The 446437-nt window shown below is 48.7% G+C and overlaps 4 protein-coding genes across 5 annotated transcripts; 1 reads left to right on the plus strand and 3 right to left on the minus strand.

The window, feature by feature from the left end:
* The first annotated feature begins 34773 nt into the window (after positions 1-34773).
* On the plus strand, positions 34774-361664 carry LOC122388483 (neuron navigator 3-like). Of its 2 annotated transcripts, none has more exons than XM_043379619.1 (24): positions 34774-34927; positions 52726-52843; positions 66485-66537; positions 88690-89033; positions 118723-118808; positions 137234-137327; positions 145805-145944; positions 194688-194793; positions 200415-200769; positions 212213-212390; positions 228968-229088; positions 250297-250414; positions 254363-254430; positions 260108-260244; positions 260447-260953; positions 262483-262651; positions 265814-265986; positions 277601-277752; positions 323343-323630; positions 327028-327173; positions 329359-329797; positions 347849-348090; positions 348677-349269; positions 360610-361664. In XM_043379619.1, the coding sequence occupies exons 1-24, from the start codon at positions 34835-34837 to the stop codon at positions 361083-361085; spliced, it is 5196 nt and encodes a 1731-aa protein (XP_043235554.1). In that variant the 5' UTR covers positions 34774-34834; the 3' UTR covers positions 361086-361664. The 2 variants fall into 2 exon arrangements, with proteins under 2 accessions (XP_043235554.1, XP_043235555.1); XM_043379620.1 differs by having other exon boundaries at positions 327046-327173.
* LOC122388485 lies at positions 70023-72680 on the minus strand. Its single transcript, XM_043379622.1, has 2 exons — positions 72092-72680; positions 70023-71821 (listed from the first exon to the last, which is right to left on the minus strand). Exons 1-2 carry the CDS (start codon positions 72671-72673, stop codon positions 71369-71371), a joined length of 1035 nt encoding a protein of 344 aa, XP_043235557.1. The 5' UTR covers positions 72674-72680; the 3' UTR covers positions 70023-71368.
* Positions 215149-217774, minus strand: LOC122388484 (zinc finger MYM-type protein 1-like). The gene is made up of 2 exons (XM_043379621.1): positions 217272-217774; positions 215149-216632 (listed from the first exon to the last, which is right to left on the minus strand). The coding sequence occupies exons 1-2, from the start codon at positions 217687-217689 to the stop codon at positions 215413-215415; spliced, it is 1638 nt and encodes a 545-aa protein (XP_043235556.1). The 5' UTR covers positions 217690-217774; the 3' UTR covers positions 215149-215412.
* A 24729-nt stretch (positions 361665-386393) lies between the features above and the next one.
* Positions 386394-389455, minus strand: LOC122388487. The gene has a single exon (XM_043379633.1). It carries the CDS (start codon positions 387690-387692, stop codon positions 386394-386396), a length of 1299 nt encoding a protein of 432 aa, XP_043235568.1. The 5' UTR covers positions 387693-389455.
* Between the last annotated feature and the right edge of the window lie 56982 nt (positions 389456-446437).

Genomic DNA, 446437 nt, shown 5'->3' on the forward strand with positions numbered 1-446437 from the left:
GGTAACATCAGCGCCCTACAAGCTTGGAGTAAAAACTTATGATACAAAAACTTTTTTTCTGGAAAAACGTCAAATGTTGATAGTTTTTGCCCTCTGAAGGCTAAACCGTTGACCTTATGTCAAATCTGAGAACCATACTCAGAAAGGCCTTTGAAAGAGCTATCGCATGCGCTTTTCCGCTGCGCTGTAGCTCTATTGGTTCCCGACTTATGCGCCGATTTGTGAAAAGTTGTCGAAATCGGGAACAAACGTTCGTGAAAATTTTACCTTTGGTAGCCTCCAGTGAACTCAGCGATAACCCTATCAAAAATGACCTAAACGAGTCTGAAATATCTTGTAGCGAGCTATCTATTGCTTTTTATCGAGTCTTTCTAGCTTGCTTACTTTCCGAGATAATCTGGTGTGGCCAAAAAGGCCCCCCCCCCACACACCCACCATGGCGAAGTTGGCTGAGAGGCCCACCCGGGCGCGGGTTAACCATAACACTCCGCAGAGGGACACTAATTCGCGAGGATACACAGAAGGAAACGTCTATTTTTCACCTCTACTTATTCGTTTCTTTTATCTCCCGAAACTTGACCTAAAACACGACGAGCAGGGGTCACAGCAGGAATCTCGCTGAATCTTACCTCCATGGCGCGCGATGACTTCCGTGCTGCGCCAATGAAGGCATTCAACCTGGTTAGCGCCTTGGAGACGATTCCGTGCCCGCACTCCCGTATCCCATCCTTGACCACCAGCTGTAGGGTGTGCGCGGCGCAGGCAGTCCGCACTGGTATGTTCAGGCCTTCGACAGCGCCGAGGTCCGTTGCCTCCAGTTCATCATCCTGCCAGTTTGGAAGAATATGCACGGGGATAAATAATGCTATGGTTACTTCTTACACCAAATAATTGCCCAACGGTTGACGTTGTGGCACCCATCATTTGCAAGGATAAAAAAATTAAAACATACTAAGTGCTCTTATGGTGGCACAGATTCTTATTATGCAAAAAAAGCAATCTGCTCTTCACGGCGTAAATTGTTTGTACGTATGTATGTGACCTGTGTGTGCCATTTTGGCAGGCTGATGCATCGAGATGTTGGTATAGTTCGTTTTTTTAAGTTCGACCCTCACTGTAATCGTCTCTTTGAACACAGCACGAGAATTGCTAGCCGAATTACTAAGAAGACTGACTGGCGCACATTGATGTCACAGACCATTAATTTTATTCAAAATTATTTCTTCCTGGCGCTTATTTCCCAGACTCCCAGTTCGTATTTGCCCATATATACAACCCCACAGGGAAAGACGACTTGTCAGAAATTATAATTGAACTAATCAATAAATCGCACGGCGTTTAACAGGAGGGTATATCATCGGTGTTAAAACTTATTTGGAAAATATTATTCATATCTCCAGTACAATGTGCGCTAACCAGTTTTCTAAGTAATTCAGCTAGCATTTCTCGTGCTTTGTTCAAAAAGATGTTTACAGTGAGGGTCGAACTTAGAAAAACGAACTATAGTAGCTATTAAGGCCTCATAAGTCTCATAACTAATCAAACGGGTCAGGGTGCAACGACTTGTCATGAATATGTGCCATCTCACATCGGAACGTGTGAGCAACTCATAATTTTGTGTACCAACGAATGAGGAAATTTGAATTCTTGCATCTTGGATTAACCAATTATAGGACAACAGCGTTCACAGGCGGCAGCTGTGCAAGAAGCTGTGGAGTGCAACAATATATCTCCATAATTTCAATAGCAGTCAATTGTTTGCGCGTGCGTCTTCGTGTGCGTGTGTGAGGTAATAGTAATAGTGTCAACGCAGCCATTCGGCTCCAGTGCGGTTATTCGTTAACCCGCGCCCTGCTGGGGAGGGGGGTGTTTGAACACCCCCCCCCTTGTGGTTTTTCGCAAATATCTAAAAAAAAAAACGGCGGCGCGGAACGCCGCCGTTTTTGGTACACTTTATCATACATCAATTCTACACATGTTGTGAAAATTTCAGACCAAGGTCATTCAAGGTCAGGTCACCAGGTCACTTGAAGTGACCTCACCTCATAAAAAGTTTCAATGTCTGTCATAGCTACACCGAGTGACCGATCCCTTTGAAACTTTCAGCGATTGCTAAGAGCAATAGCATGTACAAAATGTATATCTCAGAATTTTGATGTCGATGACCTAAGATCAGGTCAATTTTGCGACCTCCCCATTATAAGTCAATGGGAGGAAATTGAAATGCGCCTCTTTTGAACGAAAGACATTATAAACACTCCCAAACACTGAATTACAAGTGGTTTAGACACACTGAACATGAAAATGGTGTCAGTGACCCCTGTTTATGCCCTGAGGTCATCTTAGGTCTCGAATGGTATCTAACAGTTTTTCGCAAATAACTTTTGATAGAAGCATGCTAGAGCGATGAAAACGCCTTAAATGTGTTCAGCTCGACGATACGGATCGACTGATATGCAACATGACCCTTTCCGGTCAGGTCAAGACCTTGACCTGAGGTCAAATTTTCAAGTTGACCTTTCAAGGTCAAGTTATAGTTCATTCGATGCGTCTTGACGAGAGGAACACGATACCGATAAAAGTAAGCTCGTACAAGAATTGGATCAACAGTTATTGCAGAAAAACTGTTTCCGAAAAACAAATCGGCTATTTTTGCAGTTTTTGCCCCCTGCAGGCAAAACCGTTGACGTTAGGTCAAATCTGAGATAATTACTCAGAAAGGGCGTTAATAGGGCTATCGAATGCGCTTTTCCGCGGCGATGTAGCTCTATTGGTTCCCGAGTTATGCGTTGGCTTCTTGGAAATTGTCGACATTCGACCTGGAAATCGGCGAAATTTTGCCTTCAATGACCTTTGGTGACCTGACCTTTGACCTGACCAAAAAATTGACCAAAGTGATTTCCTCATTATTTTTGACGCTCTTTCGAACGCCGCCTTCCGCGTATCGCTACGTGGCCCAGGAGCCGAGTTAGAAGGGGGGTGTTCAAACACCCCCCCCCCCCCAGCAGGGCGTGGAAATCCAGGACCCCCAGCCGGGCGCGGGTTAACACTGAACTCCACCTTTGCACAACAGCACGCTCAGAATCTTCTATTACTAATAAAACTCACGTCATTGTCGGCCTCCTCGTCTTCATCCTCCACGTCGGCCACTGGGAAACCCACGCGGAAGGCCCGGATCATGTTCGACGCCGAGTCCGTGACTACCACCGCAATGCGATGGCGGAGCCCGAACTCCTGAGTGACCTCCTCGAAGGCCGATATGATGTTTTCCGCCGTATGGGCACCGTAGAAGCGTCTGTGAAGAAAGAAAACAACTGGCATTAGCAAAGAAATTAGGTTCCCTAACCTAGCAGCCCCAGTGGCCAGTACAAATAATCACGACAGCAAACACAAGGAAGTCCACAAACTGTCTGCTTGCTAGGTCTGATGTCTTGGGACAAGGAACAAGTAAGGACAAGGGGACGTCCCCATCGATCGCAGGCATTTCGCAAAAGACGCATTTTTGAACATGAACCATCGATAAAACAACTGTACAAAAGCACGATTCAAATTAACAAATTAGCTAAGCAAATGGCGAGAGAGAGAGAGAGAGAGAGAGAGAGAGAGAGAGAGAGAGAGAGAGAGAGAGAGAGAGAGAGAGAGAGAGAGAGAGAGAGAGAGAGAGAGAGAGAGAGAGAGGATTTCTTCCAGTACAACTTACAAGTAACTTACAGAATTAAATTCCCTCTCACTCTCATTCACTCACTCACTCACTCACTCACTCACTCACTCACTCACTCACCCTCTCACTCTCTCTCTCTCTCTCTCTCTCTCTCTCTCTCTCTCTCTCTCTCTCTCTCTCTCTCTCTCTCTCTCTCACACTCTAACTCCCGCTCTCTCTAATTTTCCGGAAAGACTGCTTGTGTCTGGGAATTAAGACAAAAAATACCTGAAAGCAAGAAGATCAGCACGCAGACAGTGCTTCTCGCTGACAAAGTGAGCCGTGATGCCGAGGAAAGAAAGCAGCTGCCTGTTTGTCCACAGGTCCATGGTGAGACTGACGGCCTGATCCGGGGGCAGTCGGGCGAGTGTTTCTTTCAGCTCCTTCTTGACCGCTTCGGCACTGCTTATGGTCAGGGCCCTCAAGGTCCTCCGACATGGCAACTTGTAGCTGTCAAAGACCAAACGGAGTGCTATTGGTTACCGGAATATTGAAAGAGTGCACGCAACACTCACAAGGAGATGGCTATTTCAAACTAGTTTTCATGCAACGCTGTGAATATTTGAAAATGATGGTAAACCGCAAGTAAAAGAGAATTGCCTTTATCAGTCATAATAGTTCCAAAAATTGTGACATACTATAAATGCTTTATCGTAAGCTTGACATTATCAATTAAAGCATGATCAGTCTGCTTATTGGAATATATGTTATAATAACGTTATTCATTTTTTTATGAAAACTGAGCACAAAGTCCAAACGGATTTTTTTTTAACATTAACTAAAACTTTGTTTTGAATAGCATAGCGTTGATAAAAAATAACACCATTCCTACCACATGCTTGCACATTTGTTGAACAGAATGATTCAACAAAATGACATGATGATGACAAATCCTAAAAATAAAAACAAACACAGCTGACAATGACATCTACCCACCTCTCATTGAGAGACGCTACGAACGCACGGAACTCGGCGTTCTCAACGACTGCCAGCGGGGAATGTGAAGACGCGACAAATTTTATCAGCGCCTGCGTTGTCTGCTCTGCTTTAGATTTACTGGGGACGCGGACCAGTCGCTCGAGCGGAGTTGTGCTGGTACCACGGAGTCTCACCACGTTTTCCAGATCTTGTGAATGTTTGTTCTGAAAGTAAAAACAAGCCTGATTCAGTGCAACCTTAACGCTCGCCCGGCCAGGCCATTTTTCATTACACGGACGGCCAGGAGGGAGGGGTACCTACGGGTACGACCAAGGCCAACTATAGATGGTATAGTCACTCACACACCAGCCAATCAGAGGCAGATCCTGAGTAACATCATTCCTGATGCTCGCAAGGGGTACTCCCATTTTCTAACAACGTAAAAATGACTAACTTCATTTGAACTTAAGGTTTGGCAATTTGATGTTGATTTTTGAAAATAATAGTCATGTTGAGGAACAAAACATGTGAAAAAAATAGTAAATAATTGACCACCAGCCTGCAGCCTGACGTGTTTGACTGCTAGGCTGTGCCAAACCCCTACTCATTTCCCAAAAAGAATTGTCTTGATTCAAAATAGCTGGTCATTACATACACTTTAAAGTCTGGAGAATAAGATGGAGGTAACATGTTTAACCAAAATGGATTAATAAACCACTAAAATGACATCCTAACCATTAAGGTTGAAAAGTCGTGCTAAGACCCAGCAGGGTATAAGCTTCTGTTTGAACAAAACCAGGCAATGCTATGTGCCAAATTTCTCATTATAAGAAACACTGTGGCCAGGGTCATCTTAAAAACCACATAAATGGCTAAATTAACTACTAAAATATGCCAACATAGCTATTTACCCCTTCAATGGTATGACCTTGATAACATGTGTGTCAACCAATCATGCCAAATTGTGTTTGTTCTAGTGATGGCCTGTTCAAGTAATGAATCTCAACCTTATGTATTTTTTGCTAGATTTTGTTTTGAACATTATTTTCTGTCTATTCTTAAGAGAACAAACAGAAAATACCTAAAACAATGACCAATTTCTAGGAAATTTCAGTGCATTCGTCTTCCAATGGCAATATCTTATTAAAAAATAGTCGGATCTGAAAGAAAATAGAAGAGGACACTCTCAGCACTATTCTCATCATGAATCTGCCAGGCGTTTGATGCGCATTTGCTTCAAGTAGTGCGCAAATCTGTTTTTCTATAGGTCCGTACCCAAATCTGCTATATTTGGGTAGGTACGATGATGTCACGTGCGTACCCATTTTTAGCAGGTCCGTACCCATTTTTGACAGATTTCTGTTAAAAATAGCAGACTGCTAAAATGAAAAATGGCAGATTTTACCACAGTTTCCCCAACTGATCAACCACCATTATTGTCCTGAGGCCCCTCATAACTCATAAGGTACCTAACCAAAAGTAGAGTGAAAGTGACAAAGTAGAGTGACTGTACAGCCCTCTGCAAACTGCGGCCTGCATGGTAGGTATTCTTTTTTCGACGAAACCGATAATAACTCAAAGGCTCTGTTATCAGTCGGTCGGACCTCATTGCATATAGATGCGCCATGCTTCACTCCTTCGATTGGTTCTGTCACTGAACAAAGTCCTAGGCCTAGTGTAGCAACAAAATGCAAAAGTTTGTTTTGGGGGCAAATGTAAACTTTTGTGTGTTGTTGCTAAACTAGATGAAAAATGTATACCAAAATAAGCCCAATCTAATGTGCGGAGCCTCGCGTGTCTTCCCATTACGATTTCCGAGTGACCGTTAGCATAGCATTCGCGTTATCCTCGGTTTTGTGGGGAAAAGAATACCTACCACGCAGTTTGCAGACCCTAGAGAAAAAACCATTAGAAACCATTGGGATTTTCTAATGGTTTCTAATGGTCTTGAATGGTCTCTAATGGTTTTTGATGGTCTCTTATGGTATTCTAATGGTTTCTGATGGTTTTCTAATGGAAATTGATGGTGCTCTAATGGTCTCTAATGGTGTCCTAATGGTTTCTAATGGTCTCCAATGGTGTTTGATGGTTTCTAATGGAATTTGATCTGATGGTCTAATGGTCTAATGGTTTCTGATGGTTTTCTAATGGAAATTGATGGTGCTCTAATGGTCTCTAATGGTTTATAATGGTCTCCAATGGTGCTTGATGGTTTCTAATGGAATTTGATCTGATGGTCTAATGGTCTAATGGTCTCTAATGGTATTGTTATGGTTTCTGATGGTCGCTAATGGTTTCAAATGGTATACTTGGTGGTCTAATGGTTTCCTAATGGTTTTCAATAGTTTTGATTTTGGGCTCCAAACGGGTATTCTTATGGTCTCTGTTGGTGTTCTGATGGCATCTTTTCATTTATGATGGTTTCAAAATTGTGATGGTCTAATGGTGTTCTAATGGTTTTTAATGGTCCTGTAATGGCTTTTTATTGATCTTGAATATGTTGTTAAACACTAACTGTGCTTTATTATGTAAGGAGTGCTGCATCGACAGCGGTCTGAACGATCACTTTGAAACTTTCAGAGTTTCAGAGAAAAGTTATGAAAGTACACATTTTTCATAAAGATAGCTATCTTATAATATTTGCCGTCTGGAGACTTCATTTAGTTCAGAGCTGACGACACATTCCAGAAAAAGGGTTAACCCGGCGGCTGCTGGGCCTCTGCGCCACCGCCCACCCGCCGGGCAATGGGGGGGATGGGGGAGGAAGCATATAGTTGCCCTGTTTCTGCGGCAATATCATCGTAACGCGAAGAGATAGAGAAGCAAAGCCTTGATATACTCAGAAGTTTGCACACATATTCCTGAATAGCTAGCCGAGGTTGTGTCCAAATTTGGTATGGATAGTGATACCATTTGAAATGACGTATCAGTGACGTCAAAAGTCCAATTTTAGGTGAATTTTCTTACGATATATCCGATATATTAGACTGAATTTAACGGACCAAATGACATCCTTTGAATATAGAGGATATCACACAAAACATACGAGGCAACTTTATGCCCCTCCCCCCCCCCCCCCTATAGCGGCTTGTGGGTTTAAAGAGCCAAGATTACTTTACTACCTACTCGAAAAGAGCTATCGAATGCGTTTTCCTGCGGCGTTGCAGGCTTTATTGACTCCCGAGTTCTGCTCCGGTTTGTCAAAATTTGTGGCAGAAAAGCCATTGTTAAGAAATTGTCATTGTAAAGAAATGGCAAAATTTGATCTTCTGATGACCTCTGGTGACCTGACCTTTGACCTATTAGTATTTTATGATATAACTAGCCTATTATATCATTGACCTATTATTGACCTATTAGTATTTTAGAAGCATTTTCTGCATTATTTTTTACGGTTATTCGAATGTCGCATACCGCGTTTTGCGGTAACTTATGCGGTTTTCCTGCCTGGGAGATCATGAAACATCATTGTCAGTAACTCACCAATAAATCACCTGATTCAGAGGAACCAGTGTGTTAAAGAACACAACTCGCCTAAGTCCGAGGATGCTTAAGGAATAATAAAGAATGAATAGCAACAATGGGCAAATCTTCTCAGTTTTATTTGCCGCTTGTGAAATTTTTGTTTACAATTCGCGTCCTTCTGTGCTGCTTTATATGATAGGTTATCGGTGAAACGGTGTTACCCGAGAAAGATTCCGCTGTTTTTTACCGCCATAAGTGTTATTAATTATGCAGTGTTTTGTAGTTAAAGTGTGTTTACTTTGTGTGCGTGAGAACGTTTGGAGATGCCTCGCCGTGCGGGCCAAAAGGGCTCGGGATGCGAACGCCTTTGTCCAGCGCCATCGCCGTAAAGGGCTAGCGCAGACGCGGCGCGAGACCGAAGCGTTGCGGAACGCTGAGCGTCGCCGTGAGCGTCGTAGAGAGACCCGAGAGACCCACCGCCAGCAGGAGAGGAAGCGCCACGAGAACCGAGAGGAGGGGGAAGAGCAGACTGGTCAGTCACCTGCACACCTTGGAACCGGATTCAAGGGTGTGAGATGAAGCAAAGGCTCACCCCCCAAAAAATTGCCATCAGAACTGAGAAGTAAGTAATGTTTAATGTACCTAATATAGGTACATAGCGCATATGTAACAGGCCGTATGAAAATTCACGTGAGGCTTTCAAATTGAAGCTATTTTCACGAAATGTAGGTGCTTGTTTGGGATTATTCATCCAATTTTCAAACAAATCCATTCACTTTCAGCTCAGTTGTGCATCTTGACGTGACCCCATCGTTTTCAGTAACTTTCTCGAGGCGCTCGTGGAATGCCAGCGCGGCTTCCGTGCATTTGCGCATCTGATCGACGGTGATCCCTGGGAAGGCGGCTCTAGCCCGACCTTACAACTCCAGAATGTTCGCTGACCACGTCACGTATACCTTCGACTCCACAAACCCCTACATGAAAAAGTCACGCGGGGTGAGGTCGGCCGTGCGCGATAGGCTGGGGCAGGGCAGATTCGGATTGGGCAAGCGCGGTAATCAGGGTATAACCAGGGCAGGTTAAGTAAAGTCCGACCTCACCCCATGTGATTTTTTAATATAGGGGTTTATGAACTCGAAGGTGTACGTGACGTGGTCGGCGAGCATTCTGGAGTTGTAACTTGTAAGGTCGGGTTAGATCGCCGCCTTTGCAGGGATCACCGTCGAGATGCGTAGGGAATATACGCTGGCATACCACGAGCGCCTCAAGAAAGTTACTGAAAACGATGGGGTCACGTCGAGATGCACAACTGAACTGAGCTGAAAGTGAGTGGATTTGTCTGAAAATTGGATGAATATAATCCGAAGCATATGCACCTACATTGTGTGAAAATATCTTCCAATTTAATTAAGACTGAAGGAAGTTATTCAAATTTCAAATCAGGTGTTTTGCGTGAGCCACCCTGTGCATTTACCAGTTCTCCTTTTTATAGAAAATAAAAAATTTCAACTTATGATCAAATAATCAAAAGTATAAAAAAGTAAAAAAAATGTAAAGCTCAACTAACAATAGGTAAGTCCTAAGACAACCATGTAAAGGTGCACTTTTGTTACAGGTTAACTACGGACACAGATGATGAAGCGAGAGGCGGAAGACACAGGCGGTGCATACACTGAAAAAATCCAGATCGTAATGAAACAAAATTCCTAGACCTTCATTGGAAAAAGACAAGGCTCCAAATGTGAAAATATACACGGCTGAAAAAGATCCGTGCCTGTACATGCATGGGACTGAACATGGCAGAGAAAAATGAATGCTGGGGACTGTTATGTCATGTATTACCATGTGGAATGCCAATGTTAATAGATCGGATTTTCACCATATGAATGTTTTAACAAGATACCACCAGAAACCACTGTTACCATTGAGACCATTGGTAACCCATAGACTATCAGAAAACATGTCTAATGGTTTCTTATGGCCTAATGGTTTCTAATGGTCTAATGGTTTCTTGTGGTATGGTGATCATACCATAAGAAACCATTAGGCCATAAGAAACCATTAGACCATAAGAAACCATTAGACCATTAGACCACTAGCCCATTAGACCATCAGACCATTAGACCATCAGACCATTAGACCATTAGACCATCAGACCATTAGCCCATAAGAAACCATTAGACCATTAGCCCATCTGTCCATCAGACCATTAGACCACTACAAACCATTAGACCATTAGGGTTTCAATTTCCATATAGACCATTAGACCATTAGACCATCGCTAATGGTTTTTTCTCTAGGGGAGGGCTGTACCTTCTATAGATGGCCTTGCTCACAACACACTCAGGATCAACACTATCAGCTGCCGTATTTCTCCAAATGCCAGGTAATATTCAGGGAATATTCCCTGAACATTGAGTGAATGGTGTATCACAAATCACAGGTGAGGTAATAAAGAAAATATCAACAAGAAACAGTAAAAATTCGCATGACAAAAATACAGCTTACCTTTGCGTGGCGATTCAAGTTGGTCTTGGAAGAAGCTGAGACGATGACAACTTTGTGGCAGATCTTGCATTTGTACTTGAAGTTGTCAAGGTGTTCGAAAAGAGTCAGGGCAGCAGAACACGGAGCACGAGAAGACATAATGAAAAGTAAAGAGAATCAGTAGAAATAAAACCAACAAACTAAATTATCCATGATAGATATCAATTTTGACGCCAACACCACGTGGTGCGCCGCGCACGTCGCGCACGTGCGCCAAACAAAATATCAACCAAGCTCGAATAGTGTTCGAAATTTGTGACGCTTACCAGTTGCTATGGCGACCGGGCAATACCTAGGCTTTTCATTCGTCATTAAGTGCTCGCGATCACGCTTTTGAACACAGTCTTTATGCGTCAGTTTGTGAGACGCGTCATATCTGAAACATTTTGGGAGGCTCCAAATCCATTCAATTCATCTCCTTCAAAAGAAGTGTTTTGTATTATTTTCGATATCTTTTTTGGGCTTAATTGCTAGCTCTATTCATCGTATCTTGCGTGAGTACCTATTATCCGATCTCATCATCTTCCAGTGTACCTAGAACTGGATCAGCTCAGCTCAGCTAAAGCAGCCCAGCTCAATCAGCTCAGCTCAGCTCGCTCAGCTCAGCTCGCTCAGCTCAGCTCGCTCAGCTCAGCTCAGCTCAGCTCAATCAGCTCAATCAGCTCAGCTCAGCTCAGCTCAATCAGCTCAGCTCAGCTCAGCTCAGCTCAAACAGCTCAGCTCAGCTCAGCTCAAACAGCTCAGCTCAATCAGCTCAGCTCAGCTCAATCAGCTCAGCTCAGCTCAGCTCAGCTCAGCTCAAGCTCATTCAGCTCAGCTCAAGCTCATTCAGCTCAGCTCAGACAGCAGCTCAGCTCAATGCATTACTGAGCCGGCTCAGCTCACAGCTCATCAATTTGGCAAAATGTTGAGCCGGCTCATGAGCTGAGCTGATTTTTGAGCCGGCTCAACTGAGCTGATCACAAGTCTGCCAATCTCAACGGTTGGCTTTGACTGGCGATTGTTTAATGCGGAGTGATCGAAAAGAAGATGTCAATAGCTAAAGTTGCAGCTGCAAGGGTGACGATACATACAAGCTACATCCAAAGTTTCATTGTAGTCTGGCTAATCGTTCCTAAGCTTCAGAAGCAGAACATACCCATGACTGAAACCCCACATTACTTCTGCTGTGGACTGTACGATGTACATTGACATAGCATGCCTGTATTACCAACACTAGCATTGCTGCTTCTCCTTATATCAATAACCATAAATGGCAAAATCAACTATTAATGTTACACATTTAAAAAGCCCGAACATAAATCAAAGGATGGCAATCACAATTGGGAACACTGAGGTTGGGCCTTCCAATTTTGGAAGCCTTCCATTTGTGGAAAATGCATACCCATTTATGGAAGGTCCTTCCAAAAATGAAAGGCTTCCAAAAATGGAAGATTTGACCACAGTTTCCCCCGCTGATGTAGCGGCACGCCGTAGGTGGCGTTCGAAAGAGCGTAAAAAAAAAATAATGAGGATACTACTTCGGTCACTTTTAAGGTCAGGTTGAAGGTCAGGTCAGTAGAGGTCATCAATTTCCAGGTCAAGCTTCGACAGTTTTCGATAAACCGGCGTATAGCTCAGGAAGGGGTAAAGCTACAACGCCGCGGAGAAGCGCACTCGATAGCCTTTTTAACGCTCTTTCTGCAGCTGTCCTCGGATCAAACTTTGTCAAACTTTGGCATCTAAATTCTCCCGTTACCAGGAATTGCGCGATCGGACGATAGGGGTCGGGTCTACACAACAAGCTCTGCCTAGCGTGGGCTCCGGCTCTGTCAATCCGTCCATTCAAACATTCGAGCTAAATTTATTAAAAAAGATATCAGTGGCCTATATAGAACCATCAGGAGTCTTTGTAAGTCAATCATGACCTGGTGCTAGCACATGAAGGGCCGACATTAGTCCATCCGGGCACGGCATACACCCATCAGCGATAAATATGGGCATACGCCGGACCCTGATAGCCAATGGGTGCACCCGGCCTCTGATGAGCCTACACCGACTCCTGGTGGGCCTACGTGGGTCTCCGATGAATCTCCGCCGACCCATGATTACCATACGCCGGCACTTGCATGGCCCCACATCAGCCGTGGTCCGTGCCATGAAGGTTTGCCTTCACGGCCGATATTCCATCGGTAATATATATATATATATATATATATATATATATATATATATATATATATATATATATATATATATATATATATATATATATATATATATATATATATATATATATATATATATATATATATATATATATATATATATATATATATATATATATATATATATATATGTTACAGGCAAAGTGAAAACTCGGGCATTTTGCAAAATGCCTAGGCAATTTGCAAAATGCCTGACCGGCTAGGCATTTTGCAAAATGCCCAGGCAATTTGCAAAATGCCTGACCGGCCAGGCATTTTGCGAAATGCCTAGGCAATTTGCAAACTGCCTGACCCACCAGGCATTTTGCAAACTGCCTAGGCAGTTTACAAAATGCCTGGCGGGTCAGGCATTTTGCAAAATGCCTGAGTTGTGATTGATTTATTTTACCGTTTTTGTTTACCACAGGCGTTGACCACGTCGTTCTCATGTGCCTGAGCCCCAAGCACATTCAATATTTACGAATATACCCACGTCTTCCGCCACTTCCGTCGAGATGGAGCCACTACTGAATGGACTGTGTAGATTGAGCCAACGTCTCCCTATACTTTTCGTATACGGAGTTGTAGCCGTGCGTGTGTACGAATGCTGTGATGGGGCGCGGAGCAGGGCACAGAAAAAAACATGGGCGCGGAAAAACGCGGCGACCGGCCGAATATTGACCCGACATTCTTCGCTTCCCGTGCTTACTTACATCACGGCAACAGAGGGCCGCAGTGACACGGGGTTGCCAGCTCGATCGATAGAACAGAGACATCGTATCCAATAAGCATTTTTGTTAATTACGTGTCACGTGGAAAGAAATAGTCTATATCTTGAGAAATCAGCCATTTTTGGTACATTTCAGGAAAAACAGCATTCATAAACAATGCATTGGAATGCGATGAGATACATTCCATAGACTAAAAGAACATGTGGCTTTTCCAGAAAAGCAAGTTTTTGGTCATCCACGACCCACGTGCACACCTTTATAATAAAAAGACGCTTAGAAATAACGAGTTTTACATTCAACGGACATGTTCATCTTTACACAGTCACAATGCATTGATAATGTAGGCGTGTGGCCCGCCAATCAAACTACCATACATCGAAAGAACATTCTTTTCTGAATCAGATCTACCCAAAGTATTTCCAGAGTCATCAAGGCTCTTAGAAACATTACCATTTTAACGCGTGTTTACCGATAAAACCGCGCCGGGCGCCCGGCAGCCGGCGCGGCGGTCGGGCCGCGCTGCCTGGGGCTCAGTGACCCTGAACTCGGCAGCGCTACCCGGAGAATGTCTCACTGTGTGTCCTCCCACTTGGTGCGTATCGCTTGTGATTAACCCCTGTAAGCGGCACTTACAATAATGCTTACGCATCGTCGCTGGTGTGAGTTGAGTTCGATGTCGGGCATTTTGCAAACTGCCTGAGAAAATAATTTCAGGCAGTTTGCAAAATGCCTGGTGGGCCAGGCAGTTTGCAAACTGCCTAGGCATTTTGCAAAATGCCTGGCCTGTCAGGCATTTTGCAAATTGCCTGGGCATTTTGCAAAATGCCCAGCCGGTCAGGCATTTTGCAAATTGCCTAGGCATTTTGCAAAATGCCCGAGTTTTCACTTTGCCTGTAACATATATATATGTTACAGTTAGTATGCGAAATCCGTTAGTTTGCAACGCAACTAGTTTCGTTGCAAACTACCTGACCGGCCAGGTAGTTTGCAACGAAACTAGTTCCGTTGCAAACTAACTGACCGTCCAGTTAGTTTGCAAACTAACTAGTTAGGATGCAAACTACCTAGTTACTTTGTAACGGAACTAGGTGTGTTGCAACGGAACTAGTTGTAATGCGAAATCGACGAGGCAGTGGCTCTATTTGGCGGTTATATTCATCTTTTATGTAAATTTTAGCAACGGTTGTTAAAACAAAGCTGTGTTTTTCTAACGGGTGACACTAGACATAAGACGGGTGGTCACAATTAGGATAGAAACAGTGAATTAACCGGATTCGACTACATAACGTTACGATCACTGGCGGATCCAGAGGGGGGGGGGACGCCCAAAATCGCTCCGCCATCCACGCAGCGCCCGAAAGTGACAAATATTTACTTATTTTGAGAACGAAACGAAAACTGAACAACTTTTATAATCAAATACTTGTTTTAGATTGCACAGCCGTGTGTAAGGATTGGAATCAAAATCCGAAAGGTTTTTGAAAAACTTTTTTGGGATTATGTCTCCCGCAACGTTTACCTAAGACCATCTTTCTGGAACCGCCAGTGATCACCATAAATGTGTAGACATAACCCGCGCCCCACTGGGATAGCCCCCCTCCCGTTTTTCTGCAATAACTTCTAAACCGATTTACGTATCGCCGCCAAACTTTCAGTAGGTATGTACCTTCGGCTGCATCAATTTGACACCTTGTGTCAAACTTTGAACTTCGTATCTATCATAGGTCGGCCGGAAATGACGTCAGAGTGATGTCATGTTCGAATTTCAAAATTTTCAAAATTTTCAAAATTTTGTTAACTTTGAAAAGTATACATATTTAAATTTAATATTTGTATTTTTATCTTTTTTTTTCAAAAACTTTTGGACTTCTAAAAAAAAACGGAAAAAATATGATAGAACATATGCTTATGACTTACTCTAGCAAGTTTTAGCCAGATATCTTCAAAAATGGCCAAGCTTTACGCATTATAGCAAAAATTTCACAATTTTTAATTTTCAAATCAATTTTTCTGTACCAATCTGACATCGTACACCAATATAAACAGCACCATCGTGTTCCTGAGCTCAAACTGCATCCGATAGACATGTTTTTGTTGAAAAATTTCAACTTTAAAATTTGACCTTTTTTACCTGAAAGTGACCTGACCTCAGCTATATTCAGATGAAAATGGCCTCAACTGACACAGGCGACACCGAATTCGAAATCTATGGCCTAAATGGACCATAAAACATGTGTCACGTGACCGACTTATGACATAAGATTTCCGTGACCTATGATGACCTGACCCTGACCTGAAAATCAAAGTACAAGTTTGGTACCCTCAGAGTATCTAAAGCATCTGTTCACGAGTGTGTAAAGCAAAAATCAGCCTGATCTGACTTGTAAGACGGCAGCCACAGAGCCCAAAAGGTGAACAAGCCAAATATCGATAATTTTTACTTTGACCTGACCTGTGACGATACCGGTGACCTCGAGGTCAATGAAATTTGGTTTCGTGCGACAGTTTTTCCGGGGCTATTAGATGCCGTTTGAATTTTGACGATCGGCCCGGTAGTTTCGGAGTAAGGAGGGGGGGGGGTTTATGAATAGCCCCCCCCCCCAGTAGGGCGTATTATACACAGACCCCAGGGGAGCGCGGGATAAGCGGAAAGTAAAGGTTCTGCTGCCGATTTCGGAATATTCCAGAACCGAGTCGCTGACGAGCTCCTACCTCCACAACCGATCAGTCTGTGACGCAACCTGCCCTTTGATCATTGGCTGTTACCGAATGACCCGGCACCGCTAGGTCACCTGGCTAGGCAAGTCGCAGTAGGAGTCGGCCGGTGAGACAGATTCTTGATCGCACGCTTACCCCGGATCACGGGACAATATGGGACAATACAGTTCAGTTCTGTTCTGTGCGGCGGTGGTGGTGACTGGTGTTAGTGGGTGTCTAAAAAAATCAAAATCGTAAAATGCCCCCCGGAACTGCCCCTCCTCTGGATCCGCCAGTGATCGTCACATTATGTAGTCGAAACTGTTTCAATTTTCATCCATAAATGTGACCAACCGTCCTACACGTATGTCTAGTGTCACCCGTTAGAAAAACACAGCTTTTTTTAACAACCGTTGTTAAAATTTACATAAAAGATGAATATAAACGACAAATAGAGCCACTGTCTCGTCGATTTCGCATTACAACTAGTTCCGTTGCAACACACCTAGTTCCGTTGCAACACACCTAGTTCCGTTGCAAAGTAACTAGGTAGTTTGCATCCTAACTAGTTAGTTTGCAAACTAACTGGACGGTCAGTTAGTTTGCAACGGAACTAGTTTCGTTGCAAACTACCTGGCCGGTCAGGTAGTTTGCAACGAAACTAGTTGCGTTGCAAACTAACGGATTTCGCATACTAGGGGAGAGTGGTGCAGGAGGCCCCCCCCTTAAGCTCAGTTACTATTTTTAGACAACTGATAATATTTAAGCGCTAACGTGTGCATGCGCTGTGAGCTTGCATCATTTTCCCATACATATTTGCATTCAAAATGAATCTAGGGGGTACACAAACCGTAAACTTTAACATTTTGGAAAAAGTTGCAAAAGGGCCTCTTACACTATGGGTATGGTAAGACGCCCCCCCCCCCTCGGGCGTTTTAAAAGTCAAGTCGACTTGTAAAAGACGCTTTGCGAACACAGCTGCAAGGCCTTTTATTTCGAAAAGCTAAGCAAATACGGTGTTATCGAAACCAATAACACTTCCAAAGCGCTCGAACAATGCGAAAACTAGCACAACCAAACGCTGATGACCAACGAAAATTGTACCTATAACCTCTAAGAAAAGAAACAGAAAAAAGAAACAAAAACAAACTCCTTGAAAAAAGAATGCCACGCCTGCACCTGTGCAGGCGTTTTAGCATCGGGGGCGTTTTTTTATCGGGGGGCGTTTTATCATCCTCGAAGGGAGGGCCTCTTAAAAAAATACAGTGTTTTAACGTCCACAATATTTATGGTTTATGAGACATTTGCAGCGCACCAGAACATGGTCTATTCTGAAGCTAACATGTGACAATTTCGATGAGAAAAGATTGCATTTGATAGCCATTGTTTTTAAGATATATAAGGGTGATAAAGATGCATATATCTAGCAAGTAAAGGGGCAAAAACAGAAACAGGCTTACCAAAAGTCGCTGCGACGCACCTGATACCTCAGGTTTCGTGAGTTGTTGTTTCAAGAGGGCTTCTGCTTTACAAGAGCATTAAAAAATAAATAACATTATTGGTTTGGTAAAAAAAGCGATGGGGCCTCTTACCGACCCTGGGCGTCTTACACGGATCTCCCCTAACTGTAACATATATATATATATATATGTTACAGGCAAAGTGAAAACTCGGGCATTTTGCAAAATGCCTAGGCAATTTGCAAAATGCCTGACTGGCTAGGCATTTTGCAAAATGCCCAGGCAATTTGCAAAATGCCTGACCGGCCAGGCATTTTGCAAAATGCCTAGGCAGTTTGCAAACTGCCTGGCCCACCAGGCATTTTGCAAACTGCCTGAAATTATTTTCTCAGGCAGTTTGCAAAATGCCTGACATCGAACTCACACCAGCGACGATGCGCAAGAATCATTGTAAGTGCCGCCAGCAGGGGTTAATCACAAGCGATACGCACCAAGTGGGAGGACACACAGTGAGACATTCTCCGGGTAGCGCTGCCGAGTTCAAGGTCACTGAGCCCCAGGCAGCGCGAGCGGCCCGGCCGCCGCGCCGGCTACCGGGCGCCCGGCGCGGTTTTATCGGTAAACACGCGTTAAACACGGTTATGTTTCTAAGAGCCTTGATGACTCTGGAAATACTTTGTGTGAATATTGATCAGAAAATAATGTTATTTCGATGTATGGTAGCTTGGTTGGCGAGCCACACGTCTACATTATCAATGCATTGTGACTGTGTTAAGATGAACATGCCCGTTGCATGTAAAACTTGTAATTTCTAAGCGTCTTTTTCTTACAAAGGTGTGCACGTGGGTCGTGGATGACCAAAAACTTGCTTTTCTGGAAAAGCGGAAAAGCCACATGTTCTTGTTGTCTATGGAATGTACCTCATCCCATTCCAATGCATTGCCATTGTTTTTTAAATGCTGCAACCAAAAATGGCTGATTTCTCAAGATATAGACTATTTCTTTCCACGTGACACGTGATTAACAAAAATGTTTATTGGATACGCTTGTCTCTGTTCTATCGATCGCTGGCAACCCCGTGTCGCTGCGGCCCTCTCTTGCCGTGATGTAAATAAGCACGGGAAGCGAAGAATGTCGGGTCAATATTCGGCCGGTCGCCGCGTTTTTCCGCGCCCATGTTTCTCTGTGCCATGCTCCGCGCCCCATCGCAGCATTCCTACACACGAACGGCTACAACTCCGTATACGAAAATTATAGGGAGACGTTGGCTCAATCTACACCATTCAGTAGTGGTTCCATCTCGACGGAAGTGGCGCAAGACGTGGGTATATTCGTAAATATTGAATGTGTTTGGGGCTCAGGCACATGGGAGCGACATGGTCAACGCCTGTGGTAAACAAAAACGGTAAAATAAATCAATCACAACTCAGGCATTTTGCAAAATGCCTGACCCGCCAGGCATTTTGTAAACTGCCTAGGCAGTTTGCAAAATGCCTGGTTGGTCAGGCAGTTTGCAAACTGCCTAGGCATTTCGCAAAATGCCTGGCGGTCAGGCATTTTGCAAATTGCCTGGGCATTTTGCAAATTGCCTGGGCATTTTGCAAAATGCCTAGCCGGTCAGGCATTTTGCAAATTGCCTAGGCATTTTGCAAAATGCCCGAGTTTTCACTTTGCCTGTAACATATATATATATATATATATATATATATATATATATATATATATATATATATATATATATATATATATATATATATATATATATATATATATATATATATATATATATATATATATATATATATATATATATATATATATATATATATATATATATTGTACGTGCAGACGGCTCCTTCCAATCCATTCCCTTCTGTTCTATCTCTCATCCCATGTCCAACATGTCCAGCTGGTGGCGACCTCTACATTGTAGCCACGAGCTGTTGGTTGGTTCTGGTTGCTAGTTTACTTTCTAGATGGCGCTGCTAGTAACGTTGTGGAATGGATAGTGGTGAACGGTGTAGAGTGAATTTTCGGACATGTTTTCATTCGGTCATCTCTAAGTCGCTGATGTGTCAAGAAGGATGAGAGGGACACGTGAGAGAGCATTGTTGTTTCGCATTCTCGTAGTTGGAAAGGAAACAGATCTCGGTAAGCATTATGTTTATCATTTTGCATGTGTAATTATACCGTCGGCGTGCCTTAGATGAGCCAGATGAATGTTAAACATGTCAAAGGCCGTGCTGAAATACCATAATTATTTTTGTGGCGTATATGGCGCACTTGCCAGATATTATTGTGAAGTGGAAATTAGTTGTATCTGTTATTATGCGAAAACATATGATATATTCGTTGTGGTGGGGGCGCTACTGGCTCGTTGGTTGAGGCGAGCCACTGATTGTTTTTTGTTTGCGTGTTCGGTACAGATACAAAGCGTCTGACCACCGAGTGAAGCTGAGACAAATACATCACCGATGGCGGACCGGTCATGAGACTGTTATACACTGGAGGAGGCTACGAGGACGTGGGGCAACAATATATATATATATATATATATATATATATATATATATATATATATATATATATATATATATATATATATATATATATATATATATATATATATATATATATATATATATATATATATATATATATATATATATATATATATATAATAATAATAAAAATAATGTATAAATGGTGCCAATACACGGCTAAGAGTCACAAAAAGTAAATACCATCTCGAAAACAGCCCAAAACATAATACGACTTCAATTACAGTCAACTAGAAAGTAAATAACACAAATGCCATGTTTTTTATCAGTTTATGATACAAATGGCATGTCCTTCAATTGCACAACTGTTACAAGTCTCATCCACGTGGAGGTGCTCATATTTAAGCTCCCGAATATCATAGTAAACATAAAAAACTTCCTCAAAATGTGTTTCATCATCTTCTCTGATGAATTTTGTTTCTGGGACACCACCCGAAATACCCCCGCACCCCTTCAATTCAATAGAATAAAGCACGAAACCACCCAACTACACGAATTCGCCATAGGGCCCCATGTAAACAACCACAGCCTTTGACTGTGGTTCAATGGCGGCGCAATTCACGTATGCCGCAGAGGCAGATGTCCCTTCTAGTCTTTATTTCTATGGGCAGCAATCAGCATGATATGGGCGGGTGCGGCTGAAACCCACACGGTGCGGATCGATCGAGTGCAGCACAAGTTTCTGATGTGGCTTTGTGCGCATACGTTCTCTCGACACATCTCATCGCTGTCATATGCCGATCTATTAAGCCACTTCCGACTGCCACCTCTATCGCCCCGAAGAGTCTAGCACGATTTGATGTTCATGCGAAACCTTTTTGGTTCACGTCATGACTCCGGGCTCTTACTCAGCAGTTTCGGCATGCATGCACCCACTCGATCGGTCCGCACCAGCAGACTTTTTTATGAACCCTGTCCGTCCACGTGTGAACCCTATATACGGCCTTGGTGTGAACACTGAAAAGCGAGGTTTGTTTGTAAGATTGGCACACGTGGCGAACTCCTTTTTACGTAGCTCAGCAGAAGCAGATTTCTTTGCTGATGCTCCTGGCGCTTTTAAAAAGCATGTTATGAAGTACATAACATCTATTTAGCGCAGTGTCTTTTACAACTCTCTTTTATTTTATTCGTTTTTTGCAGCATATTTTTACTATCATCTCTTTTGTTCATCTTTTACGTTTTAATCCTTGTCATTTTTGGCATTTTAGATATATAGGCAAGGCATAGTACATAGAGCTCATACAATTAAATATGGTGATGAAATTGACCAATAACATGACAATGAGATGTATTTTTATATAACAAAATAAGGCCGAAATATAGAACGAGCTTTCGTCTTACGACATCATCGGGTTCTGGTCTAGCCGAGGCAATCACGCAATCACATTTGAAAAATTGAAACGGAACCAAATATTCACACGTGTTGTCGTACTGACTTAAAAGTCACCGTCCAGCACAAGAAGAAGATCTATTCTGCTCTCCTCTACACCTTCCAGCCAACTAAACTCACAATCCCCCTCCTGGCACATCCACAGCTCGCAGACACACATCTCACATCATCACCAACCAATCGCGCTGTCATACGTCATATATCTCACATCATAACCAGCCAATCATGCTCCCATACGTCATGCCCGGCCCAGCTACTTGCAGGGTGTAACTCGGCCCTGCCGGCATCAGATGCCGGCGGCTATGACCAACGCTGGGTCACCGGTTCACAGCTCGACGCTGAAGCTGACTCACACTTATACGGCTCACATTCATCCTTGCGTCACGCTACATCACCCCCTGGTTCTGAAGAACCACATTACTCTACATGTTACATGTCATTCAATCAACGCATCAACTACATCCTCTGGCACACCATCGCCATATCTTTCCGGCTCTCTTCGAACACGCGTACCACGCCGCAGCGTCGCAGGCACGAACGTTTCACTCTCGTCTGCGGACACATCGGACCCGGTCGGTGGATCGGGGTCCGGGGACTGAGCGACGCTGGGCGGCCGCGTGTCCGACTCCGTCACATCACTCGGAGCTGGCGACACACACACGCCATCACACTCGCTGTCATCAGACCACTCCACCGTTGGCGCTCGCAGAGCCCCTGGCCTCGGACATTCAGGGACGGTCAACCGATGTCGGAGGTTTCGCACATGTCGTGGGACATTATCGACTTCGATTGTCTGGGCCGAAACGACGCCTGTCACAATACCCTCGTCTGACTTTACAAAACATCGGTCGCCCCGCCGCCGAACCCACACCTTGTCCCCTACCTGGTATACACCGGGTTTCTTCAGCGGCAGGGCGTCACCAGGCTCGTCTGAGGTTCTGCGGGGCGTCACGTCAACGTCTCGGCCAGGGTGTCGAAGCACCCCGTTGATTGGAGCTGTGGCCGGGTCACTGCCATCCTTCGGTGTCACGTTGTATCGATGGACTGCTTCAGCAACGGAGCAGGACTGCCGGGCCACCATCACTTTGATGGTACGATGATGGCGCTCGACGATGCCGTTCCCGCCGGGCTCGTAGGCAGCGCGGAACCGGATGGATACGTCCCAGCGAGCCGCGAACGCTAACATGACCCGGCCACGGAACTCTGTCGCATTGTCCGTGAGTATTTCCGCCGGGGCTCCACGCTCTAGAAACACGTTCTCCAGCTCACTCACAATCTCCAGAGCTCCTGCCCGGCGAAGCCGTCGCCATATGGCGTACCTCGACGGCCCGCAGTCCACCAGCGTCAGGTATGGGTGGCCGTGCACGTGGGTGACATCCATGGCCAGGCGATCCCACGTGCGTTCTGTTCCGAGTGACCCACCGGGCCAGCGCTCCGGCGCCGGGTCAATCGAGGCACACGTCTGGCATCGTCTGACCACGTCTCGCACAGCTGGTTTTGACACCCGCCTCACCCCCAGCTCACGTCGGGCGTACCACAACGTTCTCCTCACTCCTTGGTGACCGATGTTTTCGTGGATGGTGCGGATGTCACTCGCTGAGGCACTTGTGATGGCAGCGACAGCCACCGGTTGTGCTTTGGACGAATCAGTGGTTGGCTGGTCGGCAGTCTGCAGCCAGGCGTTGGGCACCCGCGTCACCTCATCAGCACGGTTGACCGCTGACGCGACCAGCTCGATAGTGACCTCCAGTTCGTACTCGATGACGAGCTGACGGAAAACAGCCACGCGCCGTCGGATAAGCATTTCGGACTGCGCCTTGGTTCGCAGCCTTGCCTTACCCGACAGCGCGTCACTCAGCCAGCGGTGCACCGTCACCGAGTCTGTCCGGAGCGTCAGGCGACGGAAGCCCCATGCTACCGCCAGGTTGACACCGTTGAGAGCGGCATCCAGTTCTGAGATATTGATGTGCACGTCCCTCTCCGATTCGGCACGCAGCCAGGACGCGTCCTCGATGATGGCGCCCGTGTCAGGGTCAGTGAGCACGACACCGCGGGCGATGGAGCTGGCGTCGGTCCACACCACGACGCTCGTCCCTGTCACACACCACTGGCCGCGTGCCGGGTCACATGCTCGAAACCGCCGTGACACCTCATCCACCTCACGTTGTAGTTCCTCGCTGACGATCGGAGTGTCCCAGTCCGGGCTGAGGCGGTTGGCAGTCCGCTTCATCCATGCAGCGGCCGGCCGCAGCCAGCCTGCGACCGGCACATGAGATGTCAGCTGGCCGGCCCACGCGAAGACAGATCGCCGCGTTAGCACGGGTGGAGCCTGCGTTGGTGACTCCCCGTCCCTACTCCACTGGAGTGCCGGCCCGTCGCTCTCGGCGACACGAAGGCCCAGCATACGTGCACCGGTCGCGACCCGCTCCGGCGGCTTGCATGTGAGCCCGAATCGAGCGAAGTGCTCGGCAACCTCATCAGCCGAGACCACCGCTTCGTTGACCAGCAGATCATCGGCGTAAGGCAGCACTGCCTCTGCCAACCCGGGGCTCTGTGCGAGCACCTTCCTGACCACAGCCTTCATGATCAGAGGCGCGATACTGAGCCCAAAGCCGACCCTGGTCAGGCAGTACCGCCGCCCTTGCACGATGACTGTCTGGTACGGCCACAGGGCCGGGTCCACACGAAGCTGAAGAAAAGCTTTCTTCAGATCCAGGACAGCGACCCGGCGTCCGTGACGTCGCCACCTTCGCAGCTCTTCCACGCAGACGTCAGCGTCGGCTGTGTGACGTGTCAGGTGTTGATTGAGTTCCCGATAATCTAACACCGGCCGCACCTTGTCCTTCGCTGCCTGAGTAACCACCATCAACGGGATCAATCCCTGTGCGGGACCGTACATCGTCTCATCGTATTCGCGCAGCCAGCCCTCACTAATCCACAGCGCCAGCTCTGCATCGAATTTTTCACGCGCACAACTCGGCACACCGTACTGAGCTATCGAGTTTCCAAGCGGGGGCGGAGCCACGCCATCGGCCCATTTCCAACGGACTGTCCACACATCATCGAACACAGCCGTGAAGTCAGTCTCGTCAATCCTTAGCTCCGGCTCCGTGTCGACCGCTCGACACACCTCCCGCTCCGGCGGGACCTCACGCTGCACCACAGCAGCCGTGTCGACCGCACGACACACCTCCCGCTCCGGCGAGGCCTCACGCTGCACCACAGTAGCCGTGTCGACCGCTCGACACACCTCCCGCTCCGGCGGGACCTCACGCTGCACCACAGCAGCCGTGTCAACCGCTCGACACACCTCCCGCTCCGGCGGGGCCTCACGCTGCACCACAGCAGCCGTGTCGACCGCTCGACACACCTCCCGCTCCGGCGGGACCTCACACTGCACCACAGCAGCCGTGTCGACCGCACGACACACCTCCCGCTCCGGCGGGGCCTCACGCTGCACCACAGCAGCCGTGTCGACGCTCGCAACTGGGTTGTCGCTCCCGAAGCGAACGGATCCTCCACTTACACTCACGCCCTGCAGGGCGTCAATGCCGGTCATGCCCAGCAACACGTCTACGCCCAGCAACCGGGCCGGTACGACGACCGCCCGCACACTCACTGTCGCCCCGCGCACTCCAAGGCTGACCACAGCCCGCCCACAGCACAGCACCGGGCTGTCGTTGACAGCGACCAAGCTGGCGTCACTCCGCTCCCAGCAGGACACCATGCCCTTCCACACCACTGTCTCGCTGCACCCTGTGTCGACGAGTGCTCGGCACTTGCGCCCATTTACATTGATGTCGATGATGGGGGCTCTTGGGTCACTGCGGCAGCTGGCGACGGCGGAGCCCGTGGCGCTGATGTAGCGCCGTCGCCGTGCCCGTTTGGGCAGAGCCGGGCGATGTGGCCTACCTGGTTACAGGTCCAACACCGCAGTGGTGGACGGCGACCCGTCCCTCTGGCTCCCCGCTGCTGCTGTACATATGATGGCGGCGGCTGGACGACAGCCACCGATGCAGTCGCTCTCTCCCTGGCCGCCATCGCCAACGTTGACCTAGCGACGGCGACGGCTCGCTCCAAGGAGAGAGTTTCATCTCCAGCACTGTTACGTACTGTTAGCCGCACCTCCGGCGGCAGACCTTGCAGGAAGTGCGTCGTCATCACTTCGTTGGACACTGAACCTATGAGGGATATCAGCCGCTTGACTGATCCCAGGTAGGCATCCACAGACTCGCCCGGTTGTAGACGTCGGTGATACAGCTCATACATAGCCGCGTCGGGTCCCAATGCAAATGCACGATGCAGTTTTTGGCGGACGATTGCAGCATCCCGCTGCTCGGTGGAGGAGAGGGTGGCCCACACCTCGTACGCCTGGTCCCTCAGGCGTGTGGGTATGACAGCGGCCAGTGACACACGACGCAGGGCACACAGCTGTGTCGCCTGCTCCAGCCATCTGACGACGTCACCGCTGCCGTCGAACTCCGGTATTGCCCGCAGATCGAATGCAGGCGCAGGAAACTCTGGTTCCATGGTATTGGTACCAGCTACCGGTGCACCACTGCCCTCTTCTACGTCAGACATAATCACAACACTTAGTCGAGAAGGCCGAAATAGCTTGTCGTACTGACTTAAAAGTCACCGTCCAGCACAAGAAGAAGATCTATTCTGCTCTCCTCTACACCTTCCAGCCAACTAAACTCACAATCCCCCTCCTGGCACATCCACAGCTCGCAGACACACATCTCACATCATCACCAACCAATCGCGCTGTCATACGTCATATATCTCACATCATAACCAGCCAATCATGCTCCCATACGTCATGCCCGGCCCAGCTACTTGCAGGGTGTAACTCGGCCCTGCCGGCATCAGATGCCGGCGGCTATGACCAACGCTGGGTCACCGGTTCACAGCTCGACGCTGAAGCTGACTCACACTTATACGGCTCACATTCATCCTTGCGTCACGCTACACGTGTTGGGAAATGCCAAAATTGACACCTTACCACCCTTAGTTGACAAAAACGGAGCCATATTAGAACATGACTCAGACAAAGCTGACCTATTTGGAGAGTTCTTTGCTAAACAGTCATTGCTGGAAGTTGAAGAAACGGCACCAGTGTCTGCCCCAGTCATTGAGCCTCCCATACTGGATAAATTTGTCATCACAGAGGACGAGGTACTTTCTGCCCTCAATGCCATTGACCCTAACAAATCAACAGGTAGTGACAATGTGCCAGCTAAACTTCTGAAGATGTGTGCTATAATCATCAAAACTCCACTGACCAAACTGTTTAACATGTCACTCACCCAAGGCGTCTTCCCATCATCATGGAAGATTGCGGACGTCTTACCAATTTACAAGAGGAAAGGATCCAAGTCAGACCCAGTAAATTATAGGCCTATTAGTTTATTACCATGTATTCCCAAGGTTTTTGAAAGAATAATATTCAAGCATATTTATGATCATCTCACTGAAAATGCCCTGCTTACAGACAATCAAAGTGGCTATCGGCCACACCACAGTACGGTGCTTCAACTAATCCACTTTACCAATAGTCTGTACACTGCCTTAGACAAAGGTGACGATTTTACCGTGGTCTATCTGGATATCAGCAAATATTTCGACAAGATATGGCACGAAGGTCTTTTATTTAAGTGTAAAAACTATTGTGGTATTACAGGGGATCTTTTTAAGTGGCTCAAATCATACTTAGAAAATAGAGTTCAAAAAATCAAAGTTGGAGAAAGTTTTAGTCGTCCAAGAACCATCAACGCTGGATGCCCACAGGGCTCCGTGTTGGGGCCCCTTCTAGCACTTATCTATTTAAACGACTTAGCAGATCGAACTCATAACAGCATGTTGTTCTTTGCTGATGACACCACATTATTCACACCACACACACATAATGCAACCAATGCTCAACATTCACTCTTACAAGATCTCACCACCATAGGGAAGTTCGGCAGCGACTGGAAAATCACCTTCAATGGTGCCAAAACTATACAGCAGACATTCACATACAAGACCACACAAGATCCTCCCAAACTGACATTTGACGGTCAAGCGATCCCATGTGTAACTGCACACAAACACCTGGGATTAACCATATCAACAGACATGCATTTCCACCAACACGTTAACGACATCATATCCAAAGTGAATAGGGCTCTAGGACCTCTATACCCACTGTCACGAATCCTTCCTAGACACATTCTCAAAAACATTTATACTGTTTATATTCTCCCCATATTTGACTACTGTGACGTGATCTACGATGGACACCTGACTACTCATGACTCTCTACGACTTGAACGACTCCATAACAGAGCCGCTCGATTCATCACAGGAGCTCTTCTCAGAACACATACCAAAACTCTACTACAAGACTTGGGTTGGACTACACTCCAAGCACGAAGGGAGATCCATAAACTCACCACGCTCCATGCACTTATGAAGGACAGCGACAGGCACACACTACCACCAAACACGATTGCACTTCTACCCGACACACGAGCACAAGACACAGGACGACCACTTCGCAATGCGGCATCACTCACGCTCCCTCCAAATCGAACTACATCCTATCAAAAATCCTTCATCCCATCCACCATAAGGATCTGGAATCGTCTGCCATCACACATCAGGTGTTTACATTCATCACGTTCCTTTAAGCGAGAGATACGAGAGCGCTTGGGCGAAGCCCCACAACCTTTGTACTACAATTTGGGATCGAGAACGGGAAGCATTTTGCTAACTAGATTGAGACTCGGAATGTCGCATCTTAACGCACAGATGTTCGGAATTCAAAATCAGCTTGTAGATGGTCCGAATTGCTCCTGTGGCTATCATTTCGAGGACCAAAAACATTTTATTTTGCACTGTCCCCTTTATGCTAATGCTGGGATTAGAATGCTTTTTGAAATATCACAATTAATTCCTACTTTCTCACAATTACTTGACAAAGTACAACTTGACATACTTTTGAAGGGAACTCACATAGCAAGTAATCAAGCGAAGCAAGTGGCGAATATCATTCAGGGATTCATTTTTGAAACAAAACGATTTGCTTAAAAAAAAGATGCCACGGGCAGTGGACAGCAGATGTGGTCTACTATAGGACCAGACGGGCTCCGCCGGCCTGTGGCGGAACCCTGAGTTGCCGAGCATTGGGCCCCCGCCCCTATGACCCATCCGGGCCAACCTGGGTACCGGTCCCACTTGGGAGGGACCGGTCGGCCGCCCGGGCGGGCGGGGCGCCGGCCTGTCGGGTCGGGTCGGCGCTCCCCTCGCCCGGGCGGTGGTTAGGGGGCACCCCCGGGAAAGATGATTTTCCGGGGTGCGGGCGGGGGCTCGCGGCCCGTCTGGAGCGCCGGGGAGGTATCCACCAGATCTCCCCGGCCCGGGGAGGTATCCCACAGCTCTCCCCGGGGCCGGGACGGCATATGCCATGGAACGGCACCGTCCCGGTCTGGCCAGACGGGCCGCCGTACAAAGTTAGGGGGGAGGCCGCAGGCTGGCGGAGCGCGTGTGGTCCAGCTATAGTGGTCGGAAGGTCTGTCGGGGCGGCGGGGTTGCGCGTGGGACCTGGTGTGTGTGTGTGTGTGTGTGTGTGTGTGTGTGTGTGTGTGTGTTTATTTCGGTGATGCTCTGTTTCGTTTTGTTTTGTTGAAGAGGTGCCTCGTAATAAGTTTATGCTTTTGCACCAATTCAACTTTATTTCTGTCCATTGTCCATGCCCATAATCATGAATAAACGACAAACAAACAAACGTGCACATTGGCCCAGATGGCTTTTGGAGGTCATGTAGCGATGCACATTGCGCAATTGATGCGTACACTTAACAACACTGATACAAATAAAGTACAAATATGTAGATACAATACTTAAATAAGAGCAGACCGCAGCACGCTCGCCGTCACATTCCACTATACCACACACCACACACACAATACACATATACCAATATTTATCCATACAGATATGTGGACTGAGGTCAAATAGGCTACACAAGAATCCCTACAATTTTCATAGTACACTGCATCGTATACCAGTGGTCATCTAGACTACACAAGTGTGTGTGTGTGTGTGGGGGGGGGGGAGGCTGTGTGTTTGTGTTGGGTGCTCGCACGTTAAAGCCTAGTGTGTTAAAGGCCACGAGCTTTGCATTGTGTTCAGGCTGGGCATCTGTATGGATAAATATTGAAGAAATAGTATGCAGTGCTCTAGCGAGGAACATCTTGATATATGTAGTTAGGATTTTAAATGACCTTTTCCTCGATAATTAATTGGAAATTCAATAAAAATTCAATAAAAAGTGAGCCTCTACGTGGCCTCTACAATAAAAAGTAAATATAATATTTACTTTTTATTGAATTTCCAATTAATTATCAAGGAAAAGGTCATTTAAAATCTATATTACTATTTGAGGAGGGTGCGTCTGTCCGTTACCGAGGTCCCGACTTGGTGGTGCTTTGCGTGGACTACAGGCCAGATCGTTGCACCTAGCCCGGTGAAATTTGCACAACTTATAGATCAAGGATGCGCGACGTGCCTTTGAGGGGTCTCAGCTCGATCGGATTGATAGGGAGCGCGTGGCGCGTGCTCAAAAAGTGCAAATTCGCGTCATAGACTTAACATGTATAAATCGGCGTGCGAAATCGGGCGAAAACGGCTAATTCTGGCCGACACGGGTCCAGTTCCCGTGCAATATCTTGGTGACCAGGGGTCCGACCGGCACGGGGAAAACAGCATCGTGTACAGAATTGAACGGGCTATTGAATGGTGTGCAATGCAGAGGATAGCACGCGCCACGTGCACCGGAGAGGGCACTTTTATTTGAAAAATTGCGGTTTTTGAGGGATTTTGGAATTAATTTTATTTTTAGGTGACCGTTAAATGGAGCGAGTTGAATCAACGCCTATTTGCAAGAGAAAGGTACCGCCTCTCATATAAAAATTGTGAAAAGCTGATTGATCCAAATCAAGGTGGTGCAAATCACAGGAGAAAATGGTGTTTGTCAATTTTGTGCCACTTTATTAATCACACGGGGTTTGCTGCATAACCTGATACCTTTGGCAATTGAATATGGTACCATTGGATAGAGCATTCAATTCTGTCCAATATTCACTCTTCATTTTTGCATGATTAGCAACAGTATCCTTAAAAATGTAAATATTCGAAATCATTACATCGTCATTTTTAGCGAAATTCATCGATAGCCCTCAAAAGGTTTCACGCCAGTTTTCGAATCATTCTAAAGTAGAACGCATGATAATACGACACGGGCACCTCGATGCGATGCATCTTTTTTATTACAAAATGCTTGGCCGTCGAAAAGCAATCGAACGAAATGGATACCAGCCAAATCGACACAGACCAACCCAATACCCACGGGTCTAAAATAACCCTTCTTCGCGTTGCGGAGCACGCGGGTAACCCTAGTCCTAACTACATATGGATAAATATTGGTATATGTGTGTGGTGTGTGGTGTAGTGGAATGTGACGGCGAGCGTGCTGCGGTCTGTTCTTATTTAAATATTGTATCTACATATTTGTACCTTTATTTGTATCAGTGTTGTTAAGTGTACGCCTCAATTGCGCAATGCGCATCGCTACATGACCTCCAAAAGCCATCTGGGCCAATGTGCACGTGTAAATATTTGGTTCCGTTTCAATTTTTCAAATGTGATTGCGTGATTGTCTCGGCTAGACCAGAACCCGATGATGTAAGACGAAAGCTCGTTCTATATTTCGGCCTTGTTTTGTTATCTAAAAATACATCTCATTGTCATGTTATTGGTCAATTTCATCACCATATTTAATTATTTGATCATGGCAAAACCGACCATTCAATACATCAAGAGCTCATACAATCTTTTATCGGGCGTTGTTGTTATTGTCCGCATGATTTAGGGTGTGAGTCGGGTTAGGGTGTGTGTGTGTTCTTGTGTGTGTGTGTTTTTTGTTTTTGTGTGTGACCTCGGATGACCTTTCTAGAGGCTATCAGCAAAAATGACACCTAGGTCATCACGGGTGGTCCAAATCATTGTGATTCTGAAATATTTGGACTGTTCCTATGCGTACACACGGATCTAGAGGCATTTTCATTTTTCTCCATTGACTTGTAATGGAAAGGTCACGCCACTGACCTGACCTTAGGTCACGGATATAAAAAATCCGAGATATACAAATTGTAGGCACCCATAACAGCATGCAATCCACCAAGTTTAAAAGGTTTCTGACAAACACTGCAGGATGGGCATGATTGCAAACTTTTTTAGGCTTGGTCAGTTAACTTGACCTGGTGACCTGACCTGACATGACCTGGGGTCAAAAATTTCACACATTGTCCAAAATTGATGTACCAAAAGCTACTTCAAGCGGCGCGGCGCTACGCGCCGCGGTTTTTTATTCACACGCAAAAAACGCGACAGGGTGGTAACATATGCCCCCCCCCCACTGGGGCGAAGGTTAATTCAGTATGAACTCGCTCGCTCGCTGCGCTCGCTCGCTCGTAATAACAAGGGTGTCGAACATCTAGGATATACCTGAACTGGGTGATCTAAACTTCTGAGACCGGGGTTCCACTATTTCACACACGATGAGAAATTAATGTATGATAAGCTATGCCAAGTTTCGCGGCGCTTATACGGCAAAACAACTTGCAAGTTTGACCAAAAAACGTCCCATTTCCCCAAGCGAGGATAAATGTGACTGAAGCTGCTTTCCTGTGCCTCATTCATTTTTTCATTTTTCCGGTCTTTCCCTATCCGTGTGTGTCGGCGCGGGTTCGGCCCAATGTGGTTCAACTGAGAGCATGACATCTGGTCCTTTCCGCCCGGCCTGACGGGCGCGGCGCGGCGCACCCGTGCCGTGCCACCCCTCCCCGAACTCCCGGGGCGCACCCGTGCCGTGCCACCCCTCCCCGAACTCCCGGGGCGCACCCGTGCCGTGCCACCCCTCCCCGAACTCCCGGGGCGCGGATGGGGAGGGGCGGCCTGGCAGTCGAACGACGCCTCTCCGCTAACAGCTGGATGGACAGGGGAAATGTGATACTTGTCCTACGACAACAAACCGGCGTTTAGCGCTAGGGCCATCTACTGGTCTAGAAACGTATCTCTCTGTCGGCAAGATCCTCGCCAGGTGGTGTAAAGGTCGCGTGAAACGCACCCTTAACCTGTAAATGGGGGTTGCCCTGTTGGTGATTGAATAAAAAATAAATAACATACAACGTAAATCGAGGTCCCGAATTCCCTATTCCCCAACAAAGGCGGCGGCCGACCCTTGGTCTGCGCAAAATGGCCGCCACCGTTAGACACTACGGACAAAAGGATTGAAGCGGCAGTGCTCCCCTGTGTTGTGAACACTATCCGAGTGCGCCGAGTTCGACTACATCGAGGACGATGGGTAATGGTTGCCAGCTGATTAAATTAATGAAAAGGGAGTAGATAAATGTAACTTTTATTTGAGATTGTAAGTAAAAATGTGTTTGTTAATTTCAAGTATCATTTAATTAGTTTTTATAGGTACATAAATTAGTTATACACGCCTCATTGCAAAGTGTTTAAAAAATAAATCAAGTCTTATGAAAATCGGGAGCAGGGTTGGGAAAAGGATCACGTGACTGAGGTCCTAACGTTATGTGTAAGAATCTTGGGGAAGGGACATCCAGAGAAAACATGGCTCTCAGCTTTTGACAATCAAGACGGCCTTGCACGACTGCCTGAAAGAATCTCATGTCGGCTTGAATGAAACGAGTTTTGATAGACTGGCATTTAAAGTGGGTCAAAAGTGATGCACAATCCATTGGGGGGGGGGGGGGGGGGGGACAGCGGGGCTGGGTTGTGCGCCCCAGCCACGTTGAAGGCGCTCCATGCGTTTGAGATGAGTTGCGACGGCCCCGGACCAGACGACACTCGCGTATTCCATGAGATACATGACATGTGCTTTGTACGCTGACAGAATCTCGCGATAATTAAAATCTGGACGGCGAGTGCAAGGGGACAACTGGACGGTACGCATAAGCAAACCAAACTTGTGCCAAGATCCCAAAAAGGTCCGAGATCTAGGATTCGCAGAATCCAAGGTCTGGAACCTTGATGGATCCAGGACCTTGCATTGTCATTTAGTCGTGACTCTTGAGACCTTGGAAACCCAGGATCTCAAAATTTCCATATGCCGTGAAACCTTGGAATCCCAAGACATCAACTTTTCATATGCCATGACACCTTGAAAACCCAGGATCTCAACATTTTCATATGCCATGACACCTCGGAAACCCAGGGGTCAGGACCTCAAAATTTTGATATGCTGCAAGACCCTGCAGACCTTGTCGTGGGACCTTGGAAACCTTGGATTTTAAAAGTTGAATTTGCGTGGGACCTTGAGGATCCTGGATCTTGATTTTTGGTCACGGCGCAAGTCTGTTTGGAAGGTCAACCAATGACCAAGGACCTTAAAATTGGGTATCATCGACTTCCTCTCGTCACGGGCAACGCGCTCGTTTTTCCGCGAAGCTCTAGCTCGATCCGGGGCGAAACGGCAAGGGCCCCCTTATACGTTCGAGGCTGGCAAAATTCCAAAACGGGCGAGGGTTAAAACAAACGTTTTTGATAAAACATGTAAGGTTTTCTTTTTATTTTCGAAAAAAGCGTGAAATTTTGTCAGTGCTGGTAGCTTTCTCTATGGCTGTCACTGAAATGGGCTGCAATGCCTGCAGTCGGCCAGTGCAAATACATGATACAGAAAATAGGCCAGGCGGCACCGGTTTAAAAAAGTCATCGAATGCACTTTTCCGCGAAGCTCTTTGTTCCAGAGTACGTCTGCCGATATGTCAGCAATTGCGAAATGGTCAAAATTTGATCTCTGATGAGCTCTGGTGACCTGTCTGTTGGCTAATCTAAAAATTACGGAAGCAATTTGAAACATTTTCGAACAACGCCAACTACGTGTTTCTACGTGGACCAGGAGCCGAATAAGAAGGGGGCTCAAACATTCCCCATCGCCAGCATGGTGTGCAAATCCAGGAGTGCCAGGGGCCGCCGGTAAACGGTGGCGTTGCACTGCTGTTTGACGGCGCCAGCAGCGCACTGTGGCTGACTCAGTTACTGACGACTGGCCTGTGACCTGTACCCCAGGGCCGACCCGGCACCGGAGCGGCCGACGGGGCTGGAGCCATGGCCTGCATCCGTCCTGATGAGCCGTCCGAGTGGGACGCGCCGAGTCCGGCGGCGCCCCACAGGGAGGCCGGACACCGCAGTGTGGTCCAGGTAAGGTCGCCATGCGGCGCCCCACAGGGAGGCCGGACACCGCAGTGTGGTCCAGGTAAGGTCGCCATGCGGCGCCCCACAGTCGGCGCCCCACAGGGAGGCCGGACACCGCAGTGTGGTCCAGGTAAGGTCGCCATGCGGCGCCCCACAGGGAGGCCGGACACCGCAGTGTGGTCCAGGTAAGGTCGCCATGCGGCGCCCCACAGTCGGCGCCCCACAGGGAGGCCGGACACCGCAGTGTGGTCCAGGTAAGGTCGCCATGCGGCGCCCCACAGTCGGCGCCCCACCGGGAGGCCGGACACCGCAGTGTGGTTCAGGTGAGGTCGCCATGCGGCGCCCCACAGTCGGCGCCCCACAGGGAGGCCGGACACCGCAGTGTGGTCCAGGTAAGGTCGCCATGCGGCGCCCCACAGTCGGCGCCCCACAGGGAGGCCGGACACCGCAGTGTGGTCCAGGTAAGGTCGCCATGCGGCGCCCCACAGTCGGCGCCCCACAGGGAGGCCGGACACCGTAGTGTGGTCCAGGTGAGGTCGCCATGCGGCGCCCCACAGGGAGGCCGGACACCGCAGTGTGGTCCAGGTAAGGTCGCCATGCGGCGCCCCACAGTCGGCGCCCCACCGGGAGGCCGGACACCGCAGTGTGGTCCAGGTAAGGTCGCCATGCGGCGCCCCACAGTCGGCGCCCCACAGGGAGGCCGGACACCGCAGTGTGGTCCAGGTAAGGTCGCCATGCGGCGCCCCACAGGGAGGCCGGACACCGCAGTGTGGTCCAGGTAAGGTCGCCATGCGGCGCCCCACAGGGAGGCCGGACACCGCAGTGTGGTCCAGATAAGGTCGCCAGTCGTACCGGCTAGTAGTCTGCTCATATGGATTGCGACCAGTAACCATTTAACTAGATCTTGAGATAGGAGAATTAAATCCCTGTTTTTTTTTTTCCTAAGGGTGAACCGCAGACATGGGTACGACTCAGAATCGAATCATGAATCGACTCAGAAACGAGTCATGAGTCGACTCAGAATCAGACGCTTTTTGACTGAATCAAGAGTCCAGTCGAATCAACAGCTTGCGAAGCCGCTTGAGTCATGAGCTGAATCGATTAAAAAAATTGGGAAGCCGGCTTAGTCATGAGCTTAGTCGATTATATATTTTAAAGAAGCTGCTGAGTCATGAGTCGAGTCAAATCATCATGTCATGGAATCACTCTGAGTCCATTCAAAGGGTAACAAATAAGAAAATGGTTTGAGTCATGATAATTGCTATTTAAAGGTAGTGTGCCAGCTTTCCTGGACCGTATGGAGTTAATGGCCCAGATAAGGAGAACCGGATTTTTAGAACTTATCCATACCTTCAAAACTCATGGAAACGTCTTAAATTCTTCAAATTTTGAGTACCCCAGTGCGAAATTCGCCCCGACGGGTTGTCGGTCGTACCCCAACCACATTTCACACCACTATGAACAATAAATGCACACACTGAAATCGCTATTACCGATATGCTCATCCAATCAAGTTTCGATAAACCCGTTCATCATCATCTCCTGCGGTTTCGAACACGCCTGTTAGGTGGTGCGGTAGACCGCGCCCAAAGCCAGGGCCCCGGTAACGTGAGGTAGCGGAGTCGGGGCAGCGTGCGCTGACCCAAGCCGGGGCCGCGCGTCCTCCCGGTGCCATGTGATAGCCCGGGGCTGCCCGCGGGGATGCGGTAGACCGCGCCCAAAGCTGCGACCCCGGCTTGGGTCAGCGCACGCTGCCCCGACTCGGCTACCTCACGTTACCGGGGCCCTGGCTTTGGGCGCGGCTTCTGCTCATACTTTGTGGTGCGGTGGTGGTGCGTCGGGCCGCGCGCTCTGACTTCGGCCAAGAAAAATGCGTCAGCTGATCATTGTCATTTCTGCCACTTGCGTGTGGTGAAATGGGGTCATAACTTAAGAGACGGCTTTTTCATATCAATTATTTTACATAAAATCATATTTCAAACCATAAATAATGTTCGACAGCCAAATAAAAGAAACAATACCAATACAGGCTTACAGTTTAAGGCTCGACATTGTGTTGTCTACGATTAGACAGCTGATAACTCATTCCCGGACCGTACGTCGTAACTCTATAATGACCTTTGCTTATTGTCACATGTGCGCCGCATTCGCGATTGTTGCCGACGCCTGTTTGCAGTTCAGCCCACTACAGTTGTTATACATATCGAAAATCCGATAAACTTTTAGGCGAAAAAGGCACTATTCCAGGCCCATTTTTGATTTTTTTTTGCGATATTAGGTAAAAACAGAAGCTTCTTATCCTAGGAAAAATAAAATGGGAAATCTTTCAAAGGTGGCACACTACCTTTAAAGGGACTATCCCACCTTTACATTAGGTTTGAGTTGAGATAGCCAAGTTTGCGGCGAGGTTCAGAAACCACTTTCTATCTTGGTCGCAACCCCCACAGCCTCGTGGTGTTGAAGAAATTCGTTCCCTTCATTTGAAAATGTTCCCAGTACAAGTCTCAATCTCTTAACCATTTACGGCAATCTGATGACGTCATTTGCCTTTTGAACGCCTGTCACGCAATCAAGTGAAGTATCACTTGATTTACGAATAAGCCAATCAGAGACCTTTTTGCTAATGTCTGAGCCGCGTCATATTTGAGAGCAAATATATTTGCTGCCAAATTTCCCTTCACATTGACATGAAGTAAATCCTTCATTACGTCACAGATCCGATCTAAATGACGTCACAATGAAATATAAAAGTCGTAATATCTCAAAAAGTATAAGATGGAAACGCGTTAAAACTTGCAGAATTCGTCACTATATCATGAGTAACATTTCCGAATCCTAAACGGTACTTTTTAGAAGGTGGGATAGTCCCTTTAATGTCAATTCTGAATTGCTCTAAGTTACACTACCCAGTGGCCAGTCTAACTCAACTGTCTACGTGCATCCTTGCATTTCTAGTCATAAGATAGTAGGCACAACATTGACCCATCCTAACTTTAGCTTCTGGTCAGGGGCGGCGCCACGAATTTTTGACTGTGGGGTACTAGGGTGAAAAGGGCCCATCCTAGTGAAAGGAGCCCATGGTGAAAAGGGCCCTTGCGCAGTGAAAAGGGCCCATACATTTATCATGGCGTAACCGGCGCTGGTGGGGGCGTTTTTACGCCCCCCGTCAGTTTTTTACGAATATCTTAAAAACAGCGGCACTGCGCGCCGCCGTTTTTGGTACACCTGTTCATACATCATTTCCGCACATGCTGTGAAAATCTCAGACCCGGGTCTTCAAGGTCAGGTCACCAGGTCACGTCAAGTGACCATAGGTCAATGGGAGAACATTGAAATGCGCCTCTTTTGGACGAATGTCGTTCAAAACGCTCTCAAACATCGGTTCATACGTAAACATAACACACTGAATCTGAAAACTGCACCTGTGACCCCTCTGTATGCCCCTCAGGTCATCTCAGGTCATGAACGGTCACCAACAATTGTGTGGCCTTAACTTTTGATAGAGACGTGCTAGAGCGGTGAAAACACGTCAGATGTGTTCAGCTCGACCATACGGATCGACTGATATGCAGCATGAAGCTTACCGGTCAGGTCATGACCTTGACCCAAGGTCAAAGTTAAAAAAATGACCTTCCAAGGTCAACGAATAGTTCATTCGACGTGTCTTGACGAGAGGAACACGATGCTGCCAAAAGTAACGTCGTGACTCTCTTTAGTCAAAAGCTATTGCCGAAAAACATTGTTCGGGAAAACGGCTATTTTTTAGTTTTTGCCCTCAGGAGGCTAAACCGTTGACCTGATGTCAGATCTGAGAACATTATTCAGAAAGGTCTGTAAAAGGGCTATCGAATGCGCTTTTCCGCGGCGCTGTAGCTCTATTGAGTATTGGTTCCCGAGGTAGCTGGTGGCAGTTTCCAAAGTTATTGTTATGCTCTCCGCCAGTGGCGGGAAAGAGAGAGATTCCGAGCGAATGCTTTATTGGTAATGTAATGCGGAATAAGTAACTATTATAGCTGAACAAAACAAATACATACCCCACTCGGGGCGCCGCCCGATCTGCCACCCGCTTAGCCCGAGGATGGCAGGGACGAGTGACGGGATCACTCGTGCCGGGAGAGGAAGCAGCGCGTGACCGGATCACGCGGCTGCCAGGACAGGACTGCCCCAAGGCTATAGAACTCCAGGTAAGGACACCAGCCGTTTGACCTTGAACGCCGCCGGCCGGCCGATGACGTCATTGGAGGCAAGCCGGCTCGGCGGACACACAGGGCGAATGCATAACGGAGGGGCGTTGGAACGTTGCGGGAGCCAGGGAGATATTTTAAAGTGGTTGCATACCACCATTGTTTGTTGATTGATCTACAGACTGCATCCTTTTAAACCTCGATGCATCCTAGGCCTGGATGGTGCGTACATTCGTGGAACGATCACCCCGTCCGACGTCCGTGGTCGAAGCTGTCATAGTATTTAAGACACTAAGACGGGTGCAATAACGGCGATCCGATTCCGATCCCGTCTCTGGCGAATTTAGAGGGGTCGTAAGGACCCAGGCCGAATCTGACCGTCTATTTTTAGGGAAACGGGGTGGGTGAATTGACAACCGATGGCTTAAGAGATGATGAGAAGGGATCCCGTCGTCGATTGTTGTTTGACAGACAACACATGTTGTACTGGGCGTATGACCATCAGAGGTAATCCGGGCCTGAACGCAGGCAAGCATAATTGGTCTGACATATTGTTTAGGAATATAAAATGACCATTGGAGATCATTGAGGATATGATCTCTACATTACGGGATTTCACTAATTACTACGGCCCATAGGGGCACCGCCGGAGCTGTTGTTTTGCCATCGGTCCCAGGCAACTCCAGGGAGCTGTAGTACCCGGCGGCCAAAGCGGCCACCTCGTCGACTCGCAGGTCCTCTGGGATTCCGTGATGCTTTAGTGCTTCACCCACAGAAGCACGGGCATAGCAGTAGGATGTGGGGCTAGGTGTCTGTCCACCTCTTCATTCAAAGAACAACGTGTACAGCGCCTGGTCCCGCCGAAGCTCGGTATCGACCGTGATTTATTCACAACTGGCGGATCCAGGGCCCAATCTTACCAATGCCGTAAATAGGATTTGGCAGCACTGGCCGGAGTTTACGGCACTGATATCAAAGATATCTTTTTCATTTGCATCCAGCTAATCTTATCCAATGATTTTGATAGCGTCAATGATTATGAATGTTGCCTGAACGAATGAATAAGTGAATGTGGAATAGTTCTGAATGTTACCAAATGCCGTGAATGCGCATTCACGGCATTTGGTAAGATTGGGCCCAGGAAGCGGTATTGGACACTGCGGGGGCTTACCCCAAAAAGGTTTCTCGGAATTAATTTAAAAAAAACTCGGATTTCGATTCCTCGCGCACTGCTGTGCGGTGTGATTAACCAACATTTCCTCAGAAAAGTTGTGAAGTTTTCATTTATTTTCGAAAATCGATTTCGGGCGCTGCCCTGGTTGTTGGGGAAGACATTTGCCCCAAATGCCTTCCCCTGGACCCGCCAGTGGCCGTTGCCCCACTCCGAGCTTGACTAAAGACGTCTTCAAACCTCACCAGAAACCGATGGTAAGGTGAATTTAAATCCAATAACTCATCTCTGTCTGCCCGCCTAAATATACTACACAGTACACATGGTACAGCACCCGGCCCTGTCGGAGCTATGAGCCGATCGTGATATTTTCGGCTTTCCCCATCCCAAGCTCGATTAGAAACGTTCTCCTTCCCCACCCGATTGCTGATGTCAATTCAAATTCAATGCCTCATCTCTGTCTGCCCGACCATAACCCATTCATTGCACACCGTTCAGCGCCCGGCCCCGCCAGAAGTATCCTAGCGCGCTGAGCAGTTGCCTCCAGCCGCGTCATCGCGAGGCCCCGCGCGGCCCATAAACGAATACATTGCGCGAATAGCCGTGTCGCCCCCCTGGACTGCCCCTCCGCGCTGCGGCCGGCTCGGCGTCAGCGCGGTCGGGTCGAGGTCAGGGAGGGCTGGCGCACGGGGGTTCGCCCGGCGGACGGGAGGGCTGGCACCCGGGGGTTCGCCCGGCGGGCGGGAGCCATGGCATGGCACCGCGCGGCAGGCACACGGCAGGCACAGCGAGATACACACTCGCGATAGTTAACACACATAACATTATTGAAAGGGACTAAATTTGACCTTTGATGACCTCTGGTGACCTGACCTTTGACCTGAAATTAAAAATCACCGAAGCTACGTGGCCCAGGAGCCAAGTTAGACGGGGGGGGGGAGGGGCGTGAAAACACTCCCTTCCCCCAGCACTCGGCGGAAAGTTCAGGCCACCAGCACGGCGCGATTTAAAGGCACTTGCAATAGCAATTTAACAGTCGACAGTGAAAGATGATAGAACTTGGAAGCTTTTCTTTTTTCTTTTTATAAATTTAGTCCGAACCTTTTGATAGGGAGGATTCACAAGGACACAGCCACCGCTAAGCGAAGCTTGTTGCAGTGACCCTGCCCTCTACCCTCCGATCGTCAAATTCCAGTTCTATGGCAGAATTTAGAGTCCAAAGTTTAATCTTCCTGGCGGTGAGGGGCATTTTTTTGCCCCCCCCTTTAGTTTTTTTTCGATATATCGCCAGAACCGCTGCGCCAATCGTCACCAAACTTTCAGTACCCTCCCGTTAATAGATATTGCACATTGTGACCAAAAAACTTTCCAAAGGCTATGATAGGTTGGCCGTTAATGACGTCAGAGTGACGTCATTTCCGCCATTTTCGACAAAAAAAAGTTTTCGCGGGAAGAGCTGTCAGGCCTACAGCTTTAGAGATACAGAAAAATGTTTTTGACATAAAAGGTGTAGAATTATGAGCGCTACAAATTGCTATCTCGGATTTTTGAAATTTTTGGATTTTGACCCTAAAAAAAGATTTTGTGGATATAATAGCCAAAAATTCCAAAAAAGTTTTTTGAATTTTGAAAAAAAAACTAAATGTTATAGTCCCTACCGCCTTCTATCTACATACCAAATTTGAGATCGATAATTTTTTTGGCCAAGTTATAGCGAAAAAACTGTTCAAAATTTGTGACGTCAAATTTTCAAACTCAATTTTTAGCAATTCTAGACCTCGTAGCGCGAAACAAAGACCACCATTAGACTCCCCATGACGAGCTGCATCGAATCAATACCCATTTTATGCAAAACTAACAGCTGTGAAATTTGACCTTTTTTGACCTGACCTTGACCTGACCTCCACCAGGAAGTGACCTAAACCGTACCTGATAGTCTTATAACCAACACCATTGAGTTGGAAATGAAAAATTGGCCATAAAACATGCATCGAACAACCTTAGTAATGTTGGGTTTATGTGGTGACCCTTGGTGACCTGAACTGTGACCTGACCTGGTATTACCTGTGACCTCTAATAGCAGCATATGTACTAGACAACTGACGCCCTATCGCTGATTTTCGACAAAATGCGTTTTACTCGGTGTTATAGCGCTTTCCCTAGAATACCCGTGAACGGTAAAACATTTTATCTTTGACCTGACCTGTGACGTCATCGCGGACCCCGAGGTCAATGAAATTTGTTTCCTTCGTCAAAATTGACAGGGCTATCGAAAGCCGTTTGAAAGTTCTGGATCCATTCAGTAGTGTCGGAGATACGGGGGGGGGGGGAGAAAAAAAATGCCCCCCTCCACCGCGTGGAAGGTGGCCGGGTTAACACCCGCCCTGGTGTGCGGGGTATTTTTTGCCCCCCTCCAGACTTTTCAATATATCTCCAGAACCGCTGCGCCGATCGTCACCAAACTTTCAGTACCCTCCCGGACATCAATTTGCACATTGTGACCAAAAATTTTTCCAAAGGCTATGATAGGTTGGCCGGAAATGACGTCAGAGTGACGTCATGTTCTGCCGTTTTCGACCCAAAAAAGGGTTTCGCGGGAAGAGCTGTCAGGCCTATAGCTTTGCAAATACAGAAAAACGATAAAACATAAAAGCTGTAGAATTGACAGGGCTACAAAACTGCTATCTCGGATTTGTGAAATTTTTGGATTTTAACCCCCAAAAATCAAAAAATATATTTTTTGAATATAATAGCCGAAAATCCAAAAAGTTTTTTGAATTTCGCAAAAACCGGAACATATGTGATAGTCCTTACCGCCTTCTATCCACATACCAAATTTGAGATTGATACCTCTTTTTTTGGCGAAGTTATAACGAAAAAACTGTTCAAAATTGATGATGTCAAATTTTCAAACTCAATTTTTAGCAATTCTAGACCCCGTAGCGCAAAACAAAGACCACCATTAGACTCCCCGTGACGAGTTGCATCGAATCAATACCCATTTTATGCAAAACTATCAACTTTAAAATTTGAACTTTTTTGACCTGACCTTGACCTGACCTTCACCAGAAAGTGACCTAAGCCGTACCTGATAGTCTTATAACCAACACCATTGAGTTGGAAATAAAAAATTGGCCATAAAACATGCATCGCACAACCTTAGTACCTAAAGTTAGGTTCATGTGACCTGACCTGTGACCCTTGGTGACCTGACCTGTGACCTGACCTGGTAATGTCAGTGACCTCTTATAGCAACTTTTGTACTAGGCAACTGACGCCCTATCGCTGATTTTAGACAAAATGCGTTTTCTTCGGTGTTATAGCGCATTCCCTAGATGACCCGTGGACGGTGAAACATTTCATCTTTGACCTGACCTGTGACGTCTCCGGTGACCCTGAGGTCAATGAAATTTGGTTTCCTTCGACAAATTTGACAGGCCTTTCGAACGCCGTTTGAATTTTGCGGATCTGTCCAGTAGTTTCGGAGATACGAGGGAGGGGGGCAAAGAATAGCCCCCCCCCCACCACGTGCCACGTGTGAACCATCCACCCCCCGGGACTCGCATCTCGACACTGCACGTGCGCGTGACGTCATCAACACCCTGCGAAAATTTCAGCCCAATCGACCACACCGTTTGACCTGCGCACGGCGTCAAAGCACCCCTCTGCAAGGTGCAAACAGACAGACAGAAGGACATACATACAGAGTTTCATTCTACAAATAGTATAGTACTAGGGGATCCTGGCTTGCTTCGCGGCGCGAAAGGTTATAAAATGATGAGGTATAAAATTTGGGATCGAATGGTATTTGTCCCGTGTCGATCGGCTTTCTAGAAGCTAAGATAATCGCAAAAAACCTGTTCGACTTGCAAAAGTACTTGGTACTTGCTTGGTACTTGCAAAAGTACTTGGTACTTGCTTGGTATTGGCAAAAGTACTTGGTACTTGCTTGGTATCTGGAACATGCAAAAAGTACTTGGTACTGGCTTGGTACTTGCAAAGGTACTTGGTACTTGCTTGGTACCGGGTTCGCCGGGTAGGAAAACTTGCCACTCTACTCCCCCCATTTCCCAGTTCCCCCCTCCCCCGCCCCCCAGATTTGGTATCGATCGGTGCTTGTCCGGTGTGAATCGGTCGTGAATAGGCCTTGTTTGTCATTTCTTCCTGGGATTAAAGGGACTATCCCACCTTCTAAAATGTTGTTAAAACCAGTTAAATTGTGCCCGACTTTATAGATTGGATGACCAGGAACACGGTTCTGGCATTTATTTTTCATTAAACATCTTAGGCTTCCCATATTCCAAACACAAACATTCAAATATGTGACGTCACAGCCCAAAATTACCTCCTTCCCCAGGCCACATTACTGTCATAAAGCTGATTCTTTTTACTCTGTAGGCACCACAGCAAAGTTCAGACCAAGTTTTAAGCGATTTTTCAACGAACAAACCCATTTAAATCAGAATGACTAAACGAGGTGACGTCACACTAACGGTCGCTCCATGTTGAAGATAGGGCCTTGTACAAGGCCCATTTTCAAATGAAGGGAACGGATTTCTTCAACACCAAGAGGCCGCGGGGGTTGCAACCTAGATAGATAGTGGTTTCTGAACCTCGCCGCAAACTTGGCTATCTCAACTCAAACCCCATGTTTAAGGTGGGATAGTCCCTTTAAAAACGTCTCTGGCATGGCCGGCACTCGGCGATGACGTCACGGTCACTTCTGTCTTCATCGTCCTTGTTTGTCATTTCTGGTGTGGATTAAAAAACTCAGCTTTGTGTCATTTCTTGCTGGGATAAAGAAATGGACAGACACCTCGCAGTCAGATGCGCACCAACACAGGTGCTGCCATCTGCCCCGGGCGCCGTCTCCGCGCTGTGATCGGCTATATTTCTTTCGGGACGCGTAAATGGCGAAAGTTTATTGGTCTCACCGGGGCTATTGAAGACGCTCTTTGTCACGGTATCATTCGTTTTTATAAAAGTGCTTTGTGTGCGCCGCATCGAAGGATAATATCGGTATGCCGAAGGTAGAGCTTAAAATCCTACCGATAGATGGCGCAAACTACAGTTGGTAAAATCGGGACCTGTTTTTCACGAATGGCTGGTGCATGTTTGGAGCTAAGGCAAAAGCGTGCATAACGTAGATTGGCCAACTATATCACGATGATATCTAGACTGATTACCGTGTCATACGTTGGTCGTGCACACTACAGGGCGCCTCAAGGCCGCCAACGGAAAGAGTAACTCCTCACCCGGTTATAAATATAGTCTGAGATTCTCGTTCCGTAAGCATCAAATCCTCGCCATATAGTAATTTGACCAAATAGTATTTGGACAAGTGGCTGCGCCACTTGCTTCGCGGCGTAGCCAGAAAATGGGTCAGCAGCCAATTTGCCTTCGAATGGTATTTGATTTAAATTGATCTGTCGTCTGGAAGCAGAAATATGGACGGGAACGTGCGGGGGAAAATTTTGAACATAATAACTATTCTGAGGGCTTAGTTGGATGAAATTTGGGTCATACAGGGTCAAGTCAGGTCAAGTTGGTCATCCTTGGTCACACTGGGTCAGGCCAGGTCACCTTCGGTCAGGCCAGGTCGTATAGGTCACCACGTCACATTGGATCGGCCTGGGCCATACTTCTACTACTTCTACCCATACCTAGAGACATGTTAGTGTGGAGAGCAAATAGATATTATAGGATTAAATTGGACTTACTCCACAAGAGAATCGTTTTCGGTCGGAGCTTTCGACATGTATTACATGTCCTCTTCAGCGAAGGTCGGTAATCGGGGCGAAAATAATAATCGGGGCCGAACGTTTTATTTTCGCCCCCGATTACCGACCTTCGCTGAAGAGGACATGTAATACATGTCGAAAGCTCCGACCGAAAACGATTCTCTTGTGGAGTAAGTCCAATTTAATCCTATAATATCTACCCATACCACTACTCCTACCACTACCCCTACCACTACCCCTACCACTACCCCTACCCCTACCCCTACCACTACCCCTACCACTACACCTACCACTACCCCTATCACTACCCCTACCACTACCCCTACCCCTACCACTACCCCTACCCTACCCCTACCACTACCCCTACTTCTACCCCTACCACTACCCTACTACTACCCCTACTACTACTACCCTTACTACTACCCCCACCACTACCCTGCCACTACCCTTACTACTACCCCTAACACTACCCCTACCACTACCCCTAATACTACCATTACCCCTACCGCTACTCCTAGTTCCTACCAATACTACTACCACTACACTACTGCCACTACCACTGGGTCACTAAGTCATCCATGGTCACACTGGGTCAGGCCAGGTCACCTTCGGTCAGGCCAGGTCGTATAGGGTCCAGGGTTGTGCTTGACTCATGAGTCGAGTCAGAAATTTGACTCAACTCTGACTCAAATGAGTCAGATTTGAGTCGAGTCGGATAAAATGTTGAGCGGTTGAGTTGAGTTAGAGTTGAGTCAGTAAAATAACTTTTGACATTGAGTTGAGTCAAACATTTAGGAATATGAGTCAGCTGACTCAACTTTCTAGCAAATTTATATATATATATATATATATATATATATATATATATATATATATATATATATATATATATATATATATATATATATATATATATATATATATATATATATATATATATATATATATATATGTTCATTCCACCCAGCCGGTCGTCAATGCGTTAGGTGACCCAAATGACGATTGACCTGAAGGAAGTTGGGGGCGAGGAACACGCACGTGCCATCCGTTTTTTACTCGGGCGCTTTCATATAGGAGATTTTTGCAGATATCTTTTTGATTTGCGAAAATGACCAACCTAACGGTATGCCAGTCGTTGATAAATTATCTTGCTGCGGCCGGGCGCTTATTTGCGGTGTTTGCGTTCGGCGGCTGGCGGGCGACTTTTAGTCGTTTTCGGTTAGCAGTTAGCGTCGGTGCGATGCGGGCGGTTTTATTTTTTCGGCGTTTCGGCGTTTTTTTGTGTGGTTTGCGGCGGTCGGGCGATTTTTTTCGCCGTTTGCGTTGGCGTTTCGGGCGTGCGTTTTGTACGTTTTGCGGTGTTTACGTTTTGCGGCGGGCGGGCGTTTTGTATTTTTTTTTGCGGTGTTTGTCTTTGGCGGCGGGCGGGCGGGCGGTTGATGCGGGCGGTGTTCTTTTTTTGCGTCGTTTGCGGTGTTAAATTTGTTTGCGGTTGGCGGCCGCTTTTTCGTTTTTTTTTGCGGTGTTTGCTTTTGTCGGCGGGCGGGCGATTTTTAGACGTTTTCGGTAGGCAGATAGCGGGCGTGCGATGCGGGCGGTTTAATCGTTTTGCGGCGTTTTTGCGTTTTTTTTTAATTTGCGGTTTGCGGCGGGCGGGCGTTTGTTTATTTTTTGCGACCTTTGCGTTGGCGTTTCGGGCGTGCGTTTTGCGCGTTTTGCGGTGTTTGCGTTTTGCGGCGGGCGGGCGTTTTTTACAATTCAAAGTCCATACTTTCGGGTCACAGCGCTCCTCGAAATAACCGAAGGTTTGTTGTCAATAGTTAAAACACTATTCTTTAGAATTGTGTTTTTCTATTGAAAAACAAATCTGAGTTCCCTGACAATTTGGCAAAAGCTGCCTGAGATCAGTACAACTTGATGCTCGAGAAAACGGCTGTTCCAAAAATTCTGATTTTTTTTCAGGATTTCTAGTGGGCCAGGTGATCTACGTTCTGGTATGGGTCTCCCCTCCGCGGACGATCTGATGCACGTGCCACATGACTTTGAAAATTCCCGTGTTAAGCCAACGGGCAAAATGAAAAAATATGCGTTCCACGGCAGGTTGCTCGAAAACGATCCAAACGACCCCCCCCCCCCATTTTCTTCCATGCGGATCAACCACCATTCGGTGCACTTCCCATGGGTATGTCGCAAAGTGGCCGGAAAAGTCCAGAACCACGTGCCACGTGCCGTTGAAAATGACCCTGCACACCGGAAATTTGGACTTTTGGTCATTTCGGCGCACCCATGATGCATACTATGGCTTGGGTGACCAAACAATGGGTGTCATCCGGTCGGCAACTGTTTAAGGTGTCGTCCAGTGGGTCAAAGTGGTAGTTTCAAACTTTTGGGATCCACCATTTTGGGGATTCTTTTTGACAATGTACTTACGTGTCTTGGCGCAATGTTCATTCCACCCAGCCGGTCGTCAATGCGTTAGGTGACCCAAATGACGATTGACCTGAAAGAAGTTGGGGGCGAGGAACACGCACGTGCCATCCGTTTTTTAATTGGGCGCTTTCATCTAGGAGATTTTTGCAGATATCTTTTTGATTTGTGAAAATGACCAAAAAGCTGAATCTCTGGAATCCTAACGGTATGCCAGTCGTTCTCGTTGATAAATTATTATCTTGCTGCGGCCGGGCGCTTATTTGTAGTGTTTGCGTTTGGCGGCTGGCGGGCGACTTTTAGTCGTTTTCGGTTAGCAGTTAGCGTCGGTGCGATGCGGGCGGTTTTATTTTTTTTTCGGTGTTTCGGCGTTTTTTTTTTGTGTGGTTTGCGGCGGTCGGGTGATTTTTTTTCGACGTTTTTGTTGGCGTTTCGGGCGTGCGTTTTGCACGTTTTGCGGTGTTTACCTTTTGCGGCGGGCGGGCGTTTTGTGTTTTTTTTTGCGGCGTTTGTCTTTGGCGGCGGGCGGGCGATGCGGGCGGTTTCCTTTTTTGCGTCGTTTGCGGTGTTAAATTTGTTTGCGGTTGGCGGCCGGTTTTTCGTTTTTTGCGGTGTTTGCTTTTGGCGGCGGGCGGGCGATTTTTAGGCGTTTTCGGTTGGCGGTTAGCGGGCGGGCGATGCGGGCGGTTTTATTGTTTTGCGGCGTTTTTGCGTTTTTTTTTGCGGTTTGTGGCGGGCGGGCGTTTGTCTATTTTTTTTTTTGCGACGTTTACGTTGGCGTTTCGGGCGTGCGTTTTGCGCGTTTTGCGGTGTTTGCGTTTTGCGGCGGGCGGGCGTTTTTTACAATTCAAAGTCCAAACCTTCGGGCCACAGCGCTTCTCGAAAAGCGCTGCCCTCGAGTATAGTAGAAGTAGATAAGATGATACTTTTTGCCCACCAGGCACCAGGCACTAATGAAGACAGCAAAATTTTGAAAGCTTACCTTAAGGCTTCAACTACATCTCTCAGCAAAAGTAGCTACTCGTGTTAAAGGCCAAAACATTTAACTTGCAATCAATAAATGACATTTTCCCGTAACTGCAAAACGCAAATAAATATCCTAAAATAACCCTCCACAAATAAAATAACACAAGTCGAGTGCCAGAGTACCAGAACGCCGCCAACCAGGTGAAGCGCCTTAAGTGTCGATATTTTTTCCGCTCATTTTATCTGAATGGGATACAATGTAGCTTATATTTTTTTGCATACCAAAATATGATATTAAATCGTCTGGAGTTTAGCCAATTTCATAAAATAGCTATTTTTTATTATTTGTACCAGAAAATGCACAATAAACTTAGTTTAAAACTAAGTCTTAAGATGGAAGGGGAGAAAGGGAAATGGCGCAGCTGTAACATTCCTCAAATCTGTTCGTGAGCAGAATTTACGTAATGCCGGTGACATCTTGAAATGTATACGTTACAGGGAGTTTGAGAAGTCCGTGAGTTTTTGGGCCAAATAAAAACAAGTGTGTAGCATGTGGGTGGCATACCCACATGCAAGTCCGTGATGCTACCCCGCGCCGTGGTGGGGGTGGGGGGCTATTTTTTGGCCCCCTCCAGTCATTTCGCGATGATCTCCAGAACCGCTGCGCCGATCGTCACCAAACTTTTAGTACCCTCCCGGGCATTAATTTTACACATGGTGACAATTTTTTTCCAAAGGCTGTGATAGGTTGGCCGCAAATGACGTCAGAGTGACGTCATGTTCTGCTGTTTTCGACCCAAAAAAGGTTTCGCGGGCAGAGCTATCAGGCGTATAGCTTTGGAGGTACAGAAAAATGTTTCAGACATAAAAGGTGGAGAATTATCAGGGCTACGAAACTGCTATCTCGGGATTTTAAACTTTTTTAATTTTGACCCCCCAAAATAAAAAAAAAATTGTTCAATATACTTGCCAAAAATCCATAAAGTTTTTCGATTTTCGAAAAAATCGGAATATATATGATAGCCCTTACCGACTTCTATTCACATATACAATTTCAGATCGATACCTCTTTTTTGGCCAAGTTGTAGCGAAAAGCTGTTCAAAATTAACGTCAAATTTTCAAACTCAATTTTTAGCAATTCTAGACCACGTAGCGCAAAAGAAAGACCACCATTAGACTTGCCGTGACGAGTTGCATCGAATCAACACCCATTTTATGCAAAAATATCAAACTTTGAAATTTGACCTTTTTGACCTGACATTGACCTGACCTCCACCAGGAAGTGACCTAAACCGTTCTTGATGGTCTTATAACCAACACCATTGAGCTTGAAATGAAAGTTTGCCATAAAACATGCATTACACTGCCCAAGTAAAATTGGGTTCATGTGCGTGACCTTGGTGACCTGACCCGTGACCTGACCTGGTACTATCCGTGACCTCTAATAGCAACATATGTATGTACTAGGCAACTGACGCCCTATCGCTGATTTTCAATAAAATGCGTTTTACTGGATACTATAGCGCATTCCTAGAAGACCCATGACCGGCAAAACATTTTATCTTTGACCTGACCTGTGACGTCATCGGCGACCCGAGGTCAATGAAATTGGATTTCATTCGATCAATTTGATAGGGCTTTCGAACACCGTTTGAATTTTGCGGATCCGTCCAGTAGTTTCGGAGATACGGGAGGGGGGAGGGCAAAAAATAGCCCCCACCACCTGGTCGCGTTATAAGCAGACCCCACCAGGGCACGGGATTAAAGCAAAGGCGGCTAGTTGTAGGGCCTAGCACGCTGACAAAAAGCTTGTAGATCATATGCACACGGTCACACCATAAATACCTTTTGATTTTAAACTGTTCAGTGGTCTAGCCAAGCATGTACCGCCGCTTTATTTAGTCATACATTTATTTAGTTCACGTCCCAATTAGATCCGTTCCACTCAAGTGTGGCTATTTCGGAGTCAGGCTCAATATATCAAAGTGGAAACAGCTCAGTTGGTCACTTATGCTAAAGTACAGGCACACGCACCAATTCACGCCCATTCCCACTCCGCCATGTGTCATCGAGAGCCGGCGCTGCTGGCAGCCAGCTGCGACTGAAGTACGTTGCTTGTTCGTTTTTTTTTTTGGGGGGGGGGGGGGGTTAGGCCCTTTCGGTCTGACAAGACCATTTCAGAGCCAGAAGGATGCTAGGAATTAGGGGGAGACATTGGTCTGGGCAGACACCCTAGAGAGTCGCCGGGGCTGAGCCCGTCCGAATGGACAGGCCGACCATCCTCCCAAGCACCCTCTGCACCCGGCTACGGGGTGCATTCCCTCGGGAGCAGCGGTGCCGCTCCAAGGAAGCAGCCCGCATGAGATAAAGGTGCCTGTCCAGCCCGGAGTGGGGAGGGGGGGGGGGGGCTCGGCGTGAAAAAGAAGGATTTCAGTATCCTGAGGATGGAAACAACGGATCGGAGGAGCACGTTGCTCCGAACCTCCCCTTTACATAGCCGCGAGTAGTATTTTTTCCGGTAAAAATAAATTAAGTAGGTATCTGTAAGCTTTTTGTCAGCGTGCGACGGTTATATAGGCCATACCACTACCCGCCTTTGTTTTAACATCACGGACGGCACGTATGCCACCCTCATCTTACACACTTGATTTTATTTGTCCCAATCGCTCTGAAAGTTCCCAAGCTTCCTGACCGGTCAGTGAGTTTGCAAACTCCCTAGTGACTTTGTAAACTCCCTAGTGAGTTTGAAAACTTACTGATGGGTCAGGGATTTCTCAAACTCCCTGTAACATATACATATACAAGGATGCTGATTAGTTCATCGAGCTCATGAGTGGTATTACTCACCTACTTAAGTACAAGGCTGCAGCAATGTGCGCATGCGCAGGAACTAGTGGCCTCATGCAGCGAAATCCATGCATATTTTTTGGTGATAGAATTTACAAAGCAAATGTTAAAACAAATTTATTATTTTTTTTGTTATTCTAATAATTTTCTTTAACAAATAAGAAAGGTGATATTCTCTCTTTTACTGGGGGCGGGGCACTGGCTATGAATTGTGAAAGTGATGTCCGAGGAGGTGCTGAAAATGGCGTGTCGAAATTCGCAGTAGTTTTTGAATTATTTTCGAAAAAGCACAGGGGCCCTTGTTACCAGCAGGTTGCGGGTTGAGAGATGCTCTCCTCCAGTCCAAGTTATTCCACTGCTTATGGTCATGGGAGGACAAAACGCGGGCCGTTTGAGCCACTCGCCCGACTGTGGAAGCTGAGTGCTGACAGTGATGATGTGACATGTCTTCCGTTGGCTCGTTTCAGATTTATACCGACTGGGCAAATCACTACCTGGACAAGAGCAAATGCAAGCGTCACATCCGCAGCCTCCAGAATGACGTCATAGATGGCGTCATAATCAGTGACGTTATCGAAGCAGTTAGTGAGTACACACGAGTAGTCCATCACAGTTACTTACCGTAGCGTCGAAACTGGCAGGGCTGCGCGGAGGGCGAGCGCACTGCGCATCGTATTCACTACCATATTCCCAGTGTCGCCGAGGCAGGAACCGCCGGCCGCTGCGCCACAGGTCACCGCTGACGTACTTGTAGTTTGAGGTATCCGTAGTGGGCTACGTTTTCGTCTGTATCTTAGCAACTATTCTTCAAAATATCATGAAACTTGGAAGGTGGCCTATATGCAGTGGCGTAGCCAGTACTTTTTGATGAGAGGGGCACAGTAGGTCCGATGGGCCCTCCTTGCAGACGGACCCCATTTGCAGGTGGACCTCTCTGTAACGGTCTTAGAATTTTAGGAAAAGTGTAAAATTGGTGAGTGCAAATTATAGCCATCGAAATAACGGAGCATCATTTAGGCAAATGCTCGATTCTGGACCAAATGATGCCATTTGCGTTTCAAGAAGCGGCGTAATTAATGGCAAATACTTCATCAAGTTCTTGATATCGGAGGTGTAAACAACGTGCAGATTTGTTGCGTGAATTTGAACGAATATGAAGTATGAAGCTAAAGTTATGGACATTTTTGATATATTTGATAATGTTGAGCCCGTTAAGGAAGAAATAAGAGCGGAAAGAGAAAAAGAAACGAAAAATCTCCTGTACCAGTCGCTTGTTTGTGGCCTTGACTGTCGGAATTTCGTCTATTCGCCGCACCCCGCCACTTTCGTAGCCAGGTACTGCTTGCCTGTTTTTTCTGCTGTTTTCCATAAATCAATTTGATAAGATATAATCAACAAAATTATATTTGTCTTTCATAATTATTTCTGATAATTTTGTTTCCACATTTTATTTTATGATTACTCGTGAAAAAATAAGTGTTGACATGAAACTGTAATTTGCAGGACGCTTGATAAATGATAATTCACGCCAACCACGCAAATGCACCTATAGTCTGTTTTTTTAGCAGCTGCCGGTCGTTTTAAGTGCCTAAATTGCAACTGCGCGTGCTTTTGAGACTGCGAAAACAGAAATACGAGACACTTTCTATCGGCTCCTTTTATGGCGGCTCGAATGGAGCGTATCAATCCAGTATCGATCCGTGTCGATCCAGCTGTCGTACTGAACTTGCCATGTTCTGCACACTCAGGCTCCAGCATTCAGAATTGTGCTGACTTTCACTTAGGCTGGTGGAATAAGCTGCGGATTTGTCTTTTACGCCTCACAACCCTTCTTGAGAATTGTCATCACCGTTCTTGCGCTATCAGTTTGTACACTATATAAAAAGAGGAGAGAGGGGTTGAGAGGAGGGCAACGTTCCCTGGCCAGGTGGCCTCTTTGTGTCAGCGAAGATGGTACAAAAGTCGTGCCATGGTGCCAGCGATAGCAGGAGGCAGGAGATTGAGAAAGTGAATAATTTAGGAATGAAACCAGCTTGTGTATACCGCCTTATCACTGTTCTTTATATGTAGATTGCATCATACCTATATGAAATGCAAAAGTGCTCAAATGTCCGGGCGTCGTTTGTATTTTAAACAGCGCCGGGCCGGTACTCGGCGACTTCCGCGCCGGGCCGGGGGTGTCTGAACCCACCCCCGTCTAAATCAGCTCCTGGGCCAAGTAGCGACTCGCAGTAAGCGTTATTCGAAAGAGCAAAAGAAATAATGAAGAAAACACATCAGTCATTTTTAGGTCAGGTCAAAGGTCAGGTCACCAGAGGTCATCAAAGGTCAAATTTTGTCAAATCAAAGGTCAAACGAAAGAGCAAAAAGTAAACCATATATTCTGAAGGTCATCCCAGTGCAGTCTGCATCCAGCTGTTCACGCCTGCCTCGTGCATAATCGCAAATCATAATCATGCGATCATCATCAGTCATCACCGTATAGCGAGTCAGCCCAGCACAGCTCCTCTCGTCTTCTACTCGTCTTCTGTGTCTTCGTCTTCACTATCACTGCTTCCCAGGGTAACGACGACGCGCTCCACCTCTTCGGCCACGTTCTCGTGCTGCCAGTAGCGCTCTTCGAGCACTTCCACGTGATCGCAGCACTTAGCCCATGCCGAGGGTGGGATGTGGGCCACCGCCTCTTCCACAAGCAGCTTGATGGCTCCCATGCTTCCGCTTCTGTTGCGTTGTCTCACATACGTTTTCAGTTGAGCCCATATCATTTCGATCGGGTTCAGGTCGCAACTGTAGGGTGCCAGCCTGACCACTGTGTGTCCTTTTTCTTTAGCCAGTTCATCCACATAGTACGTTTTTGGGGGAGCGTGCTTGTGAACCAGCTCCAGAAGCTCCACTTTGAGCATGTCGTCGGCATATGAAATGCCATTTTCTTCCAGCCATGCCTGGATCTCCCCTTTCTTGTTACTGGTCGTCGGGTGTAGTGTCCACCGCCGTCTCCGGGTTCCGATGTATTCTCACAAACTCGCGGTGCAAAACACTAAGGCACTGTCGTGCTGTGCGGCCGGGCGGAGCCTCTCGACTGCTGGCTCTGACTGGAGCCGAGCAGGGTGCGGCCGCCTCACACTCGTATTACCGGGGGCCCGATGCCGAGCCTCGGACACCCGATGCACTAGGTACTCGATACACTACACATTCCCCCCTCTCGCAAAAAAAGGAACAGCATCACTGCGACACGTAGTAGTCCGGTCGTCTACAGACACGGTCGCTTCGCCTGGGACGCTGCACGCTCACATCGGCGGCGTCCGGCGACGGCTCGCAAGCTGTCTCGGTCGACGGGCGAGAAGCAGCGGCGAGCGAGGTCAGCGGGCCAGCGGCGTCGGCCTCGGAAGTCGTGGCGGTCGACGTGGTCTCGCCGGGCCCAGCGGGGGGAGATGCGGAGGGAGACGCCGGCGCGTATGGGAGACGGGCCAGATGGGCGGCGTTCCAGGTCCGGCCGTCAGCCAGACGGTACGTTGCGGGACCGACGCGCCCAGTGACTCGCACCGGAGACGTGAACCGACAGGACGTCTTCGAGCGGTGTCCCTGCCGTCTCACGCAGACGTAGTCGCCCTCAGTGATGCGCGGCGTCGTCACGCCACGGCGGCGGTCGTAGGACCTCTTGTTGGACTGCTGTCGGCGTCGAACTCGAGACGCCACACTGTCGGCTCCTGGTGTTGACGGCTGAATGACAGGCAGGTTCAGCCTCATCTGTCGTCCATGCAGGAGCTCTGACGGTGACTTCCCAGTTGTCGTGTGTGGGGTGGCTCGATACACCGCCAGGCTCTTGCGTACCTCGTCAATGAACGCTGCTGGTGGACAGTCTGTGATCCACGACTTGAACGTTTTGTTGAAGCGCTCTACGGCGGAGTTGCCTCTAGGCCAGTAGACGGACGATTTGGTGTGCTTCACCCCTCGGGCGGCCAGATACGCAGTGAACTCCCTGCTCGTGAACTGGGGCCCATTGTCCGTCACGATCTCGTCGGGATAGCCCTCTTTGGCCCACACAGTTGACAAGAACTTGATGACGTCTTCAGTCTCAGTCGATGACGTCAGGCAGACTTCCGCCCATTTGCTTCTGTAGTCAATCAGAGTGATGGCGTAACGGGCAGTCGCTGGTGCTCCGTTGATTGGACCAACGATATCCATTCCCAGTTTCGACCAGGCGCGGTCCGGCAGGTCGACTGGCTGCATGGGCGCAGGGCGTGCGCGCTGGGAGAGGACTGCGTCGCTGTGCTGGCAGCGCTCGCAACTTCGGCACAGCTCCTCCACCTCACGGTTGATGCCGGGCCACCACGCCAGATTCCGCAGCGCCTGTTTCATGCGGACGATTCCGTCGTGCGCGCTGTGCGCCAGCTCCAGGTATCTGCGGCGGAGCTGAACGGGCACAACAACTTGTTGGGCTCCTCTCAGGATGACGTCGTCGTTGCGCACCCACAACTCGTGTCTCATCTTGAAGTACGGCTGGACTTCAACCGGGCAGGCCTTGGCGCTGCTCGGCCAGCCGCGCTTGATCTGATGACGCAGCTGCTGCAGCTCAGGATCAGCAGCTGACGCGGTGCGGACGTCTTGCTCGGTCAGCACGCTCTCTTCATCTGTCAGAAGAGCGATCACCTCTTCTTCAGCGGAGCTGTCTTCATGCAGGTCCGCTTCTTCGGGGTGGCCACGGACCATTGTCAGTGAGCATATCTCGCCAGGGTCGGGCTGAGACGGTGGCGGTTCCGGGACTTCTGCGCTCCCAGTGACCGCCAGCTGATCGATTGCCCCACTCGCGGGGTGCAGGTTTACGTCCAACTGCTTCAGCAGGTCCAGTCCCATGACGGCTTCTTCACCGTCGGAATCTATGATGAAGAACTCTGTGTTGGCTCGCCGTCCACGGTAGGTCACCAGCGCTGGCAGCGTGCCAAGCACTTGAAGCTGGTGTCGACCAAAACCGAACAGACGAGCAGACGTTCTATTGAGACGACTGCCTTTGAAGAGACGTCTGGCGATGCCGAGTCCTAAAGCGGACACCGTGGCACCCGTGTCAACTTGCAGATTCACGGTCTGCGTGATACCTGGTACCTTCATCTGTACTTCGCACATCATCTTATCGGTATTTGGTACGGCGCAGCAGAGAACAGTCAGCTCGTGACACCTTCTGTCGTCGTTCCGTTCACCAGACCAGCAGACCACGGCAAAGTGACCCGTCCGCCCACACTGCCTGCACGTGGCCCCGGTAGCGGGACACCGACCGCGCTCATTGTGCTGGCGCCGACCGCAGCTGGGGCACGTGTCCGGTTGCAGCTGGGCAGGTCCGGGGCGACGGTCGGCTTGCAACTGGGCAGGGGCGGGGCGGCGGTCGTCTTGCCGCCGGGCGGGTCGCCAGGGCCGGCGCCCGCGGCGCTGACGAGCGTCAGATATCTGATGCAGTGACTGCGCTCCGTCGGCGGCGGGCCGCGCCGGCCCGGCCATGGCGGTCGCCTCGCGTCGGGATCGCTCGAATGCCTCGGCGATCTCCAGAACGCGGTCCAGGGTCAGGCCCTTATCCTGCAGAAAACGCTCGCGGAGAATCGGATGCACTGTTGCTTCCACGACTTGGTCACGTATCATTGCGTCTGTCATTTGTCCAAACGAGCAGTTTACTGCCAGGCGGCGCAGCGCCGCCACGTAGTCGGCCGTCGGCTCGTGCGACTCTTGCCGTCGCTGCCGGAAGAAGAACCGCTCCGCGATCACGTTGACCTGAGGTTCATAAAACTCGGCGAGCTGCCGCTCAGCCGCATGGAACTCGTCTTCGTCTTCTCTCCTCGGCTGGACCGGTAGGGTACGGTACACCCGTTGCGCCTCGGCGCCGACACAGTGCAGAAGGAGAGCCGTCTTCCTCTCCGTGCTGTAGGCCTCACCTCCCAGGGCAGTCAGGTAGTTGTGGAAACTGAAAATCCAGTCACTCCAGGGCAGTGCTGGTTTTCCTGGTCTCGCCAGGAACGGAGTTGGCGGCGACACCCCCTCGACGTTCATCGTCGGTAGTATTCAGGATCTCATCCTCGTCGCCAGATGTAGTGTCCACCGCCGTCTCCGGGTTCCGATGTATTCTCACAAACTCGCGGTGCAAAACACTAAGGCACTGTCGTGCTGTGCGGCCGGGCGGAGCCTCTCGACTGCTGGCTCTGACTGGAGCCGAGCAGGGTGCGGCCGCCTCACACTCGTATTACCGGGGGCCCGATGCCGAGCCTCGGACACCCGATGCACTAGGTACTCGATACACTACATCGGGGTCTTGTTTTTAATCCGGCTGTGGTAGCTGGCGTTGTCCATGACGATAACGCTGTTAGCCGGGATGTTCTGGAGTAGGCTGGAGAACCATTCCTCGAAATGTTGCGCATTCATCGAGTCGTGGTAGTCGGTGCTCTTGCCGTCGGTCCAGGTGGTAAGCAAGGCATCACCGACAAATCCATCTCTGGATCCAGCATGGACAATGATCAGACGCTTGCCTTTGCCAACAACACTTCTTCTGCCACAAAACTCGCGATCATCCAGCCAGCCTTTTTGATCAAAATCAAACTGACTGAACCACGTTTCATCGAGATAGATGACTGCTCGGTCGGGCTCAGTATTGCGGATCCTGCGCATTTCTCTGAGGTAGCGGGCTCTTGCAGCCCGCACGTACGGGCGCTCCATCAGCAGCTTCCTGTTGTTTACCTTCCTGTAACGGAAGCCGTTCTGGAGGAGGATCTTGCGCAGGGAGCTGCGACTGAAGGTTAAGTCCAGCTCACTTGTCACCTTCATCAGGATCGAGTTTAGGGTAACTCGCTCACCCTTTTCGTACATATTGTGTATGGCTCGTTTTATGGCACACACGTCGAAATCGTCGATTTTCTGAACGACTCCCGTCCGTGGGGCTGACTTCATAGGAGACTTGAACTCGCCGACTTCCTTTTCTTTCATGATGTTGCGAACTGTCCGCTCGGAAACACCAGTCATCAGATTCACTCTCTCATACACTTTATTTGGGTGAACCAAACAATATGAACCGCATGGTTCTCCTGTTAAGGCCATGTTACTTTTCTCTTTTGAACAAAATTCAAAAACATTGAAAATCACCTCCTTGGTCTGGCGATCGATTGGGGAACATTTTAGCTTCGAAAAAGACATCTTTTCCTTCTTTTTAGTTCATGTCGAAGAAAAGTTACGGATGTGCAAAGTTTCAGGATTTGCAGGATTTCCATAGCATTTTTGCTTTCGCTCCTCGCGCACTTATCAGACAGGCGCTTTAAACGACCGGCAGCTGCTAAAAAAACAGACTTATAGTACCTAACGGAGGTGTTAACAGTTCCAGTGGTGGCTTTGTGCAACTGCTTTATTTGCGCTCCGTAGTTTGAAAGGAATTACGGGGGGGGGGGGGGTATCGAAAAGTTCTGATCATCACCATGAATTAGATGTGATAGAAATTTGATTTTTTTTACATGACGTTCACTACTCCTTTACAAGTCACCACACTGCACACGACCGCAAACTTATTGCATCGTTTCTTGAGCTGCCTCAGGCGGTCATTGTAGGACCTTCGCACTGTCCCGTAAATCACTGCTCCACCTCATCAATGACGTCATTTCTGTCCTTAAATCACCGGCCATACTGTGGATTCTTCATCTCCCGTTAGGGCCTTGATCTCCCGTAACAATCAAGAGTCAGTTAATACCCGGTCAGGTGAATTTCTTAGATGCGGTAGGATTTAATGTCCACATCATGTTGTTTCTTCAATCGCAGCTCAGGACGGATGGGCGGGGGCGCTGTCGGTGCGGATAAAACATCTTTCTTGGGCTTTTTTTGCGGCGATTCTGCTTGAGGCCATCTCGCAACTTCTTCAAAAGTGTGCAGTAGTGCTTGCTTACCATTTTCCGACCATCATCAAGACAGTCGGTACTGACTATCCTAGGCCAGATCCAGAACACTGACAGCATTGAGCTTCCATATCGGCTTCTGCATCTTCGCCTTTTAAGGACAGATGTGCCGTATTTAAACTTCTTGATCATCTTTTTGTCTCTGAATCATACACATAGACCCAGCATTCGTCACAAGTCATCAAATGATCGAAGATGTCTTCAATTTCCTAAAAAAGGCCTAGTTTTCATTTCGAAAGGCCAAGACGCATTTTTCTCTTGAACAAAGTAGGCACACGAACTTCTAAGCGGGCTGACTCCTTTATAGTCTGTAGTTCTTCGCTGATAATATTTTTAGGCACTGCCAGCATTGAGACCTTTCTGTTGCACAATCATCTGAAAGGTCACACGACGCTCTGTAAGGATGGGGTCCTCCACTTCCTTCACAGTCACCACCTTGTCAGTCACTGGTAGTCACTCACTTCTTGACTTCCCTGCAAGGGCCATGCAACCAAGTTGAAAATTATTTCTTCATTTTCGGTAAGTGCATGAGATGGGGTTTCCTCGTCATAAACTAATTTCACGTTCTTGATGTATTTTCTCAGTGTGATACCGTTTCAAATGCATTAGTTGGTTGACGGTTCGGTCCTCAATGGGCCCAATACTCATCTTTTTTACTTCTAAGTCTCTCCTACATAAGATAAAACCACTTATCAGGATTTTCTTTGCGGGAACATTGTTCTTAAGAACCAAATATAATACCAACCAAAAATCATCAAAATCGGTTTATATCTTCTATGTGATGATCAGAACTTTTCGATACCCCCTCGTAATTACGGAAAGGTGTAAGCTACGGCAGAGTTTTATGAAACGAGGCGCTGGTGTGGTGTTGGTGGTGGTGTGGGGGGGGGGGGCTATTTTCCCTCCTCGTATCTCCGAAACTACTCTACGGATTCGCGAAATTCAAACGGTGTTCGATAGTCCTCTCAAATCTGTTGAAGAACATATAATTTCATTGACCTCGGGGTCACTGATAACGTCACAGGTCGGGTCAAAGATAAAATGTTTCACCGTTCACGGGTCTTCTAGGGAATGCACTATAACATTGAGTGAAACGCATTTTATGGAAAATCATCGATAGAGCGTCAGTTGTGTAGTACACATGTTGCTAACAGAGGTCACTGATACCAGGTCAGGTCACAGAGGCCATGTCACCAAGGGTCAGCACATGAAGTATGAACCAAATGTTGTTAGGACTCAGTGTTAGTTGCATGTTTTTTGGCCAATTTTTCATTTTCTTCTCAATGGTGCTTGTTACAAGACCATCAGGTACGGTTAAGGTCATTTCCTGGTGGAGGTCAGGTCAACGTCAGGTCAAAAAAGGTCAAATTTGAAAGTTGATATTTTGCATAAAATGGGCATTGTTTCGATGCAACTTGTCACGGCGAGTCTAATGGCGGTCTTGGTTTTGCGCTACGTGGTCTAGAAGTGCTAAAAATTGAGTTTGAATATTTGACGTCAATTTTGATCATTTTTCTTCTGCTATAACTTGGCCAAAAATAGAGATATCGATCTAGAAATTGGTATGTGAATAGAACTCGGTAGGGGTTATCACATATATTCCGTTTTTTTCTCAAAAATCGAAAAACTTAATGAGTTTTTGGCTATTGTATTCAAAAAAGTATGTTTTGATTTTTAGGGATCAAAATTCGATTTTTTTTTTTAAATTTCGAGATAGCATTTTAGTAGCTTTGGTTTCTACATCCCTTATGTCTTAAACGTTTTTCTGTATCTTCAAAGCTATAGGCCTGACAGCTCTTCCCGCGAAACCTTTTTTGTCGAAAACGGCAGAACATGACGTCACTTTGACGTCATTTGCGGCCGACTTATCATAGCCTTTGGAAAATTGTTTGTTCACAATGTGGCAAATTAATGCCCGGGAGATTACTGAAAGTTTGGTGACGATCGGCGCAGCGGTTCTGGTGATATATCGAAAAGGCTGGGGGGGGGGGCAAAAAATAGCCCCCTTCCGCCAGGGGGCGGACTAAAGGTTACTTAACACATGAACGTACTGTTAGGCGAGCCCATGGAAGTGCTTGATATGGTAGCTTAACCCTCGCCCTTGAAAAGCGATACACGACAAAAGTACATCACATGCATGACACTTTGGTGTACTCCATACAAGAATGAGCGCCCACTGTTTGTGGGGCATTCCACGATAGATCGTACCACTTTTTTCCAATTTGACACCCTCATCTCTCGGAATTTGACGAGAATTGGTCTCAGGGGTAATCAGGGGCTCTGAATCCACCTGTAACAATTTCAGGCTTATCAGATAAGTATTTTTTGAGTTATGGTGTATAACATTTTTTGGATCTTGCTTTACAGCGCTAAGTTTGGCGGGTTGTAACTCTAAGACGGATTATTCGAATGCCAAATGTTATATACCATTGAACTTGCAATTAAACAGAGATTAATATACATTTTTTGAATTTCGAAAAATACGCTTTTTTAATATATGACATATCAAGTTTTCTTTCATTTGTATTTTTTGGACTTTGGGACCAATTTTTTTTTGAATTTTTATTTCTTTAAAAAAATATTTGGCTCATTGTTAAGAAGTATGCAAAAAATTAGGAAGGTGTTCTTTCTATGTATAAATGTATTTATTTTACGTCACAATAACGGTTTCGAATAGTGATTTCGGGAGGGGAGCTTACAAATGGCGTGGTAAAGCTGACTAGTGACATCACGGGTTACTGAAATTTCAATTGAAGTCTGAGCCATCTGAAAAAAGTGAAAAGAGGGTTCATCCAACCCTCTTTCCTATAAGCGCGAGGGTGAAAAAGGCTGTTTGGTTCTGACATTGTTTTGGACGCCAATGACCATAGCTGTCCGAGATGAAAGTTACAGGACGCATACATGGTGTCCTCCAGAGGTCTCACAACTTGTATATCTGGGAATTTTTTAAGGTTACATGAGGTCAGGTCGGTCACGTGACATCACTGTTATAAGTCAATGGGGAAATATAAAAAACTGTTATTTTGGCGCCGAGAATGATCTGAAACTATCTCATGTACATGGTATCGTGATTTCATGCACTCCTTGCAAAGTCCAATGCTTCACTTTTGCATTGTTAACCTTGCGTGACGTCATTTATGACGTCACTAGGGTCGTACGAGTTTTTCGTCAATAACTCCCAATCAAATGGAGCTAGAGAGTCGGGAAAGCCACCAATGGACTTGGGAAGACCTTCCGAATCGAATGATATGCCATATGATACCCTTTGCCCAGCTTCGTGACCTGAGGGGCTCTGCCTGACCTTGACCCGAGGTCAACTACTTAAGTTGACCTCACCCAAACAAAAAGCATATCATTCGCCGCGCCTGAGCTAGGCGAACACAATGATGCCAAAATCGCGGCTCTGCGGCCATTTTTTGCGAAGTTATTTACTAAAAACCGAACCCGTAACTTCAGTCACTTGACCTGACCTCAGACGCTACCGTTTAACCTGAAACATTAAAATCGGGTACCAATCGCTGCGACTTGTAACGGCACACACGCTCGTTTTTTCCGCGAGGCTCTAGCTCTATTAGAAGCGAAACGGCGTGCTGGGGTCGTATCAACCCCTCCGAAACCCATTGTATTTGCGGGAAAATGAGGAACTTATAGAAAGAACACCTTTCTAATTTTTTGCATGTCAATTTGCAATGACATGAAGTTTATTTTGAAAAAATAAGAATGTGAAAAAATTTGGTCCCAAAAGTCATTAGAGGCAAATGAAAAAAGATTAAGGTTTTTGCTCAACAATGAAAATTTTTATTTGGAAATTTTAAATAGTAATATTAATTTTTGACTCATCGCAAGCTTAGTGTTGTTTACTGTTTGTTGGTTGTTTAACCCGTTTTTGAGTTATAGGCCATCAAACTCACCGTTACAAACCGAAGTTAAAAAATGTAATGCAATATAACTCAAAAAGTTTTGATCTGAGAAGTCTGATATTTTGCCAGGCGTCTTTGGGGCCTATGATTACCCCTAGGACCGATTTTCATTAAAATCTGAGAGATGAGGGTGACGGGCCTGGTACGATCTATCGTGGAATGCCCCTTGACGTGGAATGCCCCGCCGGCCGCCGCGCCTAATGATTGGCGCGGCGGCCGGCGCCAATCATTAGGCGCCGCCTGAATTGTCGACTGTGCTGGGTCGGGACGGTTCCGTCTTTACGTCGCACTCCTTACCGCTGATTATATTCGATTCGCGTCAATTTTTTGATAAGACTAAGAAATGTACAAACAATCTTATGGTCAAGTAATTTTGAAAATCGGCCGGTAAAAACTTGATTTATGAGTGTGTAAACACAAAATTCTGATTGCCGCGTTTCCCGCGTCGGCCGATCCCGCTTCAGCCGGCGACAACTTACCCTTAGCAGGTTTCTAACCGCCATATTTATTGTTGGATTAACTAGAAATTCGCCATACATACTCACAAATATATGTTCTTTTGTATAGTGAAAGAAAAAAAAGAAAATCGGCTGGTAACTTTTTGAGTTATCGGCGTGTAAACGCAAAAAAGTCGCTCATATGGCAGATTTGACCACATTTGCCCTCATTTGACCTTGAAGATATTGACCTAGGGTCATGAAATTCACACACAACAGAGTTCCCCAGGGCCCTCACCTACCCTCCAAATTTCGTTTCTGTAGCTCCAGTGGGAGCTGAGATCTTAGGGGGGGGGCGGCATCCGCCCCATTTCCACTGGGCGTAGTACTCGCAACCCTTCCACTGCGCGTGTTAATGTTCTTTTTTAACCAGGATACACCATTTTTACCCAGATCGCATTTCACTCGATTCGTATCGATAACCCGAGAACACACTCGAGATTATCTCATCGTTCTGCCATGCATCCATCAAAATTTATTGTCGGGAAATTGCTGGTGACCTTTTATGGCCTAACACGACGTTTTGAGTGGCGGCCGATGATGAGGTGCACTATGGGTTGATGGGCTGCTAGCTGGTGTCACTGGACATGTGACCGGTGCCACGCTGACACTGTGCTGCTCTGTCTCCCTGTGTTGCAGCGGGCCAGTGACCGGTGCCACGCTGACACTCTGTTGCTCTGTCTCCCTATGTATGTTGCAGCGGGCCAGTGACCGGTGCCACGCTGACACTGTGCTGCTCTGTCCCTGTGTTGCAGCGGTTCAGTGACCGGTGCCACGTTGACAATCTGTTGCTCTGTCTCCCTATGTTGCAGCGGGCCAGTGACCGGTGCCACGCTGACACTGTGCTGCTCTGTCTCCCTATGTTGCAGCGGGCCAGTGCCGGTGCCACGCTGACACTGTGCTGCTCTGTCCCTGTGTTGCGGGCCAGTGACCGGTGCCACGCTGACACTGTGCTGCTCTGTCCCTGTGTTGCGGGCCAGTGACCGGTGCCACGCTGACACTGTGCTGCTCTGTCTCCCTGTGTTGCGGGCCAGTGACCGGTGCCACGCTGACACTGTTTTGCTCTGTCTCCCTGTGTTGCAGCGGGCCAGTGACCGGTGCCACGCTGACACTGTTTTGCTCTGTCCCTGTGTTGCGGGCCAGTGACCGGTGCCACGCTGACACTGTTTTGCTCTGTCTCCCTGTGTTGCAGCGGGCCAGTGACCGGTGCCACGCTGACACTGTTTTGCTCTGTCCCTGTGTTGCAGCGGTTCAGTGACCGGTGCCACGTTGACACTCTGTTGCTCTGTCTCCCTGTGTTGCGGGTCAGTGACCGGTGCCACGCTGACACTGTGCTGCTCTGTCCCTGTGTTGCGGGTCAGTGACCGGTGCCACGCTGACACTGTTTTGCTCTGTCCCTGTGTTGCGGGCCAGTGACCGGTGCCACGCTGATACTGTTTTGCTCTGTCTCCCTGTGTTGCAGCGGGCCAGTGACCGGTGCCACGCTGACACTGTTTTGCTCTGTCCCTGTGTTGCGGGCCAGTGACCGGTGCCACGCTGACACTGTGTTGCTCTGTCTCCCTGTGTTGCAGCGGGCCAGTGACCGGTGCCACGCTGACACTGTGCTGCTCTGTTTCCCTATGTTGCAGCGGGCCAGTGACCGGTGCCACGCTGACATGTGCTGCTCTGTCTCCCTGTGTTGCAGCGGGCCAGTGACCGGTGCCACGCTGATACTGTTTTGCTCTGTCTCCCTGTGTTGCGGGCCAGTGACCGGTGCCACGCTGACACTGTGCTGCTCTGTCTCCCTGTGTTGCGGGCCAGTGACCGGTGCCGCGCTGACACTGTGCTCTGTCCCTGTGTTGCGGGCCAGTGCCGGGTGCCACGCTGACACTGTGTTGCTCTGTCCCTGTGTTGCAGCGGGCCAGAAGGTGGTCGACATCAACCGACGGCCCAGGAGCCGTGCTCATATGGTGAGTGACAACACGGCTGGTCATTTCACCATGTCCTTAGATAGAGCTTTATCAGTGTTCGGCTACCGAGCTATGCTCATATCACGGTGTCCTGGCAGAAAGCGTCCGAAACGTTCTCTCTGACGTACAGTCTGTCTTAAAAGTACCGCGCAAAGTGACGGTGGATCCATCATGCCTGACCGAGGAAGGGCCTACTAAATTTGAGTCACCGAAGCAATTCACATCCTCGTCCATTCCCTAGGTCAATTGGTTCGGTAACTTTCAAATTATAGCAGGCCCTACCTCAGTCAGGCTTGATGGATCCACCGTCACTTTGCGCGGTACTTTTAAGACAGACTGTACAGGTCACCGCTGAAATAATGAGCGCATATACTGTAATCGGACGAAACCTAGCACCAATCATTAATGGTGAGGCCTATATCATCAAAAGCGAGTATCGTACAGATTCGTGTTTCAGTTGGACAACTTTCTCTAACGCGTCACAGTTCCACCTGCCACAGAATGCTCGCTATAATCGAACGCGGGAATATTCACTCCATTCGGGGCACCCCGGAGTCCAATCTCTGTGACCGCCACTGAACAGAGTTGTAAACCTTACGCACGTGCGTACTACGCCGTAGTAAAGTGACATTGTTGGACCCAAGGTTGGACCCTCCAGTAGAGTGTAGCCATTGATGATCGGGACACCAGCATCGACCAATAGGGGCTCTCTCTGATAGGCGAGGAACGGGAGGGTCAGAGGTGGGGAGGGGTTGACCGCGGGGCTACCGGCCGGCGCAGTGGGAGGGGTGGATGGGGGTAGGTGACAGGGGCGCCAGCCGCAGGGCAACAGCGAGATTTGACCCCAGCTGCGTGCGGGAGCGATATGTCTGATGCCATTTTGTGAAGCAGACGGCGTGTCACGTGGGAGCTTTGACCGAAATGACTGTGAAAGCTACAGTTTTGAAGATAAAAGAAATAAGTTATTTGGAGTCAGCAGATATAACTGAACACTATCTCAGATTTACCATTCACCACAACTATTTTCATTGTAAAAATCCATTGATATTTTGCATAACATAAGCCTATCAACATGCTTAATTTCGGAGCACCTGCATAGTCAAATTCTTCAAAATATTTGTGCATGGACTTCAGTAGTCCGGTCCGGCGAACCTTTTCGCTCAGTATAGGGCCTCAGCAGTACGGTCATGTGCCCTGTATCATCAGATGCACGCTGTAGCAAAATCCTACGCCAGCGGCAGGAATAAAACTGCCGTATGACGGAGGCACCGGTGTCTGACAACTGGGTGGAAACAGTCTGGAGGCCGCCAGAGGTCATGCTCGTATAGCTCAACCCTGACCCCGTGCATCGCCTCTGGCGGATACTCAACAGGGCGCTATTGGCTCATCATGGTCTGCTCAGTGAGCGCCAATTACAGTCAGCTCAGTGAGCGTGCCGCGTATGAAATCACAAGAAGCATGATACCGCTATTTATATTTCACTTAATTGGAAGAGGCCATCTAGACGCCATTGCCAGTTAATGCGGGCGGGGGATTCGGCATCCAACTAGTTTTTTTTTTTAATCAAATGGCCAGTGGATGACACAACATATTTGTTCCCCACCATTCGCTCGGATTCATGAAAATAAAGAAGGAACGTTGAAGTGTAGACATGGCCGTGAGTGGTTAAATATCAGACATGATATGCAGATATATTGTTAACACTGACTACTGAGTGACCAGTTCGAAACCAAAGTCCAAGTCCAAGTTCAAGTTCAAGTCCCGTTCCCCAGCTCCCGTCTCAATGCCCCCCGTCTTCAACATGACCTTCAGACGAGACCAGACGACCTTCTGGTACAGAAGGTTCCCACAGAGAAACTAATCGGCGGCTGCCCTAGCGTCGCAGCGCCAGCCAATCAGCAGCCGCCATCACTCTGCACACCAGCCGCCGTCGCCGCCAAGCTCGGCAGTCGGCATATAGCCTACGGCGCGTGACCTGCGGCCGCGGGCGCTTGCGGCGGCGGAGCAGGGGCGCCGCCACGGTTTTTTGACTGGGGGGGGGACGGACTGACCAACTGACTGCCACTTTTAATATAGGGTTTTGAACTGAAGTAGCAGTTTTGTAGCTTGAGCTGAGACGAGAACAAATCAGGAGCTTTTATAGCCCAACGATCGCCCTAGCCAAATATATCGGTATCGATTTTAGGTTTGAAGACTGACGTCCTTCCCATAGATTACACTTTGTCATTCTCTTACCGAGGAATCCATTCCCTTACGGAAAAATGCTAGCCAATCAGCATTCAGCTGGTTTGAGTTACGTACTATGCTTGGTCAACGCGTAATCAGCTTCCGCTGCGATATAGGTAAGTACTAAGTAGCCTCTATACGAAAGATGGAAAATAGTGATGTAAAAATAAATATAAAATCCATTTGCAAATATTCATTATTTCCTGACCATTTTAAGTTTAAGAACTCATAAAACTGTGGCAAAACAACTGTTTTGAGGAAAGTAGTTTGGGTATAGTCTCTCTTGAAAGTATCGCGACTCTGGGGGAAGGCGCCACCTGCCCCAGCCGCGGTTGAGCGGAAAAGTTTGAGAGCCGCCGTTAGCACTGACCGAAGCGTGACACGGGGGCGAGGGGAGTGGTTGCGGACTGCGGAGGGATGGGGGGAGAGGTGGCAGTAGCCGTCCGGTAACTTGTGAATTCAGTCAGCATATGGTCAACGGAAGCCACCCTACTCGCAGAGTATTCGCAGAGGACTTGTTGAGATTTGTTTCATTGCAAAGTTAACATTTGACCGGCACCACTGTCACACCATCGGCACCACTGTCACAGGTTTTTGGTAAAATCCGGAAATCCGTGCCCGAATACAAAAAAAAAAATCATCAGTCGCATCCGCTAAAAGAATGCATGCATCCGTGTTGCAGATGCACCCGCGAGCGGATTCAAATCACAAAAATTCTCTCGCAGGCAATTAGTCATATATTTGAAGTTATCTCTTTTTAATGAGCCGCTTACTGAGCGGCGCAAAAAGAATATTCACATTTTAGCCGTCTTCTTTTTAAAAGCCCTATTTGCTGCCAGGCTGCCCCTTTCCCCTCCCATGACCTGTTTACGTCATTCGGAAGGCCTCTTCACACTAGGGTTATGGCGGAACTTTGCTTCGTTGTGATTTTACGCGTCTCGCACACTGAGTGATTGGCGCCCACTGGCAGACCAATGGAACTTTAGGGCGCGCCGACTGCCGGGGTCATTTTGCCTGGCAGACCAATGAACGCCCGGGCTGGTGAACCCAAGCGGCGCCGGTATCCGCCTGGGGCGGGGGACGGGGTCAAGGAAGAGCGATACGAGCATGACCTTTGGCCGGCCTCCACCTGTTTTGACCCAGTTGTCAGCCTCTGGTGCCTGCGTCATATAGCAGTTTTCCTCCTACCGCTGGCGTAGAATCGAGGTACTGCGTACTTTTTATGATACAGGCCATGACCTCACTTTGTGCAAACCAACGTTGCAGGCACTCGGCGCCAGGAAGGTTTATTGATACACAATGAACAGAACGCAATTATCCGGTATCCGACTCTCCGTAAGTCCGGCTAACGCTAATCATTCTAACGTACATGCTAATGCTAATGCCAATCATAACGCAACGAGAGCGGGACCGAACTGCCGGCCCGCGAGCGGTCAAGGCCGCTCGCGGGACTAGCGCCCCTGGCGACCGAGTGCCGCAACTACGATTTGTGCAAACCAACGTTGCAGGCACTCGGCGCCAGGAAGGTTTATTGATACACAATGAACAGAACGCAATCGCATAGAGAGAAAACCATGTGGCGTCGAGAAATCAGACCAAGATCAGAATTACTGAAGAAGATCGTCCGTGAACGACCCTGGCACCTGACTGTGAACATAGTGGTTCAAAAACACCGATCTCGTCTTCCATCGGCCGAGCTGCTGAACTGTGTCGGCGGCGACACCAAGTCTGATCGCCTCCGTCGCCCCCGTCGGACGAAAATCTTTCGGCCGGTGTCCAGGCTGAAGGCCGAAGGACTCAGCGGCCTTAATCGATGTCTCCAAAATTTGGGCGACGGAGCTGGCAGAGATGGCCGCATACGGGCGGTGCAGCCCGATGAACAGCGGTTTCGTGACCGGGCACCGCCACCGGTCAGTGCTCGCTATGTACGAGCGCAGAGCGTCTACAGGGTCAGTGAATACATCCGCTCCGGGCGGCAGTGTAACAACAAAACCAGTTCTGTGTAAATCGTTCTTAATCCCTAAAAACGAAACTTTGACCGAGCCGTCCGAACAAAAGGTAATCTGGTCAGTAGACATCACGAAACGCGAGGACACTCCGGAATCCGCGTGAAAAGTGCGCGCCTGAGGGGCGATATCAGAGGGCCGAAGCATCAGAGCGATAGCCAGCAACGTAATTGTTTTCATCCTTAACTGTTTAACAGACAAAGCATTGTTCGCTGGCCACGCCCGGAACATGCGTGTGAACGCCGAGACATCCATCACACGAGAGCGCTGCATGGGCAGACGAGTGCGACTTTTCACGATAGCATTTGACAAACGCACAATGAATGGATCAGAGGTCAGGACAGGCAGGTTACACGCCTCGTAAACGGAAGACAAAGCCGCGGACAAACATCGTAACATGGACTGAGGACGGTCGGAAGCACGACTTTTCTGCATCAAAAAATCGGCCAGAAGGGCGGAATCCGTAGGCGGAAAAGGCACACCGCGAGACGCGCAGAAATCGGAACACTCCCGAATATAGCGATCGTATGTTGCGTGTGTCGACTCTGCCAGGCAGAGAGTCAGCTGATCGCTGGCAGCCGGTGACCAACCGCGCTCGACTAGCTGAGAGCGCCAGATATCCGCCAGGCACAGAGGGTCCAGGCGGTGTTCCGGTGCGGCTCGATCACCTGCAGCGGCAGCACCGGCATACACGTACGCTTCACCGGCGGCAGGTGGATGGGAGGTGCGACACACAGCCGCCTCAGCCTGGTCATCCACGGCTGCCCTGGCCAGAGCGGGGCGATGAGAGTCGCCTCCGCCCGCTGCGCCTCTACAAGATCCAGCACGCGCGGAATGAGCCGGAATGGCGGATTGACGAAGTTCATGTGTTGGCCCCAGTCGGATTGGCCGAGGGCATCCACGCCAGCCGATCCCGGGTCGTCGAAGCGGCTGTTGTAGACCGGTAGGAGCGCCGTCGTAAACGACGCGAACCGATCTATGGAGTGCGGTCCAAACATGCGCTCCAGTTGCCGAAACACCGCGGGGTGTAAGCACCACTCGTGCCGCAGCGGCTGCCGGGACAGGGCATCGGATTCCACGTTACAAATCCCGCTGATGTGATGAGCTGCAAGCATCACATTGTGCTGCAATGCAAACGACCAAATTGCCTGAGCTATGGCATCAAGACGTGGATCAGACGAGCCAAACTTGTTAATTAACGCTACGGCGGTAACATTGTCGGATAAAATCTCTACTTTGTTGCCTGCAAGTGACGACTGAAAGGAGAGAAGTGCAAGATATACAGCAAAAAGCTCACGGAAGTTGGACGACTCGCTGCTCACCGTGGGACACCAGAAGCCCGAGGCGGTACGACCGGCTGGTGGACTCAGCACAGCGCCCCAGCCGGACTCCGAGGCGTCCGTCAGCAGTTGTAAGTCGAACTGCGCGGGTGGCAGCAGGAGCCTCCCGTTCCAGCTGTCGAGGGACCGAACCCACCAGGTCAGATCCTCCACTGCTCCTGCCGACCACTCCAGCGAGGCCTCCCACGAGTGCCTGGAGTTGAGAAGTCGGTAAACGTTTCGAAGTTTGAGCTTGCACGGGAAGACGGCGGCAAGCATGCTAATGCAACGGCCTGCAAAGCGTGCCAGAAGCCGCGCTGAAATGCGTGAGCGTTTGAGGGCGCGTGTTATATCCTGTTTCAACTTGGATACCTTGGATTTCGGCACGGTAATGACGGGAGGTCCGTCCGGTCCAGCACAGCGGACGACAAAGCCAAGGTACGTAACAACATCTGAAGGACAAAGAACAGATTTTTCGTGATTTACGGTAAGACCAAGTTGAGACAGGGTGTCGAGAAGAATTTGAAGCTTGGGTAAAATGTCAGACTGATATCCAGTGAGAAGAAAGTCATCGACAAACGCCATGAGAGACAGTTGATGAACGCCACGCAAGTACTCAATGATGACGCGGATGCATTTATGAAAGTAGTATGGCGATCCCGACCATCCAAAGGGAAGTTTGCACCAGACGTACCAGCGTCCCTCGAACTGGAACCCCAGGTAAGTGCGAAAATCGGGGTGGATAGAAAAGTGGTAAAAACCATCACGCAGGTCGAGGGTAACCGCACGATCATGAGTGCCCATGATTTGTGGGAGGACAGAGACATCCTCTGACGAGAAGTGAGGTATGACACAATGTTCATTGACGTAACGCAGATCACAGATAAGGCGAAAGTTGCCACTCTTTTTTGGCACGACTTTCAACGGCGACACACATCGCGGCATTTCACTTACACATTCCACAACACCGTTTGACAGCAACTTGTGAAGTTCAGAACGAATGAAACTGTTTTCGTTACCTTTAAAGGGTGGATTATTGAACACCGAGGGTTCCGGCACACGAGCGAAGGGAATGGTAATGCCATGTGTCACCCAGTCTATCACCACATCAGAAGCTCCAATGCGCTCCCAAAAGGCTGGACACAGCGGCATCACTCACGTCTGTGATCACGTTACCTGTTACGTGCACGTCCGTCTTGTCACTCTGAATCACTCCGGCACGTCCCTCGCGCCGCCCGTGCGCCGCGGCAGGGCCAGGTCACGTGACCCGGCTGGGTCAGAGCGGTCACGGGCGCCAGTCCAGTCAGCTGGCAGCGTGCCAGGGCCGAACCGGCGAGACCGTCCAAAGCCGAAGCCGCCGCCACCGCCGTCCCGCCCGAAGCCGAACGGCTGGCGTGGCCCCCGGCCGCGGGGCGGCACCGCCGAACTGACATGCCGAGATGAGCGGGCACCGGCGATGGAAACTGCCCGTTGGAGATTTTCCAAGGCACTCGGTGGGAAGGCGGCTGGGTTTTGCTGCAGGGTGGTGAACAGCTTGGAAGTGCCCTCGTCAAACTGACTGCTCACGAGAAGGTTCGTGTACTCCTCTTGGAGGAAACGGAGGTGGGCAAGTGCCACCGTTGTGACGCTCGAAAGAGAAGCCTCGGTAACTTCAGCTGCCAAAAGCTTGAGGATGGTTTCTTGGAATCTCGCCGATTTCTGGATGAGGGTAAACCTCGGGAGATCAGCTCGACCGATGCCAGCACGGCTGTCTCCGACCACCAAATCAGCTGGTAGCTTGATCTTGGCGACACTCTCTTTTATAGCGCGAAACTCACTCTGTAGCTCACTGTAAGAGCTGAAGGCAGCGCCCGGCGCTGGCAACACTTGTTCTGGCACGACTTGCCGACGACCGGCGCTGTCGTTTTCGCATGCAGCTGACGCGGCGGAATGCCCAAGTGCGGGTCTGTCACTCGCTAACCGTGCCACGATCTCTTCTAAGCGATCGAACCTGGCTGACAGGTCTGCCACACTGTCGCCACGGTCACTCTTCTCATCCGCCATACGAACAGGCGGGGTTGGCAGTCGCCTAAAATACCGGCGACTACCCACAGCCACACTCCAGCACAGCGGAGCGCGCGCACCGATCGGAGAGCGGGACCGAACTGCCAGGCCGCTCGCGGGACTAGCGCCCCTGGCGACCGAGTGCCGCAACTACGATGCTGGGATCCTCAAACTGAATGGAATAGTTCGCCGAGCCGCCGCAGCCCATGACGCGATACTTTCAAGAGAGACTATACATAGGTGTCGATTTCTACCGAGTTTGGGGTGCCCGGGCGCAGCAAATCCGCCGCCGCCCTAGCGGTGACCTTGACCCGCGCGGTCTGTTGAGGCTCCAAAGCCAAGCCGGCCGAGCCGGCGGGGAATTTGGAGAGCTCGGGCACCCCCGACTTGGCGGAAATGGACACCCATGTTTAGGTATTTCCTTAAAGTAATGGCTATAGACCGCATTCCCACCGAGTACCTACCTATATACACATCTGATGTCCGATTCAGTTTCACGGCAAAGCTTCGTGTTCTATCACGGTATAATTGTTGATGTATGCCACTAAGCATATTGCATAGGTAATGCATATTGCATACCCGCGTGGGGGAGTCACAAATTGTTGTAGAGTCACAATCGCGCGTTGTATAGTCACAAATCTCTCTTTTTGGGTTGTGCACGAATCGGCGCGAAGCGCCGCGAAAATTGGCAAAAAAAAAAACATTAGGCAAAACTGCTCCAAAATACGAATTTTGCAGCCCGTGTAACAAGCTTGATACCAGAAAACCTTAGGTCAGGAAAACCAAATCAAGTAGTCAAGTCGCCTCAAAGTTTTGTGGTCCTGTCAACCGTAGGTATAGCTTATTTCTTAGAAGCTGGAACTTTAGTGTAGCGTGACTGCAGAAGTGTGGGGTCGGAGCCGGAATCAGTCGGAGTTGACTGTTTTGGCCAGTTTTGGCTAGAGTCGGAGTTGAAGTCTTCGAAAATGTTCGGATTTTGACTTCGAGGTCGGATTGGTGTAAAGTCATGCTCTTGGCTGGTTAGACGAAATATATTAGGCCCGTGTTCGGCCAGTCGTGTTATACGACACACGTTGATCACGATATCAAAAATCGGCAGTTCCGCGATGACAGGTCGGAAAAGAGCTGGAGATTTTGCTGGCCGAGGTGGCAGGGGTCAGACCAATGCATCCAGCTTCCCTTTCTGCTCTACATAAGACGTGAATGAGTGAAAAGCCACGTTTATTGTGGACCTTATTTGAATACCTCTGAATCTGAATCTGAATCTGCATGTAGGCCCACACCCCATATACTGAGTACCTATCTAAACCTCCTGGACCCTCTCAGATTCGGCACCGGCCGTTCCATCTCTTCCATCCTCAGGACAGTCAAATCCTTCTCCTCCACGCCGCAACCCCCTGCTCCGGGCTGGACGGGCAACTCTATCCCATGCGGGAATGGCTCCACTGGAGCTATAGTCCTTTGCCGGGTGCAGTGAGTGCCAGTGGGCTGGGCTGCCTGTTCAATTGGTCGGGTTCATCCCAAGTGGCTCACTGGGGTGCACAGTGGGCCAGGCGCATAAAAAAGCGGAATTAAGTCGAAAATCAACTTCGGTGAAATTCCTGTAATTATGGGATAGAGTATTGTAAAAATGTCCAAAGTTTCCGAATAAGCAAGTTTCCTTTCCCCAATGTCAAGGCAGATAATGCTATAACGTCGCAAAGTAGGACTTACCGACTGGAGATGGAAATGACTGCTGTGTACCATTTTCCGTTCCCCCGATTCAAAAGCTCTCAGCGTAAAATCATTAAAGTTATTGCGTACAAAATAGCTTTAAAAAATCAGCCGGTATTTCTGCGCATGTTTCTCGTACTCAAGTTCCCGGGAACTATTTCATGCTTACTAGAAGCGGTGGGGTTTACAGTGCCTGTTCGGAACCGTGGTAGTGCAACGACGCAATGAATTTATATAAGGATATAAAGAAAACGTCACCGAACAACACGAAGATATTTGCTGCCTGACTTTCCTCAAGGTGTATAGCTTGCTGCCCAATGCAAATATTTTGCGCATTTTTGCGCGAAATGGACAAATAAGGGTTTAACCCTCGCCGGCATAGGCCGTTTTGCATCCCTCGACGGCACAGGGGGATGCGACCCTCCTCGCGTTTGGCCCCTAATTGAGCTAGAGCCTCGCGGAAAAAACCATCGTGTAGGTCGTCACGAGACGAAGCCAACGGTACCCGGTTTTAAGGTCATAGGTCAAATGGTGACCTCTGAGGTCAGGTCAATGGCCGAAAGTCGGGACCTGCTAGAACGTCGTATAGTGTGGCTGCTAAGGGGTTTTCCGGGATGCTGATCACGAATATCATGTTAGTTTTGATCACAGATGATGTCTTCATGCATTTAGGCCAGGTCGGGTCAGCTCAGGTCAGGTCAACCAGTATGGGTCCTGCCGGGTATTCGTAGTAGGTGTCAACCCGCCTCTGACAGCTTCGTAACATGTTACGAAGGCACCAAAACTACTTTGTAAATGTTCAAATGGTTCCTAAATTCGAATTCAGCTCCAAAAACTAGCCCAGAAACATGTAAAACTCGAAAAAGTGAACCGAGGTCATCGAAGGTCAATGACCTGACCTGACCTTCAGGTGACCTTTACACCCACCCTAAAGCATGGGACCAACATCATATCACATGTTTGAACGCTTGAAACCACGAAAAGACTGCAAACGCGCGGCCAATGCGGCATAGTGCCCGCCTGTCCCAGGCATATGTGCAGCGCAGAAATTAAATAATGACGTCATAGGTCAGTGACCTAGCGTAACCAATCAAATTTGAAAATGGATATCGGATTCGGCTTTAGCATGATATTTTACCCTGTAACGAATCATTTTTGGCACCGCAGCTGTGCTCATTGATTTAATTCCGCTTTTTTGAAGCGCCTGGCCCACTGTGGGGTGGCTGCCCCGACCAATGTCTCCCACTAATTCTTTCATACTTGCGGCTCTGAAATGGTCTCATTGGACCGAAGGGCCTAATCAAATTTCGAGTAGGATAACAACCAGTAAAACGCCTTTTGGGGCGACCAACGGAGCGAGCGAGAGGGTGGGGTGGGCCTTGCACGTGCGAAATTGCGAGGGGATACCTCCAACTAACTTGTGCACTGCACTCTGCTAACCGGTCCCTAACGATGTGCCAAATTTGAGCGCAATCGGCCTAGCCGTTCTCGAGATCTGGAAGCGGCACCCTGCACGTGCGCACGTGCAAAATGGGTCCCAACTGACTTTTGCACGGCACCCTACTAACCGGTCCCTAACCATGTATCAGATTTCAGTACAATCGGTTCAGCCGTTCTCGAGATCTGGAATCGACCCCTGCATGTGCGCACGTGCAGCAGCACCCCAACTGTGGCACAAGGATATGCATTGCCTAGTGGGTATACCTACCTACATGCCAACTTTCAGCGCAATGGCGGCCCAGTAGTTGCCGAGATATTGAAATTTTTACAACACTGACACCTCTTCGTTTTTCACGTGGCACGTGCATATGGGGTCACTCACATGCATCGGGAATAGTCCGATGCTCGTTAGCTACCCTACAAAAATTACCGCATGTAAGTCGGTCAAGTGGTTGCTGAGATATAAGCCTAGCAAAAGCGTGACCACGGCATACTCAGAAATTTCCGTTAACCTACGAAAGACTACGCTCGCTTCGCTCGCTCCGTAATGAGTTTGGGGGGACGTCCCCCTTCCATTCTGTGAGTGGGGGGGGGGACGTGTCCCCCCTGTCCCCCCCGGTGGCGGCGCCCATGCGGCGGAGTCCCACTTCCGACACAGTCTCGGAGCGTCAGTCCATTGTCAGCATGTAGCCGCCCGAGCAATAGGCGGCGGCACGGGAGGAGGAGCCGCCCTCCTACAGAAGCATATAAGTAACTATAAAACCAAGAAGCCCATAATTTTTATAAGTTGCATTTATGCACAGGTGCAATATAACTGCAGCCAGACTTTCATTTCTTTAGTTATTGCAATTGGTCATCGTTCCACATACGGTCACAGCGTATCGGGATACAAAATGAAAAAAACCTGAATGATTTGCGCGACTTACGAGTATGTTCTGATGAGTTTATCGCTTTGCAGTTTTCACAATTTTCATAACATCCTCTGTGGGTAGGCCGGCTTTCGTTGACCACACGTCTATTGTCATCACAAAGCACGGCGACCGCCTCCCGGCCTCTCCTCGACCCCTCCCCTACATTTACAGGACAGGGTTCGTCCCTCACCGCCAACTGGTCACGTGACTGGCCTCGCCCGAGGCCCGGCCGACTGACCCGGAGCGCCGTAGGCGTCATGGTCATGTCATGCTGATTAAATCGCTCACCACATAGCGACTATGCTAACGGTTTGACTGTGTCTTCGTGGCGGGGTGGTTTAGCGTCGGGGACTCGGGCTATAGTTCTGGAGGGTTCGGGTTCGATTCCAATCGGATTTTTCCGTTCTCCACTGACTGATCTTATATGCACTTTGAATAGCATCGACATTCGTTACCATTCAGTCATAAGTTATTGGCCAATCATATCAAGATTCAATCATGTGTATGTGTAATCGAAATCTTTTAACTCCTTTTTTACGTAGATGGTTCTCATTAATCATCCTATAATCCTTAAGTAACTCATTCGACGCCATAACTGGCTTGTACTATCGTGAATAGCACAACCATGAATGCATTCCATATTTACCCAGAGAGAACTATCAACACGCCCGGTGGCGCAGATGGTTTGCCCAGACCCGCTCTGCCCAGCGCACCGCTAGCTAGGAGGCGATTGACGAGGCTGACCCCACTGACCTTGCTCTGCGACCCGACTCTCGGTCACGCCACAACCGAGAAGCGCTAGCCTCGACGCAAGGACACCTGGCACCATTCATGCTGTCTACAAGAACGGTGATTGGTTCGCTGCCGAATCACGTGGTTGGGGCATCGGTGGCGTAGTCAGGAATTTAGTTACGAATCTCCTCAACAGATGGCTCTGACCGACGATTTTAAAATAGATCCAGAGGTAGACAGCAAAAGATGAGATTGCAGCTAAAAAGATCTCGGCACTTGTAAGCTACATTCCAAGTTTCATGGCAGTCGGACAAATAGGTCCTAAGATACAGATGCAAACCTTAGCCACCACGGATGCCGCACATAACTTCAGCGATGACCTGCACCTACGTTACGTTTTTAACGCTCGGCGGACCCACCAGCTTTTGCATACCTGTCGCTGGAAGGAGGGCGTCGGCCACTTAGGAACCAGACCCGAACCGGTGTGTTCCGAGTTGTGCCCCAATTTTCAAAAACTGTACACAGACAAAATTTTATTTCGGTGACCTCTAGTGACGTACCGTAGTTTCGTGCAACTTTTGCCACCGAGGGCAACTTTGGCCCACGCCTGGAAAAATAATTTGTTTTGCTGTAGCTTTTTACACTTACCTAGTGCAGAAAAGTTGTTGTTATGGTTCGGTAAGACTGTTCATCGGTTACCTTTGGGAACAGTCCTGAGTTGGTCCTAAGGCCAAGTTGAAGGGCTAGGAGGGGTTAAAACAACCCATGAAAAATTAACGGAAAATCAGGGTAGGCTAAGATCCAGTGAGGATGGTAAACGGGTGCGCCAGTAGTGGACTTGTGGTTTCCAGCTTGTAACTAGTGGTTGACTTCGGAATACACAAAAACTCAGAATGGTAACTCATTTCGTTAAAATAATAAATTAGGTGAACAGCGTGTTTTTTTTAGCAACCAAAGGAAGGCGCTGCCCGAGCATTATCCGAGTAGCGCCTTCCCTCGGTTGCAAAAACGAAATACGTCTCGAGGTCTAAGTCTGTCGGGTCCAGATTTGAAAAGCAGCACAGACATAGGTGGGGCATTCCATGTCAACCGGGACAGCCAAAATCGGCCACCTCTTCGATTTTGTTCAAACTTGGTATACTTGTTGGCTATTGGGTGAAACCTCTGAGGGTCAAAGGATTTTGTCATATGCCCTCGGGCTACAGAGATACAAGCCGCTAAACTTCCGCTTTTTTAGCAGAATTGGACGTGTATTGCAATCTTGAAAGATCTACAGGGTGTCTCAAAAGTTCGCTTACAGGTACCAGCCATGCTTTTTTTGTCAATAATTATGAATCAACATGAAATTAACAGTCGAAATTTTGCATGGGCATTGGTAACAACCTTCCTCAAGCAGCTTCATTGTTTTCAAGCGCATTCGACCCTTCATGAGCTCACAAAAAGGGTTCACCTCTGACCATGGATCAGGCATGAAAATGGAGGTCGCGTACTCGGGTCGGCTGAGAAACTCTCTGCTTCACGAGTAATGGGAATGGTTAGGTCGGAAATGACACATGGCAAAGTGTCGGCGAGGATGAGTACAACATGATGGTCATCTAATAAAAACGGTGGCTAAAATTTTTGAAGGACAAAACCATGCGAGACTAACAGCGCTTTGAACGACCCTTGTACCGCAGCAGACTCGTGCTCCGGAAAGCAGCTGAAAATGCAGTCCTAATTATTGAAAACTGACTAGAAGCTCACAGACAGAGGTTACCCAGTTTCAAAAATTGCAGGTCATCATAAAATAAAGACAAAATATCATTTAAAATTGTTTATAATATCTATAACGCTAAATTTTGAGGGAAAATAATGTGAAAATCGTCAATGCCGAGGACAAGTGACCCTCCAAAAGTGTCAATTAATGTAAAGTTTTATCTAACGAAGTTTCAAGAGGCAGATCTGGAGCAAATAGCTTTCTTTTACACACAAAATCCGGACAAAACCGCACGATGGACAGGTTTTGGCCGTTAACAAAGCAGAACCTCTCCTGAGGAAAACACTCCGGAACCCAGCGAAGGTCTTGACATTGGGAATGACGAGCGTTCGGGATTTGCAAATTTTGCAAAATGTGTCTAAGAAACAGATGGCCGACACATTCTGCTACGATATGCTGCGAAAAATTTGCCCCTGGCACTTCCCATTTGTTCAGGGATGGGGTTGTTTTGAAAAGGAAAATGGTGCTTGGGAGGTCGGCGCCAGTCATTCATGAGGGAGTTAGCACCAGAGAAGACCTACAAAATACTCACGGATGGTGTCGATGCAAGCTATCGGCTTTCAGGGAGAAGCGGGTGTTGCCGGGGAGCTCGTCAAACCTAAATCCGACGCAGAAACTGCGGGGGATTCCCCTACAAGAGCTTGAAAGCTGATAACCTTTTATCAGCCTCCGGCAGCTGACGGAGTGACGAAAATCGGTATGGGCAAATATTTTTGGAGATACAGCAAAGGGTTTGGTTTCCAACCTTCCGAATCAGTTGTCAAAGCATGCATATTTGTCTAGTGTACACACGGACACCAAAACCTTAGATTTTTGGCCGGTTCTTATATGCTTTATTGACATGGGAAATGTGTAAACGAACTTTTGAGACACCCTGTATAGCTTCAACATTTTTGAAGCTATTAATTTCAAACAAACGGAAACGTGAACACGAGGAGTTATGCTAGTTAAATTTGGTAATTTTAACATTTTTTGGTGATTTTGAATTTATTTTATTTTGAATAAATTTCTTAAAATCAAATTTGTGAAAAATGGGTACCCTTCGATTTTGCTCAAATTTGGACATTATCTTTCACCACACGTAAGGCATACGTGCTGAGAAAGTTAGAGTGGGCCAACGATAACTTTGGATGATATAGCAACAAGTAGTGCACCGTAGCACGGGCGATGGAAGGGGCGGATTTCGCCAACCCCACCTGTTTTTCGCCAATAACTCACGCCATAACTATTATATTAACGTCAAACTTTCAGCATCTGTCCAGAATTGAATTGCAAATCCTCCTGTGCAAGCAATAGGTAAATCGGTCCACAACTTTTCTAGTAATAGCGGTGTAAAGTCAAACATCTTGCCGGAGCGGCGCGGCGGCCGGCGTCGGCCGTTGCCGCCTGAATGGTAGACTGTGCCGGCGCCGGACGGTTCCATCTTTGCACTGCGCTTCTTACCGCTGATTATGATCGATTCGTGTCAAATTTTGTGTGAAGGCTTAAAAATGTACAGGCAAACTAATGGTCAAATAAATACGAAAACCAACTGGTAAAAATTGAATTATTAGGGTGCAAACACAATCTGTGACTGAAACGTTTCCCGCGTCGGCCGATCCCCGCGCCTTTGCCGGCGACATCTTACTCTTAGCAGGCCACTAACTGCCAAATTTATGGTTAGATTATCTAAAGATTCTCATAACACTACAAATGTCGTAAAAAGGAAGAAATAAAAATCGGCCAGTAACTCTTAGAGCTATGGGCGTATAAACGCAAAATAGTCACCATAGCAAATTTCATCACGATTAACCTCATTTGATCTTGAAGATATTGATCTAGGGCCATGAAATTGGCACACGATAAAGTTCCCCACCTACAATTCAAATTCCGTTTTTTATACCTTTTTTGGCTAAACCGGGCCTTTCTCCCCTAGCGCTGGGAGAGTCAGGCGTATTTCCTTTTTGCAACCAAAGAGAGGCGCTGCCCGGAGAATGCCCAATTGCATCATTAAAAAAAAAAACTGGCTTACATCTCTGCGATGACCAGCTATCTCCGTGGCTTAGTAGTTAGTGTGCCGAGTGTACCCACCTCGTAATCTAAAGGTGGCTGGCTCGTGGCCGGTTAGCCTCAAGTGTTTAAACACGCATTCGTTTTTTAAGTAGCATCTGGCCAGCCGGCAAATGTCGTGAGGGCTAATGTTCGTATCTAAGTAGCATTTGGCCAGTCGGCAACTGCCGTGAGGGCTGTACATATTTACGCATGTTAGATTAGGTCAGGTCACGTCAGGTCAGGCTAGGTTTGCTTTGGTTTGGGGCAGAAAGAAGCATCTCCGGGTAGCGCCTCTCCTTGGTTGCTAAAACGAAACTCGCGAGTGCCAGACATTCCGAAGTCCAAAAGGCAGTTACGTAGACGTCGGCCCATTCTGTATTTTTTATATGATGTAGCTAATGTATGGGAGGATGAAATATGTAAAAATCAGCAAAATCGAAGGGTACCCATTTTTCAGAAAATCAAAATTTATTTTTTGAATTTTAATTTAGTTCATTAATGAGCTAATTATGTCAATATTGTTATCCTCAAATTAAAGCCTGATCTATTCCCTCCATTTCACACTTTGTCTCATGGTGATATGTCTAAAACGTCAATGGTTATGACGCTTTAAAGATGATAATGTGCCTTGCCTAAGTCAATGTTTGATGACGTGTATCTCGGAAACGTGACGTCATATCTTGACAAAAACATGTCTCCTTTCTTTTCACATATAGATGAGTAGTTTCACAAAGTTTCGCAAAAATCGGAGGAGGTGAGGTTCAAAATGGTCATTTTTTGTCTCACTTGACGTGGAATGCCCCAGGTACTGATGGCACTGAGTACCGAGTGGCAGGTACTGATGCCAGTGCGTTTTAGGGGTTTGTGCTTGGATTCTGCCAGAATGCTCTTTTGTGTACAGGTCAAAGTAGTGTTGGAAACTTGGCCTTCTGGTTTAAATACACGTTGTCTTTTGGGTGATTTATGTTTTTTTTTTTTAACTCGCTCATGTAGCTAATGTTGTCATACGCTCGGCAAAAGTGAGCAAACAAGCCGGAAACGATAAATTTTCATGAATGTTTTTTGCTGGGTCATGGATGATATAACACTGGATTGGTGTCTCTTGGAAATTAACATTGGGATCAGGCCTGCCATCTAGCGAGAGAATTATCGTAAGTTAGGAGCAAGCCGAGTGAACGCCATCTCTCAGCATTATGACACACGTGGGTGTGGTGTGTTAGTTGGCTTGAAGTGCATATTCCCACGAGTTGAGTTGGAGGTAATCTTACTTGACCTGAGACGACAACAAATGTCTTAAATGCTTGAAAGCCAAAAACGTCAAGCAGCCTTTAGGTAATAACGAAACTAAAATGCGTAAGACGGTGTGTATTGAAACGCCCAGTCTGATCGGCTTGTACGACCTTTTACAGCAGTTTGACAATATGTCATACATATTTGGTAGGCTTATTCCTTCTTCTCCGAATTTCGCCCGATTTTCTTCATCTTAGTTAATGTTACGGCACGTGCCACGTGCCAACTTAGGGGTGTCGAAATTGTTCCACATAAAGTAACTCCGCAATGGCTGGGCCCATTACAGTAAAACTTCGTCAATAGTTAGGCACCCAGTGGCCAATGCATTTCCATGTGGCACTATGGGGGTGCTACTGCACGTGAGCACGTGCGGGGTGCCGCTTCCATATCTCAAGAACGGCTGGGCGGATAACACTCAAACTTGGTACACAAATGTCACATCGATGCTCGCACTGCATTGGTCAGTGCTTACATTGGTGCAGAGTCATTAGGAAAACGATGAAATGAGATGCGTGGTGTTTATGCCTTTCTGTTCCAGCAGCTGATTGATCTGCAACAGGAGATCCCTGTTTGTGAAGGCTTCGTCTCCCTTTTCCATTCCTTGTTTAACCCTATTCCTGGCGGGCTCCGCCGGGACAAGAAACTGGCGGGGGGGGCCGATTCGGCCCCCCCTTCAGATCTCAAAAACTACACATCGCAGCGACAAACGGTAAACGGCATCGGATACGCACGGTCAAGATCTACAATTTTTACTAAGGTCATTTTCAGGTCAGGTCAAAGATGACGTCACAGGGGTCGAAAAAGTCAAAATGGCGGCGCTAGATATGGAGAGAGTTTTTCTCGAATAACTTTCGAATTAATCAAGATAGGAACAAACTAAGGGCATCATCGTGATCCTCTCGTCAATCCGCATCGAATGATATATATGTTGACCTCGAAAGGTCAAGGTAAAAGGTTGACCTCAGGTCACGTGACCTCGAGGTCATCATGTATATCATTCGATGCGTCTTGACGAGCTGAACACAATGAGACCATCCACGCGTCTGTATCTTGTTCCTGTACGGAGTTATTGGCCAAAAACCTTTGGTGACCTTTGATGACGTTACATGTATGTATGTATGTATGTATGTATTGGTCTAAAATCCGTCCACTGGGTGGCTTTTCGGGATTTGCGTCCTTACAGCAGTACAACATTAAACGAGACAAAACAATGCAAAGGTGATACAATACAATAGCAGATCAGGGAGACAAAACGACAAGATTCTAAAACACAGCTTAAAAATGTATACCGCTTAAAACAGAGACTGGCGCATAGCGCGTTTAAACTCTCGGATGGATCTCATTTCAGTTACTCCAACTGGCAGATCGTTCCAGGTGACAGCGGCTCGATACCTGAACATACGTTGGGTAGATGTCAGTCTGCACGGCGGCAGCTCGAGCTGGCCGGCCACTGTGGAGCGGGTGCAGCGGCTCGAGATCGCCGATCTCGCTACAAACATGGAACGGATGGTAGCAGGTCCAAGTTCTTGCACCAAAAGCTTATGCACTTTGATAGCGTCCCTTATCTCGACCAGCCGCTCCACCCGCTCCCACCCCAGAGCCTGGAGTGTCGGGCCGATCCTGTCCATCTTCCGTGCCCCTGTCACGATGCGGGCCGCAAAGTTGATGACCTTTTGGACTCGCGCAAGCTGAATTTTGTTGGCTCCACCCCAGACCGAAATGCAGTAAAAGATGAATGGAAAAACATGAATGTTAATCAGACTTCGTAAAATGTCATGAGAAAAATGATGCCGAAAACGGTAAAGAGAGATGAGGAGTGAGTTGCAATTTTTAACCACGTGACTGATGTGATCCTCCCAGGACAGAGTGGGGGGTCGAGCACGACACCCAATACTCGAATGGAGCTGGATGGTGTCAGTCGGACCTCGTCGATGGCCAGATGAAAACCCTCGGTCTTTTTAATGTTTTGACGAGATCCAATCAAAATGAATTTGGTTTTCTGGGGGTTCATTTTTAGCGAGTTAAAACGATACCAGTTTTGCAAAGTGGATATTGTCTTTTCGATGCGCATTTTAAGAGCTACTAGACTTTGAGGTTCGGGCTTCGCCCGGTCCAGCAAATGGGTGTCATCGGCGTAAATAATTGGGTCTACTCCAAATAGCACGGGAGATCATTACAGAAAAGACTGAACAGGATCGGCCCGACAATCGACCCCTGTGGGACGCCATGGGTGACAACAGTGGGAGAGTCACTACTGCCGCGAACCACGTGACTGCGGCCGCCCAGGTAGCTGGCGAACCACGAGGGGTCGATTCCATACCACCCCAGTTTGCACAGGAGGACACCGTGGTCAACGCTGTCGAATGCTTTGCTTAGGTCGGCGGCGACGATGGAAGATACGAAGCCGGAGTCGATGTTCTGGGAAAGCCAGTCGACAGCGTCAAGCACGGCGTCCTCAGTGGAGTGGCAGTGCCGGTAGGCATACTGTCGTTTGTACAGCACATTTCTCTCTGAGATGTAGGCCGAAAGCTGATTAAATACCACTCTCTCAGTAACTTTGGATAAATGTGACAGCAAGGTGATAGGCCGGAAGTTAGATGGGACACTAGGGTCGCCAGACTGTTTGTAAATAGGGACGACAGTACCCAGCCGCCAAGACTCTGGGAAACGACAAGTCACAAGTGATTTGTTTACAATTTTCAACAGATGAGGTGATATCACCGACATGCGACATGACCTCACAGCTGCCCAACAGCAAAACAGACCTCAAGGTAGTGAAGGTTGATCGTATATGAAGTCATGTATGGTATATGGGGCCATTCCGACCCGTTTTAGTGGTAAAAACAGGGAGTTGATTTTTCCCCCATTGACTTATAATGGGGAGGTCGCGAAACTGACCTGACCTTAGGTCACAGATATCAAAATTCCGAGATATACAAATTGCACATACTGGTACCCTAACTAAAGCCTGAAGAGAAGAAATTGATCGGTCAAAAACTCTAGCTCTGGCGTGACTGCAAACTTTTCTGCGGTAGGGTCACCAAACCGCCTCTGGTGACCTGACCTGAGGTCAGATCAACTCAAAATTTTCAGACATGTTGCGTAGAAGCCTTTTAGGAAAAGTCAGAAAATTTGAGCTTCCTAGCTCAACGCGTTTGGGAGAAATAACCAAAAAACCTCAGGGGGGGGGGGGGCTCCTGAGGCCCAGGAATAGGGTTAAAATAACATAACAATGTACGAAGAAGATCACACATCAAAGTTGTTTTAGGCGGCTATCTTGGACCAGGGCTGCGGAGTTGTAGTCAGAGCCAGCGGTTCTGTTCCGACTCGGAGTCGGTGGATTTTTAAAAGCTGTAGTCTGAGTATGAGTGGAACGTCACCGAAAAGTCATCGACTCCACAGACTTACCAGGGCTGCAGAGTCGGAGTCAGAGTCGGAGTCTGTGTGAATCGATAGTTCTGCCCGGAGGAGTCGGAGTCGATATTTGAATACCGGAATCGGAGTTGGAGCCAAAGTCACTGGAATTTCGTCGACTACGCAGCCCTGGTTGGGTCCTTTTTATAGAGCGTCTTGAATTACATATTGAGCGGCAATGACGCTAGCAATTCTGTTTAACTTTTTCATTATACTTATAGATAGTACTAACGTTCGTTTTGTTCTTTGATCCGGACAATTTGTTTGATTTAGGCCAAGTAAAGACTCATGTGAAAAATAGCGAAAACGACACGGGCTGGCGAAGTCCCAATAACTCCCTGTTTCACGATTTAATGTGGAAATAACATGGAACTGCTTATCTTATTACTGACCCTGCACATAAATCTATTAATTTCTTCGCCTTTACTGGCATATAAAGACATAACCTGTTGAAAAATTGCACAACAAGCCTGCTACTACACCACACTCCCGTGTGTCACAATGCTAATCATCGGCGTTCACTCGGCTTGCTCCTAACTTACGACAATTCTCCCGCTAGATGGCAGGCCTGAGCTCAATGTCGCCAAAAACTGCGAAGACACCAATCCATTATTATCTCATCCAAGGCTGGGTCAAAGTTGCCATACTAGCATACGACATTGGCCACTTGCATTTTTCAAGAAAAAATGTATGCAGTGTTGCAGCACACACGAGTTTGTCATTTTCTTGTTTCTCTATCTAGGCCCTGTTGCTTAACATTGTACATAAACAGATGACTGAATTATTGAGGCTTGACGAAGAAAGTGGGCCAAAGTTGCACGAAACTACGGTATCCTTTGACTCGATCTAAAATTCACCGAGGTATTTTCGTTTTTGTTTTTACGCTCATTCGAATACCAACCAACGCGCGTCTCTACATGGCCCCGGAGTCCTCTCAAAATTTTCATCTTTTGCCACCTCTACTGGAAAAGCGGAAGGGGGTTCGGCTCGGCGGAGGCTGTGCCCACTGGTGGAGGGAACGTTTTTAATAGACCTACTGTATAGCGCCTCAGAAATTGCTCATTTATATAGGGCTCCAACGGGGCTTCAAGACTCCACTCCAGATGAGGTCAGATAGAATGGCCGGACGCCCCTCCTGGTATTTATGGAGGACCTTGGGTGGGTATGTGCCGTGAGTGGGTCGGTCCAGTGAGCATGCTGCAGTCGGCGCTGACAATGGCTCTGCGCGGTCCGTCTGACCTGTCCCGCCCCGCCCCGCCCCGCCCCGGCAGGCGCAGAATGTGGACCTGTGCCTGGCACAGCTGAGGTCCCTCGGCGTCCCTGTCGACGACGTCCACAGCGACGACGTGGTGGACGGCAAGCTGAAGCCGATCCTGGGGCTGTTCTTCCAGCTGTCGCGCCACAAACAGCAGCAACAGCAGCAGCAGCAGCAGCAGCAGCAGCAGCAGCAGCAGCAGCAGCAGCAGCAGCAGCAGCAGCAGCAGCGGCAGCAGCAGCAGCAGCAGCAGCAGCAGCAGCAGCAGCAGCAGCAGCAGCAGCAGCGGCAGCAGCAGCAGCGGCAGCAGCGGCAGCGGAAGCCACGATCGGATGTCGGAGCACACAGCGCCAGCCCAAAGTGAGAAGGGTCGCTGCGTGACTGGGGACTGCTGTTAGGGCTTAGAAGGGGAGACAGGGCCGAGACATTTTTGTCTTGGCCCATGACATATTTTGACATCGTTCATCTGTAACTTAACAATACGAAGGCATTTATGAAAAAAAAAACGTTGAATTGCATAAACTCTCGCCCGTATGGGGGGAGGGGGGCAATGGACACGGGTTTTTCGCAAATAACTCGCGGAAAAGCGGCAAATCGCGACGAAAGTTCCAGTATCTTTGAGTTGATCAATTTTACACCTACCTTTAAAATTTCATGATCCTGACTAGAGTTGCAAAATTTCCCTACCGCACTACCGGCATGCCGGTAATTTTTCACTACCGCAGGTTTTTTCTTGGTATCTGGCATGTCTTGCCGGTAGCATGCCGGTATTTTTGATTTTGCACAAAAAAAAATTATCAGCATATGATTCAAACTTAACTTTGGACACTAAGAGGCTATTGAATTGTAATAACAGCAATCTTAGCCACTGCAAAATACATTTTGTGGTAGAAGTTCCATTGCTAAGGGTAGGGGTGACACACGAACCTCAGCATTTCACAGGTTTGGCTCTAATTAGAATTGTCAAGAATCTTCTGTGGTCTATCAAAGGAAGACAAAGAATACTCATTCATGTTGCAAAAGCACAACCAATTAGTAAGTCTGATGGTAGGTAATAGGCATAATACAATAACTAAAATAAATAAATGTTCATGGCAACATTCCCTAGGCAAAAGGCAGAATCAAAACAACACAAAACACATTGTTTGGAAACTGGCCTTGAGTCCTGGGATGTGGTCTGAGATACTCTACAAAGAGTTTGACACTGAAAATCCAGCTGAAAAGGCAGGTGTTAGTTAAAGTTAGGCCCTGAGCCTAACTTTGGTCCCAAAATGAAATGAAAATGAATTAAACTGGCATTTTGTCTTATCTTTACAAGAAAACACAACATGCAGACCAAATGAATACAAAGTGGCGCAATGTGGCGCAAAGGCAACCAAGGATTGACTTTTAAGATCATCTGTCCCCTAATGAAAGGATGTAAGCTGATGACGTAATATTTATTCATATGCCCTTTTGGTTGAATCACTCAAGAGAAATCAATTTTCTTGTAGTGAATAACACTCACAGTGTTGATTTCATTGGAATTCAATATCGTGTTGGATGATTTTTATGAATAAAATCATTCACGAGGCAGAAGTTTGCAGTCCTAAAACCTTTTTTTTTGCAGTGTTTTAATCAGCTGGTTAAAAACTGTATGGCGCATCTGTTTCGAAATCCTTTATAACCATGTGTTTGTTCCCGCGTTTGAGATGGGGGAGGATAGGTATTATATCGTTTTTATTTATACATATTATTTGGTGACTTCTCAGGACAAGTGAGTTATTAACACATATTTTTACATGATTCGTATCTTACTCACCAGCCAGCAAGCCATGGCGGATAGGATGATCTTGGCGGATAGGAAAAAGCTGATGTTGATCTCGCTTCCTCAGTTCATGAGTCCATGAGTTAGGAACATGGCCGAATCTGTAGTTTTTTATATTGTGATTTGCGACTATCTATAGTTCATTATTTGGTTGGTACCTGCAATATTTTAGGAGAATGTGGAAAATAAGAACGCTTGTGGCAAATGTGATTGCTGCTCACTGTGCAATCTTCAGAAACACATTTCATTAATTCAAGTTCTTTTTGTCCTTGCTTTTTTGATGAATGTGTTAATGCTTTTTGTAGGCAATACCTTTTTGATTACAGGTGATATTTTAACAGCTGTAGACTGGAATGGAGTTTCAAAATTGTGGTATTTGTGGGGCGAACTCAGGCAACATCAGGCTGCTGGTAGTTTTGGTTGGACAATGGGTGGCTGCTGGGTGGGGCGGCTACTGAAATTGCCAAAATGTTGCATCTCATGTAGGGGTAAGCCAGAATAAAAAATGCAGGTTTTTTGGTATGCCGGTAATTTGGCGGTTTTTTTGCTTGGGGCGTGGTAGCATGCCGGTATCCCAGAAAATTTTTGTGGGGCGGGGCGGTGCCGGTAGCAGCCCATTGGGAAAACTTTGCAACTCTAATCCTGACTCAAATGACCTTTGGCCTGTTACCTATTTCTCGAGACCATGTTTGGCGGCCGGAATCGCGATTCGGCGTATATCGGCTTGCATAAGCCGCGCGTTTGCAATTTGTTTGTGATTTCAAACGTTCATACATGTGATATGATGTTGGCCCCATGCATTCTGGTGGGTGTCAAGGTCACCTGAAGGTCAAGTCAGGTCATTAACCTTTGATGAGATCGGTTCACTTTTTCGAGTTCTGCATGTTTCTAGGCTAGTTTTTGAGCTGATTTCGAATTTAACAACCATTTGAACATTTACGAAGTAGTTTCCGTGCCTTCGTAACATGTCACGAAGCTGTCAGTGCAGTGGCTGTCAGTGCAGTGGCGGTTGACACCTGCAATGAATACCCGGCAGGACGCCTACTGGTTGACCTGACCTGACCTGACCCGACCTGGCCTAAATGCATGAAGACATCATTTGTGATCAAAACTAACACGAATTCGTGATCAGCACCCCGAAAAAAAACTTTTTGCAGCGTCACTTTACGAAGTTCTTAATGGTTCCAATTTTCCCGACTTTTGGGTCATTGGTTTTTGGGTCACGGGTGAGGGTTAAGTCTCTGTGCGGTCAATTTGGTATCGGCAAAGGTAGGTAGGTACAGTGGGTCTAGTAAAGATCTCCAGCTATGACTAGATGGCGTTGAGCCTTAGTCGACTCCATGTAAAATTCAGGGAGAGGTCACTACCCAACTGGGGCCGGGGGAGGTGGGCGGGGGTGGGGGTGGCGAGGTCACGGTGCGAGTGACCTGTCAAACAGCCCCGGCGCGGTGGGGCGCTGCCACAGGCAAATGGCGCACTCCAGCCGTCCTGTTGTTCCATATCGCGGTGGTGGGCCCGGTGGCCGGTTAGCCTGGGTGCTTTGAAGGAAAGGATAATGGGGCATGGGTTTCTGTGGCGGTTCATTTTAATATTGTCACCTATGATGCACTCGTCTCGACCAATAATCGGTTTGTGCTGACCTTTGGTGACCTGACCTGTGACCTGACCTGGTATTATCAGTGACTTCTAATAACATCATATGTACTAGGCAATTGACGCCCTATCGCAGATTTTCGACAAAATACGTTTTACTCGGTGTTATAGTGCATTCCCTGGAGGACCCGTGAACGGTGAAACATTTTATCTTTGACCTGACCTGTGACGTCATCGGTGACCTCGAGGTCAATGAAATTTGATTTTCTTAGACAAAGTTGACAGGGCTATCGAATGCCGTTTGAATTTTACGGATCCGTCCAGTAGTTACGGAGATGCGGGGGCAAAACAATGCCCCCCCCCCCCACCGCGGGGATGGTGGCGGGGAGGCCCACCGCCTGCCGGGTAATGGGCCCACTATGTATTTCAGACCCCATGAGACCCTGCTTTTCGGCGATAATTTCTTCAGTTTTTGTCTAATTGGCTTGAAATTTTGACAATAGACATTTCAGCTCAAGCGCCGATTTTCATCAATATGGTCTCTTAACAAAATGTCAATATTTAGAGCACTTGTCATTGGCTCATAATGCTAATTAGATTTTGCACCCGGATAGAGGCTCGTTCGCTACCGCAGCGGATTGGATGGGAGCGCTGGCCAATCACGTTGCGCCGGGCCCAACTAAACTCCGCCCACTGGCCGTGACCGCGCTGGGTCTATGCCGGCTCAGTCGGCGGCAGCACCGCGGAGAGGTCGCACGGGGGCCGCGCACTGGAAACATACATGGAATCGATAGGAAGTGTCTGAGCGAAAGCTTGCTCTTCATTTGGGGGAGTTGGTAACCGCTTCTCTCTTTTTGGTATATCAACACCCATCCAGCTCACAGGCGCGGATCCAGGGGGGGGGGGGCGACGGGGGCGGCCGCCCCCCCCCCATCCGAAAAAGGCGCCCATATCCCGCGGCAGAGAGGGCGCCCCGAGCAGAAGACGGGCGGCACAGCAAAGATTCAGCAGAAATAGGGCGCCTCCAGCAGAAGTTGGGCTCACCAAGCAGGAGAGCGACGCCCAACTGCCCATTCCTAGCAGATGAGAGTCGTCCCAGCAGCAGATGGGCGCCTTCAGCAAGAGGGGGGTCTCATTACAAGAATAAAAATACCTTCTGTGCCAGAGGGGCGCCCCTGGCAGCGGAAGGGCACCCCTAGCAGGAGAGGTGTCCCTCTGAAGAGGAGCGTCGCCCCAGCAAAAGGAGAGAGGCGCCCCATTCCGAGAGGAAGAGGGGCGGCCTGACAGCAGATGGGCGCCCCAGCAAAAAAGAGGAGCTCCATAAGAAGAAAATGGGTGCCACTGGCAGAGGAGGGGCGCCCCCGGCAGCAGAAGGGGTCCAGCAGAAAAAAGGGCCTCCAGCGGGAGAGGGGCGCCCCCAGCAAAGTCGAGGGGCGCCCCAGCAGAAGAGAGGGGCCTCCAGCAGGAGAGGGGAGCTCCCAGCAGAAGAGGGGCGCCCAGCAGAAGAGAGGCACCACAGCCAATGTTAATCAGAAATAGGGAGCTCCCAGCAGAGGTTGGGCTCGCCAAGCAGGATAGGGGCGCCCCATTGACAATATTCGGCAGAAGATAGTTGCCCCGGCAGCAGATGGGCGCCCCAGCAGACACCAGTCGTCGGGTGCCCCCAGTAGAAGAGGGGCGCCCCATTACAAGAAGAAAATGAGTATATTCTACACAAGAGGGGCGCCCCTGACAGCGGAAGGACAACCCCAGCAGAGGGGCGGTGCCCCAGTAAAAGGAGAGGGGTGCCCGCTACGAGAAGAGGGTCGCCCCAACAACAACAACAACAAAAAAGGAGCCCCATAAGAAGAAAAGGGGTGCCTCTGGCAGAAGAAAGACGTCCCCCGTAGTGGAAGGCGGTGGAAGAGCGCCCCCTAGAAGAGTGGCGTCCGTCCAGCAAAAGAGAAGTGCCCCCTGCAGGAGAGGGGCACCTCATCAAAAGTTGGGCAGAAGTGGGGCGCCTCCAGCAGAATTTGGGGTCGCCCGACAGGAGAGGACCGCCCCATTCACAGTAGAAAAAGGGACTCCCCAGCAGCAAAGGGGTGCCCTAACAGAAAAGGTGCACTGCTAGTTAAGTGGGACGTATCAGGAAGAAGAGGGGCACTTCTAGCAGAAGATGGGCGTCCCAGATAAGTGGGCCGCCTACAGCGAATTGGTCGTTCTTATAGAATGAAGAAATGAGGCGACTTAAGCAAAGTGGGCCTCCCATGAGGGATTGGGCGATCCAAGCAGAGGTTGGGCGCCCCCGGGAGAAGTGAGGCATACCAGCATAAGTGAAACGCTTGCTCGAGATTGTACAGAATGGCGCTCGTCCAAAAGAGATGCCTTTCGGTTTTCTGCCATAGACTTAATATACCTACCTACCTAATGGAGAGGTCGCAAAGCTGACCTGACCCTAGGTCACAGATATCAAAGTTACAAGATATACATTTCATGAATATTGCTGCTTTCATCAATCGCTGAAAGTTTTAAAGTGATCGTTCAGTCGGTGTAGCAATGGTGAGCATTTGAATTGAACTTTTGTCTGAGGTTAGGTCACTTGGCATGACCTGGTGACCTGACCTTGCATCACCCGGGTCTGACATTTTTACAACATGTGCAGAAAAGGTGCATGATAAGGTATGCTGAAAATGGCGGCGCTGCGCGCAGCCGTTTTTCACATATTTGCGAAAAACCGGAGCGGGGAGCGTGATAACGCCCCCAGCACGGAGCGAGTTTTAAACTATCGATTTTGACGGTTTGGCGCCCCTTCGTATGAAGCGCCCCCGGATTGCCAGGTCGCCCCTATTTCGACTTGCCGCCCCCCCTCCCGAAAATTCCTGGATCCGCCACTGCCAGCTCAGAATATGAAGAACAATCATAACGAGGATATTAACCTGGTTCTGCGACACCTGAGCGAACGTCATTTCAGCGAACGACATTTGAGCGAAACATTTTCAGCGATTATCAATTTAAAGGTAGTGTGCCAGCTTTCTTGGACCATATGGAGTTAATGACCCGGATAAGGAGAACCGGATTTTTAGAACTTATCCATACCTTCAAAACTTATGGAAACGTCTTAAATTCTTCAAATTTTGAGTACCCCAGTGCGAAATTCGCCCCGACGGGTTGTCGGTCGTACCCCAACCACATTTCACACTACTATGAACAATAAATGCACACACTAAAATCGCTATTACCGATAGGCTCATCCAATCAAGTTTCGATAAACCCGTTCATCATCATCTCCTGCGGTTTCGAACACGCCTGTTAGGTGGCTTCTGATGCTCGTCGAGGTTGGAATTTCCAAATACGCGTGGTGCGTCGGGCCGCGCGCTCTGACTTCGGCCAAGAAAAATGCGTCAGCTGATCATTGTCATTTCTGCCACTTGCGTGTGGTGTAATGGGGTCATAACTTAAGAGACGGCTGTTTCATATCAATTATTTTACATAAAATCATATTTCAAACCACAAATTAATGTTCGACAGCCAAATTTAAGAAACAATACCAATACAGGCTTACAGTTTAAGCACGGTGACTATAAATACGGTGATCTCATCTGGATTTGGTCACGTGATCATTTTCGAGCGCAGCGCACGTGCAGTTGTGGCGAGGGCACTTCCAGAAATTCTGGATCCATGCGATTTTGGAGCCAATGTAAAGTCTATGGGGAAATGGTTCATTTTTATTTATTTTTCTTATCACACCTAAACTTTCAAGTTTTTCTCAAAGATACACCCTGATTCATGTGTAGAATTGATTGGTCTTTCATATGGTATCAATTTTAGATTTTTATCGGATAATTTCAAAAACTACTTACCATTTAAACTACAAAAAGAGGTGATTGCGGCTAAGCATTGCGACAGCCATGTCATGTCATTGGGAAATTATGATTTCTTGTGCATCTTCATTTTAACTGTTCTCGAAGCCAGTACCTACTGGATGATTCATGCGTAGAATTTGTTGAACTTTTGTCTTTTGTCACTGTTAATGCCTTTATGAAATAATTCAAATAATTCAAATAATTTCGCCCCGGCCGACATGAACGCCGCTGTGAGCCAGTTTTGGCGTCGGGGAGAGAGAGAGAGAGAGAGAGAGAGAGAGAGAGAGAGAGAGAGAGAGAGAGAGAGAGAGAGAGAGAGAGAGAGAGAGAGAGAGAGAGAGAGAGACGGGGACGGGGACGGGGACGGGGACGGGGACGGGGACGGGGACGGGGACGGGGACGGGGACGGGGACGGGGACGGGACGGGGACGGGGACGGGGACGGGGACGGGACGGGACGGGGACGGGGACGGGGACGGGGACGGGGACGGGGACGGGGACGGGGACGGGGACGGGGACGGGGACGGGGACGGGGACGGGGACGGGGACGGGGACGGGGACGGGGACGGGGACGGGGACGGGGACGGGGACGGGGACGGGGACGGGGACGGGGACGGGGACGGGGACGGGGACGGGGACGGGGACGGGGACGGGGACGGGGACGGGGACGGGGACGGGGACGGGGACGGGGACGGGGACGGGGACGGGGACGGGGACGGGGACGGGGACGGGGACGGGGACGGGGACGGGGACGGGGACGGAGAGAGAGAGAGAGAGAGAGAGAGAGAGAGAGAGAGAGAGAGAGAGAGAGAGAGAGAGAGAGAGAGAGAGAGAGAGAGAGAGAGAGAAGACCAGGGGCCATCGGTGAGGCGGCGTACCCGCGCGGGAGCTCCACGCCAGGTACTGGGAGCGGGCTCGCCTTTTCCTCGTAGTGACCCATCAAGGCTGGGCGGCGGCGGTACTAGTTTCGCAAGGGACAGACATGGAGCGACTCGGGACTCGTCTCAGTCCGGCCGCTACCCAGCCGCCCGCCGCGCCTGGCCGGGCTGCTGCTTCGCCGGCCGGGTGGCGCAGGCGGCCCTCCCGGCTCCCGCCCGTCTGGGATGCGCTCCCCAACCGCAGGGCGTCGGCGGCGCCCAAGAGGCACAAGAATAACGGCGGGGCTGCGGGCGGCTTGTGGGGTGACGGTGCCGCGCTCCTTCCCCGGCCCCTCGCCGTCCGTCACCTCTCCCCGATGCCGTTTTCTTCCAGGGGAGGCGCCCCGGCCGCCGTGCCGGGGCGTAGCGCAGTCTGTGCTTTAAGTACAGCAAGATATTCACCCAGGCTAGATTAAGGTCACAACAACCTAGGATTAAGGGTGGCTACAGACTTCAGACTTAATGCAGACTTAACATGAAGGTATTATATATGCAACTAAATGACACACATGGTTTTTGTTCTAACCTTCTCAACAGAAAGTGAACATGTCAGGACAGCACCCCTCGGTGACCATTATACTCAAGGGGTGTAGGCACTGATTCCCCAGGGGTGAAGTGATAGGAGCACAAACATGAGTAACTAGTTGCCTAGTTGGCTCTGTGTCTTTCCTCCTGCAGGAAAAAATATATGTGTGATGCCCAATGTGAGGTATCTGCATATTATAAAGCTGGAAATATTGTACAAAGTTATGACAACACAAGCAAACTATGCATGTTACTGCTCTTGTTATTGCTATATTGATATGGACCTCACAAGACACAAAAATATGCATGGTAAAAAAGGGAGCAACAATACATTTCAAATGTAGCTTGTCATTAAAATGATCATGAATTTCACTACATCAAAAGTGAATGAAATTAAGTGATAATCAAAGACTGGAAAAGAAGATCAGCATAACTACATAATATGTCTTGTTTCCAAAGCTAAAGTATGATCCTCAATGTTGCAAAAGTTGGTTGACTTTAACAATAACTTTGAATAAAAAAACAACATATGGTTAACAGTCACACTTCAAGGAAATCGCAAGATCCATCCAACCTTTGACATGCCCTGTTTGGAATGCTGTTAACATGCTATGATCTTCACAGAATAGGTAAAATCAACTCAAAATATTACATTATTTTATTACAAATCATATCTTCCCATGAACTTCATTATTGTGACTGCAGAGCTCATTCAGTCAATCAGAGACTGCAGAGACTTCATCATTCAAACAATCAGAGAATCAATGTGCAGAGACTAACACTTTAAAATCTAGTGACATTTCACAAACATCTTTTATGCTACAAGCTTATGATTACCAAACACTTTTTCATGACTCAAATATGGTGGTGTTTATTTTAAGTGAAAACATTCATCCAGCACTAAGCAGATTATTTCTAAGCTCCACGAAGTCCCAATTTCTGTTATATTTCGCTTGGAGTCACTTCATAGTTTGAACTCAAAGTGCCTTGTGGATTTACCTCAGTTATGTAGGTAAATCCACAAGGATTGATGGGCTTTACCTCAGTTATGTAGCTGCTCCCTCAATTTAAGTTTCTCGTTAAATTTCATTGAGGCGTTGCAAGATGGGCTGTAGCCAAATTCACTTCCCTGTTTGGCTGATGCTCATAATACCTGAACATTTTTAATTCCAATTTTTGTAGCTGTTAACAATTGATGAAGGCCCAAGTACCTAGACAACAATGACGTTACAGAGGAAACCCCTGGCTGTGTTTCATGGGCGCGCTGGCGCTGCCAGCGCATTCTGTGAGCTAGCGTCAACCTCTGGTAGTGTTGGAGGTATAGGCTTGTTGATGTCTCTATGGAAATCAAAAGTGGCTGGCAAGTGTCGCGAAACACCACCCTTATTTTTGCACAATAATGGTGTGATAACTGTTGCTGCAAGAAAATATAAGGTGAAGTAAAGACGTGAAGTAAAATCAGGTCAGACATTAATATATACCCAAAAATAGCAGTGTATGGAGTACCTATATTCACATTACCAATAATATGATGCACAACAGGCCATAGAAAAACAGGTGAATGTGGAATTGTAACCCAATTTCAATATCAACATGGCACTTGGCATTAACAGTAAAACACAAAGTTTTTGATGTTAAATCAACAGAGAAAACTCCTGAACATAAACAAAATGATCAGAATGTATAATAAGGATAATAGTATAAATAAAAATCGACGAATCGGCCTATCATCACCCATACACACATTCACCACTCCCAATCCCCATTCCACGCACAGATTGTTTACCTCTTGGTTTACCCCGTGTTCGCAGTCTCCCGGACGACGAAGATTCTATACGCCGTCCGACCAATCCACGTTCAAGATCAGCGGGGCTTGGCCGCGGTTCTCGAACGCCATTGGCCAGATTGCGCAGAATCTTCGTCGTCAGGAAAACTGTGAACACGGGGCTACATTTTTCGCTATGGTAACAAAAGCGCCAGAATTGACTACCAGAATTGGATCCGAAGGTCAAATGGGTCACGTGACTGTGCAGTTCAGATGGACAACACCTGAGTTTAAGGCTCGACATTGTGTTGTCTACGATTAGACAGCTGATAACTCATTCCCGTACGTCGTATGGTCGTAACACTATAATGACCTTTGCTTATTGTCACAAGTGCGCCGCATTCGCGATTGTTGCCCGACGCCTGTTTGCAGGTGAGCCCACTACAGTTGTTATACATATCTAAAAACCGATAAACTTTTAGGCGAAAAAGGTACTATTCCAGGCCCATTTTTGATTTTTTTTGCGATATTAGGTAAAAACAGAAGCTTCTTATCCTAGGAAAAATAAAACGGGAAATCTTTTAAAGGTGGCACACTACCTTTAAGCCATTGACCTCTTCAGCAATTGTCAAGTCCGCGAATTCAATCACAGCGATTATCAACTTTGGCGAAGACCAGAATCAGCGAAACCAGATTGAGCGAGTATATGGTGGTCAATGGGAGACCAATTGAGCGATGCAGTTACAGCGAAACCGAACGCGACAAAAGTCAATCATTTGCTACTTCTCGGAAATTCTTGCCCTTGGAATACCCGTTTGGTAGGTGTCATGCGTCAAGCTGCACGCGGCAAAATATAAATTTGCTTTTAAGTCCTTGGCTTTCCGGCAGAGGTGGAACTTTTTGTTTTTCATTGGGGTTGTAGTTTGCCGGAGCCCAGGGTATACTCCCACCAAAACCCGAAAAGTCCCCGGATTCGGCCCACTATTTTTCGGGAGGGGCCCACATTTTCATTTACAAAAAAATAAAAAAATAAAATAAAAGTGGTCCATCTCCAGGGAGAGACGGCTGACCCTGTCGTCCCTCCATTGGCTATGTGCCTGGTTGTAGGTACTCGGGTATCGCCAGTCGCCACCATGGTCGTGGCCATAGGCGGCGGAACGGGGAGGGCACCGGGGAACCGTGCCCCCTTTGATTTTGGCATTTTAACATTAGCCCTATGGGCGTTGCATGGAAAGAATGGGACCAAAAGTCGACAGTGCCCCCCTTAATTGAGGGTGTTCCGCCGCTAGGTACTGGTCGTGGCGATTCGGAAACGGTAGGTAAACGCCCAAAATCACAGTCCCTATGAATACTTGTTTCTTTCCACATTTGACACAAACATTACTCAGTATTGGAGCAGGGCTCTTTCCCTACGAGTAACATTTTAAGCCACTCGTGGCAATTGACAACGAAGACCTAAACAGGAATACGTTATTTTTAGACTAAAAAGCTTAAAACGAGTCCATCTTTGTATATTAATGCCACTGTCGTATGGAATACGTCTATTACGGAAACGGGTAGTAGAAACCGGAATAGTGACTGATCAGACATGAGATATTTTGCAAACGAGGACAACATACCGAACACAATGCCGCAAAGGAACATAACACTGGATCTAAATAATCTCAACCTGAGGAAATTAAATAATAAATGCCACAGCCTTTTCATATCACCAAATACTTCAATTAACTAGATGATCTTCTTTTTTCAACGAGCAAATGTATTACACATTGTTTGGCGAATCGTAAACAAAAATTAATTCGTTAATTCGTTAACGGTGCAAAATACCACCCCAAAGAGGTACATTTTCGGAATAAGCGCATCGAGGAGGCCCTGTACACCGATTTTCAGCCAAATCGAAAGACCCCGTCGTTTCCCGTTAAAATGTTAATTGGTCGTTAACTCGTTAACGGTGCAAAATACTACCTCAAAGAAGTACATTTTCGGGATCAGCGCATCAAACAGGCCCTGTATACCAATTTTCAGCTAAATCGAAAGACCCCGCCGTTTCCGGTTAAAATGTTAATTAGCCGTTAACTCGTTAACGGTGCAAAATACTGCCCCAAAGAAGTACATTTCCGGAATCAGCGCATCGAGGAGGCCCTGTATACCGATTTTCAGCTAAATCGAAAGACCCCGCCGTTTCCCATTAAAATGTTAATTGGTCGTTAACTCGGTTACGGTGCAAAATACCACCCCAAAGAGGTACATTTTCGGAATCAGCGCATCGAGGAGGCCCTGTACACCGATTTTCAGCTAAATCGAAAGACCCCGCCGTTTCCCCTTTAAAATGTTAATTGGTCATTAACTCGTTAACGGTGCAAAATACCACCCCAAAGAGGCATATTTTCGGAATCAGCGCATCGAGGAGGCCCTGGATACCGATTTTCAGCCAAATCGAAAGACCCCTAAATATGCTGCTGTGAGGCTGATATTCGTTGCTGCTGAATTGACAGACGTCGCCAAAACCTTGCATTTGTATCAGATGCGTCATGTTGGCTTACATGTGACTTAGTTTGCATCGTTTGCATTCTGTTCGCGAACCTGTCAGTAAGATTATCAGCACTAATTATCGCACAGGATTGGTTTTTACTTTTTATGGTCGTCAACGTTGGGTTTAAGTGTCGTCATTTTAGCCAAGTATTCGTGCTGATTGGTGGTATTGTGCCAACTGACAAAATTGCGAACAGAGTGATATTTCACTTAAAGGGACCCTCCCACCTTCAAAAAAGTTAATGAATTGGCACGAAAGTGATGTCGCTCGGTTCAGAAAGAGCGAAAACAAATATCTACCAAATTTCATCGAAAAATATTCACCGGTTTTCAAGATATTAGACTTTTACTTTTGTTTACTTTTTGGGATCTCCGCTGTTCCTAGCGACTTTATTTGAAAGTGCGGCATTTGTTGCGCGCAAAGCAGCATATACCACCGCGTGCTACCAAACGTTTTAGTAAAAGATTTAAAAATCGTTAGATCTCCGCTGACGTCACAAATTCTAAGGGGGCATACCAATGCACTAGCCCCTTAGAATCCGAAAACTGCAAGTTTGAAATTCCATATCTCCGAATTAAAGCATTTGTCGATGTTGTGAGTGCCCAAACCGGTATTTGCAGGCCATGGCCACCAATTTGGCTATCTCAACTCAAAACTAATGTTAAGGTGGGAGTGTCCCTTTAAGAAATGTATTTGATATTATGATTATGGTGATTGAATGCTACATAGGGTGGAGGCTTAGGTTAGGTTAATTTATTTCTGAAGCTTACTGTTTTGTGTCAAACTTTTCATCTATGCTTATCTATTTGATAAGCACAGCCCACAGGTATGAAATATTTAGTGAGAAAACCCAAAAGTACAGTGGCGGATCAGGATCCAGGGGGGGGGGGGGCAAAATGGGCATTTGCCCCTCCCAAACCGCATAATTTTAATATTACGCCTATGGACGAGGCATGGAAAGAATCGATACATTGTTATGGTTTGCCCCCCCCCAAACTCTGAGCTGGATCCGCCACTGCAAAAGTATGATGAATGTTATGATTTTTTTTTGCTTCACACTTTTATGTTACATGTTAAGATTTTTTTGGAACACTTTCAATATGATTCGCTTAGTATGCTTAAGAAGTGTGAAGTGATTAACTTTCATATTATGCTCTGCTCACTGTCTCAGCGGAATAACATGTTCCTAACAGAGCACTATCAATGTTTTTAGCATTTGGAATTCAAAAAGATGTCCTAATTTATTGATATCTTCACTTTCTTGATATATCTCAATTATCTGCTTCTGTAGGGATACATATTTTGTTCATTTTCATGTGTTTCAGGCTGATTCTTAATTTTCCAATGTTGGGGTTGTAGTTTTGCCATTGGGGTTGTACTTTTAAAAATTGGGGTTGTAGCTACAACCACCACGGTATATAAAGTTCCGCATGTGCTTTCCGGCATTTCTTCCTTCTCAGCTTGTGGTCAATCAAGGCCCTATATAGAAGGTATGCTCATTAGGCCGAAGCAGCGATTTCCGTAACGTCACAGGTACGAAGGGTCGGACGGCTGTAATGCAATCATATGGAAAATGACCCAACTTTAGGGCTCTCCCACATAGCTGCCAGACTCGATACTCGGGTAAAAATTATAGCACATGAAAGCTCGAATCAAGACGAACAAGAAACCTATGTGACATTTTTACGTATTACTAACGGCTTAGACTCTATTCTGTATTCAAGTATATTCAGAGCTCTGCATTAGCTCACTTTTTCTGCCGTCAATGCCTCTACAAATGCCTAGTCGGAGCACGTGCGCTTGTCGAGCGGGGACCACCAGTCGGGCGATTCGGAGCTACCGCCCAATCAGAACGCCACAATGCCGTGACCATAGGGTTTTTTCGCGATAGCTCCGAACACGCTGGCGAAAGAGAGCTGAAACTTAGCATACCTGACCTTTGATCCAAGCCGGATCTTTTGACACCAACCGCATTTTTGGGTCAGGTCAGGTCACTGACCTATGACGTCATAAGTGAACCTCTGCACGGTCTTCAGATGTCGCAACTTCGCAACGCCCTCACTGCCAGAGGAGATGTCACAGGGAAATGAAACTTGCAGGATCTAGTATCCATTATGAGTCCCACAACTTGTATATCTCGGATTTTTCCTAAAGGTCATATGAGGTCAGGTCATTTTCGTGACCTCACCATTATAAGTCAATGGGGAAAAATGAAAACTGCTATTCTGGCGCCGGGAACGATCTCCAACTATCTCAAGCACACATAATCGTGATTTGATGCACTCCTTGCAAGGTAAGGTGCGTCACTTTTGCAATGTTGACCTTGCGTGACGTCATTTATGACGTCATCAAGGTCATATTAGTTTTTCGTTAATACCTCTTGATCAAATTGAGCTAGCGAGTCGGGAAAGCCACCAATGGACTCAGGAAGACCTGCCGAATCGAATGATATGCGACATGACCTCTTTCGACCAGCTTCGTGACCTGGGGGTGCTGACCTGACCTTGACCTGAGGTCAACACCCCAAGTTGACCTGACCCGGACAAAAAGTATATCATTCGACGCGCCTGAGCGAGACAAACACGATGCTGCCAAAATCGGCGCTCTGCGGCCGTTTTGTGCGAAGTTATTCACCAACAACTGAACCGTACCTTGGGGCACTTGACCTGACCTCAGAGGTCACCGGTTGACCTAGGACCTTAAAATCGGGTACCAATCTCTGCGTCTCGTAACGGCGCACACGCTCGTTTTTTCCGCGACGCGCTAGCTCCACCAGGGGCGAAACGGCGAGGGGGGGGGTCGTACCCGCCCCTCCCCCCTCGGCCGGCGCGTATGTAGAAAACCACTGAACTCTATAATGTGGAAGGCGCATCGGCCGCCAGATGGTGTCCAACGGTGCCGCCATGTTGCGCAGACCAGGAAGCGGCCGCCGCCTGTGTTGGGAAATAGGGAATTCGGGACCTCGATTTACGTTTGCGGTCGCTGCATCCGTTACGGTCAAGCTATGTGGACACGGAACCCGGCATCTTACGCAGAATTGAGTGGAGAACAAGATGAAATCCTAAAAAATTCTTAGATACAAGGAACTAATTCGTTAAACCCTTATAAATCAATGGGGAAATATGAAAATTGCTATTTTGGCGCCGAGAATGATCTGAAACTATCTCAAGCATATAGAATCATGATTTCATGCAGTCTTTGCAAAGTTCTATGCTTCATATTTGCATTGTTGCCCTTGCTGACGTCATTTGTAACGTCACAAGGGTCACAATTTTCCTTCAATAACTCCCGATCAAATTGAGCTAGCGAGTCAGGAAAGCCACCAATGGACTCAGGAAGACCTGCCGAATCGAATGATATGCGACATGACCTTGACCTGAGGTCAACACCCTAAGTTGACCTGACCGGAACAAAAAGTATATCACTCGATGCGCCTGAGCTAGCTGAACACGATGATGCCAAAATCGCGGCTCTACGGCCATTTTTGGCGAAGTTATTTACCAAAAACCGAACCCGTGCCCTAGATCACTTGACCTGACCTCAGAGGTCACCGGTTGACCTGAAACCCTTACAGCGGTTTCCTACCAGTCACTCTGCATTATACTTTGCCGCATACGACCACTTTACCGCTTAATTCTAGTTTAATTAGCGGCGCATTAGCGAGGTGGGTTCAATCAACCCCCTCGGCCGGGGCAAATGTAGGTCCGGTGAGTGAATTTGAGGAATTCTGAAGATACGATCGTGTTCCCCACTCAATTCTGCGTAGGGTGCCGGGTTCCGTATCTACGTAACTTGAACGTAACGGATACGGCGGCCGCAAACGTAAATCGAGGTCCCGAATTCCCTATTCCTCAACACAGGCGGCAGCCGTTTCCTGGTCCGCGCAATATGGCCGCCACCGTTAGACACTACGGCCAATAGGGTTGAAGCGGCAGTGCTCCCCTGTGTAGAAAACCAATAGGTCCGGCGAGGGTTAAAGTAGGTAGGTATATCTTCATTGATTGAGAAGTAGGTTAATTTGCGACAAATGCAAATGAAGGCTAGTGCACTAATTACGAGCGCTAGTTTCTGCTGAATCGTTATTACTGCAACGGCAACCGCAATGCTGCCACGTCCAATGCGAGCCGCCGCGGTCCGGCATACGGCCTTCGCCTTGGGTCCGGCAGCTACTGCCCCGTCGGCTCCACGCATCCGACTGGCCGGCCAAGCTCACCGCTCCGTCCGCCGGGAGGGCGGAGCTTAATGGTCACGTGCCTGTGACGTCACACCTACGTACGGATAGCTTCTACTCCACTGACGGATTTACGGAGCTGATTTTAACATTACGAGGCAACGACAAGTACCCTAACAATCGATATTTTGTTAAAGAGACCATATTAGCGAAAATTGGCGCTTGAGCTGAAATGTGATTTGCGAAAATTTGAAGCCAATTGGATAAATATTAAATAAATTATCGCCGAAAAACAGGGTCTCATGGGGTCTGAAATGCATAGTAGATGCACATATCACTTTAAAACTATTTTATTCAAATTATACTGCTATTAGAAAGAAATGTTTTAAAATTAAGGCTATACTATAAAGACTAAAACCATTGGCAGATATTTGTTTGTGCATTCCTCCTGCACGGTGTCAAGCATTCCGTTGCTCAACAACATCCACCCATCAGTTATCTTGCTACGAACTATTGTGCCAATATTATACATCTATTCGTTGGTGTTAAATGGCAAATTAATTTTGCAATCTTTTCCAGCATTTTTCATTACCGTAAAGTGGGGCTATTTGAAACGGATTTTACAGCTATTGGCCTCTCCCTTTAAGACGGTCCATATTTCTTATAGCATGTAAATTGCAAAAATGTAGTTCCCTGTGAGCTCTTTCATATAGGTGCATTTTTGTTCAGCTAGTAATAATGATTAAGGATACTTTGTTAGTTGAAGCCTGTCTCAAATAGCCCCATAGGGTGGGGCTATTTGAGACAGTTTAAGTTACGAAGAAATTGAAGAAAATCGATCACGCTAGAAATAATTTTTTAAACGCCATGCGATTGGAAATTAAATTTTGATTATCCTAGCAAAAATTATTTTGCAAAGACAGTTATATTTCCTTTGTATTCAGTCTTTTCCTTTTTCGTAGGATGCTTCATTTCGGTAGGTTACAAAATTGCATCACTATATGCTAAGGCTATCATAATATGATGTGACCCTTAGCTTTCAAAATGACAGGATGATTATTAAGGACCATTTCAAAGTCAACGACAGTAAAATTTTGGAAGAAAGTTTTTGCATATAACCCTGGTGGCGTGAAAACATATACTGAAAGTCGATGGGGCTATTTGAGACAGACTCGCTACCTTATGAAGCACACTGTAATGAATCAAACGAGCTAAAAGGTTTCCCAAAACATTTAAAGGGACCCTCCCACCTTCAAAAAAGTTAATGAATTGGCATGAAAGTGATGTCGCTCGGTTCAGAAAGAGCAAAAACGAATATCTACCAAATTTCATCGAAAAATATTCACGGGTTTTCAAGATATTAGACTTTTACTTTTGTTTACTTTTTGGGATCTCCGCTGTTCCTAGCGACTTTATTTGAAAACGCGGCATTTGTTGCGCGCAAAGCAGCATATACCACCGCGTGATACAAAACGTTTTAGTCAAACATTTAAAAATCGTTAGATATCTGCGCTGACGTCACACATTCAGAGGGGTATTCCTATGCATTAGCCCCTCTGAATCAAAATGCTGCAATTTTGAAATTCAATATTTCCGATTTAAGGCATTTCTCGATGTTGTGAGTGCCGAAACCGGCAATTGTGAGCCAGGGACCCCATTTTGGCTATCTCAACTCAAATCTAATGTTAAGGTGGGAGGGTCCCTTTAAGTGAATGGTCTGCATGATTCCTTGTTCAATTGCACATCTTCTTGCGAAGAAATAACAGAAAAATGTTAAGCGGTTTTGACTTTATGCCGATTTTCCTCGATCGCTGCATGCTGTATCGATTAGCCGGTTACCCTACCACATCAAGTACTTGCATAGGCTCACCTAACAGTACGTTCATGTGTTAAGTAATCTTCAATGGTGTTTTTGGTCAACCAAGGCAGACATGTTTTGATTGTCGACTACTATGGGCGTCAAACCTCTTGAGACCCCACTTTTTTGCGATAATTTTTAAATGCGTCAACTCTCGTTGACAATATTCTGACAATGTGTGTTTCAGAACCTGCCGAAACTTTTTTTACTAAGGTATTTTGACGCCAAACGATTATTAAAGGTACTTCTCATTCACTCGTAATGTTAAATTTCACGGAACGAATCTGCTGTTAGGGTAGAGGCTACGCGCTCATGGGGCGGAGCCACGTAATGACGTCAGCGCTAAGCTCCGCCCTACCCCTCCGGCGCTCCTTGCCCGGCGACCGGTCACTCGCGTCTCTCGCTCCATTCAGGCTTGATGGTGGGCGGTAGCTGGTAGCGGTAGCTGGCGCTGGTAGATGGCATTTAGAGCAGATGGCGCTGGTGGCGGTGCTCGAGTGTGGCCGAGCGCAAGCCTCTGCCCGGGCCTGAATTGACCTTAACATTACGAGTGAATGAGAAGTACCTTCCATAATCGTTTGGCGTCAAAATACCTTAGTAATAAAAGTTTCGGCAGGTTCTGAAACATACATTGCCAGAATATTGTCAACGAAAGTTGACGCATTTAAAAACTATCGCAAAAAAGTGGGGTCTCAAGGGGTTTGACGTTCATAGTAACTCAGTGACTGATTAAGCACATTTTAAGCACATATTCATCAGAATAACTAGTTTGGTCACCCTCACCAGCTAAATGGTCATTATGTTATACTGCGAACATGTGAATATTGCTTGCTGCTAAAAGTACCCAACATGAGCCCACTGCACGTTTATGACCACGACCGATTCACCGGTGTTGCTCATGTCGATCGTTCGATGCACTTCAGGTAGATGGTGGTAAGTCTTCTCGGGTGCAATCGCATCACCATTACCAGTAGCTATTTGGCATATCGGTTGAGGTTTGACCAGGTGGGCATCATCGGAATTCTGAGACAATGGGTTACGCAATCGGCAGTAACGTTAACAACGTATAATATTTTCATGAAAAATGTGCTTAGCCTATAAGTAAAACGGTAGTAACGATAGATGCAGTGCCGAAGCTGTTAAAATTTCGACTTTGTTAAGCTGCAGGTAGGGGTCCTTTTCGAGTAACTTAAATTGTGCGTTTTTCTGTTTTTCGTATTTTGTGCCAAATTTCTGTCAAAACTTTTCGAAATTTTCAAAAAGGTTATTCAGGTCATTCACTGTTCAATTCCACATGAGCCTAAGCAAAAATGACGAAAAAATATCAAACGGTTCTCATTTTACAACGATTTTCCTAACCCGCTACCTTACTGTCTCAAATAGCCCCACTGTCTCAAATAGCCCCGCTGTCTCAAATAGCCCCACTTTACGGTACCCGTGTAATCCCTTACAGCACAAATGCAAACTTTCTCGATGCTGCATGTTTTGCCTGTCAACTATTGTCACATTTAAATTTAGGACGCCCAGGGTCGTGCGCCGCGGTGGTGCAGTGGTATGATTTTCGCTTCGTGAGCCAAAGGACTCGGATTCGAAGCTCGGGTTCGCCCACAACGTTTTCTAAAGTAATAAGAAGTAAGACGAACGAATTGCTATGTAAATTTAATTGTTTATTATTTTGTAAACATGAATCGACCTGAAAAATGAGTAATTGTAGATTTTTGAAGATTTTCCTAGTTTGCTAGCGTATTTGGAAATTCCGACCTCGACGAGCGTACTGTGCAATATTTGACACTATTATTTTTTTTTAACCCGCGCCCTGCTGGCTGGGGGGTGTTTGAACACCCTGTGGGTTTTCGCGAATATCTCAAAAAACGGCGCCGCCGTTTTTGGTACACCTTATCATGCATCAATTCTACACAAGTTGTGAAAATTTCAGACCAAGGTCGTTCAAGATCAGGTCACCAGGTCACTTGAAGTTTCAATGTGGTCACCAGGTCACCTCATTAAAAGTTTCAATGTCTACCATAGCTACACCGAGTGGCCGATCGCTTTGAAACTTTCAGCAATTGATAAAAGTAACAGTATGTATAAATTATAAAATGTTTATCTCGGAATTTTGATATCGGTAACCTAAGGTCAGGTCAATTTTGCGACCTCCCCATTATGAGTCAATCAATGGGAGAAAATTGAAATGCGCCTCTTTTAGACGAGTGACATTATAAACACTCCCAAACACTGAATTACAAGTGTTTTAAACACACTGAACATGAAAATGCTGTTCGTGACTCCTGTTTATGCCCCTGAGGTCATCTTATGTCACGAATGGTATCTAACAATTTTTCGCAAATAACTTTTGATAGAGGCATGCTAGAGCGATGAAAACGCCTTAGATGTGTTCAGCTCGACGATACGGATCGACTGATATGCAACATGATCCTTTCTGGTCAGGTCATGACCAATTTTCAAATTGACCTTTCAAGGTCAAGTTATAGTTCATTCGATGCGTATTGACGAGAGGAACACGATGCCGGTAAAAGTAAGCTCGTACAAGGCTTGAGTCAAAAGTTATTGCAGAAAATTTTCCGAAAAAATCGGTTATTTTTGCAGTTTTTGCCCCCTGCACGTAAAACCGTTGACGTTAGGACAAATCTGAGAGCATTACTCAGAAAGGGCGTTAATAGGGCTATCGAAAGCGCTTTTCCACGGCTCTGTAGCTCTATTGGTTCCCGAGTTATGCGTTGGCTTCTTGGAAATTTTCGACATTCGACCTGGAAATCGGCGAAATTATGCCTTCAATGACCTCTGGTGACCTGACCTTTGACCTGACCAAAAAAGTGACCGAAGTGATTTTGTCATTATTTTTTGGTGCTCTTTCGAACACCGCCTTCCGCGTATCGCTACGTGGCCCAGAAGCCGAGTTAGAAGGGGGATGTGTGTGTTCAACCACCCCCTCCCCCTCCAGCAGGGCGTGGAAATCCAGGACCCCCAGCCGTGCGCGGGCTAAAGTAAACAATTCTTCATATAATGCCCGTGACTTCTTAGAGCGACGATTATACGCATAGTGGTTATTTAAAAAACATGTATTTTCCAGGGATAAAATCGCACTCAAACCCATAAAAATAAGCATGTTCATTCATAATATGGCTTATTTTTCAAATCCATACGAGATCGTGGAGGTGATTTTAGCACCTGGGTCCTGGGCCCAATCTTACCAATGCCGAACCTATCTATATGCTATAATATGGGTGTTTCAGTGTTCGCCCCGTCCGGACGTCTCACAAACATACTTCATGATTTCTAAGTAAATATTTAATACAATTAACCCGCGCGGGGCTGGGGTCTCCAGCCGAACGCGCGGGGCTGGGGGTGGGTAAATTTTACCCCCCCCCCCCTGTTATCTCCCGAACTAATGGTCCGATTTGGAAAATTCAAACGCCAATCGAAAGATCTCATCACGAACAACTAAAAACATGTACTAAATTTAAAGTTTGAGCCTTGAGGTCAAGGTCAAGGTCAGGTCAAGGGTACAAATTGCGAGTTTCTACAGTATCGGCCTTGCACCGTAGTTGCCGAAGAATGGACTGAGACTGATTGCCCAAAACGTGTTCTTAGGCTACCAAGACAATATTCGCTGCATACAATATCATTCAGAGGTCAAGGTCAGATCAGATCAGGTCAGGTCAGGTCACCAAAAACAAAATATAGAAAAGGGCATGTACGACACATGTTTTATGGGTCATTTTATTCATAGAATTCAATAGCCATACTCAATAGGTGATATGGACCACATCTGGATGAATTTCAGGTCGAGGTCAGGTCAAGGTCAGGTCAAGTGAGGTCAAATTTTGAAGTTGGTTGTTAAGGCCTATAAAGGTGTCAATCTAATGCAGTTTTTCACGGCGAATCGAATGGTGTTATTTTTGTTTCCGTACGAGGTCTAGAACTTCCAAAAAATCATTTTTCAAAATTTTTGTGTGTTGTGACGTCATGAAATGTTTAATAACTCCCACATTTTTGAACCGATTCTTCTAAAAATTGGTATGTAGGTGCACATAGACCACATCACTGACATATATTCCGTTTTTTTTGATACACTCAAAATTTTGGATTTTATAATAATTTTCCAAAAAAAAATCAGTTTTTTGAAAAAATGTTGGCCAAATTCCGAAATTTCAAAAAACCGAGATAGCCATTTGATAGACAAAGTAGAATTACGTATAACCTTTTTGTTACGTCTTGATTCCTTTAAAAATGAAGATGTTAGCGGCGTTTGAAATTTTGCCGTTTTGGAGGCGAAAATGGCGAACATGATGTCACTAAAACGTCAATTTCTCAAAAATTTTCCGACGGATTTCGCTCAAATTTTCAGGGAACGTGTCAAATTGATGTAAGAAAAGGTACTGAAAGTTTGGCGGCGCTGCGCGCCGCCGTTTTTGAGTTATTGCAAAAATTCTCGAGGGTGGGTAAAATTTACCCCCCCAGCCCCGCGCGGGTTTAATTACCGTAAACTTGTCAAACAATTATCAGCACTCACAATGCATATTTTACCACTTTCTGTTTGACACAGACAGCTACGGAGCATACTGCCTTCATGCGTTTCAATCTGACTTCTGAACTGAAAGCCTTTTTCTTGATATGGTTTTGAGATGTAGACGGGTTTCTTCTAAATTTTGAGGAATTCCTTTTGTTATTATGCTTGTAAGAAGCAGAAAAATAGGGCTGTAGCTTAAGGTGGGCCGGTGCATGTACCCAAACTTTAAATTTTACGAGCTGCATTGCTATTGCATTATTCCATTGTCTGCAACAGCAGCGGAGCTATCACTAAGTCGTTACTTCAATAATTTTATCTCAAAATTGTTGCAATATCTTAAGAGCAAGTACACTGAAAGAAAAAATTACTCACGTTACCACCCCAAACTGAGTTGTCAAAACTCACGACGGCAACTACTCAGGTTCCCTTGGTAACTACTCTTTGGTACTCAGGAGATACTCATGTTAACACTAACGTGACTCATACATAACGTGAGTATTCCGGGTGAGTTGTCAAAACTCACCACCTAAGTACTCAGGTTTGAGCTTCTACACAGACGCTACCCACAGTATTACCAAGGCGGACCACACGCTTACTCAGGCTAATACTAACGATAACCAGCTCTGAAAAATGATAATACTAACCCATTTAAGATGGGTGTTACTAACGCGGATGCCAACGCATGAAACCAAAAATGCGTTCGTTAACCTTACGCCTTGCAGACGTGACAAACACGAGGAAAAACACTGAAGTTTATTACAAAAACCCATCATACGACATCTCTGCCAACATGCAATTCAAGAGCCGGGTACGGGGCGTAATCCGTTAAAGGGACCCTCCCACCTTCAAAAAAGTTTATGAATTGGCATGAAAGTGATGTCGCTCGGTTCAGAAAGAGCGAAAACGAATATCTACCAAATTTCACCGAAAAATATTCACCGGTTTTCAATATATTAGACTTTTACTTTTGTTTACTTTTTGGGATCTCCCCTGTTTCTAGCGACTTTATTTTAGAAGTGCGGCGTTTGCGGCAGATGTTGCGCGCAAATAGCATATACCACCGCGTGCTACAAAACGTTTTAGTCAAACATTTAAAAATCGTTAGATATTTGCGCTGACGTCACACATTCAGAGGGGTATTCCTAAGCATTAGCCCCTCTGAATCAAAATGCTGCAATTTTGAAATTCAATATTTCCGAGTTAAGGCATTTCTCGATGTTGTGAGTGCCGAAACCGGTAATTATGAGCCAGGGACCCCATTTTGGCTATCTCAACTCAAATCTAATGTTAAGGTGGGAGGGTCCCTTTAAATACAACACTAAAAGAAGTCCGTAAAAAAACAATGAAACACTCCCATAGATCGCAAACACTGCGCGAGGTCGCTTAGTTTTTTAACCACCTCCTACCGCGAGATCGGCGCACTGCAGCTCGAAGGGTGCTGGTATTTTGGCTCAGTAGCGCGAGGGACTGGAAAACCATGGGCGCACTTCCACCGTCGCCATCCTTGAGACTGCAGTTTCCAGAAGACGCACCAGTGTCTCCGAAACTTTACCTATGGACCGAAAACAATAAGCTGTTAAGAAATAAAGCGAAAACTTCAGAAGACATCGACGAGGTGTGTTAAAGGGAATAGTTCACTTTCACGGAATTAGTTTTTTCAATGGATTTATGATTTTTTTATGCTCAAAATGATCAAAAGAAAACCTTTTTATAAAAATATTATTTTCTATATTTTAATGAAGAAATACGATCGGCTTTGTATCGGATTTGGTGACGATCGGCGCAGCGCTTCTGGAGATAGGTATATCGAAAACACTCATGATATAAAGATATTTGTTAAAAAAGATTTGGTGCATAATTGGTCAAATTAGGTGCATTCGCCAAATAACCCGTCGTGAAAACAGCTAGTGTTTTTCTTTTTACAAAGCATGTCGTGGTAAATTATGCAGATGGCATAATTATTAATTATATTTTATATACTGACACTGTGATCGCAAGATACAGAAAGAAGTAGAAAATAATTAGTAACTTTTTAGGAGCCTGTTAAGATGAGCTATAGTTCTCCGTACCTATCGAACAGGAGCTTCTCTCTTCGGAGATGTGCTCTCACATCTCCCTCATCTCTCACGGTACATTATGCCTATTCCCTCGCGACACACAATTGCGCTGGTCATTGATCAATAATTATTTAACAAGGTAAGTATATGAACTTACTTACTATTGGCCTCGGAATCCGAGTTTCAGTTTCTGCACACCAAGTCCATAAAATGCTGCACACGCGAGCGACGCACTTTCACCACCAAGCAACGGAATTCAACTGAAATAATGGCAGACGCGCGCGAAACGTGCGCGGCTGTGCCACATCGGCTCAACCAATCAGCGAGCTGGAAGCCTACTCACGGCTAGATTACTAACCACATACTCATGATCCTGAGCATAAATACCAAGCATCGATGAGTACTGCCTCACACCATCGCAGGAGCTACGAACGAACTAAGGCATCGTTGGTAAATACGTTAGTTTACCTGAGTATGACATGAGTCTTATCCTGAATAAAAGGGTTAGTTTCCATAGGGTGGTAAAATTTTTTCTCAGTGTAAATAGAAATGATGAGTAGCGAAACGAAGTTGAAAACTAATCCACTCGATTTTCTCAGCGCGAGAATGTCCTCGCGGAAGTTTACTAGGCCAGTAATCCGCTTTTCAGGAGAATTCTTTAGGCAGGCTTTAGTTTTTCATAGTTTGCTATCACTTCTCCACAAATAACTTGTCTTTCACACATATGTATGGCTCTAAAACAAATAAACGCCCGGCAAAACTTTAAACAGAGAGTTATACTTGTTCGCAAGCAATACGCACAATTTCCGATAGCCAAGGTGACAAGAATTGACCAATCACGTTGCGTGTTTTCTGCTGGCGCTGAATTGTACCGTGGGCAAAATGCCGTGAATAGAAATGTCGTGGCACGGCATTGGTAAGATTGGGTAAATGGAGTGCCGTGGATCAGCCGCCGTGGTTGGCATCCACGGCATATGCATTCACGTCATTGGTAAGATTGGGCCATAGTTTGCTATCACGTTTTCCACACATAACTTATCCTTCACACATATGTATGGCTCTAAACAAATAAACGCCCGACAAAACTTTAAATAAAGAGCAATACCTGTTCACAAGCAATACGCACAATTTCCAATAGCGAAGGTGACAAGAATTGACCAATTACGTTGCGTGTTTTCTGCTGGCGCTGAATTGTACCGTGGGCAAAATGCCGTGAATAGAAATGCCGTACCACGGCATTGGTAAGATTGGGTAAATGGAGTGCCGTGAATCAGCCGCCGTGGTTGGCATCCACGGCATCTGCATTCACGGCATTGCACAGTGGGGATTTTTCCGACCTAGCACGTATTTATTCGTAGAGGGCAAACCATAGGTAGAATTGTAGCCAGATTGTGCACAGATGTTGGCTGGTGTGTCCTGGTGAGAATTTTACCTGTAAATGTGCATAATCAACATAGTATAGGGGGTTCAATTGGACCCCCCGCTCAGCCGTTTGGCCCCTGATCAAGCTAGAGCTTCGCGAAAAAGTCAAGCGTGCTGCCTATGACGAAATGAGGCCGAATATATCCAATTTCAAAGTCCAGGGTCATAAGCTGACTTTCCAAGTCAGTTTAATGACCCAACTAAAGTTGGGAAATCGAGACCTCTTGAAACTTCGCAAAGTTAAAGGAAATAGTTCACTTTTTAACATGGGTTTTGAACTGGAATAGCAGTTCCGTAGCTTAGGCTGAGACGAGCATAAATCAGGAGCTTTTACAGCCCAACGATCACCCTAGGCAAAGATATTCTATTTCTCGTCCCGAAAAAGGTGTCTTGCGTTGAGGATGTGTGCCTTGCATATATTTCCATCCAGTATGAAAAGAGCATGGGTCCCGAAAATTCTTCAGAAACTAGGGAAATTATCTACGAGAACTCTAGAGAAATTCTCGTACTGATCAATTAGGACATTCAGGGGAACATTATCAGATCGAGCAGATCGCCCAAATGCCGGTGGCTGCGATAATTTCTCTGTTTCTGAAGAATTTTCGGGACCCATGCTCTTTACATACTGGATCGCGTGTGCCTTACAGAAACTGAAAAGTTCTTCCTATATCAAAATATAGAAAAAAAATCTTTTGTTATAAAAAGGTTTTATTTTCTTTGCTGATTATTTTGAACATAAAAAATCATAAATCGTTGCAAAAAAAAATAATTTCGTGAAAGTGAACTATTTCCTTTAAGATGTTACGGGGTATTTTGGGGTGCTGATCACGAATTTCATGTTAGTTTTGATCACAGACGATGTCTTTATGCATTTAGGCCAGGTCGGGTCAGGTCAGGTTAGATCAATTAGTAGGCGTCCTGCCGGCCATCCATAGAAGTGTCACCTACTACTGATAGCTTCGTAACATGGAACGAAGGCACTAGAACTACTTCGTAAATATTCAAATGGCTGCTAAAATCGAAATCAGCACCAAAAACTACCCTTGAAACAAGTAAAACTCGAAAAAGTGAACCAAGGTCATCAAAAGGTCAATGACCTTGACTTGACCTTCACGTGACCTTGACACCCACCATTATGCATGGCACCAACATCATTTCACATATTTGAACGTTTAAAACCACAAAAAGACTGGAAACCGCGGATAATGTGAGCTGGCATACGCCGAATCGCGATTCCGGCCAAACATGGTCTCGAGAAATATGCCACAGGTCAAAGGTCAGTTGGGTCAGAGTCATGAAATTTTTAGGTTAGATGTAAAATTGATTATCTCGAGGGTACCGAAAGTTTCGGCGCGATCCGCCGCTTTTTGCGCGAGTAATTTGCGGAAAACCATGGGGTTTTATCCGACCCCTTCCCCCTCCCCCTCCCCACAAGTGCGATGGTTAATAAGGTTACGGTATGTATAATTTACGCTTGTCATCCTATTCCTAATGAATGTGTCTCAGAAAATATGCATCATATAAATCACGAAGTAAAATTATTCGCCTATGTCCGGAACATACCTATATCGTGCTGTTTGCCCTAGCGCTCCTCGAGTGGGGTGTTAAGATACTCTAATGTGAATATTCCGTGTTCAGGCAAGTTTCGGCAGCCAAACTAGGCGTTGTCTTGTGCAGGAGAAAGTGGCAAATTCGATAGGATATATTTCTGAGTGGAAAAGTGTGGAGAACATTGTTGATTTCCTACATTTATTTAGAATACCATTCCTTCAATATGGTGTCTGTAAGGGTTTTTTGTAAAGGGCATTTTTGTGACCCTAGTAAGGTTGTGGCATACTTTCTGTTTGCCATTCCATTCCTAATAAAGGTGCCTTTCAGACGATATGCAACTTTAAGACCTCGCAAGATTAAAACCAACAGGACAGGACAATGAAATTGAGCTATACTTTCGGGCCTTGCTGAGCCCATTGAGTAATCACGCATGAGTGTGAACTTTGGGCGCATTTTTCCTAGCTTTGCTGTGGACATACAGATAAAACAATGCCATATATGCAAAATTCAGACATTTCTTAGCCCTACTGACACAAAAAATAAGCAAAAATCCAAAAAAGATTTTTTGAATTAATAGGCGCTAGATCGGAAAAATCCCCACTGTGCATTGGTAGGATTGGGCCCTGGATGCGTAACAATACGTAAAACAGCCCTACGATGCTACCCACTGACCTGGGTTTACCGAGCAACAAGCTTGCTTAGCTCGGTATCCTTTTTCGGTGAGGATCTGACTCTTCCGGTTATGACTAGGCCTAGGCTCTGTCCCTCTTCAATAATGCAAGCTTTGCATGCGCTTATTACCACTAACCCCTAGATCACTGTCTCCTTCTCACTATTTTCGTTGGGAATGGTGTAGCGGCCAGTCAAGCTACATTTAGTCTTGACTTCTTTGCCTCTTCTTATGACAATTTAGGTACTAACTTGCCAAGTATTGTATTTAGCCTTGTTTTTGTTTGCTTTCCTTTTTCTTAGCAGGGAGTGTCGCGACTTGCATCATATTTTTGTCTTGGGAGGTGTTAACGTAAGGTTCTGTTGTCGCATGGGTCAGTGGGTGGACACTCCTGGTCGTCTGATCATGGGCGGCGGCTTAGAAAAAAGAATATGTAAAATTAATGGAGGAATAGTCATGGCAAATTTCGCGGCCGCTATTCACGAAAAACCTCAGGGGGGGGGGGATGGATATCCGCCCCCCCCGTCGATGCGCGGGTTAAGTTTTAGTGCTAGCATGTGCTATCCGATGGTTTTGTTGGTTGTGCCAGTTGTGTATGATGGGGAGGTGTAGTTCGAGGACACGCCTTTCCTCGTGGTGGCTTCCCTTGTCCTCATGGACATTCGGCTCTTGTCTTTATATCCTTGGGTTCCCGTTGGCGTCCCTCATTGACGTTGACTTTGGCGCTAGTCCAGTGTTCCCACTGGCTGGTAGGCGCCCACTGGCCAGCCGCTGACCCTGCTCCCCTCCCACTTTTCTGGCGCGGCAGGACTCCCAGTACAGCCGGCAGGACGGGCATCAGCTGCATCCCCTCCGCTCGGGACCGGCACGCGGCCGACAAGACCAAACAGTCACGTGAGTGGCCCCCGTGTCCCCGCCCACACCCACGCACATCACGTGTCCCCGCGCACACCCACGCACATCACCAGCGGCTCGATAGGGAAAGGATCTGAATCGTAGTGTTAAAATCGCAGTGAATGTCGATAACGATTTTCGGTTATAAAGGCAGAGCAGCGAAGTGTTTGCTGGCTCGGTTTCGGCGAGCGCTCGGTGTGTACTGTGTAGCGCACAAGCGAGCGGTCAATGTGGAGGCTTTTCTATATTAGTGCAAGTCAGAATAGCCAGTGACATTTGGGCTAGTGACTTTTGAGCTAGTACAAAAGAGCTAGTGCCTCAAAACAGCTAGTGACAAAACGCTATCAGCAAAATAGGTAGTGAAACAAATTATCTAGTGCTTCAAAACAGCTAGTGAATAAATCCCTAGCGTTAACCCGCGCCCCGCTGGGCTATTCACTATTCAGCCATACGCGCCCTGCTGGGGGGGGGCAGATTCTGCCCCCCCTGTCTAACTTCCGAACCGATGGTCGTAGAAAGACGGGGAAAACGGCAATCGAAAGCTCTCAACGAGGCGAATCCAAAGAGCTCAAATTTTTTTGCTTAAGTAGGTCAGAGGTCAGGTCAAGGTCAGGTCAAGGGTACAAAATGCAAGTTTCTACAGTATCGGCCTTGCACCGTAATTGCCGAAGAATGGACTGAGACTGATTGCCCAAAACGTGTTCTTAGGCTACCAAGACAATATTCGTTGCATACAATATCATTCAAAGGTCAAGGTCAAGGTCAGGTCAGGTCAGGTCAGGTCACCAAAAACAAAATATAGAAAAGGGCAAGTGCGACACATGTTTTATGGGTTATTTTGTTCATAGAATTCAATAGGCACACTCAATTAGTGATAGGGACCACCTCTGGATGAATTTCAGGTCGAGGTCAGGTCAAGGTCAGGTCAAGTGAGGTCAAATTTTGAAGTTGTTTGTTAAGACCTAAAAAGGTGTCTATCTGATGCAGTTTTTCACGGCGAGTCGAATGGTGCTATTTTTGTTTCCGTACGAGGTCTAGAACTTCCAAAAAATTCAGTTTTCAAAAATTTTGTGTGTCGTGACGTCATAAAATTTTAAATAACTCCCACATTTTTGAACCGATTCTTCTCAAAATTGGTATGTAGGTGCACATAGACCACTTCTCTGACATATATTCCGGTTTTTTCGATACGCTCAAAATTTTGGATTTTATAATTATTTTGCCAAAAAAGTCGGTTTTTTGAAAAAAAATTTGGGCCAAAATCCAAAATTTTCAAAAAACCGAGATAGCCATTTGATAGACAAAGTTGAATCACGTATAACCTTTTTTGTTACGTCTTGATTCCTTTAAAAATGAAGATGTTAGCGGCGTTTGAAATTTTACGATTTTTGAGGCGAAAATGGCGAACATGACGTCACTAAAACGTCATTTTCTCAAAAATTTTCCGACGGATTTCGCTCAAATTTTCAGGGAACGTGTCAAATTGATGTATAATAAGGTACTGAAAGTTTGACGTCGCTGGCGTAACGCGTTTAGAAGTTATTGGCGAAAAACGGGAGGGGGGGCAGATTCTGCCCCCCCCCCAGCGGGGCGCGGGTTAAAGGTAGTGTGCCACCTTTCAAAGATTTCCCATTTTATTTTTCCTAGGATAAGAAGCTTCTGTTTTTACCTAATATTGCAAAAAAATTCAAAAATGGGCCTGGAATAGTGTTTTTTCGCCTAAAAGCTTATCGGTTTTTCGATACGTATAACAACTGTAATGGGCAGCCTTGCAAACAGGAGTCGGCAACAATCGCGAATGCGGCGCACATGTGACAATGAGCAAATGTCATTATCACTGAACTCTGTAATGTGGAAAGCGCATCGGCCGCCAGATGGTGTCCAACGGTGCCGCCATGTTGCGCAGACCAGGAAGCGGCCGCCGCCTGTGCTGGGGAATAGGGAATTCGGGACCTCGATTTACGTTTGCGGCCGCTGCATCCGTCACGTTCAAGCTACGTAGACACGGAACCCGCCACCCGGCATCTTACGCAGAACGGAGTGGAGAACAAGATGAAATCTTAAAAAATCCTCAGATACAGGGAACCTATACATTAAACCCTTTTAACCTAATGGGGAAATATGGAAATTGCTATTTTGGCCATAGGCGTCGGAACGATTTGAGACAAGGGGGGGGGGGCACCATGGCTCAAGGAGCCAAACCTAGGGTACCCCCAAATCCTGTTTTCTCATCGGACTTAGGCCACTTATTTTTCGTCACAGCCCTGACACGATGATTTTTTTTTAATTTTATTTTTTACTAAACGAAAATGGCAGTTCACCCCCGTATGCAGGGGTGTAATTTTATATCTCTTTGTGGGGGCATATGCACCCACAATCCTGAATTATGTATGCCCACACAATGATGAAAATGCACCCACAAGTCTTTTACAAGGCTGCAAGCGTCCTTTCGAGAGTACGGTGCCCTTCGCATGCTCTAACGGCGTCCTCCTGACCGTCTCGCGTTCATGGATAATATAGCGTTTTTAATCACTCGGCGCCCTTCTGGGAGAATGGCGCACTTCTGACAGCACCGCGCCATTCTCATGGTCTAACGGCGCCCTCCTGACCGTCTCGCGTCCTTAGGTCTCTGTTCACCGTGCATCCCTCGACTGTTCGGCGCCCTTCTGGCCTCTCAGCGCCCCTGAACCACATATAGCGTTTTCAATCACTCGGCACCCTTTTACGAGAATGGCGCCCTTTTCATGATCTCAATGCGCCCTCGTAACCATCTGGCGTCCCCACGTCCCCACCAACGTAGCACTACTGACTGTGCGGCGCCCTTCTGGCCTCTTAGCGCCCCTGGACCACATAGCATTTTCAATCACTCGGCGCCCTCCCAAGAGAATGGCGCCCTTTTCATCGTCTCACGGCGCCCTCGTAAGTCGTAACCGTCTGGTGCCTCCACATTTGGTGCCCCTCCTACTGGATGGCGCCCTCTACAGCTTTTTACGTCCTTCCGGTCAGTTTCCACTTTTAAGCGTGTATTTGCTTAGTCAGACACGTCACTTGAAGCGCCATTCGGCTAGCAATGTTATCAAATTCGGTGTTAATTTAGGCTCCCACATAAAGAATATCTATCGCGCCCCAAAACGGCCTGGCGCCGGGCGCCCCTACAGCTGGGCACCCACAATCATTTTAGGAAAATTACACCCCTGCCCGTATGTGTGGTTAACTTTAAGCTGATCCCCAAGTACCTATGTGTTTGTCTCTTCCTTATTCTCGTTTGATAAATTCCATTAATCCTACATGTAACAAATTACCAAGAAGCCATTGCATGGTACTAATCAGTGGCGAATCCCAGGGTGGAGGTCACATGGGTCATGACTTAGGGCCTGGGGTCACCACATGCCTGCCAGGAGCACCACAGGCCTGACAGCCGACAGGGGCACCACAGGCCCGCCAGGGGTACCATAGGCCTAGCAGGGGCACCACGGGCCTGTCAGTGGCACCACAGGCCTGTCAGGAGCACCATCGGCCTAGCAAAAGCACTACAGGTCTTCCAGGGGCACCACAGACCTGCCAGGGGCACCAGAGGCCTGCCAGGGGCACTATCGGATTCGCAGGGGAACCACCGGCCTCGCAAGGGCACCATGGGCCTGTCAAGGGCACCACAAGCCTGTCGTTGGCAATTTAGGATTGTCAGAGGCACCACAAACCTGTCAAGGGCACCTGCGTTCTAACAGGGACACCACAAACCTGCCAAGGCCCAGGGACACCACAGGCTTAGCAAGGACACCACAGGCCTGTCAGGACCCATGGGCACCTAAGTCATGTCAGGGCCCACCGTAGGCTTGTCAGGGGGCAGGGTAGGTAGGTACCGCAGTCTTTCCAGGGGCATCAGCGGCCTAGCAGATGCAGGGGCACCAGTCATCACATGACTAACCAAAAATAAAGAAAATAAAAAAAAACTGAAAATAGGGCACCACCAAAATTAAGTGGCCGAAATCCGTTGAGGTTTTAATTTTGGGCGTAGGTAGGGGCACCACTTCGATTCATGGCCCTCCCCTTGGAGTTTTCCCCGAATCTGCCCCTAGTACTAATACATCAAATTTAAGGGGGGGGGCACCTTACTATTGGTGCCCCCTTGCAGAATTCAAGGGGGCACGGTGCCCGGTGCCCCCCCCCCGTTCCGCCGCCTATGATTTTGGCGCCGAGAATGATCTGAAACTATCTCAAGCATATACCAGTAAAACGCCTTTTGGGCGAAGGACGAGCGAGCGAGATAGTGAGCCCTGCACGTGCGGAAGGGCGAGAGGGTACTTCCAACGGACTTGTGCAAAGCACCCTTCTAACCGGTCGCTAGCGGTGTGCCAAATTTGAACGCAATCGGCCCAGCCGTTCCTGCGATCTGGTAGCGGCATTCTGCACGTGCGCACGTGCAAACGGGGTCCAAAGTGACTTTTGCACGGCACCCTCCTAACCGGTCCCCAACCGTATACCAAATTTGAGCGCAATCGGCCGAGCCGTTCTGGAGATCTGGAAGCGCCCCCTGCACGTGCGCACGTGCAGTAGCACCCTAACCGCAACACATGGGAATGCATTGTCTGGTGGGTGCCTACCTGTATGCCAAGTTTCAGCGAAATCGCCCCAGTTATTACCGAGTTATTGAAATGGGAACAAATTTGACACCTCTTATTGTTGTATTTTGCACGTGCACTGGGGGTCACTCACATAGATCAAGGGTATCCGACCTTTGGTAGAAGGGATGCAGCTACCCTATAAAAAATACCGCAAGACAATCGCTCAAGCCGCTGCTGAGATATGGGCCTCTCAAAATCACTACTTTTGCAAAACTGCTTGAACACCCTTGACTTTTCACGTGGCACGTGCCACGACGGTCACTGAGATGTAACAAAAGTAGTCAATTACGGGCTAGAAGGGATGGGGCTACCCAGCAAAAAAGACCGCAGGGCAATCGGTCCAGCGGTTGCTGAGATATAAGCCTCTCAAAAGCGTTACAGGCCGGGCCGGGCCGGGCCTGTACTGAGATTTTCCCCTTATACTGAACTGTACTGTACGGGCCGGGCCGGGCTCATACTGAGATTTTCCCCTTATATTGAAAAGACTTCGCTTCGCTCGCTGCGCTCGCTCGCTCGTAATAATCGCAGGGGCGGGCCGCGGCGCCCTACTTTCCGCGGCCAATCAGCGCGCGCTATGGAGTGGCGCTTCGTTTGCGCGCTCGCCGCAGATAAATGACATTGGCTCTCTGTTCTTCGACGCCAATGTCGCATTTCTCCGCTACGCTTGCGCTAGCAAAAACATGACAGTGGTTCTGGGTCATGGCGGTCACCACTGGCGGTCACCACTGCATGTTTTTGGGTGAGGATTTCGCTGTCCTTTTTTCAGCTCCCGTTTTCTTCAGCAAAGCCTTCGAGTTTTTCGTCTTCTTCTTTTCCTCCTGTTGCTCGAATAGTTTCTTCATCGAGCTGCCTGTCGATGTACGGATGTCGCCCTCCTCTTTGCCGCTCGCGCTCGAACGAGCGGCGACGGCTTTGGGAGAGAAAAGAGCGGGCTGTCGCCAACAGCGTCGTTCTCTGAGCCCCGTTGCGCATCCTCGTTGCGCCTCTTCCGCTGCGCCTCTCCCGCTGCGCATCCTCGTTGCACCTCTCCTGTTGCGTATCCCCGGGCCTGGTCTTCCTCCTCCTCTTCCACTTCAAAGACCTCCATTACCGCGGCCACGTGCGCAAAGTCGCTGTCGTCGAAAGCGTGAGGGCGGTACGGGAAGACTTTCGTCTTCTGAAAGCTGTTTACAGCAGTCTCCATTTTTGTTGTCAAGTGGAAAGTTTTCTTCACCAATCCCTTCCGACCAGGGTGCTGCTGGATCCAGGCAATGACTTCCCTGGCGTACACAGACTTGAACGCGCCAAAAAAGCCAACATCCAGCGGCTGGAGCTGGTGGGAGGTGTGGGGCGGCAGCGTAAGGACGACCACGCCGGTATCTCGCGCCAGCGTCCAGACTTTCAGGCTGCAGTGCGTGAAGTGGTTGTCGCAGATGAGCAGCTTCTTGTTTGTCTTCGGTGCTCCTGTGAAGCTGATGAATGCTTGAAACCACTCCAGGAAGCTTTCCTCCGTTGACCATGCACTGTCCGAAACCGCCATCGGTTTGATCCATCCGGGATCAAATCCCGGAGGTGCTCCGTTCAGGAGACTGGGAGACTACTTCTTCTTCTTGAACACGAAGCATAGAGGCATGAAGGATCCCTGGGCATTGCACGCCATTATCAGTGTAGTGAGGACTCCTCGCTCATCACTCGTGACTGAGCTGACCCTGCGAGAACCTCTGGCAGCGAGAACATTCGGGGGTTTCGTCACTGTGGTGACGCCCGTCTCATCACAGTTCCACACATCCACAGCTGTGACCCCGTGTTCCTCGTACACCTTCCCCAGGTTCTGAAAGAAGCGGTCAACCGCCGTTTTCCTGAAGCCAATGCTCCGGTTCAAACTCACGGCCTCGGGTTGTCTCAGGGCAAGGTTCTGGTGTCGCTTCAGAAACCCATAGTACCAGTCCCATCCTGCCATCCCTCCACTAAGTGGATGCCTTATCCCCTCCAGCTCGGCGAAGTCATACGCCAGTTTCCGGACCTGAGAGCGTGTCATTCCGTACATCACCTCTCCCATCGTCTTCACATGATCGGAGATTTTCCTTTCCTGTTCCGGTGTGAACACGCAGTGCCGTCCTGCAGCGGGTCCGTGGGCAGGGCGAGATGCCTGCGAGTGTGCCTTCCTGCCGGTCTCAGGGTGGATCTTTCCGTTCAGGGTCCCGTACGGAATGCCGAACCGATCTGACGCGAGACGGGATAGCCCCAAGGCCGTATAAGAGGATAGCCCCCGTACAGGTAAGCTGCTCCTGGTTCCATTTTGGAGGCTCAGTCTTCCGCCGATATAAGCGTACCATCTGCAACAGAGAAAACAATTAGTTCATTATGCTTATCAGAATTTAAATACAGGCAGTAATTTAAACTGTAGAGAGATATACACGACACAGCGGCCCAATCATCATCGCCGGAGACATCAATATCAACATGAACGCCAACAGCACAGCGACGGAGCAGTTCCAGCAGCTCCTGCGTGGCTACTCCCTGCAGCAGCACATCGCTGGTCCTACCTTCCGGGCGTCAGGCTCTACCATCGACGTCATCGTAACCAACCAGCAAAGTGTCTCGAAGGCCGGGGTGGTCCACTGTGATTACAGTCCTCACAACTGGTCGCGCGTGCTAATGTCCGTGCCCGATCTGAGGCTGCAAAAATGCACCATCACCACCAGATGCTGGTCCAGGTTCGATGCGACTGAGGCTAACCACCAGTTAGCAGCGGCGGACTGGACTCCAGTGTATGCGAGCGACGATCCCGAGCAACAGTGGGTCCATTTTCTCGCCATCACACGGCCCATCCTGGACAGCATGGTGCCGGAGAAACGAGTCAGGGTCAGGAATGCTGTCGCTCCGCCTGTTACAGACGCCACCAAGGAGCTCATGGCTCAGAGACGGGCGGCACTCCGAGACGGACACCGCGACGCCTATAAGCAGCTGAACCGCCAGGTGCAGTCCGCAGTACGGCGAGACACGCGGGAGGAGCTGGATAGGCGGGTGCGTCGGGCTGGACCGGCTGCAATGTGGCGAAGCGTGCAGCCCGTTGTGGCACCAAAGCGGAGTGGTGGATCCGTTCCTGATGCTGATGCGGACGCACTTAATCGGTACTTTGTGGAGGTTGGTCCGAGGACCGCTCGCCAGGTGACAGCTGTCGGCCCGGAGCTGCCGACCCGCCTGCCGCGTGTTGGTACTGGGGCTTTTAGCGTTTCCCCCATATGTCCAGACGACCTGCGGCGGGTGGTAGGCAGAATGCGCAGTAGCACGGCGTGTGGTGCTGATGGTCTGTGTGTGCGCTTCGTCAAGCTGTGCCTGTCCTCGCTTTGTCATGTTTTAACGCACATTGTCAATACTAGCCTCGTCTCTAACTGTGTCCCCAGCTCATGGAAACTGACGTTCGTCCAGGCTATTCAGAAGTCAGCCAAATCAACAGACATTTCAAATTACCGACCTATCTCCATCTTACCGACCATCGCAAAGATCACTGAGCGTGTTGTGTATGAGCAGCTTTTTTACTACTTCTCCTCGCGCCACCTGTTCGCACCATGTCAGCACGGTTTCAGAACTAATCACTCCACAGACACCGCTCTTCTTACTGTTACCGACAAAGTGTTCAGTGCGTTGGATCGCGGCGATGTTGTTCTTTTATCACTACTTGACTTGTCAAAATGCTTTGATGTTATCCCACATGATCGCCTTCTTAACAAGCTGCGTTTGTACGGTGTGGACGTGCGATGGTTTACGAGCTATCTGAGCGACCATTACCAACAGGTCCGCATCCAAAGGTCAGACGGAACACAGTGCTTATCTCGACCACTTCCAAACCCTGTTGGCACGTACCAGGGATCGGCCTTAGGTCCGCTTTTATATTCAATTTACGCTTCATGTTATCGATCGATTCGATTCATGTTATCTATGCCTAAGATAATTGCGTTTTAGGCAAGCTGAATTTACTTTTTGTGGATTTTTTTTGACTGCATTTTTGGTAAGAGCTTCTCAGATCATGATTTCATGTAATATGGACACATAAACAATCGGTGCTTACATCAGTATACACACAGACACACACAGACATACAAACACATATCATTGACCTTGACCTAACTTGACCTGAAATGACCTCAGCAGCAAACATCTGGTCGGGTAGTGTGACAAAGAGGTTCTAGCTGGCTTGGCACCAGAAAACGGCATCGTCATCGGTATATGATAAGCAGCGCAGTGCGCACTTGATATCCAACGGTGACCCAAAACAGCAACATTTTTTTAGTTTGACCTGACCTGGAAGGTAAAACTGGGTATCATTGGATTCGTCTCTTCCCAAAGAATCTTTTTGGTCTTTACCGCTAAGCTCTATCTCCAACAGGAACGAAATGGCGCGGGGGGGGGGGGGGGTAGCAACCCCCCGCGTTCTAGGATGGGAAAATGGCATGTGCGCGCGAGGGTTAACCCGCGCCCTGGTGGGATCTGTTTATAACGCGACCTGGTGGGGGGGGGGGCTATTTTTTGCCCCCCTCGTATCTCCGAAACTACTTGACGGATCCGCAAAATTCAAACGGCGTTCGAAAGGCCTGTCAAATTTGTCGAGGGAAACCAAATTTCATTGACCTCGGGGTCACCGATGACGTCACAGGTCAGGTCAAAGATGACATGTTTCACTGTTCACGGGTCATCTAGGGAATGCGCTGTAACACCGAAGAAAACGCATTTTGTCGAGAATCAGCGAGAGGACGTCAGTTGCCTAGTACATATGTTGCTATAAGAGGTCACTGACAATACCAGGTCAGGTCATAGGTCAGGTCACCAAGGGTCACAGGTCAGGTCACATGAACCTAACTTTAGGTACTAAGGTTGTGCGATGCATGTTTTATGGCCAATTTTTCATTTCCAACTCAATGGTGTTGGTTATAAGACTATCAGGTACGGCTTAGGTCACTTTCTGGTGAAGGTCAGGTCAAGGTCAGGCCAAGAAAGGTCAAATTTTAAAGTTGATAGTTTTGCATAAAATGGGTATTGATTCGACGCAGCTCGTCACGGGGAGTCTAATGGTGGTCTTTTTTTTGCGCTACGGGGTCTAGAATTGCTAAAAATTGAGTTTGAAAATTTGACGTCATCAATTTTGAACGTTTTTTTCGCTATAACTTCCGATAGGCGTTATCACAAGTGTATTCGCGGCCATTGGGGCGACGTAAGAAAAGAAGAAACCAACTGGCCCCAAGAACTTTAAATTATCAGTTAGCATGCACCTTTTCCTTGATGTGTAGAGAATTTACCATTATTTGTTACAGAAAATTGCATTTAAAATCTTCCATTTATGCTTTTTTCATCGTTTGCACAATATGTTCTTTTACTAAGCTAGAAACACTAATTAGAAATAGTTCCCGCATCATCAAGAACAATAGGGAAGGCTTGAAGTGAATAAAATAATTTAAACGGTTTTGTAATATATGTGAAGGCACTTCTAAAATTGCCTGTAGAAATATTGAAGGCAAAAGTTCAACTTTGTCACAAGACGGATGTCTATAAACCTATTTAACTTGTGACAACTCAGCCGGTATTTCGTCGCCTACAGCCCAGCTTTCCCTAGTGAACGATAGAGGCGCTGCTATCGATGTCCGCCCGTGCCGCCTAACGTCGCCAAAAAAAGAGGTATCAATCTCAAATTTGGTATGTGGATAGAAGACGGTAAGTAGTAAGTACTATCACATATGTTCCGGTTTTTGCGAAATTTCAAAAACTTTTTGGATTTTTCGGCTATTATATTCAAAAAATCTATTTTTTGAATTTTGGGGGTCAAAATCCAAAAATTTCAAAAATCCGAGATAGCAGTTTTGTAGCCCTGTCAATTCTACAGCTTTAATGTTGTTATCATTTTTTTCTGTATTTGCAAAGCTATAGGCCTGACAGCTCTTCCCGCGAAACCAACATGACGTCACTCTGACGTCATTTCCGGCCAACCTATCATAGCCTTTGGAAAAATTTTGGTCACAATGTGTAAAATGGATGTCCGAGAGGGTACTGAAAGTTTGGTGACGATCGGCGCAGCGGTTCTGGAGATATATCGAAAAGTCTGGAGGGGGGCAAAAAATAGCCCCCCCCCACCAGGGCGAGGGAGGAACACAGGCTTACATGCTTACATGTACCTATAAATGCATATACATGCATATACATGCTTACATGTATATGCATCAAATAACAGGTTGGGGCAACGCCGAAATTTTTTTCCCAAGATTTCGGCTTTACCCCAGTGAGCCATGTTGGCACCCGGAAAAATAAAAATACGCATGCGGTAAAATAAGCAATATCACAGTTATCGCAGTATGTCCCGTTTATATGGATAATTGACACCGTAGACAGCAATAATTGAGTTTTAATTTTATGCAACTTGGTGAGTTATAGCAATTTTAATATCAGGATAAGCATTTATCGACGGACCTCGAAAAACTACCGTCGTCACCACCACCTTGTTAACAACTGCTCGCGCGCGGCGTTTATACTGGTGAATCACTTGAACTGAGACTTCACAAAAATGCCACCAGAGGACTGCACCTCCCAGTCGTTTAGCCGCAATCGAGAATTTCGGCTTTCCCCGTAGTACGGCATTGCCCCACTTTCCCGTAATGTGTATGTATGAAGATTGCATCACTACCCAAGGTAATGTCCACTACTTTGTGGTTGTCGGGTATACTGAAATAATAATGATAATAATAATAATAGTAATAATAGTAATGATGATAATAATAATAATAATAATAATTAGTAATAATAACAATGGTAAGTTGACCATTGTCTACCTTGGCTGCAAGCTGCCGACGTAAAATGCAGTATGACAAAACGGAATGTCCTTTGTCAATAGTAAATGCCCCTGCCGTTTTTCCATGACCCTGGTCGAATATCTATGTACAGATGCTAGTCTAAATCAGTGAAAGGTGTCGAAATGCGTGCTCCAGTGTCGAGTTGTGGCATTCCACGTCAAATCAAACACCGAAATCCGTCATCCCCTTCGATTTTTCTGAAAATTTGTAGGCAGACTAGGCATAGTTCAAAACTGAGTTACGTATAATATTTTCGAAATTTGATAACGCATCGCTGAGATATAGGTCATCGAATATAGCCAAAAATGTCACACATCAATTTTTCAAATGTCTCTAACTCTGGTTCCTTTTCTGGTATCAAAATGATATTAACAGGGTCTTGTAGGCAATTGATAAAGCTTAATTATAAAATAAAATTGAAGTGACCTTGAAATGCATTTGACCTTGATTTATAACAGTAAAATTTAAATAGCAAAAAAAAAACACGCCACCTTCCATTTGGGTAATTTTTACATATTATGTCCGTCACAATGTTCCTAACCATCTGTGAAAAAAATTGGAGTGGGCCATTCATAACTTTCGCGGCAAACGCCGTTTACATGCATCAACATCACGCAACCGCATGTGACATTGAAAGACAGTCCGTGTTGGTGTGTGAAAAAAATCCCTGTGTGGGGCGAAACTGCCGAGTGCCTGGCCCTTCCAATTCATTGTGAAGGCCACAAAGCACAGATGACATAGATTTCAGCTTGAATTATATCAACGAACCTGATTCCTTGTCCCTTAAACATTGACGACACTGAAGTCACAGTGAGTAGGTAAGTACGAACCTACGGAAATGATACGTTATCCATGACAGATATATATATATATATATATATATATATATATATATATATATATATATATATATATATATATATATATATATATATATATATATATATATATATATATATATATATATATATATATATATATATATATATATGTTGCGGGCTAAGTGCGAAGGCTAGTCCATTCGCGAATGGCCTAGTCCAAGTGCGATAACGCACTTGGACTAGGCCGTTTGCGAATGGACTAGTCCATGTGCGTTATTGCAGTTGGCCTAGGCCGTTTGCGAATGGACGGGCGTTTATGCTCCCAGTCCAAGTGCGAAGTCAGGCCAAGTGCGAAATATCCAGCAAAATGACGTCAACTTGGCAAGTCAACTTGGCATGTGCAAAGTGTCGTGTGAAATGATGCGTGCAAAGTATTGGTAACTCGACCGGAAAATAACTTTTCTGTGAACGAGGCAACCTTTATGGCAATAATTCTGTTGAGGCTGCATCTGCAGCTCAAATGTTGAAAATGTCAGCATCCCAAATGCATTTTGATCGTGCTTACAAAAAAGCGGCGCAACGTAGCGACAAGCGGTAAACGACGTTGGATAGGTCGAGATGTTATCTAGAGGATATACACAGGTCACTTTTGTCTCAGGTAAAAAACGAGGTCACCAGAGGTCACCGAAAGTAAAATGTTACGGTTTTCACAACGGAAATTTCGCAGTAGTTCTTCTGCAATAACTTTTGATCCAGAAAAGATAGAGGAACAATTCTAATGCCATCTTCTTAGCTCGTCAAGGCGCATTTAATGATATATAATATGACCTCGAAAGGTCAAGTTGAAAAATTGACCTCCGGTCAAGTTCATGACCTGACCAAAATGGGTCATGTTGCCTATCATTCGATCTGTATTGACGAGACAAACACGAACGATCTGCAACATGACCTATTTCGGTCAGGTCATGACCTTGACCCAAAGTCAAATTTTTAACTTGACCTTTCCAGGTCATATTATACACCATTCGATGCGCCTTGACGAGCTAAGAACGATAGCGTTTGAATCGATCCTCTTTCTTCTCTGGATCAAAAGTTATTCAAGAAAAACTATCAGAAGTAAAGACGAACATTTTTTCTTCGGTGACCTCTGGTGACCTAGTTTTTGACCTGACCGAAAATGACACAAGTACTTTCTTACTAGTTTGTACCGCTCTTTCGAATGCCGCCTACCGCTTGTCGCTACGACGCTCAGGAGTCGAGTTAGACGGGGGGAGGCGTAAAACCGCGATAAACGTCTAACGAAGTCTCTATCTCTATTCAATCAAGAGTTATTGAAGAAAACCAGTTGGTGACCTCAGGTAACCTCGGATGACCTGGAGATCACCTTCCAAAGGTCACAAGTGATATGTTTCGGCGGAATCACCAACAGGGACCTGCAATACCATGATCCTGAGGCTCTGAGCATATTGAAGTCATAGGATGGCATTCTGAGTAAGTTGATATTTCTCCCATTGACTTAGATATAATGGGGAGAGCGTGAAATTGACCTGACCTCAGGTCACGAATATAACAAATCAGAGATATACGTTTTGTACATACTTACCTGGTTTCCATGGGCACTTTGAGTTATACCGGATTACGGAAGGATTAGGGTTGTAATTCCGACCCGTACGGCGTACTCACGGAACCCATGTTTTTAAGTGGATTAGGGTTCGAATGGCTCTGTGATCCGATCAGTAAAATAAAGGATTAGTGCGATTACAGCCTGCTTACCGTAATTTCCGATACTTTTTTATTCTCAGCCGATAAAACTGAGGCATTCGAACCCTAATCCACTTAAAAACATGGGTACCGTGAGTACGGGTCGGAATTACAACCCTAATCCTCCCGTAATCAGCTATGTCTCAAAGTGCCCATGGAAACCGGGTCAGTGTCACCCTTACTACATCCTGAAAGTTTCATATCGATTGCTCAACAGCTGTAGCTTTGGTGCAAGTGCAAACTTTTTCGGAGGTGTCGTCACTTGACCTGGCCTGGTGACCTGACCTTAGGTCATCTGGAGTCAGCATTTTCACACAACATGCGCAGAATATGGGAGAAAAGGTATACAAAATTTGGCTTTGCTGCGCGCCGACGTTTTCTCGTGATCTGTGAAAAACCACAGGGGGGTTGAAAGCAACCCCCCTGCAGTGCGCGTATTGTTAAATGCAATGCAACACAACAGTTTTTCGAATACACCGCACCGCACTCACCACACACAAGCCGCACCGTCCCGGTACACCACACCAGAGCAGAATGAATCGAGCGCCACAAACTCGACCAAGGTCAGGTCGGGTCATCAGCGGGGAGCCCGGAGCACGGTACTAATGGTCTCCGCACACCACGCGACTCTCCGCTGTTCGAAGGTCACGGGGATGTTTGACCTCCCCAAATCCAGATCGGTGGCCGAAGCCTGGCCAGCGGCAACACGTTGCTATAATTTCCGCGTTGTGCAGGGTTCAGCGGAAAGTCGCATCCCGAATGGACCAGGTGTGTGGAGACCTTAACCCAGAGTTGCGCCAGCTCGCAGATCTGCTCCGGAGAACAAACTAAACATATAGACGCAGTGGCGTCGCCACGGATTTTCGACTAGGGGATCTGGTCGGACGGTCAGTCAAAGTAATCCCCACCAAATACTGAAAGCTCCTCGGATTTAGACAACTTTATTTTGGGAATACACCAAAATCGTTTTTAAAATATTTTATATTATTCTTGATCGATTTTCGTGGCCAAAAGTGTGTGTGTGGGGGGAGGGGGGGGGGGCGTCGGACCGGCATATTTTCAAGAATATGTGTGTGTGTGGGGGGGGGGGGGTCCGGACCCCTCCGACCCCCCCCCGTTGGCGACGCCCCTGCATCGACCAGTGCAGCGGTCCCCCATTCATTCGGAATCGTACCCGAATCCGAGGATCCATGCTTCCGGCGGCTAAGTGCAACGCCACAAACCCGTCCGTTCGCAAACGGCCTAGGCCATTCGCGAATGGCCGGCCATTCGCAAACGGACTAGTCCGTTTGCAAACGGACCGCCATTCGCAAACGGCCTAGTCCATTCGCGAATGGACTAGTCCGTTCGCAAACGGACTAGCCTTCGCACTTGGCCCGTAACATATATATATATATATATATATATATATATATATATATATATATATATATATATATATATATATATATATATATATATATATATATATATATATATATATATATATATATATATATATATATATATATATATATATATATATATATATATATATAAAACGACAATGTATTAAAATACACAATTAAAAAACAGAGCTTTCGGTAACAAATACCTTGATCACTGTGTGTATGTTAAAATGAAGGAATATTTTCAAATATTTCAAAAGGCAAATTGACTTCATCGCACGGGATACAGTTCAGGGACTACCTATTACTAGACGAACAGCACCAGACGCTAAAGGAATGAACCCACTCCTATAGTTCGTTTTTTTTTTCAAAAGGGCGCTGGCTTCAAGTATGTTTTTGGAACAAGCACGTGTTTTAGCGAGCAAAACGAGCAAAAACTGAACCTGAGAAAATCGAACGTCTACTAATTTTAACATTTGCTTTCTTCCCGATAATTTCCATATGTGCGTTTTGGAACCAGATATGAGAACAGTGGTGACGTCATGCTGTCGAACATGTATTGCAATGTAACGTATAACTGTCATGGACGGAACCGCCTACTCGATTATAAGCTCGGCAACAGTGAAAAACTAAGTTTCACCCAAATTCGTTGACACTTGTCCCATTACACGGACATTTGGGTGCCTGCTGCCACCAGTGACGTCATCATAGTATGTTCATTTTTAAGAAACAATTTCCAGCTACTTACCGTGCACAATTTGAAATCGATTATTTTTTCAGTAAGAAATTCTTAGCCAGACACTGAAGCTGCCAAAACTCACGTGAGAGCTTCGATATTGAACTTTAAGCCAGCGTCCTTTTCAAAAAAAAAAAAAAAAAAAAAACGAACTATAGTATTAAATGTTTCGCGTGAGATAATATGAGCGGCTTCGATGATTTTGCGTTTTCGTTTTGTCATGTTCTTTCCTAAGATATGCGTCCCATCCCAGTCAGGCAGATGGTTACACTTTTCAATGTGAAGTACGGCCTTTTGAAATATTTGAAAATATTCCTTCATTTTAGCATTCACACAGTGATCAAGGTATTTGTTACTGAAAGCTCTGTTTTTTAATTGTGTATTTGAATACATTGTCGTTTTTTATATACTACGGAAATGACTTGCATCACGACGATGAGCAGAACTAATGACTCTTCTACTCTCTGTGAGAGTCAAGACATGCTTGCTTGTGTACACTTTCTGAAATGAATGATTGCTGATAATGATATACCAAACTCTGCGAGAATGGAAATGCATGGTCATCGTTGTCAAGCATTCACGTTCCATAGTAAAAGTGTCTCAGGCAAACGGTTTGCGGTGAATTTTGAGCCGTGTGGAAATGCATCATGAAGTAAATTCAACGAAAACATTATCACGCAACGATATCTTCACGTCTTTTTATCTTCACTTTACGAAAGAACATACATTTTTGATTACGTATGGGGAATTTCTAGCTAATCCAATAATAAATATGGCAGTTCGAAGCCTGCTAAGAGTAGCATGTCGCCGGCTGGAGCGGGATCGGCCGACGCGGGAAACGCAGCAATCACAGTTTTGTGTTTACACGTTCATATTTCAATTGTTTACCAACCGATTTTCAAAATTCTTTCACCATAAGATTGCCTGTACATTTCTTAGTCTTCTCACAAAATTTGACGCGAATCGAACGTTATCAGCGGTAAGGAGCGCGATGTAAAGACGGAACCGTTCTGTTCCGTCCCGGCACAGTCTACACAATTCAGGCGGCGCGTAGCGGCTGGCGCCGGCTGCCGAGTCGCCGCGTCGCCGCGGTGACAGGATGTTCACTTTACATCGCTATTACTAGAACAGTTGTGAACCGATTTTCTTATTGCTTGCACGATGAGATGTGCAGTTCAATTCTGGACAGGAAGCCATAATTTTTTTTCGCATTAATATTATAAGATATTAGCGAAAAACAGGAGGGGTGGGGCGAAATTCGCTCTTCCCCCTCCACTGCGTGTGCTAACATACGTTTGCATATGTGCCATTTTATTCAAAAACTTACGATTGGCCCACTCTAATTTTTTCACAGGTTGTTAAGAATATGGTAGGCAATAAAATATATGAAAATGAACCAAATCGAAGGTGGTTTGTTTTTTGCTAATTCAATTTTTGTGCTTAAGAACAGAGTTAAGCAAATTTCAAGGTCATATATTTAAGTAGGTGCAATTCTAAACAAATGCTTAAGAACTTACCTAAACAGTAAGGTTTATTTCATTCAAATCAAACAAGTACAACCAAAGTTATGGTCGTTCAAAAATATAAAGATGCAACATTTTAAAAAAAATTGATGCCCTATATTTAGAAGACCTGTGGTCAGAATGTGCAAAAAACATCAATGTAATGTCCGGGGCGACACAGGAACTCGCTCACAAATTTATAATGAAATCGCTGATGGTAAGGTGCAAAACAGCCGATTTTTGTTCGATTTGACGTGGAATGCCCCAGTTGTTAAAGTGCCTGTCGAAATACGGTGCCCGCTGCCGTATTTGAATGAACGGATGCCGATTCAGATTGAAAAAGGTGTATTAACCAAGCGTCTATATTGAGGAGTTCTTTACAGAACAGTGAAGCATTTTTACACAAAGTGTTGAAATACATTTCCGAGAAGATAAGTACCGCTTAATGCATTGATGAAATAAATTGACCATTGTCTAATTTGGCTGCAAACTGCCAACCTAAATGCAATATGACTAAACGGGATGCCCTCTGTCGATATTTGATGCCCCTGCCTATATTCAATGACCCTGGTCGAATATCAACAGATGCTTGTCTAAGCCAGTGAAACATTTTGAAATGCGTGCTCCAGTGTCGAGTTTTTAGAGTTTTTTTTTTTTTTTTGACTGTCTAGATAAGGTGCCCGCTGCGGTATTTGAATGAACGGATGCCGATTCAAATTGACAGGTGTAGCGTGTGGGGGCCGTTGATTGGTGACTGAGGCTGTTGGCGTGTTGCAGTGCTGCAGAAGCCGACTTCTGCAGCGAGCAGTCGATCGGCCAGTCCGAGCAGCGTATCGGGCGGCTCTCGGACCCGGACGGCCGCCGGACAGAGGTGAGTCGGCGTGAGTCTGGCCGCCGGACACAGGTGAGTCGGCGTGAGTCTGGCCGCCGGACAGAGGTGAGTCGGCGTGAGTCTGGCCGCCGGACAGAGGTGAGTCGGCGTGAGTCTGGCCGCCGGACAGAGGTGAGTCGGCGTGAGTCTGGCCGCCGGACAGAGGTGAGTCGGCGTGAGTCTGGCCGCCGGACAGAGGTGAGTCGGCGTGAGTCTGGCCGCCGGACAGAAGTGAGTCGGCGTGAGTCTGGCCGCCGGACAGAGGTGAGTCGGCGTGAGTCTGGCCGCCGGACAGAGGTGAGTCGGCGTGAGTCTGGCCGCCGGACAGAGGTGAGTCGGCGTGAGTCTGGCCGCCGGACAGAGGTGAGTCGGCGTGAGTCTGGCCGCCGGACAGAGGTGAGTCGGCGTGAGTCTGGCCGCCGGACAGAGGTGAGTCGGCGTGAGTCTGGCCGCCGGACAGAGGTGAGTCTGGCGTGAGTCTGGCCGCCGGGCAGAGGTGAGTCTGGCCTCCGGACAGAGGTGAGTCTGGCCGCCGGACAGAGGTGAGTCTGGCGTGAGTCTGGCCGCCGGACACAGGTGAGTCGGCGTGAGTCTGGCCGCCGGACAGAGGTGAGTCTGGCGTGAGTCGGCGTGAGTCTGGCCGCCGGACAGAAGTGAGTCTGGCGTGAGTCTGGCCGCCGGACACAGGTGAGTCGGCGTGAGTCTGGCCGCCGGACAGAGGTGAGTCTGGCGTGAGTCTGGCCGCCGGACAGAGGTGGGTCTGGCCGCCGGACAGAGGTGAGTCTGGCCGCCGGACAGATGTGAGTCTGGCCGCCGGGCAGAGGTGAGTCTGACCGGCGGACAGAGGTGAGTCTGGCCGCCGGACAGAGGTGAGTCTGGCCGCCGGGCAGAGGTGAGTCTGGCGTGAGTCTGGCCGCCGGACAGAGGTGAGTCTGGCGTGAGTCAGGCCGCCGGACAGAGGTGAGTCTGGCCGCCTGGCATAGGTGAGTCTGGCCGCAGGGCAGAGGTGATTATTGATCTTAGAATACCCCGGTTAACTTTTATTTTTATTTTTACAACTTTTAAGGGAGTTTCTGGAGCTGATTTCGAATTAAGCACCCATCTGAAAAGTTCAGAGCAAGTTTTTATGCTGAATCCGCGCCCCGTTGGGCTATTGGCGAACCCTACCACCCGTTTTGGGTGGGTGGGGGGGGGGGGCGTTCCCCCGCCCCCAGATATCAGAAAGTTACCGACCGATTGTGAAAATTCAAACGGCGTTCGATAGCGCCACCAGGAACTACTTTGTGACCAAGTTTCGTTCTAGGTGCAACTGATGACGTCACAGGTCAGGTCAAAGGTCGCATTTTTCACCGATTACGGGCTTTCTAAGAATGCGTTATAACATCGAATAAAAGGCATATATTATCGAAAATCATCGATGCAGCGTTAGTCGCCTAATACATACGAGTATGCTGCTTAGGAGGTCAGTGATGCCAGGTCAGGTCACAGAGGTCAGGACACAAAGGGTCGCAATATTGACCCATCTACAGGTTGGGGCAGAAAGATTTCCAATTTTTTTTTAATATTTCGGTCCCGGACAAAGATATCGAATTTGTTTTTGGTACATATATTCAGTAGCATGTACAGTGGATCTAGTTAGGATCTCCAGACTAACTACTGTTAACGCCAGATCCCTTGAGGCCCTAATCTTTCGCGATTATTTTTAAATGCGTGGAATGATTTCAACCATATTTAGGAAGTAGCTGTTTCAAGACCTGCCGAAACTTTTTCTTCAAATACATTTTGTTGTCACTTAAATATTTGTTGCACTTGTCATTGACTCGTAATGTTAACTGTTTTTCCATCCTGGATAGAGGCTTTCATATGTCATATGAAATTTGGCTCCGCCCACGACTGCGGCATTGACCCGTGCCCAGCAGCGACCTCTGTACAAACGACACCCCTGCCATCTGTAAAGGACTATGAATTTCGCTGACGCTTCACTTGCATGAATCAATTGCTGCAGACGGTCAAGTAAATGTGAGGCTCTTGTTGACTCTTGTATATAGGACCAAGAGAACCATCACTCATCAACCTACTACTCACACGTGCTTCGAACAAAGGTTAACGATTCCTAACAAATACCATTTTCGATGTAGGATATTTGTTTGAAATACGAGCGAGCCTTATGATGTGAAGCGAAGGCAATTAACTATTATTGCGTTGTTCGATGGTTGTATAGGTAGCGATGTACAAATCGGCAGCTACTTGGTGACATCCGACATCCCATTATCGCATATCTGCAACGCCATAGGCTTTAAATACAGGTGAATATTTCCGAACCTTACGTCAGTTATTTATGCCATCTGCCCGTCATTTGCAGCTTATAAAAAATAAAACAAATATCAGCGAACATATCAGCATTGTACAAGCAATGTGCATTGAGCATTTATGGCTCCTCAGTCATCATGTCGCTCTTTGGGCACTGTCAGCGAAGATGTTACGCACAACCCCACCGGCTTTCGGCTGCGGCACCGCCCGACCGCCCCCGCTCCCCGCCACAGCGAGAGTGACCGCGCGCCGGCCCGAAACCGCCGCAGGCCAAGACCACATAGGCGGGGCTTAGCTATGACGTCATAACGTATCACTGACTGGTGATAGCCTCTACACAATGGGTGAAAATCTGGCTCGAAATTTAACATTACGAGTCAATGAGAAGTGCCTGAAATATTGAAATGGCGATAAAATATCTAAATTGTAAAAGTTTCGGCAGGTCTTGAAACGGCCATGTCCTGAGCTTGGTTGAAATTCTTCCACGCATTTAAAAATAATTGCGAAAAATTAGGGTCTCAAGGGGTCTGGCGTTAAAGGTAGTGTGCCAGCTTTCCTGGACCGTATGGAGTTAATGGCCCAGATAAGGAGAACCGGATTTTTAGAACTTATCCATACCTTCAAAACTCATGGAAACGTCTTAAATTCTTCAAATTTTGAGTACCCCAGTGCGAAATTCGCCCCGACGGGTTGTCGGTCGTACCCCAACCACATTTAACACCACTATGAACAATAATGCACACACTGAAATCGCTATTACCGACAGGCTCATCCAATCAAGTTTCGATAAACCCGTTCATCATCATCTCCTGCGGTTTCGAACACTTTTTTACACCAGATAAAATAAGTCGCGGCACTCCCTGCTAAGAAAGGAAATAAAACTAAAAAAAAAGCAAATGAGAGAAGGGGTAGCGGGTTTAGGCGGGAACAAGAACAGAATGCGAAAGTAGCCACTGCTGAAACCAGACAGATGACTGTTCTCTACTACGATACCGAAAGCAACTTTCACTCAGAAGGGCATGCATTCATCTAGAGTAGAAAAAACAATCGCTCATTCACACGTCATGCAAACATACGTGGGGATTCGCTCTGGTCAAAAATTCGGCCGGTCAATGCTGAGGGCAGAAAAGCCTTTCCAGCTAAGCGAAGCTTGTTGCTGGTCAGGCTCCTTGCTCCAGCGCCAGAGTTATTCATGGTGACGATGATGAAAATAATTTCGATGAAACGTGATTTACTTGCAATTAGTGCAGTTTTGAGGCAAGTACATTTGGAATTAAGTTGCAATGAAAGGATAGCGAGAATTCCAGAGGAAATTCTCGAAAAAGCTTACATATTTTGTATGAAGTATGCTTTGACGTATCTTTTTAGCTGAGATTTAGATATCTGATTAATGGTTGTTATAGAGAATTGGGATGCAACGACATTATTCCAGACACGCGGTCCTATCCATGATGCTATTTGTGCACGATAACGTTTTGCCGAGAAGGGTTCGTGAAAATGTTGTCTATTTCTTGTTCTTATATTATCCTGATCTACTGTAGTAAACAATTGGTTAAGTTGTGATGGTAAATGTGAAGCGAATTTTCGATACATGAACATGATAAGTTGTTGTCTAGCTAGTGCGTTTACTTTAAGAACATTGAGCTTACGAAATATGGGCATAGTATGTGCAAGACGATGTTCATTTACTATAATTCGAACTGCTCGTTTTTGTAATACTTCGATTTTGTGGAGATCAGTTGGATATGTGAAACCCCAGATTAGGCAGCAATAGTTTAAGTAAGGAAGAATCAGTGAGTTGTAGAGCAAGAGTAATGATTTTTCAGGAAGAAAGTACTTCGCTCTACTCAAGATTCCAATATTTCTACTGATAATGATTGCTATGTTATCGATGTGGTATTTCCACTTCAAGGCAGGGTCAATAGTGATGCCTAGATATTTTACTTTTTCTGCTATTTCAATTTTTTCACCATGTATCATAATGTTCAAATTAATGATATTACCCATTTGGTTGTATACTTGGTAAATGGTTTTTTGTACGTTGAGTGTGAGTTTGTTTGCTTGAAGCCAAATGGATACAGCTTCAAGTTCGTTATTCATATTTTCTTGTAGTTCCTGTGTATTTTCACCTTCAAAAAGTAAGGCTGTGTCATCAGCATATAGAAGGCATTCTGATTTTTTGCATACATTTTTTTAAGTCATTTATGTATATAAGGAAGAGTAAGGGGCCTAGGATAGAGCCTTGGGGCACTCCTAGCTTAATACTTTGAAAAGAGGATCTAGTACTTTTAAATTCTACACATTGTTGTCTGTTTGTGAGATATGATTTGATAAAGCGAAGAGCACAACCAGTAAATCCGTATTTACGACATTTGCTGATGAGTATGTTGTGGTTCACTGTATCAAATGCTTTTTTAAGGTCAATGAATACCGCTGAGGACATTTTCCCATTTTCCATGCTTTTTGTTATTCGTTCTTGCAGGAGTACTATAGGCATGTATGTTGATAAGGATTTTTGAAAGCCAAATTAATCCTTACATAATATGTCATTCTGTATGAGGTATGCATTGATTCTCTGGTGTACAATCTTTTCTAGAAGTTTGGAAAGATAGGGAAGGATACTAATGGGTCTATAGTTGCTAAATATATTTTTACTTCCAGATTTGTATAATGGCTTCACCACAGCCATCTTCATACTTTCAGGAAATGTTCCAGTTCTCAACGATATGTTTATTAAATGAACCAATTGACTGAGTATTGCTGAATATGTATTTTTGAATATTTTTGAATTGATGTTGTCAATACCAGCACCAACATTTTTCATATTTCTTAACACGCCTGTACCAAAGCCAGGGCCCCGGTAACGTGAGGTAGCCGAGTCGGGGCAGCGTGCGCTGACCCAAGCCGGGGCCGCGCGTCCTCCTGGTGTCATGTGATAGCCCGGGGATGCGGTAGACCGCGCCCAAAGCCGCGGCCCCGGCTTGGGTCAGCGCACGCTGCCCCGACTCGGCTACCTCACGTTACCGGGGCCCTGGCTTTGGGCGCGGTGGTGGTGCGTCGGGCCGCGCGCTCTGACTTCGGCCAAGAAAAATGCGTCAGCCGATCATTGTCATTTCTGCCACTTTCATGTGGTGAGATGGGGTCATAACTTTAGATACGGCTGTTTCATATCAATTATTTTACATAAAATAATATTTCAAACCTTAAATTAATGTTCGATAGCCAAATTAAAGAAACAATACCAATACAGGCTTACAGTTTATTTTCGACATTGTGTTGTCTACGATTAGACAGCTGATAACTCATTCCCGTACGTCGTAACTCTATAATGACCTTTGCTTATTGTCACATGTGCGCCGCATTCGCGGTTGTCGCCGACGCCTGTTTGCAGGTCAGCCCACTACAGTTGTTATACATATCGAAAAACCGATAAACTTTTAGGCGAAAAAAGCACTATTTTAGGCCCATTTTTGATTTTTTTGCGATATTAGGTAAAAACAGAAGCTTCTTACCCTAGGAAAAATAAAATGGGAAATCATTGGAAGGTGGCACACTACCTTTAACAGTAGATGGCGTTGAGCCTTAGTCGAGTCCATGTCAAATTCAAGGGGAGGTTAGCACCGAGCGGGGCCTGGTGGGGAGGGGCGAGGTCACGGTGCGGGTGACCTGTCAAACAGCCCCGCTGCCCCGGCGCAGCTGGGCGCTGCCGCAGGCAAATTACGCATTCCAGCCGGCTCGCTGTTCCATATCGCGGTGGCGGGCCGTAGCCTGGCTGCTTGAAAGGAAAGGATGAAGGTATGGGTTTGCCGTGGCCGTTTCATCTATTGTCACCTATGACGCACTCAAAGTAATGCATATGTGATGTTGGTAATGCATGTTGCTGTGGTAGGTATTATTGTTAGTAATGATAGTGATGTTGGTAATGCAGCTGGCAGTGAAATACTAGCGAATGCTCCGAGCTCCCATTAGCTCAAAGGATTAAGATTCTGAATATATCCTGAAATTTTCATTAAAGATAATTCCAGTACCAGATATATATTGTTCACCAGTTTTGGACTCGGTGGTGTTTCTTGCGTAGATTTTTCTCTGGCGAATAATTGTCATGGCCGTCGATTTTTTTTTGTAAGACTGGTCACAACGGACTAAGGTCAAATTTAGTCTCTAAAACAGGATGAGAAAAAGTGGACGAGTATCGCATTTTTGTGTATAAAATTTCGAATTAAAAATCTATAAACTAAAATAAATAAAAAACTATAAAAAAAAATCATAAGAATATATGACCCAAAACTAACTTCTGTTTTGTTTGAGCATGATTGGGTGTAAGACCCCGGTCCAGCCTGGTTCGGCTCCCTCATTTACCTTCGGGCTTGGCCTCGTGACATTCACAGACGTCATACATTCAACCAACAACTTTTGCCGAAACACTATCCAGCAAGCTGCGCAGGGGCGCAGGGTGACAGGTGTTCGTAGCGTTGGGGCTGGGTGATCTGTGTGCCGAGTGAGGTGTCGTGGGTTCGAGCCCCACCCGGCTCTGGTTTTATCTAAACACTAACCAAAACCTTTCCTTCTACAGCAACACTGACAAGCACGGTGGCTTATCTTTCCCCGAAATCCTCTTAACAATGTCAAAATTGTTGCACCAATATATTTATATAAATGTTTTGCTGAGTTTCATATGTATTTTTTGGTCGTTTCTCTGTACGCATTTCAACTCGTGATTCTTTTCGACTCTATGAAAAATCATCAAGGCTGAGCGTGCCAAATAATGAAAGAAATGATGCAACTGAATACAATTTATAAAAGCCTAAGACGTCATGCAAATATCGACTGAAAGTATAGGTCCTATATTTCAATCATCATTGGTTAACATTTTTGCTGCAAGTTTAATGCGTTGCCTCTCGCTTGCCCGTTTGTTTGATTGAGATAACTATTCCTGGAAGCTTACCTCCAGGCTGGAGGTAAGCTATGGTATTTCTGAGCATGACTGATAATGTAAATAGAGTGAATAACCTTTTGTTCATGTTATATGTTGCAAATTTACATATATAAAAATCAAAACGTCCGTATGTATGTATGTATGTATGTATGTATGTATGTATGTGACGCGTCCGTCACGCTTGGCGGGCTATTGCTGTGGAACTTTGCGAGCTGGGGGGGGGGGGGTGGAATTTTGGGCGCAAGTCAGACGCGTGCATCTGTTTGTCGTATCAACTTTTCGAGGGGGTGCGTGCAGCGGTGTGCACGTGGCGGGCGCATCTTTGCGGGATTTTGGGCCGCGGCCGTCGCCGATCAGAGAGCACGCGCATTAGCCTCAGTTTCTTCGCTGGCGAAACTGAGCAAATCAGAGCCGGAAGGTCACTGACCTTTGGCAATGAATACCGGAACAGAGCACCGCCGGCCAGGAGGAGACGCCAAATTTATTCTGGCCATAACTCGGCCGCTACTGGGCCGATTTTATTGAAACTTGATTTATTACGCTGCGCGTAATGCTGGACACCTAGTTTACATATATAAAAATCAAAACGTCCGTATGTATGTATGTAACGCGTCAGTCACGCTTGGCGGGCTATTGCTCCGGAACGGTGCGGGCTACGGGGGTGGAATTTTGGGCGCAAGTCGGACGCGTGCATCTGTTTGTTGTATTAAATTTTGGAGGGGGTGGGTTCGGTGGTGTGCACGTGGCGGGCGCATCTTTGCAGCATTTTGGGCCGTGGCCGGCGCCGATCAGACGGCACGCGCCTTAGGCTCAGTTTATTCGCTTGCAAAACTGGGTGAAATCAGAGCCGGAAGGTCACTGACCTTTGGCAATGAATACCGGAACAGAGCACCGCCGGCCAAGAGGAGACGCAACATTTATTCTGGCAATAACTCGGCCGCTACTGCGCCGATTTTAATGAAAATTGATTTATTTCGCTGCGCGTAATGCTGTCCCTCTAGTTCCATATTTAAAGATCAAAACGTCCGTATGTTTGTGACGCGTCCGTCACGCTTGGCGGGCTATTGCTCCGGAACGGTGCGGGCTACGGGGGTGAAATTTTCGCGCCGAGTCGGACGCGTGCATGTTTAATAATATAAATGTTTTGCTGAGTTTCATATGTATTTTTTGGTCGTTTCTCTGTACGCATTTCAACTCGTGATTCTTTTCGACTCTAACCTTTTGACGCCAGATCGGGGATTTGGACGCCGCGTCTGGGCCGCGCCGCCACTGCCGCCGCCACCTCTACTCCGGCCAGTCCTGGCAGCAGTCGCGGCGCCGCCTCGGCCGCCGGCCAGTCAGTCGCCAAAGACAAGAGCAAGCGCAGGACAGGTCAGTCGCAGCTAGAAGTCTGCACGGCTGCAATTTTCCACAGCCTAGCCGCGGCTCCACAGCTACAGCCGCCCACAGCCGTGGCTAGGCTGTGGTCGGCCAGCCGTCAGCCGGACGTGTGTACATTTTGCATATGCTAACCAAATGGAACGAATAAGAAGGCACAAAAAGGTCGCAAAAAGAAGGTCGCAAATTGACTTGCCCTTAGGTCACCGATATCAAATATCCGAGATACACATTTTGTACACATTGTTGTTCTCATCGATTGGCTGAGACTTTTAAAGCAATCGGTTATTCGGCGTAGCTATGGCAGACATTGAAACTTTTTATGAGGTGAGGTCACTTGAAGTGACCTTGTGACCTGACCTTGAATGACTGGTCTGAATTTTTACAGCATGTGCAGAGGTGTATGATGAGGTGTGCCAAAACCGGCGGCGCTCTGCCCTCCCGTTTATTATCTGTAGATATTCGCGAACACCGCAGCAGGTCGCTGCAGCTAATAAAGCCACAAGGTGTGAGTTAGTGGTGTCAATCGGTTACCGAAATTTCCGTATACCGATACCGAACCAATACCGATTCGGTATTATATACTGTTACGGACGAGTCGATGTTATGCAGAGGTAAAACATGATGTTATGATGTGAATGGATGAGGTATGAATGAAAGAAGTTATGATCGAGATTAGAGACGAAGCGATGCGAAAACGAATGAATGAATGAATGAGTATAATTGAATGAATCAATCGAGGCAGTCAAGTAATCGAGTCGATATACACGATAAACGATACTGTGTTCAAAATTAAGGTTCGAATCAAGGTTGGCATTAAACGAGAGTTCTACTTATTTTTAGCACAAATTTATCACTGCTTTTGTAAGCTCGAGAAACTGTATGTACTCGCGCTCTGATAATGGTAATACCGCTGCGGGCGGTGACACCCTCCCCCCTGAATGTGACTGCACGCGCATTCCAGGCCGGGCACAGTTCACACATCTGTAGTCTTCGTATTCACAGCTGTGGCCTGTCGGCCTCCTCGAGGAGACAGACTCTCGTTGCGGGTCTCTGCTGAAGTCTCTGTCGACAGCGCAGCTCCAGCGACCGCACCCGGCCATCCGCGCCAGGGAAAACGTGCGTGACGCGAGCCAGGGGCCAGAGACCTCTTGGAACATTGTCTATATCAGCAGCACCAGATCACCGATCTACAGGCTCCGCTCCAGCAATGTCCGCTCCAGGAGTCACCTGGTACAGGCTATTAATCCGACGTCTTAAGAATGTCATCTTCACACCATAGCAAACCAGTCTCATAGCGGTCTCCACGCCATCTCGTAGTGGTCTGCAGAAGCTGCTCGGCGCGCTTATCGTATTCAAACGCAGCCGTCTTCGAGCTGTATTTTGCGCCGAATGAGTCTGTCAGCCAAAATTCTTTCAAAAGGCTATCCAGTTCGTCTTCCTGAGTGGCCTCACGATGCACGTGCAGGACGTGCTGCAGTTCGGGTGGCACCAGTCCTGCCACAGTCCCCGACAGGGACCAGCCGAAATCCGTCCTTATCGCGACGGGCTGGCCTCTCTTTCCGACACGAGCTTCCCTCTGGATGATCGCTTCGGAGACGTTGGCACCGAGCAGCACCTTCACCTGTTCGGGACGAACGTCACGCATGTCCAGTCCCTCGATATGCTTCTATTCAGCTCTTTCTGTGCGGCTTATCTTAGGAGACGGCACGCTGAGAGTCGGCACAGTCCAGACTTCATCCACAGTTATGGAGGTGGTGGTTGCGTCCCGCGACAGGGGGTGCAGCTCCAGTGCCCCTTTCAGTGCCGTTCTTGTGCGTCCAGTTCCTTTGATGTTATCCAAACAGAGGGATTGAGCCTCTTCTTCGAGTTTCAACGTCTTTAGAATGTCTTCGCTGCAGAGAGATACCTGGGCCCCGGAATCGAGAAGTGCGAAGGTATCTACAAATCTTCCCTCTGATCCCATCACTCGGACGGGCACAGTCTCCGCTCAGAGCCTGGCGCAGCTGCGGCCACAGTGCGGTGAGATCAGCAGGGGTGCCAGACTCACGCTGCAGCGCAGAAGCACTCTTCTGCTCCCGTGCAGTGTGGGATGGCACTCTTCTGCTCCCGTGCAGTGTGGGATGGTGCCGTCCGGTGCAGCTGTCCTCATCGCACTGGCGGCCAGAGATGCAGTTTCTAGACTGGTGCCCCAGTTGAAGGCACGAAAATCACCGACCTGACAGGGCGACGAATAAAGCTCGTTCTGTCTTCGTTTTCTGAATGTATGCAGGACAGGCAGGCAGGTTCACGTGATGCTGGTCACAAGCGCACTGCGCTGCGCTGTTCGGTCGTTCAGCTCCGTTGGGTGACGTCTGCTGCTCGCGCGCTGCCATTAGCGCGGCTCCACCGCTTATCCCAGCAGCGGTCATGGCGCTGGCCTGACTAGCCGTTCGGTCCGTTGCACTAATAGCGCTGCGGCTCTGCTTCTGAGGTTCTCCTCTGATCCGATTTCTCGGCTGCGACTCATTAGCAGAATAGAGCCGGTCTGTTGAATTTAGACCAATCCGCACTTGCTTGTCAAGCCAGTCTTCAAAGTCGATCAGTGATGGACGAATTGGCTCCATCTCCACCACCGTTTTTCCCCACTCTCTTCTCAGGTCACTTGGGAGCTTTATTACGACCCGTCGGAGGTTTTCGGTGCCGTCCAGGTCGCCAGTGAAACCCATGTTTTGCAGCACCTTTACAGCACAATGCACAGATGCATGGCATTTCTCCAGACCGGCGACATCCATGTGTCGCACCGGCGGAGCATTGAGCACGGCAGCGAGGTTGGCTTCAACGATATCCTTCTCCCTGCCGAACCTTCTTATCAGAGTCTCCACTTCCAGTGCCGCTTGATAGTAGGAGCCATCGAGCAGCATACCTTCAATCAGCTGTCTTGCGATACCCGTGACTGCTGATTGAAGGTGAGCCATCTTTTCGGCGTCTGACAGGCTCGCTTGGTCATGAATTAGTGTCTTAAACAGGCCGATCCAGCCTGTTTACTAGGATTGCCGCCAAAACGGGGCAGCTGCATTTGAGGCACGCTCCGCTGGCTGGTCGACCTGGGGCCGACAGAATCCTGTCTCTCGGACCTGTTCATTTCAGCGATCCACGACGTGGCGGCTCTTCCTGCTGGAGGGTTCTGTTCTCTGTGAGCAGTAGCTGTAGATGGCGGCCTGGCGGCAGCTCCTGTGGACGCCGGTACAGATGCTGCAGTCACTGCTGCAGTTGCCTCTTCAGTTGGCTGCTCGTCTTCACCGGGCCCAAAACTATCATTTAGATCGTCCCTTCGTTCCCATGCCAAGTCATTTTCAGCGGCTTGCTGCAGTCTGGCTTCCAGCTCCGATATTTCCGCCGCAGCCTCTGCTCTTTTAAGCCTTTGCTTTCTCTCCAGTTTCTTCCGTTCACTCTCTAGCCGTTCCTCTTCCCGTTCTAGTTCCAGCTGCTCTCGGAGATGCTTGACCGCAGCTCCCTTCACCTGAGCTGCAACTTCAGCCTGGCGTCGGGCTTGCTTTGAGGACACAGGAACTGCTGACACGGCCGTGGAGCGAGAAGAACTGGAGCTCGATACGGACCTCCCGTCATCGCCTCTGGACGACAGATGCTCTCTTATTTTTTGCTTCACCTCCTGCTGGGTCCTTGCATTATCAGCCTAGTAGTCGCGAGCTGCTTGCCTCTGGTCATCACTAGTCAGAAGCTCTAAAAGCTGACCATTAGCTTCATCGAGCTCGCCTGCCAGATCATCGACCTGTAGCAGAACCTTCTGGATCTCTTCCTTGGATCCGTTCACCAATATCAGCGTCTCAGCTTTGTTGCAGGCTCTGGTGAACTGGGATTTCTTCGAGCTTCTTCTCTTCTTTATTTCTGCGATGTGGACTGTATTCATATTTACGTTAGTCAGCCTTTTACGTATATTGACTACAGGGGCGCAGCCAAGGGGGGGGGGGCACACTGGGCCCCTCCCAAATCTAGCGGCGCCCTGGATGGCGCCTTCCGCGATCATTTCGTGGCGCCGAAGGCGCCTTTTTAACCCGCGCCCTGCTGGGGGGGGGGTGTTTGAACACCCCCCCTTGTGGTTTTTCGCGAATATCTCAAAAACGGCGGCGCGGAGCGCCGCCGTTTTTGGTACACCTTATCATACATCAATTCTACACATGTTGTGAAAATTTCAGACCAAGGTCATTCAAGGTCAGGTCACCAGGTCACTTGAAGTGACCTCACCTCATAAAAACTTTCAATGTCTGTCATAGCTACACCGAGTGACCGATCGCTTTGAAACTTTCAGCGATTGCTAAGAGCAATAGCATGTACAGGTCCCGCGGGTTTTAAGCGTAGGTTTTGCCTTTCCGGCTATATCTTTTTCGTCTTCAGCTTTGTAGGCTTTAAGATGTGACCGATTTATTCGTATAGCTCCCTTCCATGGTCATGGAAAAAGGTTTGATCGTATGCCGGCTAGTTTCGGAGAAAATAAAAGAAAACCTCAAAATTCGCCGTTTGGGGCATTCTGACCGCGGCTTGCCTGCAGTCGCCTATGACTACAGTGGTGCCACCCAACGGGTAGGACGCTGAAACACAGAGGCATGAATGAATCCAGCGCGTGGTGAACGGTGGATAGAGGCGGGACTCGGCAGAGGCTATCACTGCGGCCCGCGCAGGGCGTCCTTGGACAGCGGGCGAGCCTTCGGGCGGTGAGGCCAGAGGTCACGACAGCCAGGCGCTGTTTGGCATGAAGGGAGGGGAGGCGCTCGCCTCAGCCAACTCAGCCGGTTTGGTGGTAGTGGTGGTGGTGTGTGTGTGTGTGGGGGGGGGGGGCAGGCGAGAGGGGCTAGAACGAACGGGATAAAATAGAATGGAAATGTCGTGCCATGGTCAACTTACAATACCTATTGTTTACCTAATAAGCATTTATTAACATTACGAAAGAACACATCATATTTGATTGAGAAATATACAGGAGATGTTATTTATCGATGTTACCGTTTACTTTTAATGGAAACCCTACTTCTTATTAGGGGTGATAAAATGCACCCCTCTCCTTGATTCTTCCTGAATAACTCGCGTAAATAGTGGCGGGTAGCAGCGAAGCTTTCAGTGCCGTAAGTTATTTTTCTTACCATAAGTAAATAAATACCTATGCAGTCAGGAATCAGGATAAGTTCAGGCAATCTGCACTTGAAAATTTACACCTACCCTGAAAATTTCATGACCCTGACCAAAATGACCTTTGATCTGTGACCAGTTTCTACACAGAGCCCATTATAGGCCAGAATTCGGCGTGTCAGGTCTCATTAACCGTTCGTTTCTAGACTTAAGATTAAAAACGTCCCAACAAGTGAAATTGTGTTTGGTCCCTTCACCTTGTGTCTTATTTGGCCGGGACCAGCGGAGGAACTTGGCCGGTGCCTTCAGGGCTGCTTAACTGCAAATTTGCCGATCTGCGGAGCGCACGGAGCCAATCTATATCCAGGTTCAAAAGCACTAGGAATGGCATTGCGGCACAGCCAATCTTCAAGGTTTCTGCGCCTCTAGAATATCTGCTGTTAAGCTGCCGGTTTCCGGTCACATGGCCTAAAGGCGAGGTCACTAGCGATTGAAATGGAAACACGTTGAACAGGCTAGCTGTGAGAAGGATTAACGTTCATTTTAAATCCGTGCATTGTCGCTTGATATCTATACCGACCGCTTTCTAAAAAGGCTAATTTTTCTCTAGTATTTTTTCGAGTAAAAAAAAAACGGACTAAATATGATAGTCCCTGCTCTCTGCGATCTATATAACAAATTGTAGATCGATGCCTCCTTTTTTGGCCAAGTTGTAGCGAAAAAGCTGTTCAAAACTGATGACCGAATCGATATCCATGTTATGCAATCAACTTAGTAATTTGACCTAAATTGACCTGACCTTCACCAGAACATAACCCAACTTGGCCCCAAGGGTTGCCTGACCCACATAATCGCATTTGTAATGTAAAATGGACCAGAAAACATGCATCACATAATAGTTATCTTCATATTGTGACCCTCAGTGACCTGGCCTCCGTGACCTGACCTGGTATCAGTGACCCCAACTATCAAAATATGTGTTTGACGAACAATTCCCCATCGAAAATTGTCATTCGTCAATTCATTATCGATGAATGACATGCATTTTACTCGATTTTACAACACATTTCTTGAAATGCCTGTAAACGGTGAAAATTCGACATTTGACCTGAACTGTGACGTCATCGGTTTGACCGAGGTCAGTGAAATTGAGCCAAAAGGTATTTCCTCGTTGGGGCCATCCAACACCGTTCGCTGCTTGTCGTTATTTTGCGTGATCTCGAGATCTTATGGGGGGGGGGGGCAAAATGCTCCCCCCCATGGGACCGATACTCGGTAGACCCACCCTAACGAGGCGCGGGTTAAATGACAGAACTGTTCCCAAGAAATAACATTACAGTCGTCTCCCGGCCTCGGCTAAAACTTTGGACGACTACCTATGAATCGGCACGCCGCGCTGCCGGCGCACCCCGCCCGCTGGCTACGGGTGGCCTTGACCGTTCAATGCCGATTGGCCAACGGCCGAGGTCGTGCGCTGGTCAGCACGCAGACAGGACGGGACACGGTACTGCACATGTGAGTGACCTCTGACCTTTCCCCGTCCCCTGACCGCATGCCGTGTCGCCGGCCCAGACGATAAAAACCGGTTTTAGCCTCTACGCAGGCTGCCACTCTAACCCCTCCCTCCCCACTTTACTATGCGCCGCAGTACGCGCTCGCGAGTAACTGGGCGGAGCAAATGGTCACCGATACAGAGGCGGAACTGGTTGCCCTCCCGCTCGCCGAGCGACCTACCGCTAAAACCCGCGAGACCTGTACAAAATGTATATCTCAGAATTTTGATATCGATGACCTAAGGTCAGGTCAATTTTGCGACCTCCCCATTATAAGTCAATGGGAGAAAATTGAAATGCGCCTCTTTTGGATGAAAGACATTATAAACACTCCCAAACACCGAATTACAAGTGGTTTAGACACACTGAACTTGAAAATGGTGTCCGTGACCCTTGTTTATGCCCTGAGGTCATCTTAGGTCACGAATGGTATCTAACAGTTTTCGCAAATAACTTTTGATAGAGGCATGCTAGAGCGATGAAAATGCCTTAGATGTGTTCAGCTCGACGATACGGATCGACTGATATGCAACATGACCCTTTCCGGTCAGGTCATGACCTTGACCTGAGGTCAAATTTTCAAGTTGACCTTTAAAGGTCAAGTTATAGTTCATTCGATGCGTCTTGACGAGAGGAACACGATGCCGGTAAAAGTAAGCTCGTACAAGGCTTGGGTCAAAAGTTATTGCAGAAAAACTATTTTCGAAAATATCGGCTATTTTTGCAGTTTTTGCCCCCTGCAGGCAAAACCGTTGACGTTAGGTCAAATCTGAGAGAATTACTCAGAAAGGGCGTTAATAGGGCTATCGAATGCGCTTTTCCGCGGCGCTGTAGCTCTATTGGTTCCCGAGTTATGCGTTGGCTTCTTGGAAATTTTCGACATTCGACCTGGAAATCGGCAAAATTTTGCCTTCAATGACCTCTGGTGACCTGACCTTTGACCTGACCAAAAAATTGACCGAAGTGATTTCGTCATTATTTTTTACGCTCTTTCGAACGCCGCCTTCCGCGTATCGCTACGTGGCTCAGGAGCCGAGTTACAAGGGGGGGGGGTGTTCAAACACCCCCCCCCCCCAGCAGGGCGTGGAAATCCAGGACCCCCAGCAGGGCGCGGGTTAATGTCCAGCACTCTAGGCGCCCTCGACGGTAAGCCATTGTGGTACACCATGCGGTACTGGCGCCCAGGTTTGCAATTTCATATCTCTTTGTGGGTGAAGATGCACCCACAATCCTGAACTGCTGGATATCCACCCCCAATCTCCTGACCATCTAGCGCCCTCCTCATCTTCAGCGCCCTTCTGTCTGTTCGGCGCCCTTCCGATCTGTCGGCGCCATTCTCGCCATTCAGCGTTCTTATGGCCTATCGGCGCCCTTTTCTTATTCGGTGCCCTCTGGGCTGACCAGTCGGCGCCTTCATGTTCCTTACCACACAGCATCCTCCTGATCTGTCTGCGCCCTCCACACTTGTCGGCGCCCTTCTGACCTGTCAGCGCCCTCCTTATCGTATTATAGCGCCCTCATCACCGTACAGCGCCCTCCTGACCTGTCGCCGGCCTCCTCACTATATAGCGGCCTCCCAACCATACAACGCCCTCCAAACCGGCGCCCTCTGCGTTTAGCGCCCTCCTGACTAGTCGGTGCCTTTTTCGCCGTAGAGGGCCCTCCTGAGCTGTAGGCGGCCTCCTGACCGTACATCGTCTTCCTCACCTATCCGCGCCCTCCTCTTTAAGCAGTGCCCTCCTGACTTGTCAGCGCCCTCTTCACTCGTATAGTGCCCTCCTCATCGTATAGCATAATCCTCATCATACGGTGCCCTCCTGACCTGCCGGCGCTCTCCCCACCATACAGCGCCCTGCTGACTTGTCGGCGCCCTCTTCACTGTGCGCCCTCCAGATCTGTCGCAGCCCTCGTCACCGTTCAGTGCCCTCCTCTCCTCCGGCCCGTTTGTTCGCCTGCAAGACTGCCGCGCCTTGCTTCCGTTTGAAATACGTAAAATGCAAAGGCAGTTTTCATCTGGGATGCCTAGAATAAACCGTGGTTTGAGTGAAATAAGGTCGCATGACCATGTAAGGGAAAAACGAGTGTACATTCTGTCGTCCGAAATTGGCGCCCTCCTGACCCGAAATTGGCGCCCTCCTGAGCCAAAATTGGCGCCTTCGCCAATTCTAACCCCCTCCGAACTTTTTTCCTGGCTGCGCCCCTGATTGACTGTTGGCTACGTTAACAGAACTACATTGAATGACGTTCCGTTAACATTATTTCGAAAACGAACAAACGATCCGAACACGGAGGATCAAATTGTTACGGACGAGTCGATGTTATGAGATGAAATATGATGTTATGATGTGAATGAATGAGGTATGAATGTGTAGTCGGAGACTGTTGTCGGCTCGCGGAACGGTCCTGCCACGCTGTCGTGCTGCCATGCCGGCCGCGTGATCATCGGCGTTCAGAACGGGCCTTCACGGCGTGGGGTGACCGCTGAATGTCTGGCGCGAGGTGATTGGTCGGCGTTGGGTCACGTGACCGATCTTACCTCGGTCCGACCCACCGATGACTCGGGATTCTTGGACTGACGTTTGCCTGGTGCGGAGCCAATACAACGACGAGCGGATCGCCATCTTTCTCAGAGGGGAGCGCGACTACATTTGGTGACAGCGGTGGGTCGACTCGCGCTGAACTCTCGGCCACAAGCCTGACGTGCTCCTCTTGATGGTGCTCGCCTGTTGCGCTCGTCTTCTGTCGCTGCCGCTGCCACTGGGCCGCGGCCGCGCTCGTCTTCTGCCGCTGCCGCTGCCACTGGGCCGCGGCCGCGCTCGTCTTCTGCCGCACTGGGCCGCGGCCGCGGTCGTCTTCTGCCGCACTGGGCCGCGGCCGCGCTATTCTGCGGTTCTGTCGTCCATAGACTGAGGTGTAACTTGTAAGGTCCTCTATCTTCTTATGGTAGGTGTGGGCCGGTTGGTACTTTGATTTGTTATGAAACCTGTACAATCAGATATTTCTGAGTTGAAGCCACCTGTAGGTAGCGCGATGAAGCCGCAATTTGCATCAATCAATTTGCCCTCATTTGATGGACTAAGTAGTGTGCAGCGATTCCTCGTCAACTTTGACCGTTTCAGCCGTCTTCAAGGGTGGGATGATGCCAAAAAACATGGATGTTTTTTCGTGGATGTTTTCCCGCTATGTCTTAGGGGCATCGCACGGGACGCGTTTGATTCCCTAAGGGACGACCAGAGGGCCACTTTTGCTGAGGTCACCGCTGGTCTACGGGCCAGCTTCTCAAGTCGTAGCTCTGTTGATCACCATGTGGTCCTCCGATCTCTCCAGTTTGACCCGTCTGGATCGCTAGACGCGTTCGTGATAGAGTTTAAAAAGCTAGTTGCCCTCGCCTTTCCCGGTCAGCCGTCAGAGGGGCTGCTGTACAATCACTTTTTGTCTTCTCTCCCCGATGATCTGTGTGCCGCCATCATTGCCGATGGTATTTGCACATTTGATGGAGCGGTCACGAAGGTTAGGAATATGTGTAGCGCCGCGAAACGTACTAATGCAGGGGCTCGAACAGAACCGGTTCGCCAGCTGGCAGCCACTGCTGAGGATTCGTTAGTGGCCCGCCTCGAGCGAAGGATAGCTGAGCTTGAGGCGAAGGTCGAGGCGCGTGGAAGACCCTCCCGCCAGAGTTCAGGGTGTTTTGCTTGCGGAGATTCGGGCCATTTTCGCGCACGTTGTGAACATAAAAAAGCCGTTTGCTCAAAGTGTGCTAGACGTGGGCATTTAGCTTTGGTTTGTGGGAGATGTCCGGGAAACTATCAAGGGTCTCCCCGGGGGCAACGGGGGGACCGGGACAGACTCAGCGGCCCTGAAGGGTGGGGATAAAGGTGCACCAGACAGATGGGTCCCTTTGGAACCTGATATGACTTTTGAAGCCACATTGGCTGGCGCTCGATGCAAATGTTTGCTCGACAGGGGAAGCAGTATAAGCATCATCAATCAGTCCGTGCTTGATCTGTTGCCTCGTGCTCCTCGACTGCGTCGGACATCGGTTCGGGCAAAGACCGCGTCCAGAGAGGACCTGCCGCTGGTGGGTCAAGTCTCTTTATGTTTCCATATCGGTGGTAGGCCAGTTAATTTCAATGTTTTTGTGTCAAATCACATCGATGTGCCTTGTCTATTGGGCTTGGACTTTCTCCAGGTGTGCCCCTGCGTGGCAGCAGACTTAGAGGCAGCAGGCTCAAGGCCATCTATAGAAGGTACAGTCACTCTCCCGCCGACCAATCAGAGACAGATCCTGAGTGACGTCACCCCTGATGCTCGATAGGGGTACTCCATTCCTTTACAACGTAAAAATGACTAACTTCATTTGAAGATTGTTGGTGACACTCTACACATATCGCTCAACCATTGATGTCATTGGAAAGTCCAACTAATTTTCTAGCGATAAAAAAGAGCAGCAATATGCTAAGAAATGGCCGGTTTTGAAGATATAGACGATTTAAAAAACCTCTGCAGTTGAAGGAAAGCAACGTAAAAACGCATCGAGCTTATATTTTTACTATGAATAAATCATTTTTCAGTAAGTTTTTAGATATGGTATCGATTTATTCAACAACTTTATTACAATATTTTTATTACTTGGAACTTTATTTCAAAATAATATTTTCAAAAATGGCAACTGTAGCGCGGGAGGGAATGATAGAAAAGTGGGAAAAGTGGTGAAGTGAAGTTGAAGTGTGGAATTCTAGTTAGAAATGAAGAAAACCGCCACCTTTCGTCCGTACTCCTTCGATAGACGGTCAAAGAGGGAAATGAGAAGATATAATAGAGGGAGAACAAAGAAAGTGATGAAAGTCCTCCCTTGCAGACAATATTGCATCGGGTGAAAGTCGATGCTTTATGTTATTTGAGGCTGGTCATCCTGGTACATTGAATCGGCTTTGCGAGGTTGAATGATATATTAGTGCTTAAATTCCTTATGCCCTCGAGTGTCATTTTATCTGATCATTCCGACTGAGTTCAACGCAACTCCTACTGGTCCTTAACCTAAGATTCGTCCATCTCCATTCATTATACCCCTTTCACGTCTTACACACTCCTATTTTGGTTTGCGTTGCCCCCGGAAATCTCCCTCCAGTAGTGCCGGTGACCAAATGAAAGATTGACCCCCAGGCGGGATAAATGTCCATTAAACTGCATACATTCTCGCTAACAGGGTCTTAAGTGTCGTCTTCTGTCTGCTATCCGCCATATAACAAAGAAGCTAAATAAAGACTCACCGGAGGCTACCATGCTGTCCCATCCCGGGCCTGCCTCAATTTAGGGCCCGTCGGCCTGCCGAGTTACCACTAACACAACATACATCACCACGTCACTCGACGTCACCACATCTCGGCCTAACTTTTACGGGGGAGCCCGTCGACTCCGAGGACTTAACGCTGCGTACCCCGCTGGCTACGACTTACCGGCCTCACTAACTTTTACAGGGGCTCAACTACCTTGACTACCAAAATTATCCGAACCACCTACATACCTCTCAATACTTCGTTTGCTTACCCTGCAACTCCAACTCAATCCACCGTTCCACCTACTGACAAACCTACCGACGTCACTACCTCACTACACTACGCTACCGGCCCCTCTCTCTCGGTCGAAATAAGACGTGCAGACATTGTTGACACCGCCCTGACAATACAGACCTCTCGCTGTACGCACTCAACTGTACAAAAGCCATGTTGGTAGAAATATCGACATAGAAGCCGGGCACACAAGCCGTCTAGCCTCGAAGAAAAAAAAACAATTGCCCGTACGATAACAAAAAAAAAAAGAAACTTCCCGCCTCAACCTACTCTCGACTCCCTTACATTTCCCGAGGAATTCCTATCCATCGCGTCAATAACACCTCGCCTCGGACTATCTGCCCTATTCCTACTTCGCACTCGTATCCCTTTCCTTACGTCCACTGTATGATCGTAATAGCATAAAGCAACGGTTTAACTGAATTATCATTTCCTGACAAGTCTAACATCCTACCTTAACCCTGCTCAAATTAACACCTGGCGTCTCTTAACCCGTTTCCCGGAAATTACTTCGTAAAATTATATCCTCTTCTCTCACCCTAAACAACTAACGTTCTTAACTTACAAAATACAGCGTGGTCACGGCTAGCACGCACAAGTTTAGCTGCTCGTTATCATTCCTATCTTGATCTTACTCAACCCATACTTTCCTTATTCAACGGAAACCAACGACTATTAATGGGAAGACTGATGGATAATATATTTAGTACCGGGGGTCTAGATTGGGGCTCTCCTTCGGACAGGGTACGGCGAGAACTGATCACCATTAACTCGTCGGGGCTTAGGATGAGCGTTTGGACGGGGTACGACAAGAACTGATCACCAGTAACTCGTCGGGGCTTAGGATGAGTGTTTGGACGGGTTACGACGAGAACTGATCACCAGTAACTCGTCGGGGCTTAGGATGAGCGTTTGGACGGTGTACGACAAGAACTGATCACCAGTAACTCGTCGGGGCTTAGGATGAGCGTTTGGACGGGGTACGACAAGAACTGATCACCAGTAACTCGTCGGGGCTTAGGATGAGTGTTTGGACGGGTTACGACGAGAACTGATCACCAGTAACTCGTCGGGGCTTAGGATGAGCGTTTGGACGGTGTACGACAAGAACTGATCACCAGTAACTCGTCGGGGCTTAGGATGAGCGAATGGACGGGGTACGACAAGAACTGATCACCAGTAACTCGTCGGGGCTTAGGATGAGTGTTTGTGTAACGCTGCCGCGTTCATTTTCTTTGCGGACGCCGGCTCCCGGCCGCGGCACACCGACCCACAATATCAGCCGGGACGGGGCCAGGCGCAGAGGAGGGCAGCTGCGAAAACCCAACACATTTAGGCCGTGGGAGGGGAAGCGTGTCACCCGCTCCCACCCTAATCTTCAAAGCGTGAGCGGCCGGCTTTGCAGTCTGGCGCCCGACTCTTTTCATAAACAGAGTCATCAGTCGTCCGCCGGCCGACCCCAGCCACCTGCGTGCGCCGCACAGGGCACAGAGGCCCGGCTCTCTCATCTGTCCAGGCCCGGCCCTCTCACGGCAGCTGACATCCAAAAATAACTGGCAATGCCACTGATGACCGTCCGACGACCATGGGAAAATTCTGACCGGACTCAACACAAGAGTATTCTGAAAGGGTAGCACATGGCAGCGCCACGTTCGATTAAATCGCTGCAGCTGCGCCTCTGACACGGAACACAAGGGCAGTTTTGAAGCAAACACCTCTATTTTCGAAGCTGAACAGACGAAATGGCATGCCACTGGCCCAAACCTGCGCCCCATCAGAGACACGGGATCGCCTGGAAATCACGCAGCGGCAGGAACATAACACCAGAGCGCACCTGCTTTGGTGACGCTCGCCATGGGAAAGAGGTCATCTTTCGGCCCCTACCCGCACCCCACCAGACGGCCGGCGTCGGCTTCAGTTGACCCGGACACGCGTGCCATTCAAAAACACGCGATCACCTGGAAGGCACGCAGTGGCAGGAGCATAACACCAGGAACCGTCACCGGGCAAGCAGGGCGCAGCTGTTTTCGGCACCGGCCGCCGTGCGAAATGGGTCATCTCTCGACTCCCACACCCTCCCCCCCCCCCACCAGACGGCCGGTGTCGGCCTGCGATCACCATCGGCATGGAGGGCACGTCTGGCAGGGCGGGCATCGGGGGAGAGGGGGAGCTAAAAGAAGAAAAAGTATTGCTATTTCAGGCCGCTCGGTATTAATCAAGGACTCCGCCGAATTCCGGGACATTGAGCACCATTATGCGGTGACCCATATGCAGCTGGACCGCCGCTCCGCCTCTCCCCATCCTCCGCGACCGGCGTCAGGAGTGCGTCTGAGGCTCGAATGGAAGATGGAAATGTGGGCGGAGCTACGACACCATGGCAGCTGGCCCTGAGGTTACATTTTTGTGGGAAGGGGTGGGAGCTTATGAGTTCCCACCTATCAGAGAAAGGAAAATTCGAAATAGGAGGAGCACCGTTGAAGACAAAATATCACCATGACTACGGCCCCCGGAGGGCGCGCTGCAAAAGTTGGACGATTTAAAGCTCAAATCCAGGGTCAAACTGATGGAAACATGAACCTTTTTGGCAAGAAATACAACCGATATCGACAGAAAAGGGGCGGAGCGAAGTTGAGGATTCAGAAGATGGCCCGAGGAGGCGGCGAGAGGGATACAAAAAGGGCAGAAAAGAGAGAGGAGGGGCCTCAGGACAACAAGGACAGACAGAGACAGTGGAACACAGTCCAGTCGGTGGTGACGCAAGAGGTGGACGGGTCGGCGCCGTCTGGCGCCTGCCCTCATCTCTATCTCTCCGGTCATGGCCAGCTTCCCGCCGCCGGCTCGACGACCCAGAGGGCTGACGCCAGTAAACAAGTAAGTCCCTGCACGGGAGCCAAGACCTGCTCGCCGGTCACATTCGCAGTCTGCGCCGGCGGTACCACGCCTCGTCCGCTCGTCTCAATCTCTCGTCATTCAACGGTCAGCTCAGCGCCACCCAGCCAGCCATTGTATCAAATTTGGCACCCAGCACCAAAAGGTTAGCACTGGTGGCACAAGTCTGCTCAGCCCATCTTTTCCTTATCATGTGCCCTGTTTGCCGCCCTGGTCTCTCTCTCTCCCTGAGGTGATTAATCCGGCCTTATTGGTTACTGATGGATCTGATTAGAGGGGACAGTAGAATAGGTGTGAGTGTATGTGAGTGTGGTGTGTGGGGATAATCGATGGATTCATTAGCAGCGTCACAGGGGGGGGGGGGGGCGTGCCCTGACACCTGGCACTGTGGCGTGGCGTCGTGGTCAGGCTCTGCTCCGCTCATCAGAGGTGCTCCCCGGGTTAATCTCTGAAGGGGGAGGGTAATGCTTTCTGCCTGCGCATGTTAATTATCTGACTGGCCTATCGTCCGGCTTCCGGGTTTGATTACACTTTGTTACCTTGGTTTGCCATTCGTGCCACTAGCTCTTAGGGAAATAGGTTATTAGCGCTGTTATCTTAAATTTGATATCAATTTCTGTTTAGAATTGGTCGGTGTAAAGTCTTTGGCTAATTTGATCTCTCCGCTTTTGTGAATAAACCGGGGATAGTGGAACGATTCTTTCAGAGTTAATTGGGAAATGAGATCACAAATGGGGAGCGATCGGGAAGTTTAAACACGTTTATGGCGGGGCCGGGACACTTCGGTGGGCATTGCAGGTGACAAGACTGGGGGAATATCGTGTGGGTCTCAACGGGATACACAATGGGTCCACTAATCACGAGGATTCCGGCGGCGCAAGTGATTTGTCTCACGTCAGCGTCTGTGCTAGCGGTGCGGCTGAACCGGCCGGCCGATCGGCTGATCACTGATGGCGTACAGTTTGGTGAAGGCGGTTCCGTAGCTAAGTTTCCCAGCAATTAAATCTCCTCAGTCTGTTCGTTTTTTTCAGTTAATTCTTTACCTCGTTGCAAAATATCGTCAGTCCATTATCGTCATTTACCGGCCTTCATTTCGGATATCTCAGGTTAATTTCGGTATAGAATCAGTAGCTCACACCTCAGACTTATCTGATCAGCTAATAATTTGTTTTATGCAGCGTCTGTTAGGTACTTATTTTCAAATACTTTGAAATAACATACGTGCCATGACGCTGTACTTTGTGTTTTGCCGTTTCTTTGTTGTGCTTTTAAAAACGTAAGTGAAATGGACGTGCTTATGGTTAAATTTTAACCGTTATTATGGTTCGGTCTCCAAAGTAAAGTAGAACCTTTGATGGGAAGCAATCCGACTTGTCCTTATAATTCATGAATAGCTCGATATCGCCTCGATCGACTTACAGAATTGCTTTGCGTTCAGATTCCTCACGACACGGTAAAATGCAGTAGTACGCTACACATTTATATCATTAGCTGTCCTGGTGATTAAGTGATAGGATTATCCAAGGAAAGAATAGGAACAATCGCGTGCCATTAATCACTCAACCCGCGGCCGGGTGGCGACGGTCAGCTGCGCTCTCGGAAGGAATGCGGGGGGCGGTCTGCCGCATGGGAAGGGATCAGATCAGACGGGCCGGGCGGAGCAGCGGATTAGCGAGTCGGAGCGGGACGGACGGCCGGGCGCGCGTCGGGAGCGTGTCGGGCCGTGCCAGGTCAGTGACAAGCAATTAATTACGCTGTCAAAGAACGATTGAGCATGGACTTTTGTTTGTAAAGGAGGAGATCAATGCGGTTAGTTGTTCAATTAGGGCATTATATTGGTTGAGAATGGTCTGGATAATCCGATTAGACCCGAGAACCATTCAAGTCATCTAGCATTTAACGGACACTAAAGTTGGCCCATTTTCACAGTGCATTAAAGTATGTAAATAATCGACACCGCCGCCCTTCCCAACTGTTGTCCTCGTCCCAAGTCTGTAAATCAGTCGTCGGCTTGCTGTCCGTCTGTCTGGCCGTTTGTCTGTTCGTCCTTCTGTCTTTTGGCTGTCCGTATGTCTGTGTCACTGTTTGCCAATCCGAGGGTCGGTCATTCTGCTGGTTGTTAAGCCTGTTGGTCGGTCAGATAGGTCGGTCTGTCAGCCCGTTCGTCTGTTTATTCGTCAGACTGCACGTCATCCAGTGGGTGGAGCGTCGACCTGTCTAAATCGTCATCTCGTCGGCTTATCGGCCTGTCAGTCTTGTCAGTCTGCCGGTCTGTGGTCGATCTGCCGGTCTGTGGTTTGTCAGCCTGACGGTCTGTGGCCTGCCTGGTAGTGTTCTATCGGTCAGTTGGTCCGCCGGTTTGCAGTCTGTCATTGGCCTGTCATTTTGTTGATCTGTAGGCCTGTCGGTCCATCGATATGTCAGAATGTCGGTCTGTGCGGGCGTTCAGGAATGTCTGGCTGTCTGGTTCCCCCTTCCCTGCAGTCAGCCCTCCCTAAAAGACACTCACTTCCCCCCATCTCCCTCGTTTCTCTCTCTCTCTCTCTCTCTCTCTCTCTCTCTCTCTCTCTCTCTCTCTCTCTCTCTCTCTCTCTCTCTCTCTCTCTCTCTCGCTCTCTCTCTCTCTCACTCTCTCTCTCTCTCTCTCTCTCTCTCTCTCTCTCTCTCTCTCTCTCTCTCTCTCTCTCTCTCTCTCTCTCTCTCTCTCTCTCTCTCTCTCTCTCCTTTATCCTTTGCCCTCCCACTAATTATGGCCGTGGAAGTTCCCTACATTGCGGGTGCTGTCAATTGTTTACATAATACGAGAGGAATCACGATGGTTAACGATCAGTACAACAGGTGCCCAGCGCGCCGAACTCGCAATAGCTTGTCGCCTGTGGCAGACAGAAACGGTCCCCGTGGCCCGAGCAGCCACTGTGCCGAGCAGACGCCCGCACCCCGATAATCCTCATTGTCCGCTCGGGTCGCGGCGGCGACAGGTCATTAGCGCATACCAGCCGGCCGGCGCCGGGTCAGGGCACGCCGCCGTCTGGTCGGGAAGACCCCAAGAGGGGAACAGCGGACGGCCGTGCCGTATGGACGGCTAGTGCCTCCAGTCCAGTTAGCCCGCTGCCGAGCTCGCTGCCGAGCTGGCCGACCGAGTTGACGGGTGGTCCAGTGCGACGGTCACCCATGAATGACGTCACTCTGGCCTGGGTGATGCGCGGCACTGATCATCGCCAAATATGCTCTGCGCGCCACCCCGTGGCGTAATAGAGCATCACCCTTTCCTGGAGACGGTCCAGAGGGCCATCCTACACCGGCTGGCATGGCGTCCCGCGCCATTCTTAAGCAGAAGGCAGCCGCCCGACCCCAGCGGGCGGTCATTAAAGGGGATTAACTGCCAGCGGGGAGCAGAGCCCGTCCCAGAGGGCGGCGGTGGTGCGTTATGGGCAGCTACTGGTTCTATCCCAGTAAAGGGCTGCAAAGCTCACTGCAGAACTGGCCGATCGCTGTCAAGGGCGTGACATCTGCCCTCAGGCAATGTGGAAGGAGATTTCGTCGTTCGGTGCCCTCCGGGGCCCATGCAGGCCGCTCCAATTGTGTATTTGACGGGTGCTATAGCACCGGCCCACGTGTGCTCTCCCGGACCGCGCCCACTATTCAGGGTAACTGAGAAACACACGGTGATCGTCCTCGTGACGTCATGGGCATAATGCCAGCAGTGCCCTCAGATGAGTGACGTCATAGGACCGGAGCCCTCGGTACGTCGGGCTGGCCATGCCATTCATATTCATTTACCTTGGAGAGTATGAAAAGGACTCGTTCGGAACATTTGATGACGTCATCGGATCCACCCCTGCCTTGACCATCGATAAGTGACGTCATTGACATAGGACTCGTGCAGGGTGCACCATTCATACGCGCTCGCGTCTGAGGACAGTAAAAGTCTCATTCCGACCCTTTGATGACGTAATTGATTACAGTTCGAAACCCGGTTCGGCGTCCAATGTGCGTAGGGCCCTGCTTTCTTAGGTTCTGTGTCGGCAGCAGTGGTAATTTCAGTATGTTAAGGGCGAACATGGTCTTAGTTCATGTTTTTTAAGGATGGGATACTTTAGGAGGGATTACGAGCCAGGTAGGGGATAAGTGATACAAAGATGGGATACATGGGTTAACGCAATGCTTAGGGGCTGCGAGGCTGTCTATGCATGTGGCACCCCTGTGTGTGATAAGCCCACCGACGCGACTACTTCACTGATGAGAGATGGGAGTGGAGATGGGAGATGGGAGATGGGAGAGAGTGGGGAGGAGAGTTTAAATTAAGCTATTGAATGTCTAAACTATGGTAAATGTATGTCAGTGCTCGTTCGAGATTACAGTTCACAGGGAAGGTTATAGAGAGCCAAGGTAGTAAAAGGGTAGGAAGGCCGGACTAATGGAGGGTACAGGTCAGGTACGAGTAAGGCCACCGGGAGGTCAGGACGTTGGATTTCTGGGCCAAAAGGAGGTCGGGAAGTTACGGTTACAATTCAGGGGTATGAGACGAGGAAGTAGTAAATTTGGTTATTGGGTGCTGGACACTAAGGAGGTCGGCTCTGTTGGCTTGTTTCGCAGGTTCTCCGTCCTTAGGTAGTTAGATATAGATAATTTCGTTTACTTAATTATTTTGTGCGCGTTTTACTCTGAGTCATTTCGAGGCAAACGTATTTCGGGCAAAGGTTCAACATCATTCCGTAGACAGTGACGACCACCCAAGTGACTCAAACAACATGCTCTTACGTTTGAATGATCTGGCTCGTCAAATGCCCCTCTGGATGTTTCTACGGCGTAAGTCGGGCAAAATAAATAGCCGTGTCTCGGTCACGGCTAAGACCCATATGATTTATAAGTCCTGATGACTCAGGCGGGAACCGGTGGGGTGTGACGGAGCATTCACGATGAGTGTACAGGCCGTCGCACCACCTGGCTTTGGGGAGGTGCCAGAACGGTGCCTTTCAGATCTTATATCTCCCCAATGACCAGTTCAGAGGGACACAGAAAGTGTTGCTCGATTACGGGAGGTTCTCATGCATGAATGTTCGATTCAGGGTGTGAGTTTTCCCCGGTATTGCGTGAGGGCACAGCGTCTCACGAACGTGGATTGTCGCGGAGAGAGCCACCGTACGGGATTGTTCACCCGTTCGTCAACATTTCGGCCGCCGGAGTGGTTCTAAAGCGAGGGTCGATCGGCATGGATCGGTATACCCCTCAGGCAGGAAGCATTCCACCCGCCTTTAACTCCCCACTCCGGTATCAAAAAGTTAGGTTATACCCGGCGTATTCTGCCGAACGGGGTCCACCGCAGGAGCCCTTTCACCAGCAGATCACGAGAACGGATTTGGTTAGGACCTGGTCACGCTGAAAATTATTGTGCACGGATAGCGCAGGAAAGCGCGGGAAGGTATTCAGGGAGGTCAAGGAAGGGTATTTATTGCGCCGGGGTGGCGCAGGGAAGGAGACCGGCTTGAGTTCCGGTGCCGGCCAGGTAACATTTTACAACCACGCGTTCGTGTCATGTGACTGCTGTAAGTCGGCATTGGCCCTGTCGCAGTTAGTCAGGTAGCTATGGCCACGCGGTGGTTTATTTTCTTGTGTAGGGTCTGCGACGGCAGTTAAAGGAAGGGTGACTCGAAGGTTGTAAGAGCTCGGGTGGCGTCCCGAGGGGGGGGGGGGAGACTAGAACATCAGAAAGGTGTATTCATATTTGTCTCAAGAACCTGGAAGGGGGAGTCGCTCCAGAATGGCGCACAGTACACTCCCTCAGGCCAGATGCGGGGCAGTGGCAGAAAGGTCGGCTGTTCCTAGGCCACGGGCGGTGAAGGGACCCGGGGGGCGTGGGAGGAGGTATACCCCACAGCCGTGGTTTGTCGTTGGTGGAAGCCACGGGGACGAGGTAGGTGAATCGTCGGAGTTTCGGCCACCCGAAGTGATTCAAAAGGAGGATCGGAGGAAGTCCCCTCTCTCAATGCAGGGAGAATCCGGCCTGCTATTAAAATCTCACTTCGACAAAAGTTAGGTTCTGTCCATCACGGAAACCCCGGTATAGCGCTACCTGCGGAGCCTAACTGACGGATCTGTGACCCGGGGGATAGGCAGGGCACGGCCGCACCACCGGCGGCGTGCAAGTTTGGTCCATCACATGCCGGTTCTGCTCCGGCATGTGACCGCGGCGTTAATATTAGGATTTTAGGCCTCCGCTGCCGTAGATATCAGAAAGAGGGGAGGGCCAAGATCCGACAAGGTATGACGTGTATGTTATTGTCACTCGATCGGTATTATCTATGATGATTGAGCCATATTGGTTAATTGTAAACGGAAATCGCAAGGTGAGTAAAGCCGGTTGGAATTAATGAGTATTCTGGGAATGGTTGTATTTCTTTTAGGGGCGAGCTTTAAGTTAAGAGAGAACTATAGCAGTCGAATGGGAATAATACATTTTATCAAGCAACGGACGTGAATTCTAAGGAGGAAATTTCCAGAGATCATGTATAATGGTAAAGGACAAAGGTTTTGACGCATGCTTACGAACGGCTACTGTACACCACTGGGGGAGGTTAGGTAAACAGGGAGGGGCCAGTTTAGCGACCTGGCGTTTTAATTTGTATCAAAGGAAGGTATGCATGATGGTGTGAATGGGAGCATGAATGGTTATATCCAGTGGGAGGCGCCCCTCCGTGCAGTTAAGGGAAGTTTGCAGCGTTAATGAACTTTTGTTATTTTAATCCTTTGATCGGGGAGAGAGATGTATCAGGGTAACCTTGTCAAAAATCCTTTTTTTTGCATTCCAACTTAACCCCATTGCCCACTCCATCAGTGTAGCAGTCTATGTGCCCGCCAGTGACTGACCAGCCTCGCAAATCAAACAAACAAATAATTATCTTGCAGCTGAGCCCCGCTACAAGAAATTTGGCGCCCAACGTGGGGCGTGGTCATGTCCTGGGGGCATGAAGTCGGTGGGCTGACATGCATAGCCGAACCGAAAAAGTTGTTTCACCGAAATTTGCAAGAACGGATTTTCCAGGAGACTTTTCACGTGACAGGTGTGTCCGGTGGTTCCTGCGGCGTACGGTTGGCGAGAGGCTCCTGGAGATCTGAAGATGTTGAAGGTCTGAGCATTGGTTTATCAAGGAAGATGTTGAAAGTTAACCCGAACCAGAAAGGAGGCTTTGCAGCTGTATGAACACAGGGGCGGCTAAAATTAAATGTTAATGGCAAATGTTTGATATGGGCAATAACCGTATTGCTTTACTGGCTGGCTGGGGGTATGAAGATGTTGAAGGTTTGAGCATTCGTTTATCTATTAAAGATGTTGAAAGCTGACCTAAATTACAAAGGAAGACGTTTTGGCAGTTTAGGGGTTGATGACGGCTTATGCTACTGGATGCGAAGGTATGATTGTGGCAGTTGCTGGCTGGGGGCATATATGAAGATGTTGTAGTACGGAGAAAAAAAAAATCATCCCGGAAGATGTTGAAGGGTGGTCTGAATAAAAAAATAGACTTTTGACAGCGGCATCATAACGAATGGCGATTTTGAGCGGAGGGAACAGGACCAGAGAACTGGAGCGGTGGAGCAGCTGGCGAAGGAGAGGAATCACAAGAGGCGGAACTACCAGAAGTAGAGGAAAATGGAACGAAAAAAAAAACTGGAGCGGACTACGAGCTGGAGAGTTGGAACTACCGGAAGTGGAGGAAAATGAACGGGAAAGACTGGAGCGGACTACGAGCTGGTGAGAGGAAGATCCCGAGAAGAAGACGACAACTGGGAGCAGATCACGGCCGAGGCAAAGCTGTCTGAGAAAGGAGGGCGTGACGGAGGGCCATCCCTCGGCGTCGCCATCATCGCCGAAAGGTCTTCTGCCTGCCCTCCCCGCTCTTTCATTTACAGGAGGAGCTGGTTTTCAGAAGGATGGAGGCGGTGCTGGCGAGGTTGGTTGCTGAGGCGTTTGCTCGTCTCGCTAGCGGCCGCGCCCGCCGGCGCTGCTGCCTATACCGACAACGGCAGGCGACTGGCTGGAGGTGGAGCTGGCGAGGATGGCTGCCGAGGCTCTCCCTCGTCTCGTGGGGGGCCGTCCCCGCCGGCGCTGCCGCCCACAACGACGACAGCAGGCGACGGACCAGCAGTAGAGCGGGCCGTGGCAGCTGCCGGGGCAGCATCCACTCGCCTCATCTGGCCCTCCCGGCTACAGGAGGCGGGGGCCGCCTACCGCAAAGAGCTCGAGCCTTAACAGCCCGTGCCCGCCAGATCATCGGAATCAGGACAATGCGTCAGGCCTAGTACCTCAGCTAGTCCGCAAGGCTGGCAGAGAGCGAACGGCCGAGTGACGCTCCCGAAAGACCTTTTGTGAATGTAAATATGCTACAAGTGTAATGTATATGTAATTGTGCTGCTTATATTGTGCGAGTATGCCGGTAGGTTAAGTGCATCGTGTAGGTCCTGGACACTTATCATTGCAAAATTGGAAACACTTTGAATGCGTGTTAGGTGTTAGGTAAATGTTGTATTTTGTAGGGTCATCAGTGACTAGTTAGGGCCAGATACACAGGAAGGGTGCGAGGGGCCAAGCAGCAGGGTGCAATCCTTATCCTTCCCATCCCTTATCGAAGCAATCGTTTTCGTAAAAGGCCTCTTTCTACCGAAACGCAAGCACCGACCCCGAGTCGCGGGGGCGCGACTCAAAGAAAATGGTCATGAAAATGTAACGCTGCCGCGTTCATTTTCTTTGCGGACGCCGGCTCCCGGCCGCGGCACACCGACCCACAATATCAGCCGGGACGGGGCCAGGCGCAGAGGAGGGCAGCTGCGAAAACCCAACACATTTAGGCCGTGGGAGGGGAAGCGTGTCACCCGCTCCCACCCTAATCTTCAAAGCGTGAGCGGCCGGCTTTGCAGTCTGGCGCCCGACTCTTTTCATAAACAGAGTCATCAGTCGTCCGCCGGCCGACCCCAGCCACCTGCGTGCGCCGCACAGGGCACAGAGGCCCGGCTCTCTCATCTGTCCAGGCCCGGCCCTCTCACGGCAGCTGACATCCAAAAATAACTGGCAATGCCACTGATGACCGTCCGACGACCATGGGAAAATTCTGACCGGACTCAACACAAGAGTATTCTGAAAGGGTAGCACATGGCAGCGCCACGTTCGATTAAATCGCTGCAGCTGCGCCTCTGACACGGAACACAAGGGCAGTTTTGAAGCAAACACCTCTATTTTCGAAGCTGAACAGACGAAATGGCATGCCACTGGCCCAAACCTGCGCCCCATCAGAGACACGGGATCGCCTGGAAATCACGCAGCGGCAGGAACATAACACCAGAGCGCACCTGCTTTGGTGACGCTCGCCATGGGAAAGAGGTCATCTTTCGGCCCCTACCCGCACCCCACCAGACGGCCGGCGTCGGCTTCAGTTGACCCGGACACGCGTGCCATTCAAAAACACGCGATCACCTGGAAGGCACGCAGTGGCAGGAGCATAACACCAGGAACCGTCACCGGGCAAGCAGGGCGCAGCTGTTTTCGGCACCGGCCGCCGTGCGAAATGGGTCATCTCTCGACTCCCACACCCTCCCCCCCCCCACCAGACGGCCGGTGTCGGCCTGCGATCACCATCGGCATGGAGGGCACGTCTGGCAGGGCGGGCATCGGGGGAGAGGGGGAGCTAAAAGAAGAAAAAGTATTGCTATTTCAGGCCGCTCGGTATTAATCAAGGACTCCGCCGAATTCCGGGACATTGAGCACCATTATGCGGTGACCCATATGCAGCTGGACCGCCGCTCCGCCTCTCCCCATCCTCCGCGACCGGCGTCAGGAGTGCGTCTGAGGCTCGAATGGAAGATGGAAATGTGGGCGGAGCTACGACACCATGGCAGCTGGCCCTGAGGTTACATTTTTGTGGGAAGGGGTGGGAGCTTATGAGTTCCCACCTATCAGAGAAAGGAAAATTCGAAATAGGAGGAGCACCGTTGAAGACAAAATATCACCATGACTACGGCCCCCGGAGGGCGCGCTGCAAAAGTTGGACGATTTAAAGCTCAAATCCAGGGTCAAACTGATGGAAACATGAACCTTTTTGGCAAGAAATACAACCGATATCGACAGAAAAGGGGCGGAGCGAAGTTGAGGATTCAGAAGATGGCCCGAGGAGGCGGCGAGAGGGATACAAAAAGGGCAGAAAAGAGAGAGGAGGGGCCTCAGGACAACAAGGACAGACAGAGACAGTGGAACACAGTCCAGTCGGTGGTGACGCAAGAGGTGGACGGGTCGGCGCCGTCTGGCGCCTGCCCTCATCTCTATCTCTCCGGTCATGGCCAGCTTCCCGCCGCCGGCTCGACGACCCAGAGGGCTGACGCCAGTAAACAAGTAAGTCCCTGCACGGGAGCCAAGACCTGCTCGCCGGTCACATTCGCAGTCTGCGCCGGCGGTACCACGCCTCGTCCGCTCGTCTCAATCTCTCGTCATTCAACGGTCAGCTCAGCGCCACCCAGCCAGCCATTGTATCAAATTTGGCACCCAGCACCAAAAGGTTAGCACTGGTGGCACAAGTCTGCTCAGCCCATCTTTTCCTTATCATGTGCCCTGTTTGCCGCCCTGGTCTCTCTCTCTCCCTGAGGTGATTAATCCGGCCTTATTGGTTACTGATGGATCTGATTAGAGGGGACAGTAGAATAGGTGTGAGTGTATGTGAGTGTGGTGTGTGGGGATAATCGATGGATTCATTAGCAGCGTCACAGGGGGGGGGGGCGTGCCCTGACACCTGGCACTGTGGCGTGGCGTCGTGGTCAGGCTCTGCTCCGCTCATCAGAGGTGCTCCCCGGGTTAATCTCTGAAGGGGGAGGGTAATGCTTTCTGCCTGCGCATGTTAATTATCTGACTGGCCTATCGTCCGGCTTCCGGGTTTGATTACACTTTGTTACCTTGGTTTGCCATTCGTGCCACTAGCTCTTAGGGAAATAGGTTATTAGCGCTGTTATCTTAAATTTGATATCAATTTCTGTTTAGAATTGGTCGGTGTAAAGTCTTTGGCTAATTTGATCTCTCCGCTTTTGTGAATAAACCGGGGATAGTGGAACGATTCTTTCAGAGTTAATTGGGAAATGAGATCACAAATGGGGAGCGATCGGGAAGTTTAAACACGTTTATGGCGGGGCCGGGACACTTCGGTGGGCATTGCAGGTGACAAGACTGGGGGAATATCGTGTGGGTCTCAACGGGATACACAATGGGTCCACTAATCACGAGGATTCCGGCGGCGCAAGTGATTTGTCTCACGTCAGCGTCTGTGCTAGCGGTGCGGCTGAACCGGCCGGCCGATCGGCTGATCACTGATGGCGTACAGTTTGGTGAAGGCGGTTCCGTAGCTAAGTTTCCCAGCAATTAAATCTCCTCAGTCTGTTCGTTTTTTTCAGTTAATTCTTTACCTCGTTGCAAAATATCGTCAGTCCATTATCGTCATTTACCGGCCTTCATTTCGGATATCTCAGGTTAATTTCGGTATAGAATCAGTAGCTCACACCTCAGACTTATCTGATCAGCTAATAATTTGTTTTATGCAGCGTCTGTTAGGTACTTATTTTCAAATACTTTGAAATAACATACGTGCCATGACGCTGTACTTTGTGTTTTGCCGTTTCTTTGTTGTGCTTTTAAAAACGTAAGTGAAATGGACGTGCTTATGGTTAAATTTTAACCGTTATTATGGTTCGGTCTCCAAAGTAAAGTAGAACCTTTGATGGGAAGCAATCCGACTTGTCCTTATAATTCATGAATAGCTCGATATCGCCTCGATCGACTTACAGAATTGCTTTGCGTTCAGATTCCTCACGACACGGTAAAATGCAGTAGTACGCTACACATTTATATCATTAGCTGTCCTGGTGATTAAGTGATAGGATTATCCAAGGAAAGAATAGGAACAATCGCGTGCCATTAATCACTCAACCCGCGGCCGGGTGGCGACGGTCAGCTGCGCTCTCGGAAGGAATGCGGGGGGCGGTCTGCCGCATGGGAAGGGATCAGATCAGACGGGCCGGGCGGAGCAGCGGATTAGCGAGTCGGAGCGGGACGGACGGCCGGGCGCGCGTCGGGAGCGTGTCGGGCCGTGCCAGGTCAGTGACAAGCAATTAATTACGCTGTCAAAGAACGATTGAGCATGGACTTTTGTTTGTAAAGGAGGAGATCAATGCGGTTAGTTGTTCAATTAGGGCATTATATTGGTTGAGAATGGTCTGGATAATCCGATTAGACCCGAGAACCATTCAAGTCATCTAGCATTTAACGGACACTTAAGTTGGCCCATTTTCACAGTGCATTAAAGTATGTAAATAATCGACACCGCCGCCCTTCCCAACTGTTGTCCTCGTCCCAAGTCTGTAAATCAGTCGTCGGCTTGCTGTCCGTCTGTCTGGCCGTTTGTCTGTTCGTCCTTCTGTCTTTTGGCTGTCCGTATGTCTGTGTCACTGTTTGCCAATCCGAGGGTCGGTCATTCTGCTGGTTGTTAAGCCTGTTGGTCGGTCAGATAGGTCGGTCTGTCAGCCCGTTCGTCTGTTTATTCGTCAGACTGCACGTCATCCAGTGGGTGGAGCGTCGACCTGTCTAAATCGTCATCTCGTCGGCTTATCGGCCTGTCAGTCTTGTCAGTCTGCCGGTCTGTGGTCGATCTGCCGGTCTGTGGTTTGTCAGCCTGACGGTCTGTGGCCTGCCTGGTAGTGTTCTATCGGTCAGTTGGTCCGCCGGTTTGCAGTCTGTCATTGGCCTGTCATTTTGTTGATCTGTAGGCCTGTCGGTCCATCGATATGTCAGAATGTCGGTCTGTGCGGGCGTTCAGGAATGTCTGGCTGTCTGGTTCCCCCTTCCCTGCAGTCAGCCCTCCCTAAAAGACACTCACTTCCCCCCATCTCCCTCGTTTTCTCTCTCTCTCTCTCTCTCTCTCTCTCTCTCTCTCTCTCTCTCTCTCTCTCTCTCTCTCTCTCTCTCTCTCTCTCTCTCTCTCTCGCTCTCTCTCTCTCTCTCACTCTCTCTCTCTCTCTCTCTCTCTCTCTCTCTCTCTCTCTCTCTCTCTCTCTCTCTCTCTCTCTCTCTCTCTCTCTCTCTCCTTTATCCTTTGCCCTCCCACTAATTATGGCCGTGGAAGTTCCCTACATTGCGGGTGCTGTCAATTGTTTACATAATACGAGAGGAATCACGATGGTTAACGATCAGTACAACAGGTGCCCAGCGCGCCGAACTCGCAATAGCTTGTCGCCTGTGGCAGACAGAAACGGTCCCCGTGGCCCGAGCAGCCATTGTGCCGAGCAGACGCCCGCACCCCGATAATCCTCATTGTCCGCTCGGGTCGCGGCGGCGACAGGTCATTAGCGCATACCAGCCGGCCGGCGCCGGGTCAGGGCACGCCGCCGTCTGGTCGGGAGGACCCCAAGAGGGGAACAGCGGACGGCCGTGCCGTATGGACGGCTAGTGCCTCCAGTCCAGTTAGCCCGCTGCCGAGCTCGCTGCCGAGCTGGCCGACCGAGTTGACGGGTGGTCCAGTGCGACGGTCATCCCTGAATGACGTCACTCTGGCCTGGGTGATGCGCGGCACTGATCATCGCCAAATATGCTCTGCGCGCCACCCCGTGGCGTAATAGAGCATCACCCTTTCCTGGAGACGGTCCAGAGGGCCATCCTACACCGGCTGGCATGGCGTCCCGCGCCATTCTTAAGCAGAAGGCAGCCGCCCGACCCCAGCGGGCGGTCATTAAAGGGGATTAACTGCCAGCGGGGAGCAGAGCCCGTCCCAGAGGGCGGCGGTGGTGCGTTATGGGCAGCTACTGGTTCTATCCCAGTAAAGGGCTGCAAAGCTCACTGCAGAACTGGCCGATCGCTGTCAAGGGCGTGACATCTGCCCTCAGGCAATGTGGAAGGAGATTTCGTCGTTCGGTGCCCTCCGGGGGCCATGCAGGCCGCTCCAATTGTGTATTTGACGGGTGCTATAGCACCGGCCCACGTGTGCTCTCCCGGACCGCGCCCACTATTCAGGGTAACTGAGAAACACACGGTGATCGTCCTCGTGACGTCATGGGCATAATGCCAGCAGTGCCCTCAGATGAGTGACGTCATAGGACCGGAGCCCTCGGTACGTCGGGCTGGCCATGCCATTCATATTCATTTACCTTGGAGAGTATGAAAAGGACTCGTTCGGAACATTTGATGACGTCATCGGATCCACCCCTGCCTTGACCATCGATAAGTGACGTCATTGACATAGGACTCGTGCAGGGTGCACCATTCATACGCGCTCGCGTCTGAGGACAGTAAAAGTCTCATTCCGACCCTTTGATGACGTAATTGATTACAGTTCGAAACCCGGTTCGGCGTCCAATGTGCGTAGGGCCCTGCTTTCTTAGGTTCTGTGTCGGCAGCAGTGGTAATTTCAGTATGTTAAGGGCGAACATGGTCTTAGTTCATGTTTTTTAAGGATGGGATACTTTAGGAGGGATTACGAGCCAGGTAGGGGATAAGTGATACAAAGATGGGATACATGGGTTAACGCAATGCTTAGGGGCTGCGAGGCTGTCTATGCATGTGGCACCCCTGTGTGTGATAAGCCCACCGACGCGACTACTTCACTGATGAGAGATGGGAGTGGAGATGGGAGATGGGAGATGGGAGAGAGTGGGGAGGAGAGTTTAAATTAAGCTATTGAATGTCTAAACTATGGTAAATGTATGTCAGTGCTCGTTCGAGATTACAGTTCACAGGGAAGGTTATAGAGAGCCAAGGTAGTAAAAGGGTAGGAAGGCCGGACTAATGGAGGGTACAGGTCAGGTACGAGTAAGGCCACCGGGAGGTCAGGACGTTGGATTTCTGGGCCAAAAGGAGGTCGGGAAGTTACGGTTACAATTCAGGGGTATGAGACGAGGAAGTAGTAAATTTGGTTATTGGGTGCTGGACACTAAGGAGGTCGGCTCTGTTGGCTTGTTTCGCAGGTTCTCCGTCCTTAGGTAGTTAGATATAGATAATTTCGTTTACTTAATTATTTTGTGCGCGTTTTACTCTGAGTCATTTCGAGGCAAACGTATTTCGGGCAAAGGTTCAACATCATTCCGTAGACAGTGACGACCACCCAAGTGACTCAAACAACATGCTCTTACGTTTGAATGATCTGGCTCGTCAAATGCCCCTCTGGATGTTTCTACGGCGTAAGTCGGGCAAAATAAATAGCCGTGTCTCGGTCACGGCTAAGACCCATATGATTTATAAGTCCTGATGACTCAGGCGGGAACCGGTGGGGTGTGACGGAGCATTCACGATGAGTGTACAGGCCGTCGCACCACCTGGCTTTGGGGAGGTGCCAGAACGGTGCCTTTCAGATCTTATATCTCCCCAATGACCAGTTCAGAGGGACACAGAAAGTGTTGCTCGATTACGGGAGGTTCTCATGCATGAATGTTCGATTCAGGGTGTGAGTTTTCCCCGGTATTGCGTGAGGGCACAGCGTCTCACGAACGTGGATTGTCGCGGAGAGAGCCACCGTACGGGATTGTTCACCCGTTCGTCAACATTTCGGCCGCCGGAGTGGTTCTAAAGCGAGGGTCGATCGGCATGGATCGGTATACCCCTCAGGCAGGAAGCATTCCACCCGCCTTTAACTCCCCACTCCGGTATCAAAAAGTTAGGTTATACCCGGCGTATTCTGCCGAACGGGGTCCACCGCAGGAGCCCTTTCACCAGCAGATCACGAGAACGGATTTGGTTAGGACCTGGTCACGCTGAAAATTATTGTGCACGGATAGCGCAGGAAAGCGCGGGAAGGTATTCAGGGAGGTCAAGGAAGGGTATTTATTGCGCCGGGGTGGCGCAGGGAAGGAGACCGGCTTGAGTTCCGGTGCCGGCCAGGTAACATTTTACAACCACGCGTTCGTGTCATGTGACTGCTGTAAGTCGGCATTGGCCCTGTCGCAGTTAGTCAGGTAGCTATGGCCACGCGGTGGTTTATTTTCTTGTGTAGGGTCTGCGACGGCAGTTAAAGGAAGGGTGACTCGAAGGTTGTAAGAGCTCGGGTGGCGTCCCGAGGGGGGGGGGAGACTAGAACATCAGAAAGGTGTATTCATATTTGTCTCAAGAACCTGGAAGGGGGAGTCGCTCCAGAATGGCGCACAGTACACTCCCTCAGGCCAGATGCGGGGCAGTGGCAGAAAGGTCGGCTGTTCCTAGGCCACGGGCGGTGAAGGGACCCGGGGGGCGTGGGAGGAGGTATACCCCACAGCCGTGGTTTGTCGTTGGTGGAAGCCACGGGGACGAGGTAGGTGAATCGTCGGAGTTTCGGCCACCCGAAGTGATTCAAAAGGAGGATCGGAGGAAGTCCCCTCTCTCAATGCAGGGAGAATCCGGCCTGCTATTAAAATCTCACTTCGACAAAAGTTAGGTTCTGTCCATCACGGAAACCCCGGTATAGCGCTACCTGCGGAGCCTAACTGACGGATCTGTGACCCGGGGGATAGGCAGGGCACGGCCGCACCACCGGCGGCGTGCAAGTTTGGTCCATCACATGCCGGTTCTGCTCCGGCATGTGACCGCGGCGTTAATATTAGGATTTTAGGCCTCCGCTGCCGTAGATATCAGAAAGAGGGGAGGGCCAAGATCCGACAAGGTATGACGTGTATGTTATTGTCACTCGATCGGTATTATCTATGATGATTGAGCCATATTGGTTAATTGTAAACGGAAATCGCAAGGTGAGTAAAGCCGGTTGGAATTAATGAGTATTCTGGGAATGGTTGTATTTCTTTTAGGGGCGAGCTTTAAGTTAAGAGAGAACTATAGCAGTCGAATGGGAATAATACATTTTATCAAGCAACGGACGTGAATTCTAAGGAGGAAATTTCCAGAGATCATGTATAATGGTAAAGGACAAAGGTTTTGACGCATGCTTACGAACGGCTACTGTACACCACTGGGGGAGGTTAGGTAAACAGGGAGGGGCCAGTTTAGCGACCTGGCGTTTTAATTTGTATCAAAGGAAGGTATGCATGATGGTGTGAATGGGAGCATGAATGGTTATATCCAGTGGGAGGCGCCCCTCCGTGCAGTTAAGGGAAGTTTGCAGCGTTAATGAACTTTTGTTATTTTAATCCTTTGATCGGGGAGAGAGATGTATCAGGGTAACCTTGTCAAAAATCCTTTTTTTTGCATTCCAACTTAACCCCATTGCCCACTCCATCAGTGTAGCAGTCTATGTGCCCGCCAGTGACTGACCAGCCTCGCAAATCAAACAAACAAATAATTATCTTGCAGCTGAGCCCCGCTACATTTGGACGGGTTACGACGAGAACTGATCACCAGTAACTCGTCGGGGCGTAGGATGAGCGAATGGACGGGGTACGACAAGAACTGATCACCAGTAACTCGTCGGGGCGTAGGATGAGCGAATGGACGGGTTACGACAAAAACTGATCACCAGTAACTCGTCGGGGCTAAGGATGAGCGTATGAAAGGAATGGAGGGCATATTTTAGTCGTTGATCTCATAAACAAACGAACGGATGTATATCCTAATATCTTTAATCCTACTTCCCGAATCCTATCCTGATATCTATGTACTTGGACAACCTTCGGAGAATTTACAGAAAACCCTCTACTGATTTCGGAACACCGTAACATTACAATGAAAGAAAATCACTCACCTTTCTGGAACTTCTCCGGGCCAGCTCCTCAGCCTCCAACCAGTGCGCGGATGAGTCAGTGTTCGCAGCTACCGTCTTTCTCTGCTGCCACCCATAATTCTCCCTTGTCCCGATTGTCCCGATTTAACCTCGTGTTCTCCCTCTCTTTCCGTCCCATCACTTTGTAATGATAACTTCCTACCCTTTCCCGAAATTTCCCTCAAGACTCTTTATGAAAATAACAGATTGATATATTTGTGAAGCAAAGCAAAGCGAGCAAACGTTAACAATAAAACAGTAAAGAAATGGTACGCCTCTCCGCCAGCGACGATAAGTCAATAGTGAACATTTTCCGTTACATTACAACTGATATCATACTCTGGTTTGGTAATTGTTACCTAACATTTAGGATCATAATCAGATTTCCTAACCAACAAAGCTAAACAGATCTTCTCTTATTACACGTTCCGGAAACCAAGCCAGGTTCAATCATTGGAAACAAAATATTACCTACGCTGTATGTGCCAGTTTTCTCGCCAACCCACTAAGGTCCGGATTCCTACGTAAAGTCCTGCCTGTTCCGTAGCTTCTTCCATAGATTAAATCATTTCCCAAGTTACAACGCATTTTCCGAATAATAACCCATCAGGTAAAATCCACACACAATGTTCCTAAATAAGCTTCGGTAACCTGCGTCCAGCCTGTACGGTTTTGAAATTTAACTGTATTCGTTACGTTGTTAATTCATAATATAAATTTCTTAAACCCAGTTTAATTTACCCCACCCAGCCGCCAGGATAATTTCAGGGAACTTACATGGTGGGATCGGGCGTGTGTCTCTCGGCCGGAGTCCCCCAGGGATCTGTCTGTCCGCCTCCGGCGGCGAGCGTTCCTCTGCCGCTCTGATGCGTCATTGCCAACTCTTCTCTGATTGGTCCGCTCCCAGGGTACCGTCTGGGATGCAATTTATGTCTTGAAATTTTACTGGTTTCTTGAAGTTCTCTTGTATATTAGCTACGATTTGACGTCCAGTGTTTGATGTAACCTTTTACTTGCGTGTTGTCAACGTCCTCTTTCATTGCTGGTGGATTTTGCGACCTCGATCCTGTGCTGTCCCCTGGTGACCGTTTGGGGCTCTTCGGGGAGGGGTTGGTGACGTACCCTCGCGGCTCCGCCCCTGGGTCGTTGGAGAGAGTCACCCGACTCGGATGGGACTGCTGACTCTGCGGCGACGGCGGCCGGTGCTCGGTCCCGACGGTGCTGGCTCAGCTGTGGTTGAGTCGCAGTGAGGGCAGGCAGGTGCCGACGGGCTGTAGCCACTACGCCCCAGTGGGCTGAGGGCTCAGTCGGGGCTTGTGATGTGCCCCTGTCGCTCCAACATGCGGGGTCGTTGAAGACAGTCACTTGTTTGAGACGTGAATGCTGACGCTGCGGCGGCGGCGGCCGGCCGGCTCTCTGTCCCGACGGCGCTGACACTGGTGGGGATGAGGTGCTGGGATGGAAGGCTTGTGACCAGAGCGCCACGGTATGATGACTGCTGCTGCTGAGTATGGGGAGGGGAGTATGGCGGGCGGCTGGGTCCCGATCTGAAAAATGTTAAGACGTCCCAAGATGTAGCCTTGCTACATCTTCAAACTCTTCCTGACTAAGCTGCGTCCTCGCAGCTTGCAATCAAAGAAACCTTCCCCGGAACCAACCCCTTTAAAGCAATTTCCAAAACCCGTCCAGGCTGTTAACAGTTCTATCACAGTTACAACATCACGACAGTTTAACAGTGTTTCAAGCAAGTTGAAATTTCCCTTACTTTAGCATCGCAAACATACACTCGCCTGCGTCTTCCAGACAACTGCGCTCATTGGTGTCAGGCTCAGCGGAGTTGGCCGACAGTGCAGCTGGGGTAGACGCTCCGTTCCAGCTCGTAACCCCATCATGGGATGACGCTGATGAAGGTATTGATGAGAGCGAAGAAGGCAGCTGCCAGCAACCAGCGATGACTCTGACGAAGGCGTATCTGCGTATCATATGAAGCCTATGCATGACAAGGAGGTCGTTCCCCAGCTCGGCCGACGCCAGGTAGATTCGAAGCAGCGAAGCAGGGAAGCAGGGTCGTCCACCAGTTCGGGACGACGTCTTGTAGTTGCCGAAGTAGCGAAGCGGTGTCGTCCACCAGCGCAACCAACTGGGTATTGCGGAAGAAGCAGCAGCGAAGCGGGGTTGTCCACCAGTGCGACCGATCGGGCACAACTGGCGCCGAAGTAATGAAGCAGGCCATCCACCAGGTCGACCAACCAGGTATAGCAGAAGAAGCAGCGCAGTTGGGTCGTCTACCAGCTCGGGACGATGTCGTACATGAAGTAGCGGCGCAGCGGGGTCGTCCACCAGCGCGACCGACCGGATAAAGCAAAAGAAGCAGGGTCGTCCACCAGCTCGAACAGCAGAAGCAGCAACAGCGAAGCAGTGAAGCAAGGCGTTCACCAGCTCGAACGGTCGTGCCGTAGCTAACGGTCACCTCGTGTGACTGCGCTGCAGAGGGCGACGGCCAGCAGCGGGCTCGGCAGAGGTCAGCTCCGACGATGTAGGCGAGGCAGCCAGCCTCCAGCGGGAACCGTCGGCCACTGGGTCGGGCCATGCAGCAGAAGTCGTTCAGCGCAGCGGCTGGCTCGTGCAGATACGTGGGGTGGGTGGCGGGTGTGGGTTAGCATTGCGGCCTTGGGGTTGGGTCGGGGACAGCCGCTTCAATTACTTTACATAAGGTAGGACTAGGATAGTTAATACGACCTTCGCCGAGGGACTGGGAAGGAACGAATAGCTTTAAGGACATGTAGGAATTTCCAAGTGAAGGATCCGTAATGCCATCTCATTCTACTCCTCTACCTAACTTAGGACGGATTATAGCCAGGTGGGATATATGCTTTCAAGGAAGACGGCCACAAGTATGGAAAAGGATCTTGTCCGGGCTCGGAGGGAGAGGATACTTGCAGTAGTCGTAGTTCACACGAGGGAAATATTGACTGAGTAAAAGGCAATGTGGCAATTGACAGTTCCGGACCAGAGTACGGAACCGGACCATTTGGGGTAAGGCCCGCAACCCCCGTCAAACAATTCCTTGCTCAACAAGGTTCTTGAACAGACGATTTACTTGATTTCCCGTGACTGCCCATAACATTTAAATTCCTTTTTCTTCCTTCATCTACTTCACATCTCCTTCCCTTTACATAGTGACCATCAATTCTTCAACTTGTCTTTTGATCTCTTCAATATATCGGCGCACCGCTTCCTCCGTTGTTCGCAGCTCCTGCAGCATGTCATGGTCACTCTTCTTCGCTTCATTCATCTGTTCAAGTTTCTCGGTTAACCTTCGCTCCTGCTCTCCACATCGTTCTTCCCGTTCCCACGTGTGATGACGCTGGTACGGTTTGCTCCCTTTGTCCACGCTCCCCGCCTTCCAAAGATGATTTTACCTATCTCCTATAGGAATTCCTGCAGTATCTACTGTTTCGCCATTTACTTTCGTCCTACAAAACTTTCCCCAAAAGATGAATATAGAGAAAATGGCATTTCCCTTACTTTACATCCCAAACCCTTGTACTTATCAAAGAGGCTTAACTGGTCGGGTTAGAGAGGACGACGTCAGGTCCTCGATGCACATCAAGCCAACCATTCCTAGATAGCAACCTGTTCCTTTTCCGACTCTGCCTGCTCTAAAACTTTTCCAACGCTTAAAACTATCAAAATTGAAGCTAATAATTCCGCATGTGTGATGATCGTTATCCGGGTTTCCATGGTCGTTGAAGTCCTCCGTTGTCTCCCTCAAATGCGTGCTCGTTCAAAAGCTTAACTTCTCTGACAAATTGCTCCTCTGACAAATTTGGTTCCATACTGCTGCTCTTCGCCCGGGTAATCCTTTCAACCGGCCGTAGGTTAAGTTTCCTTGAACAACCTCTTTTCGCTATTTAGGTCTCAAAACATCTTCGAATGAAATGGCAAGCTCAACCAATTTCTTCAGGAGACCCCGGGACCCCGGCCAACAACAATTAAAGGGAACGGACGGGGAAGAATAGATGGCGGCTGGGTGCCCCAACCCAAAATGTTCCCTTCCAATGCTTAGTGCCAACCAAATTCCTATTTACTCCCAACATAATTACTCCTACGTCAAATCCTTCTACAATAACATAGAACAACGAGTTCTGCTTGCAAAACGAATACTACTTATGCCCACGGCACACGTGAGAGGGAAACGTCCTAATTCAACCAACCAACCTCCCTACCCACTTAATATATAACGTCCTGTTTTGTACGGGTCCGTGCGGCTTGCGCCAATCTACCAACTAAGACAATGACCAGAAAGCCCAAAGCCCCACGTTGGGCGCCAAATATTGTAGCGCGGGAGGGAATGATAGAAAAGTGGGAAAAGTGGTGAAGTGAAGTTGAAGTGTGGAATTCTAGTTAGAAATGAAGAAAACCGCCACCTTTCGTCCGTACTCCTTCGATAGACGGTCAAAGAGGGAAATGAGAAGATATAATAGAGGGAGAACAAAGAAAGTGATGAAAGTCCTCCCTTGCAGACAATATTGCATCGGGTGAAAGTCGATGCTTTATGTTATTTGAGGCTGGTCATCCTGGTACATTGAATCGGCTTTGCGAGGTTGAATGATATATTAGTGCTTAAATTCCTTATGCCCTCGAGTGTCATTTTATCTGATCATTCCGACTGAGTTCAACGCAACTCCTACTGGTCCTTAACCTAAGATTCGTCCATCTCCATTCATTATACCCCTTTCACGTCTTACACACTCCTATTTTGGTTTGCGTTGCCCCCGGAAATCTCCCTCCAGTAGTGCCGGTGACCAAATGAAAGATTGACCCCCAGGCGGGATAAATGTCCATTAAACTGCATACATTCTCGCTAACAGGGTCTTAAGTGTCGTCTTCTGTCTGCTATCCGCCATATAACAAAGAAGCTAAATAAAGACTCACCGGAGGCTACCATGCTGTCCCATCCCGGGCCTGCCTCAATTTAGGGCCCGTCGGCCTGCCGAGTTACCACTAACACAACATACATCACCACGTCACTCGACGTCACCACATCTCGGCCTAACTTTTACGGGGGAGCCCGTCGACTCCGAGGACTTAACGCTGCGTACCCCGCTGGCTACGACTTACCGGCCTCACTAACTTTTACAGGGGCTCAACTACCTTGACTACCAAAATTATCCGAACCACCTACATACCTCTCAATACTTCGTTTGCTTACCCTGCAACTCCAACTCAATCCACCTTTCCACCTACTGACAAACCTACCGACGTCACTACCTCACTACACTACGCTACCGGCCCCTCTCTCTCGGTCGAAATAAGACGTGCAGACATTGTTGACACCGCCCTGACAATACAGACCTCTCGCTGTACGCACTCAACTGTACAAAAGCCATGTTGGTAGAAATATCGACATAGAAGCCGGGCACACAAGCCGTCTAGCCTCGAAAAAAAAACAATTGCCCGTACGATAACAAAAAAAAAAGAAACTTCCCGCCTCAACCTACTCTCGACTCCCTTACATTTCCCGAGGAATTCCTATCCATCGCGTCAATAACACCTCGCCTCGGACTATCTGCCCTATTCCTACTTCGCACTCGTATCCCTTTCCTTACGTCCACTGTATGATCGTAATAGCATAAAGCAACGGTTTAACTGAATTATCATTTCCTGACAAGTCTAACATCCTACCTTAACCCTGCTCAAATTAACACCTGGCGTCTCTTAACCCGTTTCCCGGAAATTACTTCGTAAAATTATATCCTCTTCTCTCACCCTAAACAACTAACGTTCTTAACTTACAAAATACAGCGTGGTCACGGCTAGCACGCACAAGTTTAGCTGCTCGTTATCATTCCTATCTTGATCTTACTCAACCCATACTTTCCTTATTCAACGGAAACCAACGACTATTAATGGGAAGACTGATGGATAATATATTTAGTACCGGGGGTCTAGATTGGGGCTCTCCTTCGGACAGGGTACGGCGAGAACTGATCACCAGTAACTCGTCGGGGCTTAGGATGAGCGTTTGGACGGGGTACGACAAGAACTGATCACCAGTAACTCGTCGGGGCTTAGGATGAGTGTTTGGACGGGTTACGACGAGAACTGATCACCAGTAACTCGTCGGGGCTTAGGATGAGCGTTTGGACGGTGTACGACAAGAACTGATCACCAGTAACTCGTCGGGGCTTAGGATGAGTGTTTGGACGGGTTACGACGAGAACTGATCACCAGTAACTCGTCGGGGCTTAGGATGAGCGTTTGGACGGTGTACGACAAGAACTGATCACCAGTAACTCGTCGGGGCTTAGGATGAGCGAATGGACGGGGTACGACAAGAACTGATCACCAGTAACTCGTCGGGGCTTAGGATGAGTGTTTGGACGGGTTACGACGAGAACTGATCACCAGTAACTCGTCGGGGCGTAGGATGAGCGAATGGACGGGGTACGACAAGAACTGATCACCAGTAACTCGTCGGGGCGTAGGATGAGCGAATGGACGGGTTACGACAAAAACTGATCACCAGTAACTCGTCGGGGCTAAGGATGAGCGTATGAAAGGAATGCAGGGCATATTTTAGTCGTTGATCTCATAAACAAACGAACGGATGTATATCCTAATATCTTTAATCCTACTTCCCGAATCCTATCCTGATATCTATGTACTTGGACAACCTTCGGAGAATTTACAGAAAACCCTCTACTGATTTCGGAACACCGTAACATTACAATGAAAGAAAATCACTCACCTTTCTGGAACTTCTCCGGGCCAGCTCCTCAGCCTCCAACCAGTGCGCGGATGAGTCAGTGTTCGCAGCTACCGTCTTTCTCTGCTGCCACCCATAATTCTCCCTTGTCCCGATTGTCCCGATTTACCCTCGTGTTCTCCCTCTCTTTCCGTCCCATCACTTTGTAATGATAACTTCCTACCCTTTCCCGAAATTTCCCTCAAGACTCTTTATGAAAATAACAGATTGATATATTTGTGAAGCAAAGCAAAGCGAGCAAACGTTAACAATAAAACAGTAAAGAAATGGTACGCCTCTCCGCCAGCGACGATAAGTCAATAGTGAACATTTTCCGTTACATTACAACTGATATCATACTCTGGTTTGGTAATTGTTACCTAACATTTAGGATCATAATCAGATTTCCTAACCAACAAAGCTAAACAGATCTTCTCTTATTACACGTTCCGGAAACCAAGCCAGGTTCAATCATTGGAAACAAAATATTACCTACGCTGTATGTGCCAGTTTTCTCGCCAACCCACTAAGGTCCGGATTCCTACGTAAAGTCCTGCCTGTTCCGTAGCTTCTTCCATAGATTAAATCATTTCCCAAGTTACAACGCATTTTCCGAATAATAACCCATCAGGTAAAATCCACACACAATGTTCCTAAATAAGCTTCGGTAACCTGCGTCCAGCCTGTACGGTTTTGAAATTTAACTGTATTCGTTACGTTGTTAATTCATAATATAAATTTCTTAAACCCAGTTTAATTTACCCCACCCAGCCGCCAGGATAATTTCAGGGAACTTACATGGTGGGATCGGGCGTGTGTCTCTCGGCCGGAGTCCCCCAGGGATCTGTCTGTCCGCCTCCGGCGGCGAGCGTTCCTCTGCCGCTCTGATGCGTCATTGCCAACTCTTCTCTGATTGGTCCGCTCCCAGGGTACCGTCTGGGATGCAATTTATGTCTTGAAATTTTACTGGTTTCTTGAAGTTCTCTTGTATATTAGCTACGATTTGACGTCCAGTGTTTGATGTAACCTTTTACTTGCGTGTTTTCAACGTCCTCTTTCATTGCTGGTGGATTTTGCGACCTCGATCCTGTGCTGTCCCCTGGTGACCGTTTGGGGCTCTTCGGGGAGGGGTTGGTGACGTACCCTCGCGGCTCCGCCCCTGGGTCGTTGGAGAGAGTCACCCGACTCGGATGGGACTGCTGACTCTGCGGCGACGGCGGCCGGTGCTCGGTCCCGACGGTGCTGGCTCAGCTGTGGTTGAGTCGCAGTGAGGGCAGGCAGGTGCCGACGGGCTGTAGCCACTACGCCCCAGTGGGCTGAGGGCTCAGTCGGGGCTTGTGATGTGCCCCTGTCGCTCCAACATGCGGGGTCGTTGAAGACAGTCACTTGTTTGAGACGTGAATGCTGACGCTGCGGCGGCGGCGGCCGGCCGGCTCTCTGTCCCGACGGCGCTGACACTGGTGGGGATGAGGTGCTGGGATGGAAGGCTTGTGACCAGAGCGCCACGGTATGATGACTGCTGCTGCTGAGTATGGGGAGGGGAGTATGGCGGGCGGCTGGGTCCCGATCTGAAAAATGTTAAGACGTCCCAAGATGTAGCCTTGCTACACAACTGTTGGCAAGTAGCTTTGAAGCGATTGTGGCGCGCCGCGCCATTATTGTCCTGAGGCCCCCATATGATGTCATCAAAAGTGGAGTGACATGGGCCTGAGCAGGCTCATCTTGGCGCCGGCTGAATCGGTCCGTTCCGTCTCAGCGGAGGCGGTGTCTGTGGGACGTTTGGTGATGTCGAGCATCAGCGTCCCTCCGGGACGGGAGGCAGTTTTTGCAGCCTGCATTCCCAACCTGCGAGTACGTAGGACCCACAATTGTTGAGCCGTCGCTCGAGATTGTGGGTTGGAGTTTGTGCCAGCTCTAGTTGAGGTAGTAGGGAGTTTTGTGCCGTTTGTTGTCCGCAATATAACTGCGGAACATATCAGCATTCCCAAGCGTGCAGAGATTGGACAGCTGGAGGTAGGCTTCGCGAAGCAGCGAGAGCCGGAACTTCTTGAGTCGGTCCAACAGTGTCTAGAGATCGGGTCAGATGTTTACGTTTGCTGAGTCTCTCTCGGAGGAACAGCGAGCGAGGGCTCAGGCGGTGCTCGGTAATTACTCTTCCATGTTTGATGGGCACCTGGGTCACACCACGGTTGTGTCGCATTCTATCGACACTGGGAATCATCCCCCGGTCAGCCAGCCGGCTCGACGATTGCCTCCTCATCTCCGTGATGAGATCAGAGCCCAGATTGACGATTTGGTCCAGCAGGGCGTCCTCGAGGAGACAGACGGCGGAGGCTGGGCCTCGCCCATTTGTCTTGTGAGGAAAAAGTCTGGGAAATATAGGATGTGCGCCAATTTGCGACGACTGAACGCTGTTACCCGTCCGTCGTCATACCCAGTTCCGACAGTCGATGACACACTCGATGTGGTTTCTGGGTCAAAGATGTGGTGTGTTCTTGATCTGAACAGCGCGTATTTCCAAATCAGCATTGACGAACAGGACAGAGACAAAACGACGATAGTTACCCCGTTCGGTTCTCAATTCTCATAGGTTTATTCGCATGCCGTTCGGCTGTCGGTCGGCGCCATCAACATGAGTCGATATACACGATAAACGATACTGTGTTCAAAATTAAGGTTCGAATCAAGGTTGGCATTAAACGAGAGTTCTACTTATTTTCAGCACAAATTTACCAGTATAACGCCTTTTGGGGCGACTAACGGAGCGAGCGAGAGGGTGAGCCTTGCACGTGCGAACTTTCGAGGGGGTACCTCCAACTGACTTGTGCACGGCACCCTACTAACCGGTCTCTAGCGATGTGCCAAATTTGAGCGCAATCGGCCCAGCCATTCTCGACATCTGGAAGCGACACCCTGCACGTGCGCACGTGCAAAATGGGTCCCGACTGACTTTTGCACGGAACCCTACTAACCGGTCCCTAACTGTGTACCAAATTTGAGCGCAATCGGTCCAGCCGTTCTCGAGATCTGGAAACGACCCCTGCACGTGCGCACGTGCAGCAGCACCCCAACTCTGGCACATGGATATGCACTATGCAGTGCCTAGTGGGTGCCTACCTTCATGCCAACTTTCAGCGCAATCGGCCCAATAGTTACCGAGATATTACAACAGTTACAAAACTGACACCTGGGTCACCCACATGCATCGGGAATAGTCCAGTACTTGGTAGAAGGAATGAAGCTCCCCTACAGAAATTACCGCATGTAAATCGGTCAAGTGGTTGCTGAGATATAAGCCTCGCATAAGCGTCCGCACGGCCGGCCGGCCGGCCGGCCGCTCATGCTCACAAATTTCCGTTTCTAACAAGGCCATATATAGGTTTCTAAGGAAAGGAAAGACTAGGTTTCTAAGGAAAGACTCCGCTCGCTTCGCTCGCTCCGTAATCACTGCTTTTGTAAGCTCGAGAAACTGTACTCGTGCTCTGAGAATGGTAATACCGCTGCGGGCGGTGACATCAATACCAAACGCATTCGGTGTTTTGTCGGTATTATGAATATCAACTGCTGACATAATAAATTTGAAAATATTTTTGGATAAACCTTTTGAACTCAAACTTCATTTGATGAATGACATTGGATGAAGAAAAATGACAATCATGACACATTTTTTTCAGAGATTCCTTTTTTTATTCTAAGACCACTCTTTTTTATTTATGACACATTTCTCCCCAATGCATGATGTCATAACAAATAAGGCACAAACATTCACTGCAATATCAAACACATCAATATACCATGGTTAAACATCAGTTTTTCAGTGATAGCAAATTTTAATATCACATAGCCGGAGGATAATTATCTTGCAAGGAAAACCAACATGCAAGACCTAAGCATGTATCAATGATTACTCTCTTTATACTAGAAAACATACTTTTACTACCTTTCTCTAAATTTCCATAGCATTTATCAGTATAAAAACAAATTTGACTTTGCCAGTTGTCTTGAGGAGTCTGTGATTGATCTTGATCTTGCTCCCCATTTCACTGTAATGCAGTTACATTATCCGAAACCTTGTTTTGTATAGCACTAGCTTCATCATCTAATATTTAAGGCAGCACTTATCACTTTGCCATCACCCCTCCAAAAAAAATATCCCAACTTATATCAACGTAAAAGGCCTAGGGCTGTTCACGGGCTCGGTCGGGTCCGGCCACAGGGGACCGTCCACCGCACGCAGCCGTGACGTCGGATTCGCCTACCCATCCCCTACCCCCACGCCTGCTGCACACACCGCACACACCGCACTCAGCAGTTTGCGGTGCCCGTGAACACTGAACACCCCTCCTGTGTTGATGTCTGAAACATCTTGTTGATAATTTTTTTATTTAATTGGTGCTCTCTTTACTGCTCTCCTCAACAGATGAGGATCACTAACAATGTAATCAAAAGCATTCCTAAAATATAATTGGGCTTTGGCTTGATTTGTACGCAGCAGTTTCTAACTTGAACACAACTGAAAACATTTTAATGTCGCAACTGCGCCAAACACTATCGTTTATCAAGGACTAAATGAAAACAATTATACAGCTTTGTTCTTCAAATAGTTAATTTTTAAACTTTAGCGGCCTTTAATGTTTCAGGAATTAATTTTTAGATGCCAAAATATATAAGGGGGAGGGGGCGTTTTGACCCCCTAAGATCTCGGAAATTTACCGGCCGATTTTCGAAATTCAAACGGCGTTCGATAGCCCCACCAGGGAACTACCTTGTGACCAAATTTCATTGACCTCGGTCCAACCGATGACGTCACAGGTCAGGTCAAAGGTCGGATTTTCACTGTTCACAGGCATTTCAAGAAATGTGTTGTAAAATCGAATAAATTGGTAAGTTATTGAAAATCATCGATGGTGAATTGTTCGTCAAACACATACTTTGCTATCTGAGGTCACTGATACCAGGTCAGGTCACAGAAGTCAGGTCACTGGGGGTCACAATATGAAAGTGTCGTGTGATACATGCTTTATGGTCCATTTTACATGACAAATGCGATTATGTGGGTCTGGCAGCCTTAAGGCCAGTTTAGGTTATGTTCTGGTGAAGGTTAGATCAAGGTCAGGTCAAGTTAGGTCGAATTTCAAAACTGATATTTTGGCATAAATCGGGTATCGATTCGATGTAGCCTGTCACGGGGAGTCTAATAATTGTCTTTGTTTTGCCCTACGTGGTCTAGAATTGTCAAAATGAGTTTGAAGTTTTGACGTCATCAATTTTGAACAGTTTTTTCGCTATAACTTGGCCCAAAAAGAGATATCGATCTGAAATTTGGTATGTAGATAGAAGACGGTAGGTACTTTCATATATATTCCGTTTTTCGAAATTAAAAAAGAAACTTTGGATTTTTTGGCTTGTATATCCAAATAATTACTTTTTTATTTTTTGGGAACAAAATCGGCGAATTTGACAAATCAGAGATGGTTTTAAATATGGAATTGTTGTACTGGGACATGGTAAATATTCAGAAACGAATTATTCGACACCAGTAATATGTATATGATCGGTAGCTTTCGGGGGCTGCTGCCTCCTTCATCAGCCTGCTTTTTAAATGCATTAGAGCACAAGACAATACGTTTCAAACATGTCTACCAAAAAGTAACCGCAGGTTGTTTGAAAAGACAAACACTATTCGTTAGAATTGTGTTTTTCTATTGAAAAACAAATCTGAGTTCCCTGACAATTTGGCAAAAGCTGCCTGAGATCAGTACAACTTGATGCTCGAGAAAACGGCTGTTCCAAAAATTCTGATTTTTTCAGGATTTCTAGTGGGCCAGGTGATCTACGTTCCGGTATGGGTCTCCCCTTGGCGGACAATCTGGTGCACGTGCCACGTGACTTTGAAAATTCCCGTGTTAAGCCAATGGGCAAAATGAAAAAATGCGTTCCACGGCAGATTGCTCGAAAACGATCCAAACGACCCCCCATTTTCTTCCATGCGGATGAACCACCATTCGGTGCACTACCCATGGGTATGTCGCAAAGTGGCCGGAAAAGTCCAGAACCACGTGCCACGTGCCGTTGAAAATGACCCTGCACACCGGAAATTGGGACTTTTGGTCATTTCGGCGCACCCATGATGCATACTATGGCGTGGGTGACCAAACAATGGATGTCATCCGGTCGGCAACTGTTTAAGGTGTCGTCCAGTGGGTCAAAGTGGTAGTTTCAAACTTTTGGGATCCACCATTCTGGGGATTCTTTTTGACAATATACTTACGTTTCTTGGCGCAATGCTCATTCCACCCAGCCGGTCGTCAATGCGTTAGTTGACCCAAATGACGATTGACCTGAAGGAAGTTGGGGGCGAGGAACACGCACGTGCCATCCGTTTTTTAATCGGGCGCTTTCATCTAGGATATTTTTGCAGATATCTTTTTGATTTGTGAAAATGACCAACATAGCGGTATGCCAGTCTTTGATAAATTATTATCTTGCTGCGGCTGGGTGCTTATTTGCGGTGTTTGCGTTTGACGGCTGGCTGGCGACTTTTAGTCGTTTTCGGTTAGCAGTTATCGTCGGTGCGGTGCGGGCGGTTTTATTTCTTTCGGCGTTTCGGCGTTTTTTGTGGTTTGCGGCGGTGGGGTGATTTTTTTTTCGCAGTTTGCGTTGGCGCTTCGGGCGTGCGTTTTGCACGTTTTGCGGTGTTTACGTTTTGCGGCGGGCGGGCGTTTTGTGTTTTTTTGCGGTGTTTGTCTTTGGCGGCGGGCGGGCGGGCGGGTGATGCGGGCGGTTTTCTTTTTTTTGCGTCGTTTGCGGTGTTAAATTTGTTTGCGGTTGGCGGCCGCTTTTTCGTTTTTTTGCGGTGTTTGCTTTTGGCGGCGGGCGGGCGGGCGATTTTTAGGCGTTTTCGGTTGGCGGTTAGCGGGCGTGCGATGCGGGCGGTTTTATTGTTTTGCGGCGTTTTTGCGCTTTTTTTATTTGGGGTTTGCGGCGGGCGGGCGTTTGTTTATTTTTTGCGACCTTTGCGTTGGCGTTTCGGGCGTGCGTTGTGAGCGTTTTGCGGTGTTTGCGTTTTGCGGCGGGCGGGCGTTTTTCACAATTCAAAGTTCAAACCTTCGGGCCACAGCGCTCCTCGAAAAGCGCTGCCCTCGAGTAAACCGCCACGAGGAAAAGTTGTAACGGTACGTCTCAAGCATAGATGCACAAAACAGTTTGATACATGATAACAAATAATAACACATAATTACGTCGCCATCGTCCGTAACATCCGTAATAAAACATTCGACATTAATCGTGATCCGTGGTCGTAACAATCGAGTTCGCACAATCGGGGTCATGACACATTAATCGATGGTAATCGTTATAGGATCGTAACGATTACCATCGTAACGATTACCACCTCAACGCTCAGCATGAGAGGATTGAGTTCACGTTCGAAGAGTAGAGGGAGGGGTCGCTACCGTTTTTGGATGTAAGGGTACATAGGCTGGGAGGGGGGACCATGAAGACCGAAGTGTTCAGAAAAGCGACACACACAGACAAGTACCTTCACTTTGAGTCACACCACAGCACACAACACAAAGCATCAGTCCCACAGACACTTTTCACACGGGCATCACGGCTCACAACAACACCTGAAGACGAGGAACGCGAGACACGGAAAATAGAACGGGCACTAGAGAAGAACAACTACCCCAAGCGATTGGTGCGACGTATTCAGAGGCGGGTAAAGAATAAAGAACGGCTTAGGATGGGGGAGGGGGAGGGTTCCGGACGGACAGCTAGGGGAGCGGAAGATGACAACCGGGCTTATGTAAGTGTCCCTTACATCCAGGGGGTGACTGAACAGGTAACGCGCGTCCTTCGACCCTACGCGAAGGTCAGCACGAGACCTGCAGCCACCCTTAGTGCTAGACTCGTCAAACCTAAGGACAGGTTGGGGGTGAAGGAGAAGGCTGGGCTGGTCTATCAGTATAAGTGTCAGTGCGGAAAAATTTATGTAGGAGAAACCGGGAGAAAGTTAAGGACGAGGGAATCGGAACACAAACGAGCTATAGCAAACGGAAACCGGGATCACTCAGGGATATCTAAACATGTGCTAGAGACAGGGCACTCTATCAAATGGGACGAAGTTAAAATTTTGGATTATGAAACGAACTGGGGTAAACGAAAGGTGAAGGAGGGTTTTTACATTTCCAGGGTAGAAAGACACAATAGCATTAACAGCTTACCCGGGTGGGAGGTGCCTGGCACTACGTGTGTAAGGCGCTTTTCGATGAGGCTGAGTGAGCTGTCAAAAATAGGTACACTTGCTTTTGGATTGTTGAAAATTGTTTTGTTGTATAGGCGTGTGGCTATCAGAGCGAATTTATGCAAGCTTGTGCGCCTGCGAGTATGTAGCGATTACGATCCTATAACGATTACCATCGATTAATGTGTCATGACCCCGATTGTGCGAACTCGATTGTTACGACCACGGATCACGATTAATGTCGAATGTTTTATTACGGATGTTACGGACGATGGCGACGTAATTATGTGTTATTATTTGTTATCATGTATCAAACTGTTTTGTGCATCTATGCTTGAGACGTACCGTTACAACTTTTCCTCGTGGCGGTTTACTTTTTGGTAGACATGTTTGAAACGTATTGTCTTGTGCTCTAATGCATTTAAAAAGCAGGCTGATGAAGGAGGCAGCAGCCCCCGAAAGCTACCGATCATATACATATTACTGGTGTCGAATAATTCGTTTCTGAATATCAGAGATGGTTGTTTTGTAGCGCTGTCAATTCTACACCTTTTATGTCTTGATCATTTTTCTGTATTTTCAAAGCTGTAGGCCTGACACCTCTTCTCGCGAAACCTTTTTTGGGTCGAAAATGGCAGAACATGACGTCATTCTGACGTCATTTGTGGCCAACCTATCATAGCCTCTGGAAAAATTTCTAATCACAATGTGTAAAATTGATGCCCGGAGGGTTCCTGAAAAATTGGTGGCGATATCTGCAGCTGTTTAGGAGATATCCACGGAAAAGGATAATGGGGCCGTTTCGCCCCTCCCCCCCCCTAAGCTACCGGGCACGGGCTGTTCAACACTGCGATATTGAATTTGCAACTGCGGCAATACTGAGCCGGGGGTGCTTTGTGCTGCCGACAGGCGGCACCGTAATGCAGCGGACATCCAGTTCGAGTGGGCTCAGCTCTGGCCGCTCGGAGGTATCGGACACGACCTCCACCGTCAACACTGCTGACACGTCCTGCGCGTGAGTACATACAGTGGCGGCTCTCACCACACTGCTGAATCAGTACTGTGCCCACAGTAACAGTGAGACGGTACCGCCACCGACAGTGACTATTCAGAGGTGGTCCATATCACTTATTGAGTGTGCCTATTGAATTCTATGAATAGAATGACCCATAAAACATGTGTCGCACATGCCCTTTTCTATATTTTGTTTTTGGTGACCTGACCTGACCTGACCTTGACCTTGACCTTTGAATGATATCGTATGCAACGAATATTGTCTTGGTAGCCTAAGAACACGTTTTGGGCAATCAGTCTCAGTCCATTCTTCGGCAACTACGGTGCAAGGCCGATACTGTAGAAACTTGCATTTTGTACCCTTGAAGTTGACCTGACCTTGACCTGACCTCTGACCTACTTAAGCAAAAAAAATAGACTCTTAAGATCCGCCTTGTTGAGAGCTTTCGATTGCCGTTTTCCCCGTCTTTCTACGAACATCTGTTCGGAAGTTAGACAGGGGGGGGGGCAGAATCTGCACCCCCCCCCCCCCAGCAGGGCGCGTATGGCTGAATAGCCCAGCGGGGCGCGGGTTAAGCATGCTTTTCATCCTTCCCGGATAATCGCTATATTTGATAATCGCGTAAATTGATATTTGCTGAATTGCCAGTCGCTGAAAATAGTTCGCTCAAATGACGTTCGCTCAAATGACACTCGCTAAACTCGCTCGCACCGACAGTAGGGTCATTTACAGTAACTAGGGCAGCGGGGCTGTACCTACTGGGACAGTAACTGGGAGAGTGGGACTGTACTGCGACAGTAACTGGGAGAGTGGGACTGTACTGGGACAGTAACTGGGAGAGTGGGACTGTACTGGGACAGTAACTGGGAGAGTGGGACTGTATTGGGACAGTAACTGGGAGAGTGGGACTGTACTGGGACAGTAACTGGGACAGCGGGGCTGTACTGGGACAGTAACTGGGAGAGTGGGACTGTACTGGGACAGTAACTGGGAGAGTGGGACTGTACTGGGACAGTAACTGGGAGAGTGGGACTGTACTGGGACAGTAACTGGGAGAGTGGGTCTGTACTGGGACAGTAACTGGGACAGCGGGGCTGTACTGGGACAGTAACTGGGAGAGTGGGACTGTACTGGGACAGTAACTGGGAGAGTGGGACTGTACTGGGACAGTGACTGGGACAGTAACTGGGGGAGTAACTGGGAGAGTGGGACTGTACTGGGACAGTAACTGGGACAATGGGACTGTACTGGGACAGTGACTGGGACAGCGGGGCTGTACTGGGACAGTAATTGGGAGAGTGGGACTGTACTGGGACAGTAACTGGGAGAGTGGGACTGTACTGGGACAGTAACTGGGAGAGTGGGACTGTACTGGGACAGTAACTGGGAGAGTGGGACTGTACTGGGACAGTAATTGGGAGTGGGACTGTACTGGGACAGTAACTGGGAGAGTGGGACTGTACTAGGACAGTAACTGGGAGAGTGGGACTGTGCTGGGACAGTTCATTTCAGTTCAGTTCAGTTTATTTTATTCTCTCCAAAACATAAAAAGAAACAACAAAATAGTGGATAGGCGCAAAAGCAAAGCTTAAATTAAAGCGCCCTTCCAACAGAGAAGTAACAACAAGCAAATAAGATTGCAGATAAATGATAACATAGAGTAAGCAAGCATACAACACCAGTATAACGCCTTTTGGGGCGACTAACGGAGCGAGCGAGAGGGTGAGCCTTGCACGTGCGAAATTTCGAGGGGGTACCTCCATCTGACTTGTGCACGGCACCCTACTAAGCGGTCTCTAGCGATGTGCCAAATTTGAGCACAATCGGCCCAGCCGTTCTCGAGATCTGGAAGCGGCACCCTGCACGTGCGCACGTGCAAAATGGGTCCCAACTGACTTTTGCACGGCACCTTACTAACCGGTCCCTAACCATGTGCCAAATTTGAGTGCCATCGGTCCAGCCGTTCTCGAGATCTGGAATCGACCCCTGCACGTGCGCACGTGCAGCAGCACCCCAACTCTGGCACATGGATATGCATTGCCTAGTGGGTGCCTACCTACATGCCAACTTTCAGCGCAATCGGCCAAGTAGTTACCGAGATATTGCAACAATTACAAAAGTGACACCTCTTCGTTTTGCACGTGGCACGTGCATAAGGGGCCGCCCACATGCACCGGGAATAGTCCAATACTTGGTAGAAGGAATGAAGCTACCCTACAAAAATTACCGCATGTAAATCGGTCAAGTGGTTGCTGAGATATAAGCCTCGCAGAATCGTGACCACGGCCGGCCGGCCGGCCGGCCGCTCATACTCAGAAATTTCCGTTATTCTACGTAAGACTCCGCTCGCTTCGCTCGCTCCGTAATAACAAAACAAAGCACACAATTTGGAGAGTGGGACTCTACTGGGACAGTAACTGGGACAGTGGCACTGTACCGGGACAGTAACTGGGACAGTGGCACTGTACTGGGACAGTAACTGGGAGAGTGGGACTGTACTGGGACAATAACTGGGACAGCGGGGCTGTACTGGGACAGTAACTGGGAGAGTGGGACTGTACTGGGACAGTAACTGGGAGAGTGGGACTGTACTGGGACAGTAACTGGGAGAGTGGGACTGTACTGGGACAGTAACTGGGACAGCGGGGCTGTACTGGGACAGTAACTGGGAGAGTGGGACTGTACTGGGACAGTAACTGGGAGAGTGGGACTGTACCGGGACAGTAACTGGGAGAGTGGGACTGTACTGGGACAGTAACTGGGAGAGTGGGACTGTACTGGGACAGTGACTGGGACAGCGGGGCTGTACTTGGACAGTAACTGGGAGAGTGGGACTGTACTGGGACAGTAATTGGGAGAGTGGGACTGTATTGGGACAGTGACTGGGACAGTGGGACTGTACTGGGACAGTAACTGGGAGAGTGGGTCTGTACTGGGACAGTAACTGGGACAGCGGGGCTGTACTGGGAGAGTGGGACTGTATTGGGACAGTAACTGGGAGAGTGGGACTGCACTGGGACAGTAACTGGGAGAGTGGGACTGTACTGCGACAGTAACTGGGAGAGTGGGACTGTACTGGGACAGTAACTGGGAGTGGGACTGTACTGGGACAGTAACTGGGACAGCGGGGCTGTACTTGGACAGTGACTGGGACAGCGGGACTGTACTGGGACAGTAACTGGGACAGCGGGGCTGTGCAGGGACAGTAACTGGGAGAGTGGGACTGTACTGGGACAGTGACTGGGACAGCGGGGCTGTGCAGGGACAGTAACTGGGAGAGTGGGACTGTATTGGGACAGTAACTGGGACAGCGGGGCTGTACTGGGACAGTGACTGTGACAGCGGGGCTGTACTGGGACAGTAACTGGGAGAGTGGGACTGCACTGGGACAGTGACTGAGACAGCGGGGCTGTACTGGGACAGTAACTGGGAGAGTGGGACTGTATTGGGACAGTAACTGGGAGAGTGGGACTGTACTGGGACAGTGACTGGGACAGCGGGGCTGTGCAGGGACAGTAACTGGGAGAGTGGGACTGTATTGGGACAGTAACTGGGACAGCGGGGCTGTACTGGGACAGTGACTGTGACAGCGGGGCTGTACTGGGACAGTAACTGGGACAGCGGGGCTGTACTGGGACAGTAACTGGGAGAGTGGGACTGTACTGGGACAGTAATTGGGAGAGTGGGACTGTATTGGGACAGTGACTGGGACAGTGGGACTGTACTGGGACAGTAACTGGGAGAGTGGGTCTGTACTGGGACAGTAACTGGGACAGCGGGGCTGTACTGGGACAGTAACTGGGAGAGTGGGACTGTATTGGGACAGTAACTTGGAGAGTGGGACTGCACTGGGACAGTAACTGGGAGAGTGGGACTGTACTGCAACAGTAACTGGGAGAGTGGGACTGTACTGGGACAGTAACTGGGAGAGTGGGACTGTACTGGGACAGTAACTGGGACAGCGGGGCTGTACTTGGACAGTGACTGGGACAGCGGGACTGTACTGGGACAGTAACTGGGACAGCGGGGCTGTGCAGGGACAGTAACTGGGAGAGTGGGACTGTATTGGGACAGTAACTGGGACAGCGGGGCTGTACTGGGACAGTGACTGGGACAGCGGGGCTGTACTGGGACAGTAACTGGGACAGTGGGACTGCACTGGGACAGTAACTGGGAGAGTGGGACTGTACCGGGACAGTAACTGGGAGAGTGGGACTGTACTGGGACAGTAGCTGGGAGAGTGGGACTGTACTGGGACAGTGACTGGGACAGCGGGGCTGTACTGGGACAGTAACTGGGAGAGTGGGACTGTATTGGGACAGTAACTGGGAGAGTGGGACTGTACCGGGACAGTAACTGGGAGAGTGGGACTGTACTGGGACAGTGACTGGGACAGCGGGGCTGTACTGGGACAGTAACTGGGAGAGTGGGACTGTATTGGGACAGTAACTGGGAGAGTGGGACTGTACTGGGACAGTGACTGGGACAGCGGGGCTGTGCAGGGACAGTAACTATGAGAGTGGGACTGTACTGGGACAGTAACTGGGAGAGTGGGACTGTACTGCGACAGTAACTGGGAGAGTGGGACTGTACTGGGACAGTAACTGGGAGAGTGGGACTGTACTGGGACAGTAACTGGGACAGCGGGGCTGTACTTGGACAGTGACTGGGACAGCGGGACTGTACTGGGACAGTAACTGGGACAGCGGGGCTGTGCAGGGACAGTAACTGGGAGAGTGGGACTGTATTGGGACAGTAACTGGGACAGCGGGGCTGTACTGGGACAGTGACTGGGACAGCGGGGCTGTACTGGGACAGTAACTGGGACAGTGGGACTGCACTGGGACAGTAACTGGGAGAGTGGGACTGTACCGGGACAGTAACTGGGAGAGTGGGACTGTACTGGGACAGTAACTGGGAGAGTGGGACTGTACTGGGACAGTGACTGGGACAGCGGGGCTGTACTGGGACAGTAACTGGGAGAGTGGGACTGTATTGGGACAGTAACTAGGAGAGTGGGACTGTACCGGGACAGTAACTGGGAGAGTGGGACTGTACTGGGACAGTAACTGGGAGAGTGGGACTGTACTGCGACAGTGACTGGGACAGCGGGGCTGTACTGGGACAGTAACTGGGAGAGTGGGACTGTATTGGGACAGTAATTGGGAGAGTGGGACTGTACTGGGACAGTGACTGGGACAGCGGGGCTGTGCAGGGACAGTAACTGGGAGAGTGGGACTGTATTGGGACAGTAACTGGGACAGCGGGGCTGTACTGGGACAGTGACTGTGACAGCGGGGCTGTACTGGGACAGTAACTGGGAGAGTGGGACTGCACTGGGACAGTAACTGGGAGAGTGGGACTGTACTGCGACAGTAACTGGGAGAGTGGGACTGTACTGGGACAGTAACTGGGAGAGTGGGACTGTACTGTCACCGACAGTGACAGGGACGGCGGGACTGATAGGATTGATACCGACAGTAACCGTGGGACAGGACTGCTACGGACAGTGCTGGTGGCGGTGGATGGCTGAGCCCCATTCACTTGTCAGTGCAGTGGCTGCGGTGTGGCTGAGCGGCGCGGCTCGCTGACTGACCGGGGGCCGTGTCCGGCTGTTGCAGCGGCCCGGCGGCCGCGGACTGCGGCTCGCTGTCGCGGCGCGGCGGCCAGCGCTCCCAGCTGCCGGCGCCGCAGCAGCGCTCCGGCGGCGGCGCCCAGCGGCGCAGCCTGGCCGGCAGCCAGTCCAGCCTGGCCAGCGGCTGCAGCGGCCCCACCACCAGCGCCATACCGCAGCCGGCCGCCACCGCGCAGCCGAAGCCGCTGGTGCAGCTGCCGCGGCGCGGCCGGCCGGCAGCCGCCGCCAGTGTGGCGCTCGTCTCTCCGATGCCGCAGACGACGGAGCCGGGAGGCGCCGAGCGGCGGCAGCCGACCGGCGAGGAGGCGGACCATCGGCCCAGCCAGCGTGCCGACAAGGAGGTAGGCACTGCCGATCCTCTATCCTTTCTTGATGTCCACTGACAATTTCAAGTTTCGAGTATAAAATGCGCTCGTCAGTTTTTGCTTGTTTTTCTGCGTTTTTAAGAAGTAAGATTAGTCCCTCTCTTTGGCTAGGAGCTGGAAGTTCATGTTGAATGATGTTGAGGGTTTCTGTGAAAATGAGCCCCATTATTATTAAAAGATAAGCAAGTAATAGCCTTTGGCTCATTGTATAATAGACAAAAGAAATGGAAAAGAATATATGTGCGATATTTCGTGTTCGACACTTTTTCATGCACTGATGTTAAAAAAAGATAATATTTTTGTTGACAAGCAAACACACAAAACGGGCGCAGTTGAATATCCCTCCTCTGATAAAGAATATCCCTCCTCATCAGTGCATGAAAAAGTGTCGAACACGAAATATCGCACATATGTTCTTTTCCATTTCTTTTGTCTATTATACAATGAGCCAAAGGCTATTACTTGCATATCTTTTAATAATAATGGGGCTCATTTTCACAGAAACCCTCAATATCATTCAAAATTTCAAGTTTCTGTGGTTTTTGGTTTCGGAGATATGACCAATATTTTAGATATTTTTCAGGTCATGTCATGACCCAAATGACCAATTCTCAACATCTTGCGTTGGCTATGGGCCAATTGTGAGCTTTTGACACCTTGATTTCGGCCTTTTTTGCCAGTCTTACCCCCAGTCTATCATGGAACATGCTGTTCGACGATGTACAGATGTCAAGGTCAGGGTCAAGGTCAACCTAGGTCATCTAAAATAATTGCGTTTTAGGCAAGCTGAATTTACTTTTCGTGAAGTTTTTTGACTGCATTTTTGGTAAAAGCTTCTCAGATCATGATTTCATGTAATATGGACACATAAACAATCGGTGCACACATCAGTACCTATACACACAGACATACAAACACATTTTTTTTAGAAATATTGTCCGAATGGATGAATGGGTGGCTATGGGCCCGGGTGCCCCGCTAAGCAGTGCTTGTTGCGAATGACACCACGGACCCACCACCCCACCTTGCCCGCGCCCGGTTCACCGGTGATTATTGGGATCGAAAGTTTAACCCTATTAGTGGCAGGCTCCTGGTTAACGTGCCGCGGGTAGATGGCGGCACGGTCCTCCCGGATCTAGCGTGGCCCTCTCTCGCCAGTTGCCAGCTGGCTTAATATAGGAACGCGGGTCAAACGACATGGAGCTTCCCGGCCGCGAACTCGCTGCCACCGAGTTAGGAGACGAACGCCTTATCCACTAGGCCACGGAGAGGACTCATTGACTCAACACATATCATTGACCGTGACCCAACTTGACCTGAAATGACCTCAGCAGCAAAAACCTGGTCGGGTAGTGTGACAAAGAGGTTCTAGCTGGCTTGGCACCAGAAAACGGCATCGTCATCGGTATATGATAAGCAGCGCACTTGATATCCAATGGTGACCCAAAACAGCAACATTTTTTTAGTTTGACCTGACCTGGAAAGTCAATGACTGACCTGAGAAGGTAAAACTGGGTATCATTGGATTCGTTTCTTCCCAAAGAATCTTTTTGGTCTTTACCGCGAAGCTCTATCTCCAACAGGAACGAAATGGCGCGGGGGATGGCAACCCCCATGTGCGTTCTAGGATGGGAAAATGGCATGTGCGGGCGAGGGTTACGGGGTTTTCCTGGGTGCTGATCACGAATATCGTGTTAGTTTTGATCACAGATGATGTCGTTAAGCGTTTAGACCAGGTCGGGTCAGGTCAGGTCAGTTCAACCGGTAGGGGTCGTGACGGGTATTCGTAGTACCTGTCATCCGCCTCTGACAGCTTCGTAACATGTTACGAAAACACCAAAACTACTTCGTAAATGTTCAAATGGTTGCTAAATTCGAATTCAGCTCCAAAAACTAGCCTAGAATCATGTAAAACTCGAAAAAGTGAACCGAGGTCACCAAAGGTCAATGACCTAACCTGACCTTCAGGTGACCTTGACACCCACCCTTATGCATGGAAGCAACATCAAATCACATGTTTGAACGTTTGAAACCATGAAAAGCTTGCAAACGCGCGGCTAATGCGAGCCGACATACGCCGAATCGCGATTCCGTCCAAACATGGTCTCGAAAGTAGGTCACAGGTCAAAGGTCATTTTGGTCAGGGTCATGAAAGTTTCAGGGTCGGTGCAACACTGATCAATGCGAGGGCAATGAAAGTTTTGTCGCAATCGGTCGCTTTTTGCGCGAGTTATTCGTGTAAAACCTTAGGGGGTTGCATCAACCCCCTGTGCCGGCGAGGGCTAAGGTGGCCGCTTTGCCCCACTCTCTCCCACTTTGCTGCCACGAACCACTCACTTCAGACACTAAAACAACCCATAAACAACCCATAAAGTCACCACCGACTGCCTAGAGCCGCTCCGCGTGTGTAGCCCTGACCACTAGTCAGACACCACCGACTGCCCCGAGTGTAGCCCTAACCAGACACCACCGACTGCCCCGAGTGTAGCCCTGACCAGACACCACCGACTGCCCCGAGTGTAGCCCTGACCAGACACCACCGACTGCCCCCGAGTGTAGCCCTGACCAGACACCACCGACTGCCCCGAGTGTAGCCCTGACCAGACACCAGCGACTGCCCCGAGTGTAGCCCTGACCAGACACCACCGACTGCCCCGAGTGTAGCCCTGACCAGACACCACCGACTGCCCCGAGTGTAGCCCTGACCAGACACCACCGACTGCCCCGAGTGTAGCCCTGACCAGACACCACCAACTGCCCCGAGTGTAGCCCTGACCAGACACCCGACTGCCCCGAGTGTAGCCCTGACCAGAAACCACCGACTGCCCCGAGTGTAGCCCTGACCAGAGTCAGACACCACCGACTGCCCCGAGTGTAGCCCTGACCAGACACCACCGACTGCCCCGAGTGTAGCCCTGACCAGACACCACCGACTGCCCCGAGTGTAGCCCTGACCAGACACCAGCGACTGCCCCGAGTGTAGCCCTGACCAGACACCAGCGACTGCCCCGAGTGTAGCCCTGACCAGACACCACCGACTGCCCCGAGTGTAGCCCTGACCAGACACCACCGACTGCCCCGAGTGTAGCCCTAACCAGACACCACCGACTGCCCCGAGTGTAGCCCTGACCAGACACCACCGACTGTCCCGAGTGTAGCCCTGACCAGACACCACCGACTGCCCCGAGTGTAGCCCTGACCAGACACCACCGACTGCCCGGAGTGTAACAGCTACTGTTAGACTACAATCCGCCTTTTCTCTCCTGTGCTGTATTATGCCGTAATACTGAAAAAGACCATAAACATAATAAATAACCGAACCAAAGATATCACACGATAACATACAATGAACAATCACACCATTTCCACATTTCATTTCACTTTTAACTTACGTTGTAGCGGGACGCCCGCAGCGCATAGTCTGAAGAGCCGGGGTAGTGCCACGCGGTGGGTACAAACTATACAAACACGCGCCACATTCGAAGGCATTGGTTGGCATGTTGAGACTACGAAATAATTCGACGCTGCCTCCAGCCAACAGCTGTCCGAGGCAAGGACCAGCAATGCTAGCGCCACCTAACAACGCTACCACTGCCATCTGGTGGTCACTTTCCCTTTCAAGCGGGCGGCCGTACACTTTCACTTTCGGCTACCCGCGGTCACATGGCTCCCTTAAATTTACCAAATTTACCACATATCAAACAAGTGGCAGACTAGTTCAATGCGACCATGCACGGCAAACAATGGAAGCGAGACAGGGTGCGGCAAGCAAAGAGGTAACTTCCAGCATTCACCGCTATGTTACATTCAACAAACTCAACACAAGCGTGGCTCCCTTTGATTTTAGCTCCCTGCAACTCATGGCTCCCTGTAGCTCATGGCTCCCTGTAGCTCATGGCTCCCTGTAGCTCATGGCTTCATGTAGCTCAAGGCTACCTTAACTTACAACTAACATAGCTATGCGGTTCACCGAGCTCAATTGGCGGCACACTAAGGCCGACACAAATGTCCGCAGGTCACTGCATCTCACAGGCGACTGCGGGGTAGTAGTCCACTCCGCTCTGCTGACGCTCACCGGTTCCCAGACCGTGCGGTACTGCTATTCACCGGTAGCACAGACTCAACACATTTGACACCGTCAGTCACAGTGCCAGCGTCACGGCGCTGTCACGGTAGCTCGCACCAGAGCTCGGCCATACATCGCCGCCACTCGGGTCACCGACTGCCAGGATGAGAAGCCGGCCTGGCTCCACGTGTCCCGTTCTCGGAGGCTCACTCGGTCATAAGTCTCACCAGCCGGTGGATGGGGCGGTCGTAGGTGCTGCCTCCAGAGAGCAGAGTGACCCTCCGCACGAGCCCATCGGCGGACCTGTGTGCCTGCACCACGCGACCCAGAGGCCACCGGCTGCGTGGAGCGTTGTCATCCAGGATAAGGACCACGTCTCCGGCCTTCACGTTCGGCTCGATCTGGGTCCATTTCTTTCGCTGTTGTAGAGACGGCAGGAAGTCGGAGCGCCACCGCCTCCAGAACTGGTCGGCCATCTCCTGCACTCGCCGCCAGCGTCGTCTAGAGTAGGCGTCCTCCCGCCGAAAGGCGCCAGGCGGCGGCGCCACTACACTACTTTTGAGCGTTAAGAGTTGCATTGGGCAGAGGGGCTGGGGTTCGGAAGAATCGGAAGGATCGAGGACGGTCAGCGGGCGACAGTTCACTATGGCCTCCGCCTCGGCCAGAAACGTCCTCAGCAGCTCATCATCGAACCCGCCCTGCTGACAGTGCGCTCTCAGAACGCCATCCAGCGCTGCTCGTGTTGAACGTATCATGCGTTCCCAAACGCCCCCCATGTGGCTGGCGTGAGGGACGTTCATCTCAAACTTTGTCATCTCGCAGTCGTGACGAAGGAGACCTCTTCTGAGCTGATCCGTGTCCATCTCGCTGAAGGCGTTCTCCAGCTCACTCTTGCCGCCCATGAAGTTGGTTCCGCGGTCAGAACGCAGGAGCCTCACTGAACCTCTTCGCGCGACAAAACGCCTGAAAGCGTTTAAGAACGCGTCTGCTGAAAGAGAGTTCACTGTTTCAATGTGGATGGCGCGGCTGCATAGGCACGTGAATAGCATGCCCCACCTCTTCACCTGACTGCGTCTCTCCCTCACATAGTAGGGCCCAAAACAGTCCACTGCTGAGTACGTGAAGGGCGCCGCTTCCTGAAGCCTGTCGGGCGGCAGGTCGGCCATCTTCTGTTGCTGGGGTCGCCCACGCAGCTTCCTGCAGGTCACGCAGCTCTGAAGATACTGCGACACAGCAGACCTCGCCCCGATGACCCAGTAGCCCGAGGTTCGTAGCCGACTCAAAGTCGTTCCACGCCCCGCGTGCCCCGCAGCCTCATGACAGTGAGCGACGATCAGATTCGTCACATGCGACTTCCTGGGCAGAATGATTGGGTGAACTTCAACATCTGGGAGTCTGCTCCGCCTCAACCTTCCACCCACTCGCATCAGCCCGTCCCTCACGAACGGGTCAAGACCAGCGAGCTCGGTTCCGTTACGGCTGCTCATCACCACTTCTCCGTGGTCGTTGGTGCTGACCTGCACCATCTTCATGAACTTGGCTCGGTCTTGAGTCGCTTTCAGGATCACTCGCTCCGCCTCCTGAAGCGTTTCCACCTGGAGCTCTGTCACAGGCGCTCTGGATCTGTCGGTCGCTTCTCTGTTGACCTTCCTTTTCTTCACCTTGTCTCGCAGGAGCCTCACGTACAGCAGGCAAACAGCTACCGCTCGCTTCGCCCGGTACCAGTCGGAGAAGTACTCCAATCGCTCCGAGAGGTCTGCATACTTCGTTCTGGTGTCGGCCTTGAACACAGTCACTCTCTTGAGCTCCTTGTCCTCTGGATCCACTTCGGCACGTTCTTCAGGTTCGGGCAGGTCCGGCTCTCGCAGAAACCCTGGTCCATGCCACCAAAGGTCACTGGTTGTCAGATCGGCGGCCGAGCATCCCCGAGACGCGAGGTCAGCGGGATTTTCGGCAGTGCCCACATGCCGCCACTGGTCTGGTGAGGTGCGGTCGCGAATCTGCTGCACCCGGTTGGCCACGAAGGTGTGGAACCTACGAGCTTCGTTGGATATATATCCCAGAGTGATCATGCTGTCTGTCCAGAAGTATTCATTGGACACGGCCACGCCCAGCTCCCTTCGAATGAACTCACTGATCTTCACAGCGAGCACTGCTGCAGCAAGCTCCAGTCTGGGGACTGTGATGGTCTTGGTTGGCGCCACGCGGGCCTTACTCATCACCAAGGTTGAACTCACTTCTCCGTCTGCTCCAACAATGCGCAAGTAGCTGCACTGGCCGTAGCCCTCAAGACTGGCGTCCGAGAAATGGTGCAACTCTATCGTTCTTGCGCTGTTCAGACCGTCCGCTGCGTAGCATCTGGGCAGGCTGATGGCTTCCAAAGCCAGCATGTCCTCTTGCCATTCGCTCCAAGCCCTGCAGATGTCATCTGAAACTGGCTCGTCCCAGCTGAGACCGTCACGACAGAGATCTCGGAGCAGAAGCTTGCCGAGCAGAACGTATGGGGACACGAAACCAAGAGGATCGAAGATGGCGCTCACCACAGAGAGAATGCCTCTTCTGGTGACAGGTCTCTGCAGCGTCTTCGAGTCTCGACGGAGAGACTTCTGGCTGCTGACGTTGATGGCGAACGTATCATTCTTCGTGTTCCACTGGATACCCAGCACACTTTGCGTGGAGGGCTCCTCGGTCTTGCCTAGCTTTACTGATGACTGACAAGCAGCTTCATCACCGTCCTCCACCTGGGCGACCTTTCGGAGGACATCTGCCTTGTTCGAGGCAAACTTGTGCAGACGAAACCCCCTCTTCTCACATGCCGACTTCGCGCCGTCGATCAGGCGGACGGCGGCCGACTCGTCAGCGACAGACGTCAGACCGTCGTCGATATAGAAGTCCTGTTTGATAAACTCGGAGACCTCTTCATTGCAGTCCTCTGCGGCTGATCTCAGCGCGTACATCGCGCACGCTGGCGACGACCTGGCGCCGAACAGATGCGTGGTCATCCGGTACACCTTTGGCGTTCGTCGGACGTCTCCTGCCTCCCACCAGAGAAACCTCAGAAGGTCTCGGTCTTCGGTGTTCACAGACACCTGATTAAACATACCTTCCACGTCACATGAAACCGCCACTGGATCTCTTCTGAAACGGCACAGGATACCTGTCAAACTGTTAGTTAAATCGGGACCCTGAAGAAGGCACTTGTTCAGGCTGACACCCTGATACTCCGAGCTGCAATCGAACACTATTCTCAGCTTTTGCTTCCGGGGATGGTACACCCCGTGGTGAGCAAGGTACCAGGTTCTCCCTTCCGGTCCATGATGATTTTCAACTGGCTCGGCATACCCCTTCTTCAGCATCGTTTCCATGAACTCAATATAGTCGTCGCGGTACTTTCCACCCTTCAACAGCCTGGACTTGAGGCTCTTGAGGCGTTGCTCAGCTGCTTCTCTGTTGTTAGGGAAAGTAGACCCGCGCTTAAGAGGTAGCGGCATTTGGACGTGTCCGTCTTCTTTTCTGCGAAAGCCAGAGCTCACTTTGCTGAGGAACTCCCTGTCCTCCACTGAAGAGCCCATGCTCGACTTGTCTCGGGTTTCTTCGAAGTCCTTTTCAAGTACTCTGATGAGATCGAGAGGGCTCTCACGAATCTTCGTCCTGAATGAAAAGTGACAGATTCTCTTGCGACCGTCTCCCGTGTCCACGTAGCGACACATGCTGGAGCTCTCCTCTGTCGAACCGACGATTCCCCAGCCCAGTGCCGTCCGTACAGCCCAGGGCTCGTCGACCTCCCCTGGCCGCACTTCCTGAGGTTTGATGGCTCTCGGACAGGACGTGCCGAGCAGAAGGCCGATCTCAGCTGACTCATAGTAGTCTGGGATCTGGTCGGAGATGTCCACCATGTGCCTCCACTCGAGCGCTGTCTCCCTCCGGGGGATTGATGACCTGGAGCACGGGATGCCCTCCCTTGTGTAGCAGGTGGGCAGACGAATCTCTTCAGAGGCCTCTTCGGAGTTCAGAGGCTGGATGACCAGGTCTTCAACTGCTTCACTGTCGATCGTGGTTTGTCCCGCGATGGTGCTGAGATCCAGTCTGGTCTTCCTTCCTCTAGCACCCACTGCTGCGCGGGCAGACTTAGTGACGAAGCAGGCGTCAGATTGGGCATCAAGCAGCGCGTACACAACCACCTTGCGTCCGGGCTGCTTCCTGTTGCTTAGCAGCACGGGTACGACCAGGCAGTGGCAAGAGTTGCTCACCGATTGCAGACAGGTAGCCGCTCCTCCGACTGCCTCATGCGCTGCTGCTGCCGCGATTTCCGGGTCATGCAGGAGAGTTGGATGCTGTCTGCCACATGTGGCGCACTGGGCCTTGCGGAGACAGTGTCGCCACAGGTGCCCCTTCTTCAGACAGCCTCTGCAGAGATGCAGTTCTGCAACCATCCTTCTTCTGTCAGGCAGCGACATATTCATCACCTGCGGGCAGGAGGTCAGCACATGGTTTCCTTGACATTTCAAACACTTCTTTACATGTGACTGCTCGGTAGAAGCTGTGAACGTTCGGGCTTCACTCGGTGTCTTCTTTGGTTGTCTTCTGTTTGTGCTCTCCCTTGTCCCGTGACTCAGCCTGTCTGAATACTCTGTTGTGACACCGCTCCCTACTGGTCCACATGCGATTCTTGCCTCCACAGAGACGAACCGGACAAACTCTGAAAATGGAGGGTACTTGCTGCCTTCTCTGGACTTGTTCCCGTACAACCAGTCGTCCACGATCCTCTTCCAGCTGTCCACTAGATGTTTTGGCAGCTTCTTCAACATCACTTCATTTTCCATGTGGTCGTCCAGAACTGCCAGGTTCCTCATAGAGCTTGAAGCTGCTGCCAAACAGTGTTCAAGATGGTCAGCGAAGTCTCGGAGGCCACGACCATCTCCCGCCTTGATGTTTGGCCACTCCCTGATCTTGTTCCGATAGGCGTTGGCGACAATGAAGTCATTCCCGAAGCGGTCTATCAGCTTCTCCTTCGCCAGCTTGTACCCTTCTTCTGTTCTGAGATGCAGCAGGCCACTGATGGCTCTCTTCGCTTCACCACCAGTGTACTTGGCCAGGAAGTGGAGGCGCTGAATTGAAGATTCTGTCTTGCTCTCGATGTGAGTTTCGAAGGAGCTGAGCCATAGGTTGAAGCGTGCAACATCACCTTTGAACACCTCAGGTTCCAGAGTGGGGAGATCAGCAGTCTTCTTCTGGTTCATTAGTAACTTGATCATCTGTGCTGCAGTTGTCTCCCCATCGCCTGTCTTCTCAGCTTGAGCAGGTACTTCTTCATGATCTGTTCCTGGGCGTCCTGCAACATCAACAGCTTCAACTGCTGGAGCTTCAGCTTCACCTTCTGCAGCACACAGAACCTTGATCCTGGCTTCACTCATCTTCCTTTCAATTTCTCGATCAAGTATTTCTTGTTCTTGTGCCATCACCTTTTCCATCTCCTCCTTTCTCCTTTGCAGCTCCAGCTGCCTGGCAGCCATTGATGCTTGAACTTCCTTCTCTGCCTTCAGCTTCATTTCCTCCACCTTCATCAAGAACAGTTTGTCTCTTACTGCTTGTGAGTTACTGCTGCACTGGGATCCACATTCCGAGTGACTTCGGCGGAGTGCTTGAGCAGGATGAGCTGTCAGGTAGTCCTCAATCTGGGCCTTCCAAGTGTTGAGCTGACCAAGCAGACTCTGGTGCTCCACCTGCAGTTCGTCTTTCTCCTCCTGTTCCAACAGGGAGCACAGAACCTCGTATGTCTGGACCAAATCCACATACTGATGTTTCCATGCATCAAACTCTGCTTGAATGAATGACCTGTCTCCTTGTGGGATAGCCTCAACGATCACTGGTCCTGTCGAGACTAGCTGTGACGTCAGACCTTTGTACGTCTTCCTCTTAACCTCCACTTGATACTGTGCTCCTTTCTCAGTAGGTTGGAGAGGCCTTCCTTTACTTGACTTCATTTGGTGGTCCATTGTGACTCAGTTCAGGTTGGGAGCAGATTAGGCAGAAAATGGGATGGAGGAATGGAGTGCCCAAGTTAGTAACTACTCCTAAAGTGGTCAGTATTGGTACTTCTAGCTCTATGGGAATGAGGTAAGTACAATCTGATCACATGTTAGTCTAGCACTCATTGTGAAGCCCAAGCAAAACAACAGAAAATGATAACTGCACAATGTCTTGATGACAACCGAAATGAAATGATCATCTGGCCCGCAACTACATTGAAAACCCTCAGGGCCTTGTCTCAAATTGAGGGCAACAAAATCAGCAGATCTCTAAAGTAGGTACCTGAGCTCTCACCAATCAATGTTCATGAACAGAACATGTTGGCATTTCAGTTAAAAGTGGTAAATAAATCACAACATATGAAGGCACAATAATTAAAATCAATTCCGTCTACCAATCTGTCTTCACTACTGTCAACTCTGCCATTACGACTGGCAAACAAAAAACAACTGTTATTTACTGACAACTATCACTCCCGGTTTACCCTCAACCAGTACTGCGGCTTACCCGCAACTATTACTGTAACAGCTACTGTTAGACTACAATCCGCCTTTTCTCTCCTGTGCTGTATTATGCCGTAATACTGAAAAAGACCATAAACATAATAAATAACCGAACCAAAGATATCACACGATAACATACAATGAACAATCACACCATTTCCACATTTCATTTCACTTTTAACTTACGTTGTAGCGGGACGCCCGCAGCGCATAGTCTGAAGAGCCGGGGTAGTGCCACGCGGTGGGTACAAACTATACAAACACGCGCCACATTCGAAGGCATTGGTTGGCATGTTGAGACTACGAAATAATTCGACGCTGCCTCCAGCCAACAGCTGTCCGAGGCAAGGACCAGCAATGCTAGCGCCACCTAACAACGCTACCACTGCCATCTGGTGGTCACTTTCCCTTTCAAGCGGGCGGCCGTACACTTTCACTTTCGGCTACCCGCGGTCACACGGAGTGTAGCCGTAACCAGACACCACCGACTGCCCCGAGTGTAGCCCTGACCAGACACCACCGACTGCCCCGAGTGTAGCCCTGATCAGACACCACCGACTGCCCGGAGTGTAGCCCTGACCAGACACCACCGACTGCCCCGAGTGTAGCCCTGACCAGACACCACCGACTGCCCCGAGTGTAGCCCTGACCAGACACCACCGACTGCCCGGAGTGTAGCCCTGACCAGACACCACCGACTGCCCCGAGTGTAGCCCTGACCAGACACCACCGACTGCCCCGAGTGTAGCCCTGACCAGAGCCCTGCCCGGAGCCGCTCGGCGAGTGTAATGACTGGCTGTGCCGTTGCGCTGGCTGTCAGGTTGGTACGGAGCCGTGGCCGACCGAGCCGGAGGTGGCGGCTGCTGAGCAGCGCCAGTCGACCGAGGACTTGTCTGAGGTGCGTCCGATGCCACCCATCCTTCATCTCAGCCAGTACGGCCTCAGCAGAGGCGCCGTGGCGCCACCCAGCCGGCATCTGCACAGCCAGCACGGTTACGGTTAGTGGTGTCAATCGGGCTACTAATATTTCGATGTACCGATACCGAACCAATACCGATTCGGTATATGGTATTTCATACAAAAACTCGTGGTTTTTCCTGGCATTATGGAAGCCCACTGAGATGTAATAAACTTAACCCGCGCCCCGTAGGGCTATCGACGGACCCTACCACCCGTAGGGGAGGGGCCGTTTCGGCCCCCCCCCTAAGATCTCGGAAATTTACCGGCCGATTTTCAAAATTCAAACGGTGTTTGATAGCCCCACCGGGGAACTACCTTGTGACTAAATTTCATTGACCTAGGTCAAACCGATGACGTCACAGGTCAGGTCAAAGGTCGGATTTTAACCGTTCACAGGTATTTCAAGAAATGTGTTGTGAAATCGAGTAAATTGGTAATTTATTGAAAACCATCGATGGTACATTGTTCGTCAAACACATACTTTACTATCTGAGGTCATTGATACCAGGTCAGGTCACAGCGAGGTCAGGTCACCGGGGGTCACAACATGAAAGTGTCGTGTGATACATGTTTTATGGTCCATTTTACATGACAAATGCGATTATGTGGGTTAGGCAGTCTTTGGGGCCAGCCTGGGTCACATTTTGGTGAAGGTCAGGTCAAGGTCAGGTCAAATTAGGTCAAATTTCAAAGTTGATATTTTTGCATAAAATGGGTATCGATTCGATGCAGCTCGTCACGGGGAGTCTAATGGTGGTCTTTGTTCTGCTCTACGAGGTCTAGAATTGCCAAAATTGAGTTTGAAAATTTGACGTCATCATTTTCTTCTTAAGTTCGGTAGATCCTCAGTTTGGCATGGCCATTGGAGCCCGGTATTCGGTAAAGGCCCTTCCTTGACTGGTACGGACCCTCAGAGGCTTGATATGGGCCTGTTTATACTACTAGGGGGCTTCTGTCGCCTGGTCGGACCCTCTCAGACATTCTAAGGACCTTACCAGACCTTTTAATGGCCCTCTCAGCACTGTTGTTGCCCCTCTAATGACTGGTATGGACCCTCTCAGGCATGATACGGGCCCTCCAAGTTCTTGCAAGGGCCCTCTCAGTACAGCTGCAGGTCCTCGCATGAGTGGTATGGGCCCTCTCAGGTATGGTACGGGCCCTCCTAGTCATTGCAACAGTCCTCTTAGTACTGCTGGGGTCCTTCCATGATTGCCATTGACTGACATAACCCTCAGTAATATGTCAGGGTACGGGCCCTCACATAACTTGTGGTGGCCCCTCAGTTCTGTTATGGGCCCTGCTGTGGGCCCTCTCGGTACTGATATGGGCCGTGTCACGCATGGGTGAAACTTTGACATCACCATTGGGGTCCCAAACGTCCAAAGGGGCCTCCATTCGATGGGGGCCTCCAAGCAACTAGGGGCCTCCAATGGCGGAAGCGCTAATTTACGAACCATGCCAAACCAAAACATGAAAAGATGACCGAGCTACAGAAGCCCAATTTACTGGGGCGTACGTTTGTTTGCATATCACATGAAAGCTCAAATCAAGACAAACAAGAAGCCTATCTGACGTTTTTACGTATTTCTAACGGCTTAGACTCTATCAAGTATATGCAGAGCACTGCACTACTGTTAACGCCAGACCCCTTGAGACCCTAATTTTTCGCGATTATTTTTAAATGCGTGCAAGAATTTCAACCAGGCTCAGGACATGGCCGTTTCAAGACCTGCCGAAACTTTTACAATTTAGATATTTTGTCGCCATTTCAATATTTCAGGCACTTCTCATTGACTCGTAATGTCAATGACGCGCGGCCCCGGCTTGGGTCAGCGCACGCTGCCCCGACTCGGCTACCTCACGTTACCGGGGCCCTGGCTTTGGGCGCGGTCTACCGCACCACCTAACAGGCGTGTTCGAAACCGCAGGAGATGATGATGAACGGGTTTATCGAAACTTGATTGGATGAGCCTATCGGTAATAGCGATTTCAGTGTGTGCGTTTATTGTTCGTAGTGGTGGTGTGAAATGTGGTTGGGGTACGACCGACAACCCGTCGGGGCGAATTATTTCGCACTGGGGTACTCAAAATTTGAAGAATTTAAGACGTTTCCATGAGTTTTGAAGGTATGGATAAGTTCTAAAAATCCGGTTCTCCTTATCTGGGCCATTAACTCCATACGGTCCAGGAAAGCTGGCACACTACCTTTAACAGTAGCTCACTTTTCCGCCGTCGATGCCATTACAAGTTGATTACAAGTGCCTAGTCGGTCACAGGTCTCACACAACACGTTACGGAGAGATGTATGAGAGATAGGGGAGATCCGGTTATGGTTAACCTGTGGAAAACGAATCTAGCAAAGTATAATTATAAACATGCATGATACAGACGCATACAAACGATGCCTATAACATTATTGCTTTGTGTGGTTTAATAATTGAAGCGATTGACCAATCGGCTGAGCTATGTGCAATTTTCAAAGTCAAAAGAGAGACGTACAAAAATATTTCTCGGATTGTCGCATGTGTTTTCCGTGAGCGTGTCATGGACTCACCCGCTCACGGAAATACTTCACCCAGAGTGGCGGAAGTAGATGCGATAATGCGATTTGACCAGACACTGCTCAGATTCTTGGCTTTTAGTCCTACAACTTACAGCTACCGACTTTTATTCAAAACGGCCGACGGCCAACCAGCAAATGACAGCACCAGAGGTACGGAGGCCATATTTATTTGCGAGCACATTCGTAGCCTCGCTTTTCATTAATCATTTAATGATGTAATTCAGAGCAATATTGGTACTTTGTAGGAAACCAAGATACCAATGTAGCAAAGCATAACGGCAGACTGGCAAATTGCAAAACATCAGTTTTCATAAACAACATGCAAAAGAGGCTTGGCAGGTGAGCAGGCCCTGTAGACCTGTACCCCTAGCTCTACGCAACAGAGATGAGTCGGCCCACACGCATCATCGCAGCTGACAGCCTAAGCCCTAAGATATTTGAATATCCGGGAGCCTAATTTCGCAGAACTTGGCAGATGATGTTCTTATCCGCGACACTTAGCAGTGACCAAACACGTGACGGCGGGAAGGACACTGCTGGATGAACTCTCGGATCAGTTTAGTGCGGTCCAGTGACATCACCCTCTCTGGATAAGTGGCGAGCACTGCGCTGTGATTCAGCCTTTCTTGGCTGAGGGTGGAGCGAAGCCAGGACTTGAGACGCCGCAGCAAACTGAAGCTGCGCTCCGCCGTGCATGATGTGGCAGGAGCTGTCAGAAGCAGCCTCGTTAGCGTAGCCACTTCGTCCAACAGCGCTCGCAGTTCTCCCTCTCCACTGGTGAGCTGCTTCACGACATCCTGCAGATTTTTAAGAGGTATGGAGGTTCCGTGAGATTTGCAGATGTCATGCAGCATCTGAACTTGCAAGCGAAGCCGGTCAGCGTTCATCTGGTAGAAGCCCGCTGTTTGGTCTATCGCATCTGCGTCACCGGTGATAAGGGCCCGCTCGCCAGTGGCCAGTACCAGCTCGTCAGAGCGGACGTTATCGCTGTAACGACAGTGGAGTGCCCGGTCGAGTTGGTCAATCGCCTCCAGGAAAACGCGCCTGTACCGCTCTTCAGGGCTGGTCGGATGCGCAGGTTCGGCACCGTCGTCCAGCCGGCGAGGTGGCCGCGCTTGGCGTTTCAGTTTGGGCTCGTCGATGTCCAGCCCGGCTGCGAGATCGACCGTCTCCGACCAGAAAACAGCGTGCCGATCTCGCTGTTCCGCCACTGCCTCGGAGAGCCTCTCAATCAGAGCCATGTTCTTGGCGATGGAGTTTGACTTGCCTTGCACAGCTCGCATGACAGGCGTAGTCATATGCAGAATGTGCAGAGAGAGTCGCAAACCGTAGTAGAACGAGAAGTTTTCCATTAACCTGGCGAAGCCGTTGGCCTTGCTCCTAACATCTGGTTTTACCGTCTTGTCGGCGGCGACGCTCCTCAGCGTCTCTCGCAGTGGATGGTAGTTCTTCATGATGGAGGTGATCGACGACTCACTGCATGTCCAGCGCGTCGGGCAGAGCGGACGCAGTGAGCTCTGCGATCCCATGCTGACCATGTGCGATAGTCGCTTGGGCGAGTCGCGGATGAACGTGATCAGTTGACCAGCCTCGTGTATGGCGTCACGAAGCTCATCGATGCCGTCCAGGCAACCTTTGACGACCAGGTTGAGTCTGTGTGCTGTGCAGTGAATGTACACCGCTCTCGGCTCCACTGCCTTCACTCGCGCTTGCACCCCTGCGAAACGAGCCGAAAGGCTATTACTGAAAGGCTGTGGTTCATTTTCACCTGAAGCTCAAACCGATTCGACTAGTTATTTGGACTGAATTAAAATGTCATACCAGTAAAACGCCTTTTGGGCGAAGAACGAGCGAGCGAGATAGTGAGCCCTGCACGCGGAAGGGCGATAGGGTACTTCCAACGGGCTTAAAGCACCATTCTAACCAATACACTTGTCATATTCTTACAGAACCTTGCTAGAAACAGTTAAACCTCAAAGTGTATTTGCTTAAACGCAGCGATATCGCTGCGTTTATGCATGACTTTATCGAAGTGTTCACTTTCTGTCCTGATCTAACACCTTCAAAGGGCAGCTCCGCTCATTAAAATCAAGTACAGATAAAATAATTATGTTGTTTCCAATCGCCAATGACAAGTACAAGTGTTAAAATATAAAGAAAGTTTTTCGTAACGCTTTCAACACCATGACCTATTCATTTTTTCCCTCCCTCCCTCTCTCTCTCTCTCTCTCTCTCTCTCTCTCTCTCTCTCTGTCTCTGTCTCTGTCTCTGTCTCTGTCTCTGAAATATCGGTTTATGTAATAGGTCTGTGTAAATAGCATGTATAATAGTCTGATGTATGAAATAGCCGTCTCACCGCGAAACTCTCCCGCCATGTTGCTCGCTCCATCGTAGCATTGCCCACGCAGAGCAGTGGCCTTCAACTGGAGTCGCTGTAGCGCATCGAGGATGAGGTGTGCAAGTCTCTCGCCGGTAGTCACGTCAGTCTGATAAAGACCGACGAAAACCTCCTTCACTTCGAACACCTCGGTCACGTATCGAAGACAAATGGACATCTGCTCCTGCTGTGTGATGTCGGTGGTTTCATCCACGATGATGGCGTAAACACCAGATTCGGCCACCTCCGCACACACTTCACGGAGGACAGCGTGAGCCAGCTGTCGTTGCATCTGTCGCTGGATTTCTGGCGACAAGAACGTCTGTTGACCTTGCTCCTGGCGTTTCAGCCACTTGGCGAGGTCTGCGCTCTCCAATGCCATGGTTCGCAGTGTCATTCGCAGGTTTCCCAACTCTTCGTCATGTCGACGCAGGGGGAGTCCCTGTGCTGACAGAAGAATTATCGCATTAAAGATGTGACGAAGGGCGACACGGTTTTCTTCTTGTTGCCTGGCCCTGCCCGTTGAAATGAGGAGCGCTGTGGAGCTTCGGGAGCTGGTTTGTATTAGCCTTTTTGTAGCATTTACATGGCAGCTCGAGCTCTCGTGCCGAGCGAACTTCTTTGTGGCTACTCTACATGTGTCGAAGCCTCGCGAAATGAAAGCATTGTCGCACTTCTTCATGTCTCCCAGAAGACCGCGCTGGCTCGCCTCTGAGCAGACGGAGCACGTGACGGAACGTTGTGCCTTATCGTACCGCAGCCACTTGTGTCTTTTCTTCCAGCGTGGTTTAAAGGAGCCGGACTTCAGGGCTGGGTTCTTGGCCGGGAAGGAGTCTGAAGGGAAGAGGAATGCAACATATGATGTGGATTGTGGAACAAATCAGTCAAGGATGGAATACTCCGTTCTGACGCAAATGGTAACTCAATCAACTGTTCAGATAGGAGAAAATATTTTGTGTGCTAGGAAATAATTGTTCGAATTAATGTTAATTAATTATTTTCCTCTGACTCGTGTTCGGGATACTAGAGTCGGCTATCAGTTATCACGTATAACGGTACAGCTGTAGGTACTCAAGCAGCCGTTTGTGAATTGTCACGGTAGCGGACAGGTAAGCGGCACAGGTAGCCCCCAGATTTCCATTATACTGACCGTCCGTGGAGTCCCCGTCATCGATCTCGACGGCTGCGCCACTCGGCGGCCTCTGGACACCGGCCGCGGGGACTGATGGACCCGGCTGTCGGGTGGCAGCGGCCGACCCCGAACAGGACGGGAGAGGATCTGCCAGGGGAGTCGGCTATCAGTAATCACGTATAACGGTACAGCTGTAGGTACTCAAGCAGCCGTTTGTGAATTGTCACGGTAGCGGACAGGTAAGCGGCACAGGTAGCCCCCAGATTTCCATTATACTGACCGTCCGTGGAGTCCCCGTCATCGATCTCGACGGCTGCGCCACTCGGCGGCCTCTGGACACCGGCCGCGGGGACTGATGGACCCGGCTGTCGGGTGGCAGCGGCCGACCCCGAACAGGACGGGAGAGGATCTGCCAGGGGAGTCGGCTATCAGTAATCACGTATAACGGTACAGCTGTACTCAAGCAGCCGTTTGTGAATTGTCACGGTAGGGGACAGGTAAGCGGCACAGGTAGCCCCCAGATTTCCATTATACTGACCGTCCGTGGAGTCCCCGTCATCGATCTCGACGGCTGCGCCACTCGGCGGCCTCTGGACACCGGCCGCGGGGACTGATGGACCCGGCTGTCGGGTGGCAGCGGCCGACCCCGAACAGGACGGGAGAGGATCTGCCAGGGGAGTCGGCTATCAGTAATCACGTATAACGGTACAGCTGTAGGTACTCAAGCAGCCGTTTGTGAATTGTCACGGTAGCGGACAGGTAAGCGGCACAGGTAGCCCCCAGATTTCCATTATACTGACCGTCCGTGGAGTCCCCGTCATCGATCTCGACGGCTGCGCCACTCGGCGGCCTCTGGACACCGGCCGCGGGGACTGATGGACCCGGCTGTCGGGTGGCAGCGGCCGACCCCGAACAGGACGGGAGAGGATCTGCCAGGGAGAGTCGGCTATCAGTAATCACGTATAACGGTACAGCTGTAGGTACTCAAGCAGCCGTTTGTGAATTGTCACGGTAGCGGACAGGTAAGCGGCACAGGTAGCCCCCAGATTTCCATTATACTGACCGTCCGTGGAGTCCCCGTCATCGATCTCGACGGCTGCGCCACTCGGCGGCCTCTGGACACCGGCCGCGGGGACTGACGGACCCGGCTGTCGGGTGGCAGCGGCCGACCCCGAACAGGACGGGAGAGGATCTGCCAGGGAGAGTCGGCTTTGACCCCGAACAGGACGGGAGAGGATCTGCCAGGGAGAGTCGGCTATCAGTAATCACGTATAACGGTACAGCTGTACTCAAGCAGCCGTTTGTGAATTGTCACGGTAGCGGACAGGTAAGCGGCACAGGTAGCCCCCAGATTTCCATTATACTGACCGTCCGTGGAGTCCCCGTCATCGATCTCGACGGCTGCGCCACTCGGCGGCCTCTGGACACCGGCCGCGGGGACTGATGGACCCGGCTGTCGGGTGGCAGCGGCCGACCCCGAACAGGACGGGAGAGGATCTGCCAGGGAGAGTCGGCTATCAGTAATCACGTATAACGGTACAGCTGTACTCAAGCAGCCGTTTGTGAATTGTCACGGTAGCGGACAGGTAAGTGGCACAGGTAGCCCCCAGATTTTCATTATACTGACCGTCCGTGGAGTCCCCGTCATCGATCTCGACGGCTGCGCCACTCGGCGGCCTCTGGACACCGGCCGCGGGGACTGATGGACCCGGCTGTCGGGTGGCAGCGGCCGACCCCGAACAGGACGGGAGAGGATCTGCCAGGGGAGTCGGCTATCAGTAATCACGTATAACGGTACAGCTGTACTCAAGCAGCCGTTTGTGAATTGTCACGGTAGCGGACAGGTAAGCGGCACAGGTAGCCCCCAGATTTCCATTATACTGACCGTCCGTGGAGTCCCCGTCATCGATCTCGACGGCTGCGCCACTCGGCGGCCTCTGGACACCGGCCGCGGGGACTGACGGACCCGGCTGTCGGGTGGCAGCGGCCGACCCCGAACAGGACGGGAGAGGATCTGCCAGCGAGAGTCGGCTTTGACCCCGAACAGGACGGGAGAGGATCTGCCAGGGAGAGTCGGCTATCAGTAATCACGTATAACGGTACAGCTGTACTCAAGCAGCCGTTTGTGAATTGTCACGGTAGCGGACAGGTAAGCGGCACAGGTAGCCCCCAGATTTCCATTATACTGACCGTCCGTGGAGTCCCCGTCATCGATCTCGACGGCTGCGCCACTCGGCGGCCTCTGGACACCGGCCGCGGGGACTGACGGACCCGGCTGTCGGGTGGCAGCGGCCGACCCCGAACAGGACGGGAGAGGATCTGCCAGGGAGAGTCGGCTATCAGTAATCACGTATAACGGTACAGCTGTAGGTACTCAAGCAGCCGTTTGTGAATTGTCACGGTAGCGGACAGGTAAGCGGCACAGGTAGCCCCCAGATTTCCATTATACTGACCGTCCGTGGAGTCCCCGTCATCGATCTCGACGGCTGCGCCACTCGGCGGCCTCTGGACACCGGCCGCGGGGACTGATGGACCCGGCTGTCGGGTGGCAGCGGCCGACCCCGAACAGGACGGGAGAGGATCTGCCAGGGGAGTCGGCTATCAGTAATCACGTATAACGGTACAGCTGTACTCAAGCAGCCGTTTGTGAATTGTCACGGTAGCGGACAGGTAAGCGGCACAGGTAGCCCCCAGATTTCCATTATACTGACCGTCCGTGGAGTCCCCGTCATCGATCTCGACGGCTGCGCCACTCGGCGGCCTCTGGACACCGGCCGCGGGGACTGATGGACCCGGCTGTCGGGTGGCAGCGGCCGACCCCGAACAGGACGGGAGAGGATCTGCCAGGGAGAGTCGGCTATCAGTAATCACGTATAACGGTACAGCTGTACTCAAGCAGCCGTTTGTGAATTGTCACGGTAGCGGACAGGTAAGCGGCACAGGTAGCCCCCAGATTTCCATTATACTGACCGTCCGTGGAGTCCCCGTCATCGATCTCGACGGCTGCGCCACTCGGCGGCCTCTGGACACCGGCCGCGGGGACTGACGGACCCGGCTGTCGGGTGGCAGCGGCCGACCCCGAACAGGACGGGAGAGGATCTGCCAGGGAGAGTCGGCTATCAGTAATCACGTATAACGGTACAGCTGTAGGTACTCAAGCAGCCGTTTGTGAATTGTCACGGTAGCGGACAGGTAAGCGGCACAGGTAGCCCCCAGATTTCCATTATACTGACCGTCCGTGGAGTCCCCGTCATCGATCTCGACGGCTGCGCCACTCGGCGGCCTCTGGACACCGGCCGCGGGGACTGATGGACCCGGCTGTCGGGTGGCAGCGGCCGACCCCGAACAGGACGGGAGAGGATCTGCCAGGGGAGTCGGCTATCAGTAATCACGTATAACGGTACAGCTGTAGGTACTCAAGCAGCCGTTTGTGAATTGTCACGGTAGGGGACAGGTAAGCGGCACAGGTAGCCCCCAGATTTCCATTATACTGACCGTCCGTGGAGTCCCCGTCATCGATCTCGACGGCTGCGCCACTCGGCGGCCTCTGGACACCGGCCGCGGGGACTGACGGACCCGGCTGTCGGGTGGCAGCGGCCGACCCCGAACAGGACGGGAGAGGATCTGCCAGGGAGAGTCGGCTATCAGTAATCACGTATAACGGTACAGCTGTAGGTACTCAAGCAGCCGTTTGTGAATTGTCACGGTAGCGGACAGGTAAGCGGCACAGGTAGCCCCCAGATTTCCATTATACTGACCGTCCGTGGAGTCCCCGTCATCGATCTCGACGGCTGCGCCACTCGGCGGCCTCTGGACACCGGCCGCGGGGACTGATGGACCCGGCTGTCGGGTGGCAGCGGCCGACCCCGAACAGGACGGGAGAGGATCTGCCAGGGGAGTCGGCTATCAGTAATCACGTATAACGGTACAGCTGTAGGTACTCAAGCAGCCGTTTGTGAATTGTCACGGTAGCGGACAGGTAAGCGGCACAAGTAGCCCCCAGATTTCCATTATACTGACCGTCATCGATCTCGACGGCTGCGCCACTCGTAGCCCCCACCTCATTCAGTCCGTTGAAATAGCTGCCTTTGACGGATAGCTAGAACAATACAATCGGCGATATTCATTAACATACTGACCGTTAACGGCACGTTTCCCAAAAGCAAAACAGTCCAGCTTTTTGTATTTTCTAGCTTCATCAGCTATCTCTTTTTGCCGTTTCCTCTTTCGCTTTTGTGAGCCACTAGCGTTTTTCCACATTGCTGGCTCAAGATGCCACCTGCGGATCAAATTAAGGGGCATAGTGAACGGTAAAGGGCACAGGCAACCAAGGCGAATCACTGGCGAATCCAGAAAGGCGATCTCGTACGCTCCTATTAGCCTTTTAGCCTTATCGGAAACGAGCCGAAAGGCTATTATAAAGGCTATGCCAGCCACCCGGCAGGCGCACTCCCCCTGGGCCAGCCACAGGGCGGGGTCCTCGGCCGAGAGCGGCGGCAGGTGGACGGCTGCGGGAGCCTGTGGGAGCTCCTGTGCGGCAGCGGTCTGGGCGGGAGCGACAGGTGGTCCGATGCTCGGCGTTGGTCATCCCTGTGACGGGACGAGCTCGTAGTGTAACCCGTAGCCGGTAGATAGCGACACCCGTATCCATGGCATGAGCTTGAAATGTGTCCTCCAGCTAAAAGATGGCGCCACAAGAAAACCGTCCCACCGCGGCCGTGCATCTCGCAACGAATGTTATTGCAACCGCCGACAGACGGTCCAGCCACAAAATGTCCACAGAGATGCAGCAATGCAAGGGTCCAGTTGGAAAGTCAGGAGCTCAAAACTCTTGAAACAAAGCCGTCGAAACTGGACGAAGGTCACCGTTTTGAGTGGGGGTCCACTCATCAATGACCAATTATTTACAATAACCGGGGGGTTGAATTAAACTCACAATAGTATTAAACTGACTTAGTCTCTTACAAACCTGAAGAAGAAAAACAGAATCGGAGGGATGCGGACTCCAACTCCAAGTCAAGTGCCGAGAGAGATGACAGAGATCCAGCCGATCCAAAACCCGGTACTCAAACAAGCGCAGTCAGCTGACGCGAAGGTGATTAAAAAGGCGCCACTAAAATTAAATCACTGAATCGCAGGCGCTACAAGATTTGAAAAATGTCTACTAAAATTGAACTTAAAATTTGAATATCAGGAAAACAGTTTATTCAAGCAGTTATTCCAACAGACAGAGGTCAGCAATTTGTGTATAGGTGACCTCCGACTTGTCTAGCTATAAGCCTCATTGTTGCCCAGGGTGCCTCTTATCTGTAGGTACAGTACAGAGAGCTTCCTACTTCGACTACTTGCACAGAGAGCCTCCTTTACATACAGCTTAGCTTCTTCCTACAGGTCGAGCGCCGGCCGGCGGCCTCCTTATTTGTACAGAGAGCCTCCTACCCTACTGGTACAGAGGGCCTCCTATTTGTCTAGGGGCCTCCCTGCTATTGGTTAAAGGAGTCTCCTATTTGTCCAAGCGTACTCCTTTTCGTCTAAGGGGTCTCCTATTTGTCCAGGAGGTCTCCTGTTTGTCCAGATGGTCTCCTATTTGTCCAGGTAGACTCCTATTTTCCAGGGGGCCTCCTCTTTATCCAGGGGGCCTTCTATTCGTACTGAGGGCCTCCTACTTGTCCATGGGGCCTCCTATTTGTTCAGAGGGCATGGGCTATTTGTACATGGGCCTCTTATTTGTCCAGGGGGCCTCCTATTTGTCCAAGGGGCCTCCTATTTGTCCAGGGAGCCTCATATTTGTCCAGGAGGCCTTCTGTTTGTCCAGAGAGCCTCCTATTTATCCAGGGTGCCTGGTATTTATCCAGGGGGCCTCCTATTTTCCAGGGGACATCCTACTTGTTCACGGGACCTCCTATTTGTCCAGGGGGCCTCCTGTTTGTCCAGAGACCCTCCTATTTTATTTGTCCAGGGTGCCTTCTATTTATCCAGAGGGCCTCCTATTTTCCAGGGGGCCTCCTACTTGTTCACGGGGCCTCCTATTTGTCCAGGGGGTATCTTATTGGTTAAAGGAGCCTCCTATTTGTCCAAGCGGCCCCCTACTCATCTAGGGATCTCCTATTTGTCCAGGAGGTCTCCTGTTTGTCCAGAGGGTCTCCTATTTGTCCAGAGGGCCTCCTATTTATCTAGAGGGCTCCTAATTTCCAGGGGGCTTCTCTTTATCCAGTGGGCCTCCTACTTGTTCAGGGGGCCTCCTATTTATCCAGGGGACCCTCTATTCCTCCAGGGGGCCTCTTTTTTTTGTCCAGGGGTCCTCCTAATTGTCCAGGAGTCTCCTTTTTGTGAAAGGTGCCTTCTGTTTGTCTAGGGGGCCTCCTATTTGTCAAGGGGCCTCCTATTTTTCCAGGTGCCTCCTTTTGTGCAGAGGGCCTCTTACTTGTCCATGGGGCCTCCTATTTGTTTAGGGGGCCTCCTCTTTGTACAGAGGGCCTCCTATTTGTCCAGGGGGCCTCCTAATTGTCCAGGGGGCCTCCTATGTGTCCAGGAGGCCTCCTACTTGTTCAGTGGGCCTCCTATTTGTCCAGAGGCTTCCTATTTATCCAGGGGCCTCCAATTTGTCCAACAGGGCCTCCTATTTGTCTAAGGGGCCTCCGTTTTGTCTAGGGGCCTCCTATTTGTCCAAGGGGCCTCCTACTTGTCCAGGGGCCCTCCTATTTGTCCAGGGGGCTTCTATTTGTCCAGGGGGCCTCCTATTTATCCAGGGGGCTTCCTATTTGTCCAGGGGGTCTTCTTTTGTCCAGGGGGCCTCCTACTTGTTCAGGGGCCTCCTATGTGTCCAGGGGGCCTCCTATTATCCAGGGGGCCTCCTATTTGTCCAGGGGGCCTCCTTTTGTCCAGGGGGCCTCTTATTTATCCAGGGGCCTCCAATTTGTCCAACAGGGCCTCCTATATATCCAGGGGGCCTCCTATTTGTCCAGGGGCCTCCTTTTGTCCAGGGGGTCTCCCACTTGTTCAGGGGGTCTCCCACTTGTTCAGGTGGCCTCCTATTTGTCTAGAGGGCCTCCTATTTATCCAGGGGGCCTCCTATTTGTCCAGGGGACCTCCTTTTGTCCAGGGGGCCTCCCACTTGTTCAGGGGGCCTCCTATTTGTCCAGGGGGCCTCCTACTTGTCCAGGGGGCCTCCTATTTGTCCAGGGGCTCCTATTTGTCCAGGGGGCCTCCTATTTATCCAGGGGGCTTCCTATTTGTCCAGGGGACCTCCTTTTGTCCAGGGGGCCTCCTACTTGTTCAGGGGGCCTCCTATTTGTCTAGGGGGCCTCCTATATATCCAGGGGCCTCCTATTTGTCCAGGGGCCTCCTTTTGTCCAGGGGGTCTTCCACTTGTTCAGGGGGCCTCCTATTTGTCTAGGGGGCCTCCTGTTTATCCAGGGGGCCTCCTATTTGTCCAGGGGGCCTCCTTTTGTCCAGGGGGCCTCCTTTTGTCCAGGGGGCCTCCCACTTGTTCAGGGGGCCTCCTATTTGTCCAGGGGGCCTCTTATTTATCCAGGGGCCTCCAATTTGTCCAACAGGGCCTCCTATTTGTCCAAGGGGCCTCTTTGTGGTACAGAGAACCTTCTATATTAACAACGGACCTCCATTTGTAAAGTAGCTGGTGCGTCTCGGGGGCCTCCACTATTGGGGTCCCAAAATGACAATTGGGGTCCCAAATGTTCACATTGGGGTCCCACATGGGACCTCAAAAGTATACAAAGTTACACCCATGGTGTCACGGCTGGTATGGGCCCTCTCAGACATTTTACAGGCTCTCGCGCTCCTTCCAAAGGCCATCTCAGCATCGCTGCGGGCCCTGTCATGACTGGTATGGGCCCTCTCTTTCTCAGGCATAATACGGTACCTCCCAGACCTTAGCCCTTTCATATATTGAATGGGCCCTCTCAGACGTGGCATGGACCCTCTTTGGCCCGGGCCTTTTCTGCAGCCTAGGAAGATAGGACAGGGCCACAATCAGCCAAGAAACAAAATAAATGATTTTCTTTCACCTTTTTTGTTGCTAAATTGGGCCCTTTTCCAAAAACATGGGCCAAACCCCGTAAGGTCTATCTTGGCGGCGGCACCTTGAGAAGGTCCCTTTGGCTTGATTCCCCACTCCTGAAGTCATTTCTACAGCTTGCCCAGAAGCCTTCTTTCTGCACAGCCAGAGAGTATTCCGTCCATACCTGACCTGCTGGCTGAAAGAGGGCCCTAGTGTTCAGAGCTGGGGGGGGGGGGGGCGGCTGCCCCTCCTGCCCCCTCCCCCCCTGTGGCGCCGTCCCTGTGCCCCACAACCATACTTCAGGATTTGGCATGAGATGTCGACACTGCTTCTATTCTGGCTCGTTGTTTATATTTTCCTACCCTTGCCTACCTACCCATCTTTGACTTTCTTAACCCCTTGCAAGGGCTTGTGTAGGCATGCTTCATGAGCGGTATAAGTAAGCCTGGCGTCCCATAATACCTCATGAGCATGAGAATCTATCGCCCATTGCAATGTGCTTTTGTGTATATATCTTTTAAATAAAACAACTTATTATATATTATTTGGTTGCATTTCATTTAACCCGCGCCCCAGTGGCGGTCTCAGCCAACTTCGCCCTAGTGGGGGGGGGGGGGCATATGTTACCACCCACCTCTAACTCAAAAACTAAGAGGGCTAGAGAGACGCGGTAAAAAGCAGTCGATAGCTCTCAATGCGTACGTTTGAAAGTATTTCAGTCATTTTTCATCTTAGAGCAATATTGGGGTCACCAGAGGTCATCAAAGGTCAAAATTTGCCAATGGTCATTATATTTTTCAGAAAACATGCCGTTATCTCAGGAACTATGATAGCAAGAAAAACGCATGGAAAAGCAATCGATAGCTCTTGAACTCTTCTTTTGAAAAGGTCATTATCAAAATTGACCTTAGGTCACGGGTTTAGCCTCCAGAGGGCAAAACCTCCAAAAATAGCTGTTTTTACGAAAAGTGTTTTTCGGCAATAACTTTCGACAACAAAAAGCCACAACATTTCTATTGCCAGAATCGTGTTCCTCTCGCCGAGACGCGTCGAATGAACTATAATTTGACCTTGAAAGGTCAACTTGAAAATTTGACCTCAGGTCAAGGTCATGACCTGACCGGAAAAGGTCATTTTGCATATCAGTCGATGCGTCTCAGCAAGACAAACACAATGAGACCATTCCCAGCGTTCTATCTCTTTCCAATCGCGAGTTACTGGCAAAAATCTGTTTGTAGCCTCAAATGACCTCGGATGACCTTTCTAGAGGCTATCAGCAAAAATGACACCCTGGTCATCACGGGTGGTCCAAATCATTGTGATTCTGAAATATTTGGACTGTTCCGATGCGTACACACGGATCTAGAGGCGTTTTCATTTTTCTCCATTGACTTGTAATGGAAAGGTCACGCCACTGACCTGACCTTAGGTCACGGATATAAAAAATCCGATATATAAAAATTGTAGGCGCCCAATGCCCATAACATCATGCAATCCACCAAGTTTAAAACCTTTCTGACAAACACTGCAGGCTGGACATGATTGCAAACTTTTTTAGGCTTGGTCAGTTAACATGACCTGGTGACCTGACCTGAAATGACCTGGGGTCAAAAATTTCACACATTGTCCAAAATTGATGTACCAAAAGCTACCCCAAGCGGCGCGGCGCGCCGCGCCGCGTTTTTTATTTACACGCAAAAAACGCGGCAGGGTGGTAACATATGCCCCCCCCCCCCCACACTCTGGGGCGAAGGTTAAAGTATCCATGGCCGGCTGACGGCTGGCTGCCCACAGTTTGCCACGGCTGTGGGCGGCTGTGGCTGTGGAGCCACGGCTGCGGGGCGGCTAGGCTGTGGAAAATTGCAGCTGTGCAGAACCTACAGTACCACTACCCCTACCACAACCCCTACCCCTACCACTACCACTATACAACCATTTCCCCTACCCCTACCCCTACCTCTACCCTTGGCACTACCCCTACCACTACCACTATACCAGCTAGAGATGTCAATTGGATACCGACGTTTTGGTATACAGATACCAAAGCGTATCAACTTGGTATTTGGTAATTCAAGCCTTGTGTTTTTGGTATTTTGTTGGTATTATGAATCCGCACTTATGTTTAAGAAGCTGTTAATTCGGTAAACAGTTATAATTTTCATTCAAAGTTGGTATTTTACTGGCATTCACAAGTTGGTTTGGTTTCGGTATTTTCAAATGGTTTTGGTTGGTAGTTGGTTTGGTATCGGTATCCTGATTTTCTGTAATTGACATCTTTAATACCAGCGCACTCCTACGGAGTACTGTTAATCACTACCTCTACCATCATCCTTACTATACTAAGTCGCGCCAAGTCACACAGGGTCACCAGTGGTCACACTGGGTCATGTCAGCTGTACAGAGATCACCTTCGGTCACAGCCTTGGTGTCACATTGGACGAAGCAAGGCCATGTTGGTATTTGGTGAATTCCAGTCGCAGAAATTGTGCGTCACTTGTGGTGATCATATCAAATGTCTGCCAGGATATATGTCGGACACGGACGCGCTGCCCTCCGAGCCGTGCTGTGACTCGTCGGTGAGCGGCTACACGTCGGAGGACGGCCTGTACGCGCGCAGCGCCGCTCGGCCCCAGCGTGGCAGCAGGTCAGTGAGCAGCGCACAGTAGGCGATTTCGCTATCCTAGCACTTCATGAGCTATATCTTAAGTTAGACTCAAAACCAGTCATCATGAAATCCCTTATTTTGTGCCTAACTAGTTTCATTGCGCTTCAACTGATATAAGTGTTTGCATCAGAAGTAATAAGGTTTTCTTTGCAACGTGCAAGAGAGCGAGCAATGCCTTTTCCCCATAGGCTTAACACAGGACAGAAGAGGCTTAACAAAAACATATACAGTGTTGTCTGCACTGAACTCTATAATGTCTGTGTTATGACTTACTTCTCAACTAGCGTCAGTTAGATGAACCACTTGATCGCAAACCACGTTAGCTGGTTTTGCAAAGAAAACATTGTTGCAAGCATAGAGATCTCTGTGGTTGTAAAGGCGCTTTCAGACTGGTCTGTTTGGGGGAAAATAATACCAACAGACTACCACATTTCAGGAGATCGCAAGTTATCGTGTTTTAGGAAGAAGGTAATTATCGGTGAAATGGAAATGGTTTAGCGCTGAAATTGCATGTAAGCAAAGCTAAGATGCAATTGCAAAGCAAAAAAGAGGAGACCATGACTTGCGAAAAATTGTGGTTGTTTGAACATTCCGATCACATGTTCTACAAATAAACAGCTTTAGCTAGTGCCTAGTATCGCGTCTACCTACAACGTAACGCTTATGTTTGGTGGTTGGGATTCAAAGTTGCGAAATGCTAACGGAGTTAAAGAAAGGAGTAGGAATTTCGTTTTCCGTTTGGCCTCTAAGTGAGTTAGAACTTCGGTGCCACGTGGGCATGCTGCTCTCCCCGAACGGAAGCCATTTCTACCTACCCGATTGTAAGTTTTTAGGTCAGAGTTCCCAGGTCACGAAAATGGTCGAAGGAGGTCAAATTGCATACCATTCGATTCGGCAGGTCTTCCTGAGTTCATTAATGGCTTGCCTGAATCGCTAGCTCAATTTGTTGGGGAGTTATGGACCAAAAACTATAATGACCAGATCATAGTGACGTCATAAATGACGTCACGCAAGTTCAACAATGCAAAAGTAAAGAATAGGACCTTGCGAAAGTAAAGCTTGAACTAGTTTGATATCGTTCCCGGCACCAAAATAGCAGTGTTCATTTTACAACATTGACTCACAATGGTGAGGTCATGTGATCGACCTGACCTCATGTGACCTTTAGGGAAAATCCGAGACATACAAACTGTGAATCCTCTGGAGGATACTAGGTTCTGTAAGTTTCATCTCCATGTGAAAGCTGCTCTGGCATTGAGGGCTTTGCGAAATTGCGACATCTGAGGATCGTGCAGAGGTTCACTTATGACGTCATTGGTCCGTGAACTGACCTGACCTAAAAATGTAGTTGGTGTCACAAGATTCGACTTGAATCAAAGGTCAGGCCAAGTTTCAGCTTTCTATCGCTGGTGAGTTCGGAGCTGTCGCGAACAGAATCTTCGGTTGGGCGGCGGTACTTCGCTCTCCCCTCGGCCCTGCCCCCACCTTATACGGTAAGGGTTGAGCAAAACTCCATAACTCCGTGAATCGCAAAAAGTGGCAGCCGATTTTTGCAGGATATTGAGACCAAACACCAGGCTACTATGTAATGGTATTTTTGTTACCGAATCTCCTGGATGGTAAAAGATGCGCATTGCCAAACATGATTATCAGTATTGAACTGATGCAGTTGAAAGGTGTGCTGCGAAAAATTATTAAAAATATAGATAAGTTTCAAAAGTTAAATTTGTGTGATGCATACTGCTTACAAGGAATGTGGCTTCAAATAAAATTACGGTTTTCAAGATAATTAACTTTTGTCTTGATTTACAGCCCTCATTGTAACTAAGTTCAAATCACGACCAGGCACCGTAGCTCAGCTTCTCCAACAAGTTGGTGTTTGGACGTTTGTGGTTTTAAAGTGTGTGGTTTGGTGTAAAAAAGAGTGTCACATTTCAGATGCTGGGATATTTAGCTATAAAATACGCCAGTATTTATTCATATTTGCCATCATTGTTTTCGGGCCCCTGAAGCGCCAGAATGCATGGATCGCCTACAGTGCAGCGGCAGCTCGGCAGAGGCGCCGCCGCGGGGGCGTGGTCGAGTCTGACGCAGCACTGCTGCCGCCCGCCGCGGTGACAGACGGTAGAACTGTTGTGGGGTGCCGCGGTGACTGACGGTAGAACTGTTGTGGGGTGCCGCGGTGACTGACGGTAGAACTGTTGTGGGGTGCTGCGGTGACAGACGGTAGAACTGTTGTGGGGTGCCGCGGTGACTGACGGTAGAACTGTTGTGGGGTGCCGCGGTGACTGACGGTAGAACTGTTGTGGGGTGCTGCGGTGACAGACGGTAGAACTGTTGTGGGGTGCCGCGGTGACTGACGGTAGAACTGTTGTGGGGTGCCGCGGTGACTGACGGTAGAACTGTTGTGGGGTGCCGCGGTGACTGACGGTAGAACTGTTGTGGGGTGCCGCGGTGACTGACGGTAGAACTGTTGTGGGGTGCCGCGGTGACTGACGGTAGAACTGTTGTGGGGTGCCGCGGTGACAGACGGTAGAACTGTTGTGGGGTGCCGCGGTGACTGACGGTAGAACTGTTGTGGGGTGCCGCGGTGACTGACGATAGAACTGTTGTGGGGTGCCGCGGTGACTGACGGTAGAACTGTTGTGGGGTGCCGCGGTGACTGACGGTAGAACTGTTGTGGGGTGCCGCGGTGACTGACGGTAGAACTGTTGTGGGGTGCTGCGGTGACAGACGGTAGAACTGTTGTGGGGTGCCGCGGTGACTGACGGTAGAACTGTTGTGGGGTGCCGCGGTGACTGACGGTAGAACTGTTGTGGGGTGCCGCGGTGACTGACGGTAGAACTGTTGTGGGGTGCCGCGGTGACTGACGGTAGAACTGTTGTGGGGTGCCGCGGTGACTGACGGTAGAACTGTTGTGGGGTGCCGCGGTGACTGACGGTAGAACTGTTGTGGGGTGCTGCGGTGACAGACGGTAGAACTGTTGTGGGGTGCCGCGGTGACTGACGGTAGAACTGTTGTGGGGTGCCGCGGTGACTGACGGTAGAACTGTTGTGGGGTGCCGCGGTGACTGACGGTAGAACTGTTGTGGGGTGCCGCGGTGACTGACGGTAGAACTGTTGTGGGGTGCCGCGGTGACTGACGGTAGAACTGTTGTGGGGTGCTGCGGTGACAGACGGTAGAACTGTTGTGGGGTGCCGCGGTGACTGACGGTAGAACTGTTGTGGGGTGCCGCGGTGACTGACGGTAGAACTGTTGTGGGGTGCCGCGGTGACTGACGGTAGAACTGTTGTGGGGTGCCGCGGTGACTGACGGTAGAACTGTTGTGGGGTGCTGCGGTGACAGACGGTAGAACTGTTGTGGGGTGCCGCGGTGACTGACGGTAGAACTGTTGTGGGGTGCTGCGGTGACAGACGGTGAAACTGTTGTGGGGTGCCGCGGTGACTGACGGTAGAACTGTTGTGGGGTGCCGCGGTGACTGACGGTAGAACTGTTGTGGGGTGCCGCGGTGACTGACGGTAGAACTGTTGTGGGGTGCCGCGGTGACTGACGGTAGAACTGTTGTGGGGTGCCGCGTTGACTGACGGTAGAACTGCTGTGTGGTGCCGCGGTGACTGACGGTAGAACTGTTGTGGGGTGCCGCGGTGACTGACGGTAGAACTGTTGTGGGGTGCCGTGGTGACTGCCGGTAGAACTGTTGTGGGGTGCCGCGGTGACTGACGGTAGAACTGTTGTGGGGTGCCGCGGTGACTGACGGTAGAACTGTTGTGGGGTGCCTCGGTGACTGACGGTAGAACTGTTGTGGGGTGCCTCGGTGACAGACGGTAGAACTGTTGTGGGGTGCCGCGGTGACTGACGGTAGAACTGTTGTGGGGTGCCGCGGTGACAGACGGTAGAACTGTTGTGGGGTGCCGCGGTGACTGACGGTAGAACTGTTGTGGGGTGCCGCGGTGACTGACGGTAGAACTGTTGTGGGGTGCCGCGGTGACTGACGGTAGAAGTGTTGTGGGGTGCCGCGTTGACTGACGGTAGAACTGTTGTGGGGTGCCGCGGTGACTGACGGTAGAAGTGTTGTGGGGTGCTGCGGTGACTGACGGTAGAACTGGTGTGGGGTGCCGCGGTGACTGACGGTAGAACTGCTGTGTGGTGCCGCGGTGACTGACGGTAGAACTGTTGTGGGGTGCCGCGGTGACTGACGGTAGAACTGTTGTGGGGTGCCGTGGTGACTGCCGGTAGAACTGTTGTGGGGTGCCGCGGTGACTGACGGTAGAACTGTTGTGGGGTGCCGCGGTGACTGACGGTAGAACTGTTGTGGGGTGCCGCGGTGACTGACGGTAGAACTGTTGTGGGGTGCTGCGGTGACAGACGGTAGAACTGTTGTGGGGTGCCGCGGTGACTGACGGTAGAACTGTTGTGGGGTGCCGCGGTGACTGACGGTAGAACTGTTGTGGGGTGCTGCGGTGACTGACGGTAGAACTGTTGTGGGGTGCTGCGGTGACAGACGGTAGAACTGTTGTGGGGTGCCGCGGTGACTGACGGTAGAACTGTTGTGGGGTGCCGCGGTGACTGACGGTAGAACTGTTGTGGGGTGCCGCGGTGACTGACGGTAGAACTGTTGTGGGGTGCCGCGGTGACTGACGGTAGAACTGTTGTGGGGTGCTGCGGTGACAGACGGTAGAACTGTTGTGGGGTGCCGCGGTGACTGACGGTAGAACTGTTGTGGGGTGCCGCGGTGACTGACGGTAGAACTGTTGTGGGGTGCCGCGGTGACTGACGTTAGAACTGTTGTGGGGTGCCGCGGTGACTGACGGTAGAACTGTTGTGGGGTGCCGCGGTGACTGACGGTAGAACTGTTGAGGGATGCCGCGGTGACTGACGGTAGAACTGTTGTGGGGTGCCGCGGTGACTGACGGTAGAACTGTTGTGGGGTGCTGCGGTGACAGACGGTAGAACTGTTGTGGGGTGCCGCGGTGACTGACGGTAGAACTGTTGTGGGGTGCCGCGGTGACTGACGGTAGAACTGTTGTGGGTGCCGCGGTGACTGACGGTAGAACTGTTGTGGGGTGCCGCGGTGACTGACGGTAGAAGTGTTGTGGGGTGCTGCGGTGACTGACGGTAGAACTGTTGTGGGGTGCCGCGGTGACTGACGGTAGAACTGTTGTGGGGTGCCGCGGTGACAGACGGTAGAACTGTTGTGGGGTGCCGCGGTGACTGACGGTAGAACTGTTGTGGGGTGCCGCGGTGACTGACGGTAGAACTGTTGTGGGGTGCTGCGGTGACAGACGGTAGAACTGTTGTGGGGTGCCGCGGTGACTGACGGTAGAACTGTTGTGGGGTGCCGCGGTGACTGACGGTAGAACTGTTGTGGGGTGCTGCGGTGACTGACGGTAGAACTGTTGTGGGGTGCTGCGGTGACAGACGGTAGAACTGTTGTGGGGTGCCGCGGTGACTGACGGTAGAACTGTTGTGGGGTGCCGCGGTGACTGACGGTAGAACTGTTGTGGGGTGCCGCGGTGACTGACGTTAGAACTGTTGTGGGGTGCCGCGGTGACTGACGGTAGAACTGTTGTGGGGTGCTGCGGTGACAGACGGTAGAACTGTTGTGGGGTGCCGCGGTGACTGACGGTAGAACTGTTGTGGGGTGCCGCGGTGACTGACGGTAGAACTGTTGTGGGTGCCGCGGTGACTGACGGTAGAACTGTTGTGGGGTGCCGCGGTGACTGACGGTAGAACTGTTGTGGGGTGCTGCGGTGACTGACGGTAGAACTGTTGTGGGGTGCCGCGGTGACTGACGTTAGAACTGTTGTGGGGTGCCGCGGTGACAAACGGTAGAACTGTTGTGGGTGTATCGCTGGCCATGTATTCAGCTTGCAATCATGACTGACGGCTTCTACAGTTTTCAACCAACACAACAAAAATGAAATTACCACATCTGACCGTGGGTTTAAATTACTATAGCAGCCGGTATTAAATTCCTCCTGCTATATTAAATTACTATATCTTCACACATTCAGCGTGGGGCGTGGCTCACCTTTTTTCAACAAAACAACCAAGGTTTTAGTATACCTGCCACGCGTCGGCCAGCTGACGCAATCGCGCCTCTAAAACACTGCCCAAAATGAATATCTAAATCGCACACAGTGTTTGACGCTCAACTAATCAAACGTAACTTTCGTTAGCGAGACACTCCGCCGCCCGCTGGTTCTCTACATACCAGTTCGCTGTTACACTCAGTTAGCAGCACAGCTCTCTTCCACCGGAAGCAGTACGACGAGCTTCCGGACTGGACGAGTCAGCTCCACACATCCGGCAGAGCGCAATGCTCCGCTGCCATCACTGGAGCCGCACCGCACGCTCACCGTCCTTATCCGGCCGTCTCGGCCGGGGAACACCGCAGTCACACGACCCAGACGCCAGGTGCCGCGCAGTACGTTCGAACTCTGTAACATAACAATGTCACCTATACACACATTACGACGCTCAGTGTGCCACTTAGGACACACCAGCAGGGACGGGAAGTAGTCCCTCGTCCACTTTCTCTAGAAGTCGTCCACCAGTCTCCAGACGAAGACCAGTCGCTAAGCCGATGTAGCTGAAGTACACCAGGGCCCGGAGGGCGCTCTGCCGCTGGCTCGCCCGAGCAGGAGATCGTTCGGACAGAGGTAAATACCGTCCTCGATGTCTTTCGGATGTCGTCCTACTGGCCGCTCGTTCGGGAGGTTCGCTACCTCGCAGAGCACGGTCTGGAGCTCCGGGAACGTTAACACCTGCTCTCCGATGACACTCTGAAGTGCTCGCTTCACCGATTTGATCAGAGCCTCTGAGCAGCCGTTTTGCCATGGGGCATCCGGAGCGCTGAACTTCCATGTCAGACCGTGATTCGATCCCTGAGCCTGAAGCGTGTCTCGGTCGATCCCTTGTGTGACAGCGCGAAGTTCCTTGCTGGATGCTGTCAGCTGCGACCCGGGATCCGAGTACATGACGGAAGGGTATCCACGCAGCGATGTGAAACGACTGAACATTTGCATGAATCCTACCGTCGAGTAGTCTGCTGCCAAATCAAGATGTACCGCCCTTGTCAGCAAGCAGTTGAAGATGACTCCGTAGCCTTTTCCGCGTGAGCGCTTGTTTACTTCACCGCGGATCCAGAATGGACCGAAGTAGTCGAGCGATGTATAGGTCCAAGCAGGCGCCGGTTTCAGTTACCCCGTTTACATGAGTCAGCGAAAATGACGTTTAGAACGGATATTTCCGTTTAGCGAAAAGTGCGCAAGTTTCGACTCATGTAAACTGGTTAGCGCGCGCAAAAATGACGATTACGCGGAACGGAAATATCCGATGAATTAATGGGAAATATCCGTTTAGAACGTCTTTTTTAGCGTATTTTTTGAAAATATGCATTAGGATGACTCAGCAATGATTATTTTGTTTATAATTTTCAAAAATAACTCATAAGTCATATTTACGTTGAATGAAAAGTAAAATAACAATATAATTAGCTTTTGGCGCCCCATGTCGCGCCTATTTTCAAAACAGCTGTGTTTGGGCTGGCGGCCTTGGTTTGACTTTGTGCCAGTTCAAGTTTGAGGGCGTTGATCAGGGATATTGTCTTTTGTGCTCAATTAGATCAGTTTTTGTAAACATTTTGTTCGATTCCTTGGAGCCGTCGCCAGCCATGAAGCATTGGACGGAGGATGAGGAGCGAGCGCTCCTGCGTATCGTGCAGGAGAAGAACCTGTTGGGGGCGATCGACGGAAGGCGAGCGCGGAACTCCCAGGTTGGTATTTGGAAGACCATTGGTTGAAAGATTAAAACAAAACAGTTCAAGTTATAACACCGCCCATTTTGTTGCTTTGTGTGCTTGATCATCAATTGGGGTGTTGCAATAGGTTTTTTGGAAAATATTGGTGGGCTGGTGGCCATTTTCAACTTACAACAAAATCACAAATTATCAAAAATTCAGCCACAATAGTGTTTAGTTCTTCCACCAGATCTGCCAATTGGACTTATGCTTGTGTTGCTTAGCAAAAGAGAAATGAGTAAAATTTATGCTGTCAGGTCAATCAATTTATTGTTCACGGGTTTGATGAAAATGTAATTTTTTAACGCCAGGCTCAAAATTGATACATTTCATACCATTTTGTGACAAATAGTATATCAATCTGGAAAATATTAGTTTGAATATTTGCTTTAAAAAACAGGTACATTACATGCAAAAATAACAAAAGCCTATCAATGTCGCTTAGCCTTACGTCCCATGTGTGATCAGGCCTAAGTTATACCTGTTTTGTGTAAAAAAGTATGGTAAGTTGTGATGTGAGGTGTCACTTTGAAAGCTAAGAAGTATGTATTCTTTCCTTTCATGTTTTTGTTTTGTCAATTCCAGTTTTTAGAGGGTGCAGAAGTGAAAGGTGGCTAGCCGCAGGCTTGGGTTGAAGCCCTTTTTTGCACCTTAAGTCCAAAATTGAATAAAGAAGTTGTGCCAGTGCTACAAGCAGAAATAGCAAAACCTAATCCAACCTTAATTGGCCTTAAGGTCATTTGACATTAGCTAATTGCCTAAGTTAAACTTATTAAGTATTAGGTAGGTACTAGTGCAGACAAAGGTTGTTCAACCAAGAGGAGGAGCTATACCCGACAACCCGTAGATGCTCTTTCTGCCCAAAACAAAACAAACCTAGCCTGATCTAATTTATCCTACAACCTACAAACTTACAACCTACAAACTAGCAATCTACCAACCTACAACCTACCAACCTACAGCAGCTCTCCTTGGTTGGAAAACCTTTGTGTGACAACCCCTCCCTAAATTAGGGAATAGTCTAAAACATTTAAGTGAAAAATCTCCCTCTTTTTCTGGCTAGACAGCTCATGCAACAGGTTTAAGCCTTTATTCGAGGTTCCAAAAAATGAAGTCCTTTGACCAAGCTGAGACGGAATACCTCACTTTTTTGCAAATATTTTTGTTTTGTTGTTTTCGATGAAAAGGCCAAGTTGTGAAAAATAAGTGACCTAAAGGCTAAAACTGATGAGAAAACTAAATTTGGGGGTAGGTGCCCTAGGTTGATCTCTATTATGGATTACACCAGACTCCAGAGAGGGTCAGTTGTGCCCCCCCCCCCCCCCCCTCCCAGCCTGAAAGTACTTCCCGCGCCACTGCTAGCCATGGTATGGTATTTATCAGATAAATGTTATAAACAAAACCAGCTGATTGGGAAACAAAATCTTGCCTTGGCTGCTTTGTCCTGGCTTGTTGACACTCTTCATGATTCACTCTAAATTTTCACTCTCACATCGCATTAGAATTTCACAGTGCAAACCATATAATGTTCCCTTAATCGCCATCAAAGAATGTCATTTAAGCCTTGCTTCCATGCTTTTGAAAACAATGTCTGATGTCATTTTCATTCATCATAGCATGGGCAGTTGAACAGCAATGGGCGGCCTAGCGGGCAGTCGTATAGCAATAGTTGATTTGACAGCCGCGAGGTGTCAGGCTGAGGCTGGCAATAAGGCTGCCTGGTGTTTGTGTGTGTCTGATGCATCTTTGTCAGTCCCTAATTGTTTCCCAAACACAGTGATACGCCCTGATGACCTCGGTAGATTGGATTTCTCAAACTGCAATACATCATAGCATCTTCAGACTTCATCGTTCTTTTGTACGGACTTATTAAATGTATACCTATATCCAGGGCCTAGTTTAACATGTTAACTGGGGGGGGGGGGTCGCTTCCCCAGTCCCAGTCGACAGTCGAGCGGATTGCCCACCACCAGTGACCAACATTGCCCCCCCCCCCAGTCAAAACGTGAGCTTTTCACAAAATTAACTTTTCACAAAATTTTTGTCAAAATAAGTGTCCTAAATCCAGTGAGAAAACAGGATTTGGGGGTTCCCTAGGCTTAGCTCCTAGTTTCTTGCCCCCCCCCCTACAATAAAATTCCTTTGACGAGGACTTGCCTATCTCATAGAGGTTTCAGTATCTCAGCTGGTAACGATCCCATCATCTGCTCTTCCGTTCGCTTGTCGAGTTTCTTGCATGTGACGCATTTGTAGCGCACAGACTTTGTGAGCCGCGTCAAGCTCACGATCCAGAATCGTTCTCGTACTTTACTTGCCGTTGCTGAGACTCCCAGGTGACCTTGGTTATGGACATGCTGTACATACATCAGGGACAGGCGGTGGCTGGCAGGAAGTAGAGGCAGCTCCTGTTGATTGTAGGTGGGTTCCTCCTGATGCATGCGACCGCCTACTGTCACGATCCCGTCTTCACGCATCCGAGGGCGGAGGCGTCTGAACTTGCCGTTCTTGAAGCCGTCCATGATGGTCGTCTGCGCTTCTTTGACCCAGAAGACTTCGGCGGCTTCCAGCGCAGCACAGTCTGGTACTCGTGCAGCGTTTCTGAACGTGATAGTTGGTTCCTTGCTATACATGTTCAACACTCTTGCTGTTACTCTGAGGAGTTTCGAGTACTTCGAATGTCGAGTGATGTCGATTCGCTGTGCCAGGCTGTCTCGGCGCTCACACACGAGGGTCAGGATCACTTCGTTCCTCTCAGGCAGATCTTGGACTGACGTCTGCTTCACCGGCCACTCCGGTATCGGTGTCTGGAGAAACTTCGGCCCTTCTTGCCAGACGCTGTGTTGGCCGAACTGACTCGGCTTGCTTCCCCTCGTGATGCAGTCTGCAGCATTTTGCTTTCCTTCAACCCAGAACCATTTAGAGGGGTCGGTGTTTTCTTGGATCTCTCCGACCCTGACCGCTGTGAAGGTGTTGAAGCCATACGATTCCTTTTGAATCATTGATCTCACTATTTCTGAGTCCACCAGGAACATCACAGTTTCAAATGTGACTTCCATCTCTTGCTGCAGGAACTTGGCGAGCCTGGAAGCTAGCACAGCTCCACACAGCTCGATCCGAACGATTGTCTGACGCTTCAAAGGTGTCACTCTACTCTTGGCACAGATCAGCCTGCAGGCAAAGGCGTCGTCCGTGAGTGCCTAACGCGCGTAGGCACAGGTACCGTAGGCATCGTTGGATCTGTCACTGAACATGATCAGAGACGGATTTCCGACAGCACCTTCAGGTTTCACTGATCTTGGGAAGGTGATCTTCTCCATCTCATACAGCTCGCGGAACAGGTTCACCCATTCGTCTCGCATGCTGTCGCTGAGAGGGTCGTCCCAGTCCAGATGCTTCGCTTCACTCCACAGATTTATCAACTGAACCTTCATCTTGATCAGGAACGGTGAAGCCAGTCCTAGCGGATCATAGACGCTGTTCACCTGCCCGAGCACCATCCTCTTCGTCAACACGCTAGGTACACCTTGAGGCAGCTGAAACAGAGATAAGGGAGGACCTATCTTAACACCTCTGCTCTTAGGCGAGAAGTTCAGCCCAACCTTGAACCAAAAGCAGTCTTGTTCCTTGTCCCATCTTACTCCGAGGACCTTTTGTTCCTGAGTATCTGAATTCAAGAACTTCCCTTCCCCAGACTCCTTTTCAGGACTTCCTCGGTTCGATGCATCTTCTCTTCTGCGGCCTTTCTCACTTGGCCCCTTCTCTTCTTCATCCCCTTTCACATGAGTGCCCTCTTCGCTTCTCGGCGGACCACTCTTTGGGGTTTCTTCCTGTTTGGCTTGACTTCTCTTCGCTTCAGATTCGTTTGTCCTCTCAAGCTCTTCGTTTGCACACTTCGCCGCCTTAGCGTCTGCACTCAGCTCTTCTTGCTGACGGTCTCGTCTTTTCCTCTGGACGTCTTCGCTTGCGCCGTCTCTGTCTTCTTGATTCGGATTCTCTGTGACGATCCAGTTCTTCATCTTGAACCCTCCTGCGTCCAGCAGCTCTTCAACTTCTTCTGTGAACTTGACAGCTTCTTTCCTTGAGTCGACGCTGACGAGTACGTCGTCCATGTACGTGTTTCGGATGATGGCTTTCGCAGCCTCAGGGAACTCATCCTGACCCATCACAGCAGTCTTCCGTAACGCCAGTGTGGCGATCGTTCCAGCTGGCTTGTCGCCGAACGAGACTGCCGTCATCACATAGGTGTCAGGGCTGCGACGCTCTTCCAGATCTCTCCACAGGAACCTGTGCATATGTTGATCAAGGATCGAGATGCTTACCGAGTGGTACATCTTCTTAACGTCCCCTGTCACTCCGACGTATCTCTCTAAACCGGAGCAGTACTCCCAGAAGGCTGTTCAGGAGATCCGAGATCATCATCATCATCACGTTTATTAAGAAACAAAAGAATACACAAAATCAAGATAAGTAAGAACTGGTGCAAAAGCACTCGAAAGTGCTTAATTCGAGGCACCAGCTCTGTTAAAGAACATACAAGCAAATAAACACATACACACATATACAAGAACTTAAAATGGATTCAAACAAACTAAATCGCCGGTCGCCGCCACCAAGCCGAACGCGTCGCGCATTAGAGGGCCCCTTCGCCCAGTAGTCATTAAGAACATGACCCTTGTAGTTTGCTGAGGCGTTGAAGACAATGCGACATGGCGTCGACTTGGAGTCAGGTTTGATGACCTCATGATGGCTGACGTAGTGGACTGGACCGTTGTAGCTTCTCAGCTCTTCTTCAGTCAACTTTCTCGCAGCTCCTCTCTGTACCATGTCTTCGATCTGAGCTTGATACACGTTCGCATGCTTTGGCTTCCTCTTCAGTCGCTTTTCAGTTGACTTCATGATGGCTTCTGCCGTCATCCTGTTGTCTGGCAACTGCTTTGGATCCTTGATCCAGGGGTATTTGGCTACCCAGCATTTCTGTCCTGGATCGTAGCTCAGGCCCTCTTCGATGAGTTTCAGCTCGCGCTCTTCTTTGAGATTGTAGTCCTTTCCTCCAGGCGGGCAACGTCCACAGCGGCATCCTCCACACCTTGGTGAACACTGCACTCCCAGGGACTCAGTGCTGAAGAAGTCCTGCAAGGTTATCTCATCTGCTCGTATGTGCAGAATTTGACCCTGCGGGTGCACTCTTCTTGTTAGATCTCTCAGCTTCGGATGAGATCCTCCGAGGCACCTTCCGAACCTGCTTTCCAGCACCAGCAGATGTCCCACTGAATCCTGAACTGTTGGATGATATCCAGCATATTCATATCCGATCAGCACATCCACTTCTCCAGTCGGTCTCCTGATGTGAAGATCAGACAGCTCCTTGATCCTGCTCACGTCCACTGGGTCTATGGCACCAGATATTTTTTTCAATCCCATACACCACAAGCTCAACCACTTCTCCCTGTGTGTCCACCAGAGGAAGGCTGTACTTCTTAGAGGGAATCACTTTCCGGCAGGGTTACCGCTGCTAGGGAAATTTCCCTTTTCTATGGAAATCAGCGAAGATCTAGAGATATATGGATTTGCCACGAAATCTAGGGAAATGCCACAAACCCGAAAAATTGTTGTTTTTCAACAATCGAAAATCATTGTTGTCATGAATTATTCTTCCGCATGTCATATGAAATAAATATGAGAACATTTTTCACAAAATTCAGGCTTGATACTCTCGTTTGAAATACATAGGGAGAATTACATAATAATTATGCATGCATATATGATTCTTGCTATTATTTCAAAACAAACTGCTTCCATGCTTAGTATTGTACCATATCGGGTGCGGCTAATTTTTTACATCAAAGTTTTTGTTTTGGCGCGATTTTTACAATTTCTAGCGCATTTCACTTTTTTTACGGTCAAACTGACGGCATGCGAAATAATGCATCGACTCGTCTCTTATCGCCAGCACTACCGGCACTATCTATACGGTATAGTTTCCCGCGTCCCGCAACACACCACAATTTGCGATATACCACGCACTTATATTATACCACATACCTAGAGTAATTTGCTATATGCCAGCAATGTCATTACAATCTCTTACGTTAACGTAACAGCACGGAATATATAGTCTACGACATATATAGTCTGTCTGGATTTTGGGGGTAGGTGAGGTTTTGTGCCTCTGGGAGCCTGCCCCCCCCCCCCACTTTCGAAAACGTTCCTACACCTATGCCTACCCTAACACTACCCTACCCTACCCTACCCTACCCTACCCTACCCTACCCTACCCTACCCTACCCTACCCCACCCTACCCTACCCCTACACTACCCTACCCCTACCCCTACCCCTACCCCTAAATACCCCTGAAATCACGCCCCCAGAATATATAGTCTGTCGTAGACTATATATTCCGTGGTAACAGAATCAATGACAGAATGTAGTTAACCCGCGCCCTGCTGGGGGGGGGGGGGTGTTTGAACACCCCCCCCCCCCTTGGTTTTTCGCGAAAATCTAAAAAACGGCGGCGCTCCGCGCCGCCGTTTTTGGTACACCTTATCATACATCAATTCTACACATGTTGTGAAACTTTCAGACCAAGGTCATTCAAGGTCAGGTCACCAGGTCATTTGAAGTGACCTCACCTCATAAAAAGTTTCAATGTCTGTCATAGCTACACCGATTGACCGATCGCTTTGAAACTTTCAGCGATTGCTAAGAGCAATAGCATGTACAAAATGTATATCTCAGAATTTTGATATCGATGACCTAAGGTCAGGTCAATTTTGCGACCTCCCCAATTATAAGTCAATGGGAGAAAATTGAAATGCGCCTCTTTTGGACGAAAGACATTATAAACACTCCCAAACACCGAATTACAAGTGGTTTAGACACACTGAACATGAAAATGGTGTCCGTGACCCTTGTTTGTGCCCTGAGGTCATCTTAGGTCACGAATGGTATCTAACAGTTTTTCGCAAATAACTTTTGAAAGAGGCATGCTAGAACGATGAAAACGCCTTATATGTGTTCAGCTCGACGATACGGATCGACTGATATGCAACATGACCCTTTCCGGTCAGGTCATGACCTTGACCTGAGGTCAAATTTTCAAGTTGACCTTTCAAGGTCAAGTTATAGTTAATTCGATGCGTCTTGACGAGAGGAACACGATGCCGGTGACAGTAAGCTCGTACAAGGCTTTGGTCAAAAGTTATTGCAGAAAAACTGCTTCAGAAAAAAATCGGCTATTTTTGTAGTTTTCGCCCCCTGCAGGCAAAACCGTTGACGTTAGGTCAAAACTGAGAGAATTACTCAGAAAGGGCGTTAATAGGGCTATCGAATGCACTTTTCTGCGGCGCTGTAGCGCTATTGGTTCCCGAGTTATGCGTTGGCTTCTTGGAAATTTTCGACATTCGACCTGGAAATCGCCGAAATTTTGCCTTCAATAACCTCTGGTGACCTGACCTTTGACCTGACCAAAAAATTGCCGAAGTGATTTCGTCATTATTTTTTACGCTCTTTCGAACGCCGCCTTCCGCGTATCGCTACGTGGCCCAGGAGCCGAGTTACAAGGGGGGGGGTGTTCAAACACCCCCCCCCCCCAGCAGGGCGTGGAAATCCAGGACCCCCAGCCGGGCGCGGGTTAATTGCTGTTTACGACGCAGCGACTATAACACGAATGGTTAAAATGACGAAAGTACGTCAAATTCCAGGAAAATAGCCGCATCTAGGGAAATGATTTTCAAAATAGGGAAATTTTCGTGAGAATCTGGGGAAACCAACGAGACGCCAGCGGTAACGCTTTCCGGACGCAGCCGACACCCATAACAGAGAGCTGACAGGGCGTCCCAACCAGTCCGAGCTCTTCAGCAAGCTCATTCCGGATGAGGCTGATAGTGGCTCCCCCATCCCATAGAACACTCAGCTTTGTCCTCTGGACACTTTCTACTTCCATGATCTGTAGTAAACAAATGTCCTCACTTGCATCTGTAGCCACCATCACAGTTGAGGCAGCTCCTGTGGCTTTCTTCTCCAGGTGCAGAAGAGAGTGGTGGTTTCCTGCACAGTTCCTGACCTCACACCTCTTCCTGATTCTGCATTCCTGCTGCCTGTGGCCACGTTTCAAGCAGCTTCGGCACACTCCATTTTCTGTCACCACCTGCTGTTTTCTCTCCATGTTCATGTTCAAAAACACCTTGCATTCCTCAATGGAGTGAGTGCTGCTGTTATGTAACCAACACATTTGTTTTGTCGCTCTTGGTTTTGCCGTCACATTGTTGGACATCACGTTGTGAACCTGACCTTTCCTGGCAGCTGGGACAGGATCCCTCAGGTCTGCAGACAGATACTTCATTGTTCTTCTGACTTCTAACAGGTACTTTAACAAGTGAGGGAATTTGTCAGATTTGTCGACAGGACTGTCATCCATGTTCACTCGTTCAGCCCATTTTCTTCTCACATCTTCTGGCAGCTTCATCTCAATGATGCTGACAATGGTCGTGTTTGATATCTCTTTCTCCATGTTGAGATTCTTGAGATCAAAGTACGCCTTCTCAACAACATCGATGAAATCAATCAGCTTCCTGCTTCCTTTCATGTCAAACCTCTTGATTTCATTCATCACCAGATCGGTCAGTGCAGATGGATCCCCATATTCCTCATCGAGTTTGTCCATCATGTCCTTCACTTCATCTAACAGTGACACCTTGTCCCGTGCATCTTCAGAGAGACACATGCGCAGTGTGAATGCGGCTGCTTCTTCATCTGTGTGTGGAAGCACATACTTCAAGAAGTCAGCTTTGAAGCGAGGGTAATCTCTCACTTTTCCACTGAACTTTGGTAAATCAACAGGCCTCAGCTGGATTTTGCTTTTCTGTTCCTTCCTCACTGCCTCTGCCTTCTTCCCTTCTTCTTCTTTCTTAGCACAGAAAAACTTCTTCTGAGTTTCACTGAACTTTTGGTACACGTCTTCAAGCCAGTCATCATCCTCCTCGTCTTGAAAGCTCACATACTGTTCATGCTGTTCCTGCACTTTAGCCCAGGCTTCCTTCAGATTTTGAAACATCTCTGTAATGAGTTCAAAGTCACCTTCCTGCTCAATAGTCTCTGTGATGTCGTTGTTTAGCCTAGTAAAAGCTCTCTTTGCTAACGTTCTTAACTTCAGCCTTTCCTTCTCCATTTTAGAGACTTCAATACATACGTGAACTGAGCTTTACCAGAGCAAACTTTCAATGACAAGCAAAATGTGACACCACAAAGATATACTTTTTCAGGGACAGAACACCATTAGATTAAACATCAACATTAGAACCTTTTCTCCACATCTTGCCCTTTTTGAGAGGCATTCACCTTGTCTTGGCAGCGAGCCAACTTTGCCGCATCACTTTTCACAACATCTATCTTGACACAACTCATTGCCAGCTTGACTAGGCAATCAAAACAACACGGCCTTTCATGAAAATCAAGTCAGAACTTTCAACAAACCACACTTTAGCTTGAACTGGCTGCTCAAACTTCAAACCGAATGGCTATAGTAATTTAAATGTATCGCTGGCCATGTATTCAGCTTGCAATCATGACTGACGGCTTCTACAGTTTTCAACCAACACAACAAAAATGAAATTACCACATCTGACCGTGGGTTTAAATTACTATAGCAGCCGTACCCTCTATCTTCACACATTCAGCGTGGGGCGTGGCCAAGGCTATGTAAACCAGGTAGAACGCTCCCGATGAAAAACTGGGGACAACAATGAATTTAGTAACCGCGACTCTGGGGACCAAACAAACTCAGGTTGCCATGGTAACGGGGCAAATTTGACATGAGTACGCATCTAATAACTCATTTTTCAACGAATTGTTTTAGAAAAAAGCAAAAAGACTTGTCGGATCACTACTAGAATGAATTGCAGTTTTCATAACCGACCAGAGTTTTTATCAGACTGGCCTAAATAATATCAAAATCAAGTCCTAAACTTAGCGGCCCGTGCTGCTATAGGTTACCTCTAGCACTCTGGCCCCCAAAATCGTCACTGGCTTATCAGCCAATGAGCGTCGAGTATTGTCGTACGCTGATTGGTGGGATTACTGCAGTTGTTGTTTAGAATGCTTACGATGCTGACAGCGGTAGCGAAGGTGTCTCCACTTTTCGTAATGTTAAAAGCCCGGAGCGCACCCCCCTGGGCGTGGCTCACCTTTTTTCAACAAAACAACCAAGGTTTTAGTATACCAGCCACGCGTCGGCCAGCTGACGCAATCGCGCCTCTAAAACACTGCCCAAAATGAATATCTAAATCGCACACAGTGTTTGACGCTCAACTAATCAAACGTAACTTTCGTTAGCGAAACAGTAGGGTGCCGCGGTGACTGACTGTAGAACTGTTGTGGGGTGCCGCGGTGACTGACGGTAGAACTGTTGTGGGGTGCTGCGGTGACTGACGGTAGAACCGTTGTGGGGTGTTGCGGTGACAGACGGTAGAACGAAATGCTGCGGCCTGCAGCGGTGACAGACGGTGGCACTGCGGTGACACATGGTAGCACTGCTGTGACACATGGTAGCACTGCTGTGCGGCGCTGCGGTGACAGACGGCAGCACTGCTGTGCGGCGCGCTCTGGGGCCGGTGTCCTGCGCGGCCGGTGGGTGGCGCTCTCTGGGATCGATCGAAGCGCAGCCCGGGCAGCTGGCCATCTGGGCAGCCGATCGATGGCAGTCTCGGCCGTCGGCTGCTCACTGATGTGCCCACACGCAGCCCAGCAGCCGTGCCGCGCGGTAGGTGCGCCCAACACTGCAGCCAGCCAGTCCGACACCGCTGCCTGCCTGCCTCTCCTGTGCCGGTTGTTGTGCTTCCCTCTGCATGCTCGGGCGCCGACCGTTATGCCGCTGTCTGCATGCTTTTGGCGCGGTCGTCGCACTGCGGTGTTGGCCGGCGGCCGTTCTATCTTAAAATGACCATCCCACCTGGCAAAAATTGGGCTCAAAGTGATCAAGGGATGGATGGGGTAATTTGGCCGTTTTTTTTTTTAAGGAAACGATGTATCTCAAAATTGACGCCACATTTATGCACTCTCAACGCTCGCAGGTGTCTCATTCATTTTACTTTCCTGTACACTGTACAGTCTGTCTTAAAAGTACCGCGCAAAGTAACGGTGGATCCATCAAGCCTGACCGAGCCCGAGGAAGGGCCCGCTGTAACTTGAAAGTCACCGAACCAATTGACCTGGGGAATGGACGAGGATGTCAATTGCTTCGGTGACTCAAATTTAGCAGGCCGTTCCTCGGTCAGGTTTGATGGATCCACCGTCACTTTGCGCGGTACTTTTAAGACGGATTGTACAGTAAAATGAAAATGGGGCATTCCACGTCAAGTGGGACAAAAAATGACCATTTTAAACCTTACCTCCTCCGGTTTTTGCGGAAATTTGTGCAACTACTCATCTATGTGTGAAAAGTAAGGAGACTTTTCTGTTAAGATATGACGTCACGTTTCCGAGATACACGTCTCAAACATTAGCTTAGGCAAGGCACATTATCATATTTAAAGCGTCATAACCTTTGAAGTTTTAGATATATCACCAACTTAGAGGTATAGGCTTGTTGATATCTCTATGGAAGCCAAAAGAGGCTAATCGTGCCGCTAAACACCACCCTTACCTATTTTCACCACCCATGACACAGACGGCACTGATTTCGAATTATATAGCCGAAAGGGACCATAAAACATGTGTCATATGACCGATAAATGATATAAAATTTTATGACGGTTAGGATCACCAAGCGTTAACAAAAAGGCAAAGTACAAGCTCTGTACCCTCCGGGTATCTAATGGCCGCCCCACACTGGACCTCGCATGCGGTTTGCGAGTCTGCGGGTTTTTTATTTGCGGGTATAATACTCATTCATGGAGTGATTAAACCATTCTCTTAAGGTCACTACATGATTGCAGTGAAGCCGGTACACCCTCAGTAGAATGCATATTATCGCAATAACAGCACAACGAACCAAAATTCGACTTCAACAAAACACACCAAAACTCGCAGCCCTCGCAGCGAGGAAAATCGAAAGTTGACTCAAAATCAACTTTTCGAATGCGATCCAAGCTGGCTCGCATGCTAAGAACATGGAGACTCCCTTGTTACATGGTGGTATGTGTCACTCAACATAGAGTGTATTCTTTAATTTGGAAGAAACCCGAAAACCCAAAAACTCGCATGCGGGTTGCGAGTTTGCTTGTTTGAGCTTGCGGGCATACTACTAATTCATAGAGTGATTAGGCCGTTCCCTTATGGTAACTTCATGAATGCAATGAAGCCAGTACACCTTCAGAAAATTACATATAGTCGCAATACCAGCGCAACGAACCAAATTTCGACTCCAACGAAAAACCCGCAAACCTCGCAGAACTCGCAGATCTCGCAGCGAGGAAAATCGAAAGTTGACTCAAAATCAACTTTTGGAATGCGATGCAAGTTGGCTCGCATGCTAAAAACATGCAGACTCGCTTGTTAGATGGTAGTGTGGGTCACTCAGCTTAGATTGTACTGATGTTGAAGAAACCGCAAAACCCAAAAACTCGCAACCCGCATGCGGGGTCCGGTGTGGGGCGGCCTTTAAGGCATATCTTCACGAGTGTCCAAACCAAAAATGAGCCTAATCTGAGTTGTTGACGGTGGCTAGAGCCATAATGGTAAACAAACGAAAATGTTGATAATTTTTACGTTGACCTGACCTGTGACGTCATCGGTGACCTCGTGGTTGAATTTTGACAATTACCCCAAGTGGTTTCGGAGATCGGAGGTTGGGGCTCTGTGAGTCATGCGCGGGTCAAGTAGGGTGCCCTGCACGAGTCAGTTGAAGGTACCCTTTAGCACTAGCGCACGAGTAGGGTTCACACTCGCGCTCGGTGGCTTATCGCCCTAAAGACAACCCCCAAGGAAGTTTTGCTGACAGCCAGAGCTAGATGTGAAAAGGCCAGTAGCGGCGGAACACCTTCAATTAGGGGGGGGGGGGAGGACTGCCGACTTTTGGTCCCATTCTTTCCATGCAACGCCCATAGGGCTAATGTTAAAATGCCAAAATCAAGAGGGAACACGGTGCGCCGGTGCCCCCACCCCGTTCCGCCGCCTGTGGAAAAGGCTGGCTGATTAGTAGAAGAGGAAACCGAGCGCCGCCACTGATGCCCAACAGTCAATGCAAGAATCATCATGGTGAAAATGGCAGTAGGTACTGTAAAAAGTGGGTTGCTTATGTGCTACCCTGTCCTGAAGCCTCCAATTCCAAATTTCTGGACCTGACAGTGCTCGTTTCCCTCGGCCTCACCGCGCTCCCGTTGTCCGAGCGGCGCTTGGCTGTGTCTGTGTGCAATGTGCATGTCTGTCACAAATGCGTGTCTGTTTTGCAGCGGCGGCGGCCGGACGAGCGTGTGGCGCGTGGGAACACCGCCCGGCCTGGCCACCATGGCGTCCGATCGGCCGGCGTACTACTCGCACACCGAGCCGGCCGGCAGCGCGACCAGCCAGGTCAGTGGCAGCCCGCCGACCCCAGCCCACACACTCTGCCGCCGCCCCCCGGCGCACCGCACACACTCCCCGGCTATTGCACACTGTATTATTCCCCTCCGTACAACACACATACGCTCCTGGTATACCGCCCAGTGCACACGGTCCCTGTGTAGGGGAGGGTGGGGCGATGCGTTACTTTTTTGGTTTTATGAACTTACCGTCCAAATTACACAACGGAGCTGCGCCAAAGTCCGTCACATGCTATATATCTGAATTCGTTTGGAAAGTACAAGCAGATTGTCATTTCTATACGATTTTTCACCTTTGTTTGAAAGACGGAAAACAAAAGCAAGATATTCGGGGTAAATGGAAGAAATTTGGGGCAAGTTGATACACGATACAGATAGCATGCTACACTTTCTATTTCGCGGTTTCTTCACAATTAACCCGCACCGTGCTGGCGGCCTGAACTTTCCGCCGAGTGCTGGTGGTGGTGGGGGGGGGGGGGGCGTTGTCACGCCCCCCGTCTAACTCGGCTCCTGGGCCACGTAGCGACATACCTACGGTAAGCGGCAGTCGAAAGAACGTCAAAAAGAAGGAAGAAAACACTTCTGTCATTTTTAAGGTCAGGTCAAAGGTCAGGTCATCAAAGGTCAAATTTAGTCCATTCCAATAATTTTGGAAACTGCCAACGGCTAACTCAGGAACTAATGGAGCTACAGCGCCGCGGAAAAGCGCATTCGATAGCCCTTTTCAGACCTTTCTGAGACATGCTGTCAGATTTGACCTCAGGTCAGCGGTTTAGCCTGCAGAGGGCAAAACTAAAAATAGTCGTTTTCTTAAAAAAATGTTTTTTTTTCGGCCATATTTTTTTTTTACTCAAGAGAGTCACGACATTACTTTTGGCAGCATCGTGCTCCTCTCGTCCAGACGCGTCGAATCAACCATTTGTTGACCTTGAAAGGTCATTTTGAAAATTTGACCTCAGGTCAAGGTCATGACCTGGCCGGAAGGGGTCATGCTACATATCGGTCGATCCGTATCGTCGAGCTGAACACATCTGACGTGTTTTCACCGATCAAGCACGTCTCTATCAAAAGTTATAGCCAAAAAACTGCTGGTGACTGTCGACTCACAAGTTGGGGGCAAGCGCCCTCGCTACCCCCCCCCCCTGTTCCCGGGTCTATGAGTTGATTGGCAGGGCGATAAACAAGCTGACTGGCGTTTCCACCTGAGCTTGAGCATGATACGGTCTATTCCAGTGACTGCTCAAACCTCCTCTAAGCTCTTCTAACCAGTGAAGGCTTTCAACACTAGCGTCGCCACGGGGGGGGGGAGGGCAAGTGGGGCAGTTTGCCTCCCCAACCTTCGTCCGAGTACCCCCTGAGATCGATGCAGATCCGATGAGATTTTGGGGTCAGCAAAAATGGGTTAGTTTTTTAGAATGGCTGTAAACCCCACACCAATTTTGAAAACGTTTCTGCACCCATGGTCTCAAGCCTCTAGCGACTTTATCCACACTGCAGCAAATGTCCGCTCGTTCTTTGTCTCTCTACCTTCATCCAATTATGATTTTTGTGTGAGAATGACATTTTTACATTGGTGGAACTTGTTGGTGGAGCCCCGAGACTCGAAACACGCCACTGCACGTGTGCGTGACGTCATCAACACTGTGTGCAAATTTCAGCCCCCTCTACCGCACCGTTTCACCTGCGCACGACGTCAAAGCACCCCTCGACACGGTGCAAACACACACACACATTCATACAGAGTTCCATTCTACAAATAGTATTGTAGGAATATGGACGGAAAAGATATGGACGGAAATGTGCAGAGGAAAATGTTGAACTTAATAACTATTCTGAGGGCTTAGTTGGATGAAATTTGGGTCATACGGGGTCAAGTCAGGTCAACATGGTCATGGTCTGGTCACACTGGGTCAGGCCAGGTCACCTTCGGTGAGGTCAGGTCGTATAGGTCACCACGTCACATTGGATCGGCCTGTACCACACTTCTACTACTTCTACCCATACCAGTGAATACCACTACTACCACTACCCCTACCACTACCCGGCCCCTACCCCTACCCCTACCCCTACCACTACCCCTACCACTACACCTACCACTACCCCTACCACTACCCCTACCACTACCCCTACCACTACCCCTACCCCTACCACTACCCCTACCCCTACCACTACCCCTACTTCTACCCCTACCACTACCCTACTACTACCCCTACTACTACTACCCTTACTACTACCCCCACCACTACCCTGCCACTACCCTTACTACTACCCCTAACACTACCCCTACCACTACCCCTAATACTACCATTACCCCTACCGCTACTCCTACCAATACTACTACCACTACACTACTGCCACTACCACTGGGTCACTAAGTCATCCATGGTCACACTGGGTCAGGCCAGGTCACCTTCGGTCAGGCCAGGTCGTATAGGGTCACCACGTCACATTAGATCGCCCTGCACCACACTTCTACTACTTCTACTCATACTACTACTCCTACCACTACCCCTACCTCTACCCCTACCACTACCCCTACCACTACCCCTACCACTACCCCTACCACTACTCCTACCACTACCCCTACCACTACCCCTACCACTACCCCTACCACTACCCCTACCCCTACCGCTACCCCTACCCCTACCCCTACCACTACCCCTACTGCTACCCTTACCACTACTACTACCCCTACCACTACCCCTACCACTACCCCTACCACTACCTCTACCACTACCCCTACCACTACCACTACCCCTACCACTACCACTACCCCTACCACTACCCCTACCACTACCCTACTACTACCCCTACCACTACCCATACCACTACCCCTAATACTTCCCCTAACACTACCCCTACCACTACCCCTACCACTACCCCTACCACTACCCTTAATACTACAACTACCCCTACTGCTACTCCTACCAATACTACTACCACTACACCTACCACTACCACTGGGCCATGTGAGGTCACAGACTATCAGATAAACTGATAAAAAAAGAGTTCCTAACCCTGCTCCTACTCGTGTCATTCCATTATTCTTAATCGTATTTGGTTGAAATGGCGCATTGTGACAAAAGTGGTGCATTTGTGCCTGTCATTTTGTCATGCATCCTTCCACCGAATCGCACCTTTATCGGACCATATTTGACAAAGTTTTGCGATCAGCGACAAAAATGGCGCCTCTGGACAAATGTGGCGCATTGCGGCAAACCCAGTGCATTTGTGTAAGCGTATTAAAAACTGTCTTTATTTACCGAAAATCAACATATTCATTCGCCTCTGTTTATCAAAATGAATAAGCTGTCATCCGCAAATGAGAGGCACCCACCGCCGCTTGCCATGCATTTTAGTTGCAAAGCTCATCGAACCCGGCTGCCGATGCCTCGAAGACCGAGCAAATTTGTGAGGAAATACGCATTTTTCCAGCGCGTGCCACGTGCCACCCATTTACCCCCTGAGTCTCGAAACACGCCACTGCACGTGCGCGTGACGTCATCAACACGCTGCGAAAATTTCAGCCCAATCGACCGCACCGTTTGACCTGTGCACGACGTCAAAGCACCCCTCTGCACGGTGCAAACACACACACACACACACACACACACACACACACACACACACACACACACACACACACACACACACACACACACACACACACACACGCACACACACACACACACACGCACACGCGCACGCACACACGCACCTCGGTGTACCGCCCAACTGGCACCAGCTGACGAGGGTGGCAGGGTGTGCCGCACACCTCGGTGTACCGCCCACACTGGCACCAGCTGACGAGGGTGGCAGGGTGTGCCGCACCTCGGTGTACCGCCCACACTGGCACCAGCTGACGAGGGTGGCAGCACGAGCTGGAGCTGGTCAGCTGATGACTGTCTCTGACCGCGCCCGCCCTTTTGATTGGCAGAAGGCGCCGCATTCGGCCGAGTTCGGTGGCGCCGCCAGAGCCAGTCAGCCGGCCGCCCCCCACTTCCGGTGAGTGGTCACCTGGCCAGTCAGCGCCGGTGAGCTGCTTCTGCCCGTCGCTGGTCCCACCGAGGCTCCGGGGAGGGGGTGTTCTAGAAAACAACGGGCACCATGCCTAACTTTTTCTTGTTAGTTGCAAGGAGCGGTCCCCGACGTTTCCCGTAAGATCCTAAAAGCGCCTTGTGCTAGGGGCCACGAAGCTTTTTGTGGGCTTTCTACAAATCTAGTAGGTAAGCATACACTGCAAGACCTGCAGTTACGAGCAAGCGAAGTTTTGCGTAGAAAGACATATTTTTTTAGTGTGAGCGGCCGGCTGGCCGGCTCAGGGGCGTCGCCACGGATTTTTGAGTGGGAGAGGGGACGGGTTTCTGATCTCCAGCTCACACAGTGCTTTTGGTCACACTCTCCTGTTTTTTTTTCTCTCTCTGGAGATGAGTGAAGAGTGAAAAGTGGGGTGGTATTGGGCTTTTTCTTAAGGGCTTTCGTATTTGTAGTGAGGAGTATCTTGCTGAAGAAATTGAGCACATCTTTTCCAGTTTCATGAAGCTTAAATATCCCAAAGGCTATCTCATTCGTCTCAAGAAAAAAGCGTTGAACATTCGAAACAGAGCAAAAGCTGAAGCGAAACAAAAGAACGACATAAGATATATTTCATTACCGAACTCAAAAGCAGCCGAAAACATCGCGAAAGAACTTGAAACGACAGGCGTCAAAGTCGTATTGACTTCTGGCAGAAAAATAGGAGAGATCACGCAAAAGAAAATAAGTAGAAATGTAGATCTTAGCGTTGTATATCAGGTACCCTGTGGGCATTGTGAAAAGTCATATATAGGTGAAACAGGTAGAGGCATGGACAAAAGATTAAAGGAACATAGGAGAGATGTAAGAAACGACATGGAACACAGTGCATTCGTGCTTCATGCTCACTCAACGAATCATTTACCGAATTGGGGAGGGGCGAGAGTGATAGCGAAGTGCAAAAGCAAGGGGAGTAGAAAGGCGACGGAAGCGGCATACATTGCAACGAACGAAACGATCAATACACGGGTTGGGTTTATAAAATGGGCAAAATCTGCGGCCGTATATTGTATTCAGAATATAAAATAAATGTTGAATAGAAAAACAGATACTGTCAACATGAATTGTCTTATATATGTATTCTCTCTTTCTTTGCCATTTAACTGACGCGCAGTATTGGAAGTGTATTTGCATTTAGGCACATTCTCATAATATGTATAGTCGGTCAAATATGTATCTTTCCCGGCCGGCCCTCCCCGGGCTGGGCAGGTCGGTAACTTGGCTGAATCCGCCGGCCGCTGCGAGTACTACGGAGGGGAGGGGACAGGTTGTGCGGTTGCCGCGTCGGCCAATGAGCGCGGACCTGGCGAGCGGGCTGGGGCCACGGCGTGTTGACCTAATATGGTCAAAGGTTCATGCCCTGCGGGTATGGTCTGCGGCCAGCTGGCCCACTGATTGAGCCACAGCACCGGGTCGCGGAAAGGTTTCGATAGGTATCTGAATTGGAGAGTGGAGACCGTTAGCTTGAACTTGAGTGTAGGCGCTCTAGGTTTGAGATGCCGTATCACTGCACCGTTTTTGAAAAGGGGAGAATTATTCAGTTGAGTGATGAGGGTAGAACGGTTGCAGAAATCGGCGATGCCAAAGGCGATGCCATAGCGCTATTAATACATTTACCTATTTTTGATATAATGATATTAAAATTTTATCAACACAAGCCTCGTTACTGGTATTGTCCCTGATTCCTGGAAAATGTCATTAGTCAAACCCATCTACAAATCGTCAGGACTTTAAAACGATCCGGCTAACTTTAGACCGATCTCGATCGTCCCTTGCATAGCTAAGATCGCCGAACGTATTGTCCATGAGCAGCTGTATCATTTCTTCGAGACATGTCATCTCTTCGCTGAATCACAGCATGGGTTCCGCAGACATCATTCATGTCAGACAGCCCTCGTGTCGGTGAGCGATACCCTACTTAGGGCCATGGACAGTGGTGAAATTGCAATGGTGGTGCTGTTGGATCTATCCAAATGTTTTGATGTGGTTGACCACGGAAAGCTCCTCGAGAAGCTTCACCTTCACGGTGTAGACACTCACTGGTTCGAAAACTACCTGCGCAACCATCGTCAAAAGGTGTCATTTACCTGTAGACATCGTGGTCATCTGACGTCACAACCTCGTGAAAATCCCATTGGCGTGTATCAAGGGAGTGCCCTCGGGCCATTGCTGTACACGATCTTCTCTAATGATGTCAGCCTCCATGTTGAGAGGGATGTGCATATCACACAGTACGCGGACGATACACAGATCATCGTATCCGGTAAGCGGGCAGACCTGGCTGAGGTTTCGGATAGGCTGGAGCGTGCGGTCTCCACAATGTACCAATGGTTTGGACAGCATGCCATGAAACTGAATGCCGGCAAAACTAAACTGATCGTGGTCGGAACGCAACAGATGTTGAAACGCCTGCCACCCGTCTCCATCACTGTTGGGACCACTCGCATAGAGGAGAGTGACACTGTTCGCAATCTTGGAGTGACATTTGATCGGTCTCTGACATTCTCTGCTCACATCGCTGACATTAAAACACGCTGTACGGGACTGCTTGTAGCCCTGTCACACGTCAGGCACAGTCTTCCTGGTGAGCTCGTCAGCACTGTGGTGGAGAGTCTGGTGATTTCGATTGTACGTTATTGCCTTTCTGTGTACGGTAGCGCAAACCAGACAAACATGAAGCAGGTCCAAGCAATCCTTAATTTCTGCGCCAGAGTCATGACAAACCGTCGTAAGTTCGACCATATATCTGACGTGATACAACAAAGCCCTGTACTGAACGCAAACCGTCTAGCCTATTATCACAACGTGACCACACTACACAGTATCATTACAACAGGACAGCCTGTCTGCCTTGCGAATAGTCTTAGTCAGAACATCGAAATCACCGGCAGAAACACGCGTCACTCGGGTGACATCCGCTTACCACCTGTACAGCACAACAGCGGCAAACGACAGTTCTTGTACCGTGCGGTAGCCGACTATAACGCCCTGCCGCCCCAAGTTAGAGCGCGGAACAGAACACGTTTTGCAGCCGCAGTGAAGAGAAACTGTCTCTCTGTCGTGAGTACGTGAACGCTGGATGCCTTGTCGGTGTTAAACTGTAGATATACGTGCGAGAGTGATGTGTTTGTTACAGTAAATATATTGGTCCCTATTTGTTTATACACTGTTCGACAAAGCACAGTAATAGCCAATTGTGTGTCATCCCATCAGATGTGCATGCTTACATTGGAATGTGCTGCTGAGTGAATACAATACAATACAATACAATACATGTATGTTTTCATGTAGAGGCCAGTTTAGGGCCCTCAGAGACCAGTACAGGGCCTGCAAACTACAAAGGCCAGTAGTTTGAGACCATCAGAGACCGAGTTGGGCTCTCAGAGGCTAATGTGGGTCCTTACTCATTACAGGCCAACATGGGCCCTCAGAGGTCAGTGTGGGGCCCTAAAAGACCGGCATGAGCCGTCGTTGGACCCCAGAGGCCAGCAGAGGGCCCTCAAAGGCCAAGATGGGCCCTCCTCAGAGGCCAATGCAGACCCTTAGAGGCCCGCTTCGGGTCTTCAGCAGCCAGTGCGGGGCCCTTATTGGCAGGTCTAAAGGTTCGTCTTGGGACACCAGAGACAGAAATAAGGCCACCAGAGACCGGTGTGAGACCCTCAGACGCCGGTTGGGACCCCTGAGGCCGGTTAGGGGCCCTCATAGGCCAGATGTGGGGCCTCAGAGGTTGATGTAGGCTCTTAGCGGTCAACGTGGGCGCTTGACCGCCACTGAAGTTCCCTCAGAGGTCAGTGTAGGACGCTCAAAGACCGGTGTGGGAGCTATATTAATAGCTTGGCGTGTTTTTTTTTTTAGCCTCGTGACGATCGAATAATTGCCAGGGCCCCATACACCTATATGGGAGCCCATTGGTTGTTTGAGGGGGGGTCAAATGATATGATGGCCCCCTTTATTGACCTTTGGGGGCATGGCCCTGATGCCCCCCCCCCCCGGCCCCCCGCGAGTCGCGACCGCCACTGTTTACACATTACACACATGCCTCTGAGATTACATACTAGCTCAGGCAAACTCTGTGCAGGCCCCGAAGGTCCCACGCTAATCATTAAGAAACCAAACCGGCATACGGCATCACCACCGGGCTTCTGAGGTGCACAGCACCAACCCATGAGGTCTTACTTTAGTGTCTTGGAGCCAATCTCCTTTAGCAGGGCCCACCCGCCACTGCCGAAGAGGGTCTCATGCCAGCCATTGCTGAATGCTGGGCCTACGAGAGCCTTAAGTAAACCCACGCTGATATTCCATATAAGATCCGGCCATACTCGTGAACCGGTGCCAGCGACGCTGACCGCCAAATTGACAGAATGCGAAACTGAGCCCACTCATGAGTGAAATTTACGTCCTTTGATGGCGCAAGAAAGAAAATGAAACATACGAAAAGCTTTTCTAGGACTTTTGTTCGATCTGAAAGGTGGGGCCAAAAGATAGTATGGCCCCACCTTTCAGCACCAAAGGGGGGGGGGCCATGGCCCCCATGGCCCCCCCCCCTGCGACCGCCAATGATGTGAATGATCTTTACTTGTTAGATGCCGTGTGTCTGCTGCAAACTGATATCGCTCATTTAGAATTGTGGTGTATAGTTACGTGATACATATGAACCACATATCATAGCTATTTGATATTATGCTGTCCAATGTTTTCCAATATCTAATGTCTTATGTTTGATGCCTTCAAAAATCTGAATGACTTCAAAAATATGGATGGGTTCGGCCGGCAGGCCGCTTCTGGAGCGGGGGACTTTTTTAGTGGACCTACTGTACATTATATCTGCTAATGCGATAGCTACTGACTGTGATGATGACCCAGGGCTGCGGAGTCGATGGATTTTCAGTGACTGCGACTCCGACTCCGGCTCCGGTTTCCAAAATCGACTCCGACTCCGACTCCGGTCAGAACTGTCTACTCCGACCGACTCCGACTCCGACTCCGACTCCGACTCTGACTCCGACTCCGCAGCCCTGGATGACACTGTGCCTTGATACTCGTGTAATATTGATTTTGCATGTGCGGTGATGACAAAATCCTTAATGAGCTTGATCTTTAAACTGAAAAAGTATGAACTATATAATTATATGGATGTGGTGTAGGCTTCGCTGAAATTTTGTATGTAGCAAGATGCGTGGTGAATTGAAGTGTGTTTTAACAGTTTGAATTTTATTGTTGTTGCCGCTCTCTCGCCATTTTTGATTTCACCGAAGAAGAACCAAGCTCGAAAATATTTTCTGGATTTTTTTCAGTGAATTTCTCCGATATTATGAGCATAAGGTAAATTTTACAATTTTTATTAAGGTTAGAATTTCATGAAAATCGGATACGACGAGGCCAAAAATGGTCTTTTTATCTTGTTGAAGCGGAATATTCCTTATGGTTGAACTTCGTAACTTGATGAAATTGTACACAAAAAAAACTACAGAGATCCATTGCATCTTAAGAAGCGCTGAGACGGAGTGTGTTCCGGTGGAAATTGCAGCCCATCCAATAGGAGGCGTCGCGGCGCGCCGGCACTGGTTGCCGCCGCCGGGCCCGGCTGACCTGCCTGTACCGTCGGCAGGCAGATATCGCAGACGCAGTGGAAGCAGGCGCTGGAGGGGCGCGACCAGCGCCGGCTGGTCAGTGCGTCGCACGAGCCGCCGGCCGGCCGCCAGCACCGCGAGCAAAGCCAAACGCCGCTAGGACAACAGCCGCGCGGTGAGCGAACGATCACTGGCGCGGCAGCACGGCTGCGGCCTGCCAACCGGCCGCAGCCAGTGGTGCCCTGTGACGCCGCTAGCAAAACTGTGCCTTGAGAGTCTGAATTGCATTGCCTAATGCAACCGGCCGCCTGATTGTTAAGCCCCCCCCCTCTGCCTGTCGCTCCCGGTCCGCGCTGACCCCGCTCTGTCCGCTGCAGAGAATGGCACCAGTACGTCTGAGCCGGCAGTGACTGCTGCCGCCGAGTCGCCCGGCCTGAAGTTGTCACGCCAGAAGCTGCGCAAGTCTGCGGCCATCTACACGAAACGTCCGAGCAGTCAGACGTCGGTGAGCTCGGCAGGCAGCGCCGGTCTGCCGCCCAAGGACCCCGAGCACCGGCCGCGCACCAAGGTGAAGGTGAGCGGCAGCACCCAGACCACGGCCGAGCTGGCCGGCCAGCCCGAGCAGCGCCGGACGCACCAGCTCAAATCGTACAGCCTGACGGCGCCGGCCGCGCACCAGCTGGCGCAGGCGGTGCGCGAGCGAGTGCTGGCTGCCGGCACACTGCCCACGGCCGGCCAGCGGCAGCGCGCAGCCAACGTCTCCGACGGCTCTCTGAGTGACAGCAACTACAGTGGCTACGGCGAGCCGCGCCGGGCGCCCGCCCAGCGGCCCAGCTCCGCCTACACCACCTACGTGGGACAGCAGCTCGCCAAAACGCTCAGAGGTAAGCTGCCGGCGGCGGCAGAGGTGTGCGCTCTGAGAGCTCAGTTTCTTGCGGTCTGTGCATGCTGAGAGGAGTTATTGGCGGTCTATAGGCTCTAACAGGAGTTATTTGTGGGCATTGACGTGGGACCAATAACATTCAGTGCCTCTGGGCAATTCTCACTTCGGAGAAACGGGAAACCGTGTTGAAAGCGTAGCTCACACCGATCCGTTACCTACCGGATCGGTATTGTAACATGTTCACTGCGCTGGCGATTACCGATTTAGTCACGGAAAATGCCGACCCAGTGCCTACCCAGTCTCCGCCATTATACATAATATGCCGCAGGCGCATGCAGGCCCAATTACCGCCCTTGAAGGTGATGCCGCCACTCCTGAAAGGGATGGTGACGGCCCTTGGAATGATGCGCCCGCCCCTTGCCATGATTATGCTGCCTCTTAATGCCATCGTAACGTCCTTCAAATTAACTGTGTCCCCCAAAATGTGATGTTGCCGCCCCTTGTACTGTCGGTGGCGCCCCTCAAAATGATTCTGCCGCCCCTTGACATGTCGGTGATGCCCCTCAAAATGATGCTGCCGCCCTAAATGTGAAGTTATTGCGCTATCCCTTATCTGCGTTAGATGTACGTACGCTTGTACAGTAGGTGTGTGAAGTAAGTCCCGGCCACTAGCGGACACCAGGGGACGGTGAGATGAGACGGACCTCTTTGAAAATGGTCTGGTCCATACCCTATTTCAAGAAAAAAAAAATCATTATCACAAAACAACACCAAACAACTTTCAAGAGCACAAGCCGGCCATGGCGTCGTTGGTTGCTCGGGAAGGGTTGGCGGTGCCGTAAATATGACGTAAGCAAGTCGCCGGCGACCGCCAGCCACTATTTCACAGTAGATGTGACATAAATATCACAGCTACTGTGAAATAGCGATGCACACATGTATGTCACCGCCGATGCCCGGCAGCTGGTCGCCTGCGACTGAAACGTCGCTGCTGTAAAACGGTCAGAACATATCCTAATCCTTGTATGATTTAGCTTCTAAAGCTCGCCAGCTTTTATGTCTCCACGAGCGCACGTGCGTGCCCTTTGTGTATATGTATTGTCACTAATTGGGCGGATCGCGGTCATATTTGTTGATGAGTTATTTGCTATATGCTCGGTTGTTTATGATAGGTTATCTCCATACAGACTTGCAAACTATTGTCCAAATATGCATTTTTGTTTTTTCGATTGCTTGCATGACTCAGGCTCCCTCAGACAGGCAGCATGACCGAGGCTCTCCCGTGACATGCAGTATGACCGAGGCTCTCTCTCCCGTGACATGCAGTATGACCGAGGCTCTCTCTCCCCTGACAGGCAGTATGACCGAGGCTCTCCTCTCTCCCCTGACAGGCAGTATGACCGAGGCTCTCTCTTTCCTGACAGGCAGTATGACCGAGGCTCTCCTCTCTCCCCTGACAGACAGTATGACCGAGGCTCTCCTCTCTCCCCTGACAGGCAGTATGACCGAGGCTCTCCTCTCTCCTGACAGGCAGTATGACCGAGGCCGAGTCGCTGGAGTCGGTGAGCTCCGGCGCGTCCGGCCTGCTCTCGCAGAGCCACTCGCAGCGCAGCGGCTCATTGACGCAGGGCCGTCTGATGGGCGGCGGCCAGTGGGAGGCGGGCCCGTCGCCGCGGCTCAGCCGCAGCAACTCGATACGGTTAGTGGGCCGAGGGGGCGCGCGCTGCGCTCCGTAGCAGTGGCGGGCAGTGGTCACCGAATGACAGCGCCCTGTCGCCGCCGCCGCCGTCCCGCTGGAGGCCCTAATCTTTTCGGATTACTTTTAAAGGTAGTGTGCCAGCTTTCCTGGACCATATGGAGTTAATGACCCGGATAAGGAGAACCGGATTTTTAGAACTTATCCATACCTTCAAAACTCATGGAAACGTCTTAAATTCTTCAAATTTTGAGTAGGTACCCCAGTGCGAAATTTGCCCCGACGGGTTGTCGGTCGTACAGTGGATCTAGTAAGGATCTCCAGACGTAACTAGATGGCGTTGAGCCTTAGTCGAGTCCATGTCAAAGTCAAAGGGTGTTCAGTACCGAGCTGGGCCCGGTGGGGAGGTGGGGAGGGGCGAGGTCACGGTATGGGTGACCTGTCAAACAGCCCCGGCGCAGCTGGGCGCTGCCGCAGGCAAATGACGCATTCCAGCCGGCCCGCTGTTCCATATCGCGGTGGCGGGCCTGGCGGCCGGTAGCCTGGCTGCTTGGAAGGAAAGGATAAAGGCATGGGTTTGCCGTGGCCGGTGCATCTATTGTCATCTATTACGCACTCAAAGTAATGCATATGTGATGTTAGTAATGCATGATGCTGTGGAGGCATTGTTGTTGGTAATGATAGTGATGTTGGGAATGCAACTGGCAGATGGAATGCTAGAGCACCCAGTAGCTCAAAGGATTAAGATTTTTAATGTTTCCTTGAAATTTTCATTGGAGATGATTCCAGCACCAGAAATATCGTTCGCCAGTTAGGGACTGGCTGGTGTTTCTTGCGTAGACCGCCTTTGGGCGAATTATTGTCACGGCCGGCGATTCTTCTTTTGTGAGATGGTTCACATCGGACTAAGGTCAAATTTAGTCGCTAAAAGAGGATGAGGAAAAGTGGACGAGTATTGCATTTTTGTGCATAAAGTTTCGAATTAAAAAACTATAAAATAAAATAGCTTAAAAGCACACACACAAAAAATATAAAGATATGTGACCCGAAACTAACTTCTGTTTTGTATAGGGTGTCCCAGAAGTCTTGAAGCTTTTTTATTTTTGTCGTGTGACCTTGCTATGCCACTGATTAAGGCAAATGATGCCTCAAACGAAAGAGAATGAACTGAAGTTTTGTATTTTCATGCGTAGAGCACCACTTTAGTCAGGTGGCCCCCGTTGTGAGTCGCACAAGAACGAGCACGAGAGATCACGTTCTTCGCTGCAGCCAAGATCTCCCGATTTGCGAAACACCGGTGTCGCCATGCCCGTTTCTGGTCAGCTTCAGAGCCTTATAACTTATTCCATGAAGTGAGCCAAAAAACATAGTGTTGCATCCCCGAGAAAACATTAGCAACATAATGATTTACTGATCAGAAAGTCTCCGGACATGTTTGCACGCATCCATTACGAAAATAAGGCTCAGCTGCTTGAGCGCGCTAAGCAACAGCCCGTTGTAATCCTTTGATTTGTCGCATTATTATGGGGCTAAGACAAATATCAACCTGTCGCAAATATATGCCGCTAATATTATGTCGCTCGCTTCAGGGAATAAGACTCTGAAGCTGACAAGAAACGGGCATGGCGACACCGGTGTTTCGCAAACCGGGAGATCTTGGTGGCAGCGAAGAACGTGATCTCTCGCGCTCGTTCTTGTGCGACTCACAACGGGGGCCACCTGACTAAAGTGGTGCTCTACGCATGAAAATACAAAATTTCAGTTCATTCTCTTTCGTTTGAGGTATGATTGGCCTTAATCGGTGGCATAGCAAGGTCACACAGCAAAAATAAAAAAGCTTCAAGACTTCTGGGACACCCTGTATAACCACGATTGGGTGTAAGACCCCGGTCCAGCCTGGTTCAGCTCCCTCATTTACCTTCGGGCTTGGCCTCGTGACATTCACAGACGTCAGACATCCAACCAACAACTTTGGCCGAAACACTATCCAGCAGGCTGCGCAGGGGCGCAGTGTGACAGGTGCTCGTAGCGTTGGAGCTGTGTGTTCTGTGTGCCGAGTGCGATGTCGTGGGTTCGAGCCCCACACGGCTCTGGTTTTATCTAGACACTAACCAAAACCTTTCCTTCTTCTGCAGCACTGACAAGCACGGTGATTTATCTTTCCCCGATAAAGTCAAAATTGTCGCACCTATACATATAGGATGTTTTGCTGAGTTCCATAAATATGTTTTTGGTCGTTTCTCTGGACCCATTTCAACTCGTGATTGTTTTCGACCCGATAAAAACCCATCAAGGCTGAGCTTGCCAAAGAATGAAAGAAATTATGCAACTGAATAAAAATTTAGAAAAGCCTAAGACATCATGCAAATATCGACTGAAAGCATAGGTCCTTGATTTCATTAAGGCGTTGCCTCTCGCTTGCCCGTTTGTTTGAGATAACTATTCCCTTCAGTCGCATTCTTGCTGGCCTCACATGAACAGGATACCACCATACCTGAGTGAGCGCACCCGCAACCAGCATCCCCTCCCCTCAGCCGCGGCGCAGTGGCGGGCGGCCCTGGGCGGCCCACTCCCGGCGCTACGCACGCTCCACGCCGCGATAGCAGCGTGTCACTTCCCCCTCTCTCCTTCCCCCACAATGACCGGCGACCTCACTCCCCTCGGGATTTGGACTCGCCCTACCCCGACCGTAGCGCCACGTGGTGGCTCTGGAGATCTTAAATAGACCCACTGTACAGTATGTCTAAAAAGAATGTACCGTCGCCACTACGCGGCGCTGGTGTCGCGAGCCGGTAGTTGGCTGAATCCGCACCGAGAGACCCTACGTATTCCCATGCGCTCGGTGAGAGCTACGCAGCGGCCGATAGTAGCGTAAGCCCAAGCCTCCGTGACACGACCCCGAGAAGGAGGGAGGGGAATGGGTGTGGGAGCGCGTTTAGGGAGGGGTGCTCCGGCAAGCTGGCAGTTGTCGCGGCCAAAGGCCAAGGGGTCACACACCAAGCGAACGGACGCTGATGTGGGTTCGTGGTGATCGTGAACTTTTAGATAGCAAAAGAGAAGTGCCCCCCTGCAGGACAGGGGCACCCCAGCAAAAGTTGGACAGAAATGCCTACCGCCGCCACTGAGTGCCTACCGGCCACTGAGTGCCTACCGCCGCTGCCGCAGGTCCACCCGCTCTGAGAAGCTGAACTCTGGCGCGCTGCTGCGCGCTGGCTCGGCAGACGAGGAGGCCTACTACTCGGCGCCGGCGCCGGGCTCGCCCAGTCGGGCCAGTTTCCCGCTGTCGCCCGGAGCCGGCCGCAGCAGCTGTGGCGCGCGCGCCAGCAAAGACGACGACGGTGAGCCAAAACCACCTCCCACCGACCCCCCCCCCCACACACACACATACCAGAGACCGGAGAACCGGCGCGGGGCGGCCGCCGGAGCGCCGGTGCAGTGCGGCACATGGGCTGCGGCCAGCGGCCTCCAGCTGGGCTCACCTCCTGCAGCGACTCACTCTGTCCGCCAGTCCGCCACTCCGCCACTCTGTCCGCCACTCCGCCACTCCGCCACTCCGCCACTCTGTCCGCCACTCCGCCACTCTGTCCGCCACTCTGTCCGCCACTCCGCCAGTCCGCCACTCTGTCCGCCACTCTGTCCGCCACTCCGCCACTCCGCCAGTCCGCCACTCTGTCCGCCACTCCGCCACTCTGTCCGCCACTCTGTCCGCCACTCTCCGCCACTCTGTCCGCCACTCCGCCACTCCGCCAGTCCGCCACTCTGTCCGCCACTCTGTCCGCCACTCCGCCACTCTGTCCGCCACTCCGCCACTCTGTCCGCCACTCTGCCACTCTGTCCACCACTCCGCCACTCTGTGTGTCACTCCGCCACTCTGTCCGCCACTCCGCCACTCTGTCCGCCAGTCCGCCACTCTGTCCGCCACTCTGTCCTCCACTCTGTCCGCCACTCTGTCCGCCACTCTGTCCGCCACTCTTTCCGCCACTCCGCCACTCCGCCAGTCCGCCACTCTGTCCGCCACTCTGTCCGCCACTCCGCCAGTCCGCCACTCCGCCAGTCCGCCACTCTGTCCGCCACTCCGCCAGTCCGCCACTCTGTCCGCCACTCCGCCACTCTGTCCGCCACTCCGCCACTCTGTCCGCCACTCTGCCACTCTGTCCGCCACTCCGCCACTCTGTGTGTCACTCCGCCACTCTGTCCGCCACTCCGCCACTCTGTCCGCCACTCCGCCACTCCGCCAGTCCGCCACTTTGTCCGCCACTCTGTCCGCCACTCCGCCACTCTGTCCGCCACTCCGCCACTCTGTCCGCCACTCCTGTGTGTCACAGAGTGAGATCTCCTATGGGTCCACCTACCCTTGTAAATTTGGTGTATCTAGGAACCATAGGATTCAATTGCCAGGAGGTTTGTACCAACTAGTGGTGTCAATCGGTTACCGAAATTTCGGTATACCGATACCGAACCAATACCGACTCGGTATTCGGTATTATATACCAAAGGCATTTGGTATTTTGTCGGTGTTATGAATATCAACTGCTTCCATAATAAATCTGAAAATATTTTTGGATAAACCTTCTGAACTCAAACTTGATTTGATAAATGATACTGGATGAAGAAAAATGGCAATCATGACACATTTCTCCCCAATGGATGATGTCATAACAAATAAGCTACGGCGGATCCAGGGTCATCTGGGGGGGGGGGGGGCAAATGCCCAATAGGTTTTTCGCTAGGATAGCGCCGGGGGAACCTAACTTACCCCCAAATCCTATTTTCTCCCCGAATTTCCGCCACTTTATTTTGTAAAGTTGCCAAAAATAAATTTAAAAAATGAAAATCACTTATCATTAGCCATCAAGGCCGGGGGGGGGAGGGAGGACCAACCTGGATGCGCCCGTGCAAACGCCAATCTGTGACATCAACCTATAGGCTCTGCCCAACCAAACATCAAGTAGCGCCTTTTTTAACCAACGCCGGGGCTGGGGAGGTGTTTTTTAACTTCTTTTTTTTAGTCCGTTACCCATGATCAGGCAACCAGGAGTGCCCCCACCCTCAGTCCCAGCGACGCACAGAACCCTTACGTTAACACCAAAATCAAAATCGAACTTGAAAAGTCACGGCACTCCCTGCTAAGAAGAGGAAAAAACATAAAAGAAGCAGAATTGACTACGTATGATATTACCTATTTAACTTGGTTAGTAGATACAGAGAGCAGAGAGCCATAGTAGTTGATGCCAAATCCAGCATAAACTGTCCGCTAAGGGTTCAATCGTACATTGTTAGTGAGGAACATGCACACACTCACTTGGAAGGGGACATTAGTGGGGGAAATCAGGTCTGGTCTAATTCATGCATATTGTCTTGCCATCCATCCCGATGCCCTCCAGCTAAGCCGAGCTTGTTGCAAGAGAGTCATCAGGAGAGATGGGGCCTGATATGTTCGGACACCCCATTGCGGTCTTTAACGGGTATCTAAAAAAACGGCAGCCGTATTTGGCACACCTGTCAATGCATCTTTTCCGCACATGTTATGAAAATTTCAGACCTAGGTCGCTAAAGGTCCGGTCACTACGTCACTTCCAAGAAACCTCGCCTCAGAAAAACTTGAACGTTTGTCATAGCTACTCCGACTGAATGATCGCCTTGAAACTTTAAGCGGTTGGTAAGAGTAGCAGTATGTATAAAATGTTTATCTCGGAGTTTTGATATCGGTGACCGACGGTCAGGTCAATTTTGCGCCCTCTCCATTTTGAGCAAATAGTAGAAAATCGAAAGGCGGCTCTTTAGACGAACGCCATTCCAAACACTCAAACATCGGGTTACAGGCAAACTAGACACTCTAAATCGAAAAATTGCAACCATGACCCCTCCATTCCCCTGGGGTCATATTAGGTCATCAAAGGCCCCCAGCAGTTTTTGACAATAACTTTTTATGGAGACATGCTTAGAGGAATGAAAACACATTCGATGTGTTCAGGTCGACAATACGGATCTACTGAATACTGATATGCAAAATGACCTGTTCCGATCAGGTCACTACCTTGACCCAAGGTCAAATTTTCAAAATACCTCTTAGGTCCAAATTATAATTCATTCGAGCCATCTCGACGAGAGATCTCGACGTTTCTTAAGTCAAAAGTTATTTAAAAAAAACATTGTTCGTAAAAGCAGCTATTTCAATTTTTGCCTCTGGCAGCTAAACCGTTGACCTGAGGTCAAATCTGAGCACTGTTTTTAGAAAAGGCGTTGAAAGGGCTATCGAATGCGTTTTTCTGCGGCGCTGCTGCAGCTCTATTGGTTCTTGATTTATGCGCCGGAGTTTCGAAATGTGTTGACATACATAGGCAAGATTTTACCTTTGATGTTCTCTGGTGACCTGACCTTTGACCAGACTTAAAAAATGACTGCTTTTGTCTTGATTTTCGAAGGTCTTTTGAATGTCGCTTGCCGCGTGTCGCTACGTGGCCCAGGAGCCGAGTCAGGAGGAGAGGGCAGTAGTTTCGAGCATTGTTCAATGACGGTCAAAAAATTAATTTTGAGCTGAACACTGATATTGGCTGCCTCGCATGTAATTCTGATATGCTTCTAAGCAGCTTGCACTGATGAAACGTTACTCTGGCGGATCCAAGGGGGGTAGGACCATGCTCCCCCCAAAGTCCGTTTACCCCCCAAAAAGACCCGAGTTTTAACTATGGCGGTGCATGGAAAGGAAGGGGCAATTTCGGCCATTTGCCCCCCCCCCCCCAAAAAAAAAACACGTCCGGCTGGATCCGCTAATGAACCGTTAGGAATTATCAAAATTGTGAATCGAACGTTGTGGCCGGACATACCTACACAACTTACGTTCATAAGAGCCTAGGCTGTGTTTAGTGTTAGAGTCAAATGAGGAGAAGGCTCTAGCTAGTAATCGCATGAAGTTCGCTCTGTCCTTGTAATAATGGACTTTCAGTATAATTTTAATGAATAACTTTGCCACAAAAAAATATATGAGTACCAAAATGCGGCATTTGAAGGTAATTGATTGCAATTGCCAGGGGCGTGACCAGGTCAGAGTGGGTGGGGGGTGACAAAATTACAAGTACTTGAAAACTAGCCGATATTGTATTCTGTTTTCTTGGAACTGGAAGCATCTCTAACGTTTTGAAATTAATGCATTTCGAGGTAGTGAGTGGCTTGGGATGCTCCATGTTTCACTAACATTCACTTTATTAGTATTTTTATTCCCACCCGGCCGAAGGGGAGGGTTTGATGTGCAGCCCCAACGGTTTTCTCGATATTGTTTGCAACGCTGTAAGGCTGGAGAGCTGAAAGTTGATATACTTCAACATTGATTTAATCCGAATCTGTCGATACCAACAGATAGGCTCAGGTCAGCTTACTGACCTTTAACGTCACAAATAAACCTCGGAATGATGCAAAAAGTTGCAGCTTTGCAGTGCTCTCAGTGTAAGGGTATACCTTTTGCAGGGGATGAAACAAGTAACGGCATATAGTAATGGCTCTTGAGATTTCACAACATCAATTCCTTCAACTTTCCTAAATTTTCACCCGAGGTCAAGCTGGTCACGTGACTTCACTAATATAAGTCAATGGGAAATATTGAAACATTGAAACTGTTATTTAGATGCCGAAAATGATCCAAGCCCATCTCAAACGCCTGTAATCGTGATTTCATGCACTTTTGCAATGAGCGATTCTTAGGTTTTTGCATTGAGGACCTTGCAATGCGTCGTATATGCCGTTACTTTGTATGGTCGTGTGCGGTGTGAGGTCATCGGTTTTCTTCTTGTCAATGACTGAATGAAATTAATCTTACGAGTCGAGTAAGCCACCAGTGAACTCAGGGAACCCTGCTGAATATGCTTACAATAGCCGTTTTCACGACGGTTATCTGACACACATTACTGATATTTGATGGGATTTAGTCAAATTTGGATCATGGTTGATTCTAAATTGTTTTTAGCTTAGGTTGCGCTAGTTGCTCGTTGACCTTATTTATCAAATTATCAGTCGTTACTTTTTACTCAAACATTAGAATAAAATTACGTTACGAAAATAGCTGCAGTAGGGGAGAGTGGGGCAAAGCGGCCACCCTAACGTTTCTAACGATACCGACGCTTGATTTTTAAACTTGGAAAGATTCTTTCTATACCAATGTGATCCCTATTAAATTGTCTTTTATTCCAACTGCGTTTCATTTCCAAAGGCGTTCACATATGGGAGATATTGACAAAACTTTAAACCTATAGCATATTGGCCACTTTGCCCCATCCCTGAGGCAAAGCGGCCACTGGCGACTTCTCAAGTCCCGATATGAGAAACAGAATAGTTGCCTCATGCACGACTAGGGTATTTGATGGTGACAAGGTTTAAGGGAAGATGGATGTTTACTTTGTTCTCTTCCCACCTATTGCTAAACAAAGAAAGAATTTTCTTGGAAAAACATTTAATTGCATAATTTCGTAACTCATGTAACCGAAAAGTGGCCAAGATGAATGCATGACGACACATTTGAATATAAATAATGTTTTTATTCAGATGGAAACAACTTATGGCCAATTGGGGGCTGGCCACTTTGCCCCGGCCGCTTTGCCCCGCGCATACCGTCCGAGACAAAAATATTCCAGCTCAGCTATTAGTGGGGTAAAAAGCATTAAAATTGGTAGAAGGCGTGTACGATAACCACGCAATGCATGGACAAAAACGCTTATAAAAATTCCAAACGGTTATGGAATAAAATAACATTTAAAAATTGTAAACATAATTGGTAACCTGGCAAGAAATGCTTTTCCGTGTTTCACAGAACAATGGCGATGGGCCTGAAACCCCGGTCATTCGAACGACCGCAAAGAGAAGAATAATTGGAAATCATAAATTGGAACTGACGCCAGCTGTGGAGGGCTAAAACGATGGATGGCCGCTTTGCCCCGGGTGGCCGCTTTGCCCCACTCTCCCCTAAAAGATTTGGCTATATTCGTCTGGTATCCGTCGTGAAAACGGCTGAAATGGCCTCATTTGACCAGCTTCTTGACCTCAGCGGCTTTGATGTGGCCTCGACCTGAGGAAAACATCTTAAGCTGATCTCTTCCAAATAAAGTTTTATCATTACGGCCAACCGATGACCTCTAAGGTCAGGTCAAATGCCTTGAGGCAGGGATCCAATTTTCGGTCAATAAATCCCCTAAATGGTCGCATCACCGTCATTTCGGTATGTGGCAAAGTATTTCGGGTCACGAAACTGGTCGATTGAGATAATACATACCTATGTACAGTCTGTCTTAAAAGTACCGCGCAAAGTGACGGTGGATCCATCAAGCCTGACCGAGGAAGGGACTGCTATAATTTAAAAGTCACCGAACCAATGGAGCTGGGGAATGGACGAGGATGTCCATTGCTTCGGTGACTCAAATTTGGCAGTCCTTCATCGGTCAGGCTTGATGGATCCACCGTCACTTTGCGCGGTACTTTTAAGACAGACTGTACAGCAAAGGTATCTGTCGATTCGACAGCTCATTCTATGTACATTGATGTCCTTCCCCTCAATGTCGTCATTTTGTTCGGAATCTATTAATGAAAAACTCTCGACTCAATCAGCGTTAGTGACGTCATAAATGACGTTGCGTCATTATGACGTTACGCAAGGTCCACCAGCAAAACTAAAGCATCGGACCTTGCAAAGAACGCGTGAAGTACGTCCTCCCCGTAAACTATTGTTTGGCGTTTCGCTATAGTGACATTTTTAAGTATTAGATAGGCTCACTTACGTGACGTCATAGTTCAGTAAAGTGAGCTTATATGAAAGTTCATTTGATGTTACCAGATAAATCAACTAGATAAATTGTAATAATTTTCCGGCTTCAGCACTCTATCGCCAATGCGTCCCCAGCAGTGATGAGAAAACCGTCAAAGGTGGACAGCATTCGCTCCCTCGGCCACAGGGGGTTAAACCTCGCTCTCTTGAAAACAATACGCCATTATGACATCGTTGGATCCTTGGGTCCTAACTTGGCTTTCGTAGGTGTCTTAAGCATCTTTAGAAAAAAAAAATTAACAGCGTTGCAATGAGCTCTCGATCACGTTTGACCGTACTCCGTTCAGACCGGTTGACAGTTATTGTTATTTTTCCACTGTACGACGAAATCCAATGTTGTATAGCGACCTTAAGAGGAAAAACACCTTTTTAATATTTTCATCATTCAATGACAATGCGTTGAGAAGACTTTTCCTGCAAAAATAAATTGTAAAAAAGATGGCCACGTTTTCAAGATTTGATTTCTATAAATTAATTTGATGATAAATTAAGAATCAAAATTTTCAAAAATAATTGATATCACGAAGATCTTTGGTTAATTCCAATTGTGATGATATGCAGATTTACATGAATCTAATGGGTATTTAGCTAAATATCTGCGGATGACACTAAGAGTTTTTATATTAGACATTAAGTTGCGTGGGTCGAATCTCCCAAAGTATTCGACGAATGAGATTGAAAATGTCACAACACGAATCGCTGGGCAATATAAACCAATTGACGAAATTTCATGAAAATATGAGAGGTAGGGTGTTATTTTGCGATTTTTTTGGTCGATCTGTCGTGGAACGCCCCAGCACTAGCTTCATCATTAACATCTAATATTTAAGGTAGCATTTATCACTTTTTCATCACCCCACAAACCTCCCAACTTATCTCAATTTAAAAAGCCTGTGTTGATGTCCTAAACATCCTGTTGATAATTTTTTTCCTTTAATTAGTGCTCTGTTTACTGCTCTCCTCAACAGATGAGGATCGCTAGCAGTGTTATCAAGGGCATTCCTAAAATATAATTGGGTTTTGGCTTGATTTGCACGCAGCAGTTTCTAACTTGAACACAACTGAAAACATTTCAATGTCGCAACTGCGCCAGGTGCAATTATTTATCAATGACTTTATGAAAGCAATTGAACAACTTTGCTCTTCAAATATTTCATTTTTCATTGTTGCGGCCTTCAATGTTTCAGGATTTTTTTTAATGTCAAAATATATACATATATATTTTGATTTAGGTGTGCTAAAGCCAACGAGAAAAAAAGTGATGATTTATCCCGTTCTGTACCTAAATGTAAATGGCCTCCGCTGTTGCAATGGAGGTGGCACGTGACTGGTGTTTATGTTTTCATACAATTATGGACATTCAACCCGCGCCGGGCCGGGGGTGTATGAAAAAACCACCCCCTGTGGTTTTTTCGCAGATATATTAAAAACAGCGGCTTGGAGTGCCGCCGTTTTTGGCATACCTATTTGTGCATCTTTTCTGCACATGTTGTGAAAATTTCAGACCCAGGTCGCTCAAGGTCAGGTCACCAGGTTACGCCAAGTGACCTCACCTCAGAAAAAAAAAATAGAATGCTCGTCATAGCTACACCGACTGAACGATTGCCTTGAAGCTTTCAGCGATTGATAAGAGTAACAGTATCTATAAAAAGTATTTATATCTCAGAATTTTTATATCGGTGACCTACTAAGGTCAGGTCAATTTTGCGACCTCTCCATTATAAGTCAATTGGAGAAAATTGAAAAGCGCCTCTTTTGCACGAACGCCGTTCTAGACACTCTGAAACATCGGGATGCAGGTAACATTGACACACTGAACCGGAAAATGGCACCTGTGACCCATCGTAACATCCCCGAGGTCATCTCAGGTCACGAATAGTATCTAACAGATTTTTCGCTAATAACTTCTGATAGAGGCATGCTAGAGCGATGAAAACGCCTTAGATGTGTTCGGCTCGATGATGCGAATCGATTGATCGACTGCAACATGACCTTTTTCGGTCAGGTCATGACCTTGACCTGAGGTCAGATTTTCAAGTTGACCTATCAAGCTCAAATTATAGTTCATTAGAAGCTTCTTAACGAGAGGACCACGATGCTGGCAAAAGTAATGTTGTGGCTCTTTTGAGTCAAAAGTTACTGCCGAAAAACACGTTTCGTAAAAACGGCTATTTGGGGGGGGGTCCCTCTGGAGGCTAAACAGTTGACCTGAGGTCAAATCTGAGGACATGGTGGCGAAAGAGCGTTAAAAGAGCTATCGAATGCGCTTTTCTGCGGCGCTGTAGCTCTATCTGTTCCCGAGTTAGCCGTTGGCAGTTTCCAAAATGTTAAAATAGCCAACATTTTACCTTTTGATGACCTCTGGTGACCTGACCTTAGACCTGACCAAAAAATGACCCAAGTGTTTTCGTCCGTATTTTGGAAGTTCTTTCGATTGCCGCTTACTGCGTGTCGCTACGTGGCCCAGGAACCGAGTTAGAAGGGGGGGGGGTGTGTGTTCAGACATCCTCCCCGGCCCGGCGCGGAAGTCACGGAGCACCGGCCCGGTGCGACACGTGACTTGTGTCGATGTTTTCATAAAATTATGGACATTTAACCCTATTCCTGGCGGGGGGGGGGCCTCAGGAGCCCCCCCTGAGGTTTTTTGGTTATTTCTCCCAAACGCGTTGAGCTAGGAAGCTCAAATTTTCTGACTTTTCCTAAAAGGCTTCTACGCAACATGTCTGAAAATTTTGAGTTGATCTGACCTCAGGTCAGGTCACCAGAGGCGGTTTGGTGACCCTACCTCAGAAAAGTTTGCAATCACGCCAGAGCTAGAGTTTTTGACCGATCAATTTCTTCTCTTCAGGCTTTAGTTAGGGTACCAGTATGTGCAATTTGTATATCTCGGAATTTTGATATCGGTGACCTAAGGTCAGGTCAGTTTCGCGACCTCCCCATTATAAGTCAATGGGGGAAAAATCAACTCCCTGTTTTTACCACTAAAACGGGTCGGAATGGCCCCATATACCATACATGACTTCATATACGATCAACCTTCACTACCTTGAGGTCTGTTTTGCTGTTGGGCAGCTGTGAGGTCATGTGACGTCATCAAAGGTCACCAAAGGTTTTTGGCCAATAACTCCGTACAGGAACAAGATACAGACGCGTGGATGGTCTCATTGTGTTCAGCTCGTCAAGACGCATCGAATGATATACATGATGACCTCGAGGTCACGTGACCTGAGGTCAACCTTTGACCTTGACCTTTCGAGGTCAACATATATATCATTCGATGCGGATTGACGAGAGGATCACGATGATGCCCTTAGTTTGTTCCTATCTCGACTAATTCGAAAGTTATTCGAGAAAAACTCTCTCCATATCTAGCGCCGCCATTTTGACTTTTTCGACCCCTATGACGTCATCTTTGACCTGACCTGAAAATGACCTTTGTAAAAATTGTAGATCTTGACCGTGCGTATCCGATGCCGTTTACCGTTTGTCGCTGCGATGTGTAGTTTTTGAGATCTGAAGGGGGGGCCGAATCGGCCCCCCCCCCCCCCGCCAGTTTCTTGTCCCGGCGGAGCCCGCCAGGAATAGGGTTAAATTAGCTTTCATCGCGATATCATCACCGTAATGTCTGCTATCTATCAGTGTGCCTCGTAAGTAATTATCAAGTTATGTTGTGTCAAACATTTGTTTATGAAGAAAAATTGACTGCGTCAGTTTTGTCTAATTATCGCAACTTGGGATCAGCTGTAGGTATCATGGATTTTGTTTATATTAATGGTATAACCAATCATGGTCAATTGGTCACCATTTTTTATCATTATAACACACTAAACACTGTCTTGACCGTACTTGAATTGAATGACTTTGGTTAAAAAGAATGTTTGATGGTTCAGGCATGGATGAGTTGTGATAGTTAGACGGTTCTGACACAGTCAATTTTTCTCCTAAAATAAATGTTTGACACGACAAAACTTAATAAATATTTACTTACAAAGCACACTGGTATATAAAATGAAAGCACGCGATTAAAGGTAATATAAATGTCCACAGTTTTACGAGAACATTTACACCGGTCACGTGTCACCTCTAATCACATTAGCGGCGGCCAATTGCATTTAGGGACCTAGGCAATATAATGAAATAAACAGTTTTTCTTTTTTGCTTTGGCAATTAGCATGCTTTCAGTCAAAAAGGTGTTTATATTTTGGCATGTTAACATTTATTCAAGAAACATTTCAGGCCACTTACAATGAAAAATGAGGTACTTGAAGAAAGAAGAAAAAACGAAGTTGTTCATTTTTTTGTAGCCATTGAGTTGCAACTGAACCTGGCGCAGTTGTGACATATTTTTTTTTTTGAGATGTTATATATGTATTTGGTCTCATAGTTTACATATAACACATTTTTGACTTGAACAAATAGCACGTGATCTCACCATACACGATTTACACGCACGCGCGCACACACACAAGACCGCACATACACTCATACGCAAGTAGGCGGTCAGGGTCGTTCCGCCGCCGGTGCCGCTCAGAACCTGTGCTCCCTGCCGCGTCCGTCACGGTGCCCCGCCAGCACCCTCCACGCTGACTACTTGGTTGCATAGGTCTTTGTGGAGGTAAAAGAAAATATAGCCGTAATAAAATGTTTTCAGATGTGATAAAATGTTGAAAATACTGCGTGCAAATAAAGCCGAAACCCAATTATATTTAGGGATGCTTTTGATTACATTGCTATGGGCGCCATATAGCCTCGTTGCTGGTGCGCCCTAAAACACTACATCATCATCATCATCATCATCATCGATTACATTGCTAGCGATCCTCATTGTTTGAAAAGAGCAGAAAAGAGAACATTAATTAAAGAAAATGAATTATCCAAAGGAAGTTTGTCATCAACAGGATTTTAAAGTTGAGATAAGTTGAGAGAATATCCGTTCCGCGTAATAGTCGTTTTTGCGCGCCCAAACCAGGATACATGAGTCGAAAGTTGCGCAGTCCTATCGCTAAACGGAAATATCCGTTCTAAACGGAAGTTTCGCTTACTATGAATGTAAACGGGGTGGCAGTTGGGTTTGTTTCCACTAACCCTCACACTTACGGCATTCGAAAAATGGTAATTGTACTGACGTGCCCGGCCGTCGGCAGCACACGGCTCGTCGCTGAGCCTAGTCTCTACCACGTCTTCCATCTACTCAGCGCAGGAGGAGAAGCAGGCCAGTGACCACCGCCGGCTGAAGAGAGAGCTGCTCGAGTCCCAGGAGAAGGTGCAAACGCTGACCAACCAGCTGACCACCAACGTGAGTGCGTCGACCGCCGACCAGCCCATCACACTGACAACCAGCCCATCACACTGACAACCAGCCCATCACACTGACAACCAGCCCATCACACTGACAACCAGCCCATCACACTGACAACCAGCCCATCACACTTACAACGGACACATCACACTGACAACCAGCCCATCACATTGACAACCAGCCCATCACACTGACAACCAGCCCATCACACTGACAACCAGCCCATCACACTGACAACCAGCCCATCACACTGACAACCAGCCCATCACACTGACAACGGACACATCACACTGACAACGGACACATCACACTGACAACCAGCCCATCACACTGACAACCAGCCCATCACACTTACAACGGACACATCACACTGACAACCAGCCCATCACACTGACAACCAGCCCATCACACTGACAACCAGCCCATCACACTGACAACCAGCCCATCACACTTACAACGGACACATCACACTGACAACCAGCCCATCACACTGACAACCAGCCCATCACACTGACAACCAGCCCATCACACTGACAACCAGCCCATCACACTGACAACCAGTCCATCACACTGACAACCAGCCCATCTCACTGACAACGGACACATCACACTTACAACCAGCCCATCACACTGACAACCAGCCCATCACACTGACAACCAGCCCATCACACTTACAACGGACACATCACACTGACAACGGACACATCACACTTACAACGGACACATCACACTGACAACGGACACATCACACTGACAACCAGCCCATCACACTGACAACCAGCCCATCACACTTACAACGGACACATCACACTGACAACCAGCCCATCACACTGACAACCAGCCCATCACACTGACAACCAGCCCATCACACTGACAACCAGCCCATCACACTGACAACGGACACATCACACTGACAACCAGCCCATCACACTGACAACCAGCCCATCACACTGACAACCAGCCCATCACACTGACAACCAGTCCATCACACTGACAACCAGCCCATCACACTGACAACCAGCCCATCACACTGACAACCAGCCCATAACACTGACAACCAGCCCATCACACTGACAACGGACACATCACACTGACAACCAGCCCATCACACTGACAACCAGCCCATCACACTTACAACGGACACATCACACTTACAACGGACACATCACACTGACAACCAGCCCATCACACTGACAACCAGCCCATCACACTGACAACCAGCCCATCACACTGACAACCAGCCCATCACACTTACAACCAGCCCATCACACTTACAACGGACACATCACACTGACAACCAGCCCATCACACTGACAACCAGCCCATCACACTGACAACCAGCCCATCACACTGACAACCAGCCCATCACACTTACAACGGACACATCACACTGACAACCAGCCCATCACACTGACAACGGACACATCACACTTACAACGGACACATCACACTTACAACCAGCCCATCACACTGACAACCAGCCCATCACACTGACAACGGACACATCACACTGACAACGGACACATCACACTGACAACCAGCCCATCACACTTACAACGGACACATCACACTGACAACCAGCCCATCACACTGACAACCAGCCCATCACACTGACAACCAGCCCATCTCACTGACAACGGACACATCACACTTACAACCAGCCCATCACACTGACAACGGACACATCACACTGACAACGGACACATCACACTGACAACGGACACATCACACTGACAACCAGCCTATCACACTGACAACCAGCCCATCACACTGACAACCAGCCCATCTCACTGACAACGGACACATCACACTTACAACCAGCCCGTCACACTTACAACCCGCCCATCACACTGACAACCAGCCCATCACACTGACAACCAGCCCATCACACTTACAACGGACACATCACACTTACAACCAGCCCATCACACTTACAACCAGCCCATCACACTTACAACCAGCCCATCACACTTACAACCAGCCCATCACACTGACAACGGACACATCACACTGACAACCAGCCCATCACACTGACAACCAGCCCATCACACTGACAACCAGCCCATCTCACTGACAACGGACACATCACACTTACAACCTGCCCATCACACTTACAACCAGCCCATCACACTTACAACCAGCCCATCACACTGACAACCAGCCCATCACACTGACAACCAGCCCATCACACTGACAACCCGCCCATCACACTGACAAGCAGCCCATCACACTGACAACCAGCCCACCACACTGACAACCAGCCCATCACACTGACAACCAGCCCATCACACTTACAACGGACACATCACACTGACAACGGAAACATCACACTGACTACCAGCCCATCACACTGACAACGGACACATCATACTGACAACGGAAACATCACACTGACAACCAGCCCATCACACTGACAACCAGCCCATCACACTGACAACGGACACATCACACTGACTACCAGCCCATCTCACTTACAACGGACACATCACACTGACAACGGACACATCACACTGACTACCAGCCCATCACACTGACAACCAGCCCATCACACTGACAACGGACACATCTCACTGACAACCAGCCCATCTCACTGACAACCAGCCCATCACACTGACAACCAGCCCATCACACTGACAACCAGCCCATCTCACTGACAACGGACACATCACACTTACAACCAGCCCATCACACTTACAACCAGCCCATCACACTTACAACCAGCCCATCACACTTACAACCAGCCCATCACACTGACAACGGACACATCACACTTACAACGGACACATCACACTGACAACGGAAACATCACACTGACAACCAGCCCATCACACTGACAACCAGCCCATCACACTTACAACGGACACATCACACTGACAACCAGCCCATCACACTGACAACGGACACATCACACTTACAACGGACACATCACACTGACAACCAGCCCATCACACTGACAACCAGCCCATCACACTGACAACGGACACATCACACTTACAACCAGCCCATCACACTGACAACCAGCCCATCACACTTACAACGGACACATCACACTGACAACCAGCCCATCACACTGACAACCAGCCCATCACACTGACAACCAGCCCATCACACTGACAACCAGCCCATCACACTGACAACGGACACATCACACTGACAACCAGCCCATCACACTGACAACCAGCCCATCACACTTACAACGGACACATCACACTGACAACGGACACATCACACTGACAACCAGCCCATCACACTGACAACCAGCCCATCACACTTACAACGGACACATCACACTGACAACGGACACATCACACTGACAACCAGCCCATCACACTGACAACCAGCCCACCACACTGACTACTGACACATCACACTGACAACCAGCCCATCACACTGACAACGGAAACATCACACTGACAACCAGCCCATCACACTGACAACCAGCCCATCACACTTACAACGGACACATCACACTGACAACGGACACATCATACTGACAACCAGCCCATCACACTTACAACCAGCCCATCACACTTACAACGGACACATCACACTGACAACCAGCCCATCACACTTACAACCAGCCCATCTCACTGACAACCAGCCCATCACACTGACAACCAGCCCATCACACTGACAACCAGCCCATCACACTGACAACCAGCCCATCACACTGACAACGGACACATCACACTGACAACCAGCCCATCACACTGACAACCAGCCCATCACACTGACAACCAGCCCATCACACTGACAACCAGCCCATCACACTGACAACCAGCCCATCACACTGACAACGGACACATCACACTGACAACCAGCCCATCACACTGACAACCAGCCCATCACACTGACAACCAGCCCATCACACTGACAACCAGCTCATCACACTGACAACCAGCCCATCACACTGACAACCAGCCCATCACACTTACAACGGACACATCACACTGACAACGGACACATCACACTGACAACCAGCCCATCACACTGACAACGGACACATCACACTTACAACGGACACATCACACTGACAACGGACACATCACACTGACAACCAGCCCATCACTTTGACAACCAGCCCATCACACTGACAACGGACACATCACACTGACAACGGACACATCACACTGACAACCAGCCCATCACACTGACAACCAGCCCATCACACTGACAACGGACACATCACACTGACAACCAGCCCATCACACTGACAACCAGCCCATCACACTTACAACGGACACATCACACTGACAACCAGCCCATCACACTGACAACCAGTCCATCACACTGACAACCAGCCCATCACACTTACAACGGACACATCACACTGACAACCAGCCCATCACACTGACAACCAGCCCATCACACTGACAACCAGCCCATCACACTGACAACAGCCCATCTCACTGACAACGGACACATCACACTTACAACCAGCCCATCACACTGATAACGGACACATCACACTGACAACCAGCCCATCACACTGACAACCAGCCCATCACACTTACAACGGACACATCACACTGACAACCAGCCCATCACACTGACAACGGACACATCACACTGACAACCAGCCCATCACACTGACAACCAGCCCATCACACTGACAACCAGCCCATCACACTTACAACCAGCCCATCACACTGACAACCAGCCCATCACACTTACAACCAGCCCATCACACTTACAACGGACACATCACACTGACAACGGACACATCACACTGACAACCAGCCCATCACACTTACAACGGACACATCACACTGACAACCAGCCCATCACACTGACAACCAGCCCATCACACTGACAACCAGCCCATCACACTTACAACGGACACATCACACTGACAACGGACACATCACACTGACAACCAGCCCATCACACTTACAACGGACACATCACACTTACAACCAGCCCATCACACTGACAACGGACACATCACACTGACAACCAGCCCATCACACTGACAACCAGCCCATCACACTGACAACCAGCCCATCACACTTACAACCAGCCCATCACACTGACAACCAGCCCATCACACTTACAACCAGCCCATCACACTTACAACGGACACATCACACTGACAACGGACACATCACACTGACAACCAGCCCATCACACTTACAACGGACACATCACACTGACAACCAGCCCATCACACTTACAACGGACACATCACACTGACAACCAGCCCATCACACTGACAACCAGCCCATCACACTGACAACCAGCCCATCACACTGACAACCAGCCCATCACACTGACAACCAGCCCATCACACTTACAACGGACACATCACACTGGCAACGGACACATCACACTGACAACCAGCCCATCACACTTACAACGGACACATCACACTGACAACCAGCCCATCACACTTACAACGGACACATCACACTGACAACGGAAACATCACACTGACAACCAGCCCATCACACTGACAACGGACACATCACACTTACAACGGACACATCACACTGACAACCAGCCCATCACACTGACAACCAGCCCATCTCACTGACAACCAGCCCATCACACTGACAACCAGCCCATCACACTGACAACCAGCCCATCACACTGACAACCAGCCCATCACACTGACAACGGACACATCATACTGACAACGGAAACATCACACTGACAACCAGCCCATCTCACTTACAACGGACACATCACACTGACAACCAGCCCATCTCACTTACAACGGACACATCACACTGACAACGGATACATCACACTTACAACGGACACATCACACTGACAACCAGCCCATCTCACTTACAACGGACACATCACACTGACAACGGACACATCACACTGACTACCAGCCCATCACACTGACAATCAGCTCATCACACTCAAAACAGACATATCACCCTGATAGTGATCACGAACACATACACTGACAACGGATGCATCGCAATTACAACGGACACATCACACTGATAACGAGCACGTAACAATGACAACCAGCCCATTACGCTTAAAACGGACACGTAACAATGACAACCAGCCCATTACGCTTAAAAGGGACACGTAACAATGACAACCTGCCCATTACGCTTAAAAGGGACACGTAACAATGACAGCCAGCCCATTACGCTTAAAACGGACACGTAACAATGACAACCAGCCCATCACACTCAATAAGCAAACACATGATACACTAATGTCGTTAATTGTCTCATCCGTGTGATTAGGTAAATATTGTGCCTATAATTTACATATATAAAAATCAAAATGTCTGTACGTATGTATGTATGTAACCCGTCAGTCACGCTTGGCGGGCTATTGCTCCGGAACGGTCCGGGCTACGGAGGTGAAATTTTCGCGCCGAGTCGGACGCGTGCATCTGTTTGTCGTATTAAATTTGGGTGGGGGTGCGCTCGGCGGTTTGCACGTGGCGGGCGCATCTTTGCGGGATTTTGGGCCGCGGCCGTCGCCGATCAGAGAGCACGCGCATTAGCCTCAGTTTCTTCGCTTGCAAAACTGAGCGGAAACAGAGCCGGAAGGTCACTGACCTTTGGCAATGAACACCGGAACAGGGCACCGCCGGCCAGGAGGAGACGCCAAATTTATTCTGACAATAACTCGGCCGCTACTGGGCCGATTTTAATGAAAATTGATTTATTACGCTGCGCGTAATGCTGTCCCTCTTTACGCTGCGCGTAATTTACATATATAAAAATCAAAACGTCTGTACGTATGTATGTATGTATGTAACGCGTCAGTCACGCTTGGCGGGCTATTGCTCTGGAACGGTGCGGGCTACGGGGGTGAAATTTTCGACTGAAGTCGGACGCGTGCATCTGTTTGTTGTATTAAATTTTGGTGGGGGTGTGCTCGGCGGTTTGCACGTGGCGGGCGCATCTTTGCGGGATTTTGGGCCGCGGCCGGTTTCGAGCGGAGAGCACGCGCATTATCCTCAGTTTCTTCGCTTTCAAAACTGAGCGAAATCAGAGCCGGCAGGTCGTTGACCTTTGGCAATGAATACCGGAACAGGGCACCGCCGGCCAAGAGGAGACGCCAAATTTATTCTGGCAATAACTCGGCCGCTACTGGGTCGATTTTAATGAACATTGATTTATTACGCTGCACGTAATGCTGTCCCTCTTTACGCTGCGCGTAATGCTGTCCCTCTAGTTACATATATAAAAATCAAAATGTCTGTACGTATGTAACGCGTCAGTCACGCTTGGCGGGCTATTGCTCCGGAACGGTGCGGGCTACGGGGGTGAAATTTTGGGGGGCAAGTGGGACGCGTGCATCTGTTTGTCGTATTAAATTTTGGTGGGGGTGCGCTCGCCGGTTTGCACGTGGCGGGCGCATCTTTGCGGAATTTTGGCCGCGGCCGGCGCCGATCAGACGGCACGCGCCTTAGGCTCAGTTTCTTCGCTTGCAAAACTGGGTGAAATCAGTCCCGGAAGGTCACTGACCTTTGGCAATGAATACCGGAACAGAGCACCGCCGGCCAGGAGGAGACGCCAAATTTATTCTGGCCATAACTCGGCCGCTACTGGGCCGATTTTATTGAAAATTGACTTATTACGCTGCGCGTAATGCTGTCCCTCTAGTTACATATATAAAAATCAAAATGTCTGTACGTATGTAACGCGTCAGTCACGCTTGGCGGGCTATTACTGTGGAACGGTACGGGCTAAGGGGGTGAAATTTTGACGCAAGTCGGACGCGTGCATCTGTTTGTCGTATTAAATTTTGGTGGGGGTGGGTTCGGTGGTTTGCACGTGGCGGGCGCATCTTTGCGGGATTTTGGGCCGCGGCCGGCGCCGATCAGAGAGCACGCGCCTTAGGCTCAGTTTCTTCGCTTGCAAATCTGAGCGAAATCAGAGCCGGGAGGTCAATGACCTTTGCCAATGAATACCGGCGCAGGGCACCGCCGGCCAAGAGGAGTCACCAAATTTATTCTTGCAATTACTCGGCCGCTACTGGGCCGATTTTAATGAAAATTGATTTATTACGCTGCGCGTAATGCTGGACACCTAGTTTACATATATAAAAATCAAAATGTCTGTATGTATGAAACGCGTCAGTCACGCTTGGCGAGCTATTGCTCCGGAACGGTGCGGGCTACGGGCGTAAAATTTTTGGGGCAAGTGGGACACGTGCATCTGTTTGTCGTATTAAATTTTGGTGGGGGTGCGCTCGCCGGTTTGCACGTGGCGGGCGCATCTTTGCGGAATTTTGGCCGCGGCCGGCGCCGATCAGACGGCACGCGCCTTAAGCTCAGTTTCTTCGCTTGCAAAACCATGAGCGGAAACATCGCTGGGGGTCATTGACCTTTGGCAATGAATACCGGAACAGGGCACCGCCGGCCAAGAGGAGACGCCAAATTTATTCTGGCAATAGCTCGGCCACTACTGGGCCGATTTTAATGAAAATTGATTTATTACGCTGCGCGTAATGCTGTCTCTCTTTACGCTGCGCGTAATGCTGTCCCTCTAGTCTTACCTAATAAATTATAAGTTGTCTGCGTGTCCGTCAGCCTCATGTGTCTTAATGCGCCGGCACGGCGCCGCGTATCGACGTGAAATTTGGTGACCACAAACTTTGGGTGGGGCGGACCATCGTATCAAAAGATGGGCGCAATCGGACCACGGGTGCGGCGTCAGCGCGTGCATCTCTGCCCTAGGCTGGCCGAGGCCGGCGCCGAGCAGAGAGCACGCGCTCTAAGCTCATTTTCTTCGCCTGCAAAACTGAGTGAAAACGATGAGAGCCAGCTCGGGAAGTCAACTCTGTGGATTTAAAGAATACAGGTTTTCAATTAGGATCAGGTATAGGCGCAGGTACAGGTATTTGGTAGAGGTTTCACCGGTAAATAAAATAAATTCATTTCCGAGCGAGCGAAGCGAGCAAACTTTCGGATCTGCAGCGCTCCTCGAAAAGCGCATATACCTACATGCCTACCATACAGCTAAATGAAGTAAGTAAACAAACTTAACCCTACTGACATGAACATACAAGTTTTAACAACCAAACTAATGGCCCTATCAACAATATCTATCCAAACGTACAGTTATCGCGTAAACCTGTATTCTAGGCCGGCCGGCCGTGGTCACGCTTTTGCGAGGCGTTGCTGAGATCGCTTTTGCGATCTCAGCAACCACTTGACCGATTTACATGCGGTAATTTTTGTAGGGTAGCTTCATTCTTTCTACCAAATATTGGACTATTCCCGATGTATAGTCGGTCAAATATGTATCTTTCCCGGCCGCCAAGTGGCGCTACGGTCTGGATTCGATAGTTGGCTGAGCCCACACCCCAGCTGCCCTGGCGGCTCTGGCGGCCCTGTGACGTCACGCGCGGGGGGCGGAGCTACACAGCGGCCGGCTGGAGAGTGACCGCAGACCAGCACTGGACGGCCTCGCCGCCGGGTGCTCCGGCGGGTCTGGCCGGGAGAGGCGAGCAAGCGGATGCGTTAGGAATCTAACGAATGTGAGGGCAGCGCGATGGTCTAATGATGGCTGTGCTTTCATGCGCCGTGTAAATTGTAGACTGAGTGCTATGAGCTATCAAAGGATTATCTGGTGTTTCAACAGGGGTCGCTGACCTAAAAATTAAGATGGTTGCTCTTGATACGATTGAATGCTTGGTGATATGATGATTAGCGCAAGAGAAATATTTAATCGAATTTAGAATTATGACCGGTTATTTTTTGATAAAGCAAAAACTTTTTTCTTTTTTTTTTGGCATTAACGGGAAAGCGTTAAGCCATATCTACTGAAAATCTTAACCTGCGCCGGGCCGGGGGGGGGGGGCGATTTGCGCCCCCCCCCCCAGGTTTTTCGCAGATAGCCGAAAAACGGCGGCGTGCAGCGCCACCAAATTTTGCATACCTGTTTTTCCATCTATTGCGCATACTGTGTGCGAATTTTGACCTTATATGACTTAAGGTCAGGTCAACAGGTCGGTTTGAGTGACCTAACGTCACAAAAAGTTTGAACTTGCACCAAAGCTACAACTGTTGACCGATCGATATGAAACTTTCAGGAGTTAGTAAGGGTGACAATATCCACAAAATGTATGTCTCGGATTTTTTTTATCTATGACCTGAGGTCAGGTCAATCTCACAACCTCCCCATTATAAGTCAATGGGATAAATTTCAACTTCATCTGAATGCCACCCGATCCACACAATATATTCAGGATCATGGTGTTGCAGGTCCCTGGTGGTCATTCTACCGAAAGATGTCACCGGTGACCTTTGGAAGGTGTCGCTAGGTCATCCGAGGTCACCTGAGGTCACCAGCGGGGGTTTTCTGCAATAACTTTTGAGTGAATAGAAATAGAGACTCCGTTCGACGTTTATCATGTTTGTCTGATCAATGCGGATCGAATGATATGCAACATGACCTATTTCAGTCAGGTCATGACCTTGACCTTAGGTCAAATTTTCAACTTGACCTTTCGAGGTCACATGATATAGCTTTCGATGCGCTTTGACAAGCTAAGAACGATGACGTTCGAATCGATCCTTTATCTTTGTCTGGATCAAAAGCTATTTAAGAAAAAGTATCAGAAGTAAAAACGTTTTTTATCGCTCTTTCGAACGCCGCCTACCGCTTGTCTCTACGACGCTCAGGAGTCGAGTTAGACGGGGGGGGGGGCGTAAAACCGCCCCCTCCTAAAACAACCTCCTAAACCAACCCTCCTAAAGATTTCTGCAACCGTTCTACCCTCATCACTCAACTGAATAATTCTTCCCTTTTCAAAAACGGTGCAGTGATACGGCATCTCAAACCTAGAGCGACTACACTCAAGTTCAAGCTAACGGTCTCCACTCTCCAATTCAGATACCTATCGAAACCTTTCCGCGACCCGGTGCTGTGGCTCAATCAGTGGGCCAGCTGACCGCAGACCATACCCGCAGGGCATGAACCTTTGACCATATTAGGTCAACACGCCGTGGCCCCAGCCCGCTCGCCAGGTCCGCGCTCATTGGCCGACGCGGCAACCGCACAACCTGTCCCCTCCCCTCCGTAGTACTCGCAGCGGCCGGCGGATTCAGCCAAGTTACCGACCTGCCCAGCGTGGGGAGGGCCGGCCGGGAAAGATACATATTTGACCGACTATACGTGGGTGACCACTTATGCACGTGCCACGTGCAAAACGAAGAGGTGTTGGTTTTGCAACAATTGCAATATCTCGGTAACTACTGGGCCGATTGCGCTGAAAGTTGGCATAGTCTTACTTAATAATGTGTCTCAATGCTTCTAAATCCTCTGCCGCTCATTCTCCGTCACTATCTACCCTAATCTGTGTTTTCATTTAAGAGTAGCGAACCAACTTTCAACACGGCATTGCCGTACAGTATGCACTCAGGCGGCTATAACCGCCAGAAGCGACATTGCGGTACAGTATGCAATCAGGTGTTTGATGGCTCTGCCATCTAGCGCGAAACAGGAAAGGTGGGGTGGCTTCGCAATGGATAGTAGCCGGTTGACGACGGCCATCTGGTACAAATTTGGTGCAGGTTTTGTGCGATTAGGTTCAGTGTGTTTCTTAGTAGCTATCAGCTAGGGTTACATTAATTGCTTATAGCTATTCCTGCTTTTTCATAGTATCAGACATTATTATCGATCAACCCTATTACTGGTGGGGGGGGGGGGGGGCATCGGCCCCCACCTGTAGTATTTTTGCTGTCGATGGAAAATCGCCTTAGGGGTTCGAACTTTGGCGACTTTTCCTTAGCTAGAGACGTATCCAGGATCAGTTTCTCGGGGGTAAATCTGGTCACACTTAAAACAAAAATAATTTCAAAACAAACGTTTCCATCTGTATGTGTGCATATGTCCTAGAGACAGTATTGCGGTACAGTGTGCATTCAGGCGGTGATACGGCAGACGCGGCACTGCGGCACAGCGTCCATTCAGGCGCTTGACGCTCCTGCCATCTAGCGAGTAAAAAGGAATGTTTGGGCGGCTATGCGAGCCGCACTTATTGGGTAGGTATGCGCACTCAATTACCTACCTGGCAATCTTCAAGAGAACAACCTTTCACCATTTAAAGCATTAATTATGTCCATGATTTTGAACAAACGAATGTGATGTTAAGAACGCAAGAACGCATGTTAAGAACGTAGGTATGTTATGTTACGACTTACTGGTGGTTATAGGAATGCACTAGAGTAAGGTGGGAATAGAGCCTATGAGTAGGGTATGGGTAGGGTGTAGATAGGGTATAGGTACTAGGTAGGGTAGGACATGTATATGGGTAAAATAGCGTTTTTTTTTTTGCGGCGTTCCCGATTGGCGGCGGGCGGGCGGGAGGGCGATGCGGGCGATTTTCATTTTTTTGTGGCGTTTGCGGTTGGCGGCGGGCGGGCGGGCGCACGGTGCGGGCGGTTTTCATTTTTTTCGAGGCGTTTGTGGTTGGCGGCGGTCGGGCGGGCGGTTTTCATTTTTTTTCGAGGCGTTTGCGGTTGGCGGCGGTCGGGCGGGCGGTTTTCATTTTTCGCGGCGTTTGTGGTTAGCGGCGGGCGGGCGTGCGATGCGGGCGGTTTTTTATTTTTTTGCGGCCTTTGTGGTTGGCGGCGGGCGGGCGTGCGACGCGGGCAGTTTTTATTTTTTTTGCGGCGTTTGCGGTTGGCGGCGGATGGGCGCGCGATGCGGGCGGTTTTTATTTTTTTGCGGCGTTTGCGGTGTTGTTTGCGGTTGGATGCGGTCGTTTTTATTTTTGCGGCGTTTGCGGTTGGCGGCGGGCGGGCGTGTTTTTTTTTAATAATTCAATGTCCAAACCTTTGGATTCGTAGTGCTCCTCGAAAAGCCATCCCTACCTACTATACAATTAAGAGAAGTAACTACCAAACACAACCCTACTTATATAAACATACAAGCTTTGACAACCAAACTAATGGCCCCATCAACAATATCTATCCAAATGTACAGTTATCGTATATATTTTTATTTTTATCTCATGCCTGATTCCGAAGTGACCCGCGACTTGTTGTGGGGAGGGCAAATTCCCCCTGTGGTTTTTCGCCGATAACTCAGACATAGGCGTAGGAACGTTTTCGAAAGTGAGGGGGGCAGGCTCCCAGAGGCCTAAAACCTAACTTACACCCAAAATCCAATTTCTCCTCGGATTTCGGCCACTTTATTTTCGCAAACATGCTCAGAGGTAAAAAAAAAACGAGACAAAAAAAAATGGTTAAAATTTCAGGAAGATCCCGTCCAGAAACTCAAACTGATGAACGCGTCCCCCTGTCCTCCGCAGCTGTCGGCACCCATGCAAACTCCAGAGGCATCCAGAAACATGTTTTATTACGAGCCAGCGTGAAACGTGCAAAGCGAGTCTTTTCAATAAGTAAAAATCATCATGAACGGCCCAGCTAGGCTCAGCCAGGCCTGTGACGCTTTTAAGAGGTTTATAAATCAGCTATTTGTATTCATTTGTATTCATAGAAAAACATCACAAATACCATTGGTAGGTCCTGGTGATGGTCGGCGGATCGTACTAAATTCGATTCGTCTGGATTAGTCGTAGCATGAGTCTCCTCTTTCAAATACACATCGAACACAACATTATACACTACAAGTACACACATTACAACATCGCTTTGAAGTCAGAAAGCGTCTCTATTGCGGCTAAATTTACATCAAGTTGGTTCCATTCTCGGATAGTTTTAGGAAAGAACGAATTGTGGTATGATAGTAGTCGCGATTGTATCCGCCTTATCTTTTTGGGATGATCGTTCCTCCCTATGTAGTTAGGCCTAAGAATAATATTATCAGTGTCATGTCTACTCTCGCCATGGTACAATTTGAACAAAATACACAATCTGGCAACTTTGCGTCGTGCTTCCAGCGTGTCCCAGCCAATTGATGACAACATATCTGTGACGCTGCTATCCCTACTGTAATCGTTCAAGGTAAAACGAGCTGCACGCCTCTGTATCATCTCTAAATTGTGTTTCATTCCTTCTGCGTTGGGATCCCAAACACAACTTGCATATTCTATTAATGGCCTAACTAAAGATGCATACACTGTTTCTTTTACTACTTGTGGACAGCCTTTAAAATTTCTTTTCACAAATCTTAACATTTGGTTACCTCTACTAGCCACATACTGTATATGTCTTTGCCAGCTACAAGTATTCGAAATGAACACTCCTAAGTATTTGAACTCTTCTACTACTGGAATTGCTGAGTTATTGAAAAAGTACTTTGGGACTGCCGCACGCTTGTTTCTTGACATTCTCATTATAGTACATTTATTTACATTTACTGACATTTTCCAATCCTTACACCATTGCAAAAATGCATCTAGGTTTGTCTGCAACTTATGAGTAGAGTCTATGTTACTTACAACATCTGTGTATAGTACAACATCATCAGCGTGCATGCGTATCGAGCAATCAATTCTATCAGGCAAGTCATTTATATATAAGAGAAACAAAATTGGCCCGAGTACACTTCCCTGCGGAACTCCTGACGTTACCTGTATCTCGTCAGAATGGCAATTATCTAACACAACACTTTGTTTTCTGTTACATAGGAATGCTTTAATCCAATCAATTACTTTTTTATCTAACTTGTACGTTTCAAGCTTCTTTAAGAGGTGGTAATGTGACACTTTGTCAAAAGCTTTGCTGAAGTCGATAAATGCAAGATCTACACTATGTTTTTGGTCAAGTGACGAGAAAGTATCCTGACACAACATTATTAATTGTGACTCACACGATAAGTGCTTTCGGAATCCAAACTGAAACCGCGAAAATAGGTTTGTTTCTTCTAAATAAGTTGTGATTGCACAAGTTAAAATGCGCTCCATCAATTTACAGCATATGCAAATAAGGGATATTGGACGGTAATTCTCGGGCTGCTTTGAATTACCACCTTTAAAAACTGGGTGAACTGATGCCCTGCGCCAGTCTTGGGGCACATCCCCCGTACTTAAGGACTGTTCAAATATAATCTTTAAAAACATTGCAGCAACCCTGGCACAATACTTCAGAATAGCGCCAGAGATGCCGTCAGGTCCAGGGGCCTTGGTTACGTTTATGTTCTTTAATAGACCTACAACACCGTTATAGTCTATTTCTACGGGCAGCATAGACCCCATTGACTCAGTTACACGATAGTTCGATGGAACAGTTTCAGGTGCATCACTCAAGCCACAAAACACTTTTTTGTACTGCATATTTAACACATTGGCTATTCCTCTTGGATCTACCACTAGTTCACCACTTTGAGACCGAATAGAGGAGATTCCTGTTTTTTGACCGCGCATAGTTTTTACGTATTTCCAAAAGCACTTACTATTTTCTTTAATCAGGGAACCAAGCTTCCTTTTATAGTTCATTTCTGCTTGCCTATGGGCTCGTTTTACGACCCTTTTCAGTTCTTTGTATTTACGCCAAAACTCCTCTTGCCTACACGCCTTAGCCTTTTGATGTAGCTTTCGCTGTTTGTCATCAAGGCGCCTGAGTTCGGGGCTATACCACGGGGGGTCAGCACTAGTGTTGGCTTTACGACTTGGAATACATTTTTCTACTTGCTTTATAGATGCTTTAAATTCGAGCCAGTTTTCGTCTACCGTTCTTCCTGGTGGATTATCGCAGAAGCCTAGGTATAACTGATATAACTGATAATTAATCAGATCAAAATTTGCCTTATCAAACAGCTTGACCTCTCTCCTAACCTTTCGCCTTCGACAAACATCATCAACTTGGAAAAGAACTGCCAAGTGATCACTAATACCGATACAGGTTGTGATGTCACTCACTAGTTGCGGTACGTTTGTTATTACTAAATCTAATGTGGAGTTACAGTTTTCAGATATCCTGGTTGGTGCTAGAACTAACTGCTCCAATCCACAGTTATTGAGAGTGTCAAGTAAAATATTACTTTTGGCATGATACCTGCCTCCACTCCTCGACGTCATTTGGCTCCAGTTTATATCTGGGAGGTTGAAATCGCCTCCAATAATGATTCGCGTGTTTTGTTCTCGGGCCTTTTCTTCAAGGGCACACAAAAGTTGGGACAACGATAAATCACTATCACTAGGTGGGTCATAAAAACAGCAAAGTAAGTAATGCTTTTGGAACTTATCAGTTATATGACACCAAAGTGCTTCGCACTGGTCGTCATTATTGATATCTTCCCTGTAGCTGGCAATGTTATCCCTGATGCATATGAACACTCCTCCCCCTCCCTTTTCTAAGCGGTCCTTTCTGTAAGTGACATATATTTGTGGGAACACTTCAGCGTTACTAATATCCGATGACAGCCAGGATTCAGTCCCCATAATAACGTCAGGATTATGCTCCCTTACAAACATTTGAAACTCTCTTGACCTTTCCTCCGATCTAATACTTCTACAGTTCAAAACGGCTGTTGTTAATGTGCTATCCTTTCTTATGCTGCGATTATGTCCATCACTACCGTAGATGGCACTTTTATTCTTTGACTGAGCTCGCATTAGCTTGCAATAACTGTCATTCTGGCTTGCGCGATTTAAATTGTCCTTGCTAGTTTGACTATCAGTGACATCTAAATCTATGCTAAAAAATCACTGACGTTGTTGACAATCGTACGGATAGTACAAGACGCACCGGCTTTGTTATAGTGCAGTCCATCTTTTGTTAGGCCATCGAAACGACACTTTTGCAGTTGTCGTCGCAAGTCAATGAACTCAATTCCTGGATTTTTATCGCAAAAGGAATGAAGTCGATTGTTAATGCTCTCTGACCTACTGAAAATAAAGGAACCTTTATCTCGCCTCTGTGTTACACTGCAAATGTACACACGCTTTACCCCAGATCGAGCTTTGGCAAGCTGAGCCAGTCTAACTATGTCGGCAGCTACCGTCTCTGAACCTTTGAAAGCCAAATCATTTGTTCCTACATGCAGTACGATAGCTGGTGCGATAGACCTGTCCGGGATATCAGAAATTCTCGTTCTATCTGCTGAGTAGTGGCACCAGACACTGAGTGATAAGAGACATTTACCTGACCATTGGTCTCCTTCAATCGGCGGACGTTCGAGTCCCCGACGATGTGAACGGCTCGTTTTGGGACGTGGATGTTTGATTGATCTCCGGTCCGACCTGTTCTCCGTTCCGTCCCGACGTCGGGGATAATTGGATGATCTCGTAGATTGGGATCCTCACGGTGAGGCGGTGGTGGTGATGGTCTGCAGTCATCTCTGGCTAACAGCGCATGAAGAAGGTGTCTCAGGTCTACCAGATCATCTGATATCTTATCGACCTTCATCTGCGTAAGGCGCAGTGCTTCCATGACATCCATCACGCTGGCTGATATAAATGATTGGCCAGGGGTCGCCTCAGGCTCCGAAAACGAGTGTCGTGCAGTGGCACCATCACGAGCAGTGTGTGGCTGACCAGGCTGACCAGGCGTCGAGCGGCGCTCAGGCCCAGAACAGCGCTCAGGCAAAATGCCACACTCGGGCGGATTGCCGCGCTGAGGTGGAGCGCCGCGCTCAGGTCCGGAGCAGCGCTCAGGCGAAGTACCACACTCGGGCGGAGTGTCGCGCTGAGGTGGAGCGCCGCGCTCAGGTCCGGAGCAGCGCTCAGGCGGAGTACCACACTCGGGCGAAGTGTCGCGCTGAGGTGGAGCGCCGCGCTCAGGTCCGGAGCAGCGCTCAGGCGAAGTACCACACTCGGGCGGAGTGCCGCGCTGAGGTGGAGCGCCGCGCTCAGGTCCGGAGCAGCGCTCAGGCGGAGTACCACCCTCGGGCGGAGTGTCGCGCTGAGGTGGAGCGCCGCGCTCAGGTCCAGAGCAGCGCTCAGGCGGAATACCACACTCGGGCGGAGTGCCGCGCTGAGGTGGTGTGCAGCGCTCAGGTCCAGAGCAGCGTTCAAGCCCAGAACAGTCTTCACACACAGAAAAATATTAACACCGTTAGCGGTGTAATTGCACAGTACATATCTGAGCACTTGAGGAAAGTTAATTTAGTCCCTTCCCCGCTTAAATTACTCGCGCTTCTAAATGAACACCAGGAAGAAGGTAATAGAACACTGTTAGAAGGGTTGGGTGTCTTGCTACATGTAGTAAAACACCCAACCCTCCTAACAGTGTTCTATTACCTTCTTCCTGGTGTTCATTTAGAAGCGCGAGTAATTTAAGCGGGGAAGGGACTAAATTAACTTTCCTCAAGTGCTCAGATATGTACTGTGCAATTACACCGCTAATGGTGTCAATATTTTTCTGTGTGCAGGCTTAGAGCAGTTCTCTGGTGATATGCCGCGCTGGGGTGGAGTGCCGCGATCAGGCAGGGAGCAGTGCTCAGGCCCAGAGCAACATCCAGCCCCAGAGCAGCGCTCTTGTTGATTGACTGAGCTGTCGCATGTCCGCATCAATGATCCTGTAGGCTGGTGCTGCGCAGGGGTGTCCTCACGGGCAGTGTGTGCAGGCTGATCAGGCGAGGACCGACGCTCAGGCGAGGATTGGTCGCCGCGCTTCTGCGTCAGCGGTCCCGTCGTAGGCGGATGTAGTGCGGGGATGCAGCTACGATGGGTGGGCTGGGCAGGCAGAGAGCAGTGCTGTCCATCGCCATGACAGCCGCAGTTCCATGAGGTCTTGCTATTGTCTTGTCTCTCGTTGAGGCAGTGGAGTTGTGCGTGCTTCAAGCAGTCGGCTACAGAACATTCTATTAGCGTGGGTGTCACGACACGGGATCTCAGTAGTAGAGGTTCGGCTGGCTCCTTGCACACCATGCAGCTCGACCCGATTACATCGTCATCTCCTGCCCCAAGGTGACTGAGGTCTGGGACTGAGGGCTCCTTCTGCACTGCACTAGGCCCCGGGTTCAGCTCTATATCTCCGGCCAGAAGCAATAGGAGGACCAGGTATAGCCTCTTGTTGTTGTGCTTTCGGCTATGTCTTGTACACGGAGCCGAGCGCGGGAGAATGATTGTGAGCTGAGCCGGTACTTTGCAACTACTTCCTGGTGAGTATTCAAGAGTGTCTTCCACTCGGGTCACCGCTGTCCAAAATACTACGGCGAGCAGTGCCCACTGATGGACTTTTCCAAGCATCTTCGTTTTTCATTCACACCGTAGACCGTAGTTAACTATAAGTCAGTCACTAGATGTCGCTAGTGTCGCCGAGGAAATTCAGCACTTCTCGGCGAGGCATGCATCTAAACAAGTCACGTGCGTTTTGCTCACTAGGTCGAGAGGGTGATTTTTTCGACCAGATATTCCCAAAACATGCAATTCTTGAACGGTTATTCTACAATATTTTCTTACATTCTATTGTCATCTGTACGGCCCATAGCAAATAAGACATTGCTCTATCAATTGCCGAAGGAAGTAAGGTGATCAGTAACTTCGCTTCAGCAAACCATAGAGGTAAAGAACAGCGCCATACCTCGTCTTGTCGCGCCGGGTTTGCCGGTGAGAGCGAGTGAGTCTTATGTAGGCGTTTCAGGTACCTATTCAATGAAAATAAACAATGTTCTTCGTTCGAAAAAGTCAGAAGAAAATGTCTGGATCCAAGCCTACCAGCGAACACGCTCTAAACGCACTATATCGCTCGGACAAGTCTAAGGGCTACAACCAATCTGACGTCAACCGACGACAGCTATACCACTGCAACTGGGCTGATTGACTTGCAGTCTTTTTGCTGACGAGCCCCATTCCTGCTACCCGTGACTGACTACTCAGTACTCAGGATGGCGATGCATCTAGGTGACCGTGGTGGCACGTGCCACTTGAAAAATCATGGGTGTCAACTGTCAACGTTGTTCCGCTCAAATAACAGCTATGAGAGATTTATTCAGAGTTTTTTTTTTTTAGAGATTTCACTTTCAGCAGCCACTGAGTCGATCGATTCACGGTCATCTATGTAGGGTAGTTGCATCCTTTGTAACAGGCACGTACCTATCGGAATACTTTCGATGCATCTAGTTGACTACAGACTACCACTGCGCGTGTCACGTGCAAAATGCAGGAGGTTCAGGTTTCCTGCCATTTCAATAAATCGGCAATGGCTAAGCCGATTGCGCTGAAACTTGGCATGTCGGTAGGCACTGGGCACCCAACGGGCAATGTACTAGAACCTACGCATTTTCATGTGTCACGGTGGTTTGGATGTCCCTGCACCGGCACGTGCACACGTGCACTATGCACTATGCAGGGGTCTCTCCCAGATCTCGAGAACGGCTGGGCCGATTGCACTGAGCGATTTGGTACACCGATAGGGACCGGGTAGCAGGATGATCCGTACATGCCAGCTTGAGGTCATTTTTTCACTTCTGGACGTTCAGGGCCCACTGGACAATTCAGTATCCTATGGTGGCCGCTGATCAGTCCGGCCGTCTTCTCCAGCCGAAACTGCTCCACCACCCTACCCTATCACCGTTTCCGCTCCAGGGAGAACCCAGCGCTCCTGCAGGGACGCCGCCTCCAAATACCCCTTCCCAGTCACACCGTAAAGAGTGACGCCAATCCTTTGCAGCAAAAAACTCGACTTGTGATCAGGGCCCCACCAAATGGGGATTACGATTGCGTCCGCATCCAGCTTATCAAAGCGACTAGCGAGTACGGCTGACGATGCACACCATTCCCAGATTCAGCCGGACGTAGGTACCTCTACACCGCACCATTCCCAGATTCAGCCGGACGTAGGTACCTCTACACCGCAGCTTAGGAAACACAAACAATGAATACTTTACCACCGTTTTTTATTGATTTTTATTGTTTTATTTTGCTTTGTTACAAAAATAAATCAAATGAAAAAATCCCGGTTTTTCCGTTGGATGACACTTGAACAGGGGCGGTCGAAGGCTTGGTGTTTGGGTGGAGGGAGGCTAACTTGGCAAAGGGGCCCTTGCCGACCTTCGGGGGCCCGGTGCTAACTTGAAGGGGCCCAGAGGCCGATGTGGGCCCTCAAAGGCCAGTGTGCGACGTCCAAAGGTAAGTCTTGGGCCCCAACAGAACATAAAAGGCCATAAGTGGCGGATGAAGAGACCTTATAGGCCAGTTGGAGGCCTATAGAGGCCAGTTTGGGGCCATCCGAGGCTAGTATTGGGCCTCAGATGTCAGTGTGAGGCCCTTAAAGACAGGTAGGGGAGACCCAGGAGGTATGGGCCGGTTTTGTGAAAAGGCAATTTTCTTCCAGTGGGCAGTGGCTGGACCCGGTTTTTCACTCTTTGTACGTGATATAGCCTTTCGCCTGTAAATTGTGCCTGATACTAGGCATCTGGGATCAACTATTTTGTATCCAGATAACTATCAATAAATCATGCGCTTTTTCGATCCCTCAAAATACACCGGGAGGTATGGGCCATGACCCGGGAGGTATGGGCCGGTGCCATGTTTCATATTTTTTTTTCGACAAAGAGAACAATGCTTGTAGCTGGTACCTTGATCTCTCTTAGAGCCCAGGAACCGTATAAGCGGCCAACAACTTACTTCATGGAGGTCACTTGGGCACATGTATTTTGGTAAGCTTAATCATGCTCCATGAAATAAGATTAATAATATTTTTATGTTCAAATTAAATTTGTAGCTAAATTTTCGACCTTGTGTTGTGCGACAAAAATAAAACTTATTGAAGAGGACATTCAATGAAAGCATCATGTTATTGATTTAGGATCACTGGGGGTGGGTGGCCCGAGCCTCCCGGTTAGGACGCCAGAATGTGCGTAGCATCTCAGCTCATAATCTTGCAAGAAAGCTTCATATTGTCTATCCAGTCTTAGCCCGCGCACCGACGAGGGTCTGCGCCAACTTAGTACCGACGCACAGTGGGGATTTTTCCGATCTAGCGCCTATTAATTCAAAAAATCTTTTTTGGGTTTTTGTTTATTTTATGTGTCAGTGGGGCTAAGAAATGTCTGAATTTTTCATATATGGCATTGTTTTATCTGTATGTCCACAGCAAGACTAGGAAAAACGCGCCCAAAGTTCACACTCATGCGTGATTACTCAATGGGCTCAGTAAGGACCGAAAGTATGGCTCAATTTCATTGTCCTGTCCTGTTGGTTTTATTCTTGCGAGTTCTTAAAGTTGCATATCTTCTGAAAGGCACCTTTATTAGGAATAGAATGGCAAACAGAAAGTATGCCACAACCTTACTAAGGTCACAAAAATGCCATTTACAAAAAACCCTTACAGACACCATATTGAAGGAATGGTATTCTAGATAAATGTAGGAAATTAACAATGTTTTCCACACTTTTCCACTCCGAAACATATCCTATCGAATTCGCCACTTTCTCCTGCACAAGACAACGCCTAGTTTGGCTGCCGGAACTTGCCTGAACACGGAATATTCGCATTAGAGTATCTTAATACCCCACTCTAGGAGCGCTAGGGCAAACAGCACGATATAGGTATGTTCCAGACATGGGCGAATAATTTTACTTCCTGACTTATATGATGCATATTTTCTGAGACAAATTCATGAGGAATAGGATGACAGGCGTAAATTATACATACCGCAACCTTATTAACCCTAGCACTAGTGGGGAGGGGGAGGGGGAAGGGGTCGGATAAAACACCATGGTTTTCCGCAAATCACTCGCGCAAAAAGCAGCCGATCGCGACGAAACTTTCGTTGCCCTCGAGATCATCAATTTTACATCTAACCTAAAAATTTCATGACTCTGACCCAACTGACCTTTGACCTGTGGCATATTTCTCGAGACCATGTTTGGCCGGAATCGCGATTCGGCGTATGCCAGCTCACAATATCCGCGGTTTCCAGTCTTTTTGTGGTTTTAAACGTTCAAATATGTGAAATGATGCTGGTGCCATGCATTATGGTGGGTGTCAAGGTCACGTGAAGGTCTGGTCAAGGTCATTGACCTTTGATGACGTTGGTTCACTTTTTCGAATTTTACTTGCTTCTAGGGTAGTTTTTGGTGTTGATTTCGAATTTAGCAACCATTTGAATATTTACGAAGTAGTTCTGGTGCCTTCGTACCATGTTACGAAGCTGTCAGTAGTAGGTGACACCTATTATGGATGGCCGGCAGGACGTCTACTGGCTGACCTGACCTGACCCGACCTGGCTTAAATGCATGAAGACATCGTCTGTGATCAAAACTAACATGAAATTCGTGATCAGCACCCCAAAATACCCCGTAACATCCTAACTTTTCGAAGTTCCAAGAGGTCTCGATTTTCCATCTTTAGTTGGGTCATTGACTTGACTTGGAAAGTCAACTAATGACCTTGGACTTTGAAATTGGATATATTCGGCCTCATCTCGTCATAGACAGCACGCTTGATTTTTCTGCGAAGCTCTAGCTTGATCAGGGGCCAAACGGCTGAGCCGGGGGTCCAATTGACCCCCCCCCCTATACTATGTTGATTGTGCACATTTACAGGTAACACTCTCACCAGAACACACCAGCCAACATCTGTGCACAATCTGGCTACAATACTACCTATGGTTTGCCCTCTACGAATAAATACGTGCTAGATCGGAAAAATCCCCACTGTGCGACGGGGGGGGGGGCGGATGACCGCACCCCTGAGATCTCGAGTACGAAGCAAGGTAGCGACAAGCGGTAAACGGCATCGGATACGCACGGACAAGGTCTACAATTTTTACTAAGGTCATTTTCAGGTCAGGTCAAAGATGACGTCACAGGGGGCATTCCACGATAGATCGTACCAGGCCCGTCACCCTCATCTCTCAGATTTTAATGAAAATTGGTCCTAGGGGTAATCATAGGCCCCAAAGACGCCTGGCAAAATATCAGACTTCTCAGATCAAAACTTTTTGAGTTATATTGCATTACATTTTTTTAACTTCGGTATGTAACGGTGAGTTTGATGGCCTATAACTCAAGAACGGGTTAAGCAACCAACAAAAGGTAAACAACACTAAGCTTGCGATGAATAAAAGATTAATATTACTATTTAAAAATTCCAAAGAAAAAATTTCATTGTTGAGCAAAAACCTTAATCTTTTTTCATTTACCTCTAATGACTTTTGGGACCAAAATTTTTCACATTTTTATTTTTTCAAAATAATCTTCATGTCATTGCAAATCGACATGCAAAAAATTAGAAAGGTGTTCTTTCTATAAGTTCCTCATTTTCCCGCAAACAAAATGGGTTTCGGAGGGGTTGATACGACCCCAGCACGCCGTTTCGCTTCTAATAGAGCTAGAGCCTCGCGGAAAAAACGAGCGTGTGTGCCGTTACAAGTCGCAGCGATTGGTACCCGATTTTAAGGTCTCAGGTTAACCGGTAGCGTCTGAGGTCAGGTCACGTGACTAAAGTTACGGGTTCGGTTTTTAGTAAATAACTTTGCAGAAAATGGCCGCAGAGCCGCGATTTTGGCATCACTGTGTTCGCCTAGCTCAGGTACATCGAATGGTATACTTTTTGCTAGGGTGAGGTCAACTTAAGTAGTTGACCTCGGGTCAAGGTCAGGTCAGAGCCCCTCAGGTCGCGAAGCTGGGCAAAGGGTATCATATGGCATATCATTTGATTCGGAAGGTCTTCCCGAGTCCATTGGTGGCTTTCCCGACTCTCTAGCTCCATTTGATCGGGAGTTATTGACGAAAAACTCGTACGACCCTAGTGACGTCATAAATGACGTCACGAAAGGTTAACAATGCAAAAGTAAAGCATTGGACTTTGCAAGGAGTGCATGAAATCACGATACCATGTACGTGGGATAGTTTTAGATCATTCTCGGCGCCAAAATAACAGTTTTTATATTTCCCCATTGATTTATAACAGTGATGTCACGTGACCGACTTGACCTCATGTAACCTTGAAAAATTCCCAGATATACAAGTTGTGAGACCTCTGGAGGACACCATGTAAGCGTCCTGTAACTTTCATCTCGGACAGCTATGGTCATTGGCGTCCAAAACAATGTCAGAACCAAACAGCCTTTTTCACCCTCGCGCTTATAGGAAAGAGGGTTGAATGAACCCTCTTTTCACTTTTTTCAGATGACTCAGACTTGAATTGAAATTTCAGTAACCCGTGATGTCACTAAGCAGCTTTACCACGCCATTTGTAAGCTCCCCTCCCGAAATCACTATTCGAAACCGTTATCGTGACGTAAAATAAATACATTTATAGAAAGAACACCTTCCTAATTTTTTGCATACTTCTTAACAATGAGCCAAATATTTTTTTTTAAAGAAATAAAAATTCAAAACAATTTGGTCCCAAAGTCCAAAAAAATACAAATGAAAGAAAACTCGATATGTCATATATCAAAAATAGCGTATTTTTCGAAATTTAAAAAATACATATTAATCTCTGTTTCATTGCAAGTTCAATGTTATATAACATTCGGCATTTGAATAATCCGTCTTAGAGTTACAGCCCGCCAAACTTAGCGCTGCAAAGCAAGATCCAAAACATGTTATACACCATAATTCAAAAAAATACTTATCTGATAAGCCTGAAATTGTTACAGGTGGATTCAGAGCCCCTGATTACCCCTGAGACCAATTCTCGTCAAATTCTGAGGGATGAGGGTGTCAAATTGGAAAAAAGTGGTACGATCTATCGTGGAATGCCCCAGGGGTCAAAAAAGTCAAAATGGCGGCGCTAGATATGGAGAGAGTTTTTCTCGAATAACTTTCGAATTAGTAAAGATAGGAACAAACTAAGGGCATTATCGTGATCCTCTCGTCAATCGCTATCGAATGAGATATATGTTGACCTCGAAAGGTCAAGATCAAAGGTTGACCTCAGGTTACGTGACCTCGAGGTCATCATGTATACCTATCATTCGATGCGTCTTGATGAGCTGAACACAATGAGACCATCCGCGCGGCTGTATCTTGTTCCTGTACGGAGTTATTGGCAAAAAACCTTTGGTGACCTTTTATGACGTCACATGACCTTACAGCTGGCTAACAGCAAAACAGATCTCAAGGTAGTGAAGGTTGATCGTATATGAAGTCATGTATGGTATATGGGTCCATTCCGACCCGTTTTAGTGGTAAAAACAGGGTTGATTTTTCCCCCATTGACATTGGGGAGGTCGAGAAATTGACCTGACCTTTGGTCACCGATATCAAAATTCCGAGATATACAAATTGTAGCTACTTATGACCTAATAATATCCTGCGACTTTCAAAGGCCTCCGACATCTATTGTAGCTCTGGCACGGTGACAAAGTTGCAAAAGTGACTTGAGGTTGGGTCATTCAAAGTGACCTGGTGACCTGACTGTGATAGATCAGAGACGGGCTCTGGGCACGAACTGTTTATTGGCGGCCTTGACCAACGGAGCGGGCACAGATATGGCAGCGGTACAACGGCTGCCATACGAAGGGAGCTTCCCCTATAACACTTCCCCCTCCGTTCCGGACTAGGGGTACCACCGGAACGAACCAAACCAAACAAGCATTTGCATAACAAAAACAGAGCGCACTGAAACATCCTTCTCACAGCCGCTGCGGCCCCTGAGTAGGCCGTGGCCTCAAGTTGTACGAATGACCCGGCCCGCCGGCTGGCCGCTCGGACTCCACCGGAGCCGCCGCCGCGGCCGGAGCGACCACCGGCAGAGGATCAGCCAGCGACACCTCATCCGCACCCGGCCGCCGGCGCACACCCGAACAATCACGGCGAACATGGTCGAGATGCCGCTGCACCACTCTACCGCAGTCTAACAAAACAGTCACCTGTACACTTGTCACCTCTAACACAACACCCGGCAACCAGGAAGCGCCGCCCGTCCCCTGTAACCTGGTTTCTGCCGTCACCCACACTGCGTCCCCAACATTCACATGTCGGGATCGGGAACCTCTATCTCGATATAGTTTTTGGGACCGTTGTCGACTTTGCATCTCGAAAGAGAGATCCGGCCGTAGTCCATCAAAATAGGTACGAAGCGGCCGGTTCAAAAATAATTCCGCCGGCGACTTCTGAGTGGTCGTGTGTGGCGTAGCACGGTACTGAAACAGAAAACGAGCCACTCTGGTTGACACGGACCCTTTGTACATTGCAAAGCCCCGTTTGAAGGTCTGCACACATCGTTCAGCCAGACCATTCGATTTGGGGGCATACGGCGGTGACGTGACGTGTCGGATACCATTCATAACGCAGAACTGTTCAAAAACAGGAGAAGTAAAACATGCCGCGTTGTCAGAACAGAGTACACGTGGCAGACCCCAAGACGCAAACGACATTCGCAGTTTATCCAATGTCACAGCGGTGGTCGCTACTTTAGTTGGATAAACATCAAGCCACTTGGAATGCACATCAATAATGACTAAAAACATCATCCCTTCCAGAGGACCACAGAAATCTATATGCACACGATCCCATGGACGAACAGGCCATTCCCAAGGGTGAATGGGGACGTTGGCGGGCTGGTTTCGTCGCTCATTGCACGCTCGACAACCGCTCACTACGCGCACGATATCGTCGTCCATTCGTGGCCACCACATATACGCTCGAGCCAGAGATTTTGTTCGACTCTCCCCCACATGTCCATCATGCAACAATTTGAGCAGCTTCTCCCTGGCCTGCGGCGGGATGACCATACGTCCGCCCCACATCACACAGCCATCCTGACAACTCAACTCAATCCCAATACGCTGCTGGTACGGCCGAAACTCGGCAGGTAGTGCCGCGTCACGCGGCCAACCGTGCTGCGTATAACGCAAAACCGCTGATCGTACTGGGTCTCGGCTCGTCCACAAACGAATCTGAGCTGCCGTGACAGGCGTTGCGTCTAGAAACTGCAACATGTTTACCACCTCTGCAGGAGTCGGTGACGAGTCACCGATGGTAGCGGCAGCCGGCTTAAACCGTCACAATGACCCTGCTTCGAACCTGGCATGAACTGTTAACGATAATCGTAAGCAGCGAGAAGCAACGCCCAGCGTAGCATACGCGCCGAGATCATCTCCGGTAACGGCTTACGCTCTCCCAATAAACCTAATAGCGGCTTGTGATCGGTGCGAATCACAAAGGCACGGCCCGCTAAATAATAATAAAACTTCTTCACACCACTGATCACTGACAAAGCCTCACGATCCGTCTGAGAATAGTTACGTTCGGTTTTATTCAACGACCGGGAATAAAACGCTATCGGGCGCTCTCCTACCGCCGTTTTCTGACTCAGAACTACCCCGATTCCCACCGGGCTAGCGTCACACGCGAGGATCATTGGCAGAGAGGGATCGAAATGCGCCAGTACTGGCGGAAACAAAAGCAACGCCTTGGCGCGACTGAATGCATCCCTTTCTGCAGAGCCCCATACCCAGGGCTCACCCTGACGCAACAGCTTGTACAGCGGGTACAGCACGGTTGACAAATTCCTCAGGAATTTGCTATAATAATTTATCAGCCCCAACCAGGCCTGCAGATCTGTGATGTTCCGCGGCTCGGGCGCCCCCCCCCCCCCCCGTATAGCGGACACTTTGTCGTCGGTGGTTTGCACGCCCGCCCCACTAACCGTGTATCCCAAGTATGTCACGGGATGCACCCCAAAACAACACTTCGCGCGATTGGCTCGCAACCCCGCCTCAGAGAGCCGACGCAGCACTTCCCGTAGTGCCGCGTTGTGCGTCGGGAAAGACGTTCCGGCGATGATAACATCATCCAAAAATACCGCTACACCTTTTATATCCCCGAGCAGCTTGTCTAACGTCCGCTGAAATAACGATGGAGCAGAGGCATACCCAAAACTCAGACGAGTGGGTCTCAGTAATCCCCTCGGAGTGTTCAAAGTCCATAACTCTCTTGCGTGCTCATCCAACACCAACTGATTGTACGCACTTTTGAGGTCAACTTTAGAAAAGACAGAGCACCCAGCTATTTTCACCAACAGCTCCTCTACCCTGGGTAGGGGAGAGTGGGGTAATTTGGCCGGTGGTGTAAATTGGCCGCCCCCACCTGTACGAAAGCTGATAAAAGTGAATGAAATAACTTAAGTCTCTATTCATGTGTCATCGGCAGAACTAACTCGAGAACAAATGTCAAAACTTTCCTCCTCTTAGTTGTATTCAAAATTAATAAAAGGTGAATTTCGTTAGAAAATGGTAACTTTTACTTCCGTTTAAAAACTTGTATAACATGTAGTATTTGGGCTGTAAACGAATTCCAACATTATAGCGCCATTTTTGAGGGTGTTCAGCGGTTCCAAGAGCAATTTCATCTAGTTCTGTACAGCCATGAAGACTTTATAGACAAAAATTTTCAGAATGGCAATGTGGGGCTATTTGGCCGGGACTAGCGGGGCAACTTGGCCGGTGCGCTCAGAGTCACAATGCTGGGACGGCCGAGTTGTCATGGTCAATGATACCATAAAGGACATAATTCATGACCAACTTTGACTACCTTGATGCCATATTTCCTATTGGACAGCTGTAGGGGCATGTGACGTCATCAAAGGTTACCTAACGCTTTTTTGCTAATAAATACTTACAGAAAAAAGATACAGCCGCGCAAATGGTCTCATTGTGTTCAGCTCGTCAAGGCGCATCGAATGATATACATGATGACCTTGAACTCACGTAACCTTGAGGTCAAGCGACCTGAGGTAACGTGACCTGAAGCCAACCTTTGACCTTGACCTCTCGAGGTCAACACATACATGTTTCGATGCGGAATGACGAGAGAATTACGATGGTACTTTTAGTTTTGGCCTAGCTTGATTACTTCAAAAGCTATTGGTAAAAAACCGTCATCGTATCTAGAGCCGCTATTTTGACTATTTTCGACCCCTGTGACGGCTGAGTCAACCTCCAAAATGCTTCAAATGCGTCGTAGGACACGCGTCATTGCTGGATGTGAAGCTGACTCGCCTATAACAAAAATCATGTCCTCAAACTAACGCCGGCCAAATTGCCCCACACCCCCGGCCAAATAACCCTGCTAGTGGGGCAATTTGGCCGCTTTGCAGACCTTTGTAATACGTCACAATTTCAATATAAGTAGTTACTCTATCATTTCAAGTTTACTGTCCAAGAAAGTAAAATGTATGCCACACCTGTCAGCGTTGAGAAAATGCAGAAATGTGTTGTCGATTTTTAGTTACATCGTTTTCTAAAAAAAAGCGGCCAAATTACCCCACTCTCCCCTAATGGATACTGATCGAGATTCGCTACTCTATTCACGGTCAGTCTGTAATCACCGCACAGGCGCAGGGTACCATCTGACTTCGGCACCACCACAAGCGGCGCCGCCCACTTACTGTCGCGGACTTCCTCCAACGGCCCAGGCGTATTTGGCGCTCCAGCTCCTCGTCGACTCGCTGGCGGTACGCCAGCGGCACCGGGCGGGCCTTGAAGAACCGCGGCGTGGCGTCGGGATCCACCGCGATCGACACCGGCTCGCCCGTGAAGCAGCCCAGCTGATCGTCAAACACCTTGGGGAACTCCTTCAGTAGAGGGTGCAACTGAGGATCGGCAGTCACACCCGACACCCGACAAATGGCCGCCCAGTCCAGGCGAAAATGCGACAGCCAGTCACGGCCGAATAGGCAAGGTCCGTTACCCTTCACAATCACCAGCGGCAGGTTTACGGAGACAGAGCCATACTGCACACACACCAACACCTCACCCAACACAGACAGGGCATCACTACCATACGTCTGCAGTTTGAGCGCACTGGGTTTCAGCACTGGACCCACTTTGGCCAGAGCTGTAACCCGCGCCGGGCCGGGGGGGTGTTTGAACACCCCCCTTGCGGTTTTTCGCAGATATCTCAAAAACGGCGGCGCGGAGCGCCGCCGTTTTTGGCACACCTGTTCATGCATCTTTTCCGCACATGTGAAAATTTCAGACCCAGGTCACCTTAGGTCAGGTCACCAGGTCACGCCAAGTGACCTCACCTCAGAAAAAAATAAGAATGCTCGTCATAGCTACACCGACTGAACGATTGCCTTGAAACCTTTAGCGATTGATAAGAGCAACACTAGGGTAGTGTGGGGTAATTTGAACATATTTTTACGTCTTCTCCGTTGTACCAAATTCCAGCTCAACCCTGGATGAAGAAAAACTGTTTCAGTAGCGCATGTGTCACTTGCTTTCACCATGCAAGCCTCATTTTTGGACGAGCCGAGCATACCTTGAATAGCATAGCATCACTTCTCCACCAAGTCACGGTGTGTTCAAATTGCCCCACCGTGGGGTAATTTGAACATACTGTCTTTACCTGCCATAAAAAAGATAGTCTCGCCAGCACCGATGTTGTTTGACCCATAAACAAATAGGCAGAGCAATTCTAAAAATACCATCATTTGAAAAATCAACACAACAACAAAAATAAGAGTTGCAGAGTATCAATATCTGCACGCTGCACACCGGTCAGTTGACAGAATTCGCCTCTCTTCAATTAACAGAACGTCTATCATCTCCGTTCGATAAAAACTCTACCAAACCTTACTTCATCTGTTATCCCGGCAGTTGCTGGGGTATTTCGCCACCCACCGTTTGCTGGGGGGGGGGGGGCGTTAAACGCCCCCAGCCGATAACTCGAGAACCAATAGGCGCAGCGAAACGCACGAGGCGGCAAACGAAAGAACGCGACGAGACGCTTCGGATGAGTACTTTAAAGTTGAATTTTGAGGTCACAGGTCGGGTCAAGGTCAGGTCAAACACCTGAAATCGGGCTTTCAGTAGCATGGACTTCAGGACTTCGCAATGGGCGCCTCTCGTCATAAACTCTGTCAAAACGGTGCACAATCCATCATATAAGGCCTACAAGAGTGTCAGCTTCATGTTGGGGTCAGTCAAGCATAGGTCAGGGTCAAGGTCAGGTCAACCGGGTAGGCAAATATTCCCGAAAATCAAAACTGATATTGGCAGCCTGTGACACATGTTTTATGGGTAATTTGGGGCGTAGAACACGATGGTGACATTCATTTTATCATATGTGTACGTGTTTGACTCAAAAAGTTCAATTTAAGAAATGCATGTATCATGGTCGTGAAGTAGTCACGAGAAATTGCCAAGATTCAGTTCAAGAGTTTGGAAAATGCGGAACGATAATCAATAATCGAAGATAGCCATTTGATTGTTCATGGTATTGGCAGTCTAATGGCGTTTACGGCATGTCTGTATGTCTATTCTGTGATTTTATATGATTTTTTGAACATATGCCGTTTTTGGTCGAAAACTCAGAAATCATGACGTCACTAAAACCTCGATATCTCAAAAATTTTCCGACCGATTTTTTTTTAAACTTTGTCACAATACACTTCAATCAATTCCCTACAGGTACCCAAAATTTGGCGCGCGCCTGCGGCGCGCCGTTTTTATGCTATGGCCCGGCGAAAAAAAGTGGGGGCGTTTAACGCCCCCCCCCCCAGCAACTCGCGGGTTATAGTGGTGCCAATCGTAACCTGGACATTCGGAGTTCCGATTCTTTATAATGTCCAATTCAGAATTGATTGCACAAAGGTATAGAAGTCTGGACAACTTTGGACGATGGCCTGCCACACTTAAGCATTTTTATCAAGTAATCGTGCGTAGCATTGATTGGCGAATGGAAAGCTTGTTAAGCTCTCAATATAATGAACACTTTTCGGGTGGTAAAATTCCATGATAAGCAATATAAATGACGGTTTTGAGTGTTGATAGCTGCATAATTTTCTGACATATTTGGATAAATAGTTGACTTTAACATTTTTGGACGGAAAATCAACGAAAATGCACCAGACATTAGACGGATATTAGACGTAAATTTTCTAAAACTGGCATCACTTATCTGCTACCGCTTTGGGTCAAAAATATTGGCAAAAAAAACTGGGAGCGTTGTTTTTTTTCGGAGCTATCCCTGTCTTCATTGAAATTCTCACACTATGTTCAAATCACCCCACGCTAAAAGTTATTTTGCAATTTTTAAAAACAGGGTTCAAAAGCAAATTTCTTGGATTGAAGGCACTGATTAGGTCATTGTACAACAAAAGCCGTTGCGTATTAGGCGCTAGCAATGCAAGATTTTGCGCTGCAATGAAGTTGCAATGACGTGTTGTTAGGCGTTTATCCTTGCGAAATTGATTTTTTACACTGTGCGTCAACATCTTCATTCCCTGAAACTTCAAACCCCGTTCAAATGATAGCCCTTTTAGTTACGATAATTTGTCTCATTGGTCTTATTGTCATGCCACTTATGGATTTTCCGTAATTTTGTGTTATTCACACTATGTTCAAATTGCCCCACATGTTCAAATTACCCCACCCTACCCTATCTATAAAATGTATATCTCGGAATTTTGATATCGGTGACCTAAGGTCAGGTCAATTTTGCGACCTCTCCATTATAAGTCAATGGGAGAAAATTGAAAAGCGTCTGTTTTGCACGAACGCTATTCTAGACACTCTCAAACATCGATATGTAGGTAAAATAGACACACTGAACCAGAAAATGGCAACTGTGACCCCTCGTTATGTCCCCGAGGTCATCTCAGGTCACGAACAGAATCTAACAGTTTTTCGATGATAACTTCTGATAGAGGCGTGCTAGAGCGCTGAAAACGCCTTAGATGTGTCGGGCTCGACGTTGCGGATCGACTGATATGCAACATGACCTTTTCCGGTCAGGCCATGACCTTGACCTGAGGTCAAATTTTGAAGTTAACCTTTCAAGGTCAACTTATAGTTCATTTGACGCGTCTCGACGAGAGGAACACGATGCTGGCAAAAGTAATGTCATAGCTCTTTTGAGTCAAAAGTTATTGCCGAAAAAACGTTTTTCGTAAAAACGGCTATTTTTGGAGTTTTTGCCCTCTGGAGGCTAAACCGTTGACCTGAGGTCAAATCTGAGAACATTATTCAGAAAGGTCTGTAAAAGGGCTATCGAATGCGCTTTTTTGCGGCGCTGTAGCTCTATTGGTTCCCGAGATAGCCGTTGGCAGTTTCCAAAATGTTGAAATAGTCAACATTTTACCTTTGGTGACCTCTGGTGACCTGACCTTTGACCTGACCCAAAAAATGACCGAGGTGTTTTCGTCCTTATTTTTGACGTTCTTTCGATTGCCGCTTACCGCGTGTCGCTACATGGCCCAGGAGCCGAGTTAGAAGGGGGGTGTTCAGACACCCCCCCGCGGCCCGGCGCGGAATCTCAGAGCACCGGCCCGGCGCGGGTTAAAAACTTGGCCTCGGAACACACAGATACTGCCGCCCAGTGTCCAGTTCAGTTCTGATCGGCCGGCCGTTGAGTTTTACATCTACGTACAAAGGGGGTCGACGACTATCACGCCCTGTGCCAGCTGATTCGTAGAACAGCTGATACACCTCACCGTCCTCGTGAGCGGGCAGGTCCGATGGCTCGTCGAACTCGTCCTCAGCCACCAGATCCAGTCGTCCGCTGCTGCAGGCATCCCGAACATGCCCCATCGCTCCGCACTGAAAACATCTCCGCGATCTGGCCCAGCACCGCGATGGGCTGTGTCGACGACTACGGCAGCGGTGGCAGGGGTGGCGTCGCTGCTCCGCTGCATCTGGTCGCCGGCTCCGCCGACCCGCTCCGCCCCTGTGAGCGGCCGGTGGGCCCGTTCCCCGGGCGCGCGGCGCCAAATCTCCCCGCTCTTCACGGGTGCGGCTCTGCCGCTCTACCCGTCCGACTGCAGCTGGTGGGATGACGTCACAAGCCACGTGACCGTCCTGCCGTCACAAGCCACGTGACCGGCCGCGGCCAAGGCCGCGGCCGCGCCGGCCGGAGCTGAGCCTCGGGCGATCTCCCTCGCTTGCGATTCAGCTGACTCGAAGGCCCGCGCCGCGGACACTGCGGACGCCAGAGTCAGATCCGGGTAGCTGAGGCCTGAGAAGACGCGTCTGGAGACGACCGTCACCGATGCCACAAACAAATCTGTCCCGCAGGTTGTCATCCAGCGCCTCCGGTGTAAACGAGCACCGCTTCGCCAGACATCGCAGCCGGGCGAGAAACTCAGCCACCGACTCGCCGTCAGCCCTGCAGCACGTGTGATTTGTGAAACCGAAACCGTTCCACTATCACCGACTCGGTGGGCTCAAAATGATTGGACATTACCTCCACTAACTCTGCATACTTGCAATCACTCGGCTTCCTTGGGGAAACCAAATCCTCGAGCAGCCCATAACACTGAGGTCGCAAAACACTCAGCAGTCAGCAGTATAGCACGCCGCTTCACCGCGTCCGTGTCTCCCACATCACAGGCAATGAAATACTGCTCCAATCGACGCACAAAACACTTAAAGCCCTCCACTGTCGGGTCAAATTCTGGGGCACGGCCCCACAGCGCTGCCATGACCCCGAAAGGCCCGCGGCAGTTCCCTCGTCGTCACTGTGATAGATCAGAGACGGGCTCTGGGCACGAACTGTTTATTGGCGGCCTTGACCAACGGAGCGGGCACAGATGTGGCAGCGGTACAACGGCTGCCATACGAAGAACTTATACGGCCTTGATACGAAGGGTTCGATTCCCGGGCAATGCACGTGGCATTGCCGCTACCTGACCGCTTGGAACAGCGTGAGAGTTCCGGTTAGCACCTTGGTCCACTGGATGTGGTGCTTAACCCAAAACCAACCAACCAACCTTGATACGAAGGGAGCTTCCCCTATAACAACCTGACCTTAAAAGTTAGGAGGTTCAAACTTGCATACCATGGTTTTCCCGCTATTCGCGAAAAACCTCAGGGGGGCGGATATCCGCCCCCGTCGCACAGTGGGGATTTTTCCGATCTAGCGCGTCTTAATTCCAAAAATCTTTTTGGGTTTTTGTTTTTTTTTTGTGTCAGTGGGGCTAAGAAATGTCTGAATTTTTCATATATGGCATTGTTTTATCTGTATGTCCACAGCAAGACTAGGAAAAATGCGCCCAAAGTTCCCACTCATGCGTAATTACTCAATGGGCTCAGTAGGGCCCGAAACTATAGCTCAAGTTCATTGTCCTGTCCTGTTGGTTTTATTCTTGCGAGGTCTGAAAGTTGCATATATTCTGAAAGGCACCTTTATTAGGAATGGAATGGCAAACAGAAAGTATGCCACAACCTTACTAAGGTCACAAAAAATGTCATTTACAAAAAAAAACCTTACAGACACCATATTGAAGGAATGGTATTCTAAATAAATGTAGGAAATCAACAATGTTTTCCACACTTTTTCACTCCGAAACATATCCTATCGAATTCGCCACTTTCTCCTGCAGAAGACAACGCCTAGTTTGGCTGCCGAAACTTGCCTGAACACGGAATATTCACATTAGAGTATCTTAATACCCCACTCTATGAGCGCCAGGGCAAACAGCACGATATAGATATGTTCCGGACATAGGCGAATAATTTTATTTCGTGATTTATATGATGCATATCTTCTGAGACACATTCATTAGGAATAGGATGACAAGCGTAAATTATACATACCGTAACCTTATTAAACCTCGCACTTGTGGGGAGGGGGAGGGGGAAGGGGTCGGATAAAACCCCATGATTTTCCGCAAATTACTCGCGCAAAAAGCGGCCGATCGCGACGAAAGTTTCGTTGCCCTCGAGATCATCAATTTTACATCTATCCTACAAATTTCATGACTCTGACCCAACTGACCTTTGACCTGTGGCATATTTCTCGAGACCATGTTTGGCCGGAATCGCGATTCGGCGTATGCCAGCTCACATTATCCGCGGTTTCCAGTCTTTTTGTGGTTTTAAACGTTCAAATATGTGAAATGATGTTGTTGCCATGCATTATGGTGGGTATCAAGGTCACGTGAAGGTCAAGCCAAGGTCATTGACCTTTGATGACCTGTGTTCACTTTTTGTTAGTTTTACTTGTTTCTAGGGTAGTTTTTGGTGCTGATTTCGAATTTAGCAACCATTTGAATATTTACGAAGTAGTTCTGGTGCCTTCGTACCATGTTACGAAGCTGTCAGTAGTAGGTGACACCTACTATGGATGGCCGGCAGGACGCCTACTGGTTGATCTGACCTGACCTGACCCGACCTGGCCTAAATGCATAAAGACATCGTCTGTGATCAAAACTAACATGAAATTCGTGATCAGCACCCCAAAATACCCCGTAACACCCTAACTTTACGAAGTTTCAAGAGGTCTCGATCTCCCAACCTTAGTTGGGTCATTAAACTGACTTAGAAAGACAACTAGTGACCTTGGACTTTAAAATTTGATATATTCGGCCTCATCTCGTCATAGGCAGCACGCTTGATTTTTCCGCGAACCTCTAGCCTGATCAGGGGCCAAACGGCTGAGCCGGGGGTCCAATTGAACCCCTATACTATGTTGATTATGAACATTTAAAGTAACATTCTCACCAGAACACACCAGCCAACATCTGTGCACAATCTGGCTACAATACTACATATGGTTTGCCCTCTACGAATAAAGACGTGCTAGATCGGAAAAATCCCCACTGTGCGTCGGTGCGCGTGTTAATTCGCATGCTTTAACCCGCGCCGTGCTGGGGGGGGGGGCGTTTTTACGCCCCCCCCTCAGGTTTTTCGCGAATATCTCAAAAACGGCGGCGCGCAGCGCCGCCGTTTTTGGTACACGTGTTCCTACATCATTTCCGCACATGTTGTGAAAATTTCAGACCTAGGCCGTTCAAGGTCAGGTCACCAGGTCACGTCAAGTGACCTTACCTCAGAAAAAGTTCAAAGGCTCGCTATAGCTACAGCGACTGAACGATCACTTTGAAACTTTCAGCGATTGATATGAGTAACAGTATGTATAAAATGTATATCTCGGATTTTTGATATCTGTGACCTAAGGTCAGGTCAATTTTGCGACCTCTCCATTATAAGTCAATGGGAGAAAATTGAAATGCGCCTCTTTTGGACGAATATCGTTCAAAACGCTCTCAAACATCGGTTCATAGGTAAACATGACACACTGAATAGGAAAAATGCACCTGTGACCCCTCTGTGTGCCCCTGAGGTCATCTCAGGTCATGAACGGTCGCCAGCAGTTTTTTGGCTATAACTTTTGATAGAGACGTGCTAGAGCGGTGAAAACACGTCAGATGTGTTCAGCTCGACGATACGGATCGACTGATATGCAACATGACCCTTTTCGGTCAGGTCATGACCTTGACCTGAGGTCAAATTTTCAAAATGACCTTTCAAGGTCAACAAATAGTTCATTCGACGCGTCTCGACGAGAGGAACACGATGCTGGCAAAAGTAATGTCATGGCGCTTATGAGTCAAAAGTTATTGACGAAAAAACGTTTTTCGTAAAAACGGCTATTTTTGGAGTTTTTGCCCTCTGGAGGCTAAACCGTTGACCTGAGGTCAAATCTGAGAACATTACTCAGAAAGGTCTGTAAAAGGGCTATCGAATGCGCTTTTCCGCGGCGCTGTAGCTCTATCGGTTCCCGAGATAGCCGTTGGCAGTTTCCAAAATGTTGAAATAGTCAACATTTTACCTTTGGTGACCTCTGGTGACCTGACCTTTGACCTGACCCAAAAAATGACCGAAGTGTTTTCGTCCTTATTTTTGACGCTCTTTCGATTGCCGCTTACCGCGTGTCGCTACGTGGCCCAGGAGCCGAGTTAGACGGGGGGGCGTGAAAACGCCCCCCCCCCAGCACTCGGCGGAAAGTTCAGGCCACCAGCACGGCGCGGGTTAAATTTCATGTTTGCGATGGTCTGACATCATAAAACGAGCCTGGTTCAAATTTTTCACGAATTTTCTGTATGTACCGTATTTTACTCGAAGAGGGCAAAAACGCTTTATCACCGCTAATTGCCAAAGAAGACTGCGGAACATTTTGGAAATCACGTGGCTTGTATGACGGAATGGCTGCTACCAGTTTACGTGGTCAAATGTGTAAAAATACGCAACACCTCTTCAAAACTGCGATGGCCCATACCTCCCGTGGGCCTATACCTCCCGGGTCTCCCCTGTGGGTTCTCAGAGGCCGGCATCGATCCTTCGGAAGCCAGTACGGGGCCCACAGAGGCACATAAGGGCCAGTCTTGGGTCCTGGAGACAGAAATGGGGCTATCAGAGGCCGGTGTGTGACCATTAGAGGCCGGTTTGGGCCCTCATAGGCCAGTTAAAGGCCCTCAGAGACCAGTACAGGACTGCAAATAGCAGTTTGAGACATTTAGAGGCCGACCTGGGCCATCAGAGGCTAACGTGGGTTCTTGCAGGTCAGCATGGGCCCTCAGAGGTCAGTGCGGGACCTTAAAATACCAGCATGGGCCGGCGTTGGACCCCAGAGACCAGCGGAGGCCAAGATAGGCCCCCGCGAGGCCGATGCGGGTCCTTAGAGGCCGGCATCGGATCTTCAGAATTCAGTGCGGGGCTCTCAGAGGCACCTAAAGGTTAGTCTTGGGACCCCATAGACAGAAGTGAGGCCACCAGAGGTCGGTGTGACACCCTCAGACGCCGGTTGGGCCCCTAAGGCCGGTTTAGGTGCCCTTAACTGCCAGTAGAGGGATCTTCAGCGGTCAATGAGGGCGTTTGACCGCCACTGAAGGGCCCTCAGAAGGGCAGTGTAGGACCCTCAAAGATCGGTATGGGAGCTGTTCATAGCTGGCGTGGGTTTCTTGAGCCTCGTGACAATCGAATAAGGGCCAGAGCCCCATACGCCCATGGGGGCCCATCAGTTGTTTGGGGGGGGGGGGGCAGTTGATATGATGGCCCCCCCCTGATCTACCTTTAGAGGAATGGCCCTGATGCCCCCCCCCCCCTTGCGACCGCCACTGCACTGAAAGCGGAAGGGGGAGTGGCAGATACAGACATTGCTGGCCCCCAGCCTGTTTGAACCGAGGTAGGGGGCATGGTCACCCTGGTCCCCAGCTACTACGCCTTTGACGAACCATGCCGACCCCAAGCAGATCCGGTCAAGCGTTGGTCGTTTGTATACGCATTCTATTGCACCGTGCCAGTATTGTCTTATACCATTTCAGTGCTCGCTGCCCCGCCTCGTATTCAACAAAATACTGCCACCAGGACTCCCAGTTTTGCTTCTGATATGGTTTCCTTCATTTAGTGAATGAAATTGCGGTCAACAACGCTGTAGAAACAAAAGGAAATCTTAATTGAAGGGCAAGCTGAATAGTCGTCAAGTTCTGGTGCCGTTTAGGGTGCCGGGTGGTATAGGTGCATACAGACACAAAAGTCAGCAAAAAGTGGGGGGAGGCAGTTAACATTGTTGGCCCCCCACCTCCGAAAGTGGGGGCCATGCCCCCCCCCCTGTTCCTACGCCTATGAACTCAGAAGGGGCTGCGAATTTCGACACGCCCTTTTCAGTACCTCTCCGGACGTCAATTTCACATCACACATGAACACATTAGGTCATAGGTCATCTCAGGTCATGGGTAATAGAGGTCGAACTGGGGCCATGCTACTTGCTAGGCCATTTTTGGTCGAAAAAGCTGTTCACGGAATACAATCGTAGAACATCATAAAAGCAAAATATTAGTTTAACTGCCAGTGGCTAATTGCAACTTGGCTGCTCTACATAATCACCTACTGAATGCCTACATGAGCTCAAGCTGGCATTTTTTCATAGCTGAGGCGACACGTTTGAGTGTGATGATGCCAACGGTACTCCTAACCCGCGCACCGACGGGGGTCCGCGCCACCTTCGCACCGACGGGGGGGGGGGGCGAATACCTGCCTCCTGATACCTCGAGAACGAAGCAAGCTAGCGACAAGCGGTAAACGGCATGTGATACAGACGGACAAGGTATACAATTTTTAGCCAGGTCTTTTTCAGGTCAGGTCAAAAATGACTTCACAGGGGCCAAAAAGGTAAAAGAGTGGCGCTACAGAATAAGGAAGTTTTTAACGAATAATTTTCGACATAATCAAGCTAGGCTAATAGCACTAATAGCACCATCGTGATCCTCTCGTCAATCCGCATCGAAGCATATATGTGTTGACCTTGAAAGGTCAAGGTCAGAGGTTGACCTCAGGTCACGTGACCTCAAGGTCATCATGTATATCGTTCGATGCGCCTTGACGAGCTGAACACAATGAGACCATTCCCGCGGCTGTATATCTTTTCTGTAACGAGTTATTAGCGAAAAAAAAAATATTTGGTGACCTTTGATGACATCACATGACCTAACAGTTGCAAATAAGACATCAAGGGCGTCAAGGTTGATCGTAAATGAAGTCATTCTGAGTAAAATTGGCCATTACGACGCGTTTCAGTGAAAAATCAGACACTTATTCTTTGGAGCGCTCTTGCGAGGAACATTATGAATATTAGAGAGAGAAAATATATGAAAAATTGACCTCTCCTCGACATTTAAAATTATTTGAATAGCCAAATATTACTGTATTGATATTTCGACCAACAGGTCTTCTTCAGAATAAGACAGTGTACACAAGTGTACGAGAATACAATAATGTATTATTGGATTCTCGTATTGTATTGTATTCTCTTATTGTATTCAATTATTGTATTTATTGTATTCTCGTACACTTGTGTACACTGTCTTATTCTGAAGAAGACCTGTTGGTCGAAATATCAATACAGTAATATTTGGCTATTCAAATAATTTTAAATGTCGAGGAGAGGTCAATTTTTCATATATTTTCTCTCTCTAATATGAAAAATCAGGCAGTTGACTTTTCCCCTATTGACTTATGATGAGGAGGTCAAGAAATTGACCTGACCTTAGGCCAACGACATCAAATTCCGAGATACAAAAATTGTAGCTAGTAATGACCTTATGACATCCTGCAACTTCCGAAGAACTCGGTCAACTACTGTAGCCTGACACGGTGACAAAGGTGCGAAAAGGCGATTGGACGTCGGGTCATTCGAAATGACCTGTGATCTTTTCGAAATGACGAGCTCTTTTCAGCTCATACCTGTCACGACTGCTTACCTTTATGCAATCGTCGGGAAGATGAACGGTTCGTCAGCCTGCGGTGCGGACGGCCTGTGTATTAAGTTTATCAAAATGTGCATAGACTCTCTACACCATGTTCTGACACACATTGTGAACTCCAGCATTACCTCATGTGTTGTTCCCGGCGCCTGAAAACTCACTTTAGTGCATCCCATTCCGAATGCTACAAAATCTGATGATTTCAGTTGCTACCGACCCATCTCTATCCTTACTACAATCGCAAAAATCACAGAACGTGTTGTTTCCGAACAGTTAAATTCGTACTTTACCACGCCCCACCTGTTCTCCGCCAACCAGCACGGATTCCGAACCAACCACTCAACCGACACCGCTCTGTTAATTAACGCTAACCGATCACGTTTTTCGAGTCATGTACCGCCGTGAGATTACTCTGATCTGCCTGTTAGACTGCTCTCGCTGCTTCGATTGCATACCGCATGGGGCGCTGCTGCGTAAGCTTGAGCTCTACGGAGTAGATACGCGATGGTTCCAGAGCTACTTCGCGAATCACTATCAGCGGGTCCAGGTGCAGAGTACTGGAGCATCTCGCGGCCGGACCCTATCCGAACCTCTACTAAATCCTATTGGCACATTCCAAGGTTCTTCCCTCGGACCGTTGATGCATAACATTTACGCCAATGACCTGCCGCTGTATACGGACCAGTACCAGTATCATCGCATACGCAGATGACCAGTACCAGTATCAGTATCATCGCATACGCAGATGACGTACAGTTCTACGTGTCCGGCCCACCGAGGGATCCCAGTCAACTTATCCAAACCATGGAACGCAGCCTTGACGTTGTTGCCACCTGGTACGACAGCAACGGCCTCAAAGTTAACGCGACTAAGACGCAACTCATCGCGCTAGGAACTCGCGAACTGACCCGGCGCCTTCCCCCAATCAGCATCTCCTTATCTGGGGTTTCCGTCGAGTGCTCCAACACTGTCAAAAACTTAGGTGATTTAAGTTTTAACACGCACACAGACTACGTGATCAAGAGGTGTACTGGTTCGCTGTGCGGACTAAACCACAGCAGGCATTGTCTCCCCCAGTCTGTACTTACCGCCTTAGTCCAGGGCCTGGTACTGTCGGTGTTGCGCTACTGCCTGTCCGTCTACGGAGCTAGTAACATTACCCAGCGCAGCCGGCTGCAGAAGATAGTGAGGTTCGCTGCGCGGCGCGGGTAGTCTCCGGCCGTCGGAAATATGACCATCTGAGTGACGTGCTAGATGACCTAGGATGGCTTCACGTTGACAACATGTTTAAAGGGAGATAATGACCTTTTTCCACAAAATCTGAGTTAGGACCATTTTCTGACAAAACACAACAAGTTATAATGTAAATTAAAACCATTTTGCTCAATTCGGTACCTTGCCGCAAATATCTCAACTTGAAGTCACGTTAGCGGGGAGCGCTGAAAATGACCGTTGAATAAGTACTTACGTCACTTTTTGGTACTTGCATGTAATTTTGTAAAACGAGCGTATTCCTTACATTTGATCTTCATCACATCTAGTTAGTTAATGGTCGTCTATAGCAGACATGTTCTTGGATCCCAACAGTGGATCTATGATCTCGGTGAATCCCGTGGCAAAATGGAATCATGGATACATGATCCCAACGGATCTCTGGACGAAAGCGAAGGTCGGATCTATGATCCCAGTGGATCTCTCGACGAAACCAAAGGTCGGATCCATGATCCGAGTGGATCTCTCGACAAAAGCAGTTTTTGACACTTATAACTGTTAATAACGGTTAATTAACCAATTTAAGCTTGAAATTAGGCATCATTAGTCACACATTGCACTGAATCACGATCTTCAACCTGCTATCTTGTTCTTGGATGATAGCAGGTTGGGGAGCTTGGGATCTGTGATCCCAGTGGATCTCTCAACGAAACCGAATGCCGGATCCATGATCCGAGTGGGTCTCTCGACAAAACGGAGACTCGGATCTATGATCCCATATGATCTCGGATCCAGATCCATGGGATCAGATCTCCAGATCCATTTTTGGGATCTACGAACATGTCTGGTCTATAGTGCCTTCAAAAGATATTCATGGTTTGGGGGTGGTTTATGCCTAAATTTACGCAACTATTTTTCCTGTTCATCATCTGACGCCATATGCTGCTATTTTAGTAGCAACGACTCAATTTTGAATCGGTCCCGCCGACTGCACAATAAAAGAAGATAGATACAACACTTTTGCGGCATCACTGAAAAACTTATGCAGTACTGTTATCAAAATTCTCATAACACCGTTCGACAAACCTGAAGTCTTTTTGAAATAAATATGCTTGTATTTTTCGCTTCAGGCTCTGACGCCAAAATAATGAATTTCGTAGTCGCAATCGCAAGATTTGGCTGCGTTTCTGGCGCATGCCGTTCATTTGTGGCGCAAAATAATACTTGGAAACAAAGAAGAGTAGGCACTATGTACCCCCGAATTAGAATCTAATTAATTCTAAACTGAATTAACTCTAATTCAAATTAGAATCCTTACAACCAAGCAACGACAAGGCGATAACATAAACAAAAACCCAAGCGTCGCTGTTTGAAACAAAAGCGCCATATACTGCGACTTTTTAATAGAGAAGGACAACGCATTTCGGTGGGTGTTACAAGTACTGCAAGTACTGCTTCTTTTTTGCAAAAATAAAAACCTTTTCACATACGAAAATGTGCTAGGAAATTTTCATATTTTATAGAAACTACAGTAGAAATAGTATAGATGTCGAGTAATTTTAATTTAAGAAAAAAGAAAGCTCATTATCTCCCTTTAAGAGTATCGTTGCTTGCTAGTTGCTACTCATACGAAAGATGCTTGATACATCTGAGCCTCAGCACCTGGCCGAAAGGTTGGTTACCGGACAGAGTGCTCGCAGAAGAGACACGCGCCAGAATAACCTGCTCCTGACGCCCTCCATACGATCGGAGTCCGGGAGGCGTCGATTTTTTACTCAGCGGTAGCAGAGTACAATAGGCTGCGGCAAGAGTTGAGGAACCTAAGCCTCGCAAGGTTCCTCAACTGAGGGAGCATCTGCTGGAGAAACAGCGCTCCGACTGAACCTGGACGCCCGGGTTACGAGAGTTTTTACTGTGTTCACTGTGTCCTGGTGTCAGTGATCTCGTGTTCGTGTGCTGTGTTGTGATACGTGTGCACTGTGCGAGTATGTTTGCATGTGTGCTGTCATCCCTTCATCATTTAATGAGGAATGGAATAGCCGCTGCTTTCGGTGGATGTGCCCTTCAATGTTAAATAAATAAGTAAATAAATCTGACCTAGAAGGTAAGAGGTTCAAACTTGCACACCATGTGTCAAGTTGATGTGGGAATAGTCATGCCAAACTTCGCGGCGCTGTGCGCCGTGGTTTTCCCGCCATTTATGGAAAGCCTCAGCGGGCGGACATTCCCCTCTGTCGGCGCGCGGGCTAAGCTTTTGCGATATTCAAACACATGAAAACGTGTTCATATAATTAGATAAAAATATTGAAACTTAGTAGGTATACCAACCAAAATAATCAACACGCAACGGTCGGAAAACACTGTGCCGGTATGCCAGAATTGACTGCATCGCTTGAATCTCAGCGACCAATCAGCTCTCGACCATCACAGTGACGTCATTTGCTAGCATTTGGTAGCAGTTATGTTGCACGTGTGTCCCTATGGCGATGCCCCTTCCCCCTGATCGTGCCTTGGAGATTGGCTCCTGGTGTGAGGGCAGGTGGGTGGGCTGCAGGTGGGCTGTGGCTGCCAATGGATGACCCTGTAGTGTGTATGTCGCTCGTCGCCCCGGGCTGGCGGCACCTGACGGCTCGGCCCTGGCACGCAGGCGCACGTCGTCGAGGCGTTCGAACAGTCGCTCACCTCGATGACAAAGAAGCTTCACCAGCTGACGCTGAGTAGCGAGCAGAAGGACAAGGACATGACGGAAATGCGCAAACAGATAGAGCGGCTGCAGCGCGCGCTGGCGGCCGGCGGTGGCGGCGCGGCGCCGCTCCTCCGGCATGCCTCGAGCGAGAGCATCTCGAGCCTGTCGTCGGCGTGCAGCGGCCACTCTCAGCAGAGCAGCCGCACGCCAGACAGCCCCGGCGCCAAAAAGAAGAAAAAGAAAGGCTGGGTAAGTGGTCATTGGGGCTTCAAACGTGAAGGGCTTATATTTAGGGCGGGTCAGAAAAATCGACTGGTGGAAAGTGCAGCCCACAACAAATGGAAAAATGACCGTATACCTTAATAGTACACCTTTTTGCGTTGTTCGATGGCCAATCAGCAAAACCCATTCGTTCGATCAGCACATAGGTGGCGCCAGTGAGAGGCATTCCGGCAAAACCTTCAGCATATGGGCAAAACGGAATGCTGATCCCACTCCACAGTTTGTCAGTGGGTATTACCTTCGCTATTCGCCATAACTCATGGAGTTCCGGCAAAACCTTTGACGATTTGGATAAATGCTTCGTCTTTCGTTAATATCCCTTCGTCGTTCACCAAAACATCCCCATGCTAATTTCGACATTCCTCATAACATTTCGTCAAAACTAAAAACAGATCGCCCCTTTACAGAGAAGTATAAATATGACCAGGTTTATACAGTGAAGTGCGAGGCATAGGTGGCGAAACTCGTAGACCATTGATCTACATAAAAATCGGTAGCGTTCATGAGCGCCATAGGTACAATGTAGATGGACGTAGCTGACATGTTATCGGCTGATTGAAGAATGGACAGGCAACAGAGCAACAGGCTGGATAAGTTAACCCCGCCTCAAACACCAAGGAACAGGCAACAGGCTGGATAAGTCAGCCCCGCCCCAAAAACCAAGGTGTCCGGCCGGCAGGGCCCGGCTTGCCATCTGTCAGCCACTCCCTCGCGAGTCCGACCGGCGCGGCCGCCCGAGGCGTGACATGACATCGCACGGGCAGTGACGCGATAATGGCGGCCGACTTCGTGGTTTGTATCGAAGCGTTTAGGAGTCCGACGCTCAAGAATCTACATGCCTACTCGGTATGGCGCCGGCAGTCTCCTCGTAGCTATGGTATAACTGCCTTTTTCGGAATTCAATGGTTAATTGGTTGCAAATTGCGCTGGAACTGTCATAAGCCTCATCCCTGAATGTGTGATTAACGTTAAACATTGAATATGGCTAGACCAGTAAAACGCCTTTTGGGCGAAGAACGAGCGAGCGAGATAGTGAGCCCTGCACGTGCGGAAGGGGGAGAGAGTACTTCCAACGGGCACGCGCCAAGCACCCTTCTAACCGGTCGCTAACGGTGTACCAAATTTGAACGCAATCGGCCCAGCCGTTCCTGAGATCTGGAAGCGGCATTCAGCACGTGCGCACGTGCAAACGGGGTCCAAACTGACTTTTGCACGGCACCCTACTAACTGGTCGCCAACCGTGTACCAAATTTGAGCGCAATCGGCCCAGCCGTTCTCGAGATCTGGAAGCGCCCCCTGCACGTGCGCACGTGCAGTAGCACCTTAACCGCAACACATGGGAATGCATTGCCTAGTGGGTGCCTACCTGTATGCCAAGTTTCAGCGAAATCGCCCCAGTAATTACCGAGTTAGTAAAATGGGAACAAATTTGACACCTCTTATTGTTGTATTTTGCACGTGCAATTGGGGTGACCCACATGCATCGAGAGTATCCTATTTTTGGTAGAAGGGATGCTGCTACCCTATAAAAATAACCGCAAGTCAATCGCCCAAGTGGCTGCTGAAATATGAGCCTCTCAAAATCACTACTTTTGCAAAACAGCTTGAACACCCTTGACTTTTCACGTGGCACGTGCCACGACGGTCACTGAGATGTATCAAAAGTAGTCAATTATGGGGTAGAAGGGATGGGGTTACCCAGCAAAAAAGACCGCAGGCCAATCGGTCCAGCGGTTGCTGAGATATAAGCCTCTCAAAAGCGTTACAGGCCGGGCCGGGCCGGGCCGGGCCGGGCCGGGCCGGGCCGGGCCGCTCATACTGAGATTTTTCCGTTATATTGAAAAGACTCGCTTCGCTCGCTGCGCTCGCTCGCTCGTAATAAGCACTACATCATTGACATTTTGATCATTGACGAAAGTTTTAAATAAACAGTCATTGTTTACGCACAGTACCGATGAATTTTGCACATCGACTAACCATTTTGTGAAATGTCGAAGCATTATGACAATCTGACAAAGTGTTTTGCCTATGACGAACATTGTGCTCAATGACAAAGAGTTATGCAGAATGGTTGAATGGAGTCCAGCCTGTTTTGCCGACCGTCTAACAGTGATGCACATCGCCGAAGGGTTATTCTGAATGACGCTTGTCCAAACTGATGCCGAAATGGTTATGACGATTGGCCATCGAACAACGCAAAAAGGTGTAGTTGCCTAATTAATAGTAGTTACCTTAACGATAATAGTTGTAATAATAGTTGGCATAAAGTTGTCCCCCCTTTACGTTTTGTCGAATATCTCCGAAACCTGATGAGCTACTAGCATGAAGCTTAGCATAGCATCAAATGAATACCGAGGCAATGTCCGAAGAAAGTTTAATGGTTGTAGCTGGTTGTAGCCCTTAAGATGGCGTCACAGTGACGTCATAAAGCTTTGTTGTTTCTTGGTATGGACCGTTTCTGATGTCGCTGAGCATGAAACTCAACTTTTTCGTTGTTTCGCGAAACTCAACAAGTTTCGCGGCGCTACGTGTCCCTTTTTTTGGCATACACGATCAGTATCTACTTTTGGGGTTTTCGGTCAGTCAATCCGTCCCCCCCCCCCATATCAAAAACCCGTGGCCCTGGATGTTGCTCACATGCATTAGGGTGGGTGTCAAGGTCATCTGAAGATCATGCCAGGTAATGGACCCTTGATGACCTCGGTTCACTTTTTCGAGTTTTACATGTTGCTAGGCTAGTTTTTGGAGCTGAATTCGAATTTAGCAAGCATTTGAACATTTACGAAGTGGTTTTGGTGCCTTCGTAACATGTTACGAAGCTGCCAGAGGCGGTTAACACCTACTACGAATACCCGGCAGGACCCCTACTGGTTGACCTGACCTGACCTGACCCGACCTGGCCTAAATGCATGAAGACATCATCTGTGATCAAAACTAACATGATATTCGTGATCATCACCCCGAAAAAACCATAGCAGCCACACCTAACGACGCTCTAACAGGTCCCGATTTTCCCGACTTTTGGGTCATTGACCTGAACTGGAAGGTCAACCAATGACCTAGGATTTTGAAATTGGGTATCATCGGCCTTCTTTCGTCACGGGCAACACGCATTTTTTTCTGCGAAGCTCTAGCTTGATCAGGGGCGAAACGACGAGGGGGGTCCAGCGAACCCCTCCCGCTCCCGTATATGTTCCCGTCTGGAAAACACCAATGCGGGCGAGGGTTAAGTCAGGACTGGCGCCGTGAGAACGCCGAGAGGTCACTGTAGCTGGTGACCGCCGTGAGAACGCCGAGAGGTCACTGTAGCTGGTGACCGTCCGGTGAGCCCTCTGACCAGCGCGGCCGCACTGGCCCACCGCAGTTCTCGGCCGCCCCGCAGATCCGCAGCTCGTTCGGCAAGGCGTTCTCGCGGAGGAAGACCAAGGCGGGCAGTGACCTGGATGAGGGCAGCGCTCCACCGTCGCCAGTGCTGGCCGGCCGGCCGGCTGCAGACATCGCCGATACACCGTCAGTGCACCCGGATTCTCTCTCTCTCTCTCGCTCTCTCTCTCTCTCTCTCTCTCTCTCTCTCTCTCTCTCTCTCTCTCTCTCTCTCTCTCTCTCTCGCTCGCTCTCGCTCTCGCTCTCGCTCTCGCTCTCGCTCTCGCTCTCTCCCCCCACTATTTAATTTACCTATACTAAACTGGAATGAATGAATAACAGGATTGCCATAGTCTCGACCCAAGCTAAGCAGAACTTGTTGCAGGGCTCCCGACACCTACCGCCTAGTCGCTTTGTGTGAGGCTGCTTCCACCAGCCACCACCCTCCCGTCAGCTAAATCCTGCGTCTCTGCAATGTGAAGGCCTGGCTACACTTGGTGTTTTCGGCGTGCTTTTTTGCGGATTTTCGTGTTTTGTGTAATATCGTTCTAGAAAAAAGTTATAAATATTGTAACTTTTACATTATTTATGTGCAAAAGTTAATATAACTCGTAAACTAACTGAAAATTAATTTTAAAACATCACATAAACGTAATATCGTTTTTTCTAGCACGATATTACGCAGAACACGCAAACCCGAAAAACGCACGCAGAAAACGCATAGTGTAGCCAGGCTTTTACTGTGTCTTTCCAATGTGTGACCCGTTCTCTCCACTGTGTGACCCGTTGTGTGACCCGTTCTCTCCACTGTGTGACCCGTTCTCTCCACTGTGTGACCCGTTCTCTCCACTGTGTGACCCGTTCTCTCCACTGTGTGACCCGTTGTGTGACCCGTTCTCTCCACTGTGTGACCCGTTGTGTGACCCGTTCTCTCCACTGTGTACCTAACCGTAGCCCTGTTCGGTCGCAATTTTTTATCAGCACGGCAGGCTACGAGCATGCTGCTATTTCTTGACTCCTCATTGGTCAAATTCACGTGGTCTCTTCATTTGATCAATGAGAGACCAAGAAGCGCCAGCAATAATTTCCTTATATAGGAAAAACCGACAACATGCTGATTGTTCGACCCTCAGCATAAGAATGACGTGTAACAGGAGTCCTATGTTCAGAGATGCCCGCAAATTTTGGCAGTTAAATAGTGTTGGTTGTCGGTACTGCAGTTGGCTTATTGCTATGATTGTTGTTCATGCGGCGCGACTGTTACATTTCGTGCGCATAATGCCACGCCCAAACACGTGTGTCGGCTACTGCGTACTTTTTTAGAAAAAGGTTCAGGCCGAGAGGTGTACCGGCCGGACGGGATTCGTCTCACCCTTGCGCCCAAAACATTTCGGTTGGTATATTGATTGTGAGCGTTGATTGATGTTGAACTTTATTTGGGAACTGAAGCACTAGAGTAAAGTCAACCGTCTGATAAATGTTTAATGATAATATTGCGTCCGTCCGATAATGCAAATATGGCGCGGAGCAGTGTCTATTAAATGTCGGAGAAATGTCTGTTAAATGATGAATGAGAAACCAATATCTGACATAAGCTGCATTGCCTAGTAATGTCGTCATTGCCAACCGTACAGTTTCATCAATCGTCTTTTGGCACTCTGCCAGTTTGTGTTCAGCCTGTCACACTGCCACGATGTGAGTGCATTGACCCGCTGACTGTGCGCTAACAGCTTTTCCGGCATGTTTGCTTGCAGGAAACCACATGTGTGCTGCATGTGCTTGCTTTGTCCTTGTCATTGCTGATTTTCGTTCCTAAATATCATGTGCCAGTCTCTTATCTGTCTTTCCTTCCTTTTATTTTGTTTATCGAGCACTGCAGAGCATGCGTGAGTCCAGAAGAATGTCAGGGCATGAGCAAAGGTGAGAACACTGATAAAAAACAACGACCGAACAGAGCTCATGTCTTTCCACTGCTAACGTGTCTCTTAACTGTTACTGTGTCTTTCAACTGTGTGACCGTGTCTCTGCGCTGTGTGACCTTGTCTCTCCATTGTTATATGCCTCTTCACTGTTTGACCGTGTCCACTGTGACCTTGTCTTTCCACTGTTATATGCCTCTCCACCGTGTGACCATGTCTCTCCAATGTGTGACCCTGTGTCTCCATTGTTACTGTGCCTCTCCAGTGTGTTATCCTGTATCTTCACTGTGTGAACGTGTCTCTACGCTTTGTGTGTTACGGCGTCTCTCCACTGTATGACCCTGTCTTTTCTGTGTGACCGTGTCTCTCCACTGTGTTACCCTGTCTGTTCATTGTGTGACTGTGTCTCGCAGCGGCCGGCCGGACGCGGCGCCGCCGCTCCGAGGGTGCGGAGCTGGCTCCGTAGAGGAGGACCTGCGCCGACAGCTGCGCGAAAAGGACACGGCCCTGACCGATATGCGGCTGGAGGCTCTCTCCTCCCACCATCAGCTGGAGACGCTCAAAGAGACCGTCAGCCGCCTGCGCAAGGAGATGGCCTGCCTGCGCCAGGACAACGAGCGTCTGCAGAGGCTAGTGGCCTCGCGCTCGGCCAACTCGTCTCGTTCGTCGCTATCGGCCGAGCCGACCACCGAGCGGCCGGCGCCGGCCGACTCTCCCGGCGCTGGCAGCGACCACAAAGTGCTCACCGCTAGCGTGCGTCTCGACGACGAGGATTTTGTCGTCGGCAACGTCACCGTAGCCAGGAAGACGAGCTGGCAGGTGCTGGACGACGCCATCCGCGCCGCCTTCAAAGTACGTTCAACATGTCTCGTTCGTGTGTGTGCATGTGTGTGCGTGTGTGTGCCGCCACGCGCGCGCGTGCGTACAGTGGGTCTATATGATCTCCAGGGTCACCACGTGGCGCTGCGGTCGGGGTTGGGTGAGTCCAAATTCCGAGGGGAGTGAGGTCGCTGGTCATAGTGGGGGAAGGAGGGAGGGGAAGTGACGCGCTGCTATCGCAGCGTGTGCGTAGCGCCGGGAGTGGGCCGCCCGCCACTGCGTCGCGGCTGAGGGGAGGGGATGCTGGCTGCGGGTGCGCTCACTCAGGTATGGTGGTATCCTGTTCACGTGAAGCCAGCAAGAATGCGACTGAAGGGAATACACCTTTTTGCAATTGAATTCAACCATTGGCCATAGTCAATTTGTCGAGTGTTGGAAATGGCCAGTGCCTTGAATAGGTGCGTATCATTTAGGCCAGGGTTCATAATGTCCAGGGCACGATGTGTCCAGTGTTCGAAATGGCCAGTGCCTTCAATGGGCCAGAGCTCATAATGTCCAGGGATTACATAGTCACATATGAACATTAACAAAACAAAGGAAACACAGCGTTGCCATCATGTGAAATATTTGCTGCAGTTTCAAGGTTGAAAGAAAACACATTTTAGATGTTGTTCAGTTGTATTATGAAAGTGACGTCATAATATGAAAAACACAGAACCAACCCGATGCGAAGCAGTGTGGTGCCGAAGGCAATGCCTTAGGAGAGATAACAGGCAATAGTAAATCAAATAATTTTAGGTTAAGTGATTATGTATCTGGCTTCAGGTCTTGGCGTGCCCATTAGTGCGGGGCATCTTCCCTGACGCCAGGGGCGTCTTTCCCACCCTCTTGGGTAAGATGCCCCCTTGTACTTCTTCAGAAAATAATTAATATAGCAAAAAGTTATCATTTCAAGCACGAAAGTGTCATTTTTTGGAGAAAAATGATGTCGGCTTCCGTTGAAACTCCACGTTTTTGCTTTCCGATCGTCATTTTCGAATAATATAGGACATAGATAACATGAATCTGGATTGGACACGAAATCAGCCTGATGCAGAATGGGGCCGAAATTTTTAGAATGGGGAATCGACTGTTTTTCTGTGAAAACCATCACGTTTTGGCTACCACTTGAATGGCAATAACTTTTTTCGACATTTTGATGTTTTTTGCTTATATTTCTTTAAAAATAAATCTAAAAACGTGTTTTATTAGAGCCGTATATTGCACATTTACAAGTGGTTCATCAGATATGCAATGGTCACCAGACGCTACAACGAGTGGAGAGAGGGCGAAATAAGCAGACAACATAAAACATAATGGACGCCATTTAATTGCGTCCCAGAAAAGCTATTTCTGGCACCTAAAAGCTGACTCGCCCCAAAATTGGTCCTCAGCACCTATTTGGTGGATACCAGCACCAATCATGGAAAATGACCTTAATTAGCTGTTTCTGGCACCTATTCATCGGTACGCCTTACTCTTTTTTCTGAATCTGGCACCTAAATGCTGAGCGTAGCACCAATCTAGTAGAAAAATGAACTACTGGCTGGTAGAATCATGTTGTTCTGGTATAATGACCCCTGGAGTCTAGCCTAAAGGTTGCCAGTGCAGCTACACTCTAAGACAGCCCCGTAGTGATATCAGCATTGTATATGACGTTTAAATAAGCAAATAATATTGATTTGTTTGAAAAAACTGTCATATAAATATTTAAAAGTTTTTATTTGTAATGCTTAAAGGGAAACATTTTTGTGAGTAATTGTCTCCATTTTGACCATTAAAACGGGTATTGTATTTTTTTGACGTCATCAAATAGCTCCAAAAAAGAAATGTAATGTTTTCATTCCGTTCAAGGCCGCTGAAGAAACGCGGGATCTTGCGTGGGACATTATCCGTTGTTTGCTGCGCAGAGTTGTGCCGTGGTTGTGCCTTTTTCATCCGTTTCTTACTTATGTCATATGTGTGCATGAAGCTTTGATTTTGTTTTTGGTTATTGTGTGGCCGGTCAGTCAAACGCCCCTGTAGAAACCGGATGCTGCGTTTGATCGAGATGGAGTCAGACGATGATTGCAGAAAGCTAATAATATTGAAAAGAGGGCCGGTTGCGTGGCATGTCTGTTCTGTTCAGAGTTGAGATTTTGCTTTACTCCAGTTTATGACCTGAGAGCCTGGCTGGAAGTGACGGATCCAAACTTTTCACGTTAAAATGGCTGAGGGTGCAATAATCTCTAGTCTCTACATAGCGGGCTGGTATAGGAGCGTCTTGCTATGCTGCACCATAGCTGGCTAGTGATTCTCTTTTGGCTAGAAATGGCATTAACCATTATCTCCACTGGCGAAAATGGCACTTGACATCACCGAATGCAACGTTCATGTTGTTAGGATACATAAAATCAGGAAGATTACGCGAATTAGGTAGGCAAACGTGGAATAAAATAGGTGCTGGATGTTTTGGTTTTGGTGCTGAATCAGCAAACAGCAAATACGGAGTTCAACTAGACGATCTGGCAATTTTAGGCTGTGTGGAAGCAATTAGGTGCCAGATTCAGATATTAGGGTCGAATAAGCTTTTTGGGGCTGATCAGCAATTAGGTGCCAGAAACAGCTTTTTAGGGACCAGAAACAAATATTCCCCAAACATAATGACTAATGAGCATGTTCGTCTCACGCCTGAAAGGGTACGCTCGCCGTTTTCCGCCTTCTCCAGGACACATCGAGTACGTGCATAGCAGCGCCGGGCAACGCAGGTGGACTTGATTTTTTTCCGACAGACGGGACCGGGCGCTGCTCTGCAGTGGCGGTCGTTGCACTGCTCGCACTCCACCACTGACCGGTTCGGAGTTAGTTGGTGGACGTCCACCGCAGGAACCGTCCTGTCGCCGTCAGTGCTAGCTAGTGGTAGCAGTGATCCCATCAGCTGCGCCTTCCGACCAGCCATGCCTGGATGGTGCGGGCCCTCTTGGTGCGGCTGCGTCTCCGTGGGCCGTCTAGAGGTCCACCGGGACTCGATTCTGGTCAACATCGCTCGTTTTCCTGGCAATGATATGACTCTCACTGTCTCACATTGCACTCCAGGCCGCAGCGCGAGGGCACCCATGCTGAGGTGGCTGGCTGACAGTCCTCGGAGAATCCTCCAGTTCAGCAGGGAGCTCTGGACGGCTGAGCTGTTGCGGAGAGAGGCGGCGAGGGCGGACTGGAGGTCGTTCAGGCAGAAGACTGTTTAGAGAACAGTTGCCTTTGGTTCATGCTACATGTCGAAGGAGCAATGAGCAGGATAGTTTGTTTTCCGTCCTTGGGCTTCCTACCTTACCACCATACGGGCGTCCCAGCCGCCCTAGCCACTCCACGAAGCTGTTCACTTCGGGTTCAGATTACATCTACGGTTGAATAGTCTCAATCGTATAAACGATCCTCTTTCGCGATGCCACTGGGCGGGCAACTGAGCAGCCGACCAGCCAATGGGTGACGGTCTTCCCTCGTCCGATTCCTCGCACTCCAGGCACGCGTCGTCTTTCTACAGTCCGATGCAGTGATTGTAGGCTCCTAGCGTCTAGTAGCCGTTGGAAGCCGGAAGGTCTAGCAGCTTCGCTTCGACGTTCTTCTGGCGTAGAGCAAGGCTGTAGAACTCCAGGTAAGGACACCAGCCGTTTGACCTTGAACGCCGCCGGCCGGCCGATGACGTCATTGGAGGCAAGCCGGCTCGGCGGACGCATCGAGCGAGTGTATAACGGAGGAGCGTTGGACGTTGCGGGAGCCGGGGAGAGATTTTGTTTGCATACCACCATTGTTATGTTGATTGATCTAGACTGCATTCTTATAAAGCTCGACGCATCTTAGGCCTGGATAGTGCGTACATTCGTAGAACGGTCCGACGTCCGTGGTCGAAGCTGTCTACTCTACATGTACCAAAAGACGCTAAGACCGGTGCAATAACGGCGACCCGATCCAGTCCCTGGCGATTCTAGGACTCGTTAGGACCCAGGCCGAGTCTGGCCCGTCTATTTTTAGGGAAGCGGAGTGGGTGAATTGACAACCGAGTACCGATGGTTATAATTGATCCCGTCGTCGAGCGATGGTTGATTGACAGACAACACATGTTGTAGTGGGCGGATAAGCATCAGGGATAATGCCTGAACGTAGGCAAGCATAATTGGTCAGCCATATTGTTTAGGAATATAAAATCGTAACGGAGGTCATTGAGGATGTTATCTCTACATTACGAGGATTCACCACCAGTGAAAATCAAGGCTATAGAACTCCAGGTAAGGACACCAGCCGTTTGACCTTGAACGCCGCCGGCCGGCCGATGACGTCATTGGAGGCAAGCCGGCTCGGCGGACACACAAGGCGAATGCATAACGGAGGGGCGTTGGAACGTTGCGGGAGCCGGGGAGATATTTTAATGTGGTTGTATACCACCATTGTTATGTTTATTGATCTACAGACTGCATTCTTTTAAACCTCGATGCACTCTAGGCCTGGATGGTTCGTACATTCGTGGAACGATCACCCCGTCCGAAGTCCGTGGTCGAAGCTGTCATAGTATTAAAGACACTAAGACGGGTGCAATAACGGCGATCCGATCCCGTCTCTGGCGAATCTAGAGGGGTCGTAAGGACCCAGGCCGAATCTGACCGTCTATTTTTAGGGAAACGGGGTGGGTGAATTGACAACCGATGGCTTAAGAGATATAAATGAGAAGAGATCCCGTCGTCGATTGTTGTTTGACAGACAACACATGTTGTACTGGACGTATGACAATCAGAGGTAGTGCCTGAACGTAGGCAAGCATAATTGTTCTGTCATACTGTTTAGGAATATAAAATGGTAATGGAGATTATTGAGGATATGATCTCTACATTACAGGAATTCGCTAATTACTACGGCCCATAGGGGCACCGCCGGAGCTGTTGTTTTGCCATCGGTCCCAGGCAACTCCAGGGAGCTGCAGCCCGGCGGCCAAAGCGGCCCACCTCGTCGACTCGCAGGTCCTGTGGGATTCCGTGATGCTTTAGTGCTTCACCCACAGAAGCACGGGCATAGCAGTAGGATGTGGGGCTAGGTGTCTGTCCACCTCTTCATTGAAAGAACAACGTATACAGCGCCTGGTCCCGCCGAAGCTCGGTATCGACCGTGACTTATTCACAACTGGCGGATCCAGGAAGCGGTCTTGGACGCTGCGGGGGCTTACCCCAAAAAGGTTTCTCGGAATTAATTAAAAAAAAAAAACTCTGATTTCGATTCCTTGCGCACTGCTGTGCAGTGTGATTAAGCAACATTTCCTCAGAAAAGTTGTGAAGTTTTCTTTGATTCTCGAAAAGCGATTTCGGGCGCTGCCAATGTGGGGGAAGACATTTGCCCCAAATGCCTTCCCCTGGATCCGCCAGTGGGTTGCCCCACTCCGAACTTGACTAAAACCATTTTCAAACCCCACCAGAAACCGATGGTAAGGTGAATTTAAATCCAATAACTCATCTCTGTCTGCCCGCCTAAATATGTATACAACACATGGTACGGCACCCGGCCCTGTCTGAGCTATGAGCCGATCGCGATATTTTCGGCTTTCCCCAACCCAAGCTCGATTAGGAACGTTCTCCTTCCCCACCCGATTGCTGATGTCAATTCAAATTCAATACCTCATCTCTGTCGGCCCGACCATAACCCATTCATTGCACACCGTTCAGCGCCCCGCCCCGCCAGAAGTATCCTAGCGCGCTGAGCAGTTGCCTCCAGCCGCGTCATCGCGAGGCCCCGCGCGGCCCATAAATTAATACATTGCGCGAATAGCCGTGTCGCCCCCCTGGCGTAGAGGGTAAGTTCACCCGACGTGAGCCATTTTAGAGTAGTTAACGGGTCTTCTCAAGGGCTAGAGCCGTTTATACCAGTGCCTATAAGCGTGCGTTTGTTTGAGTCTGTATCTCGCCGACCGCAAAGCGCAAAAGCCTAACTCTGTACATGGCTTACTCTGGCGCTCGCTCGCTTGTTGCCCCAAAAGGCGTCTTGATGTTACTATGGTTCTAGCATCCCTGTAGCTTTATCGGTAAACTTGCAGTGCTGACGACCCATGGTGCCTCGGATCGCTGATCCGTACTGTATCCAATTCCACGGCGCCAAAATTCCATCACTTTTCTTAAAATTGTTAACATTCGTTTGAAAGTATAGTTACTATACCAAAGCAAGTCTTCCTCAAATTGACGGCCTGAGCTGGGCACCATGAGAGTGGACGCTTGGCTACGATTATGTGAGCTGGAGGATACTGTCATCTGAAAGCGCACGTTACCATAAGCGCGTGATTCTAAATCCTGCGACATTTATTTTCGTGTAAGAATATATCAGTTTCGACAGTGCTGCCAGATTTGGAGGATTTCCGCAAATCTGGAGGATTTTGAACTCTATTTGCGGACAAATTTCGCTTTTGGAGGATTTTTGATTCTGGAGGAAAATCTGGAGGATTTGTCGCCCGATTATTACATTCAATTTCATGGAAAAATATAACACATTCAAGACTAAAAAGGCATTTTCCTGCCCAGCGTCACCCTACCCGTTAGGATATACCACGTCCTTTATCACCGTGAGACTGCAGAATGTTTCAGTCTGTAGCTATATCTACGAGGGTACCAAACTACTGACTGATCTAAGGGGGACATTTGGGGCAAATGCCCCCGGTACCCCTGCAGCGCCCGTAATCGACGAAAATTTTCGTTTTTGTTAAAGGGACCCTCCCACCTTCAAAAAAGTTTATGAATTGGCATGAAAGTGATGTCGCTCGGTTCAGAAAGAGCGAAAACGAATATCTACCAAATTTTACCGAAAAATATTCACCGGTTTTCAAGATATTAGACTTTTACTTTTGTTTACTTTTTGGGATCTCCGCTGTTCCTAGCGACTTTATTTGGAAGCAATAGTTTGGCAGCTGAAAGTGCGGCACTTGTTGCGCGCAAAGCAGCATATACCACCGCGTGCTACAAAACGTTTTAGTCAAACATTTAAGAATCGTTAGATATCTGCGTTGACGTCACACATTCAAAGGGGTATTCCTATGCATTAGCCCCTCTGAATCAAAATGCTGCAGTTTTGAGATTCAATATTTCCGATTTAAGGCATTTCTCGATGTTGTGAGTGCCGAAACCGGTAATTGTGAGCCAGGGACCCCATTTTGGCTATCTCAACTCAAATCTAATGTTAAGGTGGGAGGGTCCCTTTAAGATTAAACGAAAACTAAACAACCTTTATGAGAAAAAGTATCTTTTAATCTGCACAGCAGTGCGAAAGGATTCGAAATCCGGTGAGTTTTTAGAATTTGGTGAAACTTTTTGGGGGGTATAGCCCCCCGCAGCGTCCAAGACCGCCTTTCTATATCTACCAATAGGATCTGGAGGAATCTGGAGGATTTTTGTAACTGATCTGGAGGATTACAGCCTTCCCCATCTGGCAGCACTGAGTTTCGATCGGCTCGATTCTACACCTTTTTAGGCTCAAGTTCGAATACGTCAAGTTCAAATTCGAATAAGTCAAATTCATATTGGAAGATGCCAAATGCAAAATCGAATACCTCAAGTTCAAATTGAGATATGCCAACATCAAATTGGAAGAAGTCAAACGCAATTTCGACTTACTCAAGATCAAATTCGAATATGTCAAATCCAAATTAGAATAAGGTAAATTCAAATTCATCGCAGCTACCTACCGTAAATAGGTCAAATTCTTTTCATACTATTATACTATTATTGTCATCATTTTATTAATGATATAGGTATGCTAATCGCCATCTACTTTCGATCAACTTTGGCTGCCGACTCCCGCCCATTTCGCCCCGTCTTGTTTCGATAAAAGGCTGTGCGTTATAACTTATAAACTATCTTGGTTTGTATTACGCTGCTCGCAGCTCTGCCAGAGCGACGCGGTCTACATATGCTTGACACGAAACGGAAATCTCAACCATTTGAAAACTCATCTGCCCTCGAGTATGCATAAATATCCCACAGTCATTAACTCATTTACACAAAGCTGTCAGCCAGCGGCCATATCAAACGGGGAAGTGGCGGAGAGAGCCGGCGCCCGGCCGCCCACAGGGGCCAATCGGGCCAATCCATCTGCGGTGCGTAACAGATCTGCAGCACTCATTTAGACAGAACAGGCCGGGTCGGTCGCTATCAGATATATGATTATGTACACATACATACATTAACCCGCGCCCTGCTGGGGGGGGGGGTGTTTGAACACCCCCCTTGTGGTTTTTCGCGAATATCTCAAAAACGGCGGCGCGGAGCGCCGCCGTTTTTGGTACACCTTATCATACATCAATTCTACACATGTTGTGAAAATTTCAGACCAAGGTCATTCAAGGTCAGGTCACCAGGTCACTTGAAGTGACCTCACCTCATAAAAAGTTTCAATGTCTGTCATAGCTACACCGAGTGACCGATCGCTTTGAAACTTTCAGCGATTGCTAAGAGCAATAGCATGTACAAAATGTATATCTCAGAATTTTGATATCGATGACCTAAGGTCAGGTCAATTTTGCGACCTCCCCATTATAAGTCAATGGGAGAAAATTGAAATGCGCCTCTTTTGGACGAAAGACATTATAAACACACCCAAACACTGAATTACAAGTGGTTTAGACACACTGAACATGAAAATGGTGTCCGTGACCCCTGTTTATGCCCTGAGGTCATCTTAGGTCACGAATGGTATCTAACAGTTTTTCGCAAATAACTTTTGATTGAGGCATGCTAGAGCGATGAAAACGCCTTAGATGTGTTCAGCTCGACGATACGGATCGACTGATATGCAACATGACCCTTTCCGGTCAGGTCATGACCTTGACCTGAGGTCAAATTTTCAAGTTGACCTTTCAAGGTCAAGTTATAGTTCAATCGATGCGTCTTGACGAGAGGAACACGATGCCGGTAAAAGTAAGCTCGTACAAGGCTTGGGTCAAAAGTTATTGCAGAAAAACTGTTTCCGAAAAAATCGGCTATTTTTGCAGTTTTTGCCCCCTGCAGGCAAAACCGTTGACGGTAGGTCAAATCTGAGAGAATTACTCAGAAAGGGCGTTAATAGGGCTATCGAATGCGCTTTTCCGCGGCGCTGTAGCTCTATTGGTTCCCGAGTTATGCGTTGGCTTCTTGGAAATTTTCGACATTCGACCTGGAAATCGGCGAAATTTTGCCTTCAATGACCTCTGGTGACCTGACCTTTGACCTGACCAAAAAATTGACCGAAGTGATTTCCTCATTATTTTTGACGCTCTTTCGAACGCCGCCTTCCGCGTATCGCTACGTGGCCCAGGAGCCGAGTTAGAAGGGGGGGGTGTTCAAACACCCCCCAGCAGGGCGTGGAAATCCAGGACCCCCAGCAGGGCGCGGGTTAATGCACAAGATCTTCGTGCCGCAGATGACTCAGTGGGTTAGGTTCTGCTCGCTGCTCATGCAGGGATATCGCCCATCGCGAGGTCCCGAAGCGCGATGCAGGCAGCGAAGTGCTTCTGTACGTGGTTGCACACCCGCATGCACACCATAGGCGTGATCCGATCGACGCTACGGTCGATTGTGGCCTCGAGATGCTGGAGGCGGTGCTCCGTCTGGGTCAGTCCTTCCGGCACTGGCTCCCTGAGAAGGCGAGGCATGGCTGCGGCAAGCTGACGCTTCATCTCGGCCTTCATGACACTCAAAACTTCCTCGATTGGGTTCAGTGGAGCCGAATACGGAGCCAAACGTAGAAGCTGGGCCCCTCTGAACTCTTCCTCCAGGAAGACATCCTCGAGTCCGGAGTGACACGGTGCATTGTCGCTAGAGCACTTCATGGGCCGGATTAATCCGTTATCCACGGATAAATCCGCGGACCGGATAGGATTGGATTCTAAATTTGTTAAAAAAGAACGGATATGGGCGGGCCGGATTTGGAAATTGAAGGTTGAACCCGGATCAAAACGGATCAAAATTTTAACATTCAACATTGAAGTTAAAAATTAACCTAATGTGTTAAGCGGCAGGATGATGCCTAGTTTACCAATGTGGTGATTTTCATGTGGTTTTAGGTTTATAAGCATGGTTTTTGGAACCATGATGGACTGGTCTGTGAGATGTATGGCTGTCTGGTCCCTTTGATTGAATTTGTTAGTCCAGTTTTGGGTGAAACCAGTTATTGGTGAAACGGATTATTACGGATATTTTTGGGAAGTTTGGCTGCAATACGGGCCGGATTGGGCCAATGGGTGGGCCGGATTCTGATATTCAAAGAAAGGCGGATAATGGGCGGATCTGGATATGACTTGCCGGATTTGGGCCGGGCCGGATCCTAAAAAGCCTATCCGTGAAGTGCTCTAATTGTCGCACACCACCAAGATGTTTTCGTACGGCTCGTGAGCGGCTCGCAGCATCTGTCGGGTCCACTCGCGGCTCTCTTCTTTGGTGTACGAGCCCCGCCGTCTCTGTAGGTACACCAGGCCCCCTTCTATGTATAGGACATTACGAACCTCTGGGCATCTTTCTTCACCCTCCCCTACCTAAAGGTGTAGTCGGGTAGACTTTCATTCATCTATTATATATTTTAAGTTATAAAAAGAAATCATCGTGTCAGGGCTGTGACGAAAAATTAGTGGCCTAAATCCGATGAGAAAACAGGATTTGGGGTTACCCTAGGTTTGGCTTTTTGGGCTGGTGCCCCCCCCCCCCTCCCTTGTCCCGAATCGTTCCGTTGCCTATGATGACGTCACTTGTTCACGAACAGAACTGTCTGTGAACATTTTGTTTGAGTTTGTTTATTTGACAAATGAAGCCAATAGCGAACCCTGCTAAAATTGCTTTAAAAACTTGTTTAACTCGAATGAGTAAACCTAGGTCATTAAGGTTCAATAGTCTTGATCAGGGGCGCACCCAGGATTTTCCAGGGGAGGGGGCCCGGGCTCAAAGGGGCCTCCATATTCCGCTTGCCAGGGGGCCTTTCTCTATCGAGGGGGCCTCCAAATGGATTACTTTTTGAGGGCCTCTGTATGTTTGGTGACGTTCTTAGCGGTTTTAGTAAAGTTTAACCTTCGCCCTGGCAGAGGGTCGATGCGACCCCCACCCCTAAGGTTTTTCAAAGATAGTGTAAAATTTGTGACGCGTAGCGCCGCTAAATTTGGCATAGCCTCTGGGGCAACCTTTTTACATATGACCTGAAAATTTCAGGTCCGGATGACTTTGGGTCAGGCCACCAGGTCAGAAAAAACGGTACAATGTTATGCTGACCTAGAGCAACCAAATTTGCACGGGGCGAGAATTCTAAGGGGGCCACCTACCCCTATCAGATTTGGTATTTCAAGGTGCTATATCAGCCAATCGCGAGGGTGGGGGTCGCATTGAATCCCCCCCCCCTGCCAGGCCGCGTTATAAAAAATGCCCTGCCAGGGCGAGGGTTAACTTAGATTCGTTCAAGCACCTTAGTCGCGTTCAGCTTTTACAATACAAGTCGACTGATACGCAACATAAGCCTGTAACCTTGACGTAAGGTCAAATTCTAGTCTTCTTTTCCAGGTCAATTAACAGATCATTTGACGCGTCTAGACGAAATAAATGCGACGCCAGTAAAATCAAAGTAATAAAAACCAAGTGTAAGAAATTGTTGGCGGAAAAAGTCTTCCAAAAACGTCATATTTTCAAAGTTTTTGCCTTCTGGATGACAAGCTGTTGACCCTAGAAAAAATAACAAAACACTAAAAAATTCCCTTATCAGAAAGAGTTGTCAAAAAAAAAAAAATCACAGTAGTTCTTGAACAGGAGGAATTTTGATGGGAAACATATTATTCTAAATTTTGATATCAGCCTAATTTGAAGCCCAGCCTCTTATCCAGAGAGGGTCTCCTGCCCATGGACACACTGTCCTGTAGAGGAAACGTCCCAATTACATGTAGAGGCCTCCTGCTAATCAGGCCCCCTGGCTCATGCCAAGCTAGAGCCTCTGTGCAGAGGGAGTCTACCATTCAGAAGGGGCCCCCAGTCCTGTCTATTAACGATCTCTTGCAGGAGGGGGCCTCCTGGCTCCTACCCACATCGAATCTCTCGTGCAGAGGTAGCCTCCCACCAAGAGAGGGCCTCCTGCCCATAAAGGGTCTCGTGCAAGTTGCCAGAGGCCAGAGGGGCCTCCTGCCTCCTGCCCAGAAAGGGCCCCTGTGCAGAGGAAGCCTCGAGGTCTCCTGCCCATAAAGGAGCTCCTGCGAGATGGGGCCTCCCGGCTCCTGCCTAGATAGGGACCTCTGTACAGAAGGGAGCGTCCCTTCCAGAAGGGGCCTCCGAAGCATAAAAGGTCCTTTGCCAGAGGGGGCTCCTGCCAATAAAGGGTCTCCTGCCAGAGGGGGCCTCCTGACTCCAGCTCACAAAGTGCCTCTTGTGCAGAGGGAGCCTCGGGGCCTCCTGCCCACAAAGCACCCCATAAAGGATCTCCTGCCAGAGGGGGCCTTCTGGCTCCTGCCCAGATATGACATTTTGTGCAGAGGGGGCCTCCTGACTGCTGGGGCATTCCACGATAGATCGTACCACTTTTTTCTAATTTGACACCCTCATCTCTCGGAATTTGACGAGAATTGGTCTTAGGGGTAATCAGGGGCTCTGAATCCACCTGTAACAATTTCAGGCTTATCAGATAAGTATTTTTTTACTTATGGTGTATAACATTTTTTGGATCTTGCTTTGCAGCGCTAAGTTTGGCGGGCTGTAACTCAAAGACGGATTATTCAAATGCCAAATGTTATATAACATTGAACTTCCAATGAAACAGAGATTAATACCTATGTATATTGGAAATTTCGAAAAATACGCTATATTTGATATATGACGTATCAAGTTTTCTTTCATTTGTATTTTTTGGACCAAATTTTTTTGAATTTTTAATTCTTTAAAAAAATATTTGGCTCATTGTTAAGAAGTATGCAAGAAATAAGGAAGGTGTTCTTTCTATAAATGTATTTATTTTACGTCACGATAACGGTTTCGAATAGCGATTTCGGGAGGGGAGCTTACAAATAGCATGGTAAAGCTGCCTAGTGACATCACGGGTTACTGAAATTTCAATTGAAGTCTGAGTCATCTGAAAAAAGTGAAAAGAGGGTTTATCCAACCCTCTTTCCTATAGGCGCGAGGGTGAAAAAGGCTGTTTGGTTCTGATATTGTTTTGGACGCCAATGACCATAGCTGTCCGAGATGAAAGTTACAGGACGCATACATGGTGTCCTCCAGAGGTCTCACAACTTGTATATTTGGGAATTTTTTAAGGTTACATAAGGTCAGGTCGGTCACGTGACATCACTGTTATAAGTCAATGGGGAAATATAAAAACTGTTATTTTGGCGCCGAGAATGATCTAAAACAATCTCACGTACATGATATCGGGATTTCATGCACTCCTTGCAAAGTCCAATGCTTCACTTTTGCATTGTTAACCTTGTGTGACGTCATTTATGACGTCACTAGGGTCGTACGAGTTTTTCGTCAATAACTCCCGATCAAATGGAGCTAGAGAGTCGGGAAAGCCACCAATGGACTCGGGAAGACCTTCCGAATCGAATGATGATATGCCATATGATACCCTTTGCCCAGCTTCGTGACCTGAGGGGCTCTGACCTGACCTTGACCCGAGGTCAACTACTTAAGTTGACCTCACCCTAGCAAGAAGTATAACATTCGATGCACCTGAGCTAGGCAAACACAATGATGCCAAAATCGCGGCTCTGCGGCCATTTCTTGCGAAGTTATTTACTAAAAACCGAACCCGTAACTTCAGTCACTTGACCTGACCTCAGACGCTACCGGTTAATCTGAGACCTTAAAATCGGGTACGGGGACCCGCAGTTGCTTCTGTACACGAACCCCAACTCCAGCCGTCTGTCCTGTCCAGTAACAACTGATAACATTGATATCGACTGCCGGTCCCTGTACAAGAGCAGCTGAGGTTTCCTGTGAGTGCCCTCTGACAGTTTATCGTTGTTTCCTGTGAAGGTGCTGGGACAATTTACTCAGGGTCGCTGTACAGTAGCAACTGCGGGTCCCCGTACCAATCGCTGCGACTTGTAACGGCACACACGCTCGTTTTTCCCCGAGGCTCTAGCTCTATTAAAAGCGAAACGGCGTGCTGGGGTCGTATCAACCCCTCCGAAACCCATTTTGTTTGCGGGAAAATGAGGAACTTATAGAAAGAACACCTTTCTAATTTTTTACATGTCGATTTGCAATGACATTAAGTTTATTTTGAAAAAATAAAAATGTGAAAAATTTTGGTCCCAAAAGTCATAAGAGGCAAATGAAAAATGCTTAAGGTTTTTGCTCAACAACGAAAATTTTTCTTTGGAATTTTTAAATAGTAATACTCATTTTTGATTCATCGCAAGCTTAGTGTTGTTTACTGTTTGTTGGTTGCTTAACCCGTTCTTGAGTTATAGGCCATCAAACTCACCGTTACGAACCGAAGTTAAAAAAATGTAATGCAATATAACTCAAAAAGTTTTGATCTGAGAAGTCTGATATTTTGCCAGGCGTCTTTGGGGCCTATGATTACCCCTGGGACCGATTTTCATTAAAATCTGAGAGATGAGGGTGACGGGCCTGGTACGATCTATCGTGGAATGCCCCTGCTGCCAAGATATGTCCTCTTGTGCAGAGAGCCAACCATCCAGGAAGAGCCTCCTACCCAGAAAGGGTCTCCTGCAAGAGGCCAGAGGGGGCCTTCTGACTCCGGCCCAGAAAGGACCCTTGCGTAGAGGAAACCTCGGGGCCTCCCCCCCCCCCCCCCAGTTAAATATCTCCTGCTAAAGGGGCCTCCTGGCTCCCACCCAGACAGGGCCCTCTATGCAGAAGGGAGCCTCCCATCCAGAAGGAGCCTCCTAAGCAGAAAAGGTCTCCTGCCAGAGGGGCCTCCTGCTCATGAACGATCTCCTGCCAGAGGGGGTCTCTTGATTCCTGCCCAGATAGGGCCTCCTGTGAGAGGGTGCCTCAAATCCAGAAGGGGCCTCCTGTGCATGAAAGGTCCCCTGCCAGAGGGGCCTCCTGCCCATTAAGGGTCCCCTACCAGAGGGGGCCTCCTGGCTTCTGCCCAGCTCTTGTGCAGAATTAAAGTAGGTTAGGCCGGAAAGTCGAGTAAAAGTACCCGAAACGGTGCTCAGGGGGCCTCCTAAAAATGCCCGAGCGGGGGGGGGGGGGGGGGGGCGGGCCCCAAGGCCCCCCTTGGGTGCGCCACTGGTCTTGATCTGAACTTCACGTGACCTTAACCCGCGACCTGGTGGGGGGGGCTATTTTTTGCCCCCCCTCCAGACTTTTCGATATATCTCCAGAACCGCTGCGCCGATCGTCACCAAACTTTCAGTACCCTCCCGGACATCAATTTTACACATTGTGACCAAAAATTTTTCCAAAGCCTATGATAGGTTGGCCGGAAATGACGTCAGAGTGACGTCATGTTCTGCCGTTTTCGACCCAAAAAAGGGTTTCGCGGGAAGAGCTGTCAGGCCTATAGCTTTGCAAATACAGAAAAAATGATAAAAAACATAAAAGCTGTAGATTGGACAGAGCTACAAAACTGCTATCTCGGATTTTTGAAATTTTTGGATTTTGACCCCCAAAAATAAAAAATAGATTTTTTGGATATAATAATCGAAAAATCCAAAAAGTTTTTTGAATTTCGTAAAACCGGAATATATGTGATAGTCCTTACCGCCTTCCATCCACATACCAAATTTGAGATTGATACCTCTTTTTTTGGCGAAGTTATAGCGAAAAAACTGTTCAAAATTGATGACGTCAAATTTTCAAACTCAATTTTTAGCAATTCTAGACCCCGTAGCGCAAAACAAAGACTCCCCGTGACGAGCTGCATCGATTCAATACCCATTCTATGCAAAACTATCAAATTTAAAATTTGACCTTTTTTGGCCTGACCTTGACCTGACCTTGACCTGAACATCACCAGAAAGTGACCTAAGCCGTACCTGATAGTCTTATAACCAACACCATTGAGTTGGAAATGAAAAATTGGCCATAAAACATGTATCACACAACCTTAGTAAAGTTGGGCTCATGTGACCTGACCTGTGACCCTTGGTGACCTGACCTGTGACCTGACCTGGTATTGCCAGTGACCTCTAATAGCAACATATCTACTAGGCAACTGACGCCCTACCGCTGATTCTCGACAAAATGCGTTTTCCTCGGTGTTATAGCGCATTCCCTAGAAGACCCGTGAACGGTGAAACATTTCATCTTTGACCTGACCTGTGACGTCATCGGTAACCCCGAGGTCAATGAAATTTGGTTTCCTTCGGTAAATTTGACAGGCCTTTCGAACGCCGTTTGAATTTTGCGGATCCGTCCAGTAGTTTCGGAGATACGAGGGTGGGGGGGGGGGGGGCAAAAAATAGCCCCCCCCCCCCCACCAGGTCGCGTTATAAACAGACCCCACCAGGGCGCGGGTTAACACTCACCAATGGTGAGTGTTATGGTGAGTGGTGATTATGGTGAGTCACCATAATGCATTGGACAAATATTATTTTAGATGTTGGATCATTTATCACTACAGAAAAGTCTGGAAACGCACGATTAACCCGCGCCCCGTTGGGCTCTGCCGAGCAACGCGCCCGGTTGGGGGGGGGCCATTTTGGCCCCCCCCCCCCTAAGATCTCGAGAACCACGCAACATAGCGACAAGCGGTAAACGGCGTTGGATAGCCCCAACGGGGAACTACCTTGTGACCCAATTTTATTGACCTAGGTCAAACCGATGACGTCACAGGTCAGGTCAAAGGTCCAATTTTCACCGTTTACAGGCACTTCAAGAAATGCGGTGTAAAATCGAGTAAAATGCATTTCATTGAAAATCATCGATGGGGAAATGTTCTTCAAACACATATTTTGCTATTTGAGGTCACTGATACCAGGTCAGGTCACAGAGGTCAGGTCACGGGGGGGGGTCACAATATGAAAGTGTCGTGTGATACATGTTTTATGGTCCATTTTACATGACAAATGCGATTATATGGGTCAGGCAGCCTTTGGGGCCAGCTTAGATCACGTTTTGGTCAAGGTCAGGTCAAGGTCAGGTCAAGGTCAGGTCAAATTAGGTCAAATTTCAAAGTTAATATTTTTGCATAAAATGGGTATCGAATCGATGCAGCTTGTCACGGGGAGTTCAATGGTGGTCTTTGTTTTGCCGTACGTGGTCTAGAATTGCTAAAAATTGAGTTCAAAAATTTGACGTCATCATTTTTGAACAGTTTTTTCGCTATAACTTGGCCAAAAAACGAGATATCGACCTGAAATTTGGTATGTATATAGAAGAGCGCTGGGACTATCACATATATTCCGGTTTTTTCGAAATTCGGAAAATTTTTGGATTTTTTCAAAGTTTTTCTAAAAACATCATTTTTTTGAATTTTTTTTGGTCAAAAACCAAAAATTTTGAAAATCCGAGATAGCAGTTTTGTAGCGCCGCTTTTTGTCTACTAGACCATATAAAGAACTTTGAAATTGCTTGATAACTGTAGATTTGGTGAGCGTTTCAAGATTGCATGTTTTTTGCTCATTTTTGCTCGAACATGACCTCAGTTTGACCTCAATAACTCCTGACCTAAGGTGACCTAAGACTTGAAATTTGGTGTGAAGGTGTCAAATTGATGCCCGGGAAGGTACTGAAAATTTGGCGGCGCTGCGCACCGCCGTTTTCTTGCTATTCAGGAAAAACCACAGGGGGGGCCAAAATGGCCCCCCCCCAACGGGGCGAGGGTTAATAGGAGCGAAAATATGCCGAGTCGCAATCCCGGCCGGACATGGTCTCTAGAAACAGGTCACAGGTCAGAGATCGTTTAGAGATCGTTTAGATCATGGTCATGAAACATTCAGAGTAGATGTAAAATTGATTGAATCGAGAGTGCGAAAGTGTAGCCGTTATTATCCCCCCGTTACGCGAGTTATTCGCGAAAAAGGGGGAAGGGGGCTCCTACCGTCCGCCGCTCTCAGTGCCAGAGTGAAGTCACAAGGGGGCGGCGTGCGCTGGTGTCTGACTGGGCGCTGGCCGCCGACAGGAGCACCTGTCCCGACTGGACCCGGAGCACAGCCTCGGTATCGACTCGGACTCAGTCAGCGGCTACCGGCTGGGCGAGCTGTGGCGCCGCCTCGACGAGCCGGCGCCGCCGCCCGAGCTGTTGCCCTGGGGCTACACGGTGGGCGACGTGCACCAGGCCGAGCTGCGGCTGCGCGGCCACCCGGCCGGCTCCGTGGACGCCTTCGTCTTCGAGACGCTCATACCGAAGCCGATCGTGCACAGGTGAGAGTGCCGGCTGGACGACACCCGGCCACCAGCCGACTGGACCGTGTCTCCGTGCGGGTCGCTCAGCCAATTAGGTGGGTGTGCTGAATGCTCTCTATCGGTGCTCATAAGGCACCGATAGAGACCTTACACTCTCCGATCGCCAGGCCGACATTACACTCTCCCGAGTGTAATGTCCTTGTTAGTGATGTCAGTTACAGAAAATCGAAATACCGATACCAAACCAAATACCAACCAACACCGTGGGGAAATACCGAAACCAAACCAACTTGAGAACATGAGGGAAATACCAACTTTTTACCAATTTCTTAGCCTCTTACACATTAATGAGGGTTCATGATACCAACAATATACCAAACTTATTAGGATTGAAATACCAAATACCAAATTGGTATCGGTTTGGTATCGGTTTACCAAAAAATTGGTATCCGATTGACATCTCTAGTCCTTGTCGATGTTGGTTTCCGTGTCCGTGTCCTCCGTGTGATGCCGGACGCGTGTCCGTGTCCGTGTCCGTGTCCGTGTCCGTGTCCGTGTCCGGCGGGCGGGCGGCGTTTGACCGAGCCGCCTCCGTGCTGTTCAGGTACGTGTCGATGCTGGTGGAGCACCGCAGGGTGATTCTGTGCGGCCAGAGCGGCACCGGGAAGACGTACCTGGCGCACCGGCTGGCCGAGTACCTGGTGCGCCGCAGCGGCCGACAACCGTCGCCGCAGGCGGTGGTGACGCTCACCGTGGAGCCGGGCGGCGGCCGCGAGCTGCACCAGTACCTGGCGCACCTGTCGGAGCGCTGCCGGCAGCCGGACGCGGCGCTGCCGCACTGCCTCATCCTGGACAACCTGCACCACGTCCAGGCGCTGGCCGACGTGTTCAACGGCTTCCTGAGCACGGCTCACACCGACCCGCGCTGCCCGTACATCATCGGCACGCTGAGCCAGCCGGCCGGCGCGTCCACACAGCTGCAGCTGCACCACAACTTCCGCTGGGTGTTGTGCGCCAACCACGTGGAGCCGGTGCGCGGCTTCCTGGGCCGGTTCTTGCGGCGCCGGCTGCTGGCCGCCGAGCTGGCCGCCGGAGCGCACCAGCCGCAGCTGCGGGCCGTGTTCGAGTGGGTGCCGCGCGTCTGGCACCAGCTCAACAAGTTCCTGGAGACGCACAGCTCTGCCGACGTCACCATGGGTAGGCGGCCAGCAGCCGGCCCATTCACCCCCGCCCCCGTATTGGTGTTTTGCCAGCCGCAGACGTAAAGGCGTGTCGGCTAGATCCCCCTTGCCGTTCGGCCCGTGATCGAGCTCAGCGGGAAAAAACAAGCGTGCTGCCCGTAGCGAGAGGAAGCCGATGCTACACAATTTTAAGATTCTAGGTCTTTGGTTGACCTTCCAGGTCAGGTCAATGATCCAAAAGTCGGAAAAATCGCGGCCTGTTAGAACTTCATAAAGTATAATTGTTATGGTTTTTCGGGGCGCTGATCAGAAATTGAATGTTAGCTTTGGTCACAGATGATGTCTTCATGCATTTAGGCCAGGTTGAGTCAGGTCAGTTCAACCAGTAGGCGTCCTGCCGGGTATTCAATTCATAGTAGGTGTCAGCCACCAACAAAACTAACATGTTAACGCAGCATGTGAACTGTGAACATAGCTAACATGTTAACATGTTACGAAGGCACCAAAACTACTTCTTGAATGTTCAAATGGATGCTAAATCGAAATCAGCTCCAACAACTGCTCTAGAAACATGTACAACTCGAAAAAGTGAACAAAGGTCATCAATGATCAATGACGTTAACCTGACCTCCACATGACCTTGACACCGACCCTAATGCATTGGACCTACATCATTTCACATGTTTAAACGTTTAACCCGCGCATGACTGGGGTATTTTCCATAACGCGAGTGACTGGGGGTGGGGTGGCTCTACAGAGTCCCCCCCCCTTCTACATACATCAGAAACTACTGAGCCGATCGTCAAAATTCAAACGGCGTCTGATAGCCCTGGACTAAATGTCTAGCGAAAAATAATTTTATTGACCTCGAGGTCACCGATGACGTCACAGATAAGCTAAAAAAAAATAATATTTTGGCTTCTTCGCAATTTCGGCTCTGGCCGCCGGCTCACACACCCGAGCAGGCTCATTTCATATATTCATATATTCATATATTCATTCGACACAATCACAGTTGCCAAAGAATGACCTAGGTGATGTTTGCTATCACGAACATTTAGGTAAAACGATGATGATGACGATAAGTAGCATCCATCTATGCAGGGGCGCAGCCAGGAAAAAATTTCGGAGGGGGCTAGAATTATTGAAGGCGCCAAATTTAGCTCAGGAGGGCTCCAATTCCGGGTCAGGAGAGCACCAATTTCGGCTCAGGAGGACGCTGTCAATGCCGAGCAAGGACGACAAAATGTACACTCGTTTTCCCTTACATGGTCACGCAACCTTATTCCACTCAAACTACGGTTTATTCTAGTTATTCCAGATGAAATCTGCCTTTACATTTACGTATTTCAAACGGAAGCGAGGCGCGGCAGTCTTGCAGGCAAACACAAACGGGCTGCGAATGTCTGCATTACTGGTGTGTTTTTCGACCCCATGCAGGGACGGCGCCACAGGGGGGGGGAAGGGGGCAGCCGCCCCCCCCCCCCCAACTCTGAACACTAGGGCCCTCTTTCAGCCAGCAGGTCAGGCATGGACGGAATACTCTCTGGCTGTGCAGAAAGAAGACTTCTGGGCAGAGCTGTAGAAATGACTTCAGGAGTGGGGAATCAAGCCAAAGGGGGCCCTCAAGGTGCCGCCTCCAAGATAAAACTTACGGGCTTTTGGCCCATGTTCCTGGAAAAGGGCCCAATTTAGCAACAAAAAAGGTGAAAGAAAATCATTTATTTTGTGTCTTGGGTGATTGTGGCCCTGTCCTATCTTCCCAGGCTGTAGAAAAGGCCCGGGCCAGAGGGCCCATACCAGTCATGACAGGGCCCGCAGCGGTGCTGAGATGGCCTTTGGAAGGAGCGCGAGAGCCTGTAAAATGCCTGAGAGGGCCCATACCAGCCGTGACAGGGCCCATATCAGTTCCGAGAGGGCCCACAGCAGGGCCCATAACAGTACTGAGGGGCCACCACAAGTTATGTGAGGGCCCGTACCCTGACATATTACTGAGGGTTATGTCAGTCAATGGCAATCATGGAAGGGCCCCCAGAAGTACTGAGAGGACTGTTGCAATGACTAGGAGGGCCCGCACCATACCTGAGAGGGTCCATACCACTCATGCGAGGGCCTGCAACTGTACTGAGAGGGCCCTTGCAACTTGCAAGAACTGGGAGGGCCCGTATCATGCCTGAGAGGCTCCATACCAGTCATTAGAGGGCCAACAACAGTGCTGAGAGGGCCATTAAAAGGTCTTGTAGGGTCCTTAGATAGTCTGAGAGGGTCCACACCAGGCCCCTAGTAGTATAAAAAGGCCCATATCAAGCCTCTGAGGGTCCCTACCAGTCAAGGAAGGGCCTTTACCGGGCTCCAATGGCCATGCCAAACTGAGGATCTACCGAACTTCAGAAGGCCCGTACCAGGCCTCAGGGGCCCAAACCAGGCTTCCAAAGGACCATATCAGGTCTCAAGGGACCAAGCCAGGTCTCTGAGGCCTCTACTAGGCCTTAGAAAGTTCATAATAGACTTAATGGGGACCTGACAGGTTTCCGAAGGCCCAGACCAGTCCGTAGAGGGCACTTACAAGGCCTCAGAAGGCCAATTTCAGGCCGCATAGACCCTAACAGACCTCGGAAGTCCCGCATCAGGCCACAAAGTGCCTAAAACCAGGCTTCAGAATGTCCATACTAGGCCTAATGGGGCGTAACAGGTCTCCGAATGCCCATTAGAGACCTCAGAGGGCCCATATCCAGTATCGGGGAACATAGGAACTAGGCCTCATAGGGTCCCTATGATATCGAAATCGCCCGCGAGCAGGGCTGCGGAGTCGGAGTCGGAGTCGGAGTCGGAGTCGGAGTCGGTCGTAGTCGACAGTTGTGACCGGAGTCGGAGTCGGAGTCGATTTTAGAAACCCGAGCCGGAGTCGGAGTCACCGAAAATCTGTCGACTCCGCAGCCCTGCTAGGCCTGCGGAGTCTGAGTCGGGAGTTGGAGTCGGTCGGAGTCGACAATTCTGCCCGCAGTCGGAGTCGGAGTCGGAGCTGGTTTTTGAAAGCCGGAGTCGGAGTCGGAGTCGCCGAAAATCCATCGACTCCGCAGCCCTGCCCGCGAGTACGCCGCACTAAACCCTGGCCGCCGGTCAACCTTCGGGGTCAACCGTAGGTACCATACTTGAGAGGGCCCATACCACTCATGCGAGAGCCTTTAGGTCAACCTAAGGGCATTACCCGAGGCGCTGCTCCTGTGTCATGTATGTAGGTAGGGGAGAGTGGGGAAAGATGCTCAGGGTTTTACTATGTCATATATTATTCGAAAATGACGATCGGAAAGCAAAAATTTGGAGTTTCAACGGAAGCGGACATCATTTTTCTCCAAAAATATCACACTTTCGTGCCTGAAATATCATAACTTTTTTTGCTATTAAGCATTTTCCTAAAGAAGTGAAAGGGGGCATCTTACCCCACAGGGTGGGAAAGACGCCCCCTGGCGTTGGGGAAGATGCCCCCTGCACTATAAGTGACATAAATGGGCACGTGAATCGCCTGAATGAATCAGTAGTCCCTTCGAGCCTGCAGTAGACACCAAACGTCATCGCAAGGGCCCTCAAAAGTAGTCGAAAGGGGCTTCAGAGGTCATCGTTAGGGCCATCATAGTCCAGCGCGGCCAAACAAGCCTCCGTGGTGGCGTTCGGAGACCACTGTGGGGCCCTTATAGGTCTTCATGATGCTTGAGGGCCCTCGAGCCCATCGTGGGGACCTCAGATGCCAGCGCGGCCCGTGGAGCCAACGTGGGAGCCCTCAAAGGATGTCGTGAGGGGCCCTGGAGCCAATAATGGGGCCCACAGAGGCCGTCGTGAGGGCTCTCAGAGTCAGATGCCGCCCAAAAATTCGCTGTGTGGGCCGAGAGACCGGCAGGGGGAGCACCCGACCGTACTGGACTCTCAATAGTCCCAAATCGGCTTTTGTCTCTCATCACAAGTATGTAATAAATGATTTGACGGGCTGCTTGAAGGACAGCCTAGTGATTTAGGGGGGCGTCTTTCCCCATCAGGACAGGGGGCATCTTCAAAGGTACCGAAGTAACATTAAATCAGTACAATTTGTAAGCCATAAAACTACACCCTGAAACAAACTGTTTTGGACACAGTACACGCATGTTAATGTATCACGACTATAGCAAGGGACGCAAAAATTATCTACCTTCTTTGAAAGTTACAATGTTTTGACACCAAAATATTTTTTGAAAGCAGCAAATAAAAAACATGCAATCACCAGCCAGCCGTTGCCCAACTGAGCTTCGCAAATTTTTGTGCAGTTAACAAGACAGGCTTCCGCTTTACGCTAAGAACATTAATTTCCAGGTTCGATTCTTTGTTTCGCCGCTAGAGGGGGTCTTTCCCACCCCGGGCATCTTACCCCACTCTCCCCTACCGATGTTTTTGGGTCGGCCCTGTCGAGCCGGGCTCCTGTTTGAGCCACTGTCCGTCCGAGTCACTTTCCAGCCGGGAGGCGGGGCATGATAAACTCGAGCATTGAAAACACGCTTTTGTTCAGAATTTTGGCTGCTCAGGCTGATTCAGGTTGTTAACGGGAATTCGTTGGTCAGGATAGTAAACAGTTTCCAACAAAAAAGGTTATCTATTCATTTTACCACAAGAACAATGTCTTGCCTGTTGTCGAATGGACCCCCTCGGTTTTTCGCGAATTACTCGCGTAAAGAGCGGCTGATTGCGACGAAACTTTCAGGAACCTCGCGTTAACCCTCTCCGGCACAGGGGGGTATGCAACCCCCCTAAGGTTTTTTCGCGAATAACTCGCGTAAAAAGCGGCCGATCGCGACGAAACTTTCAGTACCCTCGCATTGATCAATTTTACACCTACCCTGAAAATTTAATTACCCTGAACCGAATGACTTTTGACCTGTGACCTCTTTTCCGTGACCATGTTTGGCCGAAATCGCGACTCGGCGTATGTCGGCTCGCATGAGCCGCGCGTTTGCAAGCTTTTCGTGGTTTCAAACGTTCAAACATGTGATTTGATGTTGCTCCCATGCATTAGGGTGGGTGTCAAGGTAACCTGAAGGTCAGGTCAGGTCATTGACCTTTGGTGACGTCGGTTCACTTTACATTTACATGTTTTTACATGTTTCTAGGCTAGTTTTTGGAGCTGAATTCGAATTTAGCAGCTATTTGAACATTTGCGAAGTAGTTTTGGTGCCTTCGTAACATGTTACGAAGCTGTCAGAGGCGGATGACAGGTACTACGAATACCCGTCATGACCCCTACCGGTTGACCTGACCTGACCTGACCTGACCCGACCTGACCCGACCTAGTCTAAACGCTTAACGACATCATCTGTGATCAAAACTAACACGATATTCGTGATCAGCACCCCGGAAAACCCCTTAGCAGCCACGATTTACGACTTTCTAACAGGTCCCGATATTCCCGATTTTGGGGTCATTGACCTGACCTGGAAGGTCAACCGATGATCTAGGACCTTAAAATAGGGTATCATTGGCTTCCTCTCGTGACGGGCAACACGCTCGTTTTTTTTCCGCGAAGCTCTAGCTCCATCAGGGGCCAAACGCGAGGGCCCCCCCCCCCTTGTGCCGTCGAAGGGCTCAAAATGGCCCGTGCCGGCGAGGGTTAATTAATTTTACACCTATCCTAAAAATTTCATGACCCTGACCCTAATGGCCTTTGACCTTTGACTTACTTTTGAGACCATGTTTGGCCGGAATCGCGATTTGGCGTAGGGTGAAGTCGTATAAGAGTACGCACTTCGTGGATTTCTTGCTCTCATTTGTTTAATATTTGAAAGAAAGAAATCACAAATATGGAATATTTAAGTTCATTGAATTAGCCATCAACCCATGAGGAAAAGATCCTTCAGCGTAAATGGAAGTGGTCTAAAACTGACGTTTTCTGAACCGCTGCTGTTGCGTACTCTTACCACATGGGGTGTGTATGAGTACGCACACCATGCGGGTGGAGTACGCAAGCATGTGAACACACACCTATGCAGATTGTACTATCCAAATGCCTAACATCAAACTCAGAAGACATTTAATTTAATTATAGTATCCAAGAATAAAAACAAATAAATCTTGCAAATCTATAAATCAAGAAATAATCAAGTCATGTGGTTCTAAAAAAAATGTACAATCAAAAGGGAGAATAACTCGTATTTAGAAGAATTTCGGGTACGCATCTGCCTCACAGTGCACCATTGATGATATACCTACAAAACAAACGTCATTGAGCGATATAGGTATCAATAATTTGATATTTCTGTATATTCGATATAATGTATAATTCTGCGTACTCTTACCCTCATGAACAGTGCGTCCTCTTACCCTACTTGCAATTCGCGCCCTAAACAACCCCGACACATTGTGCAAAACTTCACAAAAAGAATATTGCGCTGCACAATATTTCCCCAGAAAACCTCTCAAGTTTCCCACAACAATCACGAAAATGTACCTTATCTCAACTGCCAATTATCAAAATTATTGTACCATACCATAATAATATCATAACGCTCCAAAATAATATTCATCGCCTTAAACTCAACAGCGTAGCCTTACAACGCCCACGTTCCGTTGGTGACAACCACGCACTGGCGGCTTCATGTCACTTCAAGAACTCGACAAACCCGCGTTGCTAGGCAACCGAAACAGCTGGTGCGTACTCTTATCGCCCGCGTCCTCTTGCCCGCCCTTAAGGTCTAGCTACACTATGCGGGATCCTACGTCCGTGATCTGCGAGTTTGCGGGTTTTGCAGAAAATCGGTACGCAGGTCAAGTTCAGCTGATAGGAAATACACAGGGTCGGCTACACTGGGGTCACGCAGATTCAGTCAAGGAAATCCCGGACGTTCAGTACAGGAAATGCCGGATAGTCAGGACGGTCAGGATGTTCCGTGCCGATATAAAGTTCAGATCTACGAACTTTTTTGCAGAATCTGCGTGATTGCGTGATATGAGACAGATCTTTGTTGGCGCACTTGGTGGCGCACCGTATGAATCCAAGTGACGTAATTAATAATATTTTCTTTAATTTTCATGTGTTTTTGATGTTTTATTAACCAAATAAACTAGTTTTAAATGAAAAAATATAGAAAATAGCAGACTTAAGCGTTTGTTTCGAAACCATTTATTAGTTAATATTATTACGTCAGCATACAATTATTCACGGAAATTCTGGAAAAACGCAGAAACCGATATCAAGGGAGTCTCGCAATCACGGATATGCAGATAACGCACGTAATTTCCTGGACGGTCACGCATAGTGTAGCTCAGCCTTTACCCTATGTCGGCTCGCATCAGCCGCGCGTTTGCAGTCTTTTCGTGGTTTCAAGCGCTCAAACATGGGATATGATGTTGCTCCCATGCATTAGGGTGGGTGTCAAGATCACTGGAAGGTCAGCCGTCAGGTCAGGTCATTGACCTTTGATGACCTCGGTTATCCTTTTTTCGAGTTTTGCATGTCTCTAGGCTAGTTTTTGGAAATGAATTCCAATTTAGCATCCATTTGAACATTTACGAAGTAATTTTGGTGCCTTCGTAACATGTTATGAAGCTGTCAGAGGCGGTTGCCACCTACTTCGAATACCCGGCAAAACCCTTACTAGTTGACCTGACCTGACCTGACCTGACCCGACCTGGCCTAAATGCATGAAGACATCATCTATGATCATAACTAACATGATATTCGTGATCATCACCCCGAAAAAACCATATCAGCCACCTTTACGACGTTCTAACATGTCCCGATTTTCCCGACTTTTGGGTCATTGACCTGACCTGGAAGGTTAGCCGATGACCAGGACCTTAAAATTGGGTATCATCGGCTTCCTCTCGTCACGGGCAGCACGCTCGTTTTTATTTCTGCGAAGGTCTAGCTCGATCAGGGGCGAAACGACAAGGGGGGGGGGGACCAACGGACTCCCGCCCCCTATACGTTCGTGGCTGGAAAAACACCAATACCGGCGAGGGTTAAGAGTGTGTCTTTTAGAAGGTAACGGTTGTGGGAATGATAGGTCAAGGTACAATTAAAGGCTTGCATGGTATTGACGGTATTGACGATATTTCGGAAAGTTTGGGCCCCCATCTTGTTTGGGCCCTTTTTCTGAAAACCTGCCCCCGCAAGGCGAAATCCGTGGCGCCGTCCCTGACCCCATGGCTCAGTTCCTCCGTTCCGTCCTTCGGCTCAAATTCAGGTCTCAAATTCTGGTGTCAAGCGTCGTCTGGCTTACGACCGACCCAAAAAGGACGAAAGTGATAAGTGAATGAGTTGAATGAGAGTGAATAAGATGGAGTGAATAGTTTGCCGGTCGGGCCAGTGGCACTGACGTGCTCGATGGATGTTTGCCGAACTAGATGCAGTGAGCTCAGAATTAAGGCGCTGGAAACGTTGTCATGCCTTTATTTTCCGGAAATTGTTCTATAGAAAATAGTATATATATATATATATATATATATATATATATATATATATATATATATATATATATATATATATATATATATATATATATATATATATATATATATATATATATATATATATATATATATATATATATATATATATATATATATATATATATACTATTTTCGATAGTAGTAAATAGTATAGTATATATATATATATATAATGTTATTTACATCTCTTATTGCATTACGAATGTACGTTGATGTATGCTGTTTGTTTACATCGTTGTGTTACATGTAAGTGTTTGGTATTGACGTCCTACCGTGTATTATTGTGGTATCAAATATCACCCAATAACCATCGCTGGAACCGGTGAGACCGAGCGGCAACAAGCTTTGCTTAGCTGCGGGGTCTCACTTGGCTCCAGCAATAGCAAACTGCTAAAATGACCAGATAATGTATGCATATATTATTTTGCATATTACTCAGAAAATTGTATAAATGTTAAATTCTCTGCATGGCTGGGTCTCCCATGATCACTTTAACCCCTTTTTATTGGGGATTGTAGTGGGGGGTCAGTCAATGACTTATGAGCTCATTGACTACTTTCTATCTTATGATTATACCATGCCTACATCCTCGCTCCCTTCTTGTCTTCTTTTTATTTCTTTTCCATTTCTTAGCTGGGAGTGCCGCGACATTGCTTTTTTTCTCTGGTGTTAACGTAAGGGTACTGTGTGTCGCTGGGTTCGAGGGTGGGGGCACTCCTGGTCACCTATTAATGGGTGGCGGCGTAAAAAAAAATAGTTGTTATTACACGAAGCCAAAATTTTAAACAAGACTTAAACCCGCGCACCGACGGGGGTCTGCGCCAACTTAGAACCGACGGGGGGGGGCGGATGACCGCCCCCCCCGAGATTTCAAGAACGAAGCAAAATAGCGACAAGTGGTAAACGGCATGGGATACGCACGGACAAGGTCTATAATTTTTATACTACAGCTAATGTTTCATAATACTTCTACAGCTTTTATGTCTCATCGCTTTTCTGTATTTGCAAAGCTATAGGTCTGACAGCTCTTCCCGTGAAACCCTTTTTTGGGTCGAAAACAGTAGAACATGACGTCACTCTGACGTCATTTCCGGCCAACCTATCATAGCCTTTGGAAAATTTTTTGGTCACAATGTGTAAAATTGATGTCCGGGAGGGTACTGAAAGTTTGGTGACGATCGGCGGAGCTGTTCTGGAGATATATCGAAAAGTCTTGAGGGGGGGGGGGGTAAAAAATAGCCCCCCCCCCACCAAGGCGCGGATTAAGAATTTATCGAGTCTCGTTTCACAGGAGGGCCGTCAACAATCTTGTCCAATGAAAATCTTGTTCAATCTAGTTGAGTTAAAAATAAAACAAAATTTTAACATTCAGCTCAGGGGTATATGTGGTGCCCGGGACAAAGCACGTAACTGCTTTGATAATTTTGGCTGCATCACCTGACCTTTGATTCAAGCCGGATCTTGTGACACCAAACTAGATTTTCAGGTCAGGTCAGGTTGCTGACCTATGACGTCATAAGTGAACCTCTGCGCGTTCCTGAGATGCCGCAACTTCGCAACGCCCTCAGTCCCAGAGGAGCTTTTACAGAGCCCCTGTTTCGGATGAAACTTACAGTACGGGTATCCTCTAGAGGTCTCAGCTTGTACATCTCGGATTTTTCCTAAAGATCACATGAGGCAGGCGCGGATCCAGTGGGGGTGGGGGGGCGCTGGGGGCCGATGCCCCTTATAGCCTGTCGAAAAATATGCAAAAATGCCGCCCTCCGCCGCCGAAGGTGGCGGAGGGCGGCATTTTTTCGATAGGCGTTCGAGTGCATTTTACGGAAATGAATAATCTCTGGTAGCAACTCTCTGAATTGATATTAAACCCTCAGAGTATGTTACTTCTCTCCCGGAATTTAGAGTGCCGCCCCCTTAAGACGAAGAACCGCCCTTTACAATCACATTGCTGCCCTTTGAAGTAGTAGTGCCGCCCTCGGAATTCGTAATGCCGCCCTCGGAAGTCGTGATGCCGCCCTCGGAAAACTTTTTTAATATAATAGCAAAAAAATCCAAATAGCTTTTCGATTATAAAAAAACGGAATATATGTGATAGTCCCTACCATTTCTATTCACATACCAAATCTTAGATCGATACCTCTTTTTTGGCCAAGTTATAGCGAAAAACTGTTCAAAATTGATGACGTCAAATTTTCAAACTCAATTTTTTGGCATTTCTAGACCAAGTAGCGCAAAACAAAGACCACCATTAGACTCGCCGTGGCGAGCTGCATCGAATCGCTATACGTTTTATGCAGAAATAGCCACTTGAAATTTGACCTATCTCTGCTGGACGCATTCTTTTTTATATTGTGCTCAAATTTCATTCGTCGTTCTAAAATAATAGCACGTTTTACTTGCCAACGCATATGCTTACAGACAGCAATGTCTGACGGAGCGTTAGAACGCCGAGCAATTCGCAACTGAGCCGTCGTAGAACGGATGAGGTGTCTGGTGGCAGAGGAAACACCAAATCCAGTACACTGATAACGCGTTAGATCTTAACCTAAACTTATCTTAGGTTTAAGATAAGTTTCTCCTTATCTCCTTTACATGGGGTAGACACCTTTACTGCTTGGGCGCGTTACACAGTGGCGCGTTACACAGTGGGTGCGCCACTGCTTGGGTGATTGTCTTGCGGTAATTTTTGTAGGGTAGCTGCAACAAGATAAGTTTAGGTTATGTTATGCAAGAAAGTGAAGTTAAAGTACCGCGGTGCTCAGGGGCCTCCTAAAAATGCCCGAGCGGGAGGGGCCGGGCTCCGAGATCCCCCCCCCCCTTGGGTGCGCCACTGCCTCTGAAGAGGTGTTTGTGCACGCGTGTCATCTGGTGCTGGCTGTGTCGCCAGGTCCGCGGCTGCTGCTCAACTGTCCCACGGACCTCACCGCCTCTCAAGTGTGGTTCCAAGGCGTGTGGAACTACTCGATCGTACCCTACCTGGTGGAGACGGTGCGTGACGGTCTACTGATCTACGGCCGTCGCGCCAGCTGGCACGACCCCACCCAGTTCGTACTGGACACGTACCCGTGGCCGCGCGCCGCGGCGCATGCCGGCGCCGACTCTCTGACCCGAGTGCGGCCGGAGGACGTGGGCTACGGGACGGCGGCGGCGGCGGCGGCGGCGGCGGCGGCCAGCGCGGAGCCGGCCGACGTCGAGCGGCGGCCGCTCGCCGACACCGACCCACTGCTGAGCATGCTGCGCAGCCTGCAGGAGGCGGCCGGCTACAGCGCGCACAGCGGCCGGCCCAGCAGCGCTGCCACCACGCCCGAGCGGCCGCCAGAGCCGCCGGCCGGCCGGCGCGCCGCCGGCCAGGCCACACTCTGAGCTCTAGGCTAGTCACCCCACACCTCGCCGACTTGGTTTCCCCTACTATGTATGTGTGCTTTTGACATGGAGGTGACCAGTGTAGTGGTGGTTGGTGGAGACCTGTGTCTGCGTGCGGACAGCCGTGTAACAAACTGTCTATATAGCGATGTGGGTACGACCCGTGCGTAGTTGAAACCAAAAATACAGGGACGGGCTGAGGGCGCAGCGGCGCAGCCAGCGTGGCGTGGCGGAGCATTTATGAAGGTACGACCGTGTTTTCTTTTTACGTTGACTTTTGCATGTCGCGGATGGAGGTTGACGCTACTCGGGGGGGGGGGGGGCGGGCAGTTTTATATATTGCTCCCCAGGGTGTGCTTTAGAGTTTGTTGTGGGGGCACTTTTATACATGGTTCTTCATTGTGCTCTGGTGTGCTCTATTATCTATAGAGTGTGCTCCGCTGGGGCTCCATTGTGGTGTGTCGATGGGAGGGCTGTGATGAGGCGGCCTCGAAAATGAATCGAAAATCATCGTAAGCGGGGTAGTTTTGTCTCAAGCATGAGTAACGATCTGCTTTTGTAATTGGACCGTTGAGTGAATCCACTTTTGTTATGAGCGAGCGAGCGACCGTCGTGGCACATGCCACGTGAAAAGTCGAGTGTTCAAGTTGTTCTGCTTAGGTAGTGATTTTGAAAGGCCCCTATCTCACCTACCGCTGGGGCCACTTGCGGTATTTTTTGTAGGGTTGTTGCATCCCTTATTTTCAAAGCATCGAAGAGCTTTTAGAGGTCGGCATGGGACCTTCGGGAGGGGCCCCTCCCGTGTGTTCCACTGCTAACACCTAAGTTAGATTCGCACTTTACTTTTTTGCACCTAATTTAGGAGGCAGTGCACGCATTTCAGTAATAGTGCTGGCGATATCGTCAGTACGGCAAAGTGCATTCCACAGTGCAGCCTGTTTTGACGTAGTGCAAGTAAACGTGGCCCAGGGCCCAATCTTATAAACGCCGTGAAATGGATATGGCAGCATTCTAAGGCTGGATATATAGGACGCAATCTTATAAAACTCTGTGAAATCGAAAACACGGCACGCTCTTTACGGCATTGGTAGCGGCCGGTTTTGAGGATGCTGCAGAATGATTTTAAACCGTGAGCAGCTGTGCACATCTCAAAACACCGACAATCATCAGCTGTTTGCGGTTTCAGCGGCGTCCATTTCACGCCAGAAATTGTGGCGTACTTTGACGAGCTTCTGAGACAGTTCAAATGATTTAAAATAAATTCCATGTTTTTATGATATAAGTATGCAATATTTTACATTATGATATTTTAAAGATTAAAACATACTCCACATCAGGTATTGACGAAGTGTCATTTCTAATCTTCCTCAGGTAAATGATAGTAATTCGTATTCGTTTCGGGCTACACTGAGGTAAACAATTGTTAACCTCAGTGTAGCCCGAAACGAATACGAATACTCCACATATTAACTCATGATTTATTATAATGATGCTTATTATACAGACAACGATCAATTTCAAAATATGTATTTCCAGGAACTAAATCCACACTAAGGCTGGAGACTTCCACACGCGGGTAAGTCGCGTGTAAGTGGTTTGCGGGTAAGTTGGCGTTTATCTCGCGTTTAAGTCGGCGGGTAACTTTGCCCGGAGACTTCCATCTGCGGGTAAATAGTTTGTTCGCTAAGTTAGCGAACGAACTTACACGCGAGCCGCCCCATGTATTAAGTTCGCGGGTATCTTTTCGGTGGTGCTTTTTTTCCTTAGGTGGTTTTGAAAGTTTATTTCTGTGCAAATTTTATGTTCAAGTGATAGACAATAGTGCAATCATCTAGTTCTGGCTTTTTCAGCCAGTTCGGCCTAGCCGTTCGGACGCTAAGATTAGACGAATTTGAGGTCACCTTTTCATAGTACTGAGGTCAGTTTTACCAACAGAAAAATAGCCGCCTGCCGGAATTTTTCGCCTAAAGGTCGCCGTCCACTGCACATTGGCATCCGCCGAAAGTAAGCGCGTAAGGCCGCGTTCCCACTACGGCCGTTCAACATCGTAAATTGCAAGAACGGGAGAAAACGGACGAGATCGTTGATCTAGAGACTTTTCTAAAAAAGTTGAACACTTCCCTAGATCTGGTATACGGGGCAAGATGGGGAAACATCGTGAGACATCGGCAAACGGCTTGGACAAAGCCGGTTGAGAGGAGCGATGATGAAGGAGGGATCGGCACAATAAGCTATTGTAAAAAAAAAAAATCAGAATATAGGTAGTTGACGTGGTAAAAGATCCCATGCAACTGAATGAATGATAAAATTAGAAAAACTTAAAAGTTATCAGCGTGTTGAAAGTACGCGAGCATGAGAAAATATATCAACAATGTCAACGAAAAGCATTCACGGCTGTGATCGACAATCCATTGACTTTTGAAGAGAAAATGTGTGCAGTTGATATAACTCATTGTGGTTTTGCTGTGAATACCTTCGGGAAGCTGTAACCGATAAATTGCAAGCTCCGATGATTTCTTAACAGTTTATTGTGGCAATCCTCGATAAAACACCTAGCAAGTTGAAGCAGGCTGCAATGCAACTGAATTCGCCGCCACAGGTTCAGCGATTTAGGTATACGAGTACAAGTATGTATATGGAGCCGGCATTCCAACTTACAGCAGTGCTCACAGCTCATGTCACCATCATCATGTGACTACGCCATCTCGTCAGGCGATGCTAGAATTGTATAAAGGCAATTATACTAATATCAACTGAACAGACGAGAAACACTTATGAGTTCAGCAAGGAAACTGACGCCGTGTGCTCAATGAAGATAAACGAGTGTATTCGAGCACAACGGTTCACAGCAGATGGTGGCAACTGTCGACGTTTGTTTGACTCTGCAGTGTGGCGTGGCATTACAATGCAGCGGTCTTCCAGAGGAGAGCTTGGCCTAAGCGTTTGAGATCCCAAGCCTGTCTTTTGAAGCTACGATGCAACTCTTGGTAGCTGGCGCGCAACCGGGTGGCTACTTTATCTATCTCCGAGATTCTGAGTTCCGGAGCGGTGCTACGAAAAGAGGGAGATGAAGTGCAAGTCGCACCTGTTCTGACATAGCGAGCATCATTCGCTCAAGAGTCGCGTGCGATGTGCATAACAAGGACCAGACAGCCCAATGACAATCACATGCTTCGCATGTGGTCATCCCAATCACATGGCGCGGTCCAGATGGCCTTGATCCAGAAGACACTGTGATTGTTTGAGCCTCAAATGAGGCCCTCAGTGACGATCCGACGGCGGAAGCTGCGTGTGTTGAACGAGGAGTGGCCGCCCGTTTGAGGTCATAAGTGAGCGACGACGCCGGTGGCCACGATTGTCGGAAACTCTGCCTCTAGTTTCACAAGAGCAAGTGCTGCTACAGCTATGTATCACTGTTAGATATTGTAAATAAACGTTTGTTATTTGCGCCGCATTTGCAGTGGCATGACATTATTTTAAGATTCTTATTTTCCAGGCGCTGATGGTAGGTAAATGAATAAATTGCACTGACCTACGGTAAACCTGCCGAAAAGTTGTTATTCATCGCCACTTAGCGCTCGCCTACATCTACATATGCATATAATTAGAGTTATATAGCCTTTATCCGCAAAAATGCACCACCTTTCATGCCTTGCTGCTTGTCTTCTCACTTTGAATATCAAGAAACTTCCCAAAAAGGGCTTCCTGCTCTATGCACTGCCTAAAAATGCTTATTAAGCCGCGTTCCCACTACGACCGTTCAACATCGTAAAGTAAAATAACGGGAGAAAATCGACAAGAACGGCAAAATCACAGCATGCATTTTTACGATCTCTGCCGGTGGTGGTGGGAACCGGGTATTTGACACGTGTTTTCGGGTGGAGGCATTTGTAAGGTTTTGAAGGTTTGCTCCCCATGTTGGTTGGTTGGTGAGGTCGCCAAAAAGTTGAACAGTGTTCAACTTTTTGAACGTTCTTGAAGGTTTGTGCAGATATTAAATGACGCTAATAAGCATTTTTAGGCAGTGCATAGAGCAGGAAGCCCTTTTTGGGAAGTTTTTTGATATTCAAAGTGAGAGGACAAGCAGCAAGACATGAAAGGTGGTGCATTTTTGCGGATAAAAGCTACATAACTCTAATTATATACATACCTAGATGTAGGCGAGCGCTAAGTGGCGATGAATAACTTAACTTTTCGGCAGGTTTACCGTAGGTCTAGTGCAATTTATTCATTTACCTACTTATGACCTCAAGCGGCCGGCCACTCCTCGTTCAACACACGCAGCTACCGCCGTCGGATCGTCACTGAGGGCCTCATTCGACTTTCGAGGCTCAAACAATCACAGTGTCTTCTGGATCAAGGCCATCTGGACCGCGCCATGTGATTGGGACGACCACATGCGAAGCATGCGATTGTCATTGGGCTGTCTGGTCCTTGTTATGCACATCGCATGCGACTCTTGAGTGAATGATCCTCGCTATGTCAGAACAGGTGCGACTTGCACTTCATCTCCCTCTTTTCGTAGCACCGCTCCGGAACTCAGAATCTCGGAGATAAACAAAGTAGCCATCCGATTGTGCGCCAGCTACCAAGAGTTGCATCGTAGATTCAGGTAGACATGCCTGGGATCTCAAACAGTTAGACCAAGTTCTCCTCTGGAAGACCGCTGCATTGTGATGCCACGCCACACTGCAGAGCTGTCAGACAAACGTCGACAGTTGCCACCATCTGCTGTGAACCGTTGTGCTCGAATGCACTCGCTTATCTTCATTGAGCACACGGTGTCAGTTTCCTTGCTGAACTCATTAGTGTTTTTCGTCTGTTCGGTTGAGGATAGGTATGTCCTCAGGTGGACCAAATGGTGTCTCGTAAATCCGTTTGCAGGACGCACACCTGATGTTTTTGGTCCACAATGAATTGCCACAATAATTGCCTAGCATCACCTGACGAGATGGCGTGGTCACATGACGATGGTGACATGAGCTGTGACACTGCTGTAAGCTGAATGCCGGCTCAGTATACTTGTACTCGTATACCTAAATCGCTGAACCTATGTCGGCAAATTCAGTTGCATTGCAGCCTGCTTCAATTTGCTAAATGTTTTATCGAGGATTGCAATAATAAACTGTTAAGAAATCATCGGAACTTGCAGTTTATCGGTTACAGCTTCCCGAAGGTATTCACAGCAACACCACAATGAGTTATATCAACTGCACACATTCTCTCTTCAAAAGTCAATAGATTGTCGTTATCACAGCTGTGAATGCTTTTCGCTCGCATTGTTGATATATTTTCTAATGCTCGCTTGCTTTTAACACGCTAATAAATTTAAAAGGTTTTCTAATTTTATCATTCATTCAGTTGCATGGGTTCTTTTACCACGTCAACTACCTATAGGTATTCTGAACTTTTTTTTTACAATAGCTTATTGTGCCGATCCCTCCTTCATCATCGCTCCTCTCAATTGGCTTTGTCCAAGCCGTTTGCCGATGTCTTACGATGTTTCTCCATCTTGCCCCGTATACCAGATCTAGGGAAGTGTTCAACTTTTTTAGAAAAGTCTCTAGATCAACGATCTCGTCCGTTTGCTCCCGTTCTTGCAATTTACGATGTTGAACGGTCGTAGTGGGAACGCGGCCTTAGTGTCATTTAATATCTGCACAAACCTTCAAGAACGTTCAAAAAGTTGAACATTGTTCAACTTTTTGGCGACCTCACCAACCAACCAACATGGGGAGCAAACTTTCAAAACCTTACAAATGTCTCCATCCGAAAACACGTGTCAAATACCCGGTTCCCACCACCACCGGCAGAGATCGTAAAAATGCATGCTGTGATTTTGCCGATCTTGCCGGTTTTCTCCCGTTATTTCACTTTACGATGTTGAACGGTCGTAGTGGGAACGCGGCTTAATCGTCGATAAGCGCGTATTTTCGGCGTTTGCTGAAATGACGCCGTCCACTGCACAAAAGCATCGGCAGAGATTGGCAGAGATGCTCAAAGCACGGCTCAAAGGACCCGCCGGCCGAGGCCGTATACAATTGAATGGAAAAACACAATTACTGGCTAGCCTGCCCGTCCAGGTACTTCGTACTTAACCACGGTGACTATAAAAAGTACTAACGAATAGTTCAGTATTGTAAGACATGTTTATAAAGTCTGATGACCAAGAGTTGCGAACGAAAATTATAATTAGAATCTAAATCTTTTTGTATTTCAGACGTTTCGACAACACTGTGCCATCGTCAGTAATTGATATAAAATATTTCCTAAAGTCACAAATCACATTTTAAGAATAACATCAGCATTAAGAAATTACACATGGTAATGACATTTCGGTATTTTTACATTCGATCACGTTCGTTCCTCACAAGCGTGCTCCGTTTTAGCAAGGTAATCTGGCTGTCGCTACTGCCTTCGAATAAAATCCCCCTCTTGTGTTACTGTGTGTTCTTGGTCTTGATGTGTGCAGCCTCTAGTGCCCTCCTGATTTGTGACTTGATGTGTTTGTGACTTTAGGAAATATTTTATATCAATTACTGACGATGGCACAGTGTTGTCGAAACGTCTGAAATACAAAAAAGATTTAGATTTTAATTATAATTTTCGTTCGCAACTCTTGGCCATCAGATTTAACTAACGAATAGTGTTTTAACCAAGGCTATAGAACTGGTTTTAACCAAACAAACCTTCGATTATAGGAGAATGGTTAGCTGTTTGTTTACATCGGTGACCTTGAAAGATGACGTCAGTGGGTGCCTGCCAATCTTCGACAATATTTATCTTCGAGGATTTTCTCCACTAAGGCAGTTTGATATTAAACTGTTGGGCTCCCTTAGAGCATAAAAAAGATTATTTACTGCACAGCAATGTCTTAAAAATCGACAAAACCTTGACACCCCGTGACGTCATCTGTCTCCTGAGCCCTCCCTACGTGACCTGCCGGCTCTGATTTCGCTCAGTTTTCACGGTGAAAAATGTGGGTCTCAGGCACGTGCTCTCTGCTCGGCACCGGCCGCGGCCCAAAATGTCGCAGATGCGCCCGCCACGTGCAAACCGCTGAACGCACCCCTTCGAAAAGCTGACATGACAAATGGTTGAATGCGTCTGACTTGGTGTGAAAATTTCACCCCAGTAGTCCGCACCGTCGCCGAGCAATAGCCCGCCAAAGGGAACTAAATCTTGCGCAGTCGGCGTCAACAGCGGCAGAAAAAGCTCCCACGATCCAACTTTTCCGCCACTAAATTAAGAGCGTAAAATAAGCGATGAAAAGATAAACATGCCGAAACACGTTGTCGGCGGCTGGGCCGTTTCGGCGTCTACAGATTCTGCTTCTACCATTGCCTCGGTAGTTAATTCTGCCAGTAAGCGCTTATTTTCGGCTGATAAAAGTGCAGTGGACGGCGACCTTAAAGGCCGCTTCACATACGGATCGAGAGCGGTAAAACCCTATCCGCTTACGTGCTTATCGCGTTTACGCGTATGTGAAACGGTCTTTAGACAAAAAATTCCGGCAGACGGCTATTTTTCTGTTGGTAAAACTGGCCTCTGTACTTGTTGAGGGGTTACAAATTACGTATTTCATCACTGCAAGCATCCAGATGTTTTCGACAAGTCATTCATGAGTAATGAGAGCAACATTTGAGTTGACAGAATTTAGGATGTAGCTAGGACTCAAATTTTCAAATACGGAGGTATTAGTCTAGTTCCATCGCACCTATCTCCTTGCCACCAGCTGCTATTTCGCAATCTTCGGGATAGTGAGATGGGATTCGTATCGCCTCCGAAATGTGATCGTCGAGCCAGCCGGCTAGTGTCGGGCCCCGGTCGTCGCACTTCGCGTTACGTGTCAGTGGGGCGAGGACCAGCTCAGTGGAAGCGGTGGCGCAGCCAGAACTCTGGCGACGGGGGTGAGAGACGTTCGCGATGGGCCCCCCAGCAAAGTGGGCCCCCCTCAATCAAATGGGGGCCCCTTACCAACAACAAAAGGTCAGGTCATTGTCATCCTTATCAGCCAAATCGGGGAAAAGGACAAATAAATATCTCTTGATCTGAAGAGGCACGTAAAAAACAACAGCATATTTACACAAACACGACCATTCTGCCCATATTTGATAGACAGCGTGCAATTGATGGCCAGCGGCCACTCAAAGGGTCGGGCTAGGTCAAAAGGCTTTTAACCCGCGCCCTGGTGGGGGGGGGGCTATTTTTTGCCCCCACTCCAGACTTTTCGATATATCTCCAGAACCGCTGCGCCGATCGTCACCAAACTTTCAGTACCCTCCCGGACATCAATTTTACACATTGTGACCAAAAATTTATCCAAAGGCTATGATAGGTTGGCCGGAAATGACGTCAGAGTGACGTCATGTTCTGCCGTTTTCGACCCAAAAAAGGGTTTCGCGGGAAGAGCTGTCAGGCCTATAGCTTTGCAAATACAGAAAAACGATAAAGACATAAAAGCTGTAGAATCAACAGGGCTACAAAACTGCTATCTCGGATTTTTGAAATTTTTGGATTTTGACCCCCAAAAATCAAAAAATAGATTTTTTGATTATAATAGCCGAAAAATCCAAAAAGTTTTTTGAATTTCGAAAAAACCGGAATATATGTGATAGTCCTTACCGCCTTCTATCTACATACTAAATTTGAGATCGATACCTCTTTTTTTGGCCAAGTTACAGCGAAAAAACTGTTCAAAATTGATGATGTCAAATTTTCAAACTCAATTTTTTGCAATTCTAGACCTCGTAGCGCAAAACAAAGACCACCATTAGACTCCCCGTGACGAGCTGCATCGAATCAATACCCATTTTATGCAAAAATATCAACTTTGAAATTTGACCTTTTTTGACCTGACCTTGACCTGACCTCCACCAGAAAGCGGCCTAAGCCGTACCTGATAGTCTTATAACCAACACCATTGAGTTGGAAATGAAAAATTGGCCATAAAACATGCATCGCACAACCTTAGTACCTAAAGTTAGGTTCATGTGACCTGACCTGTGACCCTTGGTGACCTGACCTGTGACCTGGTAATGTCAGTGACCTCTTATAGCAATATATGTACTAGGCAACTGACGCCCTATCGCTGATTCTCGACAAAATGCGTTTTCTTCGGTGTTATAGCGCATTCCCTAGATGACCCGTGAACGGTGAAACATTGCATCTTTGACCTGACCTGTGACGTCATCGGTGACCCCGAGGTCAATGACATTTGGTTTCCCTCGACAAATTTGACAGGCCTTTCGAACGCCGTTTGAATTTTGCGGATCCGTCCAGTAGTTTCGGAGATACGAGGGGGGGCAAAAAATAGCCCCCCCCCCCCCCCACCAGGTCGCGTTATAAACAGACCCCACCAGGGCGCGGGTTAACGCAACTTTTGCCGGTCGATAGAGAATGAACCAGGAATTCACATGGATCCTAAAAATATGCATTCTCAAAAATCTTAGGCGGATAAAGATCATTGAGATTGGGGGTACACAAAAAGTATAGTAAACAAGGTTTTTGTTGGTACTGTTTCTGAAAAGGGTGGCAATGGTCTTGTTATGTTACAATTTTCTTATGAGAGAACGACTAAAATTGTATTGGTCATGCATAGGCGGTGTCAGGGCACCTATGTTGGGAAGTAAAAAATAACCCCCTTTTTTGGACGCATGGATCCGCCTATTATAGCAAAAACGTGTCAAAAGAGGATGCACAATAACTTTGTATATGTTATCACATGATACCTTTCATTCACTGTTCGTAAAACTGGTGCAGCATCGTGATCTTGGCACAAATGACTCGCTTCACGAATAGGACCCCCCAATTCCCAGTGCTCTGGAGCCGCCCCTGGTAAAGTTATGAACTTGAAATTTTCAGGGGATGTGCCCAGTTTAGTTTTAGGAAAAGTCAGAAAATTTCAGCATCGTAGCTTCAGCGGTTTCGGAGATATTCCCGAAAAACCTGAGGGGTGGATAAAAACAACCCCCCCTGCCACTAATAGGGTTAAGGTTTGACCTCAATGCCTCATGTCAAGGGTTTGGCAACAGAGCAGAGGGTAAAACCGGCAAAACCATCTAAATAGTCGCATTTTACCAAAACAGTTTTGCTAAGAATTTTTGCAAGGACTTTGGTGAGAAAAACTATGAGACATTTACTTTGTCATCATTCTCTTGTTAACATGCATCGAATGAGCTACCTATAATTTCACATAAAAAGTTGAACTTCAAAATGTGACCGCAGATCAAGGTCACTTGAGAAGTTCATGATGGTCATCAACCGATCCGTATGGATGATTAACACCTTCAAGACAATGTCATAACTCTACCTCGTCTCCTATGTCAAAAGTAATAGTCGAAAAACTGATGTTGAGCTCTTTTAAGATTGGTTCAGAAACCTGGCCGTGATAAACAGTCTAAAATGTATCTGCAATATGCCCGTTTTTACCCCCCTCTACCCCCCTATTGACATTTTTTTAGAAATGTAGATCTCGTTGAGCGAAATCAAATGCCGTTTGAATTTTGAAAATCGGCCCGTTAGATCTCGAGATATCAAGGGGGGGGTCGTAAACAGCCCCCCTGCCACTAATAGGGGTAGCCAGGAGCCTGCCACTAATAGGGTTAAAAGCGAAAGCGTTTTGAAAGGCCTATCGAATGAGTTGTTCCGCAAAGCTCCAGCTCTTTGGTGCACGAGTTATACGGTTATTTGTGAAAAATATAAAAACAAGAATTTTTTGTCGTAATCTTGTCTTTGTGTTTATCATAATTTTATCATAATTTCACCTTCAATGACCTCAGCGATGACCTAATCGAAAAATGACCTCTACGATTCTGAAGCATCCTATGTATAGCTATCCGTTGCTTTTCTCTTCTTTCTAGCCGTTTTAAATTATGATCGGGTTTGGCCGATACGCCCCCCCTCCCATGGCAGATTGCACGAGTTAGAGAGCTATCGAACCCACTTTCAGCACGCTATAGCTTTTTATGTCCTCGAGTGTCGAAATAGGCGAAACTTTTCCTTCGATGAACATGATGACGTGTGCTTTGGTCTGAACTGCAATATGACTGAAGTAATTTCTCCATGATTTTCGACGCTCTTTAGAAAGCCGCCTACCGCCGCACTTGTCGCTACGTGACCCTGGAGTCAGGTTAGAAGGGAATATTCAAACACCCCTCAGGGGCGTAAAACTGGAAAGCCTGGGGCCCTGCTCTGCGGGGCGCGGTCGAGCTAGGCTAGAGCTAGTTTGGGATATTTACAAGCCCACGTAAAGCCCTCAAGAATCTGCATAGAGCAAGGCCTTCCAAGACTTTGGGGTTTAGATATCGACAATCGACATGGTCTTTTGAGGCCTGAGTGGTGGCTATCAGAGGTCGGTGGGCCCCTCAAAAGCCGGTGCAGGAGCCTCAAGTGTCAGTTTGGAGCCATCATGGACCGGTGTGGGGTCCTGATAAATACCTAGGCGTCAAACCCCCAGACGTCGGAGTGGGGCCGGGCGGTGAGGCAGGCACAGGCCTGAGGAGAAGATTTTCATATGTCGGCTTGGCAGGGCCCTGCATGGCTTTCTCAGAGGCTGACATAACGTACTGCGGGACCTCCATCATAGGAGGCGGAACGGGGAGGGCACCGGGGCACCGTGCCCTTCTTTGATTTTGTCATTTTAACATTAGCGCTATGGGCGTTGCATGGAAAGAATGGGACCAAAAGTCGGCAGTCGGCAGTGCAAAAGTCCCCCCTTAATCGAAGGTGTTCCGCCGCTTCTGACCTCCATGCTGAGGCTGCCTCAAAAACCTGTATGGGCCCCTCACGCTTGGGGTAGGCTTCCTGAAGCATAAAATCTCTGAGTCTTGAGATGGGCCCATTAGACATGAACTTGGCCATCAATATACATGTGGTAAGCTGACCTATATCAAACATGATATCGGCTCAATCAGGATTGGGGTAGGCCCTCTCAGACCCAGACCAGGCACGGAGTACGGACCCTCCCACACATAGGATGATCCTTTCATTCCTGGGATGTCTTCTCAGGCCTGAACTGGGCCCTCTCAGACCTGAAATGGGCCCTTCTCAGGCCTGAAGTAGACCATCTCAGGCCTCAAATAGGTCCTCTAGGGCCTGAAATGGGCCCTCTCAGGCCTGACATTAGCCCTCTCAGGCCTCAACTAGGTCCTCTAGGGCCTAAAATGGGCCCTCTCAGGCCTGAGATTAGCCCTCTCAGACCTGAAATTGGCCCTCTCAGACCTGAAATGGGCCCCCTCAGCCCGGAAGTGGTCCCTATCATGTCGAAAAAAGGGACCCCTCATACCGCACAGTGATGCAAATGGGGTTCACGAGTGGCCATAAATACCCAAAAGTCAAGTTTACCAAATCGAGTTAATTGCGATATGGCCGAGTAGACAAATGTTTGGGGCATCTGAAATCACATGGTTTTCATGTTTTTGTCAAAACCGGCCTCGTGTATGATCGTCAGAAGTCGTGACATTTTCTAGGTCGTAAAATGACGGTCAGACACTCGCAAGTTCAAACGCCGCTGGTTTGCGTTCATTTCGTACAAATTGAAAAAATTATGCATGGAAATGATCCCCAGAGCCTTCTGCTTTTAATGCCGGGTCACAAAAAGCCGTATCTCATTCGCTTTGGCGGTAATCTGACTATTTATCATCATGTTGCAATCGCAGTTTTTTACTAATAAAAAAATGCTTTCGTTTCACCTACAGCACTTAACACAAAGTGTGCCCGTTAGTCCACCATACCATAGCCTTCCCTAATCATTTATGAGTCGCATCGTGAAAGAATTAAGGTGCTAGCACAGGGCTGACCGGCGCTACAGAGGTTTTTGTCCGGGCAGTCGGGCGCTGCAGTGGGCGCGCAGTGGGCGGGTGGGTGCCGCCGCGCGGCGTCCGGGCGGCGCGGCGGCGCGGCCGCCCGGGCCGCCCGCTGCGCCGCGGCACCCGAACGTGCCGGACGAAAACTTCTGTAGCGCCGGTCATCCCTGTGATAGCGCTTAATTCTTTCACTAGGCGACTCAGAAATGATTAGGGAATGCTATGCTATGGTGCACTAACGGGCACACACTGTGTGAAGTGCTGTAGGTGAATTGAAAGCAAATATTTTTGGTAAAAAACTGCGGTTGCAACATGATTACAAATAGTTAGCTCACCGCTAAACCAAAATAGATACGGCTTTTTATGACGTGGCATTAGAAGCAGCAGGTTTCGGGGATCATTTTCATGTATAATTTTTGCAATTTGTATGACATGAACGCACGCTAGCGGCACTTGAATTTCAAGTACATGGCAGTCATTTTACGACATCGAAAATGTCTCGACTTCTGACAATCATACACGAGGCCGGTTTTGACAAAAACATTAAAATCATACTTTTTCAGACACCCCAAACATTTGCCTGACTGACCATATTACCATTTATTCGATTAAGCGAGCTTGAATTTTGGGCCTTTTTCGTATTTATGGCCACTCGTGAACCCCATTTGCATCACTGTGTACCGTAACTGGGCCCTCTCAGGTCTGAAATGGTGCCTCTTATGCCTGAAATGGGCCCCTCTCAGCCCTCAAACGGGCCCTCTCTGGCCTCAAACGGGCCCTCTCTAGCCTCAAACAGGCCCTCTAGGGCATGAAATGGGCCCCCTCAAGCTTGAAATGGCCCCCTCAGGCCTGGAATGGGCCCCTCTCAGGCCTGAAATGGGTCCTATCAGGCCTCAAACATGCCCTCTAGGCCTGAAATGGACCCCTTCAGGCCTAAAATGGGCCCTCACAGCATCAAATGGGCCCTCTCAGACCTGAAATGGCCCCTCTCAGGCCTCAAACAGGTCCTCTAGGGCTTGAAATGGGCCCTCTAGGGCCTGAAATAGGCCCTCTCAGGCCTGACATTAGCCCTCTCAGACCTGAAATGGGCCCCTCTCAGGCCTCAAATAGGTCCTCTAGGCCTGATTTATCCCTCTCAGACCTGAAATGGGCCCCCTCAGCCCGGAAATGTCGAAAAAGGGCCCCCTCATACCGTAACTGGGCCCTCTCAGGTCTGAAATGGTGCCTGAAATGGGCCCCTCTCAGTCTTTAAACGGGCCCTCTCTGGCCTCAAACAAAAACTGGCCTGGCCCTCTCTAGCCCCAAACGGGCTCTCTAGGGCATGAAATGGGCCCTCTCAAGCTTGAAATGGGCCCCCTCAGGCCTGAAATGGGCCCCTCTCAGGCCTGAAATGGCCCCTCTCAGGCCTGAAATGGGCCCTATCAGGCCTCAAACATGCCCTCTAGGGCCTGAAATGGACCCCTTCAGGCCTGAAATGGGCGCTCACAGGCATCAAATGGGCCCTCTCAGGCCTGAAATGGGCCCCTCTCAGGCCTCAAACAGGCCCTCTAGGGCCTGAAATGGGCCCTCACAGACCTGAAATGGGCCCTCTCAGGCCTGAAATGGCCCTCTCATGCCATGGAACGGGCCCTCCTAGGCCTTGGATTAGTTCAATCGGGTCTTGGATGTACCCTCTTAAATTATAAAATAGGACTATAAATCCTAAAGGGGGGGGGGCTATCAGGCCTGAAAACTGTTTTTCAGTCCTATGACAGACCTTGACATTATGATAAAAAATTGTCAGGCTGCATAACGCTACAGTTCGAATCGACGGTGGGCCCCTAGGATAAGAGACGGGGGTGAGATCTCACCCCTTTCACCCCCCCTGGCTGCGCCACTGATTTGGAAGCAATATGAGTGTCCGGTCAACAACCATGGACAGGAAGAAGAGGAGCAGAAATTTCAGTAGCAGAGACAGGCATTTGTTAGCCGATGTCATGAAGACTGAAGTAAAAATCATCGAAAATAAGCGATACGATGGAAGGAGTAATGAAGAACGAAAACGGTCTTGGAAGAACATTGTTACAGCCTGTAATGCAAGGTCCGAAGAAAATGGGACTAGAAACAGCTGACACAGCTCTGGAGAGATATGAAAAGGACGGCCAAAAAGGACCATTAGTGGTTTAAACGGCAGCAAATGGGCACTGGCGGTGGACCGGAGCCTGCGCCGTTGGAACGTCAGCCACCCCAGCGACACGCACATATTAAACTGATCACTCGGTGATAATCGTCCTTTGTGTGGCATTGACTTGGACACCGACGACGCCTCACCGAGTGACGGGGCGGGGGTGGGGACGGGGGGTGACGGAGACGAACCGACGATGGCAGAGGAGTAATCTGAGATGCGGCTGTTATAAGATCATGCTGGCTGTCGGCCATACAGAGTGAAATAACACAAGGCGCGTAGCATTATTGATGCTGATTGGCACGGCTTCAAACGCTGTTCTGGTTACCCAGCCAGCCTTCCCAAGTGGGACACACATGGGCACCAAACTGGGACCCATATGGGCTGCCCACCTTGGACCCAGATGGGAATGTCATGGGCGTCCAACTGGTTCCCATCTGGGCATCCCAGACGGGGCCCATGTGGGACCCATCTGGGGCCCGTATTGAGCCCGCATATGAGCTTTCCCAGTTGGGACCCACATGGGCAGCCCAAGTGGGGTCCATATGGGACCCAGCTGGGATATATGCATATAACTATATGAGTCCCACACGGGCTCTCCCAGTTGAGACTCACACGGACACATGCAAAAAGCGCACATGGAATTTAATTGGGATTTGGTACCTAGCTTATGTCGTCCACTATTTCCGCGTGAATCCTAAAAAGCAATGTGGTCACACGTGGGAGAACCGCGTACCCTTTGCCTGTCATTAGATCCCCAGAGATTCGAACTCAAGACCTATGGAACATGATGCGGGGACCCTAACCACTACACTACGCTACCACTGCAGATGGGCGGCCGACGGCCGGTAGAGAACGGAAGCGTGGATGCGTACCTATTGTGAAAAAGGAGAAGAGTTTGTAACGATAGTGTTGAGGCCCGAGCGGTCCGTCAGCGCCGTATTGCGTCTATTTATTGTCACCAACTGCCGGCGCGGCCGCGCCACCACACAATGAACGCCGGCGACACAGTATCAGCGACCTCGCAGGGACGCGGGCAGGGGTGTGCCCAGGCGGCTGCCAGATCAGGAGTCTGGCAGGGTAGCGGCACAGGTCAGGCAGGGTAGCGGCACAGTGGAGGCGCTGGCCAAGTCCAGCACGTAAAGTTAGCACATCTAGCCCATCTGGGACCCCGTTGAACGCCCATGACATACCCAGATGTAGCCCAGCCCACATTCGCCCAGATGCTCCACTTCCAGCCCATGTGGGCCCCATTTGGGATGGCTGGCTGGGTTAGGTTAATGCATCAACACATCCCATTATTACGGCTGTACTCATTGCATGTGTAAAAACGCTGATTGGGAGGCCACCGGTCCCATAAATAACGGAATTACGCACTTGTTCATTGGACCAGCTGATCGCCGCATCCCGATCAGCTGATCGGAAAGCCCTTTAAACTGGCGTGTAAGTCGGCATTTAAATATTTACACGCGTGTAGCTACCCGCCAGTTAACCGCGGATGGAAGTCCCCGGGTAAAAGTTGGTGGGCAGCTACACGCGTGTAAGGAAGTTAGCCACCAAAATAAACGCGAGTTAACCGCAAACTGGAACTATCCAGCCTAAAACACATAAAAACGAGTGTTCATCGTTATATGGCTTCATTTTTCAAATTGAAAGAAGGTTTTTAAGAGGATTTTAGCACCAGTAACCGTCTTAGATTTTCGGCAGCCACTGCATTATAGAATCGGTATGGGTCTTTAGCCTATTCTCACATCGCACGTATGACACAAATAACGGCACTTTATGGTTTCTGATTACGGAGCGAGCGAAGCGAGCGGAGTCTTTCCTTAGATTAACGGAAATTTCTGAGTATGAGCGGCCGGCCGGCCGGCCGGCCGGCCGGCCGGCCGTGGGGACGCTCTTCAAAAGCTAATATCTTAGGAACGGGACATCCGATTGACAAGCGGTCTTCTTTACTGAATGTCACTTGGACGTAAAAGTTCTGTGGTGTGATGGCCACCATGCGTTCTTGCCAACCACCGCACGTGGCGCGTGGTAAAGTTGGACATTTTTTAAAAAACCCCAAAATTGCAACCTCAATAACGGCACAACGGTTGGGCCGATTGAATTGAAACTCGGTACACAGTTAGGTCTCCATCAGATAATTCATCTGCATGTGTTAAGGTTGGGGTGCTGCTGCACGTGCGCACGTGCAGGGGTCGTTTCCAGATCTCGAGAACGGCTGGACCGATGGCGCTCAAATTTGGTACACGGTTAGGGACCAGTTAGTAGGGTGCCGTGCAAAAGTCAGTTGGGACCCATTTTGCACGTGCGCACGTGCAGGGTGCCGCTTCCAGATCTCGAGAACGGCTGGGCCGATTGTGCTCAAATTTGGCACATCGCTAGAGACCGGTTAGTAGGGTGCCGTGCACAAGTCAGTTGGAGGTACCCCCTCGAAATTTCGCACGTGCAAGGCCCACCCTCTCGCTCGCTCCGTTAGTCGCCCCATAAGGCGTTATACTGGTTAGATATTTAAAATGATGATATACCTGAGCTTCTCAAAACATTATCAATGCCTACGCACTATTCGTATTTCATCGCTTTCTGTCTGGCACCGCTACGGATCAATCTGTTGTTTCTCTTCCTGCATCTCGATCTGACTTCTGAGCCGAGTACCGTAATGGGGGGTGACTTTGCCTCGCCGGGTGACTTTGCCATGCTTCTCGAAAAAAGATTTAGGGAGATCTCCCGTGATATTTTATGAGGAATGTAGTAATGTTTTATGCACAAATGAAAGGTAATTGATGGGCCTCCCAATATAACTAACACTGTTAGGTAAGTTACCACTAAATACCTAATTGGGCTCCAATTGGAGCCCAGTTAGGTAATTGGAGTCATTGAAATGGTCAAATTTGAAGAGTTCCAAACTCCAAACTTTTTATTATCTAACCATGTCTTAGACCACCTGCGATGCTGAAGCTTGGTATGGTTGATCATGACAAGGCTGTTAAGTTAGCATATCCAACAAAACTGGCATTTGTCACTTCATTTAGCTAAAATTTTTGGTGGCGATTTTTCCAAGTGAATAGCAGGTCACATGGGGTGACTTTGCCACCATGTTATTTATGCAAACATTGAATGCTTATCCGATGCAATTCAAAATAATTTTTAATGTAACATCATTTTGACCTCCAAATTGGTTTTTAAAAAAGTGAGAGTCTATACGGTTAAAATTAGCACAGGAATGCACAGTGGGAATATAGAAAGGCAAACATTACCAAACTCAAAAAATGGATGAAGCTGGGCCCAACTTTTCAGCACAATCATGATCATCTACAACTCCTGAGTTTGCCAGTAAGACTAGCTGAAGAAATCGGTATCATTGTATAGATCAAAACGCTGATAATAAGGGTGCCGATAAGTTGCCGCAATAACGTCTTCTTTCTGTTCCTCTCGATGCCACTGCAGGAATGTGGCACGGCCCTAGAGTACCGATACAATCATATTTTTGCTTATTTATCTATTCTGAACTATTTTTCAGAGTCTATTTACTATCAATGTCAATAATTTTCAACAAATATAATGTATTATAAAAGTAATGTATCTCTCTTTTTATTTACATCATTTAAGAGCAAAAAACTTTGAATTGCTTCATTTTTTCCTATTAAACAATTAAAGATGGTTGTCCTCTCTATACAATGGAACAAAAATGCATAAAAATTATTTGCAAGCGTTAAACAACCATTTTTTGACATAGTGGCAAAGTCACCCCTTTTTCAGTTTAACTTTGCCACGACTCATTTTCTTAAAAAATTTATATTTTTAGGCAAGATATAAATACGCTAATAGCAAAACCAAAAGAGCTAATCTTCATCCGTGTTTTGAACATAGAGTCATCCCAACAAGTTAAAGGTAGTGTGCCAGCTTTCCTGGACCGTATGGAGTTAATGGCCCAGATAAGGAGAACCGGATTTTTAGAACTTATCCATACCTTCAAAACTCATGGAAACGTCTTAAATTCTTCAAATTTTGAGTACCCCAGTGCGAAATTCGTCCCGACGGGTTGTCGGTCGTACCCCAAACCACATTTCACACCACTATGAACAATAAACGCACACACTGAAATCGCTATTACCGATATGCTCATCCAATCAAGTTTCGATAAACCCGTTCATCATCATCTCCTGCGATTTCGAACACGCCTGTTAGGTGGTGCGGTAGATCGCGCCCAAAGCCAGGGCCCCGGTAACGTGAGGTAGCCGAGTCGGGGCAGCGTGCGCTGACCCAAGCCGGGGCCGCGCGTCCTCCCGGTGTCATGTGATAGCCCGGGGCTGCCCGCGGGGATGCGGTAGACCGCGCCCAAAGCTGCGGCCCCGGCTTGGGTCAGCGCACGCTGCCCCGACTCGGTTACCTCACGTTACCGGGGCCCTGGCTTTGGGCGCGGCTTCTGCTCATACTTTGTGGTGCGGTGGTGGTGCGTCGGGCCGCGCGCTCTGACTTCGGCCAAGAAAAATGCGTCAGCTGATCATTGTCATTTCTGCCACTTGCGTGTGGTGAAATGGGGTCATAACTTAAGAGACGGCTTTTTCATATCAATTATTTTACATAAAATCATATTTCAAACCATAACTAATGTTCGACAGCCAAATAAAAGAAACAATACCAATACAGGCTTACAGTTTAAGGCTCGACATTGTTGTCTACGATTATTCTTGTATTGACATAGTGTTACGCTCCGCCGTCCACCGACACAACACCGTTCACCGAACCACTCCTTGTATTTGCCGCGGCAGCCGACGCACGTCCCGTGAGCTCTTCTCCCGGTCAGGGCGGACGCCTGACTGCCCGGCGCCGCCGGCCGCTCCGCTGACCCGAGCTGGGTCTAGTCCCGCGGTCGTCCGCCAGGCGGCGGCTCCTTGCGGCGGCGGCGCCGGACCCCTACACCCTTCCCCCCTACATTGGGAAGCCACACAATAAACATTATGGTTCACATAATAAGCAACACAAAAGTAGCATTACACAACAGAACATCCGCACCGAGATCACTTACAAAATAACACTTCACACCAGAACACCCGCGCCGAGATCACTTGCCTGTGCCACACCACGCCGCCAGCGCCACCTACCGCGACGGCTGGAGCCAGTTCAGCCAGCCTGGTCTTCCTGCCAACTTCTCATATCCCGCCGGCGAGAGGTGGACGCCGTCATCGTCGAAGTTGGCCAGAGCGGCGCGGGAGAGCATGTATGCTGATACCTTCCTGCTCTCCCGGCGCCGCTCCAGCACCCACTTGCCGACCGACAGGTGTCTCACGCGAAGTCGATCCTCGCCGCCCAGCCACCTGTGCACCGGCCGGTCCAGACACCGGAACGCCGCAGTCGCCTCCCACTTCGCCTCCACCACGGCGCCTCCGTCCTCAGCACGGCGAAGTCCAGGGGCGTCGCGTGAGGGCCTTGGCGTCGGCCCGATCATGGTCACTGGCGCGACCTCTTCACCGATTGTGGTGACGGCGTCGCGGACGGCGGCCCAGAGGGCCCCACTTAGAGGGCCCGGGAGAGCCCTTAGAGGGTATACGTCATTCCCTCCAAGCCAGATGGCCACCGCGGCCGGCTCCCTCCCTCCTCGCCTGGTCTCCTCCGCCCAGGCTCTGGCGACCCGCATCAGTGCCCCCGAGTCCAAGCAGCCCCTCCATGTCTTCCCCACCGACGACGAGGGGACCCAGGTCGTGATCTCCCAATCACCCACCTGAGGGCGGAAAGCAGCCCGCCGGACGAATGAATCACCAATTATAAGGCCGGCGAGGCGTGGGCCCAGGAGACCCAGATCAGCCCGGGGGAGCGGACGCATGCCACTTCCCCCGGGCTGCGGGGGCCGACATGACCCGGCGTGGGCCCGCGCAGTGACCACGACCACCGGAGACGTGACCCCAGACACGTGGGCGGGCGGGCAGACGCCACCCGTCCCCACCACGCGGCCGAGAGGAAAATCCCCCGGGGGTCGACGCTCCCTGTCGGCCACGACGTCGCCGCCCGTGACGACACCAGCGCCTCCGTCCTCTTCGCCGTCCTCCTCGATCCCGAATCCGGACAGCATCTGCTGCCACTCCTCGTCGGCCGCGACGCTGTCGCCCGTGACGACGTCAGTGCCTCCGTCGTCTTCGCCGCCCCCGTCCTCTCCGAATCCGAATTCGAACAGCATCTGCTGTCGCTCATCATACGTCAGGATCTCTGCCAGCACCTGGTCGTCGTCCATGATCCTGAGTAGGAGAACGTCATCATCAGCTCATGGATTGCCTGGGTACGGCACGACGGGGCGGGACACACGTCCATATCGGGTGGTGTATGGAGCCGGCGGGGCGCATTCTGGGGCGTTTCCTTCGCACACTCCTATCCCTCCAGCGGGGAGCGTGGACATGTCAGGGGCAGGATCCTGCGGTCGCAAGAACAGTAGCATTTCGGTAGGGATCCCGGGGACAGGTCCGTCACCCCCCTCCGCCCCCGAGGACTCCTCCCCTGTGGCTCTTGGTGGTCCCCGGAACTTTCTGCTGTAGTCGATGTTATCTGGGCTGCTGAGTTTAGCAGGCTTCAGATGGTTATGGTGGAGATTCCGTACCTTGCCGTCCTTGCTGGCCACCTTATATACAACCTCCCTCCCATCCAACCCGATCTTTCCGATGATAGTGGAGGGACCCGTATACGGTAGGCCCAACTTGGGCTTCCCACCAGCTGCAGCTCTGAAATCCCGGACCCAGACTTTGTCGCCGACCTGATACCTTTCATTACACTGCTTCTGATCATACCTCTCAGTGGCCTCCCTAGACGCTCGGGCGCTGTTGCTGCGCACGCGACTGTACGCAGCCCGCATGGCCCGGAGACGGTCCTCCAGGTAGCTGCGGACCGGCACAGATTCCGTGGGTGGCCCGTATGCTGCGTCCAGTGGCATCCGGGGCTCGTACCCATGCACGAGATAGAATGGCGTGTACCCGGTGGCGCTGTGCACTGACGAGTTGTAGGCCATGGAGTATGTCTTTATGCTGTCGTCCCAATGCAGCCCTTCGGCGTCAATGTATTTGCTGACCATGTCCTTGAGTGTGCGGTTGAACCTTTCTACCATCCCGTCGCTCTCAGGATGGTATGGCGTGGTCCGTGTTTTGTGGATGCCCAGCCTCTCACACATGGCGCGGAACACCCGGGATTCGAACTGACTTCCCTGGTCGGAATGCAGTCGGTCGGGAACACCGAAGTCGTAAACCCAATCCAGGAGACATTCCAGGATGGTCTCGGTCTTTTGATTGGCCATCGGGTAGATGCGGACATATTTTGAAAAATAGTCCATGATGATGAGCGCGCAGTTATTGCCCTTGACAGACACGGGCATCTCTGTCACGTCGACGGCGATTCTCTCGAAGGGCCTGGACGTCGTTTCCGTCACCATTGGTGCTCTCTTGGCCGGTGACGGCCGTTGTCTCCTCTGGCAGAGGATACAGCCATCGCAAAACTCGCGTATGTCCTTGTACATCCCCGGCCAGATAAAACGCTGCCTGACCCGGAACGATGTCCGCCGCCGCCCCATGTGCCCGCTGGTCGCGTGGTCATGCGCCATTCGGATGATCTCCTTCTGTAGTTCCTCTGGGACCGCTGCTCTGAAACCCTCTCCAGTCACGATCCCGAGGATGCCGTTGCTTACCATCGCCTTCCCCCACCGAGGCAGGAAAACCTTCCCCCACGCTCCAATTTTGCTGCGATCCGGCTCTTCCTTCTTTTCAAGCCAGCCGCGAATCAGCTGGAGGTAACGGTTCTGCTCCTGAGCCTGACGTAAGTCCTGTGCCCCTCCCTGCCCCTCGTTCGCTGAGGACACGTTGACCGTCGCCTGCGTCCGGTCTACCCCGGTGCGATCTGGATCAGGACGCACGCCTGTATCCAAATCGCCCCTGGGCGACCCGTTTTGCAGGACATGCGATGTCGCCGTAAGGACTCCAGCGGACGACATCTTGGGACTGGCCTCTTCCTTAATCCGTACCGCTGGTTGGACACCCGGTGGCGTGCTCTGTAGGAGCTCTGGCGCTCTGGGGGTCTCAGGGGGCCGCCTGGATAGGGCGTCAGCATTTCCATGCTCAGCCCCCGCCTTGATCTTCACATCAAACTCGAATGAGCTCAGCTCCACGGCCCATCGACCTCGCCGTCCTGTCCCGTCGCGTTCTACTGCGATGGATCGAGGAATGTTGGCCAGAGGTTTATGGTCAGTAACGACCAAGAACTTGGCGCCGGTGGTGTACTGACGGAAGCGTCTGATGGCATGGACGACGGCCCACAACTCTTTGTCGTAGGTTGGCCACTTTATCTGTTGCTTCGTGAGGACCTTGCTGTCATAGGCGATGACATGCTCCTCGCCATCGATCCGTTCAGTCAGGACGGATCCCACAGTCGTGTTGCACGCGTCCGTATACAGCACGAATGTGCCCTGGAACCTAGGCAGGGACAGCACGGGGGGCGAGGCCAGGATATCCTTGAGTTGAGTGAAGGCGTGACGCATTTCAGCTGTCCAGACTACTCTGCCAGGTGTGATCGCAGCGTTCCTGAGTGGCTTGGCTATCTCGGCATAGCCCTCGATGAAGTTGGCGTAATAGCCACACAGCCCCAAGAAGCTGTTCATGTCTGAGTCGGTAGCGGGTTCTGGCCACGTGAGGACCTTGTCCACGTTCCGGGGATCCGGCTTCACCCCTGCCTCTGACACGGAGTGCCCGAGGAAGGTGACCTCGTTTCTGGCCAAGTGGCACTTTTGGGGTTTGAGTTTGAGACCAGCTTCTCTGATACGTCCGAATACGTCCCTTAGCGTCTCCAGGTGCTCATGCTCGGTCTTGTTGAAGAGGATTATGTCGTCGAGATATACAAGACATGTCCGGGTGTCTAGACCAGCTAGAACAAGCTCCATCAAGCGCTGGAACGTACCGCCAGCGTTCTTGAGGCCCATGGCCATTACCCGGAACTGGTGCAGTCCTCTCCCCGTTGTGAAGGCCGTCTTCTCACGGTCTTCGGGGGCGATTTCCACCTGCCAATACCCTGTGGCCAGGTCGAGTGTGGTGTACCACCGTGCCCCAGCCAATGAATCCAGAGCGTCATCGACCCGTGGAAGCGGGTGCGCCAGTCCTCTTGTTACGCTGTTGACAGCCCTCATATCCACGCAGAAACGAAACGACCCGTCCTTTTTGCGCGCGAGGACCACGGGAGAGCACCAGGGACTGTCACTGGGCTCTATAACCCCGTCTCGCATCATCTGCTCCTTCTGGCGCTCGACCTGTTCTTTTATCGAGGCAGGGATCCTCCGAGGGGGCTGACGAATCGGAGGTGCGTCCCCCGTATCGATGCAATGCTGGGTTAGATGGGTACACCCGATGTCCCCTGAGTGGCGGCTAAATATGTCTTGGTATTCACCCACCAGGCGCTTCAGTTCAGCTTTCCCCTCCGCGGACATCTCGGAACTCTCCACGTCGACAACGGGGGAAGCGGACACACGCCGGCCCTCCCCGTCATCAGACGTGCCGAGAAGGTCCGCTTCCATCGGCCCAACGCATGTCATGGCGTGGCCGTCGTTGGTCCGCTTGTCGTCACACAAGTCAAACTCGTTGTCGCCCCCAGGAAGAATCGAATGCAGAGTACCGACGTCACTCTCCTTGAGCATCCTGACCTCCTCAAAGCTGGCATTGGTCAGTCGGATTGGAATGGTGCCGTCAGAGTCAACCGTTACCACCTCCCTAGGAATAAGGATGCTCTCCCTCTCTGCTGTGTGGCTGGGCTCGAAGACACCACACAGAGACGACGGATTACGCATCTTCCCATCGAGAGGTGCGACCTTGGCTGGAACGATAACGGCTGACCGGGCCGGAACAACAGCTACGGCTGTCAGCAGCACCCTTGCGCGAGTGGGCCTTATCTCGCTGTATGTCGGAAGGGGGATTGACATGCCCGCCAGCCTGAGGATCCCCTGCTGGTCGTCGATAATGGTACCGTATCGGCAGCAGAAATCACGGCCCAGCACGATGTCGTACACGAGGCCGCCCACCACTGCGACACTGGAGCATGTGAATGCCTGCTCGCGGATCTGGATAGGCACCTCATTGAGGACACCTGCAATGTGGAGGGGCTCCCCTCCAGCTCCTCTCGCTGGTCGGGAGGGGCTGTTCATTTTACACCCGAACTCCCGCTGTAACTCTTCTTGTAGACCGTCACGGAGCATGGTGAAGTCGGCTCCGGAATCCACCAGGGCCCACACTTCTCTGCTCCCAACCTGTGCTTTGACCACCGAAGCGGTGAGTCGGGACCCCGCTGGACTCCGGGCCGACGCTTGTCCCCCAGCGCCGGCCATTAACAGTTTCCCGACGGGCCGGACAACGGGGCAGGGAGACTACTTCGCGGTGTGGCGGGGTCTGTTTCCCGAGGAGCAGCGGTACCCGCCAGCCTGCGACAGTCCACCATCCAGTGGCCACTCCCCCCACATCCCAGGCAGAACGGCTGCTCTCGGCGAAAGTTGGTACGTTCGCCCGAGTGTGGGCACTCGCGGGCATAGTGGGTGCCCTGTTCGCCGCACGTCCAGCAGCGACCTCGTCGACTTCCCGGCCTCTCCCCGGCGTTCTGGGGCGCTCCCGGTACTCTTCCAGCTCGACCACCCATACCAGCTCGACCGCCCATGACGGCATTACCCTGCTGGCCGCCGGCCTGGAGTTCACTCACCGTCCGCTGAATTGCGTCGAGACGACGCTCGAGCGCAACCAGCGGGCCGAAAAACTCTCCGTGGCTCGAAGGACGGACGGCCGGGAGCGCACCGAATGCCGCCTCTGGACCGGTATACTGCATTGGATGCCACGTCTCCTGGCACAGTCCGTCGCTCTCCATGCGAGCTCGGCCGACGACTCCGGAGGGCGGGGTCTCCGGTGGCTGGTTGGGCGGCCAAACGCCGCTTCTCTCCACCACAGGACCAGAGGACGAGGTCTCCAGCGAGCGGGAGGGCGGGCAGATGCCGCTTCCTCCCATTGCCGGGTCTCCCGATCCGCCCTGAACCCGGCCAACCGCGGCGCAGTCTACCGAGACCGGTGCCGCAGCCGCCACTGATCGCATCCCAGCTGCGGCCTGCCTCATTGCGCCGAGGGTCGCCCGACGTTTGTGTAGGGCACTGGCCTTGTCGACGGCGGCCTGCAGTGTGCGTAGATCCTCGCCACACAACTGATCCTGCAGCCGCTCGTCGTGCAGTCCGCAGAGAAATCGACTTGTTAGGTTCGACTGTACCGACACATCGCCGTCACCTACCTTCGGGTAGGCGGCACGACCCAACAGACGGATCCTGTCAGCGAAATCCGCTACGGACTCCCCTGGCCCCTGCATAGCGCCAGCTAATTCCGCCTGGGCCTGAAGAATCCCGACGTCGGTCCCAAAACGCGCCGCCAAAGATTCTTTAATCTTTGCATAGCTGGCTTTATCCTTTTCAGGGAGCGATGCGTAAGAGTCGAGAGCTTTCTCCTCGAGTAGCGCCGCGAGGCACTGAATGCGGTCAGCGTCAGAAAACGTGGCTGTTTGCGCCTCGAATCGACTCATCCATTGGTTCCAATTTTGCCCATGCGTCCCGGTAAATGGTTTAGTTTTGGTCAAAATAAGTAGTTTAGTGTCCATGGTTTCCTATGCTAGCGGGATACCGCTGAAGCTGCGGGCGAATGCCGACCACTCCGATACGGCAGGATAGGAACACAGTGGATAGGGCGCAGAAAAAAAAATATGGTCAAAAACGTTTATATTGCTTTGCACGTGCTGCGGCTACACGCCGGCTGGCACAAATGTACGTAATGGGGGAACAAACCCGATGAAAAGAGAAATAAGAAAAATTACTCACTCGACCTTTTTCTCACCTGAGACAGAGTGCGATCAGTGCTTCGTGTGTTGCCGCGATGCCACGGTTCTTGGGTCCTGCCGACCGCGCCAGATGTTACGCTCCGCCGTCCACCGACACAACACCGTTCACCGAACCACTCCTTGTATTTGCCGCGGCAGCCGACGCACGTCCCGTGAGCTCTTCTCCCGGTCAGGGCGGACGCCTGACTGCCCGGCGCCGCCGGCCGCTCCGCTGACCCGAGCTGGGTCTAGTCCCGCGGTCGTCCGCCAGGCGGCGGCTCCTTGCGGCGGCGGCGCCGGACCCCTACAATAGGCAGACACTCCACATACACTGTGGCTATTCCGTGTCTAAAGTCATTGCGAGTAAAAAAAAAAAAAAAACATACGTCAGGGTAAAAGACAATAAAAAGTCAAATCACACACCTATACATATACCAGACACTCGCCACGCACACAGACACACACACTCCATATGCAACCACACTTCCGTCAATCACAGCCACTCGTCAGTCCATCAGAAGAACGCCTTCACTGCTCTCTTGAAACTGCCGGGATCGAGGTCTAAAAGGGCAGCTGGCAGCTGGTTTAAAAGCGCCGTCGCTTGGTATGAAAAGGCACGCTGCCCAGCCGCAGTGCGTGTAACCGGTGGCCGTAGGCGGCGGTCGTTCCGGGTGGTGCGGTCACCACTGGCCCGCGACCCCGCGTTCGTGGTGAACAGCGAGGCGAGGACGGTCGGCTCACCGCGCGCAATGGCACCGCGCGCGACGGTCACCGCCGCGACCCGGTACATGTCAGAGGCCGATGTGAGGTGCAGGTCATCCCGCGCGCGAGACACGTGGTCGTACTTTTTGAGGCCGGTAATAACTCTTGTAGCGAAGTTAATAATTTTGAGAAGTCTGGTACAGTTGTCGGCAGAACAGTTTCCGTAAACGGATATGCAGTATCTCACGCGCGAGATGACCAACCCCTCAACAATAGTTTTCAGTGCGTGCTGCGGGAGGAAATGCCTCAAGTGGCGGAGACCGATCAGGAGGCCGGTACAGTGGCGAACCACGTCACTGACGTGTGCGTCCCAACTCAAGTGACGGTCAAATAGCACGCCTAGGTTTTTAACTGTCCGGCTCTCCTGGACGGTCCCGCCACCGACCCGTACGCTGACAGGGGGGAGGTTACGGGTGTTCTGACGGGTGCCGAGGAGAAGGATTTCAGTTTTGGATGCGTTGAGTTTTAAACCATGGGCATGGAACCAAGCAGACAAAGCGGAAAGGGTAGATTCCATGCGTTGGATGAGGTCAGGAAGATTGGCTTTGACATCGGACATCAGGATTTGGGTGTCGTCAGCGTACTGGGTCACATGGGCGTCCGGCGCGTGTAGGCTGAGGTCGTTGGAGAAGATGGTGAATAGGAGAGGACCAAGGACGGATCCCTGGAACACTCCCGTGGTGATAGGAAGGGGATTCGAGACCACTCTGGTGCCGGAAGGAGAGGAGATAGAGACTGACTGGGTGTGACCATGGAGGTACGAAGAAAACCAGGATGTATCAATGTTATATTGCTGGAGTTTGTTAACCCAGGAACGCCCAACTGGACATTTTTGTCCAACCGTGTCTCTCTGCAGTGCAGGGGACCCACAGCGTGCGACAGTGGAACCATCTTTTAACAGCGGCCGGTACAAGTCGAGAAAGATCCAGCAAAACGTTTTAGAATGATTCCGAGCTTATCGGTCCAGTTTTGAGCGACACGTCGAGCATCCAAGTCGCTCGCTGGATTTAGACCTCAAATCGCGATGACGTCACATGACGAAAGGTAAGATGTCATGGCGCTGGAGTATTAGCCAGGTAAATTAACAGTGTATTCATGTTTGGGAGACTTTGTCCCATGTTTTGATGCGCTAGCTTGTTCTCCCAGTTGCGTTGCATGATCATTAGAAAAGGAATTGCAAAAAATGGACAAAATTGTCCACGTGGGCATTGCTGTGTACAAAATAGAGCTGGCTTGCACAAATGCTTATTTGGTATTATCTGTTACAACACTTTCAATGGCTCCATTCCTGTTGCAGACACAAGACAGAGACACTGAATGATGTCCTTGACATGGTTGAAGAAGATGCCAGCGGAGATAAAGCGGACGTCATCCTCATCTCTCCAGAAGGTGACGTATCTGGCGGCTACTCCGGACCGGAGGACGAAGGCGAGGGCGACCCCGACCATCTTTCTGCCCCCATCCTGAAGTCTGAAGCTGAACTTCAGCGTCGCAGGAGTTCAAGGACTGAGACCACTCACCAGCCTACCGCGCGACGTCATCAAGCTCATCACACTGTGACGTGGATGAAGCCAGCGCCTTCATCGGGAAAGCCTACCAGGCTTTTCCCTGAGGCTAACTTCCGTCAGCCAGTTCTCGGGGATGAGTCCAAACGAACTGGTAACACTCTTCCTTGGTGACGAAGAGAGGATGACGAAGATGACGAAGACGAGATGACGAAGAGAGGATACGACGTGACAGGCACGATCCGGGAGAACCGCATCCCTGGCACGACTGGCCTCAGTGCGACGAAGGAGTTTAGGAAGAAGGAACGAGGCATGCACCAGGCTGTCACCAGTCGGGACGGGAACGTGATTCTCGTCAGTTGGCAAGACAATGCACCCGTCACTCTGGCCTCGACATGCTACCGGCGATGTTCCCCCAGGCAAGGTGCGCCGTTACAGCCGTGTGCAGAAGCGACATGTGGAAGTTGACCGCCCTCATGTTGTCGGGAAGTACAACGGGATGATGACAGGATGGATCAAAATGTCAACCACTGCAGGATCGCCGTCAAGGGCAAGAAGTGGTGGTGGCCGATCTTCACATGGCTTGTGGACACGGCAGTCCACAACGCGTGGCGTCTTTACTGCCGCGCTGGCGGCACGATGACTTATGTCCAGCTCCGTCGCGAGTACGCCTGCACCATCCTGCGACGATGGGCCATGGCGAGCAAGCCCATGATGAACCGCAACCTTGCGGCTCCAGGATCCGAGGCCATCCGCTTCGACGGGATGGGACACATCATCATCAAGGCCCCGTCACGGGGGACCTGCCGGAATGAAGGCTGCACGGCGAAGGTGGGAACCAAGTGCGTGAAGTGTGCTGTGTTCCTGTGCGTCAACTGCTTCGCCGGCCTCCATGGCGTCGCCCAGTGAAAAGATGTTCAGGCTTCCACTGGTGGACGCCCGGCGATACCCCTGCCAAGCAGCGACAGTGCTGATGGCCCCAATTTGGGATTTGTCTCAGTTTGCTGCTTGATCTTAAATTCTGGAGTGACTGGATGTCACCGGTGTGTTGACAACATGAGCATGGAGAGCAAGTTGACAAGGAGAGCATGTTGACACTCTGGTTGATTTTTTAGAAATACACTTGCTTTTTAGCTGAATGGAGTTATTTTTACAGAAAACTTAGGTGGTCTGGTGTGGTTTGATCTAATCTTCCGCAAAGCACCATTTTTGCAGAGCTGGGCGCGTTCCTCGATTTTCGGTAGTGCGTTAGCGTTCCTGCGTTCCTCCGGCCGCGGTTAGTGCGTTCCTGGAATAGCGTTCCTCAATTTTTTTCGCTCGGTGCGCTAGCGTTCCTGCGTTCCTGCGTCCCAAACTGTTAACCCGTATTGTATTCTGGCTCTACCAAGCAGCAAATCATACCAAAATCAGTGCAACGCAACAGTGTAGCGGACAAAGTAGGCAAATCGCGCCAGTCCAACACTACAGGCGTGTTCTTCACAACCGAAGTCGTGGACAAAGAAATACCGCCGAACCACGCGGCGCGGGCCCAACCAAACACGGGGCGAATCGATCACAGAATACCCAGAATGGCGACGCGGGGCCGAAAAGCAACTCGACATCTCTTTTCCGAATCGAATATCTGAAATACGTTTTACCAATATCATCCGTAGGGTTTTCAACAAAAATACGACCTGCTTAAAAACAATAGTTAAGTTGAAAGATGTATCTAAGTAAAAGTTATCATATTTCCTTTACACATTTGATGCCTGAAACCGAATCGAATAGTGAACATCACCACTAAATCTAAACAAGCCTTCCTCGATTCGACCGACAAGTGGCGCCTCTACCAGCAAACACACGTACTCGAGATTCAAACATTTGACACAGAGGTCATTGGCAGCAATATGATTTTCGGGTGGTTCCGCAAGAACGCAGGAACGCTTCAAAATTTCGGGTGGTGCGTTCCTCTTACTTGCGTTCCTTTGAAAAACTTTGCGTTCCTGCGTTCTTGCGTTCCTAAAAAGGGCGGTGCGTACGTACGGAAGAACGCAGGAACGCACTAAAGGAACGCACTTGCCCAGCTCTGCATTTTTGTACATGGTAATGCCCATCTGGACATTTATGTCCAGTGCTATATGTCGAAAACTACAAAAGGTACAGTGATAATTTCTTCGGCTGTTTACAACACTAGTATAGGGGGGCAAACATGTGAATTTTCATTGGAATCGGAAAACTTTTTTTCTCTGGGCACTGGGGGGTTAAGGAGCCGAGTGTGCGGAATGGCGTCAAAACATTTGCTAAGATCCAAGAGGCATAGGAGGGATAGGTGACTGCGGTCCATGTTGGAAAAAATGCTGTTAGTAACAGATAGCAGAGCGGTCTCGGTTGAATGGTGGGGGCGGAAGCCGTGTTGGGATGAGGATAGGAGGTGATTGTCGGACATGTAGGCATACAGCTGACGCTGCACCACACGTTCGACAATCTTGGCTATGACAGGAACTATGGATATAGGGCGGTAATTGGAGGGTAATGACGGGTCACCGGACTTGAAAATAGGATGCACCAGGGAGTGTTTCCATGAATCAGGGATGTCGCATCTGGTAAGACATGAGTTAATGATGTGGAGAAGGACGGGGCTGATGGCGTCAAAACATAGGATTAGGATCCGGATACAAATTCCGTCAGGCCCACACACACCGGAACGCTTCATGGAGAACATTACCTCCCGCAGGCCGGCCAGCGTAGTGCCGCGCACGCGGAAGCCGCAGGCGCCCACACGCGGGAGGCGACACGGGACCGCGGGCGGGGGCCCAAGGCTGGCCAGCTCATCAGCTTATCATTATCATCAGATTAGACAGCTGATAACTCATTCCCGTACGTCGTAACTCTATAATGACCTTTCCTTATTGTCACATGTGCGCCGCATTCGCGATTGTTGCCGACGCCTGTTTGCAGGTCAGCCCACTACAGTTGTTATGCATATCGAAAAACCGATAAACTTTTAGGCGAAAAAGGTACTATTCCAGGCCCATTTTTGATTTCTTTTGCGATATTAGGTAAAAACAGAAGCTTCTTATCCTAGGAAAAATAAAATAGAATATCTTTCAAAGGTGGCACACTACCTTTAAGAAGTGTAAAGAATACAAGCGTCTAAAGTTGAAAACATGGCAAAGGCACCCCCGTTTACGGTATTTTTCTTAATATAGCTTTGATATGCACTATGCAGGCTGGGTTCTTCAATCTTTTGAGGAATTGCTTTTTAGCTTTAGGTTAGGTAATAGGTACCTATGCTTGAATAAGAAGGAAAATAAGCTGTAACTTGCCCTAATTCAGTTCATGTACGTAATCTTCGAATTTTAGTAGTTTATCTTCAAGAATGAAAATGTCAAGAGCTTATGACAAGAAGGAAATAAGCTATATCTTGAATTGATCCAGTTAATGTAGGGGAAGGTGGGGTAAGACGGACCAGCTAAGGTTTGAGGCCGCATATCTTGCTACACTGCTCTCGTAATTCATATTATTTATAGTCTTCGGAATGCTCAATCCTTCCTCTGTTGATATGTGTAAAGACTAAATTTCAAATTAAAGACATCTAGGTGATGGATGCTCTTAAAGAGGGACATGTCAAAAACTCAGACAAGAAAAAACGTGGGGTAAGACGGACCACCCAGCAGTGGTCCGTCTTTACCCTATCCGTTCATGTGTGTTACACTTCTGCTCTGTGCTCTTGTAAGAAAAAGTAACCAGAATGGTAAAATAACAAAATGAGCCTTTATTCTTTATTCATGTGTGATGGAAGTGCAGCTAAAAGCTGGGAACATGTGTGTTGATTGTCGCTTGGCATGAATGCATGCTAACTGAGCACTTTCATGCATGGCTCACATGCAACAAAGACTCCTTCCTGAAAAATTAGCTTACTTAAACTTGTGTCAATGTTTTGGAAAAAAATTCCATATGCAGGGTACAATGGACCACCACAGGGTAAGATGGATCACAGTGGTCCGTCTTGCCTCAAATCTAAATTCTGTCATTATCATGACGTAGGTATATGTCAAATAGCCCAACATTGCAAAACCTTGCCTTTCCTAAAGTGTGATTATAACTATGTTTATAACTTTGTTCTTCACAGTAAAGTGCAAAATAGAAATTAATCATGCAAGAAAGGCGCCGTAATTGAATCACCCGTAGACCTCTTATATTAGATCGGTTTGACGAAAAACAACATTTTTCTCAATAACTCAAAAGCTATGCGTCCTAGCAGCATGAGCTCAAGGTGGCCATTGTTACGAAGGAAAACAAACAAAGTGAGTGCATAAAGCAGTAGATACCAGCAGCGGTTCAGCCGGGAGGGCTGGTGGTCCGTCTTGCCCCGCTGGGCCGTCTTACCCCACCTTCCCCTACGTATATAATAATCTCAAATTGTAGGAGCTTCATTGTCAACGGCATTACTTAAGTTTCTGAAACAGTAGCCGAGCTATGATTAAATCCCCAGTGTATATGTTACAGGCAATGTGTGGAATCAGGCATTCTATAGAATGCCTGACCGACCAGGCATTCTATAGAATCCCTAGGTATTCTATAGAATGCCTGACCCACCAGGTATTCTATAGAATCCCTAGGCATTCTATAGAATGCCTGATTTTCAGGCATTCTATAGAATGCCTAGGAAATACACGAATCTTTCCAACATATCAGTGTATGTTGTATAAGATTATGAGCACAGACCGACATGTAACATTACTATTTTCTGCCAGGCTATACCTTGCGGTCAGCCATTTATGTTCATTCAGTCAAATGTTCATTCAGTCATTCATGTTCATTCAGTCATTCATGTTCATTCAGTCAAATTTTCCGGTCAGGTATTCAATCTGACCTTATTAGGTCAAATTGTATCAGGATTTCATTCTGAGAGTAATGAGTATTTATCTTAACGCTAGAAAGACGATGGTGGTAATGTCAATATCGGAAACGCCTTTGGTAAAAAAAAAATTACACAGAAAAATGTTTGACAAATCGTCCATTTTTGGAGGTGTTTGCCTTCTAAGGAATTGATTTAAGGTCAAACTGGAGTAAACGGATACGAGCCAAAAATGGACAAAAATTGGCCTGACCCAAAAATGGCTTAGCTATTTGTTTTAGATATGGCATCCTTTCGAACATTGCCAAAGAAGAACTGGAGTAAAATTTCATAATTTTGACGACCTTTCGAATACTGCATGGCCCAGAAACCAAGCTGGAAGGGGAGATCGAACAACACCTAATCCGGCTCTTGTTACGGCCGGGCCACCGCCCGGACGTGGAAAAATGAACCATTTATTCAGGTTATTCCCTGCCATTACAGTGTGGGTTGAGCTGTCCATTGTCCATGTATATTGAGAGTCGTTACACGAAGTGCTTATGACGATATAAAATGTGACCTTTGGTGTATTCTTCACCTTCATTTCTAATACCAGTAAAACGCCTTTTGGGCGAAGAACGAGCGAGCGAGATAGTGAGCTCTGCACGTGCGGAAGGGCGAGAGGGTCCTTCCAACGGGCTTGTGCAAAGCACCCTTCTAACCGGTCGCTAGCGGTGTGCCAAATTTGAACGCAATCGGCCCAGCCGTTCCTGAGATCTGGAAGCGGCATTCTGCACGTGCGCACGTGCAAACGGGGTCCAAAATGACTTTTGCACGGCACCCTACTAACAGGTCCCCAACCGTGTACCCAATTTGAGCGCAATCGGCCCAGCCGTTCTCGAGATCTGGAAACGCCCCCTGCACGTGCGCACGTGCAGTAGCACCCTAACCGCAACACATGGGAATTCATTGCCTGATGGGTGCCTACCTGTATGCCAAGTTTCAGCGAAATCGCCCCAGTAATTACCGAGTTACTGAAATGGGAACAAATTTGGCACCTCTTATTGTTGTATTTTGCACGTGCAGTGGGGGTCACTCACATAGATCAAGAGTATCCGACCTTTGGGAGAAGGGATGCAGCTACCCTATAAAAATTACCGCAAGACAATCGCTCAAGCCGCTGCTGAGATATGGGCCTCTCAAAATCATTACTTTTGCAAAACTGCTTGAACACCTTTGACTTTTCACGTGGCACGTGCCACGACAGTCACTGAGATGCATCAAAAGTAGTCAATTACGGGGTAGAAGGGATGGGGCTACCCAGCAAAAAAGACCGCAGGCCAATCGGTCCAGCGGTTGCTGAGATATAAGCCTCTCAAAAGCGTTACAGGCCGGGCCGGGCCGGGCCGGGCCGGGCCGGGCCGGGCCGGGCCGCTCATACTGAGATTTTTCCGTTATATTGAAAAGACTTCGCTTCGCTCGCTGCGCTCGCTCGCTCGTAATCAGATTCAGAACAAAGCCATCGTCATTCGCAATCACTTTCAATTCAAGCCTACGGTCCACCCTCCCAGCCAACACTCTTCTAATGCAGCTTCGTATCTGTAGCAGCATAATCCTCCGAGGGTAACCGTTGAAGCGACTGGTTGGCCTGTGGCTCTCCCGCGTGCCTTGCGCCGTGGCTCTCGCGTGCCAACGGGATTGGATCAGTTGCTGCTTGCGGCGCACAATTTGGTGGTCGGCATAGCCCAATTTCTCCCTCGCTTCCTCTCAACTCATTGCCCTGAAATGGTCTGAAAATTAGGTAAACAAATAGCATTACTGCCACTGACCCCTAATTTTCGAAGTGTGTTTCGGACAATCAAAATACTTAGGCATTCTATAGAATGCCAGGGAGCTTAAGCCAGGCATTCTATAGAATGCCTAAGCAGTCAGGGATTCTATAGAATACCTAGGGATTCTATAGAATGCCTGGTCGGTCAGGCATTCTATAGAATGCCTAGGCATTCTATAGAATGCCAGGCTGGCACGGTCCGCCGACATCAAAACAACGGTGCGTCAGCTGATTATTGGTCCTCCGATTCAGGAGAAATTATTAACGCGGGAACGCCGGCGCTAAATAAAGGCGGTAGGATTCACGGCTTTGCATGATTGTGTGCAATATTTTTTATAGTATCAAGCGAGGGGTATTGCTGGAGTTTTGCAAATAAATATTTTATTCTCAGTTTGGCTATGCGATCGTGAACACTTTATTTTCATAGATACGATATGAAATAGTATAAACAGGCCAACCCAAGGCTATGTAGGCCAACCTTAGACTTCGCATAGCCATGGACATTGCGTAGGAAGGTACTCGCCGATCGTACCACGATACCACGGGCAAGATATCAGACTTTTGGGAGTTTTGTGTCGCTGAAATGTATTTTAAGTGCTAAGAAGGAAAATAATTCAATTTAATGTCATGTACAATGGACATTTAGCCATTCCAAGCATATAGTTTGCCTGGCTTCGCCAACCAGATAGCCAGGTTTATTCCAAGAGCTTCTAAAGAGGTAGTGGATTTAATATCGTTTCTATTACATTTATTTGATAATCCTACATATCAGTAAACCTGCCACGTTATCATTCTCGTCGAGCGATTACCGGCACATCGTACCAATTGGTACGATGTGCCGGTAATCGCTCGCCGAGGATGCCAATGCAGCGTCGAGCGTCCGATGGTTTACGATAGGAATTATAACAATAGTTTTAAACCAGTGGCGGTCGCAGGGGGGGGGGGCCATCAGGGCCATGGCCCCCCCCAAAGGCAAATCAGGGGGGCCATCATATCATTTGGCCCCCCCCAAACAACCGATGGGCCCCCATGGCCGTATGGGGCCCTGGCCCGTATTCGATTGTCACGAGGCTCGAGAAACCCACGCCAGCTATTAACAGCTCTCATACCAGTCTTTGAGGGTCCTACACGGACCTCTGAGGGCCCTTCAGTGGCGGTCATGCGTCCACATTGACCGCTGAGGACCCACATTGACCTCTGAGGGCCCTCCACTGGCCTTTGAGGGCCCCTAAACCGGCCTTAGGGGCCCAACCGGCGTCTGAGAGTCTCACACCGGCCTCTGGTGGCCTCGTCCCAAGACCAGCCTTTAATAAGTGTCTCTGAGGGCCCTGCGCTGGATTCTGAAGACCCGATGTCGGCCTCTAAGAGCCCGCATCGGCCTCTGGGGGCCCATCTTGGCCTTTGAGGGCCCTCCGCTGGTTTCTGGGTTCCAATGCCGGCCCATGCCGGCCTTTTAGGGCCCCAAACTGACCTCTAAGGGCCCCATGCTGGCCTGTAAGGACCCACATTAGTCTCTGAGGGCCCCCGCACTGGATTCTGAAGACCCAATGCCGGCCGACCCGCATCGGCGTCTGAGGGCCCATCTTGGCCTTTGAGGGCCCATCTTGGCCTTTGAGGGCCCTCCGCTGGCCTCTGGGATCCAATGCCGGCCCATGCCGGTCTTTTAGGGCCCCACACTGACCTCTGAGGGCCCCATGCTGGCCTGTAAGGACACACATTAGTCTCTATGGGTCCCGCACTTAATTCTGAAGACCCGATGCCGGCCTCTAAGGGCCCGCATCGGCCTCTGAGGGACCATCTTGACCTTCCAGGGCCCTCCGCTGGTTTCTGGGTTCCAATGCCGGCCCATGCCGGCCTTTTAGGGCCCCAAACTGACCTCTGAGGGCCCCATGCTGGCCTGTAAGGGCCCACATTAGCCTCTGAGGGCCCTCCCCCGCACTGAATTCTGAAGACCCGATGCCGGCCTCTAAGGGTCAGCATCGGCTTCTGAGGGCCCATCGTGGCCTATGAGGGCCTTCTGTTGGCCTCTGGGGTCCAACGCCGGCCTATGCCGGTCTTCTAGGGCCCCACACTGACCTCTGAGGGCCCGTGCTGGCCTGTAAGGACCCACCTTAGCCTCTGAGGGCCCCGCACGAGCTTCTGAAGACCCGATGCCGGCCTCTAAGGGCCCGCATCGGCCTCTGAGAGCCCATCTTGGCCTTTGAGGGCCCTCTACTGGCCTCTGGGGTCCAACGCCGGCTCATGTCGGTCTTTTAGGGCCCCCACGCTAACCTCTGTGGGCTCCATGCTGGCCTGTAAGGGCCCACATTGGCCTCTGAGTGCCCAATTCGGTCTCTGATGGTCTCAAACTGCCCTTTGCAGGCCCTGTGCTGGTCCCTAAGGGCCCAAACCAGCCTTTACAGGTCCCACATCGGCATCTGATGGTCCCATTTCTGTCTCTGGGACCCAAACTGACCCTTATGTGCCTCTGAGGGCCCCGTACTGGCTTCTGAAGGATCGATGCCGGCTTCTGAAGACCCATTACGGTCTTTTAAGTGCCTCATACCGACACCTGAGGCACCACACTAGCCTCTGAGGGGCCCCAAACTGGCCTATGAGGTCTCTACACCGGCCAATGATGGCCCTGTTATGTTCTCTGGGAGTCTCATGCCTTACCTTCGGGGGTCATGCACTTGCCTCTGAAGGCTCACATCAGCCTCTAGGGCCCTACCTGGGCCTTTGAGGCCCTTCGCTGACCCTTGGGTCCAACGCCTGCCTCTGGGGGGTCTGACACCGTACTCTAAGGGCCCCATTGCAGCCTCTAGGCGATAGGTATCGCCGAAGCGCTATCGATGGGCCCATAAGTGTAGGAACCATGGGTGCAGTGGGCGCAGTTGCACCAACAATAATTCTGCAGTGAGTGCAGACAATGTATTCTGCATCCACAACGATCTGGAACAAAACCCCCTTTTCTCAGCAACACTACTTTCCATGCAGCACGACAAATTTAGGATATTTTGCCCACTATCCATCTTTCGAAGCATTTGCTACTGTAATGATCTTCAAAACTTACATTTGTGCCCAAGTAAAAAAAAAAAGAAGATGAAACGGAACACATGTGATTGAACAGTGAACAGATACCGATGAGCCACTGTCAAAAGTTTTAGCACGATGATCTTAGAAAATGGCAAAGTTAGCCGCCTAAGCCGCCTTTACTTTTGCGGTAATCCATTCACAGTTGCGTGAATTATTGACAATATCAATGCTTCAAAATGCACTTATCGGTACCTTTTCGACATGGTACACCCTCAAAGCTCGCAATGAGCCTCCGCTCGGGTGCCGCTCGGCGCTCCCTACCCCCCCCCCCCCCCCGCTTCACCGGCCATGGCCTGAATTTCTGCACCCGTGCACTACGCCCGTGGGCCCCTTTAAGCTAGCACCGGGCCCCCCGGGTCAGCGCAGGGGCCCCTTTGCCAAGTTGGCCCCCCCCAAACTCCAAGTCTGCGACCGCCCCTGTTTTAAACTAGCGCTTTTTAGAACCATGGTCCGAAATGGTAATTCAAAGAACCTCTTCCCCTTTCAACTCACCTGAAAAAGCTGCTTTCGTGTACCACCCAGCACCCGTTTCGTAGATATATCAAAATGATAACCGGAGGCGAAGATTATCTTTATGATACCACGATTTGTGGGGCTGACTAGTACCGACGGGGATCCCACAAACACGACGGTCACATTCATTAAGCATGATGTAGGTACGGCGTAAAGCACCACAACTCACCCCAAAAGCGCAACCTTCTGAGATATCTTATATTTAGTTTCAATGCTGGTACTGGTGCAGTTTCAATGCTGGTACTCTGCTCATTTCTGCTCAATAAAGTTATTTCTCGCTCAAATGCGCCTCACATTAATCGTGTGCTGTGCTCCACAATCATTGCGCCGCGCGCTGTTCCTTCTTATCGGCCCCCTTGAGATCGTATCCATCAATATCTATTTGCTTCAGTTCTAAGTTCTAATGACTTGTATTGTAGAGAAACAATTTTAGAGCGTTTAACAAAATAATTGCATAACCTATGAGCGATAGGAAAAGCCCAATCGTCCAACTCATAAAAAACATTGGGACACAAACAACTGGAAACTGATGGTAGTTGGTACTTTCGCGCATAGGCGGCGGAACGGGGAGGGCACCGGGGCACCGTGCCCCCCCCCCCCTTTGATTTTGGCATTTTAACATGGGCTCTATGGGCGTTACATGGAAAGAATGGGACCAAAAGTCGGCAGTGCCCCCCCCCCCCCTTCCCCAGTTGAGCTGGGCGCAGGTACTAAATAGCATCAAAGGAAATCCTATATTCATCTCGCCGCATTTAAGCGCACCAATCGAAAGACGACAGCGTGACCGCGCTGACAGGCAATCAACCTGGCCACATAAAACTAGCTAGTGCAAGGAAGATGTCTATATAAACCACTGGACCATGCAAAGCGTTCATGTAAATAAAATATGAGTAAAGATGACCCGTTTGAGGGCAGACTGGCCAAACAGTTACGTTACACGCGGATCTCAACACTGCACAACCCATTCATCAAAAAAGATCTCGTGGATCCCTATATACGTCATAACTAGCCCTAGTACGGGGGTATATAGCCATGGACGTAAATGGCCGGCTTAGGGCACAGGATCCCAATTGTCATCCCCATTACGTGGTCCCCAGAAGTCGCCAGGCCGAGAGCCAATGGCAGTTAAGCACATCTTACACGTGCCGACAAACGTGACACAATGAATCCAATAATGAGCCCGCCAATAAGCCTGCCTAATTCTGCATGTAGGCTGCTATTTACCACCACGGCGGAAGGCTAAAACGCATCCATACAGCTCAACATAGGTGTCAATTTCCGCCGGGTTGGGGGTGCTCAAGCTCTTTAAATTCCCCGCCGGCTCGGCTGGCTTGGCTTTGGAGCCCCAACAGACGGTGCGGGTCAAGGTCACCGCTGAGGTGGCGGCGGATTTGCTGCGCCCGGGCAGTGGGCACCCTCAATTCGGTGAAAATCGACACCCATGCAGCTCAACATGACAAAACGCTGCATACAAGCGCACGTCCTCGCATTTAATTGACGCATTTAACTGCGTCACTAACCTCGTACACTGTACAACACTGGTGAGATGACTGTCCGAAGGAAACTGCCGACTTTGGCTGGCAACATTCAGGGTTGGTGACTTATGTACTGAGTTCGGCTGGCTGACAGCGATGTGATTTCAGGACCGGTTGATGAACGGGCCATCCTAGCCCCATACTACAGGAGCCCAGCTGGTCTTGGCGAGCGGCGGCGACTGGACGAGGCTGGACCCCTACTACAGGAGCCCAGCTGGTGCTGACGAGCGGCGGTTACTGGACGAACGGGTCAGCCTGGACCCCTATTGCAGGAGTCCGGCTGGTCTTGGCGAGCGGCGACGACTGGACGAGGCTGGACTCCTACTGCAGGAGTCGAGCTGGTCCTGTCGAGGAAATAGTTCACCTTTAACATGGGATTTTAAACTGAGATAGCAGTCTGATAGAGCAGATTTGTGTATGCCCTATATTTGAACCGTTTGAGATATTCACCATTTATCAGTGAATATTGGTGCTTAAATTCATGTTCTAGTGCTCATTTACAGCAAGCAGAAACCTCTTCAACACACACAGTGGCCAATCAGCGATGAGAGCACTTACAGGAGCAGAATCCCTTGCAGCTGATAGGTTGTTCAGCAGTTAGTGTTCATAACTCTAATCATTAAAATAATGAAATCCCTTTAGAAGAAGTGTGTAATTCCAAGTTAGAATACATTTAAATTTTATTCATCACATTTTTAACACATCTTTTTGAATTTTATTAATCAAATTACTCACAGAAGGTGAACTATTTCTTTTAACACTTACCTTGCTTCAATGGTGACATGTAGCTCTTGCAGCAGAGAAGGCACAGCATTTGGCTGCAACTTCAAATATTGACTTGTTGCTATCAATTATTCAGTTTTGAAATGCATACAGGTACAGTGAATCTTGGGTTCTCCTGTAAGAATGCTGACCGCAGAAGCAGAAGTTCATCCAAAGCTTGTGCCTGAAAAAGGGCCAGGTTTAATATATGAGTGAAATGAAGACTTATAGGTAAGGTTTTGACTAGACCCCTGGGTCACAACAGGAGATGACCCCCGTGATTGGTGGGACCACCAGGCACCAGCACTGGCACAGTCCGTTCTGACCACCGCACACCTATCAGCCCGAGAGCACACTAAATTGCATGTTAAAGCTCCATTAATGCTTTTTTCAATTTTGGCCATCCATTTTGTTGGGTCCATCATGTCCATCACCAAGCCACATTTAAAATGCACTACACTACATCCCCCACCACCTGACCACACCAGGCCAAATCTGCACCGCGCTACACAAAATCCGCACTGCACCAAGCTGAATCCACGCCACACCAAAGCCTCACCAGCCGGACAAGCCAGCACAGACGAGATCTTGTCGAAATTGCCATGCTTTGCAGAGTGCATACTGGCCTACCTGAACCTGACCTTACCCAACATATGAGCCCGACTGTCCTTAGCACTGGGAGCTCATTGAGACCAGGCCCCACAGGCCTAGTGGCCTCCTGAAACCTGATTTCCATATGGGGTGAGCTATTTAAGAATGGTGATCGGATATCGAACCCGAGACAAGACAGCAATGAGCAGTGGGCGGTTCATGCAACCATAATCATGTTTCCTTACCACAAGTATCAAAGCAAAAACAAAAATAGCTACCTATCGAATTCAAATTTCACTGGAACCTCACCTGCATGGATCTTAAGTGAAAGGTACATCTTGATACATCTGCACGAAAGATACATCTTGATCCACTCATCTCAATCTTGTTTTTCTGCATCCAGGGCATGCAACACTTCTGGTCAAGGCCGTATATAGGATATCGCTTCTGGTATTTTTGGCACAACTTACTCGACTGCTGAGCTCAAATGCAAATTGCAATCACGGTCATAAAATACTGAATCAAGGCCATATTACTGAATATTGAATCGCAATGTATATTCAGTCGATGTACCCCTCGTTCGATGTCTCTCAGACGACGAAGATTGTACGTCGTCCGGCCAATCCTCTTCTAGGTCAACGGGGGCAATTATGGAATGTGATTGGCCAAACGGCGTAGAATCTTTGTCGTCCGAAAGACATCGAACAAGAGTAATGTCGCTACTGCGCCATTGTTGCATCGAATTCGCCCCATAGAAGCACGTGTTAACTCTCTCCCATAGGGCCCTGGGTAAACTCTTGTACACAATCAGCTGACGGCATGCCTCCCGCGTCCCCTGGCTTGAAGCTTCGGCTCCGTGTTACCTTAGTATTCAATGACCGTGAGAATGCCTGATTCCACACATTGCCTGTCAAGGGCGGCGCCACCGTGGGGGCAGTGGGGGCAGACTGCCCCCACTGGCAGGAGGCCGTGGGGGCAAGACTATGTTTTTGCCCCCACAAAATTTGGCTGATGTTGAAAAGGGAACAGAAGACCAGTGCAACATTCATGATAAGCGGTTATAATAGTACGCCTGTTTTTGACGGTCCCCGTATCAAGTGCATCAGCAAAACGTTCGTTCTCGGACCGTCTGTCGCATATCTCCTACTCCCACTCATTCTCCTACTCATGTTCATTCACCGTGATTGACTCCCGACAAATCATCGGCGTCACTTGCTGACTGTGCGTCCAGTTAGCGATGGACATTGGGTACAGACTGGTAGGCCTCAATCACCCTTAATCGTCGAGAATGGTCACGTGCTGACTAAATACCAAGACGTACCCGTATCGGAGCCCTCTATGTTGCGGCGTTAGCCGTCTCTGTAGGAAGCGGGCTCTCTAGCAAAAGCTATTTTGTCTACAGAAATTAGTTACTGTGGAGCATATTGCTACCAGCCATGGCAACCACGTAAGCTCAGTTACGAACCAATTCCAGCGTGCCTTTAAGCAAGAGAGCCTATAAACGTAACATTTAGGTGAAAACGAACTTATGGGACACCCATCTCACGTGCTTTCAAGCATTTTTGGGATGTTTCGGTTGGTTTCAGGTTCAGTCCGAGCTCAGTCTGGGTTTCGGTGGTTTTGCCCGGTGTGTGCCCTCAGCTCCGTTCATCCAATTCTGGCCCAAGGCAACGCAAGAGCGCCGCCGGCATCTAGTACCTAATTAAGACATGTTTTCCCATCCTTTAACCCGCGACCTGGTGGGGGGGGGGCTATTTTTTGCCCCCCCCCTCCAGACTTTTCGATATATCTCCAGAACCGCTGCGCCGATCGTCACCAAACTTTCAGTACCCTCCCGGACATCAATTTTACACATTGTGACCAAAATTTTTTCCAAAAGCTATGATAGGTTGGCCGGAAATGACGTCAGAGTGACGTCATGTTCTGCCGTTTTCGACCCAAAAAAGGGTTTCGCGGGAAGAGCTGTCAGGCCTATAGCTTTGCAAATACAGAAAAATGTTTAGGACATTAAAGCAGTAGAATTGACAGGGCTACAAAACTGCTATCTCGGATTTTTGAATTTTTTTAATTTTGACCCCCAAAAATCAAAAAATAGATTTTTTGGATATAATAGTCAAAAAATCCAAAAAGTTTTTTGAATTTCGCAAAAACCGGAATATATGTGATAGTCCTTACCGCCTTCCATCCACATACCAAATTTTAGATTGATACCTCTTTTTTTGGCGAAGTTATAGCGAAAAAAACTGTTCAAAATTGATGACGTCAAATTTTCAAACTCAATTTTTAGCAATTCTAGACCTCGTAGTGCAAAACAAAGACCACCATTAGACTCCCCGTGACGAGCTGCATCGAATCGATACCCATTTTATGCAAAAATATCAACTTTGAAATTTGACCTTTTTTGACCTGACCTTGACCTGTCCTCCACCAGAAAGTGACCTAAATCGTACCTGATGGTCTTATAACCAACACCATTGGGTTGGAAATGAAACACTGGCCATAAAACATGCATCGCACAACCTTTGTAAAGTTGGGTTCATGTGGTGACCCTTGGTGACCTTTAGTGACCTGACCTGTGACCTGACCTGGTATGACCAGTGACATCTAATAGCAACATATGTACTATACAACTGACGTCTTATCGCTGATTTTCGACAAAATGCGTTTTACTCGGTGTTATAGCGCTTTCCCTAGAAGCCCCGTGAACGGTGAAACATTTTATCTTTGACCTGACCTGTGACGTCATCGGTGACCCCGAGGTCAATAAAATTTGGTTTCCTTCGACAAAATTGACAGGGCTATCGAACGCCGTTTGAATTTTGCGGATCCGTCCAGTAGTTTCGGAGATACGAGGGGGGGGGGGGGCAAAAAATAGCCCCCCCCCCACCAGGTCGCGTTATAAACAGACCCCACCAGGGCGCGGGTTAAATGAATGCTTAGAGCAAAATGGATGCCAGAATCGTGATCAGTGGCTACGAAATCATCACAAAGGACTTTTCATGTGTCAAAGTCAACCAAAGGTCATTCGAGGTCACATGAGTACCATAATAATTTTGAATGGCAACATCTAGGGGCAAGTTGCTCATGGATTTTGCTGATTGGCGTATCAGACAACAGTCGGGTCACCTCAAGCTTGCCCCCACTGGCGAAAATTCGTGGCGCCGCCACTGTTGCCTGTAACATATATAAATACAGTGGCGGCAAATGCGCTTGGTCACGTGACCAAATCTGCACGTGCGGTTGTGGCGAGGGCACTTCCCGAAACTCTGGTGCCAACGACCTCGCGGCGCCCATAGATAATACATGGGGCCTTTTCTTTTCAGACCTATCGTGTCTAAACCAAGCCATTTAGTGTAAGGATACGACTGGTTTGAGATTCAGTAGTCTTTTGGCTATAAGTCGGCATCAGAAACGTATTTTTATCGGCAAAATTCGCAAAGTACCAGGTGGTTTTCCGATGCCCTGCACGCCTCCTAACCCCCGGCGGCCGACCGGAGGAGTCAGTAGTGCTCCACTCACCACTCTTGGCGATAGCTCAAAGCACCTTACAGCTAGAGGGCTGCTATTTGGCACACCTTATCTTTGCTTCCATACGCATCTTTGGAAACCAATTGCATTTCCGTCTCAGGTCAGATCACTGACGTATGACGTCACACGTGAACCTCTGCAATGATCCCAAAATACCGAAACTTCGCAATGTCCTCGGTGCCAGAGGAGCTGTCACAGCGAGATGATACTTACAGGACCTAGTATCCTCTAGTAGTCTCAAAACTTTTATATCTCGGATTTCTCCTAGAGGTCACATGAGGTCAGGCCGATCGCGTGACGTCACCATTACAAGTCAATGGGGAAAATATGGAAACTGTAATTTTGACGCCGAGAATGATCTAGGTAAACCTAGCTCAAGCACATGGAATCGCAATTTCATGCAATTCTTGTAATGTCCAATGCTTCACTTTTGCATCTTTAACCTAGTGTGACGTCATTTATGGCGTCACAAAGGTCAAAAGTTTTTTCGTCAATAACTCCTCATAAAATTGAACTGGCAAGTCGGAAAAGTCGCCAATACACTCGGGAAGACCTACCGAATCGAATGATATACGATATAACCTCCTCCGACCAACTTCGTGACCTGAGTGCCTCTGATCTGGCTTTGACCCGATGTGAACACCTTATGTTGACCTCACCCTAGCAAAAAGTATACCATTTGATGCACCTGAGCTAGGCGAACACAATGATGCCAAAATCGCGACTCTGCGGCCATTTTTTTGCGAAGTTATTTACTAAAAACCGAACTCGTAACTTCAGTCACTTGACCTGACCTCAGACGCTACCGGTTAAATTGAGACCTTAAAATCGGGTACCAATCGCTGCGACTTGTAATGGCACACACGACGCTCGTTTTTTTCCGCGAGGCTCTAGCTTTATTAGAAGCGAAACGGCGCACTATAAAAAATATATTTTGTTTCGGAATCTTTCCATGCACCTTCCAGATACCCGTAAATTTTGTGGATACTGCGGACAAGTTACATATGTGTCATTCATCGAGCCGGAATATCCATGGGGAGTCTAACACCCCCAATATCCTCGATACATTATCCTGGGGAACTCTTAAGGTGTCGGTATCAGCAGAACGTACACTATTTGAGGTGTTTCAGGGGTGTCTGACACTGCAGATGTTCACCACAAGTGTTTTACCATTATCTTTTGACACCCTTCATGGGTGTTACCAAGCGATTTACACCTAGCATATTCCTCAAAAAGTCGTCAAGGGAGTACGATGGTAATATGAACGGTGTTTATCACCCCTAAAACACTGTTGAAATCTGTAAATGGGATTTTTCTACACCTTCCAGATACCTGTAACATTATTGTGGGGAGTAATGCTGGCATTATGTAGGTGTCAAATATCAAACTGACACTCTTAAAGGTGTTGGCTTAGTTTTGTACACCTCACACACAAACTCCCTTTAATAATGAAGTTGACACTTTGCATGGGTGTTTTTGGGGTATCTGACACTCCAGATACACCCTAAGAATGCTTATTAGGAGTTATATAAAGATCTGTGAGGTATATGTTAGCAGAACGTACACCCTTACGGGTGTCATAACGGTGTCCGATACCCCAAAAATTCCCCACAGGTATTATTATTTTTTCAGTGTGGGGTCGTATCAATACCTCCGAAACCCATTTTGTTTGCGGGAAAATGAGGATTTTATAGAAAGAACACCTTTCTAATTTTTTGCATGTCGATTTGCAATGACATGAAGTTTATTTTGAAAAAAAAAATCAAAATTTGAAAATTTTGGTCCCAAAGGTCACTAGAGGCAAATGAAAAAAGATTAAGGTTTTTGCTAAACAATGACAATTTTTCTTTGGAATTTTTAAATGGTAATATTACTTTTTGATTCATCGCAAGCTTAATGTTGTTTACTGTTTGTTGGTAGCTTAACCCGTTCTTGAGTTATAGGCCATCAAACTCACCGTTACAAACCGAAGTTAAAAAATGTAATGCAATATAACTCAAAAAGTTTTGATCTGAGAAGTCTGAGATTTTGCCAGGCGTCTTTGGGGCCTATGATTACCCCTAGGACGGATTTTCATTAAAATCTGAGAGATGAGGGTGACGGGCCTGGTACGATCTATCGTGGAATGCCCCACCTATCAATAGTCCAATACGTAGGCTCATAAGATTGGCCAGGAAGTGCTGTTTCTATTCAGCTGCGGACGTCTCTTCTTGATAAACACTTATTCGGCTATTTTACGGTCGGGGTGATCCTTGGCTCTATACAAGACTTGGATGTTTAGGGGAATGCTACATAGAATTTTGAGAGTGTGACGTATGGTGCTCTAAAAATGGTCGCCCATGGGGGTTTCTGGCGTACGGTTGGCTGCGTCTCTGATATGCTCGTTGAACCTAAGTCGTAAGGGGCGTTTTGTCTCTCCAATGTAGATGTTTTCCTCTCCTTTCTCCTGGCAAAGTTTGCACGAGATTTTGTACACAACGTTCTTTTGTGAGCAGTCGCCTTTGAATCCAGTGTTGCAAGTTTGACATCTTTGTCCGCCCGGGCATGTGGGCTTCGAGAATGAAGAGTGCACTAACATATTCTTAAGTTTGCTTTTGTTTTGCCATGCTACATTGATATTCAAACCTGACTTGGCTACTTTTCTCTTGACTTTGCATAACAAGTGATCATCGATGAAAGGGAGACAGAGGAAACCATCTACATCTTTCTGTTTTGGGTGCTTTTTGGTGTTCTTTGGCGCCTTGGCCTCTCTTAAAGGGACTATCCCACCTTCAAAAAAGTCCCGTTTAGGATTCGGAAATGTTACACATGATATTGTGACGAATTCTGCAAGTTTTTACGCGTTTTCATCGTACAATTTTTGAGATATTGCGACATTTAATTTCATCGTGACGTCATTTAGATCAAATCTGTGACGTAATGAAGTATTTACTTCATGTCAGTGTGGGGGAAATTTGGCAGCAAATATAGGTATTTGCTCTCAAATATGACTCGGCTCATACAATAACAAAAGTGTCTCTGATTGGCTTATTCGTAAATCAAGTGATACTTCACTTGAACAGGCGTTCAAAAGGCAAATGACGTCATCAGATTACCGTTAATGGTTAAGAGATTGGGCCTTGCGCAGGGCTCATTTTCAAATGAAGGGAACGAATTTCTTCAACACCACGAGGCCGCGGGGGTTGCAACCAAGATAGATAGTGTTTTCTGGACCTCGCCGCAAACTTGGCTATCTCATCTCAAACCTAATGTAAAGGTGGGATAGTCCCTTTAAAACTCGAGATAGGACATGTTTTGGGTAACCATTTTCTAAGAGAAGTTTCCGAACTTTTTCTATGCTCTTTTTCTCTTTGTTTGAGGTAGAAGAGTTTCTAATAGCTCTCTTGAACTGTTCCCTAGCTACGTTGTGCTTGGTCATTTTCGGGTGTGCTGAATCGTAGTGCAGGATGATGCCGGAATTCGTAGGTTTAATGTACAGCTCTGTTTCTATGCTCTTCCTGCCATTGCTTTCTTCGATTGTGACTAGAGTGTCTAAAAATGGAACTACTGAACCCTCTTTGGAAACCTCAAGGGTGAACTTGACTGTCTCGTGTACCGTGTTCATGTGAGCCACAAAATCTAGTAAAGCTTGCTCACCATGGGTCCAGATACCCGCGTAGTCATCGACATATCTGACTAAGAAGTCTGTTTTTTTTTTCGAGACTTTTTCAAGATGTTGTCTTTCGAACCGGTCTAAGAATAGAATGGCCACTGGTGGTGCACAGGGATTGCCATTTGCCCATCGCTATTCCCAATTTTTGTCGATAGTATTTGGAGTCAAACCTGAACACGTTGTTATTCAGGGCACTGTTCCAGACTTTGACTTTGTTTAAGACTTTGACATCATCTGGTGACAAACCGAACGTATCTACGTCTTTTAGATGAGTTTGAAGTTTATCTGATACGGCCGAGATGGCCTCGTCTAAGGGTATGCTACCATATAAGTTCACGACGTCTATGCTGAAAAAGATTGCGTGTTCTGGCACTCCATTACTGCTTTCATACGTACGTATCCTGTTTAAGAAGTCCTGCGTGTTCCACAGATGAGTTGGAACGAATTTCAGAAGCTGTTTCAAAATCCGCTCTAACAAACATGAGGTCTTTTGTGTGGGCCCGTCACATCCAGATATCACTGCTCGAAGAGGGACTGACGGTTTATGGTCTTTTTGGGAGACCGTAGAAAACTGGTGTCCTACTGCGGTTGGGTGTGAGCTCTTTTACTACCGATTCTGTCATTTTGTCTTTGGATACAGATTTGAAGATTCGTTTCGTTTGAGCCTCGACCTTTGCTACAGGATTTTTATCCATAGTTTCATAACTGTCTGTGTCTCCTAGGATACTGTGAGCCTTTTCTACATACGCAGTGCGATCCATCACAACAAAGCCTTTACACTTATCACTTTGCTTTACGATGACATCATCATTTTTCTGTAGTTCTTTTAAGAACTGTCGTTCTTGTGACGTTACGTTACATTCACTTGTCCTATGATTCTTGTATGTTCTAACAATGTCCTCTTTCAGTTTTTTTTTAAACTTCAGCTCTACCTCAACATTACTGGGAGGAGGGTACCTTTTGTCAGTGTCTGCAAACCTGAACGACAGTCTAGGGTTGTAGCCGCGACGTTGGCCTGTGTAGTCTCCGCCGCCGCCCGTTGCCGTGTTGTTGCCTCGCTTGCATCTTGTCCACAGTGTGATAATGAGAGAGAGAGAGAGAGAGAGAGAGAGAGAGAGAGAGAGAGAGAGAGAGAGAGAGAGAGAGAGAGAGAGAGAGAGAGAGAGAGAGAGAGAGAGAGAGAGAGAGAGAGAGAGAGAGAGAGAGAGAGAGAGAGAGAGAGAGAGAGAGAGAGAGAGAGAGAGAGAGAGAGAGAGAGAGAGAGAGAGAGAGAGAGAGAGAGAGAGAGAGAGAGAGAGAGAGAGAGAGAGAGAGAGAGAGAGAGAGAGAGAGTGAGAGTTTCCTTGAATGATAATGATATGGGGCCCACCGTGTCCCCTCCCAATTAGCCCCAACATGCGCAGTGATGCAAATGGGGTTCACGAGTGGCCATAAATACCAAAAAATCAAGTTTACCAAACCGAGTAAATCGCGATATGGCTAACCAAAGAAATGTTTGGTGCATCTGAAATCACATAATTTCATGTTCTTGTCCAAACCGGCCTCGTGTATGATTGTCAGAAGTCGTGACATTTACTATGTCGTAGAATGACTGTCAGATACTTGCAAGTTCAAACGCCGCTAGCGTGCGTTCATTTGATGCAAATTGCAAGCTACAAAAATTAAACATGGCAATGATCCCTAAAGCCTGCTGCTTCTCATGCTGGGTCACAAAAAGCCGTATCTTTTGATTTGGCGATGATCTAATCATCTGTCATCATGTTGCAATAACAATTTTTTAGTGAAAATATTTGCGTTCGTTTCACCTACAGCAGTTAACACAAAGTGTGCCTGTTAGCAGGGGCGTCGCCGACGGGGGGGTCGGGGGGGGTCGTGACCCCCCCACTCTTGAAAACTGGGGGTGTCGACCCCCCCACTTTTTGCGATGCTGAGTATGCTTTTTTAGCTTTTATGTCAGTGAAGCAGGCGTCAGCAACACCAACAAATACATCAGATTCAGAATCGCTTCAAGAGCTCCCTAAAGCCAATTAGCCAATTACCTAAAGTTCAATTAGCTGTGGGCGGGGAACACCAGCACAACAATATTTTTAAAGGGACTATCCCACCTTCTAAAATGTTGTTAAAACCAGTTAAATTGTGCCCGACTTTATAGAGTGGATGACCAGGAACACGGTTCTGGCATTTATTTTTCATTAAAGGGACCCTTCCACCTTCAAAAAAGTTTATGAATTGGCATGAAAGTGATGTCGCTCGGTTCAGAAAGAGCGAAAACGAATATCTACCAAATTTCACCGAAAAATATTCACCGGTTTTCAAGATATTAGACTTTTACTTTTGTTTACTTTTTGGGATCTCCGCTGTTCCTAGCGACTTTATTTGGAAGCAATAGTTTGGCAGCTGAAAGTGCGGCACTTGTTGCGCGCAAAGCAGCATATATCACCGCGTGCTACAAAACGTTTTAGTCAAACATTTAAAAATCGTTAGATATCTGCGCTGACGTCACACATTCAGAGGGGTATTCCTATGCATTAGCCCCTCTGAATCAAAATGCTGCAATTTTGAAATTCAATATTTCCGATTTAAGGTATTTCTCGATGTTGTGAGTGCCGAAACCGGTAATTGTGAGCCAGGGACCTCATTTTGGCTATCTCAACTCAAATCTAATGTTAAGGTGGGAGGGTCCCTTTAAACATCTTAGGCTTCCCATATTCCAAACACAAACTTTCAAATATACGACGTCACAGCCCAAAATTACCTCCTTCCCCAGGCCACATTACTGTCATAAAGCTTATTCTTTTTACTCTGTAGGCACCACAACAAAGTTCAGACCAAGTTTTTAAGCGATTTTTCAACGAACAAACCCATTTAAATCAGAATGATTAAACGAGGTGACGTCACACTAACGGTCGCTCCATGTTGAAGATAGGGCCTTGTACAAGGCCCATTTTCAAATGAAGGGAACGAATTTCTTCAACACCAAGAGGCCGCGGGGGTTGCAACCTAGATAGATAGTGGTTTCTGAACCTCGCCGCAAACTTGGCTATCTCAACTCAAACCCCATGTTAAAGGTGGGATAGTCCCTTTAAGTAGCCACCATTGTAGTACCTTTTTATCCCTCAAAAGATTGGACGCGCCAAAACTGCCCCGAGGCCCGAGCTTTCGTCTGATCGTTAAAAAAATGGTCGCAGTCGATTCGTCGGATCAGTACCTAACTACAAAACTACAAACTAGCCTCAGCCCCATGGCTACCGTCACAACTAGCTGTACAGTGCACATGTAGTTTGTAGGGGAAAGGGAGTCAGATGAAACCGTCTCGGGCTTTCGCAAAGAAGTCGCGCAAAAAGGAGCCGATTGCAACGAAACTTCCGGTGCGCTCGAGTTAATCACCTACTTGAAAATAAATCGATATCCCTGATTCAAATAAAGATGACCTTGGTCCACTTTTTCATAACATGCTTTTAACCCGGCAGTTGCTGGGGTATTTCGCCACCCACCGTTTGCTGGGGGGGGGGGGCGTTAAACGCCCCCAGCGGATAACTCGAGAACCAATAGGCGCAGCGAAACGCACGAGGCGGCAAACGAAAGAACGCGACGAGACGCTTCAGATGAGTACTTTAAAGTTGAATTTTGAGGTCACAGGTCGGGTCAAGGTCAGGTCAAACACCTAAAATCGGGCTTTCAGTAGCATGGACTTCAGGACTTCGCAATGAGCGCCTCTCGTCATAAACTCTGTCAAAACGGTGCACAATCCATCATATAAGGCCTACAAGAGTGTCAGCCCCATGTAGGGGTCAGTCAAGCATAGGTCAGGGTCAAGGTCAGGTCAACCGGGTAGGCACATATCCCCGAAAATCAAAACTGATATTCGCAACCTGTGACACATGTTTTATGGGTAATTTGGGGCGTAGAACACGATGGTGACATTCATTTTATCATATGTGTACGTGTTTGGCTCAAAGAGTTCAATTTAAGAAATGTATGTATCATGGTCGTGAAGTAGTCACGATAAATTGCCAAGATTCAGTTCAATATTTTGGAAAATGCGGAACGATAATCAATAATCGAAGATAGCCATTTGATTGTTCATGGTATTGGCAGTCTAATGACCTTTACGGCATGTCTGTATGTCTATTCTGTGATTTTATATGATTTTTTGAACATATGCCGTTTTTGGTCGAAAACTCAGAAATCATGACGTCACTAAAACCTCGATATCTCAAAAATTTTCCGACCGATTTTTTTGAAACTTTGTCAAAATAAACTTCAATCAATTCCCTACAGCTACCCAAAATTTGGCGCGCCTGCGGCGCGCCGTTTTTATGCTATGGCCCGGCGAAAAAAGTGGGGGCGTTTAACGCCCCCCCCCCCCAGCAACTCGCGGGTTAATTTAGGTATAGGATAGTTTTGGAGCTGCTTTTGAACTTAGCGCCCATCTGAACATTTAAGAAGTAGTTGTGTTGCTTATACATATGTATAACATGTTAGGAAGCAATCAGTGGTGGTCATCCACTATTAGGTACTGGTCAATCTGACCTGACCTGATCTACCCCAAATGCATGGAGTCATCATCTTCGTTCAAAACTAAGATAACATTCGTAATCAGAACCTCGAAAAACCATCACAACTTACATTCGCAAAGTTCTAGCAGGTCCCGAGTTTCCCTACTTATTGGCGATGACCTGAGTCCTGAGATGATCCGAAACCTTGTAAATGGGTATCATCGGCTTTCGCTCGTCACGGGCAGCGTGCTCTTTTTTCCCGCAAACCTCTAGATCGATCAGGGGTCGAAAGCATACCTCAGCGGTACTTTAGTATAAGTTATACGTTAGCGACTGGGAACCCACCAATAGAAGGGCTACAGTGAAGCAGAAAACATATTCGATAGCTCTTTCAACGCTCTTTCGCTAGCTTCGCGTCAGATTTCATCTCAGGTCTATGTTTTGCCCGTAGAAGGCAAACAGCTAACTGGACAGATTCCGCCGAAACATTTGCTTTGCAATAACTTTAGATTCTTTGAATTTGTATGGTACCTATTTACATATGTTGTCTTATCACCACCGTGTTTATCTCTTTGAGACGCGTCACATGAGTTAAAATTTGACCATTCAGAATTAACGTTAAAACGACCTCATGAGGTCAACGTTATGTCCTGATCGAAAAAGGACCTCCTGCTGCATATGAATCAGACTTGTAAGCGATTCAACTCTGATTGAATCGATTCTCATGAATCGCTTGTAAATGCCGACTCACCGTGATTGAGTCGGTTGAATCATCTCTTGTCACCATATGAATCCTGACTGAGTCGGTCACACATGGCAACTGCAAGTGATTGAATCGGCAACTCATTGATTCAAGTTGATTGAATCGGCAACTCATCGATTCAAGTTGAATCAAAAAATGATTCAATCACCATGTGCTAGAAATTGCAAAAGCAATATTTTTAGTATTTTGAATCAAGACTTAGCTTAATGAGTGGAAAAAATAGCAGTACTCAGCAGTCATGACTGCTGCATGGCTCTGCAGAGCCAAGAGGGCAGAGGCAGGCGGCAGCATTATCCACCTGGCAATTGGCATTAGTATTACCTAATACCTACCTACTCATTTTCATTCAACGGTAAATTAATCAATAGGTTGAGGTAGGTGTACGTGATGATTGGTAACAGACATACTTAAGTCCTAACCTAACTGACTAGGTACATTATTAACTTTTATATTATGAATATGTACCTACAAATATATGTGACATTTGCATTAAAACACACGCAAGGCGCAAGCACAACACATGCATATATTTATACCTATATAGTATATGGGCTATATGTAATATTGATTGAATTGAATTGAGTTGAGTCGTGAGTTGAATCATTCCCTGAATCACTGATAACGGGATGAGTCGTGATTGAGTTGAATCACAAGGTCAATGAGTTGCGATTGAGTCGCTTAGAAATTCAGACTGTTCGATTGAGTTTCGATTGAATCGGTCATTTCATCAAGTGAGTCGTGATTGAATTGATTGATTTTTTTTTAATCGCTTACAAGTCTGATATGAATGGATCCGTGTTGTTGAGCTGAACAGTGAACACCTTCCAGGTACTGTCATCGCTCTACCGCGTCTTCGTCAAAAGTTGTAGAAAAAATGCTGGTGGCCATCGATGGACATTTCCACTAAGCACCTTTCGAGTCATCACTCGCCATAAGCTGCACCCTGTCCCTGGCAATGATGAGCTGATTTGTCATGGCTCCAAAGATATTTTGCGTTTCTGACGAACCTTTTCAAAGCAGGAGGCATTCGTGCTTTTTCTAATTTCTCATTATTTTCTAATGATGAGGTCACGTATTTGACCTGCCTCCAGATCACAAATGTAAATCCTCAGAATCATGAATTGCTGACACGTATATATAACCCCATACATTAGGTATACAGTGTACCAAATTTCGAAGTTATGGGAGAAAAGCTACAAGAATGGCGAGAGGGGAAAGTTTGATAGAGGTATATCGTATAACTGAACTTGACATGGCGACCTGACCTTAAGTGACCAGTGATAATTTTTACGCAAGTGATGTAGGTAGGTATACCTACCTACCTAATAGGTTATACCAAATTTCGCGGCGCTGCGCGCCGATTTCTTACACGCGCACACACACACATACGCACGCACAAAACTGGGAAGTGTGGCAAAAAAAACACCCCTACCCATCGGGTGAAGACTAGAAACCCGACCCCCCCACTCAAAAATCCGTGGCGACGCCCCTGCCTGTTAGTGCACCATACCATAGCATTCCCTAATCATTTTTGAGCCACACCGTGAAAGTTTTAAGGCGCTAGCACAGGGCAGACCGGCGCTATTGAAGTTTTTGTCCGGCGCGGTCGGGTGCCGCGGTCGGGGCTGATTGCTTTCACCGCGGATTGCAATTTCGACAGACGTTTGACTTTGACCTGCTATAAGTAGGTCAAATATTCACCTTCAGTCAAAAATAATATGCTCACTCGCGAGATCTTGTCAAGGGCCATCCGTTGGTTTTTGTCGCGAGGCGCTAGCGACACTTCGTTTAGGAACAGGAGAGAGATGCACCGGCGAACCCCCGCTGTGGCCGCCCGCCCACCGCGGCACCCTTCGCTATTAGACCCGAGTTTTGCAAACCAGAGAACGATCATTTGGGGAGTAGCCAGACGGCTCGGCTGGGCGTGGAAGCCGGCGACCAAGGTGGTCACCACGCGATCATAGGCCTGTTTCACTAAGAACATGAGATTGCAAGTGTTTGAACTTTACAATTCATAAGTATTTTTGCAAACCATGTAAATTTCACTAAACTTCACCACCAGCCGCACCTTCGATAAAAAGAGTTTGCAAATAAACTTGTAAACAGTAAAATTGTTTTTAACCAAGAACTATAACATGTTACATATATTGTTTCTTTTGATAAAATTAAATCTAGTATTCATGTCAAAAATTGCATAATTAGATTATAAATGATGACGCTGTTGCAAAATGATGTAAATGATGGTTCACAATATCTTATTATTGAAAGGAAATAACACGCAAAACATTACATAGACAGCAGAAGACTGTTGAATGCAATTATGGCGCGTGAATGACAAAACATGACGATATCTCACTGAACTCTATAATGCGATATCTAAATATTGCTCGTAGCTGGTTCGTAGCGATTGTACTAAGTAAGAAAGAGCATATAATGACTCAGCATATCATATTTGTTTTAAATAATTGATTGCTTTGCAGTATTGCACAAAAAGTAACACAATTCCGAACGTCAGGGCCACTGGAATTTCGGGTTTGTAAGTACAAAGTTTTCTTTCAAGTTTTTGGTCTTCATGAAACAGAAAGTTTGCGATTTCGATGTTTCTTACAAACTTTTTCTTGTAAAAAAGTTGGTAAATTTTAAACTCAAAATTCATGCTGGGAGGTTTCGTGAAATCCAAATTTCAAATGTTGGTAATTATAATTATATGTCTTTTAAACTCAAGTTTTTTCTTTGTAATTACAAGCTTTATTTGTTAGTGAAACAGGCCTCATAATGTAGAGCGGTCTCCTTCGGACGATTGTGTCCGCGCGCAACGAATGATCTCGGCATACGCGGAGGAGTTCGGCAGGGCTCTCCGCTGAGCGGTACTGGGCGCAGTTGAACGACGGTCGACGACGCTAGCGCTGTTACGAGCAGGCAGGGGCTCCGCCACAGGGGGGTACGCGGGGGTCCGGACCCCCTCAATAATTCCCATGGGGGGTACAGTACCCCCCAATATTCCGAATACCTGTAACCTTGTTTTGCGTTAGAATGACTAAATCATTCACAGAATGTGTTGAATAATTTAATTAGAATGTGTTGATGGTCGCAAAGCTAAGGAAATTAAGATCTAGAAATGTAGGGAAACACGAAGATGTTGTGACACACGAAGTGCTCAACAATCGCCGACCTATATTTATGGGAGTGTCATTATTCTACCATTTTGTTATTACTATGAATGCGTTTAGGATTGCTAGGATTAACTTAGCATGCTAGAATTTGGAAATAATTTCGTGAGAGGGGTCCAGCTTGCAGGACACCTAGACACAACACCCGCCCCAAAAGAGCTTCAAATCGATCTGAGAACCCTCTTTCCATGTGAGATCATCCGATAGTGTGTGTATGTGTGTGTGTGTGGGGGGGGGGGGGGTAAGCTGGTCTTTCGAGCACCATACTAGTCTGAGAGCCTAATGCGCTGTCTGATGGCTATCACCGCCCTTGGAGCGCGCAACAGCGGCCTCCTTTCCTTAAGAAAGTTGATTTGAGAGGCCGCCATGTCGGTGTCATTGAGCTCCGCTTCTCGGTTTTCGACTCCTCTTGCAAACTGAACCTTGTTTTTTCGGTTCATAAAGCAAAATCCTCCCGATAGAATTGTTAAGTTTCCTATGAACTCTAGAAAAAACGGCAATTTTTCATCGATTTCGGGAGCTGCAGGGGGGTGGGGTGGGGGTAGGGGTGGGGGTGAATTAGCCCAAAATGCCCACCTTGGATCCGCCAGCGAGGTTTTGTGTTTTTGGTCGGACCCCCCAATCCCAAAACCGTGGCGGAGCCCCTGCGAGCAGCGAGCAGGGGTGGATAATCGTGCCGAGTTGGGGTAGCACGAGCTTATACGCCGGCTTGACTTCGGAGCCGCAACAGACGGCGGAGGTCAAGGTCACCGCTAGGGCGGCGGGGGATTCGCTGCGCCCGTGCTACCCCAACTCGGCACGGTTGTCCACCCCTGGGCCCTGTTTCACGGCGGAGCGCTGCAGTGCGCTGCGCGCGTCGGCGCGTTGGGTTTCCATGGCAAAATCAACAAACGTCCCTCTGACGCTACGCTATGACTTCATCGCAAAACGCTAGCACCCCGGCGCGAGCACCATCCGCACGCTAGCAGTATTCGCACTCAAACTTCTGTTCAATTGGTACTAGGTTCTTCAAGGTCTCTGTTCCAAACGCGATTTACCATAAGCTAACGGATCGCACGCAACGTCATTCGAATGACGTCAGGGGTATCCCTCAGCTCCCAGCGCGCTGCAGCGCCGGGCAGTGAAACAGGGCCCTGGTTACGAGCCGGACCAGTGTAGCGGGGCCGGAGCTAATATTCTTTGCTGTGTGGCGTTCCTTCGTCTCGACCGGGCCCCGCAAACGGGGCCACCATATCGGCTGAAACCACCTAGCCGGGCAGCATGACCTCCACCACGCCGAAGTGGGGCGAGTGACCGCCATCATCCCTGCAATGACCGCGGTGCAGTTAATCTGGGTAGGCATCTTCCTGAGGTAAGACACTCACCTTGGCGCAAGGCTTTATATAGGCCTTGGCGAGTCCCTTCACTCTTAGTCCTGCTAGAAGTAGAAGGTGCTAATGCAGTGCGCGCGAAGTCGCTCGCAGCACCGCAGTTCACTCGCTCGGCAGCGGATTTGTCCGTCCAGCGTCAGGTGGCGCCTCTGGGAACAATATTGGCCGCTTCTTCCCCACTCTTTTGACATCTGGGGCATTCCACGATAGATCGTACCAGGCCCGTCACCCTCATCTCTCAGATTTTAATGAAAATCGGTACTAGGGGTAATCATAGGCCCCGAAGACGCCTGGCAAAATATCAGACTTCTCAAATCAAAGCTTTGAGTTATATTGCATTACATTTTTCTTACTTCGGTTTGTAACGGTGAGTTTGATGGCCTATAACTTAAGAACGGGTTAAGCAACCAACAAACGGTAAACAACACTTAGCTTGCGATGAATCAAAAGTTAATATTACTTTTTAAAAATTCCAAAAAAAAAATTATTGTTGAACAAAAACCTTAATCTTTTTTTCATTTGCCTCTAATGACTTTTGGGACCAAAATTTTTCACATTTTTATTTTTTCAAAATAGACTTCATGTCATTGCAAATCGATATGCAAAATATTAGAAACGTGTTCTTTTTATAAGCTCCTCATTTTCCCGCAAACAAAATGGGTTTCGGAAGGGTTGATACGACCCCAGCACGCCGTTTCGCTTCTAATAGAGCTAGAGCCTCGCGGAAAAAAATGAGCGTGTGTGCCGTTACAAGCCGCAGCGATTGGTACCCGATTTTAAGGTAACAGGTTAACCGGTAGCGTCTGAGGTCACGTCAAGTGACTGAAGTTACTGGTTCGGTTTTTAGTAAATAATTTCGCAAAAAATGGCCCCAGAGCCGCGATTTTGGCATCATTGTGTTCGCCTAGCTCAGGTGCGTCGAATGTTATACTTTTTGTTAGGGTGAGGTCAACTTAGGGAGCTGACCTCGGGTCAAGGTCAAGTCAGAGCCCCTCAGGTCACGAAGCTGGGCAAAGGGTATCATATGGCATATCATTCGATTCGGAAGGTCTTCCCGAGTCCATTGGTGGCTTTCCCGACCTTTACCTCAATTTGATCGGGAGTTATTGGGGAAAAACTCGTACGACCCCAGTGACGTCATAAATGACGTCACGCAAGGCTAACAATGCAAAAGTGACGCATTGGACTTTGCAAGGAGTGCATGAAATCACGGTACCATGTACGTGAGATAGTTTAAGATCATTCTCGGCGCCAAAATAACAGTTTTTATATTTCCCCATTGACTTATAACAGTGATGTCACGTGACCGACCTGACCTCATGTAACCTTAAAAAATTCCCAGATATACAAGTTGTGAGACCTCTGGAGGACGCCATGTATGCGTCCTGTAACTTTCATCTCGGACAGCTATGGTCATTGGCGTCAAAAACAATGTCAGGACCGAACAGCCTTTTTCACTCTTGCGCTTAGAAGAAAGTGGGTTGGATGAACCCTCTTTTCATTTTTTTTTTTTCAGATGACTCAGACTTCAATTGAAATTTCAGTAACCCGTGAAGTTGAATGGTACTTTGCCCGCGCCTCTTGACGAACTTTTTACTGTTTTTGAACCGCTCCGAACCACCCGTTCACTTCATCACTTCCAGGAAACATTTACACACAAATTATACTGTACGCACACAGTACGTTGGGCTGGACCCAGGCTTTGGAACCAAGTTATGGGGCCAAAGTTCCCAAACCTACGAGATGTTCCAACCTCCAAGAGACATATCAAAGGTCTCTTCAAACAATTTTTATTTGATTCTTACTGAACTGACACAATTGACCGCGCATTTTATATTACAATAACTTTATACGTTTTCATGTTGTCACAGTTCACCCCCGCACTGTTTTTGTCTGTATATTTGTATACAATGTGATATAATGAAGGAGACCCATAATGCCACTGCGTGTTTACAATAACTTAGGTATTATGCATATATACCTAAACCAGAGCGAGAGGTGGTCTACTTCGATGAATCGTTATCTCACTATGTCATCATTGAATTTTGACCTCTTTAATGTATTTGTGCTTTCCATTTTTTTTCTTTAGTTACGCTACCGGTTTTTTTTTTTCCTTATATCTTTTTCGTGGAGTCACTCATGTATGTGTTGTGTTCGCATTCTCATTAAACAAATTCATGTTTGTAACAACATGACATATTTCGACCGCTTATAAACTACGTAACAATACGTAACACTTCAAATAACGCCCTGACGTTTGCCCGCTGATTTGAGTTCGCTGAGCAACAAGCTTGCTTAGCTCGGCGGCTCTTTTCAGTGGACATTTGACTCTGCCGAACCCAGGCCAGATACTGTCCCCCCCACCCCGCAAAAATGTGTGAATGCGCTGCACGATTAACCCAACTAACCGATGGAATGACTGATCCTTTGGCTTATTCTTAAATGGGAAGGTGTAGTGGTCAGTCAAGCTACATTTAGCCTTGACTTCTTTGCTTCTCTTTTAAGCCATATACCATACTAACAAGGGCCTTACCGCGCTTATTCCAGCTTTGATTTTGTTTTCTTCATTCTCCTAGCAGGGAGTGTCGCGACTTGATGTATTATGTTTCGGGGTGGTGTTAACGTAAGATTCTATGTGTCGCGCGTGTCAGTGGGTGGACACTCCTGGGGTCTATACATGGGCGGCGGCTTAGAAAAAAAAAAATGTCACTAGGCAGCTTTACCACGCCATTTGTAAGCTCCCCTCCCGAAATCACTATTCGAAACCGTTAACGTGACGTAAAATGTCTTATGTGCAGCTGTGGTGTCACTTCATCCGGAACGAAGAGAAGATCTTGAGCCCGCGAACGTCGAAATGCTGATCGTAGAGCTTAAGGCCGTCCACACCTTGGTGTCGGTGGTCTACTGTCCCCCAAGTGATCATTGCTCGATTTCAGGGACATTTCAGATATGTCAGAGCATTTTTTTTTTTTAATTTTGCTTCCCGGTTGCACTAAGGCATACCGGGGAGGGGAAGGATCAGAGCATTTGTGCGAAGTACCCTGACTAAACTTTCATCATCACTGGGGACTTCAATGTGCCTGAAGTGAAGTGGGTTCCAGTCGAGGGAGAATGTTACACGACTCCGACACCCGAGAAATCATCTCAGAGGGCCTTCGAGCTACTGGAAGGCTATGAAACAGCTGGACTTGTCCAACATGTTCGTGAGCCTACACGAGGTAACAACTATTAAGATCTCGTACTGTCAAACGGGGCGTATGTAGATACGAGTGTTAACGAAGGATTGTTTCCATCAGATCATGCAGAGGTTAGGAGCACCATTTTAGTCCAAAAGGCAGGAAAAAGATTCATGAATCGACAATCAGTTTATGATTATAAGCGTGCCGATTTCCATGGCTTAAGAACGTCACTTTCCCTATATGATTGGACAAACATTGACAACTTGCCGGTCGATGAGGCTGTTGCAGTCTTCTACTCCACATTTGGGGCATGTCTGCAGGAGCACATTCCAACAATAACCCTGAAACGTCAATACCCCCCATGCACAGTAGGCGATTTCGCTATCCTAGCACTTCATGAGCTATATCTTAAGTTAGACTCAAAACCAGTCATCCTTAAACCCCTTATTTTGTGCCTAGTTTCATTGCGCTTCAACTGATATAAGTGTTTGCATCAGAAGTAATCAGGTTTTCTTTGCAACGTGCAAGAGAGCGAGCAATGCCTTTTCCCCATAGGCTTAACACAGGACTGAAGAGGCTTAACAAAAACATATACAGTGTTGTCTGTGTTATGACTTACTTCTCAACTAGCGTCAGTTACGGATGAACCACTTGATCGCAAACCACGGGTGCTGGTTTTGCAAAGAAAACATTGTTGCAAACATAGAGATCTCTGTGGTTGCAAAGGCGCTTTCAGACTGGTCTGTTTGGGGGAAAATAGTACCAACAGACTACCACATTTCAGGAGATCGCAAGTTATCGTGTTTTAGGAAGAAGGTAATTATCGGTGAAATGAAAATGGTTTAGCGCTGAAATTGCATGTAAGCAAAGCTAAGATGCAATTGCAAAGCAAAAAAGAGGAGACCATGACTTGCGAAAAATTGTGGTTGTTTGAACGTTCCGATCACATGTTCTACAAATAAATAGCTTTAGCTAGTGCCTAGTATCGTGTCTACCTACAACGTAAGTGTAACGCTTATGTTTGATGGTTGGGATTCAAAGTTGCGAAATGAATGTACGCTAACGGAGTTAAAGGAAGGAGTAGGAATTTCGTTTTCCGTTTGGCCTCTAAATGAGTTAGAACTTCGGTGCCACGTGGGCATGCTGCTCTCCCCGAACGGAAGCCATTTCTACCTACCCGATTGTAAGTTTTTTAGGTCAGAGTTCCCAGGTCACGAAAATGGTCGAAGGAGGTCATAGTGACGTCATAAATGACGCCACGCAAGTTCAACAATGCAAAAGTAAAGCATCGGACCTTGCAACAGTAAAGCTTGAACTAGTTTGATATCGTTCCCGGCGCCAAAATAGCAGCGTTCATTTTACAACATTGACTCACAATGGTGAGGTCATGTGATCGACCTGACCTCATGTGACCTTTAGGGAAAATCCGAGACATACAAACTGTGAATCCTCTGGAGGATACTAGGTTCTGTAAGTTTCATCTCCATGTGAAAGCTGCTCTGGCATTGAGGGCTTTGCGAAATTGCGACATCTGAGGATCGTGCAGAGGTTCACTTATGACGTCATTGGTCCGTGAACTGACCTGACCTAAAAATGTAGTTGGTGTCACAAGATTCGACTTGAATCAAAGGTCAGGTATGCCAAGTTTCAGCTTTCTATCGCTGGTGAGTTCGGAGCTGTCGCGAACAGAATCTTCGGTTGGGCGGCGGTACTTCGCTCTCCCCTCGGCCCTGCCCCCACCTTATACGGTAAGGGTTGAGCAAAACGCCCATAACTCCGTGAATCGCAAAAAGTCGCAGACAATTTTAACAGGGTATTGAGAACAAACATTAGGCTACTAAGTAATGGTGTTTTTGTGGCCGGATCTCGCGGAAAGTAAAACATGCGCATTACCAAACGTTGTACACAGTCTTGAACTGATGCAGTCAAAAAGGTGTAATGCAAAATATTAAAAAAAAAAAAATAGAGAAGCTTCAAAAGTTGAAAGTATGGCATGCATATTACTTCGTAAGGAATGAGGTTTCAATCAAAATTAGAGTTTTCAATATATTCAACTTTTGTCTTGATTTACAGCTCTAAATATAACTAGGATCAAATCACGACCAGGCACCAGAGCTCAGCCTCTCCAAAAAAGGTCGTGTTTGGACGTGTGTGGTTTGAAAGTGTTTGGCTTGATGTTACAAATAGTGTCAGATTTCGGGTGCTGGGATATTTAGCTACAAAATACGCCAGTATTTATTCATAATTGCCATCATTTTTTTCGGGCCCCTGAAGTGCTAGAATGCATGGATCGCCTACAGTGCCATGGTTTGATTCTGATGTCCGCAAACTACTGTTGAAAAAGGAGAGGGCTTTTCATGCAATGAAAAGAGTTAGGAGCCAGGGTAACATAAACGAGTTCAGGGATTGCCGTAGAATTTTTAAAAAGAAGGCATGTGAGAAATATTTGAAATATCTCCAGAAAATAACTGGGGATTTCAGTAGTAATCCAAAGAGCTTTTGGTCATTTTTGAAATGCGTTAAGAGTTATAAAGGTCGCCTTCCATCTCTGCAGGACAAAACTGGCGAAGTATCTGATGATGTTAAGCGTGCCGAGTTATTTAATAGAGCATTTGCAGATAAGTTCTCGAATCCGTATGTGGAACATTTACCACCGGCACACGATTTTGATTTGTCTGCAATTACAGACTTTGAAGTATCCTCTTCCTCCATCGGTTTGATTTTGGACAACTTGAATGTGCATAAGGCCTCCGGGCCGGATAATATAAGTGCGCGTATCATAAGAGAGTGTGCTAATCAACTGGTTGTGCCGCGACTTTTTCTCTTCATTTTATCTGGTGTTAACGTACGGTTCTGTGAGTCGCTGGGTTGAGGGCGGGGGCACTCCTGGTCACCTACTTCTGGGTGGCGGTGTAGTTCTTTAAAAAAAGTTGTTCCCATTGTAGCAAGGGAATTAAAAGGAAAGAAGAAGGAAATAAAGAAAAAACTGCAGCATCTTGCGGTTAACCCAGCACCGCGGTCCACTGTTGTTCGGCTGGTTGTACAAGAAGAAAGAACTATTTGCTGCTGTAATGACTCGATAGAAGAGCTGGTGATGGGGACTTGAGAGTGAGAGTCGTTGAAGAGATCCTGAGATAGCTATAGAGAGGGATCCAGATGGTGATGAGATCCACCTGATAGAGATGTGGGCATCCAGATAGAGATCTTGAGATGACGTCCACCTGGGAGAGATATATATCCAGATCCACCTTGCATACAAATACATCTGATGGAAGATGCTTTTTAATTTAGAGGCTTGCTGATTCTGTTCATTGTATAGACCATGATGCACGAGATGCTTTTTCACTGCTCGGATTAGGGATGACGGGATCCGATCAGCTGGGTTTGCGGCAGAGATGGGCAGGTGAAGGACAGGGCATTCGAAGTCCCAATGACCACTGCCAAACTTATGGGTGGTAATTACATTGATTAATTGAATGTGATCATTCGTCCAGTCACCCATTCCTATATCACTGGCCTCCCCATTAGGAAAATTGCCCACTTAGTTCGTATTAGCGTTGCTAGTTTAGTTACCCTCGAGAATCATTAGCTGGACTGCCCAACCTGAGTTCTGCTTAACTCCTATCGGCCTTATCCTAAGATTTATCCTTCATCATTCCTACACTCATCCACACAAAGCATTTGCCCTCCATTCACTCACCCCAATCGATTTAGCAGCCCCCGAAATTCCCTCCGATAGTGTTAGGTGTCTGGCTGACGACGATCTCCCCGGCGAGATAAATGTCTCTTTCCGAAATCCATTTGCATGCTCCGCTAACCGGCGACAAAGATACTTATCGCAGGGCCGTCCAGAATAAATATGTACAAATATCCACCCTACTAATCTATGGGATTCCCACACGTCCGATAGACTTATTGTACACAGTGTGTAAGCGATTCAACTCTGATTGAATCGATTCTCATGAATCGCTTGAAAATGCCGACTCACTGTGATTGAGTCGGTTGAATCACCTCTTGTCACCATATGAATCCTGATTGAATCGGTCACACATGGCAACTGCAAGTGATTGAATCGGCAACTCATCGATTCAAGTTGATTGAATTAACAAAATGATTCAATCACCATGTGCTGGAAATTGAAGTTATGACCATATTTAGTACTATATTATGTAGAAATATATGTGCTATTTGCATCATAGTCACACACAATGCACTGCAAATTTTTTAGGTATTTTGTCAGTATCATAAATGCGCACAGCTATCATAATTGAAAAAACATAGAAATTTTGTTTTAAGTTTTTAATCAAACTGTAAACACAAAATTATACATAAATGTCAATACATGAAGATGAAAAAATGAATGTAAAGTTTCATTCCAGTGCCCTAAAATCAGTATAGTAATCAAGTTAACAGTAGCAGTAAGCAGGCGCACTGTTCGCACATTGCTCAACACACATGTTTATGATATCATGTTAATCTTTATATTTTCAATATTCTGTTTCAACAGGACATTTGTGAGCAAGCAAAACATATTGATGAATACACAATGCATGTTCACATTATAATTTGGTAACCTTAGTTACTGATTTGATTTTCGGCTAAGGGTCATAAATTGCTTGATCTAATCCATGGTCTTCTCACTTTACATTTCCCAGCAGAATCAGCGTTTACCTATCAACGTAAATATTGGAATACCTTGGCTTATGAGCATTGATGGATCTGTCACATATTGCCGTGGTGGCTCCCAATTACACAAAAGTAAAGATACAATGGCAAAAAGTAGATACATACCCTACTAGGTATTAAAAAAAAAAAAAACCACCTTCCCATCACCTCCACCATCACCCAAAAACTATTGTTTTCATAGCTCAACAAACAATCTTTATCCGTTTGGTGTTCTTCACCTTCCAGTTTTGAGGACCGCTAACAGTTTTGCATTCGATGCTAAATTCGGATTAGAGATTTTTCAGACTGCTCGCAATATTTGCCACATGGAAACCACGCAAAATACGCTTTTATGTCGCAGCCGCGTCAATATACGCTGCAACTACCTAGTGCTGGGCTAAATACATATTGCCAAACCAATTTAGATTTTTACTGTTTGATATTTTTTTCTTTAATGGACTGGACAGAATAAAAACTGTTTCACACTCATGCATAAATATGCTTAATTGAATCTAAAAATAAAAACTATGTATTTTATATAGTTAAGTAATCCATGGTTCTGCTGCTAAACTAAAGATGGCTGCCCACTTAGCGCATGCGTACTTCAGCTAAATTACTTCAGTACTAAAGTCCTGGCTACACTATGCGTGTTCTGCGTGCGTTTTTTGCGAGCTTGCGTGTTTTTGCGTATATTATATAAAAGTTAATAAAACCTTTTATAATAATTTAATAATTAATTTTTTTGTGTAAAAATATAACAAAAACAAAACAAAATACCGTTTCTTTCTTGAACCATATTATGCAAATCACGCAAACTCGCAAAAGCAAAAAACGCACGCAGAAAACGCGAACTGGCCAGGCCTTTACAACTTGCAACTCAGCTCCGCCGCGTATGAAGTTTGGTGTCGTGTGGGGCGGGCTTGGAATTGTTATTTTGTCATTGAAGATATGGATGGTTGAGGTAGTTTTATCATGAGAGCATTCAATTTATATTATGTAACTATTGAATAGCTTCGTAGGTGTCGATATTCCGTATTCTTGACAGTAAAGAAAACTTGTAGCACGCCGAAAATGTCAAGTCCTGTGTAATGCTTTACCGGCTTTACCACTGCTTCCTAAAGTATCAATCAATATTTTTTTAATGGCTGATCACCAGCTATTTTAGTTTGGGTATCACAATTGATTTGCAAATTTTGGTCCTTTTCGATGATGCTGATAATATGTGGTAGTGTTCTGTGCAATTTTGCATATTTCCTTTTGCAAACGCCAAGCCAATAAATTAATTTTTATAAGTCCTCTGGTAGCTTCATTTGTAACAGAACTTGTGTTTTCTGTACTTAAATTACCATCTTTACACCGTATTTATATAAATAGCTACAACTTTGTTGAGTTCAGTATAGATTTAGTACTTTTCTATGTTTTTTGGTATTCTCCTAGTGTATTTGGTTGGTATCTGTTTAGTATCAGTTTCCAAAAATGTCTTAAATTGATATCACATATGTATATATTTTATATAACATCTTGATTGAATCGCGTTGACTTAAATCATGAGTTGAGTCATTCCCTGAATCACTGATAATGGGATGAGTCGTGATTGAGTTGAATCACAAGGTCCATGAGTCGTGATTGAATCGCTTGGAAAATCAGACTGTTTGATTGAGTTATGATTGAATCGGTCATTTCATCAAGTGAGTCGTGATTGAATTGATTGAATTTTTTGAATCGTTTACAAGTCTGGACTACAAGCATACACGATTTTTATCCGACTTATCTCTCTACCGGGAGAGATTACCTATGCCCTCTTCCGGTCCGCGTGTAACATTCCCGTTCACGACCCAGGTACCCTAGTTCATATCCTGGAACTATCCTTAAACCATGGGATTTACTTTTCAAGGCCTTACGTGTCCTGGAGTACATTCTTCCCTCCCCTGGGTCTGTCCAGCACCGATTAAAGTACCTTTACGAAATAAGTATGAGGACTTATCCGGGACACTACGGCTCGCCTTATCTACCCTTTGGGTGACTCACCCCTGACCTTCGGCTTACTGCCTTTGGCATAACTTACTCTCCACTGCACTGTGCCAATCTTCCCCTTCACCCTGCCGTGGAAACCTCTCACTGCCTTCTCACCCAGTGTTACCTAAGCGGGAAAATTAACAGTGGCCGGTACCACTGGCGGAAAACGTGCATATGCCCTGCGTACGTGACGGTGTGTCCCTCTTATCATTCCGGTCTGGACGTGGGTTTTGAGAAGTGCATCTGTGTCTCATACAGTCATGCTGGTAAACATTACGCCATGGAGACGGGCAAACCAGCCGTCTGTGCCTCACAATGCCCTGCGCCAATATTGGTGGAGTAATTATTGGCGCTAACTCGCAAGAACGCGAAGAACAAAAACGCATTATTTATCCAAACCAAATCGTAATCTCAAGTCCTTATTGCGGCTGCACGCGTGAACCTTATCATCAGTTCTCGTATACAATCCTAGCAGACCTTGAACCGCTCTTGATTTGATCAGATGATCTAGAACTTGAACCGCTCTTGATTTGATCAGATGATCTAGAACCAATTAGTACGCACCGATCTGTCGTCTGGTTGTGATCCACCGTATCATAGTAAATTACTGAATGCTCAAACGGAAATGACTCCTTGAAACTCATTCGATAGCTTCTGATGGACTACTATTTACCTATACAAATTATCTTTATAGAGTGCCAGAATATTGTCATAGGGGTCCCTAGCCCTTCATAGACAATCTAATTTTAATCATCCTATCAGCAGTAAACAATGCACATCAAACGAACCGCAGTCCTAGATATTACAGATATTACATAGCATGTCGTATTTAGAATTACGCATTAACTGTTTACGTTCTTGTCCCGTGGCAACTTTCCACAACTAACCCTGCTCCTATACGATGACCTTCACCTACCGCACGCGCCCCAATTACGGCTAACCCACTGCCCCTGTTGTGGCTGCTTTTTGCGCCCTCTGGCGGCTCAACGCCCGCGTCGGGAACGACGATTACCACGGCCGCCGGCCGGCGCCGCGTCGACAGTCGACAGTTGGCAAGGCCGCGCCGCGATGGGCGCGTCATCACTCGCGGTGCAGTACTGGTGTGTGCGGTCTCTTCGGGCCGGGTAGATTCAACGAATGTGTCAGCGAGTGTGAATCTGGTAAAATATCGCTGCAATATCTCCCTGTTCGACATCTCATCAGCTCCATTCCACGTAAGTTTTTTTTTTATTAAACTCCTGTCCCATTTGATCGTTTCCCAACAACGATGGTCTTTTCTAGTATTTATTCTACAAAAGCACTACGATCGGTACCTATATTAGTCGCATATTAGTCTAACCACAACAATTCTATATCTATCTATGACTCGACATTTCGCAATTTCAATGACGCAAAGTACAAGGACCATCTAAAGTCGCAAAGTGTCAAACCGTCGACCTCATACCACTACTCTCAACTCTGCACCTAAGTAACAGAAGAAATTCTGCCGTAAGCTCAAGTATTCGTATCTGTCGAAAATCATAACTCATAGCCATACCTATTCATAGATCGATTGCATGAATCAGTCGCCACCTTAAAACATAACATTCCTTTTCAACCGTATCTACCTGTTCTATACTTGATTTCGACTTCGCAATTAATTCCTACAGCAATATTACCAATGATTTCGCAATGCAACTTTTAGTGAAAACAGCACGAATCTAAACCCATAATTTCACAAACGTTCCAACCTCAAATTGCACCTGGTCATCGCCCATACTACATTTCAACGCTGTAACGCATCCTGTCATCAATTTCACCGTTCGTGACACGGAGCTGCTTATTCAAATTTTAGCATCCCGTTCTCGACCCAACCGCAATGTATCCCGCACTCCAACTGACAATAACGTATTTACTGGCGGCTCTGACATGACCTCACAATTCAGATCCTAATATGCTACTAGGGTGTCTGGACCAATAAGTTCAAAGTAATTTAAGTTTTCCAATTCTAATTGAGAGTGCATTGTATGGCAACCGAAAATGTTTGGCAGTCGTCACTGGCACGGCGACCGGGCAGAGGGGGGGGGGGGTCAAGGATTGGGATTGAGCAGACTTTTCAACAACACTCACATTCTGGAGTTTCTCTGCGCTTCCGCTTCTCAGTTGGTCACAAGCGTCGGCGGTTGTCCTCCTGCTCTGGTCGGTCGAATTGAAGAGGCTTCTCGCGGGTGACCCCGGACCGACGGCGGCCTCCAGATGGCGTCTCCGGCTCCGGCTGCAGACTGTCACTCTCGGCTGCTCGACTGTTACCGGGGTTACATGAGCGATCCGTTCCAAATACGCACTACGCTAATGCGCATCAGCTCCCCACAAACGGATCTACGGCACCGGTTACATGAGACTAATTCGTTTTATCTACGTCAAACGGATCTTGTTTGGCTCACCCGGGCTGACTCCTCGACGGCCGGTAATTCGTATCACAAACGGAATAGGATTAGCGTACAGTCATGGCGCAGTTGCGGCATTTACCGGGACGACTGAGCTAAATTTTAAATACTTATATCATTTGATAGGCTCAAAAACATTTAAAATTAACATGAAATCAAAAAATGAAAACAAAGTTTTCTTGTTTTAAGTCAGTGGGCACTGATTCGCCATGCAGCGACAGCAGGGTGGTCAGAAAAAAATTATCTATAAAAATATTTCATTCATTTTATTTCACATCCAAAGACTAAACCAAAATACCAACATTTTTTTTTTGCTATTTTCTACGAGGTAGCCAATAAAAAAATGCTTAGTATTTTGCATTTTGACGCTTCCAGTCAGCAAAGAATAGTCCTTGTGAAATACGGCCCGAATCGTGTGCCTCGGACGTTTCGGTTACATGAGCGATCCGTTCCAAATACGCACTACGCTAATTCGCATCAGCTCCCCAAGAACGCATTCAGTGCACCGACTACATGAGCAAATTCGTATCAGTGACGTCAAACGGATCTAGTTTGGCTCTCGGCCCGATGCGCATTACAAACGGAATAGCATACAAATGTGGCGCACTTCCGTAGCAATAGAGGTGACTGAATTAAAAACTTAATATCTTATGTCTTTTTCGCATTTAATCTGCTCAAAACATTCTCAATTAACTTAACAAAAAAAGATAAACATAAAGTTGTCTTGCTTCGACTCATTGAGCACTTGCCTCTCTTGATTCGTCCTAGTGCTGTCAGAAAAATGTTTCAACTGAAAGTACTTTGATATTTTCTTTTTGGTTTTCACTCTATTTCTTTGTGAAAACTTGACAAAATACCTACATATTTTTTTTTATTTATTATTTCAAAAGAAGCAAATGAAAAAAATACCCATTATTTTGCATTTTTATGTTTCTTTTTGGAAATAAATAGTTCCTGTAATACGTATCTTGGTCCTATTCGCTTCTAAGCCTCTTTCCCTGCGGATTTTGTTCGGACCGCCGATTCGTATTAGCAGGTGGATACATGAGTCGGTAGTACGCTCCTGATTCGCATTAGCGGTGAATCCGATCGTGATACGCATTTGCTTTGTTCATGTAACCGCGGATCGGATCACCGATTCGTACTAGCAGGTGGCTACATGAGTCGGTAATGCGTTCCTAATTCGAATTAGCGGCTAAATACGTATTTACTGTGCTCATGTAACCCCGATATGTGTCTCCCCTCTGGTTGGGTGGCGCACCCTTTATAGTTTGGGGGAGGGGGTGACTGCCACGCCCTTGCGCCGTCATCTTACTCTGCCTTCCTCTTGTGGGTGGGCCCGTGAGATGGCGCTCTCTGTCCTCTTCAGTCACCTTGCTCCTCTGTGCCTACAATTTTTGGCCGTTGAATCGTCTTGGTGTTGAGTGCTTTAGCATTTTAGTAATCGCTGGCATAAAACAATCCCCGAATGGTTTGTGATTTTCGAGTTTTAATTTTGATTCTTCAATTTAATTTTATTCAAACCTTTGTTTCCTTCCGTTTCGTCTGCCGCCAACGCCCCTTGTGACGTCACTCTTGCTCCGCCCACCGTCACGGGGCGTGGCCGTAACGCAGCGCCTTCTTCCTCTGCGGAGATCTCTGGAACTACAGGCCATTGCTTGCGGCTGTTGTGGAGGTCACCTTCAAGTCGTTCTGCCGGGTCGCTCACCCTGGGTTGCTGTACAGTGTACACCGACAAAGGAGGCTATGGGCTCCAGCCGGCCTCCATCCTTGACACTGCTCCATGATCTGTTGACATATCTTGCTGATGTAACGTTATTTGAGGAGGTTCTAATCTTCTCATGGTCTTCTCACTTGTGCCGGTGAGAAGACCATGGCACAGCGAGCGAAGTGAGTCTTTTCAATATAACGGAAAAATCTCAGTATGAGCGGCCCGGCCCGGCCCGGCCCGGCCTGTAACGCTTTTGAGAGGCTTATATCTCAGCAACCGCTGGACCGATTGGCCTGCGGTCTTTTTTGTTGGGTAGCCCAATCCCTTCTACCCCGTAATTGACTACTTTTGATACATCTCAGTGACCGTCGTGGCACGTGCCACGTGAAAAGTCAAGGGTGTTCAAGCTGTTTTGCAAAAGTAGTGATTTTGAGAGGCTCATATCTCAGCAGCCGCTTGGGCGATTGACTTCCGGTAATTTTTGTAGGGTAGCAGCATCCCTTCTACCCAAAATAGGATACTCTCGAAGCATGTGGGTCACCCCCAGTGCACGTGCAAAATACAACAATAAGAGGTGCCAAATTTGTTCCCATTTCAGTAACTCGGTAATTACTGGGGCGATTTCGCTGAAATTTGGCATACAGGTAGGCACCCACCAGGCAATGCATTCCCATGTGTTGCGGTTAGGGTGCTACTGCACGTGCGCACGTGCAGGGGGTGTTTCCAGATCTCGAGAACGGCTGGGCCGATTGCGCTCAAATTTGGTACACGGTCGGGGACCAGTTAGTAGGGTGCCGTGCAAAAGTCATTTTGGACTCCGTTTGCACGTGCGCACGTGCAGAATGCCGCTTCCAGATCTCGAGAACGGCTGGGCCGATTGCGCTCAAATTTGGTACACGGTTGGGGACCGGTTAGTAGGGTGCCGAGCAAAAGTCATTTTGGACCCCGTTTGCACGTGCGCACGTGCAGAATGCCGCTTCCAGATCTCAGGAACGGCTGGGCCGATTGCGTTCAAATTTGGCACACCGCTAGCGACCGGTTAGAAGGGTGCTTTGCACAAGCCCGTTGGAAGTACCCTCTCGCCGTTCCGCACGTGCAGGGCTCACTATCTCGCTCGCTCGTTCTTCGCCCAAAAGGCGTTTTACTGGACATTTAGAGAGAGAGAGAGAGAGAGAGAGAGAGAGAGAGAGAGAGAGAGAGAGAGAGAGAGAGAGAGAGAGAGAGAGAGAGAGAGAGAGAGAGAGAGAGAGAGAGAGAGACAGGGACAGGGACAGGGACAGGGACAGGGACAGGGACAGGGACAGGGACAGGGACAGGGACAGGGACAGGGACAGGGACAGGGACAGGGACAGGGACAGGGACAGGGACAGGGACAGGGACAGGGACAGGGACAGGGACAGGGACAGGGACAGGGACAGGGACAGGGACAGGGACAGGGACAGGGACAGGGACAGGGACAGGGACAGGGACAGGGACAGGGACAGGGACAGGGACAGGGACAGGGACAGGGACAGGGACAGGGACAGGGACAGAGACAGAGACAGAGACAGAGACAGAGACAGAGACAGAGACAGAGACAGAGACAGAGACAGAGACAGAGACAGAGACAGAGACATCACAGAGGCCTGCCATCACTTTGTCATGTTCTTACACATATAGTCAACAGTAGCCTTGTGTCACAACATGTTCCAAGCTCATGGAAACTAGCTCTCGTTCATCCGATTCAAAAGTCGTCCAAGTCCACAGACACAAGTAACTACCGGCCCATCTCTATTTTACCCACAATAGCAAAGATAGTCGAACGTGTTGTCTACGAGCAACTGGTTTACTTCTTCACGGCTCATCACCTGTTCTCGTCAAATCAGCATGGTTTCAGGTCCTATCATTCGACTGACACAGCACTTTTATCTGTTACCGACCATGTGTTTACTGCCATGGACCGCAGCAAAATCACGCTTTTGTGCCTCCTTGACTGTTCGAAGTGCTTTGATGTAATACCGCATGACTCTTTGCTCCGAAAACTTGAACTCTATGGGGTAGATACACGCTGGTTCACTAGTTATCTCGACGGCCACTACCAGCAAGTTCAAATACAGGGATAACTTGGGTGGAAGCGTGACGTCATCTGTGCTTCCGAACCACATTGGTACAGGTCCCGCGGGTTTTAAGCGTAGGTTTTGCCTTTCCGGCTATATCTTTTTGGTCTTCAGCTTTGTAGGCTTGAAGATGTGACCTATTTATTCGTATAGCTCCCTTCCATGATCATGGAAAAAGGTTTGATCGTATGCCGGCTAGTTTCGGAGAAATTAAAAGAAAACATCAAAATTCGCCGTTTGGGGCATTCTGACCGCGGCTTCCCTGCAGTCGCCTATGACTACAGTGGTGCCACCCAACGGGTAGGACGCTGAAACACAGAGGCATGAATGAATCCAGCGCGTGGTGAACGGTGGATAGAGGCGGGACGCGGCAGAGGCTATCACTGCGGCCCGCGCAGGGCGTCCTTGGACAGCGGACGAGCCTTCGGGCGGTGAGGCCAGAGGTCACGACAGCCAGGCGCTGTTTGGCATGAAGGGAGGGGAGGCGCTCGCCTCCGCCAGCCTCGCCTCAGCCAACTTAGCCGGTGTGGTGGTAGTGGTGGTGGTGTGGGGGGGGGGGGGGCGGCAGGCGAGAGGGGCTAGAACGAACGGGATAAAATAGAATGGAAATGACGTGCCATGTCAACTTACAATATTGTTTACCTAATAAGCATTTATTAACATTACGGAAAACTCACCACATTAAATTGAGAAATATACAGGAGATGTTTTTTATCGATGTTACCGTTTTCTTTTAATGGAAACCCTTCTTCTTATTAGGGGTGATAAAATGAACCCCTCTCCTTGGTTTTCCTGAATAACTTGCGTTTAAAGTGGCGGATAGCAGCGAAGCTTTCAGTGCCGTGAGTTATTTTTCTCACCATAAGTAAATAAATACCCATGCGGTCAGGAGTCGGATAAGTTCAGGCCATCTGCAATTGAAAGTTTACACCTACCCTGAAAATTTCATGACCCTGACCAAAATGATCTTTGGTCTGTGACCAGTTTCTACATAGAGCCCATTATAGCCCAGAATTCGGCGTGTCAGGTCTCATTAACCGTTCGTTTCTAGACTTAAGATTAGAAACGTCCGCAACATGTGAAATTGTGTTTGGTCCCTTGTGTCTTATTTGGCCGGGACCAGCGGAGCAACTCGGCCAGTGCCTTCAGGGCTGCTTAACTACAAATTTGCCGATCTGCGGAGCGCATGGAGCCAATCTAGCCAGGTTTAAAACCACTAGGAATGACAATGCGGCACAGCCAATTTTCAAGGTTTCCGCGGACCGCGCCCATAGAATATCTGCTGTTTAGCTAGGCCGGTTTCCGGTCACATGGCCTAAAGGCGAGGTCACTAGCGATGGAACTGGAAACACGTTGAACAGGCTAGCTGTGAGAAGGATGAACGTTCATTTTAAATCCGTGCATTGTCGCTTAATACCTATATATACCGACCGTTTTCTAAAAAGGCTAATTTCTCTCTCTCTCTCTCTCTCTCTCTCTCTATCTCTCTCTCTCTCTCTCTCTCTCTCTCTCTCTCTCTCTCTCTCTCTCTCTCTCTCTCTCTCTCTCTCTCTCTCGCTCTCGCTCTCTCTCTCTCTCTCTCTCGCTCTCGCTCTCGCTCTCTCTCTCTCTCCTCTCTCTCACTCTCTCTCTCTCTCTCTCTCTCTCTCTCTCTCTCTCACTCTCTCTCTCTCTCTCTCGCTCTCTCGCTCTGTGCTCTGTGTATGTGTATTTTCCTGAATAGCAGGAAAACGGCGGCGCGCAGCCCCGCCAAATTTTCAATAGCTTCCCGGGCATCAATTTGACACCTTCACACAAAACTTCAAGTCTTAGGTTACCTTAGGTCAGGAGTTATTGAGGTCGAACTGAGGTCATGTTCGAGCAAAAATGAGCAAAAAACATTAAATATTGAAACGCTCACAAAAGCTACAGTTAACAAGCAATTTCGAATCTCTCTATCTGATCGTGTAGAAAAAAAGACGGTGCTACAAAACTGCAATCTGTGATTTTCAAACTTTTGAGCTTTTGACCCCCCAAATTAAAAAAAAATTGGTATGAAATAACAAAAAAAGTTTTCGAGTTAAAAAACGGAATATATATGATAGTCCCTGCTCTCTTCGAGCTACATAACAAATTGTAGATCGATACCTCTTTTTGGCCTGGTTATAGCGAAAAAGCTGTTCAAAATTGATGACGTCAATTTTTTAACTCAATTTTTAACAATTCTAGACCACGTAACGCAAAACAAAGACGACCATTAGACTCCCCGTGACGAGCTGCATCGAATCGATACTCATTTCATGCAAAAATATCAAATTAGAAATTTGACCTTATTTGACCTGACCTTTACCTGACCTTCACCAGAACATAACCTAAACTGGCCCCAAAGGTTGCCTGACCCACATAATCGCATTTGTCATGTAAAATGGACCAGAAAACATGCATCGCATAATAGTTATCTTCATATTGTGACCTTCAGTGACCTGACCTTTGTGACCTGACTTGGTATCAGTGACCCCAAATCAGTGGCGTATCCAGGGGGGAGGCCAAGAGGCCATGGCCTCCCCCTTTGGGATCAGACATGCAAGTGAACCCTTTGGGTCACTTGAGTGCAGTGACGTACCCAAGGGGGGCCACGGGGGCCCCTGAGGTCCAAGGATGACTCAGGGGGACCAGCGTGACGAAAGCGTTCTGGGTCTCCCTGCCTTAATTCCAGTACTAGACAGAACGTCTTTTACTCGGAAGAAAAACTGATATCAAAGAGCGATATCTATCACAGTGACGAACACAGAGCGCCCCTAACTACCTGAGAGCCCCTGGCTACCTGAGGACCCCCCTGGTTACCTGAGGGCCCCCTGGTCACCTGAGGAGCCCCTGGTTATGTGACGAGCCCCTAGTTACCTGAGGGCCCCTGGTTATCTGAGGGGCCCCTGGCTGTCTGAGAGCTTCCTGGTTGTCTAAGGCCCCTGGCTACCCGAGGGGCCCCTGGTCACCTGAGGGGCCCCTGGTTAGGTATCTAAGGGGCCCTGTTACCTGAGGGCCCCTGGTCACGGGACCCTGTTTACCTGAGGGGCCCCTGGTTACCTGAGGGACCCCTGGTTATCTGAAGGACTCCTGGTAAAGGACCCCTGGTTACGAGGGCCCCTGGTTACCCGATACCTGAGGGGCCCCTGGTTATCTGAGGGGCCCCTAGTTACCCAAGGGGCCCCTGATCCCCTGGATGGCCCCTGGCCAGTCATCTAAAGAAGCCCTGGTCACCTGAGGGGCCAATGTTTACCCGGGGAGTACCTGGTTATCTGAAAGGCCTCTGCAGTCACATGAAGGCCCTTAGTTGCCCGAGGAGCCCCTGGTATAACCGGCACCTGATTTTCAGAGGGTCCCCTGGTCATGGTAACCTGGTGGGCCCCTGATCAATTGAAAAGCCCCTGCAGTCACCTGAGATGCCCCTGATTACCTAAAGGGCCCCTGATCACTTGGATTCAATGGCATAGCCATTAGCCAGGGGCGAGGAGACACGTGTCCGTTATATGGTTTAGGGTCCCCTCGGGCCAGAAGGGGCCCTACGGTGCCAATTGACATCAGAGGGTCCGCGCTGGCCACGGTTGAACTGGAAAGGAGTGAAAGGACACCACGGGGCTTTTGAGAATACGTCATGGGCTCTTATGTAGGCACACTTATCTCCAGAAGGGCCCCACCCCAGGTTCTGAAGGACCTTGCCGGCCTCTGAGGGTCCTTGAAGGCTAATGAGGGATCAGCTGTAAGGGCCCCACACCTGTTTGTTATGCCCCACGGCCCACACCAGTGTTTCTGAGGGCCCTCACAATGGCGCCTGGGAGGGCCCTCACCGCCACCTCTAAGGTCCCCACACCAGTGCCTCTTAACGGCTTACATCGGCGGCTCTGAAGGCCCGCTCACCGGCGCCTCCGGGGGCCCTATACCAGCGCATCTAACGGCCATTTACCGGCGACTCTGAGGGCGCTCTTACCGGCATCTGAGGTTCCCTTGCCGGCCTATGAAGGGCCACTTAATAGTAACTTTCAGGGCCCCATACATGCCTATGACGGCCCCTACCAGCGTCTCTAAGCCTAAGACCCCCACAACGGCGCCTGTGTGGACCCCACACCAGCGCATTTGACGGCCTTTCACAGACACGTCTGAGGGACCAACATCGGCGACTCTGAGGGGCTCACTCGCTTCGCTTCTTCATAAAAGACCGTGCATTTTATGCACATTTCTCAGGCAAAATGATACTTTTATCTGCCAATTTTCCACATTTTTTCAGGGCTTAGACAGACAGGCAGGCAGACAGTGAGACAGACAGACAGATAGAGGGGCCCGTCCGCAAGGGGGACCGGACCCACCGTGCCCAATCCCCCCATCAAAATGTTCTGGATACGTCCCTGCCTGGGTTGACAGTGGCCCCCAAGGTAACCCGGGGCCCCTTCGAGAGCAGGTTGTCCCCTCCTGGACGAAATCCTGGGTACGTGCATGCTTGGGTGTCCCAAGAGAAACGACCTTCAGGGCCTTATCCGAAGTACTGGCCCAAACTTAAATAAAGTCATTACATCATTAAGTCATTAAATAAAGTCAACTACGTCAAACTATCTTAAATTTGCCGTTTGATGGCCCTCAGAAGTCAGAGGCCGGCGTAGGGCCCTCATAGGCCGTCTCAGGGCCCTCAGAGGCTGAGGCCGAGCCCCAGAGGCTAGCGTGGGGGCCCTCAGAGGCCGCTTCGGCGGTCCTACAGAAGCTTAGACTTGGGCGTGGGACCCATTGACGCTGGCGTGGAAGTTGGAACCCTAAGGAGCCAGCGTGCAGCCCTCTAAGGCCAGCGTGGGGCCCTCTAAGTCCATTGTTGGGCTTTCTAAGGACAGTGTGGGGCCCTCATGTTCAGTGTGGGGCTGTCTATGTCCAGCTTGGGGTCTTCTAAGCCCAGCGGCGTGGGGCCTTCTGAAGTCAGTTTGAGGCCCACTGACCACTGAGACCAGTTTAGGACCCTCTGAAGACAATGTGGAGCCCTCTGAGGCCAGTGTGAGGCCCTCTGTGACCAGCGTGAATCCTCTGAGGCCAGCGTGGGGTCAGCTATCATCTGACTTCAGACGCTGGTGCTGGGCCCTCAGAAGCCAGCACGGGGCCTTCATAGGCTGGCATCGGGCCATTGCCCATTAGAGGCCACTTTGAGGGCCTCGGCAGCCATACTTTAGCCCGCGCCCCACTGGGGGGGGGCTATTTATAGCCCCCCCTCCCGTTTTTCTGCAATAACTTCCAAACCGCTTGACGGATCGACGCCAAACTTTCAGTACCTTCGGCTGCATCAATTTGACACCTTGTGTCAAAATTTTAACTTCGTAGCTACCATAGGTCGGCCGGAAATGACGTCAGAGTGACGTCATGTTCGTCCGATTTCGACGCAAAACTTTGAACCACGGCAATCGCTCCCAAGAGCTCAGTTTTTAAGCTAGGTCCAATTTCTTTGCATGAGAGGACTCAGAATTGACCGCGCTATCAAACTGCTATCTCGGATTTTCAAAATTTTGAAAATGTCGAAAATTTTATATGATAATATTCAAAATTTATATTTTTATATTTTTTTCAAAAAGTTTTTGACTTTTCGAAAAAAACCGGAATATATGTGACAGAACGCATTATTATGACTAACTCTAGCAAGTTTTAGCTAAATATCTTCAAAAATGGCCAAGTTATACGCACTATTGCAAAAAATTCACAATTATCAATTTTTCAAATCAATTTTTCAGTACGTATTTGACATCGTACACCAATATAAATGGCACCATCGTGTTCCTGAGCTCAAACTGCATCCGATAGACATGTTTTTTGTTGAAAAATTTCAACTTTGAAATTTGACCTTTTTTGACCTGAAAGTGACCTGACCTAAGCTAAATTCGACTCAAAATGACCTCGAATGACACAGACGACATCAAATTCGAAATCTATGGCCTAAATGGACCATAAAACATGTGTCACGTGACCGACGCATGATATAATATTTTCGTGACCTGTGATGACCTGACCCTGACCTGAAAATCAAGGTACAAGTTTGGTACCCTCAAGGTATCTAGAGTATCTGTTCACGAGTGTGGAAACCAAAAATGAGCCTGATCTGACTTGTAAGACGGCGGCCAGAGCCCAAAATGTGAACAAGCCAAAGTGCTAATAATTTTTACTTTGACCTGACCTGTGACGTCATCGGTGACCTCGAGGTCAATGAAATTAGGTTTCGCTCGACAGTTTTTCCGGGGCTATCAGACGCCGTTTGAATTTTGACGATCGGCCCAGTAGTTTCGGAGTTAGGAGGGGGGGCTATGAATAGCCCCCCCCCCAGTAGGGCGTGTTATACACAGACCCCAGTGGGGCGCGGGTTAGATCTTATGCATGTTTGAGTTCCCTGAGGTATGAATGGCCCTTTGAAGCCAGCGCGGAACCCTCAGAGGTCAGCATGGGCTTCTAGAGACCGGCGTGGCTTCGAGAGCGGCATAGGGCCATCAGACTGACTCAAAGGCTCCAAAGAGCCAGCGTGGGGCCCTGGGAGGTCAGCAATAGCATGGGTCTCCTGAGGCCATTATAGGGCCGGCTCAGGCCAGAGTCGTTCACTCTGTTGCCGAACATTATGTGGCCGGCTGAGGCCAGAGTCGTTCACTCTGTCGCCGAAGAGGGGCTTTCAGAGGCCAAAATGAGCCTTCAGAGTTTTTAGATTGCCAAGTGTCCCTAAGGGCTCCCTCACATAGCGAAAGTGGCAAAAAACCGCACCTGTGCGTGGTTTAAGTATGCTACCACTGGGGCCCCTAAGGTAAGGGTGGGGCCCCTTGAGCAGGTTTGGCCTCCCCCTTTTCAAGATCCTGGATACGCCACTGCGGCCCAAATAGCACAATATGTGTTTGACGAACAATGCCCCATCGAAAATTGTCATTCATCGATTCCTTATCGATGTTACAACATGCCAAGACAACCATTTTACCATTCGAACACCCCAAATGTTCAAATATATGACCAACTTAAACCTCATTTAACATCCCGAATATCAGAATGCCTTCAAAGTTTATCAGTATTTAATATTTCTACATCATTTTCTCATGACATAAAAGGGGTCGAAGTCAAGTTTTATTAAAATAACGACATCCTTTCAGGCCTTTTTTTCTACATCCTCCCCTAACGTAAAATGATGTTCAGACGGCCGGCGGCCAGTCTGCACGCTTTTATTGGTCGCCTATCAGTGAGCAACTGCCAGGGTGACGTCACACCACCTGACCTCGCGTGACATGTGACGTCAACCACTTCGGGCGGCGGCACACCGCGCGGGCCGCCGCTTCATTCTGCCTCGTTCGCCCGGCAGTGCCGGGCCATTCGAATTGGGCCCCACCGCCACCCCTGGCTCCAGCCAAAATGTGCTCACTTGTCTATGAGTATCGTGGTATATTTCCAATGTATACGCGTGACGTGCATGCATGATTTGAACGTTTCTCGGACTGTATCGACAGGTGGGTGTTTGTCACCTCACCAACAATCTGGTGTTTATGTAAATGTTGAATACAGTCCCAAATCACAGACAGTTTGTTGCGAGCGCGATGGTGACTGATAAATGAATTTAGCCACACTGTATCAACATCGATCCAGCTCAGAATATGAAGAATAATCAAAATGAGGATATTAAACTCCCCAGAACCAACATTAAATAGAGAGCTGAGTCATGCGCTATCTGAACATCTGAATGAATGCACATTCTGGCGCCTAGGTACCTCATGGTCAGGTCGTGCCACTATTCTGTCACCTATGACATCATGCGAAGCCTCTGCACTACTTGAAAATATCGATATGGTTGGCTGCGTCATTTGCTGTTTCTGAAGACGCTGTTATACCTCAGTATGCAGAAAAAACAGAGTAGGATTATTAGTCGCGAGCACTTCCGATTGCCTCAGACATCGCTCCACGAGCTGTGTTCGTTATTCGGGAAGCGTTGAGAAGGAAGCAGAAATGTGATGTGCGATTTATTGCGCATGGTAGAAATGTGACATCAGAAAAAGGGAAACAAGCGCATAGGCTAGTAAAGAAATCGCGTCTTTTTGTGAAACTAAAGTAACATTTCAAGCTCTCCAATAGTGAGGCAGTAGGGTACTTGCTTACAGGTATCTTAATTATTTGCAGTTCAACACGAAACGGAAAGCCTGGGGTCAAGTCAGTCCGGTGACCTCAATCTAGCCAATTATAAAATGGGCTAGTTCTGAAGGTGTTCAATCACATGAATCCATCTCAAGCATACGCATAAGCATAATATATTTCATATTTTAACCACACTTCTTAATTGCTACGGTGTAACTGTTTACTATGTCTTGCAAATTTGACGTAGGCTGACCGACGTCTTACATCAGTTCACAGTCAATTGACATCAACGGCCTTTTGTAATGAAGTTCAATCAAGCAAAAATGCAGTCACTAGCCCTGAACTTAGTGTTAAAGTAGATATATCTTTATTGATTGACAAGGTGCAGGTTAATTTGCGATAAATGCAATACCGAAGGCTAGTGCGCTAATAACGAGCGCTAGTTTCTGCTGTATCGTTATTATTACTGCAACGGCAACCGCAAGGCAGCCACGTCCAATGCGAGCCGCCCCGGTCCGGCATACGGCCTTGGGTGCGGCGGCTACTGCCCCGTCGGCTCCACGCATCCGACTGACCGGCCAAGGTCACCGTTCCGTCCGCCGGGAGGGCGGAGCTTAATGGTCACGTGCCTGTGACGTCACGCCCACGTACGGATAGCCTCTACTCCACTGACTGATTTACGGAGCTGATTTTAACATTACGAGGCAACGACAAGTACCCTAACAATTGATATTTTGTTAAGAGATCATATTAGCGAAAATTGGCGCTTGAGCTGAAATGTGCTGTGCGAAAATTTGAAGCCAATTGGATCAATATTAAATAAATTATCGCCGAAAAACAGGGTCTCATGGGGTCTGAAATGCATAGTAGTTAAATCTTGTCCGACAGATGCAGGCAACAGTTCCGATTGCATAACTGCGCATATTGCGAAAGGGGCACATTTCGGCCTCGAAAAGTACGAATTCATACGTCATAGTAACATATTTCTGTCGTGGTCAATTTGCGTAAAAATTGAACACCGGATGATTACCGAGCTATTGTTCTATCCAAATTTTCTGATTCTAACTCACTCAGGGTCATCGTGCAGGTAAAGGGGGCCCGCTCAGCAGAATGTGTATGAAATATGGAGATTCTGAAAAATGGGTGGGGGGCCCGCACACTAGGGGGCCCGCATTGGAGGCGATGACCCCCGAAACGAAATCCTGGCTGCGCCACTGACACCATAACTAAAAAAATACTTATCTGATAAGCCTGAAATTGTTACAGGTGGATTTAGAGCCCATAATTACCCATGAGACCAATTCTCGTCAAATTTCGAGAGATAAGGGTGTCAAATTGGAAAGAAGTGGTACGATCTATCGTGGAATGCCCCATTTAGGAAAGAGGTGCGGCTCCCGGACCCGTCGGGAGCGGGTCCCATCTAGTCCCCACCTCATATAAGGTGGGGAGTGAGGGTCCACACATTGCGTGCACGGTCGAAACGATGATTCTCTACAAGGTGAGACTAAAAGCAGACAAAGAGGTAAATTGCAAGTTGAATGTATTGTAAAAATGAAATATAATAGGCTGACAGGAAGAAGATCCACTTAAACGCAAGCTTCCTATCGTCACCTTTATCAAAGACGTAGGTTTACAATTTGGTGGCCTTGTATTGGCATTTGCTGGGCACCAGAACATTAATATAGATATAAAAGTTTATAATGCTTTATTTTGTGGTTACAACCCTTGAAAATTTATGTAATTTTTTTCCAATAATAATATTTCTAAATTTATGTGGCATTTGCATAAAAACACGCTTAAATTTAATTGAAAACATGCTTTAAATAATTTATTAATCTCCTTGACGTGATATCGTATTACGATACCAGCTGACTGCCGGCGACAGATAATTTCCGTCCGAAGTCGGCTGGATTTTTTTTTTTTTTTTTTTTTTGGTGGTGAAACTCTTGGCTGTGTGGCGGCTATTT

This window comes from Amphibalanus amphitrite, unplaced genomic scaffold (assembly GCF_019059575.1).
Source record: "Amphibalanus amphitrite isolate SeventyFive unplaced genomic scaffold, NRLGWU_Aamphi_draft 000324F_arrow, whole genome shotgun sequence".
NCBI lineage: Eukaryota > Metazoa > Arthropoda > Thecostraca > Balanomorpha > Balanidae > Amphibalanus > Amphibalanus amphitrite.

What these genes read in the sequence shown, in the direction of transcription:
- LOC122388483 (XM_043379619.1), top strand. Translation starts at nt 34,835, where the DNA reads ATGGCCTGCATCCGTCCTGATGAGCCGTCCGAGTGGGACGCGCCGAGT. An exon ending in CCAGGAGCCGTGCTCATATG is followed by an intron (nt 66,538 to 88,689) that starts GTGAGTGACAAC and finishes CCGCCCCGGCAG; the next exon opens with GCGCAGAATGTGGACCTGTG. An exon ending in GCACAGCCAGCACGGTTACG is followed by an intron (nt 212,391 to 228,967) that starts GTTAGTGGTGTC and finishes AATGTCTGCCAG; the next exon opens with GATATATGTCGGACACGGAC.
- LOC122388485 (XM_043379622.1), bottom strand. Translation starts at nt 72,673, where the DNA reads ATGGCGTTTGTCGATGACTTTCTTCTCACTGGATATCAGTCTGACATT. An exon ending in CGGGCTTCTGGTGTCCCACG is followed by an intron (nt 71,822 to 72,091) that starts GTGAGCAGCGAG and finishes CTGTCCCGGCAG; the next exon opens with CCGCTGCGGCACGAGTGGTG.
- LOC122388484 (XM_043379621.1), bottom strand. Translation starts at nt 217,689, where the DNA reads ATGACACTGCGAACCATGGCATTGGAGAGCGCAGACCTCGCCAAGTGG. An exon ending in CATGGCGGGAGAGTTTCGCG is followed by an intron (nt 216,633 to 217,271) that starts GTGAGACGGCTA and finishes CTCGTTTCGCAG; the next exon opens with GGGTGCAAGCGCGAGTGAAG.
- LOC122388487 (XM_043379633.1), bottom strand. Translation starts at nt 387,692, where the DNA reads ATGGACACTAAACTACTTATTTTGACCAAAACTAAACCATTTACCGGG.